Below are 576716 nucleotides of genomic sequence, written 5' to 3'. Positions count from 1 at the left end.
GGGAGGGAGCACACACTACATACAGCACAGTACAGGGAGGGAGCACACACTACATACAGCACAGTACAGGAAGGGGGAGCACACACTACATACAGCACAGTACAGGGAGGGAGCACACACTACATACAGCACAGTACAGGGAGGAGGAGCACACACTACATACAGCACAGTACAGGGAGGGAGCACACACTACATACAGTACAGGGAGGGGGAGCACACACTACATACAGCACAGTACCGGGAGGGAGCACACACTACATGCAGCACAGTACAGGGAGGGAGCACACACTACATACAGCACAGTACCGGGAGGGAGCACACACTACATACAGCACAGTACAGGGAGTGAGCACACACTACATACAGCACAGTACAGGGAGGGAGCACACACTACATACAGCACAGTACAGGGAGGGAGCACACACTACATACAGCACAGTACAGGAACGGAGCACACACTATATACAGCACAGTACAGGGAGGGAGCACACACTACATACAGCACAGTACATGGAGGGAGCACACATTACATACAGCACAGTACAGGGAGGGAGCACACACTACAAACAGCACAGTACAGGGAGGGAGCACACACTACATACAGCACAGTACAGGAAGGGGGAGCACACACTACATACAGCACAGTACAGGGAGGGAGCACACACTACATACAGTACAGGGAGGGGGAGCACACACTACATACAGCACAGTACGGGGAGGGAGCACACACTACATACAGCACAGGGAGGGGGAGCACACACTACATACAGCACAGTACAGGGAGGGGGAGCACACACTACATACAGCACAGTATAGGGAGGGAGCACACACTACATACAGTACAGGGAGGCGGAGCACACACTACATACAGCACAGTACAGGGAGGGAGCACACACTACATACAGCACAGGGAGGGGGAGCACACACTACATACAGCACAGTACAGGGAGGGGGAGCACACACTACATATAGCACAGTACAGGGAGGGAGCACACACTACATACAGCACAGTACAGGAAGGGGGAGCACACACTACATACAGCACAGTACAGAAAGGGAGCACACACTACATACAGCACAGTACAGGGAGGGAGCACACACTACATACAGCACAGTACAGGGAGGGAGCACACACTACATACAGCACAGTACAGGGAGGGAGCACACACTACATACAGCACAGTACAGGGAGGGAGCACACACTACATACAGCACAGTACAGGGAGGGAGCACACACTACATACAGCACAGTACAGGAAGGGGGAGCACACACTACATACAGCACAGGAAGGGAGCACACACTACATACAGTACAGGAAGGGAGCACACACTATATACAGCACAGTACAGGGAGGGAGCACACACTACATACAGCACAGTACAGGGAGGGAGCACACACTGCATACAGCACAGTACAGGGAGGGAGCACACACTACATACAGTACAGGAAGGGGGAGCACACACTACATACAGTACAGGGAGGGAGCACATACTACATACAGTACAGGGAGGGGGAGCACACACTACATACAGCACAGTACCGGGAGGGAGCACACACTACATACAGCCTGTGGCGTAACTAGAAATTTTTCTCCCCCAAGCCAAAAAATCCTTCGGCGCGCCCCCCCCCCCCATACTCCCCGTAATTGGCACTAGCAAAGGTAGAAAAATGAGCGCGCCGCAGGCGTGCGCCGGCAAAAAGGGTGTGTGTCTTTGTCGAAATGGGCGTGGCTTTGCGTGGAGGGCGTGGCATTGCAGGAAAAGACTACCTTATACCCCAGTTTTGCAACCTGCACGCCCAGACGTTGGCCACCACAGGAAAGAAAAATAATCCTGATTCATGCCCCTTACATTATTTGTCATTTTTCCTCCTTATAGTAATGCCCAGTATGCATTATTACACATACTGCAATGGCCCTTAGACATTATTCCACACACAATAATGCACATGACACAATATGCACACACTGTAATGCCCCAGACACATTATGCCACACACCGTAATGCCTGTGACACATTATGACAGGAATCGCAATGCCCGTTATACATTATGCTACACACTGCAATGCCCCTGATACATTATAGCACATACAATGTCTGTGACACAGTATGACACACACCACAATGATCCTGAGACATTATACCACATACCACAATGCCCGTGATATAGTATACAACACACCGTAATGCCTGATACATTATGACACACACCGCAATGTCCGTGATACATTATGCCACACACCGTAATGCCAATTACACATTAAGTTCTACAGTAAGGCTTCTAATTACTTTTAAATTACCTGCTCGTTGCCAGGGGTTTCATGCTCTTGGTTCCATGCACGGTGCCAGGGGTTTTCATGCTCAGGGTGTCATGCTCGTTGCCAGGGGTTTCATGCACTGGGTGTCATGCTCGCTGCTAGGGGGTAGTGCTTGTTGCTAGGGCCATGCTCCCAGTGCCACATATGCCCCCAGTGCCAGATATTCCCCCACAGTGCCAGGTATATGCCCCTAGTGCCAGATATTCCCCCACAGTGCCAGGTACATGCCCCCAGTGCCACATATACCCCCCCCTCAGTGCCACATATGCCCCCTCAGTGCCTGCTCCCCCCAGTGCCAAATATTCCCCCACAGTGCCACATATGCCCCCTCAGTGCCTGCTCCCCCCAGTGCCAAATATTCCCCCACAGTGCCAGGTATATGCCCCCAGTGCCAGATATTCCCCCACAGTGCCAGATCTTCCCCCCACAGTGCCAGGTATATGCCCCCAGTGCCAGATCTGCCCCCACAGTGCCAGGTATATGCCCCCAGTGCCAGATCTGCCCACACAGTGCCAGGTATATGCCCCCAGTGCCAGATCTGCCCCCACAGTGCCAGGTATATGCCCCCAGTGCCAGATCTTCCCCCCACAGTGCCAGGTATATGCCCCCAGTGCCAGATCTGCCCCCAACAGTGCCAGGTATATGCCCCCAGTGCCAGATCTTCCCCCCACAGTGCCAGGTATATGCCCCCAGTGCCAGATCTTCCCCCCACAGTGCCAGGTATATGCCCCCAGTGCCAGATCTGCCCCCCACAGTGCCAGGTATATGCCCCAAGTGCCTGCTCCCCCGGGCCCCCCCCCCATGTGTTGGAGGGACACGGAGCGCATCGCGCGTCTCTCCTGTGTCCCTCCTGGCTCTCCCCCGGCTGGTCTAATAAAGGAAGTGCCGGTTCGTGAGCCAATCAGAGCTCACGAACGGCACTTCCTTAGACCGGCCGGGGGAGAGCCAGGGAGGGACACAGGAGAGACGCGCGATGTGCGTTCCGTGTCCCTCCAACACAGCAGGGAGGGAGAGGAGGCCGCGGATTGACATGCGGACGCTCGTCCGCATGTCAATCTGTTCTAAGTCAGTGGCACCCCCGCAGCCCCTCGCCCCCAAGCCACCGCGAGGACTGCGGGGGCAGTAGTTACGCCACTGCATACAGCACAGGGAGGGGAGGGAGCACACACTACATGTCATGACTAAGGTTTTGTGAACCCGGTGCTAGCGAAGTCTGCGCGGGCGACTGGAGGACTACACGAATACCACCACTGACCTGGTTTGGAAGTGTTGTGGACTCGGGGTCTCTTCCGGTGACTGGGAAGAGGAACCACGGCAGAGATGGCCGAATCCAGGTTCTCCTCATGCAGGATGAGGTCGGCAGACAGGAAGCACGTGTGGGCGCTGAAGGTCTCCTGAAAGACAGAACTGGAAAGGCGCTGATGAATCAGTGAAGAATAACAGGTACAACTGTGCTAAAGGGCACGGGGTGCTTGGGGACACTGAGATGCTTGGAGACACTGAGGTGCTTGGAGACACTGAGGTGCTTGGAGACACTGAGGTGCTTGGAGACACTGAGGTGCGTAGAGGCACTGAGGTGCGTAGAGGCACTGAGGTGCGTAGAGACACTGAGGTGCGTAGAGACACTGAGGTGCGTGGAGACACTGAGGTGCGTGGAGACACGGGTGCGTAGAGACACTGGGGTGCGTAGAGACACTGGGGTGCGTAGAGACACTGGGGTGCTGAGGCACGGAGGTGCTGGAAGCACGGAGATGCTGAGGCACGGAGGTGCTGGAAGCACGGAGATGCTGAGGCACGGAGGCACGGAGGTGCTGGAAGCACGGAGGTACTGAGGCACGGAGGTGCAGAGGCACGGAGGTGCTGGAAGCACGGAGGTACTGAGGCACGGAGGAGCTGGAAGCACGGAGGCACGGAGGTGCTGGAAGCTCGGAGATGCTGAGGCACGGAGGTGCTGGAAGCACGGAGGTACTGAGGCACGGAGGTGCAGAGGCACGGAGGCACGGAGGTGCTGGAAGCACGGAGGTACTGAGGCACGGAGGTGCTGGAAGCACGGAGGTACTGAGGCACGGAGGTGCTGGAAGCACGGAGGTACTGAGGTACTGGGATACGGGAGCTCTGGAGATCACAACCTTAGGGAGCTCAGCTAGAATGCTCACACATAGCTGTGTGTGACACAAGGAACTGGCCCAGATTCTAACTCAGCCTCCTGATTTATACTTCCTGGTCCTTGATGATTGGCGAGCAGGATTAGGTGATGCAGACAGTCTCAGGCTGGCAGAGGATTGGACAACTCTGGGTCAGGTGAACAGACACTGTCATGTGACTACTCTAGCCAAGGCTGTGATGTAGAATGAGGCCTAGCAGGCCGAGAGAACACTGAAGCCTGGACTTCTGCAAAACACAGGATGCTGGCTTTTAGACCTAAAGTTCAGATTACTGAATTCAGCCTCACACAGGAGATCACCACAGGTGGAGCTAATTAACTATTACCTCTCAGGCAGAGAACTCAGGAAAACTCATAGTGCTGACAAGCTGTTTAACTCCGTGAGTGAAAGGACACAGGATCCAGGACAGATGGCAGGGGTAAGTCACCAAATATAAAACCTACAGTCAGGATTGTGACAGTATCCCCCTCTTCAAGGGTGGACTCCGGACACCCATCTTAAATCTTAGAGGAACTTGAGAAATTCATACAGAAGAATTTAGGACCTTCGTTGATGCCTCTTCTTCTTACGGGAACGTTTGGTTTTGACCAAGGACAGCGGGATCTCCTGTAAAGAAAAACCTTCCTTAGAAAACATGGGGCCTCCCAAGAAAGGAGTAGCATCATGAACTGGATCAAATTCAGAGTCTGAGTCCAAGTCTAATGGAAGATATGAATCTCCCATAGATACACAGTTTGCAGATGAAAAGGAGGTGCACTGGAGTTTTAAATTCTCTGGGCAAGGAGAGACTCCAACATGAGCAATTTTAATGGTCGGATTCTTACCGAAGGAGATTCTTAGATTATCCCTGGGAGGACAGCACAAACTTCCTTCTGCATTCCCTTTAGAGCAGGATATCTTTACCGAGTCAGATTCCATAGGTTTAGGACCAAATTCTTTAACCACATCATTACTAAAAGTCTGTAAGTCATGGAACACAGGATCATTACTCTCAAAAAGCATGTTGGCCCACTCCAAAGCTCTTCCTCTGAATGCCAGGAACAGATATCGAGTAACGTTGGAAGGAGTTACTGCACCTGAAGGATCAGACTCCATCCGAGAGAGAAATTGTTCAACCAGAGTGGCGTATTGCAGTAAATCTCCATCGAAGTAAATAGGTGGTAAACCATCAGACGAAAGCTTAGAGGCTGAAACTGGAGAAATCTTTGACTGGACGAGTAGGACTGGATTGGATCCGAGGATACTTGAATTGGCTGGAATCAAAGGAGACTGACCAGGCTGGTCCTGGAGTATCACTGGACAGGCTGGAACCGGGACGGACTGACCAGGCGGAGTCTGGAGTATCGCTGGACCGGCTGGAACCGGGACGGACTGACCAGGCGGAGCCTGGAGTATTGCTGGACCGGCTGGAACCGGGACGGACTGACCAGGCTGGGCCTGGAGTATTGCTGGACCGGCTGGAACCGGGACAGGCTGAGCCCTTTCTTCACGGGGCTGAACTAAGGCAGGAGCCCCTCTTCACGGGGCTGGGCTGAGGCAAGAGCCCCCTCTTCACGGGGCTGGGCTGAGGCAAGAGCCCCCTCTTCACGGGGCTGGGCTGAGGCAAGAGCCCCCTCTTCACGGGGCTGGGCTGAGGCAAGAGCCCCTACTTCACGGGGCTGGGCTGAGGCAAGAGCCCCCACTTCACGGGGCTGGGCTGAGGCAAGAGCCCCCACTTCACGGGGCTGGGCTGAGGCAAGAGCCCCCACTTCACGGGGCTGAACTAAGGCAGGAGCCCCCTCTTCACGGGGCTGGGCTGAGGCAAGAGCCCCCACTTCACGGGGCTGGGCTGAGGCAAGAGCCCCCTCTTCACGGGGCTGGGCAGCACTCTGTAAAATCTCTGGCTGGGCAGCACTCTGTAGAATCTCTGGCTGGGCAGCACTCTGTAGAATCTCTGGCTGGGCAGCACTCTGTAGAATCTCTGGCTGGGCAGCACTCTGTAGAATCTCTGGCTGGGCAGCACTCTGTAGAATCTCTGGCTGGGCAGCACTCTGTAGAATCTCTGGCTGGGCAGCACTCTGTAGAATCTCTGGCTGGGCAGCACTCTGTAGAATCTCTGGCTGGGCAGCACTCTGTAGAATCTCTGGCTGGGCAGCACTCTGTAGAATCTCTGGCTGGGCAGCACTCTGAAGACTCTCTGGCTGGGCAGCACTCTGAAGACTCTCTGGCTGGGCAGCACTCTGAAGACTCTCTGGCTGGGCAGCACTCTGAAGACTCTCTGGCTGGGCAGCACTCTGAAGACTCTCTGTCTGGGCAGCACTCTGAAGACTCTCTGGCTGGGCAGCACTCTGCAGACTCTCTGGCTGGGCAGCACTCTGAAGACTCTCTGGCTGGGCAGCACTCTGCAGACTCTCTGGCTGGGCAGCACTCTGCAGACTCTCTGGCTGGGCAGCACTCTGCAGACTCTCTGGCTGGGCAGCACTCTGCAGACTCTCTGGCTGGGCAGCACTCTGCAGACTCTCTGGCTGGGCAGCACTCTGTAGACTCTCTGGCTGGGCAGCACTCTGTAGACTCTCTGGCAGGGCAGCGCTCTGTAGTCTCACTGGCTGGACAGCGCTCTGTAGTCTCACTGGCTGGACAGCGCTCTGTAGTCTCTCTGGCTGGGCAGCGCTCTGAAGTCTCTCTGGCTGGGCAGCGCTCTGAAGTCTCTCTGGCTGGGCAGCGCTCTGAAGTCTCTCTGGCTGGGCAGCGCTCTGAAGTCTCTCTGGCTGGGCAGCGCTCTGAAGTTTCTCTGGCTGGGCAGCGCTCTGAAGTCTCTTTGGCTGGGCAGCGCTCTGAAGTCTTTCTGGCTGGGCAGCGCTCTGTAGACTCTCTGAACCCCTCACTGGGGCTGAAGACACGGACGCCCCCCCTGGGGCTGAACACTCTGAAGACGCCCCTCCTGGGGCTAGACACTTTGAAGACGCCCCTCCTGGGGCTGGACACTCTGAAGACGCCCCTCCTGGGGCTGGACACTCTGAAGACGCCCCTCCTGGGGCTGGACACTCTGAAGACGCCCCTCCTGGGGCTGGACACTCTGAAGACGCCCCTCCTGGGGCTGGACACTCTGAAGACGCCCCTCCTGGGGCTGGACACCCGGACTCCTCTGTGACTCTAAATGGCTTGAATATTCTTCTCTGGACACCCAACTTGGGATAAGGTCTTTTAATCACCGGACCCCAGTCATAAATTTGAGTCTCTTTCAGAGTAGCCATCTTGATACCCCCGTCAGCAGTAGCAGGATCGGCTACTGTGGATGACTTGTAGACATGAGCACTGTGATACTGAGATTTGTCACCATTCCCTGGCTTGCGAAGAATGCAGTCTTTAACAAAATGACCGGAATTTCCACAGTAAAGACAGAGGTGTAGCTCCCTACGCCGCTGACGTTCAGCTTCAGAGAGCTTGGGCCGTGGATAGCTCTGATTAACAACTTTTCCTTGCACAGAGGAAGAGACTCTATTAACTGGTTGGGACAAAACAGGATCAACAACGTTGGTAGTATTCCTGAGGAGATCAGGCATCACAGAGAGAATACTAGGCAAAAGTTCTTGTAACTGTAGTAACATCTGGTAGAAAATCTGCAGTTGGTCAGGAGTCTTAGAGCAGAAGGTCAGAGAATCTCTGGAGAAAGAATTCCGCTGCAGACACTGTGCCAATTGATGCTGAGTCGACTCCAGACCTTCCAAGCGTCCTGCAATATTGCTTAGGAGGTCCTGCGTCAGACAAACACTTTCGGCCGGGTCCATGTGGCCAGTTCCTACTGTCATGACTAAGGTTTTGTGAACCCGGTGCTAGCGAAGTCTGCGCGGGCGACTGGAGGACTACACGAATACCACCACTGACCTGGTTTGGAAGTGTTGTGGACTCGGGGTCTCTTCCGGTGACTGGGAAGAGGAACCACGGCAGAGATGGCCGAATCCAGGTTCTCCTCATGCAGGATGAGGTCGGCAGACAGGAAGCACGTGTGGGCGCTGAAGGTCTCCTGAAAGACAGAACTGGAAAGGCGCTGATGAATCAGTGAAGAATAACAGGTACAACTGTGCTAAAGGGCACGGGGTGCTTGGGGACACTGAGATGCTTGGAGACACTGAGGTGCTTGGAGACACTGAGGTGCTTGGAGACACTGAGGTGCTTGGAGACACTGAGGTGCGTAGAAGCACTGAGGTGCGTAGAGGCACTGAGGTGCGTAGGGGCACTGAGGTGCGTAGAGACACTGGGGTGCGTAGAGACACTGAGGTGCGTTGAGACACTGGGGTGCGTAGAGACACTGGGGTGCGTAGAGACACTGGGGTGCTGAGGCACGGAGGTGCTGGAAGCACGGAGATGCTGAGGCACAGAGGTGCTGGAAGCACGGAGATGCTGAGGCACGGAAGTGCTGAGGCACGGAGGCACGGAGGTGCTGGAAGCACGGAGGTACTGAGGCACGGAGGTGCAGAGGCACGGAGGTGCAGAGGCACGGAGGCATGGAGGTGCTGGAAGCACGGAGGTACTGAGGCACGGAGGTGCTGGAAGCACGGAGGTACTGAGGCACGGAGGCACGGAGGTGCTGGAAGCTCGGAGATGCTGAGGCACGGAGGTGCTGAGGCACGGAGGTGCTGGAAGCACGGAGGTGCTGGAAGCACGGAGGTACTGAGGCATGGAGGCACGGAGGTGCTGGAAGCACGGAGGTACTGAGTCACGGAGGTGCTGGAAGCACGGAGGTACTGAGGCACGGAGGTGCTGGAAGCACGGAGGTACTGAGGTACTGGGATACGGGAGCTCTGGAGATCACAACCTTAGGGAGCTCAGCTAGAATGCTCACACATAGCTGTGTGTGACACAAGGAACTGGCCCAGATTCTAACTCAGCCTCCTGATTTATACTTCCTGGTCCTTGATGATTGGTGAGCAGGATTAGGTGATGCAGACAGTCTCAGGCTCGCAGAGGATTGGACAACTCTGGGTCAGGTGAACAGACACTGTCATGTGACTACTCTAGCCAAGGCTGTGATGTAGAATGAGGCCTAGCAGGCCGAGAGAACACTGAAGCCTGGACTTCTGCAAAACACAGGATGCTGGCTTTTAGACCTAAAGTTCAGATTACTGAATTCAGCCTCACACAGGAGATCACCACAGGTGGAGCTAATTAACTATTACCTCTCAGGCAGAGAACTCAGGAAAACTCATAGTGCTGACAAGCTGTTTAACTCCGTGAGTGAAAGGACACAGGATCCAGGACAGATGGCAGGGGTAAGTCACCAAATATAAAACCTACAGTCAGGATTGTGACACTACATACAGCACAGTACAGGGAGGGAGCACACACTACATACAGCACAGTACAGGGAGGGAGCACACACTACATACAGCACAGTACAGGAAGGGGGAGCACACACTACATACAGCACAGGAAGGGAGCACACAATACATACAGCACAGGGAGGGAGCACACACTATATACAGCACAGTACAGGGAGGGAGCACACACTACATACAGTACAGGGAAGGAGCACACACTACATACAGCACAGGGAGGGGTGCACACACTACATACAGTACAGGAAGGGGGAGCACACACTACATACAGTACAGGGAGGGAGCACACACTACATACAGTACAGGGAGGGGGAGCACACACTACATACAGCACAGTACCGGGAGGGAGCACACACTACATACAGCACAGTACAGGGAGGGAGCACACACTACATACAGCACAGTACAGGTAGGGAGCACACACTACATACAGCACAGTACAGGGAGGGAGCACACACTACATACAGCACAGTACAGGAAGGGGGTGCACACACTACATACAGCACAGCACAGGAAGGGAGCACACACTACATACAGCACAGGGAGGGAGCACACACTATATACAGCACAGTACAGGGAGGGAGCACACACTACATACAGCACAGTACAGGGAGGGAGCACACACTACATACAGCACAGGGAGGGGGAGCACACACTACATACAGCACAGTACAGGGAGGGGGAGCACACACTACATACAGCACAGTACAGGAAGGGGGAGCACACACTACATACAGTACAGGGAGGGAGCACACACTACATACAGTACAGGGAGGGGGAGCACACACTACATACAGCACAGTACCGGGAGGGAGCACAGTACATACAGCACAGTACAGGGAGGGAGCACACACTACATACAGCACAGTACCGGGAGGGAGCACACACTACATACAGCACAGTACAGGAAGGGAGCACACACTACATACAGCACAGTACAGGAAGGGAGCACACACAAGTAGTGAAACACAGACACAGGGGACCAGCGCTTCAGAATCTGTCCAAGTGGCCAATCCGCCCCTGAATACATACATAGCCACCACATTATATACATAGCCACCACATCACACATAAAGCACTCCATTACATGTATAGCACCGCACTACACAAATAGCACCACATTACATGTATGGCACCGCATTATACAAATAGCACCACATTACATGCATAGCCACTGTATTACATACGTAGCCACTGCATTACATACGTAGTCACTGCATTACATAAATAGTCCCATCATCATGGACAGACATTGGGCAGCTATAGGGCTGAAGGACTTTGCATAAGAGTTTGTTCCAGGGCTGGCTGTGAGTGCTGCCTGATCAGCTGGCATCCTGAGAACAAGGTACATCCTGCTCCTGTCCAGTCCCCAAACCATACACTGTGACCGGGGACGCCCTAACCATTACACTATCACACCATCATGATAATGCAAATAATGTACCGTATATACTCGAGTATAAGCCGACTTTTTCAGCCCTTTTTTTTGTGCTGAAAAAGCCCCCTCGGCTTATACTCGAGTCAGTGCAGGGTGAGCAGTGTGACAGGGAGAGCAGTGTGAAGGAGGGACACGGAGCGCAAAGCGCGCGCCTCTCCTGTGTCCCTCCTGCATCTCCGGCGGCAGCGGCGGGTCTATTAAAGGAAGTACCCGTTCGCGGCCACCGGAGATGCAGGAGGGACACAGGAGAGGCGCGCGCTGTGCGCTCCGTGTCCCTCCTTCAGAAGACAACGCGGGAGCGACGGAGGGTAAGTAACAGACACTGGGGGAGCATATTTGGCACTTGGGCGGGGACGACATATGTGGCACTGAGGGGACTTATCTGGCACTATGAGGGGGCATATCTGGCAGCATGAGGGCATATCTGGCACTGTGGGGCATATTTGGCAGCATGAGGGCATATCTGGCATATCTGGCACTGTGGGGCATATCTGGCAGTATGAGGGCATATCTGGCACTGTGGGGCATATCTGGCAGTATGAGGGCATATCTGGCACTGTGGGGGCATATCTGCCAGTATGAGGGCATATCTGGCACTGTGGGGCACATCTGGCAGCATGAGGGCATATCTGGCACATCTGGCACTGTGGGGCATATCTGGCACATCAGGCACTGTGGGGCATATCTGGCACTGTGGGGCATATCTGGCAGTATGAGGGCATATCTGGCACTGTGGGGCATATCTGGCAGTATGAGGGCATATCTGGCACTGTGGGGGCATATCTGGCACTGTGGGGCACATCTGGCAGCATGAGGGCATATCGGGCACATCTGGCACTGTGGGGCATATCTGGCAGTATGAGGGCATATCTGGCACTGTGGGGCACATCTGGAAGCATGAGGGCATATCGGGCACATCTGGCACTGTGGGGCATATCTGGCAGCATGAGGGCATATCTGGCACATCAGGCACTGTGGGGCATATCTGGCAGTATGAGGGCATATCTGGCACTGAGGGCTGTGTACGGCTAGAGCTGCATTTCCCACCCTAGGCTTATACTCAAGTCAATAGTTTTTCCAGGTTTTTGGGGTAAAATTAGGTGCCTCGGCTTATATTCGGGTCAACTTATACTCGAGTATATACGGTAATTAAAAATAACCTCTCTGTGGGTATAGTGAACCCGGCTCCGACATTCGCTATGCTGCTGCTCCCGCGCCGGGCTCATTAAAGAGACCTTTGGCCGGGGTCAGGGAGAGGATGCTGCTGGGCTGGTTAACTTTCTCAAGGTCCCCCCCGTTGGTAGAATAGCTTCACCACTTTTCATGGCTAGTGGCACACGGAAGTCCTTTCTAGCCCAACTTCCAGATTGCATTCCAATGAACCGCAACTACTGGAAGCGGTGTGAGCCATCCCAGTCTGAGTGTGAATCGGCCTGGCTGAGGGGGGGATCTGGGACCGGCCCATCAGAATCTGTCATGGTGTCCTGGTGGGGCAATCCACCGCTGACGTTGCCCTATCTCGAGCAAGATCAATGGATTCTGTTGCAGTAAAGATCACTCACGAAGATGCACCTGGATTACCTGCTGCGAATGGATGGACTCAAAATATTGTCTTTACTGAAGTCTGCAAATTAATTTGTACAAATTTTTTGTCACTCAAATAAAGTTTACATTTGTTGCTTGATATGAGTTTAGTCAATTTCAACGTGTTTCCACTAGTTGCAATGTAATTTCCCTATTAGCATCAATAAGAAATTGACATTTGCTGGAATGTATAAAAAAAATAAAAATAAAACAGGAGCCTGTCCATTTGATGTGTTACAAGTGAAGTAATCACATTGATGGTCACTTCACTTCTATTTTGTAAAGGCCCCCAAACCTAGTGTGATATGGCCACTTTTCATCCGATTCCGAGCTTTCTGTTTGATGGATCAGATGAAAAGTGTCACATCGCATGTCATTTTCCTCCTCGCATCGGAGTAGCAGATCACCATGGCTGCCATGATAATTTATCACAATCGGAGGTAAAAAGGTGCACATCGGAGGGCATTTGTACACCTGCGATCCTATTGCAGGCGATAACTCAGAGGAGTCACTTGACTGGTACCTGTACACACCTATCCACATCCCCAGCAGCAGTAGTGGAGGATCAGCAGCAGCAGTGCAGCACCCATTGGCGTCTTGGATTTTCTTTTTTAATGTGCAAATCGGATCAAGTAGGTACCACCACCCATCAACCCTATACATTAGCTACATATACATGTTTTAAAACACTGTCCACCAATGTTTATCTCTGCACACTGCCCACCACCACCCATTTCCCTAAGAGCACATGTGCATCCTGTATATGTCCCTTCGCAGGTCCCAAAGTGGGTTTAACCTGTTGATGCCCATTTGTATTACCCGCTACTGTACCCCTATTGTGTCCCATTTCTTACTACTGTCCCAAAGTGGGTTTAACCTGTTGATGACCATTTTGACTACCCACCACTGTATCCCTATTGTGTCCCATTGCTTACTGCTGCCCCAAAGTGGGTTTTACCTGTTTATGCCCATTTTGATTATCCGCCACTGTACCCCTATTGTGTCCCATTGCTTACTGCTGTCCCAAAGTGGATTTAACCTGTTGATGCCCATTTTCATGAACCACTTGCCTGCCATTGTCGCATCAGATACGACCATGCCTGCAAGTGCTCTATCTGACCTGGTCGTACAGGATGCGACCAGTCAGCTAGAGAGTGTTAGCAGCGGAAGGGAAGAGAAACTTCCCTCCGCTGCTGCTGTCAGAGGGACCAGAAGGTCCCTCTGCCTCCCTGCACTCTCCCCCACTGATTGCTGTGCTGCCGATCACTGCTGATCGGTCAGCACGGCAGGATCCCCCCCTCCAGTGGCTGCAGACAATGGCAGCCGCTGGAGAGTGTAAATTAATCCTCCCAAGCCACCCCCAGACCCCCCCTGTGTACCTGGAGGCTGTCCCAGCTTTCAAAATGAAAGCCGCGATGTTCCCGTTGTTCTGATAGTCACAATGTTCCCAATCGATGTTTCGATGTTTGAAAAATATAACAAACATTTATATATATTTTTTTCTTTTTTTAACTAAAATCATTTGGGATAGGGTTAAATTCATGTTCTTCACCTAATTCACTCATAAAAAAAAAAACCAGACAATTTCGGAGCGGTTTTTGGTGAAATAAATCATCAAGCCTAGTCTATGGTATTTTAATATGATAACCTTTCTTGTCGATAAGGATGCACATTTATTGGCAAGCTGCTCAATCAGATTGTGATGTCACTCAGGTGCTAAAAGGGAGGGGTAATTCTGGATAAGAGAAAAACAATATGCTATCCCTAATGCACACTGAGTGAGAAATAACACTACATAATAATCAGATAACACAGAGATCTTAGTTGTGTATATCTGCAGGTATAGGGCTAAGCCCCCAGGCCGAACAGCAAGGCGTCTCTGTCACTGGGGGTTCCTAATACTAGGTGTGGGTCCGGGGTGCGAGACCCCATCATGTCGGTACAGGCCGGCTACCCCAGGGCAGCACACAGGTGAAAAGTAATAAGGGTTAATAAGAAGCACATAAGTGCTATGTAAGTGAGGTGTGATTAAAATAATACAAAAATATATACAATGTGATAGGGAAAAACAAAATGTTAATAAAGTGTTAGGGTGTGCCGAACTGAAGCAGCTCAGCCGCACCAACACAGGGAAAATCACACCCCAAACCCACCCCATAAATAATGACAAATATGTCTGGGTCTAATAGCCCAGTGTAAGGCCACATGATAAGTGCGCCGGCGCATGGCAGTCGTCATTGCCTAGCGATCGCTTCTGAGACAGAGGTGGTCACTGTGCAGGACGGGCTGAACGGCGGCGTTAAGCCGCCGTTTAGGTGGTGCGGTCCTGCCAATGCAGGCGTGGCCGGACCGTTGGGGGGGCGGGCCGTGGTGGCTGTGTGACATCTCACGCAGCCGCTGCTGCCAGTGGCAGCGAAGAACAACTCACAGCCAGCCACAGGAGCTGCGCTGGCCGGGAGTAACTCCAGAAATACAAAAGCATCGCTGCTGTGCGATGCTTTTGGATTTGTGCGGGGGAAGGGGCGGCATTGACATGCGGGGTGGACTAGCCCTGTGCTGGGCATCCCCCTGCATGTCAGGGAAGATGATCGTAGCTGTGCTAAATTTAGCACAGCTATGATCAACTCGGAATGACCCCCATGGTTTTTCCAAACTCCAAACAAATTTGCTGCTACAATCAGGTCTGAATTACCCCCATGTTCATGGGACATACAGGTTTATAAATACTTGATAAAGATGGAAGCCATACTTGTTCATAGACTTCATATGTAGCTGACATCTGATAATCTGTTTCTAATTGTTTTTTTTAGCTTAGTGCTGATACAAGAAAAAGTCCAAGACATTGTACTTTGTTTGAACCCATATTGTAAAGTTATGACATTTATCTAAGATATATTTTATGGTAATATCCTAGCAGAAATATAATGTCAGCAGCTAGACATGTAAGCTTCAAAGGGTATTTGTCAGTTTGCAGTATAGCAGGTGTCTCAAGCTTAGCAAAAATCCCCAGTTATTCCACTTAAGAGCACATATAGGAATTTTAGACGTTACTAAGCATATTACATATAAGATAGGAGTTTATTAACCAATAGGATTAGAAAGTATGTTAACCAATAGAATTAAAGAGGTCATTAACCAATAGGGTTAAGCTTTGTGTAAGGAAATTACAACACTGTATACAAATGTGTATTTCTTTATAACATACTGCTTTCAGGAAATAAAATCTGCTCTGTTATTTCTTACCACACACGTGGCTAGTTATTACAAAGGTTACTTTGTTTTCTGGTCACTGGCTGCAGCCGTGAATGAACCTGATACCGACTGAGTGCGTGCTTGAACTTGGATCAGCCCTGTCCTGGGGCTGCCTTTAACAATTTGGAGGTTTCCAATCCGAGATCCTCATCACCTGTTGAACAACGGACGGGTGGTCTTCTGTATGCCGGCGGTCGGGCTCCTGGCGCTCAGTATACCGGCGCCGGGAGCCCGACAGCCGGCATACCGACACTTATTTTCCCTCGTGGGGGTCCACGACCCCCATAGAGGGAGAATAAAATAGTGTGGCGCGCGTAGCGCGCCACCGTGCCCGCAAGGGCTCATTTGCGCTCGCCACGCTGTCGGTAAGCCGGCAGTCGGGCTCCCGGCGCCGGGATACTGGTCGCCGGGAGCCCAACCGCCGGCCAGCCGTAGTGAACCCCAACGGACGGCTGGGCGGATGGTTCTTGGACTGAGACTCAAGCCCATGCGCATGGTACGTAGAGATATTTCTCTGTAGATTCTCATTCCTTTAACTATCCATCTGTGTTCCATTGCCGTACAGGGATCGGGGATCGTGCGCACAATGGGGGTCATTCCGAGTTGTTTGCTCGTTGCCAATTTTCGCTATGCTGCGATATGCTGCTAATTGCGCATGCGCAAGGCACGCAGGGCGCATGCGCTTAGTTATTTAACTTAAAACTTAGCAGTTTTGCTGTGGATCCTGCGGTGCTTTTCAGTCGCACTGCTGATCGGTGAATGATTGACCGAAAAGGGGCGTTTCTGGGTGGTAACTGAGCGTTTTCCGGGAGTGTGCTAAAAAATGCAGGCGTGTCAGGGAAAAACGCGGGAGTGTCTGGAGATAATGGGGGAGTGGCTGGCCGAACGCAGGGCGTGTTTGTGACGTCAAACCAGGAAATAAACGGACTGAGCTGATCGCAATCTGTGAGTAGGTCTGGAGCTACTCAGAAACTGCAAAGAATTATTTAGTAGCAGATTTGCTAATCTTTCGTTCGCTATTCTGCTAAGCTAAGATACACTCCCAGAGGGCGGCGGCCTAGCGTGTGCAATGCTGCTAAAAGCAGCTAGCGAGCGAACAACTCGGAATGAGGGCCAATGTTCACTCAGTAATCAGTTTGATTTTCTCATTTTTTTTCTTCTACTCTCTTGCTTATATGTGCTTACATGTGTTACAAAGGCATATGAATCAGTGAATGTAAGAGTGACTGTCTCCTGAGTATTTAGAGTGTGTATACATAACCAACTGACGGGTTGTTAAACTGGACGTTGCTGCAGCTGCCTTCACTGGCGGTAGTGGCTCCTGGGACCCATGAACTTGGTCTGTATACCTCAAATAACAGGCGATTGAAGCAGTGTAGTCAAAACGTCCAGTGAGTCTGGTCAGGTGATCCGGTGCGGTAGCAATCCTGCACGCTTACTCAAGTGACCCATGTGGCACTTGAGGTCTGGAACACTGTCTTGTTTTGTCTTATGAACAGAATTAGAATGTAGGTTAAGTCAGTGTTACTGCAGTTTAAATGTGTAGGATAGTGTAGGAAGACTTTAGAAATAATTCAGAGTTATGAAAGAAACATGTCTCCTTTGTAAGTGTGTAGTAATTTTAGTAAAAGCACACCACAATCAAAAATATTAGCTAAAGTATATTTGCAGTCCAGTAGAATCACCCTTATTCTCTGAACCGTGGGAAGAGGGGCTTGACATTTGTGTACCAATAGGTTGCCATTTCATTCCTAGAGAGAGAGACATTGAAAGGGATTGGACAGACGTAGTATCTGAAGTGACAAACTCAGAACATCGTACTACACATAACATACGAGTCTAAGTTATACTCATGATAGAATATCATTGCATCTGACTTGCATATATTGTTAGTAACACGAATAACTTCCTGTCACTTTAAAAATTATAGCCTACAGAGTTAAAGAAAAAAAAGAGGAACGGAAGTAATTTAAAACTTTTTTTCTCTTTTCTGTGATCCGCAAACAAAGACTGGTGCGAACAGTGAATGCAAGTTGAATGTCCTGTCGGGATTGTGTTTGCATAGCTATCATACATAGGTTAGGAGAGAGACATCCATTTATTTTAAAAGCAATAGTGTACACTGCAGAAGAAGGGGTTTGGAAAAATAGAGAAAACCCAGATGATGTGTTCATATTGATGGGATGTCATTTAATTCCAAAGGATAGTGACATAGGTAAAGATTGGTTACAGATCACCTCTGTTCCAGGCAATTTTCCTCACAGGTTACTGATATTTCCCGGATTCTGAATACTTATAAAAGTTATAAGTATGGGAAATAAAAATAGTTATCCTTCGGATGAAGCACCTCAGAGTGCCATGAACATTATGAAAAGTGTACATGGTGAGCAATGCTTGAAGGGTATGAGGTGGTTGATTCGACGGGCGGGGTTGGTTATTGATGGCACTCTAGACCCAGAAAAGTTGAAGCAGATCGAAGTAACCTATGGGAAATATGTGAAGGATAATAAACTGAAATAGAGTCTTAATTTGTGAATTGAAACTGGTGAATTACTTCAATATGAAAAAGAGTTAGAACAGGTAGACCAAATTCAAGAACAAATGTCCCTAATAAACTTGGATGACTATGATGATGCAGACACATTAGGACAGGGACGTAGAGGTCCCAAGAAAACCAAAGGGTATCCTTACTGGGCATGTCCAAATTGTGGACATTGTAACCCCCCAGATGACTCAATATGTCCAATTTGTCAGACACCTTGGTCCTGCAGATATGTGTGGGTGATGGGGATGTCCTTCCTCATGCACTAATGACAATATTAACCTATTAAGCTGACAATGTGCGATCACAAAAGTAACATGATTGTGAAAAAAGGTGAAATGAGAATGAATAAAATTAGAATGAATAAAATTCCTTATCTTGAAAATGGATGGGCAGGAGGATTCTTCCTCAATAAATGTTCCTCAATTCACAAATTCCCATGTGAAGAAGAAAACGGAATATCATGTGTAGCACAGTAGCAACACTTTTTTATGCTGACATACAAACATGACAAAATATGACAAAATATAAAGTGACATATGGGACTAGCACAGTCTCTGTGTGTGGGGAGTCAGAATAATTACCAGCAGGTCTGGGAACTAACGAGGTTCCCAAACAAGTTCTTAAAATGTCCAATCACCTCTCCGGATAAGCTGACTGGATTCCGTTCCTGGGAAAGGTTCTGTAACCCAGATGTAACCACAGAAGCTGCAAGGTCCACTGCTAACCCCTCAATAACCAACGCATTTCCACCTGCTTTGCTGCAGGTCTTTTTCAAGGTGAGATGATGGGTAGTCTGTTGAATCATAATTTAAACTTGTGTTCAACCAATCCTCATTTTGATGTAATTATTCCAAACAGCTCTGTGTTTCCATGAACACAAGGTCCTCCAATCCTATTAAGGGGCTGACCATGGTTGTGTTATGTCACTTCCGGCACCATGGACACCAACCGAAAAAATACCAGCATTACACTGCTCATTTCCGCCAACCTCCCTAGCGTGTGTGCCAACCATAATCGGAAGCCCCAGACGTCAGCTTCCGCCCGCCTCGCCGCCGGTATCCATGGAGACTAAGGCCACGAGATCCCGGCCTTTCACTTCCGCCCGCCTCGTCACGCTAGTCAAGACCGGAAGTGCTGTGGTTCATACGGCTCCTGCTTCCGCCATCCATTCTAGAAGCATAGTTGCCAACCATACCCGGAAGTGTCTCTCACAACCATCTCAGCCCTCGTGAATTGCACATCCCATAATTCCCATACAAGATATAGAGATTGCTAAAAATGACACAGAATAATAAAGAGACGAAATAAATTAAGGTCTTTAATATCAGCTCCCATGTCCTAACAGAAAATGAGAGGAAAGTCTTGGAGAAGGGCCTAAAGTATGCCCCTGCTATACCAATGAATACATTTGAGACTTTTGTCGATATCCGTAAACACATACAAAAGTTATGCATTAAGAAATTCTATTTATCAAAAGAAACTGTAGAGGACTTGGGAAATGTGGAATTGGCGAATCATACGCCGTTTAAACCCAAGTCTGTCTTCTACCCTGCCCATGTTAAGGGGAATTTTATTGACACTTTTTGTCAATTGGTGCAGGGAGATGTAAGAAAATTTGAATCCACTGGAACAAAACATAATCTCACTTCAAAAGAGAGAACGGTATTAAAAGTACTAAAACAGAACGCAGAAATAGTAATTAAACCTGCGGATAAAGGGGCGGGGGGGATGGGGGGTGGTAATGGATAGAGAGTGGTACACCAAGGAAATAGAATTACATCTACAAGACCGTCATACTTACCAAAAACTTAGGTCGGATCCAACAGAGAGGATCAATATAAACTTTAAAGAATTGATAAAGAAATATAGTGATTTAAATGTATTGGAAGAAAAAGAGATAAAATTCCTCATAAATGATAAACCAATAGTTCCCACTATGTACCTGTTACCCAAGGTGCCTAAAGACCCCACCAACCCCCCAGGTAGGCCTATAGTCTCTGGAATAAAGTCTATAACAGCGAATCTCTCCGAATATATTGACTACTTCTTACAGCCGCTAGTATTGAAAAGACACGAAAGACTTATTGAATCTTCTTTCCACGGTCCCGTGGGAAGAGAATTTAATATTAGTAACGGCTGACGTTAAATCACTCTATTCTATCATCGCACATCAGGATGGAATTAGAGCTGTCATGAATGCCTTGCACAATAGCACTTTAGAGGAGAATTTACAACAATTTATTTTAGATGGAATTCACTTTATCTTAAATAATATTTTTTTATGGTGGAGAGGGATTTTTTTATTCAGAAGGTGGGGACAGCCATAGGCACCAGTTTCGCTCCTAGTTACGCAAATTTATTCATGGGTCAATGGGAGACAGATTGTATCTGGACCCAGAACCCATTCGGAGCGAACCTGGTGTCCTGGAGAAGGTATATCGATGATATCCTTTTTATATGGAGAGATGACAGAGAAACTTTAGATTTGTTCTGTCAATATTTAAACGAAAATTATATAAATATACAGTTGACGTTTAATATAGATCACAAGGAGGTTAACTTTCTGGACATCACCCTCTCACAAGAAAATGGGAAATTTTACACTAGAACCTTCATTAAAGAAACAGACTCTCAAGCATATATTAATATAAATAGCTGCCACCATCCTAGAGTGTACAGTATGTAATGTTAAGAGACCAGGAGTGCAGCCTAAAAAAATGTATGTATGGTCTCTAGTCTGGCATCTGCACCTCCAGCATATAATGTACCTGAGGGACCAGTCCCTTACGGACTGTATCCAGTATGTACACAAGATTCAATCACACCTGCTGTAGCTGCTGAAGGATGCAACACAGCAAAGCCAGCGCGGCACAGAACCACAACATGGTACAAGCCGTGGACAAATTTAGAACTATTAACAATAGTTAAGGACATACCAGACATTAAACTGCAACCCATGGGATTCCTTAGGCAGGTTAAGAGATTAAGAACAATTTATACTGCTACATGGCTAAATCTAGAGGAAGTAACAAAAGCCTCTGCAGGAGATATGATTGCAACTCAGATAGAGCAAGCACAGCCTGACCCTCCAGGTGAGGCACTTGCCATACCAAATAAAAATGATCGCAAAACTTGTGCTTCTGGCCAGACTTAGATAGAAAAGTGTGAACTTTTCTGCAATCATCTGGTAGAAAATGCACCAGCAGCATAAGAGCATAAACAAAATAAAACAAAATTAGTACAGCAGTACTATTATATCATGCATAGACGCCATACTGATCAAGGCTTTAATATGACAACACCTAGAGACATCAGAGCATTTTAGACTGCCTTCCTTAATGGTCTATCCCCTGCCCTAAAGGAAGAATTGTACCGTAGCAGGCCAGAAGCAGGAACATTGGGGGTCATTCTGAGTTGTTCGCTCGTTGACGATTTTCGCTATACTGCGATTAGTCGCTTACTGCGCATGCGCAAGGTTCGCAGAGCGCATGTGCTTAGTTATTTTAAACAAAAGTTAGGTATTTTACTCACGGCATAACGAGGATTTTTCATCGTTCTGGTGATCGTAGTGTGATTGACAGGAAGTGGGTGTTTCTGGGCAGAAACTGGCCGTTTTCTGGGAGTGTGCGAAAAAACGCTGGCGTTTCTGGGAAAAACGCGGGAGTGTCTAAAGAAACGGGGGAGTGTCTGGGCGATCGCTGGGTGTGTTTGTGACATCAAACCAGGAACGAAACTGACTGAACTGATCGCAATGTAGGAGTAAGTATGGAGCTACTCAGAAACTGCTAAGAAATTTCAATTCGCAATTCTGCTAATCTTTCGTTCGCAACTCTGCTATGCTAAGATACACTCCCAGAGGGCGGCGGCTTCGCGTGTGCAATGCTGCTAAAAGCAGCTAGCGAGCTAACAACTCGGAATGAGGGCCATTAGCTCCAGATGTGATGCTCACTATCTTGTGTGCCATTGAGCATAATCATCAGGAAAAAGCTGACAAAAAGAAGTCAGTCCCACAGACTATTTATCTGGTTCAACAAGCACCAGGTAAATTCCAACAAAATACCCAAAAACAAGGCTCTGGTAACAAATCCAGATCCACTGCAGAAACAGCAAGGAGACTGGGTCTGTGCTTTGCCTGCAATAAAAAGGGTCATCTTAAAAGGGACTGTCAGAAATGGAAAAATCAGCAAGCCAATTTGCAGAAACCATTTCAGAACAGTCAAAACTCCCAAGACAAGCACAAATCAGATTAGGAACACGGCCCCCAGTTGCCCACCTTTCCCTGCAATGTATCTAAGGCTGGACCCCAATGTAATTTACCTTTAACTCTTGATAGGGGTCCTACCATCAGGTGTTTGGTGGACACGGGGCAGCCAGATCTGTAATAAGGAAAGACTTAGTACCCAAAAATCTAATTTCAGTTGATCAAGTGCCTGCCACAGGTTTACATGGTCAAACACAGTTTCTACAACAATCCAAACAAGTAAAAATTTCTGGACCAGAGGATAAATCAGTAAACTTGATAGGAGCGGATCTTTTATCTGCCCTAGAAGCCTGTATAATATTTAAAGAAGGAACTGTGTCCATTTTAACTCATGCTTGTGACAACCAAAAATTGCTTTTGATACTTACATGTTTGTCTCACCTCAGGAGTGTGACTCCCCGAGTATTTCACTTCCTGACTTTCTTCAAACATTACCACAGGATCTGTGGTCCAGCAGTAAAGTAGATGTGGGTTTACTCCCAGTAACACTAGTGGCTATCAAATTAAAACCCAATGTACAACCAGTTAAAATGAAACAGTATCCCCTGAATAGTGAACAGGTGGAAGCAATAGGGAAACAAATTGGGGATTATGTTAATGCAGGGGTCCTCAAGACCTGCAGGTCCCCTTGGAACACGCCTCTGTTTCCCATTAAAAAATGTTCCCAAGTAAATGATAAGCCCTCTTATAGGCTTATACATGACCTACGGAAGGTCAACAAAAGGATGATCATAGATAGTCCTATTGTTCCCAACCTACACACACTTCTCAACCAGATTCCAACTAGTGCTACAGTATTCACTGTCATTGATCTGGCCAACGCATTTTTCAGTGTGCCTATTACTGAGAATAGTCAGTTACTGTTAGCCTTTACCTTTAAGGGACAGCAGTACTGCTGGACAAGATTGCCCCAGGGAGGAACAGTAAGTCCCAGTGGATTTAGCGAGGCTATGGCACTAGTTCTTCAAGAATGGGCACCAGAAAATGCTACCACAGTACTAATACAATATGTAGATGACCTACTTTTGTGTGCAAATGACAAACAAAAATGTGAACAAGATACATATTCCTTGTTGTTATTTTTACACAAAAAAAATTGTAAAGTATCTAAGGATAAGTTACAGTACGCATAAGACAAAATACAATTTTTGGGTCATTGTATTTCTGCTAATGCTAAACACATTACTGCAGAGAGGAGAAAGTTAATTTCAGAAGTTAAACCTCCTCAGACACTTAAACAACTCACTTATTGTAGAGAGTGGATTGTAGGAGCATCACAAAAACTACAAGTTTTATATGATGCCCTAAAGGGACAAAATGCACAAGGTCCATTGCAAATGACACAAGCACAGCTAGATGCATTTTGTCAGTTGAAAACAGACATCATATCAGCACCAGCACTAGGACTTCCTGATTATGCAAGGCCTTTCAATTTGTTTTGTTGTGAAATTTCAGGCCATGCGCAAAGAATATTAACACAGGTACATGGTGACAAACAGCGACCCCTAGCGTATTTTTTTTTAATGCAAATTGTGTTTTATTAGTAGAGAAATAACAGTATACAGCTCCAAAAAAAAATTGCATACAGTACAAAAATTATCGTAGCATAAGCTGTTATAACAGTCGTAGACTAAACATACAGAGAACAAAGCAATGTATAATATCATCAGCCCACTTAACTTGAGACAGTAAACTGTATTATCTTCAAGTAATCATAACAAGAAAAACAGAACATACAAGAAACAAAAACAGACAGACAAAAGGGAAAGAGAGAGAAAAAAGAGAAAGATGATTAGACCGCCATCACCGTCACAACCCTAAGATGTCGTAGGGGGAGAGGGTAGCGAAAGAGTATTGTATTCCTGCGTCCCTTTGAATTCCAGGCAATCAAACCAGACCGCTGTGAAACGAGACGCGGATTGTTTGGAAGGAGATGTCAAGTTTTCCATTGCCATGTAGTAATCGATTCTTTGAAACCACTTGGCAATGGGAGGCTGTACCGGAGATCTCCAGAAGCACGGAATGGTCACCCTAGCAGCATTCATCAGATGTCACAGTAGTGAATTTTTAAACTGGGACAGCGGGAGGTCAATTAAATTAAGCAACCAAAACTCAGGTGTCCCTGGTAATGGGAGTCCCGTGACACGCCTGGTGATAGAATGAACCTGTTGCCAAAAGGGAGCCAAACACGGGCATCACCACCAGATATGGCAGGGAGTACCACAAGACTGGCCACACCTCCAGCAGACATCCGGAACACTTGGAAACATATGGTGGACTCGATCCGGGCATCTATACCATCTCGAGACCACTTTGTATTGTGTCTCCAGGACTTGAAGTGAGGGTGAACTAGCAAATGTGAACTGAAAAATGCGAGAACATTGGTCAGTGGTCAACTCTTTACCCAGGTCTTCATGCCAGGCCATAACAAATGCCAGAGGATGGGTGGGAGAGCTCGCAAGGCATTGTCTGTACAGTAAAGATATTAGGTGTCGTGGCAAATTCTCGGAGAGATACAAGGACTCAAAAATCATCGGTCTCCATCCCACCGCACGAGCCGGCATTGCAGTAACATAATTCCGAATTTGTAGGTAAGCCCAGAAAGAATTAGTCGGTAGTCTAAAGGATCGTTGCAGGTCCGCAAAGGGATGGAAACCCGACGGACCAATCAGGTGATTCAAACGAGAAATGCCAGCTTCAGCCCATACAGATGACGGAGATAGGGAGAGGGGATTTGGAGGAAGATCTGGATTAAACAATAGTGGTGTCGGCAGTGAAGGGTTTGGGCTAAAGGAGTCTAAAAGCCTAAATTTCTTCCATATCATAAGGGTCGGGCCTAAGGTGGGATGCGGTATGCGTGGAATTTTTTTGAGCCAGGGGAGAATACAGGAAGGAGCACCCGCAGTAACTTCCGCTATGAGTGGCCATTGCTTAGGGCTTGGGGATCTAGACATATCAGTAATTCTGGCCAAATGTACAGCATGATAATAGCTAATAAAATGAGGTAATTGTAAACCGCCTTCTCTACGAGTACGGGTCAGTGTGAATTGGGAGAGTCGGTGCCCTCTCCGCCCCCAAATAAAACGACCAACAGATGACTGCAGAGTAGTGAAAAAAGAAGCGGGTACTGCTATGGGCAACGTTTGCAGTAGGTACAAAACTCTAGGGAGAATTGTCATCTTTACCGTGTTAATCCTACCCAGCCAAGTAAGTCGGAGTGAAGACCAGTTATTAAAATCTGTAGTAATCTTAAGCAATAAGGGGAGAAAATTTATCCGGTATAAATCAGAGAGGTCTTTAGTCAAGAGAACTCCCAAATACTTTAGCTGAGTAGGATGCCATTGAAACGGGAACAAGTCTCGAATTCCATCAAGCACTCGTGTGGGCGTTGAAATATTCAAGGCCACAGACAGCAAAATTTATCTTGAAATTAGAAAGCAAGTTAAACCTATCAAATTCCTGCATAAGAGCTGGAAGGGAAGTCACCGTGTCTGACAAAATAGCCAAAAGGTCGTCCGCATACAATGCCAATTTGTGCTCATGCCCTCCCGCCCAGACACCGTGAATATTCGGATTGGCCCGAATCGCTCTCGCAAGTGCCTCCATACAGAGGACAAATATGAGCGGGGACAAGGGGCAGCCCTGCCTTGTCCCGTTTCGTATTAGGAAGGGAGCAGAAAGGGCACAATTCACTCAGACCCTGGCTGATGGTAGCTTATAAAGAGTTAATATACGACTAAGGCAGGTGGGACCCAAACCCAAGTGCTCGAGAAGACCCTCCATAAACTGCCAATCTATCCTGTCAAAGGCCTTCTCTGCGTCAGTGGACAGGAGGACCGTATGGGAGGACCCTTTTTGAGCAAGGTGGATAAGATCAATAACTTTGGAAGTGTTATCTTTAGCCTCTCATCCAAGTATAAATCCCACCTAGTCCCCGTGCACCACCGACGGGAGAAGGCGGCCCAAACGACCCGCGAGCAGCTTCGCAAAGACTTTAAGGTCACAGTTCAAAAGGGAAATAGGTCGGTAACTCGAGCACTGGGTGGGGTCCTTACCCTCCTTTGGGATCACTGTTATATGTGCTTCCAGGGTCTGCGGAGAAAAGCCTTTCTCGGCAGAGATGGAGTTGCACGCCTTCAAGAACAGCGGCAATAAGGATTGTTTAAAGGTTTCGTAATAACCGACTGGGAAGCTGTCCGGGCCCGGGCTCTTCCCAACCGGTGTAGCCGCTAAGGCTGTTTCTAGCTCTTCTATGGTAAAGGGACGGTCTAAAGCATCTAGGTCTGATGCAGGGAGTTTTGGGAAATCAACCTCCGCAAGATATCTCCGTATCAGCACCTTCAAGTCAGAGGTGGCTCGGGGAGTGTGGTCCTTTCTAAGATTATAGAGAGACTCATAATAATTCTGGAAGGAGCGAGCAATCTGAGGCAATGTATATGCAGCACGTCCCCCCGACTCCTTGATAGAGTGCACGTAAGACTGCAGTCTCTGGGCCCGTAACGCCCTAGCGAGCATAGCACTAGGTTTGTTGCCCCATAAATAAAATTTATGGCGACATTTAGTCATCCCTAATTTAGTTTTATCCCATAAAAAATGTATTAAGGGCTCGGCGGGCCTCAGTCAGTTCCAAAAAAACCCCTGCATCAAGGGAGGACTGGTGTGCGGCCTCCAGAGACGCTATCCGTTCAATGAGCTGCAGCCTCAGTGCCGCTCGCTCCTTCTTGAGCTGAGAGCCAAGCTGTCTACATCTACCTCGAATTACACATTTATGCGCCTCCCAAAGTGTAACTGCACTAACATCTGGGGTGTCATTTGTCGCAATATAATCCGAGATGGCGGAGGCGAGCTTAGCCCTCAAGCAGGGATCCCAAGTCAATGAATCATTAAACCTCCATGACCATGGCGTGGTGGGGGCTGATGTAAGCGCAACAGAGATATATACCGGGGCATGATCTGACCATGTAATGTGCCCAATCGTGCTTGAAGGAAATAAGTGTAGAAATCTATGCTCCACTAAGAAATAGTCTGAGCGTGAATACATAGTGTGAGGAGAAGAGAAGAAAGTATAGTCCCTCCCCATCGGGTGTTAAGTCTCCATAAGTCCATCAACTGGAACTCGCGAAGAAGTCGGCTCACCCGACGGTGATCTTGTGTCAGCCGTCTATTCAGGGAAGGAGAACAGTCTATCCCAGGATCTAAGGACCAGTTAAAGTCGCCCCGCATAATCAGTCGGCCTTCTTTAATGCGTTCTAACTGTCGCAGTATTTTGGTAAAAAACTGTCTTTGCCGTCAATTAGGAGCGTAGATATTAACAAGAGTATAAACCTGATTATATATTGTACACTTAACAACCTGGCACCGACCTTCTTCCAAAATTAGATGAGAGATATCTGTAATCGGGACCCGGCGTGTCAATAAGACCCCCAAAGACTTATTGACAGAGTTATTGTTACAAAAAACATGCGGGTAACGGTAATTTCCTAACCTAGGGGAGGCTTGACTTTTAAAATGGGTCTCTTGGAGAAAGGCAATATCTATACGCTCCGTCCATAACTCCCGCAACAAGTTGGACCTCTTTTCGGGGATATTAAGTCCCTTCACATTGAAGGAACATAGCCTAAGGTCAGAGGGCATTAAGAATGCTGGATTTGCTCCCTACAATGAGTAAAAAAGGAAACATGGACTTACCAAAGATGCGAGGAAGGCAATGGGTCCAGTCGCAGTAGATACATCGGTCTGCAACGGTGATAAGCGGAGAAACCAAGGAGAAAGAGGAAGAAAGAAAGAGCAAGAAAAAGAAGGACACAAGAAAAGAAACCAATACAGAGAACATAGGACTATATGACAATAGTAATACATCTTGTAAAATAATAAGTACACCACCGTTAAGTCGTAGGGAGGTCATACCCACGACTTAAGAGCCAAAACCAGGCAGGCGGCCCGACCCAACTGGGGCACAGTAGCGACAACACAACCTAGGAACACTAATATAACAATACTCAACTAAGGAGACTCAAGAGCAAATCAACTGACTTTGGTACTATACATAAAACAGTCTCCCGATTTTGCAGTGGACGCAAATATCTCTACATAAACTTGAAAAAAAAAGAAAGGCCTTGTAGAAGGCCGTAGAATGCAACAAATCCAAACAGCAAGAACGTCGGGAGAAGGGTAGGGGTGCAAACAAAAGAGACAACATTACAGAGTGATTAGACTTTAAGGCAGAATCTCTGGTGTGTAGGAGGAGCAATGGCCTAACAGTAAGGTCAAGAATTGGCTCAACTAGACGTCCAAGGACCGGGCAGAGCCAATCAAACCTAGCCTATATCCTGACCACTTTATATCAAAGAAAAATAAATTATTGTAAATCAGGTCCCAGCCTCGCCACGATTTGGAGGTGACCGAGTCGAACCCCGTTTCCTGTTGCTAACCGGAGTCCAGGATGGCCGAGCGGCTGGAGGCGTCGGAGGATCAAATCGGTGATAAGATTGAGTCCAATCCGTCAAGGTAGGCTTTGGTATCGACAGTGCGGAGCAGAAGTTATCCAAATCTCCGGCGTGTGCAAGGCAACCTGTCTTCCCTCAAAGGTGGCTTGTACACTAAAGGGAAAGCCCCATCGGAATCTAATGCCTTTCTCTTTAAGACCCTCTGTCAGGGGCTTGAGGGACCTGCGTTGCTGGAGTGTAGACCAGGACAAGTCCGGGAAGATCTGAATCCTGTTTTTATCGAATTCCAAGTGATCTAATTTGCGGGCTTTATTAAGTATCTCCTCCTTTATATGATAATAGTGTAGGCGACATATAACGTCTCTAGGAGCCTCAGAGGAAAGACCCTTCGGACGAAGCGCTCTATGAGCCCTATCAAACAGTATGGTATTGTCCGGTTTCACCTCTATGATCTCATTGAATATCTTAGTGAGGGCATCCACTATTCCCGGCCCTTGTACATCTTCCGGCAACCCCCTGACGCCTAAATTGTTTCTCCGGCCTTTGTTATCAAGGTCGTCCTGTCGACGCCATAGCGCCCTCAGTTCCTGAGCTTGAAGTGCAACGGTATCACAAAGTTTCCGCTGGAATGAGGATACCTCGTCGACATGGTCTTCCACATCCGAGACTCGGTGGGATATTTGGGAGAGATCTGCCTGAAGTGCGGAGATCTCAGATTTAACCGTGTCACGTATCTTTTGTTCGAAATCCAGAAAGTCTCTTTTGGTGGGCAGATCGTTCTTCGTAGGAAGTGACCACAAATAAGTAAAAACATCAGCCATAGAGGCCTCAGGTTCTTTGTCCAACGGTGAAGAGTTGGCACCCGCCATTGCTGCAGTGTCGACGGGGGAGCCAGAAACAGAGGATGATGAACGAGTGTCCTCACTCTCTATGTCCGGGTGGAGATAACAAAACAAATTAGACTGTGGAGACTTGTCACCAGATTTCTTTGATGCGATGATTGCCCCCCTTTCTTAGTTTTCCCCATCTGCCGACGCTATTCATAAGAACATACAGTGAAACAAAGAAAAGCCATGTAGGTGGATCAGAAGCATGCCACGACTGACTTGTAGAGTTCCCACAGCGGTAGGAGCGTCCCCGGCTACGCCATCAGCCACCAAGCCCCACAGTATGCGGGTGATTCAGGGGATCATGGCATAAAGCAGGAACAAGATTCAAGGCATTAGTGCTGCAGCAAGGAGGGCCGAGTAGGCTGTGTGACAAGCATGTGGTTATCAATCAGAGGGTGCACATAAACAGCAGGCAGAAAGAAACGAAGGATAGGTGCAGCCAGGGTACTACAGCAGTACTGGATGTGCTGGTAACGGAGAGGTGTGAGGCAACACAAATCAGGCTGCTGCATGAAATCACAGCCTCTGTACATACAAAATGTGCTGCTGGGTGCAGGGTAAAATGGGGACAGGCAGGGAGCCCCTAAGATGTGCCTAGGAAAAGCAGGTCCCTGTAAGGATCCCTCTCCGATGTGGGACTCCTGAGACTGAGGCAGCAGTCTTTAGTGTGTGTGGGGGGGGGGGGGTGTGAGGAACCAGGGCTCCAATTCCTCACAGCCCTGTTATTTACAGTGTGGGCGTGCAGCCCTCAACCAAAATGGCGCCACCAGTCCTCCAAACAGGGCCCGTACAACAGGGACACCGGGAGCCCCCAGAAAGAGCCGGATCGTTGGTGGTGAGGGTAAGTGATAATTTTACCGCAGCTGAGGTGGCGGCTCGTGACCAGGGAGGAGAGAGGAGAGAGGGGCCTAGCGTGCGGCCTCCTGGTTTCCGGCGCGCGGCGGACGCGTCCGTGCCGAGCAGCGGGTTCCCACTCCGTGCAGCGCCTGTGCCGGGGAGCCTTCACAGCAAGCCAGCCAGACACAGGACAGGCGTGAGTATAGTCGGGGGATGTCTTCCTAGCCCCGCTCCGCCTCAGATCGGCCTGCACAGCCGCACTTCCAGTCGGGGGGAGATCGCACCACAGTCCCCGGCTTTCTATGGAGGGGAGGGCCGCAACCTGCAGGAACCCTTAAAAGGGCTCCCCGGCTCCGCAACCCAGACCCTCCGGTCCAAAACAGTAGAGGAAGGTAGCAAAATATGGTAAGGGGATTAAGGACCCCCTAAAGCACTTTTAATTTAGTAAAAAAACAACAGGGCTGGCAGGAGCTCTCCGGGATCACCTCCTCACAGCTCACAGGTCAGGCCACACCCCCTTGTGTATTGTTTAATACAGTTAGACCCAGTAATACGGGCGGCACCAACATGTGTCAAGTCAGTAGCAGCAGCAGTGTTACTATTAGACAAAGCTGCTGACATTGTTCTAGGTCATCCTTTAACTGTACAAGTACCACACTCAGTAACTGAAATACTTAACCAAGCACAGACTAAACATTTATCTGCTGCTAGACTAACCAAATATGAAGTAGCATTGCTTACACCATCAAATGTCACTATCAAACAATGTACTTCTTTGAACCCAGCTACATTATTGCCACTGGTTTCAAAAGAGGGGAAAGGAGAAGGGTGAGGAGAATCTCCTGACACTAGTGACTAGTGGGATGATGTGAGTGATGATGAAATGACAGGCACAGAAAACCAATCAAGTTTTTCAGTTTCTACACACGATCAAGAACATGATTGTATAAAGTTAATGAACCTTGAAACCGCAAGTACACCAGACATACAGGAACATCCTCTACTAAATGCAAATTTACATTTATTTGTGGATGGCTCCAGGTACTATGTGGATGGGGAACCGCATACAGGTTTTGCAGTTACCACAGAAACAGACATCTTAATACAGGAACCCCTGCAACCAGGTAGTTCAGCTCAGGAGGTAGAACTTAGGGCACTGATTGCAGCCTGTATTTATGCTGAAGGTCAAACAGTTAACATTTATACAGACTCAAGGTACTGCTTTGGTATTGCCCATGACTATGCGGTTATCTGGAAGAGCAGATATTTTATAGGCTCTTCAGGAAAACCAATAAAACATGCAGACTGTATTAGGGCATTATTTGCTGCCTTTCAATTGCCAAAAAAATTAGCAGTCATAAAGGTCAAGGCACACACTAAAGAGGATACTGCAGAGGTCAGAGGGGATGCTTTAGCTGATCAGGCAGCAAAAGCTGCAGCAGTCCAGCCTCTGCCAGACACTCAGGTGATGTTAACTGTCACACCAGAGTCATTAAACTTACAGTTATTGTGCAAATTACAAGCACAGGCTTTAGGCAAGGAGAAAAAAGATTGGGAAAAATTAGGTGGGCAAATATACGGTGACAGATGGATGGTGGGAAACCATCTCTGTTTACCACGCTCACTTTACCCAGTCTTAGCACAAATATTACATGGAAAAACGCACCAATCAAGAGATGCAATGGTGAGGATTTTAAACCAGCATTGGGTGGCACCAGGTTTCACACAGGCAGCACAGGCTTATGTTGCAGGGTGTGTTACTTGTGCTTTACATAACCCAGGAAAGATAGTGAAGGTACCAGCAAAAAGTACCCCACAAACTTACTACCCCTTTCAGCGATTGCAAATAGACTTTATCCAGTTACCTAAATTTTCTGGGTATGAAAATGTACTTGTGTGCAAAGATCTATTTTCAAATTGGGTCGAGGCTTGGCCTTGCAGGGCAGCAAATGCTAAAACAGTTGCAAAGAAGTTAATGCGAGAAGTAATATGCAGGTATGGAGTACCTGAAGTTATTAAAAGCAACAGAGGCCCTCATTTTACAGGAGAGATACTAGGCAAAATTTTATCAGATTTAGGGGTCACTCAGGCCTTCCACACCGCTTATCACCCCCAAAGTAGTGGTCATGTGGAAAGGACAAATTATACCCTAAAATTAAAGCTACAGAAACAGGCAAAACGTGTTTAGAATGCTTTCCCATAGCTCTTTTCTTAGTTAGAAATACTCCCAGTGGAAAGCATGGGTTAACACCCTATAAAATCCTTTTTGGTACTGCAGCTAGAACAGGCTGTTATTTTCCTCAACAACTGCAACATGAGCATGGTGACTTAGCTCAGTATGTAATACATATACAACAGCAACTAACCAAAGTGCATGACAAAGTTTTTGGTTCTATTCCAGATTCTAACAGGTCACAAGAAGCACATGAACTGAAGCCAGGTAATTGGGTGGTCACTAAGAAACACGTGAGAAAGTCTCTAGAACCCAAATTTGAAGGTCCATTCCAAGTCCTGCTGATGACAGACACGTCTGTCAAATTGTGTGGAAAGGATTCATGGGTACATGCATCACATTGCAAGAAAGTGACAAAAAAAGTATTATCCAATCACGATACACAATCAGAATGTATAGATATCATCTCATAAGCCCCAGACCAAACATGGGTCTGTGGGCATGTATAATGTGTTATTCAGTCCTTATTGTTGTCATGGTTATCCTTATATGGTCACTAATACTCGACCCTTACTATTATGAGGGGTCACGTGATAGGGCCATGGTTGGTAACCATACCAAGAGTAATGAAACAAAGAAAAAGATAAATAAATCATTAATCCTCCCTATTCCATCAGAAATGTCTACCGTTATGACTTCACCAAACACTCCAGTATATGTACATAAACCTAGAAGACGCAGATCTCTAGGTAAAGCAAAGGACAACTGTAAGCAAATGACAGCAGGAGCAGAATGTATTTGTAGGTATTGTGGGCCTAAACCAGAGGCAACATGTGAGGAGTGGTGCAAGGGTGATCCCTCGCATACGGTACATACACATCCTCTTGATACCTACCATACATTACTGGGGAAAGGTGCAAACCTTTCAGACTGTTGGATTTGCAGCCACGTCCCAAGAGGACAAGGAAATGTAGGATTTGTCCCAGTGCCCATCTCATATGACATGGTCAAAAATCATGGTTGTCGACATCACACTGCACCCCCCTATGATATGAAAAAATCTCCAGCTTTAATAGTAAAAAGTTACCATTTTACTGAGGAACAACAAATAGTGTGTATAAATAAATCTGTAGGAGAAGAAACAGCCAAACGATGGGCAGGTTGGGAACTTGATAAAGGGACTGATCTTACTAAAATAAAAATTTTGGGGGCCACCAAAGGCTGTACACATATATTACATATAGATTGACCCAAAACACTTTTGGGCCATATTAACAAAAATGGTAGGGTTAAATACCTCTGCATCACTTGAATGATTATATGACTGGAAACCAGGAGAGGTATATCCTTGTGAACTCTTAGATGAAGCAATAATATATGCATTGTGGGATGAGCCATACACTTTGCCTAGTAAAATCTATTACATTTGTGGTAGACGGGCTTATAAATGGTTATCATACAATGCTTTTGAAATATGTTTTCTAGGTACACTCATTCCTGATGTAGTTACATTAGATCATGAGGATATGAAAGAACAGTTCACACTCAAAGTGACACCCCCAGGCTAAATACTGACCAAACGTGAAGTCAAGACAATAAATAAGAAATATAAGCATCTCTTTACCTTAAGTACAGGATACAAACTGGAATTCGGTTTTGGAAACATAATTACATTTGGTACTTGGGGAACTACTGCAAATCAGAAAATTATCCTGGCTTTGGGGGATATAATTGACAATATCAATGAAATATATGATAGTACCTTTAGGTATATTGAACATGAACTCTAAGCGATCCAAACGGAGCTTATTCAGCATCGCATGGTTCTCAATTACCTTACCGCAGCTACTGCAGGGTATTGTGTCACATTGCACACTGTATATGGATTTAAGTGTTGTACTTATATAACTAATGATACTGACCCAGAGGATATTATTGATGAAAAGATGAATGAAGTAATACAGTTAAAAAATCAGTTCACTACTAACCATAATTACACCAGTGTAATTCCAGATTCATACTTTTCATGGCTCTCCTGGTTAAATCCAAATAATCGGTTCAAGGGCATAGGAGGATAAATAGCAGGAAGATTGTCTATTGTTGCCAAAATGCTTGCTTTGCTATTAGTAATATATATTGTTGTAAAGGTTATCATGTAGATAATACAAAAGATACTGACACAAAAATCTTTTTCTGTTCGAGGTGTTCCTGAAACTGGAAAATCACAACCAATTTATCTGGAACTTTTGGGAGACACCGCCATATACAATTCCACATTCTTCTACTGTGAGACCTGCCATACCAGATACCCAGAAGCTTTCAGCTGTCCCTATTACTATGATGATGTGATCTAAAGAAACATTGCTGTCACAATATGAAGTTATAAACACTTTCAAGGACTATAAACATTATCACAATCTCATCTTCGGAAAATGCTTCTTTGTGAACTTTAATTAGGGATAAAAGAATAGGAAACATTGGTTTTGCCTGAGCATAGGGGTGTTGAATGAACTAGCCCACGTCTTGAGTGCCCTTATGGTACACTAGACATGAAAGTAGGTGTCCCTATAGAATCAATGACCAGATAAAGGAAGGGTAGATTAGAGGTAAAAATTAGAAACAAAGAGGGGAAGTTGATAAAGATGGAAGCCATACTTGTTCATAGACTTCATATGTAGTTGACATCTGATAATCTGTTTCTAATTTTTTTTTAGCTTAGTGCTGATACAGGAAAAAGTACAAGACATTGTACTTTGTTTGAACCCATATTGTGAAGTTATGACCTTTATCTAAGATATATTTTATGGTAATTTCCTAGCAGAAATATAATGTCAGCAGATAGACATGTAAGCTTCAAAGGGTATTTGTCAGTTTGCGGTATAGCAGGTGTGAAAACATAACCAGACATATGTAGGTCTCAAGCTTAGCAAAAATCCCCAGTTATTCCACTTAAGAGCACATATAGGAATTTTAGATGTTACTAAGCATATTACATATAAGATAGGAGTTTATTAGTTGTAACACTGTAGGGGAACAGGGCACCATTTCCTGGGATAGATGACAGCAAGCAGCAGCTGAGAAATCGTACAAGTCCAGTTTGTGGTGCAACTGGCCACAACCAGTTTTATTAAACAGAATATAAAATAAAAATCAAAAGAAAATACCTTGCCTGTCTGGCACGAACTAAACAGAAGACATTCCTAACTGTCTCTAAACAAAACCACAGAGTTTTCCAGTCAATACTGTATGGCTCACTTGTATAAGGAAGCGTATTTCTCTCACAGAGATTCTTCAGTCTTCCCAGGCATTCTGCACACACTAATCAGGCTAGCAGCCATATAAGGCTCTTGCACAGCTGAAAGCCCTGATTAGCCCTCTGTGAGGCCAAATATCCGAACTGGGCCCAATGCCTGGAACTTGCCCTCTCTCTCTCTCAGGGCCCTTATCCAGTTTTTCCAGCAAACTGAAAAGGTTCTAACAAAACAAAACATTTTCCTAGAAGTTTTAATTTACTAAAACATGTAAGACAAGAACCTGGGACAAACATACCTGCCCTCAAACACTATTCCAGTGTTCTTGTCACATATCCCCCTCCCCTGTTTCGACCTAGGGACTGGAACACTTGTAGCCCCCAAACAGAAGATGCGGGACAATGCATCTGAGTTGGCCAATTGTGTACCCGGTCTATGTTCGACAGTAAACTTTAAATCTTGCAATGCTAGAAACCATCTAGTTACACTAGCATTCTGACCTCTATTTACATACATCCATTTTAAAGGGGCATGATCTGTCACTAGTCTGAACTGTCTACCCAAGAGGTAATATTTCAAGGTATCTAATGCCCACTTAATGGCCAAAGCCTCCTTTTCCACAATGGCATACCTTTTTTCATGCTCATTGAGTTTCCTACTCAAATAAATTATAGGGTGTTCGTCCCCATCTCTGGTTTGGGACAACACGGCCCCTATGCCTACCTCTGAGGCATCCGTCTGTACAACAAATTCTTTTGAAAAATCTGGTGTCATCAATACAGGTTGTGAACACAAAGCCACTTTTAACGCTTGGAACGCTTTTTCTGCATCAGGGTTCCATTTCAACATATTTGACTACTTCCCTTTGGTAAGGTCTGACAACAGCACTGCTGTGGTCACAAAATTAGGAATAAATCGTCTATAGTACACAGTTATTCCCAAAAATGCCCTTACCTGTTTTTTATTCACTGGACGAGGCCAGTTTTGAATAGCATCAATTTTATTCAGTTGGGGCCTGATCAGACCTCTACCTATGGTGAAGCCCAAGTATTTAACCTCCTCCATTGCAAGGCAGCACTTCTTTGGGTTAGCAGTTAACCCTGCTTCTCTGATTGAGTCCAGTACTGCTTGTACTTTAACCAAGTGGGACCCCCAGTCTGTACTGTGAATTACCACATCATCCAAATAGGCAGCTGCACATTTTCTATGGGGCCTCAAGAATTTTTTTTCCAATATATATTTTATTGAGGTTTGCAAAGTACAGGAAAAAGTAGCAAGAAATAGCATGGGGTCTAACCAATACACCAGTCTTAGTTGTATCACAAATTAACCAAACACAAAGATGGTGGAGCCCGAGGTAAAACCTCACATTTTCCATTTTCTAATATAACATACCAAAATTGTGGACAATAGGATAATAAAAGTCATGTAAGAGCTGTTTTGCAGTATAGACAGTCGCCAATCAGGTATAAAAATAAAACAAAAATACAAACAGTATAACATTCTAATGCGTCCTCCCTGTCGGGGAACACAAAAACTAAAAACTATAAACAAACAGAAAAAATAAAATAAAATAGTACCTGCCCAGGCTAAGGGACATCATCAGAGCTAGAGGAAATATGAGGTTGACGGAGAACCAGAAAGCAGGAGATGAGAAGAGGGGTGTATACGGCTACGGTGGGTAGCAGAGACCAGTGCGTGGATAAGAAAAAGGGGGAGAGATCGGAAGGCAAAGGGAGTTGGGCGGCTATGGGAGAGAAACCGGGGGGTTATCAGTCAGGAGTTGTAGGCCATACCATGTGGTGCAGCAGAAACTCTGCTGAATAGCCAATTTTGTTAGAGTGGGTAGCTTATGTATGAATCGACCCCAGCATTGAAATAGCGCAGGAGTCAGTATTACCTTATTGAGAGATGTTTCTAACCAATCCATTGTGAACAGGAAAAGGAACCTAGAGGTCACTAGAGGTAATGTGGGAGGGGTGTCGTGGATCCACTGTTGAAGTATAGCTTCCCTGCCTGCCGCTGAGAGAATCACTACCAGTTTCGCATCCTGGGAGGGGAGATCAGTTTGGTCACGAATATGTACAAAGGGAGCCCAAGAGGCAGTGCATTGAAAATGTAAACCCAATTTGGAGGTACCATAGGCCCTCAGCTCAGCCCAGAAAGCCTGAATATGAGGGCAGTGCCAAAAGCAATGCATCAAATCAGCTATCAGTGCCAGATAAACCCATCAAATGACTCCTCTTTGGAGAGATATAGGCTCTATGTAGTATCTTATAGGACATTTCCTGTTACAAGCTGGCCGGAATAATTTTTAGGGAGGCTGTGAAACTATCCATGACGTTGTTAGGAGACATTGCAGGAATTTGGGAGGACCATTTCTGAACCTGAGTTAAGTCAGAAGTGGGTACATGTTCTGTACGTATGCGGGCGTAAATGGTTGAGATGGAATACGTCCCAGAGTGCAGAAGCGTGTCTAGGGAGTTAGTAAAGTCTGACGGGTATAAGTGTGAGAGGCCTGATTGTATGTAGTGCAAGGCCTGAAAGAAGAAGAATATGTGGTGAGGGTTGATGTTGAATTTAGTCAGTACATCAGTGAAGGAGAGTAACTTCTTCCCTGAGTCCAGAAGGTCGGTGATCTGCACAATTCCAACCGCGTGCCAAGCGGTGAAGGGAAGAGAGGCTTTACCATTCTGAAACTGCAGATTACCGACCAAAGGTAAAAATAATGAGTAGGTGTATTGTAGCTGCAGAAATTTTCTAGACAGCCGCCATGCTATAATGGTAGAAGTTAAAAGTGGGTTGTCAATGTGCAGGGATAACATTTCAGATTTAGTCGCATGGAGAAGAAAGTTTAAGGATAGAGGGGCACAGAGTTGGGTGTCAATCATCAAGTCGGTAAAGATTGAAGTACCTCTAAGCTAGTCCATGGCGAAACGTAAAAGGCATGCTCTATTGTATGGTTCTATGTCCGGCAGATTCATACCCCCTTTCTGTACCGTCTGGGACAATTTGAAAAAGCTTATTCTAGGACGTTTATTGGCCCAGATAAATTTGGAGATAGATGAGTTAAGGGAAGATAAGTCAGATTTTGAGAGCATAATCGGAACCATCTTGAGGACATAGAGCAGTTTGGGAAAGCTAGCCATTTTAACTAGGTTGCAGCGTCCCATTAAATTGAGGGGTACTGTTTGCCATAGCGTTAGTTCAGTCTGAATTTTGACAAGAACAGGGCGTATATTGTCGATGTAGAGACGGGTGGGGTCAGAAGGAAGAAGAATCCCAAGATATGTAATATATGTGGGAGCCCAGCGAAATGGAAAAGGAGTGTCCCAGCCCATGGTGACTTGAGGAAATATGGCTAAAGCCTCTGATTTGTCATAATTGATGGAGAAGCCGGCAAAGGAGGAGAAACATTCAATAGCATCCTGAAATGCCGGAATGGAGTGAATCGGATTGGAGGTGAGAAGGAGGATATCATCTGCAAATGCCATCAGTTTAACCTCTTTATTAGAGATGAGCGGGTTCGGTTTCTCTGAATCCGAACCCGCCAGAACTTCATGTTTTTTTTCACGGGTCCGAGCGACTCGGATCTTCCCGCCTTGCTCGGTTAACCCGAGCGCGCCCGAACGTCATCATGACGCTGTCGGATTCTCGCGAGGCTCGGATTCTATCGCGAGACTCGGATTCTATATAAGGAGCCGCGCGTCGCCGCCATTTTCACACGTGCATTGAGATTGATAGGGAGAGGACGTGGCTGGCGTCCTCTCCGTTTAGAATAGATTAGAGAGACACTTGATTTACTAATTTTGGGGAGCATTAGGAGTACTCAGTACAGTGCAGAGTTTTGCTGATAGTGACCACCAGTTTTATTTATAATCCGTTCTCTGCCTGAAAAAAGCGATACACAGCACACAGTGACTCAGTCACATACCATATCTGTGTGCACTGCTCAGGCTCAGGCCAGTGTGCTGCATCATCTATTATCTATATATAATATTATATATATCTGTCTGACTGCTCAGCTCACACAGCTTATAATTGTGGGGGAGACTGGGGAGCACTACTGCAGTGCCAGTTATAGGTTATAGCAGGAGCCAGGAGTACATAATATATTATATAGTGAGTGACCACCAGACACACAGTGCAGTTTATTTAATATATCCGTTCTCTGCCTGAAAAAAGCGATACACACAGTGACTCAGTCAGTCACATACCATATCTGTGTGCACTGCTCAGGCTCAGGCCAGTGTGCTGCATCATCTATATAATATATATTATATATCTGTCTGACTGCTCAGCTCACACAGCTTATAATTGTGGGGGAGACTGGGGAGCACTACTGCAGTGCCAGTTATAGGTTATAGCAGGAGCCAGGAGTACATAATATTATATTAAAACAGTGCACACTTTTGCTGCAGGAGTGCCACTGCCAGTGTGACTAGTGACCAGTGACCTGACCACCAGTATATATAATATTAGTAGTATACTATCTCTTTATCAACCAGTCTATATTAGCAGCAGACACAGTACAGTGCGGTAGTTCACGGCTGTGGCTACCTCTGTGTCGGCACTCGGCAGCCCGTCCATAATTGTATATACCACCTAACCGTGGTTTTTTTTTCTTTCTTTATACATACATACTAGTTACGAGTATACTATCTCTTTATCAACCAGTCTATATATTAGCAGCAGACACAGTACAGTGCGGTAGTTCACGGCTGTGGCTACCTCTGTGTCGGCACTCGGCAGCCCGTCCATAATTGTATATACCACCTAACCGTGGTTTTTTTTTCTTTCTTTATACATACATACTAGTTACGAGTATACTATCTCTTTATCAACCAGTCTATATATTAGCAGCAGACACAGTACAGTGCGGTAGTTCACGGCTGTGGCTACCTCTGTGTCGGCACTCGGCAGCCCGTCCATAATTGTATATACCACCTAACCGTGTTTTTTTTTTCTTTCTTTATACATACATACTAGTTACGAGTATACTATCTCTTTATCAACCAGTCTATATATTAGCAGCAGACACAGTACAGTGCGGTAGTTCACGGCTGTGGCTACCTCTGTGTCGGCACTCGGCAGCCCGTCCATAATTGTATACTAGTATCCAATCCATCCATCTCCATTGTTTACCTGAGGTGCCTTTTAGTTGTGCCTATTAAAATATGGAGAACAAAAATGTTGAGGTTCCAAAATTAGGGAAAGATCAAGATCCACTTCCACCTCGTGCTGAAGCTGCTGCCACTAGTCATGGCCGAGACGATGAAATGCCAGCAACGTCGTCTGCCAAGGCCGATGCCCAATGGCATAGTACAGAGCATGTCAAAACCAAAACACCAAATATCAGTAAAAAAAGGACTCCAAAACCTAAAATAAAATTGTCGGAGGAGAAGCGTAAACTTGCCAATATGCCATTTACCACACGGAGTGGCAAGGAACGGCTGAGGCCCTGGCCTATGTTCATGGCTAGTGGTTCAGCTTCACATGAGGATGGAAGCACTCAGCCTCTCGCTAGAAAACTGAAAAGACTCAAGCTGGCAAAAGCACCGCAAAGAACTGTGCGTTCTTTGAAATCCCAAATCCACAAGGAGAGTCCAATTGTGTCGGTTGCGATGCCTGACCTTCCCAACACTGGACGTGAAGAGCATGCGCCTTCCACCATTTGCACGCCCCCTGCAAGTGCTGGAAGGAGCACCCGCAGTCCAGTTCCTGATAGTCAGATTGAAGATGTCAGTGTTGAAGTACACCAGGATGAGGGGGATATGGGTGTTGCTGGCGCTGGGGAGGAAATTGACCAGGAGGATTCTGATGGTGAGGTGGTTTGTTTAAGTCAGGCACCCGGGGAGACACCTGTTGTCCGTGGGAGGAATATGGCCGTTGTCATGCCAGGTGAAAATACCAAAAAAATCAGCTCTTCGGTGTGGAGGTATTTCACCAGAAATGCGGACAACAGGTGTCAAGCCGTGTGTTCCCTTTGTCAAGCTGTAATAAGTAGGGGTAAGGACGTTAACCACCTCGGAACATCCTCCCTTATACGTCACCTGCAGCGCATTCATAATAAGTCAGTGACAAGTTCAAAAACTTTGGGTGACAGCGGAAGCAGTCCACTGACCAGTAAATCCCTTCCTCTTGTAACCAAGCTCACGCAAACCACCCCACCAACTCCCTCAGTGTCAATTTCCTCCTTCCCCAGGAATGCCAATAGTCCTGCAGGCCATGTCACTGGCAATTCTGACGAGTCCTCTCCTGCCTGGGATTCCTCCGATGCATCCTTGCGTGTAACGCCTACTGCTGCTGGCGCTGCTGTTGTTGCCGCTGGGAGTCGATGGTCATCCCAGAGGGGAAGTCGTAAGCCCACTTGTACTACTTCCAGTAAGCAATTGACTGTTCAACAGTCCTTTGCGAGGAAGATGAAATATCACAGCAGTCATCCTACTGCAAAGCGGATAACTGAGTCCTTGACAACTATGTTGGTGTTAGACGTGCGTCCGGTATCCGCCGTTAGTTCACAGGGAACTAGACAATTTATTGAGGCAGTGTGCCCCCGTTACCAAATACCATCTAGGTTCCACTTCTCTAGGCAGGCGATACCGAGAATGTACACGGACGTCAGAAAAAGACTCACCAGTGTCCTAAAAAATGCAGTTGTACCCAATGTCCACTTAACCACGGACATGTGGACAAGTGGAGCAGGGCAGGGTCAGGACTATATGACTGTGACAGCCCACTGGGTAGATGTATGGACTCCCGCCGCAAGAACAGCAGCGGCGGCACCAGTAGCAGCATCTCGCAAACGCCAACTCTTTCCTAGGCAGGCTACGCTTTGTATCACCGCTTTCCAGAATACGCACACAGCTGAAAACCTCTTACGGCAACTGAGGAAGATCATCGTGGAATGGCTTACCCCAATTGGACTCTCCTGTGGATTTGTGGCATCGGACAACGCCAGCAATATTGTGTGTGCATTAAATATGGGCAAATTCCAGCACGTCCCATGTTTTGCACATACCTTGAATTTGGTGGTGCAGAATTTTTTAAAAAACGACAGGGGCGTGCAAGAGATGCTGTCGGTGGCCAGAAGAATTGCGGGACACTTTCGGCGTACAGGCACCACGTACAGAAGACTGGAGCACCACCAAAAACTACTGAACCTGCCCTGCCATCATCTGAAGCAAGAAGTGGTAACGAGGTGGAATTCAACCCTCTATATGCTTCAGAGGTTGGAGGAGCAGCAAAAGGCCATTCAAGCCTATACAATTGAGCACGATATAGTAGGTGGAATGCACCTGTCTCAAGTGCAGTGGAGAATGATTTCAACGTTGTGCAAGGTTCTGATGCCCTTTGAACTTGCCACACGTGAAGTCAGTTCAGACACTGCCAGTCCCTGGACGGGACTGAGACCGGGAGATCCCCTTGCTGCAGCTGGGTGGGACCACCAAAGGTCCAAATGCGCTTTAGAACTGACGCACATCAGTTCACCAGGAACCGGTAATCAGCCACTGCTTCTGTTTGTTCACATGAGGGTGGATTATATGTCGAATGTCTATTCATGACACATGCCGTGTCATTTATTAGTAACTTCCACATTGGAATTTTTAATTGTTTTAGTGTGATGTGTAAAAATTAAAAAACCTTTGCTTTTAACGGAATTACACTATCAATTGCTTCTCTTTCTCCCCTTCCGGTACACTATTGATACGGATTAGAACAGTTACCAGGAAGTAAGAGGTGGATGACCCCGCTCTAAACGGGGCAGGCGCTGGTGAAGTAGTGTCTTTTTTTCTTTTCTCACCAATTCTGTTTTGGGGTTGGAAAAGCCCCTTTTAAGATACTGCACTGACTAGCTGCCTATGCGCACCGTTGGGTACTATTTCAATATCTTTGTTTGTACATTCCCCTCATCAGGCTTTTGCAGAAGAAGCTGGAGGCATTGAAGAAGGAGCTAAAAGGGAGCGATTCCGCTAGGCATGTGGGACTTGTGGATGCAGCCCTTAATTCGCTTAACAAGGATTCACGGGTGGTCAATCTGTTGAAATCAGAGCACTACATTTTGGCCACCGTGCTCGATCCTAGATTTAAAGCCTACCTTGGATCTCTCTTTCCGGCAGACACAGGTCTGCTGGGGTTGAAAGACCTGCTGGTGACAAAATTGTCAAGTCAAGCGGAACGCGACCTGTCAACATCTCCTCCTTCACATTCTCCCGCAACTGGGGGTGCGAGGAAAAGGCTCAGAATTCCGAGCCCACCCGCTGGCGGTGATGCAGGGCAGTCTGGAGCGACTGCTGATGCTGACATCTGGTCCGGACTGAAGGACCTGACAACGATTACGGACATGTCGTCTACTGTCACTGCATATGATTCTCTCAACATTGATAGAATGGTGGAGGATTATATGAGTGACCGCATCCAAGTAGGCACGTCACACAGTCCGTACTTATACTGGCAGGAAAAAGAGGCAATTTGGAGGCCCTTGCACAAACTGGCTTTATTCTACCTAAGTTGCCCTCCCACAAGTGTGTACTCCGAAAGAGTGTTTAGTGCCGCCGCTCACCTTGTCAGCAATCGGCGTACGAGGTTACATCCAGAAAATGTGGAGAAGATGATGTTCATTAAAATGAATTATAATCAATTCCTCCGCGGAGACATTGACCAGCAGCAATTGCCTCCACAAAGTACACAGGGAGCTGAGATGGTGGATTCCAGTGGGGACGAATTGATAATCTGTGAGGAGGGGGATGTACACGGTGATATATCGGAGGGTGAAGATGAGGTGGACATCTTGCCTCTGTAGAGCCAGTTTGTGCAAGGAGAGATTAATTGCTTCTTTTTTGGGGGGGGTCCAAACCAACCCGTCATATCAGTCACAGTCGTGTGGCAGACCCTGTCACTGAAATGATGGGTTGGTTAAAGTGTGCATGTCCTGTTTTGTTTATACAACATAAGGGTGGGTGGGAGGGCCCAAGGACAATTCCATCTTGCACCTCTTTTTTCTTTTCTTTTTCTTTGCATCATGTGCTGATTGGGGAGGGTTTTTTGGAAGGGACATCCTGCGTGACACTGCAGTGCCACTCCGAGAATGGGCCCGGTGTTTGTGTCGGCCACTAGGGTCGCTAATCTTACTCACACAGTCAGCTACCTCATTGCGCCTCTTTTTTTCTTTGCGTCATGTGCTGTTTGGGGAGGGTTTTTTGGAAGGGACATCCTGCGTGACACTGCAGTGCCACTCCTAGATGGGCCCGGTGTTTGTGTCGGCCACTAGGGTCGCTAATCTTACTCACACAGCTACCTCATTGCGCCTCTTTTTTTCTTTGCGTCATGTGCTGTTTGGGGAGGGTTTTTTGGAAGGGACATCCTGCGTGACACTGCAGTGCCACTCCTAGATGGGCCCGGTGTTTGTGTCGGCCACTAGGGTCGCTAATCTTACTCACACAGCTACCTCATTGCGCCTCTTTTTTTCTTTGCGTCATGTGCTGTTTGGGGAGGGTTTTTTGGAAGGGACATCCTGCGTGACACTGCAGTGCCACTCCTAGATGGGCCCGGTGTTTGTGTCGGCCACTAGGGTCGCTTATCTTACTCACACAGCGACCTCGGTGCAAATTTTAGGACTAAAAATAATATTGTGAGGTGTGAGGTATTCAGAATAGACTGAAAATGAGTGTAAATTATGGTTTTTGAGGTTAATAATACTTTGGGATCAAAATGACCCCCAAATTCTATGATTTAAGCTGTTTTTTAGTGTTTTTTGAAAAAAACACCCGAATCCAAAACACACCCGAATCAGACAAAAAAAATTCGGTGAGGTTTTGCCAAAACGCGTTCGAACCCAAAACACGGCCGCGGAACCGAACACAAAACCAAAACACAAAACCCGAAAAATTTCAGGCGCTCATCTCTACTCTTTATTGCCTATCTTAATACCCCTGAAGGTAGATAAGTTCAGGATGTATCGTAAAAAGGGTTCTAAAGCCAGGTTGAAAAGAAGGGGGGAGAGAGGGCATCCCTGTCTAGTTCCCCTTTCAAGGACGAAGGGAGGCTAAGGGACATTATTGACTACCACCTGCGCAGTAGGGCGATTATAAAGGGAATCGAAAAGGCCACGGAAATTCTCACCAAATCGTTGATGGAGCAAGACTCTAGTCAAGTGGGGTCAAGCAATCTTGTCAAAAGCCTTTTCCGCATCAAGGTTTATCAGTATGTTATCAGTGAGATTGTGAGTGCGCGAGTGGGTGATGGCTGCCAGGGCAGCTCTAATACCCTGAACAGATTGTCTATTTTTAATGAAACCCATCTGCGCAGGTGACACAACACGAGAAAGGCAAGGCTGTAGCTTGTTGGCCATAAGCTTTGTGAGAATTGTAAAATCCTGGTTGATCAAGGAGATCGGTCTATATGAGTCGGGTAAGGAAGGATCCTTACCAGGTCTTGCTAGAACTATAATAGTTGCTTCGTTGAATCTAATTGTAGTGTGCTTAGAGGTAAGAATGTGGTTGTAAAGGGATGTTAGGGTGGGAGCCAGCTCATCACGAAGCATTTTATAAAACTCTGCGCCAAAACCATCTGGGCCAGGGCTTTTGTTGTTTGGTAAGGTTTTAATAACATCAATCACTTCCTCAAACGTGATCGGGGATTCTAGGGAATCTCTCTCCTGGGTCAATACCGGGAGGGAGGCTATCTCCAGAAAGGAGTGGTTCGCTTCTGGATCATCAGGACCCTTGGCATATAGAGATTGGTAGAAATTTCTGAATTCGGTACAAATAGTTTTGGGATCAGTAGTCAACGTGCCAGAGCTATGGACTGCGTTCACCCATGTGCGGGATTTAGGGCCCTTGATTAGATTGGCCAGCAATTTGCCCGATTTATTGCCCCATCTATGAAATCTATTCCGTTGATAGTCGTAGGGTAATTGGGCTCGCTACATGAACGTATCGTAGATGATTTTGGCAGAGAGATAGGCCTCTTTGTGTGCAGGGGTATTGTGCTGGGTATACCTCCGATACGTTGAGGTAAGGGTGGCACTTAGGGTCTGTAATTGGGAAGTAAACTTCTTCCGTTTGGAATGAGTATAGGACATTACGTGTCCTCGGAGGACAGCCTTGGCTGCACCCCAGAATATTGTCGAGTCCGAGCACTGATCTCTATTATCTAGGTTGTAGTTGCAGGATTGCTTTAAATGTAAGAGGAAATCAGTGGAGTGGCGTAGATAAGCAGGGAAGCGCCACCTAGGAGTACTACAAGGAGGCAGAGTTAATTGGATGTGGAGAGAGATCGGGCATGGTCAGAAATAATGATATTCTCAATGGAGGTGTGGGTAACCTTGGAGAGAAGGCCAGTGGTGGTAAAAATTTAATAAATTCTAGAGTGGGAGGAATGAGGATGGGAATAGAAAGCGAAGTCTTTCAGAGTGGGATGGAGGATGCGCCAGGGATGTAATAGGTCCAATTGTGTGCAGAAGGAGGAAAGTAGTAGAGTATGGGGTGTGTTAGAGGAGGTACTTACCCCTGATCTATCCATGGATGGGTCAGCTACCAAATTGAAGTCCCCACCGATAATCAGGTTAGTACTACCCCAACTGAGGAGGGTCGTTAGGAGATCTGCAAAAAAGGAGTCAGGTGAAATATTGGGTGCATAGAGATTAAGAAGGGTATAAACAGTGTTATTGACAGTGATGTCTAATAGTAAGAATCTACCCCTAGGATCACAAAATTTTCTCAGTATAGAATATTGTAGATTGGTATGTATTAATATCGCTACCGCCCTAGATTTGGAGTGATACGGAGATGAGATACAGTCTCCGATCCATGGAGCATGTAGGGTATGTCTAGGGTCGTCCAACCAGTGCGTTTCCTGTAGGAAGATGATATGGGGGGACATGTGTTTCAAGTGGGATACCACCTTCTTTCATTTGACCGGGTGATTCAGGCCCTCCACATTCCAAGAGACGATTTGGAGTGATGCGGCATCTGGGATTCAGTCTACCAAACTAATTAAGGGCGACCAAACTAATTAAGGGCATGGAGACGATGGAATACAAGGAAAGGCTTGAAAGACTAGGCATGTTTACATTGGAAAAGCGGAGACTAAGAGGGGATATGATCAACATCTACAAATATACAAGGGGACAATACACAGAGCTTGCGCGGGACCTGTTTTTGGTTAGATCAACACAGAGGACTCGTGGACACTCGCTCAGGTTAGAGGAGAGGAGATTCCGCACAATACGTCGTAAAGGCTTTTTCACGGTAAGGACAATACGTGTTTGGAATTCCCTGCCTGAGGGAGTTGTAATGGCGGAATCTGTCAACACCTTTAAGAATGGGTTAGATAAATTCCTAATGGATAAGGATATCCAGGGGTATGGTGCATAGTCATGCATTATAGTTACTATAAATAGGGATAAAATGCAACGGCTGACAGCAGCATCAGTCAGAAATTTTAGTCAAATCATCATGCATAGGAGACCACAAATAGGTTGAACTTGATGGACAATTGTCTTTTTTCAACCTCAGATACTATGTTACTATGTTACATGAGATAGTGGGTGGGCGTCAGAGGACATATCAACCCACCCCTACTAGACAAAACATTAGCAGGAAAATGTGAAAGGTAAGGTAGGGTCCCACCCCAGCGGGGGGGGGGGGGAGGGTTTCCCCAATGGAGGGTAGGGGCCCCGGCCTAGGCAGATAAATCTAACAAAATGTATAAACATAAACAGAGACAACAAAGAATAACAAGAAAAAGATAACATAACAAATCTTGAGTGTGTAATGGTTACACTCAAGGCAGTTCGTAAGTGAGACCCGAGGGCAGGCTCGGGTGGCAGAAGGTCACCAGCAGACAGGATCAGGCATCATTCACATGTTGGTAAGAGAAAAATGCCGCCTGGCCTCCCCAGGATCATCAAAGACCCGCGGCTTGCCATCCTCGAAGACCCTGAGGCGAGCCGGGTAGAGTAGGGAGAATCTGATCTTTGCCTCAAATAGGTGCTTGCAGATAGGAGCGAACTCTTTGCATCTCACAGCCACCAGCGCAGAAAAGTCCTGAAAGATGAGGAGGCGATCACCATTGATTGAGAGGCTACCAGCCTTGCGGTAGTGGTCAAGAAGTCTCGATTTGTCCGCATAATTCAGGATCCTCATTATGACCGGGCGAGGGCGCCCAGAAGAATTCCTGCGCTCAGGCCCCAATCTATGGGCTCTTTCGATGGCGAGGGGGAGTCCTTTTAGATCCATAGAAAGTTGCTCTGGAATGCCCGATGAAAGGAGGTCCAGGAGCTCATGACCTTTTATCGACTCTGGGATGCCTATGACCCTTAAGTTATTACGTATATTGCAATTTTTGAGGTCATCTAGCTTTTCTGAGAGGTCAGAGACCTCTAATTGTTTGGCCTGTAGAGAGCGTTGCACCTCCTCCAAGTTGTCTTCTAAGGTTGATATCCTCTGCTTCGCTTCGTCCAGGCGAGTGGAGTGTTGGCTGAGCAGGGTCGAGGAGGATTCTATGGCTTCCTTAATGCCTGCCAACTTTTCGTCGAGGAGTGGCCCTAAGACCGCTAGCAGGTCCTTGTGTTTCATCTTAGGCTGTTTCACAAGTGGTCATGATTTGCGAGAGCGCTGAGATAGTGAGCGTGTGGTCAAGTGGTCGGAATCAGATGAATCACCACAGGGAGTATCCTCTCGGAAATGCTGAGTAGTGCCTGTGGACATTACGGGCAGAGGTATCAGGAACTTTTCCATGCAGGGGTAGTTTATGAGGGCAAGATTTGCGGCACAGAGAGCTCGAATAGTAAAGGATATAACGGGTCTCACTTACAAGGCATACGTATTCAAAGTAACCACATTTTGGTCACGTCCCTCAGAAGGTGAGAGAGGTGTGAGGTTCCCCAAGCCGGGAGTATAGATGGTGTGAGGTATAGCATGTTCTCACCCGAGTTTTCGAGGTATGCAGGCGTACGGGGGGAGAAATGAAGAGGGTGACCTCTGAATAATACAATAGAGGGGCAAAGAGTGTCCACATCCAGCAGGAATCGAGGGTCATCTCCAGGCCCAGCGGGTATTGAATAGATGAAAGAGGCTGGCTAATAAAATCAGATATGACCAAAGGGTCAGCAGGATAGTGTCAATAGTAGCCCCTAATGGTGTAGGTAGGGCAGGACAAGTGGGGTGAAAGCTAAGATTTCTCCACACAGATAGCGGCAGCGTGGTGCGGCCGGATGCCGGGGTGAACACAGACCCCACTACCAGGGTCCGTCCCACGGCCCAGCGGAGCAGAGGCAGAGAGGAGATCCCAGTTGCAGGGACGTTCCAGGCCCCCTTTATGGCGGTCACCCGGTACTCTACTGCCAGGATGCAGATGAGGGAAGGAATGCTGCGGATGGCTGTAGGAGGACTCCCAGGAGAGCCGTTAGGAGTGGAGAGCCAAGTGCTGCAAGATGGAGGCTGCCGTTTATATGGAGGGCCGGCTGGTTCGCAGAGGTTGAGAGCCGCGGGCGGGAGAGCCCTCCCCCGGCAGCGGAAGCAAGGCACCTACTGCTGGGCCGGCGGCCGTGGGACTGCTCCCCGTGTTAAAGAGGCATCAGGCACTCGCTCGTCACAACAGTCTGTCCCGCGGTGCAGTGGGCAGGCATCAGCGCCACAGCTCCAGCGATGAGGGCCACGGCAGCTCCCGGATCCGGGGTCAGGCGGCTACAGGGTGCTCTGTGCAGCTCCATGTGTCTGTCCCGGCAAGGCCACCCAGAAGCGCTGCGAGGATGTTAGGTAGGCGGAAGGATGCGGGCACAGCGTGTCCGGGGGCCGGCGGGTCAGATTCAAAATCGAGGTCCCGGCTTCGGCGTGGGGACCAGGCCGCAATCCGCGGGAGCATCCACGGTGTTCCCCGATTCCGCGGCTCAGGTCAGCAATGAGCAGGGGGGTTATGAAGGGGCTTGAGGGAGCAGGACAGTGGAAAAGAGCGGGTCTGGGCAGCAAGGAGGGCAGGGAAGATGTTGTTCAAGCAGTAGCCCTGAGAAGCTGTGACTGCTCTCCTCCATTGCCAGGCCATGCCCCTGGGCCTCAAGATTTTATCCATCACCCGTTGAAAGGTTGCTGGAGCCCATGCAACCCAAAGGGTAACATATTATATTGGTATAGCCCCTCCGGAACCGAAAAGGCTGTTTTTTCTTTTGCGCTATCAGTTAAAGGTATTTGCCAGTAACCTTTGGTCAGGTCCAACGTGGTGAGAAAACTGGCTGTTCCCACCCTTTCTATAAGCTCATCCACATGGGGCATGGGGTATGCATCAAATTTGGACACCTCATTTAACTTACGAAAGTCATTACAGAAGCATATGCTATTGTCTGGCTTCGGGATGAGAACTATGGGATTGGACCTCTCACTGTTAGATTCCTCTATGACTCCAAGTACTAACATGTTTTTAAATTCCAAGGAAACAGCTTCTTGCTGAGCTTCAGGAATCCTATATGGCTTTAAATGGACCCTGACCCCTGGTTCTGTGACAATGTCATGTTTTATTATGGCCGTTCGGCCAGGCAGCTCTGAAAGTATCTCCCTATTTTGGATGAGAAATTCTTTAACCTGATTGTTCTGATCAGCTGATAATGTCTCTGACACCTTTACTGCGGGAAGCAACCGAGGTGAAGACACCGAAGGGCAAGGCTCCGCTGACAGAGACAACCTATCTTTCCAGGGTTTAAGTTAACATGGTAGATTTGTTCAGGTTTTCTCTTTCCTGGTTGGTATACTTTGTAATTAACCTCATTCACTTTTTCCCTAATCTCAAATGGACCCTGCCACTTAGCTAGGAACTTGCTTTCCACAGTGGGTACCAAAACAAGAACTTTATCTCCAGGAGCAAATTCCCGTCTCTTGGCACTCCGGTTATAAACCCTCTGTTGAGCACTTTGGGCCTGTTCCATGTGCTCTCTGACAATAGGTACCACGGCAGCAATCCTATCCTGCATTTGTGTTACATGTTCAATAACGCTTCTATAAGGAGTGGGCTGTCCTTCCCACGTCTCTTTGGCAATGTGCAACAGCCCTCTGGGGTGTCTACCATACAACAAATCAAATGGAGAAAACCCTGTAGAGGACTGAGAAACTTCTCTGATGGCCATTAACAAGTAGGGCAACAAACAATCCCAGTTTTTCCCATCTCTATCAACAACCTTTTTTAACATACTTTTTAATGTTTTATTAAACCTTTCCACCAACCCATCAGTTTGGGGATGGTAGATGGACGTCCTGAGGTGAGTGACCTTAAATAATTTGCACAATTCTTTCATGATCCTTGACATAAATGGTGTACCTTGGTCAGTCAAAATTTCTTTTGGTATTCCCACTCTACTAAAAACCTGCACCAGCTCCCTAGCTATCGCCTTGGTTGTGATAGTGCGTAAAGGGACAGCCTCAGGATACCGAGTGGCATAGTCCATTATTACCAGGATATACTGATGGCCCGGAGCGGACTTTAACAAGGGCCCCATGAGATCCATGGCTATTCTGTCAAATGGGACCTCTATAATAGGCATGGGAACTAGTGGGCTCCTGAAATGGGGTTTAGGGGCATGATACTGACATTCAGGACAGGAAGAACAATATTCAGACACTTCTTTATAAACCCCTGCCCAAAAAAACCTTTGTAAAACTCTTTCAGTGTTTTTTTCTGCCCCTAAATGTCCTGCTGTAACGTGACTATGAGCTGTTCTACCACATCCTCCCCCCTTTTGACAATGTGGTACAAGAGCTCATTACAGATGGCCATGTGGGGATACGTAACCCTGTCACCTGGTACCACAGGTTCCCCATTAACCATCTTAACATTCTCTCTAGCCTTTATTAAGGTAGGATCCTTTAACTGTTCAGACACAAACAGATCCTTCTTTACCTCCAGAAAAGGCACACTTTCAGTTCTAACTACTATGTCTCTATTCCCAGCAAGAGGGTCCTCACTGGACTCCCAATCTGTCACTTCCCCAGCCAAACTAGCAAAAGGTAAAGGGTCAGAAAGTTACAAGGACACACGTACATCCATAAAATCACTGGTATTATCAACTGGCTCTTTATTTCTCACATCTGTTGCTAAATGTGATTCCCATAGTTTCCAAAAATGAGGAAAATCCCTCCCTATTATGGCCTCATGCACCAAGGTGGGGACCAGTCCTACTTTAACAATTGCTGACCCACAACAAGTTTCTATATTCACTTCAGCAGTGACATAATGTTGGGTCTCCCCATGTATGCAAGTTACCCCAATAGGTATTTGCTGGACCTTTAAGGGATTCACTAACCCAGCTTTCACGAGGGTAACTAAACTTCCTGAATCTAGCAAGGCCTCTACCCGGTAACCTTCTAAGAACACGTCACACATTTGTTTTTCCAGCTCAGGTGAAGGTACCACAGTACAGGCTAACCTAGCAAAGAAAGACATTCTGCGACATTCAAAGGCAGCATCACATTGCATGAGTTCTTGCGTAACTGGGCAATTGGCAATAACATGACCTGGCATACCACACCTAAAACATTTAACCACATGACTATCAACCCGTTTGGGCAGCATAGACCTTTCTAGCCCCATTGGCCTGTCTCCAGGGCCAGTGTTTACAGTCTCTCCAGCCTTGCATTCTCTTAACCGCCCAGCAACGTTTTCCCACAGAACAGTCTTACCAGTCTTTACTGAAGGGTGCTGTCGAGGATCTATGGGTTGCTGGGTGGTCAGCAGTAGTTCCTCTGCTGCCAAATACCTCTCTACCATGTCCACTAACTGGTCAGCAGTATCCGGATTTCCATGGCTCACCCACTTGCGCAGGACCACGGCAAAGATCTCAAATAGCGGTCCATGACGACTCTTTTAACCATCTGGGGACCAGTTAATGTCTCTGGCTGTAACCATTTTTTTGTTAGCTGAATAAGGTCTTGCATCTGGGAGCGAGGAGGCTTCTCCATGGCGTACACCTAACGATGCACCCGTTGTGCTCGTACTGACAGCATGACTCCCAGGTGGGTCAGGATCTCAGGTTTTAGTTTTTCATAGTCCCGAGCCTCGGCAGGGCTTAAATCAAAGTACGCTTTTTGGGGCTCACCTGAAAGAAAAGGTGCTAGCAGACTGGCCCACTGTGCTTTCGGCCAGTTCTCATGCTCAGCAGTCCTTTCAAACGTGGTCAGATAGGCCTCCACATCATCAGCCTCTGTCATTTTCTGCAGGTAGTGACTGGCCCGTATAGAACTAGAGCTGGTCGGAGCACTGGCGGTAACATCTCCAATCCAGGCTGCAAGGTTCTGCACCACTTCTGCTAAGGCCTCTCTATCCTGATGCTGTTGCCTGTAAAGTTCGTCAATAGCCACCTGCTGCTGTCTGTTGGCCTCCTGCTGAGCCGCTGTAGCTTGCAGCAAGGCTTTAAGCAGTTCCTCCATGTTGACATATTTTTCAGGCAGCTGTGCAGCTGCTTTCACCCAGGACATATATCAAACCCTCAGGGGTGAGTCTCAGCAACTTCACACTGGGCTGTATTTGCATAAACCATCATTTTCTGCAGGCCTCATAAAGTTGCTGCTTTCACTTATGCGCAGAATGGAATGCTCGCATTCTCCACCAAGTTGTAACACTGTAGGGGAACAGGGCACCGTTTCCTGGGGTAGATGGCAGCAAGCTGCAGCTGAGAAATCATACCAGTCCAGTTTCTGGTGCAACTGGCCGCAACCAGTTATATTAAACAGAAAATAAAACAAACATCAAAAGAAAATACCTTTCCTGTCCAGCACTAACTAAACAGAAGATGTTCCTAACTGTCTCTAAACAAAAACACAGAGTTTTCCAGTCAATACTGTATGGCTCACTTGTATAAAGAAGTGTGTTTCTCTCTCAGAGATTCTGCAGTCTTCCCAGGCATTCTGCCCACACTAATCGGGCTAGCAGCCCTATAAGGCTCTTGCACAGCTGAAAGCCCTGATTAGCCCTCTGTGAGGCCAAAGATCCGAACTGGGCCCAATGTCTGGAACTTGCCCTCTCTCTCTCTCTCTCTCTCTCTCTCAGGGCCCTTATCTAGCTTTTCACACAAACTGGAAAGGTTCTAACAAAACAAAACATTTTCCTAGAAGTTTTCATTTTCTAAAACATGTAAGACAAGAACCTGGGACAAACATACCTGCCCTCAAACACTATTCCAGTGTTCTTGTCACAATATATATATATATATATATATATATATATATAGTCTTTTTAAACCATCCGACACTCATATAACTCACAGTGCAGCTGCTCTCGTGCCCTCCCTGGAAGCAGATGTCCATACAGAAAGGCAAATATGGGAGGCACTCAGGAGACTTAGTTGCAGGTACTTTATTGGAGACAAATCATCCAACAATTGTTTTGGGCAGGTACTTTATTGTTTCCACACATAGAACACAAAACAAATATATACATATGCACAGAGAGCCCCTTCCCCCACAGTCAATTACCGTAACTTGCCTCACCTGTGAGCTAGCCTCCAGCCGCATCTACCACACAGACCGCGGTTATCCATTACTGGAGACCGCTCGGTGCAGCGGGTGACGTCATCTGGAGGCGCCAGCAGAGAGATGACGGCGCAGCTCATTTGACTGTTACCTAAGAAACCAGACCAAACAAAACACATTAAACATAATAATACAATAATAACACTACACATACAATCATGTACATAAAACATAACATGACAAGACATATAACAATTTAAAAAAAAAAACATGGGAATTTATATAAGAAAATGTATATATCAATCCCATAATACAACGACTGCTATATAGCCCAGCTGCCCCCTGTGTTATAACTATTTTTACAGGTTTAAGATTCTCAGCAAGCATCAGAAATAACTATTTGGGAATGTGGGAAATTAGACAAAGTAACATAATAGAAATGTTATAAGAAACAGTGTAAACTGCTCTGTTCATTCAATCCCCTTGGTGCCAGCGTATCTAGCTTAAATATCCAACGACATTCCAATTGTAGTAGTCTCTTCCCATGGTTGCCACCGCGGATCGAAGCCGGAACATGATCAATCAGTTTGCTTCTGAAACTGGCAATACTATGTGACCTTTGTGCACAATGTCGTGCCATAGGCTGGTCACTGGTGCCAGTTTCTAAAGCCGCTCTTATTGCTGTTCTATGATTAGCCATTCTTTCTTTAAACTGGCATTTTGTCTTGCCCACGTAGTGGAGTCCACATGGGCAAGACAGAACATAGATCACGAAACGTGAAGTACAAGTTAGTGGAAAATTGATGGTAAATTTCTTGCCAGACCTAGAATAGCTAATAGTATCACCAACTAACATAGATCTACATGTGACACACCCGATACAGCGAAAACAGCCCGGTTTTCTAGACAAAAAGTGTTGTGCTGGTTTGGATTTAGTCAAATCCGTGACATCTAATTTGACAAGCATGTCACTTAAGTTTTTACCTCTAGAGTATGCTGGCATAATTCTTGTGTTAAATAAACCAGGGAGATCTTTATCAGAGTTAATAACAGGCCATATTTTCTTAATTTCCTTGTTAGTAGCAATGCTACTAGTGGTATACTTATTTACCCAGGGAATTGTTACCTGTGGATCTACCACATTGGTTTTAGTTCTTAATAGCGTATCCCTAGGGATTCTGCTTACTTTAGATTTTGTAGCGGCAAACAATTTCCTATCATACCCCCTATCACTAAATTTGGATACCATACTATCCAGGGCCTGATCTACCTGTTGGGGATCACTGGGGATACGTCTGGCCCTGAGCATCTGAGAATAAGGGAGACCATGTCTGAAGGGTAGAGGGTGGAAACTGTCGAATTTAAGCACAGTGTTCCTATCAGTTTCTTTTGTGTATAGAGATGTTATCAATTGATTGTCCCGAAATTCAATATGCACATCCAAAAAGTTCACACTGGATAAACTGATGTTATAGGTGAGTTTTACCACACTGTCAGATAGATTATGATTATCAAGTAAGAGCTGTAAATCCTCACTATTTCCATTCCACAATATCAGCAAGTCATCTATGTACCTTACATACATGATGACTTGATTATGCCAAGGACATTGTAGTAATAATGGTTTCTCAACCCAACACATAAAGGCATTGGCGTACGATGGGGCCACATTGGACCCCATCGTACAACCAAGCCGTTGCAGATAGAACTCCCCATTGAATAAGAAACAATTCCTTGTCAATACTAGGGTCAATAATTCCACAAAAAAATCAATAGTGGGGCCAGAGTATGCACAGTTGTTTTCAATGAGTTCCCTTACAGCCCCAATTCCCAGATGATGGGGAATACAGGTATATAGCCCTGTTACATCAGCACTGCAGAATACAGTATTATCTGGTAAAGGACCAATAGACTGTAAATGCTGTAGTAGCTTATTAGTGTTAGATATGTATATGTACGTTGGACACAAGGGTTAAGTAAAGCATCCAAATAAACTGAAATAGGTTGATAAAGTAATCCCCTGGCAGAGATGATGGGTCTACCAGGGGGATGTCTACTATTTTTGTGTATTTTTGGTAAGGTGTAAAATAAAGGAATAACAGGAAAATCAGTTTTCAAAGAGCCCGACATAATTCAGCAGAAATAAATGAACAGCTTTCAGCACTAGACAGAATACCGTCCAGTTCTGATTTATAACCCACTGTGGGATCCTCACTTTATTTGTCATATAAACAGGTATCAGATAATTGTGAAAAAAACTCAGCGACATAGTCTGACAGGTACTGAATGATGATGGCTCCGCCTAATACATGATTTTAAAACATTAATAATGTTTTCATGTTTTAAAATCATGTATTAAATAAATTGTTTGCAAGGTCAGTGGTCGTATGAATATACCATTTGTATTGAAGCCAATCGGTTACCAACAAAATTTGCATGTACAATGTGCGCCCCTGAAGATATCCGTACTATATTTCTACTATCATAGGATCCCCATCTGGCAGAGGACCATCCTCAGGGATTTAGCAGTCGAATTTATTTTATTATCCCTAAAAAGAGTAATTGCACTAAGAGGCACAAGCGCAGTATTGGTAACACACACACACACACACACACACACACACACACACACACACACACACACACACACACACACACACACACATATAGCTAAAGATACATTGTGATGGATGGGAGGCTGAAAGACAGAGTGAGGAGGGGCAGGCTGAGAGGCACAGAGCGAAGGGGACAGCTGAGAGACAGAGTGAAGGGTGGGAGGCTCAAAGGCACAGAGAGAAAGACACGGAGAGGAGGGGAGTCTGAGAGACACAAAGTGAGGGGGATGGCTAGAGGTGCAGATGGGAGATGAAGGTGTGGCAGAGAGACACAGGTGGCAGATGATGGTGTGTCTGAGAGACAACGCAGGGAGGAGATGATGGCATTGCCAAAAAAGACCAAACAGGGAGATTGTTGCATGACTGAGAGATGATGCAGGGAGTAGATGATGGTGTGGTTGAGAGACGCAGAGGGCAGGAGGTGACACGAGTCTGGGTGAACCTCTGTATGATGATGACATTGGTTATATTCATATACAAACAGGCATATTTCAGAACATGTGATATCCTACATGAATATTGAATATAGACTGAAGACGCTGTCTGCCCAGGGAGGACATTTCGTCAGAGGTTCCCCATTGTGAGAAACCATCATATAGGTAAGGTGCATATGGAATGGAAAGGAATGTCAGAAGGTGTGGTACTAGACATGCGCAGTAGGTGGTGTTAGACACACCCCTAAGACAGTGTACCCCCTAATAAAATGTGCAGCGCACACCTTTGTCTTCCAGTGAACGGCCGGTAGCCAGATACCTCAAGGTAGCCGCCAGCTTCTCCTCAGGCGATTTGGCCCTCCGCATCTTGGTATCCTGCCTCTGAATACAGGGAGTCACCAGGGCCAGTAACTCCTGGAAGGTATCTTCATCCATACAAAAGAAGTTACGATAGTCCTCTGGGTAGTTCTCCTTAATTTCAGTCAGAGAGAGAGTGTCTCTCTTCTTCAGCCAGTTCTTTGTTCTTCAGGACATTACCCTCCTCCTTTTGTGAGCCCTGTCACGTCTCCCCTTCAGAAATCCATAGGCTAGCAGGAGTTTATAGTGAAAGGGATCCATCACAGAATAGTAGATATCACTTTGTTGAGACAAGCCAAACAAAGCAGTGCACGGTTGCAATGTGAAACGCTCGGTAGGTGTAAACCAGCCTCACTAATCAGAAAGAAGAGTGTGCCCAGAGTTAAAAATGGCTGCTGATTACATATGCTTATTTACCCCATCCACCAGATAAATCTGATGTGTAAATCATATGTTAAAAATGTCCTTTCAGATATATCACATAAGATGGATTACTGCTTGATAAATCGGATGCGATACATCAGATGTAGAAAAAACCCACTAGTTGTAAATCCTAATCGCAGGACTCCCGTTAAGCTGCCAGGAAGGTCGGGGGGAAATTGGATCTGACTTTCAGTTCAGATAAGTCTCACTAGTGGATGGGGGACTTTACTCCGCTGCACTACTGTATGCTTGGTCGAGGAGGGTTTTGTTGGATGGTGTTAGATGCCAAGGCCAAACATGCAGATATGGAGATAACTGCTGCGGTTCCTCCATCATACATTTGGTGATACCTAATATTTGCTGGTATGCCCAGAAAATAGTTGTTTTCGGGGCATATGCTACAAATATTGAATGATAAAAAGTCCCCATACTGAGAATAGTGGATTGATGTTATGTACATGTATGTAATATACTGTAGGATAACACAATTTCCCTTATTTGAGTACAAATAACATTCTTGTCAGTATGATAAGGGCAAATAATGCCAAAGATGGCGCCAGACCCAGCCAAGGCGAGGGGTGCAAGGAGGCCATGGGCCAGTGGCTCGAAAATCATGGGGGTGGGCAAGTCCCTCTATTTTGTCACCATAGGGGGTCCTCTGACCAGTTGGGCAGCATGACTAGGAGGGGAGGGTGCAGGTAGTGGGTAGATAAGTGGAAACGCTAAGATGATTGATAATTGGCTTATTGGCATTATCGCATACGCAGGGTGTTATAAAGACGCGTACCCAGACATGGTGGTCAACATATTGAAATATATAAATTTTATACACTCAGTATCCAAAGGGTACAATGGATTCACTTGGTGCGTATATGATGAAGCTTTTAGAGCCAAGACTCAGGGTAAAAAATCCATTAAGTTCAGCATGAAGATCATTGATGTATGGTTTAGAGTGCAGGCCACTGGCTTTGTGGACAAGGTGGGGCATTTGGAGTCCTAACACACAGACACAGGACAAGTTTAGCTGCCTCGCATTTAACGATTCACAAAAAGGAAAGCCAAGTACAGAAAGTTCCCGAAGTTCTTGTCCCTAACAAATACAATTAGCCCAGTGAGGCTGTCAGGGATCATGGGGTAGATGGCCAGGTATCCAAAGTGGCGTGAAGCCCAGATGCTACTTGTGAAGTTTAGGGATGAGTTTAGAATTCCAGTAATAAACTAGTCACCCTCTGCAGCAATAAGAACTTGAATTCAAATAATGCAATGCCAATAGCAGCGAGAGAGAAAATTGTATAGAAATTGGACTTAGGTAGGATGGTGGGCCCGTTTATGCCCCCTTCCGTTTCCCCAGTGGTCATTTAACTGGGTTTGGTGCCCACTAAAAGCAGTTTGGAAGTTCAGGGTCATTCAGCACTTGTCCTTCCCCGAAGGGGCGTCCATAAAGGATGCCTTGAATAAGAAGCAATGTTCTGTGCAGTATCAGTCTATTGATCAGGCCTTAAAAATTGTCAGGAAACAGGAACAAGGTGCTATGATGGCAAAGCTGGACGTTGAGTTAGCGTTTAGGCTGCTGCCTTTGCACTCAGATAGTTTTAAGCCAATGGGTTTTCATTTTCACAAATAATTTTTCATTGATAAATGATTGTCCATGGGTTGTGCTATCTTATGCGCTTTGTTTGAAACCTTTGGGTCCTTTTTGCAGTGATGCCTGGAAGTGTGCACTGGTTCGCAGGCAATGGCACATTATATGGATGACTTCCTGCTAGTAAGACCAGCAAAGTCTGACCAACGTGGCCAGTTGTAGGATGAACTCAAGTTCATGCTGGATAAGTTTGGTGTCTTCATAGCTAGAGATAAACTATGGGCCCTACAGAGGTAATTGCCTACCTGGGCATAGAGATTGACTGATAGAAGATGGTGTGCAGGTTGCCTGCTGAAAAGTTGAAAAGCTAGGTAGGGAGGTCAGGATGTGCAGTTGCAGTCCCTGCTGGGTTCTCTTAATTTTGCTTGCAGAGTAATCCCCATGGTGCGGATTTTCAAAAGTCATTTAGAGAGGGCCATGGCAGGGCCGGATTAACAATGGGGCGGATGGAGCTGCAGCTCCAGGCCCCCCAATGAAAATAGGCCCACAGGATCCCTCCATTGCAGCCAGTGTTGACAGGAAAAAGAATCCTGTCATCACCAGCAGCTCACTCACCTCCCGATTGCCCAGTTTCCTCCACCCCAAATCGGCTGGCTGAAGTCCCGGCCAGCTCAGTGCCTGTCTAAAACTGTCCTCTTACTCTTCCTGACTCTGGCCGAGGCTCCGCTCCCGGACCCGGCCGAGGCTCCGCCCCCGAATCCGATGTGGCACTGACTGGGCTTGCTATATACTTTTTTTTTACCCTGTCTTGTGTGGCTGTAAATGTAATTGGACAGCAGAAGATCAAGGTAGGTGGTGAGGTGGTGTCATAACAATACATATATTGTGTAAGAGAATGGGGGCTTAGGCTAAATGATTATATTATAAAGGGGAGAACAGCAAGCTCAAATTATATAAATTTATAAAGGGACGATTGTGGGCATACTGTAAGTTAAATAAACATATTTGGAGGAATAGGGCCACAAGTGTAATTTAAAGGGGGTCAGGAAGCAAAACCGAAATATATAAGGGGGATGAGGGTACAACGTAATAAATATATATAATGGGGGCAAGTGACACTACAATTAAATACATAATATATCTATATACTGTGCACATACATACATATATACACTACACACACGGATATATATATATATAAAAACATTTATATGTGTATATATAACTATGTGTGTGTAGTACTGTACTTACAAACACTGGTTTAGTGCATAAAACCCCGCAGGGTGTGCTGTTTATTTCATAACGTTTTGGGGTTAAGGCAGGGGAATGTTACCCAGAAAGATCACAAAATAAATAGCGCACCCTGCAGGGTTTTATGCACTAAGAGTGCTGCCTATGCCATGGAAGAGTTGTCTATGCAGGCCGAGTACCTGTGAGGAGGGCACCAGAGCCAGATACACGTAAGTCCGGAGTGCCGGGGGAAACTTTTCATGTGTGTGTTGAACCACTTAACTGGCATGGTCAGATTTCATGCAACTGCGCCGTCCCACCCTGTCCCCCCGTTTTTGACGAGAAGATCCGTTCTGCAGATGTGCATAATATAATGTTTAAATATTTTAAAAAATACTTTTTCATCTTTATTAAATAAAATACATTTAAAAAAACAATGTTGTTAACGCTTTTGAAGGGAAAAATCGTCAGTTAAGTGGTTTTTAAATATATATATACAGAACTAATAAGGTCGGCACTCCCTTAAATCTGTAGCTGCATTGGTGCCATCCTAGAATCCAATGTATAATGATGCCGTTCTTATAGAGAGGGGTATGCATCCATCCACTCCCAATATGTAAAGAACAGGCGGCACTCCCGGGTCTTGGTGCAAAAATCAATGTATTGAAATTTTTTTCCGGCATCATTATATATATATATATATATATATATAGGATTAGCAGTTGTCAGCAGCACTCCATATCAAATAGTGATATATATAAAACAGCCGGTGCCCTCCGTATAACATCCACGGCGGGATGTCTAACAACAGTGTACAATGTCGGCGGCACTCACGGCTCCCACAGCGGGGAAAGAAAACAGAGTCACGGAGCTGGTCAACGTTTCAATGTAGCTTATACAACATTTTCGTCAGGACATGTCCTGACGAAAATGTTGTATAAGCTACATTGAAACGTTGAACAGCTCCGTGACTCTGTTTTCTTTCCCCGCTGTGGGAGCCGTGAGTGCCGCCGACATTGTACACTATATATATATATATATATATATATATATATGTAACTAGGGTAGTGTGCAACTCTGCTATGTGGGTGCAACCGATCACATTTCCCCTTGATCCCCTTGTGTGTCTGTCTGTCCTTCTCCCTGAGTCCCACCTGCGGCGTTTAGCTGGTCTCCGTGACAGATACCTGCGCTTGCGGTGGTAGGGGGTGCCGTTTGAGGCGGTGCACCATGTCCGGATCACTAGTCTGGCAGGGGGGGTCCCTGTGATGCCGGCGTTTGTCTAGCTGTCTCAAGGAAGGAGATTTCTGCACTCCGCTGGGTGGGAGTGGATCGCGAGATGCCTCCCTCGTCACGCAGTAATGCTCTGTTTTCTGGCTCCATTCTCCAGCTCCATTGCAGCAGGGGGTTAGCTCTGGCGGGCTCTGCATGGTCTGTGGAGAGCTGCGAGCTGGTGTGTTGCTGGCGGGCAGGTGGCGTCCCTGTAATACTTGCGTTTGGCCAGTCTGTCCTCCGGCTCTGAGTCCTGGCCATCTGAAGACTGCAAAGGAGCTGGAGCAAGGGAATGTGTATATCAGGTATACTACAAAGTGCATGGTAGAATGATGAGGAGGAAAGATGATAAGAGAAGGAATAAGAAGGGGCTCTACTGTTGCGAAATGTGTATAAGGGGCTCTGTGGTCTTGCCTAACTTGTATAAGGGAACTACTGTGTAATGTGAATAATGGTGGTCATTCCGAGTTGATCGCTAGCTGCATTTGTTCGCAGCGCAGTGATCAGACTAAATAACGGCAGTTCTGCGCATGCGTAAGCGGCGCAATGCGCATGCGTGACATACGGGCACAACGAACGAAGCAGTTTTGCACAAGGTTTAGCGATGCATTTCAGTCGCACTGGTGGCCGCAGAGTGATTGACATGAAGTGGGCGTTTCTGGGTATCAACTGACCGTTTTCAGGGAGTGTTCGGAAAAAACGCAGGCGTGCCAGGGAAAACGCAGGCATGGCTGGGCGAACGCTGGGCGGGTGTGTGATGTCAAAACAGGAACTGAAGAGGCTGAAGTGATCGCAAGCACTGAGTAGGTCTGGAGCTACTCAGAAACTGCACAAAAAATATTTGTAGCCGCTCTGCGATCCTTTCGTTTGCACTTCTGCTAAGCTAAAATACACTCCCAGTGGGAGGCGGCATAGTTTTTGGACTCAGCGCGATCACTGTATATACAGCACTGATCACACCCCCATATCAGTAGTCACACACGTCGTGCTAGTCACACCGTACGCATGTGGTGGCATACAGTAGGCCCTTTACAAATTTCAGCTCCAGGCCCATGAGGTCCTTAATCTGGCACTGGGCCATGGCAGGAGTAAAATTGAAGCACCATTTTATTAGGTTAGGAAGAGAATTGAAGGAAGATTTGCATGTGTGGGGGAGGTTCTTGCAGGAATATAATGGGGTGCAGCTGTGGCCAGCAAGCCTTTGCCGAACCTTGAGCTTCAACTTTTCACAGATGTGGCTGGGGTGCAAGACTTTGGTGTTCATTTACAGGGAGAATTGTGCACAGCCAGAGAGATGGAGAGTCAAGGTTGGTAGCATTGGAGTTGTTCCCACTAGTATTAGAAGTAGACATCTGGGGGCCGAAGCTGGCTAACAGACACAAACAGTTCTGGTGCAATAACCTGGGAGTGGCCATAAACCATCAGGGCGCATCCTTGCCACCGGTAATCAGGTAACTCAGGTAGCAAGTCGCTACTTGCTTGCAGCACATTGTCATCTTTAGGGCAGTGACATGCAGTGAGGTGAGTCTGGTGAGGCAGAGCCTTTCCTGTCATACTTCAATATACTGCAGAGATTTGACTAAATTATATGAAAAATTCAAAGGTCAGAATTCAGTTGTTATATGCGCCCGATCTACCGTATAATGGGGGTCATTCCGAGTTGTTCGCTCGTTATTTTTTTCTCGCAACAGAGCGATTAGTCGCTAATGTGCATGCGCAATGTCCGCAGTGCGGCTGCGCCAAGTAAATTTGCTATGCAGTTAGGTATTTTACTCACGGCATTACGAGGTTTTTTCTTTGTTCTGGTGATCATAATGTGATTGACAGGAAGTGGGTGTTTCTGGGCGGAAACTGGCCGTTTTATGGGTGTGTGCGAAAAAACGCTACCGTTTCTGGGAAAAACGCGGGAGTGGCTGGAGAAACGGAGGAGTGTCTGGCCGAACGCTGGGTGTGTTTGTGACGTCAAACCAGGAACGACAAGCACTGAACTGATCGCAGATGCCGAGTAAGTCTGGAGCTACTCAGAAACTGCTAAGAAGTGTTTATTCGCAATTCTGCCAATCTTTCGTTCGCAATTTTGATAAGCTAAGATTCACTCTCAGTAGGCGGAGGCTTAGCGTGTGCAAAGCTGCTAAAAGCAGCTTGCGAGCGAACAACTCGGAATGGCCCCCAATGTGACAAAGAAATATTGAATAGATTTTTTTATTGCACATATTGCGTAAAGCAGCTAAATCCGAGTAAACTAATGGGTGCAATGCAAAAATTACCATTAGGGCGCCCCCTGGGGGGTGCAAGCTGAAATGTAGGCGCTGGCAGCTATTGCGCCCGAACTGAGCTACAATTGAATATCTCCATTTTGGCGCCATCTAGTGGCTGCTGGTGGATAAAAAATTGAATTCTGCCCAAAGAATATATTATAAATATTTTTTTTTTGTATTATTCTAACATTTTTATAGTTAATCTCTGGAGTAAAATTCTTTGACAGGTGAGGCAGTGCATCACTTACCTACCTTATCCACACATCTCTAATCAAAACTCACCAAATTTCCAGCAGTATATCCTGCTTCACTTGTGTATAATGCCCACATGCAGAGCCGGCGCTACCCGCTCAGCAAGGGTATGCATTGCAGGGAGGCGCTGAGGTGAAGAGGCGCTCTCCCTGCTCTGCTACCCTGCCGCTGCGCCTGTCAGTCTGGATGACAGGTAGCGGCGCTGGCAGCGGGTAGCGTGGCTCCCTCCTCTCCTCCTCCCCAGTAAGACTGCAGGGCAGTGCAGGCACTGTGCAGACTCACCCCTCACACAACTCTGCTGCCGCCGCCATCCCCCGTTCCGAACTGTATTGGGGGCGTGGCCTAATCGCGGGAGGCGTGGCCACGCCCCCTTATGGAAAAAGTTTTTTTTTTTTTTTTTAATCTTTATGGCGCCTGATGATCCCTGAGCCCCTGGCCAGCCCTCCGGCAGGGTAAATTCGGAGTAGAAACATGAACAGTGTGAGCACCCTCCGCCCCCCAACCCACCTATACAGTAACAGGCAGAGGCTCAGCAATATGCTGCTGCCCAGTAAAGAGGGATGGTGGTGGGAGTGTGGCAGACCAGGGTCCATGCTGGGCCACTCCATAAGTCCCAGGCCTGGGTAATTAGTACCCCCCCCCCATCATCACTGCCGACATCCTACAGCCGCTGAAGTAACGGAGCCTGCAAGAAGGCGGAGAAGGGAGAGGAGGAGCAGCGCCAGCGCCGGGACCTCCTGCAGGTAACGGGGCTGCACTGTGGAGGGAATGAGTGGCTGTACCTGGCATAGGGGGTTATTCAAAGATGAATGCAGATAGTGTATATGCAGCCAGATCTGCGTTCATCTCTGCACATGCTGAGGGCCGCCCAGCACAAGGCAAGGCCGCCCAGCATGTGTGGCGCCGCCTCCCGATGCATCCGCAATTTGATTGCGGACGCATCTGATCTAAGGTTGACCCCTGGCAGTGAAGCCTGGTCAGCGGCCATTTTTTTATGGGAGCGGCTGTGTGTGACGTCCCGGCCTGGCCCCTTTTTTACCAGCGTCACCCCCGCAACACCTTAACTCCGCAACGCTGTCGCCTATCAATCACATTGTGGTCGCATCCATTGGGGAAGCGACCGCAATGTGTGTGGCCTCATACCCACTGCACATGCACAGTTTGCTGCCACTGGCAAACTGCGCTGAGGGCCGCTATTACAGCGGGGTCTCAATGACCTTCATAATGTGTAACAGCGGCTCTCCTGTATGGCGTAAGGTGTATAAGGGTACTACTGTGCAGTGTAATGTGACTAACGGACCCTACTGTGCGGTGTAATGTGAATAACGGACCCTACTGTGCGGTGTAATGTGAATAACGGACACTACTGTGCGGTGTAATGTGACTAACGGACACTACTGTGCGGTGTAATGGGACTAACGGACACTACTGTGCGGTGTAATGGGACTAACGGACACTACTGTGCGGTGTAATGTGACTAACGGACACTACTGTGCGGTGTAATGGGACTAACGGACACTACTGTGCGGTGTAATGTGACTAACGGACACTACTGTGCGGTGTAATGGGACTAACGGACACCACTGTGCGGTGTAATGTGACAAACGGACACTACTGTGTGGTGTAATGTGACTAATGGACACTACTGTGCGGGTTTATGTGACTAACGGACACTACTGTGTGGGGTTATGTGAACTGGTACTATTCTGTGGCCCTATATTTTTGGCGCGCGCCTTCGGCGCACACTGTTCCTATTCTGAGCATGGCCAAAGGAAACTGTTGCCCTGAGCTCTTCAAGATCTAGAACCGGCCCTGTCATCGATTTTAAATGTGAATAAGGGGCACTATTATGTGGCATAATATGAATCAGGGACACTACGTTTGGGTTACTGTGCATAAGATTGTAATACTGTGTTGCGTAATTTGAATTGTGGGTACCATTGTGGCCACGCCCCTTCCTTTTGTGACCACACCCCTTTTTGCAGTGCGCACTATCCTTTTTTTACGGATGGGAGGGCGCAAATTTATTATTTGCAGGGGGGCGCCGAACACACTAGCACCGGCCCTGCCCACATGAACCCTTAAGTTCATATATTGTGTGTAAATTTGTCTCTGGTACTAGCCAGTGCCTTCACAGCCATTTACCTCACTGCACATCCCTAATTCAGGGCCAAGCATGCTCCATGGGTGCAGAACGTCATAGCTGATGTACTCTCCGGTCAGAAATGGGGGATGTTTAGGGTGGCCATGCTGCTAGCAAAGAGCGCAGGCCTGACTTACCTATCTCATCTTTGGCAGATAAAAGGAGCCGATCTATGTGACCTGGTGGAGAAATCCCTGGCACCAAGAACTTGGGCAGCCTATATGGTGGCATGGAAAAGATGGATGCAGTTTCAGGCAGGAGGGCATAAAGACACCCTGCAGCAGCCATTATTATTTTGGGTAAGCTGAAAAAGACGGGGTCTCAACTCTCAACGTCCTCAGTTCAATCCTGGCAGGTATCTCCTTCTTCTCAAAAGTACAGCGCAGGAGCAACCACACTGAAGCCTTTTTGGTGCACACAATTTTGAGAGGGTGGGCCAGAGCAGAGGCTAAAGCTCCAGATCCTTGGGAGCCAGTCACCATTGATAGGATTAGGGAGTTAGTATGCATGGCTCAACAGGTTTGTAGCAGTGAGAGTGAGGCATTGCTTTCTAGGACTGCATTTATTATGGCATATAGTGGTGCTTTCAGGATTGGGGAACTTGTAGCGGAGTCAAGCAAAAGTGCAGGTTTCAGCTTGCTTTTCAGGAATGTGGTACTGTCTGAGAACTCGGTGCTCTACAAGACACACATATCCAAAATGGACCAGGTAGGTAATGGCAGGTGGGCCCAGTTCAAAAAGCATTTGGACTGAGTGGTAGCAATGCAGAGTTTTACTAGATTCAGGCCACTATGGGGCGTTAACTTTCTTATACACAAGGATAAGTCCCCATTAATGAAATATCAATTTACAGCAGTTTTTAAAGGGTGTGTTGCAGCACTGGGCTGGAATGCGAGTAAATTTTATTATGTATTCCTTTAGAAAATGCTCTGCAACATCAGCTACCAAGGAGAGTGATCGGTAGTGGACATTAAAAGTCTGGGGAGGTGGAAGTCAAACTGTGATAAAAGGTACTGTATGTCAGACCCATGGTCCCTGTGGCCAGCGAGTGATGTAATGCACTAATCCACTCCCCCCTTTCAACAGGCAGCACAGGTGTTAATCAAGTATGGATCATGGGTCACTCCTTCATCCACTGGGCAGATGCACGAGCCACCCACAGGCCTTATGGGTGCCATCTGGGTTTGCCGCAGGTCAAATGGTCAGTGCACTGGCTTGGAGTCAGGGGAATGATATTGGTCCAATTGAGAGAAGCTACGCTCAGGTCTGAGGTGGTAGCTGGCCAGGCACCAGACGTGGTCGTTTTGCAACTAAAAGCCAACGACCAAGGTAAGGTAAAATCACTGGACATAATCAGGTGGATAAGGGAGGAGTTGGATGGTTACGAAGGCAGTGGAGCCATGTGCCCATAATGTGGTCTAGCATAATCCTAAGGTTGGCATGCGAGGGGCCAGGGCGGGGGACAAAATTGAGAGGGCCAGGAAGAAGGTGAATGCAGTCATAAGAAAACCGGTCCTTGCCACAGGGGGAGCATCATTAGGTGCATGGATATTACGTCCAAATGCAAGTGCTCGTACAGGAGCAATGGAGAGCACCTGTCTGACATGGAGCATGTTTAACAATGCACTACAGGAGGTGTTGAGCAGATTTGTGGTTAGAGGTTGCAGGATAGGGTGTCGGTCCCCAGCAGGCGGGGGACCTCGTGTGGCATGGGGAAAGTGGTGAGCAAGGCATGGTATGGAATGATATGTAAGGGGATGTCAGGTGGCCAGGCATATTCACCAGGCTGCACACCTGGCTCCAACTTAGGATGGTTGGGCCACATAAGCTGTCATATGAAGGTGGTATGTGCATGGTACTTGGTCCTTAGGGCGCATGGGGGACCATGCTGGGTACTCTTGATTTTGTTAGCAGAGTAATCCCATGGATTTTCAACTGTCGTTTGGAGAGGGCCGTGGCAGGAGTAAAAAGGAAGCACCATTTTAAATAGGTTAGGAAGAGAAATGAAGAAATATTTGCATGTGTGGGAGAGGTTCTTGCAGGATTTTAATGGGGTATGGCTGTGTCAGCAAGCCTTTGCTGAACCATGAGCTTCAACTTTACACAGATGCGGCTGTAGCGCAAGGCTTTCTTGTTTATTTGCAGGAAGAATGGTGCACGGAGTCATAGCCAGAGAGGTGGAGACTCAAGGGTTAGTCAAAGAACCTGGCAGCATTGGAGTTGTTCCCAATAGTGTTAGCAGTAGACATCAGGGGACAGAAGCTGGCTAACAGAGACATACAGTTCTGGCACAATAACCTGGGAGTGGTACAGGCCATAAATAGTCTGGGTGCATCCTTGCCACCCATAATCAGGTTACTCAGGTGGCTAGTTGCTACTTGCATGCAGCACAACGTCAAATTATATTATGTCCTTATAGTTTATCTGTACTGCACAGAGGTGCTAACAGAGGTGCTGCTGTTCTTTGCCTTGCCTGCAGTACCTCTGTGCTTCCAGAGGTGCTGCTGTCATGTGTCTAGCCTGTAGTACCTCTGTGCTGTCAGAGGTGCTTCTGTCATGTGTCTAGCCTGTAGTACCTCTGTTCTGCCAGAGGTGCTGTTGTCAGAGAACACTCCAGAGCAGTCATTCCCAACCACGGTCCTCAAGGCACACCAACAGTGCAGGTTTTAGTGATATCCAGGCTGCAGCACAGGTGACTTAATTAGTAGCTCAGCTATTTTGATTTAACCATCTGTGCTGCAGCCTGGACATCACTAAAACCTGCACTGTTGGTGTGCCTTGAGGACCGTGGTTGGGAATGCCTGCTCCAGAGGTTCTCAAATGCAGTCCTCAAGGCACCCCAACGGTCCAGGTTTTAGGCATAACCATGGCTCAGCACAGTTGGTTAAATCAAACTGACTGAGGTGTTAATTAAGTCACCTGTGACCAAGCATGTATAAACTTAAATCCTGGACCACTGGGGTGCCTTGAGGAATGCGTTTTAGAACCTCTGAAACCAGGGCCGGCAACAGAAATCTCGGGGCCCAATACAGTGATATCTCTGGGGCCCACTTGGATTATATATATATATATCAGAGGCGTCGAAACTGGGGGGGCAAGGGGGCAGCATGCCCCCCCCAAACATAGAGAGGCGCCGATCACGATACAGGAGGAGCGGAGGAGCGATGTGCAGTCACGTGAAAGACCGCACATTACATCCTCCGCTCCGTGCAGTGAGCGTCCCAGGTCCGGTGCGGCCCCTCCCCCATCATTTTTAGGCATTTTTTTAAATTGTTATTGCAGCCGCTGCGCTGCTAGTCACACAGCAGCAGCAGCATGACTGCAGCCAGAGGAGCTCCGCCTCCTTGAGCTCTGCTCTGTGAGGTGCGAGCTATCCGGCCATCAGCATGAGGGAGGAGGATCTCTCCCCGCGCGATTGATGCAGGCGGCGGATCTACAGAGCCCGGAGCCAGAAAGGTGAGCGGGACTGTGCTGCTGGCTGTGGACTGTGTGGCTGGAAGCATCCCCGGGGACAGCGTGGAGGAGAGAGGGAAGAGGCGGCTGGAGGCATCATCCTCTGTGACAGCGGGGGAGGGGGAGGAAGCTGCCTGTGACACTGGAATCATCCCCTGTGATGGGGGGATAAAGGGAGGAGGAGGCCGTCTATGCTGCTAGGAGGTATCCTCTGCTCCTGTCATCGTGCAGTGGGAGGGGGGGGGGTTAGGAGGTTGACTGTGCCCTATCATCCACTATACCCCTGTCACCCTCACCATGTCACCCGCTATCCCCCCGTCACCCTCACCATGTCACCCGCTATCCCCCGTCACCCTCACCATGTCACCCGCTATCCCCCCTTCACCCTCACCCTGTAACCCGCTATCCCCCCGTCACCCTCACCATGTCACCCGCTATCCCCCCGTCACCCTCACCATGTCACCCGCTATCCACCTGTCACCCTCACCATGTCACTCGCTATCCCCCTGTCACCCTCACCATGTCACCCACTATCCCGTCACCCTCAGCATGTCACCCACTATCCCCCGTCACCATGTCACCTACTATCCACCTGTGACCCTTACCATGTCACCCGCTATCCCCCTGTCACCCTCACCATGTCACCCACTATCCACCTGTCACCCTCACCATGTCACTCGCTATCCCCCTGTCACCCTCACCATGTCACCCGCTATCCCGTCACCCTCAGCATGTCACCCACTATCCCCCCGTCACCCTCACCATGTCACCTACTATCCACCTGTGACCCTTACCATGTCACCCGCTATCCCCCTGTCACCCTCACCATGTCACCCGCTATCCACCTGTCACCCTCACTATGTCACGTGCTATCCCCCTGTCATCCTCACCATGTCACACACTATCCATCCGTCACCCTCACCATGTCACCCGCTATCCACCAGTCACCCTCACTATGTCACCCGCTATCCCCCTGTCACCCTCACCATGTCACACACTATCCATCCGTCACCCTCACCATGTCACCCGCTATCCACCAGTCACCCTCAGCATGTCATCCGCTATCCCCTGTCACCCTCACCATGTCACCCGCTATCCACCCGTCACCCTCACCATGTCACCCACTATCCCCTGTCACCCTCACCATGTCACCCGCTATCCCCTGTCACCCTCACCATGTCACCCACTATCCCCCCGTCACCCTCACCATGTCACCCACTATCCACTTGTCACCCTTACCATGTCACCCGCTATCCCCCTGTCACTCTCACCATGTCACCAGCTATCCCCCTGTCACCCTCACTATGTCACCCGCTATCCCCGTCACCCTCACCATGTCACCCGCTATCCCCCGTCACCCTCACCATGTCACACACTATCCATCCGTCACCCTCACCATGTCACCTGCTATCCACCTGTCACCCTCACCATGTCACCCGCTATCCCCCCATCACCCTCACCATGTCACCCGCTATCCACCCGTCACCCTCACCATGTCACCCACTATCCCCCTGTCACCCTCACCATGTCACCCGCTATCCACCTGTCACTCTCACCATGTCACCCTCTATCTCCCTGTCACTTTCTCTCCCTGTCACCCACTATCTCCATCGCCTAGTACTTCTGTCTCCCTCACCATGTCACCCACTATTTTTATGTCACCCAATGTCTTTCTGTCACCCACTATTTCCCTGACACTTTCTGTCTCCCTGTCACACCTGCTTGCTGAGAAGTGCTGCTGTTGCTGCCGGCTGCAAGCGCTTGTCACTGAGACAGGCAGCAGCTGCTCCGGCAGCATGAAAAGCAGCTCCCCCCTCTCTGCCTCCTTACTGAGGGAGCCGCACTGTCCTGCCTGTTGCTGTCGATGCTGCCAGAGCCTGTCTCACTTACCACAGGCAGCTCAGCAGCGGCGTCGGCGGCATGAAGAGATGTGCCGCCCACCTGCCCAGGTCTCCGAGTCCCGAGCTCCGCCTCCCCAGTGGGCTGCTCTAAATCAAAGGGATCTCAGCAGCACACAGACAGAAACCCACGTGTGACAGGCTGCTGCCTTTTCCTAAAGAAGTGAGGAGGCACTTACACTCCAAATATATGGAAATCGACAGTTGGGGAGGGGCTCTCCTCTAATAAAGCTATTTTTATAGGCCCCTACCCTCACTCGCCTTGTAAGTCCACCCTCGGCGCCCCTTCCCTCACTCTCCTTGTAAGTCCACCCTCGGCGCCCCTGCCCTCACCCTCCCTGTAACTCCCTCCTCAGTGCCCCTGCCTTCACCCTCCCTGTAACTCCCCCCTCAGTGTCCCAGCCCTCATCCTCCCTCTAACTCCACCCTCAGTGCTCCTCACACTCCTTCTAACTCCCTGTCAGCATCCCTGCCCTCAGCCTTCCTGTAACTCTTCCCTCAGCATCCCTTCCCTCACCCTCCCTGTAACTACCTCTCAGCATCCCTGCCCTCACCCTACCTGTAACTCTCCCTCAGTATCCCTGCCCTCACCCTCCCTGTAACTCCCCCTCAGCATCCCTGCCCTCACCCTCCCTGTAACTCCCTCTCAGCATCCCTGCCCTCACCCTACCTGTAACTCTCCCTCAGTATCCCTGCCCTCACCCTACCTGTAACTCCCCCTCAGCATCCCTGCCCTCACCCTCCCTGTAACTCCCTCTCAGCATCCCTGCCCTCAGCCTTCCTGTAACTCTTCCCTCAGCATCCCTTCCCTCACCCTCCCTGTAACTACCTCTCAGCATCCCTGCCCTCACCCTACCTGTAACTCTCCCTCAGTATCCCTGCCCTCACCCTACCTGTAACTCCCCCTCAGCATCCCTGCCCTCACCCTCCCTGTAACTCCCTCTCAGCATCCCTGCCCTCACCCTACCTGTAACTCTCCCTCAGTATCCCTGCCCTCAACCTCCCTGTAACTCCCCCTCAGTATCCCTGCCCTCACCCTCCCTGTAACTCCCCCTCAGCATCCCTGCCCTCACCCTCCCTGTAACTCCCCCTCAGCATCCCTGCCCTCACCCTACCTGTAACTCCCTCTCAGCATCCCTGCCCTCACCCTACCTGTAACTCTCCCTCAGTATCCCTGCCCTCACCCTACCTGTAACTCCCCCTCAGCATCCCTGCCCTCACCCTCCCTGTAACTCCCTCTCAGCATCCCTGCCCTCAGCCTTCCTGTAACTCTTCCCTCAGCATCCCTTCCCTCACCCTCCCTGTAATTACCTCTCAGCATCCCTGCCCTCACCCTACCTGTAACTCTCCCTCAGTATCCCTGCCCTCACCCTCCCTGTAACTCCCCCTCAGCATCCCTGCCCTCACCCTCCCTGTAACTCCCTCTCAGCATCCCTGCCCTCACCCTACCTGTAACTCTCCCTCAGTATCCCTGCCCTCACCCTACCTGTAACTCCCCCTCAGCATCCCTGCCCTCACCCTCCCTGTAACTCCCTCTCAGCATCCCTGCCCTCAGCCTTCCTGTAACTCTTCCCTCAGCATCCCTTCCCTCACCCTCCCTGTAACTACCTCTCAGCATCCCTGCCCTCACCCTACCTGTAACTCTCCCTCAGTATCCCTGCCCTCACCCTACCTGTATCTCCCCCTCAGCATCCCTGCCCTCACCCTCCCTGTAACTCCCTCTCAGCATCCCTGCCCTCACCCTACCTGTAACTCTCCCTCAGTATCCCTGCCCTCAACCTCCCTGTAACTCCCCCTCAGTATCCCTGCCCTCACCCTCCCTGTAACTCCCCCTCAGCATCCCTGCCCTCACCCTCCCTGTAACTCCCCCTCAGCATCCCTGCCCTCACCCTACCTGTAACTCCCTCTCAGCATCCCTGCCCTCACCCTACCTGTAACTCTCCCTCAGTATCCCTGCCCTCACCCTACCTGTAACTCCCCCTCAGCATCCCTGCCCTCACCCTCCCTGTAACTCCCTCTCAGCATCCCTGCCCTCAGCCTTCCTGTAACTCTTCCCTCAGCATCCCTTCCCTCACCCTCCCTGTAATTACCTCTCAGCATCCCTGCCCTCACCCTACCTGTAACTCTCCCTCAGTATCCCTGCCCTCACCCTCCCTGTAACTCCCCCTCAGCATCCCTGCCCTCACCCTCCCTGTAACTCCCTCTCAGCATCCCTGCCCTCACCCTACCTGTAACTCTCCCTCAGTATCCCTGCCCTCACCCTACCTGTAACTCCCCCTCAGCATCCCTGCCCTCACCCTCCCTGTAACTCCCTCTCAGCATCCCTGCCCTCAGCCTTCCTGTAACTCTTCCCTCAGCATCCCTTCCCTCACCCTCCCTGTAACTACCTCTCAGCATCCCTGCCCTCACCCTACCTGTAACTCTCCCTCAGTATCCCTGCCCTCACCCTACCTGTAACTCCCCCTCAGCATCCCTGCCCTCACCCTCCCTGTAACTCCCTCTCAGCATCCCTGCCCTCACCCTACCTGTAACTCTCCCTCAGTATCCCTGCCCTCAACCTCCCTGTAACTCCCCCTCAGTATCCCTGCCCTCACCCTCCCTGTAACTCCCCCTCAGCATCCCTGCCCTCACCCTCCCTGTAACTCCCCCTCAGCATCCCTGCCCTCACCCTACCTGTAACTCCCTCTCAGCATCCCTGCCCTCACCCTACCTGTAACTCTCCCTCAGTATCCCTGCCCTCACCCTACCTGTAACTCCCCCTCAGCATCCCTGCCCTCACCCTCCCTGTAACTCCCTCTCAGCATCCCTGCCCTCAGCCTTCCTGTAACTCTTCCCCCAGCATCCCTTCCCTCACCCTCCCTGTAACTACCTCTCAGCATCCCTGCCCTCACCCTACCTGTAACTCTCCCTCAGTATCCCTGCCCTCACCCTACCTGTAATTCCCCCTCAGCATCCCTGCCCTCACCCTCCCTGTAACTCCCTCTCAGCATCCCTGCCCTCACCCTACCTGTAACTCTCCCTCAGTATCCCTGCCCTCAACCTCCCTGTAACTCCCCCTCAGTATCCCTGCCCTCACCCTCCCTGTAACTCCCCCTCAGCATCCCTGCCCTCACCCTCCCTGTAACTCCCTCTCAGCATCCCTGCCCTCACCCTACCTGTAACTCTCCCTCAGTATCCCTGCCCTCACCCTACCTGTAACTCCCCCTCAGCATCCCTGCCCTCACCCTCCCTGTAACTCCCTCTCAGCATCCCTGCCCTCAGCCTTCCTGTAACTCTTCCCCCAGCATCCCTTCCCTCACCCTCCCTGTAACTACCTCTCAGCATCCCTGCCCTCACCCTACCTGTAACTCTCCCTCAGTATCCCTGCCCTCACCCTACCTGTAATTCCCCCTCAGCATCCCTGCCCTCACCCTCCCTGTAACTCCCTCTCAGCATCCCTGCCCTCACCCTACCTGTAACTCTCCCTCAGTATCCCTGCCCTCAACCTCCCTGTAACTCCCCCTCAGTATCCCTGCCCTCACCCTCCCTGTAACTCCCCCTCAGCATCCCTGCCCTCACCCTCCCTGTAACTCCCCCTCAGCATCCCTGCCCTCACCCTACCTGTAACTCCCCCTCAGCATCCCTGCCCTCACCCTACCTGTAACTCCCACTCAGCATCCCTGCCCTCACCCTCCCTGTAACTCCCATGGCCACTACTAAAAGTCACCTTGACGCCAGCACTGCTAGTGCTTGACACAGTGCCGTAACTAGGCATTTTAGCGCTGTGTGCAAGAAACGACATTGGCGGCCCCCCCCATGTAAGATAGGGGCAGTGCGCGGCGTAGGGGCAGTGCGCGGCGTAGGCGCGCAAAAAATATAAAGGGGCGTGACTTCATGGGGAAGGGGCGTGGCCACAAAATAATAGCAATTCATACTACGGTGCACAGTAGTCTACATTATTCAAATTACGCTGCACAGTAGCGCCACTACACCAGGTAGAGCCCCTTTTATACATTACAGGAGACAGCGTCCCCTTTTTACACATTACAGCAGACAGCGTCCCCGTTTTTACACATTACAGCAGACGGTGTCCCCCTTTATACACATTGCGGCAGCCAGTCCCCCTTTTTACACATTGCGGCAGCCAGTCCCCCTTTTTACACATTGCGGCAGCCAGTCCCCCTTTTTACACATTGCGGCAGCCAGGCCCCCTTTTTACACATTGCGGCAGCAAGTCCCTCTTTTTACACATTACGGCAGCCAGGCCCCCTTTTTACACATTGCGGCAGCCAGTCCCCGTTTTTACACATTGCGGCAGCCAGTCCCCCTTTTTACACATTGCGGCAGCCAGGCCCCCTTTTTACACATTGCGGCAGCCAGTCCCCCTTTTTACACATTGCGGCAGCCAGGCCCCCTTTTTACACATTATGGCAGACGGTGTCCCCCTGAGAGAGAGAGAGAGAGAGAGAGAGAGAGAGAGAGAGAGAGAGAGACATACTTACCATCTCACCGCTGGCAGGCAGGCTCCTCGTGCAGCTCCCTCGGTGCAGGCAGGTGAGAAGGAGGAGGAGGGAGGGGGACTGGAGCCGCAGCAGCGCTATTTCATTGGTAGTAAGCGCCGCTGCAGCATCCCCCTCTCCTTCCGTATTGGCTGTCCGGCGCTGCTGTGGATGCTGGGATAGAGGAACCGCATCCCAGCATCCACAGCAGCGCCGGGCAGCCAATACGGAAGGAGAGGGGGATGCTGCAGCGGCGCTTACTACCAATGAAATAGCGCTGCTGCGGCTCCCTGCTCCCCCTCCCTCCTCCTCACCTGCCCGGCGCTGTAGCTCTCTTCCACAGCGCGGCGGCGGCGCACGGCGCAGACTTCAGAGGCATGTAATGAGTCAATTTGACTCATTACATGCCGCTGGCCGTGTGCCCTCAGGGCAACTGCGCTTTGTGCCAAGCCCACTTGGCACACACGTAGTTACGGCCCTGGCTTGACCTACTCTCCCTGCTACATGGGGCACATGGTGGGAAACTAGAGTGACATGGAAGAGCTGAAGTGCTAATTTTGCTGTTCTGTGTTCAAATAATCGCCACCTCCAAGGGGAGTGTATATTTGCTGCTAAAATCCACTAAAATCCAATGCGTGCAGTCTGTGCGCAGCCCAGGGCTTACTCATACAGTGCGATCACATCAGGCTGATCGGGGCCGGAGCTAACGTCAGACACCCTCCCTAAAAACGCTTGCGATTTTCCGGACACTCCCAGTAAACGATCAGTTACCACCCACAAACGGCCTCTTTCTGTCAATCACCTTGCGAACACCTGTGCCAATGGATTTTTTGCATCATCCCCTCCCTGACCAGAGATGCCCTTTGTTGCTGTCCAATGCGCAGTTAATACCTGATTGCCCGCTGTGCGAAAACATACAGCAGCGATCAGATCTGAATGACCCCCTTAGTGTGGATCTGGCCTTCTCAATGTATTTCAGGTGGATATGGCCTTTAGCGATTCAGCAATTTAGGGGCGCCAAAATTAGATTATATCTTGCCCCCCCAACCTAAAAACGTTCTGACACCCCTGATATATATATATATATATATATATATATATATATATATATACACACACATACATATAGAAAAAATCCAAGAATAACCACACAGGTGATTGTACCCAGAAATACCAGCACACAGCTTAGATGCAAAAGAAGAAGTTTTACTTGTCCAGAAAAGTCATTTAAAAAGGCAACAAGCATATAGCACACATGATGGTAGCAGCATGAATAGATCAATGAGTACTTATCATTCCGACAGCTGTTTCGACTATCTTCATCATGGGAATAGATAAAGTGACATGGTGCTGTACACTGCCATCCGCAGTGTCTGGTTCCAAAGTGACGTGTGCCTGAAAAGCTTAGCCCATGAGTGCATTAAATAGTGTGTGAAATACTTACCTGTAAGCTGTCTCACCTGTTCCCCGTCACACGTGGACATCAGCTGCGTTACATCCAAGCAGCACGGCATGCCGTGAACCGGAAGTGACGTGCAGGGGAGGGTATTAACCGCTGCACATCGTCAGTGACCAAACGATGGAGCCGGGACCTGTCCATCCTGCACGGAGACATAAGTCTCCGTAACTGTGTCCTGGTGTGAAGAATCACCCTCGGGCCGCGCGTCACTTCTAACGCGTTACCCGTGGCAACCAACAGGTCGTGCTTAAAACAGTCCGGGTAAACGAACACACCCGGAACTGAAGAAGCATCAGACCTGTTTCCGGGGACAAGGGGAGAGGCGCACAGGCAAAGAAAGACAGTGTAAGATAACATTGAACTAATAAAAATGAATAAAAATGAAAATAAACTAGATGCACACTTACATCCTGATGATGAATCTACTGATAATAAAGCATGTCTATGGCCAGTCATAAATGATTTAACAATGGATTGAACTGAATTTAAATCTGTCACTGACTACATTCTTAGTTATTATACATAAATCATGCCTTATAACAAAGCCCCAATTTATAGGCCTTTCAGTAAGTAGGTATATAAATCAACTAAAGTGTGCATATAAGCATAAACAGTTAATCTAATTAATAAACAAATAAACAAAAAATACATAGATAAGACAATGGATCCGGATGCAGAGTCATCAGGCTCACATGTGTTCACGTACATAAAAAATGTGAAGTGAAAAAAATGTAAATATAAAAAAAAGAAAAGAAAAAAATATATTTATTTATAAAAAAGGTACCAACGAGAATTCCTCATTAAGTCCCAATGGTGAAAGGGAAAATAATCGTCGGATCCAGCGGCATTCCTGTTGTAATAGCAGCTTATGCCGGTCACCACCCCTCTTCAATGGTGGTATGTGGTCAATGGGCATGAATAAAAGATCTTTAATGTGGTGACCTTGATGAACGAAGTGTTTAGCAACTGGCGGAGTGGAATTTTCAATTTTGATGAACGCTTTCTTAATTGATGACCGGTGCAAGGCCATCCGTTCTTTGAGCATTCTAATAGTCTTTCCGACATATAGTTTCTTGCAGGGGCATTGGATCACGTAAACGACATATTTGGTCTCACATGTCATTCGATGTTTCAGTCGAAAAGTGTCTCCCCTAGTTGGATGGACGAACGTGCTACCTGTGTGCATATGCTTGCAATTAACACAGGAGCCACATTTGTGTGCTCCTGGTTTCAATTTTAGCCAACCATTGCCTTGTTGCGACATTGGTGCTATATCAGAATAGGTGATCTGATCCTTGAGATTTGGACTACGTTTGTAGCTAAATAATGGTAAGCTGTCACAGAATTTTCCCATAGTCGAATCTGCCTGTAAAATATGCCAATGCTTGGAGATCGCACGTCTCATGGCACCAGAGGCGACAGAATATGTGCTGGAAAAGACCAATCGTCCAATCTCTGGATCTTTGTTCTTGGATCTTAATACGTCTGAACGTTCCATCTGGAGACATCTCGTGATCGCTCCTTGTATCTCAGTCGGATCATAGCCCCTCTCGATGAATTTCTTGCCCATCTCGGTCAAAGCAGCTGGTAATAATAATTCATCCGAAGTTATGCGTTTCACTCGTAAAAGTTGGGAGAAGGGTAGTCCCTTCTTTAATGGCTGCGGATGGAAGCTCGTAGCCAACAAGAGAGAGTTTTTATCTGTAGGCTTCCTATAAACCTGGGTGGTGATGGACCCGTTGTTTAATTTGATCGTAACATCCAAAAAATTAATAGACAAAAAGTCGTGAACACATGTGAGCCTAATAGACCCTGGAATTTGATTTAATTTGGTAATAAATTGTTGAAGCTCAGCCTCACCCCCAGTCCACAGCATGAACAGGTCATCAATATATCGCACATAAAATAAAATGTAGGATGAAAATTTCGGATCTGCCATGATATATTGTTGTTCATACTGAAACATAAACAAATTAGCATACGATGGGGCCACATTGGACCCCATCGCTGTGCCCTGTAATTGTAAGTAAAATGAATTTTCAAACAAAAAATAATTTTTGTGTAAAATGAAATCTAACAAAAGTAACAAAAATTCACTTGGTGGACCCTCATACTGTGGACTGGAGGTAATGGCCTTCCTAGTTGCCTCAATGCCCTCAAGATGATTGATACAAGTGTATAAACTGGTGACATCGAGTGTCACCAGTATACAGTCATTGGGAAGAGGACCAACTGCCTTTAATTTCGATAAGAAATCTGAAGTATCCTTAATGAAGTATGGCGTTGATTGCACAACCGGCTGCAGAAAAAAGTCCACATATTGGGATAATGTCTGGCACAAAGAGCCCCTGGAGGAAATGATAGGTCTCCCAGGGGGTTTGTCCAGACATTTGTGGACTTTGGGCAAAACATAAATCAAAGGAATGCGGGGAAAGTCCTGGGTAAGGAATTTAGCTGTTTGATCATCAATCCAATAATTAGAAACACCTAAACCAATTATGGAATCTGCCTCACGTTTAAAATTATTGGTTGGATCAAATCGGAGTTGTTTATAACATTGTTTGTCGGCTAATTGCCGATTGATTTCATCAATGTAATCAGTACGATTTAATAATACCACGCCCCCACCCTTATCGGCGGGGCGTATGATAACATTTGGGTTATCCCTTAGAGATTTGACTGCCAGTCTTTCTAATTTAGTCATATTGTGATTTTTAATTTTAATATTATTGATGCAAGGTAAAGTTTCTTTTTTAACTAAATTAATAAAAACCTCAATGGCAGGATTCATGGATGGTGGGTCAAAATTACTGGGTGTTTTAAATTGACTCCTTTTGACAGAAACAGTATCCCTTTTTGAGAAATAATCTTTAAGTTTTAATTGTCGAAAAAATTTAAATAATTCGACCTCACAATCAAACTTGTTTTGTTTATATGTTTGAACAAAAGTGAGTCCTTTAGATAATACTGCCATTTCTGCCTCTGTTGGAGTGTAATCTGATAGATTGAAGACAGTTATTTCCGCCCCCCCTTGTAATTCCTGCCTCCTATATTTTTTGTGCTTGAGCCCCCCTCTCCTGCACGGTCTCTTGAATCCGTGGTCTCTTTTGTTTTGCTCCTGGTAAATGTTTTGTCCCCTAAAAAACGACCCCTATAGTGGCCTGAATGATCCGAATCGCTTTGAGAGGTATGCGATTCTATGTCTGTAAATTGGACCTCAGCTTTATTACGGAAGTTTTGGCCTTTTCTCCAAGGACGTCTATTGGTTTGTGTGAATAACCACGGATAGACTCTCAAATCCCTGTAGTCGTCTTTAACCTTACGGTATTTAGTTTTTTTAAAAACCAATAGTTCATTTTTAAACGCTTGAATTGAATCGTCTAGTTTGGTTAACCAATCATTTGTGGAATCTGTTTTTAAGGTTTCTAGGCCCGCACGCTCATAGCCCAAAATCTCCTTTTTGATGTTATCAATGTCAGTGTTGACCTGTTGTACCACCAATACCATCAAGTCAAAACTACATTGATTAAGTATTTGACACCATTGGCGACAAAACTCTTTGTTGTTCCGACCAAGTGTAGGCTGGTTTTTAATTCTGAAACCACGGGGAATTAGATTTTCTTTGTGATATTGAGATATCGTTAACCCGTGTAGTTCCAGTTCTACAAGCCTTTTACGTAATCGTAACAAATCAGAGTATATTTCAGTGGGAGTGTCTACATCAAAGGCTAATTGTTCAGTGGAAGAAAACAAAATCTTGGAAACTTCTTTATCCAAGAATCGCTTTGTCCCAGTGATGTCCTTGGCATCCAGATCCATTGTCCAAAAACGTATACAACACACAAAAAAATACACAAACACAGTTACTTGAAAAAAATAAGTTCCAAAGAACTAAAAAAAGGAAAAAAATGAAAAATTGTATCTTATACTTGTGGTGCAGCTCCCAGTCCATAATAACAGTCCGTTACCATGATGAATAAACAAATCCACAAAAGCAGCCGCTTCTCACTTATCATTTAGAAAACGCTGGTGCACGGTTGGTGTAATCATATAGAAAAAATCCAAGAATAACCACACAGGTGATTGTACCCAGAAATACCAGCACACAGCTTAGATGCAAAAGAAGAAGTTTTACTTGTCCAGAAAAGTCATTTAAAAAGGCAACAAGCATATAGCACACATGATGGTAGCAGCATGAATAGATCAATGAGTACTTATCATTCCGACAGCTGTTTCGACTATCTTCATCATGGGAATAGATAAAGTGACATGGTGCTGTACACTGCCATCCGCAGTGTCTGGTTCCAAAGTGACGTGTGCCTGAAAAGCTTAGCCCATGAGTGCATTAAATAGTGTGTGAAATACTTACCTGTAAGCTGTCTCACCTGTTCCCCGTCACACGTGGACATCAGCTGCGTTACATCCAAGCAGCACGGCATGCCGTGAACCGGAAGTGACGTGCAGGGGAGGGTATTAACCGCTGCACATCGTCAGTGACCAAACGATGGAGCCGGGACCTGTCCATCCTGCACGGAGACATAAGTCTCCGTAACTGTGTCCTGGTGTGAAGAATCACCCTCGGGCCGCGCGTCACTTCTAACGCGTTACCCGTGGCAACCAACAGGTCGTGCTTAAAACAGTCCGGGTAAACGAACACACCCGGAACTGAAGAAGCATCAGACCTGTTTCCGGGGACAAGGGGAGAGGCGCACAGGCAAAGAAAGACAGTGTAAGATAACATTGAACTAATAAAAATGAATAAAAATGAAAATAAACTAGATGCACACTTACATCCTGATGATGAATCTACTGATAATAAAGCATGTCTATGGCCAGTCATAAATGATTTAACAATGGATTGAACTGAATTTAAATCTGTCACTGACTACATTCTTAGTTATTATACATAAATCATGCCTTATAACAAAGCCCCAATTTATAGGCCTTTCAGTAAGTAGGTATATAAATCAACTAAAGTGTGCATATAAGCATAAACAGTTAATCTAATTAATAAACAAATAAACAAAAAATACATAGATAAGACAATGGATCCGGATGCAGAGTCATCAGGCTCACATGTGTTCACGTACATAAAAAATGTGAAGTGAAAAAAATGTAAATATAAAAAAAAGAAAAGAAAAAAATATATTTATTTATAAAAAAGGTACCAACGAGAATTCCTCATTAAGTCCCAATGGTGAAAGGGAAAATAATCGTCGGATCCAGCGGCATTCCTGTTGTAATAGCAGCTTATGCCGGTCACCACCCCTCTTCAATGGTGGTATGTGGTCAATGGGCATGAATAAAAGATCTTTAATGTGGTGACCTTGATGAACGAAGTGTTTAGCAACTGGCGGAGTGGAATTTTCAATTTTGATGAACGCTTTCTTAATTGATGACCGGTGCAAGGCCATCCGTTCTTTGAGCATTCTAATAGTCTTTCCGACATATAGTTTCTTGCAGGGGCATTGGATCACGTAAACGACATATTTGGTCTCACATGTCATTCGATGTTTCAGTCGAAAAGTGTCTCCCCTAGTTGGATGGACGAACGTGCTACCTGTAACTCTCCCTCAGTATCCCTGCCCTCACCCTACCTGTAACTCCCCCTCAGCATCCCTGCCCTCACCCTCCCTGTAACTCCCTCTCAGCATCCCTGCCCTCACCCTACCTGTAACTCTCCCTCAGTATCCCTGCCCTCAACCTCCCTGTAACTCCCCCTCAGTATCCCTGCCCTCACCCTCCCTGTAACTCCCCCTCAGCATCCCTGCCCTCACCCTCCCTGTAACTCCCCCTCAGCATCCCTGCCCTCACCCTACCTGTAACTCCCTCTCAGCATCCCTGCCCTCACCCTACCTGTAACTCTCCCTCAGTATCCCTGCCCTCACCCTACCTGTAACTCCCCCTCAGCATCCCTGCCCTCACCCTCCCTGTAACTCCCTCTCAGCATCCCTGCCCTCAGCCTTCCTGTAACTCTTCCCCCAGCATCCCTTCCCTCACCCTCCCTGTAACTACCTCTCAGCATCCCTGCCCTCACCCTACCTGTAACTCTCCCTCAGTATCCCTGCCCTCACCCTACCTGTAATTCCCCCTCAGCATCCCTGCCCTCACCCTCCCTGTAACTCCCTCTCAGCATCCCTGCCCTCACCCTACCTGTAACTCTCCCTCAGTATCCCTGCCCTCAACCTCCCTGTAACTCCCCCTCAGTATCCCTGCCCTCACCCTCCCTGTAACTCCCCCTCAGCATCCCTGCCCTCACCCTCCCTGTAACTCCCTCTCAGCATCCCTGCCCTCACCCTACCTGTAACTCTCCCTCAGTATCCCTGCCCTCACCCTACCTGTAACTCCCCCTCAGCATCCCTGCCCTCACCCTCCCTGTAACTCCCTCTCAGCATCCCTGCCCTCAGCCTTCCTGTAACTCTTCCCCCAGCATCCCTTCCCTCACCCTCCCTGTAACTACCTCTCAGCATCCCTGCCCTCACCCTACCTGTAACTCTCCCTCAGTATCCCTGCCCTCACCCTACCTGTAATTCCCCCTCAGCATCCCTGCCCTCACCCTCCCTGTAACTCCCTCTCAGCATCCCTGCCCTCACCCTACCTGTAACTCTCCCTCAGTATCCCTGCCCTCAACCTCCCTGTAACTCCCCCTCAGTATCCCTGCCCTCACCCTCCCTGTAACTCCCCCTCAGCATCCCTGCCCTCACCCTCCCTGTAACTCCCCCTCAGCATCCCTGCCCTCACCCTACCTGTAACTCCCCCTCAGCATCCCTGCCCTCACCCTACCTGTAACTCCCACTCAGCATCCCTGCCCTCACCCTCCCTGTAACTCCCATGGCCACTACTAAAAGTCACCTTGACGCCAGCACTGCTAGTGCTTGACACAGTGCCGTAACTAGGCATTTTAGCGCTGTGTGCAAGAAACGACATTGGCGGCCCCCCCCATGTAAGATAGGGGCAGTGCGCGGCGTAGGGGCAGTGCGCGGCGTAGGCGCGCAAAAAATATAAAGGGGCGTGACTTCATGGGGAAGGGGCGTGGCCACAAAATAATAGCAATTCATACTACGGTGCACAGTAGTCTACATTATTCAAATTACGCTGCACAGTAGCGCCACTACACCAGGTAGAGCCCCTTTTATACATTACAGGAGACAGCGTCCCCTTTTTACACATTACAGCAGACAGCGTCCCCGTTTTTACACATTACAGCAGACGGTGTCCCCCTTTATACACATTGCGGCAGCCAGTCCCCCTTTTTACACATTGCGGCAGCCAGTCCCCCTTTTTACACATTGCGGCAGCCAGTCCCCCTTTTTACACATTGCGGCAGCCAGGCCCCCTTTTTACACATTGCGGCAGCAAGTCCCTCTTTTTACACATTACGGCAGCCAGGCCCCCTTTTTACACATTGCGGCAGCCAGTCCCCGTTTTTACACATTGCGGCAGCCAGTCCCCCTTTTTACACATTGCGGCAGCCAGGCCCCCTTTTTACACATTGCGGCAGCCAGTCCCCCTTTTTACACATTGCGGCAGCCAGGCCCCCTTTTTACACATTATGGCAGACGGTGTCCCCCTGAGAGAGAGAGAGAGAGAGAGAGAGAGAGAGAGAGAGAGAGAGACATACTTACCATCTCACCGCTGGCAGGCAGGCTCCTCGTGCAGCTCCCTCGGTGCAGGCAGGTGAGAAGGAGGAGGAGGGAGGGGGACTGGAGCCGCAGCAGCGCTATTTCATTGGTAGTAAGCGCCGCTGCAGCATCCCCCTCTCCTTCCGTATTGGCTGTCCGGCGCTGCTGTGGATGCTGGGATAGAGGAACCGCATCCCAGCATCCACAGCAGCGCCGGGCAGCCAATACGGAAGGAGAGGGGGATGCTGCAGCGGCGCTTACTACCAATGAAATAGCGCTGCTGCGGCTCCCTGCTCCCCCTCCCTCCTCCTCACCTGCCCGGCGCTGTAGCTCTCTTCCACAGCGCGGCGGCGGCGCACGGCGCAGACTTCAGAGGCATGTAATGAGTCAATTTGACTCATTACATGCCGCTGGCCGTGTGCCCTCAGGGCAACTGCGCTTTGTGCCAAGCCCACTTGGCACACACGTAGTTACGGCCCTGGCTTGACCTACTCTCCCTGCTACATGGGGCACATGGTGGGAAACTAGAGTGACATGGAAGAGCTGAAGTGCTAATTTTGCTGTTCTGTGTTCAAATAATCGCCACCTCCAAGGGGAGTGTATATTTGCTGCTAAAATCCACTAAAATCCAATGCGTGCAGTCTGTGCGCAGCCCAGGGCTTACTCATACAGTGCGATCACATCAGGCTGATCGGGGCCGGAGCTAACGTCAGACACCCTCCCTAAAAACGCTTGCGATTTTCCGGACACTCCCAGTAAACGATCAGTTACCACCCACAAACGGCCTCTTTCTGTCAATCACCTTGCGAACACCTGTGCCAATGGATTTTTTGCATCATCCCCTCCCTGACCAGAGATGCCCTTTGTTGCTGTCCAATGCGCAGTTAATACCTGATTGCCCGCTGTGCGAAAACATACAGCAGCGATCAGATCTGAATGACCCCCTTAGTGTGGATCTGGCCTTCTCAATGTATTTCAGGTGGATATGGCCTTTAGCGATTCAGCAATTTAGGGGCGCCAAAATTAGATTATATCTTGCCCCCCCAACCTAAAAACGTTCTGACACCCCTGATATATATATATATATATATATATATATATATATATACACACACATACATACATAAAGGTGCAATTGAATTTGCCTTGCTATATAAGAAGCTGTACATAAATAAATATATATCTATCCAGAGGCGGATTGGCCATAGGGTTTACAGGGAAGATTCCCGGTGGGCCGATGCACCCGCGGGGGCCTGTTTTGTTTGAGGACATGTGGTCCTTTTTATAGACATAATGAATAAGATGAAAATAATTTGCATATATGAAAATGACTTTGCCACTTAGCCTGTGATTGCAGATGATCTAGTGTATGCTCTGACTGCCTTCTTGGCTGACATATAGGATTGAGTGAATAGTGATTGGGATACGGTTGGTGTAATAAGCAAGAACATATATCTTTCTAAAGAATGATATAGTTTCCTAAATTCTGACGGTGTATCATATAATGTGCTCATAATATTTAATTTTATTTATTTTTAACTCCCCCTTTGATGCTGGACATGCCCACTATCTGGAAAGTCTTGGGGGGAGGGTGCTGCTGCCATGGCCCATGGCTAGACCTTACACCTCTGGTGCTGCCCATGTGGGGCCACTAGAACAAATTTTTCCAGGGCCGCTTTTTGTTCCCAATCCGCCCCTGTATCTATCTATGCACATATATATGTATATCTTTCCTCACTCCTCCACACACATACCACTGTCTGTTTCTCCCTCTCTACTTCTTCCCACACACCCCAGTCTATCTCTCCCCAATTACTCCATGCTGCATTCCCTGCTCCCCCACCCCATCCCAAAGCCCTGTATCCCCTCACCAATCCACTCTTACCCCGGGGAGAGACTCACCTGTGCTGCACTCCCCAGTGTCCAGGAAAACCGCAGAGCAGGAACCATGCAGCCCTCACACCCTACCAGAAGAGGCCAGCGCAGAGCACGGGGATCCTGGCCAGAGGAGCTGTTGCCGTGTTCCGTAAATGCCTGCAACAGAGCTGGACCCGGAAAAGCGGGCGTATACTCACGCTGTCACTGTGTGCGACAGACTCCTGTCACTCTGAGGCTGCGCCCACATCACCTACAGCTCGCTGCCCTATTTGGACAAGATGGTTCACATCCTTGCTGGGCACTAAGTGGCATATCCTTGGGGCCCCTCTGGCCTTGGGGCCCGGTACAGGTGTCCCCTTTGGCCCCCCCTATCGCCGGCTCTGTCTGAAACACTCTATACTGCTCTCCTATATGCATCTTCCCAGCTGCAGTTTATTACTGTTTAGGGGCCTGTCTCTGTGGAGGTTACTGATTGGTCTTTGTGTGTGTTATAAGGCAGTTAGGCCTTCACTGCAGGGCCAGTTATAGTTCCATATCAGCAATGGCAAAGCGATCTATTCTCGCTTGCGAAGTACAACGATGGCTTTAAATATATATTAACCCTTTAAATATATATTAACCATTATAGATATATTTAGTAAGAGAGAGAGGGCTGTTGGTATAACATCCAACAGCTGCAACAGTCGCTAATCCTTTGTCCGTACCTCGCCCAGCAAATGGTGTCCTAACGCTGTTTGCACAACCCTCCCACCCCGCGACTGACAGGCAGAGGTGATCGCAGCCAGTGAGATGCTAAAAGCATCTCACTGGGCTCCCGGGGTGCACACGCGCAGTGTGGCTACTGCGCATGCTAGCTCCACAAAGTAATTCAGACAGAATTACCCCAAGGGCTGTGTACCAAAGAAGTTGCAAACTGGTTGTGGTAAACAGTTTTGTTTGTTTTTAACATATTTTTATTGGATTTTCTTACAGGATAACAACAATTATAATCATTACAGAAGAAGAGAGAGAAGGTCAAAGCTAGTGATAAGGCAACATAATGTAACATGTACAATTACAACCAAAATGTGTTCAGACATCTGATGTATTGAATTATCATCGAGTAATAAGAAGCAGATTGTGACTTCTATATACAAGTGTCGTATAATGATAATAAAGTATCAACAAACAATTAGTGTGTCTGTCGTCTTTAGCATAGCCATAGGCTTACAATATCAATAGTAATTCTCTCTCTCTCATTAACTTAGCATATTAACTAATCAAGGGAGGGGGGACGACGACATTATTCCGCTAAAGAGGAATTCTGCGTCGAGGAGATATTTAAATGTAAAAATAGGATGTCATAATCAGTATAGTCATTTTAAGACCAAGTAAGAGGGGAGGAGGAGGGAAGGAGGGGATTTAAGTTAGAGAAATAAGTAAACAAAGTACCTTGTAGTTTGACCCAGGGGGAATACACTAAGTAGATGAGGTTTTCCAATCGTTTATAATGCCTCAATCAGTGTTCTCATCGAGCTGGAATATCTTGGATCGCGTCACCTCATCAAGTGTATTAATGTATATGCCCCATTTTCTATAAAAGCGGACTACCCCCCTTTCCAAGTCAGGAATTGTCGATTCCCTATCAAAATAGAGGATCTTGAGAAGTAGTGCTTTCACTTCACACAGCGATGGGGAGGTTGACGAAATCCAATGTCTCATAATAACTTTTTTCTCTACAGATACCAGTATTGTGAGAAAAGGGATCATGTTTGATAACATGCCCTGTTGTATCCAAGGTTTGAAGTTAGCAAAAGACAAGGGATTGGGTCTAGTCTAAGTTGCAATTTTATAGTAGTATTAATAAAACATACAGTCTTATTCCAAAACCTTCGGATTTTGTGGCAATGCCATACATAGTGTATGAATGTCGCCAATGCAGTAGAGCATTTCAGACAGCATTTGAGTTCAGTAGGTATATAGTGCTGGCGTTGCGTTTGTGTGATGTAGGCCCTATGTATCATCTTAGTATGAACCTCTTGTAATAAGGAGGATCTAAGTAGTTTCATAGAGCGGTCGTAATGTTGAAATATTGTAGCGGATGATTCTATCAAAGGGAGATCTACAGACCATTGGGATACTATGGAGGTACAGATCTTATCTTTGTATAATGTCAGTAAAGGAAGATAGAGGAATTTCAATCTGTAAGTGTCATGCAGCCGCCGCGGCCGCCGTACTTACCTCTCCGGGGGCGCTGGATCTCCGGGCGGCTGTCCTCGCTGGCGGTCTCCGGCTCCCGGTGCTCCGTCCAGCGCTCATAGTGTGGACGTCGCGGGTGCGGGTGACGTCATCAAGCGCTCCCCAATCAGACACTGGCAGGAAGTTCAAATTCCGACGCCGGGCAGAGCTCCGGCACCTGAGTATCATCTATTCTGCTACAGAAGTTGTGATCTCCAGAGCTCCCGTATTCCTGTGGTTTCCAGCCTTCCCAGACGGACCTCAGCGCCTCCAAGCACCTCAGTGCCTCCAAGTGCCTCAGCGCCTCCAAGCACCTCAGTGGCTCCAAGCGCCTCCAAGCACTTCAGCACCTCCAAGCACCTCAGTGCCTCCAAGTGCCTCAGCACCTCCAAGCACTTCAGCGCCTCCAAGCACTTCAGCGCCTCCAAGCACTTCAGCGCCTCCAAGCACCTCAGTGCCTCCAAGCGCCTCAGTGCCTCCAAGCACCTCAGCGCCTCCAAGTGCCTCAGTGCCTCCAAGCACTTCAGCGCCTCCAAGCACCTCAGTGCCTCCAAGCGCCTCAGCACCTCCAAGCACTTCAGCGCCTCCAAGCACCTCAGTGCCTCCAAGCACCTCAGTGCCTCCAAGCGCCTCAGTGCCTCCAAGCACTTCAGCGCCTCCAAGCACCTCAGTGCCTCCAAGCACCTCAGCACCTCCAAGCACTTCAGCGCCTCCAAGCACTTCAGCACCTCCAAGCACCTCAGTGCCTCCAAGCGCCTCAGCACCTCCAAGCGCTTCAGCACCTCCAAGCACCTCAGTGCCTCCAAGTGCCTCAGTGCCTCCAAGCACTTCAGCACCTCCAAGCACCTCAGTGCCTCCAAGCGCCTCAGTGCCTCCAAGCACTTCAGCACCTCCAAGCACCTCAGTGCCTCCAAGCACTTCAGCGCCTCCAAGCACTTCAGTGCCTACAAGCACCTCAGTGCCTCCAGGCACCCAGTGCACTTTAGCACAGTTTGTGCCTTCAGCATCCGGTACTCTTCACTGATTGATCAGCGCCTTTTCAAGTTCTGTCTTTCAGGAGACCTCCAGCGTCCACACGTGCCTCCTGTCTGCCGACCTAATCCTGCATGAGGAAAACTTACATTCGGCCATCTCTGCTGCGGCCCAGTTGCGGTTCCTCTTCCCGGTCACCGGAAGAAACCCCGAGTCCACAACACTCCCAAACCAGGTCAGTGATAGTATACTCAGGCCACATGGACCGGAGGGATCGGAACACGGACTCAAGTGCCATCCAGAATTTGGCTTCCCGCGTGCAAAGTCAGGAAGCAGCACAGGGCCAAGTGATGCAGTATCTCCAGGAGTTGTCCGGTCGTTTGGATCAGATTCAAGCATCCTTAGCTTCTGTAATTCCGGCCCCAGTTCCCGTAGCCGTACCAGTTGCCGCTCCCAGCAATGTTCTACTATCGGCTGGTATCAGTCCGCGTCTTCAACTCCCTACTCCTTCCCGCTATAATGGGAATCCAAAAAATTGCAGAGGTTTCTTAAACCAATGCGAAGTTCATTTTGAGCTACTCGCACATAATTTTCCCACAGACCGGTCCAAGGTGGCATATATTATTTCTTTGCTTGAGGGATCCGCATTGGATTGGGTGTCTCCACTATGGGAACGATCTGATTCATTGGTTTCCAATTACACTGAATTCATCACGTCTTTACGAAGAATTTTCGACAAGCCCGGTAGGATGACCATGGCCTCTTCTGACTTGCTACGCATCCGTCAGGGCTCCCGATCCGTGGGCCAGTACGTGGTCATTTTCAGACCATTGCTTCTGAACTTCACTGGAATAATGACGCCCTGAGAGCTGCTTTCTGGAACGGTCTCTCTGATCGCCTGAAGGATGAGTTGGTCACTAGGGAACTCCCGGATTCGTTAGAGGAACTGACTTCTCTCTGCGTCAAGGTGGATCTCTGGATGCAGGAACGTGGAGGTGAATGTAGTCGATCGGAGCGTTCCAGGTTCCGGCTTCCTCCCTCTAGGCAAGCAGTGGTACCAAGTCCGGACGAACCCATGCAGATTAACCGGTCCCGATTGTCTCCGGAAGAACGACAGCGTCGTCGTGAGGGCAAGCTCTGTCTGTACTGCGGGGCCACAGATCACTTTATCAAATTCTGCAAATCCCGTCCGGGAAACAGGCAGGCCTAGATTGTTCCGGAGGAGTCAAGTTGGGGGTCATACTAAATCTTCTCCGACTTTGGATTGTTTGCTTCCTGTGTCTTTAATCACCAAGTCAGTCTCCAAGTCTTGTGAGGCCCTGTTGGATTCCGGAGCTGCGGGGAACTTCGTTTCTTCTTCCTGTGTCCAAAGCATGGATTTAAAGGTACAGCCTATCGAGCGGCCTATTTCGTTGACGGCTATCAATGGTACTAGAATATCCAAGGGTTTCATAACGTGGCGCACGGAGCCAGTTAAGTTGCAGGTAAGAGCTCTACATCAAGAATGTCTGGAATTCTTGGTGATTCCGGAAATGCATCATGATCTGGTCCTCGGAATGCCTTGGCTCAAAATTCATAATCCCCACATTGATTGGAAGTCTTCTCAAATTCTGTCTTGGAGTTCTTTTTGTCACGCTAACTGTCTCACTCCCGTCTGTCCGCTTCATGTCTCTTCTAAGTCGGATGAAGAGCATATTCCGGAGGCGTATCAAGGGTTCAAGGATGTGTTTTCGGAACAGGCGGCTGACCAGTTACCACCCTATAGGCCTTGGAACTGCCCCATTGACCTTATCCCAGGGAAGATGCTGCCCCGTGGCCGCACATATCCTCTGTCACTTCCTGAGACTCAAGCTATGTCAGATTATATTAAGTCCAATCTGCTCAAGGGATTCATTCGCCCCTCTATCTCCCCGGCTGGAGCGGGCTTCTTTTTCGTGAAGAAGAAGGACGGGGGGTTGAGACCATGTATCGACTACCGCGGCTTAAGCGATATCACCATCAAGAATAAATACCCCTTGCCACTAATCACAGAGTTATTTGATAGGGTTCGTGGCGCCCGCGTTTTCTCCAAGCTCGATTTGAGGGGGGCCTATAATCTTATACGCATCCGAGAAGGGGATGAATGGAAGACCGCCTTCAATACCAGGGATGGGCATTATGAATATCTGGTGATGCCATTTGGCCTTAGTAATGCCCCTGCCGTCTTCCAGGGATTCGTCAACGAAATCTTCCGAGACATGTTATATCGAAGTGTTGTTGTATATTTAGACGACATACTGATTTTTTCCAAAGATCTTGCTGAACACAGGACACAGGTCAAAGAGGTGCTACACTGTTTATGAAAGAATCATCTCTATGCTAAGATCTCCAAATGTACCTTCGAAGTAACATCAATTCCGTTCCTCGGTTATATCATCTCGGAGACGGAGCTTCGCATGTACCCGGAGAAACTCTCTGCCATTCGTGACTGGACTCAGCACCTCTATTTGAAAGCAATACAAAGATTCCTGGGTCCTGGGCTTTGCGAATTATTACAGGAAATTCATTAGGGGTTTCTCTACTATAGTTGCACCCATTACCGCCTTGACCAGAAAGGGCTCCAACCCGGGTTTGTGGTCTCCCGAAGCCATGGAAGCTTTCACCTACTTGAAATCAGCTTTTATGTCAGCCCCGGTACTTCAACAACCAAATTTCGAAGAGCCTTTTTTCCTGGAAGTTGATGCATCCTCGGTCGGAGTCGGAGCCGTTCTCTCCCAGTACTCCTCGGATAAGAAATTGCATCCGTGTGGCTTCCACTCTCTAAAGTTCTCCCCGGCCGAACGGAATTATACTATTGGTGATCAAGAGCTCTTAGCAATAAAATCCGCTTTGGAGGAGTGGAGGTATCTTTTAGAAGGTGTCAGGAATCGACTCACCAAGCTGACATCTGTCCGCCGCTGCGGACTCCGTCCTGGGTCCCTGCGGTCATCTGTCGTCCACGTCCCTGCCATCGGACGCCATCATGGGCCTGGGAGCGCTCCTGTGACAGCGGGCGTGTAGCACGCCGCGTTCCCGCTAGGCCGCGGCATGGGCGCCGCCATGACAGTTTCCAACAGTCAGCATACAGCGGCCAATCCGGTGCTTGGCCGCACCCACTTTCCCTCACTCCACCAATGTCTGTGAACCAAGGGGTATATAAGAGACTGCAGGATCAGTCTGCAGGCATCCTGGACTTTGTGTCACTCCTGCGACCCATGTGAAAGGATCTGTTCCTGTTTCCTCCGTGTTCCTGGCTCTCTACCTAAGAACTTGTACTCCTGGTTATTACACAGCTCCGTGGAACTTCAAGTCTCAGCAATACCTGCATTCATCAACAGGCTTCACACCCATCATCATCTTGTGTGCTTCAGCCTTGCAGTAGAGACTGACTCCAGGTGTGTTCCATTCCTCCACCTGTGATACAGCTTGCTTGCTGTCAGTGCTTCACCACCTGCACTGTGGACTTAGTCAGACTCCTGCCTCTGCTACCAGGTTTGCCATTTAACACCATCACTGCCAAGTTCCATGTTTTAATCTGCACTGGTTTCCATACCAGAATCATCTTTACAAAGTTATCATTTCATCTGTTCATCATATTACCGGTTATCATTTCTCCAGTCATTATTCATTCCGTTGCCATAGACTTTCAGCTATTACGCTGTGTGATTGACATTGCATTTGTTATTATTATTTCTGCTGCCGTTCTGTGAATCATCTGTTAAATAAATATCATTGCGCTCATGCGCAGAAACGTTATCCAGCCTCCTCGTTTTCTCCCATCCACCTCCACTGACCCACTAGCGCCCCCTCCGGGGACACAGCCAAAACACGATCTGACAGTAAGTCCAGGATCGATGGACTCGGATGGTGGACGGAGTGTGGGGTCAGAGGCCTTGCAAAATCTGGTCTCCCGTCTGGATGGTCAAGAGGCTGCGCAGCAGCAGATGTTCCAGTTCCTGCAAGGGATGTCCTCCCGGATAGATACACTACAGCAATCCCTGCCTAGTGTACACACTTCTGCAGTTCCTGTTACTCCAGCACCTGCCAGTACTGTGAGTTCCTCTACGCCGGCTGCATCAGCTCCAGTGTCACGTCTGCACCTGCCCGTGCCAAGCAAGTATGATGGCAGTCCAAAGTTATGTCGCGGGTTTCTCAACCAATGTGAAATCCAGTTTGAGTTGTTGTCACATAATTTCCCCACGCCAAGATCCAAGGTTGCCTACATCATCTCCTTACTTTCTGGATCTGCTCTGAGCTGGGTGTCTCCTCTGTGGGAACGTGCTGACCCTCTGATTAACAACTACACAGAATTCGTGTCAACCTTCAGACGGATCTTTGACGAGCCTGGTCGTGCAACATCAGCTTCTGCTGACCTGATCCAACTTCGTCAAGGTACCCGTAGTATGGGACAATATGTCATTCAGTTCCAGACGTTGGCCGCAGAGATTCAGTGGAACAATCAGGCCCTGGTAGCAGCTTTCTGGCATGGACTTTCTGACCGGATCAAAGACGAACTGGCGACCCGCGACCTTCCTGTACAATTGTCTGAATTAATTTCCTTGTGCATCAAGTTGGACTCTCGCATCCGCGAACGCAATAATGAACGCGCTCGGAGTGAGCCACGCAGATCAAGGATGATACCCTCCGTACAGTTCCAGTCTCCCTCTTCTGACGAGCCTATGCAAGTAAATAGGTCCCGCCTAACTCCTGAAGAGCGGGCAAGAAGAATTCGTGAGAGACTTTGTCTGTATTGTGCGGCTGCAGGCCACCAGATTAACTCCTGCACAGTGCGTTCGGGAAACGCCAGATCCTGACTTGTAAAGGAGGAGTCAAGTTGGGATCTTCTAGACAAGCTCCTTCTAATCAAGACCTTATCCTTCCCGTGACATTAGAGACTTCAGTTGGGCTCCAGTCCGCATCAGCATTAGTGGACTGTGGAGCTGCAGGAAACTTCATCACCCAAGCTGCGGTAAATAAATTTTGCTTGCCTATTTGTGAACTTTCCTGTCCAGTTTATATTACCGCCGTGGATGGTAGTCGAATCTCCAAGGGGAATATTTCTCATCAAACTGTACCAGTGGTCTTGGGAGTTGGATTCCTACACTCTGAACTGATTAAGTTCTTAGTCATTCCTCAAGCCACCCAGGAGATCGTCTTGGGCATGCCCTGGCTCCAGCTACATAATCCACAGTTTGACTGGTCAACGTTACAGCTTACCTCATGGGGTTCACATTGCCATCAGTCCTGTTTAGCCCAAATTTGTCCCATAAAGTCTACTGAAGTAAAGACACAGTCAAGTCTACCTGCGGCTTATCAAGATTTCTCGGATGTCTTTAGTGAGAAGGCCGCAGATGTCCTGCCGCCCCATAGGGAATGGGATTGTCCCATCGATCTCCTTCCTGGCAAGAAGCCACCTAGGGGGCGCACCTACCCGTTGTCTGTTCCTGAAACTGAGGCGATGAGCGATTATATCAGGGAGAACCTACAGAAGGGATTCATCCGTCCTTCATCATCACCCGCTGGTGCAGGCTTCTTCTTTGTCAAAAAGAAGGATGGAGGACTGCGTCCATGCATTGACTACCGAGGTCTCAATGACATTACCATTAAAAATAGTTATCCATTACCACTCATTACCGAATTGTTCGACAGAGTTAAAGGAGCCCGCATCTTCACCAAGTTAGATCTCCGCGGTGCCTACAATCTCATCAGAATCCGGAGTGGTGACGAATGGAAGACAGCCTTTAACACTCGAGATGGCCATTACGAGTACCTGGTAATGCCATTCGGGTTGAGTAATGCTCCAGCAGTGTTCCAACACTTTGTGAACGAAATCTTCCGTGACGTTCTGTATAAGTACCTCGTTGTTTATCTGGATGATATCCTCATCTTCTCCCAAGACCTTCCATCTCATCGTCTACAAGTCCGTGAAGTCCTCCGACGTCTTCGTGAGAACCGGCTCTACGGTAAACTATCCAAATGCACCTTTGAAGTTCCCTCTATACCCTTCCTGGGTTATATAATTTCCGGATCGGATCTCCAGATGGACCCGACAAAGTTGGAAGCCATTGCCAATTGGTCCATCCCAAATTCTCTCAAGTCTATTCAGCGGTTCCTGGGATTTGCCAACTACTATAGGAAATTTATTCGGGGATTCTCCACTCTCATCGCTCCTATTACCAACCTGACTCGGAAAGGGGCAAATCATTCCAACTGGTCAGAAGAAGCTTTAGCAGCTTTCCAGAAGATCAAGCTGGCCTTTATGTCTGCTCCAGTTCTGTCTCAGCCAGATGTAAACAGACCGTTCGAGTTAGAGGTGGATGCCTCTACAGTTGGAGTTGGAGCTGTTCTCTCCCAGAAGGGAACCGATGGGAAAATCCACCCCTGTGGATTTTATTCTCGTAAATTCCTTCCTGCAGAAGCTAACTACTCCGTTGGAGATCAAGAACTACTGGCGATCAAGCTGGCCCTCGAGGAATGGAGGTATCTCCTAGAAGGGGCCAAACATCCGTTCAACATCTATACGGATCATAAAAACCTGCTATATTTAAAGGCAGCCCAGTGCCTTAATCCTCGCCAGTCCAGGTGGGCTATGTTTTTCTCACGTTTTAACTTTAAGCTTCATTTCCGCCCAGGTTCGCAGAATGTTAAAGCTGACGCTTTATCCCGATCTATGGAATCCGAAGAGGAAACGCCTGACTCAGTTCCACATTCCATCCTGAGTCCAGTGGTATTCGCTGCATCTCAAGTCTCCCCAGCTCCTCCTCCTGGTAAGACTTTTGTTTCCCCAGAACTCCGCCCTAAGTTGCTATCTTGGGCCCATCAATCCAAGTTCACCGGTCATCCTGGTGTCCTGAAGACCTTCAAGTTTCTCTCTGAGACATACTGGTGGCCAAAGATGAAGGCTGACATCAAGGATTTCGTGGCATCCTGTCCTAAGTGTGTGCAGCACAAGACTCCTCGTCAGTCTCCAGCAGGTCAGTTACAACCATTATCTGTTCCTAGTCGTCCCTGGTCACACCTGTCCATGGATTTTATCACCGACCTTCCTCCTTCCCAAGGATACAATACCATCTGGGTCGTAGTGGACAGATTTACCAAGATGGCCCATTTTGTTCCTCTCCAGGGTCTCCCTTCTGCCCCAAAACTTGCCCAAATCTTCCTACGGGAGATTTTCCGCTTACACGGTCTACCCTCAGAAATAATATCCGACCGAGGTGTACAGTTTGTAGCAAGGTTTTGGAGGGCTCTCTGTTCTGCCATGCAAGTCAAGCTGAAGTTTTCGTCATCTTACCATCCTCAGACGAATGGGCAGACAGAGAGGGTAAATCAAGAACTAGAGACGTTTTTAAGATTGTATGTTTCATCTTCTCAGGATGACTGGTTCGATCTGCTCCCATGGGCCGAGTTTGCCCACAACTTCCGCTACCACACTGCCACTGGGACAACACCATTCTTTGCGGTATATGGGCAGCATCCTCGTGTTCCAGACTTCCAAGAACTCCCTCATATGGACGTTCCTGCTGCCACTACTGCATTGACTCAGTTTTCTTCAATCTGGAAGAAGATTCACATTTCTCTCAAGAAGGCCTCCAGCCGGTATAAATACTTTGCTGACCGCAAAAGACGCGCGGTTCCTAGCCTGAAACCTGGGGACAAGGTTTGGCTGTCAACCCGTAACCTCCGTCTTAGGGTCCCGTCTATGAAATTTGCACCACGTTTCATTGGTCCCTTTCCTGTCGAAAAAGTCATTAACCCTGTGGCCTACAAACTGAAGTTACCACCTTCTCTTCGAATACCTAATGCTTTTCATGTTTCTCTCCTCAGACCTTTAGTCCTGAACCGTTTTCAGAGTGCTCTTCCAGTTGGCCCCAAAATTCGAACTCAGCGGGGCGTGGAATTCGAGATTGGCAAAATTCTGGACTCCCGTTGCCGGTATGGACGTCTCCAGTACCTGGTCGATTGGTCCGGTTATGGCCCAGAGGAGAGAAGTTGGGTAAATTCGATGGATGTCCATGCTCCAAGGTTGGTCCGTGTCTTCCATAACACTCATCCTTCCAAGCCACGTGGGTGTTCGGTGCCCACCCTTAAAGGGGGGGGTTACTGTCAGGAATCGACTCACCAAGCTGACATCTGTCCGCCGCTGCGGACTCCGTCCTGGGTCCCTGCGGTCATCTGTCGTCCACGTCCCTGCCATCGGACGCCATCATGGGCCTGGGAGCGCTCCTGTGACAGCGGGCGTGTAGCACGCCGCGTTCCCGCTAGGCCGCGGCATGGGCGCCGCCATGACAGTTTCCAACAGTCAGCATACAGCGGCCAATCCGGTGCTTGGCCGCACCCACTTTCCCTCACTCCACCAATGTCTGTGAACCAAGGGGTATATAAGAGACTGCAGGATCAGTCTGCAGGCATCCTGGACTTTGTGTCACTCCTGCGACCCATGTGAAAGGATCTGTTCCTGTTTCCTCCGTGTTCCTGGCTCTCTACCTAAGAACTTGTACTCCTGGTTATTACACAGCTCCGTGGAACTTCAAGTCTCAGCAATACCTGCATTCATCAACAGGCTTCACACCCATCATCATCTTGTGTGCTTTAGCCTTGCAGTAGAGACTGACTCCAGGTGTGTTCCATTCCTCCACCTGTGATACAGCTTGCTTGCTGTCAGTGCTTCACCACCTGCACTGTGGACTTAGTCAGACTCCTGCCTCTGCTACCAGGTTTGCCATTTAACACCATCACTGCCAAGTTCCATGTTTTAACCTGCACTGGTTTCCATACCAGAATCATCTTTACAAAGTTATCATTTCATCTGTTCATCATATTACCGGTTATCATTTCTCCAGTCATTATTCATTCCGTTGCCATAGACTTTCAGCTATTACGCTGTGTGATTGACATTGCATTTGTTATTATTATTTCTGCTGCCGTTCTGTGAATCATCTGTTAAATAAATATCATTGCGCTCATGCGCAGAAACGTTATCCAGCCTCCTCGTTTTCTCCCATCCACCTCCACTGACCCACTAGCGCCCCCTCCGGGGACACAGCCAAAACACGATCTGACAGAAGGGGCCAAACATGTGATTACTATTTACACTGATCACAAAAATTTGTTGTACATTAAAACCGCACAGTGTTTGAATCCTCGTCAAGCTAGATGGGCGCTTTTCTTCACTTGATTATCTTTTGTTATCAAGTACCGGGCCGGGACTTTCAATACTAAAGCTGATGCACTCTCTCGTTCACAAACTCCCACAGATGAAGAGGATTCTTCTGAACGGAATTTAATTCTGAATCCAATTTCTGTTTCCGCTGCTTCCACTACTCCGGGCCCTCCCCCTGGGAGAATGTCTGTACCAACTAAATTCCGTCCGAAAATACTGCAGTGGGCCCATATCTCCAAGTTCTCTGGTCATCCCGGCGTCCAGAAGATGCTCAAGGTTCTGCAAAGATCTTACTGGTGGGACACCATGAGGAAGGATGTACAGGATTACGTTAATTCTTGTCCACAGTGTACGCAGCATAAATCTCCTCGTCTACCTCCTGCCGGGTTGCTTCGCCCTCTGTCCATTCCTATGAAACCCTGGACTCATATTTCCATGGACTTCATTGCCGAATTGCCCTGTTCCAAGGGTTACAATACCATCTGGGTGATTGTTAACCGCTTTTCAAAGATGGCGCACTTCGTTCCATTGACAGGTCTGACGACAGCTCCCAAATTGGCTTTATTGTTCATCCGGGAACACTTTCGGTTGCATGGTTTACCTCAAGAAATAGTCTCTGATCGAGGGGTACAGTTCACCGCAAGGTTTTGGAGAGCCCTCTGCTCAGCCTTACAAATTACACTTAAATTTTCGTCTGCCTATCATCCCCAAACGAATGGACAAACGGAACGAGTCAACCAAGATCTAGAGACTTTCCTCCGCCTTTATCTCTCCCCTTCACAGGACAACTGGGTGGAGTTGTTGCCTTGGGCGGAGTTTGCCCATAACCATTCATTTCATTCTTCCACTGGCGAGTCTCCGTTCTTCATCAACCATGGCTTCCACCCACGAGTTCCGAAATTACCAATTCTTCCGACAGAAGAGGTACCAGCTGTGACTTCCACTCTACTACACTTCAGACAAATTTGGAGTAAGATTCATGCTAGTCTTAAAAAGGTTTCTGTCCAATACAAGTTCTTAGCGGATAAGAAACGGCGAGCCGCTCCTCAATACAAGGTTGGTGATAGGGTATGGCTTTCCACACGCAATCTCCGGTTAAAGGTGCCCACTATGAAGTTTGCTCCAAGATTCATTGGTCCTTATCCTGTGCTACAAGTCGTGAATCCTGTGGTCTATAAGTTGGGTTTACCTTCTCACCTACGTATACCAAATGCCTTCCATGTTTCTCTTCTTCCTCCTCTCGTCCTTAATCATTTTCATTCAAAGTCTTCTAGCCCCACCTCAGTAGAAACTGAAACCGGAACAGACTTCGAGATCAAAACTATTCTGGACTCTCGTTACCATCACAAGAATCTGCAATATCTGGTGGAGTGTAAAGGTTATGGTCCTGAGGAGAGAAGTTGGATAAAAGCTTCTGAGGTCTCAGCTCCTCGACTAATCCGGATTTTCCATTCTAGACATCCTACGAAACCAGGAAAGTGTCCAGAGGCCACTCCTAGAGGAGGGGGTACTGTCATGCAGCCGCCGCGGCTGCCGTACTTACCTCTCCGGGGGCGCTGGATCTCTGGGCGGCTGTCCTCGCTGGCGGTCTCCGGCTCCCGGCGCTCCGTCCAGCGCTCATAGTGTGGACGTCGCAGGTGCGGGTGACTTCATCAAGCGCTCCCCAATCAGACGCTGGCGGGAAGTTCAAATTCAGACGCCGGGCAGAGCTCCGGCGCCTGAGTATCATCTATTCTGCTACAGAAGTTGTGATCTCCAGAGCTCCCGTATTCCTGTGGTTTACAGCCTTCCCAGATGGACCCCAGCGCCTCCAAGCACCTCAGTGCCTCCAAGCGCCTCAGCGCCTCCAAGCACCTCAGCGCCTCCAAGCACCTCAGTGCCTCCAAGCACTTCAGCGCCTCAGTGCCTCCAAGCACTTGAGCGCCTCCAAGCACCTCAGTGCCTCCAAGCGCCTCAGCACCTCCAAGCACTTCAGCGCCTCCAAGCACCTCAGTGCCTCCAAGCACTTCAGCGCCTCCAAGCACCTCAGTGCCTCCAAGCGCCTCAGTGCCTCCAAGCACTTCAGCGCCTCCAAGCACCTCAGCTCCTCCAAGCACTTCAGCGCCTCCAAGCACCTCAGCGCCTCCAAGCACCTTAGTGCCCCCAAGCACTTCAGCGCCTCCAAGCACCTCAGTGCCTCCAAGCACTTCAGTGCCTCCAAGCACTTCAGCGCCTCCAAGCACTTCAGCGCCTACAAGCACCTTAGTGCCTCCAAGCACCCAGTGCACTTTAGCACAGTTTGTGCCTTCAGCATCCTGATTGATCAGCGCCTTTTCAAGTTCTGTCTTTCAGGAGACCTCCAGCGTCCACACGTGCCTCCTGTCTGCCGACCTAATCCTGCATGAGGAAAACTTACATTCGGCCATCTCTGCTGCGGCCCAGTTGCGGTTCCTCTTCCCGGTCACCGGAAGAAACCCCGAGTCCACAACACTCCCAAACCAGGTCAGTGATAGTAAGTATGCTTATTTAGGAAGTGTAGGAGTGAATCTATTTCATCAGGGGTGGAGTCGGACAGTGCAAAGTGGGATAAGGAGGAAACAAAGTGTTGAATTTGCATGTAGGGGTAGATATGTTGCGATGTGAGTCCAAACTTTTCCTGGATGGTGGGAAAGGTGTACAATTTGCCCCCTGGGTCAAATACATCTGAGGTAGCTCGGATTCCCTTCAAGTAGAGTCTATGAAAAATGGAGGAGTCTCTTCCCGGCTCAAAAAGGGGGTTTCCCCATAAGGATATACGCTTGGTGTATCGATGGTCGCATTTAAACTTTTTGTTGCTAGGCAGCCATGATATGTACGTGTCTTTAAAGAGTGGGTTGAGGAGTAACTTGGGGGGTAGTTTTGTCCTCGGGGTGTGGAGGAGGGCGTTAGGTGATAGTGGGTGTAGTAGCGCAGAGTCTAAGTTATACTCGGTGAACACGCTTTTTTCCAAGAGCCAATCAGAGGCATATCTGAAAGAATCGAATGGGTATAGACCAATAGGTCCGGGAGGCCTAGGCCGCCGTGTTTACATGACATTTGTAGTTTCTTCCGTGCAATGCAGGATTTCCCCCCTCTCCAAAGAAACTTTTGGAAGGTGGTGTTTAAAAAAGAAATGTCTTAGTGGATATACGTATAGGAAGCATCTGCATCAGGTAGAGTAATGTGGGGAAAATTATGTGTTTTATGACCACCACTCTGCCTAGCAAAGATAGAGGAAGAGATTTCCATCCCTCTAAAATGTTAGAGATGCGCAGTATTAAAGGAGTGAAGTTAAGGTCATAGAGGTCAGAAAGCTTGGCCGGTACTTGGATACCTAAGTATTTAAAGTGTGTAGGGACTACCTTCATGGCATGTAAAGATGGGTCGGAATGTATGAAATCCAGAGATCCTGAGATGGGCATAATTTCTGACTTATCAATAATTATTTTGTAGCCTGAAAAAGTGCTGAATCGAGTAATGATGTCCATTACTACTGAGAGGAAATGTTCTGGGTGTGATAAGAACAAAAGCATGTCGTCTGCAAATAGGCAGATTCGGAGGTCAATCGGGCCTACACGAATGCCTTGATAAAAGGGGGAGTCTCGTAACGTAATTGCCAGCGGTTCCAATGCTATGTCAAAGAGCAAAGGGGATAAGGGGCAGCCTTGTCTAGTGCCTCTCAATATGGGTATAGGTTGTGACAGATATCCATTACATGATAAACCACAAACAATACAATGGTACGCCTTCTACTGCACTATCCGCCAGTTTTAAAATGTAAAATAATGGTAACTTTTCACACGGCTGTAATAAAGTCCCAAACACAAGGAGAAATAGCTTCCAACAGTTCAAATGATTCAGGCAGAGTGGTGTATTAGAGACTATATGGATGGTAATTGATAGATGTAAGTCGTATACAGGTACGCACCGTACTCACATGTGCGGTGTGCATGAACTGTTCATAAAGGTATCTTTCTCCTCCTTACGTGTCGTGGATTCCCGCACTCTTCTTTCCTTTTTCAATCGCCGCTCATAAAACAGAGAAGGGCAGAGAAAGGGGGTGCAAAAAACCCCGATGGTGTAATACGTTCAATATACGATTATCAGGATGATGTGTGTAGAGCTAAGAAATCGATATTATATCAGGAACATACCCAACTTACATCAAAATAAGTGGGTTGCTCATATAAAGGTATCTTTTCACAAGTACTGATGAAAAAGAGGGTCATGCGTACCCCAAACTCACGTTCTGTATATATCACATAGGCACATCAAGGTTTCTTTAGCGGATTATTTCCTATTCACCCCCTTCCGTGCTATTGTCGAGGCCACAGGATGCTCGGACCCTCACAAAAGAGAAGAGCAAGGGGTACAGAGACCCCAGTAGTGTAATACGTTCGATATATGGCTGCCAGAAAGGTGTGCAGGAAATGAGGAGGTGATACAAGATCCAGAACGTACCAAACTTACATAGACATAAGACAAGATAATCTTATAAAGGTATCTTTCAGAAGTATTAGTAGTGTGGGGGTGATGCGTACCCCAAACTCACGTTCTACAGATGTTATGCAGGCACGTCAAGGTTTTCTTTAATGGATCCCTTCCTATTTTCCTCTTCTATACTGTCGCTGAGGCCACAGGATACACAAACCCTCACAAAGGAGAAGGTTTCATGATAATGTGTCCATGTGATACCTTGACAAAGACTGTTTAGTTGAAACGCGTTGGTGGTAAAGGAGGGACACCCCAATATCCAGGAGATCAGCCCTTTGGAGTGTGGGAGTCCGGAGTTACCACACCCCAGGTCTGTGGTTTTTTTCTATAACTACCTTCCAATATTGGGTTGTTTTCCTCTGTTATGTACATGGTAACTCATATTATAAATCTGATATTTTGATTATTTTATGAGGACTTTTAGGAAATGTCTTTTTAATTATTTACAATAAATGGACACATTATCATGAAACCTTCTCCTTTGTGAGGGTTTGTGTATCCTGTGGCCTCAGCTATGACCTCTATTAAAACAAAGCGCCCATCGGGGTCTATCGAAGATGACAGGAGTTCGATGGGTACGGTTCTTTTAGCTAGAATAACTACACCTCTTTTCTTTGATGTATATGAAGCAGAGTGCAATACTCACCAGCCAAGGATTTGTAACCTGAGGACGTTATCAGGTAGGAGGTGGGTCTCCTGAAGGAAGGCTATATCAATGTGTTGTTTAGTCAAATATAGCAAGAGTTTCCTTCTTTTTGAAGGTGAATTTACTCCTCCTACATTTAACGAACCAATTTTAAGTAGCGACATCATCTATCATTATAAATGTACTGTATGAAGACATTATTGTTCAGCATATAAGAGATGAATAAAAGCAATGACATCACCTTGATAGCAAGAGTTTGGATGTAAATAAGCGTGAGGGGGGGGGGCAGGCCAGGAACAAATTGGTTCCTGAAAACAACAAAATACAAACAGACAAAAACATAAAGACACACAACAATACCAAATGCATCAAGCAGAGATTGGGTCCCCGACTCATACCTTTCCGAGTCAGGAATGACCGTCTCTGTGATGCGTAAACTTGGGAAGTTAGACTTCTGATGTGTGGTAACCTGAAATTTAACATAGGGAGCATGAGAACAGCTCCGCAACACCGCTCAGGCATCGAATAGGAATGTCTAAAAAGACTAAATTATTATTGCCAACAGGGGGTGGGGTGGGGAAGGGGGGGATGGGAAAGCAGGTGTAGTCCCAATGCGGACTGAGTCCCTGCACTAATTCTGTAAATGAAGATCAAGTGAATTTAAACGAACTAATAGTGCTTTAAAGTAAGGAACTGTGCACATCGTTATGTATGAATGAATATGCACAGATGTGCATGAGAGCGTTTAGGTAACCCTCATAGTAGACAGTCACTTCAATCATCGTCGTGCCCAGATTGGGCATTCATATCAATGTGCAGTTCTTCCAAGTACTGTTGATCATCGGCCACTGAGGTAAAATCTACGTGTGAGGATCCATTGTAAATGCGGAGTCGTGCCGGGTATAACAAGGCAAATTTTTTCCCTTTCTTGATCAGGTATGAACAAACTGGGGAAAACTCTTTTCTAGCAGCTGTCAGTTCCGCCGAATAGTCCTTAAATAGGAGCAGTCTATTTCCATTCCACTGCAGGGAACCCAGCTTACGGGAGGCCACCCATAGTAAGTTTTTGTGTGCGTAATTGAGGATACGGAATATGACTACACGAGGGCGTGCTCCCGTCTGATTGCGTACCGGTCCTAGTCGGTGTGCCCGCTCAATAAACATATCGTGGCATTGATCTGAGATTTGAAGTAATTCTGGGAGAGTGAGCCGTATAAAATCATAAAGGGCGGGACCTTTTACATCTTCAGGGACCCCAACAACCCGTAGATTATTCCTGCGCGATCTGTTCTCCAAATCTTGCAGCTTATTAATGATCGAGTGTTGCAGCTTCCTCTGTTTGGTAAAAGAGGTCTGTAAATCTGCCACATCAGAAAACATAGCCCCCAATTTCTGTTCAGTGTCCTGGACTCTGTGATTGAGTTTGTCCAGCTGCTTCGTGATACTAGCCGTTTGTGCAGTGATAAGGGGGCCTATGGCATCCCTGATTGCAGCCACCATGTCCCTGTAAGTCACAGGGGTGTCTAGTTGTGCAGCCTCAGTATTAAAAGTATGCCCAGGGGGTGACTGGGGAGGTAGCTCACCTCTACTATGCGGCTCAGTGGTTGCTGTCGCTGGCACATGTGCTGGAGAGTCCGTCCAGCCAGCTCCAGCGCCATCTTGGATGGGGCATCCCTGGCTCCTTTACTCTTATTGCGGGGCATCAGGGGGAGAAGATAGCGGTCCATGCACCGCTGTGGTGTCAGGAAGGGTAGCGGGTGCGGGTCCCGGCGGCGATGGAGGCTGTGAGAACAGCCGTTATATCGGGAGCCCGGCGGCGGTATCGGAGCTGCACTAGTGTGCGGCTCATATCAGCAGGACCGGAAGCGGAACCGGTAAAGAGTTTTTAAACAAAATCCTAAAAAAAGTGTTAGAAAAATATGTTATGCAAAATTTTCATGACCAATAACGATGTAAAAGTTGCTGTTATAGAACGCTTCAATAGGACTTTAAAAACACGGATGTGGCGCTATTTCACAGCACAGAACACTTACAGATATATAGATGTTTTACAAGATTTCATATACTGTACAGCTGTAATAACACATACCATAGAACGATTAAGTGTTCCCCATGCGACGTGAACCCCTTGAATGCTTTGAGAATTTTCAAGACAACGTGCAGCAAATACTTTCAAACTAAGAAAACCCCACCACATTTAGCCGCTAGTGAACATGTACGCATTTTCGAAATATAAGGATATATTTCAGAAAGGATATGAACAAAATTTTTCTGAGGAAATATTTGTAATACACGGAATGAACACTAAAGGCCTTAAGCCACTTTACACACCGGTGAAGCCATTACAGGCAGTTTTTACCCCGAGGAGCTTCAAAGTATCCCAAAGTGGAAATATTTTAAAAAGTAAGTGTCAGGAATCTGCATTCTCCATCGCATCACTTACTGTGGAACTACAGGTTCCAGCAGTTCAGTTCCAGTTTTCAGTCTACTGCAGCCTAGAGTACACAGTGCTTCTAGTTAACAGCATTTACTCCCGCTGCACTACTGAGCACAGCCAGCAATCAGCAGTGCATTGCAGAATTACTCTCCTGATGAATCATTAGCTTCAGCTAACTCACAGCTGATCTGAACACCCAATCCAGCGGGGTGTGTTCTCACAGAGAAGCAACATCCAATCATCACAGACCAAGGGGTATAAACTCCAGTTCCTGGCTCAGTCTCATCGCCTTGGACAACGCGTCACATCCTTTGAACAGGCAGCTCCTGTCTTCAGTCCTCTGTCTGCAGAGATTCCCCAGTGTATTGGACCTGTGGAACTACAGGTTCCAGCAGTTCCATTTCCAGTTCCAGTCTGCAATCCCCTGTTTCCAGCGATCTCCTATTTCTGGCATTTCCAAGTTGTTTCCCTGTTCCAGTGTTCCTGTGGAACCACAAGTACCAGCATCCATTCCAGCTTTCCTACGAGTCACATTCGGTGTACAAGTTCTCCTGGTTCCTGTGTTCCTGTTTCCAGTGGTTTCCTTGTTGTCATTCTTCAGTCTTCAGTTTGCTATGAACTCCAGCCACAGTTTGCCACAACAACTTGCAGTAAGAGACTTTCTTCAGGTGTTCTTCCATTACTCAGCCTGTGCACCTGATTACCAGCATCTAGCATTGGGGGTAATTCCAAGTTAATCGCAGCAGGAAATTTTTTAGCAGTTGGGCAAAACCAAGTGCACTGCAGGGGTGGCAGATATAACATGTGCAGAGAGAGTTAGATTTGGGTGGGGTGTGTTCAATCTGCAATCTAAATTGCAGTGTAAAAATAAAGCAGCCAGTATTTACTCTGCACAGAAACAAAATAACCCACCCAAATCTAACTCTCTCTGCACATGTTATATCTGCCCCCCTGCAGTGCACATGGTTTTGCCCAACTGCTAAAATATTTCCTGCTGCGATTAACTTGGAATTACCCCCAAGGTGCATTGCATTCAGCACTTAACAACTTGCTGTGTAAGAACTGTCTCCTGCTAGGGCCTTGCTTGGCTTAAAGACGTGTGCTTCTACAAAGACTGTGTGCTTTGATTGCTATTTGTTATATATCGGAGTTTCGTTTGCTGCATCTGATTTCATTATTGCCTTATCATTTATATCAAGTAACAAGTTCATCTTCATTGCACATTTGTTACCAGTGACTTTTGAAATATTCATTTATCGGATTAAGTTATTATTCATTGTTCCTGTCATCCGTTATCCCTGTGTGATAATAAATATCAAGCGCGGAACTTTTAGTCAGTCTACCCGTTTCCTCTATCACTCCTACACTGACCCACTAGTGCCCCCTCCGGGGACAGCCAAAGTTACAGAATCCTGACAGTAAGATGGTCAGAAGTTGGAAATACGTGTTAATCATGGTGCACGGGTACCCTGCAAAATTTAACAGATGAGTCACCGCATCAGAGATAAAAGATATATAAAAAGCGATACTCTCTAAACAAGGCAAACGATGGATGACAACTCGTTCTACATAACCTTGGTGAGTAATGCTTCAGCAGACACATTTCCACAAAATAAGATTTCTAACTACACGAAAAAACTGTCAAAGGCGATAGACTTAACCGGTGAGTGGGAAGTCACTCTTACAGAGATACAATACCCACACACGTGGAATACTTTGGATATACCCGATTGTAGGTTGCAAATAACATGGGGTGGCACGCTGACTCAAACGTTGGTGAGAGTCACAAGCATGTGCATTAAACCCAGTTTTTATGAAACAATCGAATCGCTACTGTATGTAATCAGTGCAGAAATTGTGAAACATTAACTGGAGGTTGAATTAAGACTAACGTATGACCCACTTGAATGTGTTGTATCATACGAGAGTAAGCAGGGTTATCAACTCACCACCGGTGCTAAACTGACAAGTACACTGGGTTTACATGTGCCGACATCAACAGGGGTCAATATATGTTGTACATTATCGAACACCAGAGGGTCAGCGAAAGTTATGTACTGTACATCTGCTTTGCACTGTTGAAATGAAGGGCCATAACAATGAGATGGTCCAAATTCAATACAAGAAACCTGATTAGGTACCTTTGTGCAAAGCGCATTTTGACGCGATCATCATAGAGATAAAGAACGATAGAATAAGAACATCTCATTTAAGTTTGGGAAAGTGATCGTGAAACTACATTTTAGAAAATGCAAACCTGATTTTTATTAAATGGAATGCTCATCATTAAAAACTATGGTGATCCAGCGTTGTACGTGCAATATTATAAAGCGCAAGCCGGTAATGATTATCAGGGTTTCACGGCAGTGCTTACATGAACAGTTGTGGTTTTGGCGCCATATTTTGAAATCCATTTTAGAAAAGCTATGCCTCTTTTTTGAAGGGATCTAGAGTTAGCTAAACCGCACATGAAGAGCACGGTGCGTAATATCGCAAAAGACCTCACTGCCCAAGTTACGGCAGTTGCTATGAATAAATTGCACAAGGTGAATCAAACAAAACAAGATGATTCAGGTTTAATTTATACAAGGAAAGGGGTGGCATAAACTAATCTTGAACGCCATTGATTTGAAATGAAAACTCACCAGAAACAAGGACAACATTGTGCTTAATGTCAACATCCCTGTTTGTGAAAAGAGTTCAGGTTTTTCCGGCTGTCCAGATCGGACATGCGCAGGATTTACTGAATGGCAATACAAAATATGCCATTGACCATGGGGATGAAAATCTACAGTGTGCCTGCAGGCAGTAGAAAGTTTAATTTAGAAAATCTGTTTTTAGGTCAAGTACCAAAAGCAGTCATAACTGCGCTTGTAGACCGCAAAGCATTTTCAGGAGCCTATGATCGGAACCTGCTACAATTTGAACATGAAAAACGTGAACTTTGCATCCCTCTACCTGGAACGCCTCACCCAGCCAAGTCGTTTCCACCAGACTTTGAATACGGTAATGCAGTGCTTGAGTACATGTCGCTCATACAGATCACAAATAAGCAGAAATCAGATCCCAGTATACGGATTGACGTGAGAGTACCTCGCCGGTTACACGCTATTCGCTTTTGATCTGTCGCCTGAACAGGAATGTGTTAAGCACCTATCACTAATAAGAACTGTCAATCTACGCACCGAATTCCGCTTTGCAGAAGCGTTGGACCGGACAGTCAATTTGATATTATATGCTCTATTTGATTATATCATTGAGAATAATCAAAGGCGCGATATGATGTATGATTATCTATAAATAAAATAAACTAACACTACGCTGCTGAAACATGAACACACTACAGATAAATTGCATTCTACACATGGCGCCAAGCACGCAGCATGTTTTTAAAGAACTTATCCATGTGATATGTTGTCTGAAGGTAAACTGACAAAATACCCTTGCACATTTGTAATCAATACGCATAGTAGCAAACAGCTGGGCGAGCATTGGTTGGCCATTTATTTTAATGAACATGGCATTTGTTATTTTTTTTTTTATTCTTACAGTCTCTCACCGGACAGTGAGATTTTCGCAAAGACTATAATCAATTTTCTACATTTTAATTAAAAAAATATTTATCACCAAATACTCCAGCTACAAGACTTTTCAAGCGATGTGTGCGGTCTATACTGTATTTACTTTATATTTTTTTTATGTGTAAAGACTACAAATATGAGGATTTCTTGACTCAGTTTAGTGATGATACAAAACATTATGATCATTTTGTTTCATACTTTGTAAGATGCATGCCAAGAAGCCATTGTTTGAGTCATTATACAGATAAATATATACAGAATTGTCTAGTTGCTGTTATAACCGCTGTGTTTGACGCATTGTATGTACAATATGCAATGATCATTTTAAAATAAACAACAATGTTTTCAGTCTTTATGCTGATGATTGTTTTAAGTTTATTTCAAATACCCTGATTAGAACAAAGAAAAAATGGGTCTTTCTAAATCATAAACATATTTTATTGGATCATAAAGTTTATGTACAGATACATAGTTGATGCATTATTATAACATGTCATTTATTTACATTTCAACATGTAAAAACTACAAATATGATGAATTCTTGACACAATTTAGTAATAATACAAAACATATATCATGGTACAAAATAATCACACAAATTCTAAGGTATAAAAAAATCAACATACAATAGTTATACATTATAGTCAACCATGGTGATTCCTGAAAAAAGATCTATGGCTCTTTTCCTAGGTAGTAAGTAGCCATGCAACATTGTTGTTCCTAGGGAACGTAAAACATGAATACGTCTTTTTTTAAGGGCTTGTACTGGCGCGGGCGATGTTATAGCACCATCAAAGGCATCGTGCGTCTCTGCTTTTAACCACTTGCCTGGCATGGTTGCATCAGATGCGACCATGCCTGCAAGTGCTCTATCTGACCTGGTCGCACAGGATGCGACCAGTCAGAGTGTGTTAGCAGCGGCAGGGAAGATAAAGTTCCCTCCGCTGCTGCTGTCAGAGGGACCAGAAGGTCCCTCTGCCTCCCTGCACTCTCCCCCTGTGTCTGCCATGCTGCCGATCACTGCTGATTGGTCAGCACGGCAGGATCCCCTCCTCCAGCGGCTGCAGACAATGGCAGCCGCTGGGGAGAGTAAATGAACCCTCCCAAGCCACCCTCAGACCCCCCTTTTATACCTGCAGGCTGTCCCGGCTTTCAGATTAGTGTTTATTCATTATTCCCGGCTTTCAGATTAGTGTTTATTCATTATTATTTATTATTATTATTATTATTATTATTATTATATATTCTTTTATATTTATGTAAAATAGCCCTCTGTCTGCATTAACTATACTGAGGATTTCTATTGATGGTATGAATGCCATATTAGATGTAATTTCGGTCTGTCTCCCTTTTTCTTGATACAGACATTTTTTATACTTCTTTTTATATTTCTTTAATATTTAAATTTTTATTGATATGTATAAAAGCTGAATATCCTTTAAATATTATATTGGATTGATATAATGAACTCTATGTTCAGAATGTCTTTTTTAGATGGCAGTATTCTTGTGTTTTTCCCAATTCTTCTGAGCCCATTGGAAGTGTTCACCTCTCTGGAATTAATAGATGATTAACTGTTCATATACCATTGGAATATCTAATTGAATCTATAACTCACTAAACAAATAATATTATACATTTTGTACTTGCTTCCATATCGAGACAAGAATTTTCTTTCTTTTTGCATGTATTTTACTTTTTATATATTTTATTTGCTAAGCAGAGTTTAGCAGAGAATTTAAACTCCATCACATATACTAAATCTGTTGATTGTCATCATTATTTACATTACAATAGTAGTCATTTTCAACCCTGGAAGGATAAGATTCCGAAAGGACAGTTCCTCCGACTCAGGAGGAACTGTTCTACCGAAACAGCCTTTCTGTCACAAAGTAGAGCTTTATATATGTCTTTTGTCAAACAAGGCTACCCTTCCCTCCTTTTGGATAAAGCCTTGAAAGAAACTTCCACTGTTTCGAGAAGCTCTATCTTACATAAGAAAAAGACTTCTCATCCCAAGATCACAGTTGAATGACCTCCCGCTTTTATTACACAATATAATTCTTCTTCAAAAGAGATCAAAAATGTAATATCCAAAAATTGGTCCCTTTTGCGCAATGATAAATCTTTAAATTCAATACTTCCTAAATATTGTAATGTTACCTTCAGAAAAGCGATGACTCTCAAACATAAACTTGCCCCCAGCATGTTCACTCCACATGTTACATCAAATACAGCTGAACCTGCTCAAAACAAGATAAATTGGTTGCCCCATAAGCCTAAAGGTTTTTTTTAAATGTGGAAGAGATAAATGCATGACATGCAAACATGTGGTAAAAAAAACAATAGGGAGTTAGTCTCCCACACCACTCAAGAAACCTTTGAAATACCAGAATTCCTGAAATGTCAATCACAATATGTAATTTATGTGATCCAATGTAAATGTGGATTGCAATATGTGGGTAGGACTATTAGAACTGTCAATACCCGCTTTCTAGAACATAGAAGAAATATTCTTAAAGGTGTATTGTCCCATAGTCTCTCTCAACACATCTACAGATGCACACAGGGAGCAATGGAGGATGTGACTATTATGGCTATTGAGAAAATAAACTTCACTAAAAGAGGAGGAGACCGATATATCCTCCTATGTAAACGCGAGGCGTTTTGGATTTTTAAACTCAGTACATTATGCCCTGAAGGTCTTAACGATACAGTGGAATTAAATAATGTATGATTATCCTGGCAGACGTGTTATGCCATTTTAGGTTCTATAGGATGCGACAGTTCGATTAATAAGATATATAAGAATTATCTATCCCCTCCATTCTTACTGTCATGTGCTGTGTGCCACTGTCTCACCCGACTACCTCTAGTACATCTAACTCTGGAGGTCTTGGGTGATACACTGTCACACGACACACATCTACCTTTTGAATTAGTGTTCTTAGAATATACTCATCACCTTTCATTATTGAGAATACTATACCAATACTATATCAGATACATGATTTGGTGCCCCATTCTATATAATTCCTCTCCTTTTGATTTATTGTTTATTTAGTGTTTATCCATTATTATTTATTTATTATTATTATTATTATTATATATTCTTTTATATTTATGTAAAATAGCCCTCTGTCTGCATTAACTATACCGAGGATTTCTATTGATGGTATGAATATCATATTAGATGTAATTTCGGTCTGTCTCCCTTTTTCTTCATACAGACGTTTTTTATACTTCTTTTTATATTTCTTTAATATTTAAATTTTTATTGATATGTATAAAAGCTGAATATCCTTTAAATATTATATTGGATTGATACAATGAACTCTATGTTCAGAATGTCTTTTTTAGATGGCAGTATTCTTGTGTTTTTCCCAATTCTTCTGAGCCCATTGGAAGTGTTCACCTCTCTGGAATTAATAGATGATTAACTGTTCATATACCATTGGAAAAATCTAATTGAATCTATAACTTACTAAACAAATAATATTATACATTTTGTACTTGCTTCCATATCGAGACAAGAATTTTCTTTCTTTTTGCATGTATTTTACTTTTTATATATTTTATTTGCTAAGCAGAGTTTAGCAGAGACCCGTGTTTGGAATTAATTAATTATCACAGCTGAATTTGATTTTTTAATTAACATGGTATATATACTTTGGCTAGCCACCATTTGTTCATTCGCTCCCTTCTGATGAAACGGCCAGTGCTACAGGCCGAGAAACGTGTTAAGGCACTCCATTGAAGGACTCCGTTTGACTGTATTATTCACTTGACATCCTCCAATCGGTGTGCTCCGATTGGATTTTCACCGCTATTCAAGGACATCTTACCAGCGGCGCGACTGTCTGTACACTCACTGCATCGAGCCGCTGCATACCCGGCTCAGTACAGCATCCGCAATTGAAAGATCCCCTTCCATTGGACAATGCACAACAGGAGAGATTGGCCTTTCTTAACCAGCACCGTATGGTCAACTTCAAATCAGCCCAGTGCCGGCGTCCACATTTCCAGCACTGAGACGCTGCCCGCTCGGCTCAGCTGAGCCGCTTCTTACATCACAGTGGGGCTCATATGTGCAAGGAGAGGAGAGACTGCATTTACCCTAACAACAGTGACCTTTCATTAAGAGGTACCTCTCAGTAATCTCCCATTTACAATACATTTCAGTCCGTGGACGCATGGCTTAAACATCATTTTATAGATGAAGCGCCACTTCATTATTTACTTCAGTCTCTAAAGACTTTTCAGATTGATATACCGCAGTCCTATTAATTATTGTTTTTTATATGATTTCTTATTAATAATATTAAATTGCACTATTTTACTCTTTAATCAGGCTATTTTATTGTCATCCATGTGTTATACATATTTATAAGACATATTGTTTCAGTAATACATTTATTTATTAGACCCGCTCAGCGCTCCCAATTTTTTCCTTCCTCATTGCTGATGCGACACTGCAATAGGTATATACAGGTAAGCATACTGTATGTCCAGGGATACCATGTAGTCCTTGGACTCCAAGGCCAGAACAATAGGGTGAAGAGTTTCCATATGGAATTTGGAGACTTTCACAAATTTGTTCAAAGACTTGAGGTTGAGAATGGGCCGAGAAGATTCATTCGGTTTCGGGACTAGGAACAGCGTTAAATAGTACCCCCTGCCTCTCTGAGCCAGAGGCACCGGCACTACCACTCCCGTGTCCAGGAGAGATTGTACCACCAGATGGTGAGTTATTGCTCTTACCGGATCCGAAGGGACAGTTGCTAAGAAAAACTGTTGAGGGTGACCTTTCTTGACAGAGATGACATATCCGTGAGTGACGACTTCCCTTACCCAGGCGTCTGAAGTGGTCTGTAACCATACCTGAGCAAACAATAGGAGTCGGCCTCCCACCCTGGGATCCCCCAGAGAGAGGCCCGCCCCATCATGTAGCAGGCTTGTTTGTTTTGGCAGCAGGCTGACAGGCAGCCCAGGCATGTTTAGGTTTGGGCTTATTGGATTTGGAAGTGTGAGCCTGTTTTGGGTACGCCTGACCCTTTGCTTTACCTGGAGGTCGAAAGGAACAAAAGGAAGTACTCTTAGCCTTTGGGGCTGAAGGAATAGTACTAGGCAGACATGCAGTCTTAGCAGATGCTAAATCAGCTACAATCTTGTTGAGATCTTCCCCAAAAAGAATGTTTCCCTTAAAAAGGATAACCTCCAAGGTCTTTTTCGAGTCCAGATCAACCGACCAGGACCACAACCACAGGATCCGGCAAGCCAGAATTGACTTAGTAGACGCTTTGGCCGCTAGGATGCCTGCATCCGATGCCGCCTGTTGTATATAATGAGAGGCCATAATAAAATAAGAAAGACACTGTCTTTCATTATCAGGAAAATTATATGGTAGTTCCGCTTCAACTTCCTGAACCCAGGCCTCTATAGCTTTAGCAGCCCAAGAGGCCGCAATAGTAGACCTAGGCACAGCTCCAGCCAGATTGTAAATGGACTTTAAGCAACCCTTCACACGCTTATCCATCAGTTCCTTCAGAGAGGTGACGGTAGTGGCAGGCAGAGCAGATGAAACCACCAGACGTGCGACCTGTGAGTCCACCGGCGGCGGTGTTTCCCAATTTTTGCTTAACTCTGCAGCGAGGGGATAACCAGCCAGAATTTTCTTAGACAGAGGGAATTTCTTTCCTGGATATTCCCAGGATTCCTGACATATGTCAACTAAATGGTCAGAATGTGGTAAAACTAACTTAGTAACCTTCGTTTAAACTGATCTGGTTTCTTAGAGGTAGCTCAGGGTTCTTCATCATCATGAATTTGAAGAAACAGCCGTATAGCCTCCGAGAGGTCAGGAACATCCACGCGTCAGGGATTCCCCATCAGAAGCATCTGCGTCAGTGTCTGAGGGGTTAGTGTATGCACCATCTCCATCAGGCGAAGTATCTTTAACATGAGTGGACTGTGAGGATGTAAGGGCCCGCTTAGAGGACACTTTCGTCTTAGGTGGGTGAGGGTTAAGTTTTGCTTGGCCAAAGACTGATTTAATTGCTGTAACTAAGAGGACAGAGCATCTGCCCAAGGTGGATTAACAACAGGGACAATATGTGGCTGTAATGGCAAAGGAGGTCCCATAGGGGGCGCTAGTCTAGTTACCAGCATAGTCAGTAAATTAGAAAATTTTCAGGAAACTGACTAGGGGGTACAAAGCCCCCAGCACCTGAACCCTCAGCTGCATTATTTTCCTCGGAGACATCCGGGCCATGAGCACTGCCAGACGCATGGTCTGCCACGAACCCTCACCCTGATGAGCAGACATTATATGAAAGTTTTACCGTAGAGTGGAATAGTAAAATGAAAGCAGACAGAATACCTAACAAAAATCCCCCGGGATAGTGTGACTACAAGCAGAGCACACACGGAGGATTTAAGAGGTAAATGGTGACTGTAAAACACAGAGAAAATACCAACAAAAGTATATCCTGTGAAAACCACTATATTATATGAAAACCCTGACGCACATTGCCCCCTTCAGGTTACAGAATATAGGGATAGCAGTAGATGTGAGATACACAGAATGGAAATCACACAGCAGCTATTGGCACAAACACACCGTAAACCGGCACTGGCTAGCAATACTGTAATAACTGCACTACACAAGTAAAGCTAATTAGGTATATAGATATACTGTAACAATGCACAGTAAACACTGGATGTATATCACAGGATACTTGTACTAAAAAACCCTGACAGTATGCACTTGTTCTTATTTAACACTGTCTAAAGACATGTAGAATACTTAAGTGTCCTGTAAATGCACAGCGCTGATGATGCAGGCAGCTTTACAGAGGAGGCATTGCCCAGCAGTCCCAGAGCAGCGTAGCTGTGTGTGTAATGGTGCACAAATGCTGACAGGGAGTGTGGGAGAGAGAGAGATGCAGCTCCAGGGTGGGAACATTAGCAGTAAATGGTGCCCTGGGGCTGGGGGAAGGGCTACAGGTCAGAGCCTTATCCTCTTGCTGGACTTCACCACCGGTACTGCGGGCCTTAAAGAAATGGACTTATTGTAAAATCCGACCTGTGCCCATGCCCTGGTGGTCTAGTGGGGTCCCTGCACAGCTACTGTGTCCATGCCAGCGCACTCGGTCCGCCTCCCAAGGACTGCGCTGGATCACGGTTTGCAGCCAGTCCCGCCTGGGGGACCCTCTTACCTTTTCCTGTTAGCGGCCACGCAATCCCAGAGAGAAGCTGTGAATGTGTGCGCCCTGAAGAGAGAACTCGAGCCTCCACTATAGTTACCCGGCAACCAGGGCACGGGAGTGTACAGCGCTGCTGGGAGGTGAGGGAGCCGCAGCATGATGTGTCAGCATAACACATAGCACTTTTAAGTGCCTATGCTGCGGCCCTTGAAGTGTTCTTTCTTCACTTGAAAGCTCTTTTCAGGGCTGCTCAGCGCAGCCCTCCCTGTTGACAGCATTACCAACTTACAAAGTGAGCTCCTGTGCACGGAGGCGGAGTTATAGAGGAGGTGGCGCTGAGCATCTTGGGAACAGTCAAAGCTTTTAACCTGTTAATGCCTCCGATCAAGATCCAACTCTACACCCCGATGTTATTCCCTGTGGAACCCCAGTGTACCCCGCTGCAGAAATATTCTATTGACGGCATAGTCGTTATGTAATTCTGGTTAGCGGCTGTGTTAAAAAAAAAAATTGGGAAATGGCCTTTGGATCCCTCAAAAAATGTAAAGAGTTGATAAATCTTATCTTTAAATTGGTCACCGTTACACACATCAGTTTATCACCTTGTGCCAGCGCATCGATCTTAAATTTCTCCTTAACCCTTAGTATACCAAGGGGGGTCTTTTGAGGACCCCAAAATGTTATTTTTTGTGATTCTGGCGGATACATAATAGCTATTTTACTCCTGATTTTTCTATGTGTTCCGCATCGGATTAAGTTAAATACTGTGTAATTAGACTTCTAAAATGTCCTTTCAAAAATACGTAAATAATAAAAAAAACAATTAGGGTCCCACCGGGACCCCGCTTGGTATACTACATTACAAATGCAGAACTTTTTATATGTGAGACACACAAGAAAACCACCACAACTGTGACATGTGCTAAGGACTGTAGCGATGGCAACACATGAATAGTGATGTATTGTTACCGTAGTAAAATGATGTAACCTTTTTACAAGAATATACAGTATCCAATCGGATGTAAAAATGTACACACTGTAATGAAGAAGAATATATGGCTTTTATTGGCTAACTACTTTTGAAATAAAATAAAAAATATTTTATGCTAACAGTCATACCCTTACTAGAACGTATCCCATCAGAGACCCAAAAAACATAATTGTAGTAATTTACCGAATCAAACAGTTGAGAATTTAGACAAAAACCGTGGGGTCCTCTAAAGACCCCAGCTTGGTAAAGTACGTTGACGAGGTAGGCTTGGTATATTAAGGGCTAATCAGTTGTCGCATTACAAAGTATGCATCATAGCACCCGGCATTATGGGCTATGAATGTGTACCCCTCAAATTTTGCTCTCATGAATATTTTTATAAAATTCTTGATACAAGCAACACCCTTAAACTCCCAGGATTCCTCATCTGCTAGTTTTAGAACATAACAGTAATTTGGCAAGTGAATACGGTTTTCTTGGCTGCACTCAAAATCGTAATTTTTTTTAATTCTTAGTGGGTTTCACAGGTTTATGTTTTGTATGTAACACAAATGACCCACAAAACCAGCAACACTTGTCTTGCAAATGGGGCAAATCATGCCTTCACATTTGTGTTTGGGGGTCGTGAGTTTTCACATCCAAGATGTTTCTGCCACTGTTTCTTGAGATACAAGGCTAGAGACTTGTGCACCTCTAAACATTCAGTTGACCTGCAAAACACTCTACACACTGAACACCTTAGAACAGAAGCACCAGTATCAACATAATCCTGTCTGAGACACACCTTACAAAAGAGAGGCAAGAGTGATTATTTCTGTGGTGGTACGCTGTGGGCAAAATGTACAGAAAAAACGGGCTACTACAAAAGACTTAGGGGGAGATTCAATTGTTTGAAAAGTCGGTCGGGTGTCTGTTTTTTCCAAACTAATAGACAGGAAAAAACAGACAACCAACCGACTTTTCAAAAATTTGAATTCCTCCCTTAATATCTAATATCCTGTAGTTATGATAATCATGCCAGAAGATGAACAGAATGTTAATGAACTGTGCAAAGTGACTCCAGTCCCCATAGTTGTGATGCAGAATGTTAATTGATGTTTTTAAGTGATTTTCAAACAAAGCAACGTTAAATCCAATCGCTTTATCAAGAGGTAGCTTCAAAGCTTCATAAAGCTCGAGAGCCCTCTTGCGGATCATGTGGCCTGTTGTGTTATCTTATTCCAGAAGTCTGTAGAGGCTAGCGCCCAGACACAGGTTGTTACCGATGTTATTGAAATCATAAAACAAACGTCTGTGTTTCTCAATAATAAAGCTCTGTGGTGTTTTACGTAATCTGCACCCTGTTGGAGTTCCTACTAGGCAATTATTGAAAACTGATATCATGAATTTCAACTCGTCACCACCAATAAGCATTCAGAATTACTTTGCAGCATGTTTGATATCTGTTTAAAAAACTGATGGAGCCCAATGCATTGTACAGCTTATGGTGAGAATCCAGGGCATTATGTAGCCCACCTCCCTTCGGCTTTAACTGCACACGATCATTAGGGTCAACATCAACCATGTAACTATCGAGCATATCCTGTATAGCTTCATGTATTGACCTCACAGCATCTACAAATGATGTAACCCTGTCCAGATTTACAAACCGGAAATGATGATTGAATTCAGACACTTTGAAATTGGGGTGATGGCATTCCAATTGTCACAACTGAGGGCTGATGACCGTGACTGGGAGCCTCAGTTGTAGGGGTTGACGGGTACTTGAACTTAGGAGCCATGTGACTCCTGGACATGCGTAAAGACAGTAGCAAGGATGCCCGAAGGCGTGACCACGACAACTGGAAATATCTTTCAGTGATTTTATTAAATGAAAAGTCATAAAACTTGCAAAAACAATAGAAAGTCACAAGTGGAAATTTAGGTGTGCAACTGGTTAATACCAGTAACCTGGAATGTAGAGAAAAGTTCTGTAAACTGTAAATGAAGCTAGGGTTTGTTGGAAGATGAAGCTGGGGTTCGTAGGTACCTGAGGACTGAAGCTGAAGTGCGCAGGAATATAGAGAATGTAAATGGAGGAAGGCTGCTGGAAAGCCAAAGTTCAGACACAGGTGAATCAGGGTAGACTGTAGAGGGTTAAGCACTGGAGTGTCGGGTTACACTGCAGAGTGTAACACAGAGGAGTCAGGCTTGAATGCAGGAGAGTTCACTGGATAACCTGTAGAAGACTGCACACAGGAACCACTGGAGACAAATGAAGCACTGCAGAGAAAGTCCATGGAAGAACTGCTCACTGGAAACACTGAAGACCATTGAAGCACTGACATCCTTCAGTGCTGGGACAGGCTATTTAAACCCACAGGTTAGCAGGGATTGGTGGGCAATTAACCAGAGACCAGAGTGCAGCTGCTGTGTAATCAGGCTGGGAGCAGAGTGCAGCTGATTGGCTGAAAAGTAACATGTGATGAAAACAAACATGGCTGCGCCCATGTTTGAACTTGGAGGGAAAGACTGTTTGTAACTTGCATGTGAGTTTAACCATGAAGCTGCCAGAATCACAGTAAAGAGATTTGAGACAATGAGATGCAGAGTGCTGCACACAGACAGTGCAGTTGGAATCCAGGCTTGGGACACTGGGACAGTCTCAGGAGGCATTTGGAAGGTAAATACTAATAAGGAATTACCTGGATCGTGACACCAATCTATCAATAGACTCTAAGAAAAACAGGGTGTGTCTCATTGCTATTACCAGGTGTTGTTGGTCTGGGTGCTTCATCATGTATCGGTGAGGCCGTATGTTCAACAACGGTTGATGGTGCAGGATTGGGCTGTATTGCCTTTGATAGTGAATGTGCTATGCTGTCAACCTGGTCACTAACCATGGTGGCCAAATTCTTACCAATAACTTTACCTTTTATCAATCTTAATAACATCTTTATCGCTCGTTTTACTATTGATTTCCTGAATGAATTTTTACACCATGACAGGTTTAATATTACACCAGCTTTTAATTGTCTTGATTTTTTTTACAACATGACAAGCTCTTAAACTTCATTCCATGACCCATGATTTCTAGTAATTTCTTTTTTTTTTGCAAATAAATTTTTCCATTTGAATGTCCATGTTTTTATCTGGTTTATAATAAATAATTAACCAATAGTTTAATTAACAGACCAATGCTTAAAGACATAATGGCATTTTACTTGTCAAATGTGACTTGTAATAATCTTTAGTAGTAAGTTCTGTAAAACATAAACACAATGTATTTTTTTAAAATACATTAAATTACAATGAGTCACCACTATTTTATTAACAGTGCTGTACAATGCACAACAAATACAGCATGCAGCTCTCAAAAAACAATTACAACTGTCTGTATTACAGAGGCACCATAAGTTGTAGAACAATACAATATATTTTTGCATAAAAAATATTTACAAATAATTAATAAAAAAATAAGAATTTACTCACCGGTAATTCTATTTCTCGTAGTCCGTAGTGGATGCTGGGAACTCCGTAAGGACCATGGGGAATAGCGGGCTCCGAAGGAGGCTGGGCACTCTAGAAAGATCTTAGACTACCTGGTGTGCACTGGCTCCTCCCACTATGACCCTCCTCCAAGCCTCAGTTAGGTACTGTGCCCGGACGAGCGTACACAATAAGGAAGGATTTTGAATCCCGGGTAAGACTCATACCAGCCACACCAATCACACCGTACAACTCGTGATATGAAACACAGTTAACAGTATGAAACAATAGAGCCTCTCAACAGATGGCTCAACAATAACCCGATTTAGTTAACAATAACTATGTACAAGTATTGCAGATAAACCGCACTTGGGATGGGCGCCCAGCATCCACTACGGACTACGAGAAATAGAATTACCGGTGAGTAAATTCTTATTTTCTCTAACGTCCTAGTGGATGCTGGGAACTCCGTAAGGACCATGGGGATTATGCCAAAGCTCCCAAACGGGCGGGAGAGTGCGGATGACTCTGCAGCACCGAATGAGAGAACTCCAGGTCCTCCTCAGCCAGGGTATCAAATTTATAGAATTTTGCAAACGTGTTTGCCCCTGACCAAGTAGCTGCTCAGCAAAGTTGTAAAGCCGAGACCCCTCGGGCAGCCGCCCAAGATGAGCCCACCTTCCTTGTGGAATGGGCATTGACAGATTTTGGCTGTGGCAGGCCTGCCACAGTATGTGCAAGCTGAATTGTACTACAAATCCAACGAGCAATAGTCTGCTTAGAAGCAGGAGCACCCAGCTTGTTGGGTGCATACAGGATAAACAGCGAGTCAGATTTTCTGACTCCAGCCGTCCTGGAAACATATATTTTCAGGGCCCTGACAACGTCTAGCAACTTGGAGTCCTCCAAATCCTTAGTAGCCGCAGGCACCACAATAGGCTGGTTCAGGTGAAACGCTGACACCACCTTAGGGAGAAACTGGGGACGAGTCCTCAATTCTGCCCTATCCATATGGAAAATCAGATAAGGGCTTTTACATGATAAAGCCGCCAACTCTGACACTCGCCTGGCTGAAGCCAAGGCCAATAACATGACCACTTTCCACGTGAGATATTTCAGATCCACGGTTTTTAGTGGCTCAAATCAATGTGATTTTAAGAAACTCAACATCACGTTGAGATCCCAAGGTGCCACAGGAGGCACAAATGGGGGCTGAATATGCAGCACTCCTTTCACAAATGTCTGAACTTCAGGTACTGAAGCTAGTTCTTTTTGAAAGAAAATCGACAGAGCCGAGATCTGTACCTTAATGGAGCTCAGTTTTAGGCCCATATTCACTCCTGCTTGCAGGAAATGCAGAAGTCGACCTAGTTGAAATTCCTCTGTTGGGGCCTTTTTGGCCTCGCACCATGCAACATATTTCCGCCATATGCGGTGATAATGCTTTGCCGTAACATCTTTCCTGGCTTTAATAAGCGTAGGAATGACTTCCTCCGGAATGCCCTTTTCCTTCAGGATCCGGCGTTCAACCGCCATGCCGTCAAACGCAGCCGCGGTAAGTCTTGGAACAGACAGGGGCCCTGCTGCAGCAGGTCCTGTCTGAGCGGCAGAGACCACGGGTCCTCTGAGATCATCTCTTGAAGTTCCGGGTACCACGCTCTTCTCGGCCAATCCGGAACCACGAGAATTGTGTTTACTCCTCGCTTTCTTATTATTCTCAATACCTTTGGTATGAGAGGTAGAGGAGGGAACACATAAACTGACCGGGCCACCCACGGTGTCACTAGAGCGTCCACAGCTATCGCCTGAGGGTCTCTTGACCTGGCGCAATACTTCTCTAGTTTTTTGTTTAGGCGGGACGCCATCATGTCCACCTGTGGACGACCCCATTGATTTACAATCATTTGGAAGACTTCTGGATGAAGTCCCCACTCTCCCGGGTGGAGGTCGTGCCTGCTGAGAAAGTCTGCTTTCCAGTTGTCCACTCCCGGGATGAACACTGCTGACAGTGCTAGTACATGATTCTCCGCCCATCGGAGAATTTTTGTGGCTTCTGCCATCGCCGTCCTGCTTCTTGTGCCGCCCTGTCGATTCACATGGGCGACTGCCGTGATGTTGTCTGACTGGATCAGCACCGGCTGGTGTAGGAGCAGGGATTTTGCTTGACTTAGGGCATTGTAAATGGCCCTTAGTTCCAGAATATTTATGTGACGGGCAGTCTCCTGACTTGACCATAGTCCTTGGAAATTTCTTCCCTTTGTGACTGCCCCCCAGCCTCGTAGGCTGGCATCCGTGGTCACCAGGACCCAGTCCTGTATGCCGAATCTGCGGCCCTCCAGAAGATGAGCACTGTGCAGCCACCACAGAAGAGACACCCTGGTTCGTGGAGACAGGGTTATTAAACGATGCATCTGAAGATGCGATCTGGACCACTTGTCTAACAGGTCCCACTGAAAAATTCTGGCATGGAACCTGTCGAATGGAATTGCTTCGTAAGAAGCTACCATCTTTCTCAGGACCCGCGTGCAGTGATGCACCGATACCTGTTTTGGTTTTAGGAGGTCTCTGACTAGAGAAGACAACTCCCTGGCTTTCTCCTCCGGGAGAAACACTTTTTTCTGGGCCGTGTCCAGAATCATTCCCAGGAACATTAGACGTGTCGTGGGGACCAGCTGTGACTTTGGGATATTCAGAATCCAGCCGTGCTGGCTCAGCACTTCCTGAGATAGTGCTACTCCCACTAACAACTGTTCCTTGGATCGTGCCTTTATTAGGAGATCGTCCAAGTATGGGATAATTAAAAACTCCCTTTTTTCGAAGGAGTATCATCATTTCCGCCATAACCTTGGTAAATACCCTCGGTGCCGTGGAGAGTCCAAACGGCAGCGTCTGGAATTGGTAAAGGCAGTCCTGTACCACAAATCTGAGGTACTCCTGGTGAGAATTGTAAATGGGGACATGCAGGTAAGCATCCTTGATGTCCAGGGATACCATGTAATCCCCCTCGTCCAGGCTTGCAATAACCGCCCTGAGCGATTCCATCTTGAACTTGAATTGTTTTATGTATGTGTTCAAGGATTTCAAATTTAAAATGGGTCTCACCGAACCGTCCGGTTTCGGCACCACAAATAGTGTGGAATAGTAACCCCGGCCTTGTTGAAGTAGGGGTACCTTGATTATCACCTGCTGGGAATACAGCTTGTGAATCGCTGCTAGCACCGCCTCCCTGTCTGAGGGAGCAATCGGCAAGGCGGATTTTAGGAAACGGCGGGGTGGAGTCGCCTCGAATTCCAGCCTGTATCCCTGAGATACTATTTGAAGGATCCAGGGATCCACCTGTGAGCGGGCCCACTGATCGCTGAAATTCCTGAGGCGGGCCCCCACCGTACCTGGCTCCGCCTGTGAAGCCCCACCGTCATGCGGCGGACTTGGAAGAGGAAGCGGGGGAGGACTTTTGTTCCTGGGAACCTGCTGTTTGCTGCCGCCTTTTTCCCCTGCCTCTGCCTCTTGACAGAAAAGACCCTCCTTTTCCCCGCTTGTTTTTCTGGGACCGAAAGGACTGAACCTGATAAAATGGCGCCTTCTTAGGCTGTGAGGGGACATGGGGTAAAAATGCTGACTTCCCAGACGTTGCTGTGGAAACTAGGTCGGAGAGACCATCCCCAAATAATTCCTCCCCCTTATAAGGCAAGACTTCCATGTGCCTTTTGGAATCTGCATCTCCAGTCCACTGGCGAGTCCATAAGCATCTCCTAGCAGAGATAGATAATGCACTTATTTTAGATGCCAGCCGGCAGATTTCCCTCTGTGCATCTCTCATGTATAAGACTGAGTCTTTTATATGGTCAATTGTTAGCAGGATCGTGTCTCTGTCTAACGTGTCAATATTTTCAGACAGTTTATCTGACCACGCAGCGGCAGCACTGCACATCCATGCTGACGCAATAGCTGGTCTGAGTATAATGCCTGAGTGTGTATATACAGACTTCAGGATCGCCTCCTGCTTTCTATCAGCAGGTTCCTTAAGGGCGGCCGTATCCTGGGACGGTAGTGCCACCTTTTTAGACAAACGTGTGAGCGCTTTATCCACCCTCGGGGGTGTTTCCCAACGTAACCTATCCTCTGGCGGGAAAGGGAACGCCATTAGTAGCTTCTTAGGAATTACCAATTTCTTATCAGGGGAAGCCCACGCTTCTTCACACACTTCATTTAATTAATCTGACGGGGGAAAAACTACAGGTAGTTTTTTTCTCCCCAAACATAATACCCTTTTTTGTGGTACCTGGATATAAATCAGAAATATTTAACACCTCTTTCATTGCCTCAATCATGCAGTGAATGGCCTTAACGGGCATTAAATTTGACTCATCGTCGTCGACACTGGTGTCAGTATCCCTGTCGACATCTACTTGTGCCACCTGAGATAACGGGCGTTTCAGAGCCCCTGATGACTTTTGAGACACCTGGACAGGCACGAGCTGAAGACTCGGCTGTCCCACAGTCGGCATGTCGTCAAATTTTTTATGTAAGGAGTCTATACGTGCACTCATTTCCTGCCATAATACCATCCACTCAGGTGTCTGACCCCCAGGGGGTGACATCCCTGCTAAAGGCATCTGCTCCCCCTCCACATCATTATCCTCCTCAAACATGTCGACACAGCCGTACCGACACACTCCACACACACAGGGAATGCTCAAATAGAGGACAGGACCCACAAAAGCCCTTTGGGGGGACAGAGTAAGAGTATGCCAGCACACACCAGAGCGCTATATATATATATATATATACAGGGACTAACTGAGTTATGTCCCTAATAGCTGCTTTTTATATAATATACTGTATACAGTGCCAATTTTAATGCCCCCCCTCTCTTTTCCCTCTTACTGTACTGTAGAATTGCAGGGAAGAGCCAGGGAGCTTCCTTCCAGCCGAGCTGTGAGGGAAAAATGGCGCCAGTGTGCTGAGGAGATAGGCTCCGCCCCTTTTTCGCGGCCTATTCTCCCGCTTTTTATGGGATTCTGGCAGGGGTATTTACCTCATAAATAGCCCCAGGGGCTATATATTGAGGTATTTTAGCCAGCCAAGGTGTTTTTATTGCTGCCTCAGGGCGCCCCCCCCCAGCGCCCTGCACCCTCAGTGACCGGAGTGTGAAGTGTGTATGAGGAGCAATGGCGCACAGCTGCAGTGCTGTGCGCTACCTTGGTGAAGACAGGATGTCTTCATGCCGCCGATTTTCCGGACCATCTTCTTGCTTCTGGCTCTGTAAGGGGGACGGCGGCGCGGCTCCGGGACCGAACATCAAGGCTGGGCCTGCGGTCGATCCCTCTGGAGCTAATGGTGTCCAGTAGCCTAAGAAGCCCAATCCGGCTGCAAGCAGGCGAGTTCGCTTCTTCTCCCCTTAGTCCCTCGCTGCAGTGAGCCTGTTGCCAGCAGGTCTCACTGAAAATAACAAATTCTAAGACTATAACTTTCTAAGAGCTCAGGAGAGCCCCTAGTGTGCATCCAACCTCGGCCGGGCACGAAATCTAACTGAGGCTTGGAGGAGGGTCATAGTGGGAGGAGCCAGTGCACACCAGGTAGTCTAAGATCTTTCTAGAGTGCCCAGCCTCCTTCGGAGCCCGCTATTCCCCATGGTCCTTACGGAGTTCCCAGCATCCACTAGGACGTTAGAGAAATATAATTTTTCATAATATAAAAGAGATATACACTTAATAATATAATATTCAACTAGAAACACTAGCAGTAAAATAATAATAATATGTACAGCATACAAAAAAAGAGATACTCACTTAATCTAACAATAGGCTACAAACTTCTAAAAACCATACCTGTAATTTGACACACTGACCTCTAGATTTCACTATTTTGTAAGGAAACTTTTTTTGTGACAATAGCAATGCTAAAAAGAATAGCTATTATCACAGATCAGAATGAATACAAATCTTGTCTCTAACAATGATTACAAATATTGAATTAAAAATAAAAATAATTATTTAATTCAGAATTTCTCATAATACAAAAATGCACATACGAACAAACACACACACACACACACACACACACACACACACACACACACACACACACACACACACACACACACACATTTAAGAATGGCTAAATTGGCACAGTGACAAGCAACCACATAACATTAAAATGTAACATGGCTCCTCTGAATTTTGACATTCCAATTTCTCATGATAATACAAAAATGCACATACACACACACGCGCATTTAAGAATGGCTAAATTAGCACCGTGACAAGCAAACACATAACATTAAAATCAAATGTGGCAATACACAGCGTTTATAAGAATAACGCAATATGTAATCTATATTCGGTTGTATAAACCATCATATTATTTTGCTTTGTCACTTATGCATAAATAATAATAATAATAATAATAATATGTTTACGGTTCTTACAAAGTCAACTTCAGCTTCTTGAGGCATCAGGCTTTAGTTTGAAACAAGCTGTTCTTACAGCCCTTAACTAGTCATAGGTTAAATGGCACAGCCCACATATGTTATGACACCACCCAACATATGCAATGAGCTGGGAATGTACATTTTTTTGTTTGTTTTACATTTTTCTGTTCAGAAATATATCTTAAAAGTAATAATCATTTTGCCTGTTGAAAGATGAAATTATTATAAAATATTATTTTCAAAATGTGGAAGTTCATGTTTTGCAATGCATTTTAAGATCAAACACGATCTTAAAATGGTGATGATGATTTAATTGTGAAAATTATGAGTTAAAGTATAATACTAAAAAACGTATCTGATTTAATAATTAGACACTACTGCGTATAACACAGTTGTTTTATCTTTCTAATTTTACACATAACGACTTCATAAAAAATATATAATATATTTTAACTTTACACACACACAAATGCATATATGCGTATGTTTTCGATGTATTTTAAGATCAAACATGAACAACTTGACATTTGGTTGTGAAAATTATGAGTGAAAGTATAATACTAAAAAACTGATCTGATTTAATAATTAGACACATTTGCGTATAACACAGTTGTTTTATTTTTCTAAATCAACACATAACGACTTCATAAAATATGCACAATGGGGTATATTTACTAAGCTCCCAATTTTGACCGATTTGGTGTATTTTCTTCAAAGTGTCATCTCGGGAATTTACTAAACTCAAATCTCGGGCGTGATGAGGGCATTCTTATTTTTTGGGCGGCCCAAGTTCAGAAATACGAATGAATACACCATCGGTCAAACACGGCTGTTTAGCTATAGAACTCAGTCATTTACTATTCATTCGTATTTGTAATTTCCACCGTGAAAGTGCATTTGCGGTTGTAAAAATATACAATTCGTAAAAAAACACGAAAAAAAAAGTAGACCTGCCTTTGAGAAGCGAGTTTACATGTGTTCCGACTTCATCATTAATCACACCTGCATTTTTGGCCCTTTAAAAGGTGGGCCAGCACATCTGTCCAATCAATCACTCTGAAATGGCTGCTGCCATGTGTAGCAGTGAATTTGGTTTTGCTGTGGGATTCCTGAGACTGCTCCATGAGGCTACAAGAAACCAGGGCAAGGAAACTGAACATGGTCAGCAGGTTTTATAGGTGCCGCGGAGGCTGCGCAGGCCTCATTTTTTTAGGGGGCGTATAAACTTAAATGCATTGCCCGATGACCAGGTCATACAGATGTTCCGGCTAAATAGGAGCAATATTTTCCATCTGTATGACCTAGTCAAACTGGACCTAGACCCTGAGACAGCATGCTCTCGCTCTGTCTCAGGCCTGCACAAACTCCTGGCTGTGTTGCACTTTATGGCTACTGACAGCTTTCAGGCTGTGACAGGCGATGTAATAGGAATCTCACAGCCCACCTTTTCAAAATATTTAAATCAGGTGAGGCAAACCATACATACTCCTCTATGCCCCATTTTTGTATTGTGTAATGTGAATTTATACAGTATATTTGACCAAAGTGCTTAAGACACTCACCTTATATTTTTTAATGTACACTCAGGTTTTGGATGCATTGGAACCCCACATAGATGCCTCTATCTGCTTCCCTACCCAGGAGTCTCAGTGGCATGCAGTCAGGGTAGCTTTCTATGAGCTTGCTGTAATGCCAAATGTGCTGGGTGCCATAGATTGCACACACGTTGAGCTGAGACCACCTAGGGGCAGGCAATATATTTATATAAATAGACATCTTGACCAATCAACTAATGTCCAGGTGGTTTGTGAAGCAAATCTCAAAATTATGAGTGTTGTTGCGGGTTACCCTGGTGGCTGCCATGACTCCTTCATCCTCAGTCAGTCATCCCTCTTTGATAAATTTGAGGCTGGAGAAATGCCGGATGGCTAGCTGCTGGGTATGTACCAAGTATTTGTGTTAAATTTTGTGTTTACCTCAACCTGCACATTATGTTTGCACTGTGTTTGTGCATCAATATTTTTCAATGTTGCCAATCTCTATTTTTCAGGTGATGGGGGTTATGGCTGCTACTCTTGGCTTCTGACTCCATTTTCCGTCCCTGATTCCCGTGCTTAACACAATTACAATCATGCACATAAGTCTACGCGGAATGTGATAGAACAATGTTTTGGTGTACTGAAATCAAGGTTTCGGTGTCTGGATAAGTCTGCCGGGCTTTTGTTGTATAGTCCCTTAAAGGTGACTAGGATTGTGTTCTGCTGCTGTTTTCTTCATAACATGTGTTTGCAGCAACATCTGCAACATGATGATGATGAAGAAAACAGTCAGCAAGCAGAGGAGTTAGAAACATCTGGCGACACTGTGAGTACAAATATAGGGAGGCAGGTAAGGCAAGTCCTGATTTTGGCACATTTTAGCGGTAAGTAAATTTGCCTGTGTGCTTTGTATATGAACAATTAAGGCACACCAATGTTGTAGCAATGTGGCTCTTGCTCCCTCTCGAGCTAGTCAGCTGAGTGTTGTTATTTTGCTTTATATGTGTTTATGTCTAACTGTTGGGTATCAGTTACTTAGCTATTTGTATATAGATTTTTGTTAGTAATTATGTGTTTATAATGTTAAAAGTTTGTTTTTCCAATTCGAAGGTAATGTTTGCCACAATACTACATTATAAATTAGTATGCCCTAACAACCATTTTTGTTTAGCCTATTGTTTGTGTTTGTTGTGTGTAGACTTTCTTCTGAAGCTGTGTTTGAAATATGTAACCTCATTACCACAACATAATGGACATTGAGTAATGTGTGCCAATTAGCCAAACATACATTGCCTAACACCAACCTTACAAAATTGTTTACACATAATTATGGCTGTGATGTGGTAAACCTTCATGTTAGTAATGATGCTAAAATAGTCCCAACACATGTGAGTGATAACTCAATGAATTGTCCTGTTACACTGACAGTTTTTTTTCACATAACACATTGCACATCAATCATTTCTACCATTTATTACTGTACAACATGTGTTTTCATTTCAAATAAGTGCTATTTTGTAGGCCTAGGATTGTGAACAACGTGTCTCCAGCTGCTGGGTTGGTTATTTCTTAGGCTGTTCTTTGGTGGCTGACGTGGGTTTGGTTTGGACAGTGGAGCGGGTTCGGCTTGATTTTCGAACTGGTGATGAAATTGGGGTCTGTGTAGGTGTGTTGGTCCCTGAACTGGAACCTTGTTGGTGTTGTGCCAACAAATTAATATTTTGACTGAGGTTAGCCAAGGTTGCGGTAAGTTGTGTTGTGGCTGTTGTGTTGTTGTCTATGATGCGGGACATGGTTTCTGATATAATTTGATTATTTTGAATTAACTGAATGAGGGCTTGTTGATAGCGGTGTTGCTCATCCATTATGCGCTGAAAGGTAACAATAAGTTGGCTGTTATCTGCTCTCATCTGCTCCATACTGTTTGCGACTCTGCATAGCTGGACATTGAGCCTGCTTGTGTTTCTACACAGTCTCGGTAGATGATGGGGCAGACTGGCTAGGTATTGGGTGTGTGTGCGTAGGCAATCAATATTCTGTGCCTGTTGTTGGTTCCATGTTACCAAAAATGATGAGTCAGGTTGTTGGGGGGTTGTTTGTCTCAATTGTGGGTGTGGTGACATTTGGGATGGCGGGGTACTTTCCTGAGGCGTGGTAGGTTGGTTAACGTCTATTGCTTGCAGATGGAGGGTGTATGTTTCCTGTTGTTCAGATTCCTGCTGGGCTTTCGGGGGCATGATGTCTGGTTCTGTATGGGGTTTAAGGGGACAACATTTGAGAATCTTTTTAAATTAGGTTGATTTTATTATTTAGTTTAACTTTCTAGACTTGTTTGTCAAACATTTTTCAAAAGAAAATTAGGATGTTCACCAAGACTCGTATACAGAATCAAAAAGGCCAATTATGTAGGTTTCTATGAAGAAAAAATTTACATCAAAACAAAAGTGGACACATGTTTGACAAAGACCACACTCACGAAACACACAGAGGTACAAAGTTTACCCCATGAAAAAAAGGGATTTGTCATCCACCATATCGTACTTACATTAAAATATCAAACAGTAAATGACAATATGAATTCTATCACCATTGTGAAAGGGTGTGAATCTACCTGAAGCACAATTTTTTCCTATTCAAATAAATAATGACAACACAATACTACTGTAAGGCGCAAGAGAACACTCTAAATTTGTGCAACTTTTATAGTGGAAATTGGGTCATTTTTATTTTGAAAGCCATGTGCTTGTTGCTGTGGATAAGTACTAGGATTTTTTATTTTTTTGCTGATGTGTATTTTGTGTGCAAAAACAGTGTGTAAGTATGTTATTTGTAATTTTTGTTTTGTGTTTACTCACCAGACAGCTGAGGGGAATGTGGTTCCGGTGATTGAGTACTCTCCAAAATGTGTTCTGGTGGCTGAGGCAACACAGTTGAAATACAACGTGGGGGTGGGCTTATTGCTGGTGTTGGTGCGACATCAGGACGACGTCTCTTGGTAGGCCTGCTCGTGTGGCTGCCAGACCCCTGTGAAGAATGTCTTTCTGGACTGTGATGCGATGTTGAAGTTCCTATGGATTAATGCAAACATTAGATTGTACATTTTGTGTCGGGCACATTAACTGGTGTCAATTTTTCATTACCTGTATCGCCAGCATCCACAGCTCTTGACAGTGTTGCTTGTGTTCTGGAAGTGGTGGCTTGCTTTCGTACTGTAAAAATGATAAGTTGGTATTTATGACCTTTAATTACAGTGTGTACTTTTGTAAGCAGCAACATTTAGTGATGTGTCCATATGATTACCATTGAGTACACTATCTACCAATAAATTATTTAAAAATGGGTTGCTTCATTCTTTGTGAAAAGGCTAATGAGGTTCCATTTCCAAAGACAAAAACATAGCCAAGTAGTCTAATTTTCCATGGCCAACAGCTGAATATACACCCATGTATTATATTTTTGAGTATTACATTAATCTGAAAATATGTCTTTTAAATTTTAAATACCCAAAAAAATGCAAAGTGAATATAAAGTAAACATACAATACTTAGCCATCTACACTAACATATTGCCCACAAAGACAAGTAAAATACAACATACATTAAACAAATAAAAAAAAACCCCAAAATTACATTCTAAACAACACAGGACTCACACGTAACTAATGTCCCTTTACAAATAAAGCCATCTATGCAAGAATTTACAACTTACAAAATGGACCAAGCAAAATAATAATATACACAAAACCATTACTACCTAACACCTCACTATACAAACACAAAAACATTAAAAAACAAACACAAATAGCTAATCAATTTATAACATAAAAATATATTAACAATACAATATCATTTAAAAAATACTAATTAGGCATAAACACATATGCAGAAATAACAAATAAAAAAACAACAACTCACCATCATGCCTAGGACGATCCGAATCCCGCACATTAGTCACACCAACAACTTCATGCGGAATAAGGATCCGCACAGGTTCCTCCCACTCCCAATAAGACGCTATAAAGGGATGGCCACCCCCTGTTTGCCTGGCTGACTTAGCCTCCTTTGCCATCTTTGCCTTGACATGGCCCTTAATGTCATAGAATCTCTTCCGACACGTGTCCTCTGTCCTCTTCACCACACCCTCACTGTTTACTGCCGCTACTACCTTCCCCCACAGAACAGTTTTCCTGTGCGAAGGCACCTTGGCCGCATCACGCCCAAACAGCTGGTGATGATGGCGCATCAACTCATGCACCAAAGCCATATTTTCCGCATAGCTAAATTTAAAATTTCTGCCCGTCTTGGTAGTGGTGCGTGGCTGCGGAGCAACACCACCATCACTGTCACTACCACTCGAGGACACAGCAGCAACCTCACCCTCCTCCACCTCACTAACCTCCACCCCCTCACTCACCTCCTCCACCTCACTCACCTCCTCCACCTCACTCACCTCCTCCCTTTCACTCACCTCTGACTGGGACATAATAATGACAAACAACAAATAACACTAATAAAACCCCCCCACAAAACACACTCCTCCACTACCACTACACACAACACAACACATCACACCAACCACACACACACACACACACACACACACACACACACACACACACACACACACACACACACACACACACACACACACACACAATGACAATAGACTGTAACTAAAATGCACAAACACTAAAAATGACACAAACTTTAAAGAGACTACACAACAATTATCACAAGACTACTTACACACACAATACAGCACTCAACAATTGCAAGAAACCTCCAAAACTGACCAACAAATCACCAACTCCAAAACACCAACTTCCTCTCACCTCTCCACTAGCTAAACCCACGAGGCGCGGCTGGTTGGGGCATTTTTATACTAATGAGCTGAGTCACTCCTCCATGACAAACACAACCAATCACGGACGAGTGACGAAAACGAAAGTTAGAAAATAATGCGGCCGGGAAGGGACAAATACACTGCCGTGAAAAAATAATTTACGAATCCGTAAAAACCCACCAAAATACGACCGCAAATACAAGATTCGGCTGCATTCACATTAAAAATATACGAATGACATCGACATCGAAAAATACGAAAACACAAAATACGAAAGCTTAGTAAATGAGTTGTAAAAAAAAAAAAAAGTTGCAAATTAACACTACCGATGTCAGTCGTGTTTAAACTTCAACCAAATTCTGAACATTACAAATCTTAGTAAATATACCCCAATATATTTTAACTATACACACATACAAACACATATATGCATTACAGGTTGAGTATCCCATATCCAAATATTCCGAAATACGGAATATTCCGAAATACGGACTTTTTTGAGTGAGAGTGAGATAGTGAAACCTTTGTTTTTTGATGGCTTAATGTACACAAACTTTGTTTAATACACAAAGTTATTAAAAATACTGTATTAAATGACCTTCAGGCTGTGTATATAAGGTGTATATGAAACATAAATGAATTGTGTGAATGTAGACACACTTTGTTTAATGCACAAAGTTATAAAAAATATTGGCTAAAATTACCTTCAGGCTGTGTGTATAAGGTGTATATGTAACATAAATGCATTCTGTGCTTAGACTTAGGTCCCATCACCATGATATCTCATTATGGTATGCAATTATTCCAAAATACGGAAAAATCCGATATCCAAAATACCTCTGGTCCCAAGCATTTTGGATAAGGGATACTCAACCTGTATATAGTGATTGTGAAACAAAATCAATACTTAAATGCGTATAATGATTCTAACAAGTTGTTCTTATACAGATTTCACATGCACAGGTTTGTCTAGTCAAAGGAAACAATATAGTTAACTATTATATAGCACATGCACTGAATGTCGATTCATGGACCGCATGTCTGAACATGCCATATATGTAATAATCGCTACACATTGCTGAATAATATAAATGTGATTTTCTAAATGCTGTGTTTTAATGAAATTCAAATGCCATTGCATTTTTAATTTTAAATGCCCTATCAGGTGTCTATAACAGCTGTTTCACATAAATTAGTCTGCGCTGTCTCTTACATGAAGCACCCATTCACATCATATCCTGTCATGTGTTATGCACGTGTGACTAACAATGAGTTTTGTGTAAGTTAATGTTTCAAACTTAAATTGGTCCACCATGTTCAAGGTTTTTAAGTTTGACCATAGACCATTGTTTCTCTCATATATGTGGTCCACAAGGCACCCTCGGATCTTTTAAAATGTATTTTATTTGACTTATATTATTTATCAACTCCGCAATAATGGCCAGTGTTTTTCACGCCAGCTTATTTATTTATTTTATTTATTAACAGTTTCTTATATAGTGCAGCAAATTCCATTGCGCTTTACAATTGGAAATAACAATGATATAACAAAACTGGGTAATAACAAACAGTCATAGAGGTAGGAATGCCTGCTCACAAGCTTACAATCTATAGGGAAATAGGCATGGATACACAAGGATAGGTGCTTTCTATTGCATAGTTGTCCACCAGATTGCAAAAGTTCTTGGTGGGCTGTATGGTATGGTCACACAGCAATGATGAACCAGGGTCGAGAGGAAGGAAAAGTGAAGAATAAGAAGACATGTGAGGATATGTGTGGACTGTGCAGAGTGGATGCAATTTGATAGGAAGGTTTATGAAAGTTATGTGGGCGGTTCTTGAATTTGATACGCTTGCCTGAAGAGGAGAGTTTTCAAGGAAAGCTTGAAGGTTTAGAGACTAGAGGAGAGTCTTATTGTGCATGGTAGGGCATTCATCAGAGTTGGTGCAGCTCGATGAAAGTACTGCAATCGTAAATGGGAGCGAGTAATGAGTGTGGATGAGAGACGTAGATCTTGTGAAGAGCGAAGAGCTTGGGTTGGGAGATATTTTGAGCTAAGTGAAGTGATGTACTTTGGTGTAGTTTTGTTAATGGCCTTGTGTGTAAGTAAAAGTATTTTATATTGAATACAGTAAAATACAGGTAACCAATGGAGGGACTGATAGAGTGGATCTGCAGACGATGAACGTCTAGCAAGGAAGATTAGCCTCACAACTGCATTCAAGATGGATTTTAGTGGTGAGAGTCTCATTTTGGGAAGACCAGTTAGGAGACTATTGCAATAATCAATGCAGGAGATAATGAGAGCATGTATTAGAGTTTTAGCTGTGCCTTGTTTAAGGTATGGTCATATTTTGGATATGTTTTTTTAGATGCATGTAACATGATTTTGAGACAGATTGAATGTGGGGAACAAAGGACCGATCAGAGTCAAGGATGACACCTAGGCAGTGAGCTTGTGGGGTAGGGTAGATTGTCGGGTTTTCAACAGTGATAGAGATATCAGGTTGGTACCTACTATTGGCCAGTGGAAACATAATTAACTCAGTTTTTGAAATATTAAGTTTGAGTTGGCGAGATGTCATCCAGGATGAGATGGCAGAAAGGCATTCAGTGACACGGTCCAGTACAGATAGGGACAAGTCAGGGGAGGATAGGTAGATTTGAGTATCATCTGCATACATATGATACTGAAATCCAAAAGAGCTGATTAGTTTATTAAGAGATGAGGAATAGATAGAGAAAAGCAGAGGGCCCAAGACTGAGCCTTGCGGTACTCCAACTGAAAGAGGTAGCGAAGAGGAGGTAGATTCAGAGAAGTGAACACTGTAGGAGCTATTAGATTAGTAGGATAGGAACCAAGAGAAGGCTGTGCATTAAGACCTAGGGATTGCAGTGTTTGTATGAGAAGAGAGTGGTCAACAGTGTCAAAGGCAGCAGATAGATCTAGAAGAATAAGTAGTGAGTAATGGCCTTTAGACTTCATAGTGACCAAATCATTAACCACTTTAGTCAGTGTTGTCTCTGTGGAGTGTTGGGAATGGAAGCCGCCTGACTGAAGTGGGTCCAATAAATTGTGTGAGTTAAAGTGTGTGAGTCGAGTTTAGGCAAGTCTATCAAGTAGCTTAGAGAGACAGGGGAGCTGAGAGATAGGGTGGTAGTTTGAGAGAGAGTTAGGGTCAAAATTTTGTTTTTTCAAAATGGGAGTAATTACTGCATGCTTGAAGAGTGAAGGAAAAATACCAGTAAAGAGAAAGATTACAGATGTTAGTTAAGGTAGGGATGAGCATCTGATACAGAGCTTTACTTATTTGTGAGGGTAAAGGATCAATAGGAGAGATAGTAGAGAAGCAGAATGAGAAGAGTGATGATACTTCATCTTAATTTGTGGGATCAAATGAAGAGAGAGTGCCAGAGGGTTCAGGTAAAGAACTGAGCAGGTCACTGGCTGCCGAATAGCATACCATTTCATCTCGGATTTTATCAATCTTCTCCTTGTAGGAGAGTAGGAAGCAAGATCTTGTGCCTTGATGGTGGCTGGTGGGGTAGGTGAGGGAGGATTCAGAAGTGATTTAAATGTATTAAAGAGTAATTTGGGGTTAGAGGCTTGAGCAGAGATAATAGTCTGGAAATATGTTTGTTTGGCAGTGTCCAGGGCATTTCTATAAGAGTGGTAGACAGTCTTATATGTAAGGAAGTCACTTGAAATACTTATGCAATGTATAAGCACCTTCCTGTAACATTGGACCTTTTAAATACCCCTTTATTTGCCTTATAACATTTATCAACTCTGCAATAACTGGCGGGATTTAACACGGTGTAATACGCCTTTTTCATCAGTTTTTTTCGGTTAGCCATTTGATATATGCGCTGATTGTCTAAGTGGCATTTTTTTTCTTAATAGCAAATCAAATATCATTTGATTTCAATTTTATATCAAACACAATTAAAAAGGGTCAGGAACAAGGGATCTATAAAAAGGGTGTGGCCACCCGTCAAATGAGTTTGACGAAAAACAATTCTCTACTACTGTCAATTCCTGTGTTATACTTTTTAATTCTGCTGCCAAAATAAAGTACTAAAGATATATTCATTTTGGTGGACATTCATTACGAACAGTAGTAATCATAGTGCTATATTTTTGTACTACATTCTAGTCCTGGTTCTAATCCATGTAAACACCCAGAAGCTGCTTCTCACCCATGCTAAAGTATTGTGCTGCATTCCAGGTTACAAACTACTCTCTTATGGTTAGCCTATATACACAGTCTGCTATCATTATATGGAGATAATTTTGCCACACCTAGCACCAGTACCCTGAACACATAATATTCCACAGTCAAATCTCCAGTTAACTTTTACCATGCCATTCAATATGTGCCTGCAGCCACATGGAGTTTCATAACACATTCAGGGCAGTGACATGCTATGAGGTGAGACACAGCCTTTCCTGTCTTGCTTCAGTATACTCCATAGTATTGACTATATAAATTATATGAAAAATGTACTGAATAAAGTAGTCAAGGGTTGGTGGGGGTGTTGTACTGAGTCCCAGCGGATGTTGTCATTCCGAGCTTCCCTGAAAACTCTGGACCACCTAGGCAGAAGGATGAGGACCCCAAAGCAAACCCCAAGACAAGTCACCACTCATTTGGACAGTGACTAAATATTTATTAATCAGGAACATTGAGTCACTGGTGCTAAGGCTAAAATGGTTAGGCTCAGAGAGAAAGCAGCTGAATATCAGGCATTAGAAGTTAACCACTGCATACATGTAACATGAAAGAAGGAGCAGCATTAACATTGCAATAGCATCCACCAAGCCTATAAAGCATCAATCAACAACTTTGGCAATAACACCATACTGTCAGTAATGAGTGTCCACTATAATGTCCCCTTTTGTACACAAGGTGGCATGCCAGATGTTAGTAGCTTAAAGCACTATAATGTCCCGGAGGTCCAATAGCTGACCAGAAAAGTATTAATAAGCAGTAGCAAGGTAATGTCTGTAGCATCCAAAAAGGGACAGGCAATGCGTTAGTAAGCAGTAGCAAGGTAATGTATTTAGCATCCAATAAGTTAAAGGCAATGCTTTAGTAAACGATAGCAATGTAATGATTTTAGCATCCAATAAATGGCAATCACAGAGAAGGGCTGACACTGACAGTGTCTAAGTCTTTTGGCTGCCTGCTCCAGATACTGGGATGGCTGTGTGTGATCAAAATGCTTTCAGATTGGGGCTGCAAAGCCTGCTGCTAGCCCTCTGTCTTTAACCACCCCAATGCTGCTGTCACCCTGGCTGGCTGGTTTGAGCTAGGTCTGGTGCTGGTTATACCTCCGTTAATGAGGAAGGAACTAGACTTTTGACTGCTCCGGATCCTCACATTGAAATGTCACTGCTCCTGACTGAGATTGGACTGCCATTTCCCTGACAGTCTATGTTCATAACTCCCACTGGCTACTTGTGAGATGGTTAAGATGGCAGGTGCTGTTTGGGGAGAACTCTTTCACACCTTGAAGTTAGTGTGGAGCATTATGTTGCCTTATACATCAGTGTCCTCAGCCAGGAGCTAGGTGGCTACTTCTTGCTGGCTGTGACTGACTGGGGTAGGGCACCGGCTCATCAGCTCACCCCGCCACCCACTAGCTTACCCTGCAGACAGTTGTCCTGGTGCTCCTGGCTCAACCATGACTCTGGTTCCCCACAAGTAGTCTGGACCAGTCGGGTCTCTCCACATCGCCTTCCGCTCCTTTTTGACTGCTGCTCTCTCCTCGCCACCGCTCACTGTTTATGGCGTGGCTGAATAGCTGGGACTTGGGTGGTGTGACCTCACGTTGCACACCTCAGGCTCCCTCTCGTCAGGCAGGTCAGCGGCTGCAGCGCACCTTCACTCTTCTTCCCGAGGCGTCTTCTGTCACCTGCTGGCTTCCTGGGATTCTTGTCACAGTGCAGACCGGCACCTCACTCTCCCCCAGTCTCTCTGCCCCGCTCCCACTCAACTGGCCCTGCCTCCTGAGTCACAGTGGTGCTGGGATCTTCTGGGTCCTGGGGCTATCTTCCTTTGGCCATGCCGCTGACATCACTTGGTGAGGGAAACAAAAACGGGGGATGTTAACCCCTGCAGCATCAGGCCCCTCCTGATGCTGGGGGCACAGGGTCCACACAGAGGTACAGTAAACCCAGAATAGTTCAGAAAAAAGCACTGTAGTGGGGTACAACCTACATCTCCACTAAAACATTGCGTGTCCTCACGCAATTGTCCTGGTGAAAAATAAGTCCCGTACAACAGTCATTCTCATTATGATCGAGTAACCATTGTGGCATAACTTCAACATGTGACATATACAGGTTATAACATTTTAAGCAAGGATGAGCATAGGTACATATTTATACACACTGATGATGGTTCATTCTCTATACCTCAAGGGTGGAACACCTTTGGTACTTCTCTCTGATTTTCTGACCACATGGGCAGGAGCATCACTCTCTAACAGGTCAAAAGCAGGCAAGTGGTCAACTCTGCTCTCTGGGTACCTCTCAATTGTCGGTTCTGGGGCAATGGTTCCAAACGGGCTGAATGGAACTGGTCCACACATAAACAGCAATAATTAGGTGGGGTCATGAAATGGAATGCCCCTCTGCCAGATGTGAATTCTCTTGTGGTAATGCAGCAATTTCAGTGGTGCATAACTTCAGCTGATCACGGGGTACAGTGTTGATTGGTCCATCTTTCTTCATCTAGATCTGGTAGAGGTACAGGCTGTCAACAGGAACTCTGACAATAGTACAAGGGACATCTTCCCACATGCCGTTCAAACTTGCTGGACCGATAATTCTTTCTCTTCCAGACTTTATCTCCTACTTGCAGAAGCGTACCCCGGGTGTCAGTGTTATAATTTCACTCCTGACGTTGATGCAGTCACCATTTGCTTTTGGATAATCTGTCGGGCAGTCTCTATGCTCATGAACCCAATTCGTCAGAGGAAGCACAGCTTGGTCACATTATTATTTATTTATTTATTTATTAACAGTTTCTTATATAGCGCAGCATATTCCGTCACATCAGGAGTCAACACCAGATCCTTTGGTAGCTTGCCCTGTAATCCAAACATCAGGTAAAAAGGAGATAATCCGGTGGAACAGTGCTCTATGTTGTTAAACAAATATGCGAGTTCAGGCAGGATGGTGGGCTACTGGGAGCACTTTTCTACTGAGATGCTTCTTAGCATGCCGATTACAGTCTGGTTTGCTCTTTCACACAGGTCATTATACTGAGGATGGTAGGCAGTTATCCACATCTTACATCCATACAATGTGCAGAGTTCTTGAAACAGCTGGGATTTAAATGCTGGGCCTTGGTCTGTCAAGATCTGATCGGGGTACTCATACAGTCGGGCGAAGTGCTTCAAGCTCAGCTGTGGTCTTCACGGTCAAATCACATGCCGAGACAACCATGAGGATATTGCTGTAGTGGTCGGTGATGGTCAGTGTGCACTGGAATCCACTTGGACTGGGCTCCAGTTTGACGTGGTCCAAGGTGACAGTCTCCAGGGGAGAACAGATCTTTAAAGGATGCAGTGGGTCTTTTTGAGAAGTTTCAGTAGGTCTCTCCGGATTGCAGGCCACACCGTCACGGCACCACCTTTAAATGTCTGATCTCATCCCTGCCCAGAAATATCTGCGCCAGAGCACTGCTTCTGTCTTCTGGGTCCCAAAATGTCCGGATTTGTTGTGATAAGACGTAACTAGAAAGTCATCTTGCTGTTTCAGTACAACTATTCGTCTTATACTATGGTCTTGTCCAGACTTGCTTCGCAGGAGCTCGTGTAAGGGTGTGGCCACCCTTGCAAAATATCAATGCTTGTGTGGACAATGAGACCGTTTTTCACCTTGATGCGGTCACGGTGTCTGAGGAGACGAACAAGTTCTGGGTCGGCATCCAACCGCTATTGCTTAGTCAATTGGCCCTTGCGATGGACGAGATCCATCAGATCCTGTAGCACAGACCTCTCCTTCTGTATCTGTTCCCAGTCTTTTTTGCAAGTGTCAGCTTGAGGACTGTTTGGTCTTGGAGCTGTCGTGGTTGACACTGGATCAGAAACTGCAACTCATTGATTACCCTTAGACAGTTTTAACATGGGCATCTCCACGTCTTCAGCCCAGTCACCCTCTTCCTCCTCGATGTCTGCAGTAAGTAGGCGGGACAAGGCGTCATCATTGCAGTTGGATTTTCTGCTTCTGTAGGTAACGTAGCAGAAGTTGGCCAGATGGGACGACTTTAATTGTACAAAACAGGTCGGTGCTCCTCCGCCCATTCAACCAGGGATGTGCTCTGCCTCTCTTGTCCAGACTTGCTTCGCAGGAGCTTGAGTAAGGGTGTGGCCACTCTTGCAAAATTTTCAATGAACCACCTGTAGAAGCCAACAAAGCCTAGGATGCTCTGGACATCCTTCACTGTTCTGGGTACGGGCCAGTCCCACACTACCCGAATCTTTTCTGGATCTGGCTTCACCCCTTCGGTGCTGACGAAGTACCCTAGGTACTGTACCCTTAGCTTCAGTAGATGGTATTTAGATGGCTTCAACTTCAGGCCACAATTAGTTAACTGCATAAACATGTCTAGGTGTTTCAGATGCTCATCATAGTCCCTTGAGAATATAATGACATCGTCCAGATACAGAAAGACTTTCTCAAAGTTGTGGTGACCAAGGCAGTGCTCCATAACCCTTTGAAAGGTAGTGATAAAGCCCATTGGGGTAGAGAAGACAGTCTTCTGGGGCCATCCGGATCTGTCAGTACCCACTCGTTAAGTCCAGAGTCAAAAAATATGTTGCCTTTTTCAACATAGTTAAGGATTCCTCGATCCTAGGCAGTGGAAAGGCGTCCTTGTGTGTTACTTCATTCAGCTTCCTGTATTTAACACAGGCTGCCATCCTTTTTCCGAACAATTACTATTGGTGCTGCCCATGGGCTGTGGCTCTTGTAGATCACGCCAGCTTCTTTCATTTCACTGATCTTGTTTCTCACTGGTTATTACATGGCCGGTGGTACAGGCCTATGTTGTTCCTTGATTGGGGGGTTAGTCTCCATAGGGATATGGTGATGGACACCCTCTGCCTTCCGGTAGTCTGCGGGATGTTGACTGAAGGCCTTTGCATTTTCTTCGGGAGTGTCTGAGTCCCCAATTTGTATCTCGCTCCATCAGGAGGGTTCACCATTAGCCCCAACAGATTGTCCAGTCACAGTCCGCTGATGAGCTGGCAGCACATTCCCTCCAAGCATGTCTTGGAAGTTGACCTAAATGATCCTTGCTACCGGGCAATTTTTAAACAGTTGTATTAGGTAGCCATGTGGATTGAGTATAAGGGCTGGCACCATCTCCCGCACAGCTATCGCTAGAGCCCTTGCTATCGCAAATGGCTGTTGTCCATCGGAGTCGCAGGATTCGAGTATAGCCTCATAGTCCCATTCAGCTGGTCTAATCCTTGCCTTGCACCAGATAACATGTTCTGAGTTGGGCCGTAGACATCCAGAGTGATGATCAGCAATCATGGCTACTCAAACTTCTCCACGAGCATTGGCGAATTTCTCCTGTCCCTCCAGCAACTGCATTGTTTGTGACAGGAATTGACATCATATTCAATTGTCTATACAGATGAAAACATACAAACAGTGAGTTTACATAAACAGTGATTACTTCCTGTGCCTTTCATTGGCTACTTTCTATTTAAATAGAATGGGGACTCACAGTGCCCACATGTCTTGAGAAAGGCTCCTACTGAGCCAAAATGCGTTGACACTTACTGTGCACTGTGAAACTTTTAACCAACAAAAGAGATTCAAGGAAAATTCACCATTTCTTGCTCACTTGATGGTCCGGACTCCATCTTTTGTGCATTTTTTGGTGCTTTTTTCCTTTTTTTTTATATGTGGATTCAACATTTTTAAACCTTTTAATATGTTCATCTAACTTTGTCTTTGTCACCTCAATTATGGTGTTTTGTGATACATTTTTGTTTTGGCATATGGGCTGGCTTAAGCAATTGCACTTTTTTTCTCTTTGTTGGATTTGTTTGGACCTATACCCACCTGAGTCCTGGGAATGACTGCTTGAGGTTATGGTGGATTAAAGAAACCCAGATAGGATTCATCGCTAATTAATCTGTGAGTGTGGTATGCATATTGCATATGAACCTTTTCATAGAAAAAGATACCTTTATGTGCTGTTATTAATCTATACTATAATTGAGTGGGGTACGCATCTTTTCCGATCTATTTGGTGGAGGCCACACAGGGTCTCGAGACGATTAAAGAAACCTTTACATACACCATATTTGGGGCTCCATTGTGAGTCGGGGTACTCTTTCTCCCTGTCTGACCTATACGTCTTCCAATTACCTTTCTAATTCAACCTTGTGGGATCATGTTGGATTCATTTTAACTCATTCCTGACAATACTACACATTGTTTGCTTGATTGAGTTGTTTCCACATATTCTTTGGAACTGGAAACATATCTCTGAGGCATCAACAACTAAAGGAAGAAGGAAGAGGAGGGCACACTTTAAGAATACATAAGGAATGTATACTAAATGATCTATACAGGTCCAAATTCCCTATCGTTTTTGGATTCTACATTAGCCTATCCACTTCTCTCCTCTGTGAAGACTCCCTAATTCAGACCTGATCACTAGGCTGCGTTTTCGTACAGCAGGAGATCAGGTCTAAACTGAGCATGCACCGCAATGAGCAGGCACGTCGCACGGGTACAAAGCGGATCGCCGCTCAGCGATGGGTTTGTGTGAAGTATCCATTCGTACAGGTGTTCGCAAGGCGATTGACAGGAAGAAGGCGTTTGTGGGTGTCAACTGACCATTTTCTGGGAGTGGTTGGAAAAACGCAGGCGTGCCCAAGCGTAATCAGGGAGGCTTCCTAACGTCAGTTCCGGTCCCGGACAGGCTGAAGTGTTCGCAGTGGCTGGGTAAGTCCTGGGCTACTCAGAGACTGCACAAAATCTGTTTGTACAGCTCTGCTACACATGCGTTCGCACACTTGCAAAGCAAAAATACACTCCCCTATGGGTGGCGACTATGCGAACGCAGGACTGCAAAAAACCCTAGAGAGCAAACAGGTCTGAATTAACCCCTAAGAGAGGTGCAAAGCCGAGACTGACTCTTTTTAGTGTGCATGCATTCTGGAGGACTGTCCGGCAATCAAGAGTTCTCTCCTGAATGGTGGGCTTTGGCAGGTACAGTGTGTGGCACAAGTATATATACGTTATGGTAAGAACTTACCGTTGATAACGGCATTTCTCCTAAGTCCACAGGATAACATTGGGATATGATGAAGCAACAGCGGATGTGCACCAATCGGTCAAAGCTGTTCATCCTCCCAGCATGCAACGGGCCCGCCCATATATCCCCGCCTCCTAGCTCAGGCAAATCAGTTGTATTCCCAAAGCTCAAGGCAGGAGCATCATAGATAGCCCTAATCAGGCAAGAAGAACACACATGCACACCCTTCTGTACAAGAAGGAAGAGGTTAGTGAGTAAAAGAATCCTCAAATCAGGTGCGTCAGGTTGGGATCCCTGTGGACTTAGGAGAAATACCGTTATCAATGATAAGTTCTTACCATAACGTATATTTCTCCAGCAGGGTCCACAGGATAACATTGGGATTTCTCAAAGCAATTTAGTGGTGGGGACGCTCCTGATAGGACAGGAGAATCCTTCGACCGAATTCAGCATCGTGAGAGGCAAAGGTATCCATGGCATAATGGGGGTCATTCCAAGTTGTTCGCTCGTTGATGATTTTCGCTATGCTGCGATTTGTTGCTAATTGCGCATGCGCAAGGCAAGCAGGGCGCATGCGCTTAGTTATTTAACTAAAAACTTAGCAGTTTTGTTGTGGATCCTGCGGCGCTTTTCAGCCGCACTGCTGATTGGTGAATGATTGACAGGAAAGGGGCGTTTCTGGGTGGTAACTGAGCATTTTCCGGGAGTGTGCTAAAAAACGCAGGCGTGTCAGGGAAATATGCGGGAGTGTCTGGAGAAACGGGGGAGTGGCTGGCCGAACGCAGGGCGTGTTTGTGACGGCAAACCAGGAACTAAACGGACTGAGCTGATCGCAATTTGTGAGTAGCTCTTGAGCTACTCAGAAACTGCAAAGAATTATTTATTAGCAGTTCTGCTAATCTTTCATTCGCTATTCTGCTAAGCTAAGATACACTCCCAGAGGGCGGCGGCCTAGCGTGTGCAATGCTGCTAAAAGCAGCTAGCGAGCGAACAACTCGGAATGAGGGCCAATGTCTAATGAGTGTGTTAATGGAAGATCATGTGGCTGCCTTACATATCTGTTCTGCTGAAGCACCACGTTGTGCTGCCCATGATGGACCTACCTTACGAGTAGAGTGAGCAGAGACATTAGCCGGAACAGGGAGATCAGCTTGAGAATATGCTTCTGAAATCGTCATCCGAAGCCACCTTGCCAGTGTCTGCTTATCAGCAGGCCATCCTCTCTTGTGAAATCCGTAGAGAACGAAGAGAGAATCTGTCTTTCTGATGGCACTAGTACGATCCACGTAGATCCTTAAGCATGGACTACGTCCAGCGATGAATCTCTCGCAGAAAGGCCCGGTACCTGGAATGCTGGGACTACAATTTCTTTGTTAAGGTGAAATTTAGACACAACCTTGGGAAGATACCCAGATTTAATTCTAAGAACAGCTCTATCTGGATGAAAGATCAGAAATGGAGGATGACATAACAATGCCCCTAAATCTGATACTCTTCTAGCTGATGCCATGGCCAGTAGAAAGAGAACCTTAGCTGTCAACTATTTAAGATCCACTTTATTAAGTGGTTCAAATGAGGCAACTTGAAGGACTAAATTTAAGTCCCAAGGCACTGTAGGAGGAACAAAAGGAGGTTGAATGCGCAGCATTCCCTGGAAAAAAGTATGCACATCCTGTAAATTGGCCATTTTCTTTAGGAACCATACAGTCAATACTGACACTTGCACTCTCAAGGAAGCCACCTTCAAACCTTTTTCCATTCCTGCCTGAAGGAATGCTAGGACCCTGAAAACTCAAAAAGACCTAGGGTCCATTCAGTGATAAGTGCGAGCTGAGGAAGGTTTCCTTGCTCTGAGCATTTTTGACTTACCTGTTGTGAGAATCCTCTTGACTTCAGGATAAAAGTTTCAAGAGCCACGACATCAAAGACAGTCAATCCAGATGTCTGTGATAACCAGGACCCTGCATCAGTAGATCTGGACGTTGAGGGAGCAGGAGTGGATCATCCATCGACATTCTCTGCAGATCTGTGTACCAATGTCTTCTGGGCCAAGTTGGAGATATTGGTATCACGGCACCCTTTCCTTGCTTAATCTTTCTCACCACCCTGGGTAATAAGCTGATTGGAGGAAATATATAGGCCAGATGAAAGTCCCATCTCACTGACAGGGCATCCACAAAGATCGCTCTGGGATCCTTTGTTCTTGACCCATATGCAAGAACTTTGTTGTTCTGATGGGACACCATGAGATCTATCTCTGGCAACCCCCACTTGTCTACTATAGTCTGGAAGACCTCCGGGTGTAGAGCCCATTCGCTTGCTTGAATGGCGTGTCGACTGAGAAAATCTGCTTCCCAGGTTAGGGCTCCTGGAACGAACACTGTGGACAAGGCAGGATGATTACGTTCTGCCCACTCTAGTGTGTGACTTACCTCCTTTATGGCTTTTTGGCTGCGAGTTCCTCCCTGATGGTTGAAGTACTTTACTGCCGTTGTATTGTCCAAGCGGATCTGAACTGTTTTTCCGTGAAGAATGTCCTTTGCCTGAATCAGTGCCATGTATATGGCCCGAAGTTCCAATATATTTATTGGCAGGCATCCTTCTTCCTTGGTCCATTGTCCCTGGAAACAAAACCTTCCCAACACTGCTCCCCAGCAATGGAGACTGGCATCCGTTGTCAGAATTTCCCAATATCATATCCAAAAGGGTCTCCCCTTGTCCAGATGGGATGTCTCTAGCCACCAGGCTAATGACCTTCTTACTTCAATTGTAAGGACCATAGTCTGCGTTTTTATCATCTGATTCCATATGGCAAGGATCAGATGCTGCAGAGGCCTCGAGTGTAACTGTGCATACTCCACCATGTCGAATGTTGACACCATCAATCCCATCACACATTGCTATATGAATGGATACCTTTTGACTGTGTAGCAACTCCGGAATCCTTGACTGAACTTTGGATATCTTGTTCAGATGTAAAATTACTCTCTGAAGGCTTGAATCCAGTTTAGCCCCAAGTGAGTCCTCTGCTATGACGGAACCAGAGACAATTTTGCCCAATTTATGAGCCACCCGTGCTTTTGCAAACACGTTATTGTCTGTTGCAGATGACATAGGAGCAATTCCTGCGACTGTGCCAGGATCAATAGATCATCGCGGTATGGAAAAATTCTTATTCCCTGCTCGCGGAGATAAGCTGCCATTACCACGATAATTTTGGTAAATACTGTGGGGGCTGTGGCTAACCCAAAAGGTAGGGCCTGGAACTAAAAATGTTGGAGGAAAGCGAACTTGAGATAGCACTGATGGGACAGTGCTATAGGAACATGTAGGTAAGCATCCTGGATATCCAGGGATATGATATAATCCCCTGGCTCCATGGCCAAAATGATGGAACATCATATGAAACTGAGGTATCCAAATGTACTTGTTCAGCACTTTGAGACTGAAAATGGGCCGGAATTACCGATTTGGCTTCTGAACTAGAAACAGGTTGGAGTAAAAGCTATGTCCTCGTTGTGCAGGAGGAACTGGAATGATTACTCCTGACTGAAGCAATTTCTGAACTGCCTCTTGCAAAGCCCTGGCCTTCGTCTCTACCTGAGACGGGCTAGTACAAAAAAAAACTTTGAGGCGGGTGCTTCTTGAAGGCAAAAGCATAACCTAGAGATACCGCTTCCTGCACACATGCATCTGTTGTAGACTGCTGGCAGATCTGTGTAAACGGAAGAAATCGGCCCCCACCCTGGGATCCCCCAGGTGGAGGCCTGCACCATCAAGCTGATGGCTTATTTTCTGTTTTACCAACTGGTCCCCTGGTAGCCCAATGCTTTTTAGTTTTACCAGACTTTGGGCTGTTTGCCATCACTTTTTGTTTTAGCTTTTCCCTGAGACTGAAAGAGCCAAAAAGCTGGAACTTTAGGTTTGAATTTGTATGTGGAAGGAAACTTTACCTTCTTGGAGTCTGCTTCTGACTCCAAAATATCTGTCAATTCTTTACCGTAAAGAATATCTCCAGAAAAAAAAGCAAAGATTCCAAAACCTTCTTAGATTTTAAATCAGCTTTCCACTTATGTAGCCAAACTGCTCTATGAGCAGCTATTGTTGAAGCTGATGCCCTGGAGGCAATAGTACCCATATCCAATGCTGCTTCTTCCAAGAACATCACAGCCTGTTTTATATGTGCTATATGGGATTTTTGCTCTCTAGATGCCATTGAAAAATCCCCCTCTAATGCATCAGCCCAGGTAGCCACTGCCTTTGCCATCCAAGCTGAAGCCATGGCTGGCCTTATGACTGCCCCAGACAGGGAAAAAATGTTTTTTGAAATACCATCCACTCGCCTATCCGTGACATCATTTAATGATGTTGAAGGCAGAGGTAATGTAGATTTTCACACATCGAATTACATGCGTATCTACCTTGGGAGCCACCTCCCTTTTTAAACAATCCCCAGCTGGAAGAGGATAATTGGAATTCCATTTCCTATGAATTCTAAACTTCTTATTGGGCATAGCCCAAGCCTCTTCCATGATTTCTGTCAGCTGATCTGACCCCATAAACTCAGTCTTAACTGTTTTGTGACATTTAACCACAGGTGCCTTGGTTTTTAACACAGGCTCTGCTGAATCCTCTAAGGACAGAATGGCTTTCATTGCTTTAATTAACTCTGCTATATCCACTGAGCTGAGGCCTTCCTCCTCCTCTTCATATGCTGAAGCAGAGTTTATTGAGCTTTCATCCTCCGATGAATCCTCATCTGAAACATGTGTAGCCTGTGAGGATGAGGATTTACTTACCACTGGCTTATCAGCTTGTTTCTTTTGAAAAACTGCTGCTGGAAGTGATAAACCGCAGGTTGGAAGCTGCATGTAAGGGTTAATCATGTAACCTATCCCTGGCATAGGAGTTGGAATTATCCATTCAGCTTTACTGGATGTCTGTGTAAACATAGCCCAAGGTGGATCAACCTGCACCTGAATCTGCCTTGTATTTTTCAAGAGACCCTGGTGAAAGCTAAAAATTTTTGCAGACAAACCATCCTGAATCAGATCCTGAGAGGTTAACCCAGCTTTGCAAGACAAACATGTTATGAGTGTTCATGTTGTTGTGAGTGTATCTTCCTCACCTTTGCCGCTCTTAGACATGATAAATTATCAACACTTCCATGGTGTACTACACAATTTGTGACTGTAATCACTTTAAGCTTTTTAAAGTGACATACAATCCGACCGTACCCTGCTATGCACCAGCATGGAGGATCAGAATAGAAAAAAACTGACAGAATATATAGTAAAGTCAGCAATCACACTAGCAGTCAGTCACATGTTATATATTAGTATAATAAGAAATATGAGCACATCAGCAACTACAAATACATTTCCAGTATGTAGGAGAACATATTACTGAATCTTACACTTATCTAACTATTCGTACTCAAGAGGTAGATAGAGACTTAGTGCTGTATTACCCATACTCAGAGTGGGATACAGGGAGACTCACCCCGCTTCCAAGACTGATCAATACTATTGCAAATGCTGAGTGGATCCAGATGCTACTAGTGTACACTGCCACTCCATGAACCTATAGTGAACACAGATGCACCAGTCACACAGCCGCCTATGCTGCGACTGGGTCCCCTTCGTATACAGCATCTCAGATGGAAGCGGGAAAACAGTTCATGGCAGGAGACTCGGAGGAAACTGGTCAAGAACCGGGGGAGGGGCGATCAGGAGAGTGTCTGACTCCCCACTGCTGACATCAACCCTAGGGATCGTGGCCTCATACTATTCCTGGAGCCTATGATCCCTAAGGCCTAGCGCTGGTGCACCCGAGGTGGCAGCCACGTCAGCAACTGTTTGGTAGTCTCCTCCCAAAATAGTGTGGCTGTGTCCGTATTCCTTTTCTAAGCGGAACCAATGCCTTACCTTCTCCCCGTGCTCCTGCTACAGCCTGGTAATGTCTGCTGGACCTGCTAGTATATCCGACACAGACGCCCGCCGAAACAGCACTGTACTCGTGGGTAAGCATTGTCATGACCAGGCGGAGAATTGTTGGAGCAACTCTTTCTAAGGTATGTATAAGACGCCTTTTTAGAAAGATCACTCAAGACTATAAAAATAAAATAAGAAAGCTTAGGGCTGCAAAAAAACAGCAGCCCTCTGACCATGGTCCAATTCCTGCCACACCAAACAAAAAACTGATTTGCCTGAGCCAGGAGGTGGGGATATATGGACGGGCCCGTTGAATGCTGGGAGGCTGAAAAGCTTTGACCGATTGGTGCAAATCCGCTGTCACTTCATCATATCCCATTGTTATCCTGTGGATAACCTGTGGACCCTGCCGAAGAAAATGACGTTTTTCTGATAAAGTGCCACTGACTTGCCTCTCCCTAAATGTTGGGAGGTATGCCTTAAGCTAGGCACACACTGGGCCGATATATCAGAACCTGGGTACACATTGAGCAATGTTAATGAAGGACAGAACAATCACTGTTCTGTCCTTTATTAGCTTACATGTTGTTTCTAGCAATATCATCAGGTTTGATGTGCAGCACATCAAACCTGACCTTGCTAGCAACTGCGGCCATCCGCATATTGGGCATACAAATTGCCCGATATGTGTCGATGTGAGCGATATGTCAGTCAGATTCACCGGATTAGACATATCACTCAGCGTGTACCCAGCTTTAGTATTTTACCATACTGAGAGGTGTCATGGAATAAGTGTCATTATTATAGTCATGAAGGATAACACCACTCAAAAAAGAGTCTTTTACTTTTGATGAAGTGCGAACATTCATCTGAATGAGAAGTTCAAAAGGAAGAGGCAACACCTTTCTGGCTTGTTGATTATAAGATTGATACCAGAACACTTGGGACTATCATAGCAGCTAAGCAAGAGTACTTTATAGTTATTTTGTTTTCCACCCATAACACCTTGCCAGTACTGACCCAGAGACCCCTCTTTATTGTATATGTACATTTTTAAATGATTCTCACATGGTCACGCATGAACCTCTCAGTCCTCATCTAACTTGCAGGCACCCAGCAACGTGGGGCTCCAGCATAACTGCTAAAGTAGCCAGAACAGAACAGGAGGATAGCAGGGAGAGAAAATAGGATTTTAATTACCTACCAGTAAATCCTTTTCTCGTAGTCCGTAGAGGATACTGGGGTCCATTTAGTAGCATGGGGTATAGACAGGTCCACTAGGAGCCGTGGGCACTTTAAGAATTTAATAGTGTGGGCTGGATCCTCCCTTTATGTCCCTCCTACCAGACTCAGTCCAGGAAACTGTACCCGAGGAGATGGACATACTTTGAGATAGATAAGGATAGTGGTGAGATTCTGAACCAGCACACACAACAAGAGGAAAGCCAAGCTAAACAAACTTGAAACAGGAACAGCAATGGCTGAACCAACAATACTTAACCAAGTAACAGTGCAGGAAGAACGAAGCACTGGGCGGGCGCCCAGTATTCTCTACGGACTACGAGAAAAGGATTTACTGGTAGGTAATTCCTATTTTCTCTTACGTCCTAGAGGATACTGGGGTCCACTTAGTACCATGGGGATGTACCAAAGCTCCCAAACTGCGTGGGAGAGTGCTGAGGGTCCTGCAGAACTGATTGGCCTCTGAGGACCTTCAGTTTGGTCATAGTATCAAACTTGTAGAACTCAGCAAACGTGTTCGAACCTGATCAAGTAACTGCTCGGCAGAGCTGTAAAGCTGAGACACCCCGGGCAGCCGTCCAGGAAGAACCTACCGACCTAGTAGAGTGGGCCTGTACAGATTTTGGACATGGCAAACCTGCCGAGGTATAAGCATGCTGGATAGTAAGTCTGATCCAGTGTGCAATTGTCTGCTTTGAAGCAGGACACCCAATCTTATTGGGATCATAAAGAACAAACAGCGAGTCCGTTTTTCTGTGACGAGCTATTCCTTTCACATACACCTTCAAAGCCCTCACAACATCCAAAGACTTTGAAGAAGCAGAAGTGTAGGTGACAACTGGAACCACAATAGGTTGGTTGATGTGAAAAGCAGACACCACTTTAGGAAGAAATCGCTGACGAGTTCTGAGTTTAGCCCTGTCCTCATGGAAATTAAATAGGGACTTTTATGAGACAAAGCCCCCAACTCCTACACATCTTGCTGAAGCCAAGGCCAACAGTGTGACGGTCTTCCACGTAAGATACAGTATTGTATGTCCACCTCCTGTAACGGTTCAAACCAGTCCGATTGGAGGAACGGTAGCACCACGTTGAGATCCCAAGGTGCAGTAGGAGGCACAAAGGGAGGTTGGATGTGCAGAACACCTCTTGAGAACGTCTGGACCTCAGGGAGAGAAGCTAATTGTTTCTTAAAGAAAATGGACAAGGCCGAAATCTGGACTTTTAAATGAGCCCAGACACAGGCCCACATCCCCACCTGCCTGCAGAAAAAGCAGGAAATGTCCCAGATAAAATTCCACCGCAGAATAATTTCTGCTCTCACACCAAGAGACGTATTTCTTCCAAATACGATGGTAATGCTTAGACATTACCCCCTTCCTGGCTTGGATCATAGTCGAGATAACCTTGTTAGGGACATGTCAGGAATCAGCATTTAGTGGCATCTCACTTACCAGCGCGCTGGTGTGCAGGACTCCGGAGGTCACGGCCCCAGTCTGCGGCTGCATGAATGCTCTGTCCGCGGGCATGGTGCCCATTGTCATTGTGTACCCACCATCTGTGCGGCATGGGCGCCGCCATGACACTTGCGGTCAGCTGACCTGCAAACACTCAATCCTGTGCTGTGTCTGCACACATGATTCAAGCATCCAATTCCTGCTGACCAGGGGGTATAAATCCAGAACATCGGCTCAGTCTCATTGCCTTGAACAATGCGTCACATCCAGTGTACAGCGTCTCCTGGCTCCAGTCTTCTGTCTCCAGTGATTTCCTTGCTCCAGTGTCTCCGTGGAACTACAGGCTCTAGCCATCCAGCTCCTTCCACAGTCAGCTTCCACCTCTGCATGCAGTAAGAGACTCTCTCCAGGTGCTGCTTTACCATTCTCACCTGTGTGTTGTTTATCTGCATTCAGCACTGTGCTATTCCATCTGGCACTTAAAACAACCAGCTTGCATTTTACAAACTGTCTCCTGCTTTGGCCTTGCTTGGCTTTGTGGACTTATGATTATATACAGACTGTGTGAATTCATTGCTGTTGGTTTCCAGACCAATCACCGGAGGTTACTATTGCCTGTGTTCACTCCCGTGATCGTAGGGCGTATAGATAACAAGTATCTATAAGCCGTGCGATTGGACTGCACGTGAGTGTGATATGCGGCGTAACGTGATACCATTTGCATAATTTTGCACAATTGCATCATCATTCGCGTTGTGTTAGCATACACAGACGTGATTTGCGTAAAGTAAAGGAATTTTTCGCTGACTCTCTCTCAGGAAATATTCCTGGTGGACATTCATTGGAAAGGGTGATCGATAAGGTGTTTCTCACCCAAGAAAATTCCAGTGGATGAAAACCAAAAAGATCAGGCTTTCAACCTCCACTGAAAAAGGTGGGGTATTGATTTATTGCTGTTAATACTTCATAATTCCAGTGCTGAGGGGTCTGGTAGGGTCCTCACTGGGTACATGGGAAATCACTACAGGAGTGGGCCGTGGTACTGTCCAGCGGAGCAGGAGTGGGTGAAAAGCGCTCGGAGGAACTTTTCACCATCATCTCGCGTGGGCCATTTGGTGTTTGTGTTTAAAAAGTCCACAATGGGAGCCAAGTGGGCACACGAAGGACGTTCAGGAGCCAGGGTTCAGGCTGAGGAGCAGAGGCCGAAAGGGTCCACTCAGTATATTAGGTGTAAGAAGTATGGTCCTTACACGGAGGCTTTTTGTAATGATTGAGTACGTATGAATGGTGAAATATAATTTCCAGTGATTGGTGGTTTTGATCCTGAGGTATTGCAGGTAATATGAAAACAAATGTTTAACCAGTCATATAAGACAAGAACGAAAACATAATAACTGTTTGAACTTGTAGCAACAATAAGTAAGTAAAAAGAGAAAGCAAGTACACCTCCATATGTAGATGTGGAAGCAGTTACAGCCAGTATACAAACTATAGAAAATAATAAAAATAAAAATATGAAAATAATAAATGTAACCTATATATGTACTAATGAATGTCAAAGTTTTATTTAGGAGGAGAAGGTGACCCGACTGGTTTCAGCCATTACTCATGCACTCAGAGGAGTAATATCCAACCGGTAAAAGAGGAGCTGTAGCCTGCAGGGGAAGTGGCTGAGACCAGTGGAACTAGTAAGTATGGAGCCATTCAAGTACATATATAGTAAGAAAGATCACAGGTAAACACTAATTCGGCAAATGGGAGTAACGAAAGAAGTGCAACATTACCCTTTGACAAAACCTGCTGAAGTTACGATTGGGCCTCTATGATGCTAATCCCTTTTCTTTTTTCCTAGCAGCAGTGGCCCCTGACTAACTTAATCAATAGAGATTTTGTTATGTAAATTGAAATGTGAAATACATATATTGTATTCCCGCTCAGGAAGTACAAGGTATGTTAGATACTCCTCAAAGACTAATGTTGCATTCCACTGTTCTAGATTCATGTCCATCACAGGTAAAGAAAATTATCTCACAGATACCGGGTTCCCTATGAACTAAGGATGGACAGGACAGTGGATTGATGGCTGGGGTAGTCCCAGTAGTGATACAGCAAACACAAGATTTAAGGGGGTAGACCAAGTAGTTAATCAATTCCCCGTAGTGCCCAATCCAGTTGTCATTTTAATAAAATCCTCTCCACCTCCACAAACTTTACTGTCACCAACCTCTATTCTGTTTTTCTTAACAGTTTCCTCTTCAGCTTTGCGTTCACAAATGGGGTACAATACATTGACCCGATTCTCCCAAGTGACAGCCTGAGTATTTTCTCCCAAGCCCGACATGACTGTTTACAGTCCTTTCAGTCTGAGAATGGGTCGGTGCTAATACAATATGTTGATGACTTGTTATGCGCTGATTCATTTAAGTCGTCCCTGGCAGATACGAAACAGTTTCTGTTTCATCTCTTCCAAACAGGACACAAGGTCTCAAGGGGAAAACTGCAATTTTGTAGGACAAGGGTGAAATACCTAGGACGTAGTACTGGTACATGATTTGACAAATTCATACACCACATGCCATATCGGTCCTTCAAAATTTCTGCCCGAACCCGGTATGTCTCATCAGCACAATAGCACCAGTATATTACTGCATGTGCCTTGTAATGCACAAAGAGTGGGAGGATGAGAATACTGGTGAAGGGAAATTTTGTATAGACACTGATATGCATGATGGTATGGAATATCTGAGTCAGACCTTTACTATGAGACCAGACATAAGTGACAGCCCGTTGGTGAACGCAGACCTGATCTTTTTTTCTTTTTCCTCTCCTCTAGAGATGTTTTTACTCTACACTGCAAGCACAACAATTAAATTGAGATGCAAATTTGTGTTCCCTACAGGAAAAGGAGGTCTGGAAGGCGAAGGGGTATGGTCAGGAGTCCTCAGGACTCTGGAGAGATGGACAAGGTAAGCCAGTGGCACCCAGGGCATATCTCCCAAGCCTAGCTGAGGCAGCACATGGTCTGACTCACCTAGGGTAATGAAGGTATGTGCACCAGGGTTCTCTTCTCAGTCTTACTTGCATGAGGAAGAACACTGGTAAAGTAGCACTGACAGAGCCATCCCATACTCCTCCTGCAGACGGACCTTTTCAGGTAATACAAATCGACTTCGTACAGTTAACACCCTGTAGGAATTTGAAATATGTATTGGTGTACACTGATGTTTTCTCAAACCTGGTAGAGGCATTTCCTGCAACCACAAATACTGCTGTGTTTACTGCAAAGAAAATTGTGCAGAAATTTGTGTGTAGATATGGCATCCTTAGGAGTAGGAGCAAAGTGATAGCTTGAAACTGGACTATTGTGGTCATAGACACTGCCACTAGTGTTCTGTAGCATCGGAACCACTCCCAGATCCCCACTTAATGAATCACCTGCTATGAATTTTTTTTTTTGGAAGACAACCTCATGTCATGATCGATCCGCACCATGATCAGAAATACACCAATGAGGTGACAGTACAGTACTTTACCGAGATGAGCCAGCATTTGAGAACTTAACAAAAGGACTTGAAACTGTTGATTCCTGATATGCCGACTACTTGCTGTCTTGATTGTGAACCAAGAGACAGTGTGATTTTTACGCTCAGATTGCCTAATAGACAGGTGGGAAGGACCATACCAAGTTTTGTTGACAGCACGATTCCAGTGAAAGTAGCCAAGAGAGAGACATGGGTCCATGATTCCCATCGCAAGAAAGTTGTTAGTCCAGAAGGAACTTGTAAAGGGAGTGAAGTCGCAGAAATATCACCCGAGAATCTGTTCCTTGAAGACTGAGAGGCGGCACTGTTGAACACTACCTGAGCGTACGAAAGGATTACAAAAATACCAATCGTTGTAATGGATTTGCTATAAGCAAGATTTGTTTTGTTCTGTCTTTCTTTTTCTCCGTTGATAAACATTTTTTTCAGGACATTCTATTTTTGTGAGGTTTCATGAGGAGTCGAGTGAGGGACTGGAACTGGTTCTGGAGAATGGAGTGATGTCTTTATAGGAGCCCAGGATCATCCTGTCACTTTGTGTAAAGCCAGAGAAAATCAAAGGTCTGGTAGTTACGGAGTTCGGAGGTAACGTGATAGGCTATTGTCTGAGGAATACTGTATTTTGTAGTTACTGCGACCCCATAATTGAAGATGAGTGCATCCAAAGATGTCAGTCTAGCAATAAGGCAGCATTTGACAGACATCCCTTGAGTGATTACCACTCACTAGTGGGTAAGGTCTTAAACCAAACGGAATGTTGGCTGTGCTCACAGGTACCTCTAAGACAAAATAATGTAGGGTTAGTGCCATATTCTTTAGAGTTAGCTGAGGTACTTGAATGACATGGAAAGGGGGGGGGGGGACCGGTGGACAAGGAACATAATATAACTAGACCCCCCTAGTCTTAAGATCCACCAGTACCACAGATACATCCCTGGTATGTTTAAATCTCACCAATTTCAGGAAATAAGGAAATAGGGAGGTAATCAGGAACAATCAGACAATGGCCTATTCAAATATAGCAGATAAAGAGCTCATTAATATGTGGAAGAAAAGTTTATGAGTGGCTCTCCCCGAACTCCGAAGGTTTATGTTATCTAGGAAGGACACTACCTGAAATAATAACCCTTGGTCAATGATGAAACAGACCTAGCATACAATCCAGAAATGGAAACAATGTTCAGGGAATGATAGGAATATATATCATGAAAATTTTTATGTCTCTTTCACTTGTTTTCTCCCTCTACCCAGCAAAACCTCTATCGAATCCGAACATCAGTGTACAAATACGTAGGTACATGTATGTATGCAACGTTCATTCAAATCAGACATCATAGGCCATAGCACTGTCCCTGCATACTCTATAGGTTGAATGTTGTCCCACACCCAACCAGTGGTCTCGTGACCGCCGAGTGCATATAGAGGATGTCCCGTCCTCTTACCTGTCTTCCCCAACTATGGTCAATGTCTGATTTGCAAAATGAATACATTGGTGTGTCTAGGTCACCAATTATTGTTTTATTTTATTTTTGTAATTATGTTTAGTGTAACAGTTATGACAGTTATTGTCTACTGTCAAAGGGTGGACTGTCGAAGTAAAAAATATTACATACACAGAACATACAAACTCCAGAGAGGTCTCTGTTCGTGCGCATACACGCAGTGTGCACAGGATATACGGTAGCATACGCATCCACACAGACAAGCCACAAAGATATATTCAACACATATTTCATACACTTAAATTACACATAGACAAAACATGTCAAGCACCAGACATTATAATGTATTTATATATTAGAGTGTAACATCAGATATATATGTATTATTGGAACGGAACAAGTTAAATATATCATGCTTAGTGTCAAAATGATCAGGAGAATGTGTGTATTAATTTGATAGCTATGGGTAAATTGTAGCACATTGCAACGTTTAGTTATGATTAACTGTATGAAATCTAAAGTCACTCTTATTAGAACAAAGAACTTCCTGAAGACAGCATGTGTGTAGCAAAAACCAGTGGCAAACCCCTATAACTGCATCTTGAAACTGGACGTTGCTTGCATATGAACTGACCAATAACACATCATGAATGAGAGACCTCCCTCCCCTGGACCAATAGCAGAAGACTCAGCCCCAGACATGTACCTCCCCCAATACATAGTATATAAGTATTTCCCCTCACCCAGGATGCTCTGTTGGTGCAGATTATAAAATGGAGACGAATGTTCACTGAGCATGGGGAAGCGTATGTATATTGGCTGTAACTGATTCTTTTGTAACTGTAACTGCTTCTTGTGTAATTGTAACTCTGTAACTATATATATACACGTTATACCTGATGATATACTGTACTTATGTTATTTTGTATGCATACCCCTTTTAATATCAAATATATATATATATATATATATATATATATCTCTCTGAGCGTTGGACCTCAGCTTACAATGTGTGCGACTGCTTGCTTTCTCTTAAGGGATATAGTGTTGCTACGTTCAGTGCACTTTTATCATATATGGTAATAAGATGCGCCTTGCGTCCGCAGTATAAACGCTGGCATTGAAATGTTTATTTAGAAATAATTTAAAATTTACACCCTTCTTGGCCATCTCCGGAGCAATGAGTACTGCTTGAACCTTTTCCCTTTTTACTCTCTTTGGAATTCTTGGGATCAGAGTAAGTGGAGGAAACACATACACCATCTGATAGACCCATGGAGTCGTCAGGGCATCTACCGCCACCGCCTGTGGGTCTCTCGTCCTGGAAAAATACTGCTTCAGCTTCTTGTTGAGCTGAGAGGCCATCATGTCGATCTGTGGATATCCCTATTAACTTGTCAAGCACCTGAACACTTCCGGGTGAAGGCGCCTCTCCCTCGGGTGCAGGTCATGTCTGCTGAGGAAGTCTGCTTCCCAGTTGTCTACTCCCGGAATGAAGACCGCTGACAACGCCACCGCATTTCTTTCTGCCCAGAAGAGAATTCTTGACACCTCTGACATTGCTGCTCTGCTATTCATTCCACCCTGTCGGTTTATGTACGTCACTGCTTTCACATTGTCCAACTGATCCAATCTTGAAGAAGATGTGAGGCCTGTAAAGGGCGTTGTATATGGCCCTGAGTTCCAGAATGTTGATTGGAAGAACGACTTCCTGACTTGACCATCTTCCTTGAAGCTGCACCCCCTGAGTGACTGCTCCCCAACCTCTCAGGCTTACGTCTGTGTTTAACAGAATCCAGTTCTGAATTCCAAACCTCCGACCTTCGACGAGGTGAGAAGTCTGTAGCCACCACAGAAGGGACATCCTGGTTTTTGGCGACAGACGGATCCTCTGGTGCATATGAAGATGCGATCCGGATATTTGTCCAACAGATCGAGCTGGAAGGGGCTTGTGTGAAACCTTCCGTATTGAAGAGCCGTAAGAGGCCACCATTTTCTCTAGAAGACGAATGCACAGATGCACCGACACCTGGGTTGGCTTCAGGACGTCCCGAACCACCGACTGGATCACCAATGCCTTCTCCAACGGAAGGAACACTTTCTGCGACTCCGTGTCCAGTATCATTCCCAGGAATGAGAGCAGTATCATTCCCAGGAATAGGAGCCTCCTTGTTGGCTCTAGGTGAGATTTCGAAAGTTCAGAATCCACCCATGATCCTAGAGGAGTTTGGTTGAGAGACCAATGCTGTCCAGCAACCTTTCGACGGACGGTGCTTTTATCAGGAGATCGTCCAGGTACGGAAATATGTTCACTCCCTGTTTGCAAAGTAGAAACATCATCTCTGTCATCACCTTGGTGAACACCCTCGTGCCGTGGACAGACCAAAGGGTAGGGCCTGGAACTGGTCCAGTCCTGCAGTGCAAACCGTAGATAAGCCTGATGAGGTGGCCAGATCGGAATGTGAAGGTACGCATCCTTGATATCCAGAGACACTAGGAATTCCCCCTCCTCCAGACCTGAGATTACCACTCTCAGAAATTCCATCTTGAATTTGAACACCCGTAAGTACGGGTTCAAAGACTTGAGATTCAGAATCGGTCTTACCAAACCGTCTGGTTTTGGTACTACGAACAAGTTGGAATAGTACCACTTGTTGAGCAGATGAGGTGGAACTGGAACAATGACCCGTGTCTGTATCAGTTTTTGGATGGCATACTGTAAAGTTATACTTGCCTCTTGTGAAACTGGCAAGTCTGAGTTGAAGAATCTGTGAGGTGGGAGCTCTTGGAACTCCAGTCTGTAGCCTTGGGAAATAAGATCTATGACCCAGGGATCCTGGCATACACTTGACCAGATCTGACTGAAGAATTGTAGTCGGGCTCCCACCTGACAGTCTTCCAGGCATTGCGGTCCACCGTCATGCTGAAGGCTTTGAGGAAGCAGAGCCTGATCTCTGTTCCTGAGCACCTGCAATTGCTGGTTGTGTGGTTTACCTTTAGCGCCGCTGGAGGACGTAGAAGCACCTCTGGATTTGCCCTTGAACTTGGGCGTCCGAAAGGATTGTAACTTAGAATCTGAATAAGTCTTCTTGGTTGGGTGGGCTGCGGAAGGAAGATACGTAGACTTACCCGCAGTAGCTGTGGAGATCAATTTGTCTGGTAGGCCTTCCACGCCTTTTCTGGAGTCTGCGTCAGCAGTCCACTGGCGTAGCCACAAGCCCCTGCGTGCCGACACTGCCATAGCGGTGGTGCATGCGTTAAGCAAGCCTATCTCTTTTATGACTTCCACCATAAAGTTTGCAGAGTCCTGTATATGCTGCAGGAGTAAAACATCCCCCCTAGACAAGGCCTTTTGCAATGGCTTTTGTGATCCACGCACATGTAATAGTGGGTCTTTGGGTCACCCCAGCAGCTGTGTACAATGATTTGAGTGTAGTCTCAATGTTACGATCAGCCGTGTCTTTTAGGGAGGCTGCACCAGGAACAGGCAATACAATTTTTCGTGACAGCCTAGAGACTGATGCGTCCACTATCAGTGGATTTTCCCATTTTTTCCTATCCTCCGGAGGAAAGGGAAAAGATGAGAGCAACCTTTTAGGGATCTGAATTTTTTTTATCAGGATTAACCCACGGTTCTTCAAACAGGGTATTCAATTCCTTTGACGATATTTTGCAACAATTATCTCACGGCGCTAATAGTAACTGGTTTAAATAAACCAAAGAATAAAGCACATATATATTCTTCAGCTGCTGAGTGTTATTATGCTTGTGTAGGCATAAACTAATCGGGTCTCCTAGTCACACAGGAGAACCAATTGAACAAATATTGCAAGACACTCTGCGCTAATCAGATCTAACAGGCTTAAGAAATTAGAGTGAATTCACATGTGTATAATAAAAAACATTTATTCAATGAATTGATCTTATAGACTATAGACCTTTAAATGAATGTATATACTCAGTAAATACAAATGGTTAACAACTGTATACATGTACAAGTAACCATATAAATGAACCTAGTTAGATCCTATTCCTAATAGCCGGCTATATATTAATAAAAATCCGTGTGCAGAAGGATCAGATATTAAATATAGATCATGTCCACAGTCTCTCATGTGAAAGATATCCTCATCACTGATGTATTTATTAAGACCATAGATAGTTAATTTATCAATTAGACAGAGACCGTATAATGGGATAAAAAGTTCATCATTTGATATTTAAAAAGTCTCATCAAACTCCTTATGAATGACAACAGGCTCCAAATAGCCTAAACAGGCTAGCTGTAATGCGCTCACCCTCCGTCTCAACTAAAAAGACGGACACTCACTGTGTATGCCGTGCGGCTGCGGCTAGGAGGCTCCGGACGTCTCCGACCTCCAGCATGTATTGTGCCGCTGCAGTCCCAGAGAATCTCGCTGGTGAATTACCGCTGGTGTTCCTTTGAAACAGGAAAAGTGACTGTCAGTCAGCGTCTGTGTCCACTGCAGAGGGAAAATGGCGCTGGTGAGCGAAGCCCCGCCCCTTCAATGGCACGCGGTCTTCATGCTTTTTTTTATACTGGCTGAGGAATTTGGTGCTTAAAATGGACAGAAACCATTTTAAGGCTGTGTTGCCAGTATGGGTACCGTGTACAGTGTACTGTGTCTTGAAACGCATTCCACCCCGTTTAGAAGCTGTGCGTCTCTGTACCATCGTGCCACCATAATGGCCAGTGCCCTGCTAACCGGAACGCCGGCTCAGTACTCACCACTCTTCATTTTTCTGGCTCTGTAAGGGGTGGCAGCGAGCTGCGGGACTGTACGCTCGCCGCGGTGAGGCTTGCGAATAGCTCCTTCAGGAGCTCAGTGACCTGTCAGCGGGGAACAGGACCATTGACCCTTCAAGAGGTTGGGGCATTCCCCCCCTTCCCAAGTCCCACAAAGCAGGCAGGCTGGTGCCACCTAGCCCTGCCTGAAAATAACAAACATATCAAATAAATGCAGAAAACTTTTCAGGCGCTTCCTTCAGTGTGACCGGCTCCTCCGGGTACATTTTCTAAACGGAGTCTGGTAGGAGGGGCATAGAAGGGGGAGCCAGCCCACACTATCAAACTCTTAAAGTGCCCATGGCTCCTAGTGGACCCGTCTATACCCCATGGTACTAAATGGACCCCAGTATCCTCTAGGACATAAGAGAAAAACATAATGGAGACTTTTTTTCCTTTTTTTTTTTTTTTACCAGTACTACATGTAGGCAAAGATCAATACTGCTTAAGAACTGTACTAGCGGGGCGTGGCCTGGCGCTGGAGGAAAGCGGACGCAGCTTCTTAGAGCTCCTGCTCCTAAAAGACCCTTACACCCTCCTAAGTCTCGGGGGACGGGCGGCGCCGCACGTCACTCCCTCCTGCACCTCTCCCAAACCCTTTGCTGCCGCTTCGCCAGCACTGGGAACGCTGAGACCATCACTGCGGGCTGCAGCCCACATCACCGCCAGAAGCCGGGACCTGGATTTCGGCGCCGCCCTGCTGGACCCCCGGAAGCCCCACAGACGCGGCTCTCACCCCCGCTCACCTCCCCCTGTGTGCTCGAGACATCACTTTGCGGGCGGGAAGGCCCATCCGCCCCCTCCACCGGCAGCACCACCTCAGGAGCCCAGCAGGGATAACAGTGGAGGCTGTGTGGTCTCACAGCCCGGCGGCCATCTTGGAACCTGGCAAACGCTACTGCGCTGCTCTTACAAGTGTTCACCTGTAAGGAAGCTTGCCACTGGCCCCCACACTGATTATACCTAAAGCTACTGTATCCCTGGACACTACGTCTTACTGCAGGACCTGAGATACTCAGCTCGTGGGACCCTAACAGTCTATGTGCCCCACACCTGACACCCTGCTGCAGTATGACCTGGTGGGTGTACGATAGGGGGCATGGGGGCCTTTCACCTGGTTTGTGAAGCAGCTCCATCCTCTATACACCCTTTATCGCGGATATCGAAGACAGGTCTAGGAGAAACAATCTCAAGATCAGATGTATCCCGGACTCGGTGGCCCCTGCCGAGTTGAAAGGCTATGTCACCGAACTTTTCCGGAAATTGCTCCCGTCGGCAACAACCCAAGATCTTATCGTGGATCGGGTCCACCGACTGCCTAAACCAAGGGGAGTATACGCCTCAAACTATTCGAGGGACACATTGGTAAGAGTCCACTTTTTCCACATTAAAGAAGACATCTTGAAAGCTGCCAGACAAGTCGAAGATACAGATATATTGGAAGGCCTGCAAATTTACCCTGACCTTTCCCAATATACTTTAGAAAAATGGCGAGCATTCCACCCTATTACTGCGGCTCTACGCGACAACGACATCCAATACAGATGGGGATTCCCTGTGAAACTCATCGTCCGATACGACTCTTCTTCCTATGTGATATCGGACTTAGATGCTGGAACCAAACTCCTGGCAGATTGGGACATTTCAGTCCTCCCACCCAAATCCAACCCTTCGTCCCAGATTCCGGAGGGATGAGGAGACTGATATTCGGGTATCCTTTTACCGATGTTTCCTTTTTTCATCTAAGTACTGTGTTTAGTTAGTGCATTGCGGTGTATGACACCGTTTACTGGCTTACTTTATAGCCAGTGGTTAACTTTCTGTGTTAGGGTTTATATGTTGATTTATAGCTTGCAGCCGACTCTAATGGTACCGATGTCCAGGCGGTTTTAGTTGACTTGATGTTGAGTGCCGGAGATCGGTTTCATTGCAGTTGGTTTCTCGTTTACAAGAGTGCTTATGAACATTATTCTACAATTTACTGACTGTGTTGCTGTGTGGGGGTTTTCAGCTAGTGTCCATCCCCCAATGTGTTTTGTTTTGTTGCCATGTTTTTTAGGCGACAAACACTGTAGTCCTAATTTTAGGGCTATTTCAGTTGTTTTTCTATCTGTTCTTCTTCCTTTTTTTTGTTGTTTCTTTCCTGCTCTGTCTCTATATCTCTCCCTCGTCTGAGTCTTTGACCTTTTCCCTTACCCCCCTTGGAGTCGTACTGCGCAGTAAGGCACATCATTGTTTGCATGACTTGTTTATTGATGCATTATGGCTAAGGACCTCATTCCGAGTTGTTCGCTCGCAAGCTGCTTTTAGCAGCATTGCACACGCTAAGCCGCCGCCTACTGGGAGTGAATCTTAGCTTATCAAAACTGCGAACGAAAGGTTCTCAAAATTGCGAATAGAAATTTCTTTGCAGTTTCTGAGTAGCTCGAGACTTACTCTTCCAGTGCGATCAGTTCAGTGCTTGTCGTTCCTGGTTTGACGTCACAAACACACCCAGCGTTCGCCCAGACACTCCTCCGATTCTCCAGCCACTCCCACGTTTTTCCCAGAAACGGTAGCGTTTTTTCACACACACCCATAAAACGGCCAGTTTCCGCCCAGAAACACCCACTTCCTGTCAATCACATTACGATCTCCAGAACGAAGAAAAAACCTCGTAATGCCGTGAGTAAAATACCAATCTTCATAGCAAATTTACTTGGCGCAGTCGCAGTGCGAACATTGCGCATGCGCAATAAGCAGAAAATCGCTGCGATGCGAAAAAAATTACCGAGCGAACAACTCGGAATGACCACCTAAGTTTTATTCCTTGAATGTCCACGGCTTGAATTCCCCTTATAAGAGACTGTTAGCTCTGGAAACTTTCCATAAAGCTAGGGTGAAAGTGGTTGCACTTTAGGAGACACACTTCTCATCGATAGCCCCGCCCCTATTCCACAATTCTCGCTACCCTACCAGCTATTTTGCGAATGGTCCGCTTAAAAGACATGGTGTGGCGATTCTATTCCATAATTCTGTCCATTTTGAACTTGCCCATCAAACCGCAGATAAAGACGGACGATATTTAATCTTAGTGGGGAAACTGGAAGATAAGGATATAACGTTAGTATCTTTGTATGCCCCTAATGCTCGACATATTCCCTTTCTGAAAGCCCTGTTTGAAGTCATACAGAAAGTCCAGAAAGGACACTTAGTTATTATGGGAGATTTTAATTTGGCCCCCGATGAGAAATTAGACAGATCACCGCCCTCTAAAGTATCTACTCCGGGTCCGGGCTCTCGGAGAGGGCTTCAACCTTCATTGGCGGAATTTGACATCTATGATGTTTGGCGTATTCGCACCCCCAACGTAAAAGACTACAATTTTATTTCACATGTACACAACTCTTACTCCCGTAAAGATCTGATATTACTAGATAAAATGGTTGTTACAGCATACACGTCGAACTACTATTAACCCAGTTGTTTGGTCTGATCACGCTGCAGTAACCTGGACATGGGACCACAGTTCCTCATCACTTCCCCCGCGCCCATGGCATTTTCCAGAATACCTACTAACCTCCCCCGAAGCGATCACATCCATTACCGACACGTTAAATTTGTATCTAGCCACTAACTCTCCTACTGATATTTCTGTACCTAACCACTGATGTGCTTTGAAGGCGGTCCTGCGGGGCTCAATAATCCAAGTAGGTGCCAGATTCAGATGACAGTTTCTCCAACAATAGTCCACTCTAGAAGAAAGACTCCTCCAAGTAGAATCATTAAATAGATCCCACCCTACTCTGCTTTTAAAACGTGAATTAGTGTCACTTCGTAACCAGCTTTATACACTGTTTCTGAACCGCATGAAACATGCTTATGACAAAATGCAACAAAAACTCTACTCTTTAGACGATAAAGCGGGTAAATTTCTAGCACGTAGACTCAGGTTAAGACAGACTAGGAACAGAATTAAAGCTCTGCACACCTCCGAAGGGACTATGGTACACAACCCAGCTGACAATTCCTGAAACCTTTGCCCAGTATTACGCAAAACTGTATAATTTACACACTGACTCCTCTCTGGCTCAACCTAACCCCTCACTAATATCCTTACTTTTTAAAAGACATATCCCTTCCTCAGCTCCCCGTAGAAGAACTGGCAGTTTTGAACTCGGAATGGACGAGTAAGGAAATATTGGCAGTGATTACTTCTCTACCTACTGGTAAAGCTCCAGGACCAGATGGTTTTACTAACTCATTTTATAAACGCTTTGCTCCCGACCTGACACCATCTTTAACCTCCCTTTATAGGTATGCCACTGAACAAGGAGACGGATAATTACCATCCCCAAACAGGGGAAAGACCCTTCTCAGTGCCTGAACTACAGACCTATAGCATTTCTGAACACAGACTTAAAAATGTTTTCTAAACTTATTCCAAATAGATTATCCCCTCTTATTCCCCAACTCATTCAGCCTGATCAGGTAGGCTTTGTCAGAGGCAGACAAACTTCGGACAACACAAGAAAGGTATTCGTTTTGGTGGAACATCTAGTGAGGACGGGAAGGGAAGCTATTTTTCTCTCGTTAGATGCAGAGCAAAGCCTTTGACCGCTTGCACTGGGGATTCCTCAAGGAGATACTACTGAAGGCGGGCTCACGAGGGGCTATTCTTTCCTCGATACTAGCACAATAGTTCCCCATCAGCTTCAGTATTTAGTAATGGCTTTACGTCCTCTCCCTTTCTCATTTCAAATGGTACCAGACAGGGATGCCCTCTGTCCCCCCTAATGTATATCTTGGCCATAGAACCTTTTGCTGCTTCACTACGACAATCCCCATCATTCCCGGGAATACATGTATGCTCCATCTGCCATAAACTGACTTTTTTTGCAGATGATGTCCTGGTTTTTGTCACTGACCCTGGTAATTCTTTCCCCGCTCTCCAAGATCTGATTAAACGATATAGTGAAGCCTTATTCTATAAACTTAACACATACAAAACGGAAGCTTTTCCGTTTAAGCTCTGACACACTTTCTAGGTTTAAATCCCTTTATAAATACAATTGGAAGAAAGACCACATACACTACCTGGGTATCAATATTCCCAACACACTTTCCACAATACCCGAGATGAACTACGCGCCCCTCCTACCTCACATAGAAGTGATTCTGAAGAGATGGGGTGGTCTAGAGATATCATGGCTGGGCAGACTGGCAGCATACAAAATGTCGATTCTCCCAAAACTCATGTATCTTTTCCGCACGATCCCATATATGGTCCCACGGAAGCCTATTAGTCAATCCAGACAGCATTACTCCGTTATATCTGGAAGGGTAAACCTCCACGCATTGCCCTTAAACGACTAGTAAGAGCGAGGAAACTGAGTCGCCTGGAGGTACCTGACCTGAGCGCATATAAAACTGCATGCCTGGTAGCCCAAGTGAGTGATTGGTCCTTGCCTGAAGGTACAAAACAATGGGTAGAACTGGAGAAAGGACTGTATACACATGGGAGTCGTTTAGACCTTCTCTGGACCCCAGTACGACTAAGACCTCCCTTACATAACGCCCCCTGTACTATTATAGACGATCTCAAAGCATGGGACAACGTAGTGATTCCATCTAAAATACTCTTTATCATCTCGCAAATTGTCCTTAAAGGGGGTTCACTATGGTATGCCGGCGGACGGGCTCCCGGCGACCAGCATACCGGCGCCGGGAGCCCGACCGCCGGCTTAGACAGTGTGGCGAGCGCAAATGACAGTGTGGCTATGCGCGCCACGCTATTTTATTCTTCCTCCAGGGGGGTCATGGACCCCCACGAGGGAGAACAATTGTCGGTATGCCGGCTGTCGGGATCCCGGCGCCGGTATACTGTGCGCCGGGATCCCGTCAGTCGGCATACTGAAGACCACCCCCTTAAAGGCCCTCACTACACTGATCCCTGATTTAAATATCTACAAATGGTTGAGCTGCGGTATTACTACAATTGCTGATCTAGTGGACGGATCTACCATTACCCCCTTCCCTACATTACAACGTCAATTTCACCTATCTACTACTGAGCTATTTACATACAACCGAATAACACACTGGATTAAGGGTTCGATAAAAATCTCGGGACCACTACTACTCCCCCACCCAACCATTCTATCCAAAATAGCCACAGGTAACCACAGAGGCTCGACCAGATTCTGGTACACCACTAGTCAAGATAACCTGTTATATTACAAGACCCCGGCCCAGCTACACTGGGAAACAGATTTGCACTGCACTTTTACACAACAACAATGGGAATCCATATACCTCAACACCCATGCCATGTCCAAATGCAACAACCACAAAGAAATGCACTTTAAACTCCTACATCGGATATACTTCACACCAGCCAAACTACACAAAATATGGCCTACCCAATCGAAATTTTGCTGGAGAAATTGCTCTGAAATTGGAGATATCTATCATGTATTTTGGACGTGCCCCAAGATACGTCAACTGTGGAGCGAGGTCTTCACTTTCGCTGCTACAGTGCTCAAAACCGCCTTTCAAGAAACCCCCTCATTAGCCCTCTTTCACATCTATCCTGAAGGTCTATCCTCCGCGGATTGTTATGTGTTAGGACACATTTTAATAGCCACTAGAGCTGCAATAGCTCAAAATTGGAAACTCCCCCTCACCCCATCTATATTTAAAATAATTTATAAAACCCACCACGCCTTTCTGATGGAAACCCAAGGCCTACCATACTCATATATGGCAAAGTCCCCCTTGGTACAGTGGTCCAGCTGGTTTGAATACTCAAGCACCCTGGGCTTCACAACCAGTTTGACTATTTACTAAATGGACCTGAAATACTAAATAACAAAACTAAAAATTAAAGAAAAAGGAATGGACACCCGACAGAGACTTATTATCAATTACAGGAAATATTTGTTTGTGGCTACTGCTGACAAAAGTGAGACATTACTAAAATCATGGCCCGGATTTATCAAGCCTTGGAGAGTGATAAATAGCATGGTGATAAGATACCAGCCAACCAACTCCTAACTGTAATTTTTCAAACACAGCCTGTGCCATGGAAGTTAAGAGCGGATTGGTTGGTACTTTATCACCGTGCTATTTATCACTCTCCAAGGCTTGATAAATGGGGGCCTAAATTTGGTATTTTCCACAGATGTACATGGAATGCTCATGAAATAAATGTAAAACAGCAAAAAAAAGTATGGAGGCTTTGGATCTGGATCCTGTTGGCCATTACAAATCCTTACATGCTGTTGGACAGAAACATTTTGTTAACTATGGAATGAAAGTTGTGAAAAACGGTGTACTTCAGTATACAGAGTAAGAGGGTCTATTCATGAAGCAGTGAAAAGAGTGCAGAAGTGATCCAGCAGAGAAGTTGTCCATGGCAACCAATCAGCTTTGAAGTAACATTTATCAAGTGCTTCCTATAAAATTTTATGTAGCAGCTGATTGGTTGCCATAGGCAACTTCTACACTGGCTCACTTCTCTACTCTTTTTGCCGCTTCATGAATAACCTCCTTAACCATTGAAAGTGTGCCTTTATTGAATGAATTGGGCTCCACATGGGTTTGTCTGTCTTTACACCCTAGTGAAATATTTTTACCTGTTTACATGCAAGGATAGCGTCAGATTGGTGCAATTATTCTTCTATTCTATGTCCCTTGGGAGCATGGCGGAAACTCCCTTTGTTTCAATGAGCTGCCATTCTTGTTATTTTGCAGATATTCAAAGGTCAGCTCTATTTATTTGTCATTTTAATCACTGCAAGAGATAATAACCGGTAAATCCTTTTCTCCTAGTCCGTAGAGTATGCTGGGGTCCACTTCAGTACCATGGGGTATAGACGGTTCCACAGGAGCCATGGGCACTTTAAGACTTTTCCAGAGTGTGAACTGGCTCCTCCATCTAGGCCCCTCCTCCAGACCTCAGTATAGGAACTGTGCCCAGGGAGACGGACATTTCGAGAAAAGGATTTACTTTTAAGTTAATGGTGAGATTCATACCAGCTCACACTTCAACCATGCCGCACAACATGGCAATTAACATAAAACATGCCTACAAGCATGACCATTGCAGCAACGTGCTGAAAACAATTTTAACACAACACCTGTGTAAAACTTACAACTATATAACAAACTGCAGGTAAAGAACGCACTGGGCTGGGTGCCCAGCATCCTCTACGGACTAGGAGAAAAGGATTTACCGGTAGGTATTAAAATCCTGTTTTCTCATACGTCCTAGAGGATGCTGGGGTCCACTTTAGTACCATGGGGTTATACCAAAGCTCCAGTACGGGCGGGAGAGTGCGGATGACCCTGCAGAACCGATTGACCAAACTTTAGGTCATCAGCGGCCAAGGTGTCAAACTTGTAAAACTTAGCAAACGTGTTTGTCCCCGACCAAGTAGCTGCTCAGCCCAGGACGAGCCCACCTTCCTTGTAGAAAGGGCATTCATTGAATTCGGTATCGGCAATCCTGCCGTGGAATGAGTGTGCTGAATCGTACCTCTGATCCAGGACAAACAGTGCCTCTATTTTCCTTATCTGAGCTGTTCTCGTGACATACGTTTTCAACGCTCTGACCACATCCAGAGACTTTGAAGCAGCTAAGGTGTCAGTAGCCACTGGCATCACAATAGGTTGGTTCACATGGAAGGAAGAAACCACCTTTGGAAGAAATTGCTGACGAGTTCGTAGTTCAGCCCTATCTTCATGGAAGATTAAATAAGGGCTCTTGTGAGATAAAGCCCCTAACTCAGACACCCTCCTTGCGGATGCCAAGGCCAACAGCATGACCACTTTCCAAGTGAGAAACTTTAACTCCACCTCCTGGAGAGGTTCAAACCAATCTAATTGAAGGAACCGCAACACCACGTTAAGATCCCACGGTGCCGTAGGAGGCACAAAAGGAGGTTGGATGTGCAGAACCCCCTTCACGAACGTCTGAACTTCCGGAAGGGAGACCAATTGTTTCTGAAAGAAAACAGACAAAGCCGAAATTTGGACCTTGATTGAACCCAATCTTAAGCCTGCATCCACACCCGCCTGAAGAAAATGGAGAAAACATCCTAACTGAAAATCTTCCGTTGAAGCCTTCTTGGTTTCACACCAAGACACATATTTTCTCCAAATACGGTGGTAATGTCTAGACGTTACTCCTTTCCTGGCCTGAATAAGCGTGGGAATGACTTCTTTGGGAATACCCTTTCGGGCTAGGATCCGGCGTTCAACAGCCATGCCAACAAACGTAGCCGCTGTAAGTCTTGAAACACGCACGGCCCCTGCCGCAGCAGGTCCTCGCAAAGAGGAAGAGGCCGAGGATCTTCTATGAGTAACTCCTGAAGATCTGGATAACAAGCCCTCCTTGGCCAGTCTGGGACAATGAGAATCGCTCGAACCCCCGTTCTTCTTATGATCTTGAGAATCTTTGGTATTAGTGGAAGTGGAGGGAACACATACACCGACCGAAACACCCACTGGGTCACTAGTGCATCCACTGCTATTGCTTGTGGGTCTCTCAACCTGGAACAATATCTCTGAAGATTCTTGTTGAGACGAGATGCCATCATGTCTACTTGAGGAACTCCCCAATGACCCGTCACTTCTGCGAAGACTTCTTGGTGGAGGCCCCATTCTCCTGGGTGGAGATCGTGTCTGCTGAGGCAGTCCGCTTCCTAGTTGTCCACTCCCGGAATGAAAATTGCCGACAGAGCTCTTGCATGTCTTTCTTGCCAGAGGAGTATCTTTGTCACCTCTGCCATTGCCGCTCTGCTTTTCGTTCCGCCCTGACGGTTTATGTACGCCACTGCTGTTACATTGTCTGACTGGACCTGTATGGGTTGATCTTGAAGAAGATGCACCGCTTGTAGAAGGCTGTTGTAAATGGCTCTCAATTCCAGAACATTTATGTGAAGACAGGTTTCTTGACTTGACCGTCTTCTTTGGAAGCTTTCCCCTTTTTATGACTGCTCCCCTGCCTCAGAGACTTGCATCCGTGGTAACTAGGACCCAATCCTGAATCCTGAACCTGCGCCCTTCCAGGAGGTGAGAACTGTGAAGCCACCACAGGAGCGAAATTCTGGCTTTGGATGACAGGATTATCCTCTGATGCATGTGTAGATGGGATCCGGACCACTTGTCCAATAGGTCCCACTGGAATACTCTGGCATGGAATCGGCCGAACTGTAGGGCCTCGTAGACCGCTACCATCTTTCCCAAAAAATGTATGCATTGATGAATCGACACCCATGTTGGTTTTAGAATTTGTTTGACCATTCTCTGGATTTCCAGAGCCTTTTCTACTGGAAGAAATACCCTCTGTACTTCTGTGTCCAGTATCATCCCCAGAAACGATAATCTTGTCGTCGGTTCCAACTGTGACTTTGGAAAATTTATGATCCAACCGTGCTGTTGAAGTACTGTCAGGGAGAGTGCAATGCTCTGTACCAACTTTTCCTTGGACCTCGCCTTTATCAGGAGATTGTCCAGGTAAGGAATTATGTTGACTCCTTGCTTTTGAAGGAGGACCATCATCTCCGCCATCACCTTGGTAAATACCCTCGGTGCCGTGGACAGCCTGAACGGTAAAGTTTGAAATTGGTAATGACAATCCTGCACTGCGAATCTCAGATAAGCTTGATGCGGAGGATAGATAGTGGACATAAAAGATGCCTATTTACATGTTCCTAACACCATGAAGTCCTTCTCCTCCAGACTGGAAATCACTGCCCTTAGAGATCCCATCTTGAATTTGAACCTTTGTACAGTAGGTAGAGATTCAGTGTTTTCAGGGTTAGAATCGGTCTGACCGAGCCGTCCGGCTTCGTTACTATGAAATGGCTCGAATAAAACCCTTCTCCTTGTTGTGACAAAGGAACCAGGATAATCACTTGATCCTGACATAATTTTTGTATTGCTGCTGATACCACTTTCCTGTCTGGAACAGAAGCTGGTAAGGCCGATTTGAAAAATCAGCATGGGGGAACGTCTTGAAACTCCAACCTGTACCCCTGGGACACTATTTGTACGATCCATGGGTCCAGGCCAGAATGAACCCAAATCTGACTGAAGAGTTTCATACGTGCCCCGACCTGAGCGGACTCCCGCGAGGGACCCCCAGCGTCATGCTGAAGATTTTGCAGAAGCAGAGGTTGACTTCTGCTCCTGTGAACCTGGAGATGCCGTGGACTTTTTTCCCTTTCCCCTTCCTTTACCTGCAAAGAAAGGGGAACCTTTGCCCTTTTTGTATTTATTGGGCCGAAAGGACTGCTTCTGAGAATGATGCGTCTTTTTTGCCGGCGATGGAGCATTAGGGAAAAATGTCGACTTACCTGCGGTAGCCGCAGAAACGAAGAAATCCAGCCCATCTCCAAACAGAGTCTCGCCCTTGTACGGGAGAGCCTCCATATTCCTTTTGGAATCCGCATCTGCATTCCATTGGTGAATCCACAATGCCCTACGAGCTTAAATCGCCATGGTAGAGGGTCTTGATCCCAAGAGGCCGATATCTTTCGTGGCTTCCAGCATGTACGCAGCAGCGTCCTTGATATGACCTAATGCTAGGAGAATCTCATCTCTATCTATCGTGTCAATGTCTGATGACAAGTTTTCTGACCACTTTTCTATAGCACTACTCACCCACGCACAGGCAATGGTAGGCCTGAGTAGTGTCCCATTGGTCACATAAATAGATTTCAACGTAGTCTCTAACTTGCGGTCTGCCGGCTCCTTTAGTGAAGCCGTCCCAGGCGCAGGGAGAATCACCTTTTTTCTTAACCTTGACAGAGCACTGTCTAAAATGGGGGGTGACTCCCACCTTTTCCTGTCCTCTGCAGGAAAGGGGTAAGCTACCTGAATCCTTTTGGGAATCTGGAATTTCTTCTCAGGGTTTGTCCAGACTCCCTCAAAGAGTCCGTTCAGTTCATAAGATGGAGGGAAAGTTACATTAGGTTTCTTCTCTTTATTAAAGTAAGCCTTCTCCTGTGGTGAAGGAAGGGGCTCCGTATCCTCTAACACCTCCCTTATAGCAACAATCATGTATTGAATGTTTTTTGCCAATTTTGGATCAATTCCCCTGGAATCACTGGTGTCGACACAGGAATCAGAGTCCGTGTCGGTATCAGTTTGTACTACTTGTGCAAATGACCTTTTTTGTGAACCAGAGGGGTCCCCCGTCGATGAAAAGGCCGAACTATTAAAAATCACGTCTTCCACTGATTTTCTCCAGTTTTCTGCATGAGACTCAGATTTATCCAATCTCTTATATGATTCACACTATCACGTAAATCTTTCACCCATTCAGGCTCGTGGTGCGACGGCAGTGCCACCACATTACCATACTTGTGTCCCTAAAATGGCTTCCTCAGGGGAAAAGCTCCCTGCCTCAGACATGTTACACACATGCAAAATCACACCACAGACACTCCGGGGCTACTGGAGAAAGACCCACAGAAAAAATTTGTCAAAGGGACAAAGAAAATAATTTGCCAGTCCACAACTCAGCGCCAAAATAACAAATCCCTGTGTATCAGAGGAAGAGGCCAGGGGTCTCCTGTGAGCATCTCTTGTAGTTCCGAGTACCAAGCCCTTCGAGGCCAGTATGGGACAACGAGTATCGTCTGTACTCTTCTTCGTCTTATGATCCTCAACACTTTCGTGATGAGAGGAAGAGGAGGGAACACGTAGACCGATTCGAACACCCACGGTGTTACCAGTGCGTCTACTGCTACTGCCTGAGGGTCCCGAGACCTGGCGCAATACCTCCGAAGTTTTTTGTTGAGGCGTGACGCCATCATATCTATTTCAGGAGTTCCCCAAAGACGTGTTACATCTGCAAAGACTTCTTGATGAAGTCCCCACTCTCCTGGATGGAGATCGTGTCTGCTGAGGAAGTCTGCTTCCCAGTTGTCCACTCCCAAAATGAAGACAGCCGACAGAGCGCTTACATGATTTTCCGCCCAGCGAAGGATCCTTGTGGCTTCTGCCATCGCGACTCTGCTTCTTGTCCCGCCTTGGCGGTTCACATGAGCCACTGCTGTGACATTGTCTGATTGAATCAGAACTGGAAGGTTTCGTAGAAAACTGTCCGCTTGTCGAAGGCCGTTGTAAATGGCCCTGAGTTCCAACACATTGATGTGTAGACAGGACTCCTGGTCTGACCAAAGACCCTGAAAAGTCTTTCCCTGTGTGACCGCTCCCCATCCTCGGAGGCTCGCGTCCGTGGTAACCAGGATCCAGTCCTGAATCCCGAACCTGCGACCCTCCAGCAGGTGAGCACTTTGCAACCACCACAGGAGGGACACTCTGGTTCCTGGGACAGAGTTATTTTCCGATGTAAATGCAGATGGGACTCGGACCACTTGTCCAGAAGGTCCTATTGAAAAGTCCTTGCATGGAACCTTCCGAAGGGAATGGCCTCGTAGGCCGCCACCATTTTCCCCAGAACTCGAGTGCATTGGTGAACTGACACCCTTTTCGGTTTTAGCAGTTCTCTGACCATGTTCTGGATGTCTTGGGCTTTCTCTATTGGAAGGAAGACCTTCATTTGTTCCGTATCCAGTATCATACCTAGGAACGGTAGTCGAGTTGTCGGAATCAACTGTGACTTCGGTAGATTTAGAATCCAACCGTGTTGCTGGAGCACTCTCAGAGAGAGGGCCACACTGCTCAGCAATTTCTCTCTTGATCTCGCTTTTATTAGGAGATCGTCCAAGTATGGGATAATTGTGACTCCATGCTTGCGCAGGACCACCATAATTTCCGCCATTCTCTTGGTGAAAATCCTCGGGGCCGTGGAAAGTCCAAATGGCAACGTCTGAAAATTGATAATGACAATCCTGTACAGCGAATCTCAGGTATTCCTGATGGGTAGCATATATGGGGACATGAAGGTACGCATCCTTTATGTCCAGAGACACCAATAACTCCCCCTCCTCCATGTTGGCTATTATTGCTCTGAGAGATTCCATTTTGAATTTGAATCTTCTTATGTACAGGTTTAGGGATTTCAGATTCAAAATAGGTCTGACCGAACCGTCCGGTTTCGGGACCACAAATAGGGTTAAATAGTAACCTCTTCCCTGCTGGTGCAGGGGAACCTTGATTATCACTTGCTGTGTACACAGCGTTTGAATTGCAGCTAACACTACATCCCTTTCCGATGTGGAAGCTGGTAGGGCCGATTTGAAAAAACGGCGCGGGGGCACCTCCTCGAATTCCAATTTGTAACCCTGGGAAACTATTTCCAACACCCAGGGATTCAGGTCCGAACTGACCCAGGCCTGACTGAAAAGTCAAAGACGTGCCCCCACCGGTGCGGACTACCTCAGGGGAGCCCCAGCGTCATGCTGTGGGTTTTGGAGCAGCCGGGGAGGACTTTTGTTCCTGGGCACCTGCCGAAGCAGGTGCTCTCTGGCCTCTGCCCTTACCTCTGGCGAGGAAAGAGGATCCCCGACCTCTTTTGGACTTGTGAGACCGAAAGGACTGCATCTGATAGGGTGTTGCTTTCTTTTGCTGTTGGGGAATATATGGTAAAAAATTTGATTTACCTGCTGTAGCTGTGGAAACCAGGGGGTCATTCCGAGTTGTTCGCTCGCAAGCGGATTTTAGCAGATTTGCTCATGCTAAGCCGCCGCCTACTGGGAGTGAATCTTAGCATCTTAAAATTGCGAACGATGTATTCGCAATATTGCGATTACACACCTCGTAGCAGTTTCTGAGTAGCTCCAGACTTACTCGGCATCTGCGATCATTTCAGTGCTTGTCGTTCCTGGTTTGACGTCACAAACACACCCAGCGTTCGCCCAGACACTCCTCCGTTTCTCCGGCCACTCCTGCGTTTTTTCCGGAAACGGCAGCGTTTTTTCCCACACGCCCATAAAACGGCCTGTTTCCGCCCAGTAACACCCATTTCCTGTCAATCACATTACGATCGCCAGAACGATGAAAAAGCCGTGAGTAAAATTCCTGACTGCATAGCAAATTTACTTGGCGCAGTCGCAGTGCGGACATTGCGCATGCGCATTAAGCGGAAAATCGCTGCGATGCGAAGATTTTTACCGAGCTAACAACTCGGAATGACCCCCCAGGTCCGTCAGCCCATCCCCAAACAATACATCACCCTTATAGGGTAGTACTTCCACATGTTTTTTGGAATCCGCATCACCCATCCATTGGCGAGTCCATAAGGATCTTCTCGCTGAGATAGACATGGCATTGGCCCTAGAAGCTAGCAATCCAATGTCCCTTTGAGCATCCCTCATAAATAAGACTGCGTCTTTTATATGGGCTAGAGTTAGGAATATAGTATCCTTATCCATAGTATCAAATTGATCTGTCAGCTCATCTGTCCAAGCTGCAATTGCGCTACACACCCATGCCGACGCAATCGTCGGTCTTAACACAGTACCCGTATGAGAATAAATACACTTTAAGGTAGTTTCTTGCCTGCGATCTGCAGGGTCCTTAAGGGCCGCTGTGTCAGGAGACGGTAGCGCCACTTTCTTGGACAAGCGCGTCAGGGCCTTGTCCGCAGTGGGGGGTGATTCCCAAATCTCCCTGTCCTGCTTAGGGAAAGGGTATGCCATAAAAATTATTTTGGGGATCTGCGGTCTCTTATCCGGAGTCTCCCAAGCTTTTCCAAAGAACTCATTTAATTCATGAGATGTGGGAAAATTAATAATCTGTTTCTATTCCTTAAACGTGTACCCTTGTGTCGGGGACTGAGGGTTCATCCACAATTTGCAACACATCCCTTATTGCCACAATCATACACTGAATGGTTTTAGTCACCTTAGGGTGCAATTTTACTTCGTCATAGTCGACACTGGAATCAGAATCCGTGTCGGTAGTAGTGTCTTGTGTTAAGGGACGCTTTTGAGACCCCGACGGGCCCTGTGAGTCGGTCCAATCTGAGGATTGACCGCCTGATGTCCCCCCCTAAACCAGCCTTTGTCACAACTGAGGGTTTTGGCTGACAGGAGAAAGCCTCAGTTGTAGGGGCTGAGAGGAACTTAAACCGGGGAGGTTTAATCAGACCCCTGGACATGTAAGTGTTAAAATGAAACCCGAAGGTGTGACCATGACAACCAGGTAAAAGTCAAAATAAAAGTTTATTAACAGACTTCGTGTAAACAGACAGCATTCAAGGTTAATAATGGCAATGTTAAATAATATGATTCCTGGAGCACTTTGACCATGAAATGGTTACACAGGACACTGGTAGGTTAAGAACAGCTGTTAAAGTCCTTAGATGGAATAACCTTACCAGGCCTGGCTGTAGTAGTGAAGATATCCAAGGAACATGCCAGTAGATGGAACAGATGAAGCTGGTAACTTGAATCAGCTGTTGTATTTGCTGGATAGAACCAGCCAGATGGTAAGACATGGAGTGGATGTGGAATGGAATCAGCCAGATGATAAAGTCACTGAATGAATGCTGGGTGGAACCAGCCAGGTGATGAAACACGGAGTGAATATAGTAAGATGCTAGGGAGCGTGGAAACAGAGGAATTGAAGGATGATTACCGGTGGTAGTGGATACTGCTGGAAGATGAAACAGCTGGAAGCTGGAAACTGGATCAGCCACGGAGGACTGCAGAGTCAGGCTGCACCGCAGGATGGTAGGCAGGTGCGGGTCTCTTTGGTGGATGCTGGAGACAGGAGCTGGAACCTGGAAACACAACCACAGGAGAGAGACTGGAACAAGGTATGACAAACAAAGCACTGACCATTTGCTGGCCCAGGCACAGGATACTTATACCTGCAGCAATGCAGGTATTGGCTGGGCAATTATGCAGATTTCCAGGCAGTGGATTGGAGGAACTGAAGCATGTGATTGAATCCAACATGGCTGCGCCCATGTTAGAACTTGGAGGGAAAACTGGTTTAGGAAACCATGTGGAAACATAACTGCAATGGCGGCGCCGGCCGCAGAGGACAGGAGACGCCTGACTGAGAAATGTATGCTGATACTCGTGGATGACAACGGAGGCCGCGGCAGGCATGGAACACCACACTGACAACCTGCACCTATAACACAGGAGCGGCGGCGGAGGCCGCGGAGAACGGGAGACGCCATGCAGAATTCAAAAATGGCGCCACTGTGACAGCATCTCAGCGTGACAAGAGGAATGTGCAGTATGTGGACACAGATGAGATCCGGCCTTGGAACGCTGAGCGAGCCTCAGGAGACATCTGAAAGGCAGGTAATGGCGTCCAGATACCCGGATCGTGACAGCCTTATCAAGCCTTTTATGTAAAGATGCCACACTTGCATGCAACGTATGCCACATGTCCATCCAATCTGGAGTCGGCACAACCGACGGGGACACACCACTCATTTGCTCCACCTCCTCCTTGGAGAAGCCTTCCGCCTCAGACATGTAGACACACACGTACCGACACCCCCCACACACAGGGAGTTACCTATAAGGGGACAAAACCCAAACCAGGCCCTTAGGAGAGACAGAGAGATAGAGTATGCCAGCACACACCCAGCGCTTAAAAACACTGGAATATATGACCAGATAGCGCTGTTATATGTATATAATTGTAATCTCCACTCACTGCTTCGCCAAAGTGCCCCCCTCCTCTTTTTTCCAGCCTGTGAAGCTCAGCAGGGGAGAGAACAGCGAGCCAGCGTTTCCTCATGCAGTCTCTGTGGAGAAAATGGCGCTGGTTAGTGCTGAGGATCAAGCCCCGCCCACCCGACGGCAGGCTTCGGTCCCATCAACTTTCTATAGAAAAATGGCGGGGGTTACCGGATTTACTGTGCCACAGCCTAATCAATGCTTATCAATGCCAAATATGAGAAATATTGCTGCTCAGGGCGCCCCCCCCTGCGCCCTGCACCCTTCAGTGCCTGCTTGTGTGTGTGACTGGGAGCAATGGCGCGCAGCTTACCTCATGAAGATCTGATGTCTTCTGCCGCCTGAAGTCTTCTTTGCCTTCTCATACTCACCCGGCTTCTATCTTCGGCATCTGTGAGGAGGACGGCGGCGCGGCTCCGGGACGAACCCCAGGTGAGACCTGTGTTCCGACTCCCTCTGGAGCTAATGGTGTCCAGTAGCCTTAGAACTTCGGTGCCCAACTTAACAAGCCAGCTCTGCTTCTCTCTCCTCGGTCCCACGATGCAGGGAGCCTGTTGGCAACAGGACTCCCTGAAAATAAAAAACCTAACAAAATTCTTTTTCCACAGAAAACTCTGGAGAGCTCTCTGCAGTGCACCCATTCTCCTCTGGGCACAAGATCTAACTGAGGTCTGGAGGAGGGGCATAGAGGGAGGAGCCAGTGCACACCCATAGTCCAAGTTCTTTTCAGGTGCCCTATCTCCTGCGGAGCCCATCTATACCCCATGGTCCTTACGGAGTCCCCAGCATCCTCTAGGACGTAAGAGAAATAAAAAACCTAAACAAAGCCTTTTAGTAGAACTCTGTAGAGCTCCACTAGAGTGCGACCAGGCTGCCTGGGCACATTTTCTAAACTGAGGTCTGGAGGAGGGGCATAGAGGGAGGAGCCAGTTCACACTCTGGAAAAGTCTTAAAGTGCCCATGGCTCCTGCAGGAACAGTCTATACACCATGGTACTGAAGTGGACCCCAGCATCCTCTAGGACGTATGAGAAAATGATGTGATTCTTGAGCCCAAAATAACAATGGTACACATTTTATTTCCTGTGACATGCTTTTATTCAAATAAAATAACTACACTTTACCAGGAAATTAGCAATACGACAATATGTTACAGCTTAGCATCTTAAAAAAATAAAAATAAATAAAGATTGCATTGCTAAACTGAAGTAAAAGTTTAAACACAATAGTTGATAGAACGATCAACAGTACTCCATCTGGCTGCGCTGAAATAGCTTTTTATAACTTTAAAGTCTAAACGTCTCCTCCATGTAGCAAAGGCAGCCATTTTGTGTGCTACACCAATATCCATGAGTCATTGTTGTCTTTAGTTTCTCATAATAGGTCTTTCTTCACCGAGTGTAGGTGACAGGTCTGCTTCAATAGACACATTATAAAATATAGGCGTAAGTTATATATAAAAAAGAAAAAAAAAGGCATGTAACTTACACGTCACCAACAATATTTGTGTTTTTAAAGTCTGTGGTAATGTGTGTGTGTGTGTATATATATATATATATATATACACACACACACACATACATACACACACACACACACACACACACACACACACACACTTTGGCTGATGTGTGAACATTTTACACATAACTTAGTGTCATTTATTTTCTTATATAGTAGTATGTGTTTTCCACACAAACTGTGTGTGGACACAACCTATTTGTGAATAAATGTACAAAAAGTAAGACATTTTGTGTGTGTCTTGTTTTACCATAATGCAAGTGCAAGATTTCACAAATTACACGTTACAAATTTATACACAATTTATGTGTTACATTCAAGTTCTAGCAGAACAGATTTCACTCTATGTAATATAATATCAGGCATTTGCCCTCAATTCAAAGGATATTGCCACTGAGTTCTGTTGCTGTTAGATAGAAGCCCAAGTACTCTTGATTTGTTAAACTTACATTTTCACTTTTGAAGTAAACGTGTTTGTCTTTCCCTCCCTTCAAATTGCTAAAGCATTTTACACTTTGTGTTGGCATGCTCACAAAATAACACACACCTGACTTGGGACTCTTACGGCCAATATTGGAAATGGAATGACATCACACAATACCAGTGAGCAAATACAACAAGTACACAAATTCAGATCTGGATATTCATGGTGTAATGCTGGATATGATTGAAAACATGACATCATGTAACAGAGACCGAATAGCAACATTTTCAGGAAGTTAAAGTTACACAAATGTCTTAAGGGCCCAACACAGTAGGCGATATGCCGCCGAGCGATACGGCCGACGGGCAGCCCGGTGGTCAGGGGAGTGAAGTTTCTTCATTCCCCCCGACCCCATAGCACCGCATGCTAATATGGACGAGATTGTCCATATTGGCATGCATGTATAAGCGACCCGTCACCAACGATGAACTAGCGCGGGGCCGCGCATCGTTCATCGTTGGTGCCTACACACTGAAAGATATGAACGATATCTCGTTCATTAATGAACGAGATTGTTCCTATCTTTAAGTGATATTGTCTAATGTGTAGGGCCTATTTCTTAATCCAGCAGTTTAAAGCCAATGTGTTACTTTCACTTCTATGAATATCTCATAACAATTTTTGTGTAAAGGTGCTGCTTCATTAGACCAGTAAGAGATAGGGAGGTTTACATTCTGAGGAAACTAAAAACATTAAAACAAATATGCCTCCCAAAGAAGACTGGACTTCTGGGCTTTGACAATTACAGTACATGGTAGCCTTTTCAGATGCGCCTCCACCTCCCCCTTGGTATGGAACAGTGTCAGGTGCATCTTGTGCTCCTGTCAGACTGGGGGTGAAATGCTGGGTTGTGACATCATAACCCAGCGCCATATTACCTATCACTGACGAAGAGGAGCAGAACTGCAGGTTTCGCAGACAGGAAGATATGCAGTCCGCTGAGGCTTGTCAGTAAAACTAAAATACCCATCTATATGTTGAGGCTCTACAGTATGTCAGCACAAGCCCAAGTCATACTCTAAAACCAGAGTTCATGGTACATGGGGGCATATTTACTAAAAGTAGATTTTGGTTCTATTTAAAATTGACCAGAATAGAACCAACATCCCCACAAAATAGACTACAATGTTTCTATTCAAATAAAAAAGCGCATTTAGTAAAAGTCGATTTTGAGTTCCTTTTAAAATGGCTGTGCGAGTTACAATTGAAGTTCTAAGTGTTCTATTCATCAAAAATTGACCAAAAATATATTAAAAAACAATCAATCGATCGATCACACATTGACCCAAAATAGACAAAAGCATTTCTATTGGTCAAAACAGGTCACATGCACTGTATTACCCACATAGACCTTCATCCCTGTGCTAATTTGCATATCCACATTTTTTTTAAATCATTGCTGTGCCTTTCAGTGTCATGATTTATGCAGCCAGAGTGCCCCACATGCTTCTCTCCCATGTTTTTTTTCCATCATATTGAGGTTTCAGATAATTCTACATGAGAAAAAAAAATCAAATAGAAATATTTCTGATGGTTCTATTGAAAATGATGATTTCAAATCACCTATTCGTAAACATGGGTTAGGAATTGAACTCTATGTTAAAGTAATAAAGGTTCTATTGTTGTTCTATTTAAGTGTGAAGTTCTATTTCAGGCAATTTTGGGAAGATTTGGAGTTGATTTTGACTTTAGTAAATACCTGTCACACAAAAATCGACTGGAAATAGACTGAAAACCAAAATAGACTTTTAGTGAATATGCCCTATGGTCTCAAAATGGCTCCAATACCCAGAATTCCCTTTTCCTTTTATGGAGGTTTTTTCATGATAAATCCTAAAGAGGAAAAATGATTTGTAAATTAAGTTCTGAATTCTTCCAACACAATGGAGCAGAACACTGATTTATATGAGAGTATCTGCGCTGTACATGGTGTCCAGAGTGTAAGAACAATTAAGGACTCCATACTTGTAATCACAAGCCTTTAATATATTACAATAGGTATTATGGGAACGATTCCTTTTTGGGAGCAAATAAAAATCTGTGCACCTGGAACAAACCATGATGCAATGTAAGGGGTGCAAATACATTTTTATTTTTTTGCATGGTAAATATGGGCTGCTTTTGCATGTAGCCTACAAATGCTGTACAACTTTGTTTTTACAATGCACTCCCGCCATCAGTGCAACATGGTTTTACAAAGGGGTAAATTTACTAAAGCTTCTAAAACAGAGAATTGGTGATGTTGCCCATAGCAACCAATCAGATGCTGTCTATCATTTCTCTATTGCCTTTTAGAAACTGATACATAGCATGATTGGTTGCTATGGGCAACATCACCAATTCTCTGTTTTAGAAGCTTTAGTAAATTTACCCCAAAGTTACTTGCTATCTTTAATTTTAAATCAAACCCTATAAGTGTAATTTGTTTTAACATACTTTTAATGTAGATGTGTCGCAAAACAAAACCAATTAGGTAGTATAGCTTCCATGTGTCAAAGTACAATCCTGGTTATGGACTCTGGAAACCAGCTTTCTAGGAGTTCAGACCCTTGGTGCACCAATATTAAAGGGATTGGGAATAGTCTTATTGAGTTTGGCATCAAAATAAAACACTGTGGTTTTATGACATCAATGAATAGATGATCTCCGCTTCAGAATTATGGAGGTTCTTAACGTATAAAGGTAGGTCTGTCACAATAGACTGGGGACCAATGTTTTAAAGATGTCAGCCATAGTTGTTAATGTGTATGTACACATAATGAATAAGTTGCGCTGTATAGGCTAACTGTGATAGACTGATCAATGACCAATATGATAGTTGCTGATTATGAATAAACACGGTCTGTAAACTGTTGAACTATACAATCCATGTTTTCTTTTAGACCAGCTCTGGGCCACCAGGTAGCCTGGAGGACCTAAGCTTTCCTCAAGATGGTCGCCACCCAGAGACCCAATTATGCCTCTTACGTTAGCAGTTTATTCATTCGGACAAAGATTCAGCAAAATGATTTCACACCGCCTGTGCAGCAGTCGGATAATCAATGATTAGGTTGTATTTCCCTGCAGTGTCTAACACGAGGAGTTACTATTAGTTCCACATTCTGCCGTTGCTGTTGAGTAAAAATATTGCACTAGCGATGGAATATGATTCTATAATCCTATTTAGAAATTATCACTTGATTTAGTACTTTGGGAACAACATGTAAAGTAAAATGGCAGATACAAAGAATAGCAATTTAATCCAAACGTCAGAATAAAATAGGAGAATTTATTTTTGTAATTCTTTTAGAAGGACGCATCTGCAATAAGGGAGACGTTGCACAGACAATGAAATGGATAGTGTACCTCCTTTAAAAAAAATACAACTAAAACAAAAGAAAAGGATAAAGGGCAGATATATTTTATTTTCCACTGCTTGCAGTGATGATGATGCAAGAGATTCTTAGCTAAAAAGTGCAGGCTTCCTTTTCCTAATATTATATATATATATATATATATATATAATGTGTGTACATACACGCCTATATACAGAATTTTATACAATGGAGTTTTAGATCTCAATTACATGCAAACAATATAGCACAGACCCATAAGGCAAACATCCTTGCGAACATTAAAACAAAATGTCATGTTTGTAAATGATCTGTATGTCTTGAATATGTTGAAAAGTAGTGATCAATTTGTGTTATTAGAACACTGTTAACAACAGAATATAAAATACCATGTGAACAACACACTAAAGTATATATAATCCGTTGTACAGAACGTATTCCAATAAAACAACTTTGCATGTTTCTGCAGCTAGAGCTAATTGCAGTTTGGGTTAAATTACATTCTATGGGGGGAATTCAAGTCCAGACGATGAGCGTGAGATGCCAACAGAATGGTCAGAACACCAACACCTTGTGGTCACTGACATGGAAAAATCAATGTTTGGCTACTAGAACTCTCTGGGATGTGAGCAGTTGTACCATGCGGAGGGCATATCACTGAGAACTGAATTCCCCCCTATACATAAAACATATCCCAAAGCAGAACAAAGGACCATGAATGAGGTCTAGCGTAGAAAGCTCAAGAATGTAAAAAGAAAAAAAAAATACTGTAAGTAACAAACTTAGTAACACTGTGTAAATAGATCATGCAGTGAATGCGAGTAGCAGAAATAAAAATGAATAACATTGGGAAAAAGCAAAGATTTTTAATACATTAAATGGTTACTCCTAAATTCTATATAACACTTTTTCTGGAGTTGGCAAAAGTACTGTAAGGTATTCAGGGGCAGATGTATTAACCTGGATAAGGCATAAGGAAGTGATAAACCAGTGATGTGTGCACGAACCAGCCAATCAGCTCTAATATGTAAATTAACAATAGGAGTTGATTGGATGGTGCATGTATCACCTTGTACTTATCACTGGTTTATCACTTCCTTATGCCATCTCCAGGTTAATACATCTGCCCCTCAGTTTTGATTGTTTAGATGGCAATAAGAATATTGGGGCAGATGTATTAACCTGGAGAAGGCATAAGGAAGTGATAAACCAGTGATATGTGCAAGGTGATAACGCACCAGCCAATATGTAAATTAACAGTTAGGCTCTGATTGGCTGCTGCCTTTATCACCTTGCACATATCACTGGTTTATCACTTCCTTATGCCCTCTCCAGGTTAATACATCTGCCCCCTTAAGCCTAAAACAGAAGTTGGTCCAATATGAAGACATCTTAGAACATTTACAAATATCTATGTAAAAGTTTCCATATCATGATAAAAGCTGTGATGTACAGTATAATTGTCATGTTTACATTGGTTCTACAGCTTAATGCAGCTATTATACTTCATTAGCCATTGAACACCCACATGGGCTGGCTCACAGACAGAAAGTGTAATGTGCAAAGGTTTAAAAAATAAAATAAAAATCCCCCTCCCCAAGAACAGCTTTACTGTAACTTAGATACTTTCTGATAACGGAGTTCTGATAGCAGTCGTGAATGGTACTAGAAAGTCATTTAGTTTTCCTCTAATACTGAAACTGGTTGCAAATGCAAATATCGATAGAAATATGAATATATTGCTGAGGATGAATGCAGTACGTAGCACTGTATTTTATGGCTAAATGTGTGTTTGTAGAGCTATGCCACCCCAATAGCATATAGGGATGGGAGGTGATCAGTATGAACTATGCATCCTACCCGCCAGTATGCCGGGGGCGGGGCGAGCGCTAGAAAACCCCTCATGAGCTCAGTGGCTCGTGTAGGTTCTATTCCCACTCTATGGGAGTCGTGGACACCCACAAGTGGGAATAGCCCCTGTGAGCTGGGATTTCGGCTGGCAGCATTCTCAGCAGTCTGGATTCCGGCATCGGTATCCTGACCGCCAGTTTCTCGACTGCCAGCAATTTAACTGCATCTCGATGGGAGACCTGTATCTGCACTGTGTTCAAGTCCTGCCAAAATCTGATAGAATATAAAAATGAGTTTTCTTTGATGGAATGAACCCTAAAATCTTGCAGCAGGCAGAGGACTAGCCTAAATCATTATTGGAATTCATTCTACACAATAGGGTGGCAGAAACAATTAGTCAAGCAAGTAGTGAAATATGTTAATTCCCTTCTTCCTTACAATCCTGTACTGTAGGTACACTACACTTTCATACCATGACGACTGGAACTGCAGCAGGAAAAATATTGCCGCTGTTCACAAACCATAGTTTAAGAGCACTCACCCCAATGCAAAGGTTCTCACACCTTAAACTTTCCCAACTGGTCATATTTTGTGGATTTCTGTCTGTGGAAGCAGGTGGGATAATTACTGACCCAGAAAAATAGAGTAAATCACCTGTGCATGATTAAAGGTGAGGCGATCACGAGACCGCCTGTCTGGATCCCTGCGGTAACAATGCCGACGGCGGAATCCCGACAGGTGGTGAAATGCCGCCACAGGCTATTCTCCCTCTATGGATGTCCACGACACCCATAGCGGGAGAATATAACCTGTAGCAAGCCACCATGCCCGCAGCGTGGCGAGTGCAGCAAGCCTGCAAGGGGCTTTCAAGCGCTCGCCCTGCTGCCAGCTGGGATCCCGGCCATCGGTATTACATATGTATTCAGATTAAAGAAACCCATAAAACATGACCTACTGGTGGGCACTTGAGGACTGGCATTAAGATACCCTGCACCAATGCATTACATGGACAACGTCGCCTTATTATGTTGTACTGCTGTTTATTACCGCATCTGTTCTACATATATAAGCAGCAACTGCAGATTAAAAAAAAAACACGAATGGCTATGTTTAAAACTTTTTTTTTTTCTCGAACAGCGAAAGAGTGTAGCCACTGAAGCACGAGAAGTCTGACACAACTTGAACTATGCTTAATTTTGGGTAAATTTTAATAGGCCATCTACGAAATGTATCAGAAATGTTAGAATTTAGAGCTGATGTGATAGACTGGTTCATAAAGCACTCTGAACATCGCTAGTCTGCAGTGCAGTACTTAAAGGTTTGGTACTGTGCAGTACTGAGAGATACTGCACTACAATTGCATCTCTCATCATGTTTTTTACAGGATGAGCCTATACATGGATAACTTAGCTAGATGCATATGTAATACTAATCTGATCCTGTTCATACAACTTTTTTTTTAAACATCAGGTGAGTGAACTGCATTAGTAAATTAACTAGATTACATTCCCCCAATATATCTGTAAATTGTTAAAGTATAAAAAAAAATTAAATTACAATACAATTCATACTCCGGCCATGCTGTTTACTTATATATGTAATAAAAATAGATTTTAAAGTGAAAAACTGTGTAAAATGTAATGACCATAACGATTCTCTTTGAAGTTAGCTTAAAAAAAAAAAAAAGTAAATTTTCACATGATATGAAACACTTTACAATAATTCTCATAAAAACAACCATACTTGGTTTTAAAATTGACAATAAAAAAAAAACACCCAAACACGCTTTTCTTTCATTCTTGAAAGTGCATGCAAGTAACTAGACAAGACAGAGGTGTCCTGTCCTGCAGCATTAGTGTTTTATCCTACTGCCTAATACCTCCCTCTCCCTTAGCACTGCTTCTATATCTTTACATTGGCACTCGATTTACAATAGTTGGTCCACTGTGTCACATAGCGCATATGTTACTGAGGGGTTCTAGCTTTGCACACGGTGATGTAATGTGAAGGCGGAGCTTATGACTGGTCTGGTCACGTGGGTCTACGTGTTATTTCAGTACATCTAGCTGTGGCTGCCAAGGTGATGTCACACACTAGGCAGTCCTAATATGCACACATACTGATAAATAAAGTGAATACTTAAACAGTTGTGTACTTTTCAAAAGCTATACCTCATACCTTATTGGGAGACATTAAGCTGACAGTAAACTGTTAAGACTAGTGTTTGCCAATATAAAGATTTAAGCTCTATGCCCAACACATAATTAAAAAAAAAAAAATAGTTATAAAATAAAAACAGATATAGTCACTCTCCATGAGGTGATAAAAATAGACAGTATAAATGTGTATTGACTACACTAGGCGCTGTATAGTAGCGCTGTGCATTCTGGGAATGTCAGGCTGGAGAGGGAATAATATACTCCTTTCATTGTAACACTTAACCTGCAATGCGATCAACCAAATAAATGCTTACTGGCTTTGCATTTTTGAGGTAAGCTGGCCAATTCTCATAGCCCTCATAGTGCTAGAGAGCTCAGGAACACTCACAAACTTATACGCTGCTGCCCTTCCTGGCAGGGATATGGTTTAACTTATTTCAGTCACACACTTCTCCAAACAGCAAATAATCCTCACATAAAATCAAAAGATAAAGTTCAAATTTACCCATATGAACTCATCATCATCTTGCACGCACACAACCCAGAATAAAAATGCTAAAAGCAAGCAATGCCGAGTCATTCCACTCACCTAATATGGGCAAATATCAGTGCTTCAATGTCTGAGTCCGTATTGTACGTGCCCCCTGAATTCAGATAAAATACAACTTTCCCTCCCAGTTACGCGAGTCAAAAAAGTTTTGTGATAAATAACCACCCTCCCTCATCCCTTTGTTTACCCCACCCCACCCCTCATCAATACTGCCCTACATTCCAGTTGTGTGTAAAGACAGCAGTACGAAGTGTCTGTGTTCACCCAACCAAAGTCTCATTGGCAACAAGTGTCAGGTGGGTTAATTCTTCGCCAGCCATCGCTATGCCTTGGGAGAGAGCAGTTTTTTGGGAGTCATAGGTCTCTTAGCCTGCCACAGGTGACTGTGTATGGTCACAGCATCCACACTGGCGGACATAGTTTTGGCTGGAATGAGGCTGAACTGCTTGCGATCCGAGTTGTACTTGTAGAGGCCTTCCATCATTTTGCGGCTTATGGAGCGTGGCCCAATGCCTATAAGCTTGTTAATCTCCTCCATCTCTGGGTAGTACGTGTATACAGATCGGAATTGACACCCTGAGTCACGAAAGAGGATCAGGAAGTTGCTGGCGTTCGACTTCTCCATTTCCTGTGAAAGTGGTGCACAGAGGCAGATTAGCATGTCATTAGAACTGATAATTAGAAGTAAATCAGATACAATATATTTGTTGGAGTAGGAGACACTGCAAAAGTCAAAATGAATCTCAAGAAAAGCAATGTTCAAAGGAAAAGTAAGTTATCTGCCCACGGTATCCGGATGATAGACATGATAGACTGTCAATAGACAGACACCATATGTTAGACAGACATTAGGTCGACAGTGTCAAAAGGCAGACAGTACAAAAGGTTGACAGGGTCAAAAGGTTGACATGAAAATGGTCGACATAAAAAAGTAGACCGTTTTTTTATTTATTTTTTTACACGTTTTTTGACTATTTTATACCTTCTCTATCCATGTCGGCGTAGAGTTGGTTATAAACCTTGTAGCGAGCGCAGCGAGCCACAGAGCCCAGAGCGTGGCAAGCAAAGAGAGCCCAGTGAGGGGGTGCCTTTCTACAATTAGGGGTCCCAGATTACAAAACTATCCAGACAAACCCCAAAAATGCAAAATAAATTTGGTGTCTACCTTTTTTATGTCGATCTTTTGACTGTCTAACATGTGGTGTCTATCTATTGACTGTCTAACTAGACACTGTCTATCTAGTATACCACACCCTCTGCTGACATGAAATGTAATATATTGGAGGAATGTATGAAAACTGGTACACAAATAATAACAAGGTGATATAAGCCACAGTAATAAATCTGGTTACATCACTTCTAGTACAGTGTACTTTCATGGGGTCTGGGACTCCAGGTGGACAACAAAAAGGTCGACATGGACAAAAGGTCGACTGGTTTTGGCCCCCTTTTTGACCATCTCAGTCCGACATCAAAATGATGTCGGACTGAGATGTGGACCCGGAGGAGGCAAGGGGGGGTGCGCAGGGAGACAGCCGGCGGGCATACAGGGAGATCAGCGCTACAGTAGCGCTGCAGCTGGATGTCACTCACCCGCCCGACCTCACGGCAGCTTCCCTCCGGCTCCAGCACGCTGCTGGAGCCAGGTGGAAGCTGCCGTGAGGTCGGGCGGCTGAGTGACATCCAGCTGCAGTGCTACACCGTAGCGCTGATCTCCTCTGGCTGCCGCCGGCTGTCCCCCCGCGGCTCGCCCCCCTCGCCTCCTCTGGGTCCCATCTAAATTCGACTTGAAAAAGTCGAATTTTAGATGGGATTGAATAGGGGTTGTCGGATCCATTCCGACAAATACATGTCGGAATGGATCCGACTTTAATTGAATATACCCCTATAAGCTCTTACAGACATCCATGCAGAAAGCACTTTCCTCTCAGTGCCAATGGCCTTCCAAGCAAGTGGTTCACACTGTATGCTCTTATAGACGGGTGGTATTCATGTGACCGGCGGTCGGGAGACCGACAGTCACATGACCTCCTCCACCATCCCGATGGCTCACTATCCCGATGGTCGGCATGCCGACCAACAGGGACTTTTCCCATTCGTGGGTGTCCACGACACCCATAGAGTGGGAACAGAACCTGTGGCGACCGCAGGTCACCACCGAGCCCGCAGCGTGGCGAGATCAGCGAGCCCGCAAGGGGCTTGCTGCACTCGCCCCTCCCCGCCGGGATCCCGGCGTCGGTATGCTGCCGGGATCCCGGCATCGGTAAGCTGACCGGCGGTCTCCTGACCGCCAGTCAGCCGTACTACACCCCTTACAGACATCTGTGCAGAAAGTACTTTCCTCTCAGTGCCAATGGCCTTCTACACAAGGGACTCATACTGTATGCTCTTATATAAATCTGCGCAGAAAGCACTTTCCTCTCAGTGCCAATGGTCTTCTACACAAGTGGCTCACACCGTATGCTCTTACATACATCCGTGCAGAAAGTACTTTCCTCTCTGTGCCAATGGCCTTCTACACAAGGGACTCATACTGTATGCTCTTATATACATCTGTGCAGAAAGTACTTACCCCTCAGTGCCAATGGCCTTCTACACAAGGGACTCATACTGTATGCTCTTATATACATCTGTGCAGAAAGTACCTTCCTCTCAGTGCCAATGGCCTTCTACACAAGGGACTCATACTGTATGCTCTTATATACATCTGTGCAGAAAGTACCTTCCTCTCAGTGCCAATGGCCTTCTACACAAGGGACTCATACTGTATGCTCTTATATACATCTGTGCAGAAAGTACCTTCCTCTCAGTGCCAATGGCCTTCTACGCAAGTGGCTCACACTGTATGCTCTTACATACATCCGTGCAGAAAGTACTTTCCTCTGTGGGCCAATGCCAGATTCTAGTATTTAAGTAAAATAAACACTGTAGATTTAGTAGGAGAGTGAGGCAATCAATGTGAATTTATAGGATGTGAGCTAAATTCCATAGAAATAAAAGTGCTTATAGGATACACAGCTCTTAAATTTTCTTTTAAGTACATTTATGTCGGCATCAGAGATAATATACTTCAGTCATCACAATGCAAATATGTATTTTTATATTTACAGGCAGCATAAAACCCCCCCCCCAAACAGACAGAAAAATCACAGCATAAACATTACTACCAGCAATGTACAATCTGCATGCTTATATGAGCTCTAGTACTGTAATTTAGCCTAGTACAAACCTCCAGAATCTTGTTTTTTTGGCCTTCATTCACTTTGCCAGCCATGCAGCAATGAGAGATCGCGTTCTGGATGATATATTTGTTGGATTTAGCACTGGGCTCCTTGTACAACTTTGGTCCTGTGGGCAATAAGCACTCATTACCAGCTGAGGACATACTATATATATACACACTATATTGCAAGAGTAAATGATAAAAAAAAGTATGCTATATGTAGAGGAATGTTTATATTTTTATTGAACCATATAATCCTCAGTGTCTAGCGTGTTATAAAATATCTTATAATACATACGGTGTGCCTGTAATTCGTACTGATGACATCGCTAACGAATAAGGGTACATTAGACTAGGGACAGTGTACCTACTATATTTGCAATATTCTTCAAAATGGTATATGATGAAGAGCCGGGGATGAAGTGGCTCTTTGTAGAGGAACATGTAGCCAAACAGAACACTAGAATAGTGAAAGTGGCATGAAGAATTTCAGCCAAGTCTTCCCCTGAGTTTCCATGTTTAGGCAATAATTAAGTTGGAGCGGCCTTCCCAATGCAGTGATAAATGAAGCTGTATGTAAAATAAGGTTCATTCATACTTTTTATTATGCAAAAATTACATTTATTTAGGTCATTAAATGTTGTACAATTATCAGTTCAGAAAATGTTCCGGTTTTACAATAATTTACAGGTTTCACATCGACACCAATAATGGCATATGTGAGAAATGGCATGTAACACGGATGGAAGACTCACACAGAAAAAGCTGTGATGAATTTGCCATGTTGTTTTAAAGGAATGTAATGCAACTAGATAAGATAGAAACGTAAAGGCTTTTAAGAATTTTCTAAAAGACCAGGTCTGTGAATTAGAAATGCGTCCTCATCCACCAAGCCTCAATACGCTATATGGCACAAGAGGGGTGGCGCGACTAAGCTGCACCAAGCGGTGTAGTGTATCAAATTTCTGTACATTTTGCATCTTTTCTTTTATATATGTATTTATTGGTTTTCACAAAATAAAATAGAATACACAAACAAGTATTAGTAAAAGAATTTGCAGTCGAAAAAAGTAAATAACACATACGCATAATGAGCAGTACCAAACAGAGCATCAAAATAATGTCACATTAGCAAGAATAGACTTCCATGAAAAGGTATATGTGATACGAGTAATATAAATATTCTTGGTGGTAAGAATGTGAAATAAGTCGTCATGACTATCAAAGAGTGTTGTAAACTTCCGAAAATAACTAAGTCATTCGATAAAATAACATGAAATATTTGATGGCACCGACTCATTATTTGGCATCAATTGGGGGGCTCAAGGGCCAAGAACGACCGTAGTAACATAGACCCAATGTAACTGGTGTGTGTGTGGAGTCCAGTCATATCACACTATGGGGGCTAATTCAGTAAGGATTGCAAAATTCTGCTATTTATCAGAATGTGCAATCCTTTGGATCGCATGCTGGGGGGCCACCCAGCATGCTGACCACCGCCTCCCCCCTCTTCAACAAGCAGAAATTGCGAGCACATCACAATTTATGCTTCTTAGCAGCAAGAGGCCCGCCGCCATGTTCATGGTCGTCACGTGACGTCACGCAGCTGCCGCGATCACACCCCTGCCACGCCCGTTTGCACCACCCTGCCCCCATTTTGGCTGCCTCTGCCCTGCAACACTTCGTCTCCGCCCTGAATGACAGGCAGAGGCGTTCGCAATTTCTGCGGGACGCCCCTCAGAAAGTGCGGGCGCATGCACAGGACGGGCGCTGTGCATGCGCCTGCATCTTTTTCTCCTTTTTTGCAGTTGGATCGCACACTGCGATACAACCTGAATCAGCCCCTATATACACAATAAAACAAAGTCATATAAGTGTTATAAAAGGACAATGTTTTGAAAGAAGAAATACATCGACCTCATATACTTCGAGCTTACAGAACAATACAATAAACAGACAGTAGAGAAATAAGAGATAAATAAGACTGATAGCACCAGCCGAATTTACAACATTTTGCATCTTATCTGCAATGCAAAATGCAGCGAGACATCACTCAATCTGTGCTTCAGATGCCGGGCTGTGACTTAATTGCACAGGAATTAGTTTTAAATATGTACAAAGTTGCAGATGAAGTGCAACAGAACTTGGCATGAGAAAAAGCCACAAGCCGCTGCATGGCATCGCTTTGTATACAGGTTCAGACTCGTTCGCCACACAGATGTACAAATGTCACATCAAATTGATCAGTGCAGTCTCGGCACGTAGTTTTGTAGCTTACATGTGCTTAATTTGTGCAAGTAAGATGCACATTTTGAGCAAATAAGAGGCTAGGACTGTTTGGCGCGACTGCGGCCATGGCGTATGCAGACACATCTGTGCAATGACTAAAAATGTGTGTTCAAGTACTGAAGCATTGGAAACACTGTCCCTTCTTATTTTCTTTTCTTTTTTTCAATCTAAAAATTTTATTGAAGGAATAAAAGTATAAACAAACATCATTAACCAGAGTACAATCTGAAAATGTGCTGTATAGAATCAAAGATAACAAAGTCAAAAAGCGTTAGACAATAAAAACATGCCAGAAGATATACAGTGTTAAAGACAATTTGTACATGGTAATTTGAAAATGAGTATACCCCCAGGTGGACCAGCCAGTGGGCCACAGGGGGAACGCTAAAGAAATGTATAGTAAGGGTAGGGAAGGGGTAGGGTAAGGAAACGGGATTCATAAAGGGGGTGGAATGTAGAGGAATAAGAGGGGAACATGGCCAGAGGGGAAGGGGTGAAAACTGACAGAGAAAAAAGAGGGGGGGGGGGGGGGGAGAGGTCAAGTCTAAAAGCTAGGAGCAAGCCGGAACGTGGGGAAAAAAGAAAAGGTATGTTTAGGAAAGGCCTGGGAGGGCGGTATTGTAGAGACTATACCAAGGTGCCCAAACGGTATGATGCTTGTCCACTGTGTTGTTCACCAGGCTGGAAAGGTATTTCATTTTGGCCACGAACCAAACACGGCTCATGAGTTCGGTTCAGGAAGGAGGGGAAATTTGTTTCCAAGCTTTGGCAATTTGTAATTTAGCGGCACATGCTACATGTAGAACCAGTTTATTTTCAGGGTTGTCAACTGGCAGGCAGGGGCACAAAGGAGTAATGTAGCTGGTGTAATGGAAGTACTAGTAGGAATCAGCGACTATATGATTGAATGAACTAGGGACCAAAAAGGGGCAAGTTTAGGGCAGCTCCAACCACATGTGGAAAAAAGAGCCTGACTGGCCACATTGACACCAACAAAGGTTAAATACAGAAGGATAAATCTGATGTAGTCGTACTGGGACTAAATACCAACGAGTGTAAATTTTGTAGAAATTTTCCTTAACGGAGACACTAATGGAACATTTAGAGATATTCATCCCAATAGTTTCCCATGTATCCTCCTCCAGAGTCATCCCCAAGTCTGCTTCCCAGGATAGTTTGTGAGCAGCAACGGGGGAGAGAATCTAAAGACAAAATAGTGTGATACAATAGAGAAATAATACCCGTCAATGGGGTGATGAATGCAGAGACGTTCGAGCGACGACGGACTACGGGGTGGAGCGGATTCCCTAAGAGAGGAAGAGACAAAGTGTCTCATTTGAAGGTACTGGTAAAAGAAAGATATAGGAATGGAATATCGCTCTTGAAGTTCAGCGAAAGAATGTGGAACATTCCTACACAATAAGTGGTGAAAGCGGGTGATGCCCACTGCAGACCACGCAGAGGCCATAAGGTGAGAGCAACCGGGAGGAAAAGACGGATGGTGCCACAAAGGAGTCAGGGGCGAGGGGTAAACAAAGACGGAGAATTTAGAAGCCAGCAAATCCCATACTGACAATGTGAGGGCAACAGTCGGTATAGAGTGAGCAATGGCAGATCTGGAATGGCGGGGGAGCCAAGGGAGGCGAAAGACAGAGTCAGCCCGAACAAGATCAGTTTCCATGTCCACCCATCTCTGAATCCCATGGAGAATGCCAAGCCACCATCTGGCTGAGTCTAGAGGCGTAATAGTATCTGGATAACGCTGGGAGGCCCAAGCTACCACATGTCAAGCTCTTCTGGAGAATATCTCTGCGTAAGCGGGGCTTTTTGTCATTCCAAATAAATGTACCATACTGAGTTTGAAAAGATGTCAGGACCCGGACAGCGTCTGAGACGGGTAGGGTCTGAAATAAATATAGACGTTTGGGAATAACGTTCATCTTAAGAACATTAATCCGACCTATCCAGGATATAAAAAGTTTTTCCCAGGAAAGTAAGTTTTGCGTGAGTGCCTTAATTAGGGAAGGGTAGTTCGCGTCATAGAGGGATGAGTACGATTTGGTCAAAATCCTGTACCCAGAAATGTCACCATAGAAGGCTAACTTTTTTCTTTTCTAACTATAAACATTTATTAATTAATGTCAACAGTGTTGATATTTTATGGCGACCAAGGGCTTGATATTGGTAGAAATTGACATAGTCTAATTTGTATCCATTTTCAATCAGTATATTATTAGCAAGTATATAAATTAAGAAAGTATTGCAGAAATGTTTAATAAATGTTATACGGGATCAGCATGATATCCCGGATGTTAGGAGACCGACGCCGGGATCCCGACAGCCAAGATACCCGCCGCAAACGCCGACCGCTGGTATTTCACCGGGTGTCGGGATTCCGGTGTCTGTTTCCTAACAGCCGGGATCCCGACTGTCGGTAAATTGACTGCCTCCCTGTTATACAACTAGTTACCATTCACATAGGCTAAATGAATGCATTTTTGTCCAACTGGGGCACAAGAAGGGATGGCAAAATTGCACAATTACATTGTTTGGTAGTTTGGTCTATAGAACAGGTGTCTGGAAGACCTACGTTGTCTTCAGCTGATATGTTTTATATAGTGTGCCTATGAAATCCTATAATGATCAGTCTGGAAGATCCAATATAACTCACATAGTTGGCAAGGTAAAGTTTTGCGAAATGACGCGGTTATGTCGTGACGTCACAACGCAACTGCGTCACTCCGCCCCCCCCCTTCTAGGAAGTCACTCCACCCCCCCTTCCCTACTCCTCTAAGAAGAGGAGTAGGGAAGAGGGAGGATGGGGAGCAGATAGCAACTACAAAGTGCCACGGCGGGCGACCCGTGCGATTGCATGGCTCACCCGCCGCAAGGAACGGCACTGACCGGGCTACAAGTGACAGCCCAGTGTCAGCTCGTGGAAAGAGCACAGAATTGTAATATAAGGTTGCTAGTACACTAATGCACTGAGATTCATACTCTCAACTTGATCTTATCAATCACCATTCTTATTCCTCCATTCTGTAAGGTAGAGAAAGAAGAACCAGCTGCCAAGTTCCACTGTATTGGGAGAGGCGTGATATAATCTTTGGGTGGCAGTGACCTCTCCACTTGTATTCAGTTAACTATAGACTATACACAACACTGGTTCATACAAGAAAAGCTTATTTTATTTTACTTAAATCTCTTTGAGTACTGGTGAGGCAAAGAGTTTGCTCAATGTATATAGATATATACCTACAAAAACACATATATTATCACTGCCTAAGGGTGACGCACCTGTATACTCCGTAAGAGACGCCACTGAAGAAGTTGTGGAGGCATTTTCCCAATCTTTCTCTCCATTACGACTGCCGCACTGGCCAGGTGACAGAAATCCTTCCGCAGATTCTGACCTAAACGGGCTGAAAAATAGAACATACCGAATAAAAGAAATGGTAATAAGGAAAGGGCCATCCCTCTCATGCTGTGTTTTATATATCATTGTCATCCTTTCTATATTCACTCTATGCTGTTCCTTTATTCAGAATATCTTTCACTTTGCCTGCGTACCGCACAAACTAGTTGCACTGTGATGTACGGAGTTACACAATAAGTTCAAACGGCTAACTTGAGCAATAACACTATTCCCAAAGTAAACATGCAAGGGCTGCCATAACATAGCACTAATTTTCAAACTGTAGGCCGAGCAGGAGAAACATCAGCGGAAAAATCACATTACACAAAAGTACCCACAGACAATGCTACATTGCCATGTTATCTACAGATGTGTCCTCTATATTGTTACTGCAGTCATGTTAAACAACCCTCATAGTCTTGCATAGTCGTGAGCACGCCTACTAACTCTGGGCATCTTTTTGTGCATTTCCCCCCCGAAAATGCATCTTATTCGCATTTTTATGTGAATAAGATACAATAGCAAACCTCTGCTGATTAAAATGATATGCAGCATGCTTATATTCTAAGTGCGACCATGGCTGTATCTGCATACGAAATGCTACGCTACAGTGTTTTCCTGGAAAAAAATGGAAAATAGAATTTCATATGTGGATACAGCCGCACACAGAGTTTGCTTGTGCCTCTTATTTACACAGTGATGCGAAAGAGAACTGCCCAGGAACTGCCGTCTCACTCATGCCAGGCATCACGCGGCACATGGTTTATGGAGGCTAGATTTATGAGGACACATTTGTAGGTGTAGCATTACAAAGTTTAGTCATTTCTAAATGTGTATTGTAAATAGAAAATCACTGTAAAAGTTACATTTTTGGCCATTTCAAAATGTATTTCTCATACCTTGGTGTTCTTTTCCCAGAATTCACACTTTCATTGTCTCCTGTATTCAGAGAGGCCAGGGAAAAGCTGGAGGCTAAAGTAACAAAGAAATAATAAAAAGAATGCAAATGTAAAGTTAACAGAGACTAAGCGCTTCTAAGTGGACTTGTTAGAGCGTGTAGTCTTGACTGCTGCTTGAACCCTGGCACGGGTACCCCGGCCCCTGTATATAATAGGATTTTGGTTACCTACCGGTAAATCCTTTTCTCGTAGTCCGTAGAGGATGTTGGGGTCCACATTAGTACCATGGGGTATAGACGGGTCCACCAGGAGCCATTGGCACTTTAAGAGTTTGAGAGTGTGGGCTGGCTCCTCCCTCTATGCCCCTCCTACCAGACTCAGTCTAAAAACTGTGCCCGAGGAGACGGACATCTTCGAGAGAAGGATTTAACACAGATAGTGGTGATATTCACACCAGCTCAAACATACAAGGCACATCAAGCTAGCTTAGCTTGAAAACTCAGCAACTGCTAAAACACTACTTACCAAGTAACAATGCAGTACATAACTAAACAAAGTCGTACTGAACCAGATAACAGTTGCAGGAAAACGAAGCGCTGGGCAGGCGCCCAGCATCCTCTATGGACTACGAGAAAAGGATTTACCGGTAGGTTACCAAAATCCTATTTTCTCTTACGTCCTAGAGGATGCTGGAGTCCACATTAGTACCATGGGGATGTACCAAAGCTCCCAGAACGGGAGGGAGCGCGGAGGCTCCTGCAGAACTGACTGACTGAACTTCAGATCATCTGAGGCCAAAGTATCGAACTTGTAAAACTTTGAAAATGTGTTCGACCCAGACCAAGTTGCAGCTCGGCACCCCGGGCAGCCGCCCAGGAAGACCCCACCTTACGAGTAGAATGGGCCTTAACAGATTTTGGACACGCCAGTCCTGCCGTAGAGTAAGCGTGCTGGATAGTGAACCGAATCCAGCGAGAAATAGTCTGCTTAGAAGTAGGACACCCAATCTTCTTGGGATCATATAGGACAAACAGAGAGTCCGACTTTCTGTGACGAGAAGTTCTCATCACATATATCTTCAGAGCCCTTACAACATCCAAGGACTTTGATGTAATTGAGGAGTCAGTAGCTACTGGCACCACAATAGGTTGGTTGACATGAAATGCCGACACAACCTTCGGAAGAAACTGCTGACGTGTCCGTTCAGCTCAGCTCTATCTTCGTAGAAGATCAAGTAAGGACTTTTACAGGACAAAGCCCCTAATTCCAACAAACATCTAGCAGAAGCTAAGGCCAACAACGTGACCGCCTTCCAAGTAAGAAATTTGACCTCAACCTCCTGTAGAGGTTCAAGCCTATCCGACTGGAGAAACTGCAACACCACGTTAAGGTCCCAAGGTGCCGTAGGTGGTACAAAGGGAGGTTGGATGTGCAGAACACCCTTCAAAAAAGTCTGAACTTCAGGGAGGGCAGCCAATTGTTTCTGGAAGTAGATGGAGAGGGACGAAATCTGGACCTTCACAGATCCCAACCTCAGGCCCATATCCACACCTGCTTGCAGGAAGAGGAGAAACTGTCCGAGATGAAACTTCTTGGAATCACACCAAGAAACATATTTCTTCCAAATACGATGGTAATGTTTAGACATTACCCCTTTCCTAGCCTGTATCAGGGTATGAATGCCCTTCCGAGTAAGTATCAGGTGTTCAACCTCCATGCCGTTAAACGTAGCCACGATAAGTCTTGATAGGCGAAAGGTCCCTGCAGCAGCAGCAGATCCTCCCGAAGAGGAGGAAGAGGCCACGACTCTTCCTGCAAGAGATTCAGAAGGTCCGCATACCAAGCCCGCCTTGGCCAGTCCGGAGCAATGAGGATCGCCTGAACCCGTGATCTCCTTATGAGCTTTAAAACTCTTGGAATGAGTGGAAGAGGTGGAAACACATACACCGACCGGAACACCCATGGAGACACCAGGGCGTCCACGTCCACTGCTTGTGGGTCCCTCGACATGGAACAATAGCATCGAAGCGTCTTGCTGAGACGAGAGGCCATCATGTCTATTTGGGGTAACCCCATAGGTCTGTAATTTCCTTGAACACCTCCGGATGGAGACCCCATTCCCCTGGATGGAGATAGTGTCTGCTGAGGAAGTCTGCTTCCCAGTTGTCTACTCCCGGAATGAAGATTGCGGAGAGCGCCAATGCGTGTCTTTCTGGCCAGAGGATGATTCTGGTCACCTCTGACATTGCAGCTCTGCTCTTCGTTCCGCCCTGTCGGTTTATGTAGGCCACTGTCGTTACATTGTCCGACAGCACTTGAATGGCCCGATTTCTTAGAAGATGGGCCGCCTGAAGAAGACCGTTGTAGACGGCTCTTAGTTCCAGGATGTTGATGGGCAGGCCGACTTCAAGACTTGACCACCTTCCCTGGAATGTTTGCACCTGAGTAACTGCCCACCAGTCCCGAAGGGTCGCATCCGTGGTTAGAAGGACCCAGTCCTGAATCCCGAACCTGTGGCCCTCCAGAAGGTGAGGCAATTGGAGCCACCAGAGGAGTGAAATCCTGGCCTTTGGCGACAGACGAATCCTGGTGCATGTGGAGATGAGATCCTGACCACTTGTCCAGGAGATCCAGTTGGAAGGCCCGAGTATGGAACATCCCGTATTGGAGAGCCTCGTAAGAGGCCATCTTTCTCAAAAGGTGAATGCTATGATGAACTGACATTGGGCTGGCTTCAGGACATCCGAGATCATTGTTTGTATCACCAACGCCTTTTCCTATGGAAGAAAACACCCTCTGTACTTCTGTGTCGAGGATCATCCCCAGGAAAGACAACCTCTGGGTCGGTTTCAAATGTGACTTTGGGAGATTCAGAATCCAACCGTGGACTCTGAGTAGGTGCGTTGTGAAACAGTGGACTGCAACAGCTTCTTCTTGGATGAATCCTTTATCAGCAGATCGTCCAGATATGGAATGATGTTCACCCCTTGTTTGCGGAGGAGAACCATCATCTTTGCCATCACCTTGGTGAACACCCTCGGTGCTGTTGAGAGGCCGAATGGCAGGGCCTGGAACTGGAAATGACAATCCAACAATGCAAAACGGAGATAAGCCTGATGCGGCAGCCAAATCGGAATGTGGAGGTACGCATCCTTGATATCCAGGAATACCAGGAATTCCCCCTCTTCCAGACCTGATATCACCGCCCTGAGAAACTCCAACTTGAACTCCTTTAGAAAGGGGTTCAGTGATTTTAGGTTCAGAATGGGCCTGACCGAACCATCCGGCTTCGGTACCATGAAAAGGTTCGAATAGTAACCTGTGGTTTGTAAAGGAGGAGGAACTGGTACAATGACCTGTGCCTCCACCAACTTCTGGAAAGCTTCCTGTAGTACAGTTCTGTCAGCCAGTAGAACTGGCAAGCCTGATTTAAAAATCGGTGAGGGAGATTTTTAAATTCCAGCCTGTATCCCTGGGACACAATATCTATCACCCAGGGATCCAGGCCGGATGATACCCAGACGTGACTGAACTGTCTGAGTCTCGCCCCCACCTCCAGGCTGCGCGGTCCACCGTCATGCGGAGAACATTGGCGTACCTGAAGCAGGCTTTTGTTCCTGGGAACCTACAGCAGCAGGTTTCTTGGATTTAACGCAACCTCCCCTAAAGGTATTGGACGGTTTGGCCTTTCTAGGCTTGTTACGCCGAAAGGATTGAAATGCTGATGAAGAGAAGTATTACTTCGGAGCAGGAGCAGCTGAGGGAAGAAACGGAGCCTTACCCTCTGCAGCAGTGGATATCCACGCATCCAAAGCTTCCCCAAAGAGAGCCTGACCTGTGTAGAGTAGGGACTCCACACTTTCCTGGATTCCACGTCGGTAGACCACTGGCGCAGCCACAGTGCCCGACGAGCTGAAACAAACATGGAAGAGATCCCCACAGCCATGGAACCCAGGTCTTTCATGGATTCTACCATAAAACCTGCTGAATCATGAATGTTACGCAAAAACAATTCAACATCCCCTCTATCCATCGTATCCAAATCCTCTAGTAAGGTAGCCGACCACTTTACTATAGCCCTTGCAATCCATGCACTAGCAATAGTGGGACGTAATATGGTCCCTGAAGCAGTGTACATTGAATTAAGTGTATTATCAATTTTTCTATCAGCCGGCTCCTTTAAGGCGGTAGATCCTGGAACAGGTAAAACCACCTTGTTTGAGAGTCTGGACACAGATGCATCAACAATAGGCGGGTTTTCCCATTTTTTCCTATCCTCCTCAGGGAAAGGAAATGCCACCTGGACCCTTGTAGGGATCTGGAATTTTTTTCTCCGGGTTTTCCCATGCTTTCTCAAATATACCATTCAATTCCTTTGACGCAGGGAAGGTTAGCGAGGCTTTCTTATTTTCAGTGAAAAAAGCCTCCTCAACCTGCTCAGGTGTGGTATCGTTTATATTTAACACATCCCTGATAGCCTTCATCACCCATTGCACCCCCTTTGCAAGAGAGGCAGACCCCCGCAACACATCCCCATTACCGTCTGTGGTATCAGAATCGGTATCCATGTCATCTTGCGTGATGTTAACAAGCGCACTTTTTGGGGGTATATAGCGGGGCGTTCTGAGGTACCAGAATCGGGCCATACTGCCATGGAGTTCTGTAATACCTGGGTTGCAGACTCATTACTCGCAACCCTGTCAGAAATATGAGTAATCCAAGATTTGATAGAGAAAAACCATTCAGGTTCCCTTGCTGGAATCAGTGCTATCCTGATTACATGGAATGGGATCATCCTGAGAGGACATATCCTCCGCAACATATGACACAGTGTCCCTGGACATAGCTAAAGGAGACCACCAAACACCACACACACACACACACACACACACACACACACACACACACACGTGAGGGCAGACAGAGTTCCCCCCCCAAGAATGGCAAGAGAGATACAGAGATTGGAGCCAACCCACACACAGCGCTTTTACCAAAGGGTGACCCTTTGTCAGCGCTGACTGTGCACCTTAATAGGATACACAGTCGTATTACAGCCCCACCCCCCTTCTACACAACCCCCTGGTACCGTTTATAGATAGCTGGAGTTGCTGTGGAGGGACCTTCTTTCCTGGTCAGCGCTGTGCAGGCAGGAAAATGGCACCGAAACGCTGCTGGGTCCGCTCTGAGGAGAAGCTCCGCCCCCAAAATGGCCCTGTCTTCCTGCTCTTCTTCTGCTTATACTGGCCTGAGGATTTAGTGCTGGATGAAATCCTGGGACCCCGACAGGCTTCAGGACCAGTGTAGGGTGTAGCGCTGGCTCAGGGCGCCCCTCACAGTGCCGCACCATGTACCGCTGTGCCATCCCCAGAGTGCAGTTAATACTGCGCTCCTACCCTGTTGCCGCCATCTTCACACCGACCCCCCACTTGCTAGGGGGGTCGGTGTCTCACTCGCCACTGATTCTTCAGCTCTGCAAGATGGTTGCGGCATGCTGCTGGGGTGAGCGGTCCCCTGTGGAGGAGCACGATCAGACCTCTCTGGAGCTCAGTGTCCAGTCAGCGGAGACAGTGGCTCAGACCCCGCAGGGCAGGCAGTGCTCCCCCCCTCAGTCCCTCGCTGCAGGGAGGCTGTTGCTAGCAGCCTCCCTATAAAACAAAAAACTCTAAAACAACATTTTACTAGGAAAACTCAGGAGAGCTCCCCTAGCTGTGACCGGCTCCTCCAGGCACATTTTCTAAACAGAGTCTGGTAGGAGGGGCATAGATGGAGGAGCCAGCCCACACTCTCAAACTCTTAAAGTGACAATGGCTCCTGGTGGACCCGTCTATACCCCAATGTGAACCCCAGCATCCTCTAGGACGTAAGAGAAAATTGCATTTCAAATAGGGATGTGGGTTCTAGCACTCTACAAGAAATTAATTAAATGTATATGAAATTATCTGTTTAATGAGCACATTTCACACAATACAATGTACTGTATAATTGTTCTGTGGATTCTAATAAATGAGCAAATACAAATTTCACACAATACAATGTATCGCTGTTCTGCGAGTTCACATAAATGAAACAAATTATCATATGCGACTAGCAGTAAAAAAGATTTATATTGTAGCAGTTTTAACTTGATATATATGTATTAACTGGATATATTAGGATAGTGGTACCGTTCTAAAATTGATCTTACCCCCCCCCGGAAGTATTGCTGTCTCAGTAACCCCACCGCCTGTTGTGTTTTTCTGACCATTTTCCCCTTTTTTCCCCTCACTCTGTTTTTCTTTTCTTTTTTCTATTTTTGGACTATTTTTTGGCCATCAATACCATTCACGATCTACCTGATAAACTGCAGAATTTGACGTATACCGGGCAGGAGACACTGATCTCCTTTCTGAGACCGCAATCCTTCCGGGGTGAATCAATTTTAGAACAGTACCACTACCCTAATAAAGTTAAAACTGCCCCAACTTTATTAGCTATGTTAGACTGCTGTATTCCCTGCCCATGGCCAGAGTTTCCGTGAACGGGTATGTGTCACGCTCCTTCCCCCTGTCTAGGGGAACGAGACAGGGATGCCCTCTGTCCCCAACTCTGTTCGCCATTGCTATTGAGCCTTTAGCATGTTTAATTAGGGCTGCTCAGGATATGGAGGGTATTGGGGTGGGCGCCAGAGAGGACAGAATAGTACTGTACGTTGATGATCTCCTATTATTTGTTGATGATTATGTTTCCTCTATGCCTAAACTCCTTGATTTGATAACTACCTATGGATACTTTTCTGGGCTTAAAATTAACTGGGATAAATCTACAATTACCCCACTTAGGGGCCCGATCCCGATAGCCCCACTGATCCATACCCCGCTTAAATGGGTAGATTCTTTCAAATGCCTGTGCATATGGGTGTCGAATGATCTGTGTACCTACGTTTCTCTCAATATTAAGCCGCAGATTGAGTATCTTCGTTCAAAGGTCAAGGTTTGGGGGTCTTTGCCCCTGACAGTCACTGGTAGGGTCAACTTGGTGAAACTGGTGTATTTGCCTAAGCTTCTTTACGTCCTCCAGCAGTCCCCTGTATATATTTGGCTAAAAATATTCAAACAGATTGATAGCCTGCTATCTTCCTTGATCTGGGCCAGTAGGAGAGCACGGTTGAGACTTGACACCTTGTCCAGACCAAGATTGCTGGGCGGTTTGGCTCTCCCTATCTTTAGATTGTATTACTACGCTGCACAGTTGGCACACGTGTGGGAATGGGTGACTGATACGGATATCCTCACTACACACGCGCAAATGCATCTACAGGAGTATCCTGAAGGCACTCCCTTACAGATGCTTCTCTGTGGGAATCCTAAATTGTCCAAGATCCCGATAATTAAACAGGCCATTATTGTATGGAAACAGGTACATGTTCTTTTATTAAGCCAAGGTATAGACCCAGATACTCCCTTGGACAATGTCCTTGAACTCCCAGAATTGCCCTCGCTGCAACCTTGGGCGGTATGGGGGAGATGGGGTGTGACATCCCTGGGACACATATAATGGCAACGTACTGAAATCCAGCTCCAGCAGGACTACAACATACCCTATTCTCATTTCTACCGCTACTTGCAATTGAGACATGCGATTAATTCCCAGTTTCCCGATACCCCTCCAGTCCTTATCGACTCTCCAGTCAAGTGCCTTTTGCAAAGCCTGAGGAGACAACGTTTGGTATCCAATATCTATACTGCTGTGCTTCGGCCTCACTACTCTGACCCACTATCCCTTCTCAGGACTAAGTGGGAATCTGATCTGGGCCCCGTTTCTGATGAGATATGGGAGGGTGCTCTGGGCTCCCCAAGATTATCCACCACCACCACTAGATATCAACAAATCCAATTGTTTATCTTACAAGAGTATATATGACACCAGTGCGATTGTGCCATATGGGGGGTACTCCCTCCACCAGCTGTCCTAAATGTGGCAATCTAGATGCAGATTTCCGGCACACTCTCTGGCTTGCCCCAAGATGGCTATATTTTGGTCTGGTGTTATTAACGCCCTGGTGTCGACCGGAATTCCATCTTCTGTATGCTCCCCGGTGACTTGTGTGTTGTCAGCTATGGAGGAGGATGCCTTAGATCCCCCTGCCAGACGATACGTACTTAACCTTTGTGGCCTGGCTAAGATTGCCAGGCTCTGGTTGGCTAAAGATGCTCCCACACTACAGTCCTGGGTTTCACTTGTTAATGATACAGCTACTCACGAGAAATATGCATATTTAGCCAGGAAAGCAGGGAAAAAATATCAAGATTTGTGGGGTAGATGGCTTGAGTCCCCGCACTCACTGGATCGGAAAGATTGACTACAGACCACTGTGTGTCAGACATCTGGATGTGTAGAGGAATAAGATATTTATCTAGTGACCTGTGTTAGAATATCGAACATGGCTCTGCACCTTTGGCGCCTGCGACCAGCCGCTCCCATGCCCGCACTTCTGATATGTTATATGTTACATGGTTATGTTTCTTCGATACAAGTAACTCTCTGCACAAAATTTGAACAACCTATGACAACTTGTGACACTTTTCTCTCTAAATTTGTAGATGCAGATTTTTGTATTTAAGCCGGCATATTTCAAATGCTGTATTTGGTATTGGTTACAACTGGGAATCTGCGCATTCCCTTAATCTGGAAATGTTTATGTGTTGTGTCTGTCTTCTGACTCTTTTGTTTGTCTGAAATTTTGAAAATTAATAAAAAAAAAAAAAAAGTATTGGATTTAAAACTGTGCTACAATAGAACTCTTTTTTACTGCTAGCCGCATATGATAATTTGTTTCATTTATGAGAACTCACAGAACAGCGATACATTGTATGTGTGAAATTTGTATTTGGTCATTTATTAGAATCCACAGAATAATTATACAGTACATTGTATTGTGTGAAATGTGCTCATTAAACAGATAATTTCATATACATTGAAGTCATTTTTTGCAGAGCGCTAGAACCCATATCCCTATTTTAAATAATAATAAAAAGAATATTATATTTACTGTTTCCAGTTCTCCTGCATTCCATTTTTATTAGTTTGTTTAGTGATATTCACAAAATGACTGCGTAAAGCCTTGTCTTACATGTATTTTATTACCTTTATTTATAGGATGCCACATATATATTACGAAATACATAGAATAACCATCAACTAAATGAAAAAACCAAGGAGAAAGTGAAGGGGTAGGGAAAGAGAAGGGAACAATAGAGACACACTATTGCTTATAAAAGCAAACAATGATGGGTGACATGGGGCGGAGTGAGGCGTAAAAATGCATTCAGTGAGCCTGCATCAACTAAATAGGAGGCTAGTAGGCAAAAAGTAATTGGTGGGGAATATTCGGAAAAACCAGTCAAGAAAACGTATGCGAGGATGATTATGAAAGGTCAAGTTCCAAGGTACTGTAGGAAATTAATGGTTGTGTTCCTAGGCAAAATTGTGAGTGAGCCCACTCCCTTGTCTCAGAAGCAGCCCCACACATGAATGGTCTCAGGATGCTTTACTGTTGGCATGACACAGGACAGATGGTAGTGTCACTTTTCCTTCTAGTGACAAGAGTTTTACTAGATTACCCCAAACAATCTGAAAGGGGATTCATTAGAGAAAATGACTTTACCCCAGCCCTCAGTCGTCCAATCCCTGAACCTTTTGTAGAATCAGTCTGTCCCTGATTTTATTTCCTGGAGAGAAGCGGCTTCTTTGCTGCCCTTGTTCGGAAAAATAAGATTTTAAACCTAGCAGTAAATCTTTTTCTCGTAGTCCGTAGAGGATGCTGGGGACTCCGTAAGGACCATGGGGATAGACGGGCTCCGCAGGAGACATGGGCACTTTAAGAAAGAACTTTAGGTATGGGTGTGCACTGGCTCCTCCCTCTATGCCCCTCCTCTAGACCTCAGTTAGAGAAACTGTGCCCAGAGGAGACGGACAGTACGAGGAAAGGATTTTTGTTAATCCAAGGGCAAGATTCATACCAGCCACACCAATCACACCGTATAACTTGTGATATACTAACCAGTTAACAGTATGAAAACAACATAGCATCAGTCGAAGACCGATGAAAACTATAACATAACCCTTATGTAAGCAAAACTATATACAAGTCTTGCAGAAGTAGTCCGCACTTGGGACAGGCGCCCAAGCATCCTCTACGGACTACGAGAAAAAAATTTACCGATAGGTTTAAAATCTTATTTTCTCTTACGTCCTAGAGGATGCTGGGGACTCCGTAAGGACCATGGGGATTATACCAAAGCTCCCAAACGGGCGGGAGAGTGCGGATGACTCTGCAGCATCGATTGAGCAAACAGGAGGTCCTCCTCAGCCAGGGTATCAAACTTATAGAACTTTGCAAAGGTATTTGAACCCGACCAAGTAGCAGCTCGGCATAGTTGTAGTGCCGAGACCCCTCCTGCAGCCGCCCAAGACGAGCCCACCTTCCTAGTGGAATGGGCCTTGACCGTTTTTGTTAACGGCAATCCAGCCGTAGAATGCGCCTGCTGAATCGGGATACAGATCCAGCGAGCAATAGTCTGCTTTGAAGCAGGGGCGCCAACCTTGTTGGCTGCATATAGGACAAACAGTGCTTCTGTTTTTCTGACTCTAGCCGTTCTGGCCACGTAAATTTGCAAAGCCCTGACTACATCAAGGGACTCGGAATCCTCCAAGTCTCGCGTAGCCACAGGCACCACAATAGGTTGGTTCATATGAAAAGATGACACCACCTTCGGCAAGAATGGAGGACGGGTCCGCAATTCCGCTCTATCCATATGGAAAACCAGATAGGGGTTTTTATGAGACAAAGCCGCCAATTCCGACACTCGCCAAGCTGAAGCCAAGGCTAATAACATGACCACCTTCCAAGTGAGATATTTTAATTCCACCGTTTGAAGTGGTTCAAACCAGTAAGACTTAAGGAAACTCAACACCACGTTAAGGTCCCAAGGCGCCACCGGAGGTATAAAAGGAGGCTGAATATGCAGCCCTCCCTTCACAAAAGTCTGTACTTCTGGGAGAGAAGCCAATTCTTTTTGAAAGAAAATGGATAAGGCTGAAATCTGAACCTTAATGGAGCCTAATTTTAGGCCCAAATTCACTCCAGTCTGTAGGAAGTGAAGGAAACGGCCCAGATGGAATTCTTCCGTAGGAGCATTCCTGGCCTCACACCAAGAAACATATTTTTACCATATACGGTGATAATGTATATCTGTCACGTCCTTTCTAGCCTTTATCAGCGTAGGAATGACCTCATCCGGAATGCCTTTTTCGCTAGGATCCTGCGTTCAACCGCCATGCCGTCAAACACAGCCACGGTAAGTCTTGGAACAGACAGGGCCCCTGTTGCAACAGGTCCTGTCGTAGAGGAAGAGGCCACGGATCTTCTGTGAGCATTTCCTGCAGTTCCGGATACCAGGTCCTTCGTGGCCAATCTGGAACAATGAGAATTGTTCTTACTCCTCTTTTTCTTATTATTCTCAACACCTTGGGTATGAGAGGAAGAGGAAGAAACACATAGACCGACTGGAACACCCACGGTGTCACTAGGGCGTCTACAGCTACCGCCTGAGGGTCTTTTGATCTGGCGCAATACCTCTGTAGCTTTTTGTTGAGGCGGGACGCCATCATGTCTATCTGGGGCAGTCCCCACTGACTTGCAATCTGTGCGAAGACTTCCCGATGAAGTCCCCACTCTCCTGGATGCAGGTCGTGTCTGCTGAGGAAGTCTGCTTCCCAGTTGTCCACTCCCGGAATGAACACTGCCGACAGTGCGCTTACATGATTTTCCGCCCAGCGAAGAATCCTGGTGGCTTCCGCCATTGCCACTCTGCTCCTTGTGCCGCCTTGGCGGTTTACATGAGCTACTGCGGTGATGTTGTCTGACTGGATCAGAACTGGTTGGTCGCGAAGTAAGGTCTCCGCTTGACGTAGGGCGTTGTATATGGCCCTCAGTTCCAGGATGTTGATGTGAAGACAAGTCTCTTGACTTGACCAAAGACCTTGGAAGTTTCTTCCCTGTGTGACTGCTCCCCAACCTCAGAGGCTCGCGTCCGTGGTCACCAGGATCCAGTCCTAAATGCCGAACCTGCGGCCTTCTAGAAGGTGAGCACTCTGCAGTCACCACAGGAGAGATACCCTGGCACTGGGGGACAGGGTGATCAACTGATGAATTTGTAGATGTGACCCGGACCACTTGTCCAGTAGGTCCCATTGGAAAGTCCTCGCATGGAACCTGCCGAAGGGAATGGCTTCGTATGATGCCACCATCTTTCCCAGGACTCGAGTGCAGTGATGCACTGACACCTGTTTTGGCTTCTATAGGTTCCTGACCAGAGTCATGAGTTCCTGAGCTCTTTCTATCTGAAGATAAACCCTTTTCTGGTCTGTATCCAGAATCATGCCCAAGAAGGTCAGACGAGTCGTAGGAACCAACTGCGACTTCTGGATATTGAGAATCCAGCCGTGTTGCTGTAACACCTTCAGTGAAAGTGAGACGCTGTTCAGCAACTGCTCTCTTGATCTCGCTTTTATGAGGAGATCGTCCAAGTACGGGATAATTGTGACACCTTGCTTGCGCAGGAGCACCATCATTTCCGCCATTACCTTGGTGAAAATCCTCGGGGCCGTGGAAAGCCCAAATGGCAACGTCTGAAATTGGTAATGACAATCCTGTACCGCAAATCTCAGGTACACCTGATGAGGTGGATAAATGGGAACATGAAGGTATGCATCCTTTATGTCCAGAGATACCATAAAATCCCCCCCTTCCAGGCTGGCGATGACCGCTCTTAGCGATTCCATCTTGAACTTGAACCTTTTCAAGTATAGGCTCAGGGATTTTAAATTTAAAATGGGTCTGACCGAACCGTCCAGTTTTGGGACTACAAACAGGGTTGAGTAATATCCCCTCCCTTGTTGAAGCAGGGGAACCTTGACCACCACCTGTTGAAGACACAATTTGTGAATTGCATTTAACACTATCTCCCTTCCCGGGGGAGAAGCTGGTAGGGCCGATTTGAAAAATCGGCGAGGAGGCACCTCTTCGAATTCCAGCTTGTAACCCTGAGAAACAATTTCTATTGCCCAGGGATCCACCTGTGAGTGAACCCAGATGTGGCTGAAAACTCGAAGGCGGACTCCCTTAGCGGAGCCCCAGCGTCATGCGGTGGATTTTGTAGAGGCCGGGGAGGACTTCTGTTCCTGGGAACTAGCAGTGTTGTGCAGCTTTTTTCCTCTGCCCTTACCTCTGGCAAGAAAGGACGCACCTCGTACTTTCTTGTTTCTTTGTGATCGAAAGGACTGCATTTGATAATGTGGCGCTTTCTTAGGCTGTGAGGGAATATAAGGCAAAAAATGTGATTTACCAGCTGTAGCTGTGGAGACCAGGTCCAAGAGACCTTCCCCAAACAATTCCTCACCCTTGTAAGGTAAAACCTCCATATGCCTCTTTGAGTCGGCATCACCTGTCCATTGCCGAGTCCATAGAACTCGTCTAGCAGAAATCGACACAGCGTTGATTCTAGAACCCAGTAGACTAATGTCTCTTTGAGCATCTCTCATATATAAGACAGCATCTTTGATATGCCCTAGGGTCAATAAAATGGTATCCTTATCTAGGGTCTCAATTTCCGCTGATAAGGTATCTGTCCATGCTGCTACAGCGCTACAAACCCAGGCCGACGCAATCGCCGGTCTGAGTAAGGTACCAGAATGTGTGTAAATGGACTTCAAGGTAACCTCCTGCTTGCGGTCAGCAGGATCCCTGAGGGTAGCCGTATCTTGGGATGGCAGCGCTACCTTTTTGGATAAGCGTGTCAATGCTTTGTCCACCCTAGGGGGGGATTCCCACCGTATCCTGTCCGTTGGCGGGAAAGGATACGCCATAAGAATCCTTTTGGGAATCTGCAGTTTTTTGTCTGGAGATTCCCAAGCTTTTTCACATAATTCGATCAACTCATGTGAGGGGGGAAAGGTTACCTCAGGTTTCTTTCCCTTATACATGTGTACCCTCGTGTTAGGGACAGACTGTGATTTGCAAAACATTTTTTTATTGCAATAATCATATATCGAATACATTTAGCCAATTTTGGCTGTAACTGTGCATCATCGTAGTCGACATTGGAGTCAGAATCCGTGTCGATATCTGTGTCTACTATTTGGGATAGTGGGCGCTTTTGAGACCCCAAAGGTCCCTGCGACATAGGGACAGACATGGGTTGACTCCCTGGCTGTTCCCTAGCTTCAGCTTTGTCTAATCTTTTGTGCAATAAATTTACATTAGCACTTAAAACATTCCACATATCCATCCAGTCAGGTGTCGGCGTTGCTGACGGAGACACCACATTAACTCCACCTCCTCCCTATGAGAGCCTTTTACCTCAGACATGCCGACACACGCGTACCGACACACCACACACTCAGGGAATCCTCTTATCTGAAGACAGTTCCCCCACAAGGCCCTTTGGAGAGACAGAGAGAGAGTATGACAGCACACACCCAGCGCTATATGACCCAGGAAAAAACACAATAAATATATGTTTACCCAGTAGCGCTGTTATATATATATATATATATATATGCGCCAAATTATGTGGCCCCCCCCCCCCCCCTTCTTTAAAACCCCCTTTCACTGTGGAATAAGCAGGGGAGAGTCCGGGGAGCTTCCTCTCAGCGCTGTGCTGTGGAGAAAATGGCGCTGGCGAGTGCTGAGGGAGAAGCCCAGCCCCCTCGGCGGCGGGCTTCTGTCCCGCTCAAATATACAAAAAAACTGGCGGGGGCTCTTTATATATACAGTGCCCAGCTGTATATATATATATATATATATATATATATATATATATATATATATATATATATTTTTTTTTTTGCCAAAGAGAGGTTCATATGCTGCCCAGGGCGCACCCCCCCCTGTGCCCTGCACTCTTACAGTGACTGCCGTGTGTGAGGTGTATGGGAGCAATGGCGCACAGCTTTACTGCTGTGCGATACCTCAGTGAAGATCATGAAGTCTTCTGCCGCCTCTGAAGTCTTCTTTTCTTCTCATACTCACCCGGCTTCTATCTTCCGGCTCTGCGAGGAGGACGGCGGCGCGGCTCTGGGACGGACGGCGAGGGTGAAACCTGCGTACCGGTCCCTCTGGAGCTAATGGTGTCCAGTAGCCTAAGAAACAGAGCCTAGCATTAAAGTAGGTCTGTTTCTCTCTCCTCAGTCCCTCGATGCAGGGAGTCTGTTGCCAGCAGGCTCCCTGAAAATAAAAAACCTAACAAATATACTTTCTGACAGGAAACTCAGGGGAGCTCCCTGTAATGCACCCAGTCTCCTCTGGGCACAGTAGTAAACTGAGGTCTGGAGGAGGGGCATAGAGGGAGGAGCCAGTGCACACCCATACCTAAAGTCTTTCTTAAAGTGCCCATGTCTCCTGCGGAGCCCGTCTATCCCCATGGTCCTTACCGAGTCCCCAGCATCCTCTAGGACGTAAGAGAAAGGAAAGGTGAGCGCTACCATCAGTCCTGTGTCATGCCAACAGTAAAGCATCCTGAGACCATTCCCGTGCGGGGTTGCTTCTCAGCCAAGGGAGTGGGCTCACTCACAATTTTGCCTAAGGACACAGCCATTAATAAAGAATGGTACCAAAACATCTTCCAAGAGCAACTTCTCCGAACCACTCAACAGTTTGGTGACGAACAATGCCTTTTCCAGCATGATGGAGCACCTTGCCATAAGGCAAAAATGATAAAGTGGCTCGGGGAACAAAACATCAAAATTTTGGGTCCAAGGCCAGGAAACTCCCCAGACCTTAATCCCATTGAGAATTTGTGGCCAATACTCAAGAGGTGGGTGGACAAACAAAACCCACAGATTCTGACAAACTCCAAGCATTGAGTAGGCAAAAATGGGCGGCCATCAGTCAGTATGTGACCCAAAAGTTGATTGGTAGCATGTTGGCGCGAATTGCAGAGGTCTTGAAAAAGAAGGGTAAACACTGCAAATATTGACCCTTTGCATAAACTTAATGTAATTGTCAATAAAAGCCTTTGACCCTTATGAAATGCTTGTAATTTTACTTCAGTATACCATAGTAACATCTGACAAAAAGGTCTAAAAACACGGAAGCAGCAAACTTTGTAAAAAACCAATACTGGTGTTATTCTCAAAAAACTTTTGGCCACGGCTGTACATATATAGTATATATCTAACATTCAAAGTTTCACATACACCTATATTTTACCTGCCCTTAACTTATTTTTAGGTACCTAATGTGTGGAATAAAAAACACAGGTGGTAATTTGCTTTGCGCTCTGGTCCAATGTTAATAAATAAGTTCATCCTCTAGCACAGAAGAGTATAATCACATTTTCGGGTTGATATCGCTATTCCGGCGCCAGTCATCCCTGCGGTCAGAATTCCGGCCGTGGAATGCCGGCAGCAGGGCGAGCGCAAAAGAGCCCCTTGCGGGCTCACTGCGCTCGCCATTCTGTGGGCACGGTTGCGCTATTTATTCTCCCTCCAAGGGTGTCATGTACACCCCAAGAGGGAGAATAGGTGTCAATATCCCAGCGGTCAGTATGCTGAGCGCCGGGATCCCAACAGTCGAGATATTGAATGCATTCCCACATTTTCAGATGCTCTTCTATTTCTCAGTTATGTATGCATTAGCTATTTATTAGAATAGCTGATAATGTGTCAGCTTTCTAAATGTAAGGGAAAGCACCATAGTAAAGAATGTTCCTTTTAACATTTTAGTTGATATCTCAAACCACATTAATGCATAATCCTAGATTTCTATAGGCGCTGTCTCGCTACTTCTGAAGTAAAGACTAGGTAGCAATCTGTCCTGGAAGAGAGGATAAAAGCTTTTGACAGGCAAGTACACATGGGCATAACTACAGTTGGCGCAAGGGGTGCCATTGTTATGGGGCCCAGAGGCTTAGAGGGGCGTAGGTCAGCATGCTGGGCGGCCTTGCCCTTTGATGGGCGGGCCCCATTATGCAATTACAAGGACTGACAACTCTGTTACTTAGCAGAATTTGCAGACCTTACTGAATTAGGCCCTATATCAATAATACACCCAAATATACATTTCTCATGTTCTGTAGTTATTAAATTGTTAAATGGGGCGCCTATAAGAAACAAACATCCACCCTACGCTTATGAAGCAAACTACATTCATAACCTCCAACATTTTACATATAAAACTCGGTTCAAATTAGGTAAGGGGGCGTGGCCACGGGTAAAGGCCCCTTTTCCTATGCTTTCAAGAGAGCCAAAAATCGGTACAGACCATAAAAAAAAAAAAGGTACTGTACCTGCTAAAAAGGTACAGCTGGAGGGTATGCACATTAAGAGATGCAAATATTTAAGGGCATCATATCTAAGGCAGCTAAACAATATTCTTTTGCAAAGGAACTATTCTGCATTAACAAACAACGTTTTACTCATTATTTAGGTTCTGAAACCACAAACTAACTTGCTTACGTAAATTGTAGGCACAACTGGCACGCTATCGCATTTAAGTATTTACAGAACTACTAAAGCCACTGCATGAAAGTCAATAGTAATAGGTCTTTTTTTCTATTGCTTAAATCTACTAAAATTGGAGCCTGATAAAAATTAGATAATCATGTGCATTTGCAAAAGACAATCACGGTTGTGATAAGCATGTCACAGTGACGGGACAGATGAGGACAGGGAATGGGGGGGCAAAATGAGATGGGAAGGGGATAGAGTGGCTGAGGTGACCTCACACATGCTGCACTAATTTATGTGCACAGGTGCACATCAGAACGATGTGTATCCCAGTCGACCAGACGCCCGATGGAAGGATATATCGGATGGCCGAACACAATGCACAAACCTGTGTATAATCATGCGATATATCTTTCCATCCCGCATTCACCTGCATGCCACCATCAGCCAGCAGGGTCGGCCCATCTGACTTGCAGCACATCAGATGGAACAACTCCACTGAAAATGCAAGTGAACGCGCAATTGATGGTACACACTAGATGATACGGACAATACGTGTCGGAATGATAAATCGCCGTATGTGTGCCCCACCTAAGTTACTCATACACACTACTGGTATGTATTCCAAGAACTTAATCGGCTGTGACATCAGTACAAAACACTGGCAGATTTCTCTGATGCCGCAAGATCAATGACCGGCCTTCAAAAATCCATTCCACGTACGGGTTGGGTATGAAATGCCGGCGTTCGGGATGCGGCAGTCAGAACATTGACTACAGCATCCCGATGGTGGGAATCTGGACAGGGGAGAGGCAAGTATACTTACCTTTCCCCAATGCCCCCTAACTCTTCCAACCAGCAGCTTAAACCTAACCCCCCTCCCCCGCTCAGCATAATCCCCCCTTCCCCCGCAGCCTAACCCTAACCCTCCCCCTGGGAGCGCCTAAATGTAATCTCCTCCCCAGCTCCCCGCAGCCTAAATCTAACACCTCTCCAACTTCCCCCACCTCGTGGCTTACCTTCCCGGCTGCCTGGCATACGCTCATTTGGGATCCCGGCGCAGGGCTTGTGAACCTTGTTGGGATGCCGGCATTACAAAAAGTGTTAGGATTCCGGTGTCAGTGTTTCGACTGCCGGGATCCCCACTGGATCCCATAAGCACTTACTGTTTTACTCATTACTGATAACAGAGCTTCTTCTGTGCAATATCTGTAGTGATAAGGAGTGTAAATATTCCTTATAACACACAAGCTTTACTATTGAACAATGAAGTGATGCATCAGAAGTCACCGATTACACAGATACAATTTACAGGGGTTATACATACTGTATGTAAGTATCATTTTTGTAATATACAGATGTAAATGTTAGATCAAGTCTAAAACCAGTTACTTTGCCCCCATATATTTACCTGGAGGAGCGCTGGTTGGCGTTCTAGGTGATTCAGCTTGCTGGTCTCTGTGCACGGATTTAGGTCTGGGCTTTCTAGACTTGCTGAGGTTCATTCGAGGTTTTATAATTGAATCCATTTCTTCCATTAACTTCAGCTGCTTTCTGCGCATGTACTCCTGCTTGATATACTCCCGTCTGGCCTTCTCATCCTCCTTCTTATTACGTTCCTCTTCTGACTTTCGTCTGGAGAGAATAAACAGTCAATTACTGATGGTCTAAATGCTGACTAGCTCAAAAGCAGAATATATATTTATATAAACATAGATGAAGTGTAAGATTTCTCATTTGCAAAACTATAGAAGGTGCAAGACTATGTATAAACTTAAATAAATTAACATTGAAATGAAAAATGGAACTGTGCACAAGACACAAGTAGCGTCACTTTTTGCAAGTTAACAGCTCTCTCTACAGAAACCAGAGCATGGATTTCAATAAACTTATTTCATATATTAGGCATGAGCCAGAGTCCAAATGACTGGACATCCTCATGAATCAGGCCACACACAAAAAAGATTCAGGGCTGGAGAGTTCGTCTTGCGTGCAACTAACAAATGCAGTGTGGATGTACCCTGACCTTTGATGGTGTGCAAAAATAATGAGAAATGTCCTGCCGACGTGCCAAATAAATTCCAAACTTTATTCTTGTACATTCAAGAGAGTCATAGTGCTCCAATACAAATATAAGTATGGACAGTTGGAGAGTGTGGTCAGAAAGGGCAGGTGTGTCAAAATGGTATGGCTTCTGTGCCTTTCTCATCATAGCCTAACATGGGGATTCCTTATGTCTGAACATTGGGGGTCATTCTGACCCGATTGCTCGCTGCAGTTTATCGCAGCGATCGGGTCGGAATTGCACATGTGCCGGCGCATGCCGGAGGGACGAAGGCCGTTGTTTCCCTGCGATCGCCCCTGCCTGACTGACAGGCAGAGGCGGTCGGTGGGTGGGAGGGGGAGGCATGGCGGCGTTTGGCCGCCGATATGGGGACGTGGTCCGGCCAATGCAGACTTGGCCGGACTGTGCGGGCCGCAGTGGCTGCTTGACGTCACGCGCAGCCGCTGCGACCAGGGGCAGTGACGATCAACTCCTGGCCTGCCGCATGAGCTGCGCTGGCCGGGAGTTACTCCACAAGTACAAAAGCATCTCCGCTGTGCGATGCTTTTGTACTTGTGTCGGGGTGGGGGGCGGACTGACATGCGGGGCGGACTAGCAATGTGCTGGGCGTCCCCCCCCATGCCAGGGAAGATGATCGTATACGATCAACTCAGAATGACCCCCAATTGGTTGATACTGAAAATCGTAGACCTCATAGAGTGACAGAGTTAGTTGATTGATAGAGTGCCTCAATCCCATTCTCTGACATTATATCAGGCACAGCAGTATGTAAGCTCCATGTTAAGGGCCCTTTCCTCGGAGGACTGGTACAATTAGTTTGACCAGTTATTGGCGAGGCCTATGGAGGGAGGGAGGGAGGAAGAGCAATCTCTCTTCATTATAAAGTTCTTCAAACTCCTTTAGATCATACTAAAATATCTACAGGACTATCTTCTTGGCGTACTGCATTACACCATATTACCAGGAAAAAACTACTACAGTCAATTCTCTACCCTCAGGGCTCTCATCTAAAATGTATAAAGGAAAGTTCTATAACATCTGTCACAGTGGATATCTTTCCACCCTGCAGGTTCTTGATGAAATTTTCAAATACCAGTGCTTGGCCTAAAGGTGGGACTTCTAACGCAATATTTATATACAGTATGTGGAATTGCCCCCTTATACAGATTCTGGTCTTCTGTTAATAGATTTGCTTCTAGGTATCTTGTAAGTTATCTTCAGTTAGTTATCGGCAGAGTGGGCAATTCTGAGTATTTTGCTGCCATCTATTTTGGATAGAGGGGAAAGTAAAAAATGATTATTGATTATATCAGCGGTAGCTAGTAAGTGTATACAACAGATAAAGGACCCATGTGTACAAATGGATTGGCTGGAGACAACCTTGCATAAGGAGAATAAAACAGCTTTTTTTCCAGCTGTGGGAGGGATTTATAAATTCTTACTTTGGCCCTTAAACGTCAAATACATTCAGCTTCCTTTGTACCTCTTGGTACAAAACACGGATTTTATTGGATGACCCACCAATTACCTTGCCTTCTTTAGGCTGAATGAACCTCGCTTATTCCTGGGTTTGGCTTATTCGATTGGGGTTGATTGTTTGAGAGGATGTGCCTGCCACGCTTAGGTTATATTATGTGCAATGCACTGTTTTCAGTTATAGAAATATTCTAATAAAAAGGCAATAACAATGATGTTGTATTGCTTATGTGAAGCTGCCTACAATGGCCTTTCAATTAACTTATATCAGGAGACAGAAAAATAAGAATTTACTTACCGATAATTCTATTTCTCGTAGTCCGTAGTGGATGCTGGGAACTCCGTAAGGACCATGGGGAACAGCGGCTCCGCAGGAGACTGGGCACAAAAGTAAAAGCTTTAGGACTACCTGGTGTGCACTGGCTCCTCCCCCTATGACCCTCCTCCAAGCCTCAGTTAGGATACTGTGCCCGGACGAGCGTACACAATAAGGAAGGATTTTGAATCCCGGGTAAGACTCATACCAGCCACACCAATCACACCGTACAACCTGTGATCTGAACCCAGTTAACAGCATGATAACAGAGGAGCCTCTGAAAAGATGGCTCACAACAATAATAACCCGATTTTTGTAACAATAACTATGTACAAGTATTGCAGACAATCCGCACTTGGGATGGGCGCCCAGCATCCACTACGGACTACGAGAAATAGAATTATCGGTAAGTAAATTCTTATTTTCTCTGACGTCCTAGTGGATGCTGGGAACTCCGTAAGGACCATGGGGATTATACCAAAGCTCCCAAACGGGCGGGAGAGTGCGGATGACTCTGCAGCACCGAATGAGAGAACTCCAGGTCCTCCTCAGCCAGGGTATCAAATTTGTAGAATTTAGCAAACGTGTTTGCCCCTGACCAAGTAGCTGCTCGGCAAAGTTGTAAAGCCGAGACCCCTCGGGCAGCCGCCCAAGATGAGCCCACTTTCCTTGTGGAATGGGCTTTTACAGATTTTGGCTGTGGCAGGCCTGCCACAGAATGTGCAAGCTGAATTGTACTACAAATCCAACGAGCAATAGTCTGCTTAGAAGCAGGAGCACCCAGCTTGTTGGGTGCATACAGGATAAACAGCGAGTCAGATTTTCTGACTCCAGCCGTCCTGGAAACATATTTTCAGGGCCCTGACTACGTCCAGCAACTTGGAGTCCTCCAAGTCCCTAGTAGCCGCAGGTACCACAATAGGCTGGTTCAAGTGAAACGCTGAAACCACCTTAGGGAGAAATTGAGGACGAGTCCTCAATTCTGCCCTGTCCGTATGAAAAATTAGGTAAGGGCTTTTTAGGATAAAGCCGCCAATTCTGAGACACGCCTGGCTGAAGCCAGGGCTAACAGCATTACCACTTTCCATGTGAGATATTTTAAGTCCACAGTGGTGAGTGGTTCAAACCAATGTGATTTTAGGAACCCCAAAACTACATTGAGATCCCAAGGTGCCACTGGAGGCACAAAAGGAGGCTGTATATGCAGTACCCCCTTGACAAACGTCTGAACTTCAGGAACTGAAGCCAGTTCTTTCTGGAAGAAAATCGACAGGGCCGAAATTTGAACCTTAATGGACCCTAATTTTAGGCCCATAGACAGTCCTGTTTGCAGGAAATGCAGGAAACGACCCAGTTGAAATTCCTCTGTAGGGGCCTTCCTGGCCTCACACCCCGCAACATATTTACGCCAAATACGGTGATAATGTTGCACGGTTACATCCTTCCTGGCTTTGATCAGGGTAGGGATGACTTCATCCGGAATGCCTTTTTCCTTCAGGATCCGGCGTTCAACCGCCATGCCGTCAAACGCAGCCGCGGTAAGTCTTGGAACAGACAGGGTCCCTGCTGGAGCAGGTCCTTTCTTAGAGGTAGAGGCCACGGGTCCTCCGTGAGCATCTCTTGAAGTTCCGGGTACCAAGTCCTTCTTGGCCAATCCGGAGCCACGAGTATAGTCCTTACTCCTCCCCTTCTTATGATTCTCAGTACCTTGGGTATGAGAGGCAGAGGAGGGAACACATACCCTGACTGGTACACCCACGGTGTTACCAGAGCGTCCACAGCTATTGCCTGAGGGTCCCTTGACCTGGCGCAATATCTGTCTAGTTTTTTGTTGAGGCGGGACGCCATCATGTCCACCTTTGGTTTTTCCCAACGGTTCACAATCATGTGGAAGACTTCTGGGTGAAGTCCCCACTCCCCCGGGTGGAGGTCGTGTCTGCTGAGGAAGTCTGCTTCCCAGTTGTCCACTCCCGGAATGAACACTGCTGACAGTGCTATCACATGATTTTCCGCCCAGCGAAGAATCCTTGCAACTTCTGCCATTGCCCTCCTGCTTCTTGTGCCGCCCTGTCTGTTTACGTGGGCGACTGCCGTGATGTTGTCCGATTGGATCAACACCGGCTGACCCTGAAGCAGAGGCCTTGCTTGACTTAGGGCATTGTAAATGGCCCTTAGTTCCAGAATATTTATGTGAAATGACGTTTCCATGCTTGACCACAAGCCCTGGAAATTTCTTCCCTGTGTGACTGCTCCCCAGCCTCTCAGGCTGGCATCCGTGGTCACCAGGACCCAGTCCTGAATGCCGAATCTGCGGCCCTCTAGAAGATGAGCACTCTGCAACCACCACAGGAGAGACACCCTTGTCCTTGGAAACAGGGTTATCCGCTGATGCATCTGAAGATGCGATCCGGACCATTTGTCCAGCAGATCCCACTGAAAAGTTCTTGCGTGGAATCTGCCGAATGGAATCGCTTCGTAAGAAGCCACCATTTTTCCCAGGACCCTTGTGCATTGATGCACTGACACTTGGCCTGGTTTTAGGAGGTTCCTGACTAGCTCGGATAACTCCCTGGCTTTCTCCTCCGGGAGAAATACCTTTTTCTGGACTGTGTCCAGAATCATCCCTAGGAACAGCAGACGTGTCGTCGGAATCAGCTGCGATTTTGGAATATTTAGAATCCACCCGTGCTGTCGTAGTACTACTTGAGATAGTGCTACTCCGACCTCTAACTGTTCCCTGGACCTTGCCCTTATCAGGAGATCGTCCAAGTAAGGGATAATTAAGACGCCTTTTCTTCGAAGAAGAATCATCATTTCGGCCATTACCTTGGTAAAGACCCGGGGTGCCGTGGACAATCCAAACGGCAGCGTCTGAAACTGATAGTGACAGTTCTGTACCACAAACCTGAGGTACCCTTGGTGAGAAGGGCAAATTGGGACATGGAGGTAAGCATCCTTGATGTCCAGAGACACCATATAATCCCCTTCTTCCAGGTTCGCTATCACTGCTCTGAGTGACTCCATCTTGAATTTGAACCTTTGTATGTAAGTGTTCAAGGATTTCAGATTTAAAATAGGTCTCACCGAGCCGTCCGGCTTCGGTACCACAAACAGCGTGGAATAATACCCCTTTCCCTGTTGTAGGAGGGGTACCTTGATTATCACCTGCTGGGAATACAGCTTGTAAATGGCTTCCAATACCGCCTCCCTGTCGGAGGGAGACGTTGGTAAAGCAGACTTCAGGAACCGGCGAGGGGGAGACGTCTCGAATTCCAACTTGTACCCCTGAGATACTACCTGCAGGATCCAGGGGTCCACTTGCGAGTGAGCCCACTGCGCGCTGAAATTCTTGAGACGACCCCCCACCGTACCTGAGTCCGCTTGTAAGGCCCCAGCGTCATGCTGAGGACTTGGCAGAAGCGGGGGAGGGCTTCTGTTCCTGGGAAGAGGCTGCCTGCTGCAGTCGTTTTCCCCTTCCTCTGCCCCGGGGCAGATATGAGTGGCCTTTTGCCCGCTTGCCCTTATGGGGACGAAAGGACTGAGCCTGAAAAGACGGTGTCTTTTTCTGCTGAGAGGTGACCTGGGGTAAAAAGGTGGATTTCCCAGCCGTTGCCGTGGCCACCAGGTCCGATAGACCGACCCCAAATAACTCCTCCCCTTTATACGGCAATACTTCCATATGCCGTTTGGAATCCGCATCACCTGACCACTGTCGCGTCCATAACCCTCTTCTGGCAGAAATGGACAGCGCACTTACTCTTGATGCCAGAGTGCAAATATCCCTCTGTGCATCTCGCATATATAGAAATGCATCCTTTAAATGCTCTATAGTCAATAATATACTGTCCCTGTCCAGGGTATCAATATTTTCAGTCAGGGAATCCGACCAAGCCACCCCAGCACTGCACATCCAGGCTGAGGCGATTGCTGGTCGCAGTATAACACCAGTATGTGTGTATATACTTTTTAGGATATTTTCCAGCTTCCTATCAGCTGGCTCCTTGAGGGCGGCCGTATCAGGAGACGGTAACGCCACTTGTTTTGATAAGCGTGTGAGCGCCTTATCTACCCTAGGGGGTGTTTCCCAACGTGCCCTAACCTCTGGCGGGAAAGGGTATAATGCCAATAATTTTTTAGAAATTAGCAGTTTTTTATCGGGGGAAACCCACGCTTCATCACACACCTCATTTAATTCATCTGATTCAGGAAAAACTACGGGTAGTTTTTTCACACCCCACATAATACCCTTTTTTGTGGTACTTGTGGTATCAGAAATGTTCAAAACCTCCTTCATTGCCGTGATCATGTAACGTGTGGCCCTACTGGAAAACACGTTTGTTTCCTCACCGTCGACACTGGAGTCAGTGTCCGTGTCTGGGTCTGTGTCGACCATCTGAGGTAACGGGCGCTTTAGAGCCCCTGACGGTGTTTGAGACGCCTGGACAGGTACTAACTGATTTGCCGGCTGTCTCATGTCGTCAACAGTCTTTTGTAAAGTGCTGACGCTATCACGTAATTCCTTCCATAAGACCATCCAGTCAGGTGTCGACTCCCTAGGGGGTGACATCACTATTACAGGCAATTGCTCCGCCTCCATACCATTTTCCTCCTCATACATGTCGACACAACGTACCGACACACAGCACACACACAGGGAATGCTCTGATAGAGGACAGGACCCCACTAGCCCTTTGGGGAGACAGAGGGAGAGTTTGCCAGCACACACCAGAGCGCTATATATATACAGGGATAACCTTATATAAGTGTTTTTCCCTTATATAGCTGCTGTATTGATTAATCTGCCAAATTAGTGCCCCCCCTCTCTTGTTTTACCCTGTTTCTGTAGTGCAGGACTGCAGGGGAGAGTCAGGGAGACGTCCTTCCAGCGGAGCTGTGAGGGAAAATGGCGCTTGTGTGCTGAGGAGATAGGCTCCGCCCCCTTCTCGGCGGCCTTTCTCCCGCTTTTTTAAGGAAAAACTGGCAGGGGTTAAATGCATCCATATAGCCCAGGAGCTATATGTGATGTATTTTTCGCCATCTAAGGTGTTTTTATTGCGTCTCAGGGCGCCCCCCCCCAGCGCCCTGCACCCTCAGTGACCGGAGTGTGAAGTGTGCTGAGAGCAATGGCGCACAGCTGCGGTGCTGTGCGCTACCTTATTGAAGACAGGACGTCTTCTGCCGCCGATTTCCCGGACCTCTTCTGTCTTCTGGCTCTGTAAGGGGGCCGGCGGCGCGGCTCTGGGACCCATCCATGGCTGGGCCTGTGATCGTCCCTCTGGAGCTAATGTCCAGTAGCCTAAGAAGCCCAATCCACTCTGCACGCAGGTGAGTTCGCTTCTTCTCCCCTTAGTCCCTCGGTGCAGTGAACCTGTTGCCAGCAGGACTCACTGAAAATAAAAAACCTATACTTAAACTTTTTCACTAAGCAGCTCAGGAGAGCCACCTAGTGTGCACCCTTCTCGTTCGGGCACAAAAATCTAACTGAGGCTTGGAGGAGGGTCATAGGGGGAGGAGCCAGTGCACACCAGGTAGTCCTAAAGCTTTTACTTTTGTGCCCAGTCTCCTGCGGAGCCGCTGTTCCCCATGGTCCTTACGGAGTTCCCAGCATCCACTAGGACGTCAGAGAAAGTAGAGTTAAGGTAGACTTACCATGGTTAACTCTTTTTCTGCAAGGTACATTGGGTACTACAGGGAAACATCGGGGTGTAGATGTCACAATCCGGGTATCTGGACGCCATTACTTGCCTTTCAGATGTCTCCTGAGGCTGGCTCAGCGTTCCAGGGCCGGATCTCATCTGTGTTGCTGATGTCCATACTCTGCATCTCCCTCCTGTCACTCTGAGACGCTGTCACAGCGGCGCCATGTTTGATCTCTGAATGGCGTCTCCCGTCCTCCGCCGCCGTTCCTGTGTTCCAGTATACAGGTTGTCAGAGTGGTGCCTCATGCCTGCCACGGCCTCCGCTGTCATCCATGTGTCCCAGTATGCAGTTGTCAGTCTGGCGTCTCCTGTCCTCCGCGGCCTGCGCTGCTGAGTTTCCACATGGCTTTCCAAACCAACTTTCCCTCCAAGTACTATCATGGGCGCAGCCATGTTGGTTTCAGTCACATGTTCAATCTCCACCAATCCGCTGCGCTGTGGAATCTGCATGATTGATCAGCCAATGCCTGCCTTGCAGCAGGTATAAGTATCCTGTGCCTGAACCAGGAAATGGTCAGTGCTTCGGTTGTCAAACCTAGTTCCAGTCTCTCTCTCCTGTGTTTGTTTCTCCAGGTTCCAGCTCCTGTCTCCAGCCTCCACTAAGAGACCCGCACCTGCTTTCCATCCTGCGGTGCAGCCTGACTCTGCAGTCCTCCGTGGCTATTCCAGCTTCCAGCTATTAACCCATCTGCTTCCAGCGGCCAGCTTCCAGCAGAATCCAGCTTCCTTAAAGCGCCGGTGTTGTTCCAGCGGATTCCTACTTACCAGCAGTATCCGCTAACCACCGGTATCCACTTTCACCTTTCCTGTTTCCACGCTCCCTAGTATCATTCAGCATCCACTCCGTGTCTTCATCACCTGGCTGGTTCCATCCAGCATCCACTCCGTGTCATCATCTCCAGGCTGGTTCCATCCAGCATCTACTCCGTGTTTACATCATCTGGCTGGTCCCATCCAGCATATACAGCAGTCCTTTTAGCTACAGTGATCCAGCTCCAAGAATTACATCTGCTAACGTGTTCCTTGGCTACCTTCACTACTACAGACAGGCCTGGTAAGGACAATCCATCTATGGGACTTTAACATCTGATCCATATCCTACCAGTGCTCTGTAGCTCCAGCCAAGTTCATAGTTATCCAGGAACTGTACCATTTTATCACTGCTTATTCTTTACCACTGCTGTGTAAAATACGGAACTTGTTAATAAAGCTTTTATTGACTTTTAACTCTGGTTGTCATGGTCACACCTTCGGGTGATCCTTCTTCTCTACACTTACATGTCCAGGGGTCTGATTAAACCTCCCAGGTTTAAGTTTATTCCAGCCCCTACAACTGAGGCTTCCTCCTGTCAGCCCAGACCCTCAGTTGTGACAGTAGAGTGGATCTTAATCCAGAGGCATCAACAGGCTAAAGCTTTAAGCTGTCCCAGGATGCATTGAGGCCTCCTCTATAAACCCCGCCTCCAGGCACTGGAGCTCAGTTTCGTTAACTGGTCAAATGCAGGAGCAGGCAAGAGAGAAGGCAGATGTTAGTCGCATAGAACCACATTCTCACTACAAGAGAAGGGACCAGCGGCTAATCCCATACAAACCCATAGAAGCTAGGTGCGTCAGAGTGGGCACCCTGTGGAACCCAATGTACCTCGAAGAAAGACAGTTAACAATGGTAAGTCTACCATAACTCTCCTTTTCTACATTGTGTAGCACAGGGAAACATCGGGGACGTCCTAAAGCAGTTCCTCAAGGGAGGGGATGAGCCTTAGCGGGTATGAGATCCCGACATCAACAGGAAGCATTTTGGGAGAAGGAAGTATCAGAAGCATATAACCTAATGAACGTGTTCACTGAGGACCACTTAGCCGCCTTGCACAATTGTTCTGCGGACGAGCCACCGCGAGCTGCCCAAGAAGGTCCAACAGACTGAGTACAATGGGCTTTAATAGCAGCAGGAGCTGGGAGTCCAGCCTGCGCATAAACTTGTGTAATCACCATTCTAATCCATCTGGCCAAAGTTTGCATATTCGCAGGCCAGCCACGCTTGTGAAAACCAAACAATACAAAAGGGGAATCTGACCTCCTGATAGAGGCAGTCCTCTCCACGGAGAGCCCTTACCACACAGCTCTTTGGAGGACAAATCTGAATAGATAAAGGCCGGAACCACAATCTATTGGTTAAGGTGAAAAGATGACACCACCTTAGGTAAATAACCTGGGCGAGTTCTAAGAACTGCCCGGACTCGATGAAATATCAGAAAGGGTGGACGACAGGACAAAGTGACTAATGCTAGCCATACATCAAGGACGATATCTTTCCAACCAGCCAACTAGTTGGCTGGTTGTAAAGATAATCAGGCAGTGTGTGGGAGCAAACGATTATCAGCCGTTTGCTCCCACACGCTAAAAAACGTCCAGAAACGGTCTGTCCAACTAGTTGGGAAAATCAAACCTGTTTGATTTTCCCAACTCATCGTTCAGGTGTAGGGGGAACTGAACGATAAGTAGGCGGACACCTACTTCTTCATCGGAATCCCTGTCAGACGCAGCGGCTGAGCGGGAGGAGAGAATTCAGTGCCCCAGCTGCACTGGCGCACCTCAACAGTGTTCACCGCCTGCAGCAGCTGTGTCCCCCTACCTGCACCCTTGTCAGAGGTCACCCGGCACCTACCCTACAAACCCCCGCATTACCAAACCCAGCAGTGGTGTTCCCCTACCTGGACCCCATCAGCAGCGGACACCCGGCGGCTGTCACCCCGCTCGTGATCACCAGCCGCAGGAGTGATCCCCTGTCCGCGCCCCATCAGCAGCGGACACCCGGCGGCTGTCACCCCGCCCGCGATCACCAGCCGCAGGAGTGATCCCCTGTCCGCGCCCCATCAGCAGCGGACACCCGGCGGCTGTCACCCCGCCCGCGATCACCATCCGCAGCAGTGATCCCTTGTCCGCGCCCCATCAGCAGCGGACACCCGGCGCCTGTCACCCCGCCCGCGATCACCATCCGCAGCAGTGATCCCCTGTCCGCGCCCCATCAGCAGCGGACACCTGGCTCTGCTGCATGTCAGCCTTCCCACCAGGCTGCAGCATATACCCCATTAGAGGTCACAAGCAAACAAACAAGCTGCCCCTGTCAACCCGGCAGCGGCAGCTGTATATACACATGGTATTAGACACACACTGGCATGCACGCACAGACACACTGTGACACGCACACACACTGTGACACGCACACACTGACACGCACGTGCACACACTGACACGCACGTGCACACACATACTGTGACACGCACGCACACACACTGTGACAGGCACGCACACACACTGTGACACGCACGCACACTGTGACACGCACACACTGACACGCACGTGAACACACATACTGTGACACGCACGCACACATACTGTGACACGCACGCACACACACTGTGACACGCACGCACGGGGTCACGGGGGTGTCTCTGCATTCGTGGAAAGGGGTCCCATGTGTAAACATGGGACCCCTTTCAGTCCGTTTGGTCCGGGTGTTCGGTTTGTTGTTTTGCCAAGTACGTGGATTATACTCTGGACCCTGGATCAGGTGAGTATAATTATCTTTTATTTTCAGGTACCCGTGGATTCTACTTGGAGAAGAGGACCGACTGCTTCGTGTCAACATAGGTAAGTATGTGTGTGTCGACATGTGTGAAATAAAGTTTTACTGTCACGGTGTGTGTTTCCTGTTTTTATTTGGGTATTTTTTTGCCATTAGAACTACAGGTACCAGCGGGCCCGTTTTTCTCCCACATACTGGTACTTGTGGTTCTCCAAGTACCAGCTTGTGGGGGAGGCTTGTTGGGACTTGTAGTACTACTGGAAAAAATAAGATTTTACTCACCGGTAAATCTATTTCTCGTAGTCCGTAGTGGATGCTGGGAACTCCGTAAGGACCATGGGGAATAGACGGGCTCCGCAGGAGACTGGGCACTCTAAAGAAAGATTTAGGTCTACCTGGTGTGCACTGGCTCCTCCCCCTATGACCCTCCTCTAAGCCTCAGTTAGGACACTGTGCCCGGAAGAGCTGACACAATAAGGAAGGATTTTGAATACCGGGTAAGACTCATACCAGCCACACCAATCACACCATATAACTCGTGATAGGAACCCCGGTTAACAGTATGATAACAATGGAGCCTCTGAACAGATGGCTCGCAATAACAACCCGATTTTTGTAACAATAACTATTTACAAGTATTGCAGACAATCCGCACTTGGGATGGGCGCCCAGCATCCACTATGGACTACGAGAAATAGATTTACCGGTGAGTAAAATCTTATTTTCTCTGACGTCCTAGTGGATGCTGGGTACTCCGTAAGGACCATGGGGATTATACCAAAGCTCCGAAACGGGCGGGAGAGTGCGGATGACTCTGCAGCACCGAATGAGAGAACTCCAGGTCCTCCTCAGCCAGGGTATCAAATTTATAAAATTTTGCAAACGTGTTTGCCCCTGACCAAGTAGCAGCTCGGCAAAGTTGTAAAGCCGAGACCCCTCGAGCAGCCGCCCAAGATGAGCCCACCTTCCTCGTGGAATGGGCTTTTACAGATTTAGGCTGCGGTAGTCCCACCGCAGAATGCGCCAGCTGAATAGTGCTACAAATCCAGCGCGCGATAGTCTGCTTAGAAGCAGGTGCACCCAGCTTGTTGGGTGCATATAAAATAAACAGCGAGTCAGTTTTCCTGACTCCAGCCGTCCTGGAAATATAAATTTTCAGGGCCCTGACTACGTCCAGAAACTTGGAATCCTCCAAGTCCCTAGTAGCCGCAGGCACCACAATAGGTTGGTTCAAGTGAAATGCTGATACCACCTTCGGGAGAAACTGAGGACGAGTCCTCAACTCTGCCCTATCCATATGGAAAATCAGATAGGGGCTTTTACAGGACAAAGCCGCCAATTCTGACACACGTCTGGCCGAAGCCAGAGCCAACAACATAACCACTTTCCACGTGAGATATTTTAAATCCAGTCTTAAGTGGCTCAAACCAATGTGATTTCAGAAACTCCCAAAACCACATTGAGATCCCAAGGTGCCACTGGGGGCACAAAAGGAGGCTGAATATGCAGAACTCCCTTGACAAAAGTCTGAACTTCAGGCAGTGAAGCCAGGTCTTTCTGGAAGAAAATCGACAGGGCCGAGATCTGGACCTTAATGGACCCCAATTTGAGGCCCAACGTCACACCTGCTTGCAGGAAATGCAGGAATTGACCCAGTTGAAATTCCTCCGTTGGGGCCTTCTTGGCCTCCCACCAAGCAACATATTTTCGCCAAATGCGGTGATAATGTTTTGCGGTGACATCCTTCCTGGCCTTGATCAGGGTAGGGATGACTTCCTCCGGAATGCCTTTTTCCTTTAGGATCCGGCGTTCAACCGCCATGCCGTCAAACGCAGCCGCGGTAAGTCTTGGAACAGACAGGGTCCCTGCTGCAGCAGGTCTTGTCTGAGCGGCAGAGGCCAAGGGTCCTCTGCAAGCATCTCTTGAAGCTCCGGGTACCAAGCCCTTCTTGGCCAATCCGGAGTCACGAGAATAGTTCTCACTCCTCGCTTTCTTATTATTCTCAGTACTTTGGGTATGAGAGGTAGAGGAGGAAACACATAAACCGACTGGTACACCCACGGTGTCACTAGAGCGTCCACAGCGATCGCCTGAGGGTCCCTTGACCTGGCGCAATATCTTTTTAGCTTTTTGTTGAGGCGGGACGCCATCATGTCCACCTGTGGTTTTTCCCAACGGTTTACCAGCATCTGGAAGACTTCTGGATGAAGTCCCCATTCTCCCGGGTGGAGGTCGTGCCTGCTGAGGAAGTCTGCTTCCCAGTTGTCCACTCCCGGAATGAACACTGCTGTCAGTGCTAACACATGATTCTCTGCCCATCGGAGAATCCTTGTGACTTCTGTCATTGCCCTCCTGCTTCTTGTGCCGCCCTGTCTGTTTACACGGGCGACCGCCGTGATGTTGTCTGATTGGATCAGTACCGGCCGGTTCTGAAGCAGGGGTCTTGCTTGGCTTAGGGCATTGTAAATGGCCCTTAGCTCCAGAATATTTATGTGAAGCGAAATCTCCTGATTTGACCACAGTCCCTGGAAATTTCCTCCCTGTGTGACTGCACCCCAGCCCCGAAGGCTGGCATCCGTGGTCACCAGGACCCAGTCCTGTATTCCGAATCTGCGGCCCTCTAGTAGATGAGCCCTCTGCAGCCACCACAGCAGCGACACCCTGGTCCTTGCCGACAGGGTTATTCGCTGTTGCATCTGGAGATGGGACCCGGACCATTTGTCCAACAGGTCCCACTGGAAAGTCCTTGCGTGGAACCTTCCGAATGGAATCGCCTCGTACGAAGCTACCATTTTTTCCAGGACTCGTGTGCATTGATGTACCGACACCTGTCCCGGTTTTAGGATGTCTCTGACTAGAGATGACAACTCCTCTGCTTTTTCCATTGGAAGAAACACTTTTTTCTGGTCTGTTTCCAGAATCATTCCCAGGAACACAAGACGTGTCGTCGGGACCAGCTGTGACTTTGGAATTGAGAATCCAGTCCTGCTGTTGCAGCACTTCCAGAGAAAGTGCTACCCCCTTACCAACTGTTCCTTGGACCTCGCCTGTATCAGGAGATCGTCCAAGTACGGGATAATTAAAACTCCCTTCTTGCGAAGGAGTATCATCATTTCGGTCATTACCCATGGTAAAGACCCTCGGTGCCGTGGACAATCCAAACGGCAGCGTCTGGAACTGATAGTGACAGTCCGGTACCACAATCTTGAGGTACTCCTGGTGAGGAGGGTAAATAGGGACATGCAGGTAAGTATCCTTGATGTCCAGAGAGACCCTGTAATCCCCCTCGTCCAGGATCGCAATAATCGCCCTGAGCGATTCCATCTTGAACTTGAATCTTTTGTTATATGTGTTCAAGGATTTTAAATTTAAGATGGGTCTCACCGAACCGTCCGGTTTCGGTACCACAAACATTGTGGAAAAGTAACCCTTTTCCTGTTGAAGGAGGGGTACCTTGATAATCACTTGCTGTGAATACAGTTTTTTGGATAGCCACCAACACTGCCTCCCTGGCAGAGGGAATTGCCGGTAAGGCAGATTTTAGGAAACGGCGGGGGGGAGACGTCTCGAATTCCAGCCTGTACCTCTGAGATACTGTTTGAAGAACCCAGGGATCCACCTGTGAGAGAGCCCACTGTGCGCTGAAATTTCTGAGACAGGCCCCCACCGTACCCGGGTCCGCCTGAGCAGCCCCAGCGTCATGCTGTGGACTTACCGGACGCAGGGGAGGACTTCTGCTCCCGGGAACTAGCTGTGTGCTGCAGCTTTTTCCCTCTACCTTTTCCTCTTGGCAGAAAAGATGAGCCTCTAGCCCTCTACTTTTCTGGGGCCGAAGGGACTGTACCTGATAATACAGTGCTTACTTTTGCTGTGGGGTAGCTTGTGGCAAAAGTTTTGATTTCCCAGCCGTAGCTGTGGAAACGAGGTCTGAAAGACCATCCCCAAACAGTTCCACCCCCTTCTAGGGCAAACTTCCATGTGCCGTTTTGAATCGGCATCGCCCGACCATTGCAGAGTCCATAACCCCCGTCTGGCGGCAATGGTTTTACATAGCGCTTATTAGTGATGCCAGTCGGCAAATATCCCTCTGTGCATCACGCATGTATAAGACAGCGTCTTTTATATGCTCTATTTTCAGCAAAATATTGTCCCTATCTATAGTATAAATATTATCCGACAGGGAATCTGACCACGCAGCTGCCGCACTGCACATCCATGCCGAGGCAATAGCAGGACTCAATATAATGCCCGTGTGTGTGTATATAGCTTTAAGGGTAGTTTTCTGCTTTCTATCAGCAGGTCCTTCAGGGCGGCCGTATCCGTGACGGTAGTGCCACCTTTTTTAATAAGCGTGTAACCGCTTTATCTACCCTAGGGGTTATTTCCCAACGTGACCTATCCTCTGGCGGAAAAGGGTACGCTGCTTAGAAATTATCAATTTCTTATCGGGGGAAGTCCACGCTTCCTCACACACCTCATATCAATTCCTCAGATGCAGGAAAACTACTGGTAGTTTTCTGTCACCAAACATAATACCCTTTTTTGTGGTATCTGGGGTATTATCAGAAATGTGTAATACATTTTTCATTGCCTCAATCATGTAACGGGTGGCCCTATTGGAAGGTACACTAGTCTCATCGTCGTCGACACTGGAGTCGGTATCCGTGTCAACATCTGTGTCTGCCATCTGAGGTAGCGGGCGTTTTAGAGCCCCTGATGACATGTGAGACGCTTGGACAGGCACAAGCTGAGCAGCCGGCTGTCCTATGTCGTCAAACCTTTTATGTAAGGAGTTGACACTGTCACGTAATTCCTTCCATAAGTCCATCCACACCGGTGTCGACCCCGCAGGGGGTGACATCCCATTCACAGGCATTTGCTCCGCCTCCACATCATTATCCTCATCATACATGTCGACACAGCAGTACCGACACACAGCACACACACAGGGAATGCTCTGACAGAGGACAGGACCCCACAAAGCCCTTTGGGGAGACAGAGGGAGAGTATGCCAGCACACACCAGAGCGCTATATATCACAGGGATATCACCTATAGAGTGTGTTTTCCCTTATAGCTGCATAATATATATATATACTGCGCCTAATTTGTGCCCCCCCTCTCTTTTTAACCCTTTTCTGTAGTGCAGGACTGCAGGGGAGAGCCAGGGAGCGATCCCTCCAGCAGAGCTGTGAGGGAAAATGGCGCCAGTGTGCTGAGGGAGATGGATCCGCCCCTTTTTCGGCGGGCTTTCTCCCGCTATTGTAAAAGTTCTGGCAGGGGTTAATAAACACCTATATAGCCCCTGGTGTCAGTTCGCCAGCCAAGGTGTTAATATTGCTGCTCAGGGCGCCCCCCCCCCCCCCCCCCCAGCACCCATCAGTGACCGCAGTGTGTGGTGTGCATGAGGAGCAATGGCGCACAGCTGCAGTGCTGTGCGCTACCTTGGAGAAGACAGAAGTCTTCAGCCGCCGATTTTCCGGACCACCTTCTTGCTTCTGGCTCTGTAAGGGGGACGGCGGAGCGGCTCCGGGAACGGACGACGAGGTCGGGTCCTGTGTTCGATCCCTCTGGAGCTAATGGTGTCCAGTAGCCCAAGAAGCCCAAGCTACCACCACTTAGGTAGGTTCGCTTCTTCTCCCCTTAGTCCCTCGGTGCAGTGAGCCTGTTGCCAGCAGGTCTCACTGAAAATAAAATACCTAACATATACTTTCTTCCTAGGAGCTCAGGAGAGCCCCTAGTGTGCATCCAGCTCAGCCGGGCACAGAAATCTAACTGAGGCTTGGAGGAGGGTCATAGGGGGAGGAGCCAGTGCACACCAGGTAGACCTAAATCTTTCTTTAGAGTGCCCAGTCTCCTGCGGAGCCCGTCTATTCCCCATGGTCCTTACGGAGTACCCAGCATCCACTAGGACGTCAGAGAAAACAATATTCTTTCAATTTTCTCAAGGCTATCAGCCCCCCATCCGCAGCCTTTGGATGGGGGGGGACAGCCTCGGGCTTCACCCCTGGCCCTTGGGTGGCTGGGGGGGACCCCTTGATTGAAGGGGTCCCCACTCCCCCAGGGTACCCCGGCCAGGGGTGACTAGTTGGATATTTAATGCCACGGCCGCATGGCACTGTATAAAAGTGACCCCCGGCTGTGGCATTATCTGTCCAGCTAGTGGAGCCCGATGCTGGTGTAAAAAATATGGGGGACTCTTTTTGTCCCCCGTATTTTTTGCACCAGCACCAGGCGCAGAGCCCGGTGCTGGTTTTAAAAATACGGGGGATCCCCTGTCCGTTTTCCCCCCGGATTTTTAGAACCAGGATCGGCTCGAAGAGCCCGAGGCTGGTTATGCTTTGGAGGGGGGACCCCACGCAATTTTTTTTCGGGTTTTTCCCATTCCATTTAAAAAAAAATAATAATAAAATAATAATCTTTTTAAAAATATATAAATAATACTTGTGCCTCCAAAAAAGACAAACCAACTACCTAATCCCTTCTAATATAAATAGATAGGCTATTATAAAAAAAAAACAAAAAAACCCCCCCCCAAAAACATGTTTTTTTATTTTTTTATTAGATTCCGCCACCAAAGTGTGGCGGATTGAAAATGACGAATTTACGGTCTAAAAGCACTGTTGTCGAATTTACAAACTTCAATTGAATATACTTTTGTCGAATTGCCGCATTTGTACCATTGCAGAAAATCCAGAGTAGCTGATTCTGCTACATATATGTTGCAACTCAGTCTGCATGTATCCATTTTCCTCATTCAAATGCAGTCCAGATAAGCAGCTGAAGGAATATAAATTATTATCTAATATTTAGCAGAGCTGTTTAACTGCTGAAGTCCATATAAGCCACTATAATTATTGGGATATATGTATGTATGTATGTGTGTATATATATATGTGTGTGTATATATATATATATATATATATATATATATATCTCACAAACGATAGGCGGCACTCTAGGACTTTTCAAAAATCAAGAACAGACGTGACCCTGTTCTGACAGCTTAACATTTCGGTTTAATGTTACCGTCTGACGACGGTTACATTAAACCGAAACGTTAAGCTGTCAGAACAGGGTCACGTCTGTTCTTGATTTTTGAAAAGTCCTAGAGTGCCGCCTATCGTTTGTGATATGTTTGCTTTTTGAAGCTCAGGAGGGCACCAGGCAAGCTGTACATTTTACTACATTGGGAGTGCCGAATATCTACATCTGGTATATATGTATATATATATATATATATATATATATATATATATATATATATATATATATATATATATATTTGCCTTGGCAGCCCAACCATGCTGGTATCCATAGTTCAGTATAAAAATAAGTAAATCTAATAAATGTATGGTGGTGAAAGAAAAGCCCAGTTTCACTGAAAAAAGACACTTCTGCATGTTTTGAAATGAAAAAACAAAACAAAAACAAAACTGAAGAACTGTAGGCAGGCACTGTCCGCCTACTTCGGTGACATCACAAGTTGGACAGAAGTTGGAAGGTCTGATGAAAAGTTGGTTAGATGTGTGGAGCACTGGTAAAAAGTTGGTGAGATGTGTGGGGCACTGTTTTAGTTGAACAGACAAGTTGGATGGTTGGAAGTTTGGAGTGTTGGAGAAAAGTTGGTCTGATGTATGGCTAGCATACGTCCGACACCATTCTAGCAGAGGCAATAGCCAGTAAAAACAACACCTTGGCTGTTAGCCATTTAAGGTCAACCATCTCAAGAGGTTCAAATGGAGACTATTGCAGGGCATTTAGGACAACAGACAGATCCCATGGAGCCAAAGGAGGGACATAGGGAGGCTGAATCCGTAAGACACCCTGAGTGAATGTATGAGCGTCAGGTATAAACGTAATTTTTCTCTGAAACGAAACAGACAAGGCAGATATATGAACCTTGAGGGAGACCAGACGAAGGCCCAAACCCAGGCCGTGTTGCAGAAAAGCCAGAAATCTGTACGTTCTGAATCTGTATGCATCATAAGTCTTATCAGCACACCAGGTGAAGTTAGAATTCCAGACCCTGTAATAAATCCGGGCAGATGTCGATTTGCGGGCTTTCAACATAGTTTGGATGACCGCCTAAGAGAATCCTTTAGCCCTCAGGAGTGATGCTTCAAAAGCCACACCGACAAAGCCAGTCTGGCCAGGTCCGGATAAAGACAAGGACACTGTATGAGGAGGTCTGGCGCTGAGGTAGTAGAAGGGGACACTCTGTCAATAGACCCTGCAGGTCTGAGAACCAATGCCGTCTGGGCCACGCTGGAGCGACTAGAAATAGTATTCCTCCATCTTGTTTAAACTTCCACAGAACCCTGGGAAGGAGTGACACTGGAGGGAACAGAGCAGCCGAAAGTTCCATGGAATTGCTAGTGCGTCCACGAACGCTGCTTGAGGATCCCTGGTCCTTGATCCAAAGACTGGAACCTTGTGATTTTGTCAAGACGCCATCAGGTCTACATCTGGTAGGCCCCACCTGTCCACTAGGAGTTGAAGGACTTCTGGGTGAAGACTCCACTCTCCGACGTTCACATCCTGGCGACTGAGGAAGTCCGCTTCCCAGTTTAGGACGCCCGGAATGAACACTGCCGATTTTGCTGGCATATGGCGTTCCGCCCAACGAAAGATCTTTGACACTTCCATCATAGCCATGTGGCTTTGAGTGCCGCATTGATGGTTTATGTATGCCACCGTGGTGGCATTGTCTGACCGTACTTGAACCGTCCTGTTCTGTACCAGACGCAGGACGAGAGTCAATGCATTGAACACGTCTCGTAACTCCAGAATGTTTATTAGGAGGAGTGATTCCTCCTTGGTCCATCGACCCCGAAAAGAGTGTTGCTCCAACATCGCACCCCATCCCCTCAGACTGGCGTCTGCTAACAGCAGGATCCAGTTGGGGATCCAGAAGGGACGGCTCCTTCTCAATTGCTGGACCTGTAGCCACCAGGTCAGTGACAGAAGAACCTCCGGAATCAAAATGATCATGTGAGATCTGATCCGATGAGGCAGGCCGTCCCACTTGGAAAGAATTATCGTCTGCAGGGGGCAGGAATGAAATTCAGCGTACTCTACCATGTCGAATACAGACACCATCAGGCCAAGTACTTGCATCGCCGAGTGTATCGACACTCTACGGCGACAAAAGAAGCATCTTATCCTGTCCAGAAGCTTCAGGACTTTTTCTGGAGAGAGAAACAGTTGTTGACTGTGTGTGTCCAGGAGTGCCCCCAGGAGTGCACCATGCTCTGAGCTGGGACCAGCGAGGATTTCTTCCAATTGATGAGCCACCTGTGGGCTTGTAGGAAGCTTACCGTCAGTTGCAGATGACTGAGGAGGACAACGTGGGAGTTTGCCAGGATGAGCAAGTCATCCAGATACGGCAGGATACTGACTCCCTGGCAACGGAGATGGGCCGTCATTACGGCCATGACCTTGGTGAAGATCCAAGGAGCCACAGCCAGTCCAAATGGCAGAGCCTGGAACTGATAGTGAAGGTAGCCAATAGCAAACACAGATAATGCTGATGCGACATGGCAATAGGTATATGCAGGTACGCATCCTGTATAACCAGGGATGCCAAATGGTCTCCGGGTTCCACAGCCAGTACAATTGAGCGCAGTGTTTCCATACGGAACTTAGACACGCTCACAAACTTGTTCAGTGATTTGAGGTTGAATATAGGCTGGAAAGACCCATTGGATTTCGGTACTAGAAACAGGGTTGAGTAGTAACGTCTGCCTCTGTGGGACAGAGGTACCGTCACAACCACTCCTGTACTCAGGAGGGAGCTTACAACCTTTTGCAGAGCTTGCACCTTTAACGGATTTGAAGGGATAACTATGGTGCAAAACTGGCGAGAGGGATGTCTCTTGTATGAGACTGCGTTACAGTGAGAGAAAACTTCCTGCACCCATGCGTCTGAAGTAGTCTTTAACCAGACCTGGGTGGACTGCAGAAGTCGGCCTCTCAACCTGGAGTCCCCTAGGGGGAGGCCCGCCATGTCATGCGGCAGCCTTGTCTTGTTTAGAAGCAGGCAGTTGAGCCACCCAGGATTGTTTGGCCTTGGGCTTAGTGGTTTTGGGAGCACAAGATTGTCTCTGGTATGTCTGACCTTTTGCTTTCCCTTGAGGCCGAAAGGAACGAAAAGTGGTACCTTTTGCCTTCTGTGCAGAAGGATTAGTATTTGGGAGAAAAGCAGTCTTAGCAGCTGCTAACGCAGACACAATTTTATTTAGGTCTTCCCCAAACAAAATATCCCCCTTAAAGGGGAGTACCTCCAAGGTCTTTTTGGAGTCTAGGTCCACCTTCCATGACCTCAACTACCGAATACGCCTTGGCTGCCAACACACCCGCCTCAGAGGACGCCTCCTGAACGTAATAGGCAGCGGTGCTAATGTGAGACAGGTATTGTCTGGCATTGTCAGATATATCCTAGGGCAGCTCTTCCTCTAATGCCTGAACCCATGCTTCAATTCCTTTTGCAGCCCAAGAGGCTGCAATAGTGGGTCTATGTACAGCACCTGTAAGGGAGTAAATAGATTTCAGTCATCCCTCTACACGTTTATCTGTAAGTTCCTTCAGTGAAGTGACAGTAGTGACAGTCAGAGTAGACGACACCACAAGGCGGGTGACATGAGAATCCACTGGCGGTGAATTTTCCCACTTGTTACATAACTCTGCAGGGAGAGAATAGCGAGCCAGAGGGAATTTCTTCCCTGGATTAGACCAGGGTTTCTGCCCGATGTCCACCAAATGGTCAGAATGGGGTAAATTTTAAACCACCTTCTGCCGTTTAAACATACCAATTTTCTTAGCCACAGTAGTGGAATCCTCATCATCAGTGATTTGTAGGATCTGATTAATAGCAACCACTAGGACAGGGACATCAATTTGCAATGGAGAATCCTCGTCAGAAACACTTGATTCAGTGTCTGACAGGACAGTATGCTCCCCCCTCCTCTTCAGATGAAACAACTAAGAGATACACGGATTGTGAGGAGGAAGCAGCCTGCTTAAATGACCCAGAGACATGGGAGTGACCTGAAGTAGCTTTTTGTCAGACCAAGGATTGATTCAATTGGTTCAACTGGTTAGACAAACTTTACGCCCAAGGCTGTAGTGGCACAGGTGGTCCCATAGGGGGCGTTCCACCAGAGTACTTGGTAGATTTGTGAACGCAACCCAGGGTGGCTCCTGATTGGTTACAGGAGCTGCGGAATGACTGGGAGATGTAGGACACACAGTACACAGACCATCATATAAAACTTCCCCCTCTAAAAAATCCTTGACGCATGCTCTGCATGATGCAGGAGCGTCCAGACTTACTGCCCCTCTTGTTAGACATTGTACACAAATGCAACAACAGAGCGGTTTAGTACTATAAAGCTAGACAAAGTACAATACCTGCAAATAAATCAGTTAGTATGTGACTGAATACACAGTACACAACACCTGCGAATAAATCTGGTATTATGTGACGGAGTACACAGTAGAATACACGTAATGGATAAATACTGTAACGCACTAGTCCTTTAGTGTACTGAAGATAGTGATAGATACTGTATATCTGGGAAATATTGAAAGTGAAACCACACAGCAGATATAGGCACACACAGTAACAGGCAATGCAGATAATTATTATGAAAATAAAACTGCACTGGACTAGTATATGTACAGATATATGTAGTATATGTATAGATATATGTAGTCTATGTAAGGATTGGCTGGAACTTAATCACTGTGCTATTTATCATTCTCCAAAGCTTAATAGATGGGACCTTTTTATTTCTGTTGTAGCTCTCGCCTTAGTATTTTGATCCGGGTAGCAAAAAATAGGAGAATAAAATGCAGTGCAGAAGGAGATCGTACTCTGCCCACCCCAGACATCCATTAATAACATTCTGTGCATGCCGAGATAAATGCCTGTACAGCTGAAGAGTAAGAGAATCCCACCACTCTCACCGTGCTTCTTCTTTTTTCAGTTCTAGCTCCATATCTAGCTCCAGCTTCTTCTGCTGATTTTCCCGCTCTCTTCGCAGTCTCTTCTCTAGCAGAGCGGCTCGTTTAGCAGCCAAATCATTCTCCTCTTGCCGATCATCCTATGGAAACGCCACAAGTGTTATCTGAGCCTGTCCAGCAGGCCTTCCATAAGAGTAAGGGTCCCCATTTACAGTTACTCAGGTGACCTTCATAAGATGCAGTAATATAAGAAAGGTATGTGGTAAAATCATCTATCCTGGTCACCGAAGAGCAGTACAAATGGCATAATGTAAAACAGCTACAAGTACAATTCATAATTACTTTATTTGTAAATGTTCCAGAAATGTGTCAGAACTTAAAACATCCGAAGCAGTGGAAGAAGTATTTTTCTAACAGACATGTTGTAAGTTGCCCATTGATACAGCAATTTGACTTCTTATGAAAACCATTTGAATTAAGAATGAGTGATTGCTGTAAATATAATATCACTTTTTTGGCATGTTTGCAAACAAACATAAAAAAAATGTGTGGTTTGTGTCACCCTCTATATCTTAAATGTAACTATTTTGCTTCAACATATTAACATGGTACAGTAGGTACGCTGCCTCCTACCATCGTTGTCAAATGATACCACATAGATGATGTCACTTAGGCATTTTGAGACCATGGCCCTCATTCCGAGTTGTTCGCTTGCTAGCTGCTTTTAGCAGAATTGCAAACGCTAGGCCGCCGCCCTCTGGGAGTGTATCTTAGCTTAGCAGAATAGCGAACGAAAGATTAGCAGAACTGCTACTAAATAATTCTTTGCCGTTTCTGAGTAGCTCCAGACCTACTCCTAGATTGCGATCAGCTCAGTCCGTTTAGTTCCTGGTTTGACGTCACAAACAAGCCCTGCGTTCGGCCAGCCACTTCCCCATTTCTCCAGACACTCCCGCGTTTTTCCCTAAGACGCCTGCGTTTTTTAGCACACTCCCGGACAACGCTCAGTTACCACCCAGAAACGCCCCTTTCCTGTCAATCATTCACCGATCAGCAATGCGACTGAAAAGCGTTGCACGAACACCAGCAAATCTACTAAGTTTTGTGTTAAATAACTAAGCGCATGCGCCCTGCGTACCATGCGCATTTAGCAACAAATTGCAGCATAGCGAAAATCGGCAACGAGCGAACAACTCGGAATGACCACACACGTACGGTTCCACCAGTTTGGCAGCTGTATCCCAACTGTCTTCCTGCTATGGTGTTATCCCCTCAGCCTGTTCAGCCCTGTGTTGTTTATCTGGTTATTGGAACTAGAAAACCATACTGTTTCTTTCCCCTATTTACAATACCCGCCCAGGCTCAGAGGGTTGGAGCTGGTTATTGATTGAAGGGGTGGGGACACGCACCACACATTTTTAAATCTTATTTTTAACTATTTCACTTCAACATATTCGGCTTCGCCAATATGGTGACCGAAAAAACACCAGTGATTATCCCACTGCTATGCCACCAATATCCCATTCCTAGGGATTTCCTCTCACTGTCAGCAAACCTCTGTTACAGACTTCTCCCACTACCTTGCAGGCGGGTAACGCGATGCCACTACCAGGCTCCTACTCTGGCACCTGGAACCACTCGTTCCACACAGGGCCCTGCCACCGGCACCTGGAACTGCTGCTGTAACAACTCTATGGTAGCGTTGGTTAATTCCCACTGGTCCCTCACTATGAACCAGTCTACACTGAGTATCTGGCAGAGGGTTTCAGCTTGGAGACACTGGTTTAATTCCAAAATAGCCGAAGAACGGAACAGCATTTTGAGATCAGCAAAATCCTAATGTTAATGTAAAGCACTTTTTTTTAATTTTTGCCCTATTTTGGTGGTCACAGGATGCAAGCATCTTGAAGCAAGCAGATGTTTATTGCTCAAAGGATGTCCTTACAAAGACAGTTGCTCCACTGCATACAGATATTCTTCAGAAGTACAGCCCTTTCTGATAGTCAGAGGATACTGACTATCCTCAGGGCTCGCAGGCCAACTATTAATCACAATGCTACATGGGAAAGCCCACCTGATGTCTAAGACTAGCACACAGATCAGACAACAATCTCCCAAATATATAAAAACAGGAAATTCTTACATATTACGCAGAGACACAAAGGAGACCCCCCCCCCCCCCCCCCCCAAGGACCCATTAAAAAAAAAAAAAGTGCTTTACATTAACATTAGGCTTTTGCTAATCTCAAAATAGTCATTAACACTTACTATGTCAGAATCAGAGAACAATCTGCTTCCAAATGTGAAAAAAATATATCTCTGAAACAGTCCTACAAGTGTATAATCCATATATTTAAATATGCGCTTACACAATCCTACAACTGCTCGCAGTGCATTAAATATAACATGTTAAAACACATTATTCCATATATATTTACAGAACATGGCGGCTAACACCAACTGTTCATATGAAAAATAGGAAGACAGCTCCCCAGGCTCTCCCCTGTAGTTTTCAGGCTCAAAGGGTTAAAAAGAGAGGGGGGGCACTAAATTTAAGCGCAATATTGTTTATACAAGCAGCTATTGGGGGAAAAATCACTCAGTTATAGTGTTAATCTCTGCATTATATAGCGCTCTGGTGTGTGCTGGCATACTCTCTCTCTGTCTCCCCAAAGGACTTTGTGGGGTCCTGTCCTCAGTCAGAGCATTCCCTGTGTGTGTGCTGTGTGTCGGTACGGCTGTGTCGACATGTGGGATGAGGAAGGTTACGTGGAGGTGGACAGAGGCCGATAAATGGGATGTCGCCCCCTGTGGGGCCGACACCAGAGTGGATGGATAGGTGGAAGGTATTAACCGACAATGTCAACTCCTTACATAGAAGGCTGGATGACGTAAAACAACTGTGGGACAGCTGGCTTCTCAGCCCGCGCCTGCCCAGGCGTCTCAAAGGCCATCAGGGGCTCAAAAAAGCGCCCGTTACCTCAGATGGCAGACACAGATGTCGACACGGAGTCTGACTCCAGTGTCGACGAGGTTGAGACATATACACAATCCACTAGGAACATCCGTTACATGATCTCGGCAATGAAAAATGTGTTACGCATTTCTGACATGAACCCAAGTACCACATAAAAGGGGTTTTATTTTTGGGGAGAAAAAGCAGCCAGTGTTTTGTTCCCCCATCAGATGAATGAATGAAGTGTGTAAAGTAGCGTGGGTTCCCCCGATAAGAAACTGGTAATTTCTAAAAAGTTACTGATGGCGTACCCTTTCCCGCCAGAGGATAGGTCACGTTGGGAGATATCCCTTAGGGTGGATAAGGCGCTCACACGTTTGTCAAAAAAGGTGGCACTGCCGTCTTATGATACGGCCACCTTGAAGGAGCCTGCTGATAAAAAGCAGGAGGCTATCCTGAAGTCTGTATATACACACTCAGGTTATATACTGAGACCTGCAATTGCCTCAGCATAAATAGTGCTGCTGCAGCGTGATCTGATACCCAGTCAGATAATATTAATACTCTAAGACAGGGATAATAGTTTGCTAACATAGAGCATATTAAAGACGTCGTCTTAGATATAAAGGATGCACAGAGGGATATTTGCCGTCTGGCATCCAGAATTAATGCAATGTCCATTCTGCCAGGAGGGTATTAGAAACCCGGCAGTGGACAGGTGATGCTGCCTATAAAAGGCACATGGAGATTCTGCCTTATAAGGGTGAGGAATTGTTTGGGGATGGTCTCTGGTACCTCGTATCCACAGCAACAGCTGGGAAGAAATTTTTTTACCTCAGGTTTCCTCACAGCCTAAGAAAGCACTGTATTTTTAGGTACAGTCCTTTCGGCTTCAGAAAAGCAAGCGGGTCAAAGGCGCTTCCTTTCTGCACAGAGACAAGGGAAGAAGGAAAAAGCTGCACCAGCAGCCAGTTCCCAGGATCAAAAATCTTCCCCTGCTTCCTCTGAGTCCACCGCATGACGTTGGGGCTCCACAGGTGGAGACAGGTGCGGTAGGGGCGCGTCTCGGGAACTTCAGGGACCAGTGGGCTTGCCCACAGGTGGATCCCTAGGTTCTGCAAATAGTATCACAGGGATACAGGCTGGAGTTCGAGGCGACTCCCCCTCGCCGTTACCTCACATCAGCCTTGCCTGCTGCCCTCGGAGAAAGGTAGTACTGGCAGCAATTCACAAGCTGTACTTCCAGCAGGTGAAATCAAGGTACCCCTCCTTCAACAAGGCCGTGGTTACTATTCCAAAATGTTGTGGTACCGAAACCAGACGGTTCGGTGAGACCCATTCTAAAATTGAAAGCCTTGAACACTTATATACGAAGGTTCAAGTTCAAAATGGAATCGCTCAGGGCGATTATTGCAAGCCTGGAGAATTTCATGGTATCACTGGACATCAAGGATGCTTACCTGCATGTCCCTATTTACCCTCTTCACCAGGAGTACCTCAAAATTGTGGTACAGGATTGTCATTACCAATTCCAGACATTGCCGTTGGTCTGTCCCCGGCACCGAGGTATTTACCAAGGTAATGGCCGAAATAATTATCCCGTACGTGGACGATCTCCTTATAAAGGCGAGGTCCAGGGAGCAGTTGTTCGGCGGAGTAGCACTATCTCGGGAAGTGCTACAACAGCACGGCTGGATTCTGAATATTCCAAAGTCGCAGCTGGTTCCTACGACGCGTCTACTGTTCCGGGGTATAGTTCTGGACACAGAACAGGATAAAAAGGGTTTCTCCCGGAGGAGAAGTCCAAGGAGTTGTCGTCTCTAGACAGAGACCTCCTAATACGTATACAGGTGTCAGTGCATCAATGCACGCGAGCCCTGGGAAGGATGGTAGCTTCTTACGAAGAAATTCCATTCGCCAGGTCCCATGCAAGGATTTTCCAGTGGGATCTGTTGGACAAGTGGTCCGGGTCGCATCTTCAGATGCATCGGCGGATAACCCTGTCTCCAAGGGCCAGGGTGTCGCTGTTGTGGTGGCTGCAGAGTGCTCATCTTCTAGGGGGCCGCAGATTCGGCATACAGGACTGGGTCCTGGTGACCACGGATGCCAGCCTTCGAGGCTGGGGGGCAGTCACACAGGGAAGAAACTTCCAAGGCTATGGAAAAGTCAGGAGACTTCCCTACACATAAATATTCTGGAACTAAGGGCCATTTACAATGCCCTAAGTCAGGCTAGACCCCTGCTTCAACACCGGCCGGTGCTGATCCAGTCAGACAACATCACGGCGGTCGCTCATGTAAACCGACAAGGCGGCACAAGAAGCAGGATGGCGATGGCAGAAGCCACAAGGATTCTCCGATGGGCGGAAAATCATGTGTTAGCACTGTCAGCAGTGTTCATTCCCGGAGTGGACAACTGAGAAGCAGACTCTCAGCAGACACGACCTCCACCCGGGAGAGTGGGGACTTCATCCAGAAGTCTTCCAAATGATTGTACACCGTTGGGAAAGGCCACAGGTGGACATGATGGCGTCCCGCCTCAACAAAAAGCTACAAAGATATTGCGCCAGGTCAAGGGACCCTCAGGCGATAGCTGTGGACGCTCTGGTAACACCGTGGGTGTACCAGTCGGTGTATGTGTTCCCTTCTCTGCCTCTCTTACCCAGGGTAATGAGAATAATAAGAAGGAGAGGAGTAAGAACTATACTCATTGTTCCGGGTTGGCCAAGAAGAGCTTGGTAACCAGAACTCCAAGAAATGATCTCAGAGGACCCATGGCCTCTGCCGCTCAGACAGGACCTGCTGCAGCAAGGGGCCTGTCTGTTCCAAGACGTACCGCGGCTGCGTTTGACGGCATGGCGGTTGAACGCCGGATCCTGAAGGAAAAGGGCATTCCGGAGGAAGTTATCCCTACGCTATTTAAAGCTAGGAAAGAAGTGAACGCAAACCATTATCACCGCATATGGTGGAAATATGTTGCGTGCTGTGAGGCCAGGAAGGCCCCAAAGGAGAAATTTCAGCTAGGTCGATTTCTGCACTTCCTACAGTCAGAGGTGACTATGGGCCTAAAATTGGGTTCCATGAAGGTCCAGATTTCGGCTCTATCGATTTTCTTCCAAAATAGTACTGGCTTCACTGCCTGAAGTTCGGACTTTTGTTAAGGGAGTGCTGCATAGTCAGCCCCCGTTTGTGCCTCAAGTGGCACCGTGGGATCTCAACGTGGTGTTGGATTTCCAGAAGTCACATTGGGTTGAGCCACTTAAATCCGTGGAGCTACAATACCTGACGTGGAAAGTGGTCATGCTGTGGGCCGTGGCGTCAGCCAGGCGTGTATCAGAATTGGCGGCTTTGTCATACAAAAGCCCTTATCTGTATTTTATATGGATAAGGCGGAATTGAGGACTCGTTCCCAATTCCTTCCTAAGGTGGTATCAGTTTTTCATGTGAACCAACCTATTGTGGTGCCTGCGGCTACTTGGGACTTGGAGGATTCCAAGTTACTGGACGTAGTCAGGGCCCTGAAAAGTATATGTTTCCAGGACGGCTGGAGTCAGGAAAACTGACTCGCTATTTATCCTGTATGCACCCAACAAGCTGGGTGCTCCTGCTTCAAAGCAGACTATTGCTCGCTGGATCTGTAGCACGATTCAACTTGCACATGCTGCGGCTGGACTGCCGCACCCTAAATCTGTAAAAGCCCATTCCACGAGGAAAGTGGGCTCTTCTTGGGCGGCTGCCCGAGGGGTCTCGGCTTTACAACTTTGCCGAGCTGTTACTTGGTCGGGTTCAAACATTTTTGCAACAGTCTACGAGTTTGATACCCTGGCTGAGGAGGACCTAGAGTTTGCTCATTCGGTGCTGCAGAGTCATCCGCACTCTCCCGCCCGTTTGGGAGCTTTGGTATAATCCCCATGGTCCTTACGGAGTCCCAGCATCCACTTAGGACGTCAGAGAAAATAAGATTTTACTCACCGGTAAATCTATTTCTCGTAGTCCGTAGTGGATGCTGGGCGCCCATCCCAAGTGCGAATTGTCTGCAATACTTGTTTATAGTTATTGCCTAACTAAAGGGTTATTGTTGAGCCATCTGTTGAGAGGCTCAGTTATATTTCATACTGTTAACTGGGTATAGTATCACGAGTTATACGGTGTGATTGGTGTGGCTGGTATGAGTCTTACCCGGGATTCAAAATCCTTCCTATTTGTGTCAGCTCTTCCGGGCACAGATTCCTAACTGAGGTCTGGAGGAGGGTCTTAGTGGGAGGAGCCAGTGCACACCAGGTAGTCCTAAAGCTTTCTTTAGTTGTGCCCAGTCTCCTGCGGAGCCGCTAATCCCCATGGTCCTTACGGAGTCCCAGCATCCACTACGGGCTACGAGAAATAGATTTACCGGTGAGTAAAATCTTATTTTCTCTTAGTCCGTAGAGGATGCTGGGGTCACATCAAGAATCATGGGGTATAGACGGGATTCACAGGAGACATGGGCATTTTAAGACTCTGAATGGGTGTGAACTGGCTCCTCCCTCTATGCCTCTCCTACAGACTCCAGTTATAGGAACTGTGCCCAGGAAGACTGACATTTCGAGGGAAAGGATTTATTGTTAAACCACGGTGAGCATCTTACCAGCTCACACCTCTCAAGCATGCCGCAGAAAGTGGCATTCCACAGAATACAAGCCAACGGCATGAACAATTGCAGCACCTGGCTGACAAGAAACGTAACACGTGTGTAACCACAAATAATCACTGCAGATATAGTACGCACTGGGACGGGCGCCCAGCATCCTCTTTACCGGTAGGTATTAAAATCCTATTTTCTCACACGTCCTAGAGGATGCTGGGGTCACATCAAGAACCATGGGGTTATACCAAAGCTCTAGAATGGGCGGGAAAGTGCGGACGACTCTGTAGTACCGAATGACCAAACGTGAGGTCAACCTCGGCCAAGGTATTAAAACTACATTACTTAGCCAAATTGTTTGCTAAAAAGCTGCTCGGCAAAGTTCCAATGCCGAGACTCCCCGGTCAACCGCCCCGGACGAGCCCACCTTTCTAGTAGAATGGGCCTTCACCTATTTCAGTAACGGCAATCCTGCCGTGAGCTGAGCATGCTGAATCATACCACAGATCCAGCGCGCAACAGTCTGCTTGGAAGCAGGACACCTAAACTTGTTGGGAGCAAACAGGACAAACAGAGCCTGTGTTCCTAAACGGAGCCGCCCTGGCGACATAAATTTTCAAAACTCAGCCACGCTTTTTTTAACTAAATCTTTATACTGGCGGGGGTTAGGACAGTGCCTAGGCACCTATGTCCCCTCTTGCTAGTCTTATTTTTGAGGTTTAATGCTGCCCAGTTTAAAAAGCTGCTCGGCAAAGTTCCAATGCCGAGACTCCCCGGTCAACCGCCCCGGACGAGCCCACCTTTCTAGTAGAATGGGCCTTCACCTATTTCAGTAACGGCAATCCTGCCGTGAGCTGAGCATGCTGAATCATACCACAGATCCAGCGCGCAACAGTCTGCTTGGAAGCAGGACACCTAAACTTGTTGGGAGCAAACAGGACAAACATAGCCTGTGTGTTCCTAAACGGAGCCGCCCAGGCGACATAAATTTTCAAAACTCAGCCACGGTTTTTTTAACTAAATCTTTATACTGGCGGGGGTTAGGACAGTGCCTAGGCACCTATGTCCCCTCTTGCTAGTCTTATTTTTGAGGTTTATATGCTGCCCAGTTTCAAAAGCTGCTCGGCAAAGTTCCAATGCCGAGACTCCCCGGTCAACCGCCCCGGACGAGCCCACCTTTCTAGTAGAATGGGCCTTCACCTATTTCAGTAACGGCAATCCTGCCGTGAGCTGAGCATGCTGAATCATACCACAGATCCAGCGCGCAACAGTCTGCTTGAAAGCAGGACACCTAATCTTGTTGGGAGCAAACAGGACAAACAGCCTGTGTTCCTAAACGGAGCCGCCCTGGCGACATAAATTTTCAAAACTCAGCCACGCTTTTTTTAACTAAATCTTTATACTGGCAGGGGTTAGGACAGTGCCTAGGCACCTATGTCCCCTCTTGCTAGTCTTATTTTTGAGGTTTATATGCTGCCCAGGGCGCCCCGCTCCCCCCCTCCCCCCTGTAGTGCTGTTGTGTGTGGGAGCATGGCGTGCAGCGCGGCTGCTGTGCAGTACCTCATAAGCCATCACTGAAGTCTTCTTTTCGTCTTCTACTCACCTGTCTTCTGACTTCTGGCTCTGCAAGGGGGGTGACGGACGGCTCTGGTAATGAGCCTCTAGGCATACCTAGTGATCAAACCCTCAGGAGCTAATGGTGTAGCCAAAGAAGTAGAGCCTTTAAACTCACAGAAGTAGGTCTGACTTCTCTCCCCTAAGTCCCACGAATCAGGTAGTCTGTTGCAAGCAGTTCTCCCTGAAAATAAAAAACCTAACAAAATCTTTTCAGAGAAACTCAGTAGAGCTCCTCAGTGTGCATCCAGTCTGCCTGGGCACAGATTCTAAACTAGAGTCTGGAGGAGGGGCATAGAGGGAGGAGCCAGTTCACATCCATTCAAAGTCTTAAAGTGCCCATGTCTCCTGCGGATCCCGTCTATACCCCATGGTTCTTGATGTGACCCCAGCATCCTCTAGGACGTATGAGAAATGGTGCTGCAGCACAAGGGATACATCCCCTCAGTGCCCTCATCTTCACCACGTGGGGAGAGTCTCCAGCCACAGCAAGCATTGGATTTCAATAAATCAAACTGATATATATTAGATATTGAGCAACTTTAGTGTCTAAAGTTAGTTTCTTCAGGTTGGTTTATTCTTTTGTTTAATAATGACAAAGTAAAATCTGTTTAGATGTTGTCACATGATATTAGATTCATCAAATTTTAGGACTTTGTGAGGACCAGATTGATAATTATATCCTGATATAAAACACAGATTTGAAGGAGGTACTTTCTTTTCTCATTAAATATGTATATATATATTTTTACACACACACACACACACACACACACACACACACACACACACACACACACACACACACACACTAAATAGTGAAGTGTATAAAACAATGTCCAAATTTGCCAACCTTGAAGAAAAAGCCACAGCAAACTTTCTGGTCATCATTGATCTGCTCTTTCTCGGTATCTATTTCATTTGCCTCAGAAGCTTCATTTGGAGGTCGTAATTTTGAGAGGGGCACTTCAATAAGACTCACATTCTTAGAGGCCAAAAAGCTCCTGTGACTGAATGTTTCATCATTGGGTGTGACACACACAGTTTCTACAATAGGATGGGATAGCACTTCAGACACATTTGATTCAATTGGTTTTTTATCCATTTTCTCTGGAGTCTGATCATACGCCAAACCTTTATCAAGGTCTCCATTTCCTGTAAGCTCACCAGTGGAAGAGTCACCTATAAGAGGCATTTCCTTTGCCTCCTGATCTTGAGTTACAGGTTTCCTATCATCTCCAAAGTAAACAAAGGATCTGGTCTGTATCTGGCTTGGTGAGAATCTTCTAAGACGAGGAAGGCTATCTACAGATTGCGGAGGAGTCAAAGTTCGGTTTAAAGGTGTTATTTTAAGCTCATTAGGGCGAGGTATCTTCTGGGGCTTTACAGGGAAGGATACAGCCTTTTTAATTGAAGATTGTGGGGATCTGTGGGCTTGGCGAGGAGATTCCATGGTAAAGCAAGGAGTTGGAGACCATGTAACAGCTGGCTTTATTGGGGGTGGTTTTGACTCCCGTGGTGATTGCTTTTGTGGAGAGGGCTGAGGTGGAGAGGGCTGAGGTGGAGAGATAACCCAGGTTTGCTTCTCCCTCATCTGCATTAACATGTCCTGCTGTAAAGCCAGTCTCTGCATTTCCTGCTGGAGAAAATTTAGAGATGAATTTAGCTTTTCAATGGACTTTGTATACTCCCCAACATCTACTTCTGTCATGTTTTCTTCACTTGGACCCGTTAGACTCCACGATTTATCAGCCTCCACAGGTGTTGTAGGAGACTTCAACCATTTAACCTTTTTAGCTAGATGGGTCCCATCTGAAGCTTGAGCTTCCTTTACTCTAAATACTTCTTGTGGGACTCTCTCTGTTTCCAAACCTGCAGCTTCTTCTAGCAGGGGTGAGATGCCATCTCCCTTCTTTTTTACCACAGTGAGAAATGCAGTTCTTCCCATTTTCTGCCTCTGACGGGTAAATGCTGCTTCTACTTTCTTTTTCTGCGCCTCAATCGCTCTTCTCTTTTCTTCTAATTTCATTCTCAGCTGCACCACTTCAGAGGCCAAAAGTTGCGTGGTGTCTCTGCCTTGCGGAAAACCACTTTCCTCTTGGACCTGCCCCAATGCGACCACCTGAGGAATATTTAGTTCTGAACCTTCAGGAGTGGTTTTCTGTGAACTACTTCCACTGCTCCTGCCATCTCCATGATTAAGCTTCCTGAATTTCTGCTCCGCAAAGCTGGTCATTTTGATACCAGAACTGGAAGAAGCTGTACTTCCTGCTTGTGATTTGCCACTCACAGAACTAGGACAAGGGCTGATAGGTTCCCTAGCATTACTTATTTGAATTCCATAATCTTGTTGCAGCTTCAGATGGTCATCTAAATCAGAATCTAAACTAACAGTGTAGTCTTTCAAAGAAGAATCTTCATCCATGGTCTCTGGGATATCGTCTGACTGTATATGAATTCCAGTGTCAACCTCTGTGTTGTCAGTGACAGGACTCTGTGATCCTTTTTTCTCACTGAAATACAAATTAGGCTCTGAAAGAGTTAGAGGAGACAATGGCAAAGCCAAATTCACATCATTATGAAGAAAAAAGCCATTGTTTGTTTGATCACCAGCAACAGGAGCCTTTTCTGGGCTGTGAATGATTTCAAGGGCTTCTTCAATGCTTGGAGCTCCTAGCTGAGTATCCAGTTCATCGATACTTATCTTCTTCTCAAGTGGGCCATTGGGCCGTTTGTTTTGGTCACCTTCATCGGAGTCCCACTGGTTGCCGGTAGGTGACGTATTATCATGGTTCTGTGTCACCTGGCTCCATTCTTCATTAATACTATCGGACTGTCCTTGGCCATTTATGGGTTGAAATGAAAGATTTTTACGGATATGTTTGGGAACACGGGTCAGGTTAATAGGAAAGCCTTCATTACTAACAGATCTCCGGATTGGTCTGCTTGGGGTTGTCACTTTAATTCCATCTTCTTTATCAAAGGAGATATCAAATGATACGCCATGCATCGAAGATCTAATTGAATGAAAAAAGATAAATAAGAATGTGATTGACAGGAACAAACATGGTAAAAGTGATACAGTTGGTAGACAAACAGAGGCTTGTAAGCTACAAATGTGTCCTCTTACATCCTTGCTGCAGTCACACTTAACAGCCCTTGAAGTTGTGCTATGCCGTGGAGTTACCCTGTATCGCCGATTGTCTTTTTTCCCGTGAAAAAATGCATCTTAGATGCAAAGTAATGTAATAGGACGCACAAGCAGCTTCTGCTGATTAAAGTGGTATGCAGCATGCCTATATTCTGTGTCTAACTGCGGCTCTATCTGCACCCGAAATGCCACGTTACAGTGGTTTCCATGAAAATACTGGAGCATTGCATTTTGTATGAAAATACAGTCGCAGTTACACACAGAATATAGGCATGCTGCATATCACTTATCAGCAGAAGCTGCTCGTGTGTCCTATTACATTACTTTGCGTCTAAGATGCATATCCATGGGAAAAAAACGCAAAAAGTCTATCTGCGCTACCAAGTCACATGGCATTCATGAGTTATGTGTAACACGACTTGTAGCGCACAGAGCAAAGATGTAGGAGGACACATCTGTATATTTTCTAATACATTTTACACCATAGGGCAGTTTCGTAGATACATATAAATGAATGGTTGCAGATTGCTTGGTAGAGGCTAGTGGATTCATACACAGTATGCCCATTAAAACACATGCTCTGTTTTGTGAGTTCAGCTGTTCATCTCATATTAGCAGCCTTTTCACCTTCATCTAAAAGTTACATTTTAAGTTATTCTTTACTTTCTTAACAGAAAATGCAGAAATGTACTTTACGTTTCAGATTTGAACAATCTATTGGAAAAAGGTTTTTTTATTATCTTTTGGTTTCTATAAAATGTCTCCAATAAAACAGTTTGCTCAGAAAAGGTAAGTACCATACCGAATATCCTAATGCTGCTTCTGGGGAACACTCTTCACAAGCATTCCTTGCTCATTCAGAGAACCAGGATTACAGATGTGTAGGAGAGAGGACAAACATACTGCTGCAGAGATCAGGCACTTGCATAGGGGGCATGCCATTTACAGGGTATATCTCTTATTTAAGTTCCTAATAGCATATATTTAATAATAAATATTAAATGTCTTCCTGACAAGTCCATCTTAAAATATTGGGGAGCTTTAAAATGATCAATATAGGCTTCAGGTTAATTTGTGAAAATTTTAAATTCATGTTTTTATACCACCTTGAAAGATTGCACATGTAATGGCAATTGTGGCAATTGTTATTGCCCAAGAACTTAACATACTGTTACAGCACAATAGAATACACTGCAGTTGTTTAAGCAATGTGAACCTACATTAAACTTTAAACATAATGATGCATAATAATAAAGTAAATAGAGATAAGGTATTTATTTATTACCAGTTATTTATATAGCACACACATATTCCGCAGCGCTTTACAGAGAATATTTGGCCACTCACATCGGTCCCTGCCCCAGTGGAGCTTACAATCTATTATAGGCGTGCGCAGACGCCGACATACGGGTGTCGATTGTGGAAGATAACCGGAGTACCCGGAGGAAACCCACGCAAGTACGGGGAGAATATACAAACTCCACACAGGTAGAGTCATGGTGTGAATCGAACCCATGATCTCAGTGCTGTGAGGCAGTAATGCTAACCATTACATAGCTGTACATATAATACAAATCTCTCACTTATAATTTAATACAAAACCCTAAACTTGACCCAGATTCTAGATTCTTCAACTGAGTTGTCTACTAACAACTCATAACATTCCTCCCCACCCACTCCCTTAAAGACTCAAATTAATCTGGTTATCAATCCCTCCATTCCATTGAAATTGCTCTTACTAAGGTGACCTCCTAAATGTCAAATCAAAGAATCACTCTATCAACCTTTCTTGACATGCCTGCTGTCTTTGACACTGTGGCGCCCCCTTTCACAATGCGAACATTCCACTATTTTGGTCTCCATGACACAGTTCTTTTATGGTAGACCTCCTGCCTCTCAGTCTGATTGCACCTCCCTTTCTCTGCACCTACCTGTCAGTGCCCTCCAAAGTCTGTTTGTGGCCCCCTTATTTTCTTACATCTAACTCGGAGATCTGTCAGCACCTTTGGCATCAATATCACCCAAACTTCCCCATCCTCCCATGTCCTCCTTCCATCACCTCTCATGTTATCTCCTTCTCAATGCCCCAGTACTTTCTTAAACTCCTTAAGTCCAAAACGGAACTCACTGCTATTGGCCCATCCATGGTCCCCTTCTCTATCTGTTGACAGACAAATTATCTCCACCTTCCTCCAAGTCCACTGTCTTGGTGTCATCCTAAACATCTACCTTTCCTTCACTCAGCACATCCAATCTCTCTTCCTATTATTCTGCTTCCACTGTTGCAGTATCTCTAGAATCAAACCCTTTTTGACCATGGATGGCACCAAAACTCGCATCCATGCACTTGTCATTTCCCACTTTGACTATTGTAATCTTCTACTACAATTTTCTTCCTCTCACCGACCTCTGCACACTTCAATATATCCTTAATGTTGCAAATTGTCTCATTTATCTCTTTTGCGCTCTGCGTTGGGCTCCACCATATGCAAACCATGTGCTTCAGTGGCTCACCATACACCACAAAAAAGTTAGAACCCCAGCCTACATCTCCAACCACGTTTCTATACAAACTCTTTGTCCACCACCTCACCTTCAGTCTGGTCAACTCACTCCTTTGCCCTTTCAGACTCTCTACCAGCATTCGTGCCTTAAAACAAGAAATTAAAACTTACCTCTAACAAATCAGTCCTGCTCACAACTCATTTCTCAGTTCCTCTGTCCACCCATCTACTTACTCTATATCCCAGTTCATCCTCCTGGTTACAATCTTTTCCCTAAAACTATAAGCCCTCCTGGTCAAGGCCGCTTACCTTTTTCTCTCCATCTAGCACTATCCCTGCCTCAAATACATTTTTAATTTCCATCTCCCAACAGAAACTCAAAACTTGTCTATCCATCCACTTGTTGATGGCATATTCAGTCAGCAGCAATGTGCTTCGTACTTTACAAACCCCCCCCCCCCCATCTCTGCCTCATAATCTATCCCTACTTGCTTTTACTAGCTAGCCATAGTGAGTCATCCCTACTCTACCCTACTGTTCACTTTATCCACACTCCGACCGACCTTTGGATGTACAGTATGGTTGTGTTACCTGTTCCCTTTTAGCACATGTACTGATGTGTTATTGTGCGGTTTATAGATGATGTGGACACATTGTGGCACAATATAAATAAAAGATGATGATAATAATATCCATAGAAATGGTGAGAAAAGTGTGTGTTATGTGTTCAGTATACACAGCGTCGACAAAGTTGTTTTGCAGCTACTCTGTTTTATCTGTATCCATGTTCCAAAATACATGAGGAGACTATGGAAAATATTGTAAAGGAATTAAAATATATAGAAAATGTGCAAGTTACAGATTTTGATGCATTTGTAAAGCTCTAGAATATCTATATATATTTGTACATTTTATCATAAAGCGAATTATAGGTCTCCCAGTTTTGGTTTAAGTACATTTCCATCATGGAAATATTACATCATGATTTGGGGTCTAAATTGAAGACATTTACAAACATATACAAACTTGCAATAACAGACAGACCATAGTTTTTTTTTTTTTTTAATATACACATATATTTCCAGCAAGTGCCCTTTGAGAACTGCTTCATTTTCTTACCTTTTCTCTTTGGGCCAAGTCCCAACCTGTCCATCTACATATGACATAGAAGATGATCTTCGAATAACAGCTGAAAAGTCAATGTTGGAAACATTGTTAAATCTACTTTATAAATTTCGCAAAGTTCTCTTAACATATAAAAGAATAAACTCTTATTTTAAGAAAATTTTATTTTTATAAGCAGCCTTCCCAATATTAAAGTGCAGTCAGTATACATACAGACAGAAAATGTTGAAGTTAATGTAATCAGCTATTTGTAATGATGCGCACCTACCCCTAGTAATGAGCTAATGTAATGTAATGTAATCCTGCTCATGAGCTTCACTCTGACAAGCGCTACACATCCTAACCAGAAGAATATACATTGCTCCAATTGTACAACAGAGAGCTTTCTAACTTAATTGTGGGAATATACGTTTGTTTATGATTATGTTAATTGTGATTCTAAAATTATCAAGTGCAATAGTTAGAAAGAAAAAAAAAAAACACACAAAAACAACATCATGTTGTGACAAAAGCAAGGCACACGTTACAAAAAGGTGTATCAAGATAGAGGATTCCTCTTCACCTAAAAAATAAGATTTCAAACCTACCGGTAAATCTTTTTCTCGTAGTCCGTAGAGGATGCTGGGACTCCGTAAGGACCATGGGGATAGACGGGCTCCGCAGGAGACATGGGCACTTTAAGAAAGAATTTGGATCTGGGTGTGCACTGGCTCCTCCCTCTATGCCCCTCCTCCAGACCTCAGTTAGAGAAACTGTGCCCAGAGGAGACAGACAGTACGAGGAAAGCATTTTTGTTAATCTAAGGGCAAGATTCATACCAGCCACACCAATCACACCGTATAACCTGTGATATACTATCTAGTTAACAGTATGAAACAACAATATATCATCGGTCCAAAAACCGACGAAACTATAACATAACCCTTATGAAAGCAATAACTATAAACAAGTTTTGCAGAAGTAGTCCGCACTTGGGACGGGCGCCCAGCATCCTCTACGGACTACAAGAAAAAGATTTACCGGTAGGTTTAAAATCTTATTTTCTCTAACGTCCTAGAGGATGCTGGGACTCCGTAAGGACCATGAGGATTATACCAAAGCTCCCAAACGGGCGGGAGAGTGCGGAAGACGGGCCCACCTTCCTAGTGGAATGGGCATTAACCGATTTTGGTAACGGCAATCCTGCCGTAGAATGCGCCTGCTGAATCGTGTTACAGATCCAGCGAGCAATAGTCTGCTTTGAAGCAGGGCAGCCAACCTTGTTGGCTGCATACAGGACAAACAGTGCTTCTGTTTTTCTGATCCTAGCCGTTCTGGTCACGTAAATCTTCAAAGCCCTGACCACATCAAGGGACTCGGAATCCTCCAAGTCACGTGTAGCCACAGGCACGACAATAGGTTGGTTCATATGAAAGGATGAGACCACCTTAGGTAGGAATTGAGGACGGGTCCGCAATTCCGCTCTATCCATATGGAAAACCAGATAGGGGCTTTTATGTGATAAAGCCGCTAATTCCGAAACTCGCCTAGCCGAAGCCAAGGCTAACAACATGACCACCTTCCAAGTGAGATATTTAAACTCCACTGTTTTAAGTGGTTCAAACCAATGTGACTTAAGAAAACTTAACACCACGTTAAGGTCCCAAGGCGCCACCGGAGGTACAAAAGGATGCTGAATATGCAGTACTCCCTTCACAAAAGTCTGTACTTTCCTTTTGAAAGAAAATGGATAAGGCCGAAATCTGAACTTTAATGGAGCCTAATTTTAGGCCCAAATTCACTCCAGTTTGTAGGAAGTGAAGAAAACGGCCTAGATGGAATTCTTCCATAGGAACATTCCTGGCCTCACACCAAGAAACATATTTTCTCCATATTCGGTGATAATGTTTAGATGTCACGTCCTTCCTAGCCTTTATTAGCGTAGGAATGACCTCATCCGGAACACCTTTTTCCGCTAGGATCCGGCGTTCAACCGCCATGCCGTCAAATGCAGCCGCGGTAAGTCTTGGAACAGACAGGGGACCCTGTTGCAACAGGTCCTGTCTTAGAGGAAGAGGCCACGGATCTTCTGTGAGCATTTCCTGCAGATCCGGATACCAGGTCCTTCGTGGCCAATCTGGAACAATGAGTATTGTTCTCACTCCTCTTTTTCTTATTATTCTCAACACCTTGGGTATGAGAGGAATAGGAGGAAATACATAGACCGACTGGAACACCCACGGTGTCACTAGGGCATCCACAGCTACCGCCTGAGGGTCTCTTAACCTGGCGCAATACCTTTGTAGCTTTTTGTAGAGACGGGCCGCCATCATGTCTATTTGGGGCAGTCCCCACCGACTTGCAATCTGTGCGAAAACTTCCTGATGAAGCCCCCACTCTCCCGGATGCAGGTTGTGTCTGCTGAGGAAGTCTGCTTCCCAGTTGTCCACTCCCGGAATGAACACTGCTGACAGTGCGCTTACATGATTCTCCGCCCAGCGAAGAATCCTGGTGGCTTCCGCCATCGCCACTCTGCTCCTTGTGCCGCCTTGGCGTTTACATGAGCCACTGCGGTGACGTTGTCCGACTGGATCAGAACTGGTTGGTCGCGAAGTAAGGTCTCCGCTTGACGTAGGGCGTTGTATATGGCCCTTAGTTCCAGGATGTTGATGTGAAGACAAGTCTCTTGACTTGATCAAAGGCCTTGCAAATTTCTTCCCTGTGTGACTGCTCCCCAACCTCGGAGGCTCGCGTCCGTGGTCACCAGGATCCAATCCTGAATGCCGAACCTGCGGTCCTCTAGAAGGTGAGCACTCTGCAGCCACCACAGGAGAGATACCCTGGCCCTGGGGGACAGGGTGATCCGCTGATGCATGTGCATATGTGACCCGGACCACTTGTCCAATAGGTCCCATTGGAAAGTCCTTGCATGGAACCTGCCGAAGGGAATGGCTTCGTACGTCGCCACCATTTTTCCCAGGACTTATGTGCAATGATGTACTGACACATGTTTCGGGTTCAACAGGTTCTTGACTAGAGTCACGAGTTCCTGCGCTTTTTCCATCGGAAGAAAAACCCTTTTCTGGTCTGTGTCCAGAATCATGCCCAAGAAGGGCAGGCGAGTTGTAGGATTCAGCTGCGACTTTGGAATATTGAGAATCCAGCCGTGTCGCTGTAACACCTTCAGTGTAAGGGATACGCTGTTCTGCAACTTCTCCCGTGATCTCGCTTTTATGAGGAGATCGTCCAAGTACGGGATAATTGTGACACCCTGCTTGCGCAGGAGCACCATCATTTCCGCCATTACCTTGGTGAAAATTCTCGGGGCCGTGGAAAGCCCAAACGGCAACGTCTGAAATTGGTAATGACAATCCTGTACTGCAAATCTCAGGTACGCCTGATGAGGAGGATATATGGGAACATGCAGGTATGCATCCTTTATGTCCAGAGATACCATAAAATCCCCCCTTCCAGGCTGGCGATGACCGCTCTGAGCGATTCCATCTTGAACCGTTTTAAGTAAAGGTTCAGGGATTTTAAATTCAAAATGGGTCTGACCGAACCGTCCGGTTTCGGGACCACAAACAGGGTTGAGTAGTACCCCTTCCCTCTCTGAAGCAGGGGAACCTCGGCCACCACTTGTTGAAGACACAATTTGTGAATCGCATGTAACACTATCTCACTTTCCAGGGGAGAAGTTGGTAGCGCCGATTTGAAAAACCGGCGAGGAGGCACCTCTTAGAATTCCAGCTTGTATCCCTGGGAAACAATTTCTATTGCCCAGGGATCCACCTGTGAGTGAACCCAGATGTGGCTGAAAAGTCGAAGGCGTGCCCCCACTGGAGCGGACTCCCTCAGGGGAGCCCCAGCGTCATGCCATCCCTCATATATAAGACAGCATCTTTTATATGCCCTAGGGTCATTAAAATGGTATCCTTATCAAGGGTCTCAATATCCGCTGATAAGGAATCTGTCCATGCTGCTACAGCACTACAAACCCAGGCCGACGCAATTGCCGGTCGGAGTAACGTACCAGAATGTGTGTAAATGGACTTCAAGGTAACCTCCTGCTTGCGGTCAGCAGGATCCTTGAGGGTAGCCGTATCTTGGGATGGGAGCGCTATCTTTTTTGATAAGTGTGTCAAAGCTTTGTCTACCCTAGGGGAGGATTCCCACCGTATTCTGTCCTGTGACGGGAAAGGATACGCTATTAGAATCCTTTTGGGAATCTGCAGTTTTTTGTCTGGAGTTTCCCACGCTTTTTCGCATAATTCGTTCAGCTCATGTGAAGAGGGAAAGGTGACCTCAGGTTTCTTTCCCTTATACATGTGTACCCTCGTGTCAGGGACAGGGGGTTCCTCAGTGATATGCAAAACATCTTTAATTGCGATAATCATATATCGAATACATTTAGCCACCCTTGGCTGCAATTTTGCATCATCGTAGTCGACACTGGAGTCTGAATCCGTGTCGGTATCTGTGTCAACTATTTGGGATAGTGTGCGCTTCTGAGACCCCGAAGGTCCCGGCGACATTGGGACAGACATGGGTTGTCTCCCTGACTGTACCCTAGCCTAATCTTTTGTGCAATAAATTAAGATTAGCACTTAAAACATTCCACATATCCATCCAGTCAGGTGTCGGCGCTGCCGACGTAGACCTAATATTCATACACTCCCCCTCCTCCTTAGGTGAGCCTTCAACCTCAGACATGTCGACACACGCGTAACCGACACACCACACACACACAGGGAAGCTCTTTTCTGAAGACAGGTTCCCCACCAGGCCCTTTGGAGAGACAGAGAGAGAGAGTATGCCAGCACACACCCCAGCGCTATATGGCCCAGGAAAAAACACAGAATGTTTACCCAGTAGCTCTTCTGTAGCATGTATATGCGCCAATTATGTGCCCCCCCTCTACTTTAAAACCCTCTTTCACCGTGTGTCAAGCAGGGGAGAGTCCGGGGAGCTTCCTCTCAGCGGTGCGGTGGAGAAAAATGGCGCTGGTGAGTGCTGAGGGAGAAGCCCCGCCCCCTCGGCGGCGGGCTTCTGTCCCGCTCAAATTTCTTAACATGGCGGGGGCTCTTTTTATACATGTACAGTGCCCAGCTGTACATGTATATATATGTATTTGCCACAGGAGGTTTTTATTGCTGCCCAGGGCGCACCCCCCCTGCGCCCTGCACCCTTACAGTGACCGATGTGTGTGAGGTGAATGGGAGCAATGGCGCACAGCTTCACTGCTGTGCGTTACCTCTATGAAGATCAAGGTGTCTTCTGCCGCATCTGAAGTCTTTTCCTCACATACTCACCCGGCTTCTTTCTTCCGGCTCTGCGAGGAGGACGGCGGCGCGGGTGAGACCTGCGTACCGATCCCTCTGGAGCTAACGGTGTCCAGTAGCCTAAGAAACAGAGCCCTGAAACTCAGAGAAGTGGGTCTGTTTCTCTCTCCTCAGTCCCTCGATGCAGGGAGCCTGTTGCCACCAGGCTCCCTGAAAATAAAAAACCTAACTAAAATAATATCTTTTACAGGAAACTCAGGAGAGCTCCCTGAAAGCACCCAGTCTCCACTGGGCACAATATCAAACTGAGGTCTGGAGGAGGGGCATAGAGGCAGTGCACACCCAGATCCAAAGTCTTTCTTAAAGTGCCCATGTCTCCTGCGGAGCCCGTCTATCCCCATGGTCCTTACGGAGTCCCAGGATCCTCTAGGACGTTAGAGAAATAATATTTCAGCAACCCTCTTCATCTCACGTATATTATACAGTACATTGTACATCTGCAAGATATTTATATTATCCAGCACAGGACTGCAAGCACCTGGGTGCAGTAAACAGGTTAGTGCTAATAGGAGAGGGGGGGGGTGAGACAGTCACTTCCCATCCACTTTCCAGGTTCCATAAAGGTGATCTTGATTAAGTATATCCTGTATGGACGCTGAGGATATACTGCTACATCAGGAGGCTGCGGTAAGTGGGGCTCAGGGTGGACTTAGAGCCAGTCCCCATAGATTGTTGCAAAAAAACATGACAAAGCAGGATTCTGACCCAAACTGCAATACCCAGGATCCCACTCAAAGCCTGACACCCAGCTACCTAAACTCTGCAGTCCAAAGCAATAACTAAGAGCACTATCCCCTAGGTATGATGAGAAATGCTTTAGTAGTGGATTTGCTATTACGGTTCATAATTCAGGTTGAAGTCTTACCTTGGCCAGGGGATGAGGACACATCTTGTGGGTTCCTGCAAGAAGAGCATATTATATATAAAAAAAAAACTGTATCACAGCACCATGTAAACGATCTGGTGTCAGCTTTGTAATATGGAAGGTTAAGGTTACATCTACTGATTATGCTAATAATGAAAATGAGGTACTGTGAACCACTATGATGAGAGAAAAAAAAAAAAAAAAGAGGAGGAGTTGTAGATGACTATGCTGGAAATGAAGAGGCGGTGCTGGGGATCACTATGCCGGAAACAAAGAGGAGGTACTGGAAATCACCATTCTGGATATGAAGAATAGGTGCTGTGGATCACTATGCTGGATATAAAGAGGAGGTGCTGGGGATCACTACGCTGGACAAGAAAAGGCCCTGAGGATCACTATGCCGGAAACAAAGAGGAGGTACTGGGGATCACCATTCTGGATATGAAGAGGAGGTGCTGTGGATCACTATGCTGGACAAGAAGAAGAGGCCCTGAGGATCACTATGCCGGAAACAAAGAGGAGGTACTGGGGATCACCATTCTGGATATAAAGAGGAGGTGCTGGGGATCACTACGCTGGACAAGAAGAAGAGGCCCTGAGGATCACTATGCCGGAAACAAAGAGGAGGTACTGGGGATCACCATTCTGGATATGAAGAGGAGGTGCTGTGGATCACTATGCTGGACAAGAAGAAGAGGCCCTGAGGATCACTATGCCGGAAACAAAGAGGAGGTACTGGGGATCACCATTCTGGATATAAAGAGGAGGTGCTGGGGATCACTACGCTGGACAAGAAGAAGAGGCCCTGATGATCACTATGCCGGAAACAAAGAGGAGGTACTGGGGATCACCATTCTGGATATGAAGAGGAGGTACTGGGGATCACCATTCTGGATATGAAGAGGAGGTGCTGTGGATCACTATGCTGGATATAAAGAGGAGGTGCTAGGGATCACTATGCTTATATGCTGGAAAAGAAGAAGAGGCACTGAGGATCGCTACGCTGGAAACAAAAAGGAGGTGTTGGGTTCTGGATATGAAGAGGAGGTGCTGTGGATCAATATGCTGGATATAAAGAGGAGGTGCTAGGGATCACTATGCTGGAAAAGAAGAAGAGGCACTGAGGATCACTACGCTGGAAAAATAGGATTTTAATACCTACCGGTAAATCCTTTTCTCTTAGTCCGTAGAGGATGCTGGGGACTCCAAAAGGACCATGGGGTATAGACGGGATCCGCAGGAGACATGGGCACTTTAAGACTTTAAAAGGGATGTGAACTGGCTCCTCCCTCTATGCCCCTCCTCCAGACCTCAGTTATAGGAACTGTGCCCAGGGAGACGGACATTTCGAGGAAAAGGATTTTTGTTAAACTAAGGGTGAGATACATACCAGCTCACACCACAACACACCGTACAACATGGCTTTTAAGAAAATACCAGTTAACAGCATGAACCAAAAACAGCAACAGGCTGAACATAACCAAAACACAACCTTTGTGTAACCAAAGCAATAACTATCAACAAGTACTGCAGATAGAGTCCGCACTGGGACGGGCGCCCAGCATCCTCTACGGACTAATAGAAAAGGATTTACCGGTAGGTATTAAAATCCTATTTTCTCATACGTCTTAGACGATGCTGGGGACTCCAAAAGGACCATGGGGTTTATACCAAAGCTCCAGACCGGGCGGGAGAGTGCGGACGACTCTGCAGCACCCATTGAGCAAACATGAGGTCCTCATCAGCCAGGCTATCAAACTTGTAGAACTTAGCAAAAGTGTTTGAACCCGACCAAGTAGCAGCTCGGCAAAGTTGAACCGCCGAGACGCCCCGGGCAGCCGCCCAAGATGAGCCCACCTTTCTAGTAGAATGGGCCTTCACTGAATTCGGTACCGGCAATCCAGCCGTAGAATGAGCATGCCGAATCGTATCACAGATCCAACGTGCAATAGTCTGCTTAGAAGCAGGAGCCCCAATTTTGTTGGGAGCATACAGGATAAACAGAGTCTCTGTTTTCCTAATACGAGCCGTTCTGGCTACATAGATTTTCAAAGCTCTGACTACATCGAGAGACTTGGAATCAGCCAAGGCTTCAGTAGCCACAGGCACCACAATAAGTTGGTTCATGTGAAACGAAGAAACCACCTTTGGCAGAAATTGTTGACGAGTTCTCAATTCCACTCTATCTTCATGGAAGATCAAATAGGGGCTCTTGTGAGACAAAGCCGCTAATTCCGACACCCGCCTTGCGGACGTCAAGGCCAAAAGCATGACCACTTTCCAAGTGAGAAATTTTAACTCAACCTTTCGTAAAGGTTCAAACCAGTGTGACATAAGAAACTGCAACACCACGTTAAAGTCCCATGGTGCCACCGGGGGCACAAATGGAGGTTGGATGTGTAGCACTCCTTTCACGAAAGTCTGAACCTCTGGAAGGGCGGCCAATTCTTTTTGAAAGAAAATCGATAAGGCCGAAATCTGCACTTTATTGGAGCCTAACTTTAGGCCCACATCCACACCTGCTTGCAAAAAAATGGAGAAAACGACCCAGCTGAAATTCTTCCGTAGGAGCCTTCTTGGATTCACACCAAGACACATGTTTTCTCCAAATACGGTGATAATGCTTCGCCGTTACTACTTTTCTAGCTTTAAGTAGAGTGGGGATGACTTCACCGGGAATACCCTTCCGAGCTAGGATTTGGCGTTCAACCGCCACACCATCAAACGAAACTGCGGTAAGTCTGGGAACACGCACGGCCCTTGCTGCAACAGGTCCCCTCTTAGAGTTAGAGGCCAGGGATCTCCTATGAGTAATTCCTGAAGATCCGGATACCAGGCCCTCCGTGGCTAATTTGGAACAATGAGTATCGCCTGAACCCTTGTTCTTCTTATGATCCTTATCACCTTTGGAATGAGTGGAAGTGGAGGGAACACATATACCGACTGAAACACCCACGGTGTCACCAGGTCGTCCACTGCACTGGCTTGAGGGTCCCTCGACCTGGAATAATATCTCTGAAGCTTCTTGTTGAAGCGAGACGCCATCATGTCTATTTGAGGAATTCCCCAATGATTTGTCACTTCTGCAAAGACTTCTTGATGAAGACCCCACTCTCCTGGATGGAGATTGTGTCTGCTGAGGAAGTCTGCTTCCCAGTTGTCCACGCCCGGAATGAAGACCGCTGACAGAGCGCTTGCATCTGTTATGTTGTCCGACTGAATCAGGACGGACAGACCGCGAAGAAGATGTTCCGCTTGTAGAAGGCCGTTGTAGATGGCTCTTAATTCCAGAATGTTTATGTGCAGACAAGCTTCCTGGCTTGACCATTTTCCCCCTGTGTGACTGCTCCCCAGCCTCGGAGACTTGCATCCGTGGTCACCAGGACCCAATCCTGGATCCCGAACCTGCATCCCCCTAGGAGGTGAGAACTTTGGAGCCACCACCGGAGAGATACTCTGGTCCTGGAAGATAGGCTTATTTTCCGGTGCATGTGCAGGTGAGACCCAGACCACTTGTCCAACAGGTCCCACTGAAACACCCTGGCATGGAACCTGCCAAACGGAATGGCTTCGTAGGCTGCCACCATCTTCCCCAGCAGCCGAGTGCATTGATGAATCGACACTCTTGCTGGTTTCAGAATTTCCTTGACCATGTTCTGGATTTTCAGAGCTTTTTCCCCTGGGAGAAACACTCTGCAGTTCCGTGTCCAGGATCATGCCCAAGAATGACAGCCGTGTTGTCGGGACCAACTGTGACTTTGGCAAATTTAAGATCCAACCATGTTGTTGCAGGACTGTCAGGGAGAGTGCAACGTTTCTTAGTAACTGCTCCTTTGATCTCGCCTTCATCAGGAGATCGTCCAAGTGCGGGATAATTGTGACACCCTGCTTGCGCAGGAGAACCATCATTTCCGCCATTACTTTGGTGAAAATCCACGGAGCCGTGGAAATACCAAACGCCAACGTCTGAAATTGGTAATGACAATCCTGAACAGCAAACCTCAGGTAAGCTTGATGTGGAGGATATGTAAGTAGGCATCTTTTATGTCGACTGACGCCATAAAATCCCCCCCTTCCAGACTGGAAATCACTGCACGGAAAGATTCCATCTTGAATTTTAATTTTTTTAGAAAGAAATTGAGGGATTTTAGATTCAGAATCGGCCTGACCGAGCCATCCGGCTTCGGGACCACGAACAGGCTTGAATAATAGCCGTTTCCCCGTTGTGACGGGGGGACCGTGACAATAACTTGCTGCAGACACAGCTTTTGTATCGCAGCACATACTACTTCCCTTTTCGGAAGAGAAGCTGGTAAGGCCGATTTGAAAAATCGGTGAGGAGGCACGTCTTGAAAATCCAGTTTGTACCCTTGGATCACTATTTCTAGCACCCAAGGATCCAGGGCCGAACGAGCCCAGACCTGACTGAAGAGTTGAAGACGTGCCCTCACCGGTGCGGACTCCAGGAGCGGAGCCCCAGCGTCATGCGGTGGATTTGGCAGCGGCCGGGGAGGACTTCTGCTCTTGGGAGCTTGCCCCAGCCGGCGACTTTTTTCCCCTTCCCCTACCTCTAGCAGCAAAGAAGGAGGACCCTCGTCCTTTTTTGAATTTATTAGACCGAAAGGACTGCATCTGATAAAGAGGAGTCTTCTTTTGTTGTGCAGGGACAAAAGGTAGAAAAGATGACTTACCCGCGGTAGCTGTAGATACCAGGTCCGCGAGGCCCTCACCAAACAAAACACCATCTTTATACGACAGAGCCTCCATAGCCCTCTTAGAGTCAGCATCACCATTCCATTGATCAGTCCAAGCCTTTCCCAAGCCTTTTCAAAAAGAGTGTTCAGTTCATGAGAGGGAGGAAACGTTACCACAGGTTTCTTTCCTTTAAACATACAGACCCTTGTCTCAGGAACAGCAGGGTCTTCCGTGATATGTAACACTTCTTTTATTGCCACAATCATGTACTGAATGCTCTTAGCCAGTTTAGGATTCAAGCTGGCATCACCATAGTCGACACTGGAATCCGAATCCGTGTCGGTATCTGTGTCGGCTATTTGGATAAACGGACGTTTCTGTGACCCAGAGGGAGCCTGTATTTGGGATTGTTGCCATATAGGTAATTGTCCGCACTCAATATAATATTAAAGCAATGGATGTTGTCTGAATCAAAATATAATTCATTATAAATAGGCAATGTAACCATATTGAACAGTATACTGGATATATATAGTAAGGAATAGATATGAAATAAGTTTGAATGTATGAGGTAATGTGTAGCTGATTTAAGAAATTAGGTTTGTGTATGTGTTTATATAGATATACTGTATATTTGTGTTTTACTGCAAGATGGTAAAACAGTGTAGGGAACAGGTTTATTCTGCTCTAGCCATAAATAAGGCTAGAGAGGTCACAGTAAGATCAAGAGTCATTGTAGAGAAAAGGTATTAGGCCATAAATGATAATAGGTGTGTGACAGAGCTCTGTTGGTCATTGGAATTCACAGGTGTGCTTACAGTAGATCAGAATCAAGGTTTACAATACCTATCGCAATTATAAAACTGGTTTGTCTATTGTCCAGTAAAGGTTAAAGCTAGGGAGCATAAATTAACTACTATGAAAAGAGATCACATCCATTGATAAAACATGGTGTAACCCACCCCAGGAAAACTTGTCAATACAACAGAACTTTGGATGAAAAGACATTCCAGATTTTACAATACTATACTTGCTTAAGGCAGTGTGGACACCACACTTTTATGACACCATGCCTCCGTGAACAGGACACGACAGCCCAGTTCAATGTTTGTTTTATTACACCTTGGAATCTGACAAACCTATAATTACCTATTCCATTGGAAACTATGAGAATATGATAGTTTGAATTGGTAAAATATGGGATAAAAGGAGCAGGCTTTTTAGTTAGGAGTTAGGAGAAGGAAGGAGGAGAAGGAAGGTCGGTCAGGAAGAGAAGAAGTCATGAAGAGGGGAAGGAGAGATGCAGAAGGAAAGGATTTGTAACTTGCAAGTATACACTTTATGTTAGTAATTGAACTGTTTGTGAAACTTATGTCATGTTGTTTTATGTTATATAACGAAGGAAGCATAGCATAGCTTAATATAATAATTAGTATATATATCACTACTGTGTATATCTTATTCTGTACGATTTGATCTGCCTGTAAATAAATAATCATATAAAAGGAGCGGTAATATTCAAGCTTAAACTCTCTTTAAGGAATCTTAATTTCATAAGTCATATGTATAAGGACTGCATATATGTATCAGCCAATTAGTTTGTAGGCCTGACATAATATATTTGCAGATATATATGATAAACGCATATTAATTAAAATATATCCATATATTAAATACCATATATGATATATTAAATATTAATATTCATAAATATGATTCCATAAATCAATAGGATAAAGCATCTTCCATGGATTGTCTCCAGGTTTGGTTCTGAGCCTCAGATTTATCCAATCTCTTATTTAATAAAGCCATATTTGCATGCAAGGCACTCAACATATTTACCCAATCAGCAGTCGGCGGTGTCGACAGATTCACTCCCCCACACTGTTCTGTCCCCACTCCAGCCTCCTCCTGGGAAGAGCCTTCAGCCTCAGACATGTCGACACACTCGTACCGACACCACTATCACACTGGGCTATAGGGGACAGACCCACAATAAGGCCTATTAGAGAAACACAGAGGGAGTTTGCCAGCTCCCACCCAGCGCCTATCCCAATCTGAAAGTATATATAATGCCCCAGACCTGTCAGCGCTTTTCCTAAATAATACTCAACACCAAATTTTCTGTGTATCCCCCCCCCCCCCCCCCCCCACCACGTTTAGCTCACTGTTACTTGTCACAGAAGTGTAGGAGGCCAGGACCAGCGTCTCTGCAGCTCACTGTGGAGAGAAAATGGAGCTGATTTGAGCTGGGTAGACCAGGCCCCGCCCCTGTAATGGCGCGCTTATATCCCGCTATTTTTTTTTTTATACTGGCGGGGGTCTGTATACAATGCCTATGCACTGTATATTACTTTTGCCAGGCTGAACTTGAGGTATTATTGCTGCCCAGGGCGCCCCCCCTGCGCCCTGCACCCTTGTAGTGCCGCTTATGTGTGGGAGCAATGGCGCGCTGCGCGACCGCTGTGCTGTACCTCTGAGACTGAAGTCTTCTGCAGTCTTTAGTGAAGTCTTCTGTACTTCGCTTACTCACCCGGCTTCTTTCTTCTGGCTCTGTGAGGGGGACGACGGCGCGGCTCCGGGAACGAGCACCTAGACTATACCAAGTGATCAGACCCTCTGGAGCTAATGGTGTCCAGTAGCCTAAGAAGCAGAGCCTTTAACTCACAGAAGAAGGTCTGCTTCTCTCCCCTCAGTCCCACGAAGCAGGGAGCCTGTTGCCAGCAGTGCTCCCTGAAAATAATAAACCTAATAAAAGTATTTTCCAGAGAAATTTAGGAGAGCTCCCCTAGTGTGTGTCCAGTCTCTCTGGGCACAGAATCTAACTGAGGTCTGGAGGAGGGGCATAGAGGGAGGAGCCAGTTCACACCCCTTTTAAAGTATTAAAGTGCACGTCTCCTGTGGATCCCGTCTATACCCCATGGTCCTTTTGAGGATCACTTGAACTCTTGTTCTACTTATGAGCTTTAGAACTCTTGGAATGAGTGGGAGTGGTGGAAACACGTACACCGACTGGAACACCCACGGAGACACTAGGGCGTCTACTGCCACTGCTTGTGGGTCCCTCGAACTGGAACAATAGCGTTGAAGCTTCTTGTTGAGACGAGAGGCCATCCTGTCTATTTGGGGTAATCACCAAAGGTCTGTTATTTCCTTGAACACCTCCGTATGGAGACCCCACTTTGCCCGGATGGAGATCGTGTCTGCTGAGGAAGTCTGCTTCCCAGTTGTTTATTCCCGGAATGTAGATTGCGGAGAGCGCCAACGTGTGTTTTTCTGCCCAGAGGATGATTGTTGTCACCTCTGACATTGCAGCCCTACTTTTCGTTCCGCCCTGTCGGTTTATGTAAGCCACCGTCGTTATATTGTCCGACTGTACTTGAATGGCCCGATTTTTTAGAAGATGGGCCGCCTGAAGAAGACCGTTGTAGGCGGCTCTTAGTTCCAGGATGTTGATCGGCGGGCCGGCTTCCAGACTTGACCACCTTCCTTGGAAGGTTTCCCCCTGAGTGACTGCGCCCCAGCCCCAGAGGATCGCATCTGTGGTTAGAAGGATCCAGTCCTGAATCCCGTAACTGCGGCCCTCCAAAAGGTGATGCAATTGGAGCCACCAGAGGAGTGAAATCCTGGCCTTTGGCGACAGACAAATTCTCTGGTGCATGTGTAGATGAGATCCTGACCACTTGTCCAGGAGGGCCGAGCATGGAACCTCCCGTACTGGTGAGCCTCGTAAGAGGCCACCATCTTCCCCAAAAAGGCGAATGCATTGATGAACAGACACCCGGGCTGGCTTCAGGACATCCCGGACCATTGTTCGTATCACCAACGCCTTTTCCTGCGGAAGAAACATCCTCTGCACTTCGTGTCGAGGATCATCCCCAGAAAAGACAACCTCCGGGTTGGTTCCAAATGAGATTTTGGAAGGTTCAGAATCCAACCGTGGACTCTGAGTAGGCGGGTCGTGAGTACAATGGACTGCAACAGCTACGCCTTGGATGATGCTTTTATCAGTAGATCATCTAGATACGGAATGATATTCAGCCCCTGTTTTTGCAGTAGAACCATCATCTCCGCCATCACCTTGGTGAACACCCTTAATGCTGTAGAGAGGCCGAACGGCAGGGCCTGGAACTGGAAATGACAGTCCAGCAATGCAAAACGGAGATAAGCCTGATGCAGTAGCCAAATCGGAATGTGGAGGTACGCATCCTTGATATCCAGGGATACTAGGAATTCCCCCTCTTCCAGACCTGATATCACCGCCCTGAGGAGAATCCATTTTGAACTTGAACTCCTTCAGAAAAGGGTTCAGTGAGTTTAGGTTCAGAATGGGCCTGACCGAACCATCCGGTTTCGGTACCACTAAAAGGTTTGAATAGTAACCCGTGGCTTGCGAATGAGGAGGCACTGGCAATGACCTGTGCCTTCACCTACTTCTGAACCGCTGCTTGTAGGACAGTCCTGTCCGCCAGCAGAGCTAGCAAGCCTGATTTGAAAAATCGGCGAGGAGGGAGATTTTGAAATTCCAACCTGTATCCCTGAGACACAATATCTATCACCTAGGGATCCAGGCTGGACGATACCCAGACGTGACTAGACTGTCTCAGCCTCGCTCCCACTGGCCCCACCTCCAGGCCGCATGGTCTGTCATGCGGAGGACTTCGGAGTACTGGAAGCAGGCTTAGTTTCCTGGGAACCTACCGCAGCAGGTTTCTTGGATTTAGCTCGACCTCCCCTAAAGAAGGTATTGGACAGCTTGGACTTTTCTAGGCTTGTTAGGCCGAAAGGACTGCGATGCTGATGAAGAGAAGGATTTCTTCGGAGCAGGTGCAGCTGAGGGAAGGAACGGAGACTTACCCGCCGTAGCCGTGGATATCCACGCATCCAAAGCTTCCCTAAAGAGAGCCTGACCTGTGTAGGGTAAGGACTCCACACTTTTCCTGGATTCTGCGTCGGCCGACCACTGGCGCAGCCACAGTCCCCGACGAGCTGAAACAGACACGGAAGAGATCCCCGCAGCCAAGGAACCCAGGTCTTTCATGGATTCTACCATAAAACCTGCTGAATCATGAATGTTACGCAAAAACAATTCAACATCACCCTTATCCATTGTATCCAAATCCTCAAGTAAGGTGCCCGACCATTTTACTATAGCTTTTGCAATCCATGCACTAACACTGGTGGGACGTAATATGGCCGGCGAAGCTGTGTATTTAAGTGTATTATCAATCTTTCGATCAGCCGACTCCTTTAAGGCTGTAGATCCCAGAACAGTCAAAACCACCTTTTTCGAGAGTCTGGACATAGATGCATCAACAATTGGTGGGCTTTCCCATTTTTTTTCTATCCTCCTCAGGGAATGGAAATGCCACCTGGACCCTTTTAGGGATCTGGAATTTTTTAGCGAGGCTTTCTTATTTTCAGTGAAAAAAGCCTCCTCAACCTGCTCAGGTGTGGTATCATTAATATTAAACACATCCCTGATAGCCTACATCATCAATTACACCCCCTTTGCAAGAGAGGCAGACCCCCGCAACACATCCCCATTACCGTCTGAGGTATCAGAATCAGTATCCGTTTCATCTTACATGACCTGAACATTTGTGGGGGTATATAGCGGAGCGTCCTGAGGTACCAGAATCGGGCCATACGGCCATAGAGTTCTGTAATACCTGGGTTGCCGATTCATTACTTGCAACCCTATCCGAAATCGGAGAAATCCAAGATTTGATAGAGGAAAACCTCTCAGGTTCTGTGCTAAACCAGTGCTATCCTGATTACATGGAATGGGATCATCCTGGGAGGACATATCCTCAGCAAAATATGACACAGTGACCCTGGACATAGCTAAAGGAGACCACAAAACACACACACACACACACACACACACACACACACACACACACACACACACACACACACGGGAGGGCAGACAGAGCTTCCCCCCCAAAAATGGCAAGAGAGACACAGAGATTGGAGCCAACCCAGACACAGCGCTTTTAACCAAAGGGAGACCCCTTGTCAGCGCTGACTGTGCACCTTAATAGGATACACAGTCGTATTGAAGCCTCCCTCCCCTTCTACAACCCCCTGGTACCGTGAGAGATAGCTAGAGTTGCTGTGGAGGGACCTTCTTTCTCCTGATCAGCGCTTTGCAGGCAGGAAAATGGCGCTGAACGCTGTTGGGTCCGCTCCGAGGAGAAGCTCCGCCCCCAAAATGGCGCTGTATTCCCGCTCTTCATCTGATTATACTGGCCTGAGGATTGATGCTGGCTGAGATCCACGGACCCCGACAGGCTTTGTGACCAGTGTAGGGTGTAAGCGCTGGCCCAAGGCTCCCCTCACCGCGCCATGTACCGCTGAGCCATCCCGAAGCGCAGTTAATACTGCGCTCCTACCCTGCTACCGCCATCTTCACACCGGCCCTCCACTTGCTAGGGGGGGGGGGGTCGAGGTCTTACTCGCCACAATCTTCAGCTCTGTAAGGGGTTGGCGGCATGCTGCTGGGGTGAGCGATCCCCTGTGGCGTGGAACGATCTATCCCCTCAGGAGCTCAGTGTCCTGTCAGTGGAGTAAGTGGCTCAGACCCCGCAGGGCGGACACTACTTCCCCCCCTTAGTCCCACGCTGCAGGGAGGCTGTTGCCAGCAGCCTCCCTGTAAAATAAAAAACTCTAAAATAACATTCTACTAGAAAAGCTCTGTAGAGCTCCCCTAGCTGTGACCGGCTCCTCCGGGCACATTTTCTAAACTGAGTCTGGTAGGAGGAGCATAGAGGGAGGAGCAAGCCCACACTCTCAAACTCTTAAAGTGCCAATGGCTCCTGGTGGAAACGTCTATACCCCATGGTACTAATGTGGACCCCAGCATCCTCTAGGACGTAAGAGAAACAAAGATGGAGTGCTGGGAATCACTATGCTGGACATAAAGAGAAGGTGCTGGGGATCACTATGCTGGATATAAAGAGAAGGTGCTGGGGATCACTATGCTGGATATAAAGAGAAGGTGCTGGGGATCACTATGCTGGATATAAAGAGAAGGTGCTGGGGATCACTATGCTGGATATAAAGAGAAGGTGCTGGGGATCACCATGCTGGATATAAAGAGAAGGTGCTAGGGATCACTATGCTGGACATAAAGAGAAGGTGCTGGGGATCACCATGCTGGATATAAAGAGAAGGTGCTGGGGATCACTATGCTGGATATAAAGAGAAGGTGCTGGGGATCACTATGCTGGATATAAAGAGAAGGTGCTGGGGATCACCATGCTGGATATAAAGAGAAGGTGCTGGGGATCACTATGTTGGAAATCAAGAGGAGGTGCTAAGGATCACTATGCTGGATATAAAGAGAAGGTGCTGGGGATCACTATGCTGGATATAAAGAGAAGGTGCTGGGGATCACTATGCTGGATATAAAGAGAAGGTGCTGGGGATCACTATGCTGGATATAAAGAGAAGGTGCTAGGGATCACTATGCTGGACATAAAGAGAAGGTGCTGGGGATCACCATGCTGGATATAAAGAGAAGGTGCTGGGGATCACTATGCTGGATATAAAGAGAAGGTGCTGGGGATCACTATGCTGGATATAAAGAGAAGGTGCTGGGGATCACTATGCTGGATATAAAGAGAAGGTGCTGGGGATCACTATGCTGGATATAAAGAGAAGGTGCTAGGGATCACTATGCTGGACATAAAGAGAAGGTGCTGGGGATCACCATGCTGGATATAAAGAGAAGGTGCTGGGGATCACTATGCTGGATATAAAGAGAAGGTGCTGGGGATCACTATGCTGGATATAAAGAGAAGGTGCTGGGGATCACCATGCTGGATATAAAGAGAAGGTGCTGGGGATCACTATGTTGGAAATTAAGAGGAGGTGCTAAGGATCACTATGCTGGATATAAAGAGAAGGTGCTGGGGATCACTATGCTGGATATAAAGAGAAGGTGCTGGGGATCACTATGCTGGATATAAAGAGAAGGTGCTGGGGATTCACCATGCTGGATATAAAGAGAAGGTGCTGGGGATCACTATGTTGGAAATGAAGAGGAGGTGCTAAGGATCACTATGCTGGATATAAAGAGAAGGTGCTGGGGATCACTATGCTGGATATAAAGAGAAGGTGCTGGGGATCACTATGCTGGACATAAAGAGAAGGTGCTGGGGATCACTATGCTGGATATAAAGAGAAGGTGCTGGGGATCACTATGCTGGATATAAAGAGAAGGTGCTAGGGATCACTATGCTGGATATAAAGAGAAGGTGCTGGGGATCACCATGCTGGATATAAAGAGAAGGTGCTAGGGATCACTATGCTGGACATAAAGAGAAGGTGCTGGGGATCACCATGCTGGATATAAAGAGAAGGTGCTGGGGATCACCATGCTGGATATAAAGAGAAGGTGCTGGGGATCACTATGCTGGATATAAAGAGCAGGTGCTAGGGATTACTATGCTGGATATAAAGAGAAGGCGCTGGGGATCACTATGCTGGATATAAAGAGAAGGTGCTGGGGATCACCATGCTGGATATAAAGAGAAGGTGCTGGGGATCACCATGCTGGATATAAAGAGAAGGTGCTGGGGATCACCATGCTGGATATAAAGAGCAGGTGCTAGGGATTACTATGCTGGATATAAAGAGAAGGCGCTGGGGATCACTATGCTGGATATAAAGAGAAGGTGCTGGGGATCACCATGCTGGATATAAAGAGAAGGTGCTGGGGATCACCATGCTGGATATAAAGAGAAGGTGCTGGGGATCACTATGTTGGAAATGAAGAGGAGGTGCTAAGGATCACTATGCTGGATATAAAGAGAAGCTGCTGGGGATCACTGTGCTGGATATAAAGAGAAGGTGCTAGGGATCACTATGCTGGATATAAAGAGAAGGTGCTGGGGATCACCATGCTGGATATAAAGAGAAGGTGCTGGGGATCACTATGCTGGATATAAAGAGAAGGTGCTGGGGATCACTATGCTGGATATAAAGAGAAGGTGCTGGGGATCACCATGCTGGATATAAAGAGAAGGTGCTGGGGATTCACCATGCTGGATATAAAGAGAAGGTGCTGGGGATCACTATGTTGGAAATGAAGAGGAGGTGCTAAGGATCACTATGCTGGATATAAAGAGAAGGCGCTGGGGATCACTATGCTGGATATAAAGAGCAGGTGCTAGGGATTACTATGCTGGATATGAAGAGAAGATGCTCTGGGATACTTCGCGGAGAATGAAGCGGATATGGGGTAACGATTGTATATGCTTGTAACTGATCCAACATAGGGCCATGATTCAGAGTTGTATGCTAACGCATTCACAGCTGCAATCCCGTATGCAGCAGATGTAAGGAAATATGGAAATACTGTTGCCATCTGGAAATGGATCGAGATGTCCACTGAAGGTTTTGCAAATCTCAGCATCTGCATACACAGGTGCAGTAGCGGTCACAGATCCTTCGATAACCGACGGTCAAAGTAGCCCTATGGTCGAGCAGAACGGCTGTGTGTACAGAGACGCAGGCACAATGTTTTGCATATGGGATCACAGTTGCAGCATGCAACACGCCACCAAAATGCCTACGTTTTTGGCGTCACGCTCCATTACCGCCCCCTAGCACTACCTATCAAATGCTCTGCAAATAAATTATCACTGCGAGCGACATTGTTAAGGTACTTTGACGCGTGCACAGTGCGAGTTAAATGCATACGCAGATTACAAATATTTGCAAAAACATCAGCATAGCATACAATTCTGAATCAGACTCGTAGCCTCCAAAGTGCAAATGAAAACTACTAATAACACTTTAAATTAACTTGTGTGAATAAAAAAAAAAAGACTGTATTTACTATTAGATTATTTCATTTCACTATCCCCTATGTACCTAGAATTCAAAGAACTTCCCAACGTATGCCTCCTATTAAAGCGTGAAGATTTTGACGTATTCTTCCTTGGATCTGAAATATATTAGGCATAATAAACATATTTTGTTTCATACAAGTTATAACATCCATTTTATTATAGAATAGGCAAAAGTACTCTTCTACACCTGCAATAACAGTATACAGTACATATGACAAGGGACTGGTGTGCTACTGTATGGGAAGTCCCATATTCTACACAGATTGTAGCTAAGTCTGTACAACAATCATTTAAAATAGGAACGTCAACTAGTGATCTGTATACTGTACACTATACTTGCACACCCTGCTACTTCCCAATACAGGAAACTTGCTGATTCAAATGGGAGAGCTTTAAAACAACAACTGGTCAATCACACAACATTTGCCTTCACTGTATTTTAATAAAATGATGAATTTTAAATACTTAATAGTGCGGAAACATTACCTTGTGTGTCCACCACTCTCGGCTGTACAAATGAGGGTTTTACCACTTCAAACCACCAGAAAAGTTCTGCCATGAACACTAAGTAATTGGCCTGCCAAAATAAAGGAGCCAGTCTTAGAACAGTGTAGCAGCAAAAGGTTCTAGGATATCTATGCAACAAGCTGCAGGTAAAGACTGCCAGTGTGCATGTGTAAGAGCAGCTACAAGTACAAACGTGCAGCAACTAAGACCAAAGAATCCAGTACAAATGAGAAAATACGGCAACTTACAAGTGCAGCATTTACTGTTTAAGTCTGCACAGCAACCAATCTGTAATTATAATTTGTCTTGTGCCTCATTGGTTGTTGTGCTTTAGTGTAAAATAATTTGCACCTAAATGCAGTGTACTTAATACGAAAATATCTGATTAGTTACGTGTGGTAAGGTGTTACGTCATGTGGAACTTGGTTTATGCCCACCAAGACATGAGTACTTTGCCCTGTGCCTCTTAGGGGTAGCACACAGCTCCTGAATCCCGCAATGGGACTAGAGTGTCACTGGTGGTAAAGCTGGCTGCAAAACCATATACAGTAGTTACTGGATTTAAGATCTGCACACACAGCGCTCTCACGCAAAACACTACCAAGTGCAGCCAGCAAAGAGCCCCATTAATGACATTGTGGAGGTCCCACAGAGGTAGTCTAATATGCACCTTACTTCACCACAATGTTTGTGGGCTGAAAACATGCGCTTAGGGATCAGTGAGTAAGTCCCGACAGCCGGCATACCGACACTTATTCTTCCTCGTGGGGGTCCACGACCCCCCTGGAGGGAGAATAAAATAGCGTGGCGCACGTAGCGTGGCGCACGTAGCGAGCCCGCAAGGGGCTCATTTGCGCTCGCCACACTGTCGGTAAGCCGGCGGTCGGGCTCCCGGCGCCGGTATGCTGGTCGCCGGGAGCCCGACCGCCGGCATATCGTAGTGAACCCTAAAATTTGTATTGCATGTTACAATAGGTTCTTGAAGAAAGCAGAAAATACGGTACGCTACTCATCTTGCAGCATCTCCCTTGCCTCAGGCATCTAGCGCCATATGGTGTAAAAATGCTCAGTGCTACTAAAATAAACCACTACATGGCACAAAATATGGATAACCCCCACAAGTATAAAGTAGTTTACATTTATTCTCCATTTCAGCCCCATTGAAATTGCTATATTTTTTTTGTGGTCACAGTACAGTAACTCCCCCGGGTTCGGTATGTAATCCCAGCAGTCAGGATGCTGGCGGTCACAACCAACAGCGGTATCCCGACACCGACATTGGATAGGGTAAGTATTCCAACCCTCTCCCTACCCTAACCCTCTGGTGTTGGCTAGGGCTAAATCTCCAGGGGTGCTGGCTACAGCTTACCATCAGGGGGTGTCGGTTACTCCCCCCCCCCCCCCATCCCTCAGTGCCTAACCGGTACTGGTACACTGATACTTACCAATATAATGATGGTCAGAGATCTAATGCAAACCATTAAGCTTGTCAGTACACCAATTAATGGTGGTCAGGATTCTAATATAAGCCACTAAGGTCTCAGTGAATGCCTGTCAGGACATGTGGTCAGAGCTGGTGTCCTTACAGCTGACACTGCGGGTGCAGTGGGGGGTCCGTCGGGTCCTGTGAGAGCAGGGCTCCAGCATCTGGCAGACTGCGGCGATCTACCTGGATGGTTCACGCTGTCTGGAGTCCGGTGGTGTTGGGCCGGCGTCCCCACGGTCTCCAACATAGGCGCCACCATCTTTCCTCTGGTCACATGATGGCAGGGGCAAATGAGCGACTATCTTCACTGACACTCCCTGCCGTTTCCTGCTCAGGTATAAAAGGAGGGCCTGTGCAACTAGTTACAATGTTCGTGTGACAAGTGAACCTGCATTTCGAACTCCTGTGCAGCACTACCAGGTCCAGCTTTATTCTTCAGCCGGCGACCAGTCCGGTCCAGCTTTATTCTTCAGCCGGCGACCAGTCCGGTCCAGCTTTATTCTTCAGCCGGCGACCAGTCCGGACAAGCTTTATTCTTCAGCCGGCGACCAGTCCGGTCCAGCTTTATTCTTCAGCCGGCGACCTGTCCGGTCCAGCTTTATTCTTCAGCCGGCGACCAGTCCGATCCAGCTTTATTCTTCAGCCGGCGATCAATCCGGTCCAGCTTTATTCTTCACCCGGCGACCAGTTCGGTCCAGCTTTATTCTTCAGCCGGCGACCAGTTCGGTACAGAACCACTCAGTGGTCCACTACCAGAAATCTATACCAAAGGCAGCTCTAACTGTTACCCAAATTTCATGCAAAACAGTTACATTCAGCCTTCTCGATTTCAGCCACGAGTCGCAGCCGCTGGATTCCTGTAATCACCTGAAGCAGGTAACACTGTGCATAAAACCATAACAATGCCCATGACTGGTGCTGAATGTATAGATATTTTGTAAAGATGTTTCTAAGATGAAGCCAATTTTGTTCAATTATAACAAACCACATACAAGAATATAAAACAGAAAAAAACAAATACAACTGAGGAGGTTAGATAAAACTCACGTTAAGTACAATGGAGACTGACCTTGACTGAGGATGATGCATACAACATATCTTCCAAGGTAAAATGGCAGCATCCATTCAGATACTCTTGGCAGAAATCCTGGATCAACTGGAGGTTATAGAGACTGTCAGCCAGGGACATAGATTCCTTGAAGCAGATATCTAACAAAAAAGAAACAATACAATTAATAAAATGCAAAGAAAAATAAGTCACTGTTACAGTAAGTTACAGTAGATGTTTGGTGTACGAAGTGTCAAAGTCAGAAAAATATCTCAATGCACGTTGCCATATTTGCACCGCACACTGGTCCGCGCTGCGCGTGCGTACGCTCTCCCGTGGAGGCGCATACCCGCAATAGCGTGCACTCGCAGGCGCGGTATGCGTATTTACGGTAGAGTTTATGTAGTCGTAGCGTGCGACTCATTCGTTACAAATGTTCACAATTAATGTAGTTTATAGATCATGGTCCCTTTGATAGATTCTGAAAGTTTGGTTAAAATACAATGTCCCAGAGCTGAGGAATCCCTCTTTATATCGTACGAAGGGTCTAACAGGAATCATACAGCAGTGTTTGGTACCCATCGGAAGAGTATTTAATTAGCAATATTCCGGTGTTGGTTTGGAGCGTATTAATCGCTCGTGCGAATAGTTATGGACATAAGAAGTTTATGTCCATTTCTATTATTTACACATACTCAGGTATGCGGCGGGAAACCCAGTTTCCCACCCACCTGAGCTGTTGGAAATCGTCACAGCCCACCTGTATGAATCACCCTATGACCTTTTGTTATGATACAGGGCCGAATTCCTTCGGCCAATGGACAATGGGATTGTAGGACCAGGAGATTGCATTGTGTGTGGGGCATAAATAGGCAGGCCGACCACATCCAGCTCTCACTCTTCAACGGTTCTCATTGCTGAAAATCGGGTGCTGGATGTCCAGGCGCATGCGATCGTTTCCCCTTGTGCGTAAGTTTCTCTCCGTAATCATTGTCTTTCTGTGAGCCAACTTCTCTCTATCTTTCTCTCTCTCTCTCTCTCCCTCTCTCTCCTCTTTTCTCTTATATCTCCCATAGTATTATAGTATTGTATTGTATTTCATTTAGGTCAGAGTAGTATTGTCTTTTTGTATTTTAGTTCTGTGGTTAGGAAGTCTCTGTTATATTGTAGTGTATCATTTGTACTGTTATCCCCTTTTACAAGTATATTAGATATAATACAGTTAATAGGCTTTGGAACCTAAACCAGTATCTGTGTGTTTTCTATAGCGTTAAGTGTTCACTTGAGCGTCGGTGACGCTCAAGCAGCTTTGTAGTTAGTCAGGTTACACAAGGTTGCACTTACACCCTGTACTCACATTAAGGTATTCTTTGTATTTCTTTGGTATAAGGTTTAAACATTAAGGTATAGCGTTGTGAGCGTCTGCGCCGCTGGTGACCTCCTCGTGGTCTCGAGCGTAAGCTACGCCATAGCGAATCATTACTCTAGTCATAGCCAATAACGTGTCCTGTGATCCCTGGGCCGTGAGCGAACGTGACGCTTGAGCGTCTCGCCTACGGCTGAGCGATCGTTACGCAACTAGCGTACCATTACGGTACTTCTTAAGTAAACAGCGTACAGTGTTCTTAGCTTCATAAAGGGTTGTTTATACGACAAAGGAATTTAGCATTGTCAATTGGGGACTCGTCCTATCCTTCTCATATCTGCACTAGGTAGATCAGCAGACATTATCCCCCAGCAAAGGGTGGGAGGTTGTCTCCCAGTGCTGACGGGATAAGCGTCTGCTTCGCTTAGATAAAGAGTGCTGAAGGAATCCGGGAACCGGAAGTAAGAACAAAACGCTTGTGTCTTTTAAAACTGTTTATTTCTCTTCTGTCTTGCGTATACACGCACGCATACATATATCTGCATTTTCTGTTTCATTTTCGTATATCACTATTCCTGTTTGCCAAATTTTATAGTTGATAGAAAGTGCTAAAAAGAGATTTGCTGTTATTTCATAGTAGAGGTGATAGTTAAAGTATAGAACAAACACACGGTTTGTCTGAGATACAAGGCAGTCAGTGTGGATTGCGGTAGATGATCAGGGATCATTTACATTGATAAAAATAGAAATTGTGTTACGGTGGATCTTTATATTGCATACACGTGTCGCTAACAAAGACTAGCGTACGCAATCCAAAGGCAGACGCACGCAGCGTTCATTACGCAACGTAGCGTCCGGTTACGCCCACGTAGCTCAAGCTGTGATAAAGTGAAGTAACGCAAAGGCAATAATTAACGCACAGCGGTAGATAACGCGACGCGGTAAATAACGCAAATCTATTTTTGGAAAAATCTGAAATTTAGTTTAACAGATCCTGCTCCTAATTGGTAACACTTTTGGCCTAAAGACAATTTCTGCGCAGAAATAGATATAGAAACAAAAGTGTACATGTGTTGAGTGAGTGTGTTTTGTATACAAAAGTTTATATAACTTTAAGGTGGAACCAAAAGGAAAGCCGGGTACTCGTCAAGGGACATACGTGTAAGTGACATATACGGTGGCTAGGGAGGCATCCCTGGTTAAATAATATTTGAGCATTAGAGTATAGCGGACCATAAGGTAACAAGACCAGGAGGTCATAAGGTAACAGGTAAAATAGACAAAGAGGTCCGCTATAAAAGTCCAGTGGCACAACGCCTGGGGTGTTGGTGCAGAACCCATATAGGCCATACAAGCTCTTGCTGAAGGAATCGCGGCCGGAAACATCGATTCCATTGATCTTTCAGTACATGACAAGTAGTGCTCGTGTACTGAACGATTGGACCGCACGTAATTGTGTGCAGTAGTTAGTAATCTGACCTAATACCATTAGAGTAAAGTGGTCACAAACGCTATTTGTACATTCTGACGTGATTTGTGTAATTTTTTATTTTTGGAAGGGAAGTTCGCTGGTCACTCAGGAACTATCCAACAACCGATACTTGCTGGGGAACGCGCCCCAGTAAATAAAGGTTCACAGGGGCCCTAGGTTGGGTACAGCAGCTCTGGTTACAGTGATTGCAGTACTGGCCAACGTGGGCGAGAAGTAAGTGGGGTACTTGATAAACCACCACCGCCGGCCTGCCCAAGGACATCTTGGTTTGTTTGTAAGGGTTCGCTGAAAACCTTGAGATAAAGATCCAAGGAGGAATAAGCAACGCCTGCAGATTATGGGGGCCATTTGTTCAGGTAGGGGGCGATCAACCTCGGTTCGGGTTGATTCAGAGAACCGACCAGTTGGGTCGGCACGATATGTAATGTGTGAAAAATACGGTAGTCACACAGAGGTTTTATGTGATGAATGGGAGAGAATGACTGTACAAGACAGGGACAAATTCCCAAGAATAGGTAGCTTCAGTCCAGAAGTGTTACAAAATTTAAGGAGGAGGATATGTCTCGTAAAATCAACAAAGAGACGAATTCAACATCATGATTGTTTACAGTTATGGCACCAGGAAGGTGAGATACAGAGAGGTTTGGCTCTGGCGGCAGGATCTGGGGCAGTCAGGAAGTTGATTGCCACAGCTCCTCCTCCACCATACATTGCAGGAGAGAAGTTGATTGCGGAGAGAAACGCACTGGGTTGTAAAACACAAACTCTTAGTAACCCTGTAAATGTTAATGACGTTAACCAAATAACTCATGCAAGTATTAACCCGTGCAAGATGTACCCTGTTTTGAACCTTCCTCAGGAGTGTGATCAAGAAGACGATTCAGCAACAATTTCAGCTCTCTCTCTTGCAGCCACCATAGCAGAGACCACAGTAGGCACAGCGACACCCACGAGATTAGTGAAAGCCCCTAGCGGAGGGATAGGTGAGGTCGTGTCAACGGGTAAGTACGGCACCATGCACTACACTGAAACAATTGTACCACAACAAGCAGTAGAATCTACACAGGAAGAGGCTGTTAGAATTGCTCCTGTAAGGGTAATAGCAGTTCCCAATGGAAAAACAGATGTGTCTGGAGCCACTCCCATAAGGAACATTGCCATGTACACTCCATTTTCCCGAATGGAATTAAGAACAATAGTGTCCGAATTTCCTGACCCCAGGAAGGATTTAGTTGCTAGCCAAAAATACATCAGGGATCTAGGTAACACTGTAGAACCCAACAACAAGGATTGGCAGATACTGCTAAGAGCTTGTTTACCTTCCAATGTTGACGCAACTCAATTTTTAGCTGATTGTGCATTGGATAAAGATGTACCGCTTACAGACGTGTACAACAAGGATAATGTAAAAAGGATAAATTTACAGCTAAAAGAGTATTTCCCAGCCGTTGTTAAATGGAATAAAATATTTTCCATTAAGCAAAAGGAGTCCGAAACGGCAATAGAATATTTTCACCGGGCACTATTAGAAATGGCAAAGTACACGGGTATAGAAGACATAAAGACCAACCCAAACCATCGGGAAGTAGCAGTATCTGTACTGATGGATGGTTTAAAGGAAACATTAAAGACTAGGGTTCAGACCACGCAACCATGCTGGCGAGGTCTGTCAGTGTCCGGCTTGAGAGAGGCTGCTATTGATCACGACAGAAACATCACTAGGCACAGAGAGTCGCAAAGTGATAAGTTGATGTCCGTAAGTATACAGGCGCTGACCACAAGGCAGCCTGCGTATGTACCACCGAATCCTGTGGGTAAGGCAAGTGTAATAACATGTTTTTCTTGTAACAGACCGGGACACTATGCACGAGAATGTAGAACAAAGAATGTACAAAGATCTTTTCAACCCCCTAGACAACAACACAACACACGACATTGGGAGCAGGGTCCACAGAGGCGGAGTTTTGAGCCACATACAGGGGAAACAAAAAGATATCCCCCGAACAGAGATTGGCATGCCTCTGGTAGTTCCCAGCTAACTCCCCCACAAGTAGTTGCTGCCAATGGGATTCAGGGAGGTCAGCATACCCAATAGGGGTATGGCCATACCTGTAATCTGCAGCCAGTTAAGTTGATTGCCAGTCTTGGAAGCGAACCAGAGATTGCAATCAATGTGGCTGGTAAAACTTTAAACTTTCTTGTAGACACAGGGGCGGCCAAGTCAGTGATAAATTCGACAGTGGGCATGAGAACCACTGGTAGGACAATTCCAGCCATGGGAGTAACAGGAGTAGTCCAGCACTACCCTGTTAGCAAACCAGCCGAGATTACAATAGGGCCTTTGCATACCAAGCATTCCTTTTTGCTGGCTGCATCTGCACCAACTAATCTCCTGGGAAGAGACTTACTATGTAAAATGGGTTGCGTCATTTATTGTACTCCTGAAGGTGTATTCTTGGACATTCCTGAGAATCACGCTCAGGAAGTACGAGACATGTTAGACTCCCCATCAAAATTAATGTCACATTCCATTATGACAAATAGGAATCCATCCCAAGTAGAAGAGATGATATCTCAGATACCAGAGTCACTTTGGACAAAAGATGGACAGGACACTGGATTAATGGCAAACGTAGCTCCAGTAGTTGTGCAAGTAAAAGATGGTAGGATAGCTCCAAAAATCCCACAGTATCCTCTGAAGCCAGAGGTGGAGCTAGGAGTGTATCCCGTAATAGAGCGCTTGCTACAACAGGGCATTCTAGTAAGAACGTCCAGCACCGCAAATAGTCCCATCTTCCCTGTTAAAAAGAGTGGGGGGAGGGGTTACAGGCTAGTGCAGGATCTAAGGGGGATTAACAAAATAGTTGAGAGTCAGTTCCCCGTAGTGCCTAATCCAGCTGTCATCCTAATGCAAATTCCTCCCACTGCCAAATTTTTCACTGTTATTGACCTCTGCTCCGCTTTCTTTTCGGTACCTCTGCACCCTGACAGCCAATATTTGTTTGCATTCACATACAGAGGAGTCCAATACACGTGGACTCGGTTACCCCAAGGTTTCATAGACAGTCCAAGTATATTTTCTCAGGCTTTGCATGATTGTTTACAGTCTTTCCAACCGGAGAGTGGATCAGTGTTGATACAGTACGTGGATGATCTACTACTGTGTTCTGATTCATTGGAGGCATCCCTGAAGGATACGAAACAGCTCCTGTTTCATCTTTCAGACACAGGTCACAAGGTTTCCAAAGACAAGTTGCAATTATGCCAAGCTAAGGTAAAATATTTGGGACACTGTCTAACACAAGGACTGAGACACCTGACCGCTGATAGAATCCAAGCCATTAGAGACATGACACTGCCACAAACCCAGCAACAGATCAGGACGTTTTTAGGAATGTGTGGGTATTGCCGTAATTGGATCCCAGGGTTTTCCATATTGGCGCTACCTCTGCAGGAAATGGTCTCTTCAAACAAACCTGATCGGATTTCGCATACAGACGAATCCGAAACAGCATTTGAGAGACTCAAACAGTGTCTAACGCAGGCACCAGCACTAGGTATGCCAGACTATGGGAAACCCTTTGAACTATACGGAACAGAAAGTGCTGGGTGCGCAGCAGGTGTACTAACCCAAAAACACGGTGACGCCAGCAGGCCAATTGCATACTACAGCGCCCAGCTAGACACGGTAGCACGATCCCTCCCCACATGCTTGCGTAGCGTTGCGGCGATAGCATTGCTAGTGACAAAAAGCGAAGATGTCGTGCTAGGCCACAACCTCACAATCCATACACCGCATGCGGTATCTGCCTTATTGAATTCTGCCCAAACCAGACACGTCTCATCAGCAAGGTTTACAAGATGGGAATTGGCATTAATGGCCCCAGTAAACATCACCATAAGGAGATGCAGTGCATTAAACCCTGCAACATTTCTCCCAGGTGTGCCTGGTCAGACACAAAGGGTGGAAGGTGAGAGTGATGGGGAAGGAGGATTTAATGCAAAGGAAGATACACATGATTGTATGGAATATTTGACCCAAAATTTTACCGCAAGGCCTGACATCAGTGACAATCCACTGGAAGATGCAGAACTCACGTTCTACACGGACGGTAGTTGTCACAGACAGTCAGACTCGGGAGACTTGTGTACTGGATACGCAGTCGTAGATGACCAAGACACCATAGAAGCGGAACCGCTAGGCCCACCTCACTCAGCCCAGGTTGCTGAACTGGTCGCCCTAACCAGAGCATGTGAATTGGCTAAGGGTAAGTCTGCCAATATCTACACCGATTCTAGATACGCGTTCGGGGTAGTACATGATTTCGGAGCGCTATGGCGTCTCAGAAATTTCATGACGGCAGCTGGTACACCGATAGCGCATGCAGCTCACATAAAAAGGCTTCTAACAGCGATACAGGAACCCGATAGAGTGGCTGTTATCAAATGTAAAGCACATACATATAGCCAAGACCCAGTATCCCTTGGTAACAGCCGAGCAGACGAAGCCGCAAAGCTTGCAGCTGCTACCCCCATACAGACAGACACCACACAACTGATGGTATTTAATACCATCAACACACAGAAGTTGTGTGAGATGCAGAATTTGTGTTCCACACAGGAAAGAGCAGTCTGGAAGGCAAAGGGATATGGCCAGGAGTCCTCAGGGCTCTGGACGGATGGACATGGTAAACCGGTGGCCCCCAGGGCATACCTTCCATGTCTGGCTGAAGCAGCTCACGGGCTGACTCATCTAGGCAAGGAGGGGATGTGCAAATTGGTAAGAGCATACTGGTGCGCCCCAGGATTCTCCTCTCATGCGAGTAAAAGAGCAATGTCATGCCTTACCTGTCTGAGAAAGAATATTGGAAAAGCAATACCTACAGAACCATCCCATATCCCACCTGCCGGCGGCCCTTTCCAGGTAATACAAATTGACTTCATTCAATTACCCCCATGTCGAAATTTGAAATATGTACTTGTTTGTATAGATGTTTTCTCGAATTGGGTCGAAGCTTTTCCCGCAGCTACAAATACCGCTATGTTTACAGCTAAGAAAATTGTGCAGGAATTTGTATGTAGATATGGTATCCCTAGAATCATTGAAAGTGATAGGGGTACCCATTTTACAGGTGATGTCTTTCAAGGAATGTGTAAGTTGATGGGAATTGATAGTAAGCTGCACACTCCGTACCGTCCACAGGCGAGTGCGAAGGTCGAAAGAGTGAACAGCACTATTAAAAATAAATTGAGTAAAGTAATGGCAGAGACAGGATTGACGTGGCCAGAAGCTTTACCCATTGTTTTGTATAGCGTCAGAACCACTCCCAGGTCCCCTCTTAACCTGTCCCCTTTTGAAATTCTGTTTGGTCGACAACCGCATGTCATGATTAACCCTCAGGATGATTTGAAATGTAACAATGAAGTAACTGTAAAATACTTGATTAACATGAGTAAACAGTTGAGGAATCAAAATGATAATCTGAAGTTGGTGATTCCTGATTTACCAGATAGTAATTGTCATGACATTGAACCTGGGGATTATGTAATGATACGAAATTTTCTACGCTCAGGTTGTCTTATTGATAGATGGGAAGGACCATACCAGGTCTTATTGACTAGCACCACAGCATTGAAGATTGCTGAGAGAGAGACTTGGGTCCATTCATCCCACTGCAAAAAGGTTGCCGATCCAGAGAAGTCCCGTGATAAGGAACAGACGGTAGAGGTTGTATCACTGGAGTGTCTGTTCCAGGAGGACTGAGGCGGCACCTGAGCCTTGAAGACCGAAAGCAGTTGTCGACTCCCTTCTCCCTTTTATTGTTTTTCTCCACTTCCCAGCCCCTCTCCCTTAAGATTTCTTTTTCCCCCTTCTCATTCTTCTCTATTTTTTCCTCAAAGATGGACTTGCCCCAAGAGACTGTGATCCGGATTTTGATGTTAACCAGGATGTTGACCAGAGCAGTCTGTTCCGGCGAGAGTACCATAGAGGTCGAGAGAGGTTCTGGAATGGGTTCCGATTATGATGATGGAGGCGTAGTTTTCCAAGATCAACCAAACCAACAAGCAAAGGCGAGTATCAGAAAACGATCCGATAGAAGAAATTGTGATGGATTGTTAGCTGAAGAAAATTGTATCTGTAGGCTCTGTGATAATCTGGTTGAAGATGGATGCATAAAGAAATGCCAATCTAGTTTTAATATCCATATGGACCGGCATCCATTGAGTGACTATCACTCTCTAGTGGGTAACGTGTTAAACCAAACAGATTGTTGGGTATGCTCTCAAGTACCTCAGGGTCACAGTAAATCAGGGCTAGTACCATTTCCTTTAACGTTAGGGGAGGTACTTGAGCTAAGTGGTGGGAGACCGGTGGACCGGAGGTTTAACATCTCCAGCCCTCCTAGTTTGAAGCTCCACCAATACCATGTGGATAGGTCCCTCTTATGTTTTAACATCTCCAATCCCAGAAAACCGGGAAATTGGGAAGTGTCATGGAGCAACCTTACCATGACCTTTTTCACACAGAGCAGATAGAATGCCTACAGATACAGAGCTCGTACGCCACATAACCAGTAGAGGAAAATCTTTCCGGTATCGATATACCTTAGGAAATAGGATTACTAGAGTTGGAGAGGTATCACCAGGATACTGTGCACATATCGTACAAACCGATACGTGCATTAGGCAGATGGAAGAATTAGGGTCAGGAGATTTCACCTGGAAGGTTTGTAACATGGTCATGTCCTTCTCCGTCCCTTATGTTCTCCCCGATGATGCATATTTCATATGCGGGAGAAAGGCGTACAAGTGGCTTGCCCCAAACTCTGAAGGATTGTGTTATATTGGAAAAGTATTGCCTGAAGTGATGACTGTAACACATGACAAAATGAAGGACATACACCGTGGTGCCCAAGCTCCTTATACTCACACTCATTACGAGCACCGAGTTAAAAGACAACTGTCAGAAAGGTTAGAGCATCCGGCCTCTGATCTTATCCATGAATCCACCGGGATTCAGGTTCTGGTAGCGTTAGATTTCACTCGTACCGCTCGAGGAGTGATGAATTATAGATACATTTCCGCACTCGCCAATTTGTTAGATAATATCACTGAAATGTATGATGACACGTTTAGATACACTGGAAGAGAACTTCAAGCTTACAAAACAGAACTAGTTCAGCATAGGATGGTTCTTAATTATCTTACAGCAGTAACAGGCGGATATTGTGTTACATTGGCAACACAGTACGGCATAAAGTGTTGCACGTATATCACAAATAGCACCGAGGACCCGGTAGAGGTCATAGACCAAAAGATGGACGATATTCTCCAATTGAAGTGGGAATTTCGTCGAAAACACAATCTCACCCTTGCTGCTGTAGGTAATGAGCTGACTGGTTGGGTGTCATGGTTGAACCCGCGAAATTGGTTCTCCGGTTTGGGAGACTGGGCTCAAGGAGTCATAATGGATGTTGGAAAGTTTCTACTATGTATCTTGGGTGTCATTATATCGATTGGATTGATATTTAGATGCGGGCAGGCTTTAATGAGGTGCAAACAAAGTACAAAAGTGATGAGCTTGAGGAGTGAGGAAACCGTAATTAACCTGGATTTGATTTATGACCCAATGATAGAAACCAGGATGTGATGAAAATGCGATTATACGGTCCGTTTCTTTCACCTGTTTTTCTGCTTTTTCTCCAAGATACAAAGACCCCCTTGGACGAGGAAGCTGACGAGACGAGATGTATACAGACAACGGATTGACCAAAGAAGAAGATTTGACAACTTTAAATATGGACACTTGATGAACTTTGCCATGGATCCCCAGTTTCCCTAGTACTTTTAAACTCACGCTAGCCCAACATTTTTTGTAAATCTGATGGCTCAGACAAAGCTATTTGCTCATGCCCAAGGAGCAATACAGCGCAAAGAAGACGACTCTCAACAGATACCGAACACAACTTCGACGACAGATGTACATTTCCCTGACATAGAATATCATTGCATTTTCCATAAGTGTTCTTTATCTTCATCTCTACAACCCTCAGGTAATGACACACATAGACGATAGGGAATACAGGCACAGATATCAGCAACCACATACCTCCCCCATTCATGTATCATCAACTAAAATGTGCTCCCCATTTTGTTCAAAATCCGAAAAGAGCTCGGTAAAGTTTGACAGCCCATCCACAGACCTGTACCACAGGATAAGAAGGAATTCAAATGTATACTTCGCAATACCTCGAAGCTTGATTTACAACACGTACGGCACGATGATACATGACCCCCCAAACATGGATTCACACATGCTTCTGCTATCTCACTAGGTCATACCCTCTTCACACCTTCTCCTCTCTCCTCCCTTACCCAACCATGGAAATCAATTAACCCCTGACTTGCATTTTTCTCCTTAAATGTTTTGTGGCAGTTATTATTGACTGCCAAAGGGTGGACTGTCAAAGTCAGAAAAATATCTCAATGCACGTTGCCATATTTGCACCGCACACTGGTCCGCGCTGCGCGTGCGTACGCTCTCCCGTGGAGGCGCATACCCACAATAGCGTGCACTCGCAGGCGCGGTATGCGTATTTACGGTAGAGTTTATGTAGTCGTAGCGTGCGACTCATTCGTTACAAATGTTCACAATTAATGTAGTTTATAGATCATGGTCCCTTTGATAGATTCTGAAAGTTTGGTTAAAATACAATGTCCCAGAGCTGAGGAATCCCTCTTTATATCGTACGAAGGGTCTAACAGGAATCATACAGCAGTGTTTGGTACCCATCGGAAGAGTATTTAATTAGCAATATTCCGGTGTTGGTTTGGAGCGTATTAATCGCTCGTGCGAATAGTTATGGACATAAGAAGTTTATGTCCATTTCTATTATTTACACATACTCAGGTATGCGGCGGGAAACCCAGTTTCCCACCCACCTGAGCTGTTGGAAATCGTCACAGCCCACCTGTATGAATCACCCTATGACCTTTTGTTATGATACAGGGCCGAATTCCTTCGGCCAATGGACAATGGGATTGTAGGACCAGGAGATTGCATTGTGTGTGGGGCATAAATAGGCAGGCCGACCACATCCAGCTCTCACTCTTCAACGGTTCTCATTGCTGAAAATCGGGTGCTGGATGTCCAGGCGCATGCGATCGTTTCCCCTTGTGCGTAAGTTTCTCTCCGTAATCATTGTCTTTCTGTGAGCCAACTTCTCTCTATCTTTCTCTCTCTCTCTCTCTCCCTCTCTCTCCTCTTTTCTCTTATATCTCCCATAGTATTATAGTATTGTATTGTATTTCATTTAGGTCAGAGTAGTATTGTCTTTTTGTATTTTAGTTCTGTGGTTAGGAAGTCTCTGTTATATTGTAGTGTATCATTTGTACTGTTATCCCCTTTTACAAGTATATTAGATATAATACAGTTAATAGGCTTTGGAACCTAAACCAGTATCTGTGTGTTTTCTATAGCGTTAAGTGTTCACTTGAGCGTCGGTGACGCTCAAGCAGCTTTGTAGTTAGTCAGGTTACACAAGGTTGCACTTACACCCTGTACTCACATTAAGGTATTCTTTGTATTTCTTTGGTATAAGGTTTAAACATTAAGGTATAGCGTTGTGAGCGTCTGCGCCGCTGGTGACCTCCTCGTGGTCTCGAGCGTAAGCTACGCCATAGCGAATCATTACTCTAGTCATAGCCAATAACGTGTCCTGTGATCCCTGGGCCGTGAGCGAACGTGACGCTTGAGCGTCTCGCCTACGGCTGAGCGATCGTTACGCAACTAGCGTACCATTACGGTACTTCTTAAGTAAACAGCGTACAGTGTTCTTAGCTTCATAAAGGGTTGTTTATACGACAAAGGAATTTAGCATTGTCAGAAGCTGTATTCCAAAGCCTTCAATTAGCACAAACCCTGCTTTTTATAGCCATCCCTAAATACACACTATTTGCAGTACTGTCTACACCAAGCAGGATTTACTACATTATATTTAACTGTGCCCAACTTCCTGTACACACCACTGCCTAACACACTGCAGCCTCTGTTTGCCAGCCTGTTACACTAAACATGGTCTTGGATTTTAGGGTTCACTACGATATGCCGGCGGTCGGGCTCCCGGCGACCAGCATACCGGCGCTGGGAGCCCGACCGCCGGCTTACCGACAGTGTGGCGAGCACAAATGAGCCCCTTGCGGGCTCGCTGCGATCGCCACGCTACGGTCACGGTGGCGCGCGTTTTATTCTCCCTCCAGGGGGGTCGTGGACCCCCACGAGGGAGAATAAGTGTCGTTATGCCGGCTGTCGAGATCCCGGCGCCGGTATACTGTGCGCCGGGATCCCGTCAGTCAGCATACTGAAGACCACCCGGATTTAATAGTGGTGAGTGGACAGCACAACGTTCCCAGCATTTTATATTAGTGCCCAACATATTGAGACGCATCTCATTGGGACAAGCCTGGCATGCTTTATAGTGTGGAGTAGTGCCTTCAATATTATAGTCAGGTACCAAACAGTGCACACAAAAAAAAGTGTCACGTATAGTAACAAGCAGGCAGCATAACATACGAAACGGTGGTCAGTCCATTATATTGAAAACAGCACCACACATTGGGGGGTCATTCCGAGTAGATACAGTAGCTCGCTAGCTACTTTTATCAGCCATGCAAATGCATAGTCGCCGCCCACGGGGGAGTGTATTTTTGCTTTGCAAGTGTGAGAAGGCGTGTGCAGCCGAGCGGGACAAAAAGTTTTTCACAGTTTCTGAGTAGCTCTGGGACTTACTCAGCCCTTGCGATCACTTTAGTCTTTTTGGACCCGGAATTGACGTCAGACACCCGTCCTGCAAACGCCTGGAGACGCCTGTGTTTTTCCAAACACTCCCAGAAAACGGTCAGTTGACACCCACAAACTCCTTGCGACCGGCTGTGCAAATGGATTCTTCGTAAAACCCATCGCCCAGCAACGATTCGCTCTGTACCCGTAGAACGTGCCTGCGCCTTGCGGTGCATACGTAGTAGTAACCTGTTCGCTGAGCTGCAAAAAATGGCAGCGAGCGATCAACTCGGAACGACTAGCACTTACCTACCAATACACAGCGTATTTTAAGTCATTCCTAGAACATTTTAGCTGCCAGTGTTAAAAAAACATGGAATGCTGCCCCATACACTTTAACTTTCAATACTCTGTATAACCTACTTGCCACCAAATCTAGGATTATTTTACTTCAGTTGTGGCCAATAAGAGCACTTTCAGTGGTGCTACATACAGTATACAGGAAGTGTGGCTACAGCCACAGCCAAGGTCAGGAAAATCATGTAGCGCTGTGCCGCTTAACAGACAACTCCACATTAACAGGAGTGCCAGCCTGCTCTGTACATTGGAGTACACTGCAGGTAAAAGGAGCACAGTTCCCAGTAATCCAACTCTTGGCTTCAAATAAAGAGGGTGTTACTAGAGTGTGGCATGCGCCTCCCGGATGTGCACAGGAGATATACACAAGATGGAGATGTCCTGTCAGGGGAAACTTGTCTTCAATCAATGTTTAACTTTATACTATATCCAATACAGAATACGACTTGTATCCAGTTTATAGAAAGCATTAACTTTGTTATTGGCCAGCCCATAAAAGAAACAACAACACGTAAGTAATTAGGGCCACTTTAGCTGCACTGCCAGCTAAGAAATGTCTTACAAAGGTGTCCCCTTGCAGGAAGAAGGACACAGGAACTGCAGCTAGTTTTTTTGTATACTGGCTGCACAGAAAACAAACTTCAATTATAAATGATAGAGTGTTTATTCTTACTAATTTGTCACGTAAGAGTAAAAGCGCCCCCACACGGCACGATCCGACAAATTGGAAGGATATAGCAATTATATCGTTCCGTGTGTTGGCATGATGTCGTCCATTGCGCGCACCCATCGGGTCGTCCACCTGCATCACTGATCTTTCTGCATGTTCAAATGATCAGCGTTGCGGGTGGACAATACCATGAAGTGCTATGCGGAGGAGCTGCACGCATAGCAGGTGGTGTGGCACCAGACTGCCCCTTGTGTGGGGACTGCCCGATATGTGAGGCCAGACTTACTTAATAACATTGAAAAATATGTATGCAAAATATTCAGGTGCTTGGAAGACATTTCTGAAACTAGCGTTGTCCACAGCTTCACTCGCGTGGATGTCTGTTACTGCTCATCGGAAATAATTTTACAAAGACAGTACTGCGATCTAATATTGTGATGATCACAGTCCAGTGTAAATTCACTTTAGTCTAACAAATATAATCTTATCAAAAAAAACGTTGCTACTTAACTTAACACCGAAAGATTATCAGTAACATAACCAGCGACTATATGACATATATTAACTTGCATCGTGCGTAACCATAGTGTGTAGTATTTGTCTTGGTGCGCCATCCACTGGATTGACAAGTAAACAGAAAGATCATGAGTAAAGATAACTTGCCTGATTGGCGATTAATATATTGTAGAATTTTTATGAGAAAATAGATATTCTATGTCTATACATATCTATGCATGCACTGTATATGTGCATACATATATAACTCTTTGCGTTCGGGGTGTGCAATATAGGTTTATATTTATTTACATATCGTCATTTTGGACTTAAGGAGCCTGAATACTGCACTCACCAAGTGTCAAGCATCTGGTATTTTCTGTATTGCTCCTCTCCTTGAGATCATACATGAAAACACGATCCAAATTTATCCAGAACTTTTTGCATGATGCCGACACGAACACAGACAAAAAAAAAATTGAAAAAAGGAGAGTTATGGTAAGCTTACCATGGTTAACTCTCTTTCTGCGAGGTACATTGGGTTCCACAGGGAAACGTCGGGGTGTAGAGTGAATCTTGATCCTGAGGAACCAACAGGCTAAAGCTTTAGGCTGTCCCAGGATGCATTGGGGCCTCCTCTATAACCTCACCTTCAGGCACTGTGAGCTCAGTTTCGTTAACCAGTCCAATGCAGGAGCAGGTAAGAGAGAAGGTAGATGTTAGTCACATAGAACCATATTCTCACAACAGGAGAAGGGACCAGCGGCTAATGCCATACAATGGAGCCACACGAAAGACATAGGGAGGCTGAATCCATAAGACACCCTGAGTGAATGTATGAACGTCAGGTATAGACGCAATTTTTCTCTGAAACCTTACAAACAAGGCAGCTATATAAACCTTGAGGGAGGCCAGACAACGGCCTAAGTCCAGGCCTCTTTGCAAAAAAGCCAGAAATCTGGAAGTTCTGAATCTGTATGCATCATAATTCTTATCAGTACACCAGGTGAAGTAAGAATTCCAGACCCTGTAATAAATCCGAGCAGATGCCGGTTTGCGGTCTTTTAACATAGTTTGGATAACCGTCTCAGAGAATCCTTTGGCTCTCAGGAGAGATGCCTCAAAAGCCACAACGTCAAAGCCAGTCTGGCCAGGTCCGGATAAAGACAAGGGCCCTGTACGAGAAGGTCTGGGCGCTGAAGAAGTAGAAGAGGACGCTCTGTCGGTAGACCCTGCAGCGACTAGAAATAGTAATCCTCCTTGTTTGAACTTCCGCAGGACCCTGGAGGGAACATGTAGGGGAGCCGACAGTTCCATGGAATTGCTAGTGCGTCCACGAACGATGCTTGAGGATCCCTGGTCCTTGATCCCAAAACCTTGTGATTGTGTCAAGATGCCATCAGGTCTACATCTGGTAGGCCCCACTTGTCCACTAGGAATTGAAAGACTTCTGGATGAAGACTCCACTCTCTGACATGCACGTCCTGGCGACTGAGGAAGTCCGTTACCAGTTTAGGACGCCCGGAATGAACACTGCCGATATTGCTGGGATATAGCGTTCCGCCCAATGAAGGATTTTTGACACTTCCATCATAGCCATGCGGCTTCGAGTGCCACCTTGATGGTTTATGTATGCACCATAGTGGCATTATTTGACCATGCTTGAACCGGCCTGTTCTGTACCAGAGGAAGGGCGACAGTCAATGCATTGAACACCGCCCGCAACTCCAGAATGTTTATTGGGAGGAGTGACTCATCCTTGGTCCAACGACCCTGAAAAGAGTGTTGCTCCAACACCGCCCAGTCGAGGATCCAGAAGGGACGGCCCCTGCTCAATTGCTGGTCCTGCAGCCATCAGGTCAGCGTCAGATGAACCTCCGGAGTCAAAGTGATCATGTGAGATCTGATCCGATGATGTGGGCCGTCCCACTTGGAATGGATTAATCTCTGCAGAGGGCGAGAATGAAATTGAGCGTACTCTATCATGTCGAATTCCGACACCATCAGGCCAAGTACTTGCATCGCCGAGTGTATCGATACTCTACGGCGACAAAGGAAGCATCTTATCCTGTCCTGAAGCTTCAGGACTTTTTCTGGAGAGAGAAACAGTTGTTGACTGTGTGTGTCCAGGAGTGCCCCCAGATGCACCATGCTCTGAGCTGGGACCAGCGAGGATTTCTTCCAATTTATGAGCCACCCGTGGTCTTGTAGGAAGCTTACCGTCAGTTATAGATAACTGTGGAGTACATTGTGGGAGTATGCCAGAATCAGCAAGTCGTCCAGATACGGCAGGATCCTGACTCCCTAGCGATGGAGATGGGCCGTCATTACGGCACGACCTTGGTGAAGATCCGAGGAGCCATAGCCAGTCCAAATGGCAGAGCCTGGAGCGGATAGTGGAGGTTGCCAATAGCAAACTGCAGATACTGCTGATGCGACATGGCAATAGATATATGCAGGTACGCATCCTGTATACCCAGGGATACCATATAGTCTCCGGGTTCCATAGCCAGTATAATTGAGCGCAGTGTTTCCATACGGAACTTAGACACTGTCACAAACTTGTTCAGTGATTTGAGGTTGAGTATAGGCCAGAAAGACCCATTGGGTTTCGGAACTAAAAACAGGGTCGAGTAGTAACCTCTGCCTCTCTGTGTCGGAAGAACCGGCACTTCCACGCCTGTATTCAGGAGAGAACTCACAAGCTATTGCAAAGCTTGCACCTTTAACGGATCCGAAGGGATAACCGTGGTGCAAAACTGGCGAGGGGGACGTCTCTTGAAGGATACTGCGTACTTGTGAGAGAACTTCTCGCACCCATGCATCTGAAGTGGTCATTAACCAGACCTGGGTGAACTACAGAAGTCGACCTCACACCCTGGGGTCCCCCAGGGGGGAGGTCCGCCACTTCATGCGGCAGGCTTGTCTTGTTTAGAAGCAGGCTGACGGGTCGCCCAGGACTGCTTTGCCTTGGGCTTAGTGGTTTTGGAAGCACGAGACTGTCTTGGGTATCCCTGACCTTCTGCTTTCCCTTGAGGCTGAAAGGAACGAAAAGTGGTACCTTTAGCTTTCTGTGCAGAAGGATTAGTATTTGTGAAAAAGGCAGTATTAGCAGCTGCCAATTCAGACACAATTTTATTAAGGTCTTCCCCAAACAAAATGTCCCCCTTAAAGGGGAGTACCTCCAAGATCTTTTTGGAGTCTAGGTTCACCTTCCATGACCTCAACCACAGAATACGGCGAGCCGGGACAGACGAATTTGACGCCTTGGCTGCCAACACACCCGCCTCAGAGAACGCCTCCTGAATGTAATAGATAGAGGTGGTAATGTGAGACAGGTATTGTCTGGCATTGTCGGATATATCCTCGGGCAGCTCTTCCTCTAATGCCTGAACCCATGCTTCAATTCCTTTTGCAGCCCAAGAGACCTATGTACAGCACCTGTAAGGGAGTAAATAGATTTTAGGCATCCCTCCACACGCTTATCTGTCGGTTCCTTCTGTGAAGTGACAGCTGTGACCGGCAAAGTGGACGATACCACTAGGCGGGTGACATGAGAATCCACCGGCTGCGAATTTTCCCACATGTTACATAACTTTTCAGGTAGAGGGTAGCGAGCCAAGGCCCGTTTAGAGAGAGGGAATTTCTTCCCTGGATTAGACCAGGGTTTCTGCCTAATGTCCACCAAATGGTCAGAATGGGGTAATAGATTTTTAGCCATCTTCTGCCGTTTAAACATGTCAGTATCCTCATCAGTGATTTGTAGGATTTGCTTAATAGCAACCACAAGGGCAGCAACATCAATTTGCAATGGAGAATCCTAGTCAGAAAAACCCGATTCAGTGTCTGACAGGACAGTATGCTCCCCCTCCTCTTCAGGTGAAACATCTGAGAGATTTATGGATTGTGAGGAGGAAGCAGCCCGCTTAGATGTCCCAGAGACACGGGCGTGACCTGGAGTAGATTTTTGTCTGACCAAGGAATGATTTCATTGCTTCAACTGGTTAGACAAAGTTTCCGCCCAAAGCGCAATAACCATAGGGACAATTTGTGGCTGTAATGGCACAGGTGGTCCCATAGGGGGCGTAAGGCATTCCACGACAGTACCCAGTAGGTTTGTGAATGCAGCCCAGGGTGGCTCCTGAGATGCGGACTGACTTGGAGATGTATGATACATAGTACACAGACCATCATACATAGCTTCCCCCTCTGGTAAATCTTTGGCGCATGCTCTGTATGATGCAGGAGCGTCCACAGACTTACTGCCCTTCTTGTTAAACATTGTACACAAATGCAACAACAGGGCGAATTAGTACGATAAAGACAAACAGAGAACAATACCTGCAAATAAATACGTTAGTATGTGACTGTAGACACAGTACATAACACCAGCGAATAAATCCGGTATTATGTGACCAAGTACACAGTAGAATACACGTAATAGGTAAATACTGTGATGCACTATATAAATGACACTGACGCACCTAGTCCCTTAGGGAACAGAATACAGTGATAGATATATCTGGGAAACACTGAAAGTGAAACCACACAGCAGATACAGGCGCACACACAGTCACAGGCAATGCAGGTAATTATTATGACAATAAAACTGCACTGTACTAGTATATGTACAGAGATTATATATATACACACACATACACTGCACACAAAAATAAAGGGAACACTAAAATAACACATCCTAAATCTGAATGAATGAAATATTCTTATTAAATGCTTTGTTCTTTACATAGTTGAATGTGCGGACAACAAAATCACACAAAAATTATCAATGGAAATGAAATTTATTAACCCATGGAGGTCTGGATTTGGAGTCACACTCAAAATTAAAGTGGCGAAACACACTACAGGCTGATCCAACTTTGATGTAATGTCCTTAAAACAAGTCAAAATGAGTCTCAGTAGTGTGTGTGGCCTCCACGTGCCTGTATGACCTCCCTACAACCCACACAAGTGGCTCAGGTAGTGCAGCTCATCCAGGATAGCACATCAATGCGAGCTGTGGCAAGGTTTGCTGTGTCTGTCAGCGTAGTGTCCCGAGCATGGAGGTACTACCAGGAGACAGGCCAGTACATCAGGAGATGTGGAGGAGGCCGTAGGAGGGTAACAACCCATCAGCAGGACCACTACCTCCGCCTTTGTGCAAGGAGGAACAGGAGGAGCACTGCCAGAGCCCTGCAAAATGACCTCCAGCAAGCCACAAATGTGCATGTGTCTACTCAAACGATAAGAAATAGACTCCATGAGGGTGGTATGAGTGCTCGACGTCCACAGGTGGGGGTTGTGCTTACAGCCCAAAACCGTGCAGGATGTTTGGCATTTGCCAGAGAACACCAAGATTGGCAAATTCGCCACTTGCGCCCTGTGCTCTTCACAGATGAAAGCAGGTTCTCACTGAGCACATGTGACAGAGTCTGGAGACGCCAAGGAGAACGTTCTGCTGCCTGCAACATCCTCAAGCATGACCGGTTTGGCAGTGGGTCAGTAATGGTGTGGGGTGGCATTAATTTGGGGGGGCCGCACAGCCCTCCATGTGCTTGCCAGAGGTAGCCTGACTGCCATTAGGTACCGAGATGAGATCCTCAGACCCCTTGTGAGACCATATGCTGGTGTGTTTGGCCCTGGGTTCCTCCTAATGCAAGACAATGCTACACCTCATGTGGCTGGAGTGTGTCAGCAGTTCCTGTAAGACGAAGGCATTGATGTTATGGACTGGCCCGCCCGTTCCCCAGACCTGAATCCAATTGAGAACATCTGGGACATCATGTCTCGCTCCATCCACCAACGCCACATTGCACCACAGACTGTCCAGGAGTTGGCGGATGCTTTAGTCCAGGTCTGGGAGGAGATCCCTCAGGAGACCATCCGCCACCTCATCAGGAGCATGCCCAGGCATTGTAGGGAGGTCATACAGGCACGTGGAGGCCACACACACTACTGAGCCTCATTTTGACTTGTTTTAAGGACATTACATCAAAGTTGGATCAGCCTGTAGTGTGTTTTTCCACTTTAATATTGAGGGTGACTCCAAATACAGACCTCCATGGGTTAATAAATTTGATTTCCATTGATAATTTTTGTGTGATTTTGTTGTCAGCACATTCAACTATGTAAAGAACAAAGTATTTAATAAGAATATTTCATTCATTCAGATCTAGGATGTTATTTTAGTGTTCCCTTTATTTTTTTGAGCAGTGTATATATATATATATATACACATACATACATACATACATACATACATACACACACACACACACACACACACACACACACACACACACACACACTATATCTAACACAGCACGGCCCTAGACCGAAGGTATATATCAGAATACTCGTACAATATACCCTGTAATAGGTACACATTTTCTTAACTAACGCTGTCTGTATAAAGACATGTAGAATACTCAAGTGTTTGAAAAGTCACAGCGCTGTATACTGGCGGCTTTACAAGGGAGACCTTGCCCTGCAGTCCCAGAGACCAGCTGCAGCTATGCTTAGAAGATGGAGCCCAGCGTCTCAGTCAGGGAGTGAGGGAGAGTGTGAGGCAGCTCCAGGGCAGGAAAATCTGCAGTAGATCTCGCCCTGGGCCGAGGAGAGGTTACATTGTCTGACAGCACCTGAATGGCCTGATCTTGCAGAAGATGGGCCGCTTGTAGAAGACCGTTGTACACGGCTCTTAGTTCCAGAATGATTATCGGAAGGATGGATTCCAGACTTGACCACCTTCCTTGGAAGTTTTCCCCTTGGGTGACCGTGCCCCAACCTCTGAGACTTGCATACGTGGTTAGAAGGATCCAGTTCTGAATCACGAACCTGCGGCCCCCAAGAAGGTGAGGCATTTGTAGCCACCACAGGAGGGAAATCCTGGCTTTCGGCGACAGACGTATCCTCTGGTGCATGTGCAGGTGAGATCCCGACCACTTGTCCAGGAGATCCAGTTGGAAGGGCAGTGCATGAAATCTTCCGTACTGTAGAGCCTCGTAGGAGGCAACCATCTTCCCCAGCAGGCGAATGCACTGATGAACCGATACCCGGGCTGGCTTCAAGACATCCCGGACCATTGATTGCATCACTAACGCCTTTTCCACCGGTAGAAACACCCTCTGCACTTCCGTGTCGAGGATCATCCCCAGGAAAGACAATCTCCTTGTCGGCTCCAAATGTGACTTTGGAAGATTCAGGACTCATCGAGTAATCGAGTTGTGAGAGCAATGTTCTGTAACAACTTTTCCCTGGAAGATGCTTTTATCATCAGATCGTCCAGATATGGAATTATGTTCACTCCCTGCTTGCGGAGGAGTAGCATCATCTCTGCCATTACCTTGGTGAACACCCTCGGTGCCGTGGATAGGGCAAACGGCAGTGCCTTAAACGGATAGTGACAGTCCAACAGCGCAAATCTGAAATAAGCCTGGGGAGGCAGCCAAATTGGAAATGTGGAGGTACGCATCTTTGATATCCAGGGATACCAGAAATTCCCCCTCCTCCAGACCTGAGATCACTGGTCTCAGAGACTCCATCTTGAACTTGAATTCCCTCAAATAGGGGTTTAAAGATTTCAGGTTTAATATCGGTCTGACAGAACCATCCGGTTTCGGTACCACAAAGAGGTTTGAGTAGTAACCCTTGGTTTCCAGATGAGGTGGAACTGGAACAATGACATTTGCCTTTTCCAATTTTTGAATGGCTTCCTGTAGGATAGCCCTTTCTGTCAGCAAAGCTGGTAAGCCTGATTTGAAAAATTTGTGAGGTGGGAATTCTTGAAACTCCAGTCTGTACCCCCTGGGACACAATATCTTGTACCCACGGGTCCAGGCCTGATGAGGCTTAGACGTGCTCCCACCTGCCCGATCTCCAGGTTGGGAGGTCCACCGTCATGCTGAGGATTTTGAGGAAACAGAACCAGGCTTCTGTTCCTGGGAACCTGTTGGTGCAGGTTTTCTGGATTTCTCCGATCACCTCTGGAGAAAGTGGAAGGGGGCTTGGATTTTTTTAACCTTTGCAGTCCGAAAGGACTGCATTGTAGACGTAGGAAAAGATTTTCTCGTTGGCGGAGTGGCTGAGGGAAGAAAGGTTGACTTACCCGCGGTTGCCATGGAAATTCACGCATCCAAAGCTTCCCCAAACAGAGTCTGAACTGTGAAGGGTAGGTTCTCCACACTCTTCTTGTATTCTGCATCCGCAGACCATTGGCGCAGCCAAAGTCCCCTGCGTGCCGAGACAGCCATGGAAGACGTCCGTGCATTTATATGACCAAGGTCCTTCATGGCCTCCACCATGAAACTTCCTGTATGTGACGTAAAAACATTTCAATGTCACTTCTATCCAGAGTCTAAATCCTCTAGTAATGTGCCTGACCACTTTACTTTGGCTTTAGAAATCCATGCACAAGCAATGGTGGGCCTTAGCGCCACGCCTGAAGCAGTGTATATTGACTTGAGCGTAGTCTCAATCTTGCGGTCTGCCGGCTCTTTCAAAGCGGTAGACCCAGGGACAGGTAAAACCACCTTTTTAGACAATCTAGATACAGAAGCGTCTACTATAGGGGGGTTTTCCCACTTTTTCCTATCCTCTTTAGGGAAAGGAAAAGCAACAAGAACCCTCTTTGTGATCTGGAATTTTTTATCCGGTTTTCCCAGGATTTTTCAAACAATGCGTTTAATTCCTTAGACGCAGGGAATGTAATGGAGGCTTTCTTACGGTCTGTAAAGTAAGCCTCCTCGACCTATTCAGGTACCTTGTTTGTAATGTGTAAAACGTCCCTAATGGCCTCAATCATGAGTTACACCCCCTTAGCAAGGGATGCCCTCCCCCCCACAGTATATCCCCATCACCGTCTCTGAGTCTGTATCCGCGTCGACCAGCATAATCTGGGCAAGGGTACGCTTTTTTGGGCATATACCAGTGGATCTTGATGAGGTACAGTAGTGGGAGCAGAATACTGTACCTCATCTCATTATGAGCTATCCTAGATGAAATCTGGGATATCATTCCCTTAATAGAAGCCACCCATTGGGGTTCGGATTCAGAAGGCTGAGTACAAGGAATAGACTCTTCTGAAGAAGATACACAATCTGCAGCACAAGATACAGAGTCCCTAGACATGGTAATGTGAGATATATTACACACACACACACACACACACACACACAGGAAAATGTCAGACACAGTTTCCCCCAAGTACCTTCAGAGAGACACAGAGTTAAGGAGCCAGCACACACAGTGCCCCAGTAGGCAGTTATATAATAAAAGCCTGGCGCTGACTGAGTAACCTTAATAGACTACACAGTACTATAATGTGAATGAACACTATCCTCCCCTTCTATAACCCCCTAGAACCGCACAGGATAGCTGGAGTTATGTGGAGGGTCAGAGTTCCCTGTCAGCGTCTCTGATCTGTGATCTGCAGGGAGAAAATGGCGCTGGCGAGTGCTGGTTCCGCTCTGAGGAGAAGCTCCGTCTCCTGTAATGGCGCGTCTTCCCGCACTTCTGGAGATTATACTGGCCTGAGGTAATGGTGGCTAGCAGCAGTACAGAGTCCCTAATAGCAATAGTGACCAGTGTTTAGGGTATTGCGCTGGCCCAGGGCGCCCCTAACAGCGCCGCACACTGGACCTCTGAGCCCTCCGGAGCGCAGCCTTATAGCGATGCGCTCCCACCCTTGTGCCGCCATTCTTGCCGGTGACCCGCTTATCAGGGCAACAGCGTCCTACTCACCACCTCGATCTTCCAGCTCTGTTAGGGGTTGGCGGCAGTGCTGCGGGAGTGAGCGGTCGCTTCGGGGGCTAGCGATCATCACCCTCAGGATCTCAGTGTCCTGTCAGCGGAGATGGGGGCCATTAACCTCTAGGGTTGGATCCTACTCCCCCCCTAAGTCCCACGAAGCAGGGAGGCTGTTGCCAGCAGCCTCCCTGTACCTAACTCTTTAAAAATATAATAAAACTAAAAGAACTTCTAGGAGCTCCCATAGCTGTGACTGGCTCCACCGGGCACATTTTCTAAACTGAGTCTGGTAGGAGGGGCATAGAGGGAGGAGCCAGCCCACACTCTCAAGCTCTTAAAGTGCCCATGGCTCACCAAGGGACCAGTCTATACCCCATGGTACTAATGTGGACCCCAGCATCCTCTAGGACGCAAGAGAAAAAAAAAAAAAAGCAACTGCACCTGGAAGATACTGCAATGCAAGGGGTGCAAATACATTTATTTATTTTGCATGCAGGGTAAATACTGGCTGACTTTGCCTGTAGCCCACACATACATAGATTTGAGCTAAGACACACCCTTCTCAAATCTAAATCCTTCTGCACAGTTTACATCTGTGCCGTCTAGAGTGCAACATGGTTTTGCCCAGGTGCATAATTACTTGTTTTTTTTATTGTTTTACTCCTCTCTCAATCAGGCCATGTGTGTAGTTAACCTATATTAAAAAAAGCAAATTATGTAACAGCCTCTAGATACAGATGAGTACCCCCTTATCGTTCCTGCAGTCATGTTAAACAGCCCTTCTAGTTGCGCCTAGTCATGAGCATGTTTGCTAACATAGGAAGTCCTTTTGTGCATTTTTCCAGGAATACACTGTAACGTAGCATTTCGTATGCAGATACAGCCGCTGTCACACAGAATATAGTCATGCCGCATATCATTTGAATCAGCATAGTCTGCTTTTTTTAGTGAAAAAAAGATGCTCTGAGTTGGCCGAGTCACACGGGAGCTGGCTGGATGCATCTTTGTTTGTAGAAAACACTTTCTATTTGGAGTACTGAAGCTTTGATTGATTTTTGTACTCCCACCTTTAGCAAAACTAGCCTTACATCAGGCTGGGAGCATTCTGGAGCAGTATACCAATGAACGATTCCCCATACATGGAGCGGACAATCAGACTCCTGTCTATGGGCTGCCACTTAGTCTGATCATGAATTACAGACATTTGAAAAATAAAACACATACAAACGGTACTGCAATTATCCACATCTGTGATAATTACATACATTACACAAAAAATAAGTTTGTACTAATTAACTATAAAAACTGCAGAGCTGCTGAAAACAATAACTTCTTCTTAATCACCTGTTTAGTAATTGTAACTATCTGTGTGACAGTAAGGATGCCCTCCGGGAGCCCTACTATGAATCACCACATTCCATATGGTTTCTGTGTGATCGTGTTCCTGCTGGAGGCACAGTAATTTTATGTAAATAGTTACGTAATGGAGGCTAAATTAATCAAACTACTACAGGTTGAGTATCCCATATCCAAATATTCCAAAATACGGAATTTTTAGAGTGAGCGCGAGATAGTGAAACCTTTGTTTTCTGATGGCTCAATGTACACACACTTTGTTTAATACACAAAGTTATAAAATAAGAATTTACTTACCGATAATTCTATTTCTCGTAGTCCGTAGTGGATGCTGGGACTCCGTCAGGACCATGGGGAATAGCGGCTCCGCAGGAGACAGGGCACAAAAGTAAAAGCTTTAGGATCAGGTGGTGTGCACTGGCTCCTCCCCCTATGACCCTCCTCCAAGCCTCAGTTAGGATACTGTGCCCGGACGAGCGTACACAATAAGGAAGGATTTTGAATCCCGGGTAAGACTCATACCAGCCACACCAATCACACTGTACAACCTGTGATCTGAACCCAGTTAACAGCATGATAACAGCGGAGCCTCTGAAAAGATGGCTCACAACAATAATAACCCGATTTTTGTAACAATAACTATGTACAAGTATTGCAGACAATCCGCACTTGGGATGGGCGCCCAGCATCCACTACGGACTACGAGAAATAGAATTATCGGTAAGTAAATTCTTATTTTCTCTGACGTCCTAGTGGATGCTGGGACTCCGTCAGGACCATGGGGATTATACCAAAGCTCCCAAACGGGCGGGAGAGTGCGGATGACTCTGCAGCACCGAATGAGAGAACTCCAGGTCCTCCTCAGCCAGGGTATCAAATTTGTAGAATTTTGCAAACGTGTTTGCTCCTGACCAAGTAGCAGCTCGGCAAAGTTGTAAAGCCGAGACCCCTCGGGCAGCCGCCCAAGATGAGCCCACCTTCCTTGTGAAATGGGCATTTACATATTTTGGCTGTGGCAGGCCTGCCACAGAATGTGCAAGCTGAATTGTACTACACATCCAACTAGCAATCGTCTGCTTAGAAGCAAGAGCACCCAGTTTGTTGGGTGCATACAGGATAACAGCAAGTCAGTTTTCCTGACTCCAGCCGTCCTGGAAACCTATATTTTCAGGGCCCTGACAACATCTAGCAACTTGGAGTCCTCCAAGTCCCTAATAGCCGCAGGCACCACAATAAACTGGTTCAGGTGAAACGCTGACACCACCTTAGGGAGAAACTGGGGACGAGTCCGCAGCTCTGCCCTGTCCGAATGGACAATCAGATATGGGCTTTTGTGAGACAAAGCCACCAATTCTGACACTCGCCTGGCCGAGGCCAGGGCCAACCGCATGGTCACTTTTCATGTGAGATATTTCAAATCCACAGATTTGAGCGGTTTAAAATGTGATTTGAGGAATCCCAGATTACGTTGAGATCCCACAGTGCCACTGGAGGCACAAAAGGGGGTTGTATATGCAGTACTCCCTTGACAAACTTCTGGACTTCAGGAAGTGAAGCCAATTCTTTCTGGAAGAAAATTGACAGGGCCGAAATTTGAACCTTAATGGACCCCAATTTGAGGCCCATAGACACTCCTGTTTGCAGGAAATGCAGGTATCGACCGAGTTGAAATTTCTTCGTGGGGCCTTCCTGGCCTCACACCACGCAACATATTTTCGCCACATGTGGTGATAATGTTGTGCGGTCACCTCCTTCCTGGCTTTGACCAGGGTAGGAATGACCTCTTCCGGAATGCCTTTTTCCCTTAGGATCCGGCGTTCCACCGCCATGCCGTCAAACGCAGCCACGGTAAGTCTTGGAACAGACATGGTACTTGCTGAATCAAGTCCCTTCTTAGCGGCAGAGGCCATGAGTCCTCTGTGAGCATTTCTTGAAGTTCCGGGTACCAAGTCCTTCTTGGGCAATCCGGAGCCACGAGTATAGTTCTTACTCCTCTACGTCTTATAATTCTCAGTACCTTGGGTATGAGAAGCAGAGGAGGGAACACATACACCGACTGGTACACCCACTGTGTTACCAGAACGTCCACAGCTATTGCCTGAGGGTCTCTTGACCTGGCGCAATACCTGTCCAGTTTTTTGTTCAGGCGGGACGCCATCATGTCCACCTTTGGTCTTTCCCAACGGTTCACAATCATGTGGAAGACTTCCCGATGAAGTCCCCACTCTCCCGGGTGGAGGTCGTGCCTGCTGAGGAAGTCTGCTTCCCAGTTGTCCACTCCCGGGATGAACACTGCTGACAGTGCTATCCCATGATTTTCCGCCCAGCGAAGAATCTTTGCAGTTTCTGCCATTTCCCTCTTGCTTCTTGTGCCGCCCTGTCTGTTTACGTGGGCGACTGCCGTGATGTTGTCCCACTGGATCAATACCGGCTGACCTTGAAGCAGAGGTCTTGCTAAGCTTAGAGCATTGTTTTATGTGGAGAGAAGTCTCCAGACTTGATCACACTCCCTGGAAATTTTTTCCCTGTGTGACTGCTCCCCAGCCTCTCCGGCTGGCATCCGTGGTCACCAGGACCCAGTCCTGAATGCCGAATCTGCGGCCCTTTAGTAGATGAGCACTCTGCAGCTACCGCAGAAGAAACACCCTTGTCCTTGGAGACAGGGTTATCCGCTGATGCATCTGAAGATGCGATCCGGACCATTTTTCCAGCAGATCCCACTGAAAAGTTCTTGCGTGAAATCTGCCGAATGGAATCGCTTCGTAAGAAGCCACCATTTTTCCCAGGACCCTTGTGCAATGATGCACTGACACTTTTCCTGGTTTTAGGAGGTTCATGACTAGCTCGGATAACTCCCTTGCTTTCTTCTCCGGGAGAAACACACTGTTCTGGACTGTGTCCAGAATCATCCCTAGGAACAGCAAATTGTCGTCGGAAACAGCTGCGGTTTTGGAATATTTAGAATCCACCCATGCTGTCGTAGAACTACTTGAGATAGTGCTACTCCGACCTCCAACTGTTCTCTGGCCTTGCCCTTATCAGGATATCGTCCATTTTCTTTGAAGAAGAATCATCATTTCGGCCATTACCTTGGTAAAGACCCGGGGTGCCGTGGACAATCCAACCGGCATCGTCTGAAACTGATAGTGACAGTTCTGTACCACGAACCTGAGGTACCCTTGGTGAGAAGGGCAAATTGGGACATGGAGGAAGCATCCCTGATGTCCCGGGACACCATATAGTCCCCTTCTTCCTGGTTCGCTATCACTGCTCTGAGTGACTCCATCTTGATTTGAACCTTTGTATGTAAGTGTTCAAATATTTCAGATTTAGAATAGGTCTCACCGAGCCGTCTGGCTTCAGTACCACAATATAGTGTGGAATAATACCCCTTTCCTTGTTGTAGGAGGAGTACTTTGATTATCACCTGCTGGGAATACAGCTTGTGAATTGTTTCCAATACTGCCTCCCTGTCGGAGGGAGACGTTGGTAAGGCAGACTTCAGGAACCTGCGAGGGGGAGACGTCTCGAATTTCCAATCTGTACCCCTGGGATACTACTTGTAGGATCCAGGGGTCCTGTACGGCCCCAGCGTCATGCTGAGGACTTGGCAGAAGCGGTGGAGGGCTTCTGTTCTTGGGAATGGGCTGCCCGCTGCAGTCTTCTTCCCTTTCCTCTATCCCTGGGCAGATATGACTGGCCTTTTGCCCGCTTGCCCTTATGGGGACGAAAGGACTGAGGCTGAAAAGACGGTGTCTTTTTCTGCTTAGATGTGACTTAGGGTAAAAAAGGTGGATTTTCCAGCTGTTGCCGTGGCCACCAGGTCCGATGGACCGACCCCAAATAACTCCTCCCCTTTATACGGCAATTGCCGTTTGGAATCTGCATCACCTGACCACTGTCGTGTCCATAAACATCTTCTGGCAGATATGGACATCGCACTTACTCTTGATGCCAGAGTGCAAATATCTCTCTGTGCTCTATAGTCAATAAAATACTGTCCCTGTCAAGGGTATCAATATTTTCAGTCAGGGAATCCGACCAAGCCACTCCAGCGCTGCACATCCAGGCTGAGGCGATAGCTGGTCGCAGTATAACACCAGTATGTGTGTATATACTTTTTAGGATATTTTCCAGCCTCCTATCAGCTGGTTCCTTGAGGGCGGCCGTATCTGGAGACGGTAACGCCACTTGTTTTGATAAGCGTGTGAGCGCCTTATCCACCCTAAGGGGTGTTTCCCAACGCGCCCTAACTTCTGGCGGGAAAGGGTATACCGCCAATAATTTTCTATCGGGGGAAACCCACGCATCATCACACACTTCATTTAATTTATCTGATTCAGGAAAAACTACAGGTAGTTTTTTCACACCCCACATAATACCCTCTTTTGTGGTACTTGTAGTATCAGAAATATGTAACACCTCCTTCATTGCCCTTAACATGTAACGTGTGGCCCTAAAGGAAAATACGTTTGTTTCTTCACCGTCGACACTGGAGTCAGTGTCCGTGTCTGTGTCGACCGACTGAGGTAAATGGGCGTTTTAAAGCCCCCGACGGTGTTTGAGACGCCTGGACAGGTACTAATTTGTTTGCCGGCCGTCTCATGTCGTCAACCGACCTTGAAGCGTGTTGACAGTATCCCGTAATTCCTTGAATAAGCCATCCATTCCGGTGTCGACTCCCTAGAGAGTGACATCACCATTACAGGCAATTGCTCCGCCTCCTCACCAACATCGTCCTCATACATGTCGACACACACGTACCGACACACAGCACACACACAGGGAATGCTCTGATAGAGGACAGGACCCCACTAGCCCTTTGGGGAGACAGAGGGAGAGTTTGCCAGCATACACCAAAACGCTATAATTATACAGGGACAACCTTTATATAAGTGTTTTCCCTTATAGCATCTTAATATATAATCATATCGCCAAATAAGTGCCCCCCCTCTCTGTTTTAACCCTGTTTCTGTAGTGCAGTGCAGGGGAGAGCCTGGGAGCCTTCCCACCAGCAGTTCTGTGAGGGAAAATGGCGCTGTGTGCTGAGGAGATAGGCCCCGCCCCCTATTCCGGCGGGCTCTTCTCCCGGTTTTTCTGAGACCTGGCAGGGGTGAAATACATCCATATAGCCTCAGGGACTATATGTGATGTATTCTTTTTAGCCAGAAAGGTGATCTCATTGCTGCCCAGGGCGCCCCCCCCCAGCGCCCTGCACCCTCAGTGACCGCTGGTGTGAAGTGTGCCTGAGCGCAATGGCGCACAGCTGCAGTGCTGTGCGCTACCTCATGAAGACTGAAAAGCCTTCAGCCGCCGGTTTCTGGACCTCTTCTTACTTCGGCATCTGCAAGGGGGTCGGCGGCGCGGCTCCGGTGACCCATCCAGGCTGTACCTGTGATCGTCCCTCTGGAGCTAGTGTCCAGTAGCCTAAGAAGCAAATCCATCCTGCACGCAGGTGAGTTCACTCCTTCTCCCCTAGGTCCCTCGTTGCAGTGAGCCTGTTGCCAGCAGGACTCACTGAAAATAAGAAACCTATCAAAACTTTTACTCTAAGCAGCTCTTTATGAGAGCCACCTAGATTGCACCCTGCTCGGACGGGCACAAAAACTTAACTGAGGCTTGGAGGAGGGTCATAGGGGGAGGAGCCAGTGCACACCACCTGATCCTAAAGCTTTTACTTTTGTGCCCTGTCTCCTGCGGAGCCGCTATTCCCCATGGTCCTGACGGAGTCCCAGCATCCACTAGGACGTCAGAGAAAAAATATTGGCTAAAATGACCTTCAGGCTGTGTGTATAAGGTGTATATGAAACATAAATGCATTCTGTGCTTAGACTTAGGTCCCATCACCATGATATCTCATTATGGTATGCAATTATTCCAAAATACGGAAAAATCAGATATCCAAAATACTTCTGGTCGGTTCTGGTATGAATGGTCGACCATGTTATGGTCGACAGTCATTAGATCGACCACTATTGGTCGACATTGGCATGGCCAACATGGACAAATGGTAGACACATGAAAATGGTCGACGTGTGAAAGTCGACATGAGTTTTTTTACTTTTTTGGGTGTCGTTTTTTGCGTAAAGTGATGGGGAACCATAATTAGTGCACTGCGTCCCCTCGCACGCTTCGGGCAAGGTGCCTCGCTCCGCTACCGCAGCGCTCGGCACAGATTACCGTCCCCAATCGTAGTCCACGTGGATCGTAAAATATGGAAAAGTTCCACACAAAAAAAAGTGAAAAAATCATGTCCACATTTTCATGTGTCGACCTTTCATGTGTCCATGTCGACCATGTCAACCAATAGTGGTCGACCATCCAAACGGATACCCTTCTGGTCCCAAGCATTTTGGATAATATATATATATATATATATATATATATATATATATATATATATAAAAACTAACTGGCGTTTCACTCTATAAAAGACAATTTTATTAGTTTAGTTAGAAAATTTGTCTTTTGCCAGTTTCAGCTATTCCTACAGACATTCTTTTAGCTTCGCCCAGGACCTGAATCTCTGCTCCCCAGGCACTGCCCCTCTCCGGCCATGCATACAACACAGCCCGCATGCTGTGGCCTGCCTTATAGTGACGGCAGAAACGGAATCTCTGCTCCCCAAACACTGCCCCTCTCCGGCCATGCATACAACACAGCCCGCATGCTGTGGCCTGCCTTATAGTGACGGCAGAAACGGAATCTCTGCTCCCCAAACACTGCCCCTCTCCGGCCATGCATACAGCACAGCCTGAATGCTGTGGCCTGCCTTATAGTGACGGCAGAAACGGAATCTCTGCTCCCCAAACACTGCCCCTCTCCGGCCATGCATACAACACAGCCCGCATGCTGTGGCCTGCCTTATAGTGACGGCAGAAACGGAATCTCTGCTCCCCAAACACTGCCCCTCTCCGGCCATGCATACAACACAGCCCGCATGCTGTGGCCTGCCTTATAGTGACGGCAGAAACGGAATCTCTGCTCCCCAAACACTGCCCCTCTCCGGCCATGCATACAACACAGCCCGCATGCTGTGGCCTGCCTTATAGTGACGGCAGAAACGGAATCTCTGCTCCCCAAACACTGCCCCTCTCCGGCCATGCATACAGCACAGCCTGAATGCTGTGGCCTGCCTTATAGTGACTGCAAAGGCTAAAATATTTTCTGGCCAAACTTAGTAATTTTCAGGGACGTGCAGTGAGGTAAATGGCTGGGGAGTCACCGGCTAGTACCAGAGCCAGATTTACACACAATATATGAACCAAAGAGTTCACGTGAGCATTATACACAGGTGCAGCAGTATAAACTCCTGGAAATTTGGCGAGTTTTGGTCAAAGGTGAGAGGAAAAGATAAGCAGGTGAGATACTGCCTCATCTGTCAGACTTTTTACTGCAGAGTTTTAACTATCAAAATGATTAGAATAATACAAAGTAAATATTTCTAACATATTCCTTGTATTTTTCATATACTTTGTATAGTCAAAACTCTGGCCCAAACATTAGTATGACTGGAAAGGCTCTGTCTCACCCCACCACACATCACTGGTAATTTTAGAAATGACTGAAAAAAATGTTAGCACTTATGGGTGGAGATGTAGCAAGCCATGGAGAGTGATTAAGTGGAGAAGCTGAACAAAGCAACCAATCAGATTCTGTCATTTATCTTTGACGGTGTTTGAAATTACAGTTAGAAGCTTATTGGTGGCTTTGGACAACTTTTTCTCCCTTTAAGGCTTGATGCATCTCCCCAGTGGATTCCTAAAAACTTGCTGATCAAATATATTATCTGTATAACGAATGGATGGTGCCTCCTAATGCAATAACGTAGTACCATGACCAAAGCATACATATGCCAATTAGGCCAGTACCAAAAAGATGAACAAGGACAGCTTATCAGAACCAATAAAGGAACTCCAATTGTCTTTTCTGTTTCCATGTAAGCACCTCAGGAAAAGGTAAAGGGTGAGAACATAAGTATACAGATTTATGTGAATACACTTACACAAATATAAAATGTTCATTACAATATGAAAGAACTACATGCTCAATGTAAATAAAATCTGTTTGCTGATCTCAGTATGAGGTGTGCTGTGTAGTTAGGTCCAATAAAATCACCACCAAAAGGAGCAACAGCCAATGTGCAGCAGGTGTACGCCCATTTTTAGGCCGAATTTACATTCGACCTATTCAATGCCCGTGGCATTTTTTAGACTGGTTGAATAATCTGGCACTGGTGAAAACCATGTATATCGGCAAATTCGCTGCAGATACACCCATTTTGGCTAAATTGTTGGCATTTTCGCCCAGTTTTTGGCGTAATTGTAGCCCATGCCGATTCGACGGAAATGTAAAATAGTGAAACGGCATGGGCGAAAATGGATTCTAAAAGGGGCGATTGAATACAATGTGTCGAATTAGTGCTGTTTTTTCGACTGTCTGAAAATTGAATATACCCCATAGTGTTAATCGGACTTTATCAGGGATAGGAATTCGGGTTAGTTATACAGTATACCAACTCTAAATCAGGTCCAGTATGTTTTTTGTCTTTATGGATAGTGCCACTACAGTACTTTTACAAACTGTGTATCCCACCATGTAGTCGGAGCTCTGGGTGGCACAGCATAAGGAAAGAGGGACTTGATATGGTGCAAAGGTTGTATAACATAGTAACATTTTGTAAACGTTGGGGGAAGTGCAACAATAACACTCTGTGATCAGACTGCAAATATCGTGACATCTATTTTAGGACTGGTCACCAGTAATGTAATATATACATTTCTTAGGGGACAATTTGTTTGTAGACTTAAGGGAATGTGAATTGTGATTAATTTTACCTTCCAACCGAAGCACATCTGGGCAGTAAAAGTGGATAAGGGCAGCTATTGCACATCCATCAGTACCATCCTTCAAGAGGTTCTCCATAAGTGGTATGTATGGCAGCTGTTTATACAGATTCTGTTCCTTTCTGTATCGGGCCTGTACGGGGAGAGAAGAGAAGACTGTGAGAGAGGTGCCCAGGGTGCGGGATGTAACTCACATAAGACTGTCTACACTGCAGCTCTATGTTCTAGAGGTCATGTCAGAGCTGTCACGGGGTCTATTCATGAAGCAGTGAAAAGAGTGGAGAAGTGAGTCAGTGGAGAAATTGCCCATGGCAACCAATCCGTGCTGAGGTAACATTTAGAAAGTGCATTCTATAAAATTATACGTAGCAGCTGATTGGTTGCCATGGGCAACATCTCCACACTTTTCACTTTTTCATGAATAGACCCCTAAAAGCCTAAAGGAAAAATAAATCTACAAGAACCTAGTAGCTTTAATGGGAAAAAAATGGTTACACAATATTACCAATATATAATGTTTTAATAAAAGATATATGGCTTTACAAAAACAGCAAATGAACAATAATGTATTTTTTTATTTAGCATTTATCAATCTAGAAATGTTATTCTGCTTAACGTGTAAAAGAAACAAAAACAAAACAACAACAACAACAAACAACAGAATAGAAGGTAACAAGATCATTGCGTGCCCCTTGCCCTGGACCAGCAATGCATGCTGCATGACAATGCTAAATGAATAACTACTAGATATAAAATGATGCTGCTAAGATGATTTGCATTAGAGGCGGGGGGGAATGTGGGCAGGATATGGTGAGGAAGCCACTAGAAACAAACACGCTACAGATTATAACATGAGCAGCACTTACAGGGACCAGTTTCCAAAACCATTTGGATGAAGACTTCATAGGGAACAACGGTAATTACAGTGAAAGCAAGGGAAGAAAAAAAAAAGCAAAGAGAGAAAGAGTGAATCAGATTTAGCTTCATGAAGCAGCCATAGCCTTACAACACGGCTGGACAACTCTCAGGAGCCAGTAAGCGAATGCTCTTATGAAATCGCTGCCGGTGCGTAACGTTTGAGAGTTAGCACTGTCGATAGAAGCATGCGTTCATTAAGAGTTTCTGGATTTCACTTCTGGCTCCTGAATTTGACATTATTTTGTCCAACCCTGCCTTACAAAGTAAACATTGGGGCATTGCAAAAACAGCTTATGAAAACAGCACATAAAGAAAATGCCAATATGTTTGCTACCCACTTTAACATGAGATAACTAATCAAATTGAAATTCAAGCATCCAGGGCTGCAACAGATTGTGCCTTTGTTTTGTATTTAACATTGTGACTTGATGTAACAGAACTACGAGGCATCCCATAGTGATGACCTCTCTAATGTGCCTTTAATTGGGCATGTGCACGAAACGGGGAGGCAGCTGTGTGACAGTTTGGCGTTAAAAAACGTATGACCAAACTGCTGCTACACAGACTACAAAGGATACAATGGCCTAGATCTGCTGGATCACAGCAGCAGTGTGAGGAACTGCTGTGGGACAAGGAGAATGAAGTGGAATAAACACTTATTTACGTTAGTGATACAGCCAGGTCCAATCAGGGAGGCACAGACTGCATGCACCTGCATGTGTTGTTTGGCGGTAGCTCTATGTCATCCTGTAAAAGGTCCAACAATCACAAATACAACTCTAGTATGTCTATAGGAAACTGAATGAGTCAGTAAATTCAAGCATGTTTCTTCACAGCCTACCAGTGTATCGGGAGAACCACTCTCCCTGCAAAAACTCTTGCAGGCTATGGAGGCTATTTACTAACAAGTGCAGTTTAGCTGTAACCCATAGCAACCAGCTAGTAGGTTTAATCAATATTATGCAAATAAGACAATTACAAGTATTCCCTATCTGGTTGCATTGGTATCTTATTAGTAAGCATTTTTGTATTAGCATTTATGGGGAAAATGTAGAAAGCCTCAAAGACTGATAAAGAGAGAGATAAAGTACCAGCCAATCAGCTCCTAACTGCTATGTTACAGGCAGTGTTTGAAAAATGTCAGGTGCTGATTGGTTGGTAGTTTATTTCCTGCCACTTTATCGCTCTCCAAGGCTTAGTACACCTGCCTCTATGTATGAAAGTCTCTATTATACAGAATATCCAGGTATTATATATTAAGATATGCAGTCATCATATTGATATTGACTGCGTCGACGCAAGACTGTCAAATGTTATGAGGTCGGCAAAGTTAAAATGTTGATATCTAACATGTCAGCTGGTGTTATGTCTAGCTTGTATACCACTTCCCAACATTGTCAGTGTCGACATGCTGCATGGCGACCTTGTGCTTTTTAACATGGTGACATGTCATCTGCAGGCCACATCATCACGCTGGCTAGTTGACGTGGGGAAGGAAAAGGAGATATACAAAGCCTCTATTTCAGGTCCTACATTTAGAGCTTGCCTCATTGAACAAGATGCTAAAACACTGACAATGTGCAATTAAGCAAATGCTTTGCAGAGAAGAGTCACGTCTGGAATATCATCCGAGTCCACTCCCCGGACAGGACATAGAGTGCTCATTACACCTATCTGTTATTACTGACCACTTCAAGGGCTAATACCTGAAAATTGCATTACAAGCGGGATGTAGTTGGAATTCCGTCAGTCTGAATCCCGATGGTCAAAATACAGACACCGGAATTCCGACCGCTAGAATGCCGGCAGTGTCGCCACAGCTATTCCCACTCCTGGGTGTCCACGACACCCATTGAGTGGGAATAGAACCTGTGGCGAGCGAAGCAAGCCACCAAGTCTGCAGGGGGCTTCGTTCCGCTTGCCCCGCTGCCGGCATTCTGACGGTCGGGATTCCGGCGTCTGTATTTTGACCTCACATGCATGCCAGATTTCTAACATACTACACTGGGCTGTATTGGTGATATTACTGTGCACATAAAATGCATCTGAAGAGCACGTTCATTTCTGTGCATCGTACCCACTTCTCCATACCTGTGATCTGGCCCGTAGGATGCCAATAGGGTAAAGCACTCAACTCAATGAATAGGCAGGAATAATAAGAATTTACTTACCGATAATTCTATTTCTCGGAGTCCGTAGTGGATGCTGGGGTTCCTGAAAGGACCATGGGGAATAGCGGCTCCGCAGGAGACAGGGCACAAAAGTAAAGCTTTCCGATCAGGTGGTGTGCACTGGCTCCTCCCCCTATGACCCTCCTCCAAGCCAGTTAGGTACTGTGCCCGGACGAGCGTACACAATAAGGGAGGAATTTTGAATCCCGGGTAAGACTCATACCAGCCACACCAATCACACCGTACAACTTGTGATCTAAACCCAGTTAACAGTATGATAACAGCGGAGCCTCTGAAAAGATGGCTCACAACAATAATAACCCGATTTTTGTAACTATGTACAAGTATTGCAGATAATCCGCACTTGGGATGGGCGCCCAGCATCCACTACGGACTCCGAGAAATAGAATTATCGGTAAGTAAATTCTTATTTTCTCTATCGTCCTAGTGGATGCTGGGGTTCCTGAAAGGACCATGGGGATTATACCAAAGCTCCCAAACGGGCGGGAGAGTGCGGATGACTCTGCAGCACCGAATGAGAGAACTCCAGGTCCTCCTTAGCCAGGGTATCAAATTTGTAGAATTTAGCAAACGTGTTTGCCCCTGACCAAGTAGCTGCTCGGCAAGGTTGTAAAGCCGAGACCCCTTGTGGAATGGGCATTTACATATTTTGGCTGTGGCAGGCCTGCCACAGAATGTGCAAGCTGAATTGTATTACACATCCAACTAGCAATAGTCTGCTTAGAAGCAAGAGCACCCAGTTTGTTGGGTGCATACAGGATAACAGCAAGTCAGTTTTCCTGACTCCAGCCGTCCTGGAACATATTTTCAGGGCCCTGACAACATCTAGCAACTTGGAGTCCTCCAAGTCCCTAGTAGGTGCAAGGCACCACAATAAGCTGGTTCAGGTGAAACACTGACACCACCTTAGGGAGAGAACTGGGGACGAGTCCGCAGCTCTGCCCTGTCCGAATGGACAAACAGATATGGGCTTTTTTGAGAAAAAACCACCAATTTGACACTCGCCTGGTCCAGGCCAGGGCCAAGAGCATGGTCACTTTTCATGTGAGATGCTTCAAATCCACAGATTTGACTGGTTTTAAACCAATGTGATTTGAGGAATCCCAGAACTACGTTGAGATCCCACAGTGCCACTGGAGGCACAAAAGGGGGTTGTATATGCAATACTCCCTTGACAAACTTCTGGACTTCAGGAACTGAAGCCAATTCTTTCTGGAAGAAAATCGACAGGGCCGAAATTTGAACCTTAATGGACCCCAATTTGAGGCCCATAGACACTCCTGTTTGCAGGAAATGCAGGAAACGACCGAGTTGAAATTTCTTTGTGGGGCCTTCCTGGCCTCACACCACGCAACATATTTTCGCCACATGTGGTGATAATGTTGTGCGGTCACCTCCTTTCTGGCTTTGACCAGGGTAGGAATGACCTCTTCCGGAATGCCTTTTTCCCTTAGGATCCGGCTTTCCACCGCCATGCCGACAAACGCAGCTGCGGTAAGTCTTGGAACAGACATGGTACTTGCTGAAGCAAGTCCCTTCTTAGCGGCAGAGGCCATAAGACCTCTGTAGGCATCTCTTGAAGTTCCGGGTACCAAGTCCTTCTTGGCCAATCCGGAGCCATGAGTATAGTTCTTACTCCTCTACGTCTTATAATTCTCAGCACCTTAGGTATGAGAAGCAGAGGAGGGAACACATACACCGACTGGTACACCCACGGTGTTACCAGAACGTCCACAGCTATTGCCTGAGGGTCTCTTGACCTGGCGCAATACCTGTCCCGTTTTTTGTTCAGACGGGACGCCATCATGTCCACCTTTGGTATTTCCCAACGGTTTACAATCATGTGGAAAAAACTTCCCGATGAAGTTTCCACTCTCCCGGGTGGAGGTCGTGCCTGCTGAGGAAGTCTGCTTCCCAGTTTCCATTCCCGGGATGAAACACTGCTGACAGTGCTATCACATGATTTTCCGCCCAGCGAAAAGTCCTTGCAGTTTTTGCCATTGCCCTCCTGCTTCTTGTGTCGCCCTGTCTGTTTACGTGGGCGACTGCCGTGATGTTTTTCCCACTGGATCAATACCGGCTGACCTTGAAGCAGAGGTCTTGCTAAGCTTAGAGCATTATAAATTTACCCTTAGCTCCAGTATATTTATGTGGAGAAAAGTCTCCAGACTTGATCACACTCCCTGGAAATTTTTTCCTTGTGTGACTGCTCCCCAGCCTCTCGGGCTGGGCTCCGTGGTCACCAGCATCCAATCCTGAATGCCGAATCTGCGGCCCTCTAGAAGATGAGCACTCTATAACCACCACAGGAGAGACACCCTTGTCCTTGGATATAGGGTTATCCGCTGATGCATCTGAAGATGCGATCCGGACCATTTGTCCAGCAGATCCCACTGAAAAGTTCTTGCGTGAAATCTGCCGAATGGAATTGCTTCGTAGGAAGCCACCATTTTTACCAGGACCCTTGTGCAATGATGCACTGTTTTTAGGAGGTTCCTGACTAGCTCGGATAACTCCCTGGCTTTCTCTTCCGGGAGAAACACCTTTTTCTGGACTGTGTCCAGAATCATCCCTAGGCACAGCAGACGTGTCGTCGGGATCAGCTGCGATTTTGGAATATTTAGAATCCACCCATGCTGTTGTAGCAGTATCCGAGATAGTGCTACTCCGACCTCCAACTGTTCCCTGGACTATGCCCTTATCAGGACATCGTCCAAGTAAGGGATAATTAAGACGCCTTTTCTTCGAAGAAGAATCATCATTTCGGCCATTACCTTGGTAAAGACCCGGGGTGCCGTGGACAATCCAAACGGCAGCGTCTGAACTGATAGTGACAGTTCTGCACCACGAACCTGAGGTACCCTTAGTGAGAAGGGCAAATTTGGGACATAGAGGTAAGCATCCCTGATGTCCCGGGACACTATATAGTCCCCTTCTTCCTGGTTCGTTATCACTGCTCTGAGTGACTCCATCTTGATTTGAACCTTTGTAAGTGTTCAAAAAATTTTTTAGAATAAGTCTCACCTAGCCTTCTGGCTTCAGTACCACAATATAGTGTGGAATAATACCCCTTTTCTTGTAGTAGGAGGGGTAATTTAATTATCACCTGCTGGGAATACAGCTTGTGAATTTTTTCCCATACTGCCTCCTTGTCGGAGGGAGACCTTGGTAAAACAGACTTCAGGAGCCTGCGAAGGGGAAACGTCTCGACATTCCAATCTGTACCCCTGGGATACTACTTGTAGGATCCAGGGGTCCTGTACGGTCTCAGCGCCATGCTGAGAACTTGTCAGAAGCGGTGGAACGCTTCTGTTCCTGGGAATGGGCTGCCTGCTGCAGTCTTCTTCCCTTTCCTCTATCCCTGGGCAGATATGATCTTATAGGGACGAAAGGACTGAGGCTGAAAAGACGGTGTCTTTTTCTGCAGAGATGTGACTTAGGGTAAAAACGGCGGATTTTCCAGCAGTTGCCGTGGCCACCAGGTCCGATGGACCGACCCCAAATAACTCCTCTTCCTTTATACGGCAATACACCTTTGTGCCGTTTGGAATCTGCATCACCTGACCACTGTCGTGTCCATAACATCTTCTGGCAGATATGGACATCGCATTTACTCTTGATGCCAGAGTGCAAATATCCCTCTGTGCATCTCGCATATATAGAAATGCATCCTTTAAATGCTCTATAGTCAATAAAATACTGTCCCTGTCAAGGGTATCAATATTTTTAGTCAGGGAATCCGACCAAGCCACCCCAGCTCTGCACATCCAGGCTGAGGCGATCGCTGGTCGCAGTATAACACCAGTATGTGTGTATATACTTTTTATGATATTTTCCAGCCTCCTGTCAACTGGTCCTTGAGGACGGCCCTATCTATAGACGGTACCGCCACTTGTTTTGATAAGCGTGTGAGCGCCTTATCCACCCTAAGGGGTGTTTCCCAACGCGCCCTAACTTCTGGCGGGAAAGGGTATACCGCCCATAATTTTCTATCGGGGGGAACCCACGCATCATCACACACTTTATTTAATTTATCTGATTCAGGAAAAACTACGGTAGTTTTTTCACATCCCACATAATACCCTCTTTTGTGGTACTTGTAGTATCAGAAATATGTAACACCTCCTTCATTGCCTTTAACGTGTGGCCCTAATAAGGAATACGTTTGTTTATTCACCGTCGACACTGGATTCAGTGTCCCTGTCTGTGTCTGTGTCGACCGACTAAAGTAAACGGGCGTTTTAAAACCCCTGACGGTGTTTTTGAGACGTCTGGACCGGTACTAATTGTTTGTCGGCCGTCTCATGTCGTCAACCGACCTTGCAGCGTGTTGACATTATCACGTAATTCCCTAAATAAGCCATCCATTCCGGTGTCGACTCCCTAGAGAGTGACATCACCATTACAGGCAATTGCTCCGCCTCCTCACCAACATCGTCCTCATACATGTCGACACACACGTACCGACACACAGCACACACACAGGGAATGCTCTGATAGAGGACAGGACCCACTAGCCCTTTGGAGAGACAGAGGGAGAGTTTACCAGCACACACCAAAAACGCTATAATTATATAGGGACAACCTTATATAAGTGTTTTCCCTTATAGCATCTTTTTTATATATTTCTAACGCCAAATTAGTGCCCCCCCTCTCTGTTTTAACCCTGTTTCTGTAGTGCAGTGCAGGGGAGAGCCTGGGAGCCTTCCCTCCAGCCTTTCTGTGAGGGAAAATGGCGCTGTGTGCTGAGGAGATAGGCCCCGCCCCTTTTTCGGCGGCCTCGTCTCCCGCTCTTAACGGATTCTGGCAGGGGTTAAATATCTCCATGTAGCCTCCGGAGGCTATATGTGAGGTATTTTTAGCCAAAATAGGTATTCATTTGCCTCCCAGGGCGCCCCCCTCCCAGCGCCCTGCACCCTCAGTGACTGCCGTGTGAAGTGTGCTGAGAGGAAAATGGCGCACAGCTGCAGTGCTGTGCGCTACCTTTAGAAGACTGAGGAGTCTTCTGCCGCCGATTCTGGACCTCTTCTTACTTCAGCATCTGCAAGGGGGCCGGCGGCAAGGCTCCGGTGACCATCCAGGCTGTACCTGTGATCGTCCCTCTGGAGCTGATGTCCAGTAGCCAAGAAGCCAATCCATCCTGCACGCAGGTGAGTTCACTTCTTCTCCCCTAAGTCCCTCGTTGCAGTGATCCTGTTGCCAGCAGGACTCACTGTAAAATAAAAAACCTAAGCTAAACTTTTCTAAGCAGCTCTTTAGGAGAGCCACCTAGATTGCACCCTTCTCGGCCGGGCACAAAAAATAAGAATTTACTTACCGATAATTCTATTTCTCGGAGTCCGTAGTGGATGCTGGGGTTCCTGAAAGGACCATGGGGAATAGCGGCTCCGCAGGAGACAGGGCACAAAAAAGTAAAGCTTTACTAGGTCAGGTGGTGTGCACTGGCTCCTCCCCCTATGACCCTCCTCCAGACTCCAGTTAGGTACTGTGCCCGGACGAGCATACACAATAAGGGAGGCATTTTGAATCCCGGGTAAGACTCATACCAGCCACACCAATCACACCGTACAACTTGTGATCTAAACCCAGTTAACAGTATGACAACAGAAAGGGCCTCTTAAAGATGGCTCCTTAACAATAACCCGAATTAGTTAACAATAACTATGTACAAGTATTGCAGATAATCCGCACTTGGGATGGGCGCCCAGCATCCACTACGGACTCCGAGAAATAGAATTATCGGTAAGTAAATTCTTATTTTCTCTATCGTCCTAAGTGGATGCTGGGGTTCCTGAAAGGACCATGGGGATTATACCAAAGCTCCCAAACGGGCGGGAGAGTGCGGATGACTCTGCAGCACCGAATGAGAGAACTCCAGGTCCTCCTTTGCCAGGGTATCAAATTTGTAAAATTTTACAAACGTGTTCTCCCCCGACCACGTAGCTGCTCGGCAGAGTTGTAATGCCGAGACCCCTCGGGCAGCCGCCCAAGATGAGCCCACCTTCCTTGTGGAGTGGGCTTTTACAGTTTTAGGCTGTGGCAGGCCTGCCACAGAATGTGCAAGTTGAATTGTGTTACAAATCCAACGAGCAATCGACTGCTTAGAAGCAGGTGCGCCCAACTTGTTGGGTGCATACAATATAAACAGCGAGTCAGATTTTCTGACTCCAGCCGTCCTTGCAATGTATATTTTTAAGGCTCTGACAACGTCCAACAACTTGGAGTCCTCCAAGTCGCTAGTGGCCGCAGGCACCACAATAGGTTGGTTCAGATGAAATGCTGATACCACTTTAGGGAGAAAATGCGGACGAGTCCGCAGTTCTGCCCTATCCGAATGGAAGATTAGATAAGGACTTTTATAAGATAAAGCCGCCAATTCAGATACTCTCCTGGCAGATGCCAGGGCTAGTAACATAGTCACTTTCAATGTGAGATATTTCAAATCCACCTTTTTCAATGGTTCAAACCAATGGGATTTGAGGAAATCTAAAACTACATTTAGATCCCACGGTGCCACCGGAGGCACCACAGGAGGCTGTATATGCAGTACTCCCTTGACAAAAGTCTGGACCTCAGGGACAGAGGCCAATTCTTTTTGGAAGAATATTGACAGGGCCGAAATTTGAACCTTAATGGATCCCAATTTGAGACCCATAGATAATCCTGATTGCAGGAAATGTAGGAAACGACCCAGTTGGAATTCCTCCGTCGGAACCCTCCGATCCTCGCACCACGCTACATATTTTCGCCAAATGCGGTGATAATGTTTCACGGTGACTTCCTTCCGTGCCTTAATCAAGGTAGGAATGACTTCTTCTGGAATGCCTTTCCCTTTTAGGATCTGGCGTTCAACCGCCATGCCGTCAAACGCAGCCGCGGTAAGTCTTGAAAAAGACAGGGACCCTGCTGTAGCAGGTCCCTTCTCAGAGGTAGAGGCCACGGTTCGTCCGTGAGCATCTCTTGAAGTTCCGGATACCAAGTCCTTCTCGGCCAATCCGGAACCACTAGTATTGTTCTTACTCTTCTTTGCCGTATGATCTTCAATACCTTTGGTATGAGCGGCAGAGGAGGAAACACATACACTGACTGGTACACCCAAGGAGTTACCAGTGCGTCCACAGCTATTGCCTGTGGATCTCTTGACCTGGCGCAATATTTGTCCAGTTTCTTGTTGAGGCGAGACGCCATCATGTCTACAATTGGTCTTTCCCAACGGTCTATTAACATGTTGAAGACTTCTGGATGTAGACCCCACTCTCCCGGATGAAGATCGTGTCTGCTGAGGAAGTCTGCTTCCCAGTTGTCCACGCCCGGGATGAACACTGCTGACAGTGCTATCACGTGATTCTCCGCCCAGCGAAGAATCTTGGCAGCTTCTGCCATTGCACTCCTGCTTCTTGTGCCGCCCTGCCTGTTTACATGGGCGACCGCCGTGATGTTGTCCGACTGAATCAACACCGGCTTTCCTTGCAGGAGAAGTTCCGCCTGGCTTAGAGCATTGTAGATTGCTCTTAGTTCCAGAATGTTTATGTGAAGAGACTTTTCCAGACTCGTCCATACTCCCTGGAAGTTTCTTCCTTGTGTGACTGCTCCCCAGCCTCTCAGGCTGGCGTCCGTGGTCACCAGGATCCAATCCTGAATGCCGAATCTGCGGCCTTCTAATAGGTGAGCCTTCTGCAACCACCACAGAAGTGACACCCTTGTCTTTGGTGACAGGGTTATTCGCAGGTGCATCTGCAGATGCGACCCTGACCATTTGTCCAACAGATCCCTTTGGAATATTCTTGCATGGAATCTGCCGAATGGAATTGCTTCGTAAGAAGCCACCATTTTTCCCAGGACTCTTGTGCATTGATGTACTGACACTTTTCCTGGTTTTAGGAGGTTCCTGACCAGATCGGATAACTCCTTGGCTTTTTCCTCTGGAAGGAAAACCTTTTTCTGAACCGTGTCCAGAATCATTCCTAGGAACAGCAGACGAGTTGTCGGGATTAAATGGGATTTTGGAATATTCAGAATCCACCCGTGTTGTCTTAGCACCTCTTGAGATAGTGCTAAAGCTGTCTCCAGCTGTTCTCTGGACCTTGCCCTTATTAGGAGATCGTCCAAGTATGGGATAACTAATACGCCTTTTCTTCGAAGAAGAATCATCATCTCGGCCATTACCTTGGTAAAGACCCGAGGCGCCGTGGACAATCCGAACGGCAGCGTCTGAAACTGATAGTGACAGTTTTGAACAATGAACCTGAGGTACCCCTGGTGTGCGGGGTAAATCGGAACGTGTAGATACGCATCCTTGGTGTCCAAGGATACCATAAAGTCCCCTTCTTCCAGGTTCGCTATCACTGCTCTGAGTGACTCCATCTTGAACTTGAACTTTTTTATGTAGAGGTTCAAGGACTTCAGATTTAGAATAGGCCTTACCGAGCCATCCGGCTTCGGTACCACAAATAGAGTGGAATAATACCCCTTTCCTTGTTGTAATAGGGGTACTTTGACTATCACCTGCTGAGCGTACAGCTTGTGAATGGCTTCCAACACCCTCTCCCTTTCGGAAGAGACGGTTGGTAAGGCAGACTTCAGGAAACGATGAGGAGGATCCGTCTCTAATTCCAACCTGTACCCCTGAGATATTATCTGCAGGATCCAGGGGTCTACCTGCGAGTGAGCCCACTGCGCGCTGTAATTTTTGAGACGGCCCCCCACTGTCCCCGAGTCCGCTTGAGAGGCCCCAGCGTCATGCTGAGGTTTTTGCAGGAGCCGGGGAGGGCTTCTGTTCCTGGGAAGGAGCTGCCTGTTGGTGTCTCTTCCCTCTTCCTCTGCCTCGTGGCAGGTACGACAAGCCCTTTGCTCTCTTATTTTTGTAGGAGCGAAAAGGCTGCGGTTGAAAGGTCGGTGCCTTTCTCTGTTGGGGAGTGACTTGAGGTAAAAAAGTGGATTTCCCGGCAGTAGCCGTGGCCACCAAGTCTGATAGACCAACTCCAAATAACTCCTCCCCTTTATACGGCAAAACCTCCATGTGACGTTTTGAATCCGCATCGCCTGTCCACTGTCGTGTCCATAAGGCTCTTCTGGCTGAAATGGACATAGCACTCATCCGAGATGCCAGTGTGCAAATATCCCTCTGTGCATCACGCATATAGATAAATGCATCCTTTATTTGTTCTAACGACAGTAAAACATTGTCCCTATCTAGGGTATCAATATTTTCAATCAGGGATTCTGACCAAACTACTCCAGCACTGCACATCCAGGCAGTTGCTATAGCTGGTCGTAGTATAACACCTGCATGTGTGTATATATTCTTTTGAATAACTTCCATCTTTCTATCTGATGGATCCTTAAGTGCGGCCGTCTCAGGAGAGGGTAACGCCACTTGTTTGGATAAGCGTGTGAGCGCCTTGTCCACCTTAGGGGGTGTTTCCCAGCGCGCCCTAACCTCTGGCGGGAAAGGGTATAATGCCAATAACTTTTTTGAAATTATCAACTTTTTATCAGGAGCAACCCACGCTTCATCACACACGTCATTTAATTCTTCTGATTCAGGAAAAAACTGTTTGTAGTTTTTTTACACCATACATAATACCCTGTTTTACGGTATCTGTAGTATCAGCTAAATGTAACGTCTCCTTCATTGCCAAAATCATATAACGTGTGGCCCTACTGGAAAATACGTTTGAATTTCTACCGTCGTCACTGGAATCAGTGCCCGTGTCTGGGTCTGTGTCGACCGACTGAGGCAAAGGGCGTTTTACAGCCCCTGACGGTGTTTGAGGCGCCTGTACAGGCATTAATTGATTGTCCGGCCGCCTCATGTCCTCAACTGACTGTTTAAGGGAAGATAAACCATCACGTAATTCCACAAATAAAGGCATCCATTCTGGTGTCGACCCCCTGGGGGGTGACATCTGCATATTTGGCAATTGCTCCGCCTCCACACCAATATCGTCCTCATACATGTCGACACCACGTACCGACACACACCGCAAACTCACAGGGAATGCTCTAATGAAGACAGGACCCACTAGCCCTTTTGGGGAGACAGAGGGAGAGTCTGCCAGCACACACCACAAAGCGCTATATATACAAGGGATATCCTTATATTAAGTGCTCCCTTATAGCTGCTTTAATATATATATATATAGCCATTAATGTGCCCCCCCTCTCTGTTTTACCCTGTTTCTGTAGTGCAGTGCAGGGGAGAGACCTGGGAGCCGTTCTGACCAGCGGAGCTGTGACAGAAAATGGCGCCGTGTGCTGAGGAGATAGGCCCCGCCCCTTTTTCGGCGGGTTCTTCTCCCGCTATTTTTCCAGTCAGGCAGGGGTTAAATATCTCCATATAGCCCCTATGGGCTATATGTGAGGTATTTTTAGCCTTGTATAAGGTTTATATTTGCCTCTCAGAGCGCCCCCCCCCAGCGCTCTGCACCCTCAGTGACTGCCCAGTGAAGTGTGCTGAGAGGAAAATGGCGCACAGCTGCAGTGCTGTGCGCTACCTTATGAAGACTGAGGAGTCTTCAGCCGCCGGTTTCCGGACCTCTTCACGCTTCAGCATCTGCAAGGGGGTCGGCGGCGCGGCTCCGGGACCGGACTCCACGGCTGGGCCTGTGTTCGATCCCTCTGGAGCTAATGGTGTCCAGTAGCCAAGCAGCAAATCCACTCTGCATGCAGGTGAGTTTACTACTTTCCCCCTAAGTCCCACGTTGCAGTGATCCTGTTGCCAGCAGGACTCACTGTAAAGAAAAAAACCTAAACTAAACTTTCTCTAAGCAGCTCTTTAGGAGAGCCACCTAGATTGCACCCTTCTCGTTCGGGCACAAAATCTAACTGGAGTCTGGAGGAGGGTCATAGGGGGAGGAGCCAGTGCACACCACCTGACCTAGTAAAGCTTTACTTTTTTGTGCCCTGTCTCCTGCGGAGCCGCTATTCCCCATGGTCCTTTCAGGAACCCCAGCATCCACTTAGGACGATAGAGAAATCTAACTGGCTTGGAGGAGGGTCATAGGGGGAGGAGCCAGTGCACACCACCTGATCGGAAAGCTTTACTTTTGTGCCCTGTCTCCTGCGGAGCCGCTATTCCCCATGGTCCTTTCAGGAACCCCAGCATCCACTAGGACGATAGAGAAATAAATGGTGTTCCTACTCCCATCCCGTGTCACTGTTACAGTAAGGCTGCATATAGAGTATAATAAGCAGATATGCCTACTGCACATTAATGAGCACTAAGCAGGGAAAGATAGTCCGTAAGACATTCTGTCCCAGTAATGGCTTGCGTCATGATCAGAATACTCAATCAATAAAGATGATAGGTAAAAGGCCTCCAAATCTGGCCCTTCCTGCATAGAACCTCACTGCAGAGTTAACAATGTTCTACATGTCTACAGGTAGATTTAGCAAGTCACATAAAGAGGACAAGTGGAGGTGTTGTCAACAGCAACCAGATTTTAGGATATCTAGAATCAAATTGGTTGCCTCTTTAGTAGGCTTGCTGAATCTCCCCATTAATCTCTGTAGTATCACATTGCGGGCAGGGGGTAGTGTCAGAAAACATTGACAGAAATACCTACACAGTTTATCCTTATTCACTGACACCATTACAAACATTTCTCTACATCTCAGTTGCTTACCTTTTGTGTAGTGTTTGTGTCCATATTCTGCTGCTCTTTCAGTCGTTGTTCTTGCTCAAGAATTTCCTTCAGGTGTCCATTTACCTGAAACATCCAAACACAAGTGCTTTAGCAGGACATCGCCTGACAATGTGAGTCTCCACAGAAAGAGAACCAAATGAAACTCCGGTACAAAGAACTACAACTGTAACTACCAATCTGTCATAATTTCATAAATGTAAATAGTTCTCTAAGAATTGGTTTGCTGATCAGTGGAAGTCATATAAGCCAAGGTGACACGGTCTTCTCCACTTATGTATAGTGCCCTAAATTTGCAATAAAATAAAGTATAACAGGAATGTATGAGAAAATACTGCAGACACAACTACTAGAAGGGGAGGAAACTGCTGCACATTTTTGTGGGAACTATGGGGGAGCACCTACGGTGTTGAGAAGCCTATGTATTAAGGGCTCTCCTCTAATGTCATATGGAAACTATACGGGCAGAACGGATGGTGTAATGGCTAGCATTACCGCCTCACAGCACTGAGGTCATGGGTTCGATTCCCACCATGGCCCTAACTGTGTGGAGTTTGTATATTCTCCCCATACTTATGTGGGTTTCCTCCGGGTTCTCTGCTTTCCTCCCACAATCAAAAAATATACTGGTAAGTTAATTGGCTCCTGACACAATTAACCCTAGTGTGAATGTGTCTGTGTACATGTGATAGGGAATATAGAGTGTAAGCTCCACTGGGGCAGGGACTGATGTGAATGGACAATTATTCTCTGTAAAGCGCTGCGGAATATGTGTGCGCTATATAAATAACTGGTAATCTTATATAGTTATTATTATGTGGCTAAAGCAGGAGAAATCAGATATTGCAGTCCATATTACAGTCCAGTATTGCAGTCCATGAGCACTGCTCCTGGGACAAGCTTTTCTGAGCTTGGTGACGTTAGCGAATGGCATCTTCAGATGGCGTCAGCTGCTCTGTCCCTATGAAGGCATTACTGCCGGACAGTGATGTCCTGATCCCTTGCTGGCTACTTACATGATCACATCCTACCAGCAATTGCATTTTGCGTATGTGAATGCATGGCCATAGCAGTGTCCTAGCTGACAGTAAATGAATAGGGATAGCTACCACTTTACGGACAGATACAATGCTCATTGGTGGCCTATTTACATGAATTGGTCTAAGCTTTAGGAATGATGTACGAGGCTGGTAACACTTTATTGAATATCACCCTATATCTTGAGTGGTTGTGATCTTTTTATCATATCTCTCACATATGGAAATACATCAGTTACTGAATGACTGTCATACAATCGTAACTCAGTTTCAACTGAGTGGGATGTGGTATGACATTTGGACATGCAAAATGCTGACAGATATATCAAAACTGACATGTCGACATTTGCAAATGTCTACACTTATATTTCAGCCTAAATCTAATCTAAACTAATCCTAATTTCAGCCTAATCCTAACCCTAATTGAATGTGTCAATATTGGGGGTAATTCCAAGTTGATCGCAGCAGGATTTTTTTTTAGCAGTTGGGCAAAACCATGTGTACTGCAGGGGAGGCAGATATAACATGTGCAGAAAGAGTTAAGGGGGGTACTCACGGAGTGATATTCTAAGCAATCTGACTAGACTGCTTAGAATATCAGCATGATCGCTCCGTGTGTAGCCCCCTCAGTGATAGCGATGCGCGGCCCCACACATCGCTATCGCTGCTGCTAGATTGGCCTGCATGCAGGCCAATCTAGCGGGTCGCTCACTTCACCCGCTGGGTGAAGTGAGCGGCCCCCCCGTCTCCCCCCGCACGCTCAGCACAGATCGCGCTGTGCTGAGCAGCGGGAGAGATGTGTGCTGAGCGGTTCGCTCAGCACACATCTCTTCCTGCATCGGCCGTCTATATGGGCCTATAGATTTGGGTGTGGTGTGTTCAGTCTGCAATCTAATTTGCAGTGTAAAAATAAAGCAGCCAGTATTTACCCTGCACAGAAATAAAATAACCCACCCAAATCTTACTCTATCTGCACATGTTATATCTGCCTCCCCTGCAGTGCACATGGTTTTGCCCAACTGCAAAAAAAAAATCCTACTGCGATCAACTTGGAATTACCCCCTTTGTGACCACCGACATTCACAATGTGGATGTTGACAGGTTATTGGTTGACATCCTGAATGTCGTCATTACGTTGTTTATATAATGAATGTTGGCATCCTGACTGGAAACCACGGTATGGGTATAGTACTTTCTAATGAAGTGTTAAAACCCCCAGTCCAGGCTGCATGTGACTAACCCTAATACAGCTCTGTTGCGTTACTAACTATTATCCTAGGCTGTGTGTGCATACTTCAAGAGGCTGCAGCACTCTAAGCTTCTCCCACCTCTTCACGCTCCTATACAATGAACAGTCACACATTGTGCATGCCCTAGCTAAGTAGAGTGCATATGACTATAAAGACCAGGTGCTAGGTACATGAATGAACTACAGTTTTTATTTCTGATGAAGCGCATACAGTACAATAATCACCATACAAACGTCACTATGTTATTAGACTTATTTTGTTTTATATGTATGTGGTTGATAAAAGGTTGAACTTGACATAATACAAATGATGCAAGAGGAAAGGAGCAGCTCTCTGATGTTATAGTATTGGAAAGCCCATGGAGGACTGACATGACCTGAAATAGGCTGTTGGCTATGCAATATAAAATGTATTATAACTTATAGTGTTCCACATGATTTTTACATTTGTATTTTTTGTTTGCTTGTTTTTATTATGAACAATGAATTTCAGTGTGTTGTCCGGAAATGCTTCCTCATCGTTATCATTATAATTGCTCCAGCATCAGGAGCCCCTGGGGTTCAGGCCCCTAATAAACTAGTCTTTGATTTCCGAAATCATGGAAGAACATGTTCCTGTTGGAGACTAGCTCAGCACATGCGTGCAGCCTTTTTCATAGTGTGAATCTTGGTATCTGCTGGTACCAGTGTGCTAATTGTGGGCGATGCAAGCCGTACATACTGTAATGCATCAGGGTCATTTACTGTCATTTTTGCTTTCATGCCCAAACTATTCTGAATGCCGTATGTTCATTTCTGTAACACATTCATTAAAGAAAAACAGGTGCTGTTAATATTCACAGCTGCTGTAGGTTTCTGTTAGCTGATGTACCGGGTGGACGGTGACGGTGAGTGAGTGAGTGAGTGAGTGAGTGAGTGAGTGAGTGAGTGTGTGTGTGTGTGTGTGTGTGTGTGTGTGTGTGTGTGTGTGTGTGTGTGTGTGTGCGTGTGTAACCTACAGTGACAACCGTACAATGAGAGTGGGCCTGCAAACACATAATCATACAAGAATCTGACAGTTGACATTAAATCAAACAGTGCCGATAGGAAGAGTGATAGAACTCTACCACGTTATATCTAAAGCTCAAACAGTGCTTCAAGTTCTAATACAAAGAAACAGGAAAAAGAACACCTATTTCTAACGGATTTATTGAGTCACTCTGTAGGTGCCCCCACCTTATTAATCCAGTACATGACAGCATCCTCAATATCGTAGGGTAGGTCGGCAGTCTGAAAGAAGGGAGAGTATTTGTGGACACATGCAATGACTTTCTCAATGCTGACCATCTCCACGGTGTATGCCATCATCAGAGTGTCGATCATTGCCAGGTGAGCGCTCTGCACACAAAGAAATCCCATTAGGAGCCACAGGCAGGTGGTATAGGTAAAGAAGGCAGTTAGCAGGACATCTGGGTGATCCTATGTAAATGATTAGTGCATAAGGTACATTTTGAAATCTCTCTATTAAAATAAAAAAAGAAGGTGCACACATAAAACGGGAACTTTAAAAAAGCAACACCGGATCTTTAGTTTAACACTCACTAATCATATCATTAGTATAAAACAATGGGGGTAATTCTGAGTTGATCGCAGCAGGATTTTTGATAGCAACTGGGCAAAACCATGTGCACTGCAGGGGAGGCAGATATAACATGTGCAGAGAGAGTTAGATTTGGGTGGGTTATTTTATTTCTGTGCAGGGTAAATACTGGCTGCTTTATTTTTACACTGCAAATTAGATTGCAAATTGAACACACCCCACCCAAATCTAACTCTCTCTGCACATGTTAGATCTGCCTGCCCTGCAGTGCACATGGTTTTGCCCAGTTGCTATCAAAAATCCTGCTGCGATCAACTTGGAATTACCCCCAATACCTTCTCTTCCCACAGTTGATTTGGGGGAAGTACTCATTACTCCTACTCCAGAAGTTTTTAACTTCTCCTGACACTATAATCTTTAGAATTATTCTCCACTTATTAATAATGTACTTCTTTTAAATCAATAAATAGGATTTTAATACCTACCGGTAAATCCTTTTCTCCTAGTCTGTAGAGGATGCTGGGGACTCCAAAAGGACCATGGGGTATAGACTGGATCCGCAGGAGACATGGGCACACTAAAAGAATTTGACTGGGAGTGAACTGACTCCTCCCTCTATGCCCCTCCTCTAGACCTCAGTTATAGGAACTGTGCCCAGTGGAGACGGACATTTCGAGGAAAAGGATTTTTGTTAAACTAAGGGTGAGAAACATACCAGCTCACACCACCAACACACCATACAACTGGATTAGCATGAAAACCAGATAACAGTATGAACGAAAAAACAGCAACAGCTGAACGTAACCGATACACAACTATCGTGTAACCGAAAACAACAACCAACAATACAACTGCAAGTAACAGTATGCACTGGGATGGGCGCCCAGCATCCTCTACGGACTAGGAGAAAAAGGATTTACCGGTAGGTATTAAAATCCTATTTTCTCTTAGGTCCTAGAGGATGCTGGGGACTCCAAAAGGACCATGGGGTCTATACCAAAGCTCCAGACCGGACGGGAGAGTGCGGACGACTCTGCACCACCGATTGAGCAAACATGAGGTCCTCCTCAGCCAGGGTATCAAACTTATAGAACTTAGCAAAAAAGTGTTTGAACCCGACCATGTAGCTGCTCGGCAAAGTTGAAGTGCCGAGACCCCTCGGGCAGCCGCCCAAGACGAGCCCACCTTCCTGGTAGAATGGGCCTTTACTGACTTCGGCAATGGCAACCCAGCCGAAGAGTGAGCATGCTAAATCGTATTACAAATCCAGCGTGCAATAGTCTGCTTGGAAGCAGGATTTCCAATCTTGTTGGAAGCATACAGGACAAATAGTGTTTCCGTTTTCCTAACAAGAGCCGTTCTGGCGACATAAATTTTTAAAGCTCTTACGACATCAAGAGACTTTGGAACTGCGACAGCCTCCGTAGCCGCAGGTACCACAATAGGTTGATTTATGTGAAACGAAGAAACCACCTTCGGCAGAAATTGTTGACGAGTCCTCAATTCCGCTCTATCAACATTAAAAATCAAATATGGGCTCTTGTGAGACAAAGCCGCCAATTCTGACACTCGCCTGGCAGACGCCAAGGCCAAAAGCATGACCACTTTCCAAGTGAGAAACTTTAACTCAACCTTTCGCAAAGGTTCAAACCAGTGAGACATAAGAAACTGTAACACCACTTCAAGATCCCACGGGGCCACAGGTGGCACAAACGGAGGATGGATATGCAGCACTCCCTTCACGAAAGTCTGAACCTCAGGAAGGGCGGCCAATTGTTTTTGAAAGAAAATAGATAAAGCCGAAATCTGCACTTTGATGGAACCTAATTTCAGGCCTGCATCCACGTCTGCCTGAAAAAAATGGAGGAAACGACCCAAGTGAAACTCATCCGCAGGAGCTGCTTTGGTTTCACACAACGACACATATTTTCTCCAAATACGGTGATAATGTTTTGCCGTGACCTCCTTTCTAGTCTTAAGGAGAGTGGGGATGACTTCCCCGGGAATACCTTTCCGAGCTAGGATTTGGCGTTCAACCTCCACACCGTCAAACACAGCCGCGGTAAGTCCGGAAACACGCATGGCCCTGCTGTAACAGGTCCTCTCTTAGAGGAAGCGGCCAAGAATCTTCTACGAGTAATTCCTGAAGATCCGGATACCAGGCCCTCCGTGGCCAATCTGGAACGACGAGTATTGCCTGAACCCTTGTTCTTCTTATAATCCTCAACACTCTTGGAATGAGAGGAAGTGGAGGGAACACATACACCGACTGAAACACCCACGGAGTTACCAGGGCGTCCACTGCACTGGCTTGGAGGTCCCTCGACCTGGAACAATACCTCGGAAGCTTCTTGTTGAGGCGAGACGCCATCATGTCTATTTGAGGAATTCCCCAACGCCTTGTCACTTCTGCAAATACCTCTTGATGAAGGGCCCACTCTCCTGGATGGAGATCGTGTCTGCTGAGGAAGTCTGCTTCCCAGTTGTCCACGCCCGGAAGGAAGACAGCTGACAGAGCGCTCACGTGCTGTTCCGCTCAGCGGAGAACTCTTGTGGCCTCCGCCATTGCCGCTCTTCTCTTTGTTCCGCCCTGGCAGTTTACGTACGCCACCGCTGTTATATTGTCCGACTGGATCAGGACAGGGAGACCTTGAAGAAGGTTCTTCGCTTGCAGGAGGCCGTTGTAAATGGCTCTTAACTCGAGAACATTTATGTGGAGACAAGATACCAGGTTTGACCATTTTCCCTGGAAACTTCTTCCTTGTGTGACTGCACCCCAGCCTCGGAGACTTGCATCTGTGGTCAGTAGGACCTAATCCTGGATTCCGAAACGGCGTCCCTTTAGAAGGTGAGAACCTTGCAGCCACCACAGGAGAGAAATTCTGGTCCTGGAAGATAGACTTGTTTTCCGGTGCATGTGCAGGTGAGACCCGGACCATTTGTTCAGCAGATCCCACTAAAACACCCGGGCAAGAAACCTGCCAAACGGAATGGCTTCGTAAGCCGCAACCATCTTCCCTAGCACTCGAGTGCATTGATGAATCGACACTCTTGCTGGTCTCAGAATCTCCTTGACCATGGTCTGGATTTCCAGAGCCTTTTCCGGCGGAAGAAACACCCTCCGTAGTTCCGTGTCTAGAATCATGCCCAAGAAGGGCAGCCGAGTTGTCGGGATTAACTGAGACTTTGGCAAATTTAGAATCCAACCATGCTGTTGCAGAACCGTCAGGGAGAGTTCCACATTTCTTAGCAACTGCTCTCTTGATCTCGCCTTTATCAGGAGATCGTCCAAGTACGGGATAATTGTGACACCCTGCTTGCGTAGGAGTACCAACATTTCCGCCATCACTTTGGTGAAGACCCTCAGGGCTGTGGAAAGCCCAAACGGCGTCTGAAATTGGTAATGACAATCCTGCACCACAAATCTCAGGAAGGCCTGATGAGGAGGATATATCGGGACGTGTAAGTAGGCATCTTTTATGTCGACTGACACCATAAAATCACCCCCTTCTAGGCTGGAGATCACAGCTCGAAGAGATTCCATCTTGAACTTGAAAGTTTTCAAGTACGGATTGAGGGATTTTAGGTTCAGGATCGGTCTGACCGAGCCGTCCGGCTTTGGCACGACAAAGAGGCTCGAATAGAACCCTTCCCCCCGTTGGGACGGGGGAACCGGGACAATGACCCTCTGTTGACACAGCTTCTGTATCGCAGCATTTACTACTTCCCTTTCTGGAATAGAAACTGGCAAGGCTGATTTAAAAAAACGGCAGAGGGGCATCTCCTGAAACTCCAGTTTGTACCCCTGGGACACTATGTCTAAGACCCAAGGATCTAGGCCTGACTGAAACCAGACCTGACTGAAGATTCGGAGACGGGCCCCCACCGGCACGGACTCCGTAGGGGAGCCCCAACGTCATGCGGTGGACTTGACAGATGCGGGGGAGGACTTTTGGTCCTGGGCGCCAGACACAGCAGGCGACCTTTTTCCCCTACCTCTACCTTTTGAAGCGAGGAAGGACGAGCCCCTTCCTTTTTTGTATTTATTAGGCCGAAAGGACTGCATCTGATAATGGTGCGCCTTTTTCTGTTGTGCGGGAACATAAGGAAGAAAAGATGACTTACCCGCAGTAGCGGTAGACACCAGGTCAGCAAGGCCGTCACCAAACAAGACACTACCTTTAAAAGGGAGAGCTTCCAGAGCTTCCTTGGAATCGGCATCAGCATTCCATTGATGAATCCACAGATCCCAAGAGGCCAATATCCCTCGCCGCATCCTTTAGGTAAGCTGCAGCGTCCCTGATATAACCAAGAGTCAAAAGAATGTTATCCTTATCAAGGGTATCCATGTCAGATGCCAAATTATCAGCCCACTTAGCAATATCACTACTCACCCACGTCGACGCCACGGCAGGCCTGAGGAGTGCACCCGTAGTGACATAAATGGCCTTTAATGTCGTTTCCGGCTTGCGATCCGCAGGATCCTTGAGGGCAGCTGTGTCAGGAGACGGAAGCACCACTTTTTTGGACAGTCGGGACAGAGCCTTGTCCACATTGGTAGACGACTCCCATTTCTCCCTGTCGTCAGAGGGGAAAGGATATGCCATAAAAATTCTCTTGGGAATCTGCCACCTTTTGCTAGGCGACTCCCAAGCCTTTTCACAAAGAGCGTTCAGTTCATGAGAGGGGGGAAACTTCACCTCAGGCTTTTTCCCTTTAAATAAACAAACCCTTGTATCTGGAACAGGAGGTTCCTCAGATATATGTAAAACATCTTTAATAGCCACAATCATGTACTGAATACTCTTTACCAATTTTGGATGTAAAGTGGCTTCACTAAAGTCGACACTGGAATCAGAGTCCGTGTCGGTATCCGTATCTGCCATCTGGGTAAAGGAACGTTTCTGTGACCCTGAGGGAGCCTGTACCTGAGACAAGGCGTCCTCCATGGATTTTCTCCACGTTTGTGTCTGAGAATCAGATTAATTCAGCCTCTTAGATAATAACGCCACATTTGCATTCAGTGTACTCAACATATTCACCCAATCAGCAGTCGGCTGTGCCAACAGAGCTACTCCCAAATCCTTCTATGCGCCCCCAGTAACTTCCTCCGGGGAGGAGCACTCAGCCTCAGACATGTCGACACACAGTACCGACACACACGCACTCACACTGGCAAAAGGGGACAGACCCACAGGGAAGCCTGTAGAGAGAACACAGAGGGAGTATGCCAGCTCACACCCCAGCATCCATATACTAGTAAAACAATTATACTGTTTGCTCCCAGTACTTGTAAGGAGAGTGGAGGTCCGGGCCAGCGTCTCTGCATGCACTGTGAAGAGATAAAATGGTGCTGGTAAGCTGTGCGGCTAAGCCCCGCCCCTTCTTGGCGAGCTGTAGTCCCGCTTAAATTTTAAATTATTATACTGGCGGGGGTCTCATACATAGTGCCCAGGCACCTAATATGCGTTTTGCCAGTTAAACAACCTCAGTAACTTGCTGTCCAGGGCGATCCTCCCCAGCGCCCTGCACGCTGTGAGTGCCGTTGGTGTGTGTGTGGGAGCATGAAGCGCAGCACGACCGCTGCGCTGTACCTCCGTTACTGAAGTCTTCTGCCGTCACTGAAGTCTTCTGCCTCCTGCATACTCACCCGGCTTCTTTCTTCTGGCTTCTGTGAGGGGGGTGACGGCGCGGCTCCGGGAACAAGCAGCTAGGCGCACCAAATGATCGAACCCTCTGGAGCTAATGGTGTCCAGTAGCCTAAGAAGCAGAGCCCTTAACTCAGTAGAAGTAGGTCTGACTTCTCTCCCCTCAGTCCCACGAAGCAGAGAGCCTGTAGCCAGCAGGTCTCTCTGAAAATAAAAAACCTAACAAAGTCTTTTCCAGAGAAACTCAGTAGAGCTCCCCTAGTGTGTGTCCAGTCTCTCCTGGGCACAGAATCTAACTGAGGTCTGGAGGAGGGGCATAGAGGGAGGAGCCAGTTCACACCCACTAAAAGTATTATAGTGTGCCCATGTCTCCTGCGGATCCCGTCTATACCCCATGGTCCTTTTGGAGTCCCCAGCATCCTCTAGGACGTAAGAGAAATATGATTTAAAGATTTAAATAATAATTAGTATTCAAAATCTAGAAGCTTCTACTGACGTTTAAATAGAAGTGATCACTAGAAAATTGCATTTTACATATCTGGACAAGAAGCTTAAGGGATAATCTTGCTAATACTGCTAAGTAAGTGTAAAACAAACAGATACAATCTCCTCCTCACCTCCAGCTAATCCGCCCTTTCTACTTCCAACCGCAGTGTTTCACTGGGGCTACTACATCCACATGTAAGAATTGTGTCTTCCACATTGGAACTTAAATTACTTTACTTCTAGTGGCCTAAATGTCCATGCATCTAAAGGTGGCCTCAACCCTTTACCTACATGCCTACATGACTTTTAAAGGGTAATACATTGCAACAATAATGTGTCCCCACAACGATCAGCAGTGTGAAAACTCAACCCTGCCAGGTCTCCAATGCTGCACAGCCAGGAGCAGGGCATGGGTAAAGGTGCACTGACTAAAGGGGGGTACTGACGGGAGAGATGTGTGCTGAGCAATCTTAACACAGACCGCTCAGCACACATCTCTCCCCCCACTCAGCACAGAGCGATGTGCTGACCGAGGGAACGGACAGGGGGCTGCTCACTTCACACATCAGTGAACTGAGCGACCCGCTAAATTGAGCCTGCATGCAGGCTCAATCTAGCACCGGCGATAGCAATGCGTGGGGCCGCACATCGCTATCGCTGGGGGCATACACACGGCAGATCCGTGCTTAAAATCTAAGCAATCTAGTCAGATTGCTTAGATTTTAAACACTGATCTCTCCGTGTGTACCCCCCTTAAGGGGAACATTTACTAAGCAGTGATAAGAGTGGAGAAGTGAGCCAGTAGAGAAATCTCCCCATCAACCAATCAGCAGCTCTATCATTTTATAGCATGCAAATTATATGATGTTACTTCTGTGCTGATTGGTTGCCATGGGCAACTTCTCCACTGGCTCACTTCTCCGCTCTTATCACTGCTTAGTAAATGTACCATTGAGTATGTTAATCACACAGACGGGACAGAACAGCACCCTTGTTCTATCAGAGTCATTTATGAAAATTACAACAGAGTCGGGGGTCTATTCATGAAGCAGTGAAAAGAGTGGAGAAGTGAACCACTGGAGAAGTTGCCCATGGAAACCAATCAGCTTCTCTGTATAATTTTATAGTATGCAAATTATAAATGTTACTTCAGCGCTGATTGGCTCTTCTCCACTGGCTCACTTCTCCACAGTTTTCACTGCTTCATGAATAGACCCCTCAGTTTGAAGTCATTGCTGTATCAGCGGGGAGAGTTCCCCTAAACAGCAGAGTCTACGACATGGAGCATTACAGTTCTTTCTGCTAGTTAGAGGGATTACATTAAAGCAGAAGAAAAAAAATACCCATTAAAGTGTTTAGAAAGAGGTAGAGAATGGCATTATGGACAACATATAATAAAAGCAAAGACCAAAAAAACAAATCTAATAGTTTTAGGAAGACATATTTAAGAAAAATTACAACAAAAAAATTAAATAAAAATAAAAGTAAACTGGTAAATGGCCACAAAATAATTCACATACTGATCTTTGGAACATATATGACCCTTGTTACAAGGCTGTGCTAGTATAGTGGCAGATGATCGTGCGCTTCTTCACTCTTTATCCTTACAGACTTTCTAACAAGGAATCATTGGACTGACGCGCACATTCTACCTAGATCAAAAATAATTTCCAATATTAAATCCATTCTAAACAAAGAGGGCCTGATTCAGAGATGGAAGCCACTCTCATTGCTATGAGGGCAAAAGATGCCTCCTGACAGCACCACAAAAGTGCAATGGTTCCAGTGCTTGGCCATCTTGGTAGTCCTCAGCCTGACCAGCATTACTGTTACGACAGGGCCAGGAAGTCTGTGCTTAATAACACATCACATTTATATTATACACATAAATATATACACAATGCAGATTACATGTATGTTTGCTAAACTGTGCGATGAAAGTGCACTACCGGGAAGGGTGACATTTCCGCAATATAAAATGGATCTTATTTCTGATGTACCTTTAGAGGCTTACTACCCAAACAACCTTTAATTAAAATGTTTTAATTATATAGCACAGACACTGACTTTCTGTGCCAACGGCAGTGGAAGAATTAAAGCTTCTTTTCTTTTTAAACCTAAATTTTGTCAACATTTTCCGATACAATTATTTGGATAGATTCCAACTTCTCTTCCAGTCTGAACTTACATATGAAAATTTTGAGACTTACAATTTTCTTGTGTGCTTTAATTGCACCACTGCTTAATTAAGTTGTTGTCTGTCCTGTGTAATTAGGGGTTCAAGCAGAGTAGAGACGTAATTACAGCTATTATAAGACTCACTGCCCAGAATTTTAATAGCTCCAGTCAATAAAATAATAGTGTCTGGGAGATTCAAGTATTTATCAAGGCTTGCAAGAGGCAGACATAGGGCACACATCTGAGACAGGAATACAGCAAAGAGCAAGTAAAGCTAGGTATACACTATACCACAGGTTCTCAAACTCGGTCCTCAGGACCCCACAGAGTGCATGTTTTGCAGGTCTCCTCACAGATCACAAGTGAAATAATTAGCTCCACATGTGGATCTTTTAAAATGTGTCAGTGAGTAATGAATACACCTGTGCACCTGCTGGGTTACCTGCAAAACATGCACTATGTGGGGTCCTGAGGACCGAGTTTGAGAACCACTGCACTATACAATTATCTGGCAGATAATCTGCCAGATCTGGCTGGTTGGTATGAAAATCTGGTAATGGATGAGAGCAAATGACAATCGACCATTTGCTCCCAAACACTGGAAAACTAACAAAACCTGTCGTTCATACAAATTAGTTAAACATAAATTTAAGCAACTTGGATGAACTGACTGTCTGGATTGTTCCTTCAATTATCAAACTTGTCCGATCCACTGGACTTCCGGCTGTAATGGAAGATCGCCTCCATACATCGTACCTGTGGCTCTTCAGCTGTTTTAGAATTCCCCAATGGTAAAACTATGGCATTGCATGCAGGGATGTGTAGTTCCAGAGCAGCTGGGGAGCCACAGGATAGCCAGGCCTGGTGTAGTGTGTGGAGGCAATCCAGCTACCAGACAGTTGGGCTCCTCCCCTGTAAACTGGTCCAGGTACAGCCAGCCTAATGCTAGAAAGAATATATTTATTCCAGACACAGCTATTATGAGTGTGCTAAACTGCTAATCACTTCCAGAAGGCACCTGTAAAGAGTTGGCTGCTGCAGATGTAGGATTATATAGTACATTCACAGCAGCTTCATCTTTGTATACGTCATAACTGTGGAAGACAGATGCAGACCAGTTAAACTACCTACATTAGCCTTAAACTTGTCATGGATAGTTTTTTTTACATCCGCTTCATCAGATGTGTAGTAGATTGATTATATACCACATTTATCACAGTGTACCACCATCCCTGCAACCGCCCCTGCTGTCACTAGATTACAGCTACTATTCGATGACTGCAGCCCATGGTAGGCATTCAAGCTGTTAGCAATTACTGGCTATCAGCCACTGAGCAGCACCACGATTCTTAGCTGTGCACATATCAGCCAGTTACTGTATCCCAGGCATTGTAACTTTTCCTGTACATCGCTATGAAGTGCAGGAGAAAACTTGCAATATAGATAGATACAATTTCTGTTTCGGAACAGCAATCCGTGTCCATAGTGTTGAAATGAAACAGTGCTTACATATCAAGAATATCCATTTCGTATATACATGCTCAGTTGTATTCAGTCTAACCCAGCATATTCCTGTTTAGATTTAATTTAACAGTACTGTCATTTATAGCAACAGCTGTATGCAACAACAGGAATCCTATGAAGCAATATAAGGCATTCCAGTAGTCAATAACATGGAGGAAGCAAGGACATGTACATGCAGTCGTCTGTACATCGACGTGCACAGTATTACAGCTACTGAGTATGCAGTACAGGCTATAGGTAAAACAGAGCAGAGCGTGTTACATGCCAAACAGCCACATGTTATGTTTAACCCTGTGTCTGTCTGGAACCAGTTTGAGGTTAAATTTAAGCAACTGGAGAAGCAGAAACCCATCTTGATAACAGTGACACATAAATGGTTAACACAGGGCCTGTGTTCAGAAGTACAAACAGAAGCGGCTTGTTCCCATAAAAACCACCAGCAGATGGGTGTCACCGACCATTCCAAACATACCACTGCGCCTGCCCAGGATCTTACAAACAAGACCCCCTCCAGTTGTTCCACAAACAGAAGGTCGGTAGTAACCCCTTCATGACTAGTATATTAACATTCTCTTTTTAAATGGAAATCTGCCAAAAGGGGCTGAACTTGTTTTGTGGATGGCACAATCCTGCTGATTTGGGAATCAGCATATTTCAGGAACATCACAAAACATTTTGATCCACAAGATCAAAACATCTCTAAAGGTGGGTACACACTAGGCGATGTGGTCTATGAGCGACGTTGCCTAGTGTTTCCCCTCCCGGGCCGGTCGGTGGCAGCGCGCACACGCTGAGCGATATGACAACCGTATCGCTCAGTGACGTCACGGCCATACATGCAGCTTTTGGACAGTCCAAATTGAACTGTATGCATGGCGGACAGTGAAGGTGGGTACACACTAATAGATATATCTGCAGATCAATTGATCTGCAGATATATCTATGGACGGATCGAGCAGTGTGTTCAGCATACACACTGATCGATCCGTCGGGGACTGACGTCATGAACTGGGCGGGCGTGTACACACGCCCGCCCAGTTAAGTTGTCAATCACCGCCGGCCGCCGCAGCATGTGTATGGGCGGTCGGCCGACCGCCCCGTACACACACAGCGACGCGCCAATATATCGGTAGATATATTGGCCGTCGGCTGTGCTGCGCGGCCGACGCGATACGTCTGTGAACGACGGAGTTCACAGACGTATCGGCCGTACACACTGGTGTGTACGGGCCTTGAGGGTCGTTAACGACCCGTGGGGCCGCGCATCGCTCGGCGGCAGTGGCATACACACTGGGCAATATAGTAATCTACGTCGCTAAGGAAGGACAAAATGAGCGACGCCGTTTACTATTATCGCCTAGTGTGTATGCACCTTAAGATGAAATAGTCACTAGCTATGTTCATTTCTCAATATCCCCTCCTAAAATGTGAAATATTTTACATTGTAACTTTGTTGGCCAGGCTGGGCTGCATGATATTTTAGATACAGGCTTGAGGCTCTTTGTCCTGTGTATTCTTGCCCCACAATCCTGTATATTCTTGCAGTTTGATGTTCTCCCCAAGGGTATATAAAAGCTGTTCTTTCACATTCCCCCTTGTGACAGGTCAGCTTTTCCATTTGATCAGCAATCCTAAAAATCGTACATCTGTCTGTCTATGCAGGAAACATACTGTCCCGCTCATCAGCAGTTCTCTAAGTCAACATGCAAATTATACACAGAACAAAATATATTGCAGGCAGGGAAATGTCCTAGACCCAGAAGAACATTAGATCGGCCGGTATCCGGTCTCTACGTCGACCACACTTAGGTTGACAATATCTAGGTCGACATGGTTTCTAGGTCAACAATTGTAGGTCGACATCAGTTTTTCACATTATTATTTTGAATTTTTTACTTTTTTCAACCTTCACGATCCACATGGACTACAATTTGGAACGGTAACCTGAACCCCAAAGTATGGCGAGGGGACACAGTGCACTAATTGAAGTTCCTGGTCACTGTACGGAGAAAACGACACCAAAAATGTAAAAAACTCATGTCGACCTGTCATGTCGACCTAAAAACCATGTCGACCTACTTGATGTCGTACAATAGTGGTCGACCTAGACACTGTCGACCTAAGTCTGGTTGACCCTCCATACCACATCCAGATCGGCCGACCATACAAGCCATACATTCTTGCAATGTGGTATATTAAATGGATGAAAATACTTCGCAATACAAAAGTGTCATCTGCTATTAGACATAATGGTATACAAGTAATCAATTAAAAGAAAATAAACCGTAAAGAAATATTGTTCTTAACTCTTTCATAAATCATACAACCAAGTGACACAATACCATTGCCCTGGAACCATAGACTTGGTGGTTGACAAGACCATGTATAAGAGAACTGCCTGCAGATTACATGAATGTAGAGGATGCCCCATTGCAGGGGGTGGGGGGGGGGGGGGAGTTTTTTTTACTGCAAAGTCCACAAAATACTACATAAGACCATTGATCCAAACCATATCAAATCAACCAATTAGTATTTAGTATTAGCCACCATCAGTCAGATAGATAATGGAAGCACGTTTGGCTGTTGCTATGTTATTTATTATTATTTATTTATTAACAGTTTCTTATATAGCGCAGCATATTCCGTTGCGCTTTACAATTAGGACAACAGTAATAGAACAAAACTGGGTAAAAACAGACAGACATAGAGGTAGGAAGGCCCTGCTCGCAAGCTTACAATCTGAGAACAGGTTCTCAAACTTGGTCCTCAGGACTACACACAGTGCATATTTTAGAGGTCTACTCACAAAATCACAAGTTAAATAATAGGATTTTAATACCTACCGGTAAATCCTTTTCTCCTAGTCCGTAGAGGATGCTGGGGACTCCAAAAGGACCATGGGGTATAGACGGGATCCGCAGGAGCTTGGGCACACTATAAAGACTTACACTGGGTGTGAACTGGCTCCTCCCTCTATGCCCCTCCTCCAGACCTCAGTTATAGGAACTGTGCCCAGGAGAGACGGACATTTCGAGGAAAGGATTTTTGTTTAAACAAAGGGCGAGAAACATACCAGCCCACACCACAACATACCGTACAACTTGATTAGTGTAAAACCAGATAACCGTATGAATTAACAACAGCGACAAGCTGAATAAACTAATACACAACCCATGTGTAAACAAATACAACCAGTAATACTACAACTGCAAGTAACAGTACGCACTGGGACGGGCGCACAGCATCCTCTACAGACTAGGAGAAAAGGATTTACCGGTAGGTATTAAAATCCTATTTTCTCTTACGTCCTAGAGGATGCTGGGGACTCCAAAAAGGACCATGGGGTCTATACCAAAGCTCCAGACCGGGCGGTAGAGTGCGGACGACTCTGCAGCACTGATTGAGCAAACATGAGGTCCTCCTCAGCCAGGGTATCAAACTTGTAAAACTTAGCAAATGTGTTTGTACCCGGCCGCGTAGCTGCTCGGCAAAGCTGAAGTGCCGAGACCCCTCGGGCAGCCGCCCAAGAAGAGCCCACCTTCCTAGTAGAATGGGACTTTACCGACTTCGGCAACGCTAGCCCAGCCGAAGAATGAGCCTGCTGAATCGTATTACAAATCCAGCGAGCAATAGTATGTTTAGAAGCAGGATTTCCAATCTTGTTGGAAGCATACAGGACAAACAAAGCTTCTGTTTTCCTAGTACGAGCCGTTCTGGCGACATAAATTTTCAAAGCTCTTACAACATCAAGAGACTTTGGAACTGCCACAGCATCCGTAGCCACAGGCACCACAATAGGTTGGTTAATGTGGAACGAAGAAACCACCTTCGGCAGAAATTGTTGACGAGTCCTCAATTCCGCTCTATCCAAATGGAAAATCAAATACGGGCTCTTGTGAGACAAGGCCGCCAACTCTGACACTCGCCTGGCCGATGCCAGAGCCAAAAGCATGATCACTTTCCAAGTGAGAAACTTTAACTCAACCTTACGCAAAGGTTCAAACCAGTGAGACATAAGGAACTGCAAGACCACTTCAAGATCCCACGGCGCCACCGGCGGCACAAATAGAGGGTGGATATGCAACACTCCCTTCACAAAAGCCTGAACCTCGGGAAGGACGGCCAATTCTTTCTGAAAGAAAATAGATAAAGCCGAAATCTGCACTTTTGTGGAACCTAATTTCAGGCCTGCATCTACGCCAGCCTGCAAAAAATGGAGAAACCGACCCAAGTGAAACACCTCCGCCGGAGCTGCTTTGGTCTCACACCATGAAACATATTTCCTCCAAATACGGTGATAATGTTTTGCCGTAACTTCCTTCCTAGCTTTAAGGAGAGTGGGGATGACCTCCCCTGGAATACCCTTCCGAGCTAAGATTTGGCGCTCAACTTCCAAGCCGTCAAACGCAGCTGCGGTAAGTCCGGAAACACACAGGGCCCCTGCAACAACAGGTCCTCTCGTAGAGGAAGCGGCCAGGGATCTTCCACTAGTAATTCCTGAAGATCCGGATACCAGGCCCTCCGTGGACAATCTGGAACGACGAGTATCGCCTGAACCCCTGTTCGTCGAACGATCCTCAGCACCTTCGGAATGAGAGGAAGCGGAGGGAACACATACACCGACGGAAACACCCACGGAGACACCAGGGCGACCACTGCGCTGGCCTGGGGGTCCCTCGATCTGGAACAATACCTCGGAAGTTTCTTGTTGAGGCGAGACACCATCATGTCTATCAGAGGAAGTCCCCAACGCTTTGTCACTTCTGCAAGCACCTCTTGACGAAGAGCCCACTCTCCTGGATGGAGATCGTGTCTGCTGAGGAAGTCTGCTTCCCAGTTGTCTACTCCCGGGAGGAAGACTGCTGATAGAGCGCTCACGTGCTGTTCCGCCCAGCGTAGGATTCTTGTGGCCTCCTCCATAGCCACCCTGCTCCTTGTTCCGCCTTGGCGGTTTACGTACGCCACTGCTGTTATGTTGTCTGACTGGATTAGGACAGGGAGGCCCTGAAGAAGGTTCTTTGCTTGCAGCAGGCCGTTGTAAATGGCTCTCAACTCGAGAACATTTATGTGGAGACAAGATTCCTGGTTTGTCCATTTTCCCTGGAAATTTCTTCCTTGCGTGACTGCGCCCCAGACTCGGAGACTTGCATCTGTTGTCAGGAGGACCCTGTCCTGGATTCCGAATCGGCGTCCTTCTAGAAGGTGAGAGCCTTGCAGCCACCACAGGAGAGAAATCCTGGCTCTGGAAGATAGAGTTATTTTCCGGTGCACGTGCAGGTGAGACCCGGAACATTTTTTCAGCAGATCCCACTGAAACACCCGGGCATGAAACCTGCCAAACTGAATGGCTTCAAAGCCGCAACCATCTTCCCTAGTACCCGAGTGCATTGATGAATCGACACACTTGCCGGCCTCAGGAGCTCCCTGACCATGGTCTGGATTTCCAGAGCTTTGACCTCCGGAAGAAACACTCTGTATCTCCGTGTCCAGGACCATGCCCAGGAAGGGCAGCCGAGTGGCCGGGATCAACTGAGACTTTGGCAAATTTAGTATCCAACCGTGATGTCGCAGAACCGACAGGGAGAGATCCACATTTCTTAATAACTGCTCCTTGGACCTCGCCTTTATCAGGAGATCGTCCAAGTACGGGATAATTGTGACCCCCTGCTTGCGCAGGAGGACCATCATCTCTGCCATTACCTTGGTGAAAACCCTCGGGGCCGTGGAAAGCCCAAACGGCAACGCCTGAAATTGGTAATGACAATCCTGTACCGCGAACCTCAGGAAGGCTTGATGAGGGGGGAATATCGGGATGTGTAAGTAAGCATCCTTTATGTCGACTGACGCCATAAAATCTCCCCGTTCGAGGCTGGAGATCACCGCTCGAAGAGACTCCATCTTGAACTTGAAAGTTTTCAAGTATGGATTGAGGGATTTTAGGTTCAGAATCGGTCTGACCGAACCGTCCGGCTTCGGCACCACAAAGAGGCTCGAATAGAACCCTTTCCCCCGATCTGACGGGGAAACCGGCACCACGACCCTCTGTTGACACAACTTTTGTATCGCATCTCTTACCACCTCTCTTTCGGGAAGAGAAGTTGACAAGGCCGACACGAAAAACCGGTTGGGGGGGCATCTTCTGAAACTCCAGTCTGCACCCTTGGGACACTATGTCTAAGACCCAAGGATCCAGAGCCGAATGAACCCAGACCTGACTGAAGAATCGGAGACGGCCCCCCACCGGTAGGGACTCCCCCAGGAGAGCCCCAGCGTCATGCGGTGGACTTGATAGAGGCAGGGGAGGACTTTTAGTCCTGGGTGCCTGATACTGCAGGCGACTTCCTTCCCCTACCTCTACCCTTTGAAGCGAGGAAGGACGAGCCCTTACCTCTTTTGTATTTATTAGGCCGAAAGGACTGCATCTGCTGATGGGGTGCCTTCTTCCCGCCGTAGCGGTCGACAACAGGTCAGCCAGGCCCTCACCGAACAAGACACTACCTTTAAAAGGAAGAGCTTCCATATTCTTCTTGGAGTCGGCATCAGCATTCCATTGGTGAATCCACAGCGCCCTCCTGGCCGAAATCGCCATGGCATTGGCTCTTGATCCCAAGAGACCAACATCCCTCGCCGCATCCTTTAGGTAATCTGCAGCATCCTTAATATAACCAAGAGTCAGAAGAATATTAACTTTATCAAGAGCATACATATCAGAAGCCAAATTTTCAGCCCACTTTGCAATAGCACTACTCACCCATACTGACGCCACAGCAGGTCTGAGCAATGCCCCAGTATTGACGAAAATGGACTTCAAAGTCGTCTCCAGCTTACGATCCGCCGGATCCTTGAGGGCAGCCGTGTCAGGAGACGGAAGTGCCACCTTCTTGGACAATCGGGATAGAGCCTTGTCCGCATTTGGAGACGACTCCCATTTTTCCCTATCGTCAGAGGGAAAACGATAAGCCATCAAACTTTGCTTGGGAATCTGACACCTTTTTTCAGGCGACTCCCAAGCCTTTCCACAAAGCGCATTCATTTCATGAGAGGGGGGAAATTTTACCTCAGGTCTTTTCCCCTTAAATAAACAAACTCTTGTGTCAGGAACGGCAGGTTCCTCAGATATACGTAAAACATCTTTAATGGCTATAATCATGTACTGATAACTCTTGGATGCAAAGAAGCCTCATTTAAATCGACATCGGAGTCAGAGTCCGTGTCGGTACCTGTATCTGCCATCTGGTTAAAAGCACGCTTCTGTGACCCTGAGACTGTTTGTACCTGAGACAATGCGTCCTCCACCCACTGTCTCCATGTTTGTGTCTGAGAATCAGATTTATCCAGTCTCTTTGACAATAAAGCCACATTTGTATTCAGTGTACTCAGCATAGTCATCCAATTAGCCGTCGGCTGTGCTGACAGACACATACTTAAATCTTTTTCTGCAGCCCCCATAACTTCCTCCGGGGAGTAACACCCAGGCTCAGACATGTCGACCCCTTGTGCCGACACACTCACCCTCACACAGTCCACAAACTCGGGGACAGACCCACAGAGAAGCCCTTAGGGAGAACACAGAGAGAGTATGCCAGCTCACACCCCCAACGCCCATACACTAACCGAAGCTAGAAATATGCTCAGCGCCGGCAATATAAATTGAAAAACACCAATTTTATGTGCCCCTCCCCCGTTTTTCCTCCCCATGTACTTGCAGGAGCTTGGAGGTCCAGGCAGCGTCTCTGCAGCGCTGTAGAGATAGGAGAAAATGGCGCTGGTGAGTAATGTGCGGCTAAGCCCCGCCCCTTCACGGCACGCTGTATCCCGCTAAAATTTGAATCTGTAAACTGGCGGGGATACTCTATACAGTGATCGGACACTGTATATCCCTTTTTTTTTTGCCAGCCAAAACCTCAGTAACTGCTGCCCAGGGCGCTCCCCCCTAGCGCCCTGCACCCTGTGAGTGCCGTTGGTGAATGTGTGGGAGCTTGGAGCGCAGCGCTACCGCTGCGCTGTACCTCCGTTACTGAAGTCTTCGGTTCTTCTAATACTCACCCGGCTTCTTTCTTCTGGCTTCTGTGAGGGGATTGACGGAGCGGCTCCGGGAACAAGCAGCTAGGCGAACCAAGTGATCGAACCCTCTGGAGCTAATGGTGTCCAGTAGCCTAAGAAGCAGAGCCCTTGAACTAAGAAGAAGTAGGTCTGACTTCTCTCCCCTCACTCCCACGATGCAGGGAGCCTGTAGCCAGCAGGGTCTCCCTGAAAATAAAAAACCTAACATAAAGTCTTTTAGAGAAACTCTGTAGAGCTCCCCTAGTGTGTGTCCAGTCACTCCTGGGCACAAAGTCTAACTGAGGTCTGGAGGAGGGGCATAGAGGGAGGAGCCAGTTCACACCCAGTTTAAGTCTTTATAGTGTGCCCAAGCTCCTGCGGATCCCGTCTATACCTCATGGTCCTTTTGGAGTCCCCAGCATCCTCTAGGACGTAAGAGAAAATTAGCTCCACCTGTGGGCCTTTAAAAATGTGCACCTGCTGGGTTACCTGGAAAACACTGACTGCTTGGGGTCCTGAGGACTGAGATTGAGAACCTATGTTCTAGAGCAGTGGTTGTCATCCTCAACCTAGTAATCCCAGCTGGTCATGTCAGGATTTCTGTACAAAAAGGAAAAAATGGAGATGTGCGCAAAACAAGCTGCTCTAACGTATAAATCCCCCCTAAAAGGTGTCACCACACCTAACAGAACATACACAAGAATTTTGACAGGAGAAAATACTCGTATGAGCGCTCACTAACAATGAATTATAAAGTTTACGTTCTTTGTGTATCCACAGTGATTTTCTTAATCCTCTGTCTTCAGTGTTTTTATGATTTGTAGTGATCAAAAGTTTCTCAGCTCCAGTCGATGTATAGAAAAAAGAAAACAGGTAATGTGTAGAAATGTTTTACATCCGTTTCATTTTGTATAGCTCACTGGACCCAGAGAAGAAGATACAGATATTCTGCAACTCGTACCCCAACTCACTATGCAGTGCCCCAAACTGTGTGCGTAGCAGTTTCTTTGTAACAGGACCATGTGTGACCTCCACCAGAAGATCTATAGGGAAGGATGCGTACCCTACTCACTTGTGTTGCATCTTAGTTGCAACACAATGCGGCTAGGATGCACCACGAGACTGTGCTGATTAATTTGATATGCGACAGTTGTACATATCTGTGTCACTACCCATGCGCAAACCCCCGGCTTCTATGAACTGCATCATCTGTAGCCCACAGAAGCCGAACTGGGCTGACGATCAGGCAGGGAGGGCTTCCTAGAAGAAGCCAGCTCTCTGCTAATCGCAGCCTGACCTAGCAGTCCCAAAGGGAGGAAACACCTCCCAATGGCACTGCCTGTCCTGAAGGTGAATGGCAGGTAGGACTTCTAACAGGAAGTCACTGCCAGTCACATACCCCTTCCACATCGCTAATGCCGGGTCCCCCCGGTAACTGGAAACGGGCCCTTACCGGATGGGACCCGGCATTTGACCCTAACAACTGGCTCCCTGACCTGGCATTATGCCGCATCGGGTGGCCATAGCAACGGGGGCGGCGCTGGGAGATGAGTTCATCTCTGCGCCGCATCTCCTCATGTAGTGAACGGTTCCCGGGTCGCATCAAGCCGACAACCAGTTCACACTGCCACTGACCCGGAATTCAACCCGGGAATAACACATTCCCAGGTTGAATTACCGGGTCAGGTGACCCAGGAATTCGCCATGGGCCCTTTCACACCGCACAGCGACCCGTGTCGACCTGGCAATATACCGGGTTATTTGTGCGGTATGAAAAGGGTAACAGTGGTGGTGATGGGGGGTGGGCTGTAGCCCATAGGTAAAATCCTCCTCTGTATACAATTGCCATATCAAAGTAATCAGCATAGTCTCCTGGTGCGTACTTGTCACGTTGCGTTTTTTCGGCAAAAAAAGACGCCCGATGCTAGCAGAGTTGCACGGAACCTGGAGGCTCACTCGCACCATGCATCTCACGCTGTGTGACGTGTTGAGGCTAGATGTACAATATGGGGACACATCTGTACGGACACTAATGCAGCAGGATTATGCTTTCAGAAAACCATTACCGCTAAGAAATATAGTGACATTGCCGCAGAAATGGCAAGCCAGTGATTAGAATCATTTTTTCCTTGTATTGCGAAACATAATACACTGAAGTTGCTGCCTCACCATAAGTAACAGCACAAGCTGAAACTCTATATAAAAAACAAAACACACAGGATAACCAGTCTTTAGTGGAAACCAGTAATATGCCGTCTTGCCGTCAATGAGTAAACAAGAATGGTTCGGAAAAAACTGACTGTACATTTGAAAATAGTGGAATCTTTGCAAAATGCATCAACATTTCATGCTGGGATTTTCCAACTGATGCAGGGAACCAGGAAAAATAAAACTAACCAAAACTCAAGAGACTCCCATTTACACCCCCACATTCCACCCCCCACACACACACACTGGGAGACTAAGAAGCAGAGTGAAGACTCCAGTTACCATGGAAACAGGGCACAAGAGGGAATCCTGTGAACGTCTGGTGGGATGGGCAGCTAGGGCTCAGTGTCAGGATGTTCTGTACATATAAATCATGCCATGAATAAAATAGATTTTTGTGTATCTATGCAATTTTTCAGTAACATCTATGCAAAACCATAACTATACAGTATGTCCTATGTAAAATATACATTTGCCTGAAACGTGCAAAACGCATAGATAAACCTTTACCTTTTCGATCTATATTAAGGAATCTACGTCAAGATCTCAGATTGGCAGGAGAAATAAAGGGAAACAAATAAGATGTAACAGGCTGCATCCACCCCTTAATTACTCTGCAGCTTGTGCTGCTACGCATGAAGGGAAGAAGAAAGGATCGCTTTTTCAGCGTTACCCGTTACAGAGCCTGCCCTCACAGTGCCAGCAGGCGGCTGAACGCAGAGGATTCCCAGTGAACAGTTACAAGGATAGATGCCAGCTCTTACTCACTGCACTCAAAGCTGTCTTTGTAACTCTGGCCCAGCTCATATTTTCCAACCTCATACAGAATGATCTTCTCTGCAGAATTACAGCGTAAGCCCTTTCATTTGCATAAATCCCTTTCTGTACAAAGCTGTGCAGCACACAGCAGTCTCTGCATTTCCACTTGCTCCGTCAACCTAAAATATCACATCTATCAAGTTTGTTTCATGGTTTGCTTTGTTTTTTACTTAAAGATCTGCCATCAATAATCACATTATAATCATATCAATGTAGAAGGAGATATTTATTATTCATTTATTACCAGTTATTTATATAGCGCAGCGCTTAACAGAGAATATATGGTCATTCACATCAGTCCCTGCCCCAGTGAAGCTTACAATCTATATTCCCTATCACATGTACACGATCACACATTCACGCTTTTGTTGGGAGTCAATTAACCTACCAGTATATTTCTGGATTGTGGGAGAAAACCGGAGTACCCGGAGGAAACCCACGCAAGCACGGGGAGAATATACAAACTCCACACAGGTAGAGCCATGGTGGGAATCGAACCCATGACCTCAGTGCTGTGACCATTACACACCGTCCATGCTGATATATGGATTAGGAGAACTGGGGTTTTTGAATGCACCATTATACCAAACTAATTTTGTTATGAAAATACAAATGAAGGCAAACGTCTTCATGGCATATTTTCCACTCATTACGATAAATAAGCCTCTTACCCCGATAAACCTGTAAATATCATTATACTAACAAATACAAAACACCTGTTTAATGTTTGGCTTTGGTTCTTCAAAACTATTGCCAACTATTATAAATGATACTACTAAAACCGAAAAAGAAAAACCCAGGATTAAAATAATAGCAAACTTCAGGTGTTAAAATGTTACGTTTACGAATAACAAAATTATAGTTAGAGGCAAATCAAAGAAGAGCGAACAAGGAGCTGCTATTTGCTTCTGGAACACACATATGCAATACAGGGGTGTAAATGCAGTTTTAGGTTTGTATACAGGGAAAAATTACTAGTTGATCTTCCATGTAGTGAACATATACTAGGTAGCTTTGCTTGGGATATATAAGATATCCCGGCAAACGGGATGCCGGCTGTTACTATACAGACAGCGACATCTAAACTGCCGGAATCCCGGAAGAGAGTCCTCTCGCGGAGTCTCTGCGCTCGACACACATCGTACCCGGAGGCTCGCTTTGCGCGCCACAGGTACTATTCCTACTCGGTTGGTGACGTGGACCCACCAACTGAGTGGGAATACCTAGCGTGTGTTGGGATTCCGGCCGTCGGGATTCCGTTGTCAGTCTCTTGAACGCCAGGATCCCGACAGCCGGTATACTGACTGCAATTACTTTGCTTGTACATTGAAGTTTACAGTTATGCTAGGACACGCCCCATGCCAACCTTATTTATTTATTAACAGTTTCTTATATAGCGCAGCATATTCTGTTGCGCTTTACAATTAGAACAGTAATAGAACAAAACTGGGTATAAACAGACAGACAAAGAGGTAGGAAGGCTCGCAAGTTTACAATCTATAGGGAAAATAAGAATTTACTTACCGATAATTCTATTTCTCGTAGTCCGTAGTGGATGCTGGGAACTCCGTAAGGACCATGGGGAATAGCGGCTCCGCAGGAGACAGGGCACATCTAAAGAAAGCTTTAGGATCACCTGGTGTGCACTGGCTCCTCCCCCTATGACCCTCCTCCAAGCCTCAGTTAGGATACTGTGCCCGGACGAGCGTACACAATAAGGAAGGATTTTGAATCCCGGGTAAGACTCATACCAGCCACACCAATCACACTGTACAACTTGTGATCTGAACCCAGTTAACAGCATGATAATAGAGAAGCCTCTCGAAAAGATGGCTCACTACAACAATAACCCGAATTTTTTGGTAACAATAATTATGTACCAGTATTGCAGACAATCCGCACTTGGGATGGGCGCCCAGCATCCACTACGGACTACGAGAAATAGAATTATCGGTAAGTAAATTCTTATTTTCTCTGACGTCCTAGTGGATGCTGGGAACTCCGTAAGGACCATGGGGATTATACCAAAGCTCCCAAACGGGCGGGAGAGTGCGGATGACTCTGCAGCCCCCAATGAGAGAACTCCCGGTCCTCCTCAGCCAGGGTATCAAATTTGTAGAATTTTACAAACGTATTTGCTCCTGACCAAGTAACTGCTCGGCAAAGTTGTAAAGCCGAGACCCCTCGGGCAGCTGCCCAAGATGAGCCCACCTTCCTTGTGGAGTGGGCATTTACAGATTTTTGGCTGTGGCAGGCCTGCCACAGAATGTGCAAGTTGAATTGTACTACAAATCCAACGAGCAATAGTCTGCTTAGAAGCAGGAGCACCCAGCTAGTTGGGTGCATAGAGGATAAACAGCGAGTCAGATTTCCTGACTCCAGCCGTCCTGGAAACATATATTTTCCGGGTCCTGACAACGTCTAGCAACTTGGAGTCCTCCAAGTCCCTAGTAGCCGCAGTCACCACAATAGGTTTGGTTCAGGTGAACGCTGAAACCACCTTAGGGAGAAACTGAGGACGAGTCCTCAATTCCGCCCTGTCCGAATGGAAAATCAGATAAGAGCTTTTACAGGATAAAGCCACCAATTCTGACACGCGCCTGGCCCAGGCCAGAGCCAACAGCATGACCACTTTTTCTGTGAGATATTTTAACTCCACAGATTTAAGTGTGTCAAACCAATGTGACTTTTGGAACCCAAAAACCACCTGGAGATCCCAAAAGTGCCACTAAAGGCACAAAAGGAGGCTGTATATGCAGTACCCCTTTAACAAATGTCTGAACTTCAGGGACTGAAGCTAGTTCTTTTTTGGAAGAAAATTGACAGAGCCGAAATTTGAACCTTAATGGACCCCAATTTCAGGCCCATAGATACTCCTGTTTGCAGGAAATGTAGGAATCGACCCAGTTGAATTTCCTCCGTCGAGCCTTACTGGCCTCGCACCACGCAACATATTTTCGCCAAATGCGGTGATAATGTTTTGCGGTTACATCCTTCCTGGCTTTGATCAGGATAGGGATGACTTCATCCGGAATGCCTTTTTCCTTCAGGATCCGGCGTTCAACCGCCATGCCGTCAACGCAGCCGCGGTAAGTCTTGGTACAGACAAGGTCCTTGCTGGAGCAGGTCCCTTCTTAGAGGCTACGGATCCTCCGTGAGCATCTCTTGAAGTTCCGGTTACCAATTCCTTCTTGGCCAATCCGGAGCCACTAATATAGTGCTTACTCCTCTCCATCTTATCAATCTCAGTACCTTGGGTATGAGAGGCAGAGGAGGGAACCCATACACTGATTGGTACACCCACGGTGTTACCAGAGCATCTACAGCTATTGCCTGAGGGTCCCTTGACGTGGCGCAATACCTGTCGAGTTTTTCCCAACGGTTTATAATCATGTGGAAGACTTCTGGGTGAAGTCCTTACTCTCCCGGGTGGAGGTCGTGCTGAGGAAAACTGCTTCCCAGTTGTCCACTCCCGGAATGAAAACTGCTGACAGTGCTATCACATGGTTTTTCGCCCCGCGAAGAATCCTTGCAGCTTCTGCCATTGCCCTCCTGCTTCTTGTGGCACCCTGTCTGTTTACGTGGGTGACTGCCGTAATGTTGTCCGACTGGATCAACACCGGCTGACCTTGAAGCAGAGGTCTTGCTAAGCTTAGAGCATTGAAAATGGCCCTTAGCTTCAGGACATTTATGTGAAGTGATGTCTCCAGGCTTGACCATAAGCCCTGGATATTCCTTCCCTGTGTGACTGCTCCCCAGCCTCGCAGGCTGGCATCCGTGGCCACCAGGACCCAGTCCCGCATGCCGAATCTGCGGCCCTCTAGAAGATGAGCACTCTGCAACCACCACAGGAGGGATACCCTTGTCCCTGGTGACAGGGTTATCCGCTGAAGCATCTGAAGATGCGACCCGGACCATTTGTCCAGTAGGTTCCACTGGAAAGTCTTGCGTGGAATCTGCCGAATGGGATTGCTTCGTAGGAAGCCACCATTTTTACCCAGAACCCTTGTGCATTGATGCACTGAGACTTGGTTCGGTTATAGGAGGTTCCTGACTAGCTCGGATAACTCCCTGGCTTTCTCCTCCGGGAGAAACACCTTTTTTCTGGACTGTGTCCAGGATCATCCCTAGGAACAGAAGACAAGTCGTCGGAACCAGCTGCGATTTTGGAATATTGAGAATCCAATCGTGCTGCCGCAACACTACCTGAGGTAGTGCTACACCGATCTCCAACTGTTCCCTGGATCTCACCCTTATCAGGGAATCGTCCAAGTAAAGGATAACTAAAATTCCCTTCCTTCGAAGGAATATCATCATTACGGTCATTACTTCAGTAAAGACCCGGGGTGCCGTGGACCATCCCTACGGCAGCGTCTGAACTGATAGTGACAGTTCTGTACCATAACCTGAGATACCCTTGGTGAGAAGGGTAAATTTTGACATGAAGGTAAGCATCCTTGATGTCCCGAGACATCATGTAGTCCCCTTCTTCCAGGTTTGCAATCACTGCTCTGAGTGACTCAATTTTGAATTTGAACCTCTGTATGTAAGTGTTCAAAGATTTTAGATTTTAAAATCGGTCTCACCGAGCCGTCTGGCTTCGGTACCACAATAGTGTGGAATAATACCCCGTTCCCTGTTGCAGGAGGGGTACCTTAATTATCACCTGCTGGGAATACAGCTTGTGAATGGCTTCCAAAACTGCCTCCCTGTCAGCGGGAGACGTCGGTAAAACAGACTTTTGGAAACGGCGAGGGGAATACGTCTCGAATTCCAATTTGTACCCCTGAAATATTACCTGAAGGATCCAGGGGTCTACTTGCGAGTGAGCCCACTGCGCACTGAAATTCATTGAGAACGGGCCCCCACCGTGCCTGAACTTGTAAAGCCCTAGCGTCATACTGAGAGCTTGGCAGAGGCGGAAAAGGGTTTCTGTTCCTGGGAACTGGCTGATCTCTGCAGCCATTTTCCTCTCCCTCTGTCACGAGCAGAAAAGAGGAACCCTTTTGTCCGCTTGCCAACCAGGACTGCGCCTGATAATACGGCGTCTTATTTTGAGAGGCGACCTGGGGTACATCCCCTTTTTTCTTTTTTTTTTTTAAGGCAATACTTCCAAATGCCGTTTGGAATCCGCATCACCTGACCACTTTACTGGTATAATTGGACAACGCACTTATACTTGATGCCAGTCGGCAAATATTCCGCTGTGCATCATGCATATATAGAAATGCATCTTTTAATTGCTCTATAGGCAATAATATACTGTCCTTATCTAGGATATCAAATTTCCAGTCAGGGAATCCGACCACGCCAACCCAGCACTGCACATACAGGCTGAGGCGATTGCTGGTCGCAGTATAACACCAGTATGTGTGTAAATACATTTTAGGATACCTTCCTGCTTTCTATCAGCAGGATCCCTAAGGGCGGCCATCTCCAGAGAGGGTAGAGCCCTTGTTCTTACAAGCGTGTGAGCGCCTTATCCCCCCTAGGGGGTGTTTCCCAACGCACCCTAACCTCTGGCGGGAAAAGGTATACTGCCAATAACTTTTTAGAAATTATCAATTGTTATCGGGGGGAAACCCACGCATCATCACACACCTCATTTTATTTCTCAGATTCAGGAAAACTACAGGAAGTTTTTCCTCACCAAACATAATACCCCTTTTTTTGGTGGTATTTATATTATCAGAAGAGTGTAAACTTTTTCCATTGCCTCAATCATGCAATGTGTGGCCCTATTGGAAATCACGGTTGTCTCTTCACCGTCGACACAGGAGTCAGTATCCGTGTCGGCGTCTGTATCTGAGGTAACGGGCGCTTTAGAGCCCCTGTATGAGACGTCTGGACATGCACAAGCTGAGTAGCCGGCTGTCTCATGTCAACCACTGTCTTTTATACAAAGCTGACACTGTCACGCAATTTCAACAGTACATCCACTCAGGTGTCGACCCCCCAGGGGGTGACAACACTATTACAGACACTCTACTCCGTCTCCTCATCATTTTTCTCCTCATACATGTCGACACAAACGTACCGACACACAGCACACACACAGGGAATGCTCTGATAGAGGACAGGACCCCACTAGCCCTTTGGGGAGACAGAGGGAGAGTTTGCCAGCACACACCAGAGCGCTATATATATACAGGGATAACCTTATATAAGTGTTTTTCCCTTTATAGCTGCTGTATTGTTTATACTGCGCCTAATTTGTGCCCCCCTCTCTTTTTTAACCCCTTTCTGTAGTGTAGTGACTGCAGGGGAGAGCCAGGGAGCTTCCCTCCAACTGAGCTGTGAGGGAAAATGGCGCCAGTGTGCTGAGGAGATAGGCTCCGCCCCTTTCTCGGCGTCCTTATCATCCGTTTTCTTGTATGTTTTGGCAGGGGTTAAATGCATCCATATAGCCCAGGAGTTATATGTGATGCATTTATTTTAGCCATAAAAGGTTTTCTATCGATTTATTGCGTCTCAGGGCGCTGCCCCCCCAGCGCCCTGCACCCTCAGTGACCGGAGTGTGAAGTGTGCTGAGAGCAATGGCGCACAGCTGCGGTGCTGTGCGCCTACCTTTATCTGAAGACAGGAAAGTCTTCTGCCGCCGATTTTTCCGGACCTCTTCGCTCTTCTGGCTCTGTAAGGGGGCCGGCGGCGCGGCTCCGGTGACCCATCCAGGCTGAACCTGTGATCGTCCCTCTGGAGCTAATGTCCAGTAGCCTAAGAAGCCCAATCCACTCTGCACGCAGGTGAGTTCGCTTCTTCTCCCCTTAGTCCCTCGATGCAGTGAGCCTGTTGCCAGCAGGTCTCACTGAAAATAATAAACCTAAACTAAAACTTTCACAAAGAGCTCAGGAGAGCCCCTAGTGTGCACCCTTCTCGTCGGGCACAGAAAATCTAACTGAGGCTTGGAGGAGGGTCATAGGGGGAGGAGCCAGTGCACACCAGGTGATCCTAAAGCTTTCTTTAGATGTGCCCTGTCTCCTGCGGAGCCGCTATTCCCCATGGTCCTTACGGAGTTCCCAGCATCCACTAGGACGTCAGAGAAATAGGCAATGATACACAAGGATAGATGCTACTTATTGCATAATGGTCCACCAGATTGCTAGGTTCTTAATGGATTGTATGATATGATCACCCCGCAATGTTGGTTAAGGGTCAGGAGAGAGTAAAGTAAGACAAGATATGTGATGTTATGTGTACTGTACAGGGAGGATGTAAATAGAGCTGTATGTTGGTGCAGTTTGGTTAATAGCCTTGTATGTAAGTAAAAGTATTTTATATTTAATACGGTAGAATACCGGTAACCAATGGAGGGACTGAGAGCGAATCTGCAGACGATGAACGTCTAGCGAGGAAGATCAGCCTCACAGCTGCATTCAAAATGGATTGTAGTGGTGTGAGCCTATTATTATTATTATTATCCTTTATTTATATGGCGCCACAAGGGTTCCGTAGCGCCCAATTACAGAGTACATAAACAAATAATCAAACAGGAAAACAGCAACTTACAGTTGATGACAGTATAGGACAAGTACAGGGTAAATAAACATAGTTACATCAGCAGATGACACTGGAATAAGTATCAGGTGGCAGAAGACTGATGGAATTGGTGCAGTTGAAGATTATTAAAGTAAGAAAGGATAAGCACATGAGGTAAGAGGGCCCTGCTCGTGAGAGCTTACATTCTAAAGGGGAGGGGTAGACAGACAGGGGTGACACAGTTGGGGTACATAGAGAGCGTAGAACAGAGGGTTAGGATGAGATTTGGCTGGGTTTGGTGAAGAAGTGGGTCTTGAGAGCCCGTTTGAAGTTTTGTAGAGAGGTGGAGAGTCTGAGGGGGAGAGGTAGGGAATTCCAAAGAAGTGGTGCAGCACGTGAAAAATCTTGGAGGTAGGAGTGGGAGGAAGTAATCCGTAGGCAGGAGAGTCTGCGTGCATTAGCAGAGCGAAGAGGACGGGTGGGAGTGTAAAGGGAGATAAGGTCAGAGATGTAGATGGGAGAGGAGTGGGTGAGGGCTTTGTAAGCGAGTGTGAGAAGCTTGAAATGGATTCTGAAAGGGAAGGGGAGCCAGTGAAGGTCTAGTAAGAGAGGAGAGGTGGACGTAGTGCGTTTGGTGAGGAAGATGAGCCGGGCAGCAGCATTGAGGATAGATTGGAGTGGAGAGAGGTATTTATCAGGAATGCCAGTCAGGAGCAGATTACAGTAGTCCAGTCTGGAGATGACCAGTGAGTGGATAAGAGTCTTAGTAGCATCCTGGGTCAGAAAGGGTCTGATCCTGGAAATATTTTTTAGATGAAAATGGCAGGTTTGTGAGAGGTGCTGAATGTGTGGTTTGAAGGAGAGGGAGGAGTCAAGGATTACTAAAAGACAGCGCACTTGGGGGCTAGAGGAGATAGTAGTGCCATCAATAGATAATGAGATTGTAGGAGGTGAGGTTATGCGGGAGAGAGGGAAGATGATCAGCTCGGTCTTAGAGATGTTAAGTTTAAGAAAGCGCTGGGACATCCAGGAAGAGGTAGCAGAGAGATAGTTGGAGATACGAGTGAGGAGAGCAAGGGAGAGGTCTGGAGAGGAAAGATAGATTTGGGTGCCATCAGCGTAGAGATGATATTGGAAACCAAAAGAACTAATGAGCTTACCTAGTGAGGACATATAGAGAGAAGAGAAGAGGACCAAGGACAGAACCTTGGGGTACCCCTACAGTTAGTGGAAGTGAGGGGGAGGTGGAGTCATGAGAGGAGACAGAGAAAGAACGGTCAGAAAGGTAGGAGGACAGCCAAGAGAGGGCAGTGTCACGTAGACCAATGGAGTGAAGAATTTGCAGTAGGAGAGGATGGTCCACAGTGTCAAAAGCAGCAGAGAGATCAAGTAGAATAAGTAGAGAGTAGTGTCCCTTAGATTTAGCAGCATGGAGGTCATTGCATACTTTTGTAAGGGCAGTTTCAGTGGAGTGGAGAGGACGGAAGCCAGACTGGAATGGGTCAAGCAGTGAGTGTGAGGAAAGAAAGGAAGTAAGGCGGTTGTAGACAATACGCTCAAGGAGTTTGGAGGCAAAAGGGAGGAGAGAGATGGGTCGGTAGTTGGAGAGAGTGTTTGGATCAAGTGTAGGTTTTTTAAGAATAGGAGAGATGAGTGCATGCTTGAAGGCAGAGGGGACAGTGCCTGATGAGAGGGATAGATTGAGAAGGTGGGAAAGATGGGAACAAGCAGAAGTAGAGAGGTAGCGGAGGAGGCGGGAGGGGATAGGGTCAAGTGGGGAGGTGGGGAGGGGACAGGAACGAATGAGGGCCATGACTTCCTCTCCAGATGCATGGGAGAAAGATGTCAGAGTAGGTGCGAGGGATGGAGAGGGTTGGTAAGGGATGGGAGAAAGCTGGTTACTGATGGACTGGTGTGATGTGATGTCCTGACGTATGGAGTCAATTTTGGATGTGAAGTAATTGGCAAAGTCAAGATCAGAGAGTGAGGAAGGGAGACGAGGTGGAGGTGGGCAGAGGAGTGAGTTGAGAGTGGCAAAGAGGCGCAGGGGGTTGGAAGACTGGGAGGAGATGAGGTTCTTGAAGTATGACTGTTTAGCAAGAGAAAGGGCAGCACTGAAGGATGAGAGCATAAGTTTGAAATGGAGGAAGTCTGCCTTAGAGCGTGATTTCCTCCAGTGTCGCTCAGCAGTACGTGAGCATTTTTGCAGATATCTGGTGCATTTGGTGTGCCAGGGCTGAGGTGTTAATTTGCGAGGGTGAATAGTGGTTGGTGGAGCAACAGAGTCAAGAGCAGAAGTAAGGGATGCATTGTATGTGTTATGATTCCAGCACTCTGGTCTGAGGTGGTCCTATTGCAAGGACCGGAGCACTGGAACGGAATGCTGGGGAAGGGAGCGGGAATAGAAAGTAGCCCCTGGCGCCCTAACTCCGTTGTCTCGCCCGTGTGGTCAGAAATCCCCTGCAAGACTATGGTTGCTTGAGCCCATGGCAGCCGCGTTTGAAGGGCGGATTATGTCTGCCCAACTCCGATGCCCCCTCAGGTCTTAATGGGAGACAAAGGGAAATCCGAGACAGGGTGATAACAAGGGGCCCTCTGACTAAACAACCAGGCCAGGGGCTACAAGCTAACTGACTAAACCTGAGGTATGTGCGGTAACCCGCCAGGGAAAAGGACAACCAAAATCCACTAGTCCGTACTCCTACCCAGCACCGCTGGATACCAGAGTGGATCTGTGGGAGCGGAATCCTCCGCAAAAGCTCCGGAACACAAATAATAAATGATAAATAATTAAGCGGCCCAAGCCGCAACACACGGCTGCGCCGTGACTCACGAACACCACTGGATGTTCAAAGTTGCTCAGTCAGGACTCCAGGAACAGATGACGACTTCCGAGTACAGGACAACTGAGAACAGGAACGACCGGATACAGCAGGACTGGAAACACTTTCAGCAAACAGATTCAGCATTCAGGAAGCTATTACCGGCGTCTGTGAGAAGCCCAGGAAGTGTATTTAACAGGGAGTCCTCCAATCAGCTGTTTGGAGGCTGATTGGATTAAATGCCATACAGCTGCCAAGCTGCATGGCCAGGAAAACAGACATCTCATTATTTAAATTGAACCCAGCAACGGGGAACTCAGTCCGTAAGTGGCGTCCCCGTTGCTAGGGTCCGTGCGGCTCCGTGCGCCCGGCGTCTAGCGTTGCCAGGGAGCCGGCGGCTGTACGCGCACGGCGTCCCTGGTTGCTAGGCGCCGGGCCGCAGCGACGAGCGGACCCCGGCGCCTAACAGTACCCCCCCCTTGAGGAGGGGTCAAGGAACCCCTAAAGCCAGGTTTCCGAGGAAATTCCCGTAAAAAATGCCCTCTTGAGCCTCGGGGCATGGAGATCCTTATCCAGGACCCAAGACCTTTCTTCTGGACCATAGCCTCTCCAGTGCACCAGAAAATAAAGCCGACCCCGGGACAATTTGGAATCGAGAACCTTCTCTACCAAGAACTCCTGATGACCCTGTACATCTACTGGTGATTTCCCCTGAGAGATCTTCCGAGGAAATCTACTGGATGAAACGTATGGTTTCAACAGGGAGCAATGGAACGTATTTCCGATCCGGAGAGCTCTTGGTAAACGTAACCGGAAAGCAACTGGATTGATTTTTTTAATAATATGAAATGGTCCAATAAATTTGGGGCCCAATCTAGCTGAGGTTTGTCGAAGTTTAATGTTACGAGTCGACAACCATACCCTATCTCCCACCTTAAAAGTGCAAGGCCGCCGGAGCCTGTCAGAAAATGTTTTCTCTCGAAATGCCGCTTTTCTGAGAGCAAGGTGCACTTTTCTCCAAATGAGTCTGAGATGAGAGGTTAAGGTTAGCGAGGAGATAGAGGAATGTTGAAAAAAAGAATTAGCTCTGGGGTGAAAACCAAAAACTGAAAAGAATGGAGACACATTAGTGGAGGAATGACAAGAATTGTTGTACGCAAATTCCGCCAAAGGAAGAAACTCGGACCAATCATTCTGGAGTTTGGCTGAGTACAAACGCAAATACTGTTTTAATGATTGATTAACTCGCTCAGTCTGCCCGTTGGATTGGGGATGGTAGCCGGACGTTAAAGACAATTTCATCTTTAATGAGGCACAAAAAGACTTCAAAAATTGTGCAATGAATTGTGGACCCCGATCAGAAACAATATCAGTGGGTAACCCATGAAGTCTGAAAACATGGCGGAGAAACAAAACTGCCAATCCCTGGGCAGATGGCAGTCGGGGAAGAGCAATGAAATGGGCCATCTTGCTAAAACGGTCCACTACCACCCATATGACTCGGAATCCGGCTGACAGAGGGAGGTCTACCACAAAATCCATGGAAATATGAGACCATGGCCTGAAAGGAACATTTAAGGGCATAAGTTGCCCGATAGGCAAGGAACGGGGAACTTTATGCTGTGCACAGACCTGACAAGAAAAAACAAACTCCTTAATGTCTTTAGAAAGACCAGGCCACCATACTGAGCGGGAGACTAATTCCAAAGTCTTAGAGATCCCCGGATGCCCGGCAACTTTGCTATCGTGAAACTCAGTCAAAACAGTAGCTCTCAAAAACTCAGGGACATAAAGACGACCAGCAGGAGTATTCCCAGGAGCTTGATGTTGAAGCTGCTTTAACTGGGTAAATAAATCTTGTGTGAGGCCTGCCCAAATGGCTGAAGACGGAAGTATGGGAGTAACAGGACTGTTATTATGAACTGGAAGAAAACTGCGTGACAGGGCATCCGCCTTGGTATTCTTGGAACCTGGCCTGAAGGTGATAATAAACTTGAAACGAGTAAAAAATAAAGCCCAACGAGCCTGCCGGGCATTCAGCCGCTTAGCTGATTCGATGTACTGAAGATTTTTGTGGTCAGTCAATACTGAAATGGTATGTGTTGCTCCCTCAAGCCAATGCCTCCACTCCTCGAAAGCCCATTTAATAGCCAGTAACTCCCGGTTACCAACATCGTAGTTGGATTCAGCGTATGAGAATTTCCTGGACATAAAGGCACAAGGATGTAATTCTAGAGAGTCCGGATCCTTCTGGGATAGGATAGCCCCCACTCCAACCTCCGAGGCATCAACCTCAACAATGAAGGGCAATTCTGGGTTGGGATGTCTGAGGACTGGGGCTGAGACGAAAGCTTGTTTCAAGGCCTGAAAGGATAACTCAGCTTCACGTGACCAGTTGGTAGGATCTGCTCCCTTCTTAGTCAGTGCCACAATGGGAGCAACCAGGTCGGAAAAAGAATGAATAAATCTTCTATAATAATTCGCAAACCCTAAAAAGCGCTGAATTGCTTTTAAGTTGGTGGGTTGCGCCCAACTAAGGATGGCTTGGAGCTTCTTTGGTTCCATACAGAATCCCCGAGGGGAAATAATGTACCCTAAAAAGGATACCTCCGTGACATGAAACTCACACTTCTCCAGCTTGGCATATAGGTGATTTTCACGTAATTTTTGGAGAACCTGACGCACCTGGGTAACATGTTGTTCAATAGAGTCAGAATAGATCAGGATATCGTCTAAGTAAACGACCACGAATCTTCCAAGAAAATCACGGAGCACATCGTTAATGAGATCCTGGAAAACTGCCGGAGCGTTAGACAAGCCGAACGGCATCACCAGATACTCGTAGTGACCCGACTGAGTACTGAACGCCGTTTTCCACTCATCTCCCGACTTGATTCGGATGAGGTTATACGCTCCCCTCAGGTCAATCTTAGAAAAAATCACAGCCGAACGCAGCTGATCAAAGAGGACAGAAATCAGCGGCAGAGGGTAAGTATTTTTAACTGAGATCTTATTCAGGGCTCTAAAGTCGATGCAAGGTCTGAGTGATCCATCTTTCTTCTCCACAAAGAAGAAGCCTGCACTTAAAGGGGATTTAGATGGCCTAATAAATCCTTTCCCTAGGCTCTCCTTAACATACTCATTCATGGCCGCAGTTTCTGGTCCGGACAATGCATATAACCTTCCCTTTGGCAATGTGGCACCAGGAATTAGCTCAATAGCACAATCATAAGGCCGATGGGGAGGCAGAATGTCCGCATTGCCCTTGGAAAATACATCAACAAAGTCCTGGTATTCCACGGGAATGGGTTCGGGAATGGCAGCAGCTATTCTGACGGGAAACGTAATACATTCCTTATTACAGATGGTACCCCATTGTGAGATCTCCCCCGACTGCCAATCAATGATGGGATTATGAAAGGCCAGCCAAGGGTGACCCAGAACCACTGGAACTGCTGGGCAATGGGTAAGGAAAAACTCAATCTTTTCGGAATGAAGAGCTCCTACCGTAAGTAGTACAGGGGGTGTACAGAGGGAAATAACCCCATTGGACAAGGGACTCCCGTCTAAACCATGCATGGTGACACACCTACCCAAGTTTAACTGAGGAATACCTAAGGCCTTGGCCCACGTTAAGTCCATAAAGTTCCCTGCAGCTCCACTGTCAACAAAAGCCGACACCGAAGAACTGAGGCTGCCAAAGGAAACTTTAGCTGGGACTAACAGGGAGTTATTCGAGGAGATAAGCTGCAGACCAAAGTGAACCCCCTCACAATTCACTTGGTCGAGGCGTTTCCCGACTTGTTCGGACAATTACGGGCAAAATGTCCCTTACCCCCACAGTACAAACAAAGACCAGAGTTTTGCCTTCTGGCTCTTTCTTCTGGAGACAGCCTGGAGAGACCCATCTGCATGGGCTCCTCTATGTCCTCAGGAATGGAAAATACACATGGAGTAGATCTGACAGGTGCTCCTTTTTCAGCCCTCCGCTCTCTGAGACGACGATCAATCTTAATAGAAAGCTCCATGAGTTTATCGAGAGTCTCAGGAGCGGGATACTGAAGGAGACTGTCTTTTATAGACTCAGATAAGCCGAGGCGAAACTGACTGCGCAGGGCTGGGTCATTCCAGCCACAGTCGTTCGACCAACGGCGAAACTCTGTACAATAAACCTCTGCAGGATTTCTACCTTGTCTGAGAGCGCGTAACTGACTCTCGGCGGATGCCTCTCTATCAGGGTCATCATACAAAAGCCCTAAAGACCCCAGAAAGGCGTCTACAGACAACAATGCCGGATCCTCTGCTTTAAACCAAAAGCCCAGGTCTGGGGATCCCCCTGGAGCAAAGAAATAATAATTCCGACCCGCTGAGATTCAGTACCTGAGGAGATAGGTCTTAAACGAAAATAAAGTTTACAGGACTCTTTAAAATTAAAAAACTGCTTCCTATCACCAGAAAAACGGTCAGGCAAGTGCATTTTCGGTTCAGGAACTACCCTCGGGGAAGTTCGTAAAAGATCTTCCTGCGACTTCACCCGAAGGGAAAGATCCTGAACCATTTGAGTAAGTTCTTGAATCTGGCTAACTAGAAGCTGGCCAGGATTTGGCCCTAAACCAGTGGGATTCATGAGGCCGACAAACCTTACAAAACTGAATAAGGGAAAAAATCAAACCCTGTTTAATTTTAAGTTTTGGTGAGGCCGGTAATAATGTTATGATTCCAGCACTCTGGTCTGAGGTGGTCCTATTGCAAGGACCGGAGCACTGGAACGGAATGCTGGGGAAGGGAGCGGGAATAGAAAGTAGCCCCTGGCGCCCTAACTCCGTTGTCTCGCCCGTGTGGTCAGAAATCCCCTGCGAGACTATGGTTGCTTGAGCCCATGGCAGCCGCGTTTGAAGGGCGGATTATGTCTGCCCAACTCCGATGCCCCCTCAGGTCTTAATGGGAGACAAAGGGAAATCCGAGACAGGGTGATAACAAGGGGCCCTCTGACTAAACAACCAGGCCAGGGGCTACAAGCTAACTGACTAAACCTGAGGTATGTGCGGTAACCCGCCAGGGAAAAGGACAACCAAAATCCACTAGTCCGTACTCCTACCCAGCACCGCTGGATACCAGAGTGGATCTGTGGGAGCGGAATCCTCCGCAAAAGCTCCGGAACACAAATAATAAATGATAAATAATTAAGCGGCCCAAGCCGCAACACACGGCTGCGCCGTGACTCACGAACACCACTGGATGTTCAAAGTTGCTCAGTCAGGACTCCAGGAACAGATGACGACTTCCGAGTACAGGACAACTGAGAACAGGAACGACCGGATACAGCAGGACTGGAAACACTTTCAGCAAACAGATTCAGCATTCAGGAAGCTATTACCGGCGTCTGTGAGAAGCCCAGGAAGTGTATTTAACAGGGAGTCCTCCAATCAGCTGTTTGGAGGCTGATTGGATTAAATGCCATACAGCTGCCAAGCTGCATGGCCAGGAAAACAGACATCTCATTATTTAAATTGAACCCAGCAACGGGGAACGCAGTCCGTAAGTGGCGTCCCCGTTGCTAAAGTCCGTGCGGCTCCGTGCGCCCGGCGTCTAGCGTTGCCAGGGAGCCGGCGGCTGTACGCGCACGGCGTCCCTGGTTGCTAGGCGCCGGGCCGCAGCGACGAGCGGACCCCGGCGCCTAACAGTATGTGGAAGTGGCTTGTTCAGGGCATGAGAGAGAGAGTATAGGAGAGAAGTGAGTCAAACAGGGAGGAAAGGAATGTGGTGTCAATAGCTTCAATGTTACGCTTAGTGATGGTAGCCTTAGGAGGTAGAGATGGAGAAGTCGAGAGAGATAGGTTAAAGGAGAGCAGGTGGTGGTCAGAGAGGGGAAATGGGGAGTTGGAAAATCAGAAATATCACAGCGGTGAGTGAAGACCAGATCCAGTGAGCTCCCATTCACATGGGACGGTGAGGAGGTCCACTGGGAGAGACCAAGTGAAGAGGTGAGGTTAAGGAGTTTAGAGGCAGGGGATTGTGTGGGGATGTCAATAGGGATGTTGAAATCGCCTAGGATAATGGAGGGAATGTCAGAAGAGAGGAAGTGAGGAAGCCAGGAAGCAAAGTTGTCGATGAATTTGGAAGCAGTGCCAGGGGGGCGGTAAATGACAGCTACTCTAAGATGGACTGGTTGGAAGAGGCGTATGGCATGGACCTCAAATGTTGAGAATGTAAGGGATGGTTCTGGTGGTATGAGTTGGTAGGAATAACTAGAAGGTAAAAGGACCCCAACACCACCCCCATGGCGACCCCCAGGTCGGGGTGTGTGTGTGAATGTGAGGCCCCCAGCAGAGAGAGCAGCAGGAGAAGTAGTGTCAGAGGGCGTAATCCAAGTTTCAGTAATGGTTAGTAGGTGTAGGGAGTTGGAAATGAAAAGGTCATGAGTGGGGACCAGTTTGTTACAAACAGATCTGGCATTCCAGAGGGCACAGGATAGGGGGTATGAGTTTGTGGGAGAGATGTGAATGAGATTTTCAGGGTTGCTGTAGCGATGAGGTGAGATTAACTTTGAGGGCAGGGATGATGAGAGAGTAGTGATGGTACGGGTGCCTGAGCTAGGAGGGGAAACTGCAGGAGGTGGGCAGGGAGGGAGGTCAGTGTGATGTGGATGGGGATATGGGGAGGTGACAGGGAAGGGAGAGAGGGAGCAGGGCTGAGTTGTGGGGTAGCAGGACCATGGGGCAGAGGTAAATGAATGTGGGGTAACAGGAAACAGAGGGATGGAGGGGAGACAGAGGAGGAGGTGTAGGAGACTAGGGTGGAAGGACAAAGATACATTATTAGGTAGACACTGAGTGATGTGGGGAGTATAAGAAAGCCTTGACATAGTGTTAAGTAGGTAAATAGGTTGAGGGAAAGTGGAAGTAGGAGTGGAGACTGTAAGGGAATCAGAGCAGAAGAATTGCAGAAATGCAGGTGAGAAAAGCAGTGTAGTCTCAATGGGTGTAGATTTAGTATGGAATGAGTCAAAAGCGTAGATAAAGTGGGTGCAGAAATGTATTTGGGCTGTAAGAAATGAAAGGATTGTGAGAGGGTTAAGAAGCAATGGTAATTCTGTTTGATTTTTCAAGTGTTTGTAGATGAGAAGATGAACTCACAATTGTCCCAAAGAAGATCTTTGTAATCCTGATTATGGATGGAAACCAGATCTTACTAATGTTCTTTTCTGCAAGTGGGTTGCATAGTGTTCACAGAGTGAAAGTTGGAGGGTGTTAAATTTGCATATGCAGTTGATATTGATAAGTAGTTCATCTGTTGTTGTTTGATGTTTTCTTTCAGTTTTTCGTCCAGGCTAAGTCCAGGCTAAGTCCAGGCTTTGATATTAAAATTATATATCTGCTCCCTTTCAGCCTCCTCCCTTAGAGTCCTACACCCTGGATCAATCAGCCAGGCTTAATCAGCCAAGTATACTCTAATATGAACTAACATTAACATGTGTAAGGTATAGGTTCACTGATTAAAACCCCACCCATTGCCCAACACCCACTGGTGGGCAATAAAGCTAAAACAAACAAATAATGATATGGGAGGAGGACATCCCAAATTCCCCAAATAGCTAACAATTAAACAGGCTAAATTCTGCACAAAACAATAACTCCAGATTACCTATGCAAACAGACACTGCAGAGTATAGTATCCTAGATCACTGCGCTGCTGCTGAGAGTTGTAATAATTTTTTCGAATACCTATGCAAACAGACACTGCAGAGTATAGTATCAAGCCTATGTTTGGGAAGACCAGTCAGGAGACTATTACAATAATCAATGTGGCAGATAATGAGAGCATGGATTAGAGTTTTTGCTGTGTCTTGTATAAGATGTGGTTGTATTTTGGATATGGGCCCTCATTCCGAGTTGATCGGTCGCAAGGCGAATTTAGCAGAGTTACACACGCTAAGCCTACGCCTACTGGGAGTGTATCTTAGCTTCTTAAAATTGCGACCGATGTATTCGCAATATTGCGATTACAAACTACTTTGCAGTTTCTGAGTAACTTCAACCTTACTCTGCCTGTGCGATCAGTTCAGTGCTTGTCGTTCCTGGTTTGACGTCACAAACACACCCAGCGTTCGCTCAGACACTCCCCCGTTTCTCCAGCCACTCCTGCGTTTTTTCCGGAAACGGTAGCGTTTTCATCCACACGCCCATAAAACGCCGTGTTTCCGCCCAGTAACACCCATTTCCTGTCAATCACATAACGATCGCCGGAGCGATGAAAAAGCCGTGAGTAAAAATACTATCTTCATTGTTAAATTACTTGGCGCAGTCGCAGTGCGAATATTGCGCATGCGTACTAAGCGGATTTTCATTGCGATGCGATGAAAAATACCGACCGATCAACTCGGAATGAGGGCCATGTTTCTTAGATGCATGTAACATGATCTTGAGACAGATTGAATGTGGGAAACAAAGAACAGTTCAGAGTCACGAATAACACCTAGGCAGCGAGCTTGTGGGGTAGGGATGATTGCTGAGTATCAACAGTGATAGCGATATCAGGTTGGAAACCACTATTGGCCGTTGGAAATAAAATTATTTCTGTTTTGGAAATATTACATTTGAGGTGGCGAGATGTCATCATCTTACTAAACATTGTAAAGCTGCCCGACCTGCAGTGATATATGCTCTGACAAGTTGCAATTTACTATTTTTTTTATTTGATCCTTAAGAATCTGCCCAATGTATGTTTATAGTGTACTTACAGGTGTATATATATATATATATATATATTATATATATATATATATATATATATATATATATATATATGTGCTAAATAAACACTAAAGATTTGTTTCACCACTGTACAGAAAAGGAAACAAGATATCAGCAGTGCAGTAGCTGCAAGAGGGAGGTCAGATGAGCCATGGAGGAGGCAACAGCAGGCTGCACCCAACACCAGTCTGCAGCTGTTCCATACAGAGGATCTTCAGACGAGGGCACTGACATCACTGCCAGACTCACCACCAGACTGAGCAAGACTGCAGGCTGGTTAATACTTATAAATCATGGCCTAGAACAAAGGCTAGCCAGACGTCTGATGTCATCTTACCTGCTACAAGTGTTTACACACACACACATACACACACAAAGCAATAGATTATATTCAGTTAAACAGACTACTATACGTATATATAAATGCGAAAGCCCTCACTCACTCATCACTAATTCCCTTACTTCCCAATACTGTATGTAAGGAAGCTGAAATTTAACATAGATATTCTTCAAAGTAAGATGAAACACCTTGCGCTGATAACCATATTATACACTGGTGTGGGTGAAAACACATACACAAGTATGTAGCAAGAATTTATTTTATCCCCAAATCAGTACATATAAAATATAATTAGCACGTGGTCTTCAATAAAAATATATAAAACCATATAACAATGTATGCATACTAGGCAACTTGTAATAAAACATTATATCAATGCATATTAAGCCCCCGAAAGTGTACACACTTTCAGGGGCTTAATATGCATTGATATAATATTTTATATATATATATATATATATATACACACATATACACACATATACATACATACATACATACATACATACATACATACATATTATATATATATATATATATATATATATACAAACAGAGAACCCAGCACTCACCAAGGTAAACTCACTTATCCTCAACAATTCAATAAATAAATGATGGGGGTTTAGTTGGTGGATTGGCCAATGCACGGAAGGTGGGGTACCTTGAAAATCGGTATGCAGGCTTCCGTGCATTGGCCAATCCACCAACTAAACCCCCATCATTTATTTATTGAATTGTTGAGGATAAGTGAGTTTACCTTGGTGAGTGCTGGGTTCTCTGTTTGTATTTATTAGAGCGATGTGGTCATGGGCTACATGCACCCCGCCCTGTGAGTGGTAAGTACAGCTGTGTACCCCGCTTCTGTGGTGGAGAGTGCAGTGTTACATGCACCCCACCCTGTGAGTGGTAAGTGCATAGCTGTGCCCCGCTTCTGGTGTGGTGAGTGCTGTGGTTTTTCCTCTGTGTGTATATATATATATATATATATACACACACACACACACATTGCATCTCACAACAATAGACAAACAGTCTGCTGAATCTAATACCACACAAACAATTATATGTTCTCATGTTTTTATTGAACACACCATGTAAACATTCACAGTGCAGGGTGGACAAAGTATCTGAACCCTTGGATTTAATAACTGGTTGACTCTCCTTTGGCAGCAATAACCTCAACCAAACGTTTCCTATAGTTGCATATCAGACCTGCACGACGGTCAGGGGGAATTTTGGACCATTCCTCTTTACAAAACTGTTTCAGTTCAGCAATATTTGTCAGGCTCTGGAGCCTTACCTCCGGCGGGTGCTCCCGTGGGTTACCATCCCGCTGGTTGACGCGGCTGCGGCGGCAGGTCCTTCTAGACGGATGTGCGGCTGCCAAGGGCCGGGGGCCTGGAGAGCCGGGCGCTGCGGCGGGGATCGCTGCGGTAAGGTCCTCTAGTGGTGACACAGTATATTGTGTCAGAGACAAAAGCTGGCTAAAGCTGTGTGATAACAGCTAAGTATGTCTCCTGTGCTGGGGGCAGCCATGTTGGAGACCAGAGTATTACCAATGAAGTTCCCAATCTGTGTCCAGCCAATCCTGCGTGTTCTCCCCTTCCAAAAGGGGGCTGGCTCAGAGGGAGAGTGCCAGTGCTTCACGTTACCTCCTTGTGAAAGGTTCTCCAGCTCTGTGCTCCCAGGTTACTTCTGGTTCCCTGGTTCTGGTTGCTCTCATCCATCGGCTACCTAAAAGCTGCTGCAGTCCTGCTGTCCAAGTCCGTTGCCACTCGTGGAAGCGCTCACGGGGTCCCAGGTCTTAGAGGAGCTTCAGGTGCTAACGGCGGTTCCCGCAGACGTCTTCATTTCTTCAAAGTCCAAATTCTTCAGCCTCGTCTTTCAATCACAGACCACGGTCCTCTTAATTTCTTCAAAGTCCAAGTTCTTCAGCCTCGTCTTTTAATCGTAGAACACAGTCTTCAGTTCTTCTTTACCGGAGTTCTTCAGCTTCACTCTTCAAGTCAATTAACCATAGACTCTAATTCTTCCAGTTTCTTCAATTGCTCCAATATTTGTGTACAGCCTGATTATTCATTAAAACTACAGTTATCTTCCTACGAAGTCCTCCTTTTCTTTACGCCCTCCGGCCAACGATTAACACTCAGTTAGGCTTCCACCCCATGAGGAAGAATTACATTCAGCCACCTCGTTTACTCTCCTCACAGGTAGTTGTCCCTTCAGGCAAAACTCGGTTGTCGGAACCCCAACTTACGCCGAGCGTGACAATATTCTTGGGTTGTCTGGTGTGAATCGCTTTCTTGAGGTCGTGCCACAGCATCTCAATCGGGATGAGGTCAGGACTATGACTGGGCCACTCCAGAAGGCGTATTTTCTTCTGTTGAAGCCATTCTGTTGTTGATCTACTGTCACAACTGAGGGCCTGAGCTGACGGGAGGCAGCCTCAGTTGTAGGGGCTGAGATGTACCGGAACCTGGGAGGTTGTATCAGACCCCTGGACATGTAAGTAACATGAATAATAACTGCCCGAAGGCGTGACCACGACAACTTGGATAAAAGTCAATGATGTTTATTATGACAACTCCGCAACACAGCAGCAGTAAAAGAAAACGTAAAAGTCAGCAAAGAATAAATACAGTTCCTGGGTACTACAGGATGGCAGGAGCCACAGGGCACTGGTAGTGTGAGATAGTTCTTATGATCTTCTAGATGGAAAGTCCTTACCAGGCCCGACTGTAGCAATGGAGATAACCCAGGATTGTGCCAGCTGGTGTTCCAGGAAAAGCTGGGTTGCTGAAGATAAAACAGCTGCTGTGGATACTGGCTGGAACCAGACTGTTGTTAGCACGGAGTGGATACTGGCTGGAACCAGTTAAATAATAAATGAACTTGGGAGCGATGAAATATGAACTGAAATGTAGAACTTGAGAGCGGAGAAATAATAATACCGGTGGAGAGTGGTAAAGTGTAGAAAGGACACCGGCCCTTTAAGGGAAGCTGTACTCTGCTGGAAGCTGAGCTGGAAGCAGGTAATGTTGTAGCTGGAAACAGATGAATCCACAATGGATTGGAGAGTCAGGCTACACCGCAGGTGGAATGCTGGTGCGGGTCTCTATGGTGGAAGTCTTGAGACAGGAGCTGGAACCTGGAAGACAATCACAGGAGAGAGACAAACAGGAACTAGGTTTGACAACCAAAGCACTGACGCCTTCCTTGCTCAGGCACAGTGTATTTATACCTGCAGCAAGGAAGGGATTGGCTAGGCAATTATGCAGATTAACAATACTGACAACAGATTGGAGGAAATGATCAGCTGACAGAATCCAAGATGGCTGCGCCCATGCAGACACTTGGAGGGAAGTTTGGTTTGTAATCCATGTGGTAATGAAAACAGTAATGGCGGCGCCGGCCACTGGAGACAGGAGACGCCAGGCTGACAAGTGCACATCCAACCACGCGGACACAGCGGAGGCCGCGGCTGACGTAATCGCCACTCTGACACTCTGCATGCAGAAGCTCAGGGACGGCGGCGGAGGCCGCGGGAGACGCCATGCCAGATGTAATAAGGCGTTACTGTGACAGCGTCTCAGAGAGACAGGAGAGGATACAGGAATGTACACATCAGGATAACAGATGGGATCCGGTCCTGGAGCGCTGAGCCAGCCTTAGGAGGCATCTGATGGGTAAGAAATGGCGTCCAGATACCCGGATCGTGACATCTACTATTGTGCTTTGGGTCGTTGTCCTGTCGCATCACTCATCTTCTGTTGAGCTTCAAATGGTGGACATATGGCCTTAAGTCCTCCTGCAAAATGTCTTGATAAACTTGGGAATTAATTTTTCCGTCGATGATAGCAATCTGTCCAGGCCCTGAGGCAGCAAAGCAGCTACAAACCATGATGCCCCCTTCACCATACTTCACAGTTGGGATGAGGTTTTTATGTTGGTGTGCTGTGCCTTTTTTTCTCCACACATAGTGTTGAGTGTTCCTTCCAAACAACTCAACTTTGGTTTCATCTGTCCAAAGAATATTTTATCAGTAGTGCTGTGGAACATCCAGGTGCTCTTTTGCAAACTTCAAACGTGCAGCAATAAAAAAATTTGGACAGCAGTGGCTTCCTCCGTGGTATCCTCCAATGAACTCCATTCCTGTTCAGTGTTTTACGTATGGTAGATTTGTCAGAGATGTTAGCATGTGCCAGAGATTTCTGTAAGTCTTTAGCTGACATTCTAGGATTCTTCTTCACCTCATTGAGCATTCTGCGCTGTGATCTTGCAGTCATCTTTACAGGATGCCCACTCCTAGGGAGAGCAGCAACAGTGCTGAACGTTCTCCATTTATAGACAATTTGTCTTACCGTGGACTGATGAACATCAAGGCTTTTAGAGATTCTTTTGTAAACCTTTCAGCTTTATGCAAGTCAACAATGCTTAATCGTAGGTTTTCTGAGAGCTCTTTTCTGCGAGGCATGGTTCACATCAGAATGCTTCTCGAGAATTGCAAACTCAAAACTGGTGTGTTTTTTTATTGGGCAGGGCAGCTTTAACCAACATCTCCAATCTCATCTCACTGGTTGGACTCAAGGTTGGCTGACTTCTGACTCAAAATAGCTCTTGGAGAAATCATTAGCCTAGAGTTCACATACTTTGTCCACCCTGCACTGTGAATGTTTACATGGTGTGTTCAATAAAAACATGAGAACATATAATTGTTTGTGTGGTATTAGATTAAGCAGACTGTGTTTGTCTATTGTTGTGACTTAGATGAAGATCAGTACACATTTAATGACTACTTTATGCCCAAATCCAGAAAATTCCAAAGGGTTCACATATTTTTTCTTGCAACTGTATACAGCTCTCTATATATTGTTTTTATTTATTTATTTATAAAATTACAAATTTGTTGACAGTCAAGTATTGCCCCTTGCTCCATGACCTAAAAGATCATCCCATACCCCAACAATCTCACATACAGGGGTCAATCCACTTACTAGCAATGATCTCGCGGGTGCGAGTCATCGCTGCAGCAGCCGCACTTTACGGCTGCCCGATTTTGCACAAAAGTACTCGCAACCTCATAAAGGTCCAGACAAGTTTGTGCAAATCGGGGTCGATTTCAGCCCGTGAAGGGTGCAAGATCGAGTGCCGCTGCCGGCATTGAAATGCAGTGGCAACGGAACTTCGCATCCTTTGCGGTTAATTGGATCAACCCTATAGTCTCCACAACATATAAAACATTAAACTGAGAATGCTCATTAAACGGGTGTAGTATGACTGCCTTGCTGTCGGGATCCGGTGACCAGCATACCGGCACCGGGATGCCAGCAGCCTGGCCGAGCGCAAAAGAGCTCCTTGCGGGCTCGCTACACTGCGGGCACGGTGGCGCGCTATGCTATTTATTCTCCCTCCAGGAATGTCGTGGACACCCCAAGTGGGAGAATAGTTGTCGGTACCCCAACTGTAGTGATCCTGGCGCCGGAATGCTGAGCGCCGGGATCCGGACAGTCGGTATATCGATTGCCACCCCATTAAACATATGCACTATTTTAAAATGGCAATATTTTCAAATTTGTTCGCTCTTGATGGCATTCTTGCACCCTAACGTCGTACCAAACATTAACAAATGTTGGCCAAACAATCCATCCCCCAAATTGTAAAAACAAAAAGGATTTCCACTTAGAACCACCTGTGTGAAACTGCTGCAATGATCACAGACATTTCAGTCCTGCTTCTAAAGCGGCAAACAACATGTCAGCTCACACTTCACCTAACCAATGTACAAATATACAGAGATCACACGCTCTCAGCAAGAGAAGGCAACATGTATATACTGTAACAAGCTAATAAAAGAGGAGATCTATTTTGACTATAAGGAAGACTGTTAATGTAGATGTGATGTTAAATTAACGTAAAATGTGCCACGTGGAGCTATGATGATATGCCAGTTGATGGCTATAGTAACGTATGTAGGGGAACATTTTACAATTGGTGACATTCTTGAAGTAAGTATAATAATATTAATTTTTATTTAGATTGTGCTTTTCTCCAGCAGGACGCAAAGTCGCTTTACAGACATAGGGCCGGATTCAGGTTGGATAGCAAATTCTGCGAAGTAGCAGAATTTGCAATCCTTGTGATCGCCGTGTGATGGGCAGCCCCCAGCATGCTGACCGCCGCTCCCCTCCTCTTGATCCAGCAGAAATAGTAACTGCACTGCAATATCTGCTTGATTGCAGAAAATAGGATTTTAATTACCTAAATCCTTTTCTCGTAGTCCGTAGAGGATGCTGGGGTCCACATTAGTACCGTGGGGTATAGATGGGTCCCTTGGGAGCCATGGGCACTTAAAGAGTTTAATAGTGTGGGCTGGCTCCTCCCTCTATGCCCCTCCTACCAGACTGAGTCTAGAAACTGTGCCTGAAGAGACGGACATACTTCGAGAGAAGGAAATACTCAGATAGTGGTGAGATTCACACCAGCTCACACATAACAAGACAAACCAAGCCAACTAGCTGGAACGAGTCAACAACAGCTAAACAACAATACTGTACTTAACCAAGTAACAATGCAGTACTTAACCAAGTAACAAGGTAGTACCGAACCAAGTAACAACTGCAGGAGAACAAAGCGTTGGGCGGGCGCCCAGCATCCTCTACGGACTACGAGAAAAAGATTTACCGGTAGGTAATTAAAATCCTATTTTCCCTTACGTCCTAGAGGATGCTGGGGTCCACATTAGTACCATGGGGACTTTCCAAAGCTCCCAGTACGGGAGGGAGAGCGTGGAGGCTCCTGCAGAACAGACTGACCAAACTGAAGGTCCTCAGAGGCCAAGGTATCGAACTTGTAGAACTTAGCAAATGTGTTCGACCCTGACCAAGTAGCTGCTCGAGCAGCGACCCAGGAAGAACCCACTTTACGAGTAGAGTGGGCCTTAACAGATTTTGGACATGGCAAGCCTGCCGTAGAATAAGCATGCTGGATAGTAAACCTGATCCAGCGAGAAATCGTCTGCTTAGAAGCAGGCCACCCAACCTTGTTGGGATCATAAAAGGACAAACAGAGCGTCCGATTTTCTGTGACGAGAAGATCTCTTCACATAAATCTTCAAAGCCCTTACAGCATCCAAGGATTTTGAAGTAATTGAGGAGTCAGTAGCCACTGGCACCACAATAGTTTGGTTGATATGAAAAGCCGACACAACCTTCAGAAGAATTGCTGACGTGTCCTGAGCTCAGCACTATCTTCATGGAAAATCAAGTAGGGGCTTTTGCAGGACAAAGACCCCAATTCAGACACACGTCTAATATATTGTAATGCTAACAGTGTGACCACCTTCCAAGTGAGAAACTTGACCTCAACCTCCTGTAAAGGCTCGAACCAATCCGATTGCAGGAACTGCAACACCACGTTAAGATCCCAAGGTGCCGTAGGAGGCACAAAGGGAGGCTGGATGTGCAAGATCCCTTTCAGAAAAGTCTGAACCTCAGGGAGGGAAGCCAATTGTTTCTGAAAGAAAATGGACAAGGACGAAATCTGGACCTTTATGGAGCTCACATCCACACCTGCTTGCAGGAAGAGGAGAAACCGCCCAAGTTGAAACTCCACCATAGGAAACTTCTTGGATTCACACCAAGACACATACTTTTTCCAAATGCGATGGTAATGTTTAGACGTTACTCCTTACCTAGCCTGGATCAGGGTAGGAATAACCTTGGTCAGAATGCCTTTCCAAGCTAAGATCAGGCGTTCAACCTCCATGCCATCAAACGTAGCCATGGTAAGTCTTGATAAGAAAACAGCCCCTGTTGCAGAAGGTCCTCTCGAAGAGGAAGAGGCCTTTGGTCTTCCAGCAGTAATTCCAGAAGATCCGCGTACCAAGATTTTCATGGCCAGTCCAGAGCAATGACGATCGCCTGAACTCTTGTTCTTTTTATAAGTTTGAGAATCCTTGGGATGAGTGGAAATGGAGGGAACACATACACCAACTGGAAGAACCACGGATTCACCAGTGCGTCCACCGCCACTGCCTGTGGGTCTCTCGACCTGGAACAGTACCTGCTAAGCTTCTTGTTGAGGAGGGAGGCCATCATGTCTACCTGGGGTACGCTCCAAAGACTTGTCACCTCTGCGAACACCTCGGGGTGGAGGCCCCACTCTCCTGGAGGGAGATAGTGTCTGCTGAGGAAGTCCGCTTCCCAGTTGTCCACACCCGGAGAGAAGATCGCCGACAGCGCCAGCGTGCGTCTTCCTGCCCAGAGCAGGATTTTTGTCACCTCTGACATTGCGGCTCTGCTCTTCGTTCCACCTTGTCGGTTTATGTAGGCCAACGACGTTACATTGTCTGACTGCACCTGAATGGCCTGATCTTGTAGAAGATGTGAAGCCTGCCGAAGTCCGTTGTACACGGCTTAGTTCCAGAATGTTTAATCGGAAGGATGGATTCCAGACTTGACCACTTTCCTTGGAAGTTTTTCCCTTGGGTGACCGCGCCCCAACCTCTGAGACTTGCATCCGTGGTTTGAAGGATCCTGTTCTGAATCCCGAACCTGCGCCCCTCGAGAAGGTGAAGCATTTGTAGCCACCAGAGGAGTGAAATCCTGGCTTTCGGCGACAGACATATCCTCTGGTGCATGTGTAGGTGAGATCCCGACCACTTGTCTAGGAGATCCAGTTGGAAGGACCGTGCATGAAAACTTCCGTACTGTAGAGCCTCATAGGAGGAAACAATCATCCCCAGAAGGCGAATGCACTGATGAACCGATACCCGGGCTGGCTTCAAAACATCCCGGACCATTGATTGTATCACCAACACTTTTTCCACTGGCAGAAACACCCTCTGCACTTCCGTGTCGAGGACCATCCCTAGGAAAAACAATCTCCTTGTCGGCTCCAAATGCGACTTTGTAAGCTTCATGATCCATCCATGATCCCGGAGTAGTCGAGTTGTGAGAGCAATGTTCTGCAACAACTTCTCCCTGGAAGATGCTTTTATCAGCAGATCGTCCAGATATGGAATTATGTTCACTGCCTGCTTGCGCAGGATTAGCATCATCTCTGCCATTACCTTAGTTAACACCCTCAGTGCCGTGGATAGGCCAAATGGCAGTGACGGGAACTGATAGTGACAGTCCAACAGGGCAAATCTGAGATAAGCCTGGTGAGGTGGCCAAATCGAAATGTGGAGGTACGCATCCTTGTTATCCAGAGATACCAGAACTTCCCCCTCCTCCAGACCTGAAATCACCGCTCTCAGAGACTCCATCTTGAACTTGAATTCCCTCAAATAGGGGTTTAAAGATTTCAGGTTCAATATTGGTCTGACTGAACCATCCGGTTTCGGTACCACAAAGAGGTTTGAGTAGTAACCCTTCTTTTCCAGATGAGGTGGAGCTGGAACAATTACATTTGCCTTTTCCAATTTTTGAATGGCTTCCTGTAGGATAGCCCTTTCTGTCAGCAAAGCTGGTAAGCCTGATTTGAAAAATCTGTGAGGTGGGAGTTCACGAAACTCCAGTCTGTACCCCTGGTACACAATATCTTGTACCCAGGGGTCCAGGTCTGATGACGCCAAGACCTGACTGATCTCCAGGCTGGGAGGTCCACAGTCATGCTGAGGATTTTGAGGAAACAGAACCAGGCTTCTGTTCCTGCGAACCTGTTGGTGCAGTTTTCCTGGATTTTCTCCGACCACCTCTGAAGAAAGTGGAAGGGGGTTTTGACATTTTAACCTTTGCGGTCCGAAAGGACTGCATTGTAGACGTAGGATAAGATTTCCTCATCGTCGGAGTGGCTGAGGGAAGAAAGGTTGACTTACCCGTTGTTGCCGTGGAAATCCACGCATCCAAAGCTTCCCCAAACAGAGCCTGACCTGTGAAGGGTAGGTTCTCCACACTCTTCTTGGATTCTGCATTCGCAGACCATTGACGCAGCCAGAGTCCCCCCCCCCCCCCCCCCCCGAGACAGCCATGGAAGATGTCCGTGCATTCAGATGACCAAGGTCCTTCATGGCCTCCACCATGAACCTGCAGAATACTGTATGTGACGCAAGAACATTTCAATGTCTCTTCTATCCATAGTATCTAAATCCTCTAGTAATGTGCCTGACCACTTTTCTATGGCTTTAGAAATCCATGCACAAGCAATAGTGGGCCGTAGCGGCACACCTGAAACAGTGTACAGTATATGGATTTGAGCGTAGTCTCAATCTTGTGGTCTGCCGGCTCTTTTAACGTGGTAGACCCAGGTACAGATAAAACCACTTTTTAGACAATCTAGATACAGAAGCGACTACTATTCCCTATCATCTTCAGAGAAAGGAAAAGCAACAAGAACTCTCCTTGGGATTTGGAATTGTTTCTCCGGGTTTTCCCAGGATTTTTCAAATAATGCGTTTAATTCCTTAGACGCAGGGAATGTAAGGAAGGCTTTCTTATTGTCTGTAAAGTAAGCCTCCTCAACCTGTTCAGGTACCTTGTCAGCAATGTGTAAAACATCCCGAATGGCCTCAATCATGAGTTGCACCCCCTTAGCAAGGGATGCCTCCCCCCCAGTATATCCCCATCGCCGTCTCCCGTATCAGAGTCGCTATCCGTGTCGACTTGCATTATCTGAGCAAGAGCACGCTTTTTTGGACATATACCAGGGGATTTTGAGGAAGTAGTGGGAGCAGAATACGACAAAACCTGTGTTTCAGTCTCATAATGAGCAATTCTAGATAAAATCTGGGATATCAGTCCCTTAATAGAAGCCACCCATTGGGGTTCAGATTCAGAAGGCTGAGACAGTATATTGCATTCCTGTGTACATGGAATAGACTCTTCTGGAGAAGATACATACTCTGCAGCACAAGATATAGAGTCCCTAGACATAGTAATGTGAGATATATAAAACGCACACACACGAAAATGTCAGACACAGTTTTTCCCCCCAAGAACCTTCAGAGAGACACAGAGGTTAGGAGCCAGTACACACAGCGCCCCAGTAGGCAGTTACAGAATAAAAGCCTGGCGCTGACTGAGTAGCCTTAATAGACTACACAGTACACTAATAAGAATAAACACTCTCCCCACCTTCTATAACCCACTGGTACCGCACAGGATAGCTGGAGTTATGTGGAGGGTCAGCGCTCCCTGTCAGCGTCTTTGTGGTCTGAACTGCAGGGAGACAATGGCGCTGATGAGTGCTGGATCCGCTCTGAGAAGCTCCGCCCCCTAAAAGGCGCATCTTCCCGCACTTCTAGAGTTTATACTGGCCTGAGGTAATGGTTGCTAGCAGCAGTACAGTGTCCCTGATAGCTTCTGTGACAGTGTAAGGGTATTGCGCTGGCCCAGGGCGCCCCTCACAGCGCCACACAACAGTACCTCTGAGACCTCCGGAGCGCAGCATCAGCGCTGCGCTTCCACCCTGATGCCCCCATTCTTTCACCGGCTCCCCGCTTGTCGGGGAGCCAGCGTCCTACTCACCACCGACGTCTTCTGGCTCTGTTAGGGGGAGCCGGCTGTGCTGCGGGAGCGAGCGGTCGCCTCGGGTGCTTGCGATTGACACCCTCAGGAGCTCAGTGTCCAGAGAGCGGAGATAGGGGCCATTAACCTCAGAGGGTTGGATCCTACTCCCCCCCCCCCCTAAGTCCCACGAAGCAGGGAGGCTGTTGCCTCCCTATGCCTAACTCTTTAATAAAATAATAAAACTAAAAGAACTCCTAGGAGCTCCCCTAGCTGTGATCGGCTCCACCAGGCACATTTTCTAAACGGAGTCTGGTAGGAGGGGCATAGAGGGAGGAGGCAGCCCACTTTATTAAACTCTTAAAGTGCCCATGACTCCCAAGGGACCCGTCTATACCTCATGGTACTAATGTGGACCCCAGCATCCTCTAAAACGTAAGAGAAAGTCGTGTTCGCGGTGGTTGCGTGTGATGTCACGCAGCTGCCACGATCACGCCCACACCACGCCTTCCATTTGGATGACGCCGCCCCCATTTCCCCCGCCTCCACCTAGGAAACTGAGCGTTGCCGCCCCCCCACCCCATGAACGCCTCTGCCTGATTGACAGGAAGAGGCGTTTGCATTTTCTGTGGGCGCAGGATAGGCCCTGAACATGCACCCGCATCCTTTTAGTAATTTTTGCTGCTGTATCGCCTATTGCGATCCAACCTGAATCAGGCCCATAAAACACACAGTAAATTTAACAAAGGATTTACTTTTACAGAAAGTAGAAAAACATCACAAAAAAAGAAAACCTAGAGAGCACAATAAGCCTAATGCATGGTTGGTGAAGTCATTTTGGGAAATAACTTCCAAGTGATTGTATATTCCACAGTACAAAAGGTACCAGACAAGGCAGCCATTGAGCGCACTACATAGTATTACCTATGCCTAGAAGAGATGATACAAAATTAGATAGGGTCCTAACATAATAGCCATGTATATTTCATCCCATCCATGAGCGTACCCGGTGAGGCAGCCATGTTGGGCACACTATAAAATGTATCACTCGTTACTAATCTGAAATGGTTCTCCAACCAATCAGCTACTGTCATGTGTTTGAAAAATGACAAGAGCTGATTGGTTGGAGCACAATTTAAGATTAGTTACAAGAATATCACTCCCTAAATCAGCGCCTTAATCTTTTACAAGTCTTTATTTTTTTTGTTACCTGAGAATTTTTATGAAACAGGCTAGGTAGGGAGATAAGACAAAGATATATCCAGTCAGGGACATAACCTCTGTGCTTATTAAAAGTACCTTATGCCAGTGGTTCCCAGACTTTTTTGAATCACGGCGCCCTAGAGCAACAGATTTTTATTCACTGCACCCCTAGGCCAAAAAGTTTCTTATTGAGAAATTAAGAAGAAAAAAAAAATCTTAAATTAAGTAAATTGTATTTCTATATCATTCTTAGGTTCAATTATGTGACGAGGGACAAGATTTGCTTTGATTGGCAGCCACCAGCACTGATTTTATCTATTATATTAACAATAAATAATTTGAATTGCCCAAGGCACCCCTGCAAGTGTCTCGAGGCACCCTGGGGTGCCACGACACACAGTTTGAGAACCACTGCCTTATACTATGCACAAGCTTTCACTGTATTTCCAGATAATCTTTCATTTTCCTCATATACACAAGATCTGCTTGTGAACAGGATGTATAGGATAGTTACGTTTGTAGTCCTGGAGACACACTGGGTATATGGGTAGCGCAGTGGGTGGTAGGGACAAGCTGTGCTCACACTAGTAGGAATCCAGATGGCTCGAATGCTGTCACCGAGAGGACCAAAGCACAGCATCTAAGGTCATTATGGTAACCATGTATAAGAGGGGCCATAGTATTACATCTCTAATCTGTGTTCAGGGTCATGCAAATGGGCCAGGGAACTGGAAGAAATAAATCTCTGTAGGCTGACAGTTCGTGTAGGGAACTTCTTTGGTTAGGATCCATAATTTCTAATAACAAAAAAAATTAAAATAGAAGAATATACAAAAACAGTACTTTTCGACAAAAAACCTGCCGTTTCAGATTCGACTTTTGGCAATTCGACATTTCTCAAATTCGACATGTCTGCAATGGTAAAAATGCGGCTTTTCAACAAAAGTATATTCAATTGAAGAATGTCGATTCGACAACAGTGCTTTTCGACAGTCATTTCCTTAATTTCATTCCGCCTCATTTTGCTGTCGTGATCTAATAAAAAATTTTAAAAACATGCTTTTTTGTGTGTTTTTTTGATTGCTAATAGCATATCTATTTATATTAGAAGGGATTATCTACTTGGTTTGTCTATTTAGGAGCCACAAGTATTATTTAATAGATTTTTTAAAAGAATATTTTTTATTTTTTTTACTGACTAAAAAAAATATAGGAGAGATCAGTGCATGTTTTTCAGTGGGAAGGGGTGGGAATAGGTTAAAATTCCTGAAAAAAAAAATTGCGTGGGGTCCCCCCTCCTAAGCATAACCAGCCTCGGGCTCTTTGAGCCGGTCCTGGTTGCAAATATACGGGGGAAGAAAATGACAGGGGATCCCCCGTATTTTAACAACCAGCACCGGGCTCTGCGTCCGGTCCTGGTGCCAAAAATACGGGGGACAAAAGACGTAGGGGTCCCCCGTATTTTAAACACCAGCACCGGGCTCCACTAGCTAGAGAGACAATGCCACAGCCGGGGGTCAATTTTATACCGGTCCCTGCGGCCGTGGCATTTAATCCCCAACTAGTCACCCCTGGCCAGGGTACCCCGGAGGAGTGGGGACCCCTTAAATCAAGGGGTCCCCCCCTCCAGCCACCCAAGGGCCAGCGGTGATGCCCGAGGCTGCCCCCCCCCCCCCCCCATCCAAGGGCGGCGGATGGGAGGCTGATAGCCAAGTCTAAAAAAAAAGAATATTGTTTTTTGTAGCAGAACTACAAGTCCCAGCAAACCTCCCCCGCAAGCTGGTACTTGGAGAACCACAAGTACCAGCATGCGGGGGGGAAACGGACCCGCTGGTACCTGTAGTTCTACTACAAAAAATACCCAAATAAAAACAGTACACACACACACACACACACACACACACACACACCCTGACAGTATAACTTTATTACATACATGCACACCGACATACACACATACTTACCTATGTTGACACGAGGCTCAGTCCCCTTGTCCACGTAGAATCCACGGGGTACTTGTAAATAAAATTATACTCACAACAATCCTATGTAGATCGGTCCTCTTCAGAGTTTGTAATCCACGTACTTGGTAAAATAAAAAAACGCAAAACACGGACCACGCACTGAAAGGGGTCCCATGTTTACACATTGGACCCCTTTCCCCCGACTGCCGGGACCCCCCGTGACTGCTGTCAAAGAGGGTCCCTTGAGCTAATCAGGGAGCGCCACATCGTGGCACTCTCCTGATCGGCTGTGCGCGTCTGAGCTGTCAGGCGGCGCACTCGAGATACAATGGAGCGCATAGGCGCTCCCTTATATTCAATGGTGGTAACTTTGCAGTCAGCGGTTGACCGCGAGTAACCTCGAGGTCAACCGCTGACCTCAAAGTTCCCACCATTGAATATAATGGAGCGCCTAAGCGCTATGCGCCGCCTGACAGCTCAGACGCGCACAGCCAATCAGGAGAGTGCCACGATGTGGCGCTCCCTGATTGGCTCAAGGGACCCTCTTTGACAGCAGTCACGGGGGGTCCCGGCAGTCGGGGAAAGGGGTCCCATGTGTAAACATGGGACCCCTTTCAGTGCGTGGTCCGTGGTTTCCGTTTTTTATTTTGCCAAGTACGTGGATTACAAACTCTGAAGAGGACCGATCTACCCCGGATTGTTGGGAGTATAATTTTATTTACAGGTACCCCGTGGATTCTACGTGGAGAAGGGAACCGAGCCTCGTGTCAACATAGGTAAGTATGTATGTATGTATGTCGGTGTGCATGTATGTAATAAAGTTATACTGTCACGGTGTGTGTGTACTGTTTTTATTTGGGTATTTTTTTTGTAGTATTACTACAGGTACCAGCGGGCCCGTTTTCCCCTGGCATGCTGGTACTTGTGGTTCTCCAAGTACCAGCTTGCGGGGGAGGCTTGCTGGGACTTGTAGTTCTGCTACAAAAAAAACAATATTCTTTTTTTTGAGACTTGGCTATCAGCCTCCCATCCGCCGCCCTTGGATGGGGGGGGGGGGGGGGGGGGGACAGTCTCGGGCTTCACCCCTGGCCCTTGGGTGGCTGGAGGGGAGGACCCCTTGATTTAAGGGGTCACCACTCCTCCAGGGTACCCCGGCCAGGGGTGACTATTTGGGGATTTAATGCCACGGCCGCAGGGACCTATATAAAAGTGTCCCCCGGCTGTGGCATTATCTCTCTAGCTAGTGGAGCCCGGAGCTAGTGTTAAAAATACAGGGGACCCCTACGTGTTTTGTCCCTCGTATTTTTGGCACCAGAGCCCAGTGCTGGTTGTTAAAATACGGGGGATCCCCTGCCATTCCCCCCCCCCCCCCGTATTTTTACAAACAGGACCGGCTCAAAGAGCACAAGGCTGGTAATGCTTGGGAGGGGGGACCCCACACAATTTTTTTTCAGGGTTTTTTGAACACTTTTGTGCCGTCCATGAAGTTGAATCCAGGACGCACACTATCGTCAATTGGTCCGTTTTTCGACATCGGGGCTGTCGAATCCATTTTTTATTGAATATGTCGAATTCGGGTCCCGGCGGCCGGGATTCGACTGTCAAATTGTGTCGAATCCAAAAACGGTCGAATTCCAGCCGGAATTCGACCGCAATTGCATATACCCCCAAAAGTTTTTTTGTTATGTTTACAAGACTTGTTAGCACAAGTTTCAACAAGTTTCTCAACAAGTTTTTGTTAACTTTGAAGTCCAGGTTTACATGTAGAGATGTCCTCATCACAGTAAGTAGAAAATAAAAAGATATTGCAAAAAACTGCAGCCTAATAGGAGCTACTTGCAATATTGTAGTTATTTTGCTGCTATTCTAACACAACCACTGAATAGTATAAAAACACATTTCCAGGTCATTGCCAACAAAAAACATTAATAAACCAATACATACAATAACTCTTAGCTTGCAGACGTCATGCTGCGCAGTCAATCAGTACAAGTTTCCATGGCAACCTCATACTTATTACACAAACCACTGATCTTCAATTTTTACATGTTATCTAATATTATTTAACAGATGTTCCCAGCCTACTAACCTCTTACAGTAGACCAGTTATTTACACACAAAGGAGGGCAGACATGTTCAGACTATATGACTGCATACTCCTAAACCAGGCATATCAAACTCAAAATCCCAACTGGGCCGAATAATCAAAGTCTACGGGGGTCATTCAGACCTGATCGCTCGCTAACTGGTTTTTGCAGTCCTGCGTTCGCATAGTCACTGCCCACCGGGAGTGTACGTTAGCTGTGCAAGTGTGCGATCACATGTGCAACCGAGCAATACAAAAAAACTTTGTGCAGTTTCTGAGTTGCCCAGAACTTGCTCAGCCGCTGCGATCACTTCAGCCTGTTTGGGGTCCGGAATTGATGTCAGACACCCGCCCTGCAAACGCTTGGACATGCCTGCGTTTTTCCAACCACTCCCTGAAAACGGTCAGTTGTCACCCACAAACGCCCTCTTCCTGTCAATATTCTTGAGATCGGCTGTGCGAATGGATTCTTTGTAAAACCCATCGCACAGCAACGATCCGCTTTGTACCCGTGCGATGCGCCTGCGCAGCTCTGACCTGATAGCAGCTCTGCAAAAACGCTAGCGAGCGATCAGGTCTGAATGACCCCAGTAGTCTTTAATGTTTTCTTCCCGATACTTGACATCTCTTTGCTGTCACCAACTTTCCAATTTCAGGAGAAATGTTATTGGATGTGATAACTTTCAAAACTGAACCAAGATGAAAGTCTGTCAATCTGGACCTAGCAGGAGACTTGTTTCCTTGTATTAATGATAATAATGCCTTCTCCTCTTGCTTTAAAAAATACAATTAAAAAATCTATATTATATTATATTGTAATATATATATATATATATATATATATATATATGATAGAGGCACTCTCCAGGTTTTACAAACATGCAAAAAAGAGTTCTTCATTTATTATGATATACGTTACATAATCCACTTGAATAGTATCCTCAAACGCTTTCGGCACTCAGCGGCTCTTCCTCAGGAGGCTATATAAAGCAACTACACATCAGGTGATTAAACCAAACAGCAGATCAACCCAGGCACCAGCAGTAAAGTAGGCCATGCCTGACTGGCTCTATATACACCTATACACAATTGAAATTGGCGCCAAAAACACCCCTTTGTGACCTCATATCAATACATACACTTGTCATACACTAATAAACATCCTAGGCTACAGCCTATGCTAATAGACATAGAAAGGAATAGTGTAGAGCACATTCGTGTTACAAATAAAGCTTACTTTAGACAGCAATGTAGTCCCGCCGCATAATCCCCGGCGGGTTCACACCCGCGGCCCCTCCAGTCCAGCGGCGGGACTACATTGCTGTCTAAAGTAAGCTTTATTTGTAACACGAATGTAACACGAAAGCGCTTGAGGACACTATTCAAGTGGATTATGTAACGTATATCATATATAAATGAAGAACTCTTTTTTGCATGTTTGTAAAACCTGGAGAGTGCCTCTATCTTTTCTCTATAATTACAATGCTCTGACATTGGAGTGGACACCCCAGTAGTTGTTTTTTGAGGATGTGAGTGCGACCTTCACTAGATATTATATATAATTTCATAACAATAGTAGTATCATGTACCTGAGAAAAAGCATACTGTGAAAACCAGCATATGAACATAAAATTTAGATTCTAATATTATGTTCATAGGCTGATTTCCAGTTTGCTTAATATAAGACTGGTTCAGGATATTTCTCTATTCTAGGGAGAGGCAGGGAAATCACACACAGAAAGGAAGCAGGGTAACATACAGGGGGAAATGTAATAGGGTGTGAGAATCAGAAAATGAGAGTTTTTGGTCAAATTCTCCTGTTTTTTTAAAGTGGTTATCATTTACATGGCAAAATCAACCTGGTTTTGCCATGTAAATGATTGCCACTTTAAAAAAAAAAAACTGGAGAATTTTACCAAAATTCTCACACCCTATTACATTTCCCCAACAGTGGGGTAAATTTACTAAGATGGGAGTTCTATTTAAGATGGGAAGTTTCCCATAGCAAGCAATAAGATTCCACTTCTCATTTATCTAGTACCTTCTAGAATATAATACCTGGACTCTGATTGGTTGCTATGGGCAACATCCCATCTTAAATAGCACTCCCATCTTAGTAAATTTACCCCAGTGTGTGGACTTTCTAAGGAAGGGCTAACCTTTTTATTAACTGTAAAGGTCTCTGTGGGTGAGCCTCACACTCTTCAGTGTCCACAAGGGCACTCTTTTTCCTCTCAGGGCGGCTTCCCTCCTCAGAGGAGACGTGACCTGACATCTATGAAGCTATGGCATGGTCCATTCATTGTTTAATTACAACAACAGACTAAGGGGGTGATTCAGAGCTGATTGTAGATGTGCAAAAAAACACACATCTACAATCAAAATCTCTGACATGTGGAGGGATGCCCAGCACAGGGCTAGCCACCCCACCCCCACCAACGAGCACCTGCAGAGTAGCTCCTTGCCAATGCAGCCTAGTTGTGAAGGCAGGCGGCTAGCCGTCATGTTCTTGGCCACAGTGGCTGCATGTGACATCACACAGCTACCGCGGCCCTCCCCACAAACAATCTGGACACGCCTGCATTGTCCGGACTGCGCCCCCCCCCCCGACATGCCCCCGACTGCCTCTGCCTGTCAATCAGGCAGAGGCGATCACACCAGTGAGGCAGAGGCGATCACACCAGTGAGATGCCTTCGCATCTCACGTGTGCGTATGCGCAGTGCGGCTGTTGCGCGTGCACACACAGCACAGGGCTTTAGACTGTGAATGCTGCCGCTGGGGCGTTCCAGTCTGAATTAGGCCCTAAGGTTCAGAAAAGTCATGCCAACAAAACTATCCAATCTGAGACGCAACTCCTCAGTATCTAGAAGTAAAAGAGACAAGACTTGGAGACTTCAGAGGAAGTACAAGCACGCTTGTCAACTCATCAAGAGAGACAAGGAGCCACTCGAGAGAATCACTGAATGAAAAGCTTGATGCTGCTAGACATGCAGCATCCAGGGTGTCACAATCCTGACTACATTTCTCATGTTCTGTGACTTACCTCTGCCATCTCTCCTGCAGTTCAGTCTATCCTTTATGCTGGGTTTCAGCCAGCACACCAGATCCAAGTACATCCTGACCTGCTTGCCTTCAGCATACATACTGAAGTCTGTGTTACTTACTCCTGATTAAGCCACCTGAGTAGGAATTCCTCTGTGTAAATAATCAGCAGGATCATCTGCCCAGCATCTGGTCTCTGTGGGGCAGATGTATTAACAGGGAGAAGACATAAGGAAGTGGTGAACCAGTGATAAGTGCAAGGTGATAAATGCACCAGCCAATCAGCTCCAATATGAAAATCAACAATTAGGAGCTGATTGGCTGTTGCGTTTATCACCTTCCACTTATCACTGGTTTATCACTTCCTTATGCTGTCTCCAGGCTTAATACATCTGCCCCTTTGTTCATTGTGTCCACATGAGGTTCCCAGCAGCTGCCTCTGTCTCTGTGAATAACACTGCACATCACTTGCTGCCACTGCCCACTGTCTCAGCATTGTCCTCCACGATGTCTGCTTCCTGGTGTTTGGGCCTAGTCCAGAGTCCCCTCCAAATCCGGACCTGGGTGCTGCCATCTTGGATTCTGTTAGCTGATCCTCCATTGTCCAATCCACGAGCTCCTTCCAACAGCCGATTATAGCATCCAATCACTGAACACTCTATGCTATAAAGGGGATTTCCTACTGACCTGAAATCGCCAGTACAACAGTCTCTTCTCAGGAAGTACAGCTCTGTGCTGAACTCCTACAGTCTAGTGACTTTGCTCTGATCTATTTCCAGTCTGGTGATTTCTAAGTTCCAAATATTTCTGCATTTGCATCTGCATCTCTCAGGACACCATGTCAACATTCTGGATCCAGCCCAGTCAGCACTTCAGTCCATTCCGGTTCCAGTCCGGTCAAAATTCCGGTTCCAGTTCCGCCAACATAACGGCGCTCTTATGGTTACCACTCCGTTTCCAATTAACTCATTATTCCGAACCAGCAGTGATCCACAGTTCCTGTTTATGTTAGGGTCTCCTGCTCTGTGCTGCCACGTCGTCATGGCAACCGGGAGACAAGTGCTAGCGGAGTAACCTGAGCGTAGCTGATACTCCGGTTCGGGTCTTTTGCTGTGCAGTGGTTACAGGCTCTGTGCACGGCAGGGGATCCGGTGCTGGTTTTTGTGCTCACAGTCTGTGAGGTCTGAGTGGGGCGTGGACAGCACCTGCTATATAAACCCTCTTCTCAGGTTAAGCAGATGCTGCTGAATCTTTGTTGGTTAGTCAGTTCCTGAAAGCTAGCTAGTACTGTGTAAACTTTGTATTTGTTTGTTGCTTACTGCAAATAGGCCTTGGGATTTGGTATTACACTCTGCCAATCCAGACCTAGCAGTAAGACTGGAGTCAGTCGTTTAACCTGCTGGGGTTCTTTTGCTACTCTGTGAACCTAGCAAGTTTGCGGCTGTATTCTCAGACTTGCCTGCCAAAATCCTTTCTCACTGTGCAAGGTGTTCAGGTGTCAGTTTAGTGGCAGTAAGCTGAACCAGTGCACTGCAAGTGAGGACTAGGATTGTGGAGACTCTCCTTGTGTCTATTATTCCATCTCTGACCAAGGAGTTTACTGCCACACCCGTTGGTAACCCTTTAGGGTTTTGCTGTTGCCCTTAGCAACAGCATTTCGGGTTCTCTACGTATTAAATCACAACATCTCGCTTCTTTCCATCTGAGCATTCCTAATACTAGGGAGACACCCAGTTTCTTAGCCTTTGGGCTTCTCTGTTCACTTTGTGTTTATTTTGTTACCCTATCACCTTCTATGTATGTAATGTCATATTCCCCAGTCTGTCTGTGAGTTCATTTGTTTTGCATCCCTCTCCGTTCAGACACCAGTACATTCCTGCTGGCACTGGTGTGCATAACAGTTTAATAAAGTTGTTACTCATGTTATTCTGCCTTTGGGCTTATCACTGCTAAAACACCAACGAATCTTCTAAGTATATATCTTCAATACTTGCCAGTTCCAAGTTCCATGCACAAAGCCCGGTTAAAGCCTCCTTCAATTATTCACATTACCTCTCAGTCAGCTCAGCAAATGCCTCCCCAAGCCAAACCCAACCCTCATGGCGTAACACAGGGCCATGGAGTTCCCAGCTGTAAGACAAACACATCAGTCAGCCGATGCTGCTAGACATGCAGCCAAAAGGGCATGGAGTCGGCAGCTGCAAGACAACCCTACCAGTCAGCCAATGCTGTACAAACTGCCATGGAGTGTCCTGCAGCAACACACATTTGACAATCTGCCAATGCTGCAAGAACTGCATTTCTCACATTAAAACCATTGCAAGGTTTAAAACATGCTGCATTTCACTATGATGCAAATATCCAGTATGGGAAGCACCCAAAGGTACAAATTGGGAAGACGTACAGGCAATACTGTATATGCACTGCAGTGCTAAGACATAGGGCAGAGGAGCTTGTGGTATGTGTTGTTGTGGGGGCAAGGTGAAACTCCCACCATTCTTGGACCCACCAGCAGCCTCTGGTTGCTGGAACACAAAATAAATCAGTGTTTTGGTGAGACATTCAAAAAAATAACTCTTCTCCCCAAATGACATCATTTGGAGCAACAAGTGCAGTGGATGGTGTAACACAGACATATGGAAATTTAAAATTCAAAGTTCAAGGTCAGGTCTACCATCGAGTAGGAGCACTGATGCCACTTCCCAAAGAGAATCATAATTTAATTCAAATTTACTTAACAGGAGATAGAAACCAGGAAGCAAAGAGACCATGTGAAAATATTCCTGGCTTTGATTTTCACACAGTCATTCAGTTGCAGGACATGTTGCTTGCTACCAATAATTACAGCAAGAGCTTTAAGAGTGCCTTACAAAACATGCCATCAGATGATATTGCAGTGATCATCCACGCTGACAGGACACCTGCTGGTGAACATTAAGGTCGATGCAATACCCCAATGACCAATGAGGTAGCAATCATTACTGTTGGCCAGGAGTGTCAAAGAAGAGACATCGTACTCCCAAAAAGATCTAGGGGATGTCATTCAATCGCAGAAACTAACAGAACATATGATGCACTGCAATATCCATTGCTGGGTTGGCATGAAGAAGATGGATACAATTTTCAGGTCATTGAGGGTTACAAGGTTACATCAGTGCAATTCTATGCCTATAGGTTAATGACAAGATCAACAAGTTTTAACCGTCTGCATCAATGTGGACCACTTTTCCATCGCCAGGTATCCCAGCTGGATGTTGATATTTGTAGTAACACAGCAATTATCAAATTCATGATGGGCAGGATTAAAATCCCTGATGACCGTCCCATTTCCCTGAATCCTGTGTATTTTCATGCGAAAACATGATTTTTTTTTGGCACTGGGAGGGGGAGATGAGTTATCCGGAAATATTCCAGTCCACCTGAGCCACTTCTCTCCCCCAGCTAGGCTGGCTTCTAGTGCAGAATAAGCAGCAGGCGCTTCATATAGATGCCAGTCCGTGTGGTGTTTGAAAGCGACTTTCTCCTGAGCGGTGCTCAATTTTGTGCTCGTTGCCAAGACCTGTCCTTACTTATGGGAAGCCCTGTACATAGTAGTCTAATACCCCTTTTCCACCTGTAGCACGGGTCGCAGCCGGGAGCCTGACACAGCTGCGACCCGTGCTACAGCCCCCTTTCCCACAGCGCTCACCAACCCGGCATATTGCCGGGTTGGTGACGCTGCTAGTGACGCGGCAGTGGCGGCGCTGGGAGATCACATGATCTCCCAGCGCCGCATCTCCATTCACTGTGAATGGGAGCCGTGTCGCCTCAACGCGGCTTCCGTTCACACTACACAGCTTACCGGGTTGAACACGTGTTCAACCCGGCAAGATACCCGGGTAGGATTCACTTGATCCGGGAATTTGCCGGGGATGCCGTTTCCACTTGGAAAAAAGGTAGTGGAAAAGGGGGTATTAGCTGTACGATGTTAGAGAAAAAAAATATGAAGGTTCCACTTTAAGTCTAGCTGTAATACATCCTAAAAGAAAAGTGTCTTTTGCACAACACGAAATAAAGAGAACAATTATTCTTGCAACATCCTCAATGACAGAGACTGTCAACTAAAATAATGAACTCCTTTATTAGGCTTTGATATTGTTGCAGTGTAAAAACCAGCTTAATCCAACACAGCATCTGATGCTCAAACAATACGTTACAACATAACAAATGGTCCATTATTGAAACTGCTGTCCATCATTACTAGAGAATACAATGCATTTCCCTGTCACCCAAGATATTTACTAAGATGGAAGTTCTATTTAAGATGGGATGTTGCCCATAGCAACTAATCAGATTCTAAATAAATGAGAAGCAGAATCTAATTGGTTGTTAGGGGCAACATCTCATCTTAAACAGAACTCCCATGTTAGTAAATTTACCCTTGTGTGTCTATTGTATTGGCATTTTTAACTATCGTTATTACTATTAACTACTGTTACAACATAAAGGGCTATACCTCATGTAGTTCTTCAGCCGTATTTTGGTTGCACCATTTTTAGTGTTCTTGAAATTGTAATTAGAAAATTATTCTGCAACTAGACTGGCAAACACAATAATATAAGCTCACTATTCAAGTAAACAGGGAATAAAACTTCAAGCAAGTAGATAATGGCGCCCATACACTTGTGCGATGCCCCGCGACATCGCATCTGAACTGCAAAAGTGATTACCATGCGATCATGTTATAGATCGCATGGTAATCACGTGATCGGCATGTCACTGCCGAGTGGGAGCAGCCTCTGCCCGCTCCTGGCAGGTGCCCATCGCACTGCGATATATAGCATGTGGTTTTAAAACCACATGCGATCGCACTGCGATGCGAGAGATATTAAGTGCAGCACATAATATTTTGAGACGCGACATTCGAGCGGCGTGCCCGCACATCAAGGTACCTAAAATGTGCATATAATCCTTCGATTTCTCTCACAGATGAGGTCAAAATCGAAGGTTAGCACCGATTATCTCACAAGTGTATGAGCACCATTAGAAATAATTGTAAAAGGCAAAATGGGGGGGGCGGGGGGGGGGGAACAAAAGCCTGAGACAATTGTAACTATATATACTGTGTGTATAATATATATATATATATATATATTTTATGACAGCAGCAAATTGTATTGTTGATTGTCCCCAATATACAATATCCAGTTTCAGATCACTTTATTACCCAATGTTTATGAAATTCACTTAAGATGCAATCAGCCACTATCTAGGGCTCTTACCATTTGAATAGGCTTCTTTCTAAGGTCCCTCTCAGTCACCAGCTTTTCACGGTCAGTCACATAGAGGCCACGCTGTGCCAAGGCCTGAATGACAGCATCATGCCCAAGAAGAGGTTTGGCGGTGTCACTCTTAAGAATGAGGCTCCCTGCTCGGCAGAACAGGTCTGCAGAAAGCAACAGGTTCACCACTGGTGGCTTTATGTGCTCCTGGTCATACTGATCGGTGTAGAAAGGTTCTTGAAGTTCCTCCGGGACATTTTCTGTGGGTGATCAAAACATATATAAAATAAAAAAAAGTCAGTTCTTTAGTTTGTAAAAACTCTTGTTGTACATTGCAGCTTTTCTGACATGATATATGTTTTTGGATTGATCATTGCAGATTGTTCATATAACCTAGCTGTCACCTGCTATTAAATGCAGAAAAGTTACATATCATTTGTCTTTATTTTAGACTACCTGTAACCTGCCTTTCATGATCTTGTAGGCACCTCCTTGTTAATCTACTGGATTTCTAACACAACAAAGGTAGGGGGGGGGGGGGGGGGGGGACACAAAGGACTATAAAGTAACGACACACCTACATACAGATCCTTCAGTTTCAATTATAATAATCACAATAATTATAAACACATGGAATGGTAGACTTTAGTGTGATTTCGGGAAAGCAGATTGTATGTAAAGTTGGGCATACACTATAAAATGATCTGTCCATCCGCCTGATATCGGCAGATCGCCCAGATAATCGATCGACAGTTGCACAGAGTAGTAAGTAGACCGATCCGAAAGTATAGAACAGTCAGGAATGCCGGATCATCCAGCATGTCTATATGATTAGATCGTTTCTAAGCTGAAAGACGGCCGCATCAGGCAGTGTATGTACTGCAGCAGCCGACAGACATACATTTCCCCTGTTCCTTCACAGGTAAGGGCAGAGGAATGTCTCCTACCCGGGGGAGGAACCCAGATAATGTGTCACATACACTGTGAGATACCGCACAGTGTATGGGCAGGATAACTGCAGAGTACCAGGCTGCCAGATAAAATGCCTGTCACTCTGACAGGCATTTTATGGGCAGTGTACACCTAGTTTAAAGGCCCATATAGACGGGCCGATGCGGGAGAGATGTGTGCTGAGCGAACTGCTCAGCACAGCAGGTGAAGTGAGCGACCCGCTCAGCACCAGCGGGTGAAGTGAGCAACCCGCTAGATTGGCCTGCACGGCAGGCCAATCTAGCACCAGCGATAGCGATGCGCGGGCCTGCGCATCACTATCGCTGTTAGGGCTACAAACGGAGCGATCTTGCTGAAAATCTAAGCAATCTAGTCAGATTGCTTAGATTATCGCTCCGTGTGTACCCCCCTTAAGACACTACAGATTAGTTGAACTTAATAGATAAATTTAAGAGAGAGGGCTCTTATACACAACCTTAGATAATGGGAAGCCTTGTGCTAATAAACCAACAACTGTTTCTTAATATGTAACGGGTAATGAAATTAGATAAAATGACCATTCTGACCACTCACATAATCTGAGTGATTCATCCAGTCTTAATAAATTATGTGTTTAAGAAGGTTGTAATTGGACATTACATACATGGTTATATAGTTACAAAATAGTGAAAGGCTTAACATTTTGAACTGTTTACATTAGATTACGCTCAAATGATATGTACAAATAGTAATACCACATGCAAACCAGTGTCCTGGAAGGAGGGAACCTACACCTAAAAAGCTGGGTATATACTCATCCAGCCCTCCGGGGATCCAACTCACGACCAGACTCTTGACAATATCTTACTGGAGACCAAGGTCGCAGATACAACAGCCGGTCAATGCGTACCCATCCTATTTTGCTTCAGATCTCTGAATTGAATTTGCTGAAAATATTGTTTCACCGTACGCATTCTACCAATCTTTGTTAGACCTGTAGACCTGCTGGTCTGTAAGGAATTACTAGGGAGAAGAACTGGACAAACCAGTCACTGGAGCGTACACACTACTATATTTGTCTGGTGATTGGCGATTGGGTCTCCTGAAATTTCAGGAGGTTTAAAAATCCATTTACCAGATCAATTGACCAGGATTGGATAAACCAGAGGTCATGTGAGCATACACACTGTACCATTGTCTGACCAACTGGTAGGTCAGAGGTCAGATTGGATGAGAATTAGAACAAGTATGTACCCAGCTTTACCGACTAATCCAACATTTACATCTATATTTTCTATAAACTCTATAGTTCCTTTACAAATTTCATATGTATGGCAAACCACCACTGTATAATATATACAATTGAGCTACTTCATGCCTCTCTTCCTTAACCTCAGAATTTAATCACATTGGAAAAAAGATATTTGTTAAGTATATATGGAAAACCTAAAGCAAACACAAGGAACAAGTACATACCATGTCATTCAACCTTCACTTTCATACTGCTCTGCTACCTTGCTGGTGGATTTAATTGCTATAACTGGCCAGAATTAGTTACTTTAATTAAATTATTTGTAAAGAGAAGCTAAGTGGATAAATATTACTTGTGGACTTTTCTGGATGATGTCTGAAAATCCGGATAATTTTTTCTTTTGAAAGAAAGAAATAAGTCCGATTCACACAGGCTGCTTAGTTTAGCTGTTCCCAGTAATTACACATATCTGTCAGTGCAGATTAGAAAGAGGCTGTGAAGCATTACAAGGTTCCTGACTGTAAAGTGCTCATCTGACTCATTCACTGCAGAAGATTCACAACATGTTTTCTAGGTTTGGAGGTGAAACTGAATTGAGTAAGGACATGTTAGAGCCACTTACTACAGAACATGGGTCATCAAGCAATTTCTAGTGCGTTCTTGTGACCCATTCTTTGCCAACCTGGTGGGTAATGCCTACTGAAAACAATCATGTTATCATAATCTTCAGTTGTAGACAACAGTACAAGTGAAGGAAGCATATTACCGATTGAACTATGGTTCAGCAAAGTCAATGCACACAAATAAAGGTCAGGTTCCAAAGTGGGGAAAGGGGAGCTTTAATGTAAAGGTGCATACACATGGTGAGATATTGACTATGCGAATTCCCTTGAACTCCCCCAGAGCCCAGAAGTACAGATTTTGACTGTACCTTCGATTTAGTCTATGTGTGATTTTGACTAAGTGTCAATTTTGACTATACTTGGTACTAGATAGTACACTATATAGTCAAGATCGACTCTCCTGCACAGTCTAGCTTTCCTTGCGATACCCACAACGCAGGACCGCGCATCGATATCACGAGCTGCACTAACTTTCCGTGCGATTTTGACTATATAGTCAAAATCGAAAAGGATAAATCTCACCGTGTGTACACACTTTAACAACTGTGTTACAATATAAATATTATTTTTACATTTGAAAAGTAAATCTGTGCTTTTCCATTCTACAGGTATAGCTCCCTCCACTGCACCTTCTGAACTGGCAGAGATGTATGCTCCTCAGGCTTCTCTCAGATAGCCAGCAGTGTCACAGTAACGGACAATGCTGGTATTGTTACCAGTGCAGCACTAAAGGTACTTTGTGACTTTGCATAAACAAGTGGTCTGCTGTATATGCTGCGTTGGCCTGGCTGTATGGTGCCCGGTATCTGCCCAGCATTAATAGTACACTAAATAATGCCGCAAACCACGGACAGAGGAGGAAGAAAAAATTAGATTGGAAATATAAAAAACTATTACTGCTTTGAACTTCCACTCATATGTAATAAATGTTTTTTTTCCAGAATTTAGGACATGCAGCACAGTTTGTAAATAACCAGGGATGCCAGACCCATTTCATGTCCTTAACGAGAACCAGTATTTGTGGAGATGTTGTATAGATATTCACATATTTTAGTGATAAAGAGGTGTCCACTTACATCTAGCCTCCCTGCATGTTAAACAGCCATTCTAGTCACTACATGTTGTGGCGTGACTCGGTAGCACAGAGTGTATTTACGCGCAACTTTTTCCATTAAGGTTCGTCTTATTCGCAAAATGATGTGAATAGAATGCACAAGCAGCTTATGCTAATTAAATTATTATGCGGCATGTCTATATTCTGTGTGTGACCGTGGCTGTTAACCTAGAAAAAACACAGTAGTCACGTACCATTTTGTATGCAGATAAAACTGCAGATGCACACAGAATATAGGCATGCTGCATATCATTTTAATCATAAGAGTCCTATACGCATAACGATGCAAATAAGGTGCATTTTCGGCAAAAAAAAAAATAAGATTTTACACTTACCGGTAAATCTATTTCTCGTAGTCCGTAGAGGATGCTGGGGACTCCGTAAGGACCATGGGGAATAGACGGGCTCCGCAGGAGACATGGGCACTTTAAGAAAGCTTTGGATTCTGGGTGTGCACTGGCTCCTCCCTCTATGCCCCTCCTCCAGACCTCACTGTGCCCAGAGGAGATGGACAGTACGAGGAAAGGATTTTGTTAATCCAAGGGCAAGATTCATACCAGCCACACCAATCACACCGTATAACTTGTGATAAACTACCCAGTTAACAGTATGAACAACAACATAGCCTCGGTTCAACCGATTAACCAACACATAACCCTTATGTCAGCAATAACCATATACAAGTGTTGCAGAAGTAGTCCGCACTTGGGACGGGAACCCAGCATCCTCTACGCACTACGAGAAAAAGATTTACCGGTAAGTGTAAAATCTTATTTTCTCTAACGTCCTAGAGGATGCTGGGGACTCCGTAAGGACCATGGGGATTATACCAAAGGTCCCAAACGGGCTGGAGAGTGCGGATGACTCTGCAGCACCGATTGAGCAAACAGGAGGTCCTCCTCAGCCAGGGAATCAAACTTATAGAACTTTGCAAAGGTATTTGACCCCGACCAAGTAGCTGCTCGGCACAACTGTAAAGCCGAGACCCCTCGGGCAGCCGCCCAAGAAGAGCCCACCTTCCTAGTGGAATGGGCCTTAACCAATTTAGGCAATGGCAATCCTGCCGTAGAATGTGCCTGCTGAATCGTGTTACAGATCCAGCGAGCAATAGTCTGCTTTGAAGCAGGAGCGCCAACCTTGTTGGCTGCATACAGGACAAATAGTGCTTCTGTTTTTCTGACTCTAACCGTTCTGGCCACGTAAATTTTCAAAGCCCTGACCACATCCAGGGACTCGGAATCCTCCAAGTCACGCGTAGCCACAGGCACAACAATAGGTTGATTCATATGAAAGGATGAAACCACTTTAGGTAGGAATTGAGGACGAGTCCGCAATTCCGCCCTATTCACATGAAAAACCAGATTGGGGCTTTTATGTGATAAAGCCGCCAATTCTGAGACTCGCCTAGCCGAAGCCAAGGCTAGCAACATGACCACCTTCCAAGTGAGATATTTTAACTCCACCGTTTTGAGTGGTTCAAACCAATGTGACTTAAGGAAACTTAACACCACGTTAAGATCCCAAGGCGCCACCGGAGGTACAAAAGGAGCATGAATATGCAGCACTCCCTTCACAAATGGCAATTCTTTTTGAAAGAAAACGGTTTAGGCCGAAATTTGAACCTTTATGGACCCTAATCTTAGGCCCAAATTCACTCCTGTTTGAAGGAAGTGAAGGAGACGGCCCAAATGAAACTCCTCCGTAGGAGCAGTCCTGGCCTCACACCAAGAAACATATTTTCGCCATATACGGTGATAATGTTTCGATGTCATGTCCTTCCTAGCCTTGATCAGGGTAGGAATGACTTCCTCCAGAATACCCTTTTCCGCTAGGATCCGGCGTTCAACCGCCATGCCGTCAAACGCAGCCGCGGTAAGTCTTGGAACAGACAGGGCCCCTGCTGCAGCAGGTCCTGCCTTAGAGGATGAGGCCACGGATCTTCTGTGAGCAACTCTTGCAGATCCGGAAACCAAGTCCTTCGTGGCCAATCTGGAACAATGAGGATTGTTTTCACCCTTCTTTGTCTTGTTATTCTCAACACCTTGGGTATGAGAGGCAGAGGAGGGAACACATAGACCGATCTGAACACCCATGGTGTCACCAAAGCGTCTACCGCTACCGCCTGAGGGTCTTTTGACCTGGCGCAATACCTCTTTAGCTTCTTGTTGAGCCGGGACGCCATCATGTCTATCTGAGGCAGTCCCCACCGACCCGCGATCTGTGCGAAGACTTCCTGATGAAGTCCCCACTCTCCCGGATGCAGGTCGTGTCTGCTGAGGAAGTCCGCTTCCCAGTTGTCCAGCCCCAGGATGAACACTGCTGACAGTGCGCTGACATGACCTTCCGCCCAGCAAAGAATCCTGGTGGCCTCTGTCATGGCCACTCTGCTCCTTGTGCCGCCTTGGCGGTTTACATGAGCCACTGCCGTGACATTGTCCGACTGAATCAGAACAGGTTTGTCCCGAAGTAATGCCTCCGCTTGACGTAGGGCGTTATATATGGCCCTCAACTCCAGGACATTGATGTGGAGACAAGTCTCTAGACTTGACCAGAGACCTTGAAAATTTCTTCCCAGAGTGACTGCACCCCAACCTCGGAGGCTTGCGTCCGTGGTCACCAGGATCCAGTCCTGAATGCCGAACCTGAGACTCTCTAAGAGGTGAGCACTGTGTAGCCACCACAGGAGAGACACCCTGGCTCTGGGAGACAAGGTGATCTTTTGATACATCTGTAGATGAGACCCGGACCACTTGTCCATGAGGTCCCATTGAAAAGTCCTCGCATGGAACCTGCCGAAGGGAATGGCCTCTTAAGATGCCACCATGTTCCCCAGGACTCGAGTACAGTGATGCACTGAAACCTTTTTTGGCTTCAACAGGTCCTTGACCAGAGTCATGAGCTCCTGAGCCTTTTCCATCGGAAGAAAAACCTTTTTCTGTTCTGTGTCCAGAATCAGGCCCAAAAAGGTCAGACGCGTTGTAGGAACCAGCTGGGACTTCGGAATATTGAGAATCCAGCCGTGCTGCTGCAACGTTCTCACAGACAGTGACACGCTGTTCAGTAACTTCTCTCGGGATCTCGCCTTTATGAGGAGATCGTCCAAGTATGGGATAATTGTGACACCCTGCTTGCGCAGGAGCACCATCATTTCCGCCATTATCTTGGTGAAAATTCTCGGGGCCGTGGAAAGCCCAAACGGCAACGTCTGAAATTGGTAATGACAGTCCTGTACCGAAAATCTCAGGAACGCCTGGTGAGGAGGAAAAATCGGAACATGAAGGTATGCATCCTTTATGTCCAGGGAAACCATCCAATATCCCCCCCCCCCCCTTTAGGCTGGCGATGACCGCTCTGAGCGATTCCATCTTGAACTTGAACTTTTTTAAGTACAGGTTCAGGGATTTTAGATTCAAATGGGTCTGACCGAACCGTCCAGTTTCGGGACCACAAACAGGGTGGAGTAATACCCCTTTCCTTGCTGGAGAAGAGGAACCTTGACTATCACCTGCTGAAGATACAATTTTTGAATTGCAGATAACACCAACTCCCTCTCTGACGGAGAAGCCGGCAAAGCCGATTTGAAAAACCGGCGAGGAGGCATCTCATCGAATTCCAGCCTGTATCCCTGAGAAACAATCTCTATTGCCCAGGGATCCACCTGTGAGCGAACCCAGACGTGGCTGAAAATTCGAAGACGTGCCCCCACCTGAGCCGACTCCCCCAGGGGAGCCCCAGCGTCATACGGTGGATTTTGCAGACGGAGGGGAGGACTTCTGGTCCTGGGAACTAGCTGTGTGCAGCTTTTTTCCCTTGCCTTTACCTCTGGTAAGAAAGGACGATCCCCGTACCTTCTTGCTTTTATTTGAACGAAAGGACTGCATTTGATAATGAGGCGCCTTCTTAATATGTTGCGGGGGAACATAAGGTAAAAAATTCGATTTACCAGCTGTAGCAGTAGAGACCAGGTCCGAGAGGCCTTCTCCAAACAACTCCTCCCTCTTGTACGGCACCGACTCCATATGCCGCTTTGAGTCGGCATCCCCCGTCCACTGTCGGGTCCACAAGAGTCGCCTAGCAGAAACAGACATAGCATTTATTCTGGAGCTCAGTAAACAAATGTTTCTTTGTGCATCCCTCATATATAATGCAGCATCCTTGATATGCGCTAGGGTCATTAAAATGGTATCCTTATCTAGGGCATCAATCTCATTAGATAAGGAATCAGTCCATGCTGCGACAGCACTACAAACCCAGGCCATCGCCAGTCTAACAATAGTACCGGAATGTGTGTAAATGTACTTCATGGTAACTTCCTGCTTACGATCAGCAGGATCTTTGAGGGTAGCCGTATCCTGGGAAGGCAGTGTCACCTTCTTGGATAAGCGTGTCAACGCCTTGTCTACTTTAGGCGAAGATTCCCATCGTATCCTATCCTTTTGTGGGAAGGGATACGCCATAAGAATCCTTTTGGGAACTTGTAATCTTCTGTCTTCAGTGCCCACCTGTACATGTATATAGGTTATTTTGCCATAGGAGAGGTATTCATTGCTGCCCAGGGCGCCGCCCCCTGCGCCCTGCACCCTTACAGTGACCGGAGTGTGTGAGGTGTAATGGAGCAATGGCGCACAGCTGCCGTGCTGTGCGTTACCTCAGTGAAGCACCCGAAGGCTTCTGCCGCCTTAGACGTCTTCTTTCTTCGTTTCTTCCGGCTCTGTGAGGAGAACGGCGGCGCGGCTCTGGGATGAACGCCCAGGATGAACCTGTGCTCCACTCCCTCTGGAGCGAATGGTGTCCAGTAGCCGAGAAGCAGAGCCTATCATTTAAGTAGGTCTGCTCCTCTCTCCTCAGTCCCTCAATGCAGGGAGCCTGTTGCCAGCAGTGCTCCCTGATAATAAGAAAAAATCCTAACAAAAATGCTTTCTTAGCAGGGAACTCAGGAGAGCTCCCTGCAGTGCACCCATCTTCCTCTGGGCACCGTATAAAACTGAGGTCTGGAGGAGGGGCATAGAGGGAGGAGCCAGGGCACACCCAGAATCCAAGGTCTTTCTTAAAGTGCCCATGTCTCCTGCGGAGCCCGTCTATTCCCCATGGTCCTTATGGAGTCCCCAGCATCCTCTAGGACGTTAGAGAAATAAAAAATAAAAGATGCCTGGCTCTAATGGAGTTGCACAGGACCTGTCAGCTCACTCACGCCAGGCACCTCCCGCTACGTGGCATATTGAGGCAAGATGTAAAAGGACACAGCGGTATGTTCTGTGAGGAAGGCATGAGGTGGATACTCAGATTGTGGCCTAGCTGCTACAGATATCCAAAATGAACAATGGCAGCGCTCATGGGGTCAGATAAACCACATATGCACCAGTCATATCAAACGGACCAAGCGTATAGGTAAGATTATATAAAAAGCATTTAATAAGCATATATTAATAAACACACAGTATCATCACCTATAAAAAATAAAAATATATACACATTTGTGCGAGAGCCAATTGAAAAAAAACGGGACATCAGCTTCCCATTACCGCATTTGCACGGAGTGGTACACACACTGAACAAACCATGGCTACATTGCCAGTAAGAACTTCCACGAGACATCCTGTGAGTACAGGGTTATTACCCGAGGATGCTCGGGTCTCCCTTAAGCAATTGGGAAGTAAAACTTTGTTATTGCTGGCTATTGCTACACGAGCCAGCAGCTGATACATTGCATACTCCAGGAAAACTCATGTGTGCTATCTGATACATAATTAACTAGGATTGATACTTTATAAATACAGCGTCCATAAGTCAAATAACAACATTGGCTGTATCCAAATAACAACATTGGTTGTATTAAGAGCGCTATTGGACATTTATATGCAGCCTAATTAACAACCTGTACAAGGCTAATCTGGCCTGCTAGCAGTCTATCCATTGTCTCTAACCTATTTTTGTTGCTACAGGCTTTTTCGTCAATCAGTTCTCACACAAAAGTGTATTTTTTTTATAGATGATAATACTGTATGTTTATTAATATATGCTTATTAAATGCTTTTTATATAATCTTGCCTATACTCTCGGTCCATTTGATATGATTGGTGTATGTCAGCGTCCGGAGTCTTACCGGTACGCTGGGGCCGCGGGGCTGGCTTCTCTGGCGGTGTGCGGGCAGCAGCGGAGGTGGACTGCTGCGCCGGGTCCGTGGGCAGCAGTGGCGGCGGTGAGGGGGTCCGCTCGTGGTGGCGGGACGCCGCTACACCGGGTCGCTCTTACTGAGCCATTGCTAGGAGACCAGAGGCAGTGAGCAATGTGGCTTTGCAGAAAGGTCTGCATTACTGGGCGCCGCCATGTTGGAGACCAAGTTTTAAGCATAGTTCCTGTTTCCTGTTTCTTCCAGCCAATCCAGAGGAAGCTCTCCCTATAAAAGGGGGCTGGTTGAGGACAGGGACGCCAGTGCTTCAAGTTACAACCCTGTTGTAGGTGCTTTAGCCTGTGCTCCCAGGATCCTTGTCGTATTCTGGTTACTGCTGCTCCTGCTTGGTCGGTTCTCTGTTGCTGCTGCAGTCCTGCCGTTCCTAACCTGCTACTGCCTGTGCAAGCGCTCCTGGAAAACCCGGTCCAGTAAGACCCTTTGGGCACAGTCGGCCCCGGGTCTTCTGCCTCGTCTTTCAAGCCACACTCCACAGATCTACTTCACCAGCCACGTCTTTGTACCACCGACCACAACCTGCAGATTGTTATCTTCAGCCTCATCCACCAAACCACAGTCCACAGACCTTGTCTCCAGCCACGTCTTTTAACCACCATCCACAGTTCCGCAGCTCCGTATTCACAACCTTGTCTTCCAAGCCACAACCTGCAGTGCTTTATCCGCAACTACGTTCTTTAACAAACGTGCTCCAGCCACAGTTCTTTACCTCAGCCATGTGCATAATACTATTCTTTGACTTTCTACCCCGCCTACGTTCTTCATTGTTCTGTGTCCCATGCAAAGGAACTATATCCAACCCCCTCATCTTGTTCACCCACAGCCATCTACCTCCTCGGGCAAGTCTCAGCTGCCGGATCCTCAAACTTTGCTAGACGTGACAGTGTATATGTGGTTTATCTGATCCCATGAGCGCCGCTATTGTTCAATTTGGATATTTCTTGTAAAGGTGCAGCACAGTCCCTTATTTAGCAGCGTACTGACAATTCTAAATTCCTTTGTCGTATAATCAACCCTTATGAAGCTAAGAACACTGTACGCTGCTTACTTAAGAAATACCGTAATGATACGCTATTTGCGTAACGATCGCTCAGCCGTAGGCGAGACGCTCAAGCGTCACGTTCGCTCACGGCCCAGTGATCACAAGACACGTTATTGGTTATGTCTAGGGGAAAGATTCGCTGTAACGTAGCATACGCTAGAGACCACGAGGAGGTCACCAGCGGTGCAGACGCTCACAACACTATACCTTGATATTAAACCTTATACCGATGAAACACACAGAATACCTTAATGTGAGTACAGGGTGTAAATGCAACCTTGTGTAACCTGACTATCTACAAAGCTGTTTGAGCGTCACCGACGCTCAAATGAACACTTATCACTATAGGAAATACACAGATACTGGTTTAGGTTTCCAAGGCCTATTAACTGTATTATGTCTAATATACTTGTAAAAGAGTAACACAGTACAAATGATACACTACAATATAACAAAGACTTCCTAACCAAACACCTAACTAAGGGATAAACTACAATGCTATCCTGGTCTAACACAATACAATACAATAATACTACGAAGTATTTAAGAGAAAAAGAGGAGAGGAGAGATAGAGAGAGAAAGAGAGATATTGGCTCACAGAAAGACAATGATTACGGAGAGAACTTACGCACAAAGGGTATGATCGCCAGCGCCTCGATATCCAGCTCCCGATTATCAGCAGATAACCGTTGATGAGAGAGTGAGAGCTGGATGTGGTCGGTCTGCCTATTTATGCCCCACACACAATGCAATCTCCTAGTCCCTACAATCCTACAGTTTATTGGACACAGGAATTCGGCCCTGTACTGTAACCAAAGGTCATAGGTTGATTCATACAGGTGGGCTGTGCTGATTTCCAACAGCTCAGGTGGGTGGGGAACTGGGTTTCCCGCCGCATACCTGAGTATGTGCAAATCATAGAAATGGACATAAACTTCTTATGTCCATAACTATTCGCACGAGCGATTAATACGCTCCAAACCAACACCGGAATATTGCTAATTAAATACTCTTCCGATGGGTATCAAACACTGCTGTATGACTCCTGTTAGACCCTTCGTGCAATACAAAGAGGGATTCCTCCGCTCAGGGACATTCTATCTAAACCAAACTTACAGAAACTATTGAGGGGAACATGATCTATAAACTACATTAATTGTGAACTTTTGTAACGAATGAGTCGCACGCTACGATCACATAAACTCTACCGTAAATGCGCATACTGCGCGTGCGAGTGCACGCTATTGCGGGTATGCGCTTCCACGGGAGAGCGTACGCATGCGCAGCACGGACCAGTGTGCGGTGCAAATATGGCAACGTGCATTGAGACATTTTTCTGACTTTGACAGTCCACCCTTTGGCAGTCAATAATAACTGCCACAAAACATTTAAGGAGAAAAATGTAAGTCAGGGGTTAATTGATTTCCATGGTTGGGTAGGGGAGGAGAGAGGAGAAGGTGTGAAGAGGGTATGACCTAGTGAGAAAGCAGGAGCATGTGTGTATGAGTCCATGTTTGGAGGGTCATGTATCATCGTGCCGTACGTGTGGTAGATCAAGCTTCGAGGTATTGCGAAGTATACATTTGAATTCCTTCTTATCCTGTGGTACAGGTCTGTGGATGGGCTGTCAAACTTTACCGAGCTCATTTCGGCTGTAGTTGTAACAAAATGGGGATGCACATTTTAGTTGATGATACATGAATTGGGGGGGGGTATGTGGTTGCTGCTATCTGTGCCTGTATTCCCTATCGACTATGTGTGTTATTGCCTGAGGGTTGCAGAGATGAAGATAAAGAACACTTACGAAAAATGCAATGATATTCTATGTCAGGGTAATGTACGTTCGTCGATTGAGGTCTTGATTGGTGTCGGTTGATTGGAGTCTTCTTCTTTGTGCTTTTGCTCATAAATCGTGAGTAAAGCATACAACGTCCATGGATTTACAAAAAAAATGTTGGGCTAGCGTGGTTTTAAAGTTCCTAGGGAAACTGGGGTACCCATGGCATTGTCCATCAAAATCTTGTTTATCAGGTCGCCTGCTCTTCTTCTTTCCATCTTTCCGTTGTCGGCCCCTTGGCTCATCAAATCCTTCGTCTACGTGGGTCTTTGTACCTCGGAGGAAAACATAGAAATGGGTGAAAGGCGGACCGTATACTCATTACATCATTACGTCATGGTTTCTAGCATTGGGTCATAAATCAAATCCAGGTTAATTACAGTTTCCTCACTCCTTAAGCTCATCACTTTCGTACTTTGCTTGCACCTCATCAAAGCCTGCCCGCATCTAAATATCAATCCAATAGATATAACGACACCCAAAATACATAGGAGAAACTTTCCAACATCCATTATGACTCCTTGAGCCCAGTCTCCTAAACCGGAGAACCAATTTCGCGGGTTCAACCATGACACCCAACCAGTCAGCTCATTACCTACAGCAGCAAGGGTGAGATTGTGTTTTCGACGAAATTCCCACTTTAATTGCAGAATATCGTCCATCTTTTGGTCTATGACCTCTACCGGATCCTCGGTGCTATTTGTGATATACGTGCAACACTTTATGCCGTACTGTGTTGCCAATGTAACACAATATCCGCCTGTTACTGCTGTAAGATAATTAAGAACCATTCTATGCTGAACTAGTTCTGTTTTGTAAGCTTGAAGTTCTCTTCCAGTGTATCTAAACGTGTCATCATACATTTCAGTGATATTATCTAACAAATTGGCGAGTGCGGAAATGTATCTATAATTCATCACACCTCGAGCGGTGCGAGTGAAATCTAACGCTACCAGAACCTGAATCCCGGTGGATTCATGGATAAGATCAGAGGCCGGATGCTCTAACCTTTCTGACAGTTGTCTTTTAACAAGGTGCTCGTAGTGAGTGTGAGTATAAGGAGTTTGGGCACCACGGTGTATGTCCTTCATTTTGTCATGTGTAACAGTCATTACTTCAGGCAATACTTTTCCAATATAACACAATCCTTCAGAGTTTGGGGCAAGCCACTTGTACGCCTTTCTCCCGCATATGAAATATGCATCATCGGGGAGAACATAAGGGACGGAGAAGGACATGACCATGTTACAAACCTTCCAGGTGAAATCTCCTGACCCTAATTCTTCCATCTGTCTAATGCACGTATCAGTTTGTACGATATGTGCACAGTATCCTGGTGATACCTCTCCAACTTTAGTAATCCTATTTCCTAAGGTATATCGATACCGGAATGATTTTCCTCTACTGGCTATGTGGCGTACGAGCTCTGTATCTGTAGGCATTCTATCTGCTCTGTGTGAAAAGGTCATGGTTTGGTTGCTCCATGACACTTCCCAATTTCCCGGTTTTCTAGGATTGGAGATGTTAAAACATAAGAGGGACCTATCCACATGGTATTGGTGGAGCTTCAAACTAGGAGGGCTGGAGATGTTAAACCTCCGGTCCACCGGTCTCCCACCACTTAGCTCAAGTACCTCCCCTAACGTTAAAGGAAATGGTACTAGCCCTGATTTACTGTGACCCTGAGGTACTTGAGAGCATACCCAACAATCTGTTTGGTTTAACACGTTACCCACTAAGGAGTGATAGTCACTCAATGGATGCCGGTCTATATGGATATTAAAACTAGATTGGCATTTCTTTATGCATCCATCTTCAACCAGATTATCACAGAGCCTACAGATACAATTTTCTTCAGCTAACAATCCATCACAATTTCTTCTATCGGATCGTTTTCTGATACTCGCCTTTGCTTGTTGGCTTGGTTGATCTTGGAAAACTACGCCTCCATCATCATAATCGGAACCCATTCCAGAACCTCTTTCGACCTCTATGGTACTCTCGCCGGAACAGACTGCTCTGGTCAACATCATGGTTAACATCAAAATCCGGACCACAGTCTCTTGGGGCAAGTCCATCTTTGAGGAGGAAATAGAGAAGAATGAGAAGGGGGAAAAAGAAATTTTAAAGGAGAGGGGATGGGAAGTGGAGAAAACAATAAAAGGGAGAGGGGAGTCGACAGCTGCTTTCGGTCTTCAAGGCTCAGGTGCCGCCTCAGTCCTCCTGGAACAGACACTCTAGTGATACAACCTCTACCGTCTGTTCCTTATCACGGGACTTCTCTGGATCAGCAACCTTCTTGCAGTGGGATGAATGGACCCAAGTCTCTCTCTCAGCAACCTTCAATGCTGTGGTGCTAGTCAATAAGACCTGGTATGGTCCTTCCCATCTATCAATAAGACAACCTGAGCGTAGAAAATTTCGTATCATTACATAATCCCCAGGTTCAATGTCATGACAATTACTATCTGGTAAATCAGGAATCACCAACTTCAGATTATCATTTTGATTCCTCAACTGTTTACTCATGTTAATCAAGTACTTTACAGTTACTTCATTGTTACATTTCAAATCATCCTGAGGGTTAATCATGACATGCGGTTGTCGACCAAACAAGATTTCAAAAGGGGACAGATTAAGAGGGGACCTGGGAGTGGTTCTGATGCTATACAAAACAATGGGTAAAGCTTCTGGCCACGTCAATCCTGTCTCTGCCATTACTTTACTCAATTTATTTTTAATAGTGCTGTTCACTCTTTCGACCTTCGCGCTCGCCTGTGGACGGTACGGAGTGTGCAGCTTACTATCAATTCCCATCAACTTACACATTCCTTGAAAGACATCACCTGTAAAATGGGTACCCCTATCACTTTCAATGATTCTAGGGATACCATATCTACATACAAATTCCTGCACAATTTTCTTAGCTGTAAACATAGCGGTATTTGTAGCTGTTGGAAAAGCTTCGACCCAATTCGAGAAAACATCTATGCAAACAAGTACATATTTCAAATTTCTACATGGGGGTAATTGAATGAAGTCAATTTGTATTACTTGGAAAGGGCCGCCGGCAGGTGGGATATGGGATGGTTCTGTTGGTATTGCTTTTCCAATATTCTTTCTCAGACAGGTAAGGCATGACATTGCTCTTTTACTAGCATGAGAGGAGAATCCTGGGGCGCACCAGTATGCTCTTACCAACTTGCACATCCCCTCCTTGCCTAGATGAGTCAGCCCGTGAGCTGCTTCAGCCAGACACGGAAGGTATGCCCTGGGGGCCACTGGTTTACCATGTCCATCCGTCCAGAGCCCTGAGGACTCCTGGCCATATCCCTTTGCCCTCCAGACTGCCTTCTCCTGAGTGGAACACAAATTCTGCATTTCACACAACTTTTGTGTGTTGATGGTATTAAATACCATCAGTTGTGTGGTGTCTGTCCGTATGGGGGTAGCAGCTGCAAGCTTTGCAGCTTCGTCTGCTCGGCTGTTACCAAGGGATACTGGGTCTTGACTATATGTATGTGCTTTACATTTGATAACAGCCACTCTGTCGGGTTCCTGTATCGCTGTTAGAAGCCTTTTTATGTGAGCTGCATGCGCTATCGGTGTACCAGCTGCCGTCATGAAATTTCTGAGACGCCATAGCGCTCCGAAATCATGGACTACCCCGAACGCGTATCTAGAATCGGTGTAGATATTGGCAGACTTACCCTTAGCCAATTCACATGCTCTGGTTAGGGCGACCAGTTCAGCAACCTGGGCTGAGTGAGGTGGGCCTAGCGGTTCCGCTTCTATGGTGTCTTGGTCATCTACGACTGCGTATCCAGTACACAAGTCTCCCGAGTCTGACTGTCTGTGACAACTACCGTCCGTGTAGAACGTGAGTTCTGCATCTTCTAGTGGATTGTCACTGATGTCAGGCCTTGCGGTAAAATTTTGGGTCAAATATTCCATACAATCATGTGTATCTTCCTTTGCATTAAATCCTCCTTCCCCATCACTCTCACCTCCCACCCTTTGTGCCTGTCCAGGCACACCTGGGAGAAATGTTGCAGGGTTTAATGCACTGCATCTCCTTATGGTGATGTTTACGGGGGCCATTAGTGCTAATTCCCATCTCGTAAACCTGGCTGATGAGACGTGTCTGGTTTGGGCAGAATTCAATAAGGCAGATACCGCATGCGGTGTATGGATTGTGAGGTTGTGGCCTAGCACGACATCTTCGCTTTTCGTCACTAGCAATGCTATCGCCGCAACGCTACGCAAGCATGTGGGGAGGGATCGCGCTACCGTGTCTAGCTGAGCGCTGTAGTATGCAATTGGCCTGCTGGCATCACCGTGTTTTTGTGTTAGTACACCTGCTGCGCACCCAGCACTTTCTGTTCCGTATAGTTCAAAGGGTTTCCCATAGTCTGGCATACCTAGTGCTGGTGCCTGCGTTAGGCACTGTTTGAGTCTCTCAAATGCTGTTTCAGATTCGTCTGTATGCGAAATCCGATCAGGTTTGTTTGAAGAGACCATTTCCTGCAAAGGTAGCGCCAATATGGAAAACCCTGGGATCCAATTACGGCAATACCCACACATTCCTAAAAACGTCCTTATCTGTTGCTGGGTTTGTGGCAGTGTCATGTCTCTAATGGCTTGGATTCTATCAGCGGTCAGGTGTCTCAGTCCTTGTGTTAGACAGTGTCCCAAGTATTTTACCTTAGCTTGGCATAATTGCAACTTGTCTTTGGAGACCTTGTGACCTGTGTCTGAAAGATGAAACAGGAGCTGTTTCGTATCCTTCAGGGACGCCTCCAATGAATCAGAACACAGTAGTAGATCATCCACGTACTGTATCAACACTGATCCACTTTCCGGTTGGAAAGACTGTAAACAATCATGCAAAGCCTGAGAAAATATACTTGGACTATCTATGAAACCTTGGGGTAACCGAGTCCACGTGTATTGGACTCCTCTGTATGTGAATGCAAACAAATATTGGCTGTCAGGGTGCAGAGGTACCGAAAAGAAAGCGGAGCAGAGGTCAATAACAGTGAAAAATTTGGCAGTGGGAGGAATTTGCATTAGGATGACAGCTGGATTAGGCACTACGGGGAACTGACTCTCGACTATTTTGTTAATCCCCCTTAGATCCTGCACTAGCCTGTAACCCCTCCCCCCACTCTTTTTAACAGGGAAGATGGGACTATTTGCTGTGCTGGACGTTCTTACTAGAATGCCCTGTTGTAGCAAGCGCTCTATTACGGGAAAAACTCCTAACTCCACCTCTGGCTTCAGAGGATACTGTGGGATTTTTGGAGCTATCCTACCTTCTTTTACTTGTACTACTACTGGAGCTACGTTTGCCATTAATCCAGTGTCCTGTCCATCTTTTGTCCAAAGTGACTCTGGTATCTGAGATGTCATCTCTTCTATTTGGGATGGATTCCTGTTTGTCATAATGGAATGTGACATTAATTTTGATGGGGAGTCTAACATGTCTCGTACTTCCTGAGCGTGGTTCTCAGGGATGTCCAAGAATACACCTTCAGGAGTACAATAAATGACGCAACCCATTTTACATAGTAAGTCTCTTCCCAGGAGATTGGTCGGTGCCGATGCAGCCAGCAAAAAGGAATGCTTGGTATGCAAAGGCCCTATTGTAATCTCGGCTGGTTTGCTAACAGGGTAGTGCTGGACTACTCCTGTTACTCCTATGGCTGGAACTGTCCTACCAGTGGTTCTCATGCCCACTGTCGAATTGATCACTGACTTGGCCGCCCCTGTGTCTACAAGAAAGTTTAAAGTTTTACCGGCTACATTGATTGCAATCTCTGGTTCGCTTCCAAGACTGGCAATCAATTTAACTGGTTGCAGATTACAGGTATGGCCACACCCCTATTGGGTATGCTGACCTCCCTGAATCCCGCTGGCAGCAACTACTTGTGAGGGAGTTAGCTGGGAACTACCAGAGGCATGCCAATCTCTGTTTGGGGGATATCTTTTTGTTTCCCCTGTATGTGGCTCAAAACTCCGCCTCTGTGGACCCTGCTCCCAATGTCGTGTGTGGTGTTGTTGTCTAGGGGGTTGAAAAGATCTTTGTACATTTCTTACTCTACAGTCTCGTGCAAAATGTCCTGGTTTGTTACAAGAAAAACATGTTATTACACTTGCCTTACCCACAGGATTCGGTGGTACATACGCAGGCTGCCTTGTGGTCAGCGCCTGTATACTTACGGACATCAACTTATCACTTTGCGACTCCCTGTGCCTAGTGATATTTCTGTCGTGATCAATAGCAGCCTCTCTCAAGGTGGACACTGACAGACCTCGCCAACATGGCTGCGTGGTCTGTACCCTAGCTTTTAATGTTTCTTTCAAACCATCCATCAGTACAGATACTGCTACTTCTCGATGGTTTGGGTTGGTCTTTATGTCTTCTATACCAGTGTACTTTGCCATTTCTAATAGTGCCCGGTGAAAATATTCTATTGCCGTTTCGGACTCCTTTTGCTTAATGGAAAATATTTTATTCCATTTAACAACGGCTGGGAAATACTCTTTTAGCTGTAAATTTATCCTTTTTACATTGTCCTTATTGTACACGTCTGTAAGCGGTACATCTTTATCCAATGCACAATCAGCTAAAAACTGAGTTGCATCGACATTGGAAGGTAAACAAGCTCTTAGCAGTATCTGCCAATCCTTGTTGTTGGGTTCTACCGTGTTACCTAAATCCCTGATATATTTTTGGCTAGCAACTAAATCCTTCCTGGGGTCAGGAAATTCGGACACTATTGTTCTTAATTCCATTCTGGAAAATGGAGTGTACATGGCAATGTTCCTTATGGGAGTGGCTCCAGACACATCTGTTTTTCCATTGGGAACTGCTATTACCCTTACAGGAGCAATTCTAACGGCCTCTTCCTGTGTAGATTCTACAGCTTGTTGTGGTACAATTGTTTCAGTGTAGTGCATGGTGCCGTACTTACCCGTTGACACGACCTCACCTATCCCTCCGCTAGGGGCTTTCACTAATCTCGTGGGTGTCGCTGTGCCTACTGTGGTCTCTGCTATGGTGGCTGCAAGAGAGAGAGCTGAAATTGTTGCTGAATCGTCTTCTTGATCACACTCCTGAGGAAGGTTCAAAACAGGGTACATCTTGCACGGGTTAATACTTGCATGAGTTATTTGGTTAACATCATTAACATTTACAGTGTTACTAAGAGTTTGTGTTTTACAACCCAGTGCGTTTCTCTCCGCAATCAACTTCTCTCCTGCAATGTATGGTGGGGGAGGAGCTGTGGCAATCAACTTCCTGACTGCCCCAGATCCCGCCGCCAGAGCCAAACCTCTCTGTATCTCACCTTCCTGGTGCCATAACTGTAAATAATCATGATGCTGAATTCGTCTCTTTGCTGATTTTACGAGACATATCCTCCTCCTTAAATTTTGTAACACCTCTGGACTGAAGCTACCTATTCTTGGGAACTTGTCCCTGTCTTGTACAGTCATTCTCTCCCATTCATCACATAAAGATTCGGTGTGAATTCCATATTTTTCACACATTACATATCGTGCCGACCCAACTGGTCGGTTCACAGAATCAACCTGAACCAGGGTTGATCGCCCCCTACCTGAGCAACTGGCCCCCATAGTCTGTAGGTGTTGCTTAGTCCTCCTTGGATTTTCTGTATCAAGGTTTTCAGCAAGCCTTTACAGACAACCAAATTACTCCACAGTAGGCCGGCGGTGGCGGTTTACCGAGTACCCCACTCACTCGCCCACCTCGACCAATACGACCTGTAAACACCGTTTTGATGCCAGCGTACTCGATACAGGGCCCCTATGGAACCTTCAGTTTACTGGAACATATGAGGGTTACCCGCAGGACACTTACTCTTTCCAGTAAAGTTGGGGTTGTTAGATAGTTCCTGAGTGACCAGCGAACTTCCCTTCCAAAAATAAAAAATTACACAAATCACGTCAGAGTGTACAAATAGCGTTTGTGACCACTTTACTCTAATGGTATTTAGGTCAGATTACTAACTACTGCACACAATTACGTGTGGTCCAATCGTTCAGTACACGAGCACTACTTGTCATGTACTGAAAGATCAATGGAATCGATGTTTCCGGCCGCGATTCCTTCAGCAAGAGCTTATGGCCTATATGGGTTCTGCACCAACACCCCAGGCGTTGTGCCACTGGACTTTTATAGCGGACCTTTTACCTTACGACCTCCTGGTCTTGTTCCTTATGACCTCCTGGTCTTGTTCCTTATGACCTCCTGGTCTTGTTACCTTATGGTCCGCTATACTCTAATGCTCAAATATTATTTAACCAGAGATGCCTCCCTGGCCACCGTATATGTCACTTACACGTATGTTCCTTAACGAGTACCCGACTTTCCTTTTGGTTCCACCTTAAAGTTATATAAACTTTTATATACAAAACACACTCACTCAACACATGTACACTTTGTTTCTATATCTATTTCTGCGCAGAAATTGTCTTCAGGCCAAAAGTGTTACCAATTAGGAGCAGGATCTGTTAAACTAAATTTCAGATTTTCTAAAAACAGATTTGCGTTATTTACCGCTTCGCGTTACTTATCGCTTTTGCGCTAATTATCGCTTTGCGCTAATTATCGCTTTTCGTGACTTGGGCTACGTGGGCGTAACCAGACGCTACGTTGCGTAATGAACGCTGCGTGCGTCTGCCTTTTGGATTGCGTACGCTAGTCTTTGTTAGCGACACGTGTACGCAATGCAAAGGATCCACCGTAACACAATATATTTATCAATGTAGATGATCCCTGATCATCTACCGCAATCCACACTGACTGCCTTGTATCTCAGACAAACCGTGTGTTTGTTCTATACTTTAACTATTACCTCTACTTTTAAATAACAGCAAATCTCTTTTTAGCACTTTCTATCAACTATAAAAAAAATTGGCAAACAGGAATAGTGATATACGAAAATGAAATACATAAGTGAAAAGAAATGCAGGTATGTATGCGTACGCAAGACAAAAGAAAAATAAACAGTTTTAAAAAGACACAAGCGTTTTGTTCTTACTTCCGGTTACCGGATTCCTTCAGCACTCTTTACCTAAGCGAAGCAGACGCTTATCCCGTCAGCAACTGCGAGACAACCTCCCACCCTTTTGCTGGGGGATAACGTCTGCTGATCTACCTAGTGCAGATGTGAAAAGGACCGGACGAGCCCGCAATTGACAATTCTAAATTCCTTTGTCGTATAATCAACCCTTATGAAGCTAAGAACACTGTACGCTGCTTACTTAAGAAATACCGTAATGATACGCTATTTGCGTAACGATCGCTCAGCCGTAGGCGAGACGCTCAAGCGTCACGTTCGCTCACGGCCCAGTGATCACAAGACACGTTATTGGTTATGTCTAGGGGAAAGATTCGCTGTAACGTAGCATACGCTAGAGACCACGAGGAGGTCACCAGCGGTGCAGACGCTCACAACACTATACCTTGATATTAAACCTTATACCGATGAAACACACAGAATACCTTAATGTGAGTACAGGGTGTAAATGCAACCTTGTGTAACCTGACTATCTACAAAGCTGTTTGAGCGTCACCGACGCTCAAATGAACACTTATCACTATAGGAAATACACAGATACTGGTTTAGGTTTCCAAGGCCTATTAACTGTATTATGTCTAATATACTTGTAAAAGAGTAACACAGTACAAATGATACACTACAATATAACAAAGACTTCCTAACCAAACACCTAACTAAGGGATAAACTACAATGCTATCCTGGTCTAACACAATACAATACAATAATACTACGAAGTATTTAAGAGAAAAAGAGGAGAGGAGAGATAGAGAGAGAAAGAGAGATATTGGCTCACAGAAAGACAATGATTACGGAGAGAACTTACGCACAAAGGGTATGATCGCCAGCGCCTCGATATCCAGCTCCCGATTATCAGCAGATAACCGTTGATGAGAGAGTGAGAGCTGGATGTGGTCGGTCTGCCTATTTATGCCCCACACACAATGCAATCTCCTAGTCCCTACAATCCTACAGTTTATTGGACACAGGAATTCGGCCCTGTACTGTAACCAAAGGTCATAGGTTGATTCATACAGGTGGGCTGTGCTGATTTCCAACAGCTCAGGTGGGTGGGGAACTGGGTTTCCCGCCGCATACCTGAGTATGTGCAAATCATAGAAATGGACATAAACTTCTTATGTCCATAACTATTCGCACGAGCGATTAATACGCTCCAAACCAACACCGGAATATTGCTAATTAAATACTCTTCCGATGGGTATCAAACACTGCTGTATGACTCCTGTTAGACCCTTCGTGCAATACAAAGAGGGATTCCTCCGCTCAGGGACATTCTATCTAAACCAAACTTACAGAAACTATTGAGGGGAACATGATCTATAAACTACATTAATTGTGAACTTTTGTAACGAATGAGTCGCACGCTACGATCACATAAACTCTACCGTAAATGCGCATACTGCGCGTGCGAGTGCACGCTATTGCGGGTATGCGCTTCCACGGGAGAGCGTACGCATGCGCAGCACGGACCAGTGTGCGGTGCAAATATGGCAACGTGCATTGAGACATTTTTCTGACTTTGACAGTACATGGGACCACCACCACCACAGTTCATTTACTATACCCAAGAGGGATAGTTATTATTACTGAAAGACATAGGTGCTTAAAAAAATGTATTATTTTATTTTACCTCATTTTGCTCTTACAAACATTTGGCATAAATTAGATGCAGTCATACACTATGCTGCAGTCGTGCCAAATATCCTCTCTGGGCGCGACCTGAATGTGCATCAAAAATCACTTCAGGACTGAGGGCCTCATTCAGGTTTATTCGCAAACAAAAAAAAAATTGCAATTGGGCAAAACCATGTGCACTGCAGGTGGGACACTGAAGTAACATGTGCAGAGAGCGTTAGATTTGGGTGGGGTGTGTTCAAACTGAAATCTAAATTGCAGTGTAAAAATAAAGCAGCCAGTATTCACCCTGCACAGAAACAATATAACCCACCCAAATCTAAAGGGCCCTATACACTGGCCGACATGGCTGCACGATATGAACGATCTCGTTCATTAATGAATGAGATAACGTTCATATCATGCAGTGTGGAGGCTACAGCGATGAACGATGCGCGGCCCCGCGCTTGTTCATCGCTGGTCCCCAGTCGGCTGTACATGCAGGCCAATATGGACGATCTCGTCCATATTTGCCTGCACTTCAATGCAGCCGGGTGACGGAGGGAGTGAAGAAACTTCACTCCCCCCGTCACTGGGTCGCCCGTCGGCCATATCCGCCGTCGGGCAGCTCGGCGGCGGATCGGCCAGTGTGTAGGGCCTATAACTCTCTCTGCAAATGTTTTATCTGCCACACCTGCAATGCAGCATGATTTTGCCCAATTGCTAACTTTTTTGGTTCGCTAACAAAGCTGAATAAGGCCCTGAGTCAGTTATCTGCAAACGAAGTGCTATGATGCAGCTGCATTTTTCACGACAAGTTCTATTGTGCTTCATATACAGATTCAGAATCAGTCACATACACAGATATACAAGTGTCACATATCAAATTAATCAGTGCAGTCTCGTGAGGTGGTTTTATTGCATTACAATTAAGATGCACAATTATGTATGTGTAAACTCTTCTCCATTTTACGGGAAAAGGGATTGATATAATTTGTCATTTTCTCACTGTATTTGCACTGTTACGTTGAAAAAACAAAAATTACAATAAACGGATACAAGAAAAATGCATTAAAAAAATTAAAACACTACACCGCTTGGCTTATGTGAGCCTGGCGTCTGCATCACGTATTGAGGCTCGGTGTATCATCTGTAAGTGTGGGAGCTTACTTTTCGTACACAGTAACATATTCATAGATGCTTACTACCAATCTGAAGGGCCCTATACAATGTGCGATTTGGGAGATTTGAACGATGAACAATGAACGATTTTTCTGTAATGATTTTTTGCATGCACACTGAACGATTTGTATGACAATTTGAACGATATGACATTGCAAACATCAATATCGTCCAAATTGGCTTGCAATGATAAACGATGATAGACCAACGATGAACAACTGCGGGGACGCGCATCGTTCATCGTTGGTGCCTCCACACTGAACGTTATATTGTTAATTTTTTAACAATATCTTTCTCAAATGTTGTCCAGTGTGTAGGGCCCTTAAGCCATCGTTCTCATGTTTTACCAGTAAGCTGCCTTATGCATGTTCTCCCAACAGCTGTTCCTACTGATCAATACAGCTAAATGCACAGGTGAAAAAAAGCTGTGCTTCCTATTTGGCACATGATATGAATTAATGTAATGTCATTTATGTATTTATTTACTAATATAAGTTCATCATACAGCGAGACTACCAACACCCGCATTACTCAGTTTTAATGCCAGCTATACCCTAATTAGTACCAGGGGGTGACAACCATAACTTTATACTAGAAGCATCAAACAAGTAATCTGAAGCTCAATTGTGTCCTGTGCACAATCCAGGCACAAGATATACACAAACCACAGAGACGCTTAAACATACAGTGCGTCCAGCATATACTACCTACTACATGTCACGTGTACTGACTGCAATGTGTTCTTTCAATGAATAATTACACAAAGAAAATGTCTCTCAAGGGCAATGACAGAAGCAGTATCGTGGTCAGTGACTAATTCTATTCCACTGTGTTACCAATTGAACAGCTCATATGCATTTTTCTATAGAGCCCTATTAAAAAAAACACGACAAAATAAGTTTTTTTGCGTTTTGTTGATGCGGATTTGGCTTGCGATAAAGTTGAATTTATGATTTTAATAAAGTATTGAATAAATGCACAGATCTGTCAGGAGAAAATGTGTCAGTGCTGCCAAATGAGAACACTATACTGTCTCTAACAACTATTCCAGTGTCTACTACTTGTATTCCATAGAGGAGCAGGATGATTCTGGAGGCGTCCTCAGTTCTAACTTCCAAATAACAGCCCTGATCAAGGGGTGCACACAATGTGGATCTCAGATGCAGTGGAGAAGTATCTGCCACTATACACACGCAGCGAGAGATTAGCTATTACAGGTGCAAAGAGGATTTATTCACGAAGTAAGTGACAGGAAGTGAGTGTTTGGGGGGGAGGTAAAGGGGGTGGTTAGAAAAATGAAGGCGTGTTGGGACAGTTATCTGAGCGTGCTCTAATCAGTCACTGCAAATTTGTATGCAGCATGAGAGGCCCCCTCGCCTTAGGTGTCCGATGTTCCCGTTATGTACATAAGCGGCGGATGGGACATTGGGCACCTCTGTGCACAAGATGGCTGCTGAGTCATTGGTACATTTTTGCAAGAACACTGCAAATGAAAATCGCAACTGTGCCCACCTCAGGCACAGTGTACTCAAGTAGCCCAATATACTATCATCAAAAAACCTACATTCTACGGGGTATTAACAGAAATGGCAGAAAATGACTATCGGCCCAGGTGTACAACCCAACGGCCTCGCTTATAAACCACAGTAATGCGAGAGGCGATTTGGACACCAAGACATCTCTCTATAAACTAATCTCTTACTTTCTGCCCCTTACACAGCATCGTACAAGATCAAAATTGTTCTGCACACCCTCACAAAGCGAACACACACACACATATGTACCATTACAGTCCTGAGCATCTCTGGGGCTTCCAAGTGAAAAGGCCCTGGAGAGGGATGAAAGAGGCAGTCTGATAAGGGCCAAGTGCACAAAGGGCATGTTCATGCAAATGTAGCTCATGCAAACCTGCAGAAGCATGCACATACCAGTTAGTAGATGTATATTTTGCACCTGCTCATGTTAACCAGGAACAGATGCTGCCAATGCGGAGGTGGGCACATCTTGAGATGTACACAGCTCTGTATATGGGCAGAGCCAAGCTATTTTTATGTGAACTTTGTTTTTAGAGCAATTTATGATGGTCTGCAAAATAACTCTGTATAAGCTACTCTGTGGGGCCAATTTAGAAGCTGTTGCTGTTCCACCACAACATGCAGTCCAAGGAGCTCTCAATGCAAGTGAAACAGGCCATCCTTAGGCTGAAAAATAAAATAAATCCATCACAGAGATAGCGGGAACCTGAGAAGTAGCCATATTAAGTTTGGTACATTCTGGGGGGGGGGGGGGGGGGGCAAACACAAAAAGGCCTGGACGTCCATGGTTGACAACAGTGGTGGACGATCACAGGATCCTTTTCATGGTAAAGAAAAACCTCTTCACAACACTCAGCCAAGTGAAGAACAGTAGGAGGAAGGTATGTCATTATCCAAGTTTACCAGAAAACAAAATTCACAGGAGCAAATACAGAGAGATCCCCACAAGGTGCAAACCATTCATAAGCCTCAAGAATAGAAAGATCAGAATAGGCTTTGCCATAAAACTACTAATAAAAGACATCCCAATACTGAAACAGCATTCTTTTGACAGATGAAACAAATATCAACCTGTACCAGAGTAAATGGGTAGAAGACTTGGAATGGCTCATGAGCCAAAGCATACCAAATCATCTATAACACACTGTGGAGGCAGTGTGATGGCATGGGCATGCATGGCTTCCAAAGGCACTTGGTAACTAGTATTTACTGATTATGTGACAGAAGAAGCCGGATTAATTCTGAAGTGTATAAGAATATACTGTGTGCTCGGGTTCAGCCAAATTAATAGAAAAAAAGATTGGACGGCGCTTCACAACACAAATGGACAAAGACAAAACCTGTACAGCGACAGCAAACCAGGATTTTTTTCAGCTTTTTGTTTTTAGGCAAAAAAGAGGAATTTTCTGCAATGGCCGAGTCAGTCACCCAATTGAGCATGCATTTCACTTGCTGAAGACCATACTAAAGGCAAATAGACCAACAAACAACTGGAGAGAGCTGCAGTAAAGGCCTGGAAAACCATAAAAAAGGAAGACTTGAGGCAGTCATTGCCTGCAAAGGATTCTGAAAGTATTAAAAATAAATATTTTATTTATGATTAAGTTAATGTGCCTAATTACATTTGAGCCCCTAAAAATAGGGACTTGTGTATAAAAATGGTTGCAATTCCGAACGTTTCATACAATATTTTTGCCCAACCCCTTGAATTAAAGCTGAAAGTCTGCACTTCAATTGCATCTCCATTATTTCATTTCAAATTCATTGTGATGGCGTACAGAGTCAAAATTCTGAAACTTGTGTCAGTGTCCAAATATATTTGGACTTAACTGTATAGACCAGTGGTTCTCAAACTGTGTGCCATGGCATCCCGGGGTGCCTCGGGGTACTTGCAGGGGTGGCCTGGGTTGGTGGTCCAGGACCAATTCAAATTATTTATGGTCAATGTAATAGGCAAAACCAGTGCTTGTGGCTTCCAGTCATAAAATATGTGGACAAAGAGAAGTGAATCCTGTCCCTCACCACATAACTGACCCTAAGGATGACATTTAAAACACAATTTACTTAATTTAATATCATTTTCTGAATTTCTCAGTAAGAAACTTTTGGCATAGGAGTGCCGTGAAAAAAAATCTTACGCTTTAGGGTGCAGCGACTCAAAAAAGTTTCGGAACGACTGGTATAGACACACTGATGTACACCAGAGGTAGTGCTTATACTAGAATTAGCATAAAGTCACAGATATTATGACTTTGCCCCAATTTGTAACTATATCAAACCAGGATTGGTCAGATCCCAGGAGACATATAGCCAATGTGCCTGAAAAAGGACTGGCCTTATATAGCTTTTGAGGCCAATCTTCTATGACTATGGCCAAGTTATCTTGACGGGAAAAATAAATACAGAAGTCACAGCCTCAAGATGATCTGAAAGTTAAAATTATGAAACAATTAGTATCTATAAGATGACTAATGGAAACTTTGTGCATAAGTTGTATTAATACTCTTTGTTTTACATATGTAGAAGCAGTATTCAACTTATCAGCTGTTAGATTACATGGTACAGTATGTCCAGATTGTGTTTTAGAGGGGTGTAGTACTGCTGACCGGCGGTCAGGAGACCGGCGGTCAGCTTACAGATGCCGGGATCCTGGCAGCATACCGACGCCGGGATCCCGGCGGGGAGGGGCGAGTGCAGCAAGCACCTTGCGGGCTCGGTGGCGACCTGCAGTTGCCACGGGTTCTATTCCCACTCTATGGGTGTCGTGGACACCCACGAGTGGAAATAGTCCCTGTTGGTCGGCATGCCGACCATCGGGATAGTGAGCCGTCGGGCTGGTGGAGGAGGTCATGTGACTGTCGGTCAGCTGACCGGCGGTCACATGAATACCACCCGTTTTAGAGCAATAATGGATTGAATAGAGGGTTGTTTTAGTAGCATATCTGAACAGTGTCAGAGTTTTGCCTAGTATGCTGCAAAAACAGCACACTGCCATCCCCTGTCTGCTCACTGCCGGAGCACAGAGATGGGTCAGCTCAGCAGTTCACAATAGACATCTCTATACAAGTACCAGGGAGGTGTTTGCTTAATCTCATACACTTGAATATTATGGACTGGGTGAAGTACTTCCCTGAAGAAGGTTTGCATATGGCTTGCATGGACTTCAGTTTAGTTCCAGCGGTTTGGAAATACTTACTTTATTGCAGACCAGGTGCACTACATAGACAGTAGTGTACATAGATGTTTATCCATTTAAAATTGTAGAGCAGGTTGAAACTTGCATTCATCTAATGTAAATGTAAGGATGTGCAATATACCTGTATTTAATTACCCCACAGAAATAAAAATGGTGGCAATGATACATGACAGTTGCTCATCATTTTTGCCCCAGTACTTTTTCTCTCTCTTTACTACAGCTGTAATGGTGCCTTAAAGTGGAGTTGCAGCATCTAGTGTAGTGAAGGTATGAAAGATAACTGCAAAGAAGGGGGGGAAATAGTGGAGTGGATGCACTCACACTTTACTAGATACCCATTTGGAAATTACCACAACAATATTTTGCATTTAATATTATTGCCATTTAGAATTCCGTGCTTGCAAAAGCAGACACTTACTAAAAGGTGCATACACACGGTGCGATTATGCCAAAAGGCCGATTTTTACTTCCCTGAAGCCCAGAACCACCGATATTGACTATACACAAGCTGCAATTCTGGATCTGTACAAGTTTTACTATACTAGAAACTAGATTATACACTTTCTAGTCAAAACTGACCTGCCTGCACAGTCTATTTTTTCTTGAGATTCCGACCCCAAGGGAAAGTGCATCGGCATCGCAAGCTGTATACATATGGGCCCTCATTCCGAGTTGTTCGCTCGCAAGCTGCTTTAAGCAGCTTTGCACACGCTAAGCCGCCGCCTACTGGGAGTGAATCTTAGCTTATCAAAATTGCGAACAAAAGATTCGCAATATTGCGAAAAGACTTCTCTGTGCAGTTTCTGAGTAGCTCGAGACTTACTCTTCCAGTGCGATCAGTTCAGTGCTTGTCGTTCCTGGTTTGACGTCACAAACACACCCAGCGTTCGCCCAGACACTCCTCCGTTTCTCCAGCCACTCCCGCGTTTTTCCCAGAAACGGTAGCGTTTTTTCACACACTCCCATAAAACGGCCTGTTTCCGCCCAGAAACACCCACTTCCTGTCAATCAAATTACGATCACCAGAACGAAGAAAAAACCTCGTAATGCCGTGAGTAAAATTCCTAACTGCATAGCAAACTTACTTGGCGCAGTCGCACTGCGGACATTGCGCATGCGCATTAGCGACTAATTGCTCCGTTGCGAGAAAAAAATAACGAGCGAACAACTCGGAATGACCCCCATGGTGCGATATGTGCTTTGTTTTCTATGGATATGGACTATATAGTCCATATCGGTAGTACAACGTGTGTATGCACCTTAAATCTGGCCCCAAGTGGAAAATAGCTTTATAATGTATCTCAGAAAATAGGATTTTAAATTACCTACCGGTAAATCCTTTTCTTGTAGTCCGTAGAGGATACTGGGGTTCCATTTAGTACCATGGGGTATAGACGGGTCCACTAGGAGCCATGGGCACTTTACGAATTTGATAGTGTGGGCTGTCTCCTCCCTATATGCCCCTCCTACCAGACTCAGTCTAGGAAACTGTGCCCGAGGAGCCGGACATACTTGAGAGAAAGATAGATAAAGATAGTGGTGAGATTCAGAACCAGCACACACAGAGGAAAGCTATGCTAACCCAACTTTAAACAGGAACAGCAACAGCTGTTAACAGTGCAGGAATAACGAAGCGCCGGGCGGGCGTCCAGTATCCTCTACGGACTACGAGAAAAGGATTTACCGGTAGGTAATTAAAATCCTATTTTCTCTTACGTCCCAGAGGATACTGGGGTTCCATTTAGTACCATGGAGAAGTACCAAAGCTCCAAAACCGGATGGGAGAGTGCTGAGGTTCCCGCAGAACTGATTGGCCTCTGAGGGCCTTCAGTTTGGTCAAAGTATCAAACTTGTAGAACTTAGCAAACGTGTATGAAACAGACCAAGTAGCCGCTTTGCAGAGCTGTAAAGCCGAGACACCCCGGGCAGCCACCCAGGAAGAGCCCACCGACCTAGTAGAGTGGGCCTGTACAGATTTGGGAACCAGCAAACCTGCCGTGGAATAAGCATGCTGGATAGTGAGCCTTATCCAGCATGCAACTGTCTGCTTTGAAGCAGGACACCCAATTTTATTGGGATCATATAGAACGAACAGAGTCGGATTTCCTGTGACGAGCTGTCCTCTTTACGTATACCTTCAAAGCCCTCACAACAGCCAAAGACTTTGAAGTAGCGGAAGTGTCGGTGATAACCAGAACCACAATAGGTTGGTTGATGTGAAATGCTGACACCACTTTCGGAAAAAGTTGCTGACGAGTTCTGAGTTCAGCTCTGTCCTCATGGAAAATTAAATAGGGGCTCTTGTGAGACAAAGCCCCCAGCTCCGACACACGTCTTGATAAGGCCAACAGTGTGACAGTCTTCCACGTAAGATATTTTACGTCCACCTCCTGTAATGGTTCAAAACAGTCCAATTGGAGGAACTGCAGCACCAAATTGAGATCCCAAGGTGCCGTGGGAGGCACAAAGGGAGGTTGGATGTGCAGAACACCTTTCAAAAAAGTCTGGACCTCAGGGAGAGAAGCCAATTGTTTCTGAAAGAAAATGGACAAGGAAAAAATCTGGACTTTTATGGAGCCCAGACGTAGGCCCACATCCACACCTGCTGGCAGAAAAAGCAGGAAACGTCCCAGGTGAAATTCCATTGCAGAATAAGTTCTGCCCTCACACCAAGAGACGTAGTTCTTCCAAATACGGTGGTAATGTTTAGACATCTGATAGACCCATGGAGTAGTCAGAGCGTCTACCGCCACTGCCTGTGGGTCTCTCGACCTGGAACAATACCGATTGAGCTTCTTGTTGAGACGGGAGGCCATAATGTCTATTTGTGGATATCCCCACCGACGTGTCAAGAAACTGAACACTTCCGGGTGGAGGCCCCACTCCCCCAGGTGCAGGTTGTGTCTGCTGAGGAAGTCTGCTTCCCAGTTGTCTACTCCCGGAATGAAGACCACTGACTAAGCCACAGCGTTTTTTTCTGCCCAGAGGAGAATTCTTGACATATCTGACATTGCTGCTCTGCTTTTCGTTCCACGCTGTCGGTTTATGTACGTCAATGCAGTTACATTGTCCAACTGGACTTGAATGGCCCGATCCTGAAGATAAGAGGCCTGCAGAAGGGCGTTGCAAGTGGCCCCGAGTTCCAGAATGTTGATTGGAAGGACAACTTCCTGACTTGACCATCTTCCTTGAAACTGCACCCCCTGGGTGACTGCTTCCCAACCTCAGTGGCTTGCGTCCGTGGTTAACAGGATCCAGTCCTGAATTCCGAACCTCCGACCCTCGACGAGGTGTGAGCTCTGTATCCACCACAGAAGGGAGATCCTGGCTTTTGGTGACAGACGAATCCTCTGGTGCATGTGAAGATGCGATCCGGACCATTTGTCCAACAGATCGAGCTGGAAGGGTCTTCCTTGAAACCTTCCGTATTGAAGCGCCTCGTAAGAGGCCACCATTTTCCCCAGAAGGCAAATGCATAGATGCACCGATATCCAGGTTGGATTCAGGACATCCCGAACCATCGACTGGATTACCAATGCCTTTTCCAACGGAAGGAACACTTTCTGTGACTCCGTGTCCCGTATCATTCCCAGGAATGGGAGCCTCCGTGTTGGCTCTAGGTGAGATTTCGGAAGGTTCAGAATCCACCCGTGATCCTGGAAAAGTTTGGTTGAGAGGCCAATGCGGTCCAGCAACCTCTCCCTGGACGGCACCTTTATCAGAATATCGTCCAGGTACGGAATTATGTTCATTCCCTGCCTGCAGAGTATAAACATCATTTCTGCCATTACTTTGGTGAACACCCTCGGTGCCATGGAGTAACCAAATGGCAGGGCATGGAACTGGTAGTGACCGTCCTGTAGTGCAAACCGTAGATAAGCCTGGTGAGGCGGCCAGATCGAAATGTGAAGGTACGTGTCATTGATATCCAGAGACACAAGGAATTCCCCTTCCTCCAGACCTGAGATCACCGCTCTCAGAGACTCCATCTTGAACACTCTTAAGAACGGGTTCAAGGACTTGAGGTTCAGAATTGGACGTTCCGAACCATTCGGTTTCGGTACTACAAACAAGTTGGAATAGTACCCCTTGTTGTGTAGATGAGGTGGAACTGGAACAATGACTTGAGTCTGTACCAGTTTTTGGATGGCCTGCTGTAAAGTTATACTTGCCTCTTGTGAAGCTGGTAAACCTGATTTGAAGAATCTGTGAGGTGGGAGCTCTTGGAACTCCATTCTGTAGCCGTGGGAAATTAGATCTATTACCCAGGGATCCCGACACGAACTTGACCAGATGTGACTCTAGAATTGTAGTCGGGCTCCCACCTGACAGATCTCCAGGCCTCGTGGTCCACCGTCATGCTGAAGGCTTTGAGGAAGCAGTGCCCGAGCTCCGTTCCTTAACACCTGCAGTTGCTGGTTTGCGTGGTTTACCTCTTGCACCTCTGGAGGCTGTAGAAGCACCTCTGGATTTTCCCTTAAACTTGGATGTCCGAAAGGACTTTAAATTTTAAGCTGAATAAGCTTTCCTGGCTGGGGGAGCTGCGGAAGGAAGATATGTAGACTTACCCGCAGTAGCTTTGTAGATCCATTTGTCTAGTTCATCTCCAAACAAGGCCTCTCCTGTGAATGGTAGGCCTTCCACGCCTTTCCTGGAGTCCGCATCAGCAGTCCACTGGCGTAGCCACAAACCCCTGCGTGCTGACACTGCCATAGCGGTGGTGCGTGCATTAAGCAAACAAATCTCTTTTATGGCTTCCACCATAAAGTTCTGTCCTGTATATGCTGCAGGAGTAAAACAACATTCCCCCCAGACAAGGAATCTAACCCCTCAATTAGGTTACCTGATCATTTAGCAATGGTTTTTGTGATCCACGCACATGCGATAATGGGTCTTTGGGCCACCCCAGCAGGTGTGTACAATGATTTGAGTGTAGTCTCAATTTTACGATCAGCCGTATCCTTTAGGGAGGCTGCTCCAGGGACAGGCAATACAATTTTACGTGACAGCCTAGAGACTGATGCGTCCACGATCGGTGGATTTTCCCATTTTTTTCCTATCCTCCAGAGGAAAAGGAAAAGATGAGCGCAACCTTTTAGGGATTTGAAATTTCTTATCAGGATTAACCCTCGGTTCTAAAAAAAGGGTATTCAATTCCTTTGACGCAGGAAAAAAGTGACTGAGGACTTATTTTTTACATTAAAATAAGATTCATCACACTACTCTGACTCCTTATTAGGAATTTGCAGAACATCTCGGATAGCCTCTATAAGAGCTTCTATTCCCTGTGACAGGGTAGCATTCCCCACCCCCCCTCCAAATCCACCTCACCCTCCTCCAGGTTTGACCCGTCAGTGTCATAGTCAGACTGCAGGATATGGGCAAGAGATTGTTTTTTGCGGACAAATGGGAGGGGATTGAGACGCTGGTTTGGGGACTGAGTCTCTATTCATCAACTCATCCACAGTCTGTTTTAAGTATTGCGTCTCTTTCTCATTGCAGGATAGCTTTATAGAAATATTTAAGATCATACCCTTAATAGAATTAACTCATTACGGTTCAGCCCCACTGTTTTTGGAAGGTGCACTGCGCTGAGTACCCAGTAGTGAGCCCCCTGGTGAAGAGGAACACTCCGCTGTGCAAGAAACACAGTCTTTGCCTGAAAATAATGTAAATGTGACAGCACACACACACACACACACACACACAGGAAAAGGTTAAGCACAATTAACTTACAAAGAGCCCTTCAGGGAGACACACAGTAAATTGGATCCAGCCCCCACCGCGCCCTTATCGCTAATGCCAAGCTTAGCCGGGTCGCAGACTAAGTACCCTGATAGGGGACTTAGTACACTAATAATCGCTCCCCCTCTGCTATGACCCCCTGGTAACGCTGAGGTAATCTGGAGTCACACTGGAGGAGCTGCGCGTCCCTGTCAGTGTCCACTGCAGAGGTAAAATGGCGCGGGTGAGCTGTTGGATCACCTCATAGTGAAGCCCCGCCCCTTCAATGGCACGCGGTCTTCCCGCTTTTTTTTATACCGGCTGAGGTAATCTGTTGCTTAACCGTTTTAAGGCTGCTTTTGCCAGTGTGGGTACTGGGTACTGTGTACAGTGTACGGAGACGAAGATGTGTACAGTGTCTGGAGGCACAATCCGCCCGGTTAGAAGCTGTGCGTCTCCGTACCCTCATGCCGCCATAATGGCCGGCGACCCACTAGTCGGAATGCTGGCTTAGTACTCACCACTCTTCTTCTGGCTGTTAGGGGTGGCGGCGTGCTGCAGGAATGTACGCTCGCCGTGTTGGGCCTTGCGAATAGTTCCCTCAGGAGCTCAGTGTCCTGTCAGCGGGGAACGGGACCATTAACCCTTCAAGAGGTTGGGCCGTCACCCCCCCCCCCCCCCCCCCTAAGTCCCACAAAGCAGGCAGGCTGGTGCCAACCAGCCCTGCCTGAAAATAACAAACAGAAAATAAATAAATAAATGCTGAAAACTCTTCAGGAACTTCCATAAGCGTGACCGGCTCCTTCAGGCACATTTTCTAAACTGAGTATGGTAGGAGGGGTATAGAGGGAGGAGCCAGCCAACACTATCAAATTCTTAAAGTGCCCATGGCTCCTAGTGGACCCGTCTATACCCCATGGCACTAAATTGAACCCCAGTATCCTCTAGAACAGGCATTGCCAATAGCGATCCTCAATGCACAGCAACAGTGCAGGTTTTAGTGATATCCAGGCTTCAGCACAGATGGTTAAATCAAAATAACTAAGGTACTAATTAAGTCACCTGTGTTAAAGCCTGGATATCACTAAAACCTGCACTGTTGGTGTGCCTTGAAAACCGCAATTGGGAATGCCTGCTCTAGGACGTAAGAAAAGTGCTTTGCTGCAGATAGTTACTGCACCAACATACATCTCTTCACTCATCTCAAAATATCTCCCTATCCGACCTCTCCGCTCTGCACAAGATCTACGTCTCTCATCCACACGCATTACTTGTTCACACTCAAAATTACAGGACTTTATCCGGGCTTCACCCACTCTGTGGAATGCCCTCCCACGCACAGTAAGACTCGCCTCTAGTCTCCAAACCTTTAAATGTTCCCTGAAAACTCACCTCTTCAGACAAGCCTATCAAATTCCAGACCCACCCACATAACCTTCAGTGCTTCCCTATCTAATTACATCCTCTGTAGAGTATTCATAACATCACATATCTTGTCTTTCTTTAGTCTCACACCCTCCTGACACTTGGATAACTTTGTGGGGTATTATCATACAACCCATTAAGAACCTAGCAATCTGGTGGACCATTATGCAATAGGTAGCATCTATCCTTGTGTATCTATGCCTATTTCCCTATAGATTGTAAGCTTGCGAGCAGGGCCTTCCTACCTCTATGTCTGTCTGTTTTTATCCAGTTTTGTTCTATTACTGTTGTTCTAATTGTAAAGCGCAACGGAATATGCTGCGCTATATAAGAAACTAAATAAATAAATAAATAGTTAAATATGATAAACCATACAGTTTATGCTCTATGTGCAGCTCCAACAACAAAATATTGTATTGCTCTGCTTTCATTTTAACACGAGCAGTAGAAGCGTCAGAAGTTTCGTGTCACTACATGTTTGTCTGATCAGTTTATGCAAACCAGTAAACTCACAGGCCTTACTCCGTAACTGGATTTCTTTAGGCGATGTGCTCCTGATAATGAGGAGTAAAAGTAAAATGATTTGGGTGACATGCTGATACACTGCAACTGCACCACCAAGTATTCTCATGCTGACAGGGTGGAACATGATAAAATGGGTTTTCAGAGAGGTAACCTTTCAAATCCAACTAACCTTTATAGAACCACTGAGATCATTTGTTACAGCTTGATCAGTTATTACGGTTGTTAATAATTTGTTACAACACACACGATCATTACAGTGCTGGACCCCAGCACACTGTTATACACCAGTCATCACTTCTCAGCACACTATTATACCAGCCTGTTTCACACACATTAATAAGCCAACCAACGCATTACACCAGCTTCTACCCTCCTGCCTCAAGCACACAAGCTTTTTCCACCCAGAACATTAGGGCAGCTTGTACCGCTCATCAAATAGTTTTGCTATTCTGTGGCACACATGTATACCTGACTGCAACTGCCACCATCATAAATACATAGGCACTTGTGTCATCCTGTCCATCAGAAGGAATGTAATAAATGTAATAAAGCAATGTAATAAAGCAATGAGGAAGGCTAGTCAGATGCTTGGATGCATAGGGAGAGGAATCAGCAGCAGAAAGAAAGAAGTAATAATGCCGCTGTATAGGTCATTGGTACGGCCTCATCTAGAATACCGTGTCCAATTCTGGAGGCCATATCTTCAAAAGGATATTAATACATTAGAGAATGTACAAAGAAGGGCAACTAATCTAGTGCGTGACCTACATCACAAAACATACACAGAAAGACTAAAAGATCTTAATACAGTATGTATAGTTTGGAGCAGAGAAGGAAAAGGGGGACATGATAGAAACTTCCAAATATATCAATTATTTTAACAAGGTACCGTAGGGAGACATTCTTCAAAGGAATAGAATAGAACACAAAGACATGTACTGAAACTGGAAGATAGGTTCAGAGGAAAAAGTACTTCACAGAAAGGGTAGTGGATAAGTGGAATAGCCTTCAGTCTGAGGTGGTTGAGGCTAACGGCCTGATTCAGAGACGGACGGAAGGTCAATGCCACATGTAAGAAGCATTTAATTTCCGTCCGATCTCTAGGAGCGGAAAGCAGGAGACGTCTCAGCAGAAGAGACGCCTCCTGTATGTAGCTGCGATGCCAGCGCTGCAACCAACGTCGCAAGCTGGGATCCAACATTGCAACTATCAGTCACAATGTTCAACGCAGTCGTCGAGGTAAGTAAGCGGGGGCTGAGAGTCGAGTAAGTCTGCGTTGTGACATGCAGACCCCTGGCTTTACCATCCAGGAGAACGGGAGGAATGCAGCCCTCCCTCACAATGCCACTGCCTGTCAATCTGGCAGTGGTAGAGAGGGAACTGTGGGCGACAATGCAAAGCATGTGCAGAACGGACCTTGCGCAGGCGCAGATTGATTATAGATCAGCAATCTTCATGGGGTGTACCTGCGCTGAACTCTGAATCAGGCCCTAAGACAGTAGGGCAATTTAAACATGCTTGGAATAGACATAAGAATCTCTTTACAAAGACCTAAGGAACAAATAGGGTTGAAAACAGGATTTTAATACCTACCGGTAAATCCTTTTCTCCTAGTCTGTAGAGGATGCTGGGGTCCACTTCAGTACCATGGGGTATAGACGTTCCGCAGGAGTCATGGGCACTTTTCCAAGTGAGAAACTTCAACTCTACCTCGTGGAGAGGTCCAAACCAATCCGACTGAAGGAACTGCAACACCACATTAAGATCCCATGGTGCCACAGGAGGCACAAATGGAGGTTGGATGTGCAGAACCCCTTTCACGAATGTCTGAACTTCTGGAAGGGAGGCCAATTGTTTCTGAAAGAAAACGGACAAGGCAGAAATCTGGACCTTGATTGAACCCAATCGTAGGCCCACATCCACACCCGCCTGGAGAAAATGGAGAAAACGTCCTAGAGACTTCCGCTTCCGGCCCCACTGATGAGAGCCGCACGTTAGTGCAGCTCCGACACTGCCGCCGGGATCCCGATATCACGGCTGTTCTCACAGCCTCCACGCTGCCGGGACCCACACCCGCGATCCCCACAGAAGCCGATGTGTTGCATGGACCGCTTCCTCCTTCCTCCGATGTCCCGCAATAAGAGCAAGGGAGCTAAGGAGGCCCCCTCCAAGATGGCGCCCGGAGCTGGCTGGACGGATTCCCCAGCTCAAGTGCCTGCAGCTACAAGCACAGAGCTGCATAGTAGAGGTGAGCTGCCTCCCCTGTCCCCCCCTGGGCACACTTTTACTGCTGATGCTGCATTATTAGACTCCCCTGTGACATAGAGGGACATGGTGACCGCAATTAGGGATGCCATAGGCCCCCTTATCACTGCACAAACAGCCAGCATCACATAGCAGCTGGACAAACTCACTCGCAGAGTCCAGGACACTGAACAGAGGCTGGGGACTATATTTTCTGATGTGGCAGATCTTCAAACCTCTTCTACTAAACAGAGGAAACGTCAACACTCGAAAATTAATAAATTGCAAGATTTGGAGAACAGATCGCGCAGAAATAATTTACGAGTTGTTGGAGTCCCTGAAGACGTAAAAGGTCCGGCCCTTTATTATTTTATACAAATTACACTCCCAGAATTGCTTAAAATATCGGATCAGTGTCAAGATATGGTAATTGAGCGAGCACATCGATTGGGACCGGTGCGCAACCAAACAGGCGCTCGCCCCCGTGTGGTCAGTTTTCGTATCCTTAATTACGCACACAAACATTTGCTATGGCTGGCCTCCAGCAAGCTTGGTTCCCTACAATGGAATGGAAACAGACTGCTCCTATTTCAAGACTATTCGGCAGAGCTAACAGCTGCTAGAAAAGAGTTTTCTCCAGTATGCTCTTATTTGATCAAGAAAGGGAAAAAATTTGCCTTGTTATACCCGGCACGGCTCCGCATTTACAATGGGTCCTCACACGTGGACTTTACCTCAGTAGCCGATGCACAACAATATCTAGAAGAATTGCACACTGATACAGATGCCCAATCTGGGCACGATGATGACTGATATGTCTGTTGACTATAGTTCAATTCCTAGTATTCTCTCACACAGTTGTGAAGCATCGTTTATGCATATCTGTCTACACTGTTTATTACTTAATTTGTCTGCTTGATGTTATGTGAGCTTCCTTTTATAGAATCTATGCAGCGGCTTAACCCGCGTCAATATCACACCCGTTCCCTTCTCCCCCCCCACCACCACCCCCACCCATCCCCTAATCTTACCCCCTTCCCTCCCTCTCCCTCCACCCCCCTCTTCTCCGCCTCCTTCCCATCCTGCCCCCCCTCCCCCGGTGGCAACATAGTTCTGTATTTTCAGACACCCCTCTCTCAACGCCTAGGCGGTGTCACGGAGCTATTCTTGAGCTCATTATGTTATTTTTCTTTGTACCACACATTGGAAGTCCCACTTCCCAAGTTTGCGCATCACAGAGACGGTCAATTCTGACTCGGAAAGATACGAGTCGGAGACCCACCTTCTGCTTGATGCTTTTGATATTGATCTATGTTTTGTATGTTTACACTTTGTTATTCTCAGGAACAGGTCTGCTCCCGACTTGCTCCCCCCTACTTAGCTATTTACACTCAGGCTCATGTTAGCGAGGTTGTATTTATACTTTTAATTTTTCTTTCTAAGATGAATAGTGCTGCCCTCATGACATACTTATCTATGGATGGATGATGTCGCTACTTAAAATTGGTTCACTAAATGTAGGAGGTGTAAACTCACCTTCAAAAAGAAGGAAAGTTTTGCTCTACCTGACTAAACAACGCATTGATATAGCCTTCCTCCAGGACACACCTTCTAACTGATGAAGTGCTCCGACTGCAAATCCTGGGCTGGCGAGTATTGCATTCTGCTTCATATACCTCAAAAACACGAGGCGTTGCCATCTTAGCTAAAAGAACCGTCCCCATTGAACTTCTGTCATCCACGACAGATCCTGAGGGACGTTATGTTTTAATAGAGGTTAAAATTGGTATGACAGTATATGTTTTCTGTAACTTGTATGCACCCAATGCTTCTCCAAGAAAATTTTATACCACTATTCTTGCCACCCTCCAGCAACACACCCATTTACCTATGCTAGTTTGTGGCGACTTCAATATGTACGTTTCCCAGCACCTAGATAAACAGGGTACTTCTAACAGACCTTACCCAGCTCAGAAATCCTCTACTTCCCAATTGTCATGCAATGGCTACCTATCACAACCTATTCCCATACTGAGAGGTACCAGACAGGGCTGCCCCCTATCCCCTTTGTTATTCGATATTGCATTAGAACCACTAGCAATCACATTACGTGAATCCCCTCTTTATCAAGGCATTCGCATAGGCTCCATAGACCTAAGAGTCTGTCTATTCGCAGACGACATGCTACTGTTTTGATCGCACCCCGTAGTAATGGACATCATAGCCCGATTCAGTATTTTTTCTGGCTACAAAATAAACATCAACAAATCAGAAATGATGCCCCTGTCAGGATCCCTGGATTTTATACACTCAGACCCATCTTTACGCACCATGACCGTCAACCATACACACTTTAAATACTTAGGCATCCAAGATCCAGCTAAACTTTCAGATCTCTATGCTCTAAACTTTACTCCTTTAATATCGCGTATTTCTAATACTCTGGAAGGATGGAAATCTCTTCCTTTATCCTTGCTAGGCAGGTCATAAAACATATTACTTTCCCTAAATTGCTATACTTAATGCAGATGCTCCCTGTATGTCTATCCCATACAGACATTTCGTCTTTAAATGCCATTTTTCAAAAATTCTTTTGGAAGGGTGGGAAATCCCGCATCGCAAGGAAAAAGCTACAAATGTCCCGTAGACATGGTGGTCAGGGCCCACTCGATTCTCTTTCGATATGCATCTAATTGGCTCCTAGAACAAAGCGTATTCACTGACTACGAATTAGACTCTGCGCTATTTCATCCGATGTCACCTAACACCCTCCTCCATACTCCAAGAGCAAAATTACCCCCCGGATTGCTCCTTAACCCGCTCTTTAGAGACACTTATACCTCCTGGCTGTCTATTAATAAAAAATTTAAACGCAACCATCAATACACCAAACATATCTCTTTATGGGGAAACCCCCTTTTTGAACCGGGAAGAGACTCTTCCGTTTTCCACAGACTTTTCTTGAAGGGCATCCGAGCTACCTCAGATGTCTTTGACCCAGGAGGCAAATTATATACCTTTCACTCTCTCTGGGAGAAGTTTGGACTCACCTCACAACATATTTACCCCTATATGCAAATTCAACACTTTGTTTCATCTTTACACCGTTTCACGCCGCATGGCTCCATTCCTCATGAAATAGATACATTGCTACACTTTCTAAGACACCATACCTATAGATTGAAGATCCTTTACCTCCCTCTACTGACAGTTTATAAAAATAAGATTTGTACCTCAATAGTATCTCAGTGGTCTAAAGACCTCCCTGTGATAGGTTCAACTGCTACTATTTTTCAACACTATGACCATTCTATGAAACTGCTACGTCCCTCTTTACTGCAAGAGGTTCATACCAAGGTGATACATAGAGCCTATATCAAGCAGATGCAACGCCGGCATTACAGGCCCTCAGAACTCAAATGCTGTTTGAAATGTTCTATTGCATCTGCAACATTTATACATTATATATGGCATTGTCACAAAATGTGAAAATTTTAGAACAAGATTGTATATTAATACTGTCACGTCTAGCAAAGTTTGGGGATCCGGCAGTTGAGACTTGCCCAAGGAGGTAGCAGGCTGGGGAAGAACAAAATGAGGGGGTTGGATATAGTTCCTTTGCATGGGATACGGAGCAATGAAGGATGTAGGCGGAGTTTGAGCGTCAATTGAAAGTATTTATTATGTACAGAGCAGAGGTAGAAAACTGAGGTTGATAAACGGTGACTTGAGAACGTGGTCGTAGACAAAGAACTGTGGAACTGTGGGTGAGAGTAAAACGAGGCTGAAGACAAGAACCGTGGACTGCGACTTGTGAGATGAAACTGCGGTAGAGGAGCTGAGAACTGTGGACGGTAGTTTGGGTCGTGACTGGAGACTGAGAACTGTAGACTGTGGCTTGAAAGATGAAGCTGGAGATAACGAGCTGAGGACTGTGAATGGTGGTTCGAGGACTTGGCTGGAAGCAAGAATCTGCGGACTGTGGCTTGGAGGACGAGGCAAGAGACCCGGGGTCGTCCGTGCCCAAAGGGTCTTACTGAACCGGGTTTTCCAAGAGCGTCTCCACGGGCAGCAGCAGGCTAGGAACGGGAAAAACTGCAGCAGCAACTGAGAACTGGCAAAGCAGGGTTAGAAGTACCAGAATACAGCAGGAATCCTGGGAGCACAGGCTAAAGCACCTACAACAGGGTTGTAACTTTAAGCACTGGCATCCCTGTCCTAAACCAGCCCCCTTTTATAGGAAGAAGTCTCCCTGGATTGGCTGGAAAACTAGGAAGAGGAATTATGTCAGAAACTTGGTCTCCAACATGGTGGCGCCCAGAATGCAGACCTTTTCTGACAACATGCTGCTCACTGCCCCTGGTCTCCTAGGCAACGGCTTAGCCACGAGCGGACCCCCTCAACGCCATTACCGCTGCCTGTACCCTTGAACCCAGCGCCGCAGCCCTCCACCGCCGCTGCCCGTGAAGCCCGCCCCGCGGCCCCAGCGTTCCGGTAAGACCCCGGACGCTGACAAATACTACTTTAAGATTACAGTTTCAATTAGACCCAATCCCTTGTCTCTTTGCTAACTTTCAATCCTGGATACAACAGGGTATGTTACCAAACATGATCCCTTTCCTCACGATTCTGGTAACCGTAGCGATAAAGGTTGTTATGAGACATTGGATTTCGTCAACTTCCCCCTCGCTAAATAAGGTGAAAGTCTTGCCTCTCAAGATTCTTTATTTCAATAGAGAATCAACAATTCCTGACCTGGAAAAGGGGGTAATTCGCTTTTATAGAAAATGGGGTATATATATATTGACACACTTGATGAGATCACACGTTCCAAAATTTTCAAACTCTATGAGAACACTGATTGGTGGCATTACAAACAATTAGCAGACCTTATCTAATAAGTGAATCCTCATGGCGCAACCCATAGTGTACTTTGTTTTTCTGCTCTACTAACGTGAGTCACACTCCTCCCTTCCCACCCCCCCCTCTTACTTGAACTTAAAATATTTGGATTACTCATCATACCATCCTAACCTTACCATGAAATACCGCCTCAATGCAGAGCCTATCTTCTATCAAATAACACTCCCCTCCCCCCCCCTTCCTTCCCCTGGTTAGGTTGTATGCTAAGTTTTTATGAAAAAGAGAAGTATGTTTGATATTCTATTTCTGTGTATACATGAAAAAAAGACAGACATGATTATTATCTGTTGAAATTTATTATCGTCATATTTCATCTCTGTAACATTGCTATATTGTGCTAAGTCATCTGCCGCATTTCATGACATGCTCATAAATTATGTTGTATCTTCACATTCAATGTTAAACCTGCACATCTGACGTCTGGACAGACTTAATGATAACTAGCGTGATGTACTCTGTCTTTTCATTAGTCTTGATCTTCCTTCTCTTTTACTGTTATGATCACTATTGTTGTTATCCTGTAAGTAAACCCATTAAAAATGTTAAAAAAAAAAAAAAAAAACGTCCTAACTGAAACTCTTCTGTTAGAGCCTTCTTGGTTTCACACCAAGACACATTTTCTCCAAATACGGTGGTAATGTCTAGACCAGGCATTCCCAACCACGGTCCTCAAGGCACACTAAGGGCTGAAACACACTACCCGGCTTTTGCCGGCCGGGAAAAAGCCGGACGGCTTTTTCCCGTGCCGGCATTGTAGTTAACAGTGTGAGGGCTAGGGTCCCTTCACACTGCACGGCCCCGGCCCGGCTGCCGGGTTGCAGCCGGGTCTCACCACTGGAAGGTCCGGCGGCCGGGCGGCCGCCGGGCCGTCTTTGGAGCCAGTAAACCATGTGTGTGAAGGGGAGCTTTCACACACAACGTTTTTTTCTTAAGCCGCGTCTGATGCTGCGCATGCGCACAGCATCACACACGGCTCAAAGCCATCCTGTGTGACAGACACTGCCGGTTTCTCCCGGATGGCAAAAAGCCGGACAAAGTTTGTCCGGCTTTTTGCCATCCGGGAAAAACCGGAGTGTGTGTTACAGCCCTAACAGTGCAGGTTTTAGTGATATCCAGGCTTCAGCACAGGTGACTTAATTAGTAGCTCAGGTATTTTGATTTAACCATCTGTGCTGCAGCCTGGTTATCACTAAAACCTGCACTGTTGGTGTGCCTTGAGGACCGTGGTTGGGAATGCCTGGTCTAGACGTTACTCCTTTCCTGGCCTGAATAAGAGTGGGAATGACTTCTTTGGGAATACCCTTTCGGGCTAGGATCCGGCGCTCAACAGCCATGCCGTCAAACGTAGCCGTGGTAAGTCTTGATACATGCACGGCCCCTGCTGCAGCAGGTCCTCGCGAAGAGGAAGAGGCCGAGGATCTTCTATGAGCAACTCCTGAAGATCTGGATATCAAGCCCTCCATGGCCAGTCTGGGACAATGAGGATCACTCAAACCCCTGTTCTTCTTATGATCTTGAGAATTTTTGGTATGAGTGGAAGTGGAGGGAAGACATATACCGACCGATACACCCACTGGGTCACTAGTGCATCCACTGCTATTGCTTGAGGATCTCTCGACCTGGAACAAACTCTCTGAAGCTTCTTGTTGAGACAAGATGCCATCATGTCTACTTGAGGAACCCCCAAAGACTTGTCACCTCTGCGAAGACTTCTTGGTGGAGGCCCCATTCTCCTGGATGGAGATTGTGTCTGCTGAGGAAGTCTGCTTCCCAGTTGTCCACTCCCGGAATGAAAATTGCAGACAGAGCTCTTGCATGTCTTTCTGCCCAGAGGAGGATCGTCACCTCTGCCACTGCCGCTCTGCTTTTCGTTCCACCCTGACGGTTTATGTACGCAACTGCTGTTACATTGTCCGACTGGATCTGTACGGGTTGATCTTGAAGAAGATGCCCCGCTTGTAGAAGGCCGTTGTAAATGGCTCTCAACTCCAGAACGTTTATGTGAAGACAAGTTTCTTGACTTGACCATCTTCCTTGGAAGCTTTCCCCTTGTGTGACTGCTTCCCGGCCTCGGAGACTTGCATCCGTGGTTACTAGGACCCAGTCTTGAATCCCGAACCTGCGTCCCTCTAGTAGGTGAGAACTGTGTAGCCACCACAGGAGCGAAATTCTGGCTTTGGATGACAGGATTATCCTCTGATGCATGTGTAGATGGGATCCGGACCACTTGTCCAACAGGTCCCACTGGAATACTCTGGCATGGAATCAGTCAAACTGTATGGCCTCGTAGGCCACTACCATCTTTCCCAACAACCAAATGCATTGATGAATCAACACTCTTGTTGGTTTTAGAATTTGTTTGACCATTCTCTGGATTTCCAGAGCCTTTTCTACTGGAAGAAATACCCTCTGCACTTCTGTGTCCAGTATCATCCCCAGAAAGGACAATCTTGTCGTCGGTTCCAACTATGACTTTTGAAAATTTAATATCCAACTGTGTTGTTGAAGTACTGTCAGGGAGAGTGCAATGTTCTGCACCAACCTTTCCCTGGACCTTGCTTTTATCAGGAGATCGTCCAGGTAAGGAATTATATTGACTTCTTGCTGTCGAAGGAGGACCATCATTTCCGCCATCACTTTGGTGAACACCCTCGGTGCTGTGGAGAGTCCAAATGGCAACGTCTGAAATTGTTAATGACAATTCTGTATTGCAAACCTCAGATAAGCTTGATGTGGAGGATAAATGGGAACATGTAAGTAGGCATATTTTATGTCCACCGACACCATGAAGTCCCCTGCCTCCAGACTGGAAATCACTGCCCTCAGAGATTCCATCTTGAACTTGAACCTTTGCAGGTAGAGATTCAGAGTTTTTAGGTTTAGAATCGGTCTGACCGAGCCGTCCGGCTTCGGAACTACGAACAAAACCCTTCTCCTTGTTGTAACAAGGGAACCAGGACAATGACTTGATCCTGACACAATATCTGTATTGCTGCTGCTACCACTTCCCTGTCTGGGGTAGAAGCTGGTGTCACAATCCCATGTAGTTTCTACTCCATGCCTGGGGTGGCGCTCTCTGCTCTGGTGTTCAGAGTTCTGCTCTGTATCTGTATCTTGATTAGTAGCTGCTACCACAGCTGTGAGCAGCACCTGTACTCACTACTTAGGCCAGCCACACAGGCTCCCTGGTGCCAGTTCATCGAGTCAAGATTGTTACAGCTCCTGGTCCTGGTCATGCTGATCTCTGCTGCTAAATAGACCAAAGAACTGCCAGTGCTCTTGTTCCCGGCGAGTTTCTCCGCAGTCTACCCCAGTGTCTCCGGTGCTTCCAGCATTAACTGCTGCACAGCTTCCAGCGTTCTCAAGCAGCTTCTGGACTTTAATGTGTCTCGTCATCAGTGTGCTGGGAGTCAGTGTCTGCTTCAGAGTCTTTAAGTATTATTTTCAAGTTCCTAGAATCATCAGTGTCTCCAGTCACCGTGTACTACTCTGCAAACCACCAGTGTCTTTAATTGTTATTCTCGAGTTCCTGGAATCATCAGCATCTTCAGTCACCATTTACAAGTCTGCAAATCACCAGTGTTTTCAATCATCATTCACAAGTTCCTTAACTCATCAGCATCTTCAGTCACCGTTTACAAGTCTGCAAATCACCAGTGTCTTCAATCATCATTCACAAGTTCCTTAACTCATCAGCATCTTCAGTCACCATTTACAAGTCTGCAAATCACCAGTGTCTTCAATCATCATTCACAAGTTCCTTAACTCATCAGCATCTTCAGTCACCGTTTACAAGTCTGCAAATCACCTGTGTCTTCAATCATCATTCACAAGTTCCTTAACTCATCAGCATCTTCAGTCACCGTTTACAAGTCTGCAAATCACCTGTGTCTTCAATCATCATTCACAAGTTCCTTAACTCATCAGCATCTTCAGTCACCGTTTACAAGTCTGCAAATCACCAGTGTCTTCAATCATCATTCACAAGTTCCTTAACTCATTAGCATCTTCAGTCACCGTTTACAAGTCTGCAAATCACCAGTGTCTTCAATCATCATTCACAAGTTCCTTAACTCATCAGCACCTTTAGTCACCGTTCACAAGTTTACAAATCATCAGTGCCATTCTGTGTTCCAGTTACAGTGCAGTCCTGCAGTCCGGCTACAGTGCAATCCTGCAACCCTGGTACGTGCACACTCTACCACAGTCTACATCATTCTCATATACTCACAGTTTCCTGGCATCCCATGTCCCCTCAGTTTTCCCTTTGTGTTCTCTAGTTATTCCTGCTTTATATTTATTGTTTACAGTTGTACGTTGCTTTAATAAACTAGTTATTTTCTGTGAACCTCAGTCCCTGCTAATATGTTTTCACACTGGGAGATCAAAACGAATTCTGACAGTATGAACTGGCCAAAAACAAACAGCAGGGGAGATAATTGCAGTCTGCCTGAGGGAGTTTTCTCACAGCTCGTTAACCCCTCAGCTCCCGGGACATCACCTTCTTTAGATTTGTTACAACTGGGGGTTTTAAAGGAGAAGTTAGACCAGCTACAGACTTTAGTGTCCGGTATTCTATGCGTTCTTCCTGAATTCCTGGGGAGACTGGTGGACCCCAGTAAAATAGCTCCAGAAAAGGAGTTTTCTTCTGACCCATGGACTGGGCATGCTAGGGGCACCTCTCCTCCTCGGACAAGAGGCAAGTTCCAAAGTTTCCCTCGACCTAGCCTCTCTGAAACAGAACACCAGTATCGTAGAGACTATAAACTTTGCCTGTATTGTGGGGGTCAAGGACATTTTATTTTAACCTGTCCCATTCGAAAACCAAGAAATGAGGGCAGAGTGTATCTCCAATCTTTAAATACCATCTGTCACAAAACTGGTCTTCCACCTAGAGTTTCCAAGCCTGTCGCCCCAGGAGGGGGTTCTTCAGAGTGTCCAGCCCCAAGAAGGGGTTCTTCAGAGTGTCCAGCCCCAGTGAGGGGTTCAGAGCGTTCAGCCCCAGTGAGGGGTTCAGAGCGTTCAGCCCCAGTGAGGGGTTCTTCAGAGTGTCCAGCCCCAATAGGGGGTTCTTCAGAGCGCCCAGCCCCAGTGAGAGGTTCAGAGCGTCCACCCCCAGTGAGGGGTTCTTCTGAGTGTCCACCCCCAAGAGGGGGTTCTTCAGAGCGTCCAGCCCCAAGAGGGGGTTCTTCAGAGCGTCCAGCCCCAGTGAGGGGTTCTTCAGAGTGTCCAGCCCCGGTGAGGGGTTCTTCAGAGTGTCCAGCCCCGGTGAGGGGTTCTTCAGAGTGTCCAGCCCCGGTGAGGGGTTCTTCAGAGTGTCCAGCCCCAGTGAGGGGTTCTTCAGAGTGTCCAGCCCCAGTGAGGGGTTCTTCAGAGTGTCCAGCCCCAGTGAGGGGTTCTTCAGAGCGTCCAGCCCCAGTGAGGGGTTCAGAGCGTCCAGCCCCAGTGAGGGGTTCAGAGGGTCCAGCCAGAGAGACTACAGAGCGCTGCCCAGCCAAAGAGACTACAGAGCGCTGCCCAGCCAGAGAGACTACAGAGTGCTGCCCAGCCCGAGAGTCTACAGAGTGCTGCCCAGCCCGAGAGTCTACAGAGTGCTGCCCAGCCCGAGAGTCTACAGAGTGCTGCCCAGCCCGAGAGTCTACAGAGTGCTGCCCAGCCCGAGAGTCTACAGAGTGCTGCCCAGCCCGAGAGTCTACAGAGTGCTGCCCAGCCCGAGAGTCTACAGAGTGCTGCCCAGCCCGAGAGTCTACAGAGTGCTGCCCAGCCCGAGAGTCTACAGAGTGCTGCCCAGCCCGAGAGTCTACAGAGTGCTGCCCAGCCCGAGAGTCTACAGAGTGCTGCCCAGCCCGAGAGTCTACAGAGTGCTGCCCAGCCCAGCCCAGTAAAGTGGGGGCTCCTGCCTCAGGCCAGCCCCGGGAAGAGGGGGCTCCTGCCTCAGGCCAGCCCCGTGAAGGGGGGGCTCTTGCCTCAGGCCAGCCCCGTGAAGGGGGGGCTCTTGCCTCAGCCCAGCCCCGTGAAGGGGGGGCTCTTGCCTCAGCCCAGCCCCGTGAAGGGGGGGCTCTTGCCTCAGCCCAGCCCCGTGAAGAGGGGGCTCTTGCCTCAGCCCAGCCCCGTGAAGAGGGGGCTCTTGCCTCAGCCCAGCCCCGTGAAGAGGGGGCTTCTGCCTTAGTTCAGCCCCGTGAAGAGGGGGCTTCTGCCTTAGTTCAGCCCCGTGAAGAGGGGGCTTTTGCCTTAGTTCAGCCCCGTGAAGAGGGGGCTTTTGCCTTAGTTCAGCCCCGTGAAGAGGGGGCTTTTGCCTTAGTTCAGCCCCGTGAAGAGGGGGCTTTTGCCTTAGTTCAGCCCCGTGACGAGGGGGCTTTTGCCTTAGTTCAGCCCCGTGACGAGGGGGCTTTTGCCTTAGTTCAGCCCCGTGACGAGGGGGCTTTTGCCTTAGTTCAGCCCCGTGACGAGGGGGCTTTTGCCTTAGTTCAGCCCCGTGACGAGGGGGCTTTGAGCATTATGTCAATCTCAGAAGAAGAATCTAGCACTCTCGTTTCTCACAACACAGGCCATATATCTAGACACATAGGCACTGTTGTAGTCCTGGGTTCCAATTCTACTACTAACTTGTTGGCTCACGATTTGGGTACAGCCCAGTCCCCCAGGACTTCCAGGAAGGACCAAATCCAAAAAGTACCATCCAAGCCTCTAATCAAAGTTCAGTTATGATCATCATATATTTCTGACCAGTCTCCTGAAAGTCTGTCCCCTCCTCAGTGTCCTGATGATCCATCTCCAGTGTTTCCAGAAAATCAAGTTTCCACTTCACAGAATTCATCCAACGCTCCATCTTTGGATTACTTTGATGGAGATTTAACGCCATACTACGCACTAGTTAATCGATATGTTTCTATGATGGAGACAGATCTTTCCCTCGGAATTACTCCATCCAACATAGTTAAACTTTTATTCCTGACCTTCAGAGGAGAAGCCGCGGCTTGGGCTAGTCCACTAATTGAGACCAATGACCCAGTTCTTCTCAATCTTGTGGCCTTCAGTGAAATGGTAATTAAGAAATTCAATTCATGGTCTTACCAGTCTTCAGTCCCAATTGAGGTTCCTGCCCAGCCGGGGTCATCCAAGGTTCCTATCTATCTTGATTCATCCAAGAATCCTGTTGCCAGCTTTGAGACTCCAGCAATCAGCTTACCTGTTGGTTTTCTTCAGCTCCAGTCTATTGTTCCTACTGGGAAATCCACAAAAAGGAGAAAGAAGAAAACGGGAAAATCTAAGTTGAAAGCCTCTGTTGGACTTCCTTTGCAGCATGAGGATACCCTGATATGCCCTCTACCTTTTGATTCAGACTCTGACATGTGTTGAGCGTCTGGAATCCGCTCCTTTAGGGAGGGGGTACTGTCACAATCCCATGTAGTTTCTACTCCATGCCTGGGGTGGCGCTCTCTGCTCTGGTGTTCAGAGTTCTGCTCTGCATCTGCATCTTGATTAGTAGCTGCTACCACAGCTGTGAGCAGCACCTGTACTCACTACTTAGGCCAGCCACACAGGCTCCCTGGTGCCAGTTCATCGAGTCAAGATTGTTACAGCTCCTGGTCCTGGTCATGCTGATCTCTGCTGCTAAATAGACCAAAGAACTGCCAGTGCTCTTGTTCCCGGCGAGTTTCTACGCAGTCTACCCCAGTGTCTCCGGTGCTTCCAGCATTAACTGCTGCACAGCTTCCAGCGTTCTCAAGCAGCTTCTGGACTTTAATGTGTCTCGTCATCAGTGTGCTGGGAGTCAGTGTCTGCTTCAGAGTCTTTAAGTATTATTTTCAAGTTCCTAGAATCAGTGTCTCCAGTCACCGTGTACTACTCTGCAAACCACCAGTGTCTTTAATTGTTATTCTCGAGTTCCTGGAATCATCCGCATCTTCAGTCACCATTTACAAGTCTGCAAATCACCAGTCTCTTCAATCATCATTCACAAGTTCCTTAACTCATCAGCATCTTCAGTCACCGTTTACAAGTCTGCAAATCACCTGTGTCTTCAATCATCATTCACAAGTTCCTTAACTCATCAGCATCTTCAGTCACCGTTTACAAGTCTGCAAATCACCAGTGTCTTCAATCATCATTCACAAGTTCCTTAACTCATCAGCACCTTTAGTCACCGTTCACAAGTTTACAAATCATCAGTGCCATTCTGTGTTCCAGTTACAGTGCAGTCCTGCAGTCCGGCTACAGTGCAATCCTGCAACCCTGGTACGTGCATACTCTACATCATTCTCATGTACTCACAGTTTCCTGGCATCCCATGTCCCCTCAGTTTTCCCTTTGTGTTCTCTAGTTATTCCTGCTTTATATTTATTGTTTACAGTTGTACGTTGCTTTAATAAACTAGTTATTTTCTGTGAACCTCAGTCCCTGCTAATATGTTTTCACACTGGGAGATCAAAACGAATTCTGACAGCTGGTAAGGCCGATTTGAAAAATCGACATGGGGGAATGTCTTGAAACTCCAGTTTGTACCCATGGGACACTATTTGTACGACCCACGGGTCCAGGCCAGATTGAACCCAGAACTGACTGAAGAGTTTCAGACATGCCCCCACCTGAGCGGACTCCCGCAGGGGAGCCCCAGCGACATGCTGAAGATTTGGTAGAAGTAGAGGTTGATTTCTGCTCCTGTGATCCTGGAGACGCTGTGGGCTTTTTCCCTTTTCCCCTTCCTTTACCCGCAAAGAAAGAGGAACCTTTACCCTTTTTGTATTTATTGGGCCGAAAGGACTGCATCTGAGAGTGATGTGTCTTTTTCGCCGGCGCAGGAGCATTAGGCAAGAATGTCAACTTACCCGCGGTAGCCGCAGAAACTAAAGCATCGAGCCCATCTCCAAACAAGGCCTCACCTTTATACGGGAGAACCTCCATATTCCTTTTAGAATCTGCGTCGGCATTCCATTGGCGAATCCACAACTCCCTCCGTGCTGAGATTGCCATGGTAGCGGCTCTTGATCCCAAGAGACCAATATCTTTCATGGCTTCTGGCATGTATGCAGCAGCGTCTTTGATATGACCTAACGTTAGGAGTATCTCGTCTCTATCTATTGTGTCAATGTCTGATGACAAGTTTTCTGACCACTTTTCAATAGCACTACTCACCCACGCACAGGCAATGGTAGGCCTGAGTAGTGTCCCATTGGCCACATAAATAGATTTCAACGTATTCTCTAACTTGCGGTCTGCCGGCTCCTTAAGTGAAGCCGTCCCAGGAGCAGGGAGAATCACCTTTTTTGTTAACCGTGACAGGGCCCTGTCTAAAACAGGGGGTGACTTCCACCTTTTCCTGTCCTCTGCAGGGAAAGGGTAAGCTACCTGAATTCTTTTGGGAACCTGAAATTTATTTTCAGGATTTGTCCATAATCCCTCAAAGAGACTGTTCAGCTCATGAGATGGAGGAAAAGTTACATTAATTTTCTTTTCTTTACAAAAGTAAGCCTTCTCCTGTGGTAAATGAGGGGCCTTCCTTTATAGCAACAATCATGTATTGAATGTTTTTTGCTAACTTTGGATCTATTCCCCTGGAATCACTAGTGTCGACACAGGAATCAGAGACCGTGTCGGTATCAGTTTGTACTATTTGTGCAAATAACCTTTATGTGACCTAGAGGGGTCCCCTGTGGATGAAAAGGCAGAACTATTAAAAATCACATCTTCGGCAGATTTTCTCCAGTTTTCTGCAAGAAACTCATTATCCTATCTCATTATCCAATCTCTTACTGATATGATTCACACTATCACGTAATTCTTTCACCCATTCAGGTTCTTGGTGTGACGGCAGCACCACCACATTACAGCTCTGTGTCCCTAAAATGGCTCTCTCAGGGGAAGAGCTCCCTGCCTCAGACATGTCACACACGTGGACAATCACACCACAGACAATCCGGGGCTTATAGGGGACAGACCCACAGTAAAATCTGTCAGAGGGACACAGAAAGGAATCGCCAGTCCACAACTCGGCACCCAAAGAAAAAATCCCTGTGTCGTGTACTTTGTACACAGAGACTTTCCGCGCTATAGATATTGCCAATAATAGGTTATAGTACCACAATATACACTCCCCCCCCCCCCCCCGCCTTTTTGCACCCTGATACTTGATTCAGAAGTGGCGAGGAGGGTCAGCGTTTCTTCCCCTGCTGTCTGCTGGAAGAAAATGGCGCTGAGCAGTGTGCTGGCTGCCTGAGGAAGAAGCCCCGTCCCCTGCAGTGGCGCGTTTTTCCTCAGCTATTGAACTAGACATTTATACTGGCGGGGGTGTAGGACTGTGCCACAGCATCATATGCCACATTTTGCCAGAGAGAGTAGGTTTCATGCTGCCCAGGTGGGGCGAGCTGAATGGTGTGTGTCGGAAGGCTTTTCGGGTACAGCTGCATAGCGTCACACTCAGCTGCTCTGGAAAAAAATGCCCGCTGACCACCTGACAGCGCAACCAGGCTGCACTGTCAGGGGTCAACCTTAGATCCAAGGAATTGGGAGGCAGCCTCACACATGCTGGATGGCCTTGTCCTGTGCAGGGAAGCCCCCAGAATGTGCAGAGATGAACGCAGATCTGGCTGTGTATGCAGCGATCTGCGTTCATCTCTGAATAACCACCTACATACTGTAAATACCCACATTTCACACAGAAGCTTCAGTTCGGAGATCACTGGGATTCCCGGTAAATGTACGTACAACTGCAGTTCTGCCTACTGTAATAACAGGGCATGTTTGCAATAGGCATGCATGGAATCTGTAAATGCTGAGCAGCCAGGGAAAGCTGTTAGGAGGGTAGCACAATTCATAGACACCATGGCAACTGGGGATCATCAAGATCTATATTATGACGCTAAAAGAGTAGGAAACATTCTGGATTTGACATCAATATAATTTTGCCTAACTGGCACTTTCTAACATAGAAGATTTCAATTTATCTAGTTTTGTTTCCTCAGAGTCAAACATATTACTTTGTAGCCTTTATAATAACAAGGACCTATTTATTAGGTTATTTCCACAGAGCACATGTATTCCACAGCATTTTACAAAGAAAATTTGGGCGAACGGTAAAAAATCTTACTTAGCTCGCGGACAATTTTGGATTACTGTGTGTATGCGCGTTCCTGATACCTGCGGTATCCAATAGAAAAATATATAATACTTAGATGGCCAGTGCTCCCCAGTGGTCTCCCCTCCACCTTGCCACTGGGGAGGGGTCTGCTGGGAGATATAGTGCTGACTAATTAAGCCAACTGGAAACTTCTAATTGCTTAATTAGTCCTCAGGGGGGATGCCGCAAGGGCCAGAGCAAGTCCCAGTGAGTTTTCCTAAAAATAACAATTTTGGGAATAATCAGACTTGCTTTGGGAGGTGCGTAAAAAAAAAAAGATGCAGTTATTTCTATAGAAATCATTGCGTCCCATTTTCAGTCTCGCAACTGAATATCAAAACCCCAGTTTTTTTTTGTTGTTGTTGTTTTTTATTTTATTTTTATTTCCCGCTTGCAATTTGATTCCCCCTTAATCATTCACATCTGTCCTTTCCCCAATGCAGCTAACAATCTATTTTCAATACTATATGTACACACATGTATACCTAGGGCAGAGGCTTACAAACACAGGGGTAGATGTATTAACCTGAAGAAGGCATAAGGAAGTGATAAAGCAGTGTTTAGTGCAAGGTGATAATGCACCAGTCAATCAGCTCCTAACTGTTAATTTACATATTAGAGCTGATTGGCTGGTGCGTGTATCACCTTGCCTTTATCACTGGTTTATCACTTCCTTATGCCTTCTCCAGGTTAATACATCTGCCCCACAGTCCTCAAGGCAGCCCAATGGTCCTGGTTTTAAGTAAATCCATAGTTGGCCACATGTAACATAGTTGGCAGCCCAAAATTTCCCGGGTTATTGCACATGAACGCGCACCAACCCCGGGAAATTTCTCGGTGTGAAAGGGTACAGGGTCAAAATCCCGGGATTCCTGCCCCGGCATTTCAACCCTGCAAATCGACCAGGGTTGGTCCCGGGATCCTCCCGGGAACCTGGTCTGTGTGAACGGGAGCCGAGTCAATGCGCCCCGGCTCCTGTTCACTTTCTATGTAGCAGGCGGCGCTTGGAGATCATGTGACTTGCGCCGCCCCCGCCGCGTCACCGCTGACGTCAGCAACCCGGCAATATGCCGGGCTACGGACTGCGGTATGCAAGGGGTCTTACCCGGGAATGTCCCTGCATGATCCAGGGACCGTATTCCCGGGTAAGACACCTGCATATCTGGTGTGAAAGGGGTATTAGGGGCAGATGTATTAACCTGTTGAAGGCATAAGGAAGGGATAAACCAGTGATAAATGCAAGGTGATAATGGCAGCAGCCAATCAGATCTTAACTGTTAATTTATATATTGGAGCTGATTGGCTGGTGCCTTTATCACCTTGAACATATCACTGGTTTATCACTTCCTTATGCCATCTCCAGGTTAATACATCGGCCTCAGTATTTGGGAACCTCTGCACTAGGGTTAATTTTATGGTCAGAATCCAATTAAAACTACCAGAATGTTTTTGGCTGGTGTGGGGGAAACTGGATTACCCAGAGGAAACCATGCAAACACAGAGAGAATATATAAATTCCACACCAATATGGCTTCCAGACCTCTGTGCACTACACCAACCATGTAACCAAATGTAAAGGCTCCTGTTAATTTGCATATACTGTTAAAAGCTTCCATCTGGTTGGTTGCTAGAGGTTACAGCACTCTCATTGCTTTTGGTACTAATTTATTACACAACCCCTAATTCTTGGATTCATTGCCTATATATGTTTGGTTTAATTCAAATAGTCACTGATTTATACAGATGTGTCCCCATACATCATGCCTCAATACGCAACGCAGCGTGAGATGCCTTGCGTAAGTGAGCTGATAGGTCCCGTGCAATTCCATTAGTGTTGGAAGTCGTTTTTTGCTACAAAGGTGTCTTATTCGCATCGCTATGCGAATAACACGCACAAGCAGATTCTGTGTGCGACCACGCCTGTATTTGCATACAAAATTCTACGTTACAGTGTTTTCTAGGAAACACTAAAACACATTTTAATGGAATAGGTCCCCCAAAAAGACACTAGGTGCTACCAAGTCACACCAAAGCATGGCGTGACTAGATAGTAGGGCTGTTTAATGTGCATATTGTGTGACAGGATCACTGGAATAGTGGTGGAAGGCAGGTATATCTGCCCCAGGTTTCTTACCTATGTGTTTTAAAACCCCAGGAATAGTGTGATGGTTCTGCTGAAAGCTTTTAGTAAGAACCGGATTAGAGTCCTGGGGTTGCGAGAAGGCGGGTTTTCCATTTACTCAGTATCTGGGGGGCAGATGTATTAACCTGGAGATGGCATAAGGAAGTGATAAACCAGTGATATGTGCAAGGTGATAAAGGCACCAGCCAATCAGCTCCAGTATGTAAATTAACAGTTAGGATCTGATTGGCTGGTGCCTTTATCACCTTGCACATATCACTGGTTTATCACTTCCCTTTGCCTTCTCCAGGTTAATACATCTGCCCCTGGGTCTTTGGGCTTTGAGCCTCACAGGCAGCTAATTAGGGCTTTCAGCTGTATGGGTGTGTTAAAAAGTCTGTCAGCTTGAAAATTGCTCTCTCACACTGCTTGGGAAAAATGGGAAACTATGGAGAATCTGTGAGAGATACCTGCTGTCGAAATCCAGTGAGCTATGCCTGGTAAAAATTTCCTGTATTTTTTTTTTTTTTTTTTTTTTTAAGTGAGTAAAGCCGGATACACACTAGCCAATGTGTGTACCCGGCGATATTGGCTGCGATATCGGGTCCCACACTTGCCGATGCTGGCGTGAAGGAAGCAACGGTGGAGTGGGGGCCATGCTGCAGCATGGCCCTCGTTAACGAGGTCCTCCCTCGCTTGGACTGTTCAGACGAGAGAGGGGGGTAGTTAACGATGCGCAGGAGCACGCATAGTTAACGATGTTGAGTATACACACTAGACGAGATAGTAAAAGATATGACTCAAAATGGCCCTTCTGAGTGATATCTTTTACTTTCTCGTCCAGTGTGTATGGGGCTTTAGAATTATCCTGTGTATAGTTAGCACTGGACGGCAGGGTATTTATTTTGATGTTTATTTCTATTTTTATGCACAATAAAACTGGTTGAGGTCATCTGCACCAAACCAACAGTCTGTGTGATCACTCAGCTGCTGCATACTGCCATCTACCCTAGGAGATGGTACCTGTTCCCCTGACCATGGGCCTAATTCAGACCTGATCGCTCCTCTGCGAATCTGCAGAGGTTTGCGATCAGATAATCAATGCCCAGACAGAGTGAATACCCGACCCGTGCAAGTCTGCATACGCCTTGCGAAATCTCTGCGAACAACGGTCAGCTGCAAATCTGTTTGCAACTCACTCACCATCTAATGTTTTTTCCAGTCTGTGTATAGCCCAGGACCCACTCCTACAGTGCGACAGAAATAAGCTGTTCACACTCCCTCCCTGAAAATGCTTGGGAATGCCTGCATTTTTCCTGACACTCCCAGAAAACGGACAGTTACAACCCCCAAACGTCCGCTTCCTGTCAATCAACTTGCATATGCCTAGCAAATAAAAAAACAACAAAACAAAACACAACGCTGGATTCTTTCGCCGTTTGGCCTCACGTGTGCGCACTACGATATGTACGCATGCGCAGTCTATCGAGAATTGGCCGCCTTGCAAATTCGCACAACAGCGATCAGGTCTGAATTAGGTCCCATGTTACAACACACATACATACATACATACCAAGCAGCAGATTTTTAAAGTCATCAATTTTCCTTGATTGTCTGTGGCATTAAAACAGCAATAATATTCCATGTAAAATGACAGCATTAAATATTATTGCCCTATAAAATCCTATGGGCAAACATCTGCAGCTTTGAAAAGCTGCCACTTGGCAAACAACCCTTCAATTCTATCTTCATTGATCCTGAGATACCATGGGTTCCCATTTCCCCAGATCAAAGTGACTGAATTGTTTTGTTGTCTATATCATGAAACAATTCCCAGTGTAGTATGGGCCAATAGCAATTTACAAAAGATGCTACAGATCTGTTCATGTGAAACAATTAGACATTTTAGATAGGATAGTACTGTAGGTGAAGTTGTATGATGTGGGATTAGTGCAGCCCATTACCCAGTGATAGGCAAAGTAATAATCTAGGGGCAAATCTAGGAGCTGCCAGGATCTTCTAAAGGCACTAGGAAGATGTCAATCCAATGACATTACAAGAGATCATTAAACATGGACTACCTGGGTCCTGGGATATGTCCTGACTCTTCCTTTTAATAGGAGGGGAATGATGAATAGCTACTTCACTCGTTTATGCACTTATTTTATTTTTCTCTTAAACACTTGCCTGGCGCATCTTTTGCAAGCACACGAGGCTGGACTTTCCCCGACATGGTCACATCAGATGCGATTATCCAGCTGCTGAAAGATAATCTTCCAGCAGCTGCCAATCAGAGCGCCGGCATCCTTGGATCCCACAGAGTGTATGTCGATCACTGTTCGTCACAGTAATTGGGAAGCCCGGTGGCACCCCCCACACCTAGCGGCTAGAGAAAGAGAAATAGTCAAGGACATATATTCACACGGTGCCTCTGCCACCAGCGAATTCCTTGTGGCTGCAGAGAGGTGCAGCCGCGAGGAAAATGCAGCCAGGCAGTGCGCTGTTCCTCTATGTAAACCTGGTGGTTTCAGAGAGGAGCAGTCGTCAGATATAGCCATAGTAGAGGCCCACGTTAGTGTAGATTATGGATACTTATTGATTTTCCGATTGCATCCAAACAACACTAGCTATAAAAATAAAAGAAGAATATTTATTTTTGAAAGTTCAAGTTCATGCACAATATATGTGGGTGGTCACTTTCAATTGATGGGCTACTACCATCGATGGTTTATGGCCGGTAGCAAGTGGTGCTGCCATCTGAGGAGGGCACTAATGCTGCACCATAAATGTCAGCACCAATGGCAATAAAACATTGGCATGCACAGAACTCAGCCAGTAATGGCTGCACTATCGATGGGTTTCTAACGATGTGATTCTTAAATTATCATCTGTACAACCGAAAGCCATCACTACAATATACCATAAAAATTGTGATTTTATGATATGCTGTGTCTAAAATATATTATATATATATATATATATATAGAGATAATCAAAGCGGCTGGGTAGGCGGCACTCTCGGGACTTGTAGTACAAATATACACTGGAAAACCAGGTGAGCTACGTTTCGATTTAATGAAAATCTTCGTCAGGCATACAAAACATACAATAAAAGACATACCTTTATAGGGAAGGTGCACCGTGCTCGTGAAGTGGCCGGACAGCTGCCGGAAGTCGTCATTACGTCATCAGTACGGTATCCCCCGCAGGCAGACGTATGACGTGTGGAAAGGGTGAGGCAGAATAAACCCGTTACCAAGACAACCCTAAACAATGAAGTCATTCAAATAGGCTTAATATAATATACATAAGGAGAAGGTTAAATTCCTTAACTACTGTATTCACTTTTGCCAGAATATTGTTATAATTCACAGTTTGCATTATATAGTTATGCTAGTTATCTAAGAAGCATTAAATACTTAAATAGGAAAGGAAGCTAGATGAAACAATTAAGGGACATTATCTCATTTAGTCCATGGGGGGCCACTGTGTTCAGACGATAAATCCAGCGAGCTTCAAGTTGTAAAAGGGCTCTAGCTCTGTCACCACCCCGTTTGGATTCCGTAACTTGGTCCAACATTTTATAACGTAGTGTAGACAATGTGTGTCTCGCTGTTTTAAAATGTTTGGCCACTGGTTGGTCAATTTGTTTCCCTTCTAATATGAGTTTGATGGCACTCCTATGTTGTGCCATCCTTTCCCGGAACTGGCAAGTGGTTTTTCCGATGTACAGCATGCCACAGGGGCAACGAATGCTGTAGATTACATATTTTGAAGTACAAGTTAGGACTTTATTGATTCTGATTTTTTTTCCAGACTGTGGATGTGTAATGAAATCTCCCGTTTCCAGATACAGGCATGTTGTGCATCCCAGGCATTTGTAGTTGCCTGGTTTTTTGCTCAGAAAGTGTGAAGTTGAGCTAGGTGTAGAATGTGAAATGTCTGTATGAATGACTCGGTCTTTGATGTTACGTCCCCGTGTATAACATGGTAGCAGTGTGGTTTGTTTGAAAGATGGCAAATCTCGATCATTCTGTATCATCGGCCAGAATCTTTTAGAGCGTGAAATTAAATGATTAGATGCTGTGGAAAAAGCATTGACATATATGATGGATTGTGTGGAAGTATTTTTTTGTTCCACAATGCTCTTCACTTTAGGGGTGTTCAAAGCTCTTTGTCTGGCTTTCGTCAAAAGAGAATTGGGATATCCCCTTTGCAAAAATTTTTGTGTCATAATGCTCATCTGATGTAGTTCATCTTCCTGGTCGCTACATATTCGTCGGACTCTTAAATATTGAGAGTATGGAAGCCCCTTCTTCAATGGGGCAGGATGGTGGCTGGAGGCTAACAGTAAGTTGTTACAGTCCGTTGGTTTATTGTACAAAGATGTTTGTAATTTGCCATCTTTATGACAAATGTTGACGTCCAGGAAATGTATGTTATGTTCTTGGATCTCGTATGTAAATTTGATGTTCGGATCTCGTGTGTTGACTTCTTCCATCATGACTTCAAACTGGTATTTGGTTCCTGTCCACAGTATGAGGATATCATCGATGTAGCGAGTATAGAAGGCTATGTTGCCTCCATACTCTTCTACATCGAAGAACAGGTGTTGTTCTACTACAAACATGAAGGCATTGGCATATACTGGGGCGGCGGCAGAACCCATTGCACAGCCGAGCTCTTGCAGGTAGAACTCGTTGTTAAACAAAAAATAATTTTTTGTGAGTGTCATCTCTAGAAGTTTAAGGAAGAACGTGGTTTCCGGGCCGTTATAATGGGGGTTATCTTCAATTAATGTCTGAACCGCTTGGAGACCCCTATTGTGGGGGATGTTAGTATACAGGCTGCTAACATCACAGGTACAGAGCCAAAAGGGGTGGGGAAGATCTTTCAGGTTACTGAGTTTATCTAGAAGCATGCTAGTATCTTTAAGATAGTGCTTCTGATTTTGCACTATTGGTTGCATGTAAAAATCTATATATCTGGATGCATTATAAAATAAAGAATTACGTGCCGAAATTATTGGTCGTCCTGGAGGACGAAATCTGTTTTTGTGTAATTTCGGAATAAGGTTGAAGAGTGGGACCATGGGGGTGGTGTTAAGTAAAGCCCTTTGGGTGTCTGAATCTATGATGCCTTTGTCGAGGGCATCAGTCAATAGTTCTTGCAGCTGTAAGAGAAATTCATTGGTGGGGTCCTTCTTAAGTTTGGTGTAGACCTTGGGGTCGTCCAGATGTCTATAGGCCTCTAATTTATAGTCGCTTGTGTCCTGTATTACTATCCCGCCCCCCTTGTCGGCAGGGCGTATGGTAATATCCGTGTAGGAGGCCAGATCTTTTAAGGCTTTAGATTCCTCCCTGGAAATGTTGTGCCGGGTTTGTAGAGGATTCTTTTCCAGTGATTCTATATCTCCTAATAGGGTCCTTGTGAAGACTTTGATCGATGTATTGTTGGAGACTGGGTCAAAGGTGGATTTGGGGCGCACGGGGCATTTGGTTCCTTTATCATTTGTTAGAGGAGATTTAGAAAAATATTCCTTCAGACGTAATTGTCTGTTTAAACGGGTGAGGTCTATTCGGCTTTTGAGGCCGTCAAATTGGTTAGTTGGGACAAAATTAAGTCCCCGTTGTAGGACCTTGGTCTCGGAAATTGTCAAAGTCCTTGATGACAAATTATGAATTATTTCTTGCTTTTTGTGGTCTTTTTTAATTTGCCTTTGGCATTGACCTCCTCGTCTGGTTCTGTTTCTCCTCCTGTATCCCTCTGTGCCCGAGTTCGTATCCCTAAAGGGATATGCTTGGTAGATTTTTTTCGGCTAGAAGTGGCGGTATCCTGATCACTTTGTGAGGTACCGCTAGATATGTCAGTCTCCAATGGAAATCTCCTTTGACCTCGCTGGTATCTCGGTCGGGGGTGACGGGTCCCTGCCGAGGGGTTGGTAACCCAGGTATACACTTTATTTTCCTCATAATCTCTGGTCACTGTTGTTAATTTATTGGTTTTGAATTTAATTAAATCTGTGCGATATTTATCGACTTGGGACGTTAGCTTATTAAGCCAATCACCATTGTCGGCTGCACTTAATGTCGGCATGGAGGTTGATTCCAAGATCTTAATTTTCTCCTTGATGGAATTGAGCTCTCTAGTAGATTCCTCGATAACGAGTAATATCAAATCGAATGAGGCTTTGTTTAGGACCGCCACCCATCTGCGGCAAAAGTCTGTATTGTGGCGTCCAATAGTGGGCATATTTTTAATCCTAAAGCCCCGTGGGATTTTCTTCTCTCTAAAATAATCCGATAGGGTTACTCCGTGGAGATAGAAATCTATCTCGCGTTTTTTCAATCTCAGTAGCTGGATGAAAATATTCTCTGGCGTGTCTGTTCCCTTGGCAGTAACAAATTTGTCTTTAATCAAGATGCGTTCCGCATCTAAATCCGATAGGGATAAGGTGTCTCCCACTGGCAGATTCAGGTTGCGGAAGCCAGTCGCGTCCTCATGTAGGGTGTCCATAGCAGTGGGGAAATTCACACACCGTGTGTGATCACCAGCAGTGATAAAACAGGGAAAAGAAGAAGAATGTCCGACTTAGGATGCTGCAGCCAGCGTCCACTTTTAGCAGGATGTCGGGTGCCTTAACAGCTCTTGCAGGAGCTTATTTTTAATCAAATTAAAGGTGTTCGGCACTCCCTGTAAGTAAGTGTTGAATAAATGGCCCGGTGCCCTCCAAAGCAAATATGCAGAGATAATCAAAGCGGCTGGGTAGGCGGCACTCTCGGGACTTGTAGTACAAATATACACTGGAAAACCAGGTGAGCTACGTTTCGATTTAATGAAAATCTTCGTCAGGCATACAAAACATACAATAAAAGACATACCTTTATAGGGAAGGTGCACCGTGCTCGTGAAGTGGCCGGACAGCTGCCGGAAGTCGTCATTACGTCATCAGTACGGTATCCCCCGCAGGCAGACGTATGACGTGTGGAAAGGGTGAGGCAGAATAAACCCGTTACCAAGACAACCCTAAACAATGAAGTCATTCAAATAGGCCTATGACTTCATTGTTTAGGGTTGTCTTGGTAACGGGTTTATTCTGCCTCACCCTTTCCACACGTCATACGTCTGCCTGCGGGGGATACCGTACTGATGACGTAATGACGACTTCCGGCAGCTGTCCGGCCACTTCACGAGCACGGTGCACCTTCCCTATAAAGGTATGTCTTTTATTGTATGTTTTGTATGCCTGACGAAGATTTTCATTAAATCGAAACGTAGCTCACCTGGTTTTCCAGTGTATATTTGTACTACAAGTCCCGAGAGTGCCGCCTACCCAGCCGCTTTGATTATCTCTGCATATTTGCTTTGGAGGGCACCGGGCCATTTATTCAACACTTACTTACAGGGAGTGCCGAACACCTTTAATTTGATTAAAAATAAGCTCCTGCAAGAGCTGTTAAGGCACCCGACATCCTGCTAAAAGTGGACGCTGGCTGCAGCATCCTAAGTCGGACATTCTTCTTCTTTTCCCTGTTTTATCACTGCTGGTGATCACACACGGTGTGTGAATTTCCCCACTGCTATGGACACCCTACATGAGGACGCGACTGGCTTCCGCAACCTGAATCTGCCAGTGGGAGACACCTTATCCCTATCGGATTTAGATGCGGAACGCATCTTGATAAAAGACAAATTTGATACTGCCAAGGGAACAGACACGCCAGAGAATATTTTCATCCAGCTACTGAGATTGAAAAAACGCGAGATAGATTTCTATCTCCACGGAGTAACCCTATCGGATTATTTTAGAGAGAAGAAAATCCCACGGGGCTTTAGGATTAAAAATATGCCCACTATTGGACGCCACAATACAGACTTTTGCCGCAGATGGGTGGCGGTCCTAAACAAAGCCTCATTCGATTTGATATTACTCGTTATCGAGGAATCTACTAGAGAGCTCAATTCCATCAAGGAGAAAATTAAGATCTTGGAATCAACCTCCATGCCGACATTAAGTGCAGCCGACAATGGTGATTGGCTTAATAAGCTAACGTCCCAAGTCGATAAATATCGCACAGATTTAATTAAATTCAAAACCAATAAATTAACAACAGTGACCAGAGATTATGAGGAAAATAAAGTGTATACCTGGGTTACCAACCCCTCGGCAGGGACCCGTCACCCCCGACCGAGATACCAGCGAGGTCAAAGGAGATTTCCATTGGAGACTGACACATCTAGCGGTACCTCACAAAGTGATCAGGATACCGCCACTTCTAGCCGAAAAAAATCTACCAAGCATATCCCTTTAGGGATACGAACTCGGGCACAGAGGGATACAGGAGGAGAAACAGAACCAGACGAGGAGGTCAATGCCAAAGGCAAATTAAAAAAGACCACAAAAAGCAAGAAATAATTCATAATTTGTCATCAAGGACTTTGACAATTTCCGAGACCAAGGTCCTACAACGGGGACTTAATTTTGTCCCAACTAACCAATTTGACGGCCTCAAAAGCCGAATAGACCTCACCCGTTTAAACAGACAATTACGTCTGAAGGAATATTTTTCTAAATCTCCTCTAACAAATGATAAAGGAACCAAATGCCCCGTGCGCCCCAAATCCACCTTTGACCCAGTCTCCAACAATACATCGATCAAAGTCTTCACAAGGACCCTATTAGGAGATATAGAATCACTGGAAAAGAATCCTCTACAAACCCGGCACAACATTTCCAGGGAGGAATCTAAAGCCTTAAAAGATCTGGCCTCCTACACGGATATTACCATACGCCCTGCCGACAAGGGGGGCGGGATAGTAATACAGGACACAAGCGACTATAAATTAGAGGCCTATAGACATCTGGACGACCCCAAGGTCTACACCAAACTTAAGAAGGACCCCACCAATGAATTTCTCTTACAGCTGCAAGAACTATTGACTGATGCCCTCGACAAAGGCATCATAGATTCAGACACCCAAAGGGCTTTACTTAACACCACCCCCATGGTCCCACTCTTCAACCTTATTCCGAAATTACACAAAAACAGATTTCGTCCTCCAGGACGACCAATAATTTCGGCACGTAATTCTTTATTTTATAATGCATCCAGATATATAGATTTTTACATGCAACCAATAGTGCAAAATCAGAAGCACTATCTTAAAGATACTAGCATGCTTCTAGATAAACTCAGTAACCTGAAAGATCTTCCCCACCCCTTTTGGCTCTGTACCTGTGATGTTAGCAGCCTGTATACTAACATCCCCCACAATAGGGGTCTCCAAGCGGTTCAGACATTAATTGAAGATAACCCCCATTATAACGGCCCGGAAACCACGTTCTTCCTTAAACTTCTAGAGATGACACTCACAAAAAATTATTTTTTGTTTAACAACGAGTTCTACCTGCAAGAGCTCGGCTGTGCAATGGGTTCTGCCGCCGCCCCAGTATATGCCAATGCCTTCATGTTTGTAGTAGAACAACACCTGTTCTTCGATGTAGAAGAGTATGGAGGCAACATAGCCTTCTATACTCGCTACATCGATGATATCCTCATACTGTGGACAGGAACCAAATACCAGTTTGAAGTCATGATGGAAGAAGTCAACACACGAGATCCGAACATCAAATTTACATACGAGATCCAAGAACATAACATACATTTCCTGGACGTCAACATTTGTCATAAAGATGGCAAATTACAAACATCTTTGTACAATAAACCAACGGACTGTAACAACTTACTGTTAGCCTCCAGCCACCATCCTGCCCCATTGAAGAAGGGGCTTCCATACTCTCAATATTTAAGAGTCCGACGAATATGTAGCGACCAGGAAGATGAACTACATCAGATGAGCATTATGACACAAAAATTTTTGCAAAGGGGATATCCCAATTCTCTTTTGACGAAAGCCAGACAAAGAGCTTTGAACACCCCTAAAGTGAAGAGCATTGTGGAACAAAAAAATACTTCCACACAATCCATCATATATGTCAATGCTTTTTCCACAGCATCTAATCATTTAATTTCACGCTCTAAAAGATTCTGGCCGATGATACAGAATGATCGAGATTTGCCATCTTTCAAACAAACCACACTGCTACCATGTTATACACGGGGACGTAACATCAAAGACCGAGTCATTCATACAGACATTTCACATTCTACACCTAGCTCAACTTCACACTTTCTGAGCAAAAAACCAGGCAACTACAAATGCCTGGGATGCACAACATGCCTGTATCTGGAAACGGGAGATTTCATTACACATCCACAGTCTGGAAAAAAAATCAGAATCAATAAAGTCCTAACTTGTACTTCAAAATATGTAATCTACAGCATTCGTTGCCCCTGTGGCATGCTGTACATCGGAAAAACCACTTGCCAGTTCCGGGAAAGGATGGCACAACATAGGAGTGCCATCAAACTCATATTAGAAGGGAAACAAATTGACCAACCAGTGGCCAAACATTTTAAAACAGCGAGACACACATTGTCTACACTACGTTATAAAATGTTGGACCAAGTTACGGAATCCAAACGGGGTGGTGACAGAGCTAGAGCCCTTTTACAACTTGAAGCTCGCTGGATTTATCGTCTGAACACAGTGGCCCCCCATGGACTAAATGAGATAATGTCCCTTAATTGTTTCATCTAGCTTCCTTTCCTATTTAAGTATTTAATGCTTCTTAGATAACTAGCATAACTATATAATGCAAACTGTGAATTATAACAATATTCTGGCAAAAGTGAATACAGTAGTTAAGGAATTTAACCTTCTCCTTATGTATATTATATTAAGCCTATTTGAATGACTTCATTGTTTAGGGTTGTCTTGGTAACGGGTTTATTCTGCCTCACCCTTTCCACACGTCATACGTCTGCCTGCGGGGGATACCGTACTGATGACGTAATGACGACTTCCGGCAGCTGTCCGGCCACTTCACGAGCACGGTGCACCTTCCCTATAAAGGTATGTCTTTTATTGTATGTTTTGTATGCCTGACGAAGATTTTCATTAAATCGAAACGTAGCTCACCTGGTTTTCCAGTGTATATTTGTACTACAAGTCCCGAGAGTGCCGCCTACCCAGCCGCTTTGATTATCTCTGCATATTTGCTTTGGAGGGCACCGGGCCATTTATTCAACACTTACTTACAGGGAGTGCCGAACACCTTTAATTTGATTATATATATATATATATATATATATATATATAAAAAGTTTTCAATAGATTTTTTGGGGCCTAATTAAAAAAAAATATATATATATATATATCTTTAACTCTATCTATAATTCTGAGCGATTTTTAAAAATATATAGTGTTAACAGTGTGTCCATCACTCAGGTGATGCATAATATAAGATAAGGTGCCTGGAGGACAAAAAGTGCTAGTACTGAGGAGCAAGGAATGTGGTGACAAATGCAGGAAGCGTGGTCAGACTGATGCATGTATATGTCTGCACAGTGTATTGTACATTGTTCTTATTCACATCCAAGCGACTGTGTACCTGTCACCACCCTCACTGTGGGCACAACCCATAGAAGTGTCTACTAGCACAACATTCTTCTACTTTGCTGTATGAATGGCCCTGGAATTGTTAAATGGCGGCACGATGTAAAACAAACACATGCATTGCACAGCAATGTATTTCTCTAGGAGCCAGGGTTCCCACATGCAGTACTAGTCAGAAACAAGAGCTAGACCATGCCATCTAATAAGGTCAGGGTGTAGCCTGGCTTCAAATAAAATACTACAGTAAAATCCTACCGCACACAGAACAGACTGGATTAAATAAACATTCCTGGATTTGCTAACCTTAACTGAGGACACTGCAGGCAGCACCAAATGCAGACATTTGTACTCTGCAAGCCAAGGCATGCTAGAACATAAATATAGAAAAATGGTAGTACCTGTACAAACCACAACACATGTACTTACTTCTCTGCACAGGGGAACTAACAACCTCAAAATTACATTCAAGAACAATATTCTGTCATCGGGGGAACTAGGAAATTCAGAACTAAGCTATGCTGAGCAAACAAACATAGGTCACCCTACCAGCCTTGATATATGTGATGATACATTTTCCTAAAGCAGTGAAAAAGAAAAAAAAAAAACGAATAAATAAATTAAAAAAAACTTACCTGCCCCAAAGGCTTTAGCAACCAGCCAGGCCAGATTGCTGGCCACCTTGGCCCTGTTGAAGTCATAGTGATCAAAAGGTTTGATGGCTGGGACAATGAAAGATTTCTTCACCTCCTGTTGGCTTTCTGCTATGTCCACCATGGCTGAAACCTGAGGACCCTTTCAATTTACATGATTTGTAGAATAAATCCAGTCAGTTTAACATTTTACGATGGATTCCATTAACTTGCGCATAAAGGTGAAACCTGTACCATTGCGGCTGTACCAAACGCATATGGGGATTATCTTGGCCTACTCAGCCTTTAGCGTTGATTTTGTACATCTGTATTTACAACAAAGATCCTTTAAATAACAAATGTCTTTCAAACTTAGGTCAGGTTCCAATGCATTTATAGTATAATATCACCCAGAGTCAAATGTCCATGAAAAATACAAATATTTAAATAATAATAGCAGCTCACTGCAATCCTATTTCAGTGTTTAGCCATAAAATCATGCAAAATCCTGTAGTGATGCTAAAATGTGTGAGCTTTATATTCAATGCATCTATCTTTAGTGTCTACCAGGAGCGTGGGACTATCACCATCTCATTAGTGTAATCAAAGCCAGAAGAGGTGGAGGCAATTGTGATGATACAGTACATGGGGTGGTGGGTTCTCCTGTATGTTACTGTATGCCAGGCTCCAGGTGATCATGTGATAATTTTCCACTGAAGCCTCCAGTCTCCTGGATTGCATTCATCAGCATGCATGGATCCTGTAGGTGATGCCTGCACTCTGCAGTAATTATGTCTCCATGTCAGATTTACTTACACGTTGTTTTATAGGGACAGGCATGTGTACAATACTTTCCAGCCACAGTCGTGTTTTATAGCAGCAGCAAATCATCTGATGACAGGGGAGGAAGTCAAGACCATGGTACAGTAGCGGATCCTTGGGCAATGATCTGCGGTGATCCTCCGCACTGTAAAGTAGAAGGATGCCTGAGAGCAGATCTCCCGGTAGACTGCCACTGGCTGATGCAGAGAAGATGCAGACGTGATGGGAGATCCTGCAGCACAGATCCTAGGAGAAGGGATCCCCGGATGACAGAGAATTCCTTTGCATCTAGACCCTTACAGCAGCGATGCTGGGATCCGGTGGGCTGTCCTGTATGAGATGAGCGCTGGACTCCCGGTTACAGATCCCGGCTCACAGGCCCTGGCGGCGATCACATTCCAGCTCCCTTCTCACCCCACCCCTTGTCGGTTTATTTCTATCTCTGTTTTCTGTCCCCCTCCGGCCTCTGCCCACTCTCCCTCCCCCGCTTCCTTAGCTCCCCGCCCGCCGCCGCCGCTGCGGGTTTTCCTGCCGCACTGGACAGAGGAGACAGCTGTCACTGGGGAGCATGCGCGGGCTGCAGGAGGAGGCGGTGTGTGCGCAGGCGCAGCGAGGCGGCCGAACTGGGAACCCCGGCGCATGCGTAGTGCAGAGAGCGAGAGATTACGGATTGTAAATGAAATCATCATGCACTATGTGATGTGCACAAGTGATGCTGCATTCACTCCTTTCTTGGTGGTGGTGGTGGTGGTGGTGGTGGTGGTGGTGGTGTTGTTGTTTTTTTAATGATACGCTGTAAATTCCACAGTGGCTTTTATTTTCCCATCAATGAATGGAGACAGGTGTAATAGCCAAATGTCTGTATAAAAAGGACCATTATTATCGCCAATTGTCCATGATTTCAAGAGACAGTCCCAAATATAAAGAATTGTGCCTATTCTTGTCCCTGTTTTTAAGTATTTGCTGACTGCACACTAATTTTCTGATGTATTTCATTATAAATCAGGGAGGCTAGCAAATTAGGGGTTAACCTCCTAGGCAGGAGCGTAACTAGATATTTGTGGCCCCATAGCAACCGTTTGTAAGGTCCCCTATGTACCACCCAATGGTGAAAAATCTATATAACACATGGCACTATAAAAGGATTTTTGGCCTCCTCAGTTGTGGGCCTCATAGCATTGTACCTATGCAGAAGTGTATTAGGAGAGAAAGGAACCCGCGTGCGGTCTTGGCCCGGGCCCCCTCCTCCCTAGCTGGTAGTGCAGTAATGAGCACTAGTAGACTCTTGTTCTGTGCCATAGTCATGTGCAGGTCTCCAGGAAAATGGTGTGGCAGCCATTTTCCCAGAAATTTTTCTACTGCGTATGTGTAAAAGGCCTAGAACATGGCCACTGAGACATTTTTCCGGTGATTTGTCAGGTTGTCAAAGCCGATGATCTGGCACCTTTGACAGATTTAAAACGCTGTAGGAATAAATGCTATATCAGGGTTGCTTAGCATTTGTATTCCTGCTTTACATCTATCGGTCAAAGCTGATGATGATCGGCAACTTTGACAACCCACAGATTAGTAAATTAACCCCGCTGACTCCTGGGAGTGCAGGCAATTCTACAGGGTTGTCCATCGATGTTTGATGTTTGGGAACAATGCATTTGCCATCGATGACAGGACCCAATGGTTAGTTGCCATTGGTGCATTTCTTTTCTTCTTTCAGGTCTCTTTTGTACATATGCGAATGAAAATCATCAATGGTTCAATCATCGATGGTTACCCCATTGAAGGCAAACTCTACTCTACAGAGACAAACTTACCTGCCTCCAATGTGGATGGGGATGTGCTGTTTAAATTATATCATTAAAACCCACCCACCTCAGTGAACACCTTGGGGCAGATTTAATTAAGTGTTAATAGGATAGGGAAACCTTGCTTGTTTATCTCCTGCACAATTTTAGGATCAACCCCTGAAACATGACGCCTTCTACCAGGTACAAAATGCTCTTCTCAGAAGCTAAATACACACTATACAATTACTGGACCAATTTGCCAATAATCGGTTGATCGGCCTGTTATATTGTATAGTGTATATGAATAATAGTTTCTGAAAAAACACAATCACATAATTGCACCTTTGGTAATCGAATAAGCGTATCACCATGACTACATCAGCGTGGTGTGGCAGAAACTTGGTTGTAATTTTTTTTTATTTGTGGGTGACACTTTTTTCCACTGTGACAATTAGCAGCCCTACTTTGTGCGCACCTGCGGTATTCACCTTTTTGCCATTGTAGCTCAGATATTGTTGCCTTCGATTTGATGACAAATTACCCCGATTTTTGGGATGATCGAAAAATCGGATAGAGTATATCTAAAGCTGGACATACACTATACAATTACCTGGCAGACCATCTATCCATTCTGGCTGGTTGGAATGGCGATGCTCAATTTTACGGAGATTTGTGCAAAACACTAGAGAAGCCTCTGCGCATATAGCACGGGTGCCATGTTCCTGGAGACCTGTGCATGCCCAGTAGACTCTGAGTCTACTGTGCTGCTAGAGACGAGGGGCGTCTCCTTCGCTTAAACTGCTAAGAGGCATCTGCTGGGATACATATCACTTGTCGACAATCAGAATGTTGACGAGGTATGTGGAACAAAGACACTGGGATGTCGACAAGTGTGAAATGCAACTGTAAAGATGATGGTAATTTATCATGTTGACAGTTATACTGCCGTCAGGACTAATGCTGTAAGTATTTCCCTTTCAGCCCAGGGTCCTGCCGGAATTATGGTAATGGCATGCGCAAAAGACATCAGAGGCATTTACTCTCCTCCCCCTGCAAATAGAGAGAACTGTGTGGAAGAGGAACCAGGAGGGGATGAGAATGTGGACAAGCCGGGGAGTATTTAGAGTTTAGGCTGCACCAGGCACAATATTATTGACCTCCCCCAAGTTTACTATGTTCTTAACCCTTTATCGGTCACATTGCCTTTGTACTTTAAAATAAAATATTTGTACATGTTTAAAATACAAATACGTCTCCCAGAATCAGTTCATGCAAAAAAAAAAAAAAATGTTTTTACCCCCACAGCATTCAATGTAAGCCAAAAAGAATTCCATTGTACCTGACTGGAATTAGATTACGGTATATTGTACTTGACAATCTTATCGTTGTTAGACACGCACTAATTTCCCGGGCCTGGGCTTGTTGGAGGGGATATTTTGGTTTGCACCACTCGATGGCCGCCACTGAGAGGTGCTGGCTGGGCTGTGGTCCAACAAAACTTGGGGGTGGGGCTTAACTGGAGCCGGGGGTGGGGCTAAACTCTGTGCCAGTAAAAGGAAAAAAATAAATTATATATATATATATATATATATATATTTGAAAAAAATTATTTGGTTAAACTCAGCCATAGATGGCAGAGAAAAAAGGGGGAATATCTCCCAGCGCTTGGTTATATCGAGTGAGTTCTATACAAGTGATTTAGTAAATACCAATAATCACAAAATCAAAGAGTGAAATAAAATCAATTTTCTTTTATTAAAGGTAAGATATGGGTGTCTTTCACTCCGTTCTAGAATACTAAAAGTTTTACAGTGATTCCTAATACCGGTATACTAAAAATAAATAAAATAACAGGACAAACAACACAAATAACATGTATAATTTGTGATACGCTATCCTTAGCGATTTACTCACTAAATGTCTTATAATCACTAAAGGGTGAATCTTAAGTCCCAAGAGTATGGTAATTTTTTCGCAAGATGAAACTCACTAAGGTGAGTCTTAAGTCCCAAGAATGTAGTAATTTTCCGCAAAGTGAAACTTATTTGTATCAAAAAGGCAGTCTTAGTAAGGCTTCCATTCAGGTCACAATTTCCTGAAGCCAGTATGCACAGTTTCCTTCATGTATAACCTATGGAAAGCCACTTACTTCAAAAACCACGGAGAAACAAACGACGGGTGTCTGCCGGCAGACAAAGAATCCGGTGTCTCTGCAATCAACTAGTTTCGCCTGTCTCTGCAGGCTTCCATAGGTTATACATGAAGGAAACTGTGCATACTGGCTTCAGGAAATTGTGACCTGAATGGAAGCCTTACTAAGACTGCCTTTTTGATACAAATAAGTTTCACTTTGCGGAAAATTACTACATTCTTGGGACTTAAGACTCACCCTTTAGTGAGTTTCATCTTGCGAAAAAATTACCATACTCTTGGGACTTAAGATTCACCCTTTAGTGATTATAAGACATTTAGTGAGTAAATCGCTAAGGATAGCGTATCACAAATTATACATGTTATTTGTGTTGTTTGTCCTGTTATTTTATTTATTTTTAGTATACCGGTATTAGGAATCACTGTAAAACTTTTAGTATTCTAGAACGGAGTGAAAGACACCCATATCTTACCTTTAATAAAAGAAAATTGATTTTATTTCACTCTTTGATTTTGTGATTATTGGTATTTACTAAATCACTTGTATAGAACTCACTCGATATAACCAAGCGCTGGGAGATATTCCCCCTTTTTTCCGTGTTCTAGTAACGGAGAGGATAGTGGAATCCTCTCCTTGTTCTCCAGAGCAGCTGTAATATATAGAGTGAGGCAGGAATAAGCGCAGTCCCCTACCCTTTCTTTCTATAGATGGCAGAGAACCATTGGCTCTCTGTCATCGATGGTAAAACCACAGACCATCTGTAGTTTACAATTGATGTTTGGAAACTATCGATGGCCGATGGACATCCCTATATCAGATCACATAGCCGCACCCACAGCAGCCAGCCTATGGTGTCCTGTGTGCACAATCCCTCCACTTCGCAGCAGCCCATATACTATTTTAGAGCATTTTTCAATAGGGGCCGTGGTCACATCTATGGATTGGCCATGCCCCATCTCAGTACTTGAGTCTGTCGCTGCTATTTACAGCTCTGTAGACATGTTGGAAAATGCCCAAAAAGTGCACAGGATCAAAATAGCAGTTAATTACACATAGTGAACAACGTTATTTAAAAAACAAAACAAAAACAAGTGATTTTGAAATAAAAAGTTCACAGTGCCACTTATGAATGTAGGAAACTGGGAAAAAATGGAATCAGTATGAAAAACTGGCGACTGGGATCCCGGCCGTCAGTATGCCGACATCGGGATCCTGGCCACCGGTATGCCGGCAGGAGGGCGAGCGTTAGCAAGCCCCTTGCGGGCTTGCTGCACTCGCCACAGTGCGGGCAGGGTGGCTCTCTGCGCTCACCACAGTCACTCTCTGTGGGTCTCGTGGACACCCTTAGAGGGAGAAAATCCTGTGGCACCGGGATTCCGGCTGCGGTATTTACCGCTAGTTGGGATTCCGGCGGTGGTATTGTGACGTCCAAGATATATATATATATATATTACACAGAACTTACCTGTAAGCTACTGTAGATCTGCATCCCAAAATTCAGATGCCTGACTGTAAACCTTTTAGTTGAAAATCTTCATGGACAGTTCAAGCGTGGTAAGGGGTAGCAGCAGACTGCCTATCTCTTACACATAGGCTTGGACTGGGCGGCCCTCCAGCTGTGGAACTACATATTCCAGCATGTACTGCCACAATTTTGTTATTAGGGCATGCTAAAACTGTGGCAATACATGCCGAGTTGTATCGTCCCATAGAAAATAGAGGTCTGCATGTTGAATACCCCTGTTCTAAGGTCTGTCCCGTCTACAGATGCATGCGCAGACTGACGGGACAAACCCTAGCTGGAAAGGAGGAGGACCTGCAGGGAATGTATAAGTATGGGAGGCATGGGGGTTGGAGGACAGCAAGACAAAGCAGGGGGCATGAAGGGGCGGAGCAGTGGGCAAAGCCAGAGAGATGGAACAGCAGACAGAGGGGGGCAAGGCATGACAGAGTGGGGGGAGGCAATGACAAATTAAGGGGGCGGGGCACAGGAAATACTGTACCCCAGGCCCCCCTCTGTCAGGGGGCCTCCCAGCTGGAGCATACTGGCACAACTAGCTCTCCATCTTGAGCGGCAGCTTAACCAGGCAGCCAGAATGTGAGCTGGACAGTGTGCAGTGCAGAAACACAGAAATTTCAGGTTTCATGAGCTACAGACGGAGCTTCCTGACCACAGAAGAAATAGGAGGGGACGAGAGCTGTAACTGACCCAGGAATCCCAGCTTCTCCTCCTCCTCCCTGCCTGGGTGTTTGGGTCCTGTGTACTATAGATTATACATTGTATTTTTCTATATGTTTATTACAAACTGATAATGTCGATATTATCTTAAACCATAAAGCTATACCTTTAAACACACTTTTACCATGGAGCCGCTGCGGCCGCTAGACTTAATATGCACTCTACGTACTTTGTACGCTATTTGCGTACAGAGTCCCGTACCTTGTACGGACTTAGAGTACAAACGTCGCGCTGGGGGTACAAAGTACACACAGCGCGAACACACCCAGAGTTATACTTTAAACCTTAGTAGTAATGCAATGCAATGATGTTACACCTTAAACCTTATGCAGCGCTGACGGTACAAAGTACCCGCAGCGCGTACACACCTTATCAATACACTTTTAAACCTTATACAGTTAGGTAATGTAATACGCTTTAAACCCTAGCAGGGAAAAGAGGACACAACACTGATTTGTAGTTAAACACTGGGTTCTGACACCACAGAGTATATATCTGGAAGGGGGTTAACAATACAATTTATACACTACAATACAACAGAGTAAATGGCTAAAGTCAATGTACATACGTGAGAATATTCGCATGCGCTTCCTGGTCCAGTCCTCCGCTAATCAGGTAGATAGCGTTAAGAGTCTTCTGACCGGCCAGGCAGCAACAGGCTTTTTATACACTACTTCCAAAAGCAATACAATGGATACTGTAATCCCTTTGTCCATTGGACACAAGGATGCATCTTTACATTACAGGAGAGGTCATAGGTTTATTTGAAAAGGTGGGCGATGTCTTTCTCAACTGCTCTTGTGGGTGGTCTCCTTTGGATTCCCGCCGCATACATAATATACAGTAAATACAGTTTATATCTATATTCTACTTCTGCACATAACTATACGCAGGAACATGTGATCGTCCTCTAACCAACACCGGAATATTTCCCTTAAAATACCCTACAGCTGGATACCAGACATCACCTTATAACCTTAGTCTGTCCCTTCCTATCATGCAAAGGTGAATCCCTTAGTCCTGGAATCATTTAAACTGTTGATACTTGCTGATGTGGTGCAGGGCGGCTATGTGTACAATGTGCACTATTTGGATTAAATATGTAATGTTTTGATAACTCTCTATGCGTTCACAAACTCCGCCGTAAATACCCATACCACGCGCAGGGCCGCGGGAGCGACCATACGCAAATTGCGGATATGTGCACGCACGGCGGAACAAGTGCACGCGCAGCGGGCATGTGTATGTTGTTAGTACGTAATGTGTGTACTGGAATTTTTTTTGACTTTGACAGTCCACCCTTTGGCAGTCAACAATAACCGCCACTATCTAAACACTAAACAGAAAAATATACAATACAATATCTACAGATGATTGGATGGTAGGTGGAGAGTTGTAGGCGGGAAATGTATGACCTAGTGGGGTAGTAAAAAGCATGTATGTATGAATCCATGTCTGAGGGGCATGTATCATCGTGCCGTATATGTTCTAGATAAGCTTCGAGGTATTGCGAAGTATACATTAAATCCTTCTTATCCCGTATTAAGGGTCTGTAAGTGGGCCAACAAACACTACCGAGCTCTTTTCGGCTTCTTGTTCCAACAAATGGGGTGCACATTTAGTTGATGATACATCGAGGGGGAACATATGTGAGTGCTAATATATGTGGATATCACCTGTCGACTATGTGTGTCACTAACTGAAGGTTGTAGAGATGAAGATAAGACACATATCTAAAATACATTCACATAACATTTTCGTAATCATTCTTGGGTGTAGTCGATGTCTTTTCCGGATCGGTGTATCTGGGCAAAGGGGGAGACAATGGAAAAATGGGTGAAAGAAACAGGCCATGGAATTCATTTGCAATCCTTATCATAACATTGGCCCTCATTCCGAGTTGTTCGCTCTGTATTTTTCTTCGCATCGCAGCGATTTTCCGCTAATTGCGCATGTGCAATGTTCGCACTGCGACTGCGCCAAGTAAATTTGCTAACAAGTTTGGTATTTTACTCACGGCATTACGAGGTTTTTTCTTCGTTCTGGTGATCGTAATGTGATTGACAGGAAGTGGGTGTTTCTGGGCGGAAACTGGACGTTTTCTGGGAGTGTGTGAAAAAACGCTGCCGTTTCTGGGAAAAACGCGGGAGTGGCTGGAGAAATGGGGGAGTGTCTGGGCGAACGCTGGGTGTGTTTGTGACGTCAAACCAGGAACGAAACTGACTGAACTGATCGCAGTGGCAGAGTAAGTATCGAGCTACTCAGAAACTGCTAAGAATTTTCTATTCGCAATTTTGAGAATCTTTCGTTCGCAATTTTGCTAAGCTAAGATTCACTCCCAGTAGGCGGCGGCTTAGCGTGTGCAATGCTGCTAAAAGCAGCTTGCGAGCGAACAACTCGGAATGAGGGCCATTGTCTCTATGGATGGGTCGTAAATTAAATCTGCTGCTGTAACAATGCCCCCGCTCCTTAAACTCATTAATTTTGTGCCGTGCTTGCGCCGCGTTAGAATTCGAACACACCTAAATATCAAACCAAAAATTATGACGACTCCCAGGATACAAAGGAGAAACTTCCCCACACTCATAATAACATTTTGAGCCCATTCTCCTAATCCTGAGAACCAATTTTGTGGGTTCAACCATGAGACCCAGCCGGTCAGTTCATTACTCACAGCAGTCAGGGTAAGGTTGTGTCTCCTTCGGAACTCCCACTTCAACTGCAAGATATCGTCCATCTTTTGATCGATAATCTCCGTGGGGTCATCAGTGCTGTTTGTAATATACGTGCAGCACTTCACACCATATTGAGTTGCCAAAGTGACACAGTACCCACCCGTCACGGCTGTGATATAATTGAGGACCATCCTATGCTGGATCAGTTCTGTCTTGTAAGCTTGCCACTCCCTACCCATATACCTGAAGGTGTCGTCATACATCTCAGTGATATTATCTATCAAGTTCGCTAGCGCATGGATATACATATAATTTATAATTCCTCTGGCAGTACGGGTGATGTCTAATGCGAGAAGGAATTGAATCCCGGTGGATTCGTGGATCAAATCAGAGGCTACGTGCTCTGTCCTATCTATGAGGTGTCTCTTGACGATGTGCTCATAATGAGTATGAGTATAAGGAGCCTGACCACTGCGGTGAACGTCTTTCATCTTATCATGGGTTATGGTCATGACCTCTGGCAACACTCTTCCAACATAACACAATCCCTCTGAGTTTGGGGCAAGCCACTTATACGCCTTCCTCCCACATATGAAATAGGCATCTTCGGGGAGAACATATGGGACAGAATATGACATTACCATATTACAAACTTTCCAAGTGAAAAACCCAATCCCTAGTTCTCCCATTTGCTCAGTACAAGTATCAGGCTGGATGATATGAGCACAGTACCCTGGTGATACTTCTCCAACCCACATGGTCTTGCTTCCTCGAGTATACCTATACCGAAAATACCTTCCACTGTTGGCTATTTGGCATACAAGTTCAGAGTCTATGGGTATCCTATCAGCTCTATGCGAAAAGGCCATGGTCTGGTTATTCCATGTCACCTCCCAATTTCCTGGTTTTCGGTAATTGGAAATGTTGAAACATAATAAGTATCTATCTACATGATACTGGTGGAGCTTCAAACTAGGGGGCCTAGAAATATTAAATTTCTTGTCCACCGGTCTCCCACCCCGTAATTCGAGTACCTCATCTATTGCTAAAGGGTACGGTACTAATCCTGACTTGCTCTGACCTTGAGGTACTTGTGAGCACACCCAGCATTCTGTTTGGTTTAAAACCTTACCCACTAGGGAGTGGTAAACACTCCCTAGTCCATGTTGATATTAAGGCTGGACTGACATCTCTGGATGCACCCATCCTCAACTATGTTCTCACAATTCCTACAAATGCAATTTTCCTCAGCCAATAACCCTTCACAGTGCCTCCGAGCTCCCTGACTACCAGATCGTTTTCTGATACTTACCTTTGCTCGAGTGATGTGTTGCTCTTGGAATTCTACAAATCCGTCCTCGCCATCAGACCCCATTCCAGATCCTTTCTCGACCTCTCTGGGACTCTCACCGAAACAGACTGTTCTGGTCAACAACAGGGTTAACAGGAAAACCCGGAACGCAGTCTCTTGGGGTAAGTCCATCTTGTTAAGGGAAGAGAAAGGAAACAAGAAGGGGGAGGAAAAGGGAAAGAGAGAAGGAGGGTAGTGGGAGATGGAGAAAATAATAAAAAAGAAAAACTGGTGCGACAACCGCCTCTGGTCTGTTGTTCCCCACGCTCAGGTGCCGTGACAACAGTCCTGCCTCTCAACCTTCCCGGAGCAGACACTCCAGTGATACGATGTTCTCTACACTCTGCTCTTTGTCACGGGTTCTCTCTGGGTCAGCGACCTTCTTACAGTAGGACGAGTGGACCCAAGTCTCTCTTTCGGCAACCTTTATTGCTGTCGTGCTGGTTAGTAAGACTTGGTACGGTCCTTCCCACCTGTCAATGAGGCAACCTGAGCGTAGAAAATTTTGAATCATTACATAATCCCCAGGTTCAATGTCATGACAATTACTGTTCGGTAGGTCAGGAATCACCAGCTTTAGATTTTTGTTTTGATTCCTCAGCTGCTGGCTCATCTTAACCAAATTTTTTACAGTCACTTCGTTATTGCATTTCAAATCATCCTGGGGGTCTATCATTACATGGGGCTGTCGACCAAAAAGAATCTCAGAGGGTGATAGGTTAAGGGGGGACCTGGGAGTGGTTCTGATGCTGTACAATACTAGTGGCAAAGCTTCTGGCCACAACAATCCAGTTTCAGCCATCACTTTGCTCAGCTCATTCTTAATAGTGCTGTTTACTCTCTCCACCTTCGCACTCGCCTGTGGGCGGTACGGAGTGTGCAGCTTGCTATTAATTCCCATCAGTTTGCACATAACCTGAAAGACTTATCCTGTAAAATGGGTACCCCTATCGCTTTCAATTATTCTAGGGATACCATATCTACACACAAATTCCTGCACAATTTTCTTTGCAGTGAATGTAGCAGTATTTGTGGCAGCAGGGAACACTTCTACCCAATTGGAAAACACATCAATACAGACTAACACATATTTTAAATTTCTACAGGGTGGTAACTGTATGAAATCAATCTGTATTACTTGAAAAGGGCCGTCTGTCGGCGGGATATGGGATGGTTCTGTTGGTATTGACTTTCCAATATTCTTCCTCAAGCAAATAAGACATGTCATTGCTCTCTTACCCGCATGAGAAGAGAATCCTGGTGCACACCAGTAGGCTCTCACCAGCTTACACATACCCTCTTTACCCAGATGGGTCAGACCGTGTGCCGCCTCAGCTAAGCTTGGAAGATATGCTCTGGGGGCCACTGGCTTACCCTGTCCATCTGTCCAGAGTCCTGAGGACTCCTGGCCATATCCCTTTGACCTCCAGACCGCCTTTTCCTGTGGAGAACACAAATTTTGCATTTCACTTAATTTTTGTGTGTTGATGGTGTTGAATATCATCAGTAATGTGATATCTGTTTGTATGGGGGTGCCGGCTGCTGATTTAGCAGCTTCGTCTGCCCGGCTGTCAACAAGTGAGATTGGATCTTGGTTGTAAGTGTGTGCTTTGCACTTGATAACAGCCACTCTGTCTGGTTCTTGTATCGCTGTTAGAAGCCTTTTTATGTGGGATGCATGCGCTACAGGTGTGCCAGCTGCCGTCATTAAATTTCTGAGGCGCCATAGGGCCCCCAAATTATGCACTACTCCAAAGGCATACCTAGAATCTGTATATATATTGGCTGACTTACCCTTGGCCAATTCACACGCTCTGGTTAGGGCGACCAGCTCAGCAACTTGTGCTGAGTGCGGTGGGCCCAGGGGTTCAGCTTCTATGATACCTCTGTCATCTACAACTGCGTATCCAGTACACAAGTCTCCCGAGTCCGTCTGTCTGTGGCAACTACCGTCAGTGTAAAAGGTAAAATCTACGCCTTCCAGTGGGTTGTCACTAATGTCGGGTCTTGCAGTGAAAGTCTGGTTCAGATATTCCATACAATCATGCGTGTCAGTGTCTGCACTAAATCCTCCTTCACCATCATTCTCATCCTCCACCCTTTGTGCCTGTCCAGGCACACCCGGCAGATAAGTTGCAGGATTTAGTGCACTGCATCTCTTTATGGTGATGTTTACAGGGGCCATTAGTGCTAATTCCCACCTTGTAAACCGTGCTGATGAGACATGTCTGGTTTGGGCGGAGTTCAGTAAGGCTGACACTGCATAAGGCGTATGGACTGTCAGGTTGTGTCCTAACACTACGTCTTCGCTTTTACTCACTAGCAAAGCTATCGCTGCAACACTTCGCAAGCATGTGGGGAGAGACCGCGCTACGGTGTCCAACTGTGCACTGTAGTAAGCTACCGGCCTGCTGGCATCACCATGTTTCTGGGTTAGGGCGCCTGCCGCACACCCAGCACTCTCTGTACCGTACAATTCAAAGGGTTTCCCATAATCTGGCATGCCTAATGCAGGTGCCTGTGATAGGCACTGTTTGAGTCTTTCAAATGCCAGCTCGGACTCATCTGTGTGCGAGATCTGATCTGGTTTGTTTGAAGAGACCATTTCTTGCAAAGGCAAGGCCAGTATGGAGAACCCTGGGATCCAGTTTCGGCAGTACCCACACATTCCAAGAAAAGTGCGGATCTGTTGCTGGGTTTGTGGCAGAGTCATGTCGCGAATCGCCTGTAATCTATTAGCGGTAAGGTGTCTAAGGCCTTGTGTCAAGCAATGTCCCAAATATTTTACCCTGGTCTGGCACAACTGCAACTTATCCTTTGAAACCTTGTGTCCTGTATTAGAAAGGTGAAACAGAAGCTGTTTCGTGTCTTTCAAGGACGATTCAAGTAAATCAGAACACAGCAGTAAGTCATCTACATACTGTATTAATACTGATCCGCTCTCAGGTTGAAAGGATTGTAAACAGTCATGCAGAGCCTGGGAGAAAATACTTGGGCTGTCAATGAAACCTTGGGGTAGGCGAGTCCAGGTGTACTGTACTCCCCTGTATGTGAATGCAAACAGGTATTGGCTGTCAGGGTGCAGAGGGACAGAAAAGAAAGCAGAACAGAGATCAATGACAGTCAAAAATTTTGCAGTAGGGGGAATTTGCATGAGGATGACAGCTGGATTTGGCACTACTGGGAATTGGGTCTCAACTACCTTGTTTATCCCTCTTAGATCCTGCACTAGCCTGTAACCCCTCCCCCCCACTCTTTTTCACAGGGAAGATGGGACTATTAAAACACAAACAAAGTAGCAGCGCTATGAGTTTGGATATGAGATTAAATATAAATCATTCATACATCATGGTGGAGATAAACACACGTGGAGCTGCATGAACTGTAGGTGAAAAAATGAGTTAATTTATTAAAATTTCACATGCAATGTGTCAATAAAAAATGATATAAGATTAAAAATTGAAAAGTGCAAAAAGCAGGATCACTGTGGGGCTGCCTTAATTCGGCTATCCGTTTTCTTAATTGTTGTGGACAATATGACGGTATTTTGGAGTTAGGTGACAACTGGACTTTTTTTGACACAGTTCTGATAGTATCAGTGCCACATGATTAACCGCTGGAGGAGGGGGATCTCTGGATAGCGTCCCTTATGGCGGGTAGAACCAATAAAACAAGTTTGTATCCTCACCAGTATGCGGAGTCCTCAGTGCTGAGTGGCAGGGCTGTATTGCCAGTTGGCAAGTTATTCACCTTTTTCTCTCTGTGCGTGATTCGTCCAAGTCCACTAAAGATCCGGATAGCGTGCGTGCAGCTCTCAATTGAAGATGGTGATCCTGAAGCATAAACACCTGACGCGTTTCGCTGCAGTGCCTGCAGCTTTTTCAAAGGTGATCTCATCAGTGTTAGGGCTTCTATATTTATACCCTAAAATGGCCACTAATTGGCCCCACCTGTTCAGTTCATGCAGCTCAAACAATGGTCAATCTCCTCCACAAAACATATAACAACAATACAAAAAAATGAAATACATGGCAGACTCAATCTTAATTAGTGAATAATTTCATAATATACTCGATAAATCACTGAATTCAAAATTAAAATTTTTCCATCAATAATGATTACTTCCAGATTGCTATGTTAATGCATAGATCTCTTATTCCCCTTGTTTTGGTCTCTCTAACTACTTCCGGGTCAAACAGTGTTGTTGCTTAGCAACCTCCCGTCTTTTATTCTAAGGTAGATTCTGTATCTAAGTGGTCCAAAGCTCATTTAGCTGGTGTTAATCTAAGTATGCGATCTCCCACCTATTGGGTACTACCTGCTCTCATGTGTATTCTGGAGCCGATCGCCGCTCAGCTAATGCGGCGTGTCCGTGTCTGTGCCCGATAAACAGACTCTCTGCACGGATTGCGTCACTTCCGCTTACGGACTAGATCCCCGGTCTGTTGCCTAGTGACCGTATAAACAATTGGTCACCTGACCTCTGTGTGATGCTGTCAGTATGGTTCTTTGACATGCTGATACCGTATTGAGAGACATTGTTTGTAATGAAACTTGGACTTGTTTACAAATAAGAGCCCGGAGTTTATTCTTATATGCATATGGTTTTTGTGCGTGACTATTTTAATGCTCTAATCCTAGTAATATTTGCAGTCTTTTCAATATGGCCGTTGCCTAGTAACCATATACACAATTGGTCATCTGACTTCGAGATTGTGATGTCAGTATGCAGAATAGGAGACATTGTGGATCACAGTTTATCTAACCAATTTATTACAAAGTTGCAGGTGGTTTTATTGAAAGGATAGTTCTGTTCCCTCGGTATTTTATATTTTATATTTATTATAATCCTGACATTATTGGCAATGGATAGTCGCAATAAAAAAGATTTGTTGAAAAATCCTGATTTTTGCTTTTTTATATATATATGCTCAAAACCTCTAACAAGTGTTATCTTTTTTCTTTTCCTCTAAATTATATATGATTTTTATTAAAATCTGTAAATATATTTCTAAATAATCTAATATTTTGATTTTATAGCACATATCGTGGTGCTGGTGTTTTAACAATATCTAAAGGAATATATGTATATACATGGGTTAGGGATATTTGTACGCCTATATTGATTGGTGTCATGGATTTTTAAGAAAAACATTGTGTATTATGTAACCTATTTTATTACACACATTGCAGGATAATATATCTATATCAGGAATAATTCACCTACAATAACATATTAAGTTCCACTGACTCATTGAGTCCGTCTGGAAATATACTGTTCATTCTGAACATCCATAGGGTCTCTTGTTTACACAATTTTATGTATCTATCTCCTCCTCGTGATGTTTTTGGAATGTGTTCTACCCCTATGAGTTTTAGACAGGCTGGATTTCCTTGATGGCAATCACTATAATGTTTGGATACACTATGGGTCTGGATTCTCTTTAGAATATTTCTGCGGTGCTCCAAAAACCTGATTTTCAAAGGTCGAGTGGTCCGGCCTATATATTTTTTGTTACAGCTGCAAATTAATAAATAAATCACATATGCAGTTCCACAGTTAATGAACTGTCCAATCTCAAGTGTTTTCTCAGAATCCTCTAATTTAATTTTATGGGTTTTATTTTGAATGAAATTGCAGGTAATGCACCTACTTTTACCACACTTGTAACAGCCCATTGATTTTTGTAACCAAGTGAGACCCTCTGTATCTCTGCAACTGGAGTCTATACTGGGTCTAAGATGACTCGGTGCCAGTATATTTTTAAGGGATAGATTCTTTTTGAAAATGAACCGTGGGGTCTGTGGAAGAAGAGGAGAAAGGAAGGTGTCTTGTTTGAGGATATTAAAATTTTTAGAAACAATATCTCTAATCTCAGAATGGCAATTATTAAATGTAGAGATAAATGCTACCTCCTCTTGATTAGGTTTAGATTTTTTGGGGTTTTTACTAGAACTTAAAATTTGGTTCCGATCTAATTTCCTGACTTCAGCTAATGCATTTTTTAGTAATGCTTCAGGGTATCCTCTTGTAATGAAGGAGTCATACATTATTTTAGCTTGAGTCTCAAACAGGCTTTGTTCCGAACAGTTCCTTCGAATCCGTAGGAACTGACTTTTTGGGATACTTCTTTTCCAGGGCATAAAGTGTGCACTTTGAAAATGCAAATATGCATCAGTACCCACCTCCTTAGTGTAGTTCGTGGTACAGATTTTTGATTCCCTTATCTCCAGGGAGATATCAAGAAATGAAATAGATTGTTTGTGAAAAATGTGGCTAAAAACCAAATTATAAGTGTTGGAATTCAAATGATCCACAAATACCTGTGCCTGAGTGATATCCCCATCCCAAATAATAAAAAGATCGTCTATATAACGGCCATAGAGAACCAGGTTCGAGCCAAAGCCACTTCTCCACACGAGTTGGTCTTCGACTTCGCCCATGTAGAGATTAGCGTAGCTCGGCGCAAACCTGGTTCCCATGGCCGTCCCCATCACCTGTAGGTAAAAAGTGTCCAAAAATAAAAAATAATTGTGCTGTAGAATGAATAAGATGGAATCTGTTATAAAAGTTTGGTGTTTTTCCGTAAGGTCTCCATCATTGTAAAGTCTATTTATTATGGACTTGACACCTAGATTGTGTGGAATATTAGAATAGTATTTTGAGATTCGGTTTTTTTGGCTGCTTTTATTCTCTTTAGTACCTCCTTCCTTCCTCCTCTTCTTCCTCTATACTGACATTTCTCCTTCTTTTTGTTGGTTCTAATTGCCAGTCTCTGCCTTTGTCCTGTAACCTCCTTTTGCGTTGTTCTAAAAAAAGGGGTTGATCTTGTTGTGTATTTTCTGAATGAATTTTAGGTCGTGCCCCTGAATCTCTGGTGGATGATCTTGGTTCTTCCTTCTCAGGAGACCTTCTTCTTGTGGGGGACTTTGTGTATGTGTTCCTATACCGAGGAAATTGTCTATTTCTAAATCGGGACTGTTCTCTAGGACTATCATATTGTTGGGACCTATATGTGGCCCTAGAGTTGGGTTGGAATTTTTCTGTATCTGAATTAGGGAGTTTTCGATCCCTCCCTTGTCTGTAACACCTCACATTGTCGGAACTGTAGTCCTCAATGTCTCTCTGAAACTTTCTGCATTTTGTCTCTAAGATGGTCTGTTCAAGTTTATTTACTCTCTCAGTGGTAGCTAGATCTCTCTCTTTAAATTCGCTACTTTGGTTAAGAGGTTCTAATTTTTGTTTCAGAGCTTCAATCTCTGTTTCAATAGACCTCAATTTGTTAGTTCTAAACTCTATTACCAGTTCCATGAGCTTCAGAGAACACTTATCTAACAGAGAATTCCACCTATCTTGGTATTCTCTGCTATCAGAAAAAATAGAGGGTTTTGAGAGCCTCAAGCCTCTGGGAATAATTTTTTTGTCAATGTATTTTTGCATATTCACAGTGTCTAACCAATGTCTAACTTCAGATTTCAAAAGGTCCTCTAGTTTCAGAAAATCCTCTCTTAATTGACTATCATGATTATGTGATTTATTTTCTAAAGGGTTCTCCCATTTTGAAAGATATGACTGTCTCCTATTGAGTCTGTCACTGTAATTAGAAAAACAGCCCATGCTGCCCGATTAGGGACTATGTGTAGAAGCAAAAAATGTTTTTTAACCAAGGTTAAAAAATCGGGCGCAAGGTAGGCTGGTGTTCTAATTGTAGCAGCTGCTAAACAACAGGTCTAGTCAGTCCTGAAAACACTATACACAATAAAACACAAACAAAGTAGCAGCGCTATGAGTTTGGATATGAGATTAAATATAAATCATTCATACATCATGGTGGAGATAAACACACGTGGAGCTGCATGAACTGAAGGTGAAAAAATGAGTTAATTTATTAAAATTTCACATGCAATGTGTCAATAAAAAATGATATAAGATTAAAAATTGAAAAGTGCAAAAAGCAGGATCACTGTGGGGCTGCCTTAATTCGGCTATCCGTTTTCTTAATTGTTGTGGACAATATGACGGTATTTTGGAGTTAGGTGACAACTGGACTTTTTTTGACACAGTTCTGATAGTATCAGTGCCACATGATTAACCGCTGGAGGAGGGGGTTCTCTGGATAGCGTCCCTTATGGCGGGTAGAACCAATAAAACAAGTTTGTATCCTCACCAGTATGCGGAGTCCTCAGTGCTGAGTGGCAGGGCTGTATTGCCAGTTGGCAAGTTATTCACCTTTTTCTCTCTGTGCGTGATTCGTCCAAGTCCACTAAAGATCCGGATAGCGTGCGTGCAGCTCTCAATTGAAGATGGTGATCCTGAAGCATAAACACCTGACGCGTAATACAAGATAGAACAGAATACATTAAGGAAGCCTTAAGGCAATTAAACAATAAGGAATGCTATAGGATATTGCCAGGCGACCCCTCCCTAACATTCATGACAGAACTTGGGAATCTTCTGACCAGGGCTATGTGTGATGAGATTATCTCCAGGGAAGAATATCAATTTCTTATGTGCACACACCCCACAGTCCCTATATATTATCACCTCCCCAAAATACACAAATCCCTCACTTCACCTCCGGGACGCCCTATAATTTCGGGTTTGGATTCCCTCACGACCAATCTTTCTTTTTATGTAGATTCATTTTTGCAACCACGGGTGTCAACACTTAAGTCACATATAAAGGACACAACACATTTTCTTAATCTAATAAAGGACATCAAGTGGAGAGATTCTTATGCATTCCTCACACTTGATGTCCAGAGCCTCTATTCTAATATTCCACACAATCTAGGTGTCAAGTCCATAATAAATAGACTTTACAATGATGGAGACCTTACGGAAAAACACCAAACTTTTATAACAGATTCCATCTTATTCATTCTACAGCACAATTATTTTTTTATTTTTGGACACTTTTTACCTACAGGTGATGGGGACGGCCATGGGAACCAGGTTTGCGCCGAGCTACGCTAATCTCTACATGGGCGAAGTCGAAGACCAACTCGTGTGGAGAAGTGGCTTTGGCTCGAACCTGGTTCTCTATGGCCGTTATATAGACGATCTTTTTATTATTTGGGATGGGGATATCACTCAGGCACAGGTATTTGTGGATCATTTGAATTCCAACACTTATAATTTGGTTTTTAGCCACATTTTTCACAAACAATCTATTTCATTTCTTGATATCTCCCTGGAGATAAGGGAATCAAAAATCTGTACCACGAACTACACTAAGGAGGTGGGTACTGATGCATATTTGCATTTTCAAAGTGCACACTTTATGCCCTGGAAAAGAAGTATCCCAAAAAGTCAGTTCCTACGGATTCGAAGGAACTGTTCGGAACAAAGCCTGTTTGAGACTCCAGCTAAAATAATGTATGACTCCTTCATTACAAGAGGATACCCTGAAGCATTACTAAAAAATGCATTAGCTGAAGTCAGGAAATTAGATCGGAACCAAATTTTAAGTTCTAGTAAAAACCCCAAAAAATCTAAACCTAATCAAGAGGAGGTAGCATTTATCTCTACATTTAATAATTGCCATTCTGAGATTAGAGATATTGTTTCTAAAAATTTTAATATCCTCAAACAAGACACCTTCCTTTCTCCTCTTCTTCCACAGACCCCACGGTTCATTTTCAAAAAGAATCTATCCCTTAAAAATATACTGGCACCGAGTCATCTTAGACCCAGTATAGACTCCAGTTGCAGAGATACAGAGGGTCTCACTTGGTTACAAAAATCAAAGGGCTGTTACAAGTGTGGTAAAAGTAGGTGCATTACCTGCAATTTCATTCAAAATAAAACCCATAAAATTAAATTAGAGGATTCTGAGAAAACACTTGAGATTGGACAGTTCATTAACTGTGGAACTGCATATGTGATTTATTTATTAATTTGCAGCTGTAACAAAAAATATATAGGCCGGACCACTCGACCTTTGAAAATCAGGTTTTTGGAGCACCGCAGAAATATTCTAAAGAGAATCCAGACCCATAGTGTATCCAAACATTATAGTGATTGCCATCAAGGAAATCCAGCCTGTCTAAAACTCATAGGGGTAGAACACATTCCAAAAACATCACGAGGAGGAGATAGATACAAAAAATTGTGTAAACAAGAGACCCTATGGATGTTCAGAATGAACAGTATATTTCCAGACGGACTCAATGAGTCAGTGGAACTTAATATGTTATTGTAGGTGAATTATTCCTGATATAGATATATTATCCTGCAATGTGTGTAATAAAATAGGTTACATAATACACAATGTTTTTCTTAAAAATCCATGACACCAATCAATATAGGCGTACAAATATCCCTAACCCATGTATATACATATATTCCTTTAGATATTGTTAAAACACCAGCACCACGATATGTGCTATAAAATCAAAATATTAGATTATTTAGAAATATATTTACAGATTTTAATAAAAATCATATATAATTTAGAGGAAAAGAAAAAAGATAACACTTGTTAGAGGTTTTGAGCATATATATATAAAAAAGCAAAAATCAGGATTTTTCAACAAATCTTTTTTATTGCGACTATCCATTGCCAATAATGTCAGGATTATAATAAATATAAAATATAAAATACCGAGGGAACAGAACTATCCTTTCAATAAAACCACCTGCAACTTTGTAATAAATTGGTTAGATAAACTGTGATCCACAATGTCTCCTATTCTGCATACTGACATCACAATCTCGAAGTCAGATGACCAATTGTGTATATGGTTACTAGGCAACGGCCATATTGAAAAGACTGCAAATATTACTAGGATTAGAGCATTAAAATAGTCACGCACAAAAACCATATGCATATAAGAATAAACTCCGGGCTTTTATTTGTAAACAAGTCCAAGTTACATTACAAACAATGTCTCTCAATACGGTATCAGCATGTCAAAGAACCATACTGACAGCATCACACAGAGGTCAGGTGACCAATTGTTTATACGGTCACTAGGCAACAGACCGGGGATCTAGTCCGTAAGCGGAAGTGACGCAATCCGTGCAGAGAGTCTGTTTATCGGGCACAGACACGGACACGCCGCATTAGCTGAGCGGCGATCGGCTCCAGAATACACATGAGAGCAGGTAGTACCCAATAGGTGGGAGATCGCATACTTAGATTAACACCAGCTAAATGAGCTTTGGACCACTTAGATACAGAATCTACCTTAGAATAAAAGACGGGAGGTTGCTAAGCAACAACACTGTTTGACCCGGAAGTAGTTAGAGAGACCAAAACAAGGGGAATAAGAGATCTATGCATTAACATAGCAATCTGGAAGTAATCATTATTGATGGAAAAATTTTAATTTTGAATTCAGTGATTTATCGAGTATATTATGAAATTATTCACTAATTAAGATTGAGTCTGCCATGTATTTCATTTTTTTGTATTGTTGTTATATGTTTTGTGGAGGAGATTGACCATTGTTTGAGCTGCATGAACTGAACAGGTGGGGCCAATTAGTGGCCATTTTAGGGTATAAATATAGAAGCCCTAACACTGATGAGATCACCTTTGAAAAAGCTGCAGGCACTGCAGCGAAACGCGTCAGGTGTTTATGCTTCAGGATCACCATCTTCAATTGAGAGCTGCACGCACGCTATCCGGATCTTTAGTGGACTTGGACGAATCACGCACAGAGAGAAAAAGGTGAATAACTTGCCAACTGGCAATACAGCCCTGCCACTCAGCACTGAGGACTCCGCATACTGGTGAGGATACAAACTTGTTTTATTGGTTCTACCCGCCATAAGGGACGCTATCCAGAGAACCCCCTCCTCCAGCGGTTAATCATGTGGCACTGATACTATCAGAACTGTGTCAAAAAAAGTCCAGTTGTCACCTAACTCCAAAATACCGTCATATTGTCCACAACAATTAAGAAAACGGATAGCCGAATTAAGGCAGCCCCACAGTGATCCTGCTTTTTGCACTTTTCAATTTTTAATCTTATATCATTTTTTATTGACACATTGCATGTGAAATTTTAATAAATTAACTCATTTTTTCACCTTCAGTTCATGCAGCTCCACGTGTGTTTATCTCCACCATGATGTATGAATGATTTATATTTAATCTCATATCCAAACTCATAGCGCTGCTACTTTGTTTGTGTTTTATTGTGTATAGTGTTTTCAGGACTGACTAGACCTGTTGTTTAGCAGCTGCTACAATTAGAACACCAGCCTACCTTGCGCCCGATTTTTTAACCTTGGTTAAAAAACAAGATGGGACTATTGGCAGTGCTGGACGTCCTGACTAGGATGCTCTGTTGTAGCAAGCGCTCTATGACTGGGTACACTCCTAATTCCACCTCTGGCTTCAGAGGATACTGAGGGATTTTTGGAGCTATCCTACCATCTTTTATTTGCACTACTACGGGAGCTACATTCGCCATCAATCCAGTGTCTTGTCCAGAGGGATCCCGGTATTTGTGAGATAATTTCCTCTACCTTGGATGGACACCTGTCTATACCAGCAGAGTGTGACATTAGCCTTTGTGGGGTGTCTAACATATCCTGCGCTTTCTGAACGTGATTCTCGGGTATATCCAAGAAGACACCCTCAGGAGTACAATATATGACACACACCATTTTACACAATAGATCTCTCCCAAGTAGATTAGTCCGAGCCGATGCAGCTAACAAAAAATAATGCTTGGTCTGCAAAGGCCCTATCGTAATCTCTGCAGGTCTACTCAAAGGGTAGTGTTGTACTACTCCTGTTACTCCCATTGCCGAAACCCGTGGTTTTCACACCTACCGTTGAATTTAACACTGACCTGGCCGCCCCTGTATCTACAAGAAAAGCTAATGATCTACCAGCTACATCAACTGTGACCTCAGGTTCACTACCAAGGCTAGCAATCAACTTCACTGGCTGCAGACTACAGGTGTGGCCCAACCCCTATTGTATATTGTGACCCTTCCGCAGCGCGCTGGCAGCTACAATATGTGAGGGGGGTAGCTGAGAATTTTCAGAGGTCTGCCAGCCCCTCCTTGGTGGGTACCTCCTTGTTTCCCCTGCATGTGGCTCATAACTTCTCCTATGCGATCCCTGATCCCTATCATGTGTATTATAATGTGGTTCATATCCTGGTCTAGGGGGTCGATATACCTTATGTGTGCCTTTAAAACTGCAGTTCTGTGCAAAATGTCCTTCCTTCCGACAGTTATAGCATACTACTAAACGTAACTTACCATCAGGGGTCTGGGGTTTTGGCTGATGCGGTTTGGTTGTAAGGGCATTTATACTTACTGTCATCAGCTTATCCCCCTGTGACTCCCTGTGCTTAATGACGTTCCGATCATGCTCGATAGCGGACTCTCTTAATGCAGCCACCGAGATACCTCTCCAGTTAGGTAGAGTGGTTTGTACCCTTGTTCTTAATGTCTCTTTTAACCCGTCCATTAATACTGACACAGCTACCTCCCTGTGATGTATATTTTCCTTAATGTCCTCGACCCCAGTGTATCTAGCCATTTCCTGCAGTGCTCGGTGGAAATATTCAGATGCCGTTTCACCTTCTTTTTGTCTTATGGAAAAGATTTTATTCCATTTGACAACAGTAGGGAAATATACTCCTAATTGCAGATTGATTTGTCGTACATTCTCCTCAGTGTACTCATCAGTGAGAGGTACTTCTGCGTCTAATTTACAATCAGTAATGAATTTTGCGGGGTCAATATTGGAAGGTAAACATACTCGTAGCACTGTTCGCCAATCTTTGTTTGTGGGTTCGGTGGTGTTACCTAATTCTTTAATGAACCTCTGGCATGCGACTAGATCCTTTCTGGGATCGGGAAATTCAGACATAATTGTCCTCAATTCTGTCCGGGACCAGGGACAATGCATAGCAATGTTTCTGATGGGAGTGACTCCCTGAGCGTCGGTCTTCCCATTGGGGACCGCGATCACCCTGACAGGATTTAGTTCAATTACGTCATTCTGAGTTGACTCCACAATCTGAGGTGCTATTGTCTCTGCATAATGTATGGTACCGTACTTACCTGTGGACACGACCTCACTTATCCCTCTGCTAGGGGGCCTTACTACTGATCTTACTGGTTGGGCCGTGCCCACCTGAGTGTTCTGTATGGTGGCTGCTAGAGAGAGTGCCGATATCGTGCTGGGTTCATCTTCTTGCTCGCAGTCCTGAGGAAAGTTTAAAATGGGATACAACTTGCACGGGTTAGCATTAGTACATTTATCAACTATACTCTTATCAGATACCAATATGCCATTGTCTGTAGCCACTTTCTCCCCTACAATATACGGTGGTGGTGGTGCGGTTGCCATCATTTTCCTGCTAGGTTTGGAACCGGCTGCGTGAGCTAATTCTCTTTGCATATCGCCCTCTTGCTGCCATAAATTTAAACAGTTTGTGTGTCTGACCCTTTGCTTTCGGGATTTTATCAGACATATCCTAATCCTTAAATTCTGCAATACCTCTGGTTCAAAACTGCCTACCTTAGGGAATGGTTCCCTATCTTCCGCAGTCATACGTTCCCATTAATTGCAAAAAACTTCTGTGTGTGGTCCATGCTTCTCACACATTATGTACCTCGCCGACCCCCTGGGCCGCGGAATGTCAACCTGAACCCTGGTTGAACGTCCCTTACTTGAGCAACTGGCCCCCATATTTTGCAGGTATTGTCCTTTTGGCTAATCCCACAAAAATAACCAAAATACTCAATATAAGGCAGCGGTGAAAGTTCTCCGAGTGCTTTCACCCACTCACGCCACCGTTGGCCAGTACTACCATACACTGTTGATAGCGCAGGCAATGTACCCAACCTAGGGCCCCTATGTAACCTCTATTTACTGGAAGTTTCTGGGAATAACTTACCCTTTCCAGTAAATATTGGTCGTTGGAGATTTCCTGAGAGAGACCAGCGAAAACTCCCTAAACCTTTATTATACAGATATCACGCTTGCGTATGCTATATTCAGCGCTAATGATCCCGCGATTTTACGCAAAGCTCGTAAAAAGAGTATCACATTGCGCTAACTATTGCACCCACGAACGCGCGGTCCAATCGCACAGCGTATAGGTAATTGTTACTTATCCGCCGTACGACCAATGGAATCGATTTTTCAGGCTGCGAAACCTCAGCCGGAGCGTATCAAAAACAAGCCTATATGGGTAAACCTCGCTAACCCCCTGGGCTGCGGTACTCTAAACCTTGCTGACCTCTTGGGCCGCGGTACTCTAAACCTCACTGACCTTCTAGTCTGCGGTACTCTGCTACCTTGCTCCTTTATACTTCAATCTATATTAACATGAGTCAGCTGCCTCACGCCACCGAGTCTCCACTCACTCGGTGTACCACTTCTACGGGATCCCGAATTCCCTGGGTCCACAACACCTTTATTATGTTTGCACACTCACGTTCGTTCACTCAAATATACTTTGGTTTTTCTGTACAGAAAATTAACTTTCATTCAGATAAACAGCCTTAGTACCAGAGGTAATACAGTAAAAAAAGGTTTTATTTAAACTAAATTTTGGAAACCGAGCAATTTGTGCTATTGTTACTGTCTCGCCCCTAAACTAAACAATGCTATTGTGTAATTTGTACTTAGCGGTCATACCCCTACGCACGTTGCATAATCACGCGACCGTGCGTATGTCTTTACGTTGCGTACGCAGTCCCGTACTTTTTCCAAGACACGTGTACAAAAACCGTACGTCCGAAATAGCACAAATCCCACACTTCTATAAATGTAAGCGATATTACCTATAATCGTTTACTTAACACAACACAGTTGTCTTTCTGTATAAACCTTTTTAACTAGGCCAGACTGTATTTGCGTTTTACGTTTACTTCCTTAATATTTAGTCTATGTTTTAACTAAATAGCAACAAATTTCTCCGTACAGATCTAAATGAATCTAGTAATCAGTATTTATGGCAACAATATGAGCAGGTATACAAATACAAAGTACAGGTGTATGCTTGTGTTGTGTGCGCATTTGGCGCCAAACAGAAATTCACAGACTTTAAAATAGCTTTGTGTATTTACTTTACAGGTCCCACCAGCATCCCTACAAACCATGCAGAGCAGACACCATCTAATCAACAATAAGATAGGGTTTTCCAGTGTATTCTACGGCCAGGAAAAGGTTCACGTAGGATACCTGTCCGCCCTTTGCTGATAGATAAAGTCTGCTTTAACCTGCTAGGCTGCGGGTATGAGGAAAAACCGGACGATGCCCCCAATTGATAATGTCGATATCATCTTAAACCATAAAGCTATACCTTTAAACACACTTTTACCATGGAGCCGCTGCGGCCGCTAGACTTAATATGCACTCTACGTACTTTGTACGCTATTTGCGTACAGAGTCCCGTACCTTGTACAGACTTAGCATACAAACGCCGCGCTGGGGGTACAAAGTACACACAGCGCGAACACACCCAGAGTTATACTTTGAACCTTAGTAGTAATGCAATGCAATGATGTTACACCTTAAACCTTATGCAGCGCTGACGGTACAAAGTACCCGCAGCGCGTACACACCTTATCAATACACTTTTAAACCTTATACAGTTAGGTAATGTAATACGATTTAAACCCTAGCAGGGAAAAGAGGACACAACACCGATTTGTAGTTAAACACTGGGTTCCGACACCACAGAGTATATATCTGGAAGGGGGTTAACAATACAATTTATACACTACAATACAACAGAGTAAATGGCTACAGTCAATGTACATACGTGAGAATATTCGCATGCGCTTCCTGGTCCAGTCCTCCGCTAATCAGGTAGATAGCGTTAAGAGTCTTCTGACCGGCCAGGCAGCAACAGGCTTTTTATACACTACTTCCAAAAGCAATACAATGGATACTGTAATCCCTTTATCCATTGGACACAAGGATGCATCTTTACATTACAGGAGAGGTCATAGGTTGATTTGAAAAGGTGGGCGATGTCTTTCTCAACTGCTCTTGTGGGTGGTCTCCTTTGGATTCCCGCCGCATACATAATATACAGTAAATACAGTTTATATCTATATTCTACTTCTGCACATAACTATACGCAGGAACATGCGATCTTCCTCTAACCAACACCGGAATGTTTCCCTTAAAATACCCTACAGTTGGATACTAGACATCACCTTATAACCTTAGTCTGTCCCTTCCTATCATGCAAAGGTGAATCCCTTAGTCCTGGAATCATTTAAACTGTTGATACTTGCTGATGTGGTGCAGGGGGGCTATGTGTACAATGTGCACTATTTGGATTAAATATGTAATGTTTTGATAACTCTCTATGCATTCACAAACTCCACCGTAAATACCCATACCACGCGCTGGACCGCGGGAGCGACCATACGCAAATTGCGGATATGTGCACGGACGGCGGAACAAGTGCACGCGCAGCGGGCATGTGTGTTGTTAGTACGTAATGTGTGTACTGGAATATTTTTCGACTTTGACAATACCTTCCAACATGACCCTCTACTGGAGGGACAAAATGCTCTGGTTCTTGGCTATTCTCTTAATTTAGTGTTTGCCGACACCTGTTTTGAACAGGTGAATGGATAAGAAAGGTGTTTCGGCACAGGTGATTGCAATTATAAATTAATCGGGAAGTTTAGAAGCAGATTATTCTGTCCCTCCTGGGGAGGGTCATGTTGGGAGGTATGGTATTATAATGGTGTGTACACACGGTGAGCTATTTTCTTATGATTTTGACTATATAGTTAAAATCGTAAGAAAAGTTAGTGCAGATCGCAAGGTGAAAGTCACCTTGCGATCCCGATGTGATGCCAATGCGTGGTCCCGCGCGGTCGGCATCGCAAGTCTAGATAGACTGCGCAGGCAAGTCAATTTTGACTATCTTGTAGAAAAGATAGTCAAAATTGACACTTAGCCAAAATCGCACATAGTCAGTATCGCAAGCACAGTCATTATATGTTTGCGATGCCGACCTAGCCCCTGTAGCATAGTGAGAATCGGGGTTAGCCCAAATCTCACCGTATGTATGCACCGTGCGGTTGTTTGAGTTGTCCCACTACAAGTAACCTTTATAAAATAGTAGTCTCTCAATTAGTTGGAGCTATAAACAATACCCAGACATTATTGTTCTATTAGTGTAAATCTAATATAGACCATTGGTTTACATTTAATATATACAAGACATATTTCCCAACATGAACCATTCCAGGAGTAATAAAATGCTCTCTACCTGGACTCCCTCTTAATTTATGATTGCAGTCATCTGTTTTGAAATACCTTTCTTATGAATTAAGGGGGTGACGCCAATCATATATTAAGAGAGAAGTCTAGGTGGAGATCATTTAGTCCTTGGCCGAATGAGTGATTTTGGGAGGTATGCACAATCTACTATACACCCCCCTTCCCCCAGGTCCCCCTGTCTTAACTGCCCCCTGGGGGGCAGGATGAGGCGGAGCAGCTGGCAGACCTGGTGCACAGATATTACATACAGAATATAGAATTTTTATTATTGTAACTACAGTTCTGTATCTACTGGCTTAGATTATTTATGATAAAAATTGCAAAGCCTAATGATTTATATACACATAAAGGATAAGCTACTATCACTTTATGCTCTTTAGAGAATAGATAGGTTTCTTGTGCAAAAGTTACACCAGACCTCTGAGTATTAAGATTATCTTACGCTTAGCGGAGAGTTAATGCCCATGTTCCCAGTGGTGCACGCGGGGGGGGGGGGGGGGGGGGCACCCAGAACCCCCCCCCCCTCCTCCAAAAAAAAAAAAAATAAATCTTCTTTTTTTTCCTGCATTTTGCGAGCCGAGTATTATTAATGGCTGTCTAGTGTCCTCTGCAGCCTGCTGTCTTCCTGGTGGCACTTGAAAGTGCTTAATACAAGTTTACTTTATTTTAATTATAGTACATATATATCCATGTGCATACATATATACACATGTATATACATACATATAAACAGACACACATATGATATATATACATGTGTATGTATACGTGTACTGTGTGTATGTATATATATATATGCATGTTTAATATGCTATGTGTATATGTATATGTGTGTGTGTATATATATATATATATATGTACGGTGTGTATATATTTGTGTATATATATATATATATATATATATATACATACATATACATAAACACACACAGACACACTAGTTTTACGGACCCAGCACATACTGGGTCACCTCAGTCCCCACCCCCATGCTTGGCTCCACCCAGTTCTGGAACCCCCGCTGGTTCCACAAGTAATTCCCTCCCTTCCCAGCTTTAACTGGTTGCCAGACTTGCAGACACTGCATCACTTCCCACTTGCAAGAGCTGTTAGGACAGAATTGTTCTCTCCTGTCAATACTTGCAGCCAGCACACTCACTCACATGTGGATCACTTTGGCCTACGGATGGAATGTTTTTTGCAGGTGCTGGTAGGAGGAAACAGTCTGATCTTAAAAGTGTCTCCCCCTTCACCCATCTGTGCTCCAGGAAGCGTTGAGGATAGAGATGAAAGACTTTCAGGTGGAAGAGGCACAAGGGGATAGGGGACAGAAATGAGAGACTGACAGAGATGAAAGAGAAGGAGATGGGGTGTGAGGGACACAAAGATGAGATAGGGAGACAAGGGAGATTGAGGGGGACAGGTGAAAGAAGTTGGGGGGTAATGGGGACAGAGATGAGTGAAGAAGAGATGAGGGGGACAGATGAGACAGGGGTAGGTGGGATATAGAAATTAGAGACAGGGAGATAGTGGTAAGGGGACAGGGAGTGAGGGCATCAGATGAGAGACATGAAGATAGAGGGACAGAGATGAGATACAGGAAGATGGGGGGGGGGGCTAAAATGAGATGTAATACCCGTACTAGGTGTTATGAATGTTGGTTGTGCCTTGGCTTTGTTCTGATGATGCTGTGACACTCCAATCTGGTTTGGTGAGACAATTATACAGCCAATTTCTTCAGAATAAAAGCTTTATTAGCGGTGTTTGCGCCTCGGTGGCCAATGTCATGTAGCAATAACACAGTACCAAACTAGAGTTATAATGACTTACGGCAACAACGTGGTGCCCTCAATAATAATAAAATTAATAATAAACTTTTTATTATTCTGGAACACTCTGTGAGTTTTCTCTTTACACCGTAGTTGAACCAACTTAGGTAAAGAAGATTAGTGCAATGTATCCTATTCTTACCATAAACAATCTAAGGTATAACAAAGGTTATCGGCATTACCTTCAGTATATTACTCTACTAACTTTAAGGAATGGTACTAAATTAACGTTTATATATTAAATTTAGTTTCTCTCTGAGTACTCTTATTATCTCGTTGGTGCACATACTGAGAAGTTTCTGTGGTACCATTGAAATGGAGGTAATTTCCTTCAGTACTCAATGTAGTCTAGGAAGCTTCCTTACTTTGCTTTGGAGTTAAATTACTTCAGATGTTTTGTAATCCCTGACAAAAACCCACGTGACTGACTGTCGTAACGTTCTCGTTTAATTCAAAGTGGCCGCAGTCTCTCCTGAATAAATTAGTTTTATATTCCTCTGCTGCTCTACAGTTAATCTGCTCAATCGTAAATTACTGCTACTCTTTGGTGATGTCTGTAAGCTGTGGTCAGTTATGTCCTTGCTCGTTAGCTGATTACTGTTAGCAGTAGAGATCTCCTGCACTGTAACTAAGTTGCACAAGGTGACTGAATCTGCAGCTCTCGGTTATATCAATCGCTACATCTGCGCCTTAACTGAGCGAACTATGTCCATGAATGGAGTCAAATTAATCTGGTTGGCTGACTCACTTTTGTATTTCAACAGATGGCGGTAAAGTACCTTTTTAAGGCTGACAATCGCTGTGTCAAATAAACTCCTGTAATTTCACACAAAGCTTGAATCAGTGCTGTATAGTAGAGTACTACTACTAGTTCCCCTTCAATGCACAGACACGTTAGGGCATTTCATAATGAAGTGCTGCAGGGGATCCCCTTCAATGTAAGGTCCTATCCAATCAGTTGCTATCCGGACCCACCCCTACCCGTATATGGGGTGTCCGGGGCCGCCTATTAGACCTCCCTCCAGTGTCACTCACTGCTCCAGTCGTGTAGATGGACCATGTCTTCCTGAGGGTATCACTGATGGAAGACCCCTCCTCCAACTGCAGTTGCGGACAGTCTCCTCTGCGTCACCACCGTCACCGCCGCTCTCCGCTCCAAAGTCACCGGGATTGGGATCACCCCGCGCCGCCTGGAGACCACCAGAGCCCAAGATCAGGTAGATTAGTCAGTGGTACCTGGTCGGCTCTCGATCAACGGCTCACTGGCGCAGTTAGTTTCGCCGCAGTGTGTCTCCGGCTCTCGTTCTCTCTCTCTGGATCCTGCCACTCCACTCTGCCACACCAACCGTCAGTCAGCTCCCCTTTTATGGCCTCTCTCCTCGCGGCTCCACTGGCCGCTCACCGCACGCGCTGGCTGTCTCTCGTGCGGGCTCATGGTTCAGCCCCTGGGGCCACGCGCTTCTACTGCTCCTGGTCCACTCATTGCTCTGTCCTGCACAATTACCCTCTATGAAGGGTCACAATTACTGCTGACAGTCTCTATTTCTCCCGTGAGGGCCATGTATATTATATATTAATGACATACATTATTAGAGAACATTCTGTATAGCCATACATATATATCATAATCACAGGGTATTACACGTCTCCCGGCTAAAAGTATGCGTGTCCTCACGCAATGTTGCCGCCAAGCAAAAAACAAAATTCCTAACCGAAGTCCTCAGTTCTTGCGTAACAATCTACAGTGCTACAACATTTAAAAAAAAATAACATTGCACCTATTACATTTTACACTACCATTATTTCTAAAGGTATCGGTATATGATATATCCCTATATACTTCAATCACGATATCTTAGGGGTAATGTGCCTTTGGTACTGCGTTTTGATCTCCTGTTAGCCGGAATAGATATCTCACTCTCGGCCTGGCCTTTTCCTACACAAGAAGAATCATTAAATTCAGTCGGCTTTACTACTACGGGTTCTGGGATTACGCTCTCCACGAAGCATGGCGGAATGGTGCCGCTCATAAATATTAGGAGTTCCATGGGGTCATGCAAGGGAATGCCCTCGGAGGCTCCCTGTCTATCTGCCTGAGCTGAATCTTTCGCTATCCTCGGGATTTCCACCCTGCAAGGTTTTAGTTGGTCCCTGGATACAACTTTAACTGGCCCTTCGTGCCCAAGACGGATCCGATAGGTATAATTATTTCCAGTGGGGACACTGACCACTTCATAGGGAACCTCCTCCCATATGGTATCAAGTTTGCTACAACGATGGTGGTTTTTCTTCCAGACCTTGTCACCAACTTGCAAAGGAGTAGCTCGGCCGTGGGCATTGTAGTACTTCTCTTGCCGTTGATGTACGACCTCCATCCTCGACTCCACAAACTCTCGAGCTGTCTTAATTCGATGTTGGTGTTCACGTACCCAATCAGTTTGTAAATCAATGGGTTCATTCATTTCAGGGAACAGTTCCAAATCTTTGGGCAGTTTGCCCTGTCGGCCAAAGAGTAAGAAAAAAGGTATGAACCCTGTAGAGCAGTGTTCGGTGTTGTTATATAAGTAAACTAATTCTGGTAGATAGGTCGGCCACTGGGCGCGTTTTTCCGCTGATAAGCTTCGTAGGAGCCCGATAATAGTCTGATTGGCCCTTTCACATAACCCATTCCCCTGTGGATGGTATGCTGTCGTTCGGATTTTCTTACATCCATACAGTGAGCAAAGTTTGCGGAACAACTGGGACTCAAATGCAGGTCCTTGGTCTGTTAGGATTCTTTCAGGATACCCATATGGGCGGGCGAAATGCCTCATGAAAAGGTCAGCTGTAGTTTTGGCGGTCATATCACGGGCAGGTACAACAGTTAGAAATTTACTGAAATGATCAGTGATAGTAAGAGCGTATTGGAAGCCACTGTGACTGGGTTCGAGCTTGACGTGGTCTTAGGCCATGATCTCCAGCGGCCGGCAGCTTTTGATGGGATGTAGCGGATCCCATTGTCTAACATCCGAGTGGCGCTTAAGGCTACAGGTCACACAATCACGGCACCATCTTTCAATATCTCTTTTCATGTCGACCCAGAAATATCTCTTCCTGAGTACAGCCTCGGTTTTCTGAGTACCACAATGACCAGATTGGTTGTGGTAGGAATCCAATACGAAGTTAACTTTTGACCGGGGTACTATAACCTGTGAGATAGGCTGATGAGTGGAAGGGTCCAGGCTGGTTCGGACTATAAGCCCCTGTTTGAGTTGAATCCAGTCCCGATGTCAGAGCAACTTTACTAATTCCGGATCCGCCTCATTCCTCTGAGCCTTGTTTAATCGTTCTTTTCGCTGAATGATGTCCATCAGTTGAACTAATACCATGCTTGCTTTTTGAACTTTTTCCCAGTCAAACGGCGGAGAATCGGGCTCAGGAATCTCTGGCCTGTGGACAGGGTGGACAACAACTGGGTCAGAGATAACCGTTCGGCACGTTTGTCTCAATGGTCGAAACTGGGGAATCTCCACGTCTTCTTTCTGTGTGGTCTTTCTCCTCTTCAGCCAGGTCGCTTGTAGGCAAGCGAGACAGGGCATCAGCATTTCCATTGGACCGACCCTGTCGGTAGGTGACTGTGTAGCGGAAGTTTGCTAAGCGAGATACCCATCTTTGCTCAAGTGCTCCCAGTCTAGCATTGGACAGATGTGCCAGTGGGTTATTATCTGTGACTATTACGAAAGGGGTGGCAGCTAGGTAGTTTTTAAACTTTTAGGTAATTGCCCAAATTAGGGCAAGCAGCTCTAGTTTAAACGTGCTATAGTTTTCCCCATTACGTTCGGTCTTACGTAAGCCCCTACTGGCATAGGCGATGACTCTTTCCTTTCCATCTTGTATCTGGGACAACACTGCTCCTAGTCCCCTATGACTCGCGTCAGTGTACACTTGGAAAGGTCTGTCGCAATCAGGGTATGCGAGTATAGGAGCTTCAATCAGGGTGGCCTTCAATTGATTAAAGGAGCGTTGGTGTTCCTCCAACCAGATAATTGGAGTCGAGTTCCTCTTCTCTTTTCCCGATCTTCCCCGTAGGAATTCATGTAGTGGGGCAGCAGTGTTAGCGAAATGCTCTATGAACCGTCTATAATAGCCTACGAAGCACTGGCCAGTCGCGGATTGCTCTGATCTTTTCCGGATCGGGTTTCACTCCTTCCGCGCTGACTACATGCCCCAGATATTGGACTGCAGGTTTTAACAGATGACATTTCGACGGCTTGAGCTTTAAGCCTGACTTAGCCAACTGGATAAATACTTCTTCGAGATGCTGAAGATGTTCCTCGTATGTTTTGGAAAATATGATGACATCATCCTGATATAGAAGAACCATTTCGAAATGACGATGCCCAAGACAGTGTTCCATTACTCTCTGGAATGTGGCAGGGGCATTGCAGAGTCCAAAGGGCATCCGATTGAATTCAAACAACCCCATCGGGGTAGTGAACGCAGTCTTCTCCTGGTCTTCGGGAGCCATCGGAATTTGCCAATAGCCACTTGCAAGATCCAACGTGGAGAAGTAGGCGGCTGTCTTTAAAGCTGTTAGTGATTCTTCAATTCTGGGCAGTGGGTAGGCGTCTCGATGTGTGACTGCGTTTAATTTGCGATAGTCTACGCAAAATCGGAGACTGCCGTCCTTTTTTCTGACAATGATGATTGGGACCGCCCAAGGACTGTGACTCTCCCGGATCACACCAGTCTCTTTCATTTCCGCCAGCATAGTCCGAACCGGTTGATACATAGCAGGAGGTAAGGGTCTATGTCTCTCTTTAATCGGGGGGTTCGTCCCAGTGGGAATGTGATGTTGGACATTTTCCGCTAGTCCAAAGTCGGTAGGGTGTTGGCTAAAGGCCACGGCATTCCGTTGCACCACTTTGAGTACCCCTATTTGCCACTCCCTTGGGGTGTCCATATCCCCAATCTGGATATCGTTCCACCACGGCACGTCTGTTCCAGTCTCTGTCAATTGCTCGATCATCGTGCCCTGGTTCGCTGTCGACACATTCTTCCCAAGTATATCTTGGAAATCTACTTGGATCACTCGGGCTATGGGGCAGTGTTTAAAGAGACGGATCGGGTAACTATGTGGGTTGAGGACATGAACTGGCACTCTTCCTCGCTCCACTTTTGCCAAGGTCCTGGCTATGGCGAAGGGCTGTTGTCCCTCCGCGTCACACGATTCAATCACCGCCTCATAGTCCTTACCACCTGGCCCAATTCTGGCCTTACACCAAATTACATGCTCCGAGTTTGGCAATAAGAGCACCAGGCGCCTATCAGCAATCCTGACTTTCCCAACTTCCCCAAAAGCATTGGCGAACTTCTTATGTTCCTCTATTAACCGCACCGTCTGCTGTAACACCTTCTGTTCTCCAGGAGCTGCAGTTTGCATTTACATCTTTAACACCTCCACCAGTTCATCTGAACAGTTCTTTAGTACATTCATACCCAGTATCACCGGGGGTAAGTGCTCATTCCAGTTGGTGGTTATCAGGCACCCCTGTCTCGGAAGCTTCGCCTGGCCAATCTTTAGTTCTGCCTCCCAATAGCCCCGGTAGACGATCGGCTGACCATTACTTGCCAACAGTTGTAACCAAGTGGTAGGTGGTGCCACTATTTCTCCCTCGTCCCAATGTCCGCAAAACTCTGGCAGCTGAATAGTGGTGACCTGTGAGCCCGTATCTAATAGGGCCATTAACTCCACGTCATTGACCTTGATCTTCAACCGGGGGCATTCTCCAACATACCGGGGCCACCATTCCTGTGACACGGGACCTACTGCTGTGTTTCCTCCCGAGGGTCGGTCCCTTGCCTCGGGATCCCTCCATTTAAATCACCCTGAGGACAATTCCGTTCAATATGTCCCGCCTGTTGACAAAATCTGCATATGGGTCTTCGGCTCTGATCGAACTGGTCAGTTGGGCAATGACCTGTTCCACGTGGCACTTCCCATCGGGTCCTATTCCTTCCACCACGTTCTTGGCGCCAGTCCCGCCGACGAGTCCCAGCCTGCTCCAGGCGGATTTCCTTAATTTCTCTCATCATTTCGGTGACTGCATGGGTAAGAGCCCCGATCGGATCCTGGATCACTTGTACTTGTTGGGTGACTAGCTTCTTCTTAATTGCAGAGTCGGGAGTCAGGTATGAGTTAACTGCCTCCAACTCTCCACTTTCCTCTGATTCTGTGGACGGGCTATATTCCATATCCGGGTACTGGTTCAACCCCAAAATGTCCAGCACAGCCTCCTTGAATTCTGGGAATGTACACACAGGATTTTGTCGCCTCCACATTCGGAGTTGAGCACGAATCGAATCACCTTGAGCCCCCTCAAAGAATAAGTTAATAAGGGTCTCATCGACCTGTTCTATTTCTTTCATCCCATGCGCTTGGATGGCCCGCATGGCCTCCTGCAAGCCTAGAACGAATTCTCTCAGCGACTCTTGTGGTTGTTGTTTCCTCGCATATAGTCGACTTTTAAGGTCAGCGATGGTTCTAGAGTTGAAGATGCGTTCTAACTTTTTGAAAATGCCTTCTGCTGTTTTCCTCTCTTCTTCCTCCCATGCTTTGGCTTCTCGTAGGGCCGAGCCTTGTAATTGCCCCAACACTATCTGTACCCTCTGTTCTTCTTTTAGTGGATACAGCTTAAACATCGAGCGCATTTTATCTCTAAAGTCTCTGAACGTACTGGTACCCTTTGACCGAGTATCTCCCGAGTAGATTGGAAGCCACGAAGCGCCGAAATAATACGGCATGGTGATCGCCGCTGTTTGTGTTGTTGCCGACCCTTCCTCATTTGGTGACTCATTTGTCGGTGTTAATGACCTCTGCCCAGGTGATGCTGGTAATAATCTCCGGCCTGCAGATGTAGTTGGATTCTGAGGTTCAGTCATTTTGTACAGCAAATACTTTTCGTATCCTGTTCGTAGATGCCAAAATTTTGTAATACCCGTACTAGGTGTTATGAATGTTGGTTGTGCCTTGGCTTTGTTCTGATGATGCTGTGACACTCCAATCTGGTTTGGTGAGACAATTATACAGCCGATTTCTTCAGAATAAAAGCTTTATTAGCGGTGTTTGCGCCTCGGTGGCCAATGTCATGTAGCAATAACACAGTACCAAACTAGAGTTATAATGACTTACGGCAACAACGTGGTGCCCTCAATAATAATAAAAGTAATAATAAACTTTTTATTATTCTGGAACACTCTGTGAGTTTTCTCTTTACACCGTAGTTGAACCAACCTAGGTAAAGAAGATTAGTGCAATGTATCCTATTCTTACCATAAACAATCTAATGTATGACAAAGGTTATCGGCATTACCTTCAGAATATTACTCTACTAACTTTAAGGAATGGTACTAAATTAACGTTTATATATTAAATTTAGTGTCTCTCTGAGTACTCTTACTATCTCGTTGGTGCACATACTGAGAAGTTTCTGTGGTACCAATAAAATGGAGGTAATTTCCTTCAGTACTCAATGTAGTCTAGGAAGCTTCCTTACTTTGCTTTGGAGTTAAATTACTTCAGATGTTTTGTAATCCCTGACAAAAACCCACGTGACTGACTGTCGTAACGTTCTCGTTTAATTCAAAGTGGCCGCAGTCTCTCCTGAATAAATTAGTTTTATATTCCTCTGCTCAGGGCCGGCTCCAGGCATGTTCCAATAGAGCGGCCGCGCGCTGTCACCGCTATATTGGAGCCTGGAGCCTGGTCCTGTGTGCCTCCGTCCCCGGCCTGCCTCCTGGTCCCACTCTCAGCCAGCAGCCAGTGGTGCGCGTGCACGTGCGCGCGCGGCGTCAGGTCCTGGCGCTGCACAGCGCGCATAGAAACTGTGCGCCCACCCGCCGGAGGCACCCCGTCCTCACACAGCAGGAGCAGCAGCCGCAGCAGCCGCCTCCGCTTCTTCCTCCTTCCCGCCCAATCGAACCATCGGCGGCAGCGCGGTGAGCATGGGGGGGGGTGTATCTGGCACTTGGGACATATTTGGCACTTTGGGCATATCTGAGACTGTGTGGCATGTGTATCTGGCACTGGGGGGCATGGTGTATCTGGCACTGGGGGCATATCTGGCACTGTGGGGCATGGTGTATCTGGCACTGTGGGGCATATCTGACACTGGGGCATGTGTATCTGGAACTGTGGGGCAGATGTATCTGGCACTGGGGGCATATCTGCTAGGCGCCGGTGCGGCCCGGCGCCTAGCAACCAGGGACGCCGTGCGCGTACAGCCGCCGGCTCCCTGGCAACGCTAGACGCCGGGCGCACGGAGCCGCACGGACCCTAGCAACGGGGACGCCACTGGCGGACCGCGTTCCCCGTTGCTGGGTCCATTTAAATTAGTAAGGGCACCTGTTTCCTGGCCGTGCAGCAAGGCAGCTGCACGGCATTCATGCAATCAGCACTGGCAGCAGTTGATTGGAGGGCTTCGGTTTATATGCTCTTGCAGTGCCTCACACAGACGCCGGTAATAGCTTCCTGCATGCTGTATCTGTTTGCTGAGAGTGTTTCCAGTCCTGCTGTATCCGGTCGTTCCTGTCCTCAGTTGTCCTGCACTCGGAAGTCGTCATCTGTTCCTAGAGTCCTGACTGAGCACCGTTAAACATCCAGTGGTGTTCGTGAGTCGCGGCGTAGCCGTGTGTTGCGGCTTGGCCGCTTTATTACTTATTGTTTATTATTTGTGTTTCGGAGCTTTTGCGGAGGATTCCGCTCCCACAGATCCACTCTGGTATCCAGCGGTGCTGGGTAGGAGTAATGGACTAGTGGATTTTGGTTGTCCTTTTATCTGGCGGTTTTTCCGCGCATACTTCAAGTTTGGTTAGTTAGCTTGTTGCCCTTGGCCTGTTGTAGTCAGAGGTCCTCTTGTCATCATCCTGCCTCGGATTTCCCTTTGTCTCTCACTAAGACCGGGGGGCACCGGAGTTGGGCAGACATAATCCGCCTTTCAAACGTGGCTGCCAGGGGCTCAAGAAACCATAGTCTCGCAAGGGATTTCCGATAGCACGGGTGAGACAATAGAGTTAGGGCGCCAGGGGCAACTAGTCTTTCCTGCTCCTGTAACCAGCATTCCCTTCCAGTACTCTGGCCATTGTCATAAGATCTCCTCCGGTCAGGAGTACTGGAATCATAACATTATTACCGGCCAAACCAAAACTTAAAATTAAACAGGGTTTGATTTTTTCCTTATTCAGTTTTGTAAGAGTTATCGGCCTCATGAATCCCACAGGTTTAGGGCCAAATCCTGGTCAGCTCCTAGTCAGCCAGATTCAAGAACTTACTCAGATGGTTCAGGATCTTTCCCTGCGGGTGAAGTCGCAGGAAGATCTTTTACGAACTTCCCCGAGGGTAGTCCCTGAACCAAAAATGCACTTGCCTGACCGTTTTTCTGGTGATAGGAAGGAGTTTTTTAATTTTAAAGAATCCTGTAAACTTTATTTTCGTTTAAGACCAATCTCCTCAGGTACTGAATCTCAGCGGGTTGGAATCATTATTTCTTTGCTCCAGGGGGATCCTCAGACCTGGGCATTTGGTTTAAAAGCAGATCCGGCATTGTTGTCAGTCGACGCTTTTTTGGGGTCTTTAGGGCTTTTGTATGATGACCCTGATAGAGAGGCATCCGCTGAGAGTCAGTTACACGCTCTCAGACAGGGTAGAAATCCTGCAGAGGTTTATTGTACAGAGTTTCGCCGTTGGTCGAACGACTGTGGCTGGAATGACCCAGCCCTGCGCAGTCAGTTTCGCCTCGGCTTATCTGAGTCTATAAAAGACAGTCTCCTTCAGTATCCCGCTCCTGAGACTCTCGATAAACTCATGGAGCTTTCTATTAAGATTGATCGACGTCTCAGAGAGCGGAGGGCTGAAAAAGGAGCACCAGTCAGGACTACTCCATGTGTATTTTCCATTCCTGAGGACGTAGAGGAGCCCATGCAGATGGGTCTCTCCCGACTGTCTCCAGAAGAAAGAGCCAGAAGGCAAAACTCTGGTCTTTGTTTGTACTGTGGGGGTAAGGGACATTTTGCCCGTAATTGTCCGAACAAGTCGGGAAACGCCTCGACCAAGTGAATTGTGAGGGGGTTCACTTTGGTCTGCAGCTTATCTCCTCGAATAACTCCCTTTTAGTCCCAGCTAAAGTTTCCTTTGGCAGCCTCAGTTCTTCGGTGTCGGCTTTTGTCGACAGTGGAGCTGCAGGGAACTTTATGGACTTAACTTGGGCCAAGGCCTTAGGTATTCCTCAGTTAGCCTTGGGTAGGTGTATCACCATGCATGGTTTAGATGGGAGTCCCTTGTCCAATGGGGTTATTTCCCTCTGTACACCTCCTGTACTACTTACGGTAGGAGCTCTTCATTCCGAAAAGATCGAGTTCTTCCTTACCCATTGCCCAGCAGTTCCAGTGGTTCTGGGTCACCCTTGGCTGGCCTTTCATAATCCCACCATTGATTGGCAGTCGGGGGAGATTTCACAATGGGGTACCATCTGTAATAAGGAATGTATTACGTTTCCCGTTAGAATAGCTGCTGCCATTCCCGAACTCATTCCCGTGGAATACCAGGACTTTGTTGATGTGTTTTCCAAGGGCAATGCGGACATTCTGCCTCCCCATCGGCCTTATGATTGTGCTATTGAGCTAATTCCCGGTGCCACTTTGCCAAAGGGAAGGTTATATGCTTTATCCGGGCCAGAAACTGCGGCCATGAATGAGTATGTTAAGGAGAGTCTAGGGAAAGGATTTATCAGGCCATCTAAATCCCCTTTAAGTGCAGGCTTCTTCTTTGTGGAGAAAAAAGATGGATCACTCAGACCTTGCATTGACTTTAGAGCCCTGAATAAGATCTCAGTTAAAAATACTTATCCTCTGCCGCTGATTTCTGTCCTCTTTGATCAGCTGCGTTCGGCTGTGATTTTTTTCTAAAATTGACCTGAGGGGAGCATATAACCTCATCCGAATCAAGTCTGGAGATGAGTGGAAGACGGCTTTCAGTACTCAGTCGGGTCACTATGAGTATCTGGTGATGCCGTTCGGCTTGTCTAACGCTCCGGCAGTTTTCCAGGATCTCATTAACGATGTGCTCCGTGACTTTCTAGGAAGATTCGTGGTCGTTTACTTAGACGACATCCTGATCTATTCTGACTCAATTGAACAACATGTTACCCAGGTGCGTCAGGTTCTTCAAAAATTACGTGAAAATCATCTATATGCCAAGCTGGAGAAGTGTGAGTTTCATGTCACGGAGGTATCCTTTTTAGGGTACATTATTTCCCCTCGGGGATTCTGCATGGAACCTAAGAAGCTCCAAGCCATCCTTAGTTGGGCGCAACCCATCAACTTAAAAGCAATTCAGCGCTTTTTAGGGTTTGCGAATTATTATAGAAGATTTATTCATTCTTTTTCCGACCTGGTTGCTCCCATGGTGGCACTGACTAAGAAGGGAGCGGATCCTACCAACTGGTCACGTGAAGCTGAGTTATCCTTTCAGGCCTTGAAACAAGCTTTTGTCTCAGCTCCAGTCCTCAGACATCCCAACCCAGAATTGCCCTTCATTGTTGAGGTTGATGCCTCGGAGGTTGGAGTGGGGGCTATCCTATCTCAAAAGGATCCGGAGTCTCTGGAACTACATCCTTGTGCCTTCATGTCCAGGAAATTCTCATCCGCTGAATCCAACTACGATGTTGGTAACCGGGAGTTACTGGCTATTAAATGGGCTTTCGAGGAGTGGAGACATTGGCTTGAGGGAGCAACACATACCATTTCAGTATTGACTGACCACAAAAATCTTCAGTACATCGAATCAGCTAAGCGGCTGAATGCCCGGCAGGCTCGTTGGGCTTTATTTTTTACTCGTTTCAAGTTTATTATCACCTTTAGGCCAGGTTCCAAGAATACCAAGGCGGATGCCCTGTCACGCAGTTTTCTTCCAGTTCATAATAACAGTCCTGTTACTCCCATACTTCCGTCTTCAGTCATTTGGGCAGGCCTCACACAAGATTTATTTACCCAGTTAAAGCAGCTTCAACATTAAGCTCCTGGAAATACTCCTGCTGGTCGTCTTTACGTCCCTGAGTTTTTGAGAGCTACTGTTTTGACTGAATTTCATGATAGCAAAGTTGCCGGGCATCCGGGGATCTCTAAGACTTTGGAATTAGTCTCCCGCTCAGTATGGTGGCCTGGTCTTTCTAAAGACATTAAGGAGTTTGTTTTTTCTTGTCAGGTCTGTGCACAGCATAAAGTTCCCCGTTCCTTGCCTATCGGGCAACTTATGCCCTTAAATGTTCCTCTCAGGCCATGGTCTCATATTTCCATGGATTTTGTGGTAGACCTCCCTCTGTCAGCCGGATTCCGAGTCATATGGGTGGTAGTGGACCGTTTTAGCAAGATGGCTCATTTCATTGCTCTTCCCCGACTGCCATCTGCCCAGGGATTGGTTGTTTTGTTTCTCCGCCATGTTTTCAGACTTCATGGGTTGCCCACTGATATTGTTTCTGATCGGGGTCCACAATTCATTGCACAATTCTGGAAGTCCTTTTGTGCCTCATTAAAGATGAAATTGTCTTTAACATCCGGTTACCATCCCCAATCCAACGGGCAGACCGAGCGAGTTAATCAATCATTAAAACAGTATTTGCGTTTGTACTCAGCCAAACTCCAGAATGATTGGTCCGCGTTTCTTCCTTTGGCGGAGTTTGCTTACAATAATTCTTGTCATTCCTCCACTAATGTGTCTCCATTCTTTTCAGTTTTTGGTTTTCACCCCAGAGCTAATTCTTTTTTTCAACATTCTTCTGTTTCCTCGCTAACCTTAACCTCTCATCTCAGAGTCATTTGGAAAAAAGTGCACCTTGCCCTCAGAAAAGCGGCATTTCGAGAGAATTTTTTTTCGGACAGGCTCCGACGTCCTTGCACTTTTAAGGTGGGAGACAGGGTATGGTTGTCGACTCGTAACATTAGACTTCGACAAACCTCAGCTAGATTGGGCCCCAAATTTATTGGACCATTTCATATTATTAAAAAAAATCAACCCAGTTGCTTTCCGGTTACGTTTACCAAGAGCTCTCCGGATCGGAAATACGTTCCATTGCTCCCTGTTGAAACCATACGTTTCTTCCAGTAGATTTCCTCTGAAGATCTCTCAGGGGAAATCACCAGTAGATGTACAGGGACAACAGGAGTTCTTGGTGGAGAAGGTTCTCGATTCCAAATTGTCCCGGGGTCGGCTTTATTTTCTGGTGCACTGGAGAGGCTATGGTCCAGAGGAAAGGTCTTGGGTCCTGGATAAGGATCTCCATGCCCCGAGGCTCAAGAGGGCATTTTTTTGGGAATTTCCTCGGAAACCTGGCTTTAGGGGATCCTTGACCCCTCCTCAAGGGGGGGGTACTGTTAGGCGCCGGGGTCCGCTCGTCGGTGCGGCCCGGCGCCTAGCAACCAGGGACGCCGTGCGCGTACAGCCGCCGGCTCCCTGGCAACGCTAGACGCCGGGCGCACGGAGCCGCACGGACCCTAGCAACGGGGACGCCACTGGCGGACCGCGTTCCCCGTTGCTGGGTCCATTTAAATTAGTAAGGGCACCTGTTTCCTGGCCGTGCAGCAAGGCAGCTGCACGGCATTCATGCAATCAGCACTGGCAGCTGTTGATTGGAGGGCTTCGGTTTATATGCTCTTGCAGTGCCTCACACAGACGCCGGTAATAGCTTCCTGCATGCTGTATCTGTTTGCTGAGAGTGTTTCCAGTCCTGCTGTATCCGGTCGTTCCTGTCCTCAGTTGTCCTGCACTCGGAAGTCGTCATCTGTTCCTAGAGTCCTGACTGAGCACCGTTAAACATCCAGTGGTGTTCGTGAGTCGCGGCGTAGCCGTGTGTTGCGGCTTGGCCGCTTTATTACTTATTATTTATTATTTGTGTTTCGGAGCTTTTGCGGAGGATTCCGCTCCCACAGATCCACTCTGGTATCCAGCGGTGCTGGGTAGGAGTAATGGACTAGTGGATTTTGGTTGTCCTTTTATCTGGCGGTTTTTCCGCGCATATTTCAAGTTTGGTTAGTTAGCTTGTTGCCCTTGGCCTGTTGTAGTCAGAGGTCCTCTTGTCATCATCCTGCCTCGGATTTCCCTTTGTCTCTCACTAAGACCGGGGGGCACCGGAGTTGGGCAGACATAATCCGCCTTTCAAACGTGGCTGCCAGGGGCTCAAGAAACCATAGTCTCGCAAGGGATTTCCGATAGCACGGGTGAGACAATAGAGTTAGGGCGCCAGGGGCAACTAGTCTTTCCTGCTCCTGTAACCAGCATTCCCTTCCAGTACTCTGGCCATTGTCATAAGATCTCCTCCGGTCAGGAGTACTGGAATCATAACAATATCTGGCACTGTGGGGCATGGTGTATCTGGCACTAGGGGCATATCTGGCACTGTGGGGGCATTTATCTGGCACTGTGGGGACATTTATCTGGCACTGTGGGGTGCACTGTGGGGACATTTATCTGGCACTGTGGGGACATTTATCTGGCACTGTGGGGACATTTATCTGGCACTGTGGGGCGCACTGTGGGGGCATTTATCTGGCACTGTGGGGCATTTATCTGGCACTGTGGGGCATTTATCTGGCACTGAGGACATTTATCTGGCACTGTGGGGCGCACTGTGGGGACATTTATCTGGCACTGTGGGGACATTTATCTGGCAGTGTGGGGTATTTATCTGGCACTGGGGGCATTTATCTGGCACTGGGGCATTTATCTGGCACTGGGGACATTTATCTGGCACTGTGGGGACATTTATCTGGCAGTGTGGGGTATTTATCTGGCACTGGGGGCATTTATCTGGCACTGGGGCATTTATCTGGCACTGGGGACATTTATCTGGTACTGTGGGGGCATTTATCTGGCACTGTGGGGGCATTTATCTAGCACTATGGGAGCATTTATCTGGCACTGTGGGGGGCATTTATCTGGCACTGTGGGGACATTTATCTGGCACTGTGAGGACATTTATCTGGCAGTGTGGGGTATTAATCTGGCACTGGGGTCATTTATCTGGCAGTGTGGGGTATTTATCTGGCACTGGGGGCATTTATCTGGCACTGTGGGGACATTTATCTGGCACTGTGGGGTGCACTGTGGGGACATTTATCTGGCACTGTGGGGACATTTATCTGGCACTGTGGGGACATTTATCTGGCACTGTGGGGCGCACTGTGGGGGCATTTATCTGGCACTGTGGGGCATTTATCTGGCACTGAGGACATTTATCTGGCACTGTGGGGCGCACTGTGGGGACATTTATCTGGCGCTGTGGGGGCATTTATCTGGCACTGTGGGGACATTTATCTGGCACTGTGGGGACATTTATCTGGCAGTGTGGGGTATTTATCTGGCACTGGGGTCATTTATCTGGCAGTGTGGGGTATTTATCTGGCACTGGGGGCATTTATCTGGCACTGGGGGCATTTATCTGGCACTGTGGGGACATTTATCTGGCACTGTGGGGACATTTATCTAGCACTATGGGGGCATTTATCTGGCACTGTGGGGACATTTATCTGGCACTGTGGGGTGCACTGTGGGGACATTTATCTGGCACTGTGGGGACATTTATCTGGCACTGTGGGGACATTTATCTGGCACTGTGGGGCGCACTGTGGGGCATTTATCTGGCACTGTGGGGCATTTATCTGGCACTGTGGGGCATTTATCTGGCACTGAGGACATTTATCTGGCACTGTGGGGCATTTATCTGGCACTGTGGGGCATTTATCTGGCACTGTGGGGACATTTATCTGGCACTGTGGGGACATTTATCTGGCACTGTGGGGCGCACTGTGGGGGCATTTATCTGGCACTGTGGGGCATTTATCTGGCACTGAGGACATTTATCTGGCACTGTGGGGCGCACTGTGGGGCATTTATCTGGCACTGTGGGGCATTTATCTGGCACTGAGGACATTTATCTGGCACTGTGGGGCGCACTGTGGGGCATTTATCTGGCACTGTGGGGCATTTATCTGGCACTGTGGGGACATTTATCTGGCACTGTGGGGACATTTATCTGGCACTGTGGGGCGCACTGTGGGGGCATTTATCTGGCACTGTGGGGCATTTATCTGGCACTGTGGGGCATTTATCTGACACTGAGGACATTTATCTGGCACTGTGGGGCGCACTGTGGGGACATTTATCTGGCACTGTGGGGACATTTATCTGGCAGTGTGGGGTATTTATCTGGCACTGGGGTCATTTATCTGGCAGTGTGGGGTATTTATCTGGCACTGGGGGCATTTATCTGGCACTGGGGGCATTTATCTGGCACTGTGGGGACATTTATCTGGCACTGTGGGGACATTTATCTAGCACTATGGGGGCATTTATCTGGCACTGTGGGGACATTTATCTGGCACTGTGGGGTGCACTGTGGGGACATTTATCTGGCACTGTGGGGACATTTATCTGGCACTGTGGGGACATTTATCTGGCACTGTGGGGCGCACTGTGGGGCATTTATCTGGCACTGTGGGGCATTTATCTGGCACTGTGGGGCATTTATCTGGCACTGAGGACATTTATCTGGCACTGTGGGGCGCACTGTGGGGCATTTATCTGGCACTGTGGGGCATTTATCTGGCACTGTGGGGCATTTATCTGGCACTGGGGACATTTATCTGGCACTGTGGGGCGCACTGTGGGGACATTTATCTGGCACTGTGGGGGCATTTATCTAGCACTGTGGGGGCATTTATCTAGCATTGTGGGGGCTTTTCTGTATCTACATATCTGGCACTGTGTGGCCATTTATGTATCTGGCATTGCTGGGGGGCATGTCATGTGTATGTCATGTGTAGCTGGCACGGCTGGGGAGCATATCATGTAGTGTTCCCACTTGGCGTCTGTGGCTAGGCAATGTGTCTAACGTGCTCTGCCTGGCGCAAAGTGTCTAACGTGCTCTGCCTGGCGCAAAGTGTCTAACGTGCTCTGCCTGGCGCAAAGTGTCTAACGTGCTCTGCCTGGCGCAAAGTGTCTAACGTGCTCTGCCTGGCGCAAAGTGTCTAGGAGGTTCTACCTGGTGCAGTGTGTATTAACTGCCCTACTGTGTGGTGTAATGCCAATTGCCACTTATGTGGCCACGCACCTTCCCCACGAAGCAACGCCCCTAAATTTTTGCTGCGCGCCTTCGGCGCGCACTGTCCATGCTTTGCCATGTACGTAGATGAGCACCAAGCATTACAGTATGTACGTCATTTTGCCCTCCTATGTGTAAGGCTGCTAATTGTGTGCGTAGAGAAGGTGTGAAAACATATTTATTTATAGCCTAATAATATGAAGTCATGAGGCCACGCCCACTTTCCAAGAGGCCACGCCCACTTTCGCTGGAGCGTGCGCGCCTTCGGCGCGCGCACAAGGGGGGGAGGGCGCTTTTACATGTTTTCGCTCAGGGTGCTAGTAGGCCTGGAGCCGGCCCTGCCTCTGCTGCTCTACAGTTAATCTGCTCAATCGTAAATTACTGCTACTCTTTGGTGATGTCTGTAAGCTGTGGTCAGTTATGTCCTTGCTCGTTAGCTGATTACTGTTAGCAGTAGAGATCTCCTGCACTGTAACTAAGTTGCACAAGGTGACTGAATCTGCAGCTCTCGGTTATATCAATCGCTACATCTGCGCCTTAACTGAGCGAACTATGTCCATGAATGGAGTCAAATTAATCTGGTTGGCTGACTCACTTTTGTATTTCAACAGATGGCGGTAAAGTACCTTTTTAAGGCTGACAATCGCTGTGTCAAATAAACTCCCGTAATTTCTAGTGATGAGCGGATTCGGTTTTACTCGGTTTTACTCGGTTCTCAAAACCGAATCTTATTGGCTATCCAAAACACGTGACATCAGTGAGTCAATAAGATTCGGTTTTGAGAACCGAGTAAAACCGAGTAAAACCGAATCCGCTCATCACTAGAATTTCACACAAAGCTTGAATCAGTGCTGTATAGTAGAGTACTACTACTAGTTCCCCTTCAATGCACAGACACGTTAGGGCATTTCATAATGAAGTGCTGCAGGGGATCCCCTTCAGTGTAAGGTCCTATCCAATCAGTTGCTATCCGGACCCACCCCTACCCGTATATGGGGTGTCCGGGGCCGCCTATTAGACCTCCTTCCAGTGTCACTCACTGCTCCAGTCATGTAGATGGACCATGCCTTCCTGCAGGTGTCACTGATGGAAGACCCCTCCTCCAACTGCAGTCGCGGACAGTCTCCTCTGCGTCACCGCCGCCACCGCCAAAGTCACCGGGATTGGGATCACCCCGCGCCGCCTGGAGACCACCAGAGCCCAAGATCAGGTAGATTAGTCAGCGGTACCTGGTCGGCTCTCGATCAGCGGCTCACTGGCGCAGTTAGTTTCGCCGCAGTGTGTCTCCGGCTCTCGTTCTCTCTCTCTGGATCCTGCCACTCCGCTCTGCCACACCAACCGTCAGTCAGCTCCCCTTTTATGGCCTCTCTCCTCGCTGCTCCACTGGCCGCTCACCGCGCACGCTGGCTGTCTCTCGTGCGGGCTCACGGTTCAGCCCCTGGGGCCACGCGCTTCTACTGCTCCCGGTCCACTCATTGCTCTGTCCTGCACAATTACCCTCTATGAAGGGTCACAATTACTGCTGACAGTCTCTCTTTCTCCCATGAGGGCCATGTATATTATATATTAATGACATACATTATTAGAGAACATTCTGTATAGCCATACATATATATCATAATCTCAGGGTATTACAGAGAGACAGGAGATGGGGATGTGTGGGGACAGAAGTCAGCCAGGTGGGACCAAGAGGAGAGACAGGAAGACAAGGGGATGAGGAAGACAGATAAGAGATGGGAAAAAAAACACTTTCTAATGCTTGGGACAATAACTAGCGAACCAGCATATAATGGGTCCAAATTGCTAGTTTAGTTATAAGATGTAAAAACTAAACTGACAGCATTACCCTCAGAATATAAAAATCAGACTTTCCTGAACTATTTCTTTCTAAGGTCTGAACTATAAATATTAGTTATAATAAAACCCCTCAGAAGAATAGGTCCAAGAAAAAAGACATATGGAGACTATTAATTCTATTGTGGATATTGTAAAAGGGAGAATAGAAAGTCTGTTAGTTATTTGCCACATAGGAATCTTCCTAAATGTATAAATACAACAACATTTTAAAAACATATCACTTCTTGTTGTCATGGTATTATGGTGAACAGAAATGAATTAACTTAGGGACAGAGAATACAGCCCACATTGCCAAAATGGCAGCACTAAAAGGGTTAACAAGGCTAGGCGCCATTTAAAATATATTTTTTTTTACTATCAGCTAAAGTGACACAGTACTGGATTAATTTCGGTGGCTGTGGTGTCATGGCTGTTATACCACAGTGCAAAAGTATAAATGAAGTACCTAGGAGAAGAGTATTTGTAATATGCATTACCCTAGTATATACAGGTGTCCTATCTTATATTGGTGGTCCATTGGGGCAGCAGTCCCTGGGACCAAAGAGTCCTGCCTAGCAGCTACAATGGGTGAGATGCCAGATGGACTTAAGCCAGGTACACGCTGAGATGATATCAGCCCTTTGTCGTTTCCGGCCAAACGACATATCAGGCATATTAGTCAGTGTGTATGCCCAATTTGCAGGTGTCCATTGTTGTTAGCGACCTCGCCCGGTTGGCTCTGCTGCACGGACAACAGGGAGATAACGCTAGCAAAATAATACATGTAAATGAAGAATGGAGTGATATGTTGCTCCATTCTTCATTACTCGTTCTTGTGTGTACCCAGAATCCATTATGTCACCCCACTAGGCCAACATATCAGCTGGGTACACACAATAGTAAGCAAGCAGCTTCTGGAGCTGTTGCAACCAGTTGATTTGTAGACTAGAAACCTGTAGGCTTCAGGAAGACTGCTACTCAATGGTCTAGCTGCCTATTCTCTGGAGCAGGGCCAGGCCTGGGCATAGATGACCTAGACACTTGCCTGGGCTTTTTGACTGTGCATCCATGAGAAGCCAGTCACCTTACAGCACCAGCAGACACAGTTATGTCTCATCAACAACACAAGGAGCCCACAGCCTCCGCCATTCAGATCAGCAGTTAACACCAATGGGAAGGCCTGTGTCTCTGACACATGTGCTGGCAGCAGCCTCTCTCCCCCCAGACCAGCACACGCTGCTGTGTGCTGAGCTGCGGTGGGTCCAGGGAGGCTTCTGCCACTGAGTGCAACAGTCTCCTCTGCCTTCAGGTGAGGGGAGTTATGTAGGGATTGCATTAAACAGTATTTTTCAAAATAAATTTTATAAGGGGACGTGGCCATAACTCTGATTACATACCTCCCAACTGTCCCGAATACAGAAGGACAGTCCTGCTAATTGGACACTGTCCCGCTGTCCCACCGGCATGCCGTAGCATCCCGCAGGTGGGAGGGAACATTTGGGAGAGCCAGTGATCACTGCTGCTCTGCAAAGCAGCTAGTGATCACTGAATAAATACCAGTGCGCATGCGCATGGCATTTATCAGTGCAGAGAGGGCTAGCCGGGGGCAAGTGCTGGGCAACCCCCCCCCCCCCCCCAAATGGCGAAAACTGGGGTTGCGGCGCTACGCTTCTCCCCTCCTCCCAAGGCCCTGCCTCCTTTTCAGCTGCATGCAGTCCCAACTCCGTAGAGTTGATTGTTGGGAAGTATGTGATTAGGCCATACCTACTGCATTACTGGGGCCTGGACAAGCTCTCTACAGCCCTGATGACATCTTCCCCCATGTCCCCAGGAATGAGTTGTGCTGTGGGGTCATTACGTGTGAGTGGGCTCCCCATGCACACCCTAATAAGGGAGTGCCTCTAACCTGGGCATTAGTGTGGATAATTAAGGGTCCTATTTATCACTAAATATTTGCAGATTATTCCCAGGAAACAAACGTTTTGGAGGGACAGACACAAATATTTAGTATCACCCCCATGTATGAGTCCATCCATTTCTGACAGCAGCTGCAACCTACAGAACCCTCACCAGCAATGGCCGCCACGCATGGGTGGTGAGTAGACCATACATGCGCAGGAGTCCCGGCACTAACGTGAACACATCTCAGGAACGGGCTCCCTGCATGTGCTGCTTCATACATCTTGGCGGTGTAATCGCTGGGTGCTAATATTATGCACAGATCACACTACAAATGCGATTATTGATAATTGGGGCCCTAAATGTCAGCGCAAATCTAAGTGCTCCATCTATTTCTAGGTAATGGAGCTCAATTTTGATCACAGTCAGCAGACTGACACAGGAATAGGTCTCCTGAAAATATTCTAGAAGGGATATGTGGAGATAATAATAATGGCCCTCATTCCGAGTTGGTTCGCAATTAGCTTTGCACGCAAGCATTGTTAGCACAGCAGCGAACACATTGCACGAATGCAAACAAACGCCAACCACGCACTACTGCAAATGACCATGCAACAATGCACAATGTAGGTGTGTTTTATGTAGCATCACATGGTAGCGATCCGTTCGCATGACTGCCAAACGCATCGCAAGCAACAAATACACTGTCGTACATGTGCAATGCCTTCGCAGGCGTACACATGGTTTTGTTACTTTGCAAATATTCACACAGTGCTTGTTTTTTTCCCCCTACATATTTTATCGTATCCCTTTCTAAATTAAGAAACCAACTAGGGTAAGGCTTTGTAATGTGATTGTCAAATTAAGTGTTCAAAGTCTTCATAAAGAAGAGTTTGAACACCTAATTGCACAATAACAATCATCAATTAAGAATTCCAGTACATGCAGTATTTTGGGAATATGTGTTGCCCTATTTGCTCAAAGCCACAGATTTTAATTTGTCAAAATCGTTGACTTACATAGTGTACATAACACAGTTTACCATATATGCATGATATTTTAATATGTGTTAAAATGGGGAATGCTAAAGTACCAAACAATCAGCTCCTAACTGTCATGTCACAGCCTTTTTGGTTAAAAGTGTCTGTTAGTAGTTGATTAACTAGTCATTTCTCACACTTCATTTTAACACTTTAAAAGTGATGATACATCTCTACATATGTTACGTCCTATTTCAACAACACAACACACCAATTTTGGGGTTAAACAATTTATTTATTTTTAACAGGGTTTGTATATTTAATTTATTTTTTTAACAAAAAACATTATTAAAAAAAAGATTTAAGCAACAAAATGCCATTCAGGAGGCCACGGCAGTGCAGCTCCATTTCGTCTAATATTTGTGGAATTCCCACATTGGGATCTCCATCTCCAGCATCTGTAATGAATGCAAACAATACAAAATTACTTAAACACATTAGGCAATATACAAGCAAGGCACAAAGCAAAATGTAATCGGTCAATAGCTACGTCAGGGATGTTGAACGTTTTGTCTTCCAGCTGTTGATGAACTATACATACCAGCATGGCCTGCAATGTAATCCAAAAATAGCCATGCTAAAACTGGTGCAGGCCATGCTTGGATGTGAACTTCAGCCACATCTGGGTTGGCCAGGGCTCACCATTTCGGGTGTAGGCCCAGCCCCAGGGTCATCTTTTCGTATGGGCTCAATGGGCTCTTGCCCAAGGGCCCCAGGAGAATAAGGGCCCTAAGCCGATAGCTGAGGGTCAGCCTCTTTCCAAGGGTACCAGATTTTTTAAAATTGGCCCTGGGGAACAGGAGATATCCGACCTCAAAGTAGCTGTGTGGCTACACAAATGTACTCCCCGTGGTACAGGGTGATAGTGGGTGACAGGGAGGTAATAGGTTACTGGTGAGGCAGGGGTGACAGGGAGATAATGGGTGACTGAGGCAGGGTGACATTGAGATAGTGGATGACTGATGTCCCCAGTGCCAGATACACATGTCCTCACAGCGCCAGATATACCCCCAGTCAGGGCCGGTTCTTAGTCTTGTGGCGCCCCAGGCAAAATATGGGGGCGTGGCTTCGAATGGGGGCGTGGTCACGACGCTGAAAGAAAAAAATAAATTAAAAAAAAGTATACTTACCATCCCCGTTCCTGATCCAGACCGCTGCAGACCCCCATCCGCCGGCGGCGGCGCTCTTCTCCTCTCTTCGATCTATGGGAGAGACGTTATTACGTCTCTCCCATAGAACAGCATAGACACTAGAGGTCAATTATGACCCCTAGTGTCTGTGCCACTATGCTGTGCGGTGCGCGATGACGTCATCGCGCATCGCACAGCAAAGGTCCTCTACATGAAGGGAAACTAGACCGTAGCGTCTAGTTTCCCTTCATGGAGAGGACCTTTGCTGTGCGGTGCGCGATGACGTCATCGCGCACCACACAACTAAAGTCCTCTCAATAAAGGGAAACTAGACGCTACGCGTCTGGTTCCCTTCAAAGCGGGGGGGGGGGGGGGGGGGCACAGCAGGGCACTGCGGGGGGCACAGTGGCGGATCTTGCCCTGGTGCGGCGCCCTCCGGAAGGCGGTGCCCCGGGCAAAAGTACCGCTTGCCCGTGGCAAGAACCGCCACTGCCCTCAGTGCAGATACACATATCCCCACAGTGCCAGATATGCCCCCAGTGCAGATACACATGCCCCCACAGCGCCAGATATGCTCCCAGTGCAGATACACATGCCCCCACAGTGCCAAATATGCCCCCCAGTGCAGATACACATATCCCCACAGTGCCAGATATGCCCCTAGTGCAGATACACATGTCCCCACAGTGCCAGATATGCCCCCGTGTAGATTCATACATCCCCACAGTGCCAGATATGCCCCCAGTGCAGATACATATATCTCCACAGTGCCAGATATGCCCCAGTGCAGATACATATATCCCTACAGTGCCAGATATGCCCCCAGTGCAGATACATATATTCCCACAGTGCCAGATATGCCCCAAGTGCAGATACATATATCCCTACAGTGCCAGATATACCCCCAGTGCAGATACATATATTCCCACAGTGCCAGATGCACATGTCCCCACAGCGCCAGATATGCCCCCAGTGCAGATACATATATCTCCACAGTGCCAGATATGCCCCAAATGCAGATACATATAGCCCCACAGTGCCAGATATGCCCCCAGTGCAGATACACATGTTCCCACAGTGCCAGATATGCCCCCAGTGCAGATACACATGTCCCCACAGTGCCAGATATGCCCTCAGTGCCAGATACACATGTCCCCACAGTGCCAGATATGCTCCCAGTGCCAGATACACATGTCCCCACAGTGCCAGATATGCCCCCAGTGCAGATACACATATCCCCACAGTGCCAAAATATGCCCCCAGTGCAGATACATATTTCCCCACAGTGCCAGATATGCTCCCAGTGCAGATACATATATCCCCACAGTGCCAGATATGCCCCAGTGCAGATACACATGCCCCCACAGTGCCTCCCACAGTGCCAGAAATGCCCCCAGTGCAGATACATATATCCCCACAGTGCCAGATACACATGTCCCCACAGCGCCAGATATGCCCCCAGTGCAGATACATATATCTCCACAGTGCCAGATATGCCCCAAATGCAGATACATATAGCCCCACAGTGCCAGATATGCCCCCAGTGCAGATACACATGTTCCCACAGTGCCAGATATGCCCCCAGTGCAGATACACATGTCCCCACAGTGCCAGATATGCCCTCAGTGCCAGATACACATGTCCCCACAGTGCCAGATATGCTCCCAGTGCCAGATACACATGTCCCCACAGTGCCAGATATGCCCCCAGTGCAGATACACATATCCCCACAGTGCCAAAATATGCCCCCAGTGCAGATACATATTTCCCCACAGTGCCAGATATGCTCCCAGTGCAGATACATATATCCCCACAATGCCAGATATGCCCCAGTGCAGATACACATGCCCCCACAGTGCCTCCCACAGTGCCAGAAATGCCCCCAGTGCAGATACATATATCCCCACAGTGCCAGATACACATGTCCCCACAGCGCCAGATATGCCCTCAGTGCAGATACATATATCCCCACAGTGCCAGATATGCCCCCAGTGCAGATGCACATGTCTCCACAGTGCCAGATATGCCCCCAGTGCAGATACACATGTCCCCACAGTGCCAGATATGCCCCCAGTGCAGATACACCTGTCCCCACAGCGCCAGATATGCCCCCAGTGCAGATACACATGTCCCCACAGTGCCAGATATGCCTCCAGTGCAGATACACATGTCCCCACAGCGCCAGATATGCCCCCAGTGCAGATACACATGTCCCCACAGCACCAGATATGCCCCCAGTGCCAGATACACATGTCCCCACAGTGCCAGATATGCCCCCAGTGCAGATACACATGTCCCCACAGCGCCAGATATGCCCCCAGTGCAGATACACATGTCCCCACAGCGCCAGAAATGCCACCATTGCAGATACACATGTCCCCACAGTGCCAGATATGCCCCCAGTGCTGCTACACATGCCCCACAGTGCCTCCCACAGTGCCAGATATGCCCCCAGTGCTGCTACACATGCCCCCAGTGCCAGATATGCCCCCAGTGCTGCTACACATGCCCCCACTGTGCCAGATATGCCACTAGCGCTGATACACATGCCCCCACAGGGCCTCCTACAGTGCCAGATATGCCCCCAGTGCTGATACACATCCCCACAGTTCCTCCTACAGCGCCAGATATGCCCCCAGTGCTGATACACATGCCCCCACAGTGCCAGATATGCCTCCAGTGCTGCTACACATGCCCCCAGTGCTGCTACACATGCCCCCACAGTGCCTCCCACAGTGCCAGATATGCTCCCAGAACTGCTACAAATGCCCCCACAGTGCCAGATATGCCCCCAGTGCTGCTACACATGTCCCCACAGTGCCTCCTACAGCACCAGATATGCCCCCCAGTGCTGATACACATGTCCCCACGGTGCCTCCCACAGTGCCAGATATGCCCCCAGTGCAGATACACATGCCCCCACAGTGCCTCCTACAGCGCTAGATATGCCCCCAGTGCTTTTACACATGTCCCCACAGTGCCTCCTACAGCGCCAGATTTGCCCCCAGTGCTTTTACACATGTCCCCACAGTGCCTCTTCCCTGAAAAAAAAAAGTGCTTCTCACCTGCTGCTGTGAGGGGAGGAGAGTGCAGCGAGCGCCTCTCCTATCCCTCCGTCTCCAGCGGCGGCATCTATCTTCAATTCGCAGCCGGCCCGTGAGCCAATCAGAGCTCGACGTCTGGCAGCCAGTCAGGTGCCTCAGCTGCCGGTCCGCGAGCTCTGATTGGCTCACGGCCGGCGACGAATTTAAGATGTCACTGCCGCTGGAGAGGTCAGTGCGCCCCGGGCAGCGGTAGCCGGGAGCGGATCAAGCCGCTTGCTGGCCACCGCTGCTGTAGTGAGTGAGTCACTGTGACTCACTGTCTGCAGCAGCGCCCTCTACTGCCCGGCGCTCAACGCAGCTGTGTAGCCCCTCTATGCATCAGGCCGGCCCTGCTGCAGAGGATATGTCCTCTCAGGATGATCCCATTCCATGTAATCAGGATTGCATTGTTTTAGCACAGATACCAGCAAGGGAGCCTGAATGGTTATCCTCTATCAAATCCATGATTTCTCAGATTTCTACTAGGGTTGCACAGAACGAATCTGCAACTCAGGTTTTACAGAACTCTATGGCAGTTTGGTCTGGTTTTGTTACCTCAGGGCCCCCCTCAGGAGTTTCCCATAAACGTGCTCTTGCACAGATTATGCAGGATGACACGGATACCGACTCTGAAATGGCAGACGCTGATGGGGATGTGCTTAGGGGGGCTGCATCTCTTGCTAAAGGGGTGCAGTTGATGACAGAGGCTATAAGGGATATGTTGAATATTGCAGATACAACACCGGAGCAGGTTGAGGAGGCTTACTTCACTGACAATAAGAAAGCCTCGCTAACCTTCCCTGCGTCCAAAGAATTAAATGCTATATTTGAGAAGGCATGGGAAAACCCAGAGAAAAAATTCCAGATCCCTAGAAGGGTTCTGGTTGCTTTTCCCTTCCCTGAGGAGAATTGGAAAAAATGGGAAAACCCGCTCATAGTGGACGCGTCTGTATCCAGATTCTCAAAAAAGGTGGTTTTGCCTGTTCCAGGATCTACCACCTTAAAGGAGCTGGCTGATCACAAAATTGATACTACGCTCAAATCCATATACACAGCTTCAGGGGCGATACCACGGCCCACTATTGCCTGTGCATGGATTTCCAAAGCTATAGTAAAGTGGTCAGGCACATTACTTGAAGATTTGGATACTATGGATAAAAGTGACGTAGAATTGTTTTTACGTAACATTCAGGATTCAATGGCTGCAGGAATTTCTTCCATGTCTGTCTCAGCTCGTCGAGGACTGTGGCTGCGCCAGTGGTCTGCCGACGCGGAATCCAGGAGAGGTGTGGAGACCCTACCCTACACAGGTCAGGCTCTCTTTGGGGAAGCGTTGGATGCGTGGATCTCCACGGCTACAGTGGGTAAGTCACATTTTCTTCCCTCTGCTGCACCTGCTGTGAAGAAACCTTTTCCTTCAGCGGCATCACAGTCTTTTGGTGTTACTAAAACAAGAAAGGCCAAACCGTCCAACACCTCCTTTAGAGGAGGTCGGCCAAAGTCCAAGAAAACTGCTGCTGCAGGTTCCCAGGAACAGAAACCTGCTTCTAGTACACCAAAGTCCTCAGAATGATGGTGGACAGCACGGCCTGGAGGTAGGGCCGGTGGGGGCGAGACTCAAACATTTCAGTCATGTCTGGGTGTCGTCCGGCCTGGATCCCTGGGTACTAGATATTGTGTCCCAGGGGTACCGGCTGGAATTTCAAGATCTTCCTCCTCACCGGTTCTTCAAATCAGGCTTACCAGCTTTGCAGGCAGACAGAGCTACCCTACAGGGAGCCATCCAGAAGATGGTGGAGGCACAGGTTATCATACCAGTTCCTCCCCAGATGCAAAACTAAGGTTACTATTCAAACCTTTTTGTGGTACCAAAACCGGATGGTTCGGTCAGGCCCATTCTGAACTTAAAATCACTAAACCCCTTTCTGAGGGAGTTCAAGTTCAAAATGGAGTCTCTAAGAGCAGTGATATCAGGTCGGGAGGAGGGGGAATTCCTAGTATCCCTGGATATCAAAGATGTGTACCTCCACATTTCGATTTGGCTGCCGCATCAAGCTCATCTTCGATTCGCACTGTTGGACTGTCATTTTCAGTTCCAGGCCCTGCCATTCGGCCTCTCCACAGCACGGAGGGTATTCACCAAGGTGGTGGCGGAAATGATGGTTCTCCTCCGCAGACAGGGGGTGAACATAATTCCATATCTGGACGATCTGCTGATAAAAGCATCATCCAAGGAGAAGCTGTTACGGTCCATAGCTCTCACGACCCGGCTTCTCAGGGAACATGGTTGAATCCTGAATCTTCCAAAATCTAATTTGGAACCAACCAGGAGGTTGTCCTTTTCTGGGAATGATCCTCGACATGGAAGTGCAGAGGGTGTTTCTTCCAGAGGAAAAAGCGTTGGTGATACAAACAATGATCCGGGATGTCCTGAAGCCAACCCGGGTGTCGGTTCATCAGTGCATTCGCCTTTTGGGGAAGATGGTGGCCTATTAAGAGGCTCTGGAGTACAGGAGGTTTCACGCTCGGTCCTTTCAATTGGATTTCCTGGACAAGTGGTTGGGATCCCATCTGCATATGCACATTTCACTCCTTTGGTGGCTGCACTTACCTCACCTTCTGGAGGGCCGCAGATTCGGGATTCATGACTGGATCCTTATAACCACGGATGCAAGTCTCCGGGGCTGGGGCGTGGTCACTCAAGGGGAAACCTTACAAGGAAGGTGGTTAAGTCTGGAAGCCGGCCTGCCGATAAACATTCTGGAACTAAGAGCCGTCTACAACGGTCTTCTCCAAGCAGCCCATCGTACTCCAAATCGACATGATGGCCTCTAGTCTCAACAGGAAGCTTCGGCGGTATTGTTCCAGGTCAAAGGACTCGCAAGCAGTGGCGGTGGACGCTCTAGTGACTCCGTGGGTGTTCCAGTCGGTGTACGTGTTTCCTCCACTTCCACTCATTCCAAGAGTTCTCAAACTCATAAGGAGAACAAGAGTTTAGGCAATCCTCATTGCTCCAGACTGGCCAAGAAGGGCTTGGCACGCAGATCTTCTAGATCTACTGCTAGAAAAGCTGATGCCTCTTCCTCTTCGGGAGGACCTGCTTCAGCAGGGGCCGTTCGCCTATCAAGACTTACCACGTCACGTTTGACGGCATGGAGGTTGAACGCCAAATACTAGCTCAGAAGGGCATTCTGAACAAGGTTATTCCTACCCTGATACAGGCTAGGAAAGAAGTAACGTCAAAACATTACCATCGTATGTGGAAAAAATATGTTTCTTGGTGTGAGTCCAAGAAGTTTCCTGCGGTGGAGTTTTAACTGGGACGTTTTCTCCTCTTCCTGCAAACAGGTGTGGATATGGGCCTGAGGTTAGGATCCATAAGGTCCAATTTTCGTCCCAATCCATTTTCTTCCAGAAACAGTTAGCGGCCCTCCCTGAAGTTCAGACTTTTTTGAAGGGAGTTCTGCACATCCAACCTCCCTTTGTACCACCTACGGCGCCTTGGGATATTAATGTGGTGTTGCAGTTCCTCCAGTCGGACTGGTTTGAGCCTCTACAGGAGGTTGAGGTCAAGTTTCTCACGTGGAAGGCTGTCACTTTGTTGGCCTTAGCTTCTGCTAGACGTGTGTCGGAGTTGGGGGCTTTGTCATATAAAAGTAGAGATGAGCGCCGGAAATTTTTCGGGTTTTGGGTTTTGGTTTTGGGTTCGGTTCTGCGGCCGTGTTTTGGGTTCGACCGCGTTTTGGCAAAACCTAACCGAATTTTTTTTGTCGGATTCGGGTGTGTTTTGGATTCGGGTGTTTTTTTCCAAAAAACCTAAAAAACAGCTTAAATCATAGAATTTGGGGGTCATTTTGATCCCAAAGTATTATTAACCTCAAAAACCATCATTTCCACTCATTTTCAGTCTATTCTGAATACCTCACACCTCACAATATTATTTTTAGTCCTAAAATTTGCACCGAGGTCGCTGGATGACTAAGCTAAGCGACCCTAGTGGCCGACACAAACACCTGGCCCATCTAGGAGTGGCACTGCAGTGTCACGCAGGATGTCCCTTCCAAAAAACCCTCCCCAAACAGCACATGACGCAAAGAAAAAAAGAGGCGCAATGAGGTAGCTGTGTGAGTAAGATAAGCGACCCTAGTGGCCGACACAAACACCGGGCCCATCTAGGAGTGGCACTGCAGTGTCACGCAGGATGTCCCTTCCAAAAAACCCTCCCCAAACAGCACATGACGCAAAGAAAAAAGAGGCGCAATGAGGTAGCTGTGTGAGTAAGATAAGCGACCCTAGTGGCCGACACAAACACCGGGCCCATCTAGGAGTGGCACTGCAGTGTCACGCAGGATGTCCCTTCCAAAAAACCCTCCACAAACAGCACATGACGCGAAGAAAAAAAGAGGCGCAATGAGGTAGCTGTGTGAGTAAGATAAGCGACCCTAGTGGCCGACACAAACACCGGGCCCATCTAGGAGTGGCACTGCAGTGTCACGCAGGATGGCCCTTCCAAAAAACCCTCCCCAAACAGCACATGACGCAAAGAAAAAAAGAGGCGCAATGAGGTAGCTGTGTGAGTAAGATAAGCGACCCTAGTGGCCGACACAAACACCGGGCCCATCTAGGAGTGGCACTGCAGTGTCACGCAGGATGGCCCTTCCAAAAAACCCTCCCCAAACAGCACATGACGCAAAGAAAAAAAGAGGCGCAATGAGGTAGCTGTGTGAGTAAGATAAGCGACCCTAGTGGCCGACACAAACACCGGGCCCATCTAGGAGTGTCACTGCAGTGTCACGCAGGATGGCCCTTCCAAAAAACCCTCCCCAAACAGCACATGACGCAAAGAAAAAAAGAGGCGCAATGAGGTAGCTGTGTGAGTAAGATAAGCGACCCTAGTGGCCGACACAAACACCGGGCCCATCTAGGAGTGTCACTGCAGTGTCACGCAGGATGTCCCTTCCAAAAAACCCTCCCCAAACAGCACATGACTCAAAGAAAAAAAAAGAGGCGCAATGAGGTAGCTGTGTGAGTAAGATAAGCGACCCTAGTGGCCGACACAAACACCGGGCCCATCTAGGAGTGGCACTGCAGTGTCACGCAGGATGGCCCTTCCAAAAAACCCTCCCCAAACAGCACATGACGCAAAGAAAAAAAGAGGCGCAATGAGGTAGCTGTGTGAGTAAGATAAGCGACCCTAGTGGCCGACACAAACACCGGGCCCATCTAGGAGTGGCACTGCAGTGTCACGCAGGATGGCCCTTCCAAAAAACCCTCCCCAAACAGCACATGACGCAAAGAAAAAAAGAGGCGCAATGAGGTAGCTGTGTGAGTAAGATAAGCGACCCTAGTGGCCGACACAAACACCGGGCCCATCTAGGAGTGGCACTGCAGTGTCACGCAGGATGGCCCTTCCAAAAAACATTCCACAAACAGCACATGACGCAAAGAAAAATTAAAGAAAAAAGAGGTGCAAGATGGAATTGTCCTTGGGCCCTCCCACCCACCCTTATGTTGTATAAACAGGACATGCACACTTTAACCAACCCATCATTTCAGTGACAGGGTCTGCCACACGACTGTGACTGAAATGACGGGTTGGTTTGGACCCCCACCAAAAAAGAAGCAATTAATCTCTCCTTGCACAAACTGGCTCTACAGAGGCAAGATGTCCACCTCATCATCATCCTCCGATATATCACCGTGTACATCCCCCTCCTCACAGATTATCAATTCGTCCCCACTGGAATCCACCATCTCAGCTCCCTGTGTACTTTGTGGAGGCAATTGCTGCTGGTCAATGTCTCCACGGAGGAATTGATTATAATTCATTTTAATGAACATCATCTTCTCCACATTTTCTGGATGTAACCTCGTACGCCGATTGCTGACAAGGTGAGCGGCGGCACTAAACACTCTTTCGGAGTACACACTTGTGGGAGGGCAACTTAGGTAGAATAAAGCCAGTTTGTGCAAGGGCCTCCAAATTCCCTCTTTTTCCTGCCAGTATAAGTACGGACTGTGTGACGTGCCTACTTGGATGCGGTCACTCATATAATCCTCCACCATTCTTTCAATGGTGAGAGAATCATATGCAGTGACAGTAGACGACATGTCCGTAATCGTTGTCAGGTCCTTCAGTCCGGACCAGATGTCAGCATCAGCAGTCGCTCCAGACTGCCCTGCATCACCGCCAGCGGGTGGGCTCGGAATTCTGAGCCTTTTCCTCGCACCCCCAGTTGCGGGAGAATGTGAAGGAGGAGATGTTGACAGGTCGCATTCCGCTTGACTTGACAATTTTCTCACCAGCAGGTCTTTCAACCCCAGCAGACTTGTGTCTGCCGGAAAGAGAGATCCAAGGTAGGCTTTAAATCTAGGATCGAGCACGGTGGCCAAAATGTAGTGCTCTGATTTCAACAGATTGACCACCCGTGAATCCTTGTTAAGCGAATTAAGGGCTCCATCCACAAGTCCCACATGCCTAGCGGAATCGCTCCGTGTTAGCTCCTCCTTCAATGTCTCCAGCTTCTTCTGCAAAAGCCTGATGAGGGGAATGACCTGACTCAGGCTGGCAGTGTCTGAACTGACTTCACGTGTGGCAAGTTCAAAGGGCATCAGAACCTTGCACAACGTTGAAATCATTCTCCACTGCGCTTGAGACAGGTGCATTCCACCTCCTATATCGTGCTCAATTGTATAGGCTTGAATGGCCTTTTGCTGCTCCTCCAACCTCTGAAGCATATAGAGGGTTGAATTCCACCTCGTTACCACTTCTTGCTTCAGATGATGGCAGGGCAGGTTCAGTAGTTTTTGGTGGTGCTCCAGTCTTCTGTACGTGGTGCCTGTACGCCGAAAGTGTCCCGCAATTCTTCTGGCCACCGACAGCATCTCTTGCACGCCCCTGTCGTTTTTTAAAAAATTCTGCACCACCAAATTCAAGGTATGTGCAAAACATGGGACGTGCTGGAATTTGCCCATATTTAATGCACACACAATATTGCTGGCGTTGTCCGATGCCACAAATCCACAGGAGAGTCCAATTGGGGTAAGCCATTCCGCGATGATCTTCCTCAGTTGCCGTAAGAGGTTTTCAGCTGTGTGCGTATTCTGGAAACCGGTGATACAAAGCGTAGCCTGCCTAGGAAAGAGTTGGCGTTTGCGAGATGCTGCTACTGGTGCCGCCGCTGCTGTTCTTGCGGCGGGAGTCCATACATCTACCCAGTGGGCTGTCACAGTCATATAGTCCTGACCCTGCCCTGCTCCACTTGTCCACATGTCCGTGGTTAAGTGGACATTGGGTACAACTGCATTTTTTAGGACACTGGTGAGTCTTTTTCTGACGTCCGTGTACATTCTCGGTATCGCCTGCCTAGAGAAGTGGAACCTAGATGGTATTTGGTAACGGGGGCACACTGCCTCAATAAATTGTCTAGTTCCCTGTGAACTAACGGCGGATACCGGACGCACGTCTAACACCAACATAGTTGTCAAGGCCTCAGTTATCCGCTTTGCAGCAGGATGACTGCTGTGATATTTCATCTTCCTCGCAAAGGACTGTTGGACAGTCAATTGCTTACTGGAAGTAGTACAAGTGGGCTTACGACTTCCCCTCTGGGATGACCATCGACTCCCAGCAGCAACAACAGCAGCGCCAGCAGCAGTAGGCGTTACACGCAAGGATGCATCGGAGGAATCCCAGGCAGGAGAGGACTCGTCAGAATTGCCAGTGACATGGCCTGCAGGACTATTGGCATTCCTGGGGAAGGAGGAAATTGACACTGAGGGAGTTGGTGGGGTGGTTTGCGTGAGCTTGGTTACAAGAGGAAGGGATTTACTGGTCAGTGGACTGCTTCCGCTGTCACCCAAAGTTTTTGAACTTGTCACTGACTTATTATGAATGCGCTGCAGGTGACGTATAAGGGAGGATGTTCCGAGGTGGTTAACGTCCTTACCCCTACTTATTACAGCTTGACAAAGGCAACACACGGCTTGACAAATATTGTCCGCATTTCTGGTGAAATACTTCCACACAGAAGAGCTGATTTTTTTTGTATTTTGACCAGGCATGTCAATGGCCCTATTCCTCCCACGGACAACAGGTGTCTCCCTGGGTGCCTGACTTAAACAAACCACCTCACCATCAGAATCCTCCTGGTCAATTTCCTCCCCAGCGCCAGCAACACCCATATCCTCCTCATCCTGGTGTACTTCAACACTGACATCTTCAATCTGACTATCAGGAACTGGACTGCAGGTGCTCCTTCCAGCACTTGCAGGGGGCGTGCAAATGGTGGAAGGCGCATGCTCTTCACGTCCAGTGTTGGGAAGGTCAGGCATCGCAACCGACACAATTGGACTCTCCTTGTGGATTTGGGATTTCGAAGAACGCACAGTTCTTTGCGGTGCTTTTGCCAGCTTGAGTCTTTTCAGTTTTCTAGCGAGAGGCTGAGTGCTTCCATCCTCATGTGAAGCTGAACCACTAGCCATGAACATAGGCCAGGGCCTCAGCCGTTCCTTGCCACTCCGTGTGGTAAATGGCATATTGGCAAGTTTACGCTTCTCCTCCGACAATTTTATTTTAGGTTTTGGAGTCCTTTTTTTACTGATATTTGGTGTTTTGGATTTGACATGCTCTGTACTATGACATTGGGCATCGGCCTTGGCAGACGACGTTGCTGGCATTTCATCGTCTCGGCCATGACTAGTGGCAGCAGCTTCAGCACGAGGTGGAAGTGGATCTTGATCTTTCCCTAATTTTGGAACCTCAACATTTTTGTTCTCCATATTTTAATAGGCACAACTAAAAGGCACCTCAGGTAAGCAATGGAGATGGATGGATACTAGTATACTTATGGATGGACTGCCGAGTGCCGACACAGAGGTAGCTACAGCCGTGGACTACCGTACTGTACTGTGTCTGCTGCTAATATAGACTGGATGATAATGAGATGTAGTATGTATAAAGAAGAAAGAAAAAAAAAACCACGGGTAGGTGGTATACAATTATGGATGGACTGCCGAGTGCCGACACAGAGGTAGCTACAGCCGTGGACTACCGTACTGTGTCTGCTGCTAATATAGACTGGATGATAATGAGATGTAGTATGTAATGTATAAAGAAGAAAGAAAAAAAAAACCACGGGTAGGTGGTATACAATTATGGATGGACTGCCGAGTGCCGACACAGAGGTAGCTACAGCCGTGGACTACCGTACTGTACTGTGTCTGCTGCTAATATAGACTGGATGATAATGAGATGTAGTATGTATAAAGAAGAAAGAAAAAAAAAACCACGGGTAGGTGGTATACAATTATGGATGGACTGCCGAGTGCCGACACAGAGGTAGCTACAGCCGTGGACTACCGTACTGTACTGTGTCTGCTGCTAATATAGACTGGATGATAATGAGATGTAGTATGTATAAAGAAGAAAGAAAAAAAAACCACGGGTAGGTGGTATACAATTATGGATGGACTGCCGAGTGCCGACACAGAGGTAGCTACAGCCATGGACTACCGTACTGTGTCTGCTGCTAATATAGACTGGTTGATAATGAGATGTAGTATGTATAAAGAAGAAAGAAAAAAAAAACCACGGGTAGGTGGTATACAATTATGGATGGACTGTCGAGTGCCGACACAGAGGTAGCTACAGCCGTGGACTACCGTACTGTGTCTGCTGCTAATATAGACTGGTTGATAATGAGATGTAGTATGTATAAAGAAGAAAGAAAAAAAAAACCACGGTTAGGTGGTATACAATTATGGATGGACTGCCGAGTGCCGACACAGAGGTAGCTACAGCCGTGGACTACCGTACTGTGTCTGCTGCTAATATAGACTGGATGATAATGAGATGTAGTATGTATAAAGAAGAAAGAAAAAAAAAACCACGGGTAGGTGGTATACAATTATGGATGGACTGCCGAGTGCCGACACAGAGGTAGCTACAGCCGTGGACTACCGTACTGTACTGTGTCTGCTGCTAATATAGACTGGATGATAATGAGATGTAGTATGTATAAAGAAGAAAGAAAAAAAAAACCACGGGTAGGTGGTATACAATTATGGATGGACTGCCGAGTGCCGACACAGAGGTAGCTACAGCCGTGGACTACCGTACTGTGTCTGCTGCTAATATAGACTGGTTGATAATGAGATGTAGTATGTATAAAGAAGAAAGAAAAAAAAACCACGGGTAGGTGGTATACAATTATGGATGGACTGCCGAGTGCCGACACAGAGGTAGCTACAGCCGTGGACTACCGTACTGTGTCTGCTGCTAATATAGACTGGATGATAATGAGATGTAGTATGTAATGTATAAAGAAGAAAGAAAAAAAAAACCACGGGTAGGTGGTATACAATTATGGATGGACTGCCGAGTGCCGACACAGAGGTAGCTACAGCCGTGGACTACCGTACTGTACTGTGTCTGCTGCTAATATAGACTGGATGATAATGAGATGTAGTATGTATAATGAAGAAAGGAAAAAAAAACCACGGGTAGGTGGTATACAATTATGGATGGACTGCCGAGTGCCGACACAGAGGTAGCTACAGCCGTGGACTACCGTACTGTGTCTGCTGCTAATATAGACTGGTTGATAATGAGATGTAGTATGTATAAAGAAGAAAGAAAAAAAAAACCACGGGTAGGTGGTATACAATTATGGATGGACTGCCGAGTGCCGACACAGAGGTAGCTACAGCCGTGGACTACCGTACTGTACTGTGTCTGCTGCTAATATAGACTGGATGATAATGAGATGTAGTATGTATAAAGAAGAAAGAAAAAAAAAACCACGGGTAGGTGGTATACAATTATGGATGGACTGCCGAGTGCCGACACAGAGGTAGCTACAGCCGTGGACTACCGTACTGTGTCTGCTGCTAATATAGACTGGATGATAATGAGATGTAGTATGTAATGTATAAAGAAGAAAGAAAAAAAAAACCACGGGTAGGTGGTATACAATTATGGATGGACTGCCGAGTGCCGACACAGAGGTAGCTACAGCCGTGGACTACCGTACTGTGTCTGCTGCTAATATAGACTGGATGATAATGAGATGTAGTATGTATAAAGAAGAAAGAAAAAAAAACCACGGGTAGGTGGTATACAATTATGGATGGACTGCCGAGTGCCGATACAGAGGTAGCTACAGCCTTGGACTACCGTACTGTACTGTGTCTGCTGCTAATATAGACTGGATGATAATGAGATGTAGTATGTATAAAGAAGAAAGAAAAAAAAAACCACGGGTAGGTGGTATACAATTATGGATGGACTGCCGAGTGCCGACACAGAGGTAGCTACAGCCGTGAACTACCGTACTGTGTCTGCTGCTAGTATAGACTGGATGATAAATAATGATATAAAAAATATATATATATTACTACTGCAGCCGGACAGGTATATATTATATAATGACGGACCTGCTGGACACTGTCTGTCAGCAGAATGAGTTTTTTAATTTTTATAGAATAAAAAAACACCACACAAGTCACACGACGAGTGTACTTTTTCAGGCAGACAATCACAATATACTATACTGGTGGTCAGTGTGGTCAGGTCACTGGTCACAGTGGTCAGTGGTCAGTCACACTGGCAGTGGCACTCTGGCAGCAAAAGTGTGCACTGTTTAATATGTACTCCTGGCTCCTGCTATAACCTATAACTGCTCCCCAGTCTCCCCCACAATTAAGCTGTGTGAGCACAGTCAGATATTATACATAGATGATGCAGCACACTGGGCTGAGCACAGATATGGTATGTGAGTGTGACTGAGTCACTGTGTATCGTTTTTTTCAGGCAGAGAACAAGAACAGAACGGATTATTAAATAATAATAAATTATAAAACTGCACTGGTGGTCAGGTCACTGGTCATCAGTCACTAGTATAACTCCTCCTAAGCTCCAGTAAGTAAATGAAGTGTCTCACTCTCACTCTCCTATCTATTTTAATTTCTAAACGGAGAGGACGCCAGCCACGTCCTCTCCCTATCAATCTCAATGCACGTGTGAAAATGGCCGCGACGCGCGGCTCCTTATATAGAATCCGAGTCTCGCGATAGAATCCAAGCCTCGCGAGAATCCGACAGCGTGATGATGACGTTCGGGCGCGCTCGGGTTAACCGAGCAAGGCGGGAAGATCCGAGTCGCTCGGACCCGTGTAAAAAAACATGAAGTTCGGGCGGGTTCGGATTCAGAGAAACCGAACCCGCTCATCTCTATATAAAAGCCCATACTTGATTTTCCATGAAGACAGAGCTGAGCTTCGGACAAGTCAGCAGTTTCTTACGAAGGTTGTGTCAGCATTTCATATCAACCAACCTATTGTGGTGCCAGTTGCGACTGACTCCTCAATTTCATCAAAGTCCTTAGATGTTGTAAGGGCTCTAAAAATCTATGTGAGGAGGACTGATCGTCACAGAAAATCGGACTCTCTGTTTGTCCTGTATGATCCCAAGAAAATTGGGTGTCCTGCTTCTAAGCAGACAATCTCTCGCTGGATCAGGTTCAGTATCCAGCATACGTATTCTACGTCAGGCTTGCCGTGTTCTACGTCTGTTAAGGTCCACTCTACTCGTAAGGTGGGTTCTTCCTGGGCGACTGCCCGGAGTGTCTCGGCCTTACAACTCTGCCGAGCAGCTACTTGGTCAGGGTCGAACACATTCGCAAAGTTCTACAAGTTCGATACTTTGGCCTCTGAGGACCTTAAGTTTGGTCAATTGGTTCTTCAGGAGCCTCCGCGCTCTCCCTCCCGTTCTGGGAGCTTTGGTACATCCCCATGGTACTAATGTGGTCCCCAGCATCCTCTAGTACACAGGTTCTCAAACTCGGTCCTCAGGACCCCACACAGTTCACGTTTTCCAGGTCTCCTCACAGAATCACAAGTGAAATAATTAGCTCGACCTGTAGACCTTTTAAAATGTGTCAGTGAGTAATTAATACACCTGTGCACCTGCTGGGTTACCTGCAAAACAGTGACGTGCGGTGGGGTGAGGCAGAGCCTTTCCTGTCATACTAACGTTTGTGCCAGAGTTTTGACTGTATAAAGTATATGAAAAATACAAAGAATATGTTTGAAATATCTTCTTTACATTATTCTAATTTTTATAGCCAAAACTGTGGAGTTAAGTCTATGGCAGGTGAGGCAGTGCCTCACCTGGCTAACTTTTCTGCTCATCTCTGATCAAAACTCACCAAATTTCCAGGGGTTTCTACTGCTGCACCTGTGTATAATGCCCAGATGTACATTTTGGCTCATATATTGCATGAAAATCTGGCTCAGGTGCTAGCCAGTGCCTCCTGAGCTATTTAGCTCACTGCACGTCCCTGCTGCAAAACATGCACTGTGTGGGGTCCTGAGGACCGAGTTTGAGAACCTATGCTCTAGGACAGGGGTGGCCAACCAGTCAGTGACAAAGAGCCAAAAACCTTGTTATGTACGTCAAAGAGCCAACATCGAGCCGATGGCGCACATGCACAAATGGAATGTGGCCTTGTGCCTGCTAGACCACACCCCTGGTATAAAATACATTGAAAAAGCCAGAACGACATAAAATAAATTTTTTTAAGCCAGATCCATTAAAAAAGCCACTTTCACATAAAATAATTGAAAAAGCCAGATTTACATAATAAATTTCAGCTCCCCCATGTGTCACTCCAGTCAACACCCTCCTATGTCACTCCAGCCAGCTCCCCCGTGTCACTCCAGCCAGCTCTCCCATGTGTCACTACTGCCAAGACCCTCCTGTCACTCAGCCAGCTCTCCCATGTGTCACTCCTGCCAAGACCCTCTTGTCACTCCAGCCAGTTCTTCCATGTGTCACTCCTGCTAGTACCCTCCTATGTCACTCCAGCCAGATCTCCCATGTGTAACTACTGTCAAGACCCTGCTGTGTTACTCCAGCCATGTCTCCCATGTGTCACTCCAGCCAACACCCTCCTGTCACTCCAGCCAGCTCTCCCATGTGTCACTACTGCTACCACCCTCTTATGTCACTCCAGCCAGCTCTCCCATGTGTCACTACATCCAGCTCCCCCATGTGTCACTACTGCTACCACCCTCCCATGTCACTCCAGCTAGCTCTTCCATGTGCCACTACTTCCGGCACCCTCCCACGTCACTCCTGCCAGGACCCTCCTGTGTCCCTCCAGCCAGCTCTGCCGTGTGTAACTCTAGCACACCCTCATGCATCACTACAGCCCCCCCCCCCCATCAACTCATGCCATTGCAGCAGTCCCTAATGTGTTCTCTGTTTGCTTGTGGGGGTCTCACCTCTAGTATCCGACTCCTTCAGTTTTCAGTCCCTGTAGTACTGCTGCGTGTCTGGCTGGAGTGCAGCGGCTTCTGGATCCGTTGTGGTCACAAGATTTAGAGTGTTGGGAGCCACATTTGAATAAAGAAAGAGCAACATGCGGCTCAAGAGCCACAGGTTGTCCACCGCTGCTCTAGGACTTAAGAGAAAATAGGATTTTAATTACCTACCGGTAAATGCTTTTCTCGTAGTCCGCCCAGCCCTTCGTGATCCTGCAGTGGTTTTTCATTCAGTACTGCTTAGTTCTAGGTTTAGTACTGTTTTGTTACTTGGTAAGTAATCTTGTTCAGCCATTGCTGATGTTTCAAGCTAGTTAGGTTGGTTTACCTTGCGTGTGAGCTGGTGTGAATCTCGCCACTACCTGTGTAAAATCCTTCTTTCGAAGATGTCCGTCTCCTCAGGCACAGTTTCTAGACTGAGTCTGGTAGTAGGGGCATAGAGGGAGGAGCCAACCCACACTCTCAAACTCAAAGTGCCAATGGCTCCCAGCGGACCCGTCTATACCACCATGGTAGTAATGTGGACCCCAATTGTTTTTGTGTGTATGTTGACATAGGTCGACATGAACACTGTATAAGTGTACTGCGTCCCCTCGCATGGCTCACACTACGGGTGCAGTGCCTCGCTGCACTCGCCATGCCTACGGGCGCAGTGCCTCGCTACGATCGGCACACTATTATATTTCCCATCCAGGTTCACCGGGATGGTAAAGTATGAACAAGTCAGTTTCAATGAAAAACTCATGTCGACTTTTTGACCTGTCAACATTTTAAATGTCGGTATTTTGACCATGTCGGTATTTAGAACTTGTCTGGATTTTGACCGTCGATCAATGGTTGTCGGTATTTTGACAGTCGTGATTTTGATTGTAGATAAATTGATCACATCCCCATACAAATATATAAAGCAATAAAATGTATGTTTAATGATATTAATAACAGTTTCACATCTAAATATGTAATGTAAAATATAAAAAGACATAAACAACCACCTGAAGTCTGGGCAGAAAAGCTGATACTGTATTTGAGTGACGAAACTCAGTGGGCCTATGTTGATTTGTCTGATGAGCATCCTTCTAATCAGTGGCAGATCTTACCTACGGGCTGCAGGACTGTAGCCCCCCCCCCCAGTAAAAATAGGATTTTAATACCTACCGGTAAATCCTTTTCTCTTAGTCCTTAGAGGATGCTGGGGACACTTCAAGAACCATGGGGTATAGACGGGATCCGCAGGAGACATGGGCACTTTAAGACTTTAAAAGGGGTGTGAACTGGCTCCTCCCTCTATGCTCCTCCTCCAGACTCCAGTTATAGGAACTGTGCCCAGGGAGACGGACATTTAGAGGAAAAAGGATTTATTTTGATTTAAACTAAGGTGAGATATACACCAGCTCACACCTCAAACATGCGTACAACATGGCATTTAACCCAACGCATGCAACGGCATGACTAATGACAGCAACAGGCTGACTATAAACGCAACACAACAGGTGTGTAACTATAACCAATATCTGCAGATACAGTACGCACTGGGACGGGCGCCCAGCATCCTCTACGGACTAAGAGAAAATAATTTACCGATAGGTATTAAAATCCTATTTTCTCCTTACATCCTAGAGGATGCTGGGGACACTTCAAGAACCATGGGGTTTATACCAAAGCTCAAGAACAGGCGGGAGAGTGCGGATGACTCTGCAGCACCAATTGATCAAACAAGAGGTCTTCCTTAGCCAGGGTATCAAACTTGTAAAACTTTGCAAAAGTGTTTGAACCCGACCAAGTAGCTGCTCGGCAAAGCTGTAATGCTGAGACCCCCTGGGCAGCCGCCCAGGATGAGCCCACCTTTCTGGTAGAATGGGCCTTCACCGTTTTCGGTAACGGCAATCCAGCCGTAGAATGAGCTTGCCGAATCGTATTACAGATCCACAGGGCCGGTGCAAGGTTTCTTGGCACCCTAGGCAAAATTTCTGCCTACTGCCCCCCAAAACCATCAATTACTCACTTTCCCAGTCACTAAGGTGAAAGTACATAGGTGGCGTCTATGTTTCCCAGCCGTCTGACTGCATTGAGTATAAGGATGTATCTCTCAAAGACATCCTTAATTATTTGATGGGTACACCTAGTGGCACACCCTTCCCAGATCCTGGCACCCTACCCAGCTGTCTATCTCTTTCTATTTCATTCATCTCTCATACATACATACATACATACATACATACATACACGACCATACACTGCCTCTCTCATATACAGTATACATTCATACTCTGTCTCCCTCATTCCTTCACATCTCTCTACTTTTTCTCCGTCATTGTCATTCTTGCTCTCTTTTACACATATACTATCTCCCTTTATTTCTGCCACACACATCTCTCTTTCATTCTGTCTCTCATACATACATACATACATTCTATATGTGTGTATATATACACACACACACACACACACACACACACACACACACACACACACACACACACACTCTCACATACATGCAAACATACATACATGCATCCATTCACTGCCTCTATCACACATACACTGCCTCTCTCATACATACATTTACTGACTCTCCTACATACATACATACATACATACATACACTGCCTCTCTCATATTTACATACATACATACACTGCCTCTCTCATACATTCATAGCCTCTCTCATACATACATCCATCCATACACTGCCTCCATGCATACATACACACATCCATCCATACATACACTGCCTCTCTCATTCATACATACATACATACATACATACATAGCCTCTCTCATACATACATAGCCTCTCTCAAACATACATCCATACACTGCCTCCATGCATACACACATATATCCATCCATACACTGCCTCTCTCATATATACATAGCCTCTCTCATACATACATATCCTCTCTCAAACATACAGCCATACACTGCCTCCATGCATACACATATATCCATCCATACACTGCCTCTCTCATACATACATACATACATACATACATACATACACACATAGCCTCTCATACATACATACATACATACATGCATACATACATAGCCTCTCTCAAACATACATCCATACACTGCCTCCATGCATACACACATATATACATCCATACATTCTCTCATACATACATACATACATACATAGCCTCTCTCATACATACATACATACATACATACATACATAGCCTCTCTCATACATACATAGCCTCTCTCAAACATACATACATACACAGGCTCTATACATACACACATATATACATCCATACACTGGCTCTATACATACACACATATATACATCCATACACTGCCTCCGTACGTACACACATATATACATCCATATACTGCCTCTATACATACACACATATATACATCCATACACTGCCTCTATACATACACACATATATACATCCATACACTGCCTCTATACATACATCAATATATACACACTTTCTCCATATATACACACATATATACTAGAGATGTGCACTTGAAATTTTTCGGGTTTTGGTTTTGGGTTCGGTTCCGCGGCCGTGTTTTGGGTTCGACCGCGTTTTGGCAAAACCTCACCGAATTTTTTTTGTCGGATTCGGGTGTTTTGGATTCGGGTGTTTTTTTTTAAAAAACACTAAAAAACAGCTTAAATCATAGAATTTGGGGGTCATTTTGATCCCAAAGTATTATTAACCTCAAAAACCATAATTTCCACTCATTTTTAGTCTATTCTGAATACCTCACACCTCACAATATTATTTTTAGTCCTAAAATTTGCACCTAGGTCGCTGGATGACTAAGCTAAGCGACCCTAGTGGCCGACACAAACACCGTGCCCATCTAGGAGTGGCACTGCAGTGTCACGCAGGATGGCCCTTCCAAAAAACACTCCCCAAACAGCACATGACGCAAAGAAAAAAAGAGGCGCAATGAGGTAGCTGTGTGAGTAAGATAAGCGACCCTAGTGGCTGACACAAACACCGGGCCCATCTAGGAGTGGCACTGCAGTGTCACGCAGGATGGCCCTTCCAAAAAACCCTCCCCAAACAGCACATGACGCAAAGAAAAAAAGAGGCGCAATGAGGTAGCTGTGTGAGTAAGATAAGCGACCCTAGTGGCCGACACAAACACCGGGCCCATCTAGGAGTGGCACTGCAGTGTCACGCAGGATGGCCCTTCCAAAAAACACTCCCCAAACAGCACATGACGCAAAGAAAAAAAGAGGCGCAATGAGGTAGCTGTGTGAGTAAGATAAGCGACCCTAGTGGCCGACACAAACACCGTGCCCATCTAGGAGTGGCACTGCAGTGTCACGCAGGATGGCCCTTCCAAAAAACCCTCCCCAAACAGCACATGATGCAAAGAAAAAAAGAGGCGCAATGAGGTAGCTGTGTGAGTAAGATAAGCGACCCTAGTGGCCGACACAAACACCGTGCCCATCTAGGAGTGGCACTGCAGTGTCACGCAGGATGGCCCTTCCAAAAAACCCTCCCCAAACAGCACATGACGCAAAGAAAAAAAGAGGCGCAATGAGGTAGCTGTGTGAGTAAGATAAGCGACCCTAGTGGCCGACACAAACACCGTGCCCATCTAGGAGTGGCACTGCAGTGTCACGCAGGATGGCCCTTCCAAAAAACCCTCCCCAAACAGCACATGACGCAAAGAAAAAAAGAGGCGCAATGAGGTAGCTGTGTGAGTAAGATAAGCGACCCTAGTGGCCGACATAAACACCGTGCCCATCTAGGAGTGGCACTGCAGTGTCACGCAGGATGGCCCTTCCAAAAAACCCTCCACAAACAGCACATGACGCAAAGAAAAAAAGAGGCACAATGAGGTAGCTGTGTGAGTAAGATAAGCGACCCTAGTGGCCGACACAAACACCGTGCCCATCTAGGAGTGGCACTGCAGTGTCACGCAGGATGGCCCTTCCAAAAAACACTCCCCAAACAGCACATGACGCAAAGAAAAAAAGAGGCGCAATGAGGTAGCTGTGTGAGTAAGATAAGCGACCCTAGTGGCCGACACAAACACCGGGCCCATCTAGGAGTGGCACTGCAGTGTCACGCAGGATGGCCCTTCCAAAAAACCCTCCCCAAACAGCACATGACGCAAAGAAAAAAAGAGGCGCAATGAGGTAGCTGTGTGAGTAAGATAAGCGACCCTAGTGGCCGACACAAACACCGGGCCCATCTAGGAGTGGCACTGCAGTGTCACGCAGGATGGCCCTTCCAAAAAACATTCCACAAACAGCACATGACGCAAAGAAAAATTAAAGAAAAAAGAGGTGCAAGATGGAATTGTCCTTGGGCCCTCCCACCCACCCTTATGTTGTATAAACAGGACATGCACACTTTAACCAACCCATCATTTCAGTGACAGGGTCTGCCACACGACTGTGACTGAAATGACGGGTTGGTTTGGACCCCCACCAAAAAAGAAGCAATGAATCTCTCCTTGCACAAACTGGCTCTACAGAGGCAAGATGTCCACCTCATCATCATCCTCCGATATATCACCGTGTACATCCCCCTCCTCACAGATTATCAATTCGTCCCCACTGGAATCCACCATCTCAGCTCCCTGTGTACTTTGTGGAGGCAATTGCTGCTGGTCAATGTCTCCACGGAGGAATTGATTATAATTAATTTTAATGAACATCATCTTCTCCACATTTTCTGGATGTAACCTCGTACGCCGATTGCTGACAAGGTGAGCGGCGGCACTAAACACTCTTTCGGAGTACACACTTGTGGGAGGGCAACTTAGGTAGAATAAAGCCAGTTTGTGCAAGGGCCTCCAAATTGCCTCTTTTTCCTGCCAGTATAAGTACGGACTGTGTGACGTGCCTACTTGGATGCGGTCACTCATATAATCCTCCACCATTCTTTCAATGGTGAGAGAATCATATGCAGTGACAGTAGACGACATGTCCGTAATCGTTGTCAGGTCCTTCAGTCCGGACCAGATGTCAGCATCAGCAGTCGCTCCAGACTGCCCTGCATCACCGCCAGCGGGTGGGCTCGGAATTCTGAGCCTTTTCCTCGCACCCCCAGTTGCGGGAGAATGCGAAGGAGGAGATGTTGACAGGTCGCGTTCCGCTTGACTTGACAATTTTGTCACCAGCAGGTCTTTCAACCCCAGCAGACTTGTGTCTGCCGGAAAGAGAGATCCAAGGTAGGCTTTAAATCTAGGATCGAGCACGGTGGCCAAAATGTAGTGCTCTGATTTCAACAGATTGAATCCTTGTTAAGCGAATTAAGGGCTCCATCCACAAGTCCCACATGCCTAGCGGAATCGCTCCGTGTTAGCTCCTCCTTCAATGTCTCCAGCTTCTTCTGCAAAAGCCTGATGAGGGGAATGACCTGACTCAGGCTGGCAGTGTCTGAACTGACTTCACGTGTGGCAAGTTCAAAGGGCATCAGAACCTTGCACAACGTTGAAATCAATCTCCACTGCGCTTGAGACAGGTGCATTCCACCTCCTATATCGTGCTCAATTGTATAGGCTTGAATGGCCTTTTGCTGCTCCTCCAACCTCTGAAGCATATAGAGGGTTGAATTCCACCTCGTTACCACTTCTTGCTTCAGATGATGGCAGGGCAGGTTCAGTAGTTTATGGTGGTGCTCCAGTCTTCTGTACGTGGTGCCTGTACGCCGAAAGTGTCCCGCAATTCTTCTGGCCACCGACAGCATCTCTTGCACGCCCCTGTCGTTTTTTAAAAAATTCTGCACCACCAAATTCAAGGTATGTGCAAAACATGGGACGTGCTGGAATTTGCCCATATTTAATGCACACACAATATTGCTGGCGTTGTCCGATGCCACAAATCCACAGGAGAGTCCAATTGGGGTAAGCCATTCCGCGATGATCTTCCTCAGTTGCCGTAAGAGGTTTTCAGCTGCGTGCGTATTCTGGAAAGCGGTGATACAAAGCGTAGCCTGCCTAGGAAAGAGTTGGCGTTTGCGAGATGCTGCTACTGGTGCCGCCGCTGCTGTTCTTGCGGCGGGAGTCCATACATCTACCCAGTGGGCTGTCACAGTCATATAGTCCTGACCCTGCCCTGCTCCACTTGTCCACATGTCCGTGGTTAAGTGGACATTGGGTACAACTGCATTTTTTAGGACACTGGTGAGTCTTTTTCTGACGTCCGTGTACATTCTCGGTATCGCCTGCCTAGAGAAGTGGAACCTAGATGGTATTTGGTAACGGGGGCACACTGCCTCAATAAATTGTCTAGTTCCCTGTGAACTAACGGCGGATACCGGACGCACGTCTAACACCAACATAGTTGTCAAGGCCTCAGTTATCCGCTTTGCAGCAGGATGACTGCTGTGATATTTCATCTTCCTCGCAAAGGACTGTTGGACAGTCAATTGCTTACTGGAAGTAGTACAAGTGGGCTTACGACTTCCCCTCTGGGATGACCATCGACTCCCAGCAGCAACAACAGCAGCGCCAGCAGCAGTAGGCGTTACACGCAAGGATGCATCGGAGGAATCCCAGGCAGGAGAGGACTCGTCAGAATTGCCAGTGACATGGCCTGCAGGACTATTGGCATTCCTGGGGAAGGAGGAAATTGACACTGAGGGAGTTGGTGGGGTGGTTTGCGTGAGCTTGGTTACAAGAGGAAGGGATTTACTGGTCAGTGGACTGCTTCCGCTGTCGCCCAAAGTTTTTGAACTTGTCACTGACTTATTATGAATGCGCTGCAGGTGACGTATAAGGGAGGATGTTCCGAGGTGGTTAACGTCCTTACCCCTACTTATTACAGCTTGACAAAGGCAACACACGGCTTGACACCTGTTGTCCGCTTTTCTGTTGAAATACCTCCACACTGAAGAGCTGATTTTTTTGGTATTTTCACCAGGCATGTCAACGGCTATATTCCTCCCACGGACAACAGGTGTCTCCCCGGGTGCCTGACTTAAACAAACCACCTCACCATCAGAATCCTCCTTGTCAATTTCCTCCCCAGCGCCAGCAACACCCATATTCTCCTCATCCTGGTGTACTTCAACACTGACATCTTCAATCTGACTATCAGGAACTGGACTGCGGGTGCTCCTTCCAGCACTTGCAGGGGGCGTGCAAATGGTGGAAGGCGCATGCTCTTCACGTCCAGTGTTGGGAAGGTCAGGCATCGCAACCGACACAATTGGACTCTCCTTGTGGATTTGGGATTTCGAAGAACGCACAGTTCTTTGCGGTGCTTTTGCCAGCTTGAGTCTTTTCAGTTTTCTAGCGAGAGGCTGAGTGCTTCCATCCTCATGTGAAGCTGAACCACTAGCCATGAACATAGGCCAGGGCCTCAGCCGTTCCTTGCCACTCCGTGTGGTAAATGGCATATTGGCAAGTTTACGCTTCTCCTCCGACAATTTTATTTTAGGTTTTGGAGTCCTTTTTTTACTGATATTTGGTGTTTTGGATTTGACATGCTCTGTACTATGACATTGGGCATCGGCCTTGGCAGACGACGTTGCTGGCATTTCATCGTCTCGGCCATGACTAGTGGCAGCAGCTTCAGCACGAGGTGGAAGTGGATCTTGATCTTTCCCTAATTTTGGAACCTCAACATTTTTCTTCTCCATATTTTAATAGGCACAACTAAAAGGCACCTCAGGTAAACAATGGAGATGGATGGATACTAGTATACTTATGGATGGACTGCCGAGTGCCGACACAGAGGTAGCTACAGCCGTGGACTACCGTACTGTGTCTGCTGCTAATATAGACTGGATGATAATGAGATGAAATCAATATATATATATGTATGTATATATAATATCACTAGTACTGCAGCCGGACAGGTAGATAATATATTTATTAGGTAATGATGACTGATGATGGACCTGCTGGACACTGTCAGCTCAGCAGCACCGCAGACTGCTACAGTAAGCTACTATACTATAGTAGTATGTACAAAGAAGAAAGAAAAAAAAAAACCACGGATAGGTGGTATACAATTATGGATGGACTGCCGAGTGCCGACACAGAGGTAGCTACAGCCGTGGACTAACGTACTGTGTCTGCTGCTAATATAGACTGGATGATTGATAATGAGATGAAATCAATATATATATATGTATGTATATATAATATCACTAGTACTGCAGCCGGAAAGGTAGATAATATATTTATTAGGTAATGATGACTGATGACGGACCTGCTGGACACTGTCAGCTCAGCAGCACCGCAGACTGCTACAGTAAGCTACTATACTATACTAGTAGTATGTACAAAGAAGAAAGAAAAAAAAAAAAACCACGGGTAGGTGGTATACAATTATGGATGGACTGCCGAGTGCCGACACAGAGGTAGCTACAGCCGTGGACTAACGTACTGTGTCTGCTGCTAATATAGACTGGATGATTGATAATGAGATGAAATCAATATATATATATGTATGTATATATAATATCACTAGTACTGCAGCCGGACAGGTAGATAATATATTTATTAGGTAATGATGACTGATGACGGACCTGCTGGACACTGTCAGCTCAGCAGCACCGCAGACTGCTACAGTAAGCTACTATACTCTATAGTAGTATGTACAAAGAAGAAAGAAAAAAAAAAAACCACGGGTAGGTGGTATACAATTATGGATGGACTGCCGAGTGCCGACACAGAGGTAGCTACAGCCGTGGACTAACGTACTGTGTCTGCTGCTAATATAGACTGGATGATTGATAATGAGATGAAATCAATATATATATATGTACACACAGAGTAAAAACCACAGCACTCACCGCACCAGAAGCGGGGCACAGCTATGCACTTACCACTCACAGGGTGGGGTGCATGTAACACTGCACTCTCCACCACAGAAGCGGGGTACACAGCTGTACTTACCACTCACAGGGCGGGGTGCATGTAGCCCATGACCACATCGCTCTAATAAATACAAACAGAGAACCCAGCACTCACCAAAGTAAACTCACTTATCCTCAACAATTCAATAAATAAATGATGGGGGTTTAGTTGGTGGATTGGCCAATGCACGGAAGCCTGTATACCGATTCAAGGTACCCCACCTTCATACAGGTCCTACACTATCACAGAGTCTTAAAACCTGACTACCACACTGCTGCATCATCTGCCTGCTAGATGTAATGTGTACCTGCCACAGACTTTATGGCTTTTAAAGGCACACTAGTCACCTATTGCACTGGCTCAAAGATGATTGCTAAAAAACAGCTGAGACAGGTTCAGGATAATAAAGTCCACACAGGGGTGCATGAGAAAGCTAGTGGCCACGGTTAATAAGAGCTAACCATAGATTAACCCCTTCATATACACACAGAGTAAAAACCACAGCACTCACCGCACCAGAAGCGGGGCACAGCTATGCACTTACCACTCACAGGGTGGGGTGCATGTAACACTGCACTCTCCACCACAGAAGCGGGGTACACAGCTGTACTTACCACTCACAGGGCGGGGTGCATGTAGCCCATGACCACATCGCTCTAATAAATACAAACAGAGAACCCAGCACTCACCAAAGTAAACTCACTTATCCTCAACAATTCAATAAATAAATGATGGGGGTTTAGTTGGTGGATTGGCCAATGCACGGAAGCCTGTATACCGATTCAAGGTACCCCACCTTCATACAGGTCCTACACTATCACAGAGTCTTAAAACCTGACTACCACACTGCTGCATCATCTGCCTGCTAGATGTAATGTGTACCTGCCACAGACTTTATGGCTTTTAAAGGCACACTAGTCACCTATTGCACTGGCTCAAAGATGATTGCTTACCACTCACAGGGCTACATGCACCCCGCCCTGTGAGTGGTAAGTACAGCTGTGTACCCCGCTTCTGTGGTGGAGAGTGCAGTGTTACATGCACCCCACCCTGTGAGTGGTAAGTGCATAGCTGTGCCCCGCTTCTGGTGCGGTGAGTGCTGTGGTTTTTACTCTGTGTGTATATGAAGGGGTTAATCTATGGTTAGCTCTTATTAACCGTGGCCACTAGCTTTCTCATGCACCCCTGTGTGGACTTTATTATCCTGAACCTGTCTCAGCTGTTTTTTAGCAATCATCTTTGAGCCAGTGCAATAGGTGACTAGTGTGCCTTTAAAAGCCATAAAGTCTGTGGCAGGTACACATTACATCTAGCAGGCAGATGATGCAGCAGTGTGGTAGTCAGGTTTTAAGACTCTGTGATAGTGTAGGACCTGTATGAAGGTGGGGTACCTTGAATCGGTATACAGGCTTCCGTGCATTGGCCAATCCACCAACTAAACCCCCATCATTTATTTATTGAATTGTTGAGGATAAGTGAGTTTACTTTGGTGAGTGCTGGGTTCTCTGTTTGTATATATATATGTATGTATATATAATATCACTAGTACTGCAGCCGGACAGGTAGATAATATATTTATTAGGTAATGATGACTGATGACGGACCTGCTGGACACTGTCAGCTCAGCAGCACCGCAGACTGCTACAGTAAGCTACTATACTCTATAGTAGTATGTACAAAGAAGAAAAAAAAAAAAACCACGGGTAGGTGGTATACAATTATGGATGGACTGCCGAGTGCCGACACAGAGGTAGCTACAGCCGTGGACTAACGTACTGTGTCTGCTGCTAATATAGAGTCTAGACTGGATGATAAATTATTGATAATGAGATGAAATCAATATAATATCACTAGTACTGCAGCCGGACAGGTACTATATATATTTATTATGTAATGACTGATGACGGACCTGCTGGACACTGTCAGGTCAGCACAGCACCGCAGACTGCTACAGTAAGCTACTATAGTAGTATGTATAAAGAAGAATGAAAAAAAAAAACCACGGGTAGGTGGTATACAATATTATATATATATATATATATATATATTATATACAATTATATATATATATATATATATATATATATTAAACTGGTGGTGATTGATTATTAAACTGGTGGTCACTTCAGGTCACGTTGCAACTTGCAACTAGTACTCCGAGGCCTAAGCAGACAATCACAAAATATATTATTATACTGGTGGTCAGTGTGGTCACAACAATGGCAGTGTGGCACTGACTCTGGCAGCAAAAGTGTGCACTGTACGTTATATGTACTCCTGAGTCCTGCTCTCAGACTCTAACTGCTCCCCACTGTCAGTGTCTCCCCCACAAGTCAGATAATACACTTACAGTCACACTATCTATTATCTAATCTAGTATAAAATATCACTTCAGCAGCAAGTAGTATAGTAGTATACAGTATAGTAGTACTCCTCCTAATAATGCTCCCCAAAATACTGTGTCTCTCTCTTCTCTAAACGGAGAGGACGCCAGCCACGTCCTCTCCCTATGACTCTCAATGCACGTGTGAAAATGGCGGCGACGCGCGGCTCCTTATATAGAATCCGAGTCTCGCGATAGAATCCGAGCCTCGCGAGAATCCGACAGCGTGATGATGACGTTCGGGCACGCTCGGGTTAGCCGAGCAAGGCGGGAAGATCCGAGCCTGCTCGGACCCGTGTAAAAAACCTGAAGTTCGGGCGGGTTCGGATTCAGAGGAACCGAACCCGCTCATCTCTAATATATACATCCATACACTGCCTCCGTACGTACACACATATATACATCCATATACTGCCTCTATACATACACACATATATACATCCATACACTGCCTCTATACATACATCAATATATACACACTTTCTCCATATATACACTAGAGATGAGCGGGTTCGGTTTCTTTGAATCCGAACCCGCACGAACTTCACTTTTTTTTCCACGGGTCCGAGCGACTCGGATCTTCCCGCCTTGCTCGGTTAACCCGAGCGCGCCCGAACGTCATCATGACGCTGTCGGATTCTCGCGAGGCTCGGATTCTATCGCGAGACTCGGATTCTATATAAGGAGCCGCGCGTCGCCGCCATTTTCACTCGTGCATTGAGATTGATAGGGAGAGGACGTGTCTGGCGTCCTCTCCATTAGAATAGAGATAGATAGATTAGATAGAGAGAGATTGTGCAGAGTCGCAGACAGAGTTAGTTTACCACAGTCAGTGACCAGTGCAGTTGCTAGTTAACTTTTATTTAATATAATATAATATCCGTTCACTTCTCTCTGCTATATCCGTTCTCTGCCTGAAAAAAAAACGATACACAGCACAGTCAGTCACACAGTGTGACTCAGTCTGTGTGCACTCAGCTCAGCCCAGTGTGCTGCACAGTCATCAATGTATAAATTAAAAGCTTATAATTAATTGTGGGGGAGACTGGGGAGCACTGCAGGTTGTTAGCAGGAGCCAGGAGTACAATTATATTAATTAACAGTGCACACTTTTGCTGCAGGAGTGGTGACCAGTGCCTGACCACCAGTATAGTATTGTTGTATACTACTAATATCTCTTTAAATATCAACCAGTCTATATTAGCAGCAGACACAGTACAGTGCGGTAGTTCACGGCTGTGGCTACCTCTGTGTCGGCACACGGCAGGCAGTCCGTCCGACCAGAATTGTATTATTTATTATTATATACCTACCACCTAACCGTGGTTTTTTTTTCATTCTTTATACCGTCATAGTGTCATCCTAATTGTTACGAGTATACTACTATCTCTTTATCAACCAGTGTACAGTGCGGTAGTTCACGGCTGTGGCTACCTCTGTGTCGGCACACGGCAGGCAGTCCGTCCGACCAGAATTGTATTATTTATTATTATATACCTACCACCTAACCGTGGTTTTTTTTTCATTCTTTATACCGTCATAGTGTCATCCTAATTGTTACGAGTATACTACTATCTCTTTATCAACCAGTGTACAGTGCGGTAGTTCACGGCTGTGGCTACCTCTGTGTCGGCACACGGCAGGCAGTCCGTCCGACCAGAATTGTATTATTTATTATTATATACCTACCACCTAACCGTGGTTTTTTTTTCATTCTTTATACCGTCATAGTGTCATCCTAATTGTTACGAGTATACTACTATCTCTTTATCAACCAGTGTACAGTGCGGTAGTTCACGGCTGTGGCTACCTCTGTGTCGGCAGTCGGCAGGCAGTCCGTCCATCCATAATTGTATTATTATTATAATATATACCACCTAACCGTGGTTTTTTTTTCATTCTTTATACCGTCATAGTGTCATACTAGTTGTTACGAGTATACTACTATCTCTTTATCAACCAGTGTACAGTGCGGTAGTTCACGGCTGTGGCTACCTCTGTGTCGGCACACGGCAGGCAGTCCGTCCGACCAGAATTGTATTATTTATTATTATATACCTACCACCTAACCGTGGTTTTTTTTTCATTCTTTATACCGTCATAGTGTCATCCTAATTGTTACGAGTATACTACTATCTCTTTATCAACCAGTGTACAGTGCGGTAGTTCACGGCTGTGGCTACCTCTGTGTCGGCAGTCGGCAGGCAGTCCGTCCATCCATAATTGTATTATTATTATAATATATACCACCTAACCGTGGTTTTTTTTTCATTCTTTATACCGTCATAGTGTCATACTAGTTGTTACGAGTATACTACTATCTCTTTATCAACCAGTGTACAGTGCGGTAGTTCACGGCTGTGGCTACCTCTGTGTCGGCAGTCGGCAGGCAGTCCGTCCATCCATAATTGTATTATTATTATAATATATACCACCTAACTGTGGTTTTTTTTTCATTCTTTATACCGTCGTCATAGTGTCATACTAGTTGTTACGAGTATACTACTATCTCTTTATCAACCAGTGTACAGTGCGGTAGTTCACGGCTGTGGCTACCTCTGTGTCGGCACACGGCAGGCAGTCCGTCCGACCAGAATTGTATTATTTATTATTATATACCTACCACCTAACCGTGGTTTTTTTTTCATTCTTTATACCGTCATAGTGTCATCCTAATTGTTACGAGTATACTACTATCTCTTTATCAACCAGTGTACAGTGCGGTAGTTCACGGCTGTGGCTACCTCTGTGTCGGCAGTCGGCAGGCAGTCCGTCCATCCATAATTGTATTATTATTATAATATATACCACCTAACCGTGGTTTTTTTTTCATTCTTTATACCGTCATAGTGTCATACTAGTTGTTACGAGTATACTACTATCTCTTTATCAACCAGTGTACAGTGCGGTAGTTCACGGCTGTGGCTACCTCTGTGTCGGCAGTCGGCAGGCAGTCCGTCCATCCATAATTGTATTATTATTATAATATATACCACCTAACTGTGGTTTTTTTTTCATTCTTTATACCGTCGTCATAGTGTCATACTAGTTGTTACGAGTATACTACTATCTCTTTATCAACCAGTGTACAGTGCGGTAGTTCACGGCTGTGGCTACCTCTGTGTCGGCACACGGCAGGCAGTCCGTCCGACCAGAATTGTATTATTTATTATTATATACCTACCACCTAACCGTGGTTTTTTTTTCATTCTTTATACCGTCGTCATAGTGTCATACTAGTTGTTACGAGTATACTACTATCTCTTTATCAACCAGTGTACAGTGCGGTAGTTCACGGCTGTGGCTACCTCTGTGTCGGCAGTCGGCAGGCAGTCCGTCCATCCATAATTGTATTATTATTATAATATATACCACCTAACCGTGGTTTTTTTATACCACCTAACCGTGGCAGTCCGTCCATAATTGTATACTAGTATCCAATCCATCCATCTCCATTGTTTACCTGAGGTGCCTTTTAGTTCTGCCTATAAAATATGGAGAACAAAAAAGTTGAGGTTCCAAAATTAGGGAAAGATCAAGATCCACTTCCACCTCGTGCTGAAGCTGCTGCCACTAGTCATGGCCGAGACGATGAAATGCCAGCAACGTCGTCTGCCAAGGCCGATGCCCAATGTCATAGTACAGAGCATGTCAAATCCAAAACACCAAATATCAGTAAAAAGCCTCTTTTTTTCTTTGCGTCATGTGCTGTTTGGGGAGGGTTTTTTGGAAGGGACATCCTGCGTGCCACTGCAGTGCCACTCCTAGATGGGCCCGGTGTTTGTGTCGGCCACTAGGGTCGCTAATCTTACTCACACAGTCAGCTACCTCATTGCGCCTCTTTTTTTCTTTGCGTCATGTGCTGTTTGGGGAGGGTTTTTTGAAAGGGCCATCCTGCGTGACACTGCAGTGCCACTCCTAGATGGGCCCGGTGTTTGTGTCGGCCACTAGGGTCGCTTATCTTACTCACACAGCGACCTCGGTGCAAATTTTAGGACTAAAAATAATATTGTGAGGTGTGATGTGTTCAGAATAGGCTGAAAATGAGTGTAAATTATGTTTTTTGAGGTTAATAATACTTTGGGATCAAAATTACCCCCAAATTCTATGATTTAAGCTGTTTTTTAGGGTTTTTTGAAAAAAACACCCGAATCCAAAACACACCCGAATCCGACAAAAAAAATTCGGTGAGGTTTTGCCAAAACGCGGTCGAACCCAAAACACGGCCGCGGAACCGAACCCAAAACCAAAACACAAAACCCGAAAAATTTCCGGCGCTCATCTCTAATATACACACATATATACATCCATACACTGCCTCCGTACATACACATATATATACATCCATACACTACCTCTGTACATACACACATATATACATCCATACACTACCTCCATACATACACATATATATACATCCATACACTACATCCATACATACACACATATATACATCCATACACTACGTCCGTACATACACACATATATACCTCCATACATACACACACACACACACACACACATATACATCCATACACTACGTCCGTACATACACACATATATACATCCATACACTACCTCCATACATACACACACACATCCATACATACACTCTCACATACATGCAAACATACTTACATGCATCCATTCACTGCCTCTATCACACATACACTGCCTCTTTCATACATACATACATTTACTGACTCTCCTACATACATACATACATACACTGCCTCTCTCATATTTACATACATACATACACTGCCTCTCTCATACATTCATAGCCTCTCTCATACATACATACATACATACATACATCCATCCATACACTGCCTCCATGCATACATACACACATCCATCCATACACTGCCTCTCTCATACATACATACATACATACATACATACATACATACATAGCCTCTCTCAAACATACATCCATACATACTGTCACGATCTAGGTAATTCCTTATCAGTATTTACCTTCCAAATGCCTCCTGAGACTGTCCCAGTGTTCCAAGCCTGGATTCCATCTGCACTGTCTGTGTGCAGCACGCTGCATCTCATTGTCTCAAATCTCTTTACTGTGATTCTGGCAGCTTCATGGTTAAAGCTCACATTCAAGTTACAAACAATCTTTCCCTCCAAAAGCTAACATGGGCGCAGCCATGTTTTCCTAATCACATGTTACCTTTCAGCCTATCAGCTGCACTCTGCTCTCAGCCTGATTATACAGCAGCTGCACTCTGGTCTCTGGTTAATCAGCCAGCCAATCCCTGTTTCCCAGCTGGTATAAATATCTTGTTCCTGGGGTGGAAAGATGTCAGTGCTTCAATTGTCTTCAGTGATTCCAGTGTGCAGTTCTCCCATGGACTTTCTCTGCAGTACAGCCTGACTCTGCAGTGTCTCAACATTGCACCCTGTGACTGGCAGTTACCCGACACCGGCTTCCAGCTTCTAGCTTCCAGCGGTGCTCTGCCCTGCCAGTAACCATCGGTGTTCTGCCATCGATCCCCAGTAACCATCGGTGTTCCGTCATCGATCCCAAGTCTCCATCGGTGTTTCGTCATCGATCCCAAGTCTCCATCGGTGTTCCGCCATCGATCCCAAGTAACCATCGGTGTTCCGCCATCGATCCCAAAGTAACCATCGGTGTTCCACCATCGATCCCAAAGTAACCATCGGTGTTCCGCCATCGATCCCAAGTCTCCATCGGTGTTCCGCCATCGATCCCAAGTCTCCATCGGTGTTCCGCCATCGATCCCAAGTCTCCATCGGTGTTCCGCCATCGATCCCAAGTCTTCATCGGTGTTCCGCCATCGATCCCAAGTCTCCATCGGTGTTCCGCCATCGATCCCAAAGTAACCATCGGTGTTCCGCCATCGATCCCAAAGTAACCATCGGTGTTCCGCCATCGATCCCAAAGTAACCATCGGTGTTCCGCCATCGATCCCAAAGTAACCATCGGTGTTCCGCCATCGATCCCAAAGTAACCATCGGTGTTCCGCCATCGATCCCAAGTCCCCATCGGTGTTCCGCCATCGATCCCAAGTCCCCATCGGTGTTCCGCCATCGATCCCCAGTAACCATCGGTGTTCCGCCATCGATCCCCAGTAACCATCGGTGTTCCGCCATCGATCCCCAGTAACCATCGGTGTTCCGCCATCGATCCCAAAGTAACCATCGGTGTTCCGTCATCGATACCAAGTCACCATCGGTGTTCCGTCATCGATCCCAAGTATTTCTCTGAACTGTGTTTCCTATTACCGGTACCAAGTCATCAGTATTCCTCTGAACTGTGTTTAATAAAACCTTTGAACTTTCCCTTGTTGTCGTGGTCACGCCTTCGGGCATTTGTTCTAAATGTTCCCTGCATGTCCAAGAACCCTGTACTGCCTCCCAGGTACACATATACCTCAGCCCCTACAACTGAGGCTTCCCCCTGGTCAGCACCAGCCCTCAGTTGTGACACATACATAGCCTCTCTCATACATACATCCATACACTGCCTCCATGCATACACACATATATCCATCCATACACTGCCTCTCTCATACATACATACATACATACATACATACATAGCCTCTCTCATACATACATACATACATATCCTCTCTCAAACATACAGCCATACACTGCCTCCATGCATACACATATATCCATCCATACACTGCCTCTCTCATACATACATACACACATAGCCTCTCATACATACATACATACATACATACATGCATACATAGCCTCTCTCAAACATACATCCATACACTGCCTCCATGCATACACACATATATACATCCATACATTCTCTCAAACATACACTGCCTCTCTCATACATACATACATACATACCCTCTCTCATACATACATACATACATAGCCTCTCTCAAACATACATCCATACACTGGCTCTATACATACACACATATATACATCCATACACTGGCTCTATACATACACACATATATACATCCATACACTGCCTCCGTACGTACACACATATATACATCCATACACTGCCTCTATACATACACACATATATACATCCATACACTGCCTCTATACATACACACATATATACATCCATACACTGCCTCTATACATACATCAATATATACACACTTTCTCCATATATACAAACATATATACATCCATACACTACGTCCGTACATACACACATATATACATCCATACACTACCTCCATACACACATACATATACATCCATACACTACGTCCGTACATACACACATATATACATCCATACACTACCTCCATACATACACACACATATATATCCATACACTACGTCCGTACATACACACATATATACATCCATACACTACCTCCGTACATACACACATACATCCATACACTACCTCCGTACATAACACACATATATACATCCATATACTGTCTCTATGCATACACACATATATACATCCATACACTGCCTCTATACATACACACATATAAACATACTATCTCCATACATACACACATATATACATCCATATACTGTCTCTATGCATACACACATACATACATCCATACACTGCCTCTATACATACACACACATATATTAGAGATGAGCGGGTTCGGTTCCTCGGAATCCGAACCCGCCCGAACTTCATTTTTTTTTACACGGGGCCGAGCGACTCGGATCTTCCCGCCTTGCTCGGTTAACCCGAGCGCGCCCGAACGTCATCATCCCGCTGTCGGATTCTCGCGAGGCTCGGATTCTATCGCGAGACTCGGATTATATATAAGGACTCGCGCGTCGCCGCCATTTTCACACGTGCATTGAGATTCATAGGGAGAGGACGTGGCTGGCGTCCTCTCCGTTTATAGAGAAGAGAGTGAGACTAGAGTAGAGAGAGACACAGTAGTAATTTTGGGGAGCATTAGGAGGAGTACTACTACTTGCTGAAGTGATAGATAGATAGTGTGACTGTATAATGTATATCTGACTTGTGGGGGAGACACTGACAGTGGGGAGCAGTTAGAGTCTGAGAGCAGGACTCAGGAGTACATATAACGTACAGTGCACATTTTTGCTGCCAGAGTGCCACACTGCCATTGTGACCACACTGACCACCAGTATAATATATATTGTGATTGTCTGCTTAGGAGTACTACTTGCAAGTTGCTGATAGTGTGACCAGTGACCTGACCACCAGTTTAATAATCACCACCAGTTTAATATATATATATATATATAATTGTATATAATATATATATAATATTGTATACCACCTACCCGTTTTTTTTTTTCTTTCTTCTTCTTTATACATACTACTATAGTAGCTTACTGTAGCAGTCTGCGGTGCTGCTGAGCTGACAGTGTCCAGCAGGTCCGTCATCAGTCATTACATAATAAATATATATACCTGTCCGGCTGCAGTACTAGTGATATTATATATATATAGATATTGATTTCATCTCATTATCATCCAGTCTATATTAGCAGCAGACACAGTACGGTAGTTCACGGCTGTAGCTACCTCTGTGTCGGCAGTCGCTCGTCCATCCATAATTGTATACCACCTACCCGTGGTTTTTTTTTCTTTCTTCTTTATACATACTACTATAGTAGCTTACTGTAGCAGTCTGCGGTGCTGCTGAGCTGACAGTGTCCAGCAGGTCCGTCATCAGTCATTACATAATAAATATATCTACCTGTCCGGCTGCAGTACTAGTGTGATATTATATATATATATATATATATTGATTTCATCTCATTATCATCCAGTCTATATTAGCAGCAGACACAGTACGGTAGTCCACGGCTGTAGCTACCTCTGTGTCGGCAGTCGCTCGTCCATCCATAATTGTATACCACCTACCCGTGGTTTTTTTTTTCTTTCTTCTTTATACATACTACTATAGTAGCTTACTGTAGCAGTCTGCGGTGCTGCTGAGCTGACAGTGTCCAGCAGGTCCGTCATCAGTCATTACATAATAAATATATCTACCTGTCCGGCTGCAGTACTAGTGTGATATTATATATATATATATTGATTTCATCTCATTATCATCCAGTCTATATTAGCAGCAGACACAGTACGGTAGTCCACGGCTGTAGCTACCTCTGTGTCGGCAGTCGCTCGTCCATCCATAATTGTATACCACCTACCCGTGGTTTTTTTTTTTTCTTTCTTCTTTATACATACTACTATAGTAGCTTACTGTAGCAGTCTGCGGTGCTGCTGAGCTGACAGTGTCCAGCAGGTCCGTCATCAGTCCTTACATAATAAATATATCTACCTGTCCGGCTGCAGTACTAGTGTGATATTATATATATATATATTGATTTCATCTCATTATCATCCAGTCTATATTAGCAGCAGACACAGTACGGTAGTCCACGGCTGTAGCTACCTCTGTGTCGGCAGTCGCTCGTCCATCCATAATTGTATACCACCTACCCGTGGTTTTTTTTTTTCTTTCTTCTTTATACATACTACTATAGTAGCTTACTGTGGCAGTCTGCGGTGCTGCTGAGCTGACAGTGTCCAGCAGGTCCGTCATCAGTCATTACATAATAAATATATATACCTGTCCGGCTGCAGTACTAGTGATATTATATATATATATATATATATTGATTTCATCTCATTATCATCCAGTCTATATTAGCAGCAGACACAGTACGGTAGTCCACGGCTGTAGCTACCTCTGTGTCGGCAGTCGCTCGTCCATCCATAAGTATACTAGTATCCATCCATCTCCATTGTTTACCTGAGGTGCCTTTTAGTTGTGCCTATTAAAATATGGAGAACAAAAATGTTGAGGTTCCAAAATTAGGGAAAGATCAAGATCCACTTCCACCTCGTGCTGAAGCTGCTGCCACTAGTCATGGCCGAGACGATGAAATGCCAGCAACGTCGTCTGCCAAAGCCGATGCCCAATGTCATAGTACAGAGCATGTAAAATCCAAAACACCAAATATCAGTAAAAAAAGGACTCCAAAATCTAAAATAAAATTGTCGGAGGAGAAGCGTAAACTTGCCAATATGCCATTTACCACACGGAGTGGCAAGGAACGGCTGAGGCCCTGGCCTATGTTCATGGCTAGTGGTTCAGCTTCACATGAGGATGGAAGCACTCAGCCTCTCGCTAGAAAAATGAAAAGACTCAAGCTGGCAAAAGCACCGCAAAGAACTGTGCGTTCTTCGAAATCCCAAATCCACAAGGAGAGTCCAATTGTGTCGGTTGCGATGCCTGACCTTCCCAACACTGGACGTGAAGAGCATGCGCCTTCCACCATTTGCACGCCCCCTGCAAGTGCTGGAAGGAGCACCCGCAGTCCAGTTCCTGATAGTCAGATTGAAGATGTCAGTGTTGAAGTACACCAGGATGAGGAGAATATGGGTGTTGCTGGCGCTGGGGAGGAAATTGACAAGGAGGATTCTGATGGTGAGGTGGTTTGTTTAAGTCAGGCACCCGGGGAGACACCTGTTGTCCGTGGGAGGAATATGGCCGTTGACATGCCTGGTGAAAATACCAAAAAAATCAGCTCTTCGGTGTGGAAGTATTTCAACAGAAATGCGGACAACATTTGTCAAGCCGTGTGTTGCCTTTGTCAAGCTGTAATAAGTAGGGGTAAGGACGTTAACCACCTCGGAACATCCTCCCTTATACGTCACCTGCAGTGCATTCATAATAAGTCAGTGACAAGTTCAAAAACTTTGGGCGACAGCGGAAGCAGTCCACTGACCAGTAAATCCCTACCTCTTGTAACCAAGCTCACGCAAACCACCCCACCAACTCCCTCAGTGTCAATTTCCTCCTTCCCCAGGAATGCCAATAGTCCTGCAGGCCATGTCACTGGCAATTCTGACGATTCCTCTCCTGCCTGGGATTCCTCCGATGCATCCTTGCATGTAACGCCTACTGCTGCTGGCGCTGCTGTTGTTGCTGCTGGGAGTCGATGGTCATCCCAGAGGGGAAATCGTAAGACCACTTTTACTACTTCCACCAAGCAATTGACTGTCCAACAGTCCTTTGCGAGGAAGATGAAATATCACAGCAGTCATCCTGCTGCAAAGCGGATAACTGAGGCCTTGGCATCCTGGGTGGTGAGAAACGTGGTTCCGGTATCCATCATTACTGCAGAGCCAACTAGAGACTTGTTGGAGGTACTGTGTCCCCGGTACCAAATACCATCTAGGTTCCATTTCTCTAGGCAGGCAATACCGAAAATGTACACAGACCTCAGAAAAAGAGTCACCAGTGTCCTAAAAAATGCAGCTGTACCCAATGTCCACTTAACCACGGACATGTGGACAAGTGGAGCAGGGCAGGGTCAGGACTATATGACTGTGACAGCCCACTGGGTAGATGTATGGACTCCCGCCGCAAGAACAGCAGCGGCGGCACCAGTAGCAGCATCTCGCAAACGCCAACTCTTTCCTAGGCAGGCTACGCTTTGTATCACCGGTTTCCAGAATACGCACACAGCTGAAAACCTCTTACGGCAACTGAGGAAGATCATCGTGGAATGGCTTACCCCAATTGGACTCTCCTGTGGATTTGTGGCATCGGACAACACCAGCAATATTGTGTGTGCATTAAATCTGGGCAAATTCCAGCACGTCCCATGTTTTGCACATACCTTGAATTTGGTGGTGTAGAATTTTTTAAAAAACGACAGGGGCGTGCAAGAGATGCTGTCGGTGGCCAGAAGAATTGCGGGACACTTTCGGCGTACAGGCACCACGTACAGAACACTGGAGCAACACCAAAAACGCCTGAACCTGCCCTGCCATCATCTGAAGCAAGAAGTGGTAACGAGGTGGAATTCAACCCTATATATGCTTCAGAGGTTGGAGGAGCAGCAAAAGGCCATTCAAGCCTGTACAATTCAGCACGATATAGGAGGTGGAATGCACCTGTCTCAAGCGCAGTGGAGAATGATGGAGGATTATATGAGTGACCGCATCCAAGTAGGCACGTCACACAGTCCGTACTTATACTGGCAGGAAAAAGAGGCAATTTGGAGGCCCTTGCACAAACTGGCTTTATTCTACCTAAGTTGCCCTCCCACAAGTGTGTACTCCGAAAGAGTGTTTAGTGCCGCCGCTCACCTTGTCAGCAATCGGCGTACGAGGTTACTTCCAGAAAATGTGGAGAAGATGATGTTCATTAAAATGAATTATAATCAATTCCTCCGTGGAGACATTGACCAGCAGCAATTGCCTCCACAAAGTACACAGGGAGCTGAGATGGTGGATTCCAGTGGGGACGAATTGATAATCTGTGAGGAGGGGGATGTACACGGTGATATATCGGAGGATGATGATGAGGTGGACATCTTGCCTCTGTAGAGCCAGTTTGTGCAAGGAGAGATTAATTGCTTCTTTTTTGGTGGGGGTCCAAACCAACCCGTCATTTCAGTCACAGTCGTGTGGCAGACCCTGTCACTGAAATGATGGGTTGGTTAAAGTGTGCATGTCCTGTTTATACAACATAAGGGTGGGTGGGAGGGCCCAAGGACAATTCCATCTTGCACCTCTTTTTTCTTTAATTTTTCTTTGCGTCATGTGCTGTTTGGGGAGTGTTTTTTGGAAGGGCCATCCTGCGTGACACTGCAGTGCCACTCCTAGATGGGCCAGGTGTTTGTGTCGGCCACTAGGGTCGCTTATCTTACTCACACAGCTACCTCATTGCGCCTCTTTTTTTCTTTGCGTCATGTGCTGTTTGGGGAGTGTTTTTTGGAAGGGCCATCCTGCGTGACACTGCAGTGCCACTCCTAGATGGGCCCGGTGTTTGTGTCGGCCACTAGGGTCGCTTATCTTACTCACACAGCTACCTCATTGCGCCTCTTTTTTTCTTTGCGTCATGTGCTGTTTGGGGAGTGTTTTTTGGAAGGGCCATCCTGCGTGACACTGCAGTGCCACTCCTAGATGGGCCCGGTGTTTGTGTCGGCCACTAGGGTCGCTTATCTTACTCACACAGCTACCTCATTGCGCCTCTTTTTTTCTTTGCGTCATGTGCTGTTTGGGGAGTGTTTTTTGGAAGGGCCATCCTGCGTGACACTGCAGTGCCACTCCTAGATGGGCCCGGTGTTTGTGTCGGCCACTAGGGTCGCTTATCTTACTCACACAGCTACCTCATTGCGCCTCTTTTTTTCTTTGCGTCATGTGCTGTTTGGGGAGTGTTTTTTGGAAGGGCCATCCTGCGTGACACTGCAGTGCCACTCCTAGATGGGCCAGGTGTTTGTGTCGGCCACTAGGGTCGCTTATCTTACACAGCTACCTCATTGCGCCTCTTTTTTTCTTTGCGTCATGTGCTGTTTGGGGAGTGTTTTTTGGAAGGGCCATCCTGCGTGACACTGCAGTGCCAGTCCTAGATGGGCCCGGTGTTTGTGTCGGCCACTAGGGTCGCTTATCTTACTCACACAGCTACCTCATTGCGCCTCTTTTTTTCTTTGCGTCATGTGCTGTTTGGGGAGTGTTTTTTGGAAGGGCCATCCTGCGTGACACTGCAGTGCCACTCCTAGATGGGCCCGGTGTTTGTGTCGGCCACTAGGGTCGCTTATCTTACTCACACAGCTACCTCATTGCGCCTCTTTTTTTCTTTGCGTCATGTGCTGTTTGGGGAGTGTTTTTTGGAAGGGCCATCCTGCGTGACACTGCAGTGCCACTCCTAGATGGGCCCGGTGTTTGTGTCGGCCACTAGGGTCGCTTATCTTACTCACACAGCTACCTCATTGCGCCTCTTTTTTTCTTTGCGTCATGTGCTGTTTGGGGAGGTTTTTTTGGAAGGGCCATCCTGCGTGACACTGCAGTGCCACTCCTAGATGGGCCCGGTGTTTGTGTCGGCCACTAGGGTCGCTTATCTTACTCACACAGCTACCTCATTGCGCCTCTTTTTTTCTTTGCGTCATGTGCTGTTTGGGGAGTGTTTTTTGGAAGGGCCATCCTGCGTGACACTGCAGTGCCACTCCTAGATGGGCCAGGTGTTTGTGTCGGCCACTAGGGTCGCTTAGCTTACTCACACAGCTACCTCATTGCGCCTCTTTTTTTCTTTGCGTCATGTGCTGTTTGGGGAGTGTTTTTTGGAAGGGCCATCCTGCGTGACACTGCAGTGCCACTCCTAGATGGGCCCGGTGTTTGTGTCGGCCACTAGGGTCGCTTATCTTACTCACACAGCTACCTCATTGCGCCTCTTTTTTTCTTTGCGTCATGTGCTGTTTGGGGAGTGTTTTTTGGAAGGGCCATCCTGCGTGACACTGCAGTGCCACTCCTAGATGGGCCCGGTGTTTGTGTCGGCCACTAGGGTCGCTTAGCTTAGTCATCCAGCGACCTCGGTGCAAATTTTAGGACTAAAAATAATATTGTGAGGTGTGAGGTATTCAGAATAGACTGAAAATGAGTGGAAATTATGGTTTTTGAGGTTAATAATACTTTGGGATCAAAATGACCCCCAAATTCTATGATTTAAGCTGTTTTTTAGTGTTTTTTGAAAAAAACACCCGAATCCAAAACACACCCGAATCCGACAAAAAAAATTCGGTGAGGTTTTGCCAAAACGCGGTCGAACCCAAAACACGGCCGCGGAACCGAACCCAAAACCAAAACACAAAACCCGAAAAATTTCAAGTGCACATCTCTAACATATATACATACTATTCCATACATACACACATATATACATCCATGCTGAACATACATCCATATATACATACTGTCTCCATACTTACACACATAAATCCAATCCCCCTCCTCCCCCAGCCAGTGCACACTCCCCCCAGGTTGTGACTTTAGGCAGCCACTAGTCCAGGTTGGTTATGGTTAGAATCAATCAAGTTGGGTTCCTCACCATAACACAGGGGCGGCATCTTACCGCTGGTCAGGATGCTGTGTAGGGTTACTGCTCCCTGCTGCTGCCACCCTCTTCTGGCTCATGGTGCTGCCTGGGCTAGCGCTGCTGCTGGCGGGGAGTCACTGCTCCCGTTGCTGCCGCTGCCGCCGCCTCCATAGTGCGCTGCAGCTGCTGATGGGCGGGCCGCGGGAGACTGCTGCTAACGAGGGGCGGGCGGCGGCTGCATAAATGCTGTCACTTGTCCTCAATGCCCTCCTCCGGAACCCACAGATCTATATGAAATAAAATCGATGCTGTGGGTTGCGGGAGAAAGTGGCGCCGCTCATCCCTCATTTTATAGGTGTGCTGCTGAGTACCGCCCTCCAGCGGCTGGCGCTCTAGGCAGCTGCCTAAAGCTGCCAAATGGTAGCGCCGGCCCTGCAGATCCAGCGTGCAATAATCTGCTTGGAAGCAGGAGCCCCAATCTTGTTGGGATCATACAGGACAAACAGAGCCTCCGTTTTCCTAATCTTAGCCCTTCTGGCTACATAAATTTTCAATGCTCTGACCACATCTAGAGACTTCGATTCCTCAAGGGCGTCAGTAGCCACTGGTACCGCAATAGGTTGGTTCATGTGAAACGATGACACCACCTTAGGCAGAAATTGCTAACGAGTTCTCAACTCCTCTCTATCCTCATGGAAGATCAAATAGGGGCTCTTGTGAGACAAAGCCGCCAATTCAGACACCCGCCTTGCAGAGGCCAAGGCCAACAGCATGATCACTTTCCAAGTGACGAATTTCAACCCTACCTTACGTAAAGGTTCAAACCAATGAGATTGCAGGAACTGCAACACCACGTTAAGATCCCACGGTGCCACCGGGAGCACAAAGGGAGGCTGGATGTGCAGCACGCCTTTCACGAAAGTCTGAACTTCCGGAAGGGAAGCCAATTCTTTTTGAAAGAAAATTGACAAGGCCAAAATTTGTACTTTAATTGAGCCTAACTTTAGGCCCGCATCCACCCCTGCTTGGAGAAAATGGAGAAAACGGCCCAGCTGAAATTCTTCCGAAGGAGCCTCCGTGGATTCACACCAAGACACATATTTCCTCCAAATACGGTGTTAATGTTTCGCCGTTACCTCTTTTCTAGCCTGAAGCACTGTGGGAATTACTTCACCGGGAATACCCTTTCGGGCTAAGATCCTGCGTTCAACCTCCAAGCCGTCAAACGAAGCCCCGGTAAGTCTTGGTACACGCACGGACCCTGCTGTAACAGATCGTCTCGTAGAGGAAGAGGCCAGGGATCTCCTATGAGTAATTCCTGAAGATCTGGATACCAGGCCCTCCTTGGCCAGTCTGGAACAATGAGGATTGCATGAACCCTTGTTCTTCTTATGATCTTTAACACTTTTGGAATGAGTGGAATCGGAGGGAACACATATATTGACTGAAACACCCACGGTGTCACTAGGTCGTCCACTGCTATTGCTTGAGGGTCCCTCGACCTGGAACAATATCTCGGAAGTTTCTTGTTGAGGCGAGACGCCATCATGTCTATTTGAGGAATTCCCCAATGACTTGTCACTTCTGCAAAGACTCTCCTGGATAGAGATCATGTCTGCTGAGGAAGTCTGCTTCCCAGTTGTCCACACCCGGGATGAAAACCGCTGACTTCTGCCATTGCCGCTCTGCTCTTCGTTCCGCCCTGGTGGTTTACGTACGCCACTGCTGTTACGTTGTCCGACTGAATCAAGACGGGCAGATCGTGAAGAAGATGTTCCGCTTGTAGAAGGCCATTGTAAATGGCCTTTAATTCCAGAATGTTTATGTGTAGACAAGCTTCCTGGCTTGACCATTTTCCCCTTGAAACTTTCCCCCTGTGTGACTGCACCCCAGCCTCGGAGACTCGCATTCGTGGTCACCAGGATCCAGTACTGGATCCCGAATCTGCGTCCCTCTAGTAGGTGAGAGCTGTGCAGCCACCACAGGAGAGAGATTCTGGTCTTGGAAGACAGGATTATCTGTCGGTGCATGTGCAGATGGGATCCGGACCATTTGTCCAACAGGTCCCACTGAAACACTCTGGCATGGAATCTGCCAAACTGAATGACCTCATAGGCCACCACCATCTTCCCTAGCAACCTAGTGCATTGATGAATCGACACTCTTGCCAGCTTCAGATCTGTTTGACCAGGTTCTGAATTTACAGAGCCTTTTCCACTGGAAGAAAAACTCTCTATAATTCCGTGTCCAGAATCATACCCAAGAACGACAGCCTTGTCGTCGGAACCAACTGTGATTTTGGCAAGTTTAGGAGCCAGCCATGTTGTTGCAGAATTGTCAGGAGAGCGTCATGCTCTGCAGTAATTGCTCCTTGGACCTCACTTTTATCAGAAGACCAAAGACCCGAACTGGGCCTAAATGGACACATCCAGCCACAGGGGGTTAGAAACCTAGGGCAAATATACCTGCCTTCCACCACTATTCCAGTCATCCATTCTCACAAAATATAGATAGATATTTATATCTCTTTAACAAACAATAATACATACCTTTACTACTAACTTAAAGAGAATCTTTAGTGAAATGAATGGGTGCAGTAAAACCTAATGAGCAATGCAGAATTATGTTTATTGAACTAAAGTG

General features: G+C 46.1%; 1 protein-coding gene and 1 long non-coding RNA gene across 5 annotated transcripts; both read right to left on the bottom strand.

Moving 5' to 3' along the window:
* Positions 1-189990: 189990 nt before the first annotated feature.
* On the bottom strand, positions 189991-476385 carry CAMSAP2 (calmodulin regulated spectrin associated protein family member 2). Of its 4 annotated transcripts, XM_063940142.1 has the most exons (18): positions 475554-476385; positions 405703-405962; positions 340038-340199; positions 336519-336602; positions 322648-322680; positions 321773-321914; positions 286694-286833; positions 284118-284208; positions 283654-283726; positions 269074-269108; positions 262882-262951; positions 256961-259124; positions 246921-247057; positions 223221-223444; positions 204323-204395; positions 203306-203430; positions 197726-197844; positions 189991-195124 (listed from the first exon to the last, which is right to left on the bottom strand). In XM_063940142.1, the coding sequence occupies exons 1-18, from the start codon at positions 475693-475695 to the stop codon at positions 194819-194821; spliced, it is 4380 nt and encodes a 1459-aa protein (XP_063796212.1). In that variant the 5' UTR covers positions 475696-476385; the 3' UTR covers positions 189991-194818. The 4 variants fall into 4 exon arrangements, with proteins under 4 accessions (XP_063796212.1, XP_063796213.1, XP_063796214.1 ...); XM_063940143.1 differs by lacking the exon at positions 322648-322680; XM_063940144.1 differs by lacking the exon at positions 405703-405962.
* Positions 476386-528753: 52368 nt separating this feature from the next.
* On the bottom strand, positions 528754-564426 carry LOC134956915 (uncharacterized). The gene is made up of 2 exons (XR_010186290.1): positions 564241-564426; positions 528754-528937 (listed from the first exon to the last, which is right to left on the bottom strand). It is a non-coding gene; the product is annotated as an uncharacterized LOC134956915 (long non-coding RNA).
* Between the last annotated feature and the right edge of the window lie 12290 nt (positions 564427-576716).

The sequence above is a fragment of the Pseudophryne corroboree genome, chromosome 9 (assembly GCF_028390025.1).
Source record: "Pseudophryne corroboree isolate aPseCor3 chromosome 9, aPseCor3.hap2, whole genome shotgun sequence".
Lineage (NCBI taxonomy): Eukaryota > Metazoa > Chordata > Amphibia > Anura > Myobatrachidae > Pseudophryne > Pseudophryne corroboree.
The sequence above is the reverse complement of the archived record's forward strand: the minus strand, read 5'-3'. Positions and strand labels throughout refer to the sequence as shown.

Bases quoted from the DNA above. Each gene is read 5' to 3' on its own strand.
- CAMSAP2 (XM_063940142.1), bottom strand. From the start codon at position 475,695: ATGGTGGACATAGCAGAAAGCCAACAGGAGGTGAAGAAATCTTTCATT. The intron at 336,603-340,037 runs GTGGGGGCACCT...TGGATGTTTCAG, and splicing joins TCATGTACTGGATTAATAAG to GTAAATGGACACCTGAAGGA. The intron at 284,209-286,693 runs GTCAGTCTCCAT...TTATTTTGGCAG, and splicing joins ATGCATCATCCTCAGTCAAG to GCCAATTACTTAGTGTTCAT.